Source organism: Stegodyphus dumicola, chromosome 6 (genome assembly GCF_044657685.1).
Source record: "Stegodyphus dumicola isolate Sdum_Otavi_A_Nest chromosome 6, ASM4465768v1".
Lineage (NCBI taxonomy): Eukaryota > Metazoa > Arthropoda > Arachnida > Araneae > Eresidae > Stegodyphus > Stegodyphus dumicola.
In genome coordinates this window covers 37,469,268-37,998,209 of record NC_140773.1, presented here as the reverse complement: position 1 = coordinate 37,998,209, position 528,942 = coordinate 37,469,268, and the positions used below count along the sequence as shown (strand labels likewise).

Here is a 528,942-nt window from a genome sequence, read left to right as displayed (position 1 = left end):
CAAAGTCCGGAAATCATTGTAAAGAGAGAAAAATAAAGGGTTTCGTATACCCTTCCTGTGTATCTTGTCTACTTCCCACATTTATTGAACATAGCTTTAGTAAGCTCCCTGTTCCGAGTCAGGTAATTTAATGTTCCCAAAGCAAGTAAGGAGGAACACTGAACCTGATAGTGGTGCCCGACGAAGAAGAATAACCATGGCCGAGTTTCAAGAAGAACCTGTGCTGCCTGCAGAAGCGGCTCAGAATCCAGAAATACCAGCTGCCGCCCTGGAAGGACTTGGTTACATCGTCCAGACCATGCGCGCATGGATGAAACCAAAAGCTACATTTAATGGAAACTCACCGGTAACCAGTTTTTTGGAAAAATTGGAGGACCACTTCATGATGTATCCCGTGCATGAGTTCCAGAAAGTCACCTTAGCTACCAGCGCTTTGAGGGGCCAAGCGATTAATTGGTTCAAATGTATAGGCAGAAGTCTCTTGGGTCAAGCGGGAAGTCCCACCTATACTTACGAAAATTTCAAGACTGCCTTAGCAAAAGCCTTCCCTGTCGTAAGAGATCGTGCAAAATTAGAAACGGAACTTTTCAGCATATACCAGAAACGAATTGAAAATCTCTCAAGCTTTATTTTAAGAAAAATTCACGTCTTCAAACTCTTGTATGGAAACCGTCCGGATCCTGAGATAATTCAAGTGATTTTGCCGAGTTTACTTCCCCAACTACAAGACTTTATTGAATTAAGGAATCCGACTACACTGGAAAAGTTATTTGAGCTAGCAATCCAGTTTGAAAGTAGAAGAACGGCGGACATTGAAAGAAGACGATAGTATGAACAACGAAACCAATTTGGTGCGCCAAGACCACAGCAAAGTCAAGAACACGGCTAGGGAAGCAAAGTGAATCAGTCGGCAAGGAAACCCGAGTATCCAAAAACAACCGGCGAACGTCTACAGTTCAATAGTAATTCAGGAAAAAAGTCTGAAGGCCAGTGGAAAAAGAAGGAAAGCATGGAAAGGAAAAAACAAGATTTAAACTAAAACGGATTTCTGCTGACGGGTGCGGAAATCCGAAGGCCAAGAAAACCCCTCTTCCTTCAAGTTAAATACAGTGATGGTGAAAAATTTGACTCTTCCAAAGATTGAAGTGTTGGTGAATAACATCCCAGCCACCGCACTCCTGGATACAGGCGCGCAGTGTTCCTGTGTGGCAGAAGATTTTTTTAGGAAGTATTTTCGGAAATACCGCATATATAATTCGGATAATACGACAGTGTTAGCGGCGCAAGGAGAAAGATGTAAGTGCATAGGTAAATTACCACTATACATCCGTATCAAGGACGAACAAGTAAAGGTTATGTTTTTCATAGTAAAGAATCTGCAAGCACATATCATCTTAGGAATAGATTTTCTTTCAGAGGCAGAAGCAACGCTGGATTTTAACGAAGCGTCCCTTAAGCTGACGATGAAACCAGTTCGAGAAGAAAAAACAGAACCACCAATGTTAAACCTTGACCACCTGCCTAAGGAAGAGCAACAAAAAATCCGACAAGTGGTAAGTGAGTTTGCTTCGTTATTTAGTAATATTCCAGGATTTACTCAAGTTACTAACCATAGTATCGACACCGGAGATTCACTGCCAGTTCGCCACAAACCATACCGATATGATAAGAATAAAGAAAAAATTATAGAGTGGCACATTAGAGATACGTTACGTAAAAAGATCATAACGCCCATCTCAAGTAGTTATGCTAGCCCGGTGGTTTTACGTAAGAAAAACAATGACTATCCAGCAACACATCCAAAAAGGTGGCGTTTTGCGATTGACTATCGTAAATTAAATTCCATGACTAAATATCCGGTATATCCGTTACCTATTATTGAAGAAATTCTAAGGAACATAACTTCTACCAAATACATGACGACTTTAGACTTAACGATTGGTTATTTTCAAATAGGGGTTAGGCCTGAGGACGTGCTTAAGACTGCTTTTATAACCAAGTCTGGCACTAGATTGTACTCAGGGAAAAACTTATCCCCAAGGTTAATAAGATGGGCACTCAATTTACAAGAGTATAATCTGGTAATCAAGCACACCCCCGGAAAGGAAAATATCGTAGCAGATGCCCTATCCAGAATAAAAAATAGATGAAGAAAGTAATACTGTAAAGGTGGAAATGCTCACAGCATGTACAATAAATTCCCGAGAAACTGTAATAACCGAACTGGGTAAGGATCCTGAGTTTGGAAGCATTTATGAGTATTTAAAGGATCCTGAAAATTTTAGCCACCAAGATATTGTGGCGATAAGAAATAGGGCGGCCCATTACGAACTAATAGATGGTCTATTATTTTATACAAAAACTACAAATTCCAACAACGAATTTCGACCTGTTATCCCAGCTAGTCTTAGATTAAATATCCTGCAGGAGTTGCATGACAGCCCTTTAGCTTCTCATGCTGGTATTCGAAAACCTATCCAACGCGTACGCGAGGCAGTCTATTTTCCTGAACTGCAAAAGTTAACAAGGGCGTATGTCCAGTCCTGCCCAACATGTCAAGCAGTTAATTATATTAATTTCCGCCCGGCCGGGTTTCTAAATAGTATTAAATCCGAATTTCCAAATGAAATAATTGGCATCGATTTATTGGGCCCTTTCCCAAAAAGTCAGTTAAATAAAAGTCGCTATCTCCTTGTTATGGTTGATCATTTTAGTAAGTGGACCGAAATTGTTCCCTTAAAACGAGCCTCCGCGAAATTAGTTACTGATTCTATTTTAAATAAATATATTTTAAAATACGGGGCGCCCCTAAAAGTTATATCGGATAATGGTCCTCAATTTGTAAGTAATATATTTGAAGACATGTGCCAAAAACTGGGCATACGTCATTTAAAAATGGTCCCGTATCGGCCGCAATCAAATATAGCAAAACGGGTCAATAGAAATATAGTGAAAATTATCCGCAGTTATGTTAAAAATTTTCATAAAAGCTGGAATAACTATGTCAATGAATTAGCTTTCGCCCTTAGGACCGCAAAACATGATACAACGGGCAAAACTCCTGCTGAGTTATTTTTAGGCAGAAAGATTATAACGCCGTTAGATAAATTATTTTATGTTCAACATAGAGCCCCAGAATTTAAAATGGGTGATATAGAAAAATTAATTAAAGAAGCAAAAAACAACACTGAAGTAGCACAGAGAAAACAGAAACTTTATTACGATTTGAAACGACGGGGAGTAACTTATGAAGTAGGAGATGAAGTATTAAAAATTAAGCATTCACTTTCTTCAGCACCAGAAGATAAAACCGCCAAATTTTTTACATGATTTGAAGGACCATATGTCATAGAAAAAATAACTCAGGCTGTAGTGGTGTTAAAAGCCAGGAATGGTGAAACATGCTCTGCAAACATTGACCAGATAAAACCATTCTATGACCGTAATAAAATGCAAATATTTAAAGATCTTTTGCAGGATCCGGCACGGCAGGCACTGCAGGCACAAGCTCCAGAGGTGGAACAACGACAATCACAAGGGCAAGCCATTAGGAGGCAGGAGCAATTGAAAAGAAAGTTTCCCCGTTGGAAAATTGAAGGTAACAAGAAAAAGAAGCCGTTCCACCGACCAGAAAAGAGAGCGCACGACCAAATGAGAGAATGCAAAGAGAGCCAGGAGAAATAACGGCAACTATAACCCGGCTCCCAAACGGATGATCTACCCATCGGACAGGAGTCTACGCAGCAAATGTCGACGAATTGCGGAAGGAACACCAGCTGCGGAGGCAAAGAAACAAGGAAAATTTGAACAGCCAGCAACGAGATCCAAGCAGGAACGAGAGAGAAGTGTCTCGGTTCCGCCCAGCTGCCATCAAACGGCCAAGACCACAGGCAGAGGCTAAAAAGAAGGTCTTCAAGGGTGACCGAACTGGAAGGAAAAGAAAGCTCCTAGAGGAAGGAACTGAAGGGCGAGCCCGCACAAGAAGGAGGATAAATCAAGCACGAATCTTCGCTACCTTCCAGGACTGGGCAGAGAAAAGAATGTCCGAATATCACAAAGATAATTAAAACTTTATGTTACTTTGCAACCTTAAGTTAATCTTTCATTCTTACTGCAAGTGGCAGAATTCAAGACGTTTTACCTCATGTGAGGTCTACCTTTATCCCCAAAAAGGCGAGAAATGAGTTGTTACCTATTTTGGTATTATGTTTTTCAATTACTCGTGAGTAAAACTAAAATTAATATATAATAGGAATGTGTAAATACTTGAATATTGTAAAAGTTATTGTATAAAATTTTATTTAAAAGATTCTGGCAAGAAAGAAGTTTTAGTCTGAAAGACTTTTGAAATGTAGTATTTCAATGTAGAAGAATTGGCACTTGCTTGGAAAAGAATAAAAGTTAACAATGTACTACTAATGTATGTTTTAAAATGCGTAAAATTAACGGCATGTTAATATGTTCTTATATACAAATGAACTGTTGTTTTAAGCGTTAAGAAATACTGTGATATGTTAAAAGTGAAAGTAATGCCAAAAATTTTTAACTTATTCGTGTGACTGTAAAACGAGAAAATTATTGTGAATATGTGTTAAAGGTTAAAAGGCTCTCTGACGCTACACTTCAGAGTTAGCCGCTTTCAGAATAGTACCTCAGGGTTTAGAGATGAATATAAGGTGTGTTATGAGGTCTTGTTATGTTGAATTTTAACACGTTAGTGTTTTGATTGCAGGCGGTAGTGTTGAACGCTTGTACATAAACACGTTCGTGTTTGGTGTTTTTTTTTTTACAACACATGTCAGAGAGCACGGGGAGAGAATTAAATAACGTCATGAATGAAATAAGAATGTTAAGAGAAATATAAGTAGTAGTGTATATATGCCGGAGCTGGCGCAGAGCCATTTACCCTCCCATAAAAATCCCACCCACTTTTAGAAATGTAATGGCTCTGTTTCACCCATATAATTTTTTAAAACAATGGCTCTCAAAGCCCCCATTAAAACCGCACCCACTTTTAGAAAACAATGGCTCTCCAACCCTCCATTAAAATCGAACCCACTTTTAGAATGTGATGGCTCTCCAACCCTCCATTAAAAATCCCACCCACTTTTCCAAAACGCCGCTTTTACAAACGCCACTTTTCCTCTTCATCGCATGCTTCTTTTGCAAGGGGGCATTCGTCCCCCACATAATCCACTGGCATGGTATATTTAGTGAGGGTATTAATTTATACCATCAGTGCACCATTATGTATGGCTTCTAGAGCGTCAAAGGATAGACAATGGGTAATTGATTAATAATACCTAGTGAATAATAAAAGCATTTAAAGAGATGGATTCTATATGTAAAGATGGAATTGTTACAAGAATTAAACACATTTAGTTCTCTCAATGAGTTCAAGAAAATGAGCGAACTTAATATCAATGAAAAGTATCCGGTTACAGAAATTAGAGAAATAAACACAAAGTATGGTAAAAAAATAATAGTCCATTTACCTGAGTGTGTAGTATCTTTACCGAAGCGATGTGATAACAAAGCATCTGATTATTTAAAGCTCAATGGCATTAAACTTCTTTATTTTGTTTATTTAGGAAGTAAAGATGTCGGGAAAGCCCAACCTGGAAACATGTTTAAATTTGAGCAATAACTTTTTTTTAATGGTTTTAGAGTCATTAAAAAATAAAGTAGGCTTAGTTACACAAAAGAAATCTGGTCATTTTTGATAGAGTGTCATAACCCATATTCTGTACCTTACTATTCTTTTCATCGTGTAGTATTTGATACATTTGAATAATATATTTTAAAATTAGCGAATGAATTTCAGGATAATTATTATTCATATCTGTTTCTTCTTCAACAGCAGTCAGTAAATGCTGACACATTCTAGCAAGGCCGCACATTCTGCTGTTATTACCTGAGCTATATAAAGCTCTAATATCACCGAATAAGTCATAAATATTTGCCATCTTTACATATAGAATGCATCTCTTTAAATGCTTTTAATATTCACTAGGTTTCATCAGACCCCTCGAAATTTTACGAAACCTTCGTTTGAAATGACTCTGAGATCAGTATATTCATAAGCTGTAGTAATTAACTATGATGACACTCACCAACGATACCAAGGACTCGCTCGCCGAGGTACCGAGAACAAAGCCAGGAAGGCCCCGCAAGCATGACCGAAGGACCCCGCGGACACTCTCCCCCATTGGACTAAACTTTGAGCGAACAGCCATTACAACACGCACATACACAGTAAATATAGACGGCCTTACCATCATGATAAGATAAGCTATCATACTTTTTCCCAATGTAGAGGTTGGAGGGCGCAGCGCCCTCCAACTTTTTCTCAGTCACCTGGAGTTGTGGTCTGACTGGACTCACAGGGCTCACAGGCCACCTCTCACACAACATATATAGGACATACATATATACAACATATATAGGACATATATACAACATATACAACATATGACTGGACTCACAGGGCTCACAGGCCACCTCTCACACAACATATATAGGACATACATATATACAACATATATAGGACATATATACAACATATATAGGACAACATAGAGGACATACACTGTAAGACTCTGACGCTTTAGCGTCGGGGATCCCACTTATGAATAACGGTGAATGCTACTCTATTGGTTCAACGGCGAGAGTAAGCTGGAATAACGGTGAATGCTACTCTATTGGTTCAACGGCGAGAGTAAGCTGGAATAACGGTGAATGCTACTCTATTGGTTCAACGGCGAGAGTAAGCTGACATGTCTTTTTGGCTAGGTTAAGACCATCAATCCGGATTGAATGACATCAATCCGGGAGAGGTCGGGGTTTGAACTTGGGACTTTGATGTTAGTAGTCCTGCGCGCTAACCGTTCAGCCAGGGTACCCGTATTCAATAATTGCTAACTGTCTTATAAATGTAACATATCAAACATGTTTTGTGAGGTGCTGCCATCTGTTGTCACTTTCTAATACTACGCATTTAGACGCAGTCAAGGTCGTGACGTATACGATAGAATAAAAAAAAAAAGCACTTATCATTTCCTCAAGCTAGGAACACGTTTCACTCCAAGGTCATTTCATCAACGTTCGCTTCGATTTTTTTTTTCCCCACGCGGGACGTTGAAAACGGAAACACGATCATAACAAATTGCGGGTAGTTATTTTATTTTTAATGCTACACAGCATTAAAAAATTACTAGGTTTAAGGTTCATTTTCGCTGCTATATCTATATAAATTTCTGTTGCATATGTTAGTTAGAAGGATGCAAATTAGTTTTTTATAGTGCATCTCGTAAAAGGCATTCGATAGTAAATGGTGTTTATAAGTCATCAGATGACAAAAGTCTATCTTATCCTGGTGTTCTAAGATAAACTCTTCGCTAAAGGTTTGATATCTGACAATTCGTTCCCATTCCAGCTGTTCTGCGAATTCCCTCATGAAATCTTCAGTGAGTGTTTGTTGGGAAGAGATAAGAACCATATCGATATAGTCTTTGTGCTTCCGCATGAAGTCTATGCTCAGTACTTGGTAGTGGGAAACTGTTATCCAATGCACTTTTGTTATATGTTTATCGAGGAAAGGTTCTGTCATCTTTTGGTACCTGCAAGCTTGTTCCCAGTCTAAACTATAGGCATATTTGTCCATGAAGGGTTCCGACAATTTCTGGTATTTGGAGATTTCATACCATTCAACTAAACCTTCATGTTTTTCTATAAATGGTTCTGATAACGTCTGATACTGACAAATGACCTTCCAGTTCACCTGATTTGAGAATTCTTCGATGAACTCCTCCGAAAGAGTCGAGTATCGACTCACGAGCGACCAACTTATATTCTGTTGTAATGCCCTGATTTGTCCTTCCAACAAACCGGTCTTCGAAATATCGTTCCAATTTACGTCAGCCATTTATTATAAACACAAAAGAATTTCTACTTTCAAGTATACATAAGTTTTTAGGTCCTTAGTCTTAACGAATACTTGTATCTCTTTATCTTTCTTAATATAGTTTATAAATGATACCTGTTCGGTGTTATAATTGAACTCCCGCAGCATCTTATTACCGTTAAAAATTTGAGCTTCAACCACACTTTCAAGATAAGTACCATTATTATCTATGAGTGCGAAGAAGGTTATTTTAGCCTTTACACTTTCATTCAATGTCATGAGTGCTCCATTCAGTAAATTATTACTGAACGAAGTAAATGTCACCTTCTGAAATTTTGAGCTGCTGTACCCGCTTTCAGGAGGATCTGCGCATATATAAACACTTTGAGTATATTCCTGTAATTTTTCTTCAGTATGCTTGAATCCTATTTCCAAGCTTTTAAGCTTCTTCGAAGTCTCTGACGAATAATTTTTAAAGCTGTTTACCATAGCATCATTACTTCTCCTAGCTTCCAGCTTTAATTCCTCTATTCTGTTGGTCATAACATCATAAAGTGTCCTAATTTCCAGCTTTAAATCCTCCAATTCTCCGGAAACGAAGGACTTCGTGGTGACATCGTTGGCGTCTACTGGATCTTTACAGTTTTTCAGCACCTTGTATTCCATATCATAATTCCCATCGTTTGTGAGTTTAAACCCTATTCCAGGTGGACCGCGAAGACCCACCGCTTTTCTGGGATAGTATATTCCAAAAGGATACCAAGCCATCTTTATTATTATATAAATAAGTTTTTAATAGATTACAATCTATTAAAATCTAAAAATAATCTCTAAATATTACATCCTTAAAGTATTCAACACTATGATCTTCTTTTCTGCCATATTGAGTTTGCATCTCTTTCTCTCATTCAAAACAAAGTAAAATACATACTTATCATCAGGGCTGCTCTTCAGTCTCCAGTGAAATTCAATCATCAGGTTGCTAACATTTACGTACGGCTCGTGAAAAGATAAGTTGAAGCATATGATTGGATAGAGACTTCTAAAGGTTTCATAGTTGATCAGACATCCGGCTTCGGAAGTGATATTGTTAAGCCCTGCATCTAAGAGAGCGGCGTAGAGTCTCGAATAATCTTTTTTCTCAAAGTCCATAGTATAATTGATGTTTGGCACCCTCACGTTATTGACCATAAGCCAGCAATCAATCATGTTTAAGTTATCGAACAGCATGTTGTTTTGAGAAAAGTTTTCGTTTCTTTTATCATATTGGGGCACAACGTAAAGGCTCATCACTTCATCAGTAGTGGCGGGTATGTTGCATGATCCGCTGCTATTTTCTAAAATGTTGGACTTGACTACTCTAGGTTGCCTCCAGTTAATGTCGATGGATTGGTCCGACAGAATCAGTTTTGTAAACTGACCATCAACAGAAGAATTGAATTTAACATAAGGTAGCCAAAGCGAAAGTTTCTTGACTTGTACTTTATATTTAGGATTAGGTACATTTGTATACAACATGTTCCTATGACTGTTTCTTTGAAACTGAAATTTTACATCAAAGCCTGTAATGACTTTTTCATAATCATTGAGGAAGCCGAAAATGTATTTGAGCGGTATAAATATGTGCACAGACTGACTATCTCGGGTATACATCCATCTTTTGGTAAAACCTTCGTTATGGTCATCATTCACTCTTAAGTTAGCGAAAAAATTTGGTATTGTTGTAGCGTCGGTAAGGGCACCGTTAAACTTGAACGATCCTCTCTCGGTAGAATCGGAGGTATCTATATAGTAAAACATATTGGTCGCTTCCGAAGTTGCATAATCAGGTGTGAAGTTAATTAAACCCATAACCTGTAACATCAAGGATGTGTCATGCACATCTGAATCTATCTCGTAGGCACCGATGGTCATGATACTTCTCCTGAGTAAACCTCCACCATTCACCAATGTCACGTTCTCTTCCCCTACAGAATCTCCATTTGCTTTTAGGACTCTGAGTTCTTGGTGAATATATCCTTTGGAGTAGAGAATTTTAGCGTTTGTATCGAGTATGTGAAAGTTATACGTGGCATCTTCACTCGTATCTTGAGTGTTGTGCGTTTCTTTGATTTCTCTATACTCAAAACTTTCTATATCTCTGATGACGTCTTCTGACGTTTGTTTCAACTCCCAAATATTGTTCATCTTTATTATATGCAGTAAAATTATTTTCGCTTCATATTCTTTCCAAGGATAGCTTCTAATTTAGCTTCGTTCACTACTTTTAAACCTGTGCCTCTTTTAATCGTTTTATTAAGGATTGACTCCAATTTACTATTCACTGCTTGCTGCACCTCTTGTTCAACCTCTTTCTTAGCTAGGTTCAAAAGCTTTCTCCCAAAGAAACCTCGCCCTTGTATCCTCTTGCTTGCTCCGTAAAGTCTATGTCTGTTCATTTATTGTAAGTACAAAAATTTTCTTCACTCCACCAGCAACCTGTAAAGTACCCTTTGATTATTGAGCTCAATAGGTTCACCATCCTGATTGGTCAGACGCACCCTGATCCTATATATGTGGTTACTCTTTGTCTTAAAAAAGATAGGTCTGTCAAAATCTTTAGAGAGCAAACTGCCTGGCTCTTGAGCCGGTGTGAAAGAATGGATAACTTCTGATGCAAATTGGTTCAAATAAGCTCCCTCTATTATATCACAATGGATATGAATATCATCGATGCTTCGAGAAATATTAGCCACATACTTGGCTTCTTGTTTCACTTCTTCGTAAATCTTTGGTTCAAATCCTAAAATCTCATGAAGCTTACTCTTTGATAAATCAAGCTTGTAGTGTTCTTTCAGTTTTATCACAAATCTCTGTCGAGCGAATATCACGCCAAACTGTATGGGAGGACTTTCGTCCTTGAAGTACTGCATCATGTAATCGTTTAGCTCCCCCAGAGTATAATTTCCATCCGGAATAGTTAGATCATACCAAAGGCTTCCATCATAGAATGAAAGCATGTTGTTCTCATAGGCCTTGCAAATGTTATACCATGAAACCCATAAGGAAAATGATTGCAAAGCAACCCTCTTGATTCTCAGAGGCGTAGCGTATTCGACAGTAAAGTCTTCTGACTTCGGGTAGTCTTTTGAGTTTAATATAAGCAGAGTCATTTTATTATAAGCATTTTATTTTTTTTTATTTTAATGGGCTTTTACCTATTAAAATAACACACATGTTTCATTAAAGTAGCACTTTCTTCTCATTATGATCACTTGGTTCTTGAGTTAGGGAGTATAAGATGTCCCAAGGAGGGTGTCCTCTATTTCTCTTTTTTATGTATGTCATACTGAAGTAGCCACAACGCTCAGATGTGGGTTTCTGCAGGAAGCTTGAATTGTACCGAACTTCTTTGTTTGATGTTCTCAGGTAATGAAATATGTTTGCCGGGATAGTGTCATCCTTTAAAGTAGTACCTTTATATTTGTAGTCTCCGAATGAATCAAAATATTCTACAAAATTATTTTTTGGATCGTTGTAGTAAGCCACCCAATGTGTTCCAGGCCCTGTCGACAAGTCTAAATTAATAATTCCACTTTCAAACTTTCTCATCTTTTTGGGTAGCAAGTCTGATGTGAAGACGCCACGAAATCCTCTCTCACCATTCATGCATTCCTCAATCATTTTGTTCGAGATTCCCAGTTTTGTAGAACGCCTTTCCCCTTTTTTTTCTTTCCCCCGCAACCGGATCCGCTCACTTTATCCATAATCTTTTTGGCTCCCCATCCAGCTGCCCCCGAAAGAGCACCGGTAGCTAAAGTAGTAAGAATGGGAAGAAGAAAAGGCAAGAATCCACCATTTGTCTCCAGTTGTGTTTTGCTGATCTTTATGCGTTTGCCCTTCTTTAGTTGCTCGATCTGTGTTTGTGTAAGATATAGATCATGATTTGGCGCCTTGGAGGTATTGATCTGTAGAGTGACCTCCTCTTTTTTCTTGTGTGCAGTCTTTAACTTGTTGATCTGATGATCAGTCAGATGCACTTTTGTTTTAATGTAGTTACTCATTTATTATATGTAGAGAAAATTTTAGTTAGCTCAAAAACTTTGCGTAGTAGCTTTTTACAAAATCATTAGTTAGCTCACCCTTTTTCAAAAGCGCATCCAACAGAGTAACGATTTTATTGTAGAGCGTTTTACTTTTATTCCCTCCACATCTATTATCCGTCAGTCGCGAAAGCAGCTCCACCCTATCGATACCCTCGCCTGAATAATAATTTCCATCCCTGAGTGTTTTGAGTGCTTTTGTATAGTTCCTCATCATTTGAATTTTGTAGTCGAACTTGTCCAACTCTTTTCTTAAATAGTTTTTCCTATCTTCATTATCTTCTGCACTGTTCTTCCATTCTTTTTTCATAGGCCCTTTTCTAGTTCCGAATTCTTTATTTCTGTCGTTGGCGCGTTTTATGATTTCATTCAGCTCGCCCTCACTTTTGTTCACTAATTCCGATGGTAGTTCAAAACCCTCTTCCCGAATGAAAGACTCGTCGATATCCTTATTTAAGTTTAAATTATAAATCCTGCGCTCCAAATCTTTTATTCCATAATCCAATTCTGGAATTGTTGTGGACTCTAACGATGGAGAGGATATTTCCTGTATTGCATCCTGAACAGCTTTAAGGTGTTTGTTTCTAGATACTTCCTGCTTAGTCATCTCTTCTGTCACAGGCTTATGAAACTCTGTTAACATTTCTCGAACACCTAATTTTTCTTGAAGCTGCTGCTCGTTTTTTCTTCTAAGATCTTTTTGTAACTCACCCAATCTTTTTTGGGCTAGTATCTGCCCCTTTATCTTTTCAATGCGTTCCTTTTCTAATTGATTCATCTTTATTACTTAGCAAATAAAGTTTTGCCTTAAAGTAAATGTTTTTGCCTTAAAGTAAATGTTTTTGCCTTAAAGTAAATATTTTTTGCCTTAAAGCAAATATTTTCACCTTAAATAAAGATATGATTCGAATAAAGAATTACACGCAACCTGAAGAGTTTGCATATGCTGATCAGCATCCTTTGCTACCCAAACATCCCTTCAGACTTTTAATCACCGGACCTTCAGGGTGTGGTAAGACAAACTTGCTTCTTAACTTCATCTATGATTGGTTGAAGTTTGACAATCTCTACGTATGTGCTAAAGACATCTTTGAGCCCAAGTATTCATCTCTACAAGAAACATACACGCAGTTTAATGATATAGAGGAAGATGATATTCTTAGCCTTAAAAAAGTTAAGAAGGTTGATAAAGAAAAAGTTTTAGAAATGTTTCACAAATTCAAGAAGGAAACATTATTCACGTCAGAGTTGGGCGATTTTATAACAGTAGATGAACTTGATCCTAACGTTAAGAATCTAGTTGTATTCGATGACTGCGTGACAGAAAAGAAGCAAAAAGTCATAGAGGACCTATTCATAAGAGGTAGGAAGAAAAATGCGTCCATCATCTATATATCTCAATCATATTACTCAACACCCATCAACATACGCAAGAACTGTAACTACTTTATCTTCTTTAGACTCCAACCAAGAGAGGTTAAACAAATCCTGAGGGAAATCGATGGTAGTCTCACCAGCGAGGAGTTCGATAGTATGTACAAAAAGTGTGTCACGAAACCTCATGATTTTTTCATGCTTGATTTAGTTAACCCTGAAATGAGGTATAGGAAATGTTTTTCTTCTTTAAATAAAACATGGAACAAAAATTAGAGTCATGCTTGTACGCATACAGAAAAAGCTACAAATTCTACAGTGATGTTAGTCTGTCTCTGACAATTGCGAAGTTCTTGTTTGGTACTTCGAGTTTGACAGCTTTCGCTCTGCTTCCCTTAGCATCCTTGAGCATCGTGGCCAGTGTCATAGAGATTATTGATAAATCCTTGCATGTCGCAGAAAGGAAAGAAGAATACAAGTTTGCCTACAAGTTTTATAAGTCTTTACTAAATTGCTTGAGAGCAAAGACTATTTCGGAGGAGGAAGCTTTGATTAAAGAGCAAGAATTTATTAAGGACTTGAAGTACTTCCCCATGGAAAAATATTTAAAGGAGAAAGGTTTGAACGGGTATGAAAAATAATTTTCTATTCTTAATAAATGAGCAAACAAGATAGAAAGATTAAAGGTGGAGATTTAGTCGGTTGGATGCAAGATAAGCTCAATCCACCAGAAATGCATCTTCCTGGTTATCAGTACTGTGGACCTTTTACAAAGCTTTCTAAAAGATTGACTAGAGGGGATCCAGGAGTTAACAGAGTAGATAAAGCATGTAAGAAGCATGACATAGCATACAGTCAAACAAAAGACACTAGACAGAGACATGTTGCAGATGAAGAGCTTTTAAAGGATTTAGATGCCATTGAAAACCCAAACAGCGGATTTTATCCACTCGGAGAAAAACAAGCTAGGGCTATCATCCGACCTATCATAAAAACCAAAAGAGTTTTTGGACTAGGTGCTATTGTGACATATTGCTTGATTTGTAAAAAGAAGACAGGTACACTAAATGTTGAAAATTCGGTAACAAGCAACGGAAGGCCTATTATGAAAGGAAAGTGTGAAAAGTGTGGATCAAGGAAAAGTTCTTTTTTAAAGTTGACGGGGTAACTCAGAACACCCCTAGACTGAGAGATGTGTACTATGATCCTGAAACTGGATATTGCGGCATCAAGGAGCTTCAGAGGAAGGTGCATGTTCCTAGAAAGGATATCGAAGAGTTCTTACACCAGCAAGATGTTTATACCAAACACAAACCACTTATCCGTAAATTCAAAAGAAGGAGAACTTACGTATCACACATTGACGACCAATGGCAAGCAGACTTGCTATTTTTAAAACCATTATCAAGTTCTAATGATGGTAACAACTACTTACTAACAGTCATAGACATTTTTAGCAAATATGCTTGGGCTATACCAGTTCGCAGAAAAACGGGAGAAGAAGTTACTATAGCGTTTAAAAAGATCTTTAAGGAAAGAATTCCTCAAAAAATTCAGACAGACAAGGGGACCGAGTTCATTAACAAAGAGACGCAACAACTGTTTAAAGAGAATAATATTCACTGGTTTACTACTGAAAATGTCGAAATCAAGTGCTCCATAGTGGAAAGGTTCAACAGAACTTTAAACGGTAAAATTAGAAAATATTTAGCAGCAAACAATACAAAAAGATACATAGATGTATTGAGTCAGTTAGTAAAAAATTATAACAATTCCTACCACAGAAGTATCAAAATGACACCTGTTGAAGCCAGTCTAAAAGAAAACAGTGGTGATGTGTATCACAATTTGTTTAAAGAAAAAGTCATACATAAACCTAAATACCAAGTAGGAGATAAAGTAAGAATATCAATATATAAGTCTGCCTTCAGAAGAGGTTATCAAGCAACTTTTACAGAAGAAATATTTGTCATTTCTGAAGTATTAGAAACTGATCCAATCACTTATAGAGTTCAGGATTTAAATAATGAAGAGGTTAAAGGTACTTTTTATGAAAATGAATTGGTAAAGTATGATAAGAAAGACAACGTATATAAGATTGAAAAAGTCATCAAAAAGAAAGGGGACAAATATCTAGTAAAATGGTTAGGCTATCCTGAGACTAGCTGGATTGATAAGAAGGATTTAGTTTATTTTTAATAGCCGACGAAAGCTATTAAAAATTATAATTCACTCATTGGGGTCATCGCACCCATATTTGTGCTCCAATTTAATGCATCGAAGATGGTTCTGCAGATTTCTTCATTCTGAGCTAGCGTTGTCATCAGTTTAGGTAGCTTAAGTGGGACCTCATAACCACCTCTTTTCCGTAACATTTGGTATAAAATATAGTCTTTGCTAATTAAGTTCTTACGCTTCGGATACAACTCTATGTATTTAGAGATAAAAGATGACAAATCAATCATAAGCTCTTCTTCGAAAGGAAAGTTATACTTACTTATCCATTTATAAAGATTTGTCATTCTGCTTTTCATTCTAGCTGTCTGCGCCTTTTCGAAATATAAATCTTCTAATTTGATAGGGGGTTTATTTGGATTATATCTCAGTTCTTCACCACATGCTTGGCAATTGTACCAGTCATCACCAATTACATATTTGTGTTCACACTCTTTAGTTTTCAAGTCTGAAGAAACTTCTGTGTCTGGACTAAACAATCTCATTATTTCCTCCATTTCTTCCGTCATGTCCATATTTATTTTAATAAGTCTTCCTTTTAACCCCTTTTAAATTGATTGATAATGTTGTTGTCATGTCTATACATAAGTGCATGAGGTGCAAAAATCAAAAAGTCTTGGTGCTGCCAGTTCTGGAGGCGGATCTCTATTGGCGGAGTTCGAAGAGGCATGAGGGATTCAGGACAGCAGTTGGGATAGGACCAGTTGGTGATACCCTTGAAATGTTCAGTACGTAGCCGAGCTATTATAGAGGAGAGGTTTCTTGGGCGGATCTCTATTGGCGGAGTTCGAAGAGGCATGAGGGATTCAGGACAGCAGTTGGGATAGGACCAGTTGGTGATACCCTTGAAATGTTCAGTACGTAGCCGAGCTATTATAGAGGAGAGGTTTCTTGGGCGGATCTCTATTGGCGGAGTTCGAAGAGGCATGAGGGATTCAGGACAGCAGTTGGGATAGGACCAGTTGGTGATACCCTTGAAATGTTCAGTACGTAGCCGAGCTATTATAGAGGAGAGGTTTCTTGGGCGGATCTCTATTGGCGGAGTTCGAAGACGCATGAGGGATTCAGGACAGCAGTTGGGATAGGACCAGTTGGTGATACCCTTGAAATGTTCAGTACGTAGCCGAGCTATTATAGAGGAGAGGTTTCTTGGGCGGATCTCTATTGGCGGAGTTCGAAGAGGCATGAGGGATTCAGGACAGCAGTTGGGATAGGACCAGTTGGTGATACCCTTGAAATGTTCAGTACGTAGCCGAGCTATTATAGAGGAGATGTTTCTTGGGCGGATCTCTATTGGCGGAGTTCGAAGAGGCATGAGGGATTCAGGACAGCAGTTGGGATAGGACCAGTTGGTGATACCCTTGAAATGTTCAGTACGTAGCCGAGCTATTATAGAGGAGAGGTTTCTTGGGCGGATCTCTATTGGCGGAGTTCGAAGAGGCATGAGGGATTCAGGACAGCAGTTGGGATAGGACCAGTTGGTGATACCCTTGAAATGTTCAGTACGTAGCCGAGCTATTATAGAGGAGAGGTTTCTTGGGCGGATCTCTATTGGCGGAGTTCGAAGAGGCATGAGGGATTCAGGACAGCAGTTGGGATAGGACCAGTTGGTGATACCCTTGAAATGTTCAGTACGTAGCCGAGCTATTATAGAGGAGAGGTTTCTTGGGCGGATCTCTATTGGCGGAGTTCGAAGAGGCATGAGGGATTCAGGACAGCAGTTGGGATAGGACCAGTTGGTGATACCCTTGAAATGTTCAGTACGTAGCCGAGCTATTATAGAGGAGAGGTTTCTTGGGCGGATCTCTATTGGCGGAGTTCGAAGAGGCATGAGGGATTCAGGACAGCAGTTGGGATAGGACCAGTTGGTGATACCCTTGAAATGTTCAGTACGTAGCCGAGCTATTATAGAGGAGAGGTTTCTTGGGCGGATCTCTATTGGCGGAGTTCGAAGAGGCATGAGGGATTCAGGACAGCAGTTGGGATAGGACCAGTTGGTGATACCCTTGAAATGTTCAGTACGTAGCCGAGCTATTATAGAGGAGAGGTTTCTTGGGCGGATCTCTATTGGCGGAGTTCGAAGAGGCATGAGGGATTCAGGACAGCAGTTGGGATAGGACCAGTTGGTGATACCCTTGAAATGTTCAGTACGTAGCCGAGCTATTATAGAGGAGAGGTTTCTTGGGCGGATATCTATTGGCGGAGTTCGAAGAGGCATGAGGGATTCAGGACAGCAGTTGGGATAGGACCAGTTGGTGATACCCTTGAAATGTTCAGTACGTAGCCGAGCTATTATAGAGGAGAGGTTTCTTGGGCGGATCTCTATTGGCGGAGTTCGAAGAGGCATGAGGGATTCAGGACAGCAGTTGGGATAGGACCAGTTGGTGATACCCTTGAAATGTTCAGTACGTAGCCGAGCTATTATAGAGGAGAGGTTTCTTGGGCGGATCTCTATTGGCGGAGTTCGAAGAGGCATGAGGGATTCAGGACAGCAGTTGGGATAGGACCAGTTGGTGATACCCTTGAAATGTTCAGTACGTAGCCGAGCTATTATAGAGGAGAGGTTTCTTGGGCGGATCTCTATTGGCGGAGTTCGAAGAGGCATGAGGGATTCAGGACAGCAGTTGGGATAGGACCAGTTGGTGATACCCTTGAAATGTTCAGTACGTAGCCGAGCTATTATAGAGGAGAGGTTTCTTGGGCGGATCTCTATTGGCGGAGTTCGAAGAGGCATGAGGGATTCAGGACAGCAGTTGGGATAGGACCAGTTGGTGATACCCCTGAAATGTTCAGTACGTAGCCGAGCTATTATAGAGGAGAGGTTTCTTGGGCGGATCTCTATTGGCGGAGTTCGAAGAGGCATGAGGGATTCAGGACAGCAGTTGGGATAGGACCAGTTGGTGATACCCTTGAAATGTTCAGTACGTAGCCGAGCTATTATAGAGGAGATGTTTCTTGGGCGGATCTCTATTGGCGGAGTTCGAAGAGGCATGAGGGATTCAGGACAGCAGTTGGGATAGGACCAGTTGGTGATACCCTTGAAATGTTCAGTACGTAGCCGAGCTATTATAGAGGAGAGGTTTCTTGGGCGGATCTCTATTGGCGGAGTTCGAAGAGGCATGAGGGATTCAGGACAGCAGTTGGGATAGGACCAGTTGGTGATACCCTTGAAATGTTCAGTACGTAGCCGAGCTATTATAGAGGAGAGGTTTCTTGGGCGGATCTCTATTGGCGGAGTTCGAAGACGCATGAGGGATTCAGGACAGCAGTTGGGATAGGACCAGTTGGTGATACCCTTGAAATGTTCAGTACGTAGCCGAGCTATTATAGAGGAGAGGTTTCTTGGGCGGATCTCTATTGGCGGAGTTCGAAGAGGCATGAGGGATTCAGGACAGCAGTTGGGATAGGACCAGTTGGTGATACCCTTGAAATGTTCAGTACGTAGCCGAGCTATTATAGAGGAGAGGTTTCTTGGGCGGATCTCTATTGGCGGAGTTCGAAGAGGCATGAGGGATTCAGGACAGCAGTTGGGATAGGACCAGTTGGTGATACCCTTGAAATGTTCAGTACGTAGCCGAGCTATTATAGAGGAGAGGTTTCTTGGGCGGATCTCTATTGGCGGAGTTCGAAGAGGCATGAGGGATTCAGGACAGCAGTTGGGATAGGACCAGTTGGTGATACCCTTGAAATGTTCAGTACGTAGCCGAGCTATTATAGAGGAGAGGTTTCTTGGGCGGATCTCTATTGGCGGAGTTCGAAGAGGCATGAGGGATTCAGGACAGCAGTTGGGATAGGACCAGTTGGTGATACCCTTGAAATGTTCAGTACGTAGCCGAGCTATTATAGAGGAGAGGTTTCTTGGGCGCCTTACCAAAATGCTGATCCTTCGCCTGGCGTCTGTACAGGTGACTTTTGAGGTTGCTCTTTATCGCATAGTGACCGTGAGCCAAGGTATGGATACCATCTGGTAATATGTGCCGCTTGTCATCATCTCCTGAAAGGGCAATCTTATTCACTTGTATGGAATGAATCTCATGCTTTGTGCTCCTGATGAGATTCATGGTCCTGTACTGTACTTCCTGTGAGAACAAACAGCTTTTATAGTCCCCGAAAGATATCCTATTTTTCACTACACATTTCTTAACACCCTTAGACTTTTTAATTAGCTCTTTTTCAGTTTTACAAGCATACATCTTAGATCTTAAGCCAACGAACTCTTCCAAGATCTTCCCTGCATTTTCATCCTTCATCTTCCCCAATACCTTTTTATTGACTCGCGGTATTCCATACCTGTTACCTTCTGCATAGTCAGATGTATCAAAGTAGTCAATCATTCCTTTCATATCCTCATAAAAGTCCTCGGTCTGTATGTCATAGATGTAACTGTCAGTGTCCATGTACAATAGCTTGATATCGTCCCCGTATTTAGGCTTCATAAGATTATAATGGAAGTCGTACATCAGATGCTTCGATAGATCTAATATACTCATGCCGACGTATATTGGCTTATTAAAGATCACTTTCGTCTTGTTCATATGCACGGCGGCTAACCTTTCGTCGAAAATGGTCCTCCCCTTGAAGTTGGGCTTAGCAATGAGCTTCTCCGCTTTCTTGGGATCACATACTAGTCTGATATCGAGTCGCTTCCTGATATTTTCCATCGTCTTGCCAAAGACCGAGTTGTTCATGAGTTTGAAGAAGTCTTTCTCAAAGTTATTGGTTGCCTTGGTCCTCATTTCAGTGTTCAGGTCTATGTATCTCTTCAACCAGGGAGACTGCTGAAACTCCAACACTTTGTGCACCTTTTTGAGCTTCATCCCCAACTGCAACAGTTGCTTCAAAACCCTGTAATGAACCACATAATGTTCTTTGTCATAGAGGGTCGTCAGTAGTTTTGGTTGTTTTGAGCCATCGGGCATCCTGCTCTCAGGTGCTAGAGGTAGGTCTGAATGGAGGTTGTGCAGATGGGCTGGGTACTGTAGGTCGCAATCGACGATGTATCCTGTGTCTGAGTCATCCGCTACTTGGGTCACATCTGACACAGTGCTCCACTTGAAGCCACCATGCGGTAGGTATTGACTCATGGCCCACCCGTAAAGGTTGTTGGCGTCAAGGTACATCAGGTAATTGGACTTCTTGTTCTCGTCATAGTCCTTCATGTACTTGTTGTTCGCCCTCCCATATCGGTTACAACACTGAGAGACACCTCCTCTGGTCCCCTTTTCTAGCATGAGTATCATGTCATAGTCTGTCAACAGCTCTAACTCGACCTCTGTGGTTTTGAGCATGGCATCCCAGGAGAGTCCAGGTGCGGTGAAGTACCATGCAGGATCCAACTTATAGGTCTTTAGACAGACATCTCGAAAGTGCTCCATGATGTCGGCAAGGATGAGTACATCAGTCTTCACATACAAATCGGAATATCCACCCAATGTCCTAATGTTGAAGGCCCTCCATACCCTTTTGGCGTGCTCGTAGTCCTCATCCTTTATGTGAGACTCATTCAATTGGTTGTAAAAGTCTTCTTGTGGGGGCAGCTTGGTCTCTTCGCATTTGTCCCACGAGTCCATGTAATCGTATGGATAGACGCCTTTTCGGGTGACGAGGTCTAGCTTGTCCTTGGGGAAGTACTTGGCTGTCTCCCTGAACTCCTTTACGTTCTTCGCAAGACTGTCTAGGCTAGCAGCCATGAACTTGAACGAGTCGACAAACCTCAACTTTATGCCAGGCAAATTTACTTTCTTCCCATCGCCTACATCTAACATCTTTGCCCCGACCTCCTTGCTGAATGAAATGTACCTCTCCTCGTTGTTCGGAATGACATCAATGTCTCCTTTCTCCCCACCGAGCTCCTTTATGAAGAGATGGGCGTCGTAGCCAGAGAGGTTGTGGATAAACACCGGAATGAACGAAGGCTCTTGGTACTTTAGGTAGCAAAGGTTGTGAGCAGGCCCTCTGTAGTTCGATTCACATTTCGCCGGATCAAGAAGATGGTCATGATCTCTGACCTTTCGGAAGTCTGGTTCATCCTTGGGTGAATAGGGGGAGGGTTTCTTCCTGATGTCTCCGCCACAGATATGGCAAACATGGGTCCTTTGGAAGTGCTCTTCATCTTCGGTGGTCATTTTAATGGGTTGCTTCTTATCATAAATGTTCTTTATCGCTAGCGCCTCAGCCTTCACTGTATCAAAGAACAGTTTGGTGGCATTGGGTCCTCTGTACGTGATTGGTGCCTTGTAGTCTGCATGTTTATACTTGATGTAGACAGTGAAGCTCATAGGCTCGTGCTTTTGATACTTATGCAAGAAGGATGCGTCTTCATTGGGATGACAGCTGTTTATCTTGTTTGTCAAGCACTCGAAGTCTCCATACATCACAAAGGGTACTCGCAATGACCTTTGGTAGTTTTTGAACCTCAGAGATTCGTTTTCCTTAGGCATTACAATCTTTACTGGCGTGTTCTTCCTACAATCCGTCTCATGAACTTGAAGGTCCTCCTCAGAGTGATAAAATAACAGGCACCTTTCACAGGGATATACTCTTTTCTCATGTTTAGTTAATTGAGCACTTATTAATTTCGACATGTCTTTTATCCAACAGTAATGACTGTTTCCTTCTTTATTCCTTGTGTACAGCAAATTGACGTGTTTGTCTTCCTTATTTTTAGTGATTCTCAATGGGTAAATGTCATTACCTTCGTATGAGTATATGCTCACCGATATGTCATTCAACTTCTCGAACCTGTTAAATACTCTGTCTTCCATCTGCACTGGGAACTCAATGCCTTCGAACTTTAGCTCATTCTCATACGGTTTATATTTGGTGACTCTTTGGGCATCTTTTTCCATAGGGTGCAGTGCAGAGAGTATTGCCCACATGAAACACTTATTATCCTCATTTTGTACGTTTATGACGGCTTTTTTAGCTTTAATTCTTTTCGGTAAATCAATGTAGGATGAGCCTCTCAGTGGGTTGTATTTATTGATCCTCACCTCAAGGTTTTTAATTCTGGCAAGCGTCCAGCCTGAACCCCTTGCAACAAACTCCTCCATTTCTGTCAATAACTTTTGGATAACCGATCTGTAATAAGCTACCAAATCAGTTGACTCTAAGATGACTTCATTTATTGTTTTAAAGTTCATCTCCATTTCTTCCCTCATTCCGTCTTCCCCTTTTTGATAGTCGCAGAGGAACTGGAAATTAACCTTGAGACCATGCAGTCTTTTCAGATGTTTAGCGATCAGACCCCGGACCTGTGATGAAACATCGTTCAGAAAGTCTTTGGGAAGCATCAGATTGTGTTCGTTTTGGATATCATACGTCTTCAAACGAGATTCATAGGCTGTCTCAACTTCATGGGGGGTATATAGCCTTCTCTCTCGTGAATCTGAAAACAGGTCGGAGTCAAATGCGAAGTGACGGTTAAACAATACGCTTTCTATGTATGCTATGATGTCCGCCTTCCTTCCTAGCTTGGAATAGCCCGCAATACCATGCGTTCGACAAAATTCACGGAGTTGGCTGATGGTCATGTGATGCAGCGCCTGCATATATTCAAAATCATCTCTGTGTTCCACCTGGGAGGTGGCTGCCTTCTTTGGTTTCTCCGCCTTCGAACCAGAGTCCCCCTTTTTCATATAGTTTTGGTGAGCTTTAGTTTGCACGTGTTTATTTATGCTTGATTCCTTGATTAACTTTTCGCAACACCTGATCTTACGCACTCTGGTCTTCTTTGGCATGCTGAACAAGTCATTGTGGAAAGGAAAAGTGGAAAGACCGTTATGATATTGAATGAGGGTGATCAGTTCCACTTTTTTAAGGTTCGAGTATCCTCGAATATTATGTTGCCGACAGTAGTCTTTCAACTGTCGGACGGTTTTCGATTCTACATTCATTTTTGTCTTTCTATATACTAGAATCCATCTCTTTAAATGCTTTTATTATTCACTAGGTATTATTAATCAATTACCCATTGTCTATCCTTTGACGCTCTAGAAGCCATACATAATGGTGCACTGATGGTATAAATTAATACCCTCACTAAATATACCATGCCAGTGGATTATGTGGGGGACGAATGCCCCCTTGCAAAAGAAGCATGCGATGAAGAGGAAAAGTGGCGTTTGTAAAAGCGGCGTTTTGGAAAAGTGGGTGGGATTTTTAATGGAGGGTTGGAGAGCCATCACATTCTAAAAGTGGGTTCGATTTTAATGGAGGGTTGGAGAGCCATTGTTTTCTAAAAGTGGGTGCGGTTTTAATGGGGGCTTTGAGAGCCATTGTTTTAAAAAATTATATGGGTGAAACAGAGCCATTACATTTCTAAAAGTGGGTGGGATTTTTATGGGAGGGTAAATGGCTCTGCGCCAGCTCCGGCATATATACACTACTATAAGTATTCATGTTACTTGCCATTTAATTGTGTAACATTTCATTAAACTAGTTTTCCTTCCAGATCTCTGGAAGGAACCAGATTTCAACTAGAAACTCCTGTTTAGATGCAAGTACAGATGAAAAGTAATTGTCCATGGAATTGATAATGTAAAAACGAGTTTTTTTTTTAAATTTCTAGTTTCTAGTGAGAAATGTTTGTAAAAGATTGGCCTCGCGTTAGATTCTAGAGCTAAAAGTTTTCAACAAGGTCGTTTTAGACCTCAGTTTCAAACTTATTAACTCTGGCGGGAAGTATGTAAGGATCTTAAGTTTTACTAACGTTTATTTTATTTTAAATCTTTACTATCACTTCTTATTTTCTACTTCCGGCCAGAATTAAAAGCTTTAACTTATTTATGCAAATCTGTCTTGCGAACGCCAAGTACTTAAGTTGTGGCTTTTTGCTAAGCAAGAGAGAGGAAGGAGCGATTAGGAGCAGGCCGCTTGCCATAGCAGTTTTACTCGGTTGCTGGTTGCCTTCAAGGCCAGAGGTTTAATCCTCTTGATAATTTTAAACGTATCGTAGTGTTAACAGTTCTCTGTACTACATACGGCCTTTCTGTTAATATACGGCAACTCTTCAAGTAGACACTTGTTTATTAATCCAAAGTTAGTTTAGTTAGAATTTAGTTAATATTTTTATATTCTTACGTTCAGACCACAAGTGGTTGGTCTCTGTATTCCGAAGTTCGGAAATCATTGTAAAGAGAGAAAAATAAATTGGTTTCGTATACCCTTCCTGTGTATCTTGTCTACTTCCCACATTTATTGAACATAGCTTTAGTAAGCTCCCTGTTCCAAGTCAGGTCATTTAATGTTCCCAAAGCAAGTAAGGAGGAACACTGAATCTGATAAACTGTACTCAAGGAGGAGGGATTATTCTCAAAGTTAAATAACTCCTGCCATTGCAAACGCAACTTAAATGAAAATAATAATAGAATATATATTAGTCTAGTCTCCTTCTATGGCGGTAACTGACATTCATCTAGTTTGTTTACTGTGTTTTCACTTTAAATGCTTTAACTAAGGCAAGTTCTTTGAGAGAAATCTCCCTAGTTTGAATATGTCTACCTGGAATTGATTCAGTTTCCTTTGCATTATATCTTTTTCATCGGATGCGTTATGCGATTACCCTTTGAGCCGTTTTGCGTCCTCTTAGAATTCAGAAACGGTGACAAATATCTGGTAGAACAATTAGGACTACAAAGTGTGAAAGCGCTGTATATAGTTCGAAAATTAATATTTCTGCACACTATTGATCAGGAGGTAAAAGTATAAGACACATAAAATTATCTGTATCTACTTTTCGATGGATTTCCATCTTCAGTTTCATTAAAGCTTCTTCATCAATTAAAATGGAAAGAGTTTTCATCTTCGATTTTGTAGACTCTTCATGAAAAACATTCTTTGTAAACAACTAACAAAAGCCTTTCCTCAGCTGCTTCAATTTCATGAACATATAATTCTTCTTTCAGTTTGTTATCTGGATTTCTAAAATTTTGAGAGAATCGCAGTATCCAAGCTGTCAGTCGAATTATTCGCGAATATTTAGAAAAACGATGTAGATACCTCTTTCATCAGGAGCAATTGAGGTAACTAAGACCAGTATTCCCCTTTCTCTTCCTTTCTTTTTGTAGAAGAAATTTCTTCTACATTTAATTGAATTTCAGAAAGAGGCTAATATCGTTAAGATTTTTGAAGCCAAGGTGGGATGTTCCTCCATCTATATCTGATCAAATTTTCAGAGAAACAACATCTAGAAGGAAGATTAGCTGGACTGTAGCTTGAAGGGATATGCTTCCATTGCTTCTTTGATGTAAAACTTCTTGTTTCTTTCACTCAGTTATCAACAAATGTACCTCAATGATCCTGTAGAGACATTAGGTACGTTTTGGAAGCACGAGAGATCATAATTGTTCTTTATTTCATAAATTACGGTTTCATATTTTTAATTTTATAATTTCTGCATGCCATCTTAGCAGATTTAAACTAATGATCTATAATAAGTCCCGAGGAGTCCGTATTAACGACTTTTGACTGTATACATATTTACTTTAAGAAATATTTTAGCTCAAAATAACTTCAAGAATGTTTTCTCGGTGCAAGATGGAACATGTATCTTTATAAAGGAAATTATTTGGAGCAAAAATATTTTCATATAATCAAAAAGATCTTCTTTGAATTTGTTTCTTCTTTGAATCTCTATTCTTTAAATAAAAATGTGCAGACAGCTTCTTTTGGATTTTTAACTTTATAGAACATAAAGTGCTAAAGAATTTTCTACAGAAAGAATGATGGGAAAACAACAGAAACTGCAATGTCAAATTTGTATGATTCTCTGTCAATTATTTATGTGAAAACAGATTACCGTGTAGATGAGGAAAGGACAGAGTGTGCAATGGCAAGTTTCTGAAATTATCCTTTTTTTTTTTTTTTAACTAAAACAGATTACTGTGCACATGAGGAGAAAAGCAAAGGGGGAAAAAAGTTAAGTGTTTGCTTATGGCTACTTCTTTTTTTTTTTTTAATTGTTGACTGGTTACTGTTTTATGCAATTCTCAGTGGGCTGCTATTTTTCAGATAGCTTTTTTTGTCTAAGGTTTATAAAAAATTAATCTCCAATGATAAGCTACTTTTGAGGAAGGTTAAGTGGATAATCAGAAAGTACCGAAACCTGCTTGGCACACATTATCCTATACTGAAAGATATTTCATTAATTTTTTCTCTTGTTTAAAAATTAACCTATTGAGTAACTAAGAGAAGAGACTTCAAAAATTAGTAGTTTTACATGTATTTAAATCCTCACTCTGTATCATTTATGAACAAGGCCAAAGCAGCAGGAAGTCACTATTAATTCAGAAGCATTTCAGTACATATGCAGATTTCTAATTCTACTGAATGTGATGAAGTTTCCACTTTATTAAAGAGAAAATTTTTTTTTTATAATTCATGATGTATATGTATACAACTCCATCAAATATACTTCTTTTCAGAGATGTATAAAGAGTTGTTATTTCCGTGTGCACATTTGTATTTAGTACAGATCAGTATTAATTTATGCAAATATTAGGATTGATTAAATACATAAATGATGAATAAATAAATAAAATTATTGTGAATAATACTGTGGTATAAACTATAGTACCTAAAGAGATGCTAGTGTAAATATTTACATGTACCTCTTTCATTTGCTCAGTTATTTCAGCATGTTACCCATGCATAACAACATATTTTGATATTCAATATGCATTAGTAACTTTATCTGTATATTCAATACTCTGTTACTTTAGAAATGTATTTTAACTATCTTCACACTTCCACTGAAATCTTACCAAAGCAGATGTTACCATAGACGTGAGAGGAAAAAAGAAGAGAGAGATAGAGTAAGAGAGAGTATAGAGTAAGGATAAAAAGAAAAGAAATTTCACCTTGAGATGGCTATTTTACAGAATACAATCATGTGTATATTCAAACAATTAATTTTATCTGGCAGATAAAAGTACAAATTCAATGCTAATATGGGTACAGTACAAAGTCTGAGATCTGGAATTGTTATTACTTCTGAGACTGTGCATTTCAGAAATTTTGGATTTCTGATAATCAGTTTAAATCTAATTATGTGATATGTAGACAAGGCAACATTAAAATTTATTGTTTAGGTTAGACAAAACAAAATGCTGATCCACCTCCCCACATGCGCTGAAACTGCTTAGCCATCATCAATATGTCAGACAATTTACTGTCTTTGGCTACACCCCCAAGCCATAGCTAGCATGAGAAAAAAAATCACATTTAAGGTGTGCCTACTTTCTTTTATTGGGCATTGTATTCTCCATTCCTAGTTTTGTAAACCAGAAGGGGAATTTTGCTTATTATTTTAATTTTATTTATCTATTTATTTACTTCGTTCAGATGTCAAACAACAAAAATCAGCATTATAATTGCAAATTTTCACAGGACTAGTTTCGATGGTTTTACCGAACCATCACACTCAGCTGCCAAAGTGAAAAAAAATTTTTCACTTTGGCAGCTGAGGACTGAGGACAACAAAATACACCAAGGGGCACCCGTAAATATATTTTTACCTTTTATCTTAATTATTTATATACTTATTGGACTGGTGGTTCGGATAAGATCATTCTGGATATTGGATGTCCCATTAAGAATACAACTAGTAACAGAAATACATCATATAATCAATACATGGATTACCTGTAATTTGCAATTAAATTTATCTTGTTTGCAATTAAATTTATCTCATCAATCTGAGTATGAAAACAGATGTTAATATTAGTACTTTGTATTGTGCTACCATTTTAGGTATCACTCTTAAACAATTTTTCTGGTAGATGTACACTAATACAAAAAGTTGCTTAACCCGATGGAAGTCGCACCAAGAAAAGTTACTATAGTGGGCACGTGGGGTATCACATGCCCCAATATTTAAAATACAATAAAAATAGTATTATTTAGTTTTAAAACTGTTTTTTTTTTTTTTTTTTTTTTTTTTTGTTCTCATGTATTATAAATAAATGAATAATAATTGGGTTTCTAAAAATTAATTTCCGAAATAATCTTAGAGTTAAAATTAAGATAAATGAAAATAATAAACATCATGCCTCTAAGTTTCATTGCATCTCTAATATACCATGCTTATTTTATTTCTTCACACTTTGAACGAAATACATTCATGTGTTCTTGGCACAGAATGTTTTCACATTTTAAACATTGCATTCACGTTCTTCTGTCCTTGGCGCGAGGGCAAAAAATTTAACATATCTTTCATACTTAGTTGTTTCGAATTTCATGTATTCGTTTTAATTCTTCATCGAAACTTCTGCTTTTGTTTTGCATGCAGTACGTCAATTTCTTGGAAAAGTATTAATCTCTGATCTTTGTTCAATACTTTTTTTCATTAATTGTAATGCTAAGTCCTTCAAAAACAGACTTCATTAATTGTAATGCTAAGTCCTTCAAAAACAGACTTCTGTTTCTTGTTGGTGGATTAGCAGTTGAATGTAATATAATTCAAGCATTTATTACAGCAACATTCAGTGCAGGAATGAAAATTACCATTGGCCACCTTCTTGTTATTCTGGCAATTGAATAATTGGCTGACATTTCATCCCCCATTCCCAAGAAAAAGCGGTTCTGAAATTCAACCACAACTAGAAACTCAGCTACTGAAAGCAGCACAGAATTTCAGTTTCACAAGTTAGGAATATTCCACTTTTATGTAGGGTTGGGGTATGATACACCCCACGTGCCTTTCCGCGGGTTAACCGTTTCCCTTACAAATTTTTCTGAAAAAAATTGCAAAAATCATCACATTTTTAAAATTTTATTATTAAATACAACAAAATGAAACAAATCAAAATATGCAGATTTTAAGTTGAATTTTTAATTTTTTGAAGGCATTTAGTTTCAATATTAGTTTACTATCCTGAGTTATCTCGGGCAAACAAAAAAAAGTTGAATATTAGTCTTTGTATGATAGTTTTTGAAACAAAGGACAACACAAAGTGATACCTGACATTCTACACTGGTATCTGGTTTCTTTTCTTACTGGCTTACCGCTGGAATCTCTTTGACGGGAGCACAGAGTATATTGTCTCGTTGGATTTGATTTAAAAAAAAAATTTTTTTTTCCACCTTTTCATAATCACTATCTGAAAAATCATCGCTTTTGCTACCTTGCATCATCACCATTATTTTACTTTTTTCAATCCTTTATACATTACTAATCCACAAGTCGACGTATACTATACAAGAGGGAAACACGTGACCAGTCCCTCCAAAAGAACTGCACAACCAACAAAATTTGGCAAACTTTCAATCAAAGCTGAATATTTCTTTTCATTTTCTCCAGGCCAAGTAAAACTGTGATAAAATAAATTGTACTAACAAATTGTGCTTTGCCCGAGTTTTCACGGGATAATAATTAACTACAATATATACGAATTCGAGGATAACTTGGGATAGTCAGGCAAGTGGTTAATACTGGTGTTTTATACAAACATAAATGACCCATAAACATTTTGTATTTGTACAATTCATTTTACCTTGGATATATCATTAAATAATTAAATGTCATTGCAAGAATTTATACCTCATTCATGTAAAAGTATTGCAGTTATTTCATTCAGGTCATAAATTTTTATGGTACTATTCGGTTTCGAGGGCTGTAAAAAATCGCCAAACTATTGTTGATGCCAATGCTGCCAAAAATAATTGCAGCAACCCTAATAATTGTGGCAAGAAAGGAAGTATAATAGTAAATAACTATCTAAGATTGATGTTTTAATTTAGATGAAAAGTTAATTTCATATAATACTTTTTTATTATTATAATTTATATGAAAAAGACTAAACATGACTGAATGGAAGCATAAGAGTAAATAACTATTTCAAATCATTATTATAATTTATATAAAAATTGCTAAACATAACTGAATGAATGCCTGCATCACTATTTCGCTACTGACTTATCACTAAAGCATAATTTTATCTCGTTGGTTGTTCAAACGTAATTTTCTATAATGAATGATGCCTTTTCTTTGAAAATATTCATGGTAAAATGCATAATCGCTCACTTATTTTTTTGCCGCTTTTTACAAGGGTAAAAACAATTGAATTTTTATTAATTTTCTTTTACTTTTAAGTGAAAATAGGTCGAAGTGTACATAGATAAAGTCAAGGGTGTGGGCAGTGCCATTTTTGTGCAATTCTAGGATTTTTTTTAAAGTGAAAATAGGTTGATGTGCAATTTTTAAGAATGCGTCAAGCAGTGGGTGATTCTGCACTTTACCCAAAATTCTTTGCCAACTTTTTGTCATGGGCAATTTCCAAATTGTTAAATCCATAGGATATCAAAAAAAGATTTAAAAATTAAACTCGTATGTCAATGGCGTCTTAAGAAATATAGAACTATATAAACTTATGCAATCTGAAATCAACGTGCACGCTAGATTTGGAGAGCTGTTAAATGGGCACGTTTGCTAGATTTGGTGCTTTTGCAAATACATTTTCGCTGCAATTTTTTTTACGGCCCTCAAAACCGAATAGTACCATTTTTATTTATATTCTACTATATATTTTTGTACAAATAATTCTACATGTATATGCTTGTATATTATTTATGTAGTATTTTGTTTATTAAAAGCAGGATTAATTCTGCAAAAATTCTTCATCCATACACACAGTATTCGGAATAAATAGAAAATTCTTTCATTGCTTACAAAACATGAGGCATAAATATTTACAATAAATTTTGCTGGTAAGTTTTATTAAGTAAAGAGAGGTATATCAGTATTAATGATGTTAAAAAGAGATTGGTACTCTTCTGTTATCAGGACCAGATTAAGAAATGTATGTATATATGCATGTATGGATGGATGTATTCGTTCATGTCTGCATATGTGTGTAATAATTGAGCATTTGGTGGAATATGAAAACAATTCTCGTTTAGTCATGGCCAGAAAAACCTGCTGCATAGATACTGACATGACTGGACATTATGGCACAATGGATGACTGGATGGAATTTTAGAAGTTTGACCAGCTTGATAGTTAAATATCATCTATTCTGAATGACGATTTTCTTAATACATAACTGTAGAAGACTAGGGGTGCTAAATGCCTCCCATAATTTTAAATATGCATTTTAATTAATGGTAAACAGCTAGCACAAGCTGAGCAACAAGCTGTCAGCATGCAGGTGTAGAGGCGAAAGAGAGAGAGAGACTACATATAGAATGTTAATTTTTGAGGTTGGCAATAAGTCTTAAAACAGCTACCGTATTTTTTTATATCTTACATGTATATGTGTGTATGTGTATGCACACACACAAATGCACATACATCCATATACACATGCATATGTATGTACATTTCTGAATCTGGTCCCGATAACAGAAGAGTACCAAGACATTCATGCAACTAATTTTTATATCCTAACAATTACATGCTAATTTATACACATAATGCTACATAGAATGGTTATGTTGAATGTCTCTTTTAGATTTTATTCCAAAGAAAATTAGGAGAAAGGTGCATTTTGTGTGAGTCTTAACTGCATATTTAAACACTGTGTGTATTAATTTTAAGCATTAATCTTAATATTAAATATCTATGCTTCATATGCCAAAGAATGATAAAAAAATGAAGTTATTTAATTTTCAATAGTTTTTTACGACCTTATATTTAGTTACACACCAACAAATTCTCCCTACAACCTGTTTTTTACAAAGACATTAATAACATTTATTTTTAACATTAATAAGCTTTTCAAATAAATTCAAAAACCATTTTAAACATGCAACATGAAACACATTTAAAAAAATAGAGTTCTTTTCCTTAAATGCTTTGAGAATTCTTTTGAGATATTTGTCTTTTAAGAGTGTAAATAATTTATACAAAAATGTGGGAAAAGTGCAGAATCAACCACTGCTTGACACCTTTTTAAAATAATTGCACTAAATTAGTATCCATTTACACACTGATCTACTTTAAAAAATATTCCAGAATTGCAAACAAAAATGGCACCGTGCACTCCCTTTATCCATGTACACATCGACTTATTTTCACTTAAAATGTCAAAGAAAATTGACAAAAACCCAATTCTTCTTACTCTTGTAAAAAGTGCCAAACGAATTAGTGGGCCATTTTGCACTTTACCCAAAAATGTTTATGGTTATAATAAAAAAATTAAAATATTTAAAATTATCATACAAAACAAAGCACATTATGTCAGTCTTTTAGTTACTCAAATAACTACCATAAATTATGTCAAAATAATCTGGCATAGGTCTTATTTTTATGACAGTCATGTTTTACAAATATCTGTTGGGCATAATTGCAGAATTGGGTCATTAAAACCGCCCAAATGGCAACAAAATACCAAACATGGTTAGTTTCTTATTTTCTTCAAGAACATTATTAGTATTATGGAAATCATTTTACTAGGCTTTACCAATGAATCAAAAAAATTTTTAGGCTTCAGTCTGTCATAATTTTAATGTGCACCACTGTTTTGAAACCGAGAAAGACTTGTAATATTTATATATTTATTATATATATGTAATAAGCATATACATGCTTGTTACAGAGATAAACATATGCTTGTTTAGACCACATTTTTGTCTAAATAATTTGCTGCATATCTACACACATAAATTTGTCTCTTGCATGAAGAAACATATGCTTCCTTAAATTACTCTTTAGACTAAATGCTTTCTTACATACCTTACACACATGAGATTTTTCTCCTGTGTGAAGAAGCATATGCTGATTTAAATGATACTTTAGTCTAAATGTTTTGCTACATATCACACACACATGAGGCTTCTCTTCTGTGTGAATTAGCATATGCTTGCTTAAACTACTCTTTAGTCGAAACATTTTGTTACATACCACACACACATGAGGTTTCTCTCCTGTGTGAAGGAGAACATGTTTGTTTAAATGATCCTTTCGTATAAATGCTTTGTCACACATCTCACACACATGAGGTTTCTCTCCTGTGTGAAAAAACATATGTTTATTTAAAACACTCTTATGTCTAAATGATTTGTTACATTCCTCACACACATATGGCTTCTCTCCCGTGTGAAGAAGAACATGTTTGCTTAACTCACCTTTTCGTCTAAATGGCTTGTTACATACCTCACACACATGAGGTTTCTCTCCTGTGTGAATAAGCATATGTTGATTTAAAACACTCTTGTGTCTAAATGATTTGTTACATACATCACATACATATAGTTTCTCTCCTATGTGAAGAAGCACATGCTCATTTAAATGACCTTTAAGTCTGAATGGCTTGTTACATAACTTGCATACATGAGGTTTCTCTTCTGTGTGAATAAGCATATGCTTGCTTAAATGATCCTTTCGAATGAAAGCCTTGCTACATACCTTACACACGTAAGATTTCTCTGCAGTGTGAATACGCATATGGGTGTTTAATTTACCTTTTAGTTTAAATGATCGATTACATACCTCACACACATGAGGTTTATCTCCTGTGCGGATATGCATGGGCTCTCTTGAAATGTTTCCTTTTCCAAACGATTTGTTAGACATTATATTTCTTGCCTAGACAACTAAATGTAAGTAGAAAGACTAGATATTAAACGATTTGTCACATTTTTCATGATGTGCATGGATATAAATGGGTGAATTAAAAAAAATCAGGAGCAAAGTAATTTTTCACGCTTCGCAGTAGCTGTCGCTATTTTGCAGAAAAACAAATGATTATAAAAAAGTAACACATGTAATGTACCAGCTTAATCTTTTGCCTAATATACGGATGACATGATTGCAGATACATTTCGAAAATATTTACTTCATATATTTTATACATATATCATGCGTTTTTATGAATCTATGTCATTATGCTACATTAAGATTACATGAAATTCTGATTTTCAAGTGATTATTTGGATGCACTTCTGATAAGACTGCTAAACAGACAAAAAATCGTGAGCAATAAGCAATGTATTTTGCTGAAGCGAAAGAAATATTCATATTAATTTGGAACAAAAAAACTTCTCTATTATATCTTAGAAAATTGAAGATCTATCCACTCTACCATCGCCGTGCACATCAGGTATACGCTTGTTATTTGGGTGTACGATATTTGACGGCGTTTAACAGGAAATCAGCACGAATGCAAGTATGAAAAATAATCAAAACAGTTTCGCATGGAACACGGCGAGAGAATACCCATCAAACTGGTGTTGAAATTCTGCTGAGAAAAGAGCCCCTGGCGCCATCTGGTGAGCAACAGATATACTTGTTGCATTAAAGCCAGAGAGTGTAAAGATCATTATACCGCGTGGTTAAAGCAAAACTTTCATCGCCACTAGATGGCGCCATGTGCAAGGACATTTCGATTATCTCTTTCTTTTCTAACCTCTTTCAAGGCCCAAGGCGATAGTTTCCGGAGTACCTTTGCAAATTAATGCAATTACCTCCACAACTTCGTTAAGAAAACTGAAGTAATTAAGAAGAAGCAATGGCTGAAGAGAATCGAACGAAACCGTTAAGGGTTTAACGAAAGAGATGTGAATAAGAAGTCCACACTAGAAAAGAAAAATTCTTTCTGCTTTCAACTTGTTTTGCAAGATTGAAAGAGAGAGAAGTGATAATTAAGGCGAATTCCTGAACGCGTAGCGTTAATGGAATCAAAAAGGTTGGAAGACAATCGGCCGGGAAACGTATTGTTCCAAGGCCTGGGAAAGGTAAGTTAGGTAATACGGAAAACCGCAGAGATTGCTAATGCCTTGGGGATGAGCGAGGGGGGGGGAAACATATGTTTATTACATAAAAAGACTAGGGAGGAAAGCCGCTCGATGGAAGTGGGGGGGAGTTAGTCCATTCTTTAAGCGAAAAGTTCTCCAACCACCCGTGGCGAACCGCGAGGGTTGTTCACTGTAGAATTAATTACTAACCTCTTCCTGATGATCTCCCACTACAGGACCCACCTGATGTTTCCTCAATGTCAAGTCCTTCGGGAAGTCTCTTCGGTTACTGGGAAGTACTGCTTCTATGCAGTAGAAACCCAGTATAATACAACTTATAATCTTAGTTAAAGCAAAGCCAACTAATACTCAAGGCCTGGCAGTGTAAAAATATTTTGTGTTTCGGTCAAAGAAAAGTCTAAAGTTCTTTCGGTGGCCTCCGTAAAATTTCTACTGACCACAAGATGGCGCTACTCTTCTGCTACAGTTTGCTACGCTTACAATAAGTAGAAACGTACCAGAAACAAATATTGTCTTAATAAAAATATTTTTATTTAGAAAGAAAACATAAAATTTTAAGTTATATAGACGTCAGTTACTTGATTCCGATTTTAATTCCTGCTTGCATCTAGATATACGATATTTTGAATTGTACTTATTAGGGATATCTTTTGGAGAGCAGTCTCAGTGATGACAATTTGGCTCCTTTAAGGATGTGGGCAACATTTTATTATGCCAATGGAAGTAAATATCATGTGAGAAATAGTAGCTTGGGAGAAGAGGAAGATATATGGGGAAAGCGAGATTAAGATGGGCTTTATATTTATTTGTTAATTTGGTTCTGTTATCTAGCTAAATTAGAATTAAAAGTAAGTAATACGCGTTTATGACAAAAATCCAGGACAATTGCTTTTGCATTCGATTTCACATATGTATACTAGTATACAGCACACTTCTTTGCTATAACGTTGCAGTGATCTCTCACAGCGCTGGATCTTTGATTTTTCTGATGTGGGGCAAAAGCTGAAACTGCCGCCCTCACCCATCATCCTTTTTAAGATTTTCTAACAAGTTTTAATTAGTTTAATAAAAATAGAAATAGGTAGGGTTTGAGGTAAAAACCTTGGGTTTTTGAGGTAAAAACCTAAGCTCCATTTTATACTAAATTCTTTACGTGCCAATTTTCTTTTTGTTGTTATTATAAAGGAAAAATACGTACCAAAGTTATAGAATTAGAAAATCCTGCCCTCCTAGGAGAATCGCCTTTCTGGTGAGCTTACTTTCGGAGTCAGTCCTAGTCCTAACTCTAATCCTGAGTACTTCTAACCCTCCAGTCCTTGAAACCATTCGTTTTTCCGCTCTAGGGGGAACGGGCATCTCCTAAGCTTTTCACTATTCCGTATCATCGCATACTGGTGTAATTAGGTTAGGTTAGATTATATGAATATGGTAAAGATAGGAGGACTATCTGCTTAGAAGAGAGGTGCTTTCGTGGAGGAACGTTTTAAAGGAAACTGGCTCGTATTCACGTTACACATGAGGAAATCCACAAAAACAAACCATGCAGCCAACCCGTTCGCCTGCGTTTGAACCCAGGCAAGGTCGAACTACCAGTGTACAGCGGTCTTAATCACTATGCCACTGCTGAGGAAATTTGTCTGATTATTTACTATTTGTTTCGCCAGTAGGCACTGCATGAAAAAGGAGGAATGCCCCGGGGAAAAATTGTAAGGGAAAGTAGCTCGTATGTATGTTACACACGGAAGAAATTCACGGAAATGCTCACACAGTCAGCCCATTCACATATACTTGACCCTCGGACCGAACTACTAGTGCTCAGCGACTAGATCAGTGGCTTTTATAGCTCAGCCACTAATGGGGCCATTGCATACAAAATATGGGCTATTGCGAAAAGGAAATATTCTGAAAAGATTATACAGAATATGGGCTATCACTAAGAGCATTCGTGCTTTCCTGTCTTGTTTTTCGTACTTCTTATTTCATAAGTAATTTTAAGTTCTTACCTGCCTTAACGCTATTAAAATATCACGGAATTAGTAACGAAAATTAAAAGTTAACTCTGTAAGCCTTTTGTTCCACAAATAAGTGCATGGAATCGTTATAATTTGATCTGCGGTTTGATTTTCGGTTGGCGAAATCGCGGTACTTGATAAACGCTCCTGGCTCACCGATGATCGCAGATATTTTTTTAATATGTTTTAATTTGCTGAAACTTCTATCTGAACAGGTTGAAATGTTCGTGATTCGTCTTCAAACAGTTCATCAGTGCTTTTTGTACTTTCGAATTTTTTCTTTGTCAGAATAGACTAAAGTGCATTTTTTTCGACTACTGTTTTAGACTCTTGCATCCAATATTCCATAGGATTTTTCTCTCATTTTTTATAATTCTGGAAATTATAATTAATTTCTGGAACTTATTAATTTTGAATTCTGAAAAAATAATACCTCAAATTTTCAGGTTGATAGTAAATTCAAAATTTTTCACAGCTTGTATCAGATGTCCTACCTCCTACTTTGATTCTGCATCAAGAGAAATAATATCTTTAATTTCTTTTAAATGCTTTAGACTGGTACTTAAGAGTTGAATTACGGCAAGCGGACCAAACATGCAAGCGGAGAGATTAAATTCAGAAAATTTCCTTCGCTAGGTCGAGGACACTTTGTGAACAGGCTACTTGGGATATCATCAGACCCAAGAAAAGAACGACAGTTTGTTGAAAGATACAGTACCGCATCCATGACTAAATAGAATTTCTCTCCATTTTTCTTTCTTTGTGTAAATGAGTCGTTCAGTGTCGTGATCGATGCCGTGACACGATTTCATTTGTTGTACTCGAATTTTCCACTTAATCATGCACCTCTGTGTATTCCAGACGCTTCGTGCTCAGTTAATCTTGCTAAAACTATTTTCCAATTAATGAATCCTGTAGTATGATGTGGTGGCAGCACCAAGTTTCTGACAAATCTTGCAGGGTGTCCAAAAAATTGCATTCTTGTTTTTAGAATATGTGAACCAAGATCTTTTAAGCTTTTCATTATTTACTAATGTTCTGTATTACATGTCAAATGTCTGCCATTACGTTCAATGAGACTGAGGTTTACGTTTTCTGGATGTTTACCGGCTAATAATACTGATTGACTGCTTATGAAAGATTGTTGGTGATCTTTCATTTTTTTCTATCACCAGCCAAATGCATGGGTCCAACAAAGCAAAAATTTTTAGCTTTTCCTCTTTCTGCTGCCCGCCCCCATCTAAATGAAGAGATTCAAATTATATCATAGTTTCACGTACTCCAGCTATTCGTTTGATGTCGATGAAGAAGGTTGTTCTGTCAAATGCTGACTTGTAGATTGTTTGGGGATGATATATGCAGTCATGTTTGGTCGTGCAAACTGCAAGAAATAAAGAAATATTAATACGCTCTAGAATCTCAGCATAATGGGAATTGCTGAAGGGTCTGACGGTTTACTTTTCCCCTAAAGTTAATTTTTCATCTAAGCTGAAATTTGTTTTCTCTGTTTGGGCTTATCTTTGGTTCGTTTTCTATATTCCGCTTTTCTCCCCCTCAGTGCGCAGATGGTTTGTTTTAATTTGTCTTGAATCTAAATGAAATTCACTATGAATTGCCTTAATAAGAATAACTAAAAATTGGCGTAATTGCACTGAAGAGTCCTAAATAAATGGTCGCGTCTCGCTATATATAATGCGGGCTATTAAAAGTAAGCATATCTAAAAAAAGGAAAAAAACGAAAAAAAAAAGTACAGAAAAAAACCTGAAAACTTAAAAAAAAAAAAAAAAAAAAAAAAAAAAAAAAAAAAAAAAAAAACCTAAAAATAATAAATTTAGCTTTAAAATCCAAAATATGCTCCACTGTTTCGAGTCAAACCAAAGGTGAGCCTAAGTTGCCAACTGGCTGCAAAAAAATCTAAATGCCTTGCTTCATCTTAATGCCATAATGATGTTGTCTTGTATATACCCGACGAATATTAATTTGAATTATGTCATTTGTCCAGAATGGCCCAAGGTTAATTTTTTTTGGCTAGCTCTTAGAAAATAATTGCAGTGCTTCTCCATTTCCCAGCAGACGTTGCTTTGGAAACCAGGCGACTTCTTCAACAAGCTATCATTATATTTCTCATTTGAATACACCCTGCCCAGACAGGAAACGATAGAGGGACTTCAGAGGTTACTGATAGGGCCAGTTCGATTCTATCAGATGTAAAGTTGCGCGCCTCCAACCTGCACGCAACAAAGTGGTGACTGCTTAAACTGGAAATTAGACAGAGTCTTGTGAAGACAGAGTCTTGAGAAGACAGAGTCGTGAGCCCTTTTTATTCAACTTTAGAAGTTACAAATGCGTGCTCTTGACGCTCACAAACTACACCGACCCGGCGGTAAAATAAAAATAAGAAACTAAAAAGAGATAATAACAAGCGACCAACTACGAGGCTCTCTAAACGTAACTAACCTCACCGCTTTTTACAATACCGCTGATAATTCAGCAAACTCTGAATATCACGTTGAAAGATTAACAATTTGCCGAGGCAAGCACACAGGCCGAAACGCGTGGTTCTTCAATTTCTAACTAACCACCTCCGCGCTCGTGAAGTAAGAAAGCACACCTTCGAACTCGTTTCCTTTCTATTTAATTCAGAATACTTCCGCTGATAATTTGAATCCTTGCGCGTTCTACTAAAATTTACATACTCTGGCATTGGCAGTTCCAAGGGAAAGTAAGGCTTGACAGGAAAGATAGTTTAAACTTAAAATAAATGTTAGTTAAAATAAATGTAAACCCTACATTTGCCGCTTCCAGAATTTGGAAAACTTGGAAGCAGGTCCTACAAACGACCTGTTGAAAAGTTTCTACAATTCTGAATTAACTTTTAAGAGCCTCGTTTACATAAAAAAATCTTATCTCACAAAAGGTAATAAAATTTCTGAGTATACTTAATTAAATCTCTCTTCTTACAGCAACTTTTCCTGGACTTCAGCAATCAATCTTGTTCTTTTCCTTCCAGCATCTGGAAGGAATAAATATCAGTATCTTTCGAAATACATTATAATTTATACTTTCTTGACACTGAATAAATTTTTGTTTTTAAACGATTTAGTTTCTTAGTTACTGCCTAATTCACATTCATTCAAGTATTCAAACATTAATTTAACTGTACCTTGGCTCTCCACGACGTGTGGTGTCAAACGAGAATATTCGTGTTTTAGTATTACAACACTTCCCCTAACCACCACGATTTGTTAGAATTCAACGATCAAATAGACACACCTTACTCGACATTCTACAACTCGATGAGCTACTTTAACATTCTTAAAATTCAAGTGTAGGTGGAGAACCCTACAAAACACATTCATTCTAACTTCCCCCTCATTCATCTTTAGACATGCAGGCTTTCGCTCTAAAGCATGATTTTATCTACAGTTTAATATTTAAATTTGAATTCATTGCTTTTTAGCATTTACTTTTAGCATCGAAAATTTTATGCTTCTAGACTAAATTCTACTTTTACATAACTTTCAAGTATTTACGTATATTTACAAAATTCTAATACATATGATTTTTACAATTTACCATAAAATGAATAAAAGAAAAATAAATTTTTACTTTACTCATTCTTCGCCAAGCTGGCGGCACTGAAACTAAAATTCTTATTAATACAAGAATACGAAGTTATTTTTATCTTCGGCCAAATTTTGGCTTTAACGTAACAGAATTAGTCTTTCGACCAACAGAAACTGCTTGTTCTTAGATTTCATACTGAAAGAAAATAATACATTTGCCTTAGCTAAATAAAGTAAAACAAAATTAAGTCTCAACCGAGACACATTGAATTTCGTCAAAACATAGAACTTCGTATTTACGCATAACATTTCGGAACAAAAGAAAAAAATTTTATAGAAGATTTTAACTTATCTTTGAGTTTTCGATGATTGGAACTCCGTCATTCTTTTCTGGCAGAACTGTTCCCACGTTATAGGTTTCATGGACGTCGATCTTCTCTTTAATGACCTCCGAGTGTCGTCCACATTAGTTTTTCTTTTTCGTAATCTGCATGCTGGCCTCTTGGAGTAGTAGTCGTCGGGTTGCTGTCTTTTTCGTTTTCCCCTGGACGGCTGGTCTTGGCGTCCTCCGGTCTGGAGTCATTCTTGAATTTCTTCTGTTGGTGCTGGTCGTTTCGTTACTTCTGCTGTCTTTTTCTTTTCGGGAACGGCGGCCTTGTTTGCACCTGACTCTCTGACCCTGGGAGCGTTCTCCTTGATGTATAATTTCTACTGCGATACGTTGTAAGTGGTGTTTTCCTCTTTACCAAGGTTTCTTTACGCAGCGGCTTTGCGTTCTTGTTTTTCTTAAATGCTGGAGTCTGAAAGTTTTCGTTTTTTCATTTCGGTACCGTCGTTGTAGAAGGGCTAGGTCTCTCTTCAGTTCTCTGCTTCTTGGGTGGTGGAACGGGTGGCGTTATTTCTGGACCTTCTATTTCGTTTACACTTGAGTCCTGCAAGAAACTTTTAAGGATTTCAAAATCATTTGGGTTATATTATTTTTTCACCTGGTCGGGACTTGCTTTACAGATTTCCCCTCTCTCGTTCTTAAGATATAATACTACTCCTTTGATTTCCTGAATTACATTGCCTTCAAACTTTGGAGCTAGCTTTGCCGTAAAATTGTCTGGGGCACTTGATAAAGAAAATTTCCGCTTCAATACTTTATCCCCAACTTTAAAATCTGCTTCACGGCGTTTTCTATCGTAATATATTTTTTGCCTATTTCTTGCCGTATCAGAGCTTTCAAGCGCCTGGTCAATAAGTTTTTGCACATCTTTCTGTTTAAATTCTTGCTCTCTTTGTTGCACAAAGAATAATTTATCTAAAGGCGTAATTAACTTTCGGCCTAAAAATAATTCTGCTGGAGTTTTTCCCGTAGTATCGTGATTTGCCGTTCTTAAAGCATAAGCTAACTCATTTATGTAGCCATCCCAGCGCTTGTGATGTGTGCTAACGTAACTGCGAATTATTTTTACAGTGTTTTTATTAACTCTTTCTGCTATGTTTGCCTGTGGTCTATACGGAACCATTTTGATAATGGCGTATGCCAAGTCCAGTGCATATGTTTTCAAATATTTGACTAATGAATTGTTTACCGTTATCGCTAATGACTTTTATCGGTGCACCGTATTTTAAAATGTATCAGTGTAAGAATGCATCTGCGACCGTTTTGGCTGACGCGCGTTTAAGTGGAACAATTTCTGTCCATTTTGAAAAATGATCTACAATTACTAAAAGAAAACGATTTTTATTTAAATCACTCTGGGGAAAAGGACCAAGAAGATCTATGCCTAAAATTTTATTCGGAAATGTAGCGCGAATGCTATTTAAGTACCCGGCCGGGCTGTAATTAATATCATTTATTAACTGACATTGATTGCAGGACCTGACATACGCCGTTACTATTTTGTATAATTGCGGGAAATATACCGCCTCGCGTACCCTTTGTAAAGCCTTTCTGACCCCTAAATTACTCGCTGTTTTCGCGTCGTGTAATTCCTTCAAAATGCTTAATCGAAGCGAGGCTGGAATGACTGGTTTGTACTCGAGATTTTCGTTTGTTGTTTTCGTATAAAATAATAAATTATCTATTATTTCATAGTTTTCTGCTCTATTTCTTATCGCATCGATATCTGTATGTTCAAAGCTTTCGGGGTCTTTCAAATATGCATAGATACTTCCAAATTCAGGATCAGAATTCAGTTCAGCGATAATTGTATCTGTAGAATCTAAAATTTTTGAAGTCAACACAGCGCATTTAAGTTCATTACCTTCATCGTCCAGTTTTATACGAGAAAATGCGTCAGCTACATTGTTTTCCTTACCCGGTTTATATTTTATTATTAGATTATATTCTTGGAGTTTTAAAGCCCATCTTATTAACCTGGGCGTTAGGTTTTTCCCCGAGTAAAGTCTACCAACAGCCGCATGATCCGAAAAGACTGTTACTGGCGCTTTGCCGAAATAAACTCGAAATTTGTGTACAGCCATTAATACGGCTAATGTTTCTCTCTCTGTAGCTGTATAATTCCTTTTGTATAATTCAACGTTTTACTAAAAAATGCCAAAGGATGGCTATTTTGCATAAGAACCGCACCCACAGCATAGTCCGACGGATCTGCTGCAATTTCCAGGTTTTCGTCCCCCTCCGGGAATTTCAAAACAGGGGCATTGATGAGCGCTTCTTTTAATCTTTCAAATGCGGTATTTGCTTCCGCTGTCCATGTAAATTTACTTTTCTTTCTTTTAATTACTAACAGGAGTTCAACAATATTAGCGAAACCTTTTATGAAAGACCGATGGTAAGAACATAACCCAAGGAAAGAAGAAAGTTTCTTGGCGGTGTTGGGAGGTGGGAAATTCTTGATTGCTTTCATTTTTGAATCTTGAGTTTCTATACCATTTTGCGAAATTTCATAACCCAGATATTTAAGTTCTTTAGTTGCGAACTTACATTTTGAGGCGTTAATTGTAAGACCGGCCTCTTTTAATAATTTAAAAACTTCTTCTAGATCTTTAATATGTTGTTCCAACGTACTACTCGTTATAATTATATCATCTAGATAGATTAAAGTCGATTTTCCTAGGACAGGCTTTAGAACAATGTCCATAGCTCTCTGGAATGTTGATGGGGCCCCACACAACCCAAAAGGCATGCGTAAAAATGCATAAGTGCCCGATTTTGTTATAAACGCGGTTTTATGTATATCTTCGGGTCTCATAGCTATTTGATAGTAGCCAGACGTTAAGTCCAAAGTAGTCATGTATCTAGTAGATTTAATCTTTCTAATAATTTCCTCTATAACCGGCAAAGGGTAAACTGGGAATTTAGTAATACTACTCAGTTTTCTGTAATCGATAGCAAACCTCCAAGCCCTTTTATCCGAAGGAGGAAACTCGTTCTATTTCCTACATAGTACGACTGGACTCGCGTACTCACTATTTATGGGCGTTATTATTTTGTTCTTTACCATTTCCTGAATATGTTCTTCGATGATTACGTTTTTTTGTTTATCATAACGATACGGTTTAGTCCTACAAGGTTTTTCGGCAGTTAACTGTATCTCATGCGTAACTATTTGACAGCTACCAAGCCTTTCTGAAAACAAGTTTGAAAAACTTGCTGGATGGCTTGACTTTCATGGTCATTCAAATGGCTTGCTGGATGGCTTGACAAATTCAAATGGCTCACCACTTGCTGGATGGCTTGACTTTCATGGTCATTCAAATGGCTAAGGTCAACTTGCGGTTGTTTCACAGGTTCCACCACCCTCTGGTCCATCTCCAGCACAATAGAACTGTCCTGAAAATTCAATTTGGCCCTCGCGGCCCTTAACAACTCCATACCTAAAATAAGAGGATTTTGCAAATGTTTTACTACAAAAATTAATACTTTGAGGCTTTCCTCTTTTACCTGTATGTTTAGTGATAATTTCCCGATGCAGTGACAGGTTTTTCCTTGCGCCGCTATAATTTCTGTGTTTTTGTTTTTAAATAATCGTAACCTATAAAAATTCTTTTTGAAGAATGTATTGCTCATAAAATTACCTTCTGCTCCTGTATCGATGAGAGCTTCTACTGGTACATCGCCAACCAGGACTTGTACAATTGGTAGATGTGAGTTCTTTACGATAACCGTATTTAAGTGTATTTTTGAGGGTCCTCGCTTTCACAGACCCGTCTACTCGTTTAAAGCTTTCCTTTCAACTTCTGCCTTCTGGGTACGCGGACGTTTGTTTTCAAATTTCCTTTTTGGGCCTTGACCTTCGAGGTTCGATGAGTTAGCTTGATAGCTCTTTCCCCCATAAGAGCGGTTTGCATTTCTGGTCTGTTCATTTGAAGATTGCCTTCGGGTACTTTGAGAATACGATGCCCCTCTAGCTTTTTCCGCTATTCTGCGATTTTGAAACTTAACCGCCAATTCGAAGAGCTCCTGCAATGTGCTTGGGTTTCTAATTTCAAAGTAATCTTGAACAGCAGGTAACAATCTTGGTAAGATTATTTCAATAATCTCCGCTTCGGGTTTCTTCCCATACAGCATATCCGTCAGTTTAATTTTTCGCAGAATAAAGTCCGTTAACTCTTCTATATCCCGTTGATAGAAACTATATAGTTCGGCTTCTAGCCTTGCTCGATCTTTCACTATGGGGAAGGCCTTTAATAACGATTTTTTGACATTTTCAAATGTATATGTCTGGCCTCCAAATTCCCCTAATAAAAATTTGCCTATATTCTTCCACCATAGCGCGGCCTGTCCTCTTAGTGCAGATGTGGCGATGGCAACTTTTTGTCTTTCAGGCACAGGGTAGAGCTGGAAGTGATTGTCGATGCTTTCTAGAAATATTGCCACCGAATTTTTTCCGTCGAAATTGACGTTTGGCTTGATTGACGCTCTCAACGTCTGGACCAGGTATCCAAATCCTTCCAATCGGCTTGCCATTTCTTGTTATTTTCCCGCGGCTTCCATCCGATTTTCGGCCACTTCAGTTCGACAAGTGTTCGGGCGCCAATGTAAAGTTGCGCGCCTCCAACCTGCACGCAACAAAGTGGTGACTGCTGGAACTGGAAATTAGACAGAGTCTTGAGAAGGGTTTAAGTCCCTTTTTATTCAACTTTAGAAGTTACGAATGCGTGCTCTTGACGCTCACAAACTACGCCGACCCGGCGGTAAAATAAAAATAAGAAACTAAAAAGAGATAATAACAAGCGACTAACTACGAGGCTCTCTAAACGTAACTAACCTCACCGCGTTTTACAATACCGCTGATAATTCAGCAAACTCTGAATATCATGTTGAAAGATTAAAAATTTGCCGAGGCAAGCACACAGGCCGAAACGCGTGGTTCTTCAATTTCTAACTAGCCACCTCCGCGCTCGTGAAGCAAGAAAGCACACCTTCGAACTCGTTTCCTTTCTATTTAACTCAAAATACTTCCGCTGATAATTTGAATCCTTGCGCGTTCTACTAAAATTTAGTTAGTCATTGGCAGTTCCAGGGGAAAGTAAGGCTTGACAGGAAAGATAGTTTAAACTTAAAATAAATGTTAGTTAAAATAAATATAAACCCTACACAGTGACGCCTGGAGTCCCTTTATTTGCGTCTTTCTGATCTTATATTTATAGCTGTAATCTACTGTACCTAACTTTATTTTAACTCTATTCCTAATTAGAGATTCCAATTTCCTAATTCAGAGATTTAATTAGAGAAAAATATTTCCTAGTTTAGGTCAAATTATTTGAATACGGCAAAACATACGAGGGCTGCCTACTTAAGAAAAGGGAAGAACTAACTCGTATTCTCTTTATATATTAATAAAACATGGAAATCTGTGCAAGTATTTGTTACTTGAGAGATTAATAGAATATATTGTTACGAAATGTACAGCCGCGATGAGATAGCTTCCTCGCAAAGCAATTTTAGGGTTGTCATAAAATGAAAAGGGAAGACTGGGTTGCTACATTTGGCTAGAAACCGCCTATTTGGCGACAAAATTGGCGATATTCCATGGACGGGTGGAGAACCTTCTGGAACGAATTCTTACCGGTTTAGCCCAGAATGTTGTCGAACACTAGTCAATAGCTATATAAACCCTGTTGGTACGTGGAAAGTTAGTTAGTATCGAGTTGATATCTCGTCTAGCGAGTCAATCTTTGCGGAGTCGATCGAGTTGACTGTCGGGCAGCCAGTGACGAGTGGGTCGTCGAGTGCACCGAAAGAGTCTTGTAGTGTATCGCGGTTAGTCCATCGTCGAGAGAGCGTGTTGAGCTCCGGGAACGACTGAACCGAAGAGTCGGGAGCTGTGCTCGTTTGCCGTCGAATGTATCGCAAGTTGTAGCGTGGAGACTCTCGAGAGTACGTGGAGTTCCGAGAACGACCAAGGAGAGTCTGGAGCTGTACTCCGGAAAGCAGAGTCGGGTGCTTTGCAGAATGCTTTCTCCACCGTTATTGCCTGACAGTGTGAAGGCTGTGTCGCTGATTGTTTCAGCGACAATCAGTATGACAATTATAGTAGATCTTCGACGATTGTAAGAAGTCACTTTACAGCTGTCCTGATTAATACCGCCCAACAAAGTGTGTTTCGATACTTCATAAAGTGTCGTCGTTATTCACTCCAAATCCACAAGAACCCCGTGCGAACGTGAAGGTAGAAAATAACGTAACAACTGGTGTCAGAAGAAAATTAATTACCTGAAATTAATTCCCGCGACAATTACCTAAGGCTGTGTCGCTGATTGTGTCAGCGTGCTTATAGCTAGTAGTTCTTCGACGACTGTAACGTGATTTTGGAGCTGTCCTGATTACTACTGAGCACCGCCTGAGATAACCACTGACCTGACTTTGTTGTAAAAGTCTTACAGTGTTAGTAGTCATCCTGGCAGAAGGGAAAATTTCCTCCGTGTAAAAATCTACATATAAATATTACATGGGCATACAAAGCCTGTGTATAAGCATAGATATGTTGATTACAATCATTGTCTTGTACAAGTTACATATGATAGATACATAAAATCATGACAGCTATGTGCACATTTAAACATTATATGAATTCATATTTACAATACTTTTACTGAGATAATCAAAATTAAAGTTGTAATTCATTTACACATTGACTGGATTTTCAATATCATTTAAACTGCTTTACAATATTATTTTTATCAAGTACATATAAACTGGATAGTAATATGCTTACATAACAATAATTTTGCTCTTACAGTCCTGTTATTATTCTACGGGGTGAGCTATTTTCTTAGTGTTGATATTCAGTTGTTGTAGTATTTTGAATTGCTATTAAAATTATGCTGCGAAGATACAATTCTCAAGAGAGGAGGAGAATTTCTTAGTATCTTGCTGAGCAAAGCCTGATTACCTCCTCTATTTTAGTTTTCGTCTGCTTGTTGCCGCGGGTATTCTCCGCCCATTGCGGCCAGTATTCACTGCTTGGCATTTTTAAATGCAGTTTATCGGTTTGTGGGCAGTTAAAGAGGAAGTGATCTGCATCACTTACCGCACCACATTCACACAAATCTGATGCTCGTATGCCGAATCTCTTAAGGTAATGTGGGAAGGGACCATGGCCAGTGTAGTTTGTGCTCCGCTGTATGTATTAACTGAGCACGTGACTTTTGGAAAGAACATGTAGGTTCTCCTCCCTGTGCTTTTCCTTTCCCATCTTTTCTGCCATTCTTGAAAAAGGCTATTGAGCGTGGTTTTTTTTAAGTAGGACTGCGGAACACTTACTGCGTTTTCCAATCTACTGGAGTCATTGGCAGCAGATTTCGAAAGCAGGTCCACCGCTTCATTGCCAGTAATACCCACATGAGCTGGAACCCAGATCAGGATAGGTCTGTCATCTGGTGGGATACTTAGAATTTTCTGAATATCTTGCACCAAAGGACTCCTTTTCTTATGCCCTCGGATGGACTCCAAACTTGAGGCAGAGTCGCTATATATGCTGACTTTTGATCCTAATTGATATTTTGCCAAATTGATGGCTGCTTTTAATGCAAGAAGCTCTGCCTGAAACACGGTATTTTTGTCTGCCAGTCGTCTTTCCCAAGTTTTAACCACTTCTCCTTCTTGGAGTACTCAGTAGGCGCAGCCTGTGCCTTTTTCCGTCTTTGAGCCATCTGTATAAATAGCAAATGCCTTCTCATTTGGCGGCGTGTATTGCATGTATATTGTGTGCAATAAATCAGTATCTGCAGGGTGTCCAAGCATGATCGGCTTGCGCTTCTCATAGTCATGTATGGTAAAATGCCTTTCACCACAGAGAGACGTTATTTTATAGGCGCAGTGTCCTTACTAATAGTGATTCTCTCTCCACTAGAACGTCCAGTGGAGGGATACCCGCCAGCACTTGCAGTGCCGCAGTTGGGGATGTTCTATAACCTTTGCATATGATCAAAAGTTGCATTCTTTGTACCTGATTACTACTGGCTAAATAAAGTGTGTTTCGATATTTCATCAAGTGCTGTCGTCGTTATTCACTCCAAATCCACACGAACCCCGTACGAACGTGAAGGAAGAAACAACTGGTGTCAGAAGAAAGTAACGCAACTACTGGTGTCAGGAGTGGGGTTCGAATCCACGCCCACAGATGTGGACTGCGAGTGAATGTCAGTGACTCGCCTGCAGAGGAAAGAAATGGCGGAGAAAACGAAGACTTTGATGAACTTCCTAGCCTTGATAAAAGCCGAATATGAAGAGATGAAGGCTGAAATGAAAGCCGGACTGGCTGAGATAAAAGCCGGATATAAAGAGATGGCAGTTGAGATCAAAGCTCTACTGGAAGAAAAGAAAACTCGACGAGAAGAAATAAATGTCGGCCAAGAAAAGGTGCGAGAACAACTGCGACAGGTAAAAGGGGAACTTAGAGAAGAAACTAGAGCCATAAAAGACGATGTAGAAATGAAGGAAGTAACTAATGAAATGCCTGAGAAAGATCAAGAAATGATGGATGAACTATCTAACGGGATTAAAGGAAAACAACGAAGAGATAAAGAAATAAAAGACGGGAGAGAAGCTTTTGATTCACAAGTACCTGAAATGGAAAAAAATGAAAATGCGACTGCTAAGCTCGTGGAAATTGATAGTGAAGTTATGAAGTCGTAGTTAGCGAGTATTGAACCATCTGAAAATGCATGTGATGCAGAGATGAGAGAAGTTGATGTGAAGCTAAGCAGTGTGCTCCAGTATTGCAAAAAAATTCACCCACTTTGCAAACTATGTGTGCGTCTCATAGTGCAGAGTTTGCAGACAAGGACTTGATTCTAAACCAGGATGCTTCCGCTTGTAAGGGATCGGATTCTATTCATGGCTCTGATGCAGAATTTGGAACTGGTTCCCAGGAAACGGAGGTAAATGGGCATGTACCAGCGGCTGAACTGTATACATGGGGGGAATAAACTACAGAGTGGTGAACGAACTGTTTTAGATTTTCCTGTGGATGAAAAGTCTGAAAGAACTGAATCTCCAGACTGTGATATGCAAAACAGAAATACATCTGCGAACTGCAGTGGAAAAGTATTTGACCCGGGTATGAATTAATGTAAAGACTGGGACTGAATTTCATTATGAACTTTAATTTGTATAATTTAAAATTGTTATGTGTGTGATTTGTGTGTATAATTTGCACATAGTGTAAATATTTGTATCTTTTATGTTATCTGTATGTTTTAAAACGTTTTGTTTGTATCAAATTTGGATTCTGACCAAGGGTTGTATTGCCCGGCACCTGCAGTCCTTGGGAGGGGGCAGTGTTACGAAATGTACAGGAGCGGTGAGATAGCTTCCGCGCAAAGCAGTTTTAGGGTTGCCGTAAAATGGCAAGGGAAGACCGGGTTGCCACATTTGGCGAGAAATCGCCTATTTGACGACAAAATCGGCGATATTCCATGGGAGGTTGGAGAACCTTCTGGAACGAATTCTTACCGGTTTAGCCCAGAATGTTCTCTAACACCAGTCAAAAGCTATATAAACTCTGCTGGTACGCGGAGAGTTAGTTAGTATCGAGTTGGTGTCCGTCTAGGGAGTCAATCCCTGACTCGACGAGAGATCCATCGATCGAGTCGATCGAGTTGACAGCCGGGCAGCGAGTGCCGAGTGGGTCGTCGACTTCACTGAAATAGTCTCGTAGTGTATCGCGGTTAGTGCATCATCGAGAAAGCGTGTTGAGCTCTGGGAACGACTGAACCGAAGAGTCGGGAGCTGTGCTCTGTGTGTCACCGAATGCATCGCGAGTTGTAGCGTGGAGAGTCTCGAGAATACGTGGAGTTCCGAGAACGACCAAGCAGTCGGGAGCTGTACTCTGGTGCTTTGCAGTGAAGCTGTCTCCACCGTGATAGCTTGATAACCTGAAAGCTGTGTCGCTGATCGTGTTAAGGTGTTTATAACAGTTCGACGACTGTAATCGAGATTTTTGAGCTGTCCTTATTTATACCGCGCAATAAAGTGTGTTTCTGTACTTCTTAAAATGTCGTTGTTATTCACTCCAAATCCACACGAACCCCGTGCGAACGTGAAGGAAGAAAATAACGTAACAACTAGTGTTAGAAGAAAAACGCAACAATTACCTGAAGGCTGTGTCGCTGATTGTGTCAGCGTGTTTATACACTGACTACCAATAAGCATTTGGACACCTGGGATAGAAACGAAAAACTAACTTTATTCAAAATCAATAGTTGGTAGAACCTCCACAAGAGGTAATTACAGCGTGGACCCTCCTGGGCATACTTTCCACAAGTCTTTGTATGACAGCTAATGGTATTTTCTTCTACTCGGCTTGGAGAAGACATAGAAGTTCCTTCACCGATTTTGCACGGGTAGTGCACCCCTGAATTCGGCGATGCAACTCGTCCCAGAGGTTCTCGATAGGGTTCAGGTCTGGACTCTGGGCAGGCCAGTCCATTCGATGAACTCCATTGGCACCATACCAAGCCTTGGTTAACGTCGAAACATGACAATTGGCATTGTCGTACTGAAAGTAACAGGGGTCCAAACAGTAAAACTGCCACAACATAGGAAGCACATTGTCATCCAAAATAGTGCAGTAGGCATCGGAGTTGAGCTTACCATGAATGGGGACCAAGGGTCCCAGCCTATACCAGGAGAAACACCCCCAGACCATAATTCCACCTTTGTCGAACTTGACTCTTGGCACAATGCATTCTGGCAGGAGATGTTCTCCAGGTAGACGCCAGACACAGACCCTGCCATCCGAACGGTAAAGGGTGAACCTTGATTCGTCACTCCAAAGAACCCGTGTCCACTGATCTACGGTCCAATTTCGATGTGCTTTGCACCACATTAACCGAGCAGCGCGGTTGGGCTTTGTGATCAAAGGCTTATGGGCAGCAGCACGACCATGAAAACCAAGCACATGTGCTTCCTTACGAATGGTATTCATTGAAACAATACTCCCGTATGCCTGTTGAAACTCCTCGCGGATGAGGGCTATCGGATGGGTGCGGTTCTTCCGAATTTCTCTGAACAGCACTCGTCGGTCTCTATCCCCCAGTTTCGTTGGTCTGCCGACTCGGGGTACATGCCGACAATCACCCCTCACCTTCCACGTCTTCATCACATAGGCCACTGTCGATATTGGGTACTTCAGATCGCTAGATATGTCCCTTAAGGATCGGGCAGATTTGTGATACCCGATAATTATACCTTTCTCGAAATCAGAGAGCTCCGAACTGCGAGGCATCTTGCATGCGACTAAAGCCGATGCTGTTTCCTACATGATATATACCGGCGGAGTCCGTGGCGTACCTTGAGACCGCAGATATCGTTATTTGCATAGGTGTCCAAATACTTATTGGTAGTCAGTGTAGTAGTTCTTCGACGACTGTAACGTGATTTTGGAGCTGTCTTGATTGCTACTGGCTAAATAAAGTGTGTTTCGATATTTCATCAAGTGCTGTCGTCGTTATTCAGTCCAAATCCGGACGAACGTGAAGGAAGAAACAACTGGCGTCAGAAGAAAATAATGCAACAATATTTATGGTATTAATTTTTTACATAGATACATAAATTATTTAAATGATAACAATATAAAAATAAGGAAATTACATTTCATCGTTACTTATATATGAAGGAAGTTAAAATTTCACTTGCGACTAATTAGTAATTTGTCTCTAAAAGTACAAATTACTTCATGTTATAAAGAAACCGAATTTCAAATTGTATTTTAAGAAAATTTAACTATTGCAGACAATTTTATAAATGTAATGAAAATTACTATAAATCGAAATGTATATTTAAGCTTCACTGATAAACTTTATTCGAAGTAATAACTTTATTTTAAATTAATATATTTGACTTCTGCAAACAAGATATTTTATTTTGTTATTACAAACTTAAAAATTACATCTAAATCTCTAAGTACGTCTAATTTAATTATCTAAGCTTATCATGTCTAGTTTTGCTTTAATGTATCATTTGCAAAAATGGACATTGAAAAGGTACAAATTTCTGCAATCGTATTTAAAAAGCTTAGAAAAATTAAGAAAGGAATCTTTCACAAAGGAATTTAAAAACTTCATTGTGATAACTTAAAAATTCGCATATTATAAAACACAGATGAATGAAAGTAAAGTCATTGCCAAACAGGGGAAGAAACACTGATTTTAAGGTAAAATATAAGTTCATGGAATTCTTTTTATTGGGACAGACTTTGCCGCATTTAAATAAGCAAATAAATTTGTTTGAAAATTTTATAACAGAAAGCCAATTCCTGGAGAGTCAATCGAAGGTTCTGAGAACTCCGTACAATTGCGCTGCATTGTACTGCGGGACAAACAAATATTTCGGTTAATCTTTGGATTATGGTAACTTGGCGATTTTTTGGCGAAAATTTGACGACCAACCCTGTTACAGCAACCTGCTAGTTTTTTTTTTGACGCCATTTTGTTTTCACGAAGTTAAGGCATTTTTTTTCTTTTTCTTTTAACTTAACATTTTTTTTTTCCAACAATCTGCTAGCCGAATTACGCTTATGCTAGAACTTTTATGAAACAAAAGAGCTTAATCATGACGAAGATTAGGTGCGAAATTGGGAGAAAGCGCAGAATCGTCCACTGCTTGTCGCGTTTTTAAGAATTGCACATACACGGTATCATCCATGTACACGTCGACCTATTTTCACTTAAAAAAACATCCCAGAATTGCACAAAAATGGCATTGCGCACACTCTTGACTTTATCATGTACACTGCTAAAGTCCTAGCTAGTAACCTTTATCGCTTTACCAAAATGTTGCCAAACTACCTGTTACCATATTCCAAAGATTAGCCAATATTTCTTTTAATGTAGGAAATATATTCGTCGAAGAATTTCAATCATATATGTCTCAGCATCGATAATTCTCTAAATTAAGATACTGTATGTCAAATATCAAGTAACACAGCCCATTTGAATGCCCTGTTAAAAATGCTCTTCACTGGCTAAAACTGCGTATATAATACGTAAGTTTCCAACACTGAAAACTGATAAAACTGAAACACTTTCGTCTTCGAATTTTATAATCATTTATTGTCATAATTTACAGCATTTTCTTCAAAATTCTCAGAAACTCTTAACTATCTTCTTTCTTTTCCAACTGTATATATTAAGATGCTTTGCAACAAAAATATAGTCCATTTTGAAAACTAATTTATTTTTTTTTTCATCAACAAAAAATATGCCAAAGTTACTGTTTTCTTAAAAGCAAAACATCTACATACAAATTTATTTTTGAATGTATGACTGAATATATATAATATGAAATAAGCAAGCCTAGATCTAAAAATTTTCTGTTTATGTTTTATGTATTTTGTAATTTATTTCTGTTTATTGAGTTTATGTTTATGTATTGTGCTTCTAGATGGCGGCATCAGCAATCGATAACTGGGCTTCTTTCAACGCAATTGAACAGAAAACAACCGAGCAAATATTCGATCACATTGTGTTTCGTTATTTGTGGATTTTTGATCGTGAAACAGAGCGTCTAAATGCTAAAAAATAAGTGATAGGGCTGTTCTTCATAAGTAAGCCAAATGTGTACTTATTGCAATGGAGATTTAAAAATTCTATTTCTTTCGCTTCTTGTTTTTCCTTCAAAGATTCAGAATTTTAACAAAAAAAAAAAAAAAAAAAAAAAAAAGGACGGAATGGTTTTTATGCTTCTAAACATACTATTTAAACTAAAATAATAACATTTGTTTTTATTTGTTGCAAAGACATTAGCAGTCGGTAGGGTAATAGTGTATCGTGCATAATGTATGACACAGCTTCAGTTAGCGTGTTAATACTGATACCGATAGACTGTATTAAGGTTTAGCACTCTTTAAAAAAAAAAAAATAAATAAAAAAAACTTTCGGATTCTAAATTACGTCCAGAGGAGCGTTTTTTTTTTTTAAACATTTTGTGTGTTACCTTTATTTATTAAATATCATGTTCTTCGCACTTAAACCATAAAATTTAGTTCAACAACAATATCGCAAAATAAGGTACTTTTAAATTCTGTTGGCGCAAACGATAAATAATGGTACAACTGATGTCAAACGGAATATCTTCAATATCTTCGCTGGTAACCTTTTACACTTCATTTTCAAAACAAGTTGCAGCCATTTCTTAAGATTGATTGTTTCTTTCAATACTGACGTAAAATTACATAGAACTTTTACAAGATAGTTAAATTTTATGCTCTAAGATCTTTTGGGAAAATTAAGTCAATTAGGATGCAATCCCACTGCTCACCGGAAGGCGAAAATATAGAAAGGCAAAATCAAGGGTTAAATTCATCAATTCTAATGAGAATGCACTAGCGAAGTAAAGCACTGAGGTTTTACATAACTTCTGAGTAAGCTATTTGTACGAATTGAAATAATTCTTGCATTTAAACTATTATTCCAAATTACGATTTAACTTATTCTAAAAATTAATGTAGATAATTACTGAGAGAATTACATTTTTGTAGCGTAGTTTACATGAGATGAGATCACTTGGAGTCACGTGATAAGAACCGGCGAATCAGGATTTTGAACTATGAAAGCATAGTAAATTCTTAAATTAATGTCTTTTTACAAATTTATTGTCTTTATTTATTAACTTTTTACAAAATTTTAAATCATATTAAAATCAAACCATATCAAAATAAAAAAGTTCTTAGAACTAACATTTGTTAGCATTTTTTATGTGTATACTCGTCTGCTTGGCAATATTTGCGCCGGCGAAACGGAAAAGTACCCAAAATAATTTTAAAGTGAGCATATCTTTAGAATTTCTCGCGATCCGCGCGCTGGAGATAATTTTTTTTTTCCAATATAGTGTTGCCATTGCTCGCTTTGAAATCGTTTAGTTTGTTAATCAAAAATTGGTTGAAGTGTTATAAAATATGAAATCGATAATAAAATAAATTTCAAATTCAAATTAGGGCTTCCACATGCGCATATTCTATGGAAGATTACGTTATTCAAATTTTGATGGCTTTAGGTACTGTTGTTTTATCACAATGCGAGAAATATACATACATTCATGCAGATGCTTCATTATTTAATTTCTTCAAATAAAATACAAGGCGGAAATATTTGGTGGCAACAATCTGAAAAATGAAACAACGGTTATTGTGAATCGACGCAAAATGCCAAAACAAAATTAATAGTCCTTCTGGGCAAATTGCTCCTTTGAATTAAAAAAAAAAAGAAAATAAAATTTAACTGGAATCAAATGAAAACGATATGTGAATGAAACCTTAATAACATTATTGATATTCTGTAGCAAATTGATTGATTTTCTATAAAATATTGACATATATTCATTGATATTGATATATATTCATTTATATTGATGAAACATAGCTAACACTATTGATTAACTATAAATACGGAATACTCATTTCATATTTATAATGTTAACGAATGAAAATTTATCTGACAAACAAAACAAACGATGTCTTTTCGCTCGATCGGATATAACACTACCACAGTTTTTTTTTGGTTGCAATTTAATTATATGAAATCCTAATTGCGCGCCTAATCAAGTGAGGGAATAATTAAATCAAAATTGGTGGTTATTTTAACTATTATCTCTGAATTATCTGATTAAATTCGCAGTGGGACTAAAATTTCTAAACTTAATTAGATATTTTTAAATAAGTTAGCTTCAAAATATAGTAAGTCAACTAAAAACGCGTAATTAAACAGAACAAACAAATATATGCTAGATCATACTCTTACACAATGTCACAGTGTCACACTCTTACACAGTGTCACAAATAATCTTTAGTGGTGTTGCCATCTAGTGGTGTTATATAATACTAAAACCCATTTATAGCAAAACATCTATAACACTGCTAGCCATTAAAATTGCAGCACCATGAAGAAAAGCAAATGCAAAAAAATATATTTATTGTACGTAAAAACAGTATGGCATGAAGGCAAAATGATAAAATTTGTAAGCAGTTTTGGAGTTTACGGGGAAGCGAAATCAGTAGAAACAGCTACCGCACCTGACAGCTAAAACGGCCCTTACTGGTTACGTATGGAGTCGAACTGGGCATCGGGGACAGAAACGGGCAACTCATTCCATTCTGTTCAAATTTATGCTACGCTTCATTAACCGTATTAGCTGGAAAGGGATGGCGGGCCAGTCTCTCAGCAACCCATGGCCTTATGTTTTCAGTTGATGACAGATCTGGTGACCGTGTACCCTGTGTATCGAGGAAGGTCAGAATACGATGTTGCTCTTCCATTATCTTGTTGGAAGATGGCGTTTGGCAGGCCTCGAAGATAGGGCACAACCACTGGACGTAAGATGTCAGAAATGTACCGATCTGCGTTTAAATTACCGTCGATCCGAACTAGAGATGTGCGTATCGTGTACCCAACGGCTGTCCAAACCATCACACCAGGTGCAGGCTCTCTATGCCGCTTTCGGAAGCAAGCACGACTTGGTGCTGACCAGCATGACTGGCCCATAGAAAACCAAACAACTCAAATCTGCGGCAAAAAGTGGTACTGGTCAATATTTACAAGAGTTGTTGATATGGCTGTCGTAAGTACGTATATTCTGTTCCATTTAACAAATTCTGAAAAGAAAAATATATAAGGCACACGAAGACATATCGTGGTTGCGTAACCTCACACTGGGAACAAAATCTAAGAAATGCATTGGTAGACCTTTGGTGATGTCATCGAGACAAAAAGTGATAGACTCTGTACGTTTAGATAGAAAGAAACATGTTATAGGTAAAAGACAAAAACCCCAAAAAATTCTAATTTACATCAAAAATGTAAGGGAAGACTTCTTACGTTTTGTACAAGATGTGATGTAACACTTTGTGTGAAATGCTTTCAGCTATATCACACTTAAATATTGCAAATTTGCTCAAAATGTAACTAAGGAGGTTTAGACCAATAAAACAACATTTTTTTCTTTTAAATCTCTTTAGTAGTTTCTAATTTTGCAAAAATTTCCTATATTTTTTTTAACTAAATTCGTAATTTTTTAAACATAATATCAGAGGGCAGTTACTTGTTTTTTTTTATTATCAGAACTGCCCAGCCTCTTTAGCTAATACTGTAATTAACAAAACACACTGAATTTAATAAAACAAATTTACGCATAAATCTCCTACCTTCAGAATGAAATAATCCTTCTGGTTCACATACTTGAGGAAAATAAAATTCCAGTTTATTTAATTAATTTACAGTTTAGAAAGACATGCATTAACTACTAGCTTTAAAAGTGAAGTTACTTATGATGCTATAACTTAAAACGTGAGGAGTTTTAAGGTTGATGAGTAACTTACGTAAAAACGTAATTATTCAAAATTTAATTATGTTCTCTGGGATAAAAAGTTACTCTGACTAACAGAATATTTTTCTTTTCGAGTCAGTCTGCAGACAAAAAGATTGAAGATTTTTGTTTTTCTGCTTCTTTCTTTCCTCTTTTAGTACTCTGCCAGATATTTAATTTTCTTCCAAACTATTTAAATTTAAAAAAAAAAATCCTTTTTCTAAAAGAATTGTTGTAACGTTCGTTTTGTGGCCTTTTTCACAACTGGTTTAGGTTTTTTATCACCAACACGATCCCTTTTAGTGTTTTCGCCAGCAAGGGCAATCCTTTACTTCTCCTGGCACTAACTGTAACTGTTAAACTACGTTGTCCCTTATTTTCAAAATGTGACTTCAGAAAAGAGTGGTAACTCCCAATTTTTCATTCTTTTGCCTCTTTTGATTATATAAATTTTGACCCAAATTGTTTATAATTGTTAATTATAGTTACTGAAAAATTAAAATTTTTTAAATATATTGTTAGTCCAAAGGGGCTTTGTCCCTGAAGGACTATTGTTTTCGTTTTGCTATTTTGCGTTGATTCACTATAAATGTTCATTTCACTTTTCAAACTGTTGCCACCAAATGTTAGAGTCCTGCATTATATTTTAAGAAATTAAATAATGAAATTCAGCATAAATGTATTCATATTTCTCGCATTGTGATAAAACAACAGTACCTAGAGCTATCGAATATTGAATGACGTAATGCTACTGCGAATATGGGCATATGGAAGCTCAAATTTAAAATTTGGAATTTGTTTTATTATCGATTTCATATTTTGCAAAACTTTAACGAATTTTTGATTAACAAACTCAAGGATTTCAAGATTTCAACAAACTCAAGGTTGGTGTCGTGTCGTTTGAGACGTCAGATGGATCCATGTGTGGAAATCACAGCTTTCGCCAGTTCCACAGTCTTTTCACTATATAGTTCTCCCTGAAAAAGAAATTCCCCCAAGCTTTGCAGAGCTGCAAGTATTGCCGGGCAGGTGAAGATGTGTTTTGGAGAAAGCTCCGTTTTGGGGCAGTTTCTACTAGTTCTGTATGATCTGGTACCATCTACATTAATTTTCATTCCTCTAAAATGGCAGGTTCTCAGTCTAGTAATGGTCTTTGTAATTTCTCTGTTTGCATCAATCTTACATATCTGATAGTCTTTCTTAGGAGATTTATCTTTGAGTCTATATCTAGCAATGGCATTAACATCTTCAAGAGTGACGGGGATTGAGTTGTTAAGATTTCTTGCCTTTTTAGCCATTTCATTGCCTCCTCGTTTCCATCGATTCCAACATGTACAGGTACCCATCGCATAGTGCATATATTTCTAATCTGGTTGATTGTTTCTGAGTGTTGGTGTACATCCTGGGTGAGTCTTGAATGTCCTTGCAGTATTGCTTCTAACAGAGTGACAGTAAATTGCAAGCCTTCTGGCTTTATCATTATCGTTTAACTCGTTGTAAAAAAATATAGGACCTTCTGGATTGCTCTTACTTCAGATGTGAAGCTGGAAGCGATGTTGCAAGCTCCATGGCTTTGGAGTATAGTTGTCTCAATTGATAGAATGATGTGAATATCGGCTCCACCCTGTTGGATAGTCACGTCTGATGAACCGTCTGTGTAAAGTTTTACCAAATCTTTTACCAAATGTTCGAAATCTTTCCTCTATAAAAGGGAGCAGGGGTATTCCACCATTTTTAATCTTAAGATAAGCAACTCCTTTAAAACACTCTTTCTAGTGCCTTTAATTAGATATTAATTAGAAAGCAAATATTGAGAAGTGTATAATGTTAATTTATAAAATGATATTTTTAATTTGATTTAATAAGAACATTGTTTGAAGTTTTGAAAAAGTTAAATTTGCTAACTTTGAAAAGAGGCTAGATCATGAAACACCTACTTTTATTAAAAAAATAAAGCAAAATATATTTCTCATAAGCAGTTAATAATACATGCACATCCCTCTGCTTTTCGGTCTCTAGATCGATAGATACATAAGTATTCACAAATTCATTAAATTGTCAGTAAGAGGCTAGTTTAGTTATATAATTAGAAACATGATTACAGTAACCGCTTTGATTATCCTGTAGTCTAAAACAACCAATATATCACGCTCCTATATTAAATCTCAAGAGTTTGAATACATATGCATAACTGAAATACCATAAGCGCCTCTGTATGTAATTGAAAGTAGAATACCGAGAAACTAAGGAAAAGCTAATACGATTGGAATATTGTTCGAGAAAAATATGAAGTTCCAAGGAGAATATGTTCTAGACGTAGTCTCTATTTCGATTACTTTGCATGTCTGGGAGAAGAACGCTGACATTTGCATTTTTCTAACATAATCGCTCTCACTATACCGAGGGTACTCATAATTGCAAAATAGCATTATAATTAATTACATTCTGAGTTTCATGATGTTTCCTAAAATCCTAAACTTTTCGAGCTTAGGAACGAGAATAAGCAAGTAGGATTATATGCTATGCTTTATATTTACATAAAATGGCTTGTTGATGCGCCATGGTCTGTACAGAGATCTCAGTAAGTTGGAGTTGAGGAACATACATAAAAATGATAAGTTGCTTTTCAAAATATTTTGATGCGATGCAAATGCAGGTTATAATTTACAAATAATTTGTTTGTCTAATTTCAGAACACGAAAAGTAAGACCAAATTATTTTGAGTTTTACATTCAAAGAAAATTAAAAGTATTTCGTTCATCGTTTTCAACCTAAATATATATAACATTTAATAGTTTAAGGAACAAAACTACTGTTGAAGTTAGTTGAGAAAAGTATGTCCTATATTTTAATTTACAGATATACACTGAGTGGAAAGAATGACGCACTGGTAACGCACTGTCTTATAGCATCCAATATTTTTCTAAATCTAGACTCAACAAGGTATTGATATTGCTCCTAAGAATTATTAGAAGATACTTATATAATGACGGTTCACTTTCAGAGTGGATAGTGATATTACCAAGGTTTGAAATAATATTTTTTCTTTGTGTCACAAATGCTCAAGAGGATTGAAATCAGAGGATGGACGTATTCTATAAATTATCTGAAGTAGGCATTAGATTCTTAAATTAATTTCAATCACTCTTTTCCGGTGACAAAGCGCACTGTCTTACTGAAAGTAACCAACTGCTCCAGGAAGCATCCAAGCCACAAAGTGATCAGCAGCAATGCTGAAGGAGTATGAGGTACAGACAGTGCATTTTTTGCATATTAAAAGATGTAATGTACTCTAAGACTATTCCCTTAATTACAATGCCGCGACTATCAGTTTGATGATTAGGAAACGTACTTGGGATTTTTTCCTAGCTGCGCCATATTCTAACCTTGGCATCTGATGATAGGCCAGAAAACGAGATTCATCTCACGAAGTAACCTTATCTAGTAGTCAGGGCACCAGTTTTAGGACCAAGGAGATCACAGCAAGCATGAGGTTTCTGTTTTTGAATGATAATATGGACATCCTTGATGGTCTATTGCTCTTGAAACCTCTGTTTCAAAGGTCTTCGTGCTTTATGTTCGGATATGCATTGTGGTGCACCTGAACATTTTTTGAACTGCAATTTATCATTCTGTTAAAGTCTCAGCCAGTGGCCTTTCAATTTGTTTTAATAGCATTTTCTGACCAAAATGGTGCTCATTACCAGAAGATTTTTGTTTCACTGCCACTCTTTAAGCATACGAGATACTGTTGCAGGAGAAACGCCTAGAAGAATAACTAATTCAGAGAAGTTGGGACCGAATCTTCTTAAACCCGCAACCATGTGTTAATATATGGAATTTTGAATAACTCTGAATGCATAGCTTTGAATATAAATATCTCACTTATACATGTATATTTCACCATATGTATAAATGCATTTATGTATATTGTTTTAAAAGGTTAAAAGGTGGTTAAAGGTAAAAGGTGGTTGCAGCGCTATACCATTTAACCATACGGAAGAGGGATGGTACTCGCATTCTCCTATCACTCACTGATTCACACTCACTAAAATCTTTCGTCTAATGAACTTTCACACTAACAGCAATGACGACATTAAAAGTAGAGATTATATATATTCTTTAAGAACTGTATTTATTGCTGTTAAATTGTTTAGTTTATTACTCAGTAACTTCCCATATAAAATTTGAAAGTACCTTAGGCTTTGCTAAACGGCAACATCCTGGCCCGTGGAATATAAAACACTTTATTCCGGAAATAAAAGTATTTTATTTCCGGAAGCGGCAGGTAGGTGGCAGGTGACGGAGGACGGGGACGCCTGAAGTTTAACAGAGGTTAACAGGCATATGTCCCGCGTCCTCCCCTGGAGTTTATTTAATAGTTATAAGTGTGGATACATGGCCATACAGGGGCAACTGTTTGACATCTGGCATTTGAAGTACATTTGAATTAACATACAGGCACGGTTTAAAAAAAAAAAAACACTTAATAGGTTATAACAAAAGAAGAAAATTAAACACCTAAAAATGGTGTTCAATTTTCTTCTGCTCCCTATGCAGTCAGAGATTAGATGGTAGAGCATTAGAGTGCATATGTCAGTGCAAGTAATGCATGTAAGCCATATTACTCTGGTTGACAGAGGTCCTGGCCATATGCTGCAATGGTGGTTATTATTTTGCAGATTTTATTTATGGCCGCTCTGTTTTTGGCTAGGAACTTGTGAAATGCTGAGATATTGGCTGGTATCGGGAAGTGGAACTGTTCCGTGAGTGGGCACTGAAAGATATAATGGTCCGGTGACCCCTCACCCCCGCAAACACAGCGATCCGTGGTTGAGATGGTGCGGCGGTAGAAGTAATCCGGGAAGGGACCATGACCAGTAATGAAGTTGGTAAGGGGAGCAATTGCCATAAGGCGCTCCGTGGTTACTTTTGGCAAGAAGCTATGCGCTCTCCTTCCCGTGTCGCCCTGATCCCATTCTCTTTGCCACCACTGGATAGCGGCATTTCGCAGTTGACTTTTGAGGAAAGATGGTGGTGCTGATACTGATATCGGTCTGGCATTTTGGTTCGAAGCAGCCTCTTTAGCGAGTTCATCCGCTGTCTCATTACCCATGTTACCTGCATGGGCTTTAATCCATACTAGGTCAACATGTGCGTGCCGATTATCTTTTAGGATATGCTGCAGTCGTATGATCAGCGGGGAGGCGTGACTATGTTTGTCAAGAGCAAGCAGTGTCGACATACTGTCTGTATAAAGCTGCACATGTGTGATGTTGTTGAGCGCCACGTATTCAATGGCAGCTGTTATGGCAACTACTTCTGCTTGAAAAATGCTATTATTTGGATTGAGGTGCCCTTTCCAATGGTGTGCAGCTTGGCCTTGCCTGTAGTATATAAAGGCACTACCTACACCCTCAGCAGTTTTCGAGCCATCTGTGTAGAACGCGTGCATATTAGGGTTTCCTTCTGGTTGACTTCGTGACGGTTTGAGGACAGTGTGAATGCCAAGTCCCTTGTGTGCTGGGTGCGTGTGGAGAGGAGTACATGGATGTTCGTAATTTGCAGGGCTATGTAAGGTGCCTGCAAAGGTTGCGTCTTTCTGTAGATGTATTATTTTAGTATATGTGGCCTCTAGCTCCGCTTGGATATGAAGTGGTATGATGCCTGCCAAGGTGAGTGCTGCATAAGTTGCAGTGGTGCGGTAGGCTCTGCATAAGCCTATGGCGAATGGGCGCTGTAGTGATAGGAGTTGCTTAACCTTGCGTGCGGTCATGGGTTGTGCCCATATAGCTGCCGCATAGAGTGCCACCTTCTCAGCTACAGTTTTATAAAGTACCTTTTGAATGTGGGGATTCCGTCCCCAGTTCCGGCCTTGGAATTGTCGTGATCTCCTGGCAATTGCAGATGTTTTAATCTTTTGTGCCTGGATATGCGGAAGCCAAGTCAGACCTGGGTCCCATATTACCCCAAGGTATCTTAAAGTTTTTACGACTTTAATATTCCGGCCTTGTAGTTTGATACATGGGCTACGTGTTGGATTTGTACCCTTTCTTGGAAAGATGATAGCAGTGGACTTTGTGGTGGATATTTTGAGTTTTAGCTCTTCGCAGAGGTTGGCAAAGATAGTGCATGACTCACTGCCATGGGCTTCAAGCTCAGCGCGTGTGCGGCCTCTGACCAGTAATGCCGCGTCGTCCGCGTATGCAACTAACACAGTATGTTGTGGCCACCTTGCCTCTAAGACTTTATTAAAGGTGAGGTTCCATAGCAGAGGCCCTGCACAGGACCCCTGTGGACATCCTCTCACTTGTGTTATTGAAACAGTACTACTGTTGTTAGAGATCATCAGTTGCCGGTCTGCCAGATAGTTGTCCAGAATTTGAAAGATATTTCTTGGGCATCTTGCCTCTCTGAGGGCCTGCCTGATGGCAGGCCACCAGAGGGTATCGAACGCACTTTGCAAATCTATCGATATAAAAGCCGTCTGGTAGCCCTGCGATTTGTTCTGAATTATGACTTCATGGATTCGCTGCAGGGCATGAATGGTAGAACTGCCTTGTTTGAAGCCAAATTGTCTTGGGCTAATGCTTTGGTATTGATGTAGATGAAATTTTAGCCTGTTGACGATGAGCTTCTCGTAAATCTTTCCCATCGCCGACAGAAGGCAAATTGGCCTAAAGGAACTCGATACTAGGGGGTCTTTATCCTTTTTTAAAAATAATACCACATTGCCTTTTTTGAAAGCTGTGGGGAATATTTTATAATGCAGAAGCTGGTTGTAGTATTTATGGAAGTAGGATGGTCGTGCCTGATATGCAACTTTGATAATTGCGTAATAGAGTCCGTCTGGACCCGGGGCCTTTTTTAGTGGCAGATACCGGAATATATTACGTATCTCCTGTGCAGAAAACTGTATATCGTTCGGTGTGCATGGCGAGCTTGTATCTTCTCTAATTTGCCTCTGTTCTGAAGTATCTGCTTGTGTATCATCTGTGGGAAAGATAGCATTTAAAAGTTCCTTGGCGGTGGAGGCCGCTACGTCCATAGTATGTGGTGCTGTTGTTTGAACTGGTACTTGCGCTGGTTGGAAGATCTTCTGCGTTGCCAGTTTGTGTAAAATTCCATATGGATTACTGTTACTGGTGCAGAAAGATCTCCAGCTGTTAATTTTAGCTTCAAGAATTGCTTTCTTGTAGGCGGCCCTTTCTTGCCGAAAGGCCGTAAGGATGTTGGAAGCTACAATTTCGTTGGTAGCAGATCTGAGGCGGCGGCGCAGAGCTCTGCACCTCTGTTTCATCTCTCTCAGTCTTCCCGTCCACCAGGATATGCCTTGGAGTTTTTTGGCGGTCCTTGTAGGGAGGATCTGCTGACATATTTGTCTGAGTAATGACAGAATGTGGTCTGTGTAATGATCCAGTTCTTGGGGGTTGGTAAGGTCTTCTAGTATGTCTTCTTCTCTGATGAGCAGCTCCTGAAAGGCATTCTTCAGTCGTCGTATCTTTCCGCCCGATAGTTTGAATCTCTGGAGGATATTAATGCTGGCTTCAAGTGTTAGTGTGAAGTGGATGTATCGATGATCTGAGTTACTCTCATCATCTAGAACATCCCATGAACTAAAGTTGTTGGCAAAATTAGCAGTTGAGAGTGTAAGATCAGGCCATCCTTTATGATAAGTATTGTCATAGGTTGGTTGTGCCCCTTGACTATTATGTAAATGTAGATCGTGACAGGCCATAAAGTCTTCCATGTCTCGCCCTTTAGGCGTTGTGTCTTGGTAGCCCCATATAGTATTATGTGCATTGAAATCTCCTCCAACGACGTGAGGTACTGTTGGGCATTTCTGTTTCACTCGTATAAAGTTGCAAGTCACATCCGTAAGACCTTCCGTGGGCGGGGAGTAGACGGAGGTTAGGAGGAATTGCTGCTCTTCAAAGATGACTAGAATAGTAACGAAGTCTCTTTCTGTGGTTACTACGTATGGAGACCAGGACGGGTTGCAGCAGACAATGGCTGCCCGTGGTGCTTGTTCTGCATTGGCTTTCTTCTGAAAAAATTTCCATGCCATTGGTAGGCTTGCCACTTGTCCCTCGCGACAATAAGGTTCTTGAATTATCAAGAAATCTAAGTTATATTGAATAGCATGCTGGACTACCTGCGTGGTCGCAGCTACCGCCCGTTGTAAGTTAATTTGTGTGCACTTTATCTGTGCTTGATTAGAATTAGCTTCCGCACTTGAAGTTTCTTGGGTTGGCCCGCGTATCGCTTGTTCTGTTGTCGTGCTGTTCGGCTCTTGTTCATTATTCATAGAGAGTGCTCCTTCTGACGCGTTCGATGTATCGTCCATACGTTGAGCAGTTGGTATCATAGGTCGGATGGTTGCATGGCATTGTGCTGCGCGTTTTATAGTTGGCGTCTGAACAGTTGATGCATGTTGGCCTGCTGGCGTGACAGTCCTTAACACTGTGACTTCCAGAGCAGAAGGCACAGTAGATTCTATTGGTGCATGTTTGCTGCAGATGGCCAAACTCCTGGCATCGGAAACATCTTTTTGTGTGTAAGTGCTCAGCAATCCTATGTCCTCTCCACCCAATGAAGAGCTTGGATGACTGGAGGAGGCTTCTAAATGCTGCTGGTGGACATTCAAGTATCCATTTGACGGTGTTTCCTCTGTCCTTGAGTCGGTACATGACTTTGGCTGTTGTTTTGGTGAGGTGGAGTTCTGAGGCGAGTGCATTTTCTATCTCTTCTGGCTGGACGTCAGGAGATACGTTGTGGATAGCCACTCGTGGTAGTCTAGTCAGTGGTTGCTTGATCTTGACTATTACTTGTCCCTGCGTGCTTTGTAAACTAGTAGTGAGCTTGGTCACGTCCTCTTTGGAAACACAGTCTACAGCTAGTCCTCCTTTCTGTAGATTTCTAATGGAGGAGATTTTAATTCCAAGCTTCTGAATAGGGAAATTTTCGTTAAGGACAGCTTTTAGGTCCTTATTACCCTGTGCAGTACCCTCAGAGGGATAAATTAAAACCGTATGTTTTGGCTTCGGTCTGGTTGCTTGCGCGTATGTTTTGACTCTGACGACGGTATCGCTAAGCGCTGATGAATCGTTGGGAGCTGTGCCGTGCAATGAACCGCAACAGACTATGGAGGGAGTGTTGGTACAGGCGTCTGCTGCTTCAGGTTTCGGTATGTAATTTGGACCTTCGAGTGCCAAAGTGTGCACTGCGTCTATCAAATCCAGGAGAGATACCTTTACGTCTGAAGGAAGAAGGTATCTGCCTCGTCTTTGTATGGAGGCTGTTTTTCTAAGACTTTCGCAGAGCTTATTGATTTTTGTGTGATAGTCTAATTCTGAGCCAGCAAGAGTTGCCGGATCAGAGTCGCAGTTAGAATTGTCGTACTCAGCCACTGAGGTTGATGGCCGTGTCATAGTAGCAATCACTTGCACTATACAGTGCGAGAAACAGTTGTGGACTTGAGATGGCGCACTGAATTTGATGCAAAGAGTAAAATCACATAGAGACACACAGAAGTCGCTTCACAGGTATCACTGTTACACTTAAAGATCACTTATACATTTCACTGTGACACTTACTCTGCTCGTAAATGCACTCACTGAACGTAAATGCACTTGTGCTAATCAGCACTAATCACTAATGCACTTTTTGTGCACTAATTACTTGCACACGTATCACTGTAAGCACTTAATAATCACTTATTCACTTTCACTGTGACACTAACTCTAATCAGCACTAATCACTAATGCACTTTTTGTGCACTAATTACTTGCACACGTATCACTGTAAGCACTTAATATCACTTATTCACTTTCACTGTGACACTAACTCTAATCACTAATACACTTTTTGTGCACTAATTACTTGCACACGTATCACTGTAAGCACTTAATAATCACTTATTCACTTTCACTGCAGTAAAATTTCACTGTGACACTAACTCTGCTCGTAATTCACACACACTTGCACTTTAAGTAACGCTAATGTTCTTATTCGAAGAAATTTGTAATGGTCAACAAATTAATTAATGCTAATTAATAAAATAGAATAATCAAAAGATGACCAGAATGCTGTAATAGTACTATTATACATTCACGGAATAAATAATATGCACAGGGATACACACAAATAATATAGTATTACTATTTATGTTTAATTACTGCCTAATTAAAACACGTTGGTAAGCCAATTACCACACGTAAAAGTCTAGAATAAAGTACAGAGAAACTAAATCATATTATCAAATACTGATACAAGAGAATTATACTGGCAATTAATATAATTAATGAGCCAGTTTGAACTGAGGTAAATAAAACAGATTTGTAATGGGAGCTAGAGCCTTCTGTGCAGAGTACAAATTAAATGCACACGATCACAGCAAAATTGTAGCGTTAGAAACTGTAATTAAATTAACATAGCAGTAATAGATATTATTAGATAGCGCGAAATGACACAAATTGACATAGTTTGATAATTATACAGTATCCGGTGTTATACCTGAAGCCTATTTTATAATATGAAGTTAATGACTAAAATTAGCCGAGTCTAACTAGTAAGTAATGCGATTCTTAATTAAACTAATTGATTTAATTAGAAACAGGCAATCCTACCTAGGTTGCTAACCTTCTCTGTACTATCTATGAGCAGCCGCGGTAAGCGAATTGACACTTGGCCGCTATTTTCTCTGCTCTTCTTCTGTATAATGAGTTTCTGCAAAAATCGTTCAAATATTGTCACTGTGTAATCCAAGAGATGGACATAAATCAGGTAAACACTGTACGTAAACACAGGCGCGCGAAGGTGAAAATCCTGTCCAAAATAAAGTCACAAAAAATGAAAACTCGGGTTGTAGTCGTCCAAAAAATTTGAAATTTATATCCCTGTAATCCCTGTCACATGAGGAGTCCAAAACTGAAGGTTCCGAACAGCTACTTCAGTTAGTTGCCTAATTAGCGAAAAGACGAATTAAAACACAGTCCCTTTTGTTGGTCTTCTTTCCCCTTTGTTGATAGAAAGGAAGTCGCTGACGCCGGGGGGTCGCTGGACAGCAGGTGGTCGTTGGATCGCTTGAAAAGGTCGAGGGTCACGGACACCTCGTGGCTGCAGAATCACTTACTTTAAAAATTAATTACTAGCGGTATAATTAACCAATTGTCTTGAAACTGGTCTGTAAATACTCCTTGTAAGGTCCTCTTTCCAGCGATATAAAATTCAATATGATTCGGCTTCCGGCGGTCGCTCAAAAGCAATTTAAGGTTCAGCCCCGTTGGATGTTAAACTGAGAAATTAATGAATCCGTAATTAATGAACCGTTGGTCGTAGAACCAAAACATTAGTGTCTACGTATTCCTACTGATGTGGGCTAAATAATAAAACTTGTTTCAGCACCTGAAAATAAAAACTTCCGCTGCTAAAGACGAAACACGAGGAGCGACGAAAATGCGACCTACTGCTGCAAACACATTGCTTTCGTAGAGCCGAGTTTTTCCACTAAGACTGAAAGATAAATATCTTATATTTTTTCGAAAGGCAATAGTCTCAAGCGCTGGAGTTCAGTAGGATAAGACAGAAATGTTTGATCAGTGTTGGCACTGCTTGTTTTGAGATCGTTGAGATTTTTGTCAAAATATTCATTAAGGTTTTACAAAACATCTAACTTAGAGCTATCAGATATATCAGATATATATATATAACAATAATACCAAATAATAAATTAGAATCATAAAAGTCTTCAATTTTCTTCAAAATTTCCATTGAAAAGTGAAATTTGTGTCTTAAAGTCCTTTCAGAAAAATAGTTGAAGGTCGAATGAAATATTTTTTAAAGTCTCTCGATGCCATTAAGTCCACAACATGTTTTTCAATGAAGGTGGTTCCATAGTAAGTTTTGAAAAAAAGATTTTGAAATTTTTTGTGAACACCTTTTTATTGCGTTCATTCTTCTCATCGTAGGTACTTAACAATACATTACCATATTTTAAAGCAATTTGAAAATTCAATACAAAACATTATATAATATCTTTAGAAAACAATTCAATATAAATCTTTAATAATATGATGCAATAAGACAATAACACCTTAAATTAAATTTTTGGCATGTCCTCTCCAACAAATCAGCGTGACTAATTTGCTGATGGTTGGGGTGTGCTGAAGTACAAAATGTTAAAAAACCTCCATTGTCTAATAACTGGTTTTTGGCATTCTACAGTTTATCAAAGTGCTTTTACAAAATTAAAATTCGGGACAAATAACTTATGTGATAACGTTAAAGTCTTTTTTAGAATTTTGGAAACTAGAAATAAATATTACCCTACAGCAAAAAGGAAGAAAAGAAAATTTTGTTAGAGAATTATGTAGGAAAGAAAAATAAAGAACATTTTAGTTTCCTAAAGTTATGCGAAATATTTGTGTTATGTGTGTGTGTTATAGGTGTGTGTAGTAGCACTTTTGTGCTAAACTATGGTCCAGAAACTGGCTTGAGTTTTTGCATACTTTCGATAGCCATGATCCTATATTGTAATATTTTGGCAGGCTGGTACAGGAATGACGAAGCTTAGCATCAGAGTCCGAGCGTTGTTGCGGCTGAGTGTAAGGCGGCATCCAATGACAACAAAGAAGTTAGCTGTTTTGATCCATATCTTTATTTAATTCTCCCCTCAGATCATTTTCACTTCTTCTTGAGTGGAATGTTGTATACAATGTTGGAGATGAAATTCTCCAACATTGTATATTCAATAGTGTTTCAAGCTAAATGCGTCATAACTATTCAAATAAAGGAAAGATGGGTTGAGCAGCAGTGAAGTGTGGTAATAGCAAGGGGAGAAAGCAGTCTGACGAAAAATGGCGCGTACTCTGTATTTATACCAGCGGTTGCATAACATGGTAGAATGTTCTCGAAAGTACTAACCTAGGTGGGGAAATCCTGAAATTGCGAAAAGTTAATTATAGGTTGCCTGTTCGTGCAGAGCAACAGAGTTGGTCAACAGATACATATTGGATTTCGTGGTCAAAATGGTTTCTCATAATGATAAGTTCGATTTTCGGCATAATTAGAAGGCTTTACTCAGAAAATTGGAAAATGTGACAATTAATTAGTAGACACGAAGAGGACCAACCAGAAGCTGAAGTAGTTCTTCAATGTCATAATCAGAATTTAGAATCAATTTTTAAGAAGTTAATTATTTTTAAGAAGTATATAGTCTAATCAATGGCGACCAAGAGAAATCGCAACATCGTAAAACAGCTTTCTACCAATCGGATAGGAAACCTGAAAAGGTTTATAAAGGGGTTGATTTTACAATCATGTCACAAGCGTTTCCATTAAGCGGTTTGTATAACACATACTACCGTCTTTCGAAGGAACCTGTTTAAGTTGGCATCGTCGACACGTTCAGTGGAGCCAAGAGGGATGGGCTTATGTATTGCTTACTGAGAGACCAAATATAGCCTTAAGTGGAATTCTAAACGTATTTTACTCTAGAGAAAGAGAGAGGAAAACAAAAATTCCTTTCCCAAGCTCGTCTAATGTCCCGTTGTTACGACTGCAGTTTCAAAATCCTCTGCTAACGTGGCGCCTTCTCATGTAAACTACAGTTGAACAGCTAACTCACCAACGGTCAGCAAACACTGCAGCAGAAAGAATCATAATGATTGCGTTCCGAACCTAAATTATTAAAGCATTCTTTCAAAATGTAGACTGCCACATCATTTAAAGACTCTTCATTCACAATATCTTTTGGAATAGATGGAACACTGGAAGTGCAGCAAAGATTCAAACTAAGAAATAGTAGATTAATTTATTGATTTCAACATACAGAAAAAGTTAATTAAAACAAAACTTACATTTACTTTGAATGAATCATAAGAAATAGTTGCCTTTAAAGGAAATTTTGCAACAGTTAAATACTTTAGACGAAGTGGGGGAACTATGTATAGGGCTGTTTAGGGATGCTGTTGTCCCAGATGACTTGATAATAGATAAAAATTCTCGTCTCCAGTAAATATCTATTGTGTCATCATATTAATAAAGTTTATTGGTTAAGTAGCAAAAACTGGTATTAAATTCCTAACAGACGTTAAGCGAATGATCACTATGTCTGGGCAGAAGGCTCAGGTGCTGGGCACTTCAGCAGGCTCCTAGGCTGGGAAAGCCACATCCTGTGTATAGCACGTGCAAAATGGCATATCTTATTATGGCATATCATGGCGGGGTTCGTAACTGAGAAAACTCCTCGTGAAGAACAGTGAATGTCGCGACAGGCAATGATAAAGATAAGCAATGTATGAGCCTTGCGTATGTAAAACGTTTTAAGAAGGTTTTAAAATAAAGCTTTTAATTAAATCAGAACTGGAACTGGAAGAACTGGAACATAATCGCACAACTCGTGCTCTTAATTCAGCCAAACACTTATGGAGATATAAATTAAAGTAACTGTAAGTTCAGATTTAAAATTAGGCTAGTAACCGAAGAATACACAGAACAATTAACCGTGAAGTTGGCTCACAAATCTAACTGCCGTAAGTATTTAAATGCAGGAACTAGAGTGAGAAACCGATAATGACATCTTAGCTGAGCCAGCAGTAACGATTATACGTTGGCATAAAAACTTCAAAAATTGCATATTTATATTTATCTGGGACATTCATTATATTGATTTATAAACATAGTATCGCATTTGTAGAATGAAACTCAGTCGTCATATATATTCATTATATAAAATATGAAATCTTTAAATCAACTGCGAAAACAATTAACAGAAACATTTATATCTTCATATAAAAATTTTACATAACATACGAAATACATTGAAAAGCAAACATTTTATGCTAGAAAATTAAAAACAATAAAGAGTCTGTGTATTTTACATATAACAAAAAAATAATTAAGGTAAAGTCCATGTCTTAACATATGCCAATAAAATAAATTTAGCAATGATTAAAAGAAACTAAGAATATCTTAATGTACCTTTCTGTTATTGTATGACACAAAGGAGCACAAAGTTCTGCCAAATGATTGATAAGAAGCTGCAGAAATACGACATTTTCGAGTAACTTTGAGTTAAATATTTAATATTTCGGCTTCTGGAGTACATGTGCCAATCAAGATGATCAACGAGTACATTTGAAATCCCTTTCGGCAATGTTTATTGAAGAGAATTGTTGTTTCTTTCGGAAATGGATGAAATCTTGAAATATGTTTCTAAAACTGCAGTTCGTGAAATTAAAAATACTGGCGGGAGAAGAGGAAATTTCACATTGTTAATTAAGGAAAGATCAGTTTGAAGTTCCTACGTCAATATTTTGACGCTTTTTATAAAACACCCCGCTTCAACTTCAAATTTGTTTACAAATCCAACATCCAAGAGTATTAAATATTACCGATGAAATTTGTAAAGTTTATCTGCGACATAATTTTCTAAAATGAAATTAAAAATTTTTTTTGTCAAAAATTTATTAATGTTATTAAGGGGACTCATACACCTTAAGCGCCCCTCATGATCTTCGAATATGTGACTTTTGCAAGAATTGGGATATTTTATTTATTTTAAAAGCAATTACTTCCAACCTTTTACAGATCACTACATAATATAGCTGCTTTAGAAACTAGAAACCAGAAAGTTTGTGTTGCCACAAATATTTTTGTAATTTAATCCTCTTTGTGACAAAATATTTCGCCATGTGTCCACCTTGCGCGCATGATATTTTATAAATGGCTAATGGTACATACTTGAAATTGGATGGAATTCTTTATATGGGCACTATTTTCTAACTGAACCAACAATATGATGAATATTTTAATTCTGACAAATTTTATGGACGAAAACATTACAAATTTTGTTAATAAAATACATTTTATAAACTCAACTCAAAATAAAATAAAAATTGAACATGCAATTTTTAGAATTTTAGGTTCACAGTAGTTTCCAAATGTTATAAAAGCGATATATTAAATATGGAATTAAATTATGAAACAGAATGTTTTAAACTGTGCGCGCAAGTTGGGAACATGACGAAAAATGTTGTCACAAAGCGGATTAAATTATAAAAATATATGTGGCAACACAAACTTTCTGATTACTATTTCAGAAAGCAGGTATATTATGTAGTCAGCTGTAAAAGGTTGGTAGTAATTGCTTTTAAAATAAATAAGTTATCCCAATTCTTGCAACAGTCACCTATTCGAACATCTTATGGGTTTTAAGGTGTATGAGTCCCCTTAAAAGCAGATAATTTTTTAAAATGTTTCTTCCAAAGCACGCAAATATTCATAGTTATAGGTTTAAGTGCAGTCACATTAAAAAGCTTAAAACCAAAAAAAAAATATATATTACATATTCTTGTATGACTAATTTTATACAACTTCCTAAAAAGCAAGCGTGAAATAACTAATTTGCAACAATAAAACTAGCATTATCGATTCTGTATAAAACATTTTATTCATTGCTCATTATTGATTTATATCAGTGTTTCTTAAACTTTTTTCAGGCGCGATCCCTTTTTATCACTGAGATTCATTCGCGACCCCCACCACTCCATAATATTTACGAAAATTTTGAAGGACTCCGTAAGCATTGCGCAAATTCGACACACGCGTGTGTGAAACTGTCAATTTTTTTTCACTTGTACAGTAACATACTATTCCAGTTTTAGGTCATTAACTTTAATTTATAATTTTAAGACACAGAACAATGTGAAAATTTAAAATAAATAACAGACGAAATCACAGCGTCACGTGCAAAGCAAGTAAAATGAACGTTTCTATTATAAAAAGAATACGTCTACACGTTTTCCTTTTTTCTTTGTCTGCATTGTCTTATCTTTATTGTCAGATACATTGTGCAAAAATGTTTAGTAATTGTAAAATTATTATTATAAATTAAAGAGCTATCAAAACTGCTAAATGTTTCGACGACCCCCTGCTGCAGATCCCACGACCCCCCCTGGGGATTCCGACCCACAGTTTAAGAAAGGATGATTTATATGAATCTTTTTTCTAGTCAAAAACAAACTAGTACGAAGAAAAAAGTAGCTGAAAGAAATGAAACATATTTCATAAATAAAATGTTTGCTGAAAAGGTGATAATTTAATTGAAGGCATCAGAATCACAATGCAGAAGAAATATAAACAAAAAATTTCCCCTTTTGTGTTACTGGAAGAAGTTTAATCAAATGATTGTTATTTTGGTGGAGCCGTAAAGAATTTTCGTTCTTTTTTCGCCACTATTTCTTCTTTATACTTATTTGAACTCACTATTTTAGACATTTTCGTTATTCTAGCTTCGTATTCGCTCAGAAGCATACTATTGGTTTAGCCTATGAGTGTCATACATCTTATAAACTTGTGTCTGTTATTGATATATATCATTGTAATCCGTGCAACGGCTGAACAATTGAAACCACTCAATAGGAAAAGGCATTCAGACTATAAAAGATCAGGTCACACGAATTCTTGAAACAAATATATATATATATATATATTTAAACAAATTTAAATTCTAAACAAATACGTATAAAAGTAAAAAAGTATAAAAGCAAATTTTAATTCTAAAAAAAGGAAAAAAGCCAAAATAATTTAAAATAATTTAAAAATATGCAAACATGTAAAAGATTTAATTCTCGAACTAATCTACAATATCATTTAAATTCAGAAGCATAAGCAAATCAAGTGTAAAATCTATCCATAAAAATAAATCTACTAATTTAATAAATTAAAATTAAATTAAACAATTTTTTAAAAAATGCATATGTGAATGATCGTAGAGTAGGCAGGAGTCAGACTTATCAAGGGGAAGTTGCCTCCAAACCTAACTCTCCAATCATTCAATTCGTGTTTCGTCATTCATGCAGGCAAGGGTAAAAGTCAAAACCAAAAGTTATTCCGATAAAGTGGTACCCTTAGAAATTAACATTTAAGTATTAACATTTAAGAATTAAAGTTCAAAAAGGAAAATACTAATTAAGTTTTTTGAGAAACAAGCAAGTAAAGTCAAGAATTAAACTTTTTCTTAAAAAATTAAATTTTTTAAAAATTAATTTTTATAAAATAATAAAAAAATTTAGAAACCAATGTATTTTAGAAATCCTTGCCTCAGAAACTTCCCCTACACGAATATGCATATCAATAAAAAGAAACTATAAAAGAACTATACATAATCCATATAAACCAATAAGAAACAAAAAGTAACAAAAACAACTAATTCACAATTTTTAAAATAAATATATATTTAAAAATATAATTTCATATTTAGAAAATACTTAGATACTACATAAAAAGTTTTTTAAAAAAATACTTAAAGCAAGTAAATAGTAAGTTTTAATTCTAACTTACCTACTATATGAGTGGTGGGGTCTGCAAAAGTGTTGTGAAAGAGAAGTAAGTGTGTTCTTCAAATTATATAGATGGCGCTTGTGTAGGTAAAGTTGAGTGTCAAGCTGTTATCTTTGTTATAGTAAAAAATTTTTTGTAAATATTAATATTAATTAAATTAAATGAAAAATCCTAAAGGTAGTAATATTAATTATTTAGGGAGTTAAGTAACTGAGCCAATCAAGAGATGTATGTTTGCTTGAAGGAAATTAAAGTGATGTGGTATGTGAAAAAAATTAAAGTGAAGTGGTATGTGAAAAAAATGTAAACTGTATGTAATTTGAAATGTGTGTTATGTTGAAAAATTGTGAAAATTGTTAAAAAAATTAAGTGAAAGATATTTTGTGTGAAAATTGCAAAAAATTAAAGTAATTAAGAAAAACTGAAATGTTTTAATATTAAAGTTTTAAAGTAAAATTTCCCAACATTTTTTTGAAATGAAGTCCTTAAAAAACCTCTAAAAATTCTCAGAAATTTCTCAAAAATTCCTTTAGGAAGTTAAATAAAACTTAAATTTGATGAAAGTAAATATTAAAAGTTTAATGAACTTGATTTAATTGGTATATCAAAACTTAACTAAATACTGGCTAAAGTATGGAAAATTAAAAGAAGATTATTAGAAGAAGAAGATTATTATTTTTAAATTATTTTAAATTATTTTGGCTTTTTTCCTTTTTTTAGAATTTAAATTTGCTTTTCTACTTTTTTACTTTTATACGTATTTGTTTAGAATTTAAATTTGTTTAAATTTAAATTTCATTCCTTGCAGCAATGGCGCAAAGAATATTTAATTAAATATGTATTTAAATTTAAATTTTTAATTAAACTCAATTTATTCTTTTGAAACAATATATATATATATATATATGTAATAATAAAATTCCCCAGTCAAAAATACACTTAAAATTCTAACTTTAGGTTCTTTTCATTTTTAATGGCGACTGTCTCTTATTTGAAAGTACGTGGAATTAAATCCACAGCCCCGTAGTCAAGTTGTTTTTCCCGCCTTTTCTACAGGTACAGTTATAGAATGTTCTCGAGATATTTAAAGCGAACTGGATTGGTTGACGAGGCTGACGTCATTTCTTGGAAGCTCCGCCTTTCCAGAGGCTATAAAAGGACTCGCAAAGGAATATCGGGGTCTTTTCTTTAATGTAACGATGCAGTAAACTTCATACAAAAAGTTATTAGTAGTTCTTTTTTATTTACTTCGGAGATCTGATTTTTGTAACTGCTATTTCTCCTGAATAATAATAAATGGATCCTGTTTTTTAAACTTATCGTCTGATACTTTGAGCGTCGACTACGTTACTACGTCTATGATTCTTCACCAATCTATTTATTCCAGACAAAAGCTGGTACATCATATATATACATATAAAAATGGATTTATTAGACGTGTTGAATAAAGAAAAAAAAAACCACTATTAATCGAAATAATATTTTCAAAGCAGAAAAACTAAATCAATAAAACTATATTCTTTTCTGAAAGAAAAATTCCTGCGTATCGTTAAGTAAAACTTACTTGAAGTGAAACTTACTCAAGTTAACAACTTGAACAAAGAAAAGAGGAGAACATTCTGTCACAAACCACCGACCAATGTTAATCTAAATTTGATTTTTTTTCAAACTGAAATTTGAATTAAATGACTCGGGAATTTATAGAATTTTTGTTGATAGCGAACTTACGGTAGCATACTAATTCAGAAGTCAAACAACGAAAATCAGCGTTATATTTTCAAAATTTTCACAGGACTAGTTTCGATGGTTTTACCGAACCACCATCCTCAGCTGCAAAACCACAAATGAACAAGATAAGAAATAATGATAATATAAGAAAGCCTGGACAAGAATAAGCAAGTGGCGCCATCTGTTGGTTGATCTGTTTTGTTGTTTGACTTCTGAATTAGTATTTGTTCGGCGTGTTATTGTGTCTTAATTATATGGTAACATAATTGCATACCATGAATATTCTCATTTACCTAACATTATTTTATTCTATTATAGTAGTTCGTTTTTATAAATACGTGCAATTATCACGGTGGCTCAGAATTTAAACTAGCCGACGAATATCAAAAGCCACGTAATATTTGCAGAGAGAGACTTAGCCCGAAGGCAAACACGTGCCACTCAGGATTCCTAGCTCTCTCTTTCTCGATGTAAGTTGAGCCTTCCTTAAATATTTCTTCGAAATTCATTTGTATTCAAGGCGATTCTAAAAATTCATTCTAGTAGGAAGTTGTAAATGTAAACAAGAACTCATATGAACTCCCTTTGAAATTAAAATAACTGTTATAAAATTTAAATATACCTTACAGTCTCATAGATCTCTGTTTTAGTATCACTGAAGAAATTCAAGAATTTTTAATTACGGGTTTTAGTAATAATTTAAAAGAGGGGCTCTATAGGAAAGAATCAAACAGCATTATGAATGTACTAAAGGCTGTATCAGCAGATCTACAAGAACTGCATACTGAATTCTAACAAATAAGAATGCTACTTTCTTTAACTTTTGAATTCGTAGAAACTTAGTTTAGTTTTAAACTCAAAAACTTTAGAGATACACGGTGTACCGTTCATTATTATTTTAACTTCTCAATGGTGGATTATTTATGCTGCGTTTTTAAGAAATATAATGCGTAAAATCAGAAATGCAGTTACTTAAAATATGTTACACAAGACAGAACAGAAACAGTGAAAAGCACAATTTTAGCGCGGAAGAATGCATGTGTGCCTCTATCAATTTGAAAAAGCAGCGGTACCTAGAGCCATCAAATTTTGAATAACGTAGTCCATTCCAATATGGGCACCTGGAAGCCCGAATTTGGAATTTGTTTTATTGTCTATTTCATATTTTGTAAAACTTTAAACGAATTTTTAAAACTTTAAACTTTAATTTTTAAACTTTAAACGAATAAAAAAACGAATTTTTGATTAACCAACTCAACGATTTCAAAGAGAGCATTGGCAACAGTGTACGGAAAAATAAAATTTTTATCTCCAGCGCGCTAGACTGTCGATAAGAAATTAAAATGATATTCTGTTTTTAAATACTTTTAGCCCAAAGGGGCATTAGCTCGAAACGTGTATGTGTGTGCAAATAAAGTAAACGCACCTTTGGGCGTAAAATCAGAAAGCAGTAAAAATTTTTTTTGGGTTATATTTTACCCATTTTAATTTAAAACAGAATTGGTGCTCTGTGTGAATGGTGGGCATTCTATAGTCAGTGAAAAGGTTTTAAAATATTTTTCTTGAGACGATAAACCTTGAAGCTATAAAAATTTTATTATTTAAACTCAAAAACTGATTTCTTATTCACGTAATAACGCTCAATCTAGCAATCTGTCGATCATAAATGCCACTGTCATAGTTGATATTTCTAAAGTTATTCTCTGGCGGGAATAATGGTTATTCTAAAATAAATGCAACTCTTTCGAAAGATTCTAAATGCTCTGTTCCCCAAACCATTGCTGAAATTTAAAAATAAATTTAATTTCACCAAAATTTAGCAAACAGAAAGAAACAGTTCTCTACTTAATTAATCGCAATAAACTTAATCAAGCAGACACGTTTAAAATGACAAAAAAGTTACAAAGCTTTTTTAACAAATGTTGCAAGTCATTTTCATTAAACAACTACAAGCTTATGATAAAGATATTTTTTTAAGCACTTTCCGTATTTTAACTTGAATGGGCTAAGCATTGGCAATTTTCTTTCAATAGACTTTTCACTTTATTTCAAGCAGTTTAAAGACTGGGGTTGTGGATGCCTTAAGTCATTTTTTTTTTTCCAACATTTTGTTTGCTATTCTGAACATTTCGGCTTCTTTAAATTTTGAAACAGAATCAAATTCCTAAACGCTTTCTTACTTAGAAGCCATATTACTCTAAGAATAAAAAATATATTTCGACAGTTAACAAAAAATCAGACAGTGAAACTGATTCCGTGCTAGCAAAATTTAGAAAATAGGAAGAAATAATTTTTAACTTAATTACTGAAAATCAAAATGATAAAAAAGTTTCAATAAGCGAGCAATAACGACACTCTACGGGAGGGAGGAAACCCTTTTTATGTCCAGCGCGTGGAACTGTGTATCGGAAATTCTAAAGATATGCTCGTTTTAAAATTATTTTGCGACATTGCTGCTTAACTGAATTTTATGGTTTAAGTGCAAAGAATGTGATATTTAATAAATAAAGGTAACACACAAAACGTTAAAAAAAAGTCCCTTCGGATGTAATTTAAAACCTGAAACCTTTCAGAATTTTTTTAAATTTATATTTTGTTTTGAAGATAATATTGTGGAAGTTCTTTTTCACAGAGGTGCATTTATTGCTTTGAATGGTTTCAGCATTTTTAACTTTCGAAACAGGAAAAACTTCCTAAATACTTTCTCATTTAGCAACCAATTTACTCAAGAATATTTATGTCTAGACATCATTAAAAGAATCAGACTTTAATTTGACAATGAAACTGTTTGTACTAGAGGAAAATGGAAAAAAGTGAAGGATAAAACATGCAAGTAAGTGTACAAGAATTGTTTTGTATGTTAGCATGTTTTGTTACATATACCTTTGGGTTGATAAAAAAGATATTGTAACCTTCATTACTTAGTTACTGCTAATGTAAATTCCTTTCTAAATATTGAAATTGCTATATTCTGTTTAGCTAAATTAAACTATTGGTAAAACTCGGCCGCATATGTAGATTATCCGACCTTCCGGAAGCTTCAGTGTGTGTGTGATTATGGCAAAGCCTTGAGGCCTAAGGGAGGGATGCCTTCGTAGAGGACTTTCTAAGGGAAACTGGCTCATATACACGTTACACATGGGGAAAACCACGAAAACACCCATGCAGCCAGCCCGTTCGCGGGATTCGAACCTCGAGCCGAACTACCAGTGTCCAGCGACTTTACCGCTCGGCCGCTGGTGTGCCCCCGGAAGCTTCAGAAAATCGTGCTTATGACTTCGCAAATATGGTGCGTGGAAAATTCCAAAAAATCAACAAGTCGAAAATCGCTAAATATTCCCAGTTTTGTAAACAACAATTGCTGTCAAGGACCACTGGAAGACTTTTTACCGATATATTAAATTTTACTTGAGTTATAATATTAGGCGGTTTACAATAAAATATATGCAATTCTATATCCGAAATAAGCATTGTATGCAAAATACGTAGTAACGAACTACATTAAATTAACTCTAGAATTAGTATACTCTAGAATTATTACATAAAATGCAACATGAAGCAAAAAGTTAATAAAAATTACATACATTAACGCAATACGAAAAATCTAAAACACAGTCAAATAAGCATTTACAGCAATATATTATAATATATATATACTTCTACAACTTCAAAAATGTATTACAATCGTTATTGAATGATTTATTATTAAATCTCTCGCAACTTGTATCTCTGTCATAACTCCATATATAAGTATAACGAGGTGTTATGATGTAATTTGAAGCACAAAATTAGAATGGTGTAGATTATTGAGTTTCTAACGTCAGAAGAGAATTATAACAATTTTAACAATTTTTGTGTTTGTTCTAACATTTATATTAAATGTTATTCTGGCTTAATGTACAATGTGAAGGCTATGCCCTGCTGTTGTAATTATTCACCACAAATCTAGCTAATATACTCAAAACCCCTTTTTCTATGTTTTTAAGAAAAAAGAAAAAAAAAAAAAAAAAAAAAAAGAGAGAGAGAGAGAGAGAGAGAAAGAAGACGGACGAGATCTGTCCCCCTTCGATTGTTGATTGCATCTTGTGCTATGAAGAAAGTCAAAAGCACAAAAAGGTTTACTGTAAAACACAAGAATCAAACACGGCGATACTAAGTCAACAGAATGAAAAGTACGGAAAGAGTGTACAGGCAGCATTTTGAAGAATTCACAGTCTACTCTATAGTTAAATCACTTTCACTAAGCATTGAATTATTAGATTTAGGTATTTTAAACAAAACATTAGTAATTCTGTAGTGTGATCCTAATCACAAGACAGCAAATAAATGCATTACAGAGATGACAAAATTTTCTTCCAGGCTTTTAATAAATATGACTGCTCAGTGTTAGCATTTCCTTACCGTTCTCGAAAAAAAGACTGTAAGTGAAATTTTTCTCAACTATCAAAAAATTAAAAAATGTTTATAGAAAAGAAATGAAGTTTTTGACCTTCTATATATGACTTTAATACTAATTTTCTTTTCTTTCTGTCATCGCTTTGTAAATTAATGAAACATACTTTAAAGAATGTTGTGAGAAGCTTGAAAACTTTTAAATTCAAGCAGTTTAAGTCATGTTAACACTATTTATTTCGAAATAAGTGCCATTATTTCTGTTATATAATTTGTTCTGTTTTGAGGAATTAAGATATCCTTCACCGCATGTTTAAATGAAACTTTAGAATGAAATCTCTTCGTATGACTGCAAAGATATTTAAGACAAAAGAACTGAGGATCATAATCATTCTAGTTAAAAACTGTGATTATTTAAAACAAAACCTCTGCTTAAGTAGGCAGTGGCACGAAGTCTAGACAAGTTAAGAATCCTAAAATTAATTTAAACAGTAATTGCAGCGTGTTCTATTAATATCTGAATATTTTTTGGAAAACAAAAGACGAAACCACATGCGATACTTCATGGAATTAAATGAAAATACAATGAAATGAAAAGACTTAAAGAACTTTAATAACAAGGAAATTGCCTGAGTAATTTGCCTAACTTTTACTCCTCTTAATCACGTTTTATTTGCACCAAATGCTTAAGTATGGAAGTAACGAAAGACTAAGTGTGTTTATGATAAGTGGTTTCTCCATTTTGAGTGGAAATCTGTGTATCATTAGCTAATTACTGACGGGATTTTAGTCTCTTGTTTAGAATTCTGTTAATAAGGAATGAAATAATAAGTCATCGCTACATGTTTAATAAGAAATTATAAAACAAAATATAATAATTATTCACTAACATTTCTTAAATACATTGGATGAAATTTCAAATCAGTTAATGGTTTTATTATTTTAATGAGCAGATCACACATTTTGCATGTGTGTAATAATAAGGGAAAACTGAAGAAGTGTATTTTAAATTACTTTCAAATGCTTGGATTAATAACTGTATTAGATAATTAATTCACGATAAAAAGAATTTGTATTAAAAGATTAACATTTCTATGTGTATTTCTGATTCCAGAACGCTAATGAACTATAAAACCGAATTAGCTAATGTAAAGCTAAAATACGTCTTGTGAATACGAAAACGAGAATGAATCGATTATGCTTTGCAATATGTAGAAAGGGTGAAACCTTTGATGCAAAATTTCACTATGCAAAATTTCATAGAATTTACATGTTTATTTTTCTGTTTTATTCAAGTAAATGAAATACCAGAAGAGTGGCTCACTGTAACGGAACGCTTCACTGTAACGGAACATGCTGCAGAAGTCAGAAAATGAAGCCCCATTATTTACAACTGTTGAACGGTTAGTCGGCGACATAAAACATGAACGCGAAAGCATTTATTATCACGAAACCAGCGTTTCTCAGGCTTTCAATATTTGAAACCCAATTTTTATCGTACCTTTCCTCTCATACAATAACAAGGTATACAAAAATAACGTATTTTGATACTAAATCTACACCATGGCTTTAATTGAAACCTTAAAAATTACCAAGAATAAGTAAATTTATTAATATTTGGTAAAGGCTATTCATTACGTTGATAAAAGCAAAATCAATGCCTCTCTCTTGCTTTCTGTTTTACGGACATATGTACACATCGGATATCCTCCCGGCTTTGCGGGAAGTTCTAATTTGTCTCGAACATTTTGGAACATTTTCTGCAAACATGTAGAAATGCTGCACCTCGTTTAATTCCAATCATTCCCAGTCGAGTTTATCCTTCCATCGCTATCGTATCTGTATGCATGTTGTAATTTGAGTATTAATTGAAATTCACCGTATTAAATATTCATGGCAGTGGATTTAAACATAATTCTGCATACATTATTAAATAGGCTTAAGGGAGCATTCAAGGATAGTGAGGTATCAAAAAGTGCACAGACGAGCGGGATTCGGAAAATAAATCAAGAAAATATTCTCAAGAATACTTAAACGTTGTGTTTACTAGTACTGAAGTAAATGATGAAGATGAGGCCTTGTTCGTGATTTGCTGAAAAATTTTGGCAGCAGTCAGCATGAAACCTAAACGATATTTGAAAACGCTTTATAGTGCGTACGTTAACAGATCCCGAGAATTCTGCGAATTAAAATTAAAATTCTATGAAAAGCAAAAATTATTAAACATTTTTTTTAAAATCAAAATTAAACTATTTTCTCAAAACATGTTGCTTTACCAGTGCTAGTGTAATATTTTGTAAAATGTTTTCCTTTGTGAGTGATAACGCTTTACTTGTCTCTTACAAAGTTTTATACAAAGTAGTAAGATAAAAAAAGTCTCATACCATTGCTGAAGCTTATTTTGTCAGCTGCAGATGAGATTACAGACACTATGTTTAAAAATAATTTCGTCAAACATTTGCAGGCCATACGTCTAACAAATAATACTGGCGCATGTCTCATTGGTGGTATAGCTGAAAGCCTACAGTATCAGCTAAGTTTATACAAATTTTTTCAAAATTTTTTCCAGTTTAGCTTGATGAGAGAACAGGTGGCAATAAATATGCTCATCTCATTGCCTACGTTCGAATTTAGTGATGGCATGTCAGCAGCAGAAGAACTACGTTTTTGCAAACAAATAGAACTTATAGCAACAGCACTCGCATTATTTGCTAAAATAATTATTTATTATTATTATTTGCCAATGATTCTTGAATGATTTTATAAGGTATTTCTCCCACTTCCCTAGCGTGCCTTCGTGGTGTAACGGTAGCATGCTGGGCGGTATTCTAGAGCTCCGTGGCTCGATTCCCGGAGAAGGCGGTTGCATATTTTTCATCTTTTCTGATTCCAATTAACCTAATGACTCTACAAGTGGTGCCTGAACTAAAAGGGTTGTGGATGATGATTCTCGCACCCAGGATTTGGCGACTAGGTCCCCTAAAGCCCTAGTCGCCCTTTAAAAAGGGGAGTATATAAGGTATTTCTCCCACTTCCCTAGCGTGTCATCGTGGTGTAACGGTAGCACGCTGGGCCGGTATTCCAGAGGTCCGTGGTTCGATTCCCGGCGAAGGCGGTTGCATATTTTCATCTTTTCTGATTCCAATCAACCTAACGACTCTACAATTTTATAAACTAGGCAAACATAGAGTAGAAAAATTGCATTGCAATATGCACTGATGATTCTTGTACAATGTCTGAAAAATTCCAAACTATAGAAGCACTTGTGAAGTATACAAGCACTGTGTATACAGACAGTTTGTGTCTGGCACTATGTAAAATATACAAGCACTGTGTGCCTGGACATGCTGCATGATACAGAGTACCCATGGCTCTGAAACAAACGAGTCCTGGTCAGGATGCTATGATAACGACGGTTGTACTGTAGTAAATTATACACAAATGAGACCCATAAAATCAAGAAGCTTTTTTGAACTTTGTAAAGTTTTGAATACAGTACATTCAGCGTTACTAATTTATTGCGAGTCAATGATTATCACGTGTGAAACTTTTGCAACGTATTTATGAATTAATAATGAAATCGCCATTTTTCTAGAAAAGGAAAACCGATCCGAAGCCTTTCGAGATGGCTTATTTGTGATAAAATTGAGCTACTTGGTTATTGACATATTGGAGAAATTAAATACCTTGAATCTGAAACTCCATGGAGTAAGGGTACGAGTGATAAAGGGAATGCTTTTGTAGAGAGCTTGAGTTGTGGAGCAAAAATTTAAAATAAAAAAACATAGACAAGTTTGCAAACGTAGAATAATGTGTTAAAACTTTCAAGGCTGAAGAAAAGCACGTAAATGTTGTTTTGATAACCATTGAAAATCATTTTGTCATACTGGCAAAGTCTTTTAAGAAGTATTTTCTTGTTGACGACAGCTTGGTAGAAAGTTACGAATGGGTTAGGGATCCACTCGTAAATATTCTCGAAAGTCTGTCAGTCAAGAAAGAAAACATTTTTGTAGACTTCATGGCAAGTGACGAAAAATCAAAGGATAATTATAGTAATAAATCACTTTAAATTTTATGTGTGGGGGCAAAGATGATGAGTTTCCGCTACTGAAGGCAAGAGCTTTCCTTACGCGATTGTCATTTTTCTCATCCTACCTTTGCAAAACCAAATTTTCTGCGGTGGCTGCTTTGAAAACAAAATTTAGATCTCAATTAAATGTAGAAAAACGAACTCAGAGTGTATGTTTCTAATACTGAATCTTTCATGACTAAAATGCTCAAGACGGCCTTCCTTCAAACGTCCAACTGCCGTCATAACGACCGAGATCGCATGTTTTTGTTCTTCAGTGTCCGTAAAGTACACAATAGCCTAAGCTTCAGTTTCCCCAATTGAATTTTATCAGTTCATTTTTATCATAGACAAAGGGTTCCAAAACATTTTTCATCCACGTACACTTTTCACCATTGCTATAAAAAGATCATTTCCCCTCTTTTCTCCGAAACTCGAAATGTTTTATAAGTTAAACAACAAAATATATAGCAAATCTTAAGGAAAATTTGAATAAATGTATTTTTTGTGTTCATAAACTAAAACTCAATTCTTAAAACTAAATGAAAAAGGGCTGACCGCAATCCGTTAAAACTATAAAATTCCCCCCCCCCCTCCCCGCCAGTGAGAATTACCCACTGGCTGAGAACTGAACTGAATCTTGTCATAAAATGCTTCTTTTTTCCTTCTGATCTTTAGGTTAAAGGTGACGATACTCTCAGGACAGGGATATATATACACTCAGGGACTAATGGCAGCACCTTTGTTCGGAACTAGAAACGATAGTACATGAAACCTTCATAAATTTGCTAGTTAGTGAACAAGGACAGAGAAATGGTTGTGGATCTCAAACGGAATTTCAGACGTTTCAGTATTTTAAGCAGGTAGGTGAGCGGAGGCGTATCCTAAGGGTTAAATCGTCCTTCCCGCATCTTTGCTCAGCAAGATAGGGGCAAAGGAAGAAGCTAATAATAATAAAACTTGTATTTAATTTAGTATAAATTAATCATTAAGTATGTTAGGCAGTGCTGACACAGTTGTATTTTAAGTGTATTATATCAGTGTAAATGTGTATTTTATTTTTCTTTCCTTTCAATAAATTACTCACTTTCTTCAATAATATTTTCTTTTCGATAAGATCGCGCTAGAATCGCGGTACATTAACCTCGAGTTGTACTTCCAGTGACGGCAAAAACGCAGAAAAACATCAATGCTGTATCGTAGATGATTATGGACGATCATGGAATAATCGTAGAAACAGTGTCTGAACTTCTGCAGATCTTCACCAGAGGAATACGACGCATCATTCTTCAAGAACTGTCCACGAACAAAATATGTGCTCTACTGGTGCCCGGAAGCTCTATCCCAATAAAAACCTTGAATTTTGGAAAGAAAGGGTTAACTTTTATTGATTTGGAGACGAAAGACTCCCAGACTAGCTGAGAATATCATTCCAAGCTGGATCACAAACTGTTAGAAGTATGGAGGTGAGGAGGTTAGGGAAAAAAGGAACGAATCCCCCCCCCCAATATTCTGACAGCCGAAATTTCGGCAGCTAAATTCCCGATACGCAAAAATATAGGAAAGTGAAGACGTTATTTTAATACTTTATAACATTTTTAATGTTTTCAAAAAAGACTTGAATTTGAAAAACTAAACAAATGCTTTATTTCTAAAAGGATATAATTTATACAATTAAGCTAATTAAGACAAAAAATACATAATGGAAATGTCAGAATAATACCATACTTTTAAAATTTAAAATGAAACATTGTGTGCAATACCACGGAGGCCAGTCCACGGAGGAGGAGGATAGTTCTATTTGTACTATCGTTAACAATGGTAATTATTCTCTTTCTCGATTAACTGTTGCTTTTCTATGTTTGAACATTGACCGACTACGAATATGGATTCTCCCTATTTTTACTTCTGCTATTGTTTATGAAATTATATAATTTATTGTATGAACGTCAGTATATGCTCGCCCGATAGCGCATTCCCTTTCTCTGTGCCAAGTCTCTGTTTTCCGTACGAGGTATTTCCACATGAATTGAAACGTATATCAACGACAATGTTGGAGTATATATCGTAGTTCAGTAACATCAAGCATAAATACTCTTCTATTTACGTTACTATCTTCCATCGTTATTTCTAGCAAAAATATCTGGGCCTGGGAATAATACGTTTAATTTATACACGACTTATTTAATAATATACATCTTTTGCGCAATGTATGGTATGGCGCACCACATGATTTTTGACCAATTTCTATATTCTGAATTTACTGTTAGTATATAATTCATTATATAAAACTACATATTTAAAACCAGTCGCACAGCATTTTGTTTTATCATTAGATTCTGACTAATTTAAAGACTCTTATTTTTCAGTCTCTTTAGCGTAATTTATCTTCTTTTCAATATTTATATATTTATTGTCATCTATTATCATTAACTGCAATTTTCTTTTTTTATGCCTATTGCATTGCATAAATTTGTTTATTTGAGAGATTAATATTCGTTTTGGAGTGAAGATGTTTCTTCCTTCATAAATCTTTTAAGTCAAGAGTTTCTTCGTTAATGGCCTGCTTTTAAAAAATATTTTCATTTTATTATATTTTGCTTCTAATTAGCATCCTTCAACTTAATGTTAGAACTTGCTTCGTAGAATCTTTTTTTATTTACTTGTATTATTTTCTTTAACTCGCTTTTGTAAATCAAATTTGTTTTTGCATAATGTATGCTTCGGATTTTCCATTCCTAAAAAATGACTTTGTTTTTCTTATTTTCTTTATGTGTGTGTGTGTGTGTGTGTGAGGCATTTCTGTATCTCCTGTTCTACCGCGCCGTTTGAAGAACTTTAACTTGCTTTTTTCATGTCCCGAAAGCATGACTTAGAATATATTAGATTTCTATATAGCATTATTCTAACATAGGTATATACACGAATTCGGACTTATCTTTAATTGACATATCGATTTTTTTTCGTATCCTACGACTCAAATTTTCCCGAAGTGCCAAGTTTTGAAAAAATTGCACGAATAGTGTTTAAAAATTAACTCTCAAAATTTTAGCTCCTCAGTGTTAATTGAATTTGGTATAAGTCTCTCCTCTTATTAAACTTACTTGATTCCTTCTTTTACAGTTCGCAGTTTAAGATCAGTCCGAATAAAATTTGCACATATTTTCTAATTTTTTAAAGATTGCATTTTTTAGTAATTTTTGTAAGTTTTTCGAAAACATTTTTGAATTACAACCCTTTAAAATGTTTACCATCACCTTAAAGTAGATGTATTTCTAGGCATACATGCAAAAAATTACAATTCTTTATTTAAAATTTCCTAAGCCATATGTGATTTTGACATATCGGCGCGAGTTGAAATTTGGCATATTTGTTATAAGCGATAATAACGTTAAATGTGCTTTACGCACTTTGTTAAAATTATTTGGAAAAAATGAAAGATACACCTTTTCTTCCTCTCGCGCGAAATGAGAGGTGAAAGAAACTAGCTTACTACAGGGTGATCAGCGAATAAGCCCTGATCTCAAAATTAAATATCTCCTCTACAACAAAGCTGGATAAAATTATGCGGTAAACTGTACGCTTATTAACAAAACTGCAAAAATGATGTAGAAAAGTTTAGAAAATTTAGTTACGAAAATTGTTAACAGATGGCGCTCTAATCGCAATGACCTATCAATAGCCTTTAAAAATGTGCTTTGAATTCGGAAAGGATCAGTACAACTATTGGCTAGTGAAAAAAGGCTAGCGTAGAAAGTGAAATAATGTATTTCATTGAACAACGTGTTTTTTTGGTTCTGGAATTTCACAAATTAGAAGACAGTCCTACGGCTACACGTCGCAGTTTTCAAAACCGATTCAATGTTCAAGTTGGATCCGATGCGAAAACCATTCGCATGCTCTTCGCGAAATTTGAACGGACTGGCAGCGTGGCTGATGATCGAAAGGGAAATGTTGGGCCTAGGCAAACTGTAGTCAGTCCTGAAAATGCAGCCAAAGTTTCTGGGATTGTTCAGCAAAATCCTAGGAAAAGCATCAGACGGATGGCATCAGAGACAGGTTATAAGTACACGAGCACGCAAAAAATATTAAAAAATAGCCTACGGCTGTTTCCATACACAAATCCAAAGTCATCAGCCCATACCCATGAAAGCTGTGCAACAAAAGGTTGACTTTGCGAATCAGATTCTAACAATGGTCGACAACGACAGATTTTATATGAGCTGCATCATCAAACCTCGAGATTTTGGGGTACCGAAAATCCTCATTTGTGTGAAGAGAAAGCACTGCATTCGCCTAAAGTTACTGCATGGGCTGCGGTATGCGCCAGAGGCATTATCGGACCATTTTTCGTACGAGAAACGATAACTACTGAACGTTAGGTTACAATTTCTGAACAATTTGTCAGCACTCAACTAGCGTTGGAGGATCGCCCAGGTATGGACTGGTTCATGCAAGATGGGGCTCGACCACATTGAACAGATAAAGTTTTTCGCTTTCTTCAGGAATACTTTGGAAATAGAGTAATTGCGTTAGATTATTCGCAATTTACTGACACAGGAATAGCTTGGCCTCCATATTCTCCCGATATGAGTCCTTGTGACTTCTTTCTGTGGGGCGCATTGAAAGACACTGTCTATCGAAACAATCCCGCTACTCTAGATGAGCTTGTATCGTTGATTGGTGTTGCATGTGATTCCATTTCCGTATATACATTGCAAGACGTGATGTCAAATTTCATTGCTCGTTTACGCCACCTCATTGTTTCGAACGGTGAACATTTTGAAAAAATTGTATGGCTGCTTCACTTTATTTTATTTTATTTTATTTTTACTCCTTTCAGAGAGAGTTTTCAGCACAAAGCGCCATCTGTTAACGATTTTCGTAACTAAATTTTCTAAACTTTTGTACACCATTTTTACAGTTTTACTAATGAACGTACAGTTTACCGCATAATTCTATCGATCTTTGTTGTAGAGATATTTAATTTTGAAATCAGGGCTTATTCGCTGATCACCCTGTATATATTACGACTTTTTCCAAGTGAATTATTCTTGACGCAAATCGGGGAAAAAAAATTGTGGCGAGATATTTTTAAAAAAATTTCTTGGCAAGTTTTTACCAAATTTTATATTTAAGCATAAGGGGGGAGTAGAATCGAAATGTAGAAATAAAAATCGGCCAAAGCCATAGCCGTCTGAGAATAGTGTAGACTGCTCATTCCGACACCTGGAATTGGGTCCTCATGTTTTTATATCGACGGTGTCGAGGCTGCGTAAGTGTAGATCATAGTCTACACAGTAGAGAAATGCATCATCAAAGCAAATTGAAAGTAGGTTTCGTACAGGTAGAGATGCCTTCGTGAAGGACTATCTAAGGCAAAGTGGCTCATACTTACGTTACGCATAGGGAAAATCATGAAAACGCCCCTGCAGCCAGCCCGTTCACCGAGCTTTGAACACGAATTGAACTACCTGCATTTAGCTGCTTTACTTTTTAGTCGTTAGTGAATTCATATATGGAAGAATTTGTTAAAAATCTTTCTCTTGGAAATCATTGTTAAAGTCCGATATAAAGAAGAGAAAAAAAAGAATCGAATGGATATGGAATTTCAAGCTAAACAAAATAAACAGCGAATGAATGTGGAATTAGGAGTGATAGAAGTTGATAAATGGAATCTCAGAAGAACAGAGTCTTGTCTTCGAAATCGAATGAACAAATAGCAGTGCCATCCCACGAACTGATAAATGTGATGATAAAATTCGTCTTTAAAAATTGCCATATTGCACACTATCCTTAAATTGAAGTCAAGCGAAATGGACTTGGGTGAATATGAAAGACTAATATCACATTTACTTACGGCATCGTTACTTATACGTTTTCTTGTCCATTAAAATGTCCAGCAACAATTTTGTAGAATAATTGATATACAAATATTTTGATGTGTGCGAATTGAACAGTGTAGCTTAATGTATATTTAATATGATGAATTCGAAATTTATTAAATATGCTTTCCTTCTCTATATGCTTAATGATATTTTTCTTGATGTATTGTATTGATTTAATAAGGCAGAAATTAACAGCTCTTATACGTCTCAAATTATGCATAAATACTAAATTTTGTTAATATTGTTCAAGCCATTTTGGATATTTTTCTCTTTAAATTTTGCCACCAATATTCAACTTGGCAGTAAAAGAGTTTCCTATAGAGGACTGCTAAACTGAGTTAAACCTGACGTTATTTATTTCCATGTAAAATGAATAAACAAGTGCTAGAGTTTATTGTAACTTACCAGTTTTATTTCTGAGTTTTAAATATCAAATTTAACATTTTTCAAAAATTAAAAAAAAATTTTAAGCACATATTTTTGAATCAGCTATGATATCTGAAAATTATTTACAGAATTTTCTAGAAAATAAGCTACTTAAGATATATTTCATTCCTTTGTGATTAACTTTGATACATAATGATCGCCTCTCATGCAAAGTTTTAATATTGAATTTAATGTATAATTAAAACATGTCAGTATGCGTGAAAACATTATCAGTATAAATCTGTATGCATGAAAAAGAGGTTTTAAAAGCGAATCAGAATAGCTTATCTTAGTTCATCAAATAGTTTTTTAATGTTTAAAGTTTTGGTGAACTAATTGTTATCAATATAACCTTCACTTACTTATTATTTTAAATAATGTAAAACTATATCTGATAAAAGTTAATAGCGAATATCCGTATATCTCATAGCAATAATACCGAGAAGACGAGCACCTCTGAATGTAACAAATATTTTTCAGAAAACCACTAGAAATAAATCAACTGGGAATCTAAAACTTTCAGATTAACAACTGAAAAATGTCCTTTTAAAAATGTCTAAATTTAAAACATTAAAATATAACCAAAAAAAAAAAAAAAAATTGGAATATTTCGATTCTCTTCCTAAGTAAAAATAATACTTATTATTCTCGATTCATAAAACTAATTTTTTACTCTTGTTGAATAAAATTAAAGCTTAACTCAAAAATGTAACTGAATCGAGTGCAAATTCTTTCCCATTTCGAGTAATCTAATCGTTGTATCTTATCAGGATTTTTATTGTTTCTTACCTTTTAACCAGTCATTTTAGAATGGCGTTTTTATTTATTTACCAAGATAACTTCAATTTCCATCTTCCTGTTCATTTTTTTAGCTGTTTACTAAGAATTTTACACTCCTCCATCCTCTTCAGGGCAATACTAAGTACATAGTGGAATCCGAACCGGTTTAGTACACATAGTATATTCTTAGGATTTTTCCTAAAAAATTTCACAAACACTTTTATTTTATTCCATTCCTGGAATTTTCTGAACGAAATAAGAATGCTGTTAAATATCTGTTCTCATCTTACTTCCCTGTAGTATTTGCTCTGATCTCCTTCTCATACCTTTGCCGTATTCTGCTTACAGGAGCAATTGGCTTCTCTAAATGTTTCCCTCTTGAAACAACTTTCCTTTCTACTCTATAATCCGCAATTTCATTTCTGAGGAAATTTAGTCAGCTATATTAAAAATTTGGTCCCCCTTTTCTCTTATTCTTATTCAGTTTTCCTGAAACTCTAATCTTTGATTCTTGTTTCCTATTTTTGTTTTCATTTGATCAGACGTGTAGGAATTTTTTCCCTTTTAAAATATGATTTCTCTATGTATTTCGAAAATAAAGCTTTCTAGCACTCGGAAAACTCTAGCATAATCTTATTTGACAGAATGCTCAGTCAACAATCCATCATTTGAGGCACATATTCAATATTCTTTCTTTCGTGACACTTTATTCCTTATAATCTTGGTGAAAGTTGTTGTACCGTTTCTGTTAAACAAAATGTGGTTTTAATTTGAATAAAAAACAACTTCGCATACATTTTTAATTGTAATTAATTCTTATCTACATCTAAGAACCTGTTCAGCATTTTTACGTACAGATTTTAACCTTATGGATATGGCATAATGTAAATACGGCTGCAGCTGAGCGAACTGGAAAGATTATCGTTAGGAACTGTTAGGTTTTCCCAAAGCTGAAAACACGATAAAGGTAACATGAACTGTACCTTTGCCGGTATTCGAACTATGATCTTTCATTTGGTAGTGTCCCAACAGATCTCGAATGATTAATACTACTGAATTCTGGGAATTCGACCCGAAGTTTCTATCAGGCAAAAAAGGTGGCAGCATAATTGGTCTTCGTGGATTTTCCCAAATGAAACGTGGTTACTACCAATTTCCAGTAAAACGCCCTCCACGAAGGCATTGCTTCCCCAAGAAAATAGCCTTCGTATGCTTGGCAATTTTCTAGTAACCTAACTTACATAAATTTCCTAGTTGGACATGCCATTGATCTTCTACTTAAAGTTCTGAGAACATACACGCGAAGTGCGTTAATTTTGTTCATTCTTTCCCACTTAAAGGGCGATCACAGAGAAGAATAAAACCCATTTGACGAAATCCAGATCCAAAAAACATAATATTTTAATTCTGTCATACCTGAACAGATATGAAATTTTTCAAAGTAGAAAACATAATAAATAAACTGCGCTGTTTCCTGGATTCAAGTTACCTATTTTCCATTCTTAAAATAGGGGTCTTAACCATTTACACAAAGGAACACGCATGAAGAGTGCAGTAATTTCTTATAAGATATGCTAAAATGCAGTACAATCATGACTAATGGAATCAGAGATAAAGCGGCATCTGGAAATATGCCATTTTATACTTCATTAATATGTTATCTTTAACAAGAAAATGTATCTTTAATTATTAATAACGCATCAAAATGGAATCTTGTACATACAATCAACTCCTGATTAACCAAGGATGAAATGAAATTTTGGGGCTCTGACTGAAAATAAGGACAGGTTTATTTATTGCGGAACGATGAGAATTTGCCATCTCAAATCATCAACGTAACAAATAATATGCAGAAAATGCAGAGGGAAAAAATGTTGATATGATTCCAGGAGTAGAAGTGTCTCTTCTTCTTATTTCTCTTAGTATGAAGTGAAATTTATTAAGATATATTACAGTAAATAAATTATTTCGAACTTCGAAATTTTATACGCTGATTTTGAGAAACGTAATTAACCTAACAATCTGCAATAATTTCTTAGACATAAAAACTTCCGTTTTCTTGAAACTCTGCGGCTTAAATTTTATTATGAATTTTAACATCAGAACAATTTATCCGGAATTTCATAGCCAAATATTGTGGATTAGAACTAAAACTTGAAGCATGAAAATATGAAAATTTATCTAGATTCTACATTTCTAACATTTGCGTTCATTCTTCAGGCGTACTTGATGCGCACAGAAGAATGGATTTTTATTTCTTCATATAGTGAGGTTTCATGTTGATTTTATTCTTCCCAGAATGTATAGATGAAGACACTTGATAAGATAAAGATGCGGATGTTTATCATCGGTTCAAACACGTGTAGTTCGCAATTGTTATTATAATAGAATATTATGGAATAAAAAAAACTTATACGCATATTGAAATTTCAGGAATAAATATGAATCTATTTTTTTATTCGCATGGACAGTAGAAGAAGGTGTCCTATGAATCAACAAAATTGTATTACAATTTACAGTGTTATACAATTTCTCTCACTTTGTTGCGACATTGTCAAAATAATATTAATTAATTATGTAGTTCAAAATATTATTTTGACATCATAAATAGAAGATTTTAATTATTTACCTGTAGACAATTTTGTACTGTGATATGCTTACAAAATTGAATATTAATGTATGCTCAAAACGTTTATTAGAAGGAAGCATTTCATTTTTATGAACACTTTTTTATTTTAAGACTTACTCTGATTCTGATGTACGTTTGTGTTTGTGAAAATTGCACCATCTTCAAGGAAGCATCTGGTGAAACAGAAATTTTTTTAATCAAATGCAACATGAGAATAAAAGTTTCAGTCTTATGCATTATTAGGAGAAAATACTTCTGTATGTCAAAGCATCAAATGAAACAAATTTCAGATATGCTCCTCTGTTATTGGTTTGCAGCTTGCTTTAATAAAAAAAAAAAATAAATAAAAAATAAATAAATAAATAAAAAAAAAAACCCCTCAAAATTGAAAAAAAGTAATAATAATAATAGAGTAAATGACAGCTGCTTTAAATCTCAAACAATTACACATAACTGCCACTTGCGTTTTTCTTCCAAATTTCAAAGTTACACAAATGTAATACGCTGAATGTAATGCGCTGAATTATTAAGTGCTTCTTGACGTTTTCGAAAGCGAAAGATCTCCTGTTGCCAGTATACAAGTTTTTACATCGTAAAAAGTGTCTCTGTACCAGAAGTGCAGCAGTTATTGGAGCTTACTTGAAAAAGGTTACCTCACTTATCTTCAGTTTAAAATATTTCTATTGTCAAGATGTGGAATATTTTCACATAATTTAAAAGCCACTGTTTTTAGTAAAAATTGTACTGAATTTAGCAAATGAAGTATTTAAAACTTCCTTTTTGGCCTTTTTAAAAATGAATTCGCCAACGTAATTTACTTTATCGGTGTTTCGCACATATAAGCAAATTTTTTTCTCCATCCAAAAAAGATTTCAACAATGCATATAGAGCGGAGATTATAAAATTTAAAAAAAGCATTGACCATTTCGGTGATATATTCGAGGCAAAGAAATCGTTTGGCGAAAAATGTACGGTTGGCACACGTCTTTTGCGTTTATGACTTTTCTAATCGGATATTCTCCTTTTTAAAAATATCAAGATCGAAAGCCATTCGTCAACTTACTGCCGACGAGTGATGCCACTTGAGCAAAAGAAGTAAATAAAAGGGATTTTATTGAGGCAGCAAAACGTATCCCACGGAGATACGAGTGTAGAATCCAAAGAATGTGTCTAGCAATAACTTTCCCCGCCTCCACATGTAATCCTAGAAAATTGAACATGCACACAATGTCTTAAACAACTAAGGAATGCTGGTATGGGAAAATTCTTAGAAGTGATACTCATACCTTATAAGTCGGAGTAATAATGGCACTGAGTATTAATCAAATTTATTAACTGAATATAGGTAATTGCATTTAAATAATTAGCAGCAAAGAAAGTAAATACACTGCTATCGTGATATATGAAACTAACATGATACATAATCAGTTTTCTGCGGATATGACATGAATGGCCTAGTAAAAATAATTTCATAGTAATTAACACACTTTTATTTCAAGAATGACCAAAATTTTCCAGTTTGATTACTAGGATTTGCCTCAAAATGCTCTGGAGCAGCAAAAAAGCCCAAAACATTCTCTAGGAAACTAAAAAGTGCGTTTAAAGAGGGAAATACTAAAATATTGCAAAAAAGTGCTTATAACTAAATCTAATGTATGCAAATGTGGTAGAAGTACATTTCATAAATTCCATAAGAGATCATATCTAACATAAAGCTGCCCTTGCGCAAAACATTTTATTGGTGGCCACTCTTTCACAATGTAAGTACGACGTACTTGTCTTTATGTCATACCAACAAATGAAACCTTATTTTTTATAAATGTTTTAGTTAATATTGAGAATCAACACTGCTTTTGGGCTCAGCGAAGAAAAATCTGTAAACAACCTCCATTCTGCAGCAACACATTGGTAACCCAATTTCTCTTTAATTCATTATACCATCTATATTTTCCTCAGCCAATCTCTTTTGTGTGTTTGAAACTTTCCATATTTAATGGTAACAGGGAGACATTTTTGAGTCCAGTGTAAATTCCATTAGTGCTTTGTTTGATTACACAGTGATGGAAAATTAAATTCTGATAAAGGGCTTTTAGAAAATTTCATGAATATTCCTTTTCTTTGTATTATACTTATACTTTTTAGTCCAAAGATTTTTGCGCTGTTTCTAAACTGTGTTTGATAACCAATAATGAAATGTTCATTATTATATGAATCATTATTATAAGATAAACCTTATTGCACATGCAGGTTATTTTTTGCATGCATTTCATTTTCTTGGCTACACTCAAGTGTGAAAGAGGCTTCAATGATTAACTGCAAAATGAAAAGTGATAGAAAATTTCACATTATTAATCCTAAATTACACTTAAAATTGAGTTACATTGTCTATTTTGACCCACGTGACATTCTTGTTAGTGTAATAAAAGTTTCAGAATCAGAATTTATTATTCTAGTATTTCAGGAATAAACACAGTAGTTTTATTCCCAAATAGATGATATAAATTTGTTGATATGTATGGCAGGTGTTAGAAGTTTTCGCGTTTAAGTAAAATTTAAAGATGGAAAATTCAACAAGTAGGAAACAAGTCATGATGCACAGATGAGAGGTAAAATTATGTACCAAAAGTACTTTTATTTTATCTTAATTATTTTACATAAAAGATTTATAGAATAAGTTTCAAAATGCTAACTTATAACTAGTAAAAACAAATATAAAATACTGGGAGCACATTCTCACATTGCTATTTTCTTCATTAGAATGCTTGGTACTTGAACGGATTTGAATATATATATATTAAAAAAGTGAATATTTATTAATTGCAAAATCATTTACAAGAAATTCTCCTTCAAAGGGATTCATCAATGTATCAAAATCAATGCAACTCTGATCATAATGACAGACAAAGGGAAATTCCATTAAGGAAAGCAGTTACATATCGAGTTTTTCCGAAAATACTGAAACCATGTAATCCGGAAGAAAACATTATTAGCTCAAAGATATCACTTGAAAGATGTCAAGTCCTTCAATCACTGGATGTGATATAGATTGTGCAATGCTGTTAATCTATTGCTGCCCGACAGGGATTTCATTTTCCTCTATTCAGACACCACCTGGTAATTCCTCCGTTTCAGCTGAACGAACGCTAGGGGTATTTTCTGTGAAAGAAAAAAAAATAAAACGTAAGATGTATATTTATACAGCTCTCACGGCTAAATTTAAAATATATCATTTAAATTATTTTTTTAAATTTAGCCATAGAGATTCATATTTTTTAAAATTTCAATCCCTGAATTCTGTAAAAACTGCACCGTTACAGCAAATCATACACTTCGCATGAGTTTTAGAAACGTCAATTGATTTCTCACGTGCTCATACTATTTTACTGCATTACATATATTAGTAATGCGTGGCTAGCTGGAAGCACATAATTTCTTTTGAAAACTCATTTTTAAACATTAAAATTAAATTTATTGTAGAGGTCGTCTTGATCTTATCATTAAATGAAATTCCATCATAGTTTCATAAGAAATTTTAATTCATACTAATTTCTGGAAAGAAGAAATAACTGTACCTTGATTTGATTTACAATGCCTAATTGGCTCAATTGAACGTTAAAAGTTTAAAGCATTTAAATGATAGAAGATAATGTTTATTATTTAATTCCTTAATTTCAATAACTACAGACAGCATACGAAAACATAGGTTACACATATCCAACTACATCATGGAAAACATTCATATCTATATCATGCTACAAAAACTAACCATCCATTTCGAATCTTTGAAGGAATTCACACATTTAAATTGTACCTCTGAGGCTTTCAAGTAAGAAATACATTCCAAATCCATGCTAAAAATAATAATTAAATTATAAATTACTATATTTTACATGCACAATACTCTCATAATGTACTACTAAATATAACTTCAGTAGAAAGTAAATAAAAGTACTAGTTTTAATAAGGAATAAAACAGATAATAACATTTCAGGTAAGACAGCAATATAAATGCAAGCAAAATAATAAAATTCATTCTGAAAAATAAATGAACTATAATTTTTAGAGACACGACCACTGAATGAATCGTTACGGCATATTTCCACAATGAGTCTCGTACTAGCGGTGGAACCGACTGAGTCATGGGAATTGTGGCATTCAATCCTTGTCGAACTCTGTCCTGGCACATTAAGGAAAGCGTCCGTTTGTGATTCGGCTTTAGCTGCCGCTTCGGTAGCTTCTAGCTGCTCTTGATTTAGCACTTGGAATGAAGGCCAGTTAAATCTCATGCAGCGAACTTCAGGTTGAGGCTGAAAATATTTCCAGATGTTGTACATGAAAATTACAGAGGATATCTCATCATTAATTCATGTAATCACTAAAATATTTTCAATCAAACGACACAAAGATTAATTTTTGGCTTCAAATACGTCAACAAATCTTTAGACGAAAGTTATCCGATAAAAGCCGATACCTAAAGTGACCTGATTCTTATCTTTAGAGTCAGTAAAGTATCATTTGGACTGGAGCTTAGCTATTATAAGTAGCATAAGCTAGGCTTTGTTCTTAAGTAAAGAACATGTATAAATCTCTAATAAATCAGACTGGATCGAATTTAAAATAATAAACAAAGAGCGATATTCTATACAGAATACATTTACAAACACCAAAGGCGAACTATTACATGTACACAAATATGATGTCACAGTTTCTTTTACAAATAAACACTGAGAATACATAATCATAAACTTATATTTAACACACCTCCCATGCATCCGCAAAAGAATGCATCAATTTTACTGAAGTTCAAGATTTTAAAGGTCTTTCAATTGGTTTTCTAACAACAACCTCATCAAACTAAATCTTTAGAGAAAGACATACCTGTCTACACGGACGTTTGTGGCACAGGGTCGCTAAGATCCTGCAAGGCTTTCAACATGGTCTCCTGGTTTTAGCAATTCTCTATTCAGTTGACAGTCATGGAATCCCGACCAACACCAGCAGGAATGCCTCGGAATATCTGCTTTGTGTGCATGCGTTGAAATGCTAATCATATGTATACCTCAGCATGCTATCCTTCCATGAAAATTTGACGTTTGCTGTATACCGTCATTTAGTATAGCAATGTTAATGAGCAGCAGTGTAAAGAAAATATAGAAAAACTGAAATACATATCGATTGGTTTCTGGATTTAGTTAAAATGACTATTCGGAAATGGGAGTGAAATGAAAATTACTATTAATATGTCTATTAATATAGCACTTATGAACGAGGTATGCATTTAAGGCTGATCCAGTTTCACCATTTTCATGCTGCAAAAGTTTCCTTATTTAGTAAATTGTCCTACAAATAAACACTTTATTCTAAAATATTTACTTAGCCATACTCTAAGGAAAAAATTAAGTAACTTAATTTATAAGCCCAAAATTGCGTTGGCCCAAATGGGCTATTAGTTTCAAAACGGGATTTTGTGCCGTGCACTATAAACCGTCGTATCATGTTTCTATCGCCTTGCATTATAAAGAAATTAAGTAATGAGGAAGCTGTATGTGTATATGTATCGTCATCGCATTGTGGAAAACGACGGTACCTACAGCTATCAAATTTTTAGCATCCAAAAACTTCCTAAAATTCCTGAACTCGAATCCGTATATCGGCGTCGCCACATCTGAACCTTTCTTCCTACAAACCCTTTCAAATCCATCTAAACGGTTTTTTACGTTCGACTAGACGCATATCCTTCCTACATACAGGACACTTATAATGGCTACTAAGTAAACCTTCATTTACACAGTCAACGCTCTTTTCCCCCTTTCGTTCCAAATCGTACAGAAACTTCAAATTAATCCTACTACATTTCAGCCATTCTACCGTCTTAACAATAAAACCAACACACACCACAAAAGCGCTTACAAAACATCCCATGATTCAAATTTCCCCAGAATCATGCACCCGATTACGTCACAGTATGGTTTCCATAACATTCAACTACTCAGGCTACCACAAATGAAACAACAATTTGGCGATAAATAAAACAACTTCGCCATAATACAAGGGGTACCTTAAACTCTACTCTAACCCTAGTTGCTTCATACTTATTAAATAAGTTTCATAAAATAATTTGTCTTACACTTACGAGGAAACTATTTGATACACATATGTGAAACAATACTTAAGAAAATAAACCTGTTTATAATAGATGAAATGATATCGCAGAGTAGAATGCGTCTCTTTTTTCATTTTGGTAGTGGGGTCGGGCTAACTATAGCGATAAACTAATTACAGCGATATCGCGAAAAGAATGTAAACAGCTTTCAAACGATAAAAACGCTGCCGTACGCAAATTTAAGTAACGAAACAGATGTAAATAAAACAATAGAAAAAATAATAGTAAAAAAAGTTAATCTATACTTTAAAATAAGATTTTAATATTTATACTGTTTAATAATTAAAAAAATATCTGTTTAAACTTATTGTCTACGCTTTTACGTTCCTTTTAAAGTCTAAAACTTCAAAAAACTATATTATTATAAACTATATTATTATAACAATATTATGTTGCTTGACACATAAATACTGCTTTGACTAAATGAAAAATATATTAAAATCAATTTGTCACTAATTGGACGGTTAGAAACAGAAACTGAAATTACTATAACTAAGCAACTGTTGGTTAGTGGTTTCTGCATTAAGTTTTAATTTTTTTAAAGTGCCAGAATCCTACGGAAAAACATCAAGAAAATTACCAAAAATAAATTAATTAAATTCATATTTGAATAAAATATAAAGAGATAAACATAAATTAATAAATTAAATTAATAACAAAATATAAACCGGATCTCCTCTTATTTGGGTTCTGGTAATATTGTAATTTCACTCAACAACTGTGTAGTATCGAAACCGAGCTTCTTTTGATTTTAAACCCTGATCGGAGAATATAATGTACCATTTTAGAAAGATACTATAAAAAAAAAACATTCTTTTTATTCGATGAAAAATAAAGGTAAGATGGTTAACAGGTGAGAATGGTCAGAATACTAGAAATAGTATGAGAATATTCGAGAAACTTTTAACAGTTTAAACAAACAACGAAAGAGGATTCAAACACTCTTTGACTACGATACCACTAAGAAGCACAATTTCTGACAGGGTGGGCGAAAGGCCTCTGATTTCAAAAGTGGGCTAAGAAAGAGCGCAAAATTCTGTATAATTGACTATTTGCATTCTCCATATTTAGTAACGTCAGTATAAATAATCAGAAAGTGCTGTTTTCAGGAAAACGCCATTAGTTTTCCTGAAAGTATTTGTTTTAGCATTTCTCCATGTCTGTTATATAATTTGGAGGGCACTGAAACGAGAGTTCCAGTACCAATTCTGATCACCTATAATTAAAACCCCGATACTGAATCAGAAGTTAGACGGCATTATAATTGTGATCACTAATAATTTATCAGTTCCAAATTCGCTGTCGTAAATTTATTGTTCGCACTGAAAAATAAAAGGTTTTAACATACAAATGGAGGCTTTCCTTTTCTTAAACATCTAAACTTGCATCCGTGAGTTTGATGCTCAAGAAAATATACATATACTTTTAGCCGTTAGTGTTAATTTTCAGTCTCCTTTATTTCTAAAACCTTAAACATGAGATTGAAAGAATTTTCTGCTTAAATTTTCATTTAATTTCATTAACGATTCTAGAATTACGATATATCTCAAAACCCAAGAAGTACTTGGGACCTGGTATGGGCGGCTTCGGCGCAATTAAAACACAGCATAACCTTCCGAACGCTATGGGTTTAGCCCTCAAATTTCAAAGTTCCTCAAAATGCCATGAATAAATAGTATTTCATTGATTACGATTAAATAGTATTTCCTTTGAAAATGACTCTCCCACTTTTCACTCTGATTTCTTTTCTTCTAATATTTATCCAACCCGAAATCGAATATATTAAAATCTAGCAGAAATTTTCATGTGTAAATGAATACTAAAGTCACCCTTCCATACTGAGTTTTAGGTCCATAACGCTGAGAGAGTAACAACTTAACATGAATTTTCTAAAATAGTATTTCAACATTTTTTGGAATATACATGGTAGTTGGCGATATTGAGCTACGAGTTACTGTCATGACTTAAGAATTTATCATTTATAATAATTCTCTCAAGTCTTAGCATTTCGATTGACAGTTAACACATAAGTTAGATACAGCTAATATGCGTCTCTCTAGGCTCATTTTTAACTTCCTAATAATATTTGTTTATACTTTTTACTGGATGGTAAATTTGTTATGAAACAACGCTCGAGATCTAGCCGCTTTAAAAAGCATGCTTCCATAAACAACGTTCTTGAGAATTCTAACTCATATTTATGTTACTTATAATGAAACATATTAATGCTACTCATAAGACACTGTAGAGCAAGGTCCATCCTTTGTGAAGCTAATACAAGACAAAGAAAGTACCAGTGTTTAGCGACCTTATGCACTAAGAAATTGGTGAAACACATTTTTCTGGAATAGGCTGAGTTCATGCACACGAAATATGAAGTGGACATGGAAAATTAAAACGTAAAAATAACTGTTTGAAAATTCGCAAACTTAACAAATGGTTTTATTTAGCGTTATCATTAATACCAATACTGTAATGAAATAATTTATAAAAATAATGGTTTACGTTTAAATGTTAACAAATACTATTATCGAGTTTTCTAAGTATCAGAGGTTTCTAAACGAGTGCACAGACGAGAAATGTACATTTCAATATCAGTTATAATAATGTTTAATATACCTCCATTCTTATGCAGTCTTCTGGTCTGCCTCTTCCAGCTGCATACTCCTGGTACTGCGATATAACAACCAGTAGGCAGTATATCTGTAAAATATTTTAGCTTCATTAAAAGGGTGAAAAAAATATATTCAGGCTGCTTAAACAGCTTTTGAACACTCTTGATTTGTTGTTTTGTTAGGGGACGCAACCTGGCGTACGTCATATCCTATACAGTCGGAAACAATATCTGCGTAAAAATTTTTTCATGTTAAAAGATCAAACTTCTCCCCTGATTATCAGAAAACCGTAGGTTGTGTAAAACAGAATAATAGCCATTTTCTTCAACAGCAAAGAAGTTGTGAAGCGTGTGGAACTGATAACGTAGAAGATGGTAATGGCAAAGTGGAGTACCAAAGACTGCCTTCCCAAAGTTTTTCTTTCTCTCGAAAACATCTCTCCGTGTTCAACGATAACATGTGATTTCTCCAGCTTACCTACACTGTTGCATATTAAATCTCAAATTTATTTTTTGGCAACAACTAAGGCTAAGATAACGAATGGTTTCCCCCCACAGTTCCATATTTCATTTAGCTGGTTATAAGAAGTTGACTCGCGTGGAAAATAGGCTAAAATGATAGATTTCCAATAAACAGATATTCTAAAAGCGTGACTGATGCTTGTACTCGGGCGTTTGAAGAAACGTTGACGAACATTCAAGACTTATTTTGGAAGGATGCCACAGTTCATAGAAAATGGAGTTTAAACACTGGGTAAATTATTACCATAAGCCAAAACATTCTTTCTTATTTAACTTTAAAGAAAATCTGGAAATACACCTGATAATTTACATTCAAAGAAAGAATTCCAGCTGTGCATACGCTCCAAGATACAATCCCATGGCACAAGAATGCTAACATCAAGGGTCTCACATATGGATCAAAAACGGACAACAAAGTGGGAACAGCTTTTGTTCTATGTAAGGATGGAAAAGAAGAATATTCAGAGACCTTCAGAATAAACGATACAGCCACAGTGTACCAAGCTGAAGTATAAGAGTAAAAAGGACGAACCAAGTATTCTCAGTCGAATAGAATCAATTGAAACGTTAAGGAATCCTTTTCAAACAGAGTTAAATAGGCTAAAACCGCATACTGGCTAGTTGGGAAATGAGCGGGCGGATGAAGAGACCAAACGGTCAACGCAGTTAGAATTGACAGACCTCGAGGTTCCATTATCGAGAAACACAGCGAAGCACCAAGTCTTACATAACCTCTCTGCACCTGGCAAGATAGATAGGACGACGAAACAACTGGATGCTCAACATACGTCTTCGTACTAAACTTTTCAATAGCAAGGCTATTTTAAGATCACATCCTTTATCAAGTCCTCACCAGACATGGGAAATTTCCACAGTCACAAGTGAGACGCACTTGTGACACCAGAGGGGAATTAGCACGAGCAACGATTATATATCGTCATGTTCAAGCACTTCCAAAGACAGAGAAGAAGCCTTCCTTCCATCTTCATTTCCATCTCTGGACACGATGGCAAAATTCCCATCCAACAATAAAAGCATGAAAAGGGAATAGTTAACAAACAGAACGACTTTATAATTAGCTATATAATAGACTTTATAATTAGCTTTATAATTAGCTAATTCAGCTTTATGCATTGTAAATTCCAGTATGGCATTTTTTTGAACTTCATGTAAACATCGGGTTATACCTTCGCTGTTAAGGTAGCCAAAGCATCGTAGATCACTATACAATGTATCTGTAAATTTCTTTTACAGCTTCTCATTGTATTTTATTATTATTTTAATTCTACGCTGTAATTTTAACTTTTAATAAAGAGAGCGGAGTAGTTGAGCGGAGCCTCTTCATATGAATAATTTAGCATTATTTTAATGTCGCGAAGCATGCGTGCTGTACTCAAAATACTAATGTGACTGTTCGTATGCATTGGTGTTAGAAAGGGGACTAACACAGATGCACATATTACGTTACTGCACAGGAATCCTGATCAGGTTTAGAAAGAATGTCCATAATCTGGCTTAGAGAAAACTTTTTTTTAATAAGCTTCTGCAGCGGTAAGTGAAGTAATTTATCAGCGAAATATTAGGTTATCAAGATACGTGATGATGCTTTATGTCTTAACGTTAAAACTGATGAGCAATGTTTAAAACAGATAATATGGGCATCACTAAATAGTCCTAAAGGAGTCATCACAGTCTTATGGAAAAATATTCTTCAAAAAGGCAGAGAATATAATATACAAGGCAGAGAAATATAATAAGTCCAGAAGAAAAAAAATCATTATAGGTAACTAAAGTTAATTATCAATTTAAATTTCCTGCAAATAAGTAAGAAAAATTTATATTTTCATTCTTCAGCGTTAAATAGAAATCATGCTCTCTTAAATGGTAAATATAGTACAAAAATTATAATACTTGCAATGTATTAATGTTCTAATATTTTTATGGAGAATTAGTTCATATAGTACATTCAGATAATAGTTCATAAAGACAAATTTACCTTTTATTCCACAGTTTAACTGCTTTAATACAGCCGTGTTTGTGAACACACCTGGTTAAATGCGAAATATTTTAAATAAATGAATTTATCTGATTAAATGTAATTCCAATGTAATATTTGCATTCGTGCTAATAATAAAATTAATTCAATGGATTGGTGCGGTTTTAGATAACAAAATATATTTTCATAAGGAGTTTCAGTTTCACCGTTTTGTTTCACTTTACACGCATGCCTGTATTTTTTCTTGCTCTTATATATATAATGTGCTTATACATCCATATATACATAGATATATATAATACATACAGAGAGTACTTTTTATCAAATACGTCTTTTAAAGATAAAAGCACGAAGTTATCTTAAAACTTGTCAATTTATTATACATGCAAATTTATTCAAATCTAACATCATGTAAAACTCCTTGGTTGTTGATTTCAGCAAAGATAAAAGAGATTTCAGCAAAGTGTCATCTCTGAGGATGGGGCATTAACCCTTAACTGCCGAGGAAAACTTACAAGATTCATTTCCCAGTGCCACGGTTTTTCACACAGGCGCGCGTAGTTATGCCATGTATTAGAAAAATAAGTGCAAGTTTTACTTTCTAAAAACTGTTTAGTTTCACAAAATAAAGAATAAAAGAAAAAAATGAATCACAAAATTTAATACTTTGAGTAAAAGTATAATAAAGAAATGTAAGTGTAATAAAAATGATGTTTTTATAATAAAAAATATCCCTGAAATGGAGTTTCGATCAAATCATTTTTAGACCAGTAAAGTGTAATATCAGGCTTCAGTGTTATTCCTTGTGAAATCAGTATGCCTAAAAAACATATATTTCTTTCGAACTGTTTGAATGCCATGATTTTGTTCTTGGTTTTTCGTTTGCAAGGTGTTGGCTCATATACTCGTCTACAAAACGGTTAGTTTCAGTAACAATATGAACCACGAGCAGTTCATCAAAAAATAATTCAAAAAAGATAAATGGGTTTGAAACATTCGTTATATATTTCTTTATTCCTGCAACCTACTACAAAAAGTAAACAAAAACAGGGGACACAGAATAAAAAAAAAAAAAAAAAAACATTTTACTCAAACAACACCAGCTAATACCGCGCAGTAATTACTTTCACCTCTTTAGACACATCCCTCTCTCTAATTTCTCCCCACACTTCTCTGAAATAGTATCGTTCTTCGCATACTTTGTCAAGGTCATTGTGGTGTTGCATTCCAAAGCTTTGCGAATACTTTTGTGGGTAGCAGCACAAAGCTAATGATAGTAATTTGGAAGGGCGTATATATACGCCCGGGGCAGTTAACGCATCGGCTGAGCAAGGCGTATATATACGCCCGCAGCAGTTAAGGGGTTAATCAAAATTTCAAGAAAAGAATTTTATTGCCATTATCGTTCTGCTAAATAACATATTCATACCCTAGAAAGCAATCACAAATTATTGATCAGTAAGTATGATAGAAACTCATAGCTTCTTCGGATTGCTTGAGTAAAATAAAGATGCGACTCAATAAATATCTTTTGCAATTCAGCTACACTATAATTTAAGGTGATGTATTTAAAAAAATATCTAATAGATCTAGAAATAATAAAAGTCTCAAACGATGAACAATCTAAGTTAATACTTTTAAATAATTTTTCACAGGGCAATATAGTATAAGAATTAAAAATAAATATTTAATTTTTAAAACATTATTTTTTTTAATCTGAAGCAATATATGTAATTCATTTTTGTCATACACTATTTTCCTGGAACACAGAAGGAAAAATATTTTTAAGATTTATAAAAAGGAGATTTATTTTCATATTAATAAAAATATTTAATAAAAAAGATCGATATTTATAAAAAGGATCCTAATTCAGTAGGATTCTAATTATTTGCATCCTAATTCATTTTTATGCAAATGAAATATTTTGTAAGAAGGATACCTTGTTAATGAAAAAAATATTTATTGGGATGAAAATTAAATAATTTAAAATGTAAAATGTGTCTCGTTATTCAGTGCAGAGACCAACGTTGGCCAACATTTTAGAACATGATAATTTATATACATAAATAAAATTAAAGCATAGACACACTTTAATTGTAAGGTATATTTTAATTAACAAGTTTTCCCTTATGTTAAAATCTATCCTATACTTTTACTATTTTTTTAATCTAGTAGAATGTTTAAATTACAAGAGATTTAAATACTCGTAAGAATCAAAACAATGCTAAGAACAGTTCAAAGTTGCTAATTGCCATTATCTCTTTTTGTAACACTTCTTGTTAAAACCTATATGAAAGTTTATCTGGCAAACTAAGTTTAGATTAGCATTTCGATTAAACGGAACTAAGTTTAACCATTTTAATAAATTATTTCAACGCTTTTATCTCACACACAGTTGTGACATACAATTTTTTTAAGCGAAATTAGACCTCGCGCTAAGAGCATAGGAACAAGTAACTATTTAGAACAACTTTTCATCAGATTTAAATCAAAAGACAACTTACATATACATTTTTACATGACAATTACAAAAATGTTTATAATTCCTTGTTCAAAACTGATTATTCAGTTTTATTGAAATGAATTCGTTCGTCATCAAAGAATATTATGCTTTTATTAAACTGCATTGGCATGTACCATGAAAATATTTCACATTGTGGAGGAACAGGATTAGAATTAGGAAAACACTGCTAAAATGTTGAATATTAGAAATTAGAAACCAGAATTAATTTCGAAATTATAAACTATAAATCAATGTAGCAATTAATAAACAACTTAATGGTACCTTTTAGAATAGAGCTGAAATTTTTACTAAATGTTTACAAGATACTTTAGAAACCTTTATTGTCTTTGATGTATTTTAATGTAGGATTACTTTCCTCCATAATGGTCCAATGGGAAAGCAAATAATAAGACGTTATTTGAAGCGTGCGCGAATGTTTATAAAGCTTAACTTCAGACGTTACAATCAATCTAAATACATAATTCGACAGATTAAAGAGTATATTAGCAAACAGAAAAAAAATTCAAAAATTAGGCGAAAGGTATATGCATAGTAACGCGACAAAAATAGCGAAATTTGGTGAAGCTCCGTGTCTATCCTCTACCGTCTACGAGCAGCAAAATCGTCTGGTAGATATTCTTGCGCAGACAATCAGTGTGTTCGATTGGTGTTTGCTGTATTTTATTTTACTTCGCCAAGTGGCAAGGTAGTTAGTCTGGTAGACAGTCAGTTTGTTCGAGTGATGTTTACTAAATTTTATACGAAATGAAAAGGCGGTACTTTTCCGTTTCGCCGGCGCAAATCTCTCCAAGCAGACTTTGTTGGCGACAGCATACACTAAACACAAATTAAATGTTAACAAATGTTAGTTCTAAGAATTTTTTATTTTGATATGGTTTGATTTTAATATGGTTTAAAATTTTGTAAAAAGATAATAAATAAAGACAATAAATTTGTAAAAAGTCATTAATTTAAGAATTTACTATGCTTTCATGGTTCAACATCCTGATTCGCCGGTTCGTATCACGTGACCCCAAGTGATCTCATCTCACGTAAACTACGCTACAAAAATCTAATTCTCTCAGTAATTATCTACATTAATTTCAAGTTAAATCTTAATTTGGAAGTTTAAATGCAAGACTTATTTCAATTCGTACGAATAGCTTATTCAGAAATTATGTAAAACTGTAGTGCTTTACTTCGCTAGTGCATTCTCATTAGAATGGATGAATTTAACCCTTGATTTTGAATTTCTGTATTTTCGCTTTCCGGTGAGCGGTGTGATTGCCTCCTAATTGACTGAATTACTGAGAATGGTCTTAGGGCATAAAATTGAACTATCTTGTAAAAATTCTATGTAATTGTATGCCATTATTGAAAGAAAAAAACAATCTGATAAGAAATGGCTGCGACTTGTTTTGAAAAGGAAGCGTAAAAGGTTACCAGCGAAGATATTCCGTTTGGCATCAGTTGTACCATTATTGGCGACTTTATCGTTTGCGCCGGCAAAACGGAAAAGTACCGAAAAGGCATTTGATTTAATGGAACACCATTTAAATCGCAATAATGGCGCTTAATAACTATCCAAGTATGCTTGAAAATTTATTTTTGAATTTAGTATTTACTAGGAACGTAACTGCAGATATTTTAAATTATGTATCATATTTCTCATACTTCCGTTAGTAATCCTATGGATTAAACACCAGTGGCTGTTTAAGCTAAAAGCGAGAGACTACTCCCAATTTTTTAAGCCTATGACAGAAAATAGATTTAGTCATTTTTAAGACTTGTTCAGGTATAAAAAATATATTTCCCTTAAAAATGTGTTATTAAATGAAAATGACCTACGTCAAGATTCTCACTTTATATATAATCGAAATAAGTATTTATACCAAAAAAGGGAGAAAAAAGTAAATATGCATGCTTACATTTAGTCCACATATCAAGAAATCTGTAACAAATAAAATAGCGAGAAAAGGATCTTCACTCTGAAAAAGAAACAAGAAAAGTTAATGGAATAGCATATGAAAACCACGAAAAGGGTTATTAATCCAGCACTTTGCTCGATACAGCGCTTCTCCTAGATCCGTCTGGAATCCCTCTTATTAGGCAGGATCCATTAAGCACTAGAAAATGCCCAAAATATAGTCACTACATTTCCGGGCATTCGTGATTTTTTTTTTTTTTTTTTTTGCCAAAGGAATCCGTACGTCTAGGTTAGTTTGTTTTGGTTTATTTGATTATGGCAAAGCACTCGAAGGTTATCTGCACAAGAGGAGGAATGGCTCCGTGAAGGAGTAAATAAAATATTAAATATAAAATGTCCAGACACCTTACAGATGCTTTGTAAGCCTCATGTGCTGCCATCCAGTTCCCCACTTACCGGGCGATATACTTTCATGCTATCCGTAATGCACTACTTGGTCCGGACCAGCGGGGTCACCACTCCGGTTTCTCGGACCTATTGCCTTAAGAGTTTGAACATCTGACCTGTCTTCAAGAATGCTACTCACCAGTACTACGCCTGCCGCCCCTCCCTCTCGGTTTCACACAAAATATGGATGACAGTGGATCTGGAGGCTGTATGGTCCTGGCGCTGTTACAATACTGATACCCTAATTTGGGTACATACATCCCCCAGATCTGCGAAAGTTAGGATAAGGCCCTTTGTTACCGACACAGGCTCTTTGGTACCGCCAGGATTTTGCTATTGGACCCCAGACTTCCTACGTTCGTAGGCATAATTCTGAGCCAGTATGTTAAATCCCGGGAGAGGAAGATCATGTACGGTTTGTGATAGCAGGTTCCGTGAGGCTATTCATTAACGGGCAGCTCGTGCTTGATCCTGTCCTATCGGAAAAGACCTAATAGTGTTCCTCACCATACATATGTATAGATTCATTTAAAAAAGTACAGATTTTAAATTATCTTCAATTCATTTTACATGAAAGTTTATTTAGTTCCGACGTTTTCTCCAATATCTTAATTTTTAAAGGCACGTAAATTACTAGCCGCTGAGTGTAAAGACATTTCCTTCTAGAAACTTATTTGTTCAACAGTAGGTAATGATGTGAAAGGAGAAAAAAATAATCGATTCAGACAATGTATTTTGAGCTCGCTTGATATTTAGCGCACAGTTCTGATATGCAAAAGTGTTTAAACTCTAGGCCTAGTTCGATTGAGTTTTCAAATAGCGTATGTATACATAGAGTCTTATTTTAAACCTAATCACAAAAGGAAATCGCATACAGTCTCAGGACATTTTCAATTTGTTTGTCTATATTAAGAATTTGAAATAAATAGCCACTTCCGATATCCATTGTTATGCAACTACTAATTAAAAAGTAAAAAAAAACCTTAGTTTTCTTTTAAATTAATGAAATAACATCCCTACAATACAGCAGATTTCCAAAAAAATTAAAACATATTTAAAGAAAGTATTGTAAAATAGTAATCGATTTTAAGTGAACAAGAAAAAAAATCTCTAGAAATAAACTACGCCTTATGCACAAAATACAAATAAAAGCTTGAAGCCAAAAAATTACTTACTGGAACAATGTCTTCTACTCCTAATAACGTAATTTAAAGCGGCAGTTTTTCTTCTAAAAATTACCTTTCCAAAGAAAATAACGAAGTTAAAATAAGGTAAAAAAACTTTTTTTTTTGTACATAGGATTGCTGCATTTTAAAGCTGAGCTGCCACCTATGGCTAAAGTTTTCCTACTAAATACCTATGAGTTTCATTTTAGGTGAAACTGGCGATCAAATAATAAAGTTTTTCTACTTCCTTAAAGACTAAGGTTCCTTAAAAAATTATGCATTGGCTATAGTTGGCATAAATGTTTCTTTTGTAAAGAATATTGCTGATTGGGTTTTGAAACAAAGGCCTTTTAATGGTAGTGGTACTGGACTTTATGGTGCACAACCTGAAGAGATCATAAACTTCAAACATATGTTAAATACTTTCCCGTCCCACAATACCAGGAAGAATTGGATACAAAATACTTTCAAAGGTAAGTTTAAAACAACCGCAAACTTATAAAATCAAATGAAGTTATAAGATGATGAATGAAAGATCCAAAGTTATATAAAACTTATATACTAATATCAAATGCAAAATAGGAGTGAAATCAATAAACTTAAGAGACATTAAATTGCATAAAAGTTACATGAAAACAAAATGAAATTAAATAATAAAGACCTGTCACTTACAGGTAAATAAATAAAAAATAATTGTTTTCCCAGATAATGCGGTCAAGAGGCAAGACAGAGACATTAAAATACTTAAACCGTAGTCTGTTGAAATACGGACATTCAATTAAAAATTGACGCACCCTCAGAATACTCTCACAATTTCAACAAAGAGGTTCATTCTCGATCAACAAAAGATAATTGTATGAGATTCGAGGGGCACCAATTCGAAGACCACGAAATAACATTACTTCCTCACTTCTGATATCTGGTATTCCGTTACAAATCCACCACTGTTAAGCTCGTTATTGACATGAGAATCCCATAATAGCTGACATTTCTTTCGGACGTTTCACTTGATGACAATGTGGATATCTGTAAGCGGATTATAAGATCAGAATATAACATCTTGAATTACAATTTAAGTATCAATGCTTAATATTTTTAGGCAAATCAGGCGCGGTTAAGTTCAGGACCATATCTTTATGTCGACCAATTTGCCTTCCTTACGAATCTTGATCTGCCTAGCAACACACAGATTTTAGCTGACAAACTCCGGAATGAACGTTTCTTCAGAAAAATAGAAGGTTTATTTACGGAATTGATCCTCGGTCACAGCTTTAAGCTCTGAATCCGTTACGGCAGTTTGACCAAGATTGCATATTCGAAATAGTGAAGCAAACTGAGTGGCCGGAATGTTATTGATTAGTAAACGTCCAGAACGGGGACGCTTTACGTTTCTTGAACTCACTAAGGCATGCGTAAATATGTTTGCTTTTTAAAACATGGAAAATTAGACTTACAAGAAAACGGAGACTATTATTAGATTCATTATCCATTAACTGTAAATAAGAGAGAAAATATTTTTATTTCAATGCCTTGAAATTTATCCATAATAATATCAACAACAGCTGAGTATTTTTATGTTAGGTGCTACCTATTTGACATGGCTACAAAGAAGAAGCAAAGAAAAACGGTAGACAAAAACCGTAAGTTTAAATTGAATGGACTGAATTGTTAGCTTTTATACAATACTCAATAGCCTTCCGATGAGTATTATTTGTCAAGAAAAATTAGCGCATTTAAAAAAAAAAATAAAATTTGGAACGATACTTTACAACAAGCAAGCGTCAATTGGGAGTAAATATCCTCCAGTTGAGGAACTTCAGAAGAACCAAGAAGTATCAAGTTCCGTATATAATTATTCGATGCAGCCTTCCGACAGTGTTAATACTGCAAGCTTTATTGTTAGTCGAGAGAGTGCTAAGAGAGGCAAACCATGCAGAGACGTTGAATACATTAAAAGTTGTTTTATGAATGTATCCGAAAAGCTATTTGGAATTTTAAAAACAGAGCAGAAATTTTTCAAAACTTAAATAGTTAAAATAGATACCGTTTTGTTAAAACAGTACCAGTACACTGCAAAGATGATATCCGTCCCAGATCATCCAGTACGAAACTGAACGTCATTTCAGAAGAAGATCATCGAATAAATAGCAAGGTAGAACAGTCAACATGTCTTCGAATATAACCAATGAGCAAATGGAAGATCTTAAATTGATTCCAGCTTAATCAATATCTGTAGACGGCACTTGCGATATAAATGCAATAACTGAAGTTTAATTTCAGTTCGACTTACTACGTGTACGTTTCTTCCCTAACAGAAGTTTTAGGAATATTGCCACTAAACGATTAAACATCCGTAAAAAATATCGCAAATGCTGTCTTTGAAATCATGAAAAAGCTCCATTTGCCACTCAATTAATTTGCTTCATTTCCAACAGATGGGGGAAAAGTATGACGGAGTGAGAAAAGGTTTTTTTGTCTGTTTTGAAGGAAACATTTGATAACAGAATACTTGTTTACCATTACATCATTCATAAAGAAGAAATATTCAATATTATGAGATTGATGATCAATATTATCAACACAATTGCCGCTACAGCTTTGCTAGTTTAAGGAATTTTTATTTCAAATGGAGAATGAATAGGCAGGTCTTCTGCATAATAAAGTATGTTGGATTTCAAAAATAAACGTTTCGCTACCTTATTATTAAAAGTTTAAACATGGCTCCATGAGAAGGGTGTTGATTATCTTAAACTAACGGACAATCACTAGATCCAAAAAATTTTATTTCGTGGCAGATGTTAGCTCTAGTATAAATAATCTTAATTGTAAAATACAGGGGGAAAGATACAAAATTTTTCGATATTGGAAGAGGTCATTTCATTCGAAAAATAGCTATACCTTTTTGCTCAAGATTTGATAGAGAAACATTAATTCATTTTCTACCTTGAAATATCACCAAGGAAATAATTCGTCAGTTTGTAGAAACATTAGGTATTTTTGGAAGCAGGCAAGATGAAAAATTAGCAAACGCCTTCGACGGGAATCGAACCACGGACCACTGGAATAACCGCACAGCGTGCAGAACCACTACACCACGAAGGCACGCTAGGAAGGCTTGAGAAATACCTTAAAAGTTGACATTTACTATTTCAGAACGACAGTTTCAAATATGAAGAAAGTTTTTCTACGCATGTTTTGGAAATTCAGAAATAACAGAAACGTTAACCTTTCCTAAATGAACTCTCATTGTTGACACAACAGAGTAGAAGTTTTCTTCCCTTAGTATTGACACTGAAGGCGTTTGAAATGCAAAAACTAGAGTTAAAAAAAGGAATTCATTATTGCTGATAAAAAGAAATTGGAAAAATATGTCATCTCAGTTCGCAACAAAAATGGCCTGCTTTGAAAAACCTTGAGAAAGAATACGTAATAGTATATTTAACTCATATTGATGAGTTATTAAAACTAGCATTTGCTGTTCTTTCAGGTTTTGGCTCTACATGTTCGTGACCAGTCTTTTTCAACATGAATCTTAAAAGAAAATTGAGAAATCGTCTTATAGAAGTAAATCTGGAATCCTGCTTCAAATTAAAAAGTGCAACATGCAATCCAGACTTATCCAAATTTTCAAGGAAATGCAAGGTCATGTTGTTGTTTAGCTTTCCAACCGGTATAGTGGTTAGCTTCGCTTGCCGTGCCAAAGGGCCTGGGTTCGAATCGCGGAGAAGGCAAGGATGCTTGCAAATGTATAGTGTCGGTGCGGCATGGCGACACTCTAAATATGCGGCAAGCCGAAAGTCCTCTCATGTGGTTGGGTGGTAGGAGAGAGGGGTGGGAGACCTTTGGAGCCTTTTCACCGGGGTGTTCTCCATCAAAACTGGGGGCTGAACTGAGCTAAATCGCTGTCACCTGAATGGTGCTCAAGGCTGTTGCCAACGGCAGGCATAATCTAACGTTCCTTGCCACGAAGAATTTCGTGGACTTGGGCTGACGTAGTCATTGTTTATATTAAATGCATATTTTTAATAAGATTATTATTATGATAGCTAGTTTTATTCTAATTAACAGTTAGTTTAATCCGACTCCTTAAAACATAGTTCTTGAAGAGAAATTTTGCTGTCAAAAGAAATCTGTCCAAAGTTACGACTATTTGACAAATTGTGTTCATTAATTAACCAGTATATCAGATAAAAGAATGCGTCTAACTGAGTATACGAGATTTAATTGGAAACCTATTTAAATTATAATTTACAAGGACAAGCACTTGCGCCAAGTTGTTACATTAGACACACCCACGCTTAAAATTAAAACACACCCACGCTCGCTCAGCCCCAAAGGCTAAGTAAGCGTGGGCGTGTTTTATATCTTAACATCCTTTATTATTTTAAGAAGTTTCTGGCACTGGATGTTGGAATCTGCAACAAGTAATCATGTATTAAAGAATGTTGCATGGCACTATTCTGAAATTCAAGCAGAATGCAATGAAAATGAGTTACTAAAATAAATTGCCGAACAGAAAATAATAAGAAACTATCTAAGTAAAGTACTAACTAACTAAACGAACCAAACTAAGGTAAGTAAGTAAACTAAGTATAACGAAAATACGATCTTCTTATGCGTACAAAATAATAATCATATTATACTGTAAAATAAAGATGAATGCATTATATTAAAAAGTGCATTATGTAAAAGTAATACCAAAATTGAATTTAGATAATTTCTTAATAAAGCGGGCAGAGCATACGACATTTTAAGACACAATAACACGCCGAATAAATATTAATTCAGAAGTCAAACAACAAAATTTAGCGTTATATTTACAAAAATTTCGCAGGACTAGTTTCGATGGTTTTACCGAACCACCATCTTCAGCTGCAAAACCGCAAATGAACAAGATAGGAAATAATGATTAGATATGATAAGAAAGCCTGGACAAGAATAAGCCTGCTATTCAATTCACTTTGCAGTTTCTATTTATCCTGCTATTCAGTTCACTTTTGAACTTGAGACTTGCAATTCTCTTCCGTTTCTCGACATTCTGGTCACACGTAACACATCCAACTTTAGTACTACAGTTTACCGTAAACCTTCATCGGTTTGCCTTCCATCACACTTTAAATCATGTCATCCGACTAAACAAAAGTTAGCTTCATTTTATTCCTATGTTTTCCTTGCTCTTCAAGTTTGCTCCTCCAAACTAGCCCTTGATGAAGAACTAAATTATTTAAAAGCAATAGCTATTAACAGGGGCTTTTCACCCAACATTATTAATCAAGCAGTTAAAAAATTCTCATCTCAACACACTAAAAGGCACACTCTTGTTTTAAGAGATTATAAAAATTCTGTTGTCATTCCCTTCTTTCCATCAATTAGCTATAAAGTTGCACATATTTTGCAGAAATTTAACTTTCGGGTTCTTTATTCCCCCATCAATTAAATTCCGAGTTCCATACTCAAGGACCCCATTCCGTATATGAATTCCTGGGGTATTTATAGGATTCCTTGCCAGTGTGGTTTAATTTACATTGGCCAAACTAAGAGAGCTTTAAAATTTCGCGTCAAGGAACATGAGGCATATGTTAGAAAAAAGGAAACACAGAAGTCTTCTGTTGCTCAACATTGTTGGCCCGAAAATCACACTTTCAATTTTTCTGCTGCCAAAATTATTCAAAAACCTTCTTTCATTGGAGAACTGGATTTTCTAGAGGCATTTCACATTCATAAAAATCTTTCTGTTCTAGTTGACGATCCTAATTCCAATCCAAATTTGCCTTCGGCCTTTAAAGAAATTATGTTTTAGTTCTGGTTTCACCAACAAATGGCGCCACTTGCTTATTCTTGTCCAGGCTTTCTTATCTTATCTAATCATTATTTCCTATCTTGTTCATTTGCGGTTTTGCAGCTGAAGATGGTGGTTCGGTAAAACCATCGAAACTAGTCCTGCGAAATTTTTGTAAATATAACGCTAAATTTTGTTGTTTGACTTCTGAATTAATACGACATTTTGTCAAAACTTGAGATTTGTAGTATAAAGATTTATTTAAATTAGCAGTTTAGGTGATCATGAATGGTGACCGCTTTAACAAAGAAGCACCGATTATAAATGCCAAATGGAAAGATCACTTATTTTGTAAAGTTCTTTTCATAAGAGACAGGTTTATGCCATTCGTGTGCATGTTTGTTCTTTTATTTGCAGTTAGGTCGTAAGGTGTTTGTTTCTCCCTCCTTACCGCTTGCCTTTGTGATGTAATTGGAAAGCACGTCCGGTTAGCAACTGGTAGGTCTAAATTTCAAGTCTCGGGAAGGACATAGCTAAAATTTCCCGTTTCCTGCTTCTAAATACTTAATGACTCTACACGGTCTTGTCAACTTTGCAAGAAGAAGTTGTCAATGCTGGTTAGCTTGATTTGTTTCATCACATATGAGGCCTACTTAAACGACTTTTCACTTTGACGCTATGACTAAGTTTCTTAAATTTCGCCATGTTTAGTTTTGATATCATATTTTAAGTGGTATAATCTTTGTCCAAATTTATTTGTATAATTTACAGTTAGTTGAGGAACATATAATATAACTAACACTTTTGAAACATACTAGCATTTCGTTTAGTTTTGAATGTAATAAAGATTATTAATATGCATATAAGCTGTTATGTATTGTTCAGCTTCAATTGAGCAAGCAGTACTTAAGACAAAAGGAATTAAACATGACGGGATAAAAAAATATGCACTTTCGTTTTATATTTATCTTCTCATTCTATGTTGCGGCTAAGAATAGAGCACTTAAATTTTCATTAGTGTGCTATGGAATTTAAAATTAATTAAATTATATGATTCAAGAACAGTTAAATAACTTAAGATGATATTTCAAACTCATCAAGAGCAATATTTCCAAAGCTATTATCTAAGGAAACTTTTACAGTACAATTTTACAGTAAAATTATTGCACCTGCAATTTCAGATTCACTTTCACTGTTTTTTGCATGTCAGGATAGTAACTCTTTTCTGTTCCTAGAGTCTGTATTTCTTCCTTCGATGAAAGCGTTTTCGAATGAAGAATTTAAATTTGAAACCAGACTTATCATATTTATAAATCTGATTTATAGATAAAGCAGTTTTCACAATGAGTGGAACGTTTTCCTGAATTTTATAAGTCTGAAAGGATGTTTTTGCTACAAACATTTGATGACCTGTTGCCGTAGCGCTTTCTCAATTTGTCAAGCAACCGACAGTGGCAGTGAATGTAAGTTCTCTATCTGATGAGGCTTTATCTTGTCAAATAGGTTCTGATAAAAGTTTTTCTTTTGCTGCCTAAACTACAAATAAAGTAGCTCACTTACTTTCTCGTAATCGCCACCTTCCATGCTTTCTTTCGAATCATCTCCCCCAAGACTCTAACCTGCAATTTTCACACACCAATCTTGATTTCGAACCTCTTTGTTTTCCATCTTACTGTAGTAGCTCATCCAACACCTAAATCCACAGAAATTCTATTTACAATTTCCCCTTTGTCCATCCGATTTCATGCACCTAATTTAATTTCCATTATCCTGTTAGCTTCTTTTCTTATCTTTTCGTTCAACATTTTCACTTGCACAAATAACACAAAACTTGAAATCTTATATGTAATCTGACAAGAGTATCCAGAACGAATTGAAAGTTTATTTTACAATAGGGTACAGTCATAAACCTTTAAGCAAGCATGTTAACTCTAGCAACACATAGATATGCGAGTGGTAACTGATAACGGTAGGACTTTCTTCATCTACTTTATTACCGTTAGCAATTTATCACTTTACTTAAAAGCAGTAATCGTATTGGTTTTGAGCACGTTTACCTTCCGATGAATCATGTAATAAACCGACGTATGATAAGCAAAAACTTACTTTTTTCATAAAGCTGAAAGTGGATAGATTCAAATTTTGAACCAACCACTGCAGTTTTGATTCTATAGTAGCTAAATGTCATTAAAGCGGTCTGAGTGTTCAGCAACCTTATCTTTTTGGTGTCCTCTAAGAGCTATTCGCCACATACATTTAAATACTCTTTTTAAAGAAGTTGTTTTAAGCTGTACTTAATTTACATATTTTAATGTGAAATAATAAAATTGGTCTTACGTTTCCGCTACTATATTATGATTAATGTATAAAAAGTGTCTATACTAAATGAAAATATTTCTTGAGAACCGCTTAAAAGACCAGAGTGATACAGTTATGAAAATGGAAACTTCAAATGATACATGCAGAAAGACAGACCACTCAGACAAGGCCTTTTAAGACGTATGGCCATTCAATTTATGTGTCTAAGAGATCGCTTTGTTTAGGTAGTAAAAAAAAGTACTTACGTCTTCCGCAATAAAGTAGAAGGATAAGAAGATATCCAGTAACGTTGTCATGGAGATGCAGACTAGCCATGGTATTAGAAATGTCCGGTTATCCTGCAGATTAAAAAGAGAATGTGTCACTTCATTATGATCAGGAAATTAAGCAGATACTATTTCCTTTCTCTATCTGAGTCTAAAACAATGAAAAAGGGTGGAGACCAGGAAGCACTAATTATCTAGCAATAAAAATCTCAAATCACAATTTAGAGTTTAGTCACTAAGTTTCATTAAAACTGGAAATAAAATTTAAAGCTTGTTTTCAATTACTCAAATTGAAAACAAGTTTTAAATTTAATCAGTTCTCTATTTAATTATGTCTTGAATGTGCTAGTTAATGATAAAGTTAAAAATACATTTTTAATGAATTAATAATAATATGATGCATAAATTAAATTATAAGTTTCTGATAATATTTATATATGCCTTGAGGTATTTGAGTATTGTATTATTATTGAAGTTTATTAAGGTTACAGGTTCAGAGTTACCATAAACATTTCATTCTGAATATCGCAAAACTTCATAAAAGTATGTTTTGCTATACAACGTCGATGTGTATATGGTGTGTATGGTGGTGAAAAACGTACATATGGTGTTGCAAAAATAGATTTTTAAATTTTTATTCTTGAAAGCGTAATTAAAGTAATTTGTTTAACCTTTAAATTAGCACAATATTAAAACTTTCAGACAAAAAGAATATCTTAAATTAAATTTTAATGGATGAAAAATAGTTCACATAACTGAAAAATTTTGTGTGCCTTTTTTTCTTTAGTATATTTTGTTCTTATGGTCAATATGTATTGAATCACTCTCATTACTGCTGTTGCCTTCTGAGTTTTACATGTTGACAGAAAATGCCAAACGCAGATTAACGAACCTTTAAAACTTGACTATTGTACAGCACTAAATGCTCAAGTGAAGGCCGACGAAAAGGGCTGGATAGTCGTCATGGATAAAACTCATTGCTGTGGCTATGCTCATAAGCGAAGGTCCATTTAATTTGATCCCTAAAGCTCCTTCACTTTTAGATTTCTCAGAATTAAAACTTTTAGATAACTCAGAAATAAAACTACTTTATAACCCACTTACGAAAATCGCTTATCCAATCCGCTAGAATAGTACCAGATTATATACTATACGCAAAATTCACAAAAGTGGTACTCCATTGCATCCAATTAAGGAACTATATCTTAAGGATAAGTCACCATCTCGCAAACAATATATTCTCTGTTGAAGCCAGTCAGCATGTTTATTTCTTAAAGTTAACATACACTTATTTTGGCTTTTAAAATTATTACTTTAAATTTATTCTTTATTGTTTAAAATGTAAGATTTTCTCATATTTGAAATTTCCTTTTTTTAAAAAATTAGAAGCATATTTTTTACCGTTTTCTTTTTTCTTCTCACTCTTACTAAATTAAATTTATTAATTTTGCACAATATGTGTATAAATTTTGCAAATATAAAATTTACATTTAATTTTTAAAAATTAATTTTTCCACATTTTAACACAATTTTACGCTACAAAAATAATTTATTTTCCCACAAGTGTACTTTCTTCGTTTCACTTTTTTTACTTTACAAAAATTTTTTTTCCAAATTTTTTAAGACTTTAATCATAAATCCATTATAATATACGTAAAAAATTAATTCATTTACAGAACCCTGCAGGTTATACTTTTTATGTAAATTTCATGCTTATTGTGTATTTCATGCTTTTATGTAAATTTCATGCTCTTTCATAAGTGCAGCAACTTTAACTATCAGCAGTGTGTGTTCACTAATTAAAAACGTTTCCAAATTAAGAACAATTTATTTACACTTAGACATGCATTTCTTCATAAGAGAATTGCAATTATATGCATGACACAACATCTTCTTGAAATCAAAAGCTAAATATAAGTAAGGCTTTCCCTTATTTTTCAATAAAGTACATATTATTTTTTAGGACAGATACGCAACGTTAGTCAAAGTATATCAACTTAGAAATAAAGGAAATTTACTTAATTTTCATTTACTAAAATGCCTTTTCATGTTTTAATTCTGTCATCTAAAAATTAAGCAAGCGACATTTCAGTGAACCTACGCTACAATTTCTGCTTTGATAGCACATTAGTTTCATAACATAATTATTTAAATTTATAACTTAATTATTTATTCATGAGCTTAAGCTAAAATTAAGTGATGTCACTGGTTTCGCCACCTCGCCTACTGACCAGAACTTCACAATGCGAAAGCTTAAAACTTTAGCTCCTAGATTAAGAAAAAAAGATTCTTTTACTTGAAAATTACAGCTCAGGATATTTTTTAAATGAATTTGTATTCAGAAAGTGTTTGTAACAGGATGAAAAAAATGACGCCATATGCCGTAATATGTATCAGGATACGAAAGACACAAATGTCATAGTTCATCAATTTTCATACAGAAACATTCAGTTGACGAAAGAATGGCTTTGCAGGGCGAAAATCGTCAATACAAGATTGTTAGAATATGTAGTAATCATTTGAATGAATCTGATATGAAAAGTAAAGTGTTAGGTTTGGATTGATGTGTTTGAAGCATCATGGTTTTTTGGCTTGTGTAATTAGAAGCGAATGCTCAAACTCTCCTTCCATTGTTTTAACAAAGTAGCACAGGGAGACGTTTCCTTGGAGCTTTTACTACCAGAGCACGTTTCTGAGTTCTAAGGAATAGAATTTTATTAGGCAAAATTCAAAAAAATAATCCAATTTCGTTTGCATTGTAGATGTATTTAACCTCAAATCCTTCACAAATTTCATTTAACTATTTTATCCAGCGTGCCTTGCGTATCTATTGAGTTTTTCACACTACAAATAGACTTAAAAATAATGTTATATCATTGATTTAATTTAACTACCCAAGAATTTAATGAAGTTCTCTAGTTTTAAGACTTCCTGAAACTTTTTGCCTTTTCCGCAATAATACTCTACTACAGGAATATTGTTTGCTCTTGCAGAACAAAACCAACTGAATTCTACTGGATCAATGGCACATGTTTCAGGTTTTCTTAATTTAACAGTCTTGAAATTTTCATTTGAATAAGTAATTCATAATATTTCTGTTTCTTCTTTAGCCTTTAGCACATGGCTTATTTAGGTTTATTTAGATTTTCCCTCTAAATCTCTCAAGTTGTGCTTTTCAATTCCTGCTACATAAGTCAGATAAACATTTTGCTTTAATGCTAATCTTTTTTTCTTTGAAGCCATACTACATAATGTATGTAAAGATGACATAGAAATACAGAACTACACTTCTTTTGCTCCTCAGTCCTAGCTGGTATTAAGAATGATAGAAGTTTTCACTCTATCCACATAGTGAGATCCCTGTCCTTTGCAGGTGGTTACTCATCTCACCTCCTTTTATGTTTCCTTTGCTCGCTGTCTTGGATTTTCTTACAACTTGCTAACAATGTTTTCATTCTCCCTACTGAGAGTTGTAGCAAGAATAGCTGGATTCTGTGTTCTGTGAATGGGAGATATCCTTTTAATTGCACAATCTTAGTGTATTATTCCCTTTTTATCTATTTAAAAGCAGTTTTCAAAATAGAGACATTAACTTTCATTATATTGCACTGCATAAATTAGCCATTTTTGGAGGGCTCGGTTGTAGCAGATTTAGTATAACCCAGGTTGCAGGACGAGGAGGCCTGCTACGTTATACCCTTCTCTTTCTGATTTTTCGCCATCTTCAGGGAACTTTTTTGTTTCCGTCTTCTGGTTGGAAACTTCATGATTCACTTTGATGGAGAGATGGAGGCTATTCTTATATGAAATGAATAACTTTTTTATACGACAAAAGTACTTTAAAAAGGCTGTGATCGTTTCTGATATTGTTTCTGCAGTATAGGCTCTTTCTTCTAATAAAGAAGTTGGGAGCCCTCGTATCCTAAAGATGTAGGAATTTCTGTTTCTTCTTTAGACTGAGAAGTTTCCTAATAGGGTGTCCTTCAAGTGGATTCCCTCCGTGGCACGGAGGGAAATGAGACGGATGATTATCTGGCCAAGAAGGGATCTTCTGTTCTTCATAAACTCCTTTTGAAATTGCGATTCTATTAAGCGAAACTGGAAATAGCTAGGATTTCCAGGTGCTTTCTTCATGACTCATCATTTTGCATCTTTCGAATGGCAGACCTGGGAATGTACTCTTTTCTAGACCACAACTTGTTCCTGACTCACCTTGTGTCGCTGTAGTTGTAACTTTTAGAATGCTAACTGGGTACGATTGCTTCCTTGTTCGTTTTTTCCTTTTAACAATGTGGACTCTCCTACGTGATCTCTTTTTATGACTGGACAAGATATGACTGCTTTACATATGGAAGAGCGCCCTGCACTATATGCTTTTCTTGTAGTGTGGCAAAATATTGGAGAACCCGTTGTCTAATATCTTAATGACAAAATGATAGGAATTTGATAAATAAAAATATTAATCCTTTTATTGCTCACTTGTCACATCACAAAATTATCTGAACTTGCCTTTGAAACCTTAATTCTAACTAAGAGTATTTCTATTTTTATTGATTTTTCTATCTCTTATTTTTAAGCTTTTTTTTTTTTCAGTGTCCCTTAATAAAAGGTAAACATTAAGGTCCTGTTCAAAGAGACCAACACCAATATAATTGCCCTTAAACAGAGGCGTCCCTTACAGGAGGTAATAGTGTATATATATAAATCATATTTCTTTCGCTATAATGTAATAATGATACATAGAAAATATAAATTTATTTGCGTTTTCATTGGAGATGCAAAGAAAAAAGATATTTAAAGAATAGATATTTAGTATATCATTCATGAGAGAAATTGTTAAAATTATTACAAGGATAAGAAAATTAATAGTTCAGCTATTCATGTGAATATATATTCATCCGAAATATGATTTCAATATTTTATAAAATCAATATAAAAGATTGAAAAAGGGAGGGTATATTTACTTTTTAATTCTGTTCAAGAATTTTTTATTTTAACAAACTTTATAATATAGATTAAAAGAATACATTTTATCCATATGTTTAATTGAGTGTTTAAGATAATTTTAACTGAAGAGTTTATCTTTTCTTCTTAATGTAAGTTCTTTAAAGGCGTCATTATAGACGCATTATTGCCATTTTCAGAACTGCCGATATTCTCTCATAAAACTCTCAAACCAGCTTCCTTATTTGCTTTTCAGACTTTTATTTTCTATTTAAAATGCTCCAAAAACAATATGCTAAAAATTAATTAGGGTTTTGGACGGAAAGAAATTCACGTAATTTTAGGAAATTTGATGCACGTGCATAACGGAACAAAAATTTCAAACAATCGAAAACTGATGGCTTCAAAAGGCAAGATGTGATTACAGTTTCATCTGATAGTTCGGTTCTCCAACTAGAAAGAAAAGCAAGCTTTATATATGGAGCTCCTTTGATTGATTAAATGTAACTGCATGTGACCGATGAGTAAAATGTTGCTGAGGAAACAGTGATATATGGAACACGCGAATGTAACTAAAGATGCTTCGCAATTTCCTGCAAACTCGATCGTGAATACTAGATCGATGACTTGAAACATCTGCAGCAGTAATGTATTTCTTGAAGTTAACGCCGGGGAAGAATGGTAAACAGACATTCGTTTGAAATATGAATGATTTTGCCTATGAATTTAAACAATGTATTTCACAATACTTTTAAATCTTAAAGTAATGTACACTGTGTAAACAGAAGTCTTAACCGGGCTTTATTTTTATAACCGTTGGTCACAGACATACACTTTTAGTTACAAAAATGCTTTAAATGACGCAAATACTCATTCTTTGGTATTTTCAATTTAAAGAAATCATTTTTGCATAAAATACAAAATCTAATTTTTTACAAGTTCCTTCGGTCTCTATAGTTATCATTAAAGAAAATTCTGAACTCGTTATAAAAAAACAAAAAGCAAAATGTTTCTCCGTATCACAAAAATTGAACGAGATATGTAACTTCAAAAGTTTGCTTTGTTTGACATAATTTTGAATAAGGGGTTAGTTAATAAATAAATTTGAATAATCTGAGATTCATTTTTCACGATAAATAGCATTTAATAATATTTTTTCGTTACTTACAAATGCCTTTATTCATAATTTTCTTACATTCGGTACGTTGAAAGAATTTTCAGACAAATATTTTTAACTTAAAGTGTAAAATCATTATAAACATTCTCATGAAGTTTTATAACTTTTGAATCATAAGCTGGTTATAGTAAAATACTTTCCATTTTTAACCAACGTTAATAATATCGAGATTTGGCTACGTGCCAATACTGAAGCTGTCAGTGTTCTCTAGAATACAAATTCTATAAGATTCTATGTATGAGATCTAATGAGCTCCATTTTTGACTACGAGTATAGAATTTTCTTTATGTGTAGGGACTAGTACGCCAGAGACCGAACCTTCGACCTGGAGTTATCCTTACAAAGCTTAGATGAAACGGGCTCTAGATGGGACTCATCAGTGGCGGCGCAGACCCCACAGTCCCTGCCCGGCTTTATACATAGCCTCGGCGAGGTAATAAAAATGCTAAATACGAAGAAGATGATACACTCAGTCGCTTTTGCCTCGGGGCACCACTCCCTCAGCGCAAGGTGATTCATGATCGGTGCCTTGTCTTACTCTGTCAGTCCCCGTCACTGGGACTATGAGGGCCAAACCCCCATCGAAAAGCCCCGCTTAAATCTACATATCAGCTCCACAACAGCCGGGGGAACGGACACGACAGTACCAGTACGGTCCCTGCCAAGCCCGAACCTACCTGAGTACAATACTCGGGTTCTAGTCCTGTGAAGAGTGTTTGTATACCCCAGTGGTTGAGACTGCCTAGGTACAGATCCTAACCAGTACTTCCCAGGACGTCTCCTGAGTCAACCCCCTGGGGGAATATGTGTAGGGACTGAAGGAACATATAAAAAGTTATATTTCGTAGTTCTTATAAAATTTCTCTCTTTAAATTTAAAAATCCAAAAGCATGAAATTTTGCGTCATTTAAAACTTTTTTGTATATGGTAGCATATGTCTATGACGAATAGTTTGGTAAATAAATGCCGGATAAGGACTGTTGAGGATATACACACACTGTCGTCCAACGGGGATGGATTATCGACCCTGACTGCCGTACCAAAAGACCTGGCTTTCGAATCCAGGAGAAAGCATGGATGCTTGCAAATGTATAGTGTTTAGGCGGAATGGGGGCCCTCTTAATATGCGATGAGCTGAAAGTTCTCTACAGAGGTTGGTGGTAAGGGAAGAGGGCTTGGAGTTCCTCGGACCGCTCCCCACGGTAGCTGTCTATAAAAACTGGGGGCGGAACTGAGCAAAGTCGTACTTTCACCTGTATGGTACTCAAGGCTCTTGCCAACGATAGGTGCCATCTTGCACCCCTTGCCAACATGAATTTCCTGGAGTTGTTCTGATTTTATTATCAGAAAAGTAGGATAAGTCACAACAATATTGTTGCGTGCGTAGGAGTTCGTAATAATTTGAAGGCACAAGTCCGATGAAAAGTGAATACAATTTATTTTTATCACAACAAATAAAAACAAAATGCTTAAATTTCCTCAGATATTCGTACAATATTGCAATATCTCGTAGTAGTCATCTTTTCAACTACCAGAACGTTCAACAGAACTAATTCAAAATAGAGAAAGCTAATCCGATTTCACCTCGAATTCGCTACAGCAAACAACAGCATTTTTCTAAACAAAACTGAGATGCTTTGATCCCACTTTTTATAAGCTTTTTAAATGTGCACGAGAACATTCTGGTATTTTCCCGCAAAGCAAAAGCATACAATTTCGAGATATCTATTTATTAAATGCGTGTGCTCCTGTATTTTTATTTTTCCGGCGTTGCTTCCTCTTCAGATTAGTCTCGTCCTGCATTGCACGGTAATATAAAACAATTTTAATTAATTCTATTTAAAAATAGCTAAATAATTACTAAAACCGTAACACTGCCCCCTTCCCAAGGATTGCACGTCCCGGGCAGTACAATCCCTGGACAGGAAGCCAAACTTACAACTAAGGCATAAATGCAATAATAAACATTACATTACACTAACAACATAAACAATAGTTGCCATAAGTAACTTAAATCAATTCAAATACTAAATTTTCCACTTCAAAAGATTAAATCGCGTGAAGGAATTCTAAGAATGAAATAGTTTTTGAGTTTATCATGTATGAGCCAACATTTCTAAAATTGGCTCCCGGTATTTCTTTAAAAAAACAAGGTGTTTACTGGAAAGATATAGATTTGAACGAAATGAAACCTGATATTTGGAATCAGTGGGTAGGATTTCTGTTTTATGATCATACATCATCCTCACAACTTTGGGGGCTCGAAGCCGGAAAACTTCAAACTAAAGTATTGTGAAAACTTTTTTTCTTTTTTCTTTCAAGATACTACTAATTCTGATTCGTTTTTAAAGTGAGTTTCTTAAATAACTCAAACAAGAGCGATTTAAAATTAATCGCTGAATAAATTGGAAAGAAGAATTTGTCCGTGGCATTGTCATATCGATCGTCGAGGATCGGATGCCTAAAACAGGTAATGAAGACTATTTGTGAGAGATCGTTGTCCTAAGTTAGCGGAAATTGAAAAGAAGATTGAACTAAATTTAAAAAACACAGTCATTATCTGGTGATAGAAGAAACGCAGAGACTATTGTTGAAAATTTAATAAAAAATATTAAAACGCTTACAATCTCTGTTCCTGAGCGGCTAGAGGCATTGCATTTGTTTTTCATTTCATTGGAAAAAGCTTTCGCCACCAAAGAAGTTCCGGCTAAATCGCAGAATAGGCTGCATCAGTCGATGCTGTGTTTACTTCTCTTATGCTTGGGCACACCTTTTTATGACGTAATATTGGTTACGCCTCTCCTTAAAAACAAGTTATAAGTGCTTAAGGAATTTCGTATTTAAAGAAAACTTAAATGAAGTTTTAACTGAGTTGAAATGGTAGGTTTATAATGTTCTGTGCGAGATTTTTTAAATTATAAATCTACTTTTGTGTGGTGTGTGGTAGTGTTAGCATTTAACGCAACGAATTATCTCTCACAAATATATTATTAAGATACCAAACGATTGAAAACGATCATTACCAAACGATTGGAAATATTGAATGCATGAGTTAAAAATTATAAACGTAACATCTGAAAATAGAGAAAAGAATTCTTTTGCTTAAAGAATGTTTTGATTATTGATGAGTGTGTCAAAATCGGTGCTTACTGCAGAATGGATGAGTATCTGAATCTGGATTTTTTTAATCAGTCGGAGCGAAGAGGCAAAAAGAGCGTTATTGAGTGGTGTATGGACAAAAGTTTGATTGCAATATCTTATAAGTGCCCAATTTGAGGAACAAATATGAAACTAGTAGAGAGACGGTTTTGAGACGTATAGAAGATTTTGAGTGGTGTGCAATGCCGAGTTTGTGCAACTCTGAGATGGTTTTTTAAGTGAAAATTGATCAATGTGTACATGGGCAAAGCCAATGTGGTACGCAATGCCCAGTTTGTGCAATTCTGGGATTTTTTTAAGTGAAAATAGATCGATGTGCACATGGGGAAAGCCAATGTGGTGCGCTATGCCGAGGTTATGCGCGATGCCGAGTTTGTGCAATTCTGGGATTTTTTTTTGAAGTGAAAATAGATCGATGTGCACATGGGCTAGCCAATGTGGTGCGCAATGCCGAGGTTGTGCAATTCTGGGATGTTTTTTAAGTGAAAATAGATCGATGTGCACATGGGCAAAGCCAATGTGGTGCGAGATGCCGAGTTTGTGCAACTCTGGGATTTTTTTTAAGTGAAAATAGATCGATGTGCACATGGGCAAAGCCAGTGTGGTGCGCAATGCCGAGTTTGTGCAATTCTGGGATTTTTTAAGTGAAAACAGATCGATGTGTACATGGGCAAAGCCAATGGGGTGCGCAATGCCAAGGTTGTGCGCGATGCCGAGTTTGTGCAATTCTGGGATGTTTTTTGAAGTGAAAATAGATGGATGTGCACATGGACAAGCCAATGTGGTGCGCAATGCCGAGGTTGTGCAATTCTGGGAAGTTTTTTGAACTGAAAATAGATCGATGTGCACATGGGCAAAGCCAATGTAGTGCGCAAAGCCAAGGTTGTGCGCGATGCCGAGTTTGTGCAATTCTGGGATGTTTTTCGAAGTGAAAATAGATCGATGTGCACATGGGCAAAGCCAATGTAATGCGCAATGCCAAGGTTGTGCGGGATGCCGAGTTTATGCAATTCTGGGATGTTTTTTGAAGTGAAGATAAATCGATGTGCACATGGGCAAGCCAATGTGGTGCGCAATGCCGAGGTTGTGCGCGATGCCGAGTTTGTGCAATTCTGGGATGTTTTTTTAAGTGAAAATAGATTGATTTGCACATGGGCAAAGCCAGTGTGATGCGCAATGCCGAGTTTGTGCAATTCTGGGATTTTTTAAGTGAAAACCGATCGATGTGTACATGGGCAAAGCCAATGGGGTGCGCAATGCCAAGGTTGTGCGCGATGCCGAGTTTGTGCAATTCTGGGATGTTTTTTGAAGTGAAAATAGATCGATGTGCACATGGGCAAGCCAATGTGGTGCGCAATGCCGAGGTTGTGCAATTCTGGGAAGTTTTTTGAAGTGAAAATAGATCGATGTGCACATGGGCAAAGCCAATGTAGTGCGCAATGCCGAGGTTGTGCGCGATGCCGAGTTTGTGCAATTCTGGGATGTTTTTTGAAGTGAAAATAGATCGATGTGCACATGGGCAAGCCAATGTGGTGCGCAATGCCGAGGTTGTGCAATTCTGGGAAGTTTTTTGAAGTGAAAATAGATCGATGTGCACATGGGCAAAGCCAATGTAGTGCGCAAAGCCAAGGTTGTGCGCGATGCCGAGTTTGTGCAATTGTGGGATGTTTTTCGAAGTGAAAATAGATCGATGTGTACATGTGCAAAGTCAATGTGGTGCGCAATGCCAAGGTTGTGCGCGATGCCGAGTTTGTGCAATTCTGGGATGTTTTTTGAAGTGAAAATAGATCGATGTGCACATGGGCAAGCCAATGTGGTGCGCAATGCCGAGGTTGTGCAATTCTGGGATGTTTTTTGATGTGAAAATAGATCGATGTGCACATGGGCAAGCCAATGTGGTGCGCAATGCCGAGGTTGTGCGCGATGCCGAGTTTGTGCAATTCTGGGATTTTTTTAAGTGAAAATAGATCGATGTGCACAAGTCAATGTGGTGCGCAATGCCGAGTTTGAGCAATTCTCTGATTTTTCTTCAAGTGAAAATAGATGGATGAGCACATGGACACCGAGTTTGTGGAATTCTTTGATGTTTTTCGAGCGAATACTGATCGTTGTGTAGAAGAGAAAACGAGGTTGTGTGTGATGCCGAGCAGTAATGTAACTTTATTTATGTGCAATGTTTAACATATCTTTAGTATATTTTAAATTTGTGTTGTTGTTTTAATTGTTAATTATATTTAAGACGTCATTTTTCATTTAAATTGTATTTTTAATTTTTTGGCTTTGATATGTTTATAACGCTTTCCGACTTACGATATATATCGATAGCCCGACGATCTACTCAACAGTAGCAAAATTGTTAACTCTTGAAGTAACGTTTACCTCATATTTTAATACGTAGTGTTTGGTATCGTAATTTCACTTGATAATATGAGTTCATTGATAATATGTGTGTGTGTGCGTATGTGAAGCATACGATATATATCGATAGCCCGACGATCTACTCAACAGTAGCAAAATTGTTAACTCTTGAAGTAACGTTTACCTCATATTTTAATACGTAGTGTTTGGTATCGTAATTTCACTTGATAAGATGAGTTCATTGATAATATGTGTGTGTGTGCGTATGTGAAGCATTGCTTAGTGTTCCAAGTTCGTAGTATTTATTTTATTATATTATTTTCTTTCATTCTGAGAAATTAGATTTTTTTATTTATTAATGCGTAGAATTCTAGCATGCCTACACACAATATGGAGTGATTTAGGAATTTTAGAAACTGATATGAAAGCTGTGTAATGATGTTCATATGCAATAAAAAATATTCTTCTTTTTTTATTAATGTAAAGTTTAAAATTTTTAGAAATAATGAAAATTGTCTAATTATTGGTATGTAAGGAATTATGTCGTTACGTAGCAAGAAGGTAATTTGTAAAAATGAGAAAATTGAAATGTTCCACAATATGAATTTAAATTAAAACAAATATTTTATTTGTATAAATAAAAAAATTAATAAAAATAATAATACTAATTTAATAAAAATCTTTTAAAATATTGAAGCTCTACAAGTATTAGAGACTGCGACATTGTTTATCGTTTGAATAATTGGTAGAATTCGCTCACTGTATCATGGTAATTTTAAATATAAACAATTTATTATACTTATTATCAGTAACGCCTAAGCTTAAATGTTATAAATATAAATTAAAAGTAAAAAATTTGATATTAATTTACAATAATAAACAATTTATTATTGTTATTTCTAAGAGAAAATAGAAAGTACACGTAGTGTAAATGCGAGACTACATTGTGACGTCATAAGCTTAGTCCCACCCATTTATGGACGTCACACAGCTCCTCCTACTGAACTTTGTTGATGCAGCCTATTCTGCGCTTTTTCCGAAGTTCCGAAAGGCATGCAACCTGAAATACTAATTAATTTGCTAGGCGTTAAAGCTAATGTTTTAACGTATGCATCTGAAGAAGAATTTTCAGATTATGAAAAACTAAAAGAGTTGTTTTTAGCGTAATTTCAATCGACACCAAGAGATTCTCAACACCTTTAAACATGCTCAACGTTCAGCAAAAGAGTCGCATGTTCAGTTTGCATCGCTATTGAATGCAACATTCGAATACTATTATCTGGTTAGAGAAACGCAAAAAGGACTTTAAAATGTGATTTAAATTGTTGCAGATAAATTCTGTGAAACTTTGGATTTTTAAACGAAAGAATACATATGTGTTCGCGAGGAAAAAACATGGTTTAATAACCCAGTTACGGGGAGAAAGTGATTTATATTTCTCACTGTCTAAAATGCATAACCCTAAATTTCAGTCTAACGAATCGAAAATACCAGGTGTTCAAAACCAAATTGTTAAGAATGATTCTTTCTGCAGAAATAAACATCAAAACAGAACGGATGTGATCCGTCAGCGCCGGAGGGATCATGTTACGTGTGTAGAGGGAAGGACGACAATTTTCATTTAGCTAGGGATTGCATAAAACGGTTTAAAAAACAAATAAGGAAACGGAAAGAAAAACCAAAACCAGTGTTAATAACGTCAGTTTTATTCAAGAGTTGCAATATGTTCATATTTTAGTAGAAATAAAGGAATAAAAGCAAAAATAGGACGTCATGACGGACCTGAAGCAACTTCTACTTCGGCTGACCACATAAAGCCCTGGTCTGATAGAATCGTAAACTGAGATCATTCTATAGCAAACTGTTTTTTCCAATATCTCCTTTTGTTTTTTACAGCTATCCTTTCTTTTCAAATATGTTATTTTTTCTTCATTTTATGTGTTTCAGTGCTCGAAAGTCCTCACATGTCGATGGCCGAGCGCTGTGAGAATCGATCCGCAAAGGAATTAAAAACTAGCTGTCTATTTAAAATTCATCTCAAATTTCTTGGACACTACAACAGATTAAATCGCGTGTCGGAATTCTAAAGATGATATAGTCTTCAGTTTATCATCTATGAACTGACGTTTCTAAAAGCTACTAACAGTATTTAAAAAAAACAAGGCGCTTACTGATCGCACTTAGACGATCAGACCTGAACTGGATATAGATCTAAATGAAATAAAACCTGACTCTTGGAACCAGTGGGTATAATTTCTGTTGTATGATAATACATCATCCCCATATATCTGTTCCCTTTCTCAGCTGATTTCGTGCAGGACGCGTATACAGCTGCATGTCCTGCATGAGGCTTGCAGATCGCGCATGCGGCCCGTACGCAGTTTGTGTTTGAAACCATAACTTAAGCCACAAAGGTTTATGAAAACAAAACCTTCATCTGAACGAAGGAGTTTAATTATTGCATGTAGACTGAAAGAAAGATGGGTATTCGAAACATGTATCATTGCTGATACAGTACATTTTCTCTATTAAGTGCCGCTTCCATTCTACTTCTCGACCTTTCCATATTCTAAGTGGTTTATTAGTTAAAAGATTGATTTTGTACCTATCATAGCTTGAAACAGTGCAATGTTATAATGTCAGTGCATTGTCATATATTGTGTACTGTGAGATTAGTTAAAGCAGGAACAATAATGCCAGGAGCAATTAATATTTTGACGTAACACCAAAAACACAGAAGACAAGAAGAATTTCGCTGTTTTTGCAGCTCTTTCGTAGGAGGGAAAGTAAAACTGTATGGCACACAGTTTTCAAGAACATCAGAGTATGATTCGACAGTAGTCTGTTCCTCTGTTTTTAGAAAGATAGTGATTGAAATAGCTTGGATTTCTAAATAGCACTTTGCTTCAATGGGACGTCAATTTTCAGATACCGGTCAGAGCTATTGCACATACGTGTTTTAATGTGTGTAATACAACATGTTTTATTATGAGCATAAAAAGACAAATGTATCACTAGAATTCCTTAATCAGCCACTGACTTATTGTTCTATATTGATGCATAATTTCCAATACATCTGTGCTCATTTCATCAGCTATGCATGACATTTTCTAAATTAATAAATATATTTTTACAAAACAAGGCGTGTTCTTACGCTTAGCTTTCCATACCTACTAATGTGCGTGCATGTGAGTTCTTAAAATGCTGTCAAACCAATAAAATGAAAATGATAATCAGCGTAAATATTGTATTACGACTCGGACATACTTAGATATTATAATGTGAATTAATGTACTTAAATAAAAACAATTTATGTAGCATATCACTTAAGAAGTATTTTCTATAGAAGGTCATTTACCATTTTTTACACATCTATATTTTATTTTAATAAGAAATTATATATTTGTTCTTCTTATTCTTTAAGCATGTGTGCCAATAAATACTGAATAAAGACACTGTATATTCGAACAATGTCAAATTATCGCACTCGTACAATTTTCTATATCTCGTTCACCATTATGGAAGAAAATTTATCATTCACATTCTTAACTACAGGACAACAAAGATTCTGAAAGCATTGAGCAGTCTCAGGGATGAAAAGAGATAAATAGCTTTGTCATAATTCACAAGGGATTTTGAATAGGCGGTGATTTGAAAGATGATTTTTATTGCTTCTGAAAGCAGAATACTATCAATTTCTACTTCTCATTCGGCGCCTGAAATAATAATTTGCTTCTAAATTGATCATCAGATTAATGGATCAGTAAATATATGTTGTAAATGTCTCTCTATTGTTTGACGACAAAAGTTTAATTTTTCTTCGTGACATGCATGAGAATATTATATGTAGATAGTTAAATGAATTTATGAGAAGAAATCCTAACTAAACAAGTTTCTTTTGGTACTCAGTTTATAAACTTTTCCTCTTAGTACCAATAAAGTATTTGGTGAGGAATAGATTGAAATAGCAAATTTTAGTTACATGCAGAAGAATAGAGGAAATTATTGTTTAGTGTACAACATAGATGAAAAGAGAAAATAATTATCATGTGAAGATGAAGTGAGAATGGTAAAAGTGAAACGTTCCTTTGGTACTTACGGAAAATTCAGTCGATCATAAAAGTTTGTGAAAATTAGCCAAATCTGACGGTCCTTCAATCATTTTAGCAGCATAAAATCTGCGATTTCACGCAAAACAGAAACTAATATACTTTTTCCTTTGTGAAGATAGCACCACTTGAATTCAGCCAAATAAGATTCTAAGTGGTGTCTCGCTTTCCAAGCTGTCTTTTAGCTCGCCATTTGACGGTATCTTACAACTGCTTAAAGGTTTTTGTGTATGTTCTACTCTGTCCGGATTTACAAAGTTGCAGCTATGATTAACTCTGAAATTTTCGAAATTAGCAGCTCATATCTCCTCGCTTTTATAAGCTTTCTATGAGCCCGAGTATATTGTAGAACTTTCTTCAATATTACCTTTTATCGCTAAATGTTATTACCTATATATCTGGAACTTTTACCATTAAAGAAACACTCATTCGTTTCCTTGAAAATGTATCCAAACAACCATTTCTCGGGGATTATTCTTCCTGCATGGTATTTACGTTTTTAGAAAAGGCTCTCATAAATTTCATCAATGAGTTGTCTCCTCCAAAATGAAATGGTTGAACTATCGAATTATGTTTCTTTCAAAATAGATATTCGATTCTGACAAGACTTAAAATTGGCAAGCCACTGAATCTGCGTTTTTAAATGAATTGTCATACCGTGGCCAATAACACACTTACTGGATGACGGCAAGATACCATACCTTTCAAACCTTTACTGTAAAACATTACCTTTCTACTGATTCTTATTCAGTAGTTGGCAAATCCCAGATTTTAAACACTTTTTTACAAAGCAGAGCTATAATGAGTTTTAACAAATGGCAGCTTTACTGTTAGAATTAGAAAGAAACGCTTATTAAGATCACAATGAATTACATGTGGCAGATTCTATTATTATTGGCTAAAAATCGCCTCTTGGGACCTTTGCCTTTATTTGGCAAAAATGGTCGAATGAATTTTCTGTTAAATACCTTTTTTTTTAACTACTAACATGTGAAATAATTTTGCACTTTCTAATTGTTAAGGGGAATAAATTTTTTTTCATTGCTCGAAATTTTCATACATCTGTTATTCAGTTTCAGAGAACGCATGTCGAAATGACTAGATAAAAGATTAGATTCAATCTGTTTGCTAAATACTTTCAGATTGGCAAAGCGAGCTACTTAAGAAAGATTTCATAGCTCTTATCCTGACGCACACGGTTAACTCCCACAGCTATGCTCTTCTAAAGTTTTGTTTTTAATTACATGAATGCATGACAAACTAATTCGGATTTCTTCATGTATCTAAATAATAGAAAATGTATTGAGTCTTCTTTCTTCCATAACACATATATATATTTCTATTATAGACTTTCTTATATATATACATATATAATAAAATTTCAATATTAATTGAATTTAAATTTTTTATATTCTATATTTCTTTATTATATATATATATATCCTTTAATCAGCGAAGGAAATTTTTTACACGCTTTTCACATGCTAGGTGATTAAATCAACCGTCACAGGACTTTTATAGATGCAATACTCGCGTACATTTAAATTGAAACCACAGTGAACATGATACATGACGACGCAGTTAAATTTCAGTTCTCCAAGCAAAGTTAAAGATACATTTTCAATTTCTCTATATTTATAGAAAAAAACAAATTCCAATTTCAAGGCGGAAAAATTCGTTAATGCGATATTTCAATGGCACATTTTATTTCATTCTAAAAAAATAATTAAAAAAATGAAATGGAAAATCATATTTTGGTTATACTGCAGATTGCCTCAGTTGAAAATGTTATTTCAACTGGTGGCGTGCATTCGGTGGTGAATGAAATACTTATGAAGGATCTTCAGAATTTCTTATACAGCAACAACTTGGTTAACGAGTTATTTTATTCCTTTTATACACTTTTCTTATCATATCTAGCTTTATAGTTAAGTAGTTTTTCCGTAATAGCACTTATATTTTACACAGCAATAGTTTCCGTCAGTAGCGTAGTGAGTAGTAAATGTAACAAATACGTCTATAGTACAGAAAGACGTTTTTATGGATTTCTTCTTGTTCCAAGTAAGTTCGTTTTTATTTGGCAAGCAATATAAATAGGAAATTGAACCCGAATGGAAGGTAATGGGGAAGAGAAGATTACATTAGGAAAAGAAAAGCCACTTTCTTTGTAAAATTATTAATACACTGATGCACTGAAGCTGCATTTGTGAAGGAAATATAAAAAAGAGAAGGTAAAGTGCGAAGTAACACATGGTTATTTTGTAGGAGTAATGCCCACTTCGAAGAAATGTTAACTAATGTTAAAGTAAATACGTTAAAAATATAAAAGTACCTGTGCAATAAACTCATTGTGTTATTAAAGGATTTTAAACGAGCAGCTGAAATATCACAAACAAATTATTTGCACTAAAAAACTGTTTAACATCACAATAATGCTCTGTAATTCTTCCTACATTACATGTAATTTCTAATACTTTTAAATTAATTAAAGTGAAAATAACTATTTAGATATTCCCAAACAACATTGTTACGAATTTTGTACATATGTAAATAATTTTAGCGAAATTATATATAAAATTACAGTATCTTTTGTGTAACGTAACATGAACGGCCTCTAAAAACGAAGCGCCGCTGGAAAAACAAGATTACAAGAGCAGGTCCATTTAACATTCAATGTAAATGTCTATCTATGGTTAATATCGACTAATGGCTATCTATGGTTTTGATGACTAATTTTTGTCGCCATATTGACCAGAAATCGGGAAAAATCGCCGCATTTGGCGTTCATCTGGCGACGTTCTGGTTCGGTCCCAGTATAACTGTAACTGGCCGAATGCGCATGTAACTGCAACTGTGTATGCTTTCCTAGCAACTTCGAGAGGTCGAAGGTATCGGAAATTCCTTGGTGGCCGGGGGGAAAAATTATGACCGGAGACAGCACTAGTTAGTTCTCAGTCGTTCAGTTTAGAGCAGCGGTCGCCAACCAGTGAAAACTTTTTGATGATCCGTGAACTTTTTGATGAAAAATTGGGACATTATTTATATTTTTATGAAGATTGACGAGTAACAAAACCTATTATGGAATATGGATTATACATTTTTGTTTCAATTTTAGCTGCTACTTTTAGCGAAATGCCTTCTGAATTTAGAGTTTTTTTAGCTACTTTTTCAGCTGTATCTAGCGACATTTGAAAGTGAGAGTTGGCATCCATGGGTATGCTGCTGTTATCAATAATACCACGAACTGAAATTATCTTTCCTTTTGAATTACAAACATATGCTATTGTGGTCAATAACACAGTTTTTCTCCGTGACAATAGATGGATGATGATGGATTTTTATGAGAACCATCTGCATTGTTGTTTATAATTGCATTACTGGAAGTGTTCGTTTTTATTTTGTCTGACTGTTGATCGATGACGCCATTGCTAAGTAAGCGATGATTATTATGTTCACAATAATTAAAAGTTGGCGGCATAACACTGACAGATTATTAACTTTGCTTTGCATTTGTCGGTTTGTTCTTGCTTTTCGTGAAGTTCCTTTTCAGTGATACGGAAATGTGAAGCTTTTTGTACAAGAAGGTAAGATTTTTGTACTTTTCATGCAGTGAACAAAGTATGTGTAGTTTGCTGATTATTTAAATGTATTTACTTTTAAAATTCATATTAGTGGTCCCCTAAATATAAAATTATATATGTAGTGGTCCGTGAAGTTCTAAGAGTTGACGGCCGCTGGTTTAGAGTATTGAGAGACTTTCGCACGATCTTCACTCTTTAGACGTGTTTTCATTACGCTATATTTAACGTTCTCAGTTTGAATTAGAAACTACTGGTTGCGCTCTGTCATACTGACAAGAACTGTATGAGGACTTTTGTGAAAAGTTCCAGAACTGTAAAGTGGTTTTGGAGAAAAACATTCATCAAGCTATTATAGATTCTTTTGCACTGAATACATTACGAACGCGTATGCAGGAAACAATGTCAGAAATGGGATTGAATACCGGTGACAAAAGCAATAGACAAAAGCAATACCATTTAAATTAATTACTTTCGTAGCATGTGCGACTGCTGTGCCATCAAGTCTTAGAATAGTGTATTCAGATTTTTTTAAATGAAAGTTTTATTATATTACAAAACGATTCAGTAATTAAAGATTTTTGAGAACCATAATCATTAAAGCTCGGTATTCATAAAACTGCCCTCGATTAATTTGTACTCGTATAACAGATGCTGTTTCCAAAATTAAATCAGAATTATTTGTATTGCCTGTAAAGCAAATTAGCTACTCCTAGGTGATGGCCGCTGGTTGACTTCAGCAATGATTTTGGGATGGAGTAGACTATAAATGGCGTTCAGCAGAATTTTTTTTCCGAAAGGTGTAAAGAATTGTGTCATGTGTTTGTTTACATGTTTTACAAAATGCAGTGAATCGGCATGAAGAAACACTATGATTTAGTTTCAGACTGGCAAAGACTACCTTTAGTTTGCTATACCAAAGACATAATATTTTTGACGGACGTGTCCGACGGAGTGTTAATACATGATAAAACATGGCATTTATTCTGAGCGGAAGATTTGGAAAAATATTGTTAAAAAGGCCCAGTTTCGTCCATGTAGCAGATATCACACGAGGTATACTTTTCTCTCAGTCAAATTCATGCAACCAGTTGTTGGCTCCTTCTTCATCAACTTTTCCTGCTTTACCACTAATCGCCAATGACAAAACTGAGTGTCATGTCTGGAACCGGCACAGCGAACTTTCGGAAAATCTGAAACTTTGAATGTCTAAATGTTTTGCAGTCGCGTTTGCTTTTGACTGTATAATAGGTCCAATTTAAGGTAAACAGGAAACACGAATATGGCTGAACATTTTCTGGACGTAAAGTTTCGACATGCTTGTATCTAACCTTGCGATGTCGTATAGATTTATTCCTGGAGCTGGAAGCAGAAGCATTAAGAATTTTACCACGATCTTTTAATACTGTGAATAAGGTTATTTTTGGCAATTCCACACTTTCGACAATTGTGCTTTTCTTCAATTCACCACGGGCTACTTTCTCTAGGACTTTTAGCTTTCTTTGCAGATCTTTGCCTGTCTGATATTTTTGACCATAACTCACTGTTTTATTGCTTACAACTTAACATTAGTTGTCGCGTCCTTGAAGCTACCAGAGTGCAATCTACAGGACACGTTCAGAAAATAAAATAAAGTTGAGGTGAGCTTAAAACACATTTGTAACTAAACTACAGTCCAGCAAAGATACATTATTTTATTGTAAATACAATACGTTTAAATTTTTAACTGGAATTTATTTATCTAGTATGCTGTGCTCTACTGCGTTTCAGAAGAAAGAGACAATACTAAACTCATTAATTAAGAATTATTCAAGATTTAACAACAGTCATACCAGTTAACTCTTAAAGAATAAAAAAGAAAATCTGAGCACAGAATTGTAGTTGTTTATTGAAGCTCATTGTTGGCGAAATTGAAGCTCACTGTTGATGCGTGGATCGAGATTATCGAGCAGATGTTCGTGTCGGGCTATAGTTTAGAGAATGAAATGTATTGTATGAGGATTTCTATTAGAAAGGACGTATGTTTTTCCCCAGCTCAGCCCTAGCAGATAAATAACAGAGAAAAAACGTGAAAAACTTTTAAAGTTCGTGCTAAATTGAAAAAAATTAATGACGCAAGGGACTATGAAACAGTTAACCGAAACACGCATTAACTTATAAACCTTTTTATGTGATCATATATATTGCTACTAGTATCGAAATATTAGTCATATTAATCCAGTGTTCATCTTAAGGGTGCTCGTGTTAAAAAGGGGTTACTGTATACATAAAATGACTTCTCCATTTAATTATTCAGAGAGTTATAATTTGAATCAGACTTTCCAAGCCTTTTTTTTTTACAGAAGTTCGCTATATGTGATACAGATATTCTGAAAAGTTAAGTGTAGAATCAGAGTTGTTTTAATTCAATATTTTTATGAAAGAATCACAGAATCATTTATATATTAACGAAAAACTTTCACGCAATGAAATATAATGAGATGATGAAAATATCTAATTATAGGTATTTTCTTGGTTACATTATTCTACTTCTTATTTATCATGAATAACTTCATAACAATATTTTCTGTTCAATATCACACTCTATTTAGATATTATCTATTTTAACTTATTAATATAGTGGCATAAATGTAGAATATTTTAATGAAGCAACAGAAAATTCTGATTTCGTACCCACAAATTCAGCACTACATGAAATTCGTTTATCAGATGTTACGTTAAAGATAAAAGGTAAATTATCTACTTACTGCACAGAGACCAACCAGTAGTAAAGCTGAAGACATTACACACATTCCAGAAAGGCAAAGAGCTGTCAAACCGAAAGCAAAAAGCACTAAAATGAAAATGGAAAAATATCTCAGTTATTTTAATTCATATATATTATCTATAGTGACAAATAATAGAATTCTTAAAATTTATGAACAATATTTAAAATCACAGAAAACTGAACTATTTAATCATGGCATACCATGTTTAAGAAAAATAAATGAAAGGCGTATTTTCTTTCATCAATAAGTTAAGTTTTAACTCTCGATTTTAAGATTTTTCTGAGAGGAAAGACAATAAAAATCATTCTTTTCTTCTTTCAAATTTATTTTAACTACTTCTTCACAATGACATTAAATTTATTTTATCCTGTCATATTAAGTAAAATCTTAACCGCACCGCACCACGAAGCAACGCGCGATAGCTGGCTGGCCTTGGTGTCAGAAATATCGCTAAGGATACCCATAGATTCAGAAGATAAGCATGAAGTTAATGGCTAACAGAATGATGAACATTAGACAAAATTATTGTAACTGGTTCTTAAGTACTTGATATTTTTATTGGTATCTTATAAAAAAGTACTAAAAGGTTACTTCCTATGTGGAAAGATACCTTAGAGAAACACATACCCCAATGAAATGTAAGCTCAAGAGAACTCAATAGTGCTGTAAGAGAATCGACTATTAAAACGACCATAATGTCCCGTTTTAGGACTGTGTGAACCGTGACAGTCAAGTCAATTTCCACCTCCTGGATATCACCAGACATGCCATAGCTGGTCATTGCGGCCACCATATATATAAATATGTAATGATTTTAAAATACGTAGATGCAGGACACTGGAACCTTAACAGCTTTCAATATTGCGTAGAATACTAGTGGGTTGAGGGTGGCAGAGTGAAAAGCATGATGACGCAATTTAGCACAACGTATCTTGAAAAATCACAACCTTTGTTTTTTTTACGTATATCAAATCATTCTTTTTTCATACAAGATGTTTCCTAAATATCCTAATTATATTTGAATACATAAATTGCATTTTGAAATAGAACGTCATCTTAAGTAAGTAACCAGCAGCAGCAGGGTTTAAGAGCGTCTTGCCAGCAGGAGAGCTATGCGGAAAAAGGGAAAGTTATAGTACTTTCAGAGGAAGAAGGTTGGGAGTGAGAAAGTTTCAGTTCAGAGATTTGGTTTAAAATTAGTTTGATTGGCCAAGAGGTATCTGTATTAAAACGTTACGTAAGATAGAAGATTCTGGAACCTGTGAGAAGAGATGAATTTAGAGGCAGGTCACCAAATTTAGAATGTTAATTTTGAGATCGCCAATTATTTTTTTTGAAATAGTTATCACATTTTGTTATAACTTATATATATGTAAGATAAAAATATGTAAATAAAAATTATAATTTAAATTAACCCCTAATTCCCTTTAATTCTCCCTCTCTGTTTTAAAAATCGTAACAACTTCTCGGGATTGCGTCATTTCTAGATCATTCCATTTTGCATGACATGCGCAGCGCCGATGACGTAATAATTGGGAACTGAAACTTTTAACTAAATACCTTTCTTTTCGTGTGCTTCTATATTGGATAACTTCGCACTTTAGCTTCTGCCTGTGCAGTGCTTGTACGCAATTTCGCTGGGCTCGCTTCCTATCGCAATAATATCAAACATGTAAATGTTCTTAAATAGGCGCCACTAGAGTGCCAAGCGAACTGAGGCCACAAATGTCAGATGCAAATAAAAATGCAATTAAAACTGCCTCGACTGCAAGTTTTTAGATATTATGAAGTCAACATATTAGCATACTAGGCAATCAGAATGCTTCCACTTCAATATAGTTCTACGAGTTATCCTATATAGCTATTACGCGTCGACACTGCTCCGTCTTTTCCTTGCTATTATTACATGTATGCATATGTGTGTGCATAAACAACAACTACAGAATAAATAGACCCAACCTAATAAATTATACCTATTAAGCAACTTAGACTGAAAAATGTATTAATTTTACAGTATAAAAAGATTTTATTAGAAGAGGATTATACTACCTTAGAAAGTGAAAAACTATTGAAAAGAAAAATTTTATTTAGCAAATAAATCACGAATGAGAGTCTTTCACCCTTTAAAGTTTTGGAACGTTGAAAAACAACTGACTGAAATGATTGTTAGATAATTCAATTAATTCAAACTTCAAATCCGGCCATACTGTCTCACGATTTACGTTGAAAAGCATGGTGCTGCTTCTGTATGAATGGCATTGAAATCATGAAGTGTAAAAATACTTATGTAGGTCAAGAGATCATTAGAATAAGAAGTAAATGTGAATAATCTGGCGAAGTAATAAAATGTAAATGTAAAATAAAAAGCCAGAGAAGAATCCTTAGGCACTAGAAATTGACTGCAATGCACTGTGTCGTGGAAGGAAAGGCAATGCAAAGACACACAGCAAACCATTCTCACTGGTCTTAAATAACAGGAATGGTATGAGAGCGAGTCCGGACATCCGGGAGGCTTAAAAGGACTATTCGGGTTATCGTCCGGAATCTGCAACTGTACAACGCAGTAACTCTGGCGGCCCAGAAGCGCGCCATCGAGAGCTAAATAGAAACTTTAAACTCTACACGGCCTTACGGGAGTAAGATATAAGACAAATCTCGTACAAAATATATCTCGCATAAGATACAAGAATGCTGTTACAATGATATTGTAAACAATGATAAGGTTGTTACACTGATAACGCTGTTACACTGCTAATGCTGTTACACTGATACTGTACACTGAAACTGGAGAACTTTGAACTGATAGTTAAACATTTTACACTGATAATTTTACACAATATAATAATTATATACTGATGAGTACACTGTAGCTTTTACATAAGTATTATGCATTAATAATTAAACTTTTATACTGATGTACGCTGATAAGCTTTCTTTAAAAACTGGAAATATACTGATACGATAACGTCTATTTTGTACTGATGCGTACACTATTGCATTTGTATAAACATATTACACTGATATTTTTCACTGTTATTTAAACATTTTATACAGATTTTGCTGTTATACATATATATTCTACGCTATAAACATAATTACCCTAGTCTATTTTTATGTGCACATGGATTAAGACACTGAGGATATACTGATACGGAAATTCTAATTGCACTCTTTCGTATACATAAGCATTTTACTTCTGATTACTACATACGTGAACATTTTACTTCTGATTACTACATACATAAACATTTTACTTCTGATTACTACATACATGAACATTTTACTTCTGATTACTACATACATAAACATTTTACTTCTGATTACTACATACATAAACATTTTACTTCTGATTACTACATACATAAACATTTTACTCCTGATTGCTATATTTTACTACTTTAGTTCTAAAAGTTTACACTGTTATTTAAACAATACACAAAATTTACTCTGTTACGAGCATAGAAACTCTACATTGATATGTATATATGAACAAAAATTACTACCGTGGTAGATTTTATGTGCACCTAGGTTTAAATACTGAGAATATACTGTTACAATAATGTTTGTTTTATACATGTGTACGTTTTTGCGCGTACATAAACATTTTACACTGATTTTACTCTTAATTACAGGCTAGTTCTATAATACAAGGATACATACATACATATATATATGTGTGTGTGTGTGTGTGTGTGGTGCTGAAGTACTGATATTGGACGGCAGATGACGCTGAGTTGCATATCGTGTAATTCGCTCTGATGCTTTCATTTGGCCTCTATATTGACTGAAAGACGATGATGGATTTAAAGACGAATGAAATATGCTACCACAAAAGATATATTATATCTTAGGGAGTATACACTATAAAAAGACTATTGAAGCATTATCTTGTAGTCTTGTGAAACAAAATAAAAGTCAGAGGAAGGGTGTATAAGATCCTTTTATTCGAACACAACTTAACAGCTACCTAACTCGGGTTTACACAAGCCAAGCACTTTTGTCTTAAAAAAGTATATTGTTACGAATTTGGTATTTAAAAAGCTAATGTTAGTTCAATTATAAATTAAATGGTTTTATTTCTCGCGCAGTGCAGCGCGTGACGAATATTAAAAGAAAGCTAAGCTGGAAAATTGAAAGTACAAGAGCGCGTGCATTAAATAAATAAATATCTCTTTTTGATTTCGAGAAAGTACTAGAAAATTCTAGCGCGCGATTTAAAAATCTTATAAAAGGAGGAAAACATGTCAGTTCGTAGTAGTTGCTTAGTTTGTTGTTGTTTAGAAAACTGCTCTTGTTGATTGTAGCGAATTCGCGGATTAGCTTTCTTTAGCTGTTTTGAATTACGTTCTATTGGACATTTGAGTAGTTAAAAGATAACTACTGTGAGATATTGTAATACTGCATGATAATTTGAGAAAATTTAAGCATTTTTGTTGTGATAATAATAAATTTTTGTTCATTTTTCATCGGACTTGTGCATTCATTTCATAACGAACCCGTACGCACGCAATTGAACAATATTGAACAATATTGAACAAATTCAAGATGTGGTAGATTAGCCTAACAGCTCACAGAAAGGCTCTGGTAAGTATAAAACTGGCGAGATAAAGACGAATGGCTAGAAGCACTTAACGCCACTAAATCAAGTCGCTAATAATCATAGCACAACGTGGCCTGACAGAGGAAGACACGATCTAAAACTAACCTCAGTAACTCTTACTTAAATAGCAATTCTTTCTACATTAACCTGAATAAATGTTCGCTATCTCATTTACATTCTGGCAACATTCTGAAAAGCGTGGATGAAAATAGAGTAATATGGAAGGGCTAACTTAAGGTTAATTATGAGTTAAAAATAAATATATAAACCCTACAAACTGAACTGAGTTTATTTTATTTTCAAAATTGCGCATATGTTTATTGTAATTAAACCTGTTATCCGATATAAAGAAACTCTGTAAGATGTTTCTACCGCCCACAAGACAACCATTACATTTTTCTTCAGAAATGGATACAGGCCGGTATGTGAATAAACTATTTGGATTAAAAAACGAATAACGTCGAAGTTAGAAGGTATGTAGACTTTTTTTCATATTTGAAAATTGTAACCAATCTTTTAACATAAACTTTTGGACTAACTGTTACAACAAGGCTGCCCTCTGGTGAGTAGCCAGAGAAGTACTTCAGTAACAGCCAAGGCTCCCACTTTGTAAGTTGTTTCAGACTTTTGCTTTGTAATTTTCTAAAGTTAAATGTAATGCCCGTGTGTAACTTAAACCTGTTAATAAATATTTGTTACACTATACAGGACTCTTCAATGACCCTATCTAAAACGACTCCTTCACAAAGTGACGCCCAACGTTAATGTTTAGCTTTAAGAATTTTCCTTGGCTTTTGCTCACTTTCTTTTTCAGAAACAATACTTGCAGCCCCACCCGCTGGATCTAACTCCTAAAACTTTAGGAAAAGAAATACCTCGCCCGTCAGGTATTAATTTTGTTTTGTTTGTGCCACTCCGATGGCCTGTTGATGTAATTTGTTTTGCATTTAACACAAATGTTCTATAATGTGTTAACCCTTAATATTGAAAACGCGAAAATACTTAAATATAAAAACGTAAAAATACTTTATTGTGTTCTTAAAGTATATATGTAGCTCTTTCATGAATATTGTATCATTTTGAAGTGATTGATATTATTTTCTTCCATTTCCGCTTATATTGCTGAAAATTGTTTATACGATTTGTATTTGATGATTTAACGAAGCGTAAGATTCTTTCTGGTAACACGTTATTTTTTTTATACTGATTGATATGCGTTTCACATGTGCGTAATTCTTTTAGTGTCATAAGTGTATTGCTATCCATGAATGTTTTATTTTATTCTTTGAGAATAGAAATAATTAACGGAAAAGGATTTTATCAATGTTATTTAAACTGTGCTATTTCTAAGCCCTGTAAAATGTTTTATTTTTAAGGAAGAGAGTCTTTTTTATATATTATTTCGACACTGCGTTACTTTTGATACAACTAACTTTAGTATAGCGCTATTCTATGGTAAAAGCACTAAAAATCGTTTCTGGGTAAGGTAACCTCATTACAACATTCTAGTTAGTGCCAGAATAAAGTGTTTTTTTTTAATCGAAGAATTTATTTTCAGTGAAACACGTCATCATGTCATTTTTTGCTAAAGGACGTAAACAAGATATGTGTGTTTTAGCAAAAGAACTTGGTGTGAATGTTACGGAACAAATGACAATAGTTGATATTAAGGATGCCATTTTAACGAGTAAGGAATATAATGAAGAGTTCACTAAAGATCTATTTTTTTGCATTATTGTGTAAAGGTTTGGGAAGGATTATGTTGAATAGCCGTTCAACCCTGCATGTGTTTGACAAAGATTCCCTGACTGCTATGAAGTACAGAGAGGAGATCTTAGATACCTATGTTTGAATCGGTACCGGCTGCCTGTTAGTGGACGATAACGCTCGTCCACATAGAGATCAGCTGGCCGACGATTATCTAGATTCGCCGCATGTATTGGACAGCCAGATATCCTGACCTTTATCCTATACAGCATGTTTGGGACACCCTGGAGAGGGCAGTTTCATCTCGCCATCCCTCTACACCCTCCCGATGTTGAAAACAGCTTTCAGGAATGGGATCAAGTACCATGGGAACTCCTCAACTACTTTACATCCAGTATTCCGTCATGCTGCGCGAAGTGCTGGGCTGTGAGTGGGGAGCATACCCATAATATATGCATTTTCTTCTCATTATCCCAACGTGAACTTTGGACATTTCTGCGATATGCGCTTTAGAGATAATCATCGGTACATAAAATGACTTTTAAATGGCATATTCTTTTCTGTGTTATAAATGTATATTCATACCAAATTTCATTAACATTTATCCAATAATTGTTACCAGAAATTCGGCATAATGTGCAAATTATCTTAACTTTTCACACAAGTGTATAAGCCTTATTTGTCAAGAATAGTAAAGTGTTTGCTCCAGTACCAAAAATTACGTTAACTTTTAAATAACTGTTGGACTAAAGTAAGGTATTTTTAAAACTATTAAACAATGATGTATTCACTGCTATGTTGTGACCCTGCGTAAAGAATCAGATCTAGAGATTGAGTCCAAAATAAAAATATCGAGTAAGGAGGTCTAAATCCTAGCTTTCCCCTTCTTGTTTTTATGACTTATTTGTTCCACCGATTAAAAAAATTAAGCAACGTAATTAAGCTGAACGTCTATAGAACGTCTATAGTAGTCTATATTCGTCTATAGTAGAGAACGTCTTTAACTCATTCTGTGTCATAAGTCTTGTTACAAAAGTTCGTATATTTAATACTGATATGCTGTTCTTAAAAGCACTAGTGCTATATTTACACTGATATGCTATACTTAAAGATTCTCATGTTAAAATATCTCTCTATTATTTCCATAAAGGAATTTTCATAAATTTAAATAATAAGAGTCATGGAAGGTTTGAAACGTGAAATACAATATTATCAATAAATAAAAATTGTGTGTTATTATTTGAATTTTATGCATTTGCTGGAAAACATACCATCGGTAAATATTTTTTCTTGATTTCTTAAGCATTGCGACAGAGGTTTTATGTGTCTTGTCTGTTCACCATTATTTCAATATTTTTCAAAACATTCATAAAGCTTTTATGTCAGTTCCTTGTAATATATTATTCATTTTGGTTATTTTATATATTTGAACTAGTGTACACATTTTATTTTTACTTTAAGTAAATAGAAAAGCAGCTTTTGGGAATATTTTATGGTTATGAATTTCAGTGAATGCATTCAAATAGGATTTTTGTATTTGGTAATAATATATTGTTAGCCATAAATTAAAAAAATGTTTTTAAAATTAAGCTAGACTTGCTGTTCATGTCAGAAGTGCTTTATATGAAATACAAAGATAAATGCCGATGTATTTTCTTGTCTCAAATCCTTAGAAAAATATTTAACTCTTCTTAATTTCTTCTTAATATTTAACAAAAGTATTTAGCTCTTTTTAAAGTAAAACTTAACTAAGAATAGTTCGTACCCAAAGATTGGCGAAAAACGATTAAAACAACTATTTTTTTAATTTTAGGTCAAAACTGTTCTTTAGTATCATTGCTAGACTGAAAATATACTTTGAATTGATCTGACAATAGTAAATGACATAAAAAGTGTTTTAATCATTTTGACAGTCTTCAAGTGCTATACCCACCTCAATGTTTGCTTTCTTTAATTCCCATTTGCCTTATGTATTCATTGAAAATAAGAATAGGGGAAGAGGAATAATATTAACTGTGACTCTATTAGAAACCTTTGTTTGCCTTTGTTGAAACCTTTGTTGCATTTAAATATTGAGTGCAGTTTGAATGAATATTTCCTTTCATTTTTCACTTCTGAACTTACACCATATTTTGATTTGCGGCTTTTTGCTCAGCTTAAAATATGTTTCTAAAAGTATTATCAGCTAATTTAGATATAACTCGTCAGAAACAAAATTACGAGCAATGGATATATATATATATATATATATATATATATATATATATATAAAAGTGCTGTGGTATAAGAACAATAATAAAATTTCTGACTGCAGAGTTTGCGAAAATCATAATGGAAGCAAATATTAGGCTCAAAATTTATCTATTTTTGGAAAGAAAATGAAACATCTGAAGCATAATATTTTATTATTGTGAATTTTCAGCAAAACAATGAAGTGTCCTGATTTTGATAATCAAACATTAAAACTTGAATTTGGAATTAGGATTTTTGACTTGGTAGATCCCGTGAGGAAAACAAATCTACTGTACGTTTTTGGAAAGACAGTTAACGCTGGGCATAATGGAAATTTACGTGTAACTCAAGCCTTTTCACATACAGGTAAAGGGTATTAAGTCCCAGAAAATGTTTTTAACGTCATGAATACCCTAGGCTTTTCATCAAGGGCATACGATAAATATGTAAGACATTTAGATTATGCATATTCCACTGCATCTCAAAATATAGATTATTTCACATTTAATGGCATAAAAATAATAGCATAGTACAAGTTTGTAATTGATTAAGCTTAAAAAATTAATTCTTATACTACATATTATGCAAGTTTTATTAGACAACATCGAACAAACTTACGGTAACGAAATCGTCATTAGAGGCACTGGTTAGAGGCAAATGGCGTCATCTATGCTGAAGAAAGCGCACTGTGTTTTGGAATACGCGTGAACATCATTATTTATCGTCGTTCCATTTACATTTTCGTCGTTCCATTTACATTACGAAATTTGGTAATCAACCACCGCATCGTTACAAAATTAAATGAATGAAGCAGATTGTATAAGAGCTGATGTATAAGGAAACCAGCCCAGGACGAACAGCAGCCCAAACCGAAGGGGTTGAAAAAAATTCGTGAAACATTTTTAGGAAGTTCCACAAAATCAACTCGTTGTGTGATTTCTGAACATAATGTGTCACATGTAGCGGTGTGAAGTGTATTATGGGAACGGTTATAATGCTAGCCATACACTTTTCAGATGGTGCAGACGTTAAAATCTTTGGTAGTGTTCTGTTATCAGGATCGCATTCAGAAGTGTATGTATGCATACATGTTTGTGTGGGGGTATGAATTCATGTATGCATATGTACCCTCCGAAAAAAATGGGACAGTCTCCCGTTCTACTCGGCCAATTAACGAAATTCAAATTGCATTTTTCGTGTCTCGAAAGGGCGACTTAGATTATGTATTAGATTTATGCATAGCATTGTTGTAAATAGGTATTTCAACACAAAATCGGACATTTTCTAAAATGACATGACAACTGTTTACCATATTTCGATTCTACAATTCCATATTTCGATTATTGGGCACAGTATTGGCCTTTATGCTAAAGCTAAGCTACTTATTTAAGAAATACTTGACTGATATTAGCATTTTGTGAATGATTTTGTTTTGCGTTTGCAAACAGAAAGACCGTTCATTTATTTTTCTCAAATTTCTATTCCATTTCATTTAATATTTCTACATGTGTTAGCTAATTATTGTCAAAACTATTTTAGAATTTGCTTTCTGTTTATTTAATTCGCAATCACATTTTAAGCATTCATATTTAATATTTATTAAATTAAATTACTTGGGCCAAATACTTTCCTATTTCCTGTAGTATTCGCAATAATCACAGATTTGAAGACGTTCCTTGTGTAATCTACTCATCGCTTTCCTTTCAGAAGGATGTTAAGTTCTTTAAGAAATCACATTGATCAAAGAAGTAGAGGTACAATGTTGAAAACAGATGTGAAGGGAAGAATGATCTAAAATTTTAACAGTGTTTTTCACAATGGTGATTGCAAAATATATGTTATATGTATCATGCAAGTGTGGGACTTCAAAAACAGGAAACGTTGGAAGGCATTTTAAAAGCATACCTTAAAAGTTTCGATACAGATATTCCATTAAAAATCGCACTCTCAAAACAATAATTGAAGGAATATAAATCACGATTAATTTGACAACAAGCATATTTACTAAACTAGATCTAAGGCTGCAACGGGGTTACAGCCGAAAACATCGCGGCAAAAACATCGCACACGAAAATGTCGCGGAGAAAACAACGCAAGGCGAAAACGTCGTGCTACAAAACATCGTGGGAGAAAACATCGCAGTTCTAAAACATCGTGGTACAAAACATCGTCGTCGAAAATAAAGCGGTTCAAAAACATCGCAGTTTAAAAATATCGTCGTCGAAAATATCGTGGTAAAAAATAAAGTATCTACAAATCATCGCATGACGATAACATCGCAGACATGCTTTTTTCAGGCATGCTTTAATAAGTGTAAATGGATATTCCCATAATGATTTGTGAGCGCAAGATGGAAAGAAGGATAATTTTTACTTGCATATTTTTTATTAATTAATAAATTTTTGCTGAGAAAATTAAAAGGAAACTTAAGCATAAAAATTAATGCAACTTATAGCACTTAATAGAATTTTAAACCGACATAGTTAACTAACAAAGGCCATTAATAAATCATTTTTATAAAGTTTTTACTGGTAATATTTCATGAAAAGTATATTCTATAAGTTACATTTAATTTTCTATGCTTAAGTTTCCTTCTTACGTTTTCAGCAAAAATTTATTAGTTAATAAAATACGTGAAAGTAAAATTTATCCTTCTTTACACCTTGCGCTCACAAATCATTATGGGAATATCCATTTACAATTATTAAAACCTGAAAAAAGGATGTCTGCGATGTTATCGTCATGCGATGATTGTAGATACTTTATTTTTTACCACGATATTTTCGACGACGATGTTTTTAAACTGCGATGTTTTTGAACCGCTTTATTTTCTACGACGATGTTTTGTACCACGATGTTTTAGAACTGCGATGTTTTCTCTTTGCGATGTTTTCTACCACGATGTTTTGTAGCACGACGTTTTCACCTTGCGTTGTTTTCTCCGCGACGTTTTCGTCCACGATGTTTTTGCCGCGATGTTATCGGCGGACACCCTGCAACGGAAGCATCGTTTTAAGTGAATCATGCATTAGCACAGCACATAAAAATATAAACCTTTCGCAGATAAAAGAAAATTTCTGGAAGCTAGCGATTCATTATTTTACACATTCAAGAAAAAAAAATGAAATCTTTTCTGCAGTTAAAGACATCTAACGTTCATAAAGAAATGTCACCGTGGTATAGAAATCAAGAATTATGATTTGGTTGAACATCTCACCGAAGATATTACTACTTGCATTTGCTTTCCCTCGAAGTTTCATGTATATACAATACTGTTTGATGCTTCTCAGCTTTGTACTCTTATAAGAACGGTTTTTAAGGATATGAGTGGGAAAGAAGAGTTATTAAAAATATTACTTCTAAAGATAAAACATGAGAAGAAGTTACTTCGTTTTAAAAATGTACACAAGGATGAAAAAAATATAAAGTTATATCAATGACAGCTGCAGGGGTTCCCGTCATGACCGGACCAATAAATGCATTTTTGGATATTTGTATCCGAGACGATGATTTTCCAATTTCATTTCTTCATTGCGTTATTCACCAGCAGGCCCTCGATTGTAAAATTTTAAATATGCATTACGTTATGGGAATCTGCATGAAAATTGTGAATTCAGTTTAGAAAGAAGTATTAGAGATGAATGTTTCGGGCTCAACTAGAACAAAACTAATCTCAGTACGGAGTAATGTTATATCATGAGTACGAAGATTCAGAAAGTTACTACAAAATACAAAATATCTTTACAATCAAAAGATACGGCATACTTTGAACTTAGTGATGACGTTTCGTTAATATAACGTTTGTTGTTGACATGACAAACCATCTTAGCGAACTGAGGTTACAATTATAAGAGAAGAACCAAACAATAGCCGAAATGATTCGATTTGTTAATACTTTCGAACACAAGTGAAAGCTAATATTTTCTCAATTGATGAAGAACGAATTGCTAAATTTCATAAATATTTCTGAACAGGTTTTTAAAACCGGAGGTAATTTTAACACAGAGAAATATAATAAGAAAATAATAATTCTTTAATCCGAATTTGAAAAAGCATTTAAAAAATTTACAAGGCTACAATGTTGATGTAAAAGAATTAACTGAAATATAAATAATATATTCTTTCTATATCTTAAAAAAATAACTTCTTCTCCTGTAAGGATCTTAAGTTTTACTAACGTTTATTTTATTTTAAATCTTTACTATCACTTCTTATTTTCTACTTCCGGCCAGAATTAAAAGCTTTAACGCATTTATGCAAATTTGTCTGGCGAACGCCAAAGTACTTAAGTTGTGGCTTTTTGCCAAGCAAGCGAGAGAAAGGAGTTAGTAGAAGCAGTCCGCTTGCCTTAGCAGTTTCACTCGGTTGCTGGTTGCCTTCCAGGCCAGAGGTGTAATCCTCTTGATAATTTCAAATGTATTGTAGTGTTAACAGTGCTCTGTACTACATACGGCTTCCTGTTAATATATGGCCAATCTTCCACGTAGGCCCTTGTTTATTATTCCAAAGTTAAGTTAGAGTTTAGTTAATATTTTTATATTCTTACGTTCAGACCACAAGTGGTTGGTCTCTGTATTCCGAAGTCCGGAAATTATTGTAAAGAGTGAAAAATAAAGGGTTTCGTATACCCTTCCTGTATATCTTGTCTACTTCCCACATTTATTGAACATAGCTTTAGTAAGCTCCCTGTTCCGAGTCAGGTTCTTGAATGTTCCCCAAGCAAGTAAGGTGGAAAACTGAACCTGATACTCCTTCAAAATGATATCATTTTAAAAGCACATTGTTCAGAACCAAAAAATACCCTTTGGAAACTAGTAAACGAAGTTAGGCATCTTAATTTTAAGAAAGGTTGCATTTCCTTTTATGGCGTTTTTGTTTAATTCATTTAGCTGTGCAAATCTGATTTTCAACGATGTGCATGATTAACTCAAAATGTTATTCCTGTGTTATTATCTCATGCTCCGCACCGTGCATTGAAGCTAACCTCCCGTTGTTTCGCCATCTGCTCCGTGAAATTCAAATACTGTTTATGTTCTAAAGAATAATTCTGTATAAATAAAATTTGGTTAATTTTCTGCAATAAGATGTCAGTCAACCCCAACGCCTACAATGATGATATTTCTGCACGCATAGAATGTCAGTTTTAATACAAATGTGTGAAATTTCCTTCTAAAATTTGTTGTATAAAGACTTTCGTTTTCTTCGCCTCAACCACTACAATGGAGGAAACCTCAGCGGTAAAGATACCTTTCGGCAATCCTATTGATCCTGCACTGTGGCTTGCTATGTACGAGTCAACTTTCCTTTTAGCAACGTCTAAGCCTGTTAAGGATCCCAAAACGAAATTCAATAATTGCGTTGCTTATTTGCTGCTGGAGATTGCTTTGGTTGCTTTGGTTCGAGGCATCATATTTCTGGAGCGCACAGCTGTTTCTTATCAGGAACTGGCAGCCGCCATTATTGAGCGTTGTGGGAAAGCTGTACCTGGGAAATCCGAAATTTATTCGTCCGGGAGCACCTTGAAGACAGAAAGCCATCCTAATTACTTCGTGTCATGAAAAAACGCGCAGTGAAAAACATCGCATATCAGATTTATTATTATTGGAGTTCTTTTTTTAGCAAACTCGCCAAACCTTCAATCTATTTCCCCGTCTATTAAACACCTCAGTTCTTCGAAAGCTCATCATTGCCGATTATATATTAGAAGTCATACTCGCTCAGGTAAGGTCACTTTCTTCAATTCCATCATCCAATGTGTCTAATAATTATAACTTGGATTCTCTGCTGAATAAAATGCTCAAACTACATAGCGAAGTATTATCGTTACATCTATCCCCGTGCTTCTGAACATTGCTTTAACAGATAGCGAACACTTTCAGCTAAGGCTGCTTATTAATATTTCTTGTAACATCCAAAATTTAATTAAAAAGCTCAGAAATGTGTTCGTCCCCTTTTTATTCCAGGAAAATGAATCGGAGAAAGCATAGTAGCGACTTGCGCTTTACCATCTAAGACTCGACATCTTTTTATTCGATACAAAAGTATGAATGATATCTTATCAGCCTTCTCTCAGCAACCAATAAAGAAAGGCATCAGATGCCTATTCTGACATTTTCTTCAGCCAATGATAGATACTACAATTCCGGTTTGCTTTTTCCAGTCTGGTAGACAAAGTCTTGACCTCGGACTTCATTGCAACTTTAATTTTGTTTTTTACGTATGTAAAGTGTCAACAAACGTCATCGGATCTGATTTTCTATATTATTTTGATTTAATACTGAATTTAAGGAACGGAAAGCTTATTGATTTAAAAAAACTATACATTTATTAACATTAAAAATTTACACTGGCTCTTGTGCAGCTCTGCAAAACCTTGTATGAATTCAGTCCAGTATTCAAATTAATAATGGCATTGTATTGCACACGTATTAAGGAAAATGGGAAATTTAATATTGATCAACAACCTTGTTTAGCTAATGTGCTGTAGGCTGCTACAAAGAAAAAATTCATTAAAATCATAATTAAATCAATTTATTAGTATACCTTTTAACAAACATATAATACGGGTCAGAACTTTCCGAGACTAAAATTTTAGGTTTAAAGGTTTCTAAATATTGACATGGAAAAGAAAAAAAAATACTGCATTTACTATTTCCTTTTTGGCATAGTTTCACAAAAAATAACATTAGGCATATACTTATGGCTAGCTAGATAACAATTTTGAATAGTTGGAATCAAAGAATTTAGGCAGTGTTGATCAAAGAGAACTATTTAGCTCGGCAGGTTGAATAGTTGTTGATGATCCGTGAATGTTCTTTCAACAATAGTATCTGGTAGCTGCCACATCTGCAGTGTTTTTTAGACGATAATTGACGAAAAACTTAAAAGGCTGCTCTTGGCGAAACCTAAAGACGAGTTACGCCGTCTGTCCTGGAGCTCCCTTTAAAGGCAATAACCCACTTGCATGGATGCATCTTCCTGCGATACATTCATTACAATTGATAGGGCAGGAATTCTAAAGTTGCTAGCTTAGGCTGGGGAACGTCCACGTAGAACTTCGGTAAACCATCGCTGACAAACAATCTAGCCTTAATAAATAAAGTACATAGATGTTTTGCTTTTGCATGCCTTTTCTTTTGCGCATACATGTTTTCTTTCGAATGGGTGACGAAACTGAAAAAGCGGTCACCAATGGGAGAAAACAGCAATCGCCGAGCTACCCTTTTCAGCAGCCAGTTCTTGGTGCTACATTAAAATTCTACACTAATGGGCATTACGGTTGGTAGCTCATTAATGCAATTGAGCAATTCAGTGTGGGAAACTGTTGCGTTGTATCCATTAAACTCAGCAAAAGTCAAAGAAAATGGTCAACATATAATTGAGAACTGCTTGCTATATGTTTACCAACTAAAGATTTCGGCATATGCTCGAAGTCAGGGCTTTACAAACTACATAGACAAAAGTCTAATATATGCTTTTAAGTAAAAGTCCGAAAAATGTTCTCCATGAGAAGTTTGCCATTTTAATTTTATTGGCCAATTTCCTACTGACATACAGCATATATAATGTCGTTTTTGATGCCTTAGCCAGAGTAGAAACAGATGTATTTTCTGATAATCAATATACTGATTTAAAAAATTATCTAAAAACAGAAATCGCCGAAATTCAAAATTCTCTCTCTCAATCGTCATCAGTTTTTAAACTAGAAAAATATAATTTTCCTTTAGAAGATGTTAATTCTTTACTGCAATATAAACAAAGATACACTTCATCAGTTCATTTTTGAATCTTTTCTTCCAAAATTTTTCAGCAGATTTTTCAGAAAGAAAACTGAGAAACTGGCTTTCTCAGGCCGGCAATTCAGCCTCAATGAGAGTAAACACTAAAGGACATGTTTTGGCCTAACATGAAGAAATGTGTTAAAATTGCCGTTTAATCTTGCCTATAGTACCAACGTTCTAAATTTCATACACAGTTAAAATCAATTGTGGGCACCTTTTCCTTAACTGATTCAAGATATTCCATGTCCCTAATTACATGTCATTAATTAAATCATACAACTGAGAAAGGGAGAAACTTCACCGCAAATTAAAATAAAACAATAAGATAAAAACTTAATAGACTTATAATTTGAACTTAATAGATGAAATGAAATAATGGTGATATAAATGTAATAGACTGAATACAATAATGGTGACGAAAAACCTTTTGACCAAAATTAAAATGGCGCAGTATTCAGCTTTAGCATATATTTATGCATTTTGGGCTTTAGCCAAAGTAATTTGTTAAATAATAAATTTTTATAGTTCAGTATTAATTGCGGAAAATTATAGAACTGCACAATGCTCTTTTGATACCTTATTTTATTCATTTAGTTTTATATAAAATTTTTAAACTGAAAGCACAGTACATTTTATAGCTCTAGTACAGCATATATCTTATAACCTAGTACAGTACATACCAAATATAAATCAAATTTCATAAAATGCACCAGTGACTTTTGAACTTTTACTAACTCTTAACGGTAAATATAAGGATTTAACTGCAAAATCAGGATTTACCATTTTCTGCACTTGCACCTTAGCACACATATTTAACTCGCTCATTGAAAGCAAAAAAACATTCATTTCGAATGGATGCAAATCCAAAGTTTAGTACTATGAATATATATTACATCTATTTAGTTTTCCGAAGAGTTTTGTTTGAAATTCAGATGTCTTTCAGAGTAATAATATTTAATAAAAAATCCTTCATATAGTTAGTAATATGACAATAAAATCAGACTGAAAATTATGAGATACAGTTTTTTATACACTGATAATGCAGTACTACAGATGTCTACAGACACGGGCACTTAAAATTCATTAAATTGTATTCATAAGTAAATGTTTTTTTAATAGATGCACTACACTTTTGTGCTTAGTTGAGAAGGGCAGATAATGAAATCTAAAATTTGCATTTCAGTTGTTTTAATGCATATTTCTAATTATATCTAGCATTAACGAGTTTACGTAGAAATTACATAGTTTAATAATAAGGATTTATCACTTTTCTAGTACTTCCATATCTTGCAGTCTTAATTCGTTAAGATCCTTCAACTCCTTTGAATATGCATGAAATCCAAAAGAAAATAATAATTTTATCCACATCTATTCCTTGACGCAATTGAGCTCATCTTCAGAAGTGTTTCTCTGCCTTCAGATACTTTGTCGTTCTTACTGATTGATTAAATCCTGCGTTCATGAATCTGACATTATTCTCACATTGCCTTATCCAATTACCTAACATAATGTTGCCCTAAACAAAACCTTGTCGGGTAAAGCTTTAGGCAATATTGTTTCGGACCTACGTCAGCATTGTTCGTTTGATTACATCAAGAGAACATTCATCAAGAATTGTTTCTATGTATAATTTGGGATTACATCAAGACCAATCAGAGCGAAATGAAATATTTTCTTTTCGGGATCGTCTACCAAATAGCAAATTAAAATAAGAATAGTCTGCATAGTTATAGTTGGGGTAAATTATACTACAAATAACAACACTAATAACACCTTATTTGGAACAGAAAGATAGAAAAAGTTCGGCCAGTTCAGAATCTGCAATCATGTACCTATCGCTTAGCTGCTGACATCAAAATAAAGTAATGCATTTTAATATCATTTCAACAAAAATAAAACACTTAATAAAAATGTTATTCGTTCTAAATTCTCAAACTAACATCAAGTTCTTTGCACCGAGGTTCACAGTTCACTGCAGTTTTTATTTCTAATATGTTGTCAGATTCAAAGAATATTCTTAAAATAACAATATTCTTGAAAATTTATGTGATAAACAACAACTTATTTCAGCTGTTTGTCCGTGTAACGGATTATTTTAAATAAATTTACATAAGTATAAAACTCTGTTATTTCATGCTGTTTTCCATTTTTGCAATGATTAGACTTTTTTAATTAAGTATTTTTTTCATTAATTTCAAATTCAAATAAATGCCCCTGACTGTGGTACTTATTTATATGTCATTTATTTAAAGCGCGATACAACCTGATTTTCTAACTACATTATACATTTTTAGTATGTACCCTCTGAAGAAGGGACACGTGTATTTTTGGCCCGGTGGGTGTCCTTTATTAAGAGGTACTACTGTAGTATACTATATACTATGTGATATACGACGGGCTTTTGCCATCGTTGGACTTCATGAGTTAAACGAAGCGAAATATTTGACTAATTAATTGCTCGTATCAATAATTATTAATTAGGCCAGGCATCGGCAACTTTGTTGACTGCGGGTCAAGTTAACCAAAATCCGTGTATGAAAAAGTCGTTTCGGGTCAACGGATTTTCACTTTAGAATAATAGTCTTCATTGGTGAATAATAAGATCACTTATTGAGAAAATAATTACAATACAATTTAAAGTTTAAACATAAATATTATGATTATCATGAAAACAAACATAATTGAAAGAACTTTATCTTTTTTCTCAATACCAATAATTCCCTGATGCTGAACTTGTGACGTCAATTTAGTCAAGTCTGCATGCAATCTTCTTATAGCTGTTATACTTTACAGTTATTCGTCTTTACAAACACCTGAAGTTTCATTAAGTAAGCTGCACCTGTTCTTACATAAAATAAATTTGAAAAATATTTGCTCACATTTATTAAGTTGACCTGAATGCAGACAAAATGGAAAAGCGATTTTTTTTGAAATTATGGATTACGGATCAGCGTTGCCAGAGTTATCGATTTCTCCTTGAAATTACGTTACAGTTTTTAAAAACGCATGCTCGTTACTGCTACTTAGTAATCTAACAGAAGTGATATTTTTATTATTTACTTTTGGTTTATTCTTTAATATATTCTTCAAGTGCTCGTTTATGTATTTATACTTTAAAATTTATTTCTGTATACAATATTTTATTTTCGAAACTCAAGTGGGTCACCTGAAACAATGAAATAGGTTACACGGTAACCCGTGGGTCATAGGTTCCTTAAGCCTGAACTAAACAATTTAAGAATTTTTGTAGATTATATTACAATACATAGTAAGTTTTAGATATATAGGAATATACACTGCCCTAAAAAATTAAGGAACAGCATGTTTTTCAAAGCTCACCTTTAGAAAAATGTCAGTTACGTTTCACAGTTCATTTGAACGACAGTCACGAAGTTTAAGAAAATATATGCAAAAATAATAGCTACCACTTTTATTTTATAAAAAGGAATACTTATATGGGAATTGGGGATATAATGTAAAAATTGTAACTTTTATTCACGAGTTTCGTGGACAGGATCCAGGAGAGTCTATCAATGCTCAGGAGAAGTCGTTTGCTCGATTCCTTGAGGTAGGAGGCGAACGGATGGATGGAAGTTGGGACGTCACAAGCTGTTGCTGCTAGACGTCTCAATGTGTCTCGTAGTGTGGTCCACGGACTACAGAATCAGTTTGAATCCTAGGATTCTGTGTCTAGAAAACATGTTCCAGGCAGACCTAGAGATTCGACACCTGCGGGAGACCGTTATTTAGCTCTTGACGCCCGATGGAGGAGTAACATTACTATGCTTCAGCTCATCGCAGATCATTTAGTGTCTCAGCTACTGCAGCGCGCAGACGACTGCACTATACATGTCTGTATGCAAGATGACCAGTTGTTTGTGTCCTCTTGACCTGAAGACACAGAGTTTCCCGTTTATGTTGGGCAAAAGAACACGTGTCCAGGACCAGTCAACAATGGGTGTCTGTTTTCTTCACAGACGAGTCCAGGTTCACACTGGAGAGTGATTCATGTCGTCAGCTGATCCGGAGGGAACAGCGCATCATTTAACACCAATCCCACATTGTGGAAAGACACAGTTACAGAGGTGGTGGAATAACGGTTTCGGCTGCAATCTCTCTCAATGGTCACAATAACCTGTATGTGTTCCATGGATGAACTTTGGCCGGTGTGAGATAACGAGACGAGATCCCTAATCAATATGTTCGTCCATATGCCGCTGCTACTGGTCCTGGATTTCTTCTGATGAACTACAATGCACAACAACTCCGAGCTCGGGTTGCTGAAGAATATCTTGAGGGTCACTGAATGGGGAGAATGAAATAGCCAGCTCAATCCCCAGACCTGAATCCGATAGAGCATCTTCGGAACTACCTTGGGTGACAGGTTGCTGCTTTAAGGCCTCCTCTGAGGTTGTTAGATGAGCTTGAACAAGAATTACTCTGTGTGTGGTCGTGTCGGGTTCCCATTTCACTGACCAACAACTTAACTGTCAGCATGGAACGTCGCTGCGGCCAATGTATCGCAGCTAGGGGTACAGTGACATACTGTTTCTCTAAGACTAGATCTCTCTGCCAAGAGTCACGTTTTTTGTTGTAATTCATGTTTGTGTCGAACTTTAGAAACATTCTATATCGCATTCATTAAAAGCTGTTTAGTGAACAGGTCCAGTAAATTTTTTATTTCTACGCTGCTTCATTCTCAAATAAGACACAAAAACATGTTGTCCCTTAATTTTTGGTGGGCAGTGTATTTCAACCATCAATTATACATACACGTTGTTCCCTTTTATGAATTTTACAGAATACTTAAAAGCTTAAAAAATGTATTCTTTATTCATTGGTAATTGCAGTTGGTAATTATACTGGACACATTAAAGAAGTCAAATGGTAATTACATTTGCCAGAACAATGCTGTAAAGCAGGCAATGAAGCGCAGAAGTATGCATTAATTGTCGGAATACAAACCTCATTCATTACATTCAAATTCAAATGACTCAGGCAAACGAAATGACAATTTAGAGCGTACTTGGACTGAATTACGTAAAGTTTAGATGTTCATTAAACAACTAAAGATTCATTAACTGCTATTAGTGAAACTACATTTCCACTTAATGCAGAAACATTTTGAAATCATGTTTTTAAGGTTTAGGGATTTTTCGAATTATTTTTGTCAAGATAGTACAGATTTTCGAATCACCTCGCATTACTAAATGACTAAGTTAAAATACCATACTAATTAAGTAATTATTCTTTTGCATCTGTTTCTATGAGTGATGATAAATTAAATTCCAAGTTTAACTACATTTCTAATCACTACTTTATTACTGCAATTATAATTTTCCTTACAAAAGCATTTTTTATTTGCCATTTTCTATCTATCTCTTGCTAATACTTAACTTGCTATCTCCAAAGGTACATATATATATATAAAAAAAAAGAGTTTAATGAGAGCCGAAATTATGGTTGAACTTTATTGGTCTTAACTCTGATACTTATAGATCTATATCCTTGAATTATATCTGTGATGGTGTGGCACCATTATGTGGTGGTATACAATTTGTACTAAACGAGATAAGTTTTAGGCGCGAAAAGAAAGTCACATGTACCCAATAATTGCTGGTCTACACTAAGTTTTTGTACATTGCGTTAATAACATTAGAAAGAGAAATACATTAAACATTTCACTTACCTACTGCTTGGTACAGTGCCGTTCAATAAATACACTCGTGATGACATCAAATTAATTTATTTAATCATTCATTAATGAATAACATCTTACTCTATATTAAATATGCTATATAAGAATATTATCACTCCAAACACTGTGACAAATCCGTTACGGATCTGACGATTCAATGCGTATGCGTGGTTAATGGTGGTGCGAATAGCTTAAGCGGCTAATCGCACCACTGGTGTGAATAGCATCGGCCTCTCCGTTTTGATGTCGTCCTCAGAAAGCAGGGCGATAAACCAGTTTCGCGAGAATTTATTTCAGCGTGCATCTCTTCGATGACGATTTAACTTACGATTAAATGGATGACGATTAAGTCCAACAATGAGAAAATTGTGTTCTCACAACATCAAGGAAAGTTTAAACTATAATTGATGTGACAAGTCTAAACATATTATTCGAAATGTCATCCTCCCTCATGAATGCAAGCAGCGGTACAGTCAAATAATGCGTGGAACACGATAATTTTTCTAAATCTTTAAAGTAAAGTTCGCATTTCTTTAAGTCTTTTTACTATGAGAACACTAAAGAATAACTTATTACTTTAAGGAAAGTTTCAGTTTTAGGAAGAGAATGAAATTATAAGGAGACAAATCTGGAGAAAAAGTCAAATAGTACAACACATTCTAGCTAGAAAACATTGAAAAATCTTTGCTCTCCAATAAGAAATTATGCTGCTTGTCTTGGTTGTTAAGAAAATGCTTCGCCTTTCTTTTAATGTGATTGGGAGAATGATTTTGAGTGAATGATGAGTGATTGAACATTTTGCACAGCATTTGAATTGCTTGTTCAATTATCCACATTAAAAATTACCTACTGGATTATCTGATAAGTAATATTTCAAAATGTGATGTTTAATCGTTTAGCTATATGGATATTTTTATACTATTTCATTAACTACACTATATATTCTAATATAGGTTAAGTAATGTGAGATTTAGCCAAGTTCTCATCCAATGTTATATTGTTCTCTCTAGATATAAATTATGCTATTAGAATAAATAATTAACCGGAATAATTTTCTGCTGGCTTTAATTTTGTAAAATTTAAGGCGGTTAAAAAGAGCTTTTAACTCCTGGTTTGTGAATGTTTTAGTTTATAATCTAAAATAGTTAAGATAGAGAATAAAAGTTGATAATATACAAGACGACTAGGCCAGCTCCTTAAAGCTCTCGACCTCTGCTAGACTTTTAAGTACACTGGTGAAATAAATTAAGAGAATTCGCACATTTTATCGAATTGCATGAAAAGAATTGAACTGAAAGAAAAACCACTGCTTCCAGATAAAAATGCAAATCTTGTACGCCAAATACGCACGAACCAGATGCTGAAAAACATGCCTTTTAAGACCGTATGCAAATTAACAGGCATTCTCAATGTATGTTTGTATCAAAATTATTTCCCGCTTTTCTGGAAGCAAGCAAGCATCCTGATGATTCCTAAGCCAGGGAAAACACAGGATTACCCGGAAAACTTTAGACCCATCAGCCTGCTGTCCTCCATAAGCAAGATCCTGGAACGTATTATTTATCTCAGAATGCAAGAAAACTTGGACTTTCTCGTTGATCACCAGCATGGTTTCCGGAAAGGACTTTCGACCACAACGCAGTTAGTCAGGCTCACGGAGTTCATATGCGCGGCTATGCACAACAGAATGAGTGTTGCTATCCTGATGCTAGACGTGGCAAAGGCTTTTGACCGCGTCTGGCATCCAGGGCTAATCTATAAGCTAATTCATCTCGGTTTCCCCAGAAATCTGATACTCATTATCAAGTCCTTCCTTGAAAATAGAACTTGCACCGTTGGAGTTGGAAATGCAACTTCATGTGTCAAAAATATTTACGCAGGTATTCCTCAAGGGTCAATTTTAGGCCCGCTTTTTTACATCATCTATACCAACGATTTTCCTTGCTTTTCCGAGGATACAAATGTTCTCGCAGCCAGCTACGCTGATGATACAGCGATAGCCACCAAGTCTCTAAACACAGAGTATGCCTTGTCAAGAATTCAGGCTAAAATTCCTGCTATTGAGGGGTGGTGCAGTCGCTGGAAAACGTGCATTCAGCCAGAAAAGTCCAAGATTCTACTCATTCGAAATCGCAGACAGAGGAAACGGGTCAGAACTGAGGTTAAACGTTTTGGCAAAATCATCCCTACAGTTGATAAAGCTAATTACCTGGGATCATCCGAAGTTTCTTTCTCCGGCCCCTGCTTGGCGGATTCCATCCAAGATGTAGCAGTACAGGAGCAAAGTGCTTCTTTTTCTCTTTTTCTCTCTCCAGCACACTTCTACCTCCACGAGAGAAAATTTCTTTCAGGTTTCTACTCTGTCAGGCCCCACATGGGATGACATCAGGAACTGGCAAGAGCAGGACTTTAATTTCCTGCTGAAAGCCAGTATAACCACAAAGTTCCAAAGTTCCAAAGGCAAATACGTAAGCGTACACATGTCTGTAGGCTAAGCCAACAGAAAAACAGGCTTTATAAGCGGATGGAGGGTAAGACGAATTGCGTTCGCTAGCACACTTCGGCTGATTTCTTGGTGTTATCTTATAGCAATCGGTTGAATTCACATCGGAACAGTAAAAATGAGTCACCACCAACATTTAGATGATGGAATGAGGTGGCGATTTGTATGTGGGGGCATTTCGCAATTGCAAGTCGCAACCCTCCCTCCGAGAACTATCCAGGAACTGAAAACAGCGTTGCTGAATGAGTGAGACCGATTGTTAGAGGCACTGATAAACTGTAAAGTATAACTGATAAAGTATGACATCACGCTGTATGGCTGTAAGAGAGGACCATACCCCTATTAACCCATTTCTTTTGTGTCTTCTGCAACCGCTGTTTCAGACCTTCAGACTCCTATGAGTGTTTCACACGAACATATGTGTCTATTATAACAGTTGAATGTTTATTTTGTTTGTATTATATCAACCTATGTTCACATCAAATTTTATTAAAATCTGTCCAGTAGTTCTGGAGATCGTAGATCAAATATGAAAATTCTTTTAATTAATTTTACTAGTGTACTTTAAAAGCCATTTTAAAACTGAGTAGTGTCTCGATTATTCGAATTGAATGGAAATAGAAACGGTTTGGATAACAAATATTTCCAAAAAATCATTTTTGATTAAAAAAATGTTTAAGATTTTAAATGAAGCAGTAAGTACGTTTTCCCCCTGCAGTATTACGTTAATTCCTGTAATTAAATAGTGGAGTTGTATAAAATAATGAAAACACCATGTAAAGTCTATTTATATCATTTGCACAGTAAGCTTATAATACAACCCCCAAAATAATATTATTTAATTAAATTATAAAATGATTAAATAAATTATATAATTTAATTTGAAATAAAGCAAAATGAATGAACTGAGTAAGTTGCAAAGAGATTAGATCATTGATAGTCTGTTTTTTGATGCATTTAAAGTCATGACAGCATGCAATATATCGTTTGCGAACAGATTTGTTGTGTTGAAAACAAAACTTAATGTCAGAACCAGAAAGAAACTAAATAAGATTTTTATATCTTTTCTTCTTAAAAAGAAAAGAAAACTGTTCCGACAGCTGCGATGTCTCAGCTTGGTCTACAGAACAATTACAGAAAACTGCACAGTTAAGGTATTTATAGCTGAACTTCTATCTATAAGCCTCTTTTCTCCCAAGTAGGTGAAAACTGGAAACTACACTTGTATCAGAAATATAAAACATAGAGTGATGATGCATGAATAAAAGCACCGTTTTCTGATAAGTTTTCAAAATTCGCTCTCTTAGGACAAGTTTATGCATAGAAAACGTTCTGTAGAAGTTTATATCTAGGCAGTCTGCTTCTTGCAGTAAAAGGTAATGGTGGTTTAGATATGCCTGAACAGCCAAATCAAGATTTGCAACACTCCTAATTATCCTCTGAGGGGGCAAAGAAGAATAAGTAAAGTTGATTATGTAGCCATTTTCAGCTACCCTATCCATTTAATAATGCAGATACTGCCACAGATACTCCTTACATTTCTTTCCTACTCTGCATAATCATTAGACGTATCACTGAACCGTTGGGATATGTAACAGAAAATAGAGTTAAATTACGTTTTCCTTTAGCAAAGTATCTTATTTAAATCTGCTTTTCAGGAATGAATGGTATAAAATATATATTACTTCCATCAAGAATATGCTTGGCTGCATTCCAGGAAGTTTCTAAGCGACTGTGTTTGTCAAAGCTGTTACTTACGTATTTGCATTTGAATTTCAAATACCAGTCAAACCGTAACTGGCAGGTTTCGGAATCTTTCTTCAACCACGCTTATAACTTATATCCACATATTTCCCGGAAAATCCAAAAATTATCAAAACTAATTTCAAGGAGCTCAGATCTCCTAGAATATAATCATAAATCGGGATTAAAATTAATTAATAACAAAAATGATTATATCATTACCTATATATATTTTATAGAGACAGAATATAGTTATAAGATATAAATTGTTGCAGAATAATAATTACGATTTTCGTATCTGAAAATTTATTATGCAAAATAATAGAATAAAAATAAATACATTGTTATAGGAAAATGTATCGAATGAGTAAAAATGAAAAATAAAAATAAAAAGATAGCCTGCAAGTTGAGAATGCAGGATTATATTCGATATAGATTTAATTATTTTACTTCATTTATTAGAAAAAAATGTGAAAGAATTTTTAATCTGCAAGCCTTTTTATCCGCATCCTTTACGACAAAAACATTTTCGGCTGCAAGCATTTGCTGACTGTAAAGTACAAAAGGATGTTTAAGGCTTTTTTTGTTTTGTTTATTATTGTTGTTGGTTGCAAAGAAATTACAAGAGCACTCACTACATAATTCAACAAGAAAGGGAACTGTAGCTAAGTATAAAGTTAAGCCTGAAAAATGCATGATTCATGAAAATACCATGCGAGAAGACAATATTTTTTACGACTGTTCTAGTATAAAACACGGTGTTTTTTCCTTTAATCGCGATATAATCCAATTTCCATAACATAAGTAGAGGTCAGGTTTGCGTATGTTTGATTTTAAAAGAGAGCTTACCTTTATTTTCTATACTAGGATCTAGATGAAAAGTGCCGACTGTAACCACCAGTGTATAAAATATCTGAAAAGAAATAAAAATTTTATAAAAATAAGTTACAAAGCTTTGCTAAATCCTATATACGCATAATATTAATAAAAATACTATAATATATATTAGTTTGACAGTACTTACATTATAGAAGTAAATCAAAATATACAAAATCTAAATTATAATCGTTCCGTATTTTATCATTTAGAAGCTTGTTTTTGCATTATATGAAGAGAGTTATTTGGAACCTAAATTCTTAATACGAAGAGAAATGGTTTAAAATACTGCATATAACGCATTTGTCAAATGCTAAATGCGAGAGAAACTTTCGCCCTAATCTTGAAGCTACTGGAGAAGCTTACACTCTCATATATTGCCTTTCTTAATAATGATATTAATATTTAATACCTTACAAACTTGTGCTTTATTTTATGCATTAATTGACTGGACATTTAAACAAATTTCAGTATTTCCAGGTAATGTTCAAACAGTCGCATACACCGAGACTTTTCATTGTTCTGTATTCAAAGGCAATATATTTATGGATGAAACATCGTACAGTATGTAAGGATTATGTTAATTTTATTAACAGTTAAATTTTAAGTTAAAGTTCCTTTCCTGTCAAATTCTTAACTTCAACTTACTACTTCCGGCCAGAACGTAGTTTTGGAATCTTGCTGAATATTTAATGACGAGGAGCGGTATTTAAACCATGAAGTTACTTACTGAGTCAGAGAGAATCAGAGTTTCTGATTTACGCGCGTCTGCCTTTTTGGCCACTCTCTTTCTCAAAGCTGTTATTACGCTCGGCCGTACTCAGGCCCTTGCTAAGCTTCGTAGTCAAATAAGTTAAGGGGCCAGCTCGATTTGAACCTTGATAGCTTCGGCTATACTTCTTTAGTTAATCTTAGTTTTAGTTTAATTCTTAGTCTTTTAAGTTCAAGTCCAAGTGCGGGCTTTACTTGTACACTCCCAGGCGGAGTTTTGTTAAATCTTATTTGAATAATGAAGGGTTAGTTACCCTTCTATCTTGTTGTTTCTTGTCACCGAACTCAAGCGATTATTCGCTTATCAGTTCTTAGATTCTTCACTTCCAACATTAACTTAGAATTCAAAAGTAAGGAACTCAACAAGTATATAAAATTGTATTGCAAATTTTTATATGAATTATAGATTTTACTGTCTAAGTGATTTTATTTTTGTGCTGCTTCGTCTCAGTTTAACAATATAAATTCACTGCTAAAACAGCGATTGCCAGTAAGAGTATGAATTCCAGAATATACATGAGTACTAAGCACGCAGCAATACAAGTGAAAATTTCCTTTGCTCAAGAAAGGCAACGGAAGGCAATTTTGATGTTCTTGACTACCTGTCAAATATAATGCTTTAAATGTGTCATCATACTCTCACAAACACTTTCCACAACTTTAATTCATTTTGTTTATTTCACAGAGTAAATTCATTCTTAAAACAGTACACATCTTCTAGTCTCAAATGTTGCCCAAACTTCTTTTCTGTGTAAAACATAATTTTCCACTTTAACGCTTGACTTAAATTGATTCTACTAAGCAAAATAAATTTGTCTCTTAAATAATTTCAAAACTTTAGCGTTTTAACTAAGATCAGATTTACAACTTTAAGAGATTTTATCAAATTAATGCGTACGAGAAAATTATGGTATGAGCTTTAAAATTAAATATTGCAAATTTGCAACATGTTGCTTAGAAATGTCTTTACCGGAGTCTTCCGAAAAAGTAGAACAATTACATGCTGTATGCTATTATGCATATATGATGCACACACAAGTACTACTCCCAAAAAACTTAAGGTGTATAATCTATCTTCTAGTTTCCTCGCACATAACCGATTCTTAAAGCATCGTCATTTGGCAAAACAATAAAATCTATATTTTAACGTTCAAGGTTACTCAGTAACTGCTTAACAAATAAGACAACGCAAAGGTAATACACAGATTTTCTGGTGATTTAAATATTTATTTTACGAATATTAGAGTCTTTCTAAAAGTTACATTACATTAAGCTAACTGGAATATGTAATGCCTACCGTTGCCTTGATAAGTGATGACAAAAACCTTAGGTCTGTATCTTTAACAAAGCCTGATGTTTAACCAGCTAATATATTGCCATTCGGCAAAGGTAATATATTTGATTTACTTCTCAAGTTTAATCTACCAAGTATTATCAAAAGGCTAGGAGATTTAAAAGCGATGAAAAACATTTCTTCTTATGACGATATGGTGTTTTTAATGTTCAGAGGTTCAAATAATAAATTAGAATAATTAATTTTGATGCCTCATCTAATTCAAAATGACAGAAGCATAACTGATTATATGCCAAAAAAGGAGGAAGTTAGCGCTGTTAAATTCTTCTACCTCTTGAAGATGTTTGAATCAGACACACAGAATACGGACTGTTCCTTATTGCATTTATTATTGTAATTTTACTTTTCTTTACTTCTTTATTCCTTTTCACATCTTACTTTCCAAATACAGTTTAATGAAAAATATTCCAATAATTTTATTTAATTTTTACACTCTGATTAAATTTCACGTTCTAGTTCAATGTCTGCCTGTTTAATTTCAATTGAACTTAATGAAATAATTATTATATGCCAATCTTAGAAGCAATTGCGCATATATATTGTTTTGGAAGTCCTATTTACATAATTTCTTTCATTTGGTAATAGTATATATATATATATATATATATATATATATATACCGTATTTGACGGCATATAAGACGCACCTTTATTTAGAAGGACACACACAAGGAAAAAAAGTTTCAATAGTCCGCGCGACGGCGCGGTACCACAACTTAAAATGTGGTTTCTTTTAGTTCTCACGTTTCGTAAAAGCCAAATAAACAATCATTGAATGCAATTACCAAACGTATTTTTATTAAGGAAAATTCACAAATGACAAGCTATTTTGAACATGATATGTAAATTTCAATAATGAATAAATGAATGAATGGCAAGCAATCAAACATAATACAAAATAAAGCAGAAACAACAAAAAACACAGATTCAAGGAAAACGTTGCCTATCATGATATTAGACTTTAATCACTTTCAAAACCATAAAAATCCTTTTCCTATTATCGTTATCGAAAACGAGAATATCGTCATTACTACTGTTTACGTCATCGCTATCACCTTCTTCGAATAATGCGTCCTCTTCTGTTCCGTCAAGAGCATTACTGATTCTGCACTTCTTAAAGGACTTAACAATTACTTCAGCCTTTACGTCCTCCCAAGATCTTTTTACTCACTCGCACACTTGTGAAATAGAGGGCCGCTTCATTCTACCTGAGGGTGAGAGGGCGTAATGTGGCTCTCTTATCTACTTGTTCCATCGTTCTCGCACTTTTTCCTTAAATGGCTTATTCACCGATACATCTAAAGGCTGCAATTGGCTAGTCAGTCCACCAGGAGTGCCAGCTATCAGGGGTTTTTAATTCTCTCGCTTTATTCTTTATGGTTTCAGTTCTATGGGCGCTAAACTGATCCAAAACCAAAAGAGAAGGTTTTCTTCCAGGTCGCCTCGCTCACCTCGTTTCCACCAGGTCGCCTCGCCCATACGTTCTGTAACCACAGTTTCCTTTCAGCTTCGTCCATCCAGCCTTTCGGATGAACATGAACGATTACACCCGTTGGAAGTTTTACTTTCGGATGAGTTTTTCTTTTGAATATGATAAATGGCGGTAGTTTTGTGCCATCAACACAACATGTTAGAACTACCGTATATCGGGTTTTTTCATGGCCTGTGGTTTTTATGGTTATTGATTTAGACTCTTTAATACTCACAGTCTTGTTGAATGGTTCATCAAATGTGAGTGGAATTTCATCCATATTTCCTATTTGACCGAGCTCAAAAGAAGTTTTCTTGCGTGCATTTATAACAAACCTATGAAATGCTAGTATTTTTTCTTCATAATCTGCTGGCATTTTCTGTGCAATAGTTGTTTTTGTGCGCATTGATAAGCCTTGTCTTTTCATGAACCTGTAGCACCAGCCCTCAGACCCTGAAAAGTTCTGATTCCCATGTTTTTCTGCAAATCCTTTGGCCTCATTGATTATCATTTTGGTTGAAACACTTATCCCAGATTTCCTCTTATCTATCACCCACATTTTTACGGCATTTTCAAGTTCAGGCCAAGACGGAGCTGGGCATCGAAGGTTATGTTTTTGTTTTTAGCAGTTTTCAGTTAATTTTCCTGCAGTCGCCAAGTACTTATCCTATTTTCGGTAGGTGGTGGACCGAAATGCCTTGCTGCTGCTCTGTTTCCATGCATTTTGTCGTAGTTTAACACTCCTAGTTTAAACTGAATTATATAGCTTAATCTCTTGTTTCCTGTAGTCTTATTTTCCAGGGTATTTGTCTTAAACAAATAGTTTATACCGACACGTTTATACAGAGTAGCACCGATACCGAAACGTGTGTCGGCTGAGTGAAAGAAAGTCTAGGTAAGGAAGGAAAGGCTACCTAGACGTAATGTGACCGTCGAATCTGTTCGAACTTCGACATCAGCTTCGAGCTTTGGCAGCACGTTTTGGCGACAGATATTTCACGCATGCGCAAAATAATTATGGCAGATGTAGTTACGTGTGTCTAGACCTTTATCCGGGCTAAGCATTCAGTATTGAAATTTATCCTGTGTCCTTCACCTATAAGACGCAGGTAACTTTTTTGAGGACAGATTTAAGAAAAACAGTGCGTCTTATATGCCGTCAAATACGGTACCATATACGAGATGTGACACAAAAGAAACTAGACTGCTCCAATAAATCATTGTACTTACAGAATTAGTTCTCCGTGACATTATCACCTTCAAAGTAGTCCCCTTAAGCATTCGCACACTTCTGCATTCGGTGCTGCTATTGCTGGTAACAGTTCTGAAACAATTGTTTTGGAACGCCCTTCAGGAGATTCTTCGTCTACGCCTGAACCTCTTCAGCTGAGGTAAAATGCTTTCCCTTTAAGCAAGATTTAACTTTAGGAAATAAAAAGAAGTCGCACGGAAGCCAAATCAGGTGAAAAAGGGAGATACCCCATCACAGTAATGTTTTTGCTGGTTAGAAACTGCTTGGCAGATAGGGCCGTGTGAGAGGGTGAATCGTTCTGGTGCAACAGCCATCCGTCACTCCACAACTATGGCCTTTTTCTCTTAATTTTTCATGAAGTCGTTTTTAGTACTTCAATGTAGCAGTGTTGATTAACAGTCTGACTACTGGAAACCCACTCAGTCGAAGAAGACAGTTAACATTGCCTTGAATTTTGATTTTGATATGCATGCTTTGTCCCTCTTCCCTGAAAACCGCTTATACCATTCAAACACACGTGCGGGAGTCAAAGTTTTATCTCCATAAGACTTAGTTAACATTTTAAACGTTTCCGAGGCTGATTTCTTAAGGTTCACAAAAATGTTGATTCGCTGTTCGGTTTTTACATTAGACTTTTTTCCCGGCAGAATGCAGTTGCACATGTTCACTCAATGATGCAGTACTCCCAAATGGTGGGATCGGTTAAGTCGAAACTGGTCGCATGGATAGAGGCGGTGTGTGGGATGACGTCACCCAAACAGTTGTTGCCAACTAAACTCTTTTTTCAAGCTACACAGTCTCATTATTTTGTGCCACCCCTTGTATATATATGTTTAATTGAAATAAATTTAAACGCTTGCCTTACTGTTGTTATTACTAAAAGATTTTGCCAACACCATGTACAGCAGCTAGTTTAATGAGCCAGCCGGTAAAAATACCATAAATTGAGAGGTCATAAACGTGCATGGTATTAAAAATGAACAATGTTTACTCATTTTCATTCATTAGAGATTGATTTTAGTGAAAGATATTCTTCAGTAAAATTCAGTAGTGATCCTATACTGCTGATCCAATACGTTTTGACGATTCCTATTTTGGTACAGGTACGACAATCCGCTTGTTTCCATTTCCTTTTCTTATCTCTAACAGCAAAGCACTTTTGCCTTTTTGTTCGTTCGCAAATCAAAATGTGCTAAGCAAAGAAGGGAACAACAGAAAATGTCTTCGCACAAATAAGAAACATCGAAGTGTAATTGCTTTATTTCACTAGTACCAATACGTTTTACGCGTAGCAGCCGACTAGCTAACGCAAGCATTTTTGAAAAGACCCTTTGTTACAATTCTTCTGATACCAACAAACTACATTAATAATTTGGATTGTAGAGACAAATTATTGTGGTCTTTATCAATAAGATTCCGAAGGTTTGGAAAATTCGAATTTTTAATCAATATCGGGATATTTGGTCATCTCCTTATCAAAATTTCGACATTTTAAGAGACGTGATTTAGTCGAATTCGTTTACAGGAGAGAAAGCATAACTTTATTTCTAAAAACTGCCGGAAAATCAGCATTAGCTTTATGGGCTATATTGTGGTATATGAACCAGCTCAATATTTTGTAAAATGAAAATCCATTGGGTTATGTAAGTAGTACGCAGCAAATAGTTTTGCGGGTAAAAAATTAATTCTTTAGTCATAGGCAATTTTTATTGTATTCTACCACGTATCAAGTAACTATAAATCTAATTTACTTCCAAAAATTTACGTATTTTAGATAGTCTGTAAAAAAACATTAATTTATTTATTCACGCCTTCCTATTGTTACATAGATGTTATTAAATGTCTTTGAATAAGCCAAAAGCAGGAAATAATTAAGTTAAAAAAATTACAAGATAAAAACATACTAATGCAAATTTGTATTTATTTATCTTTAGATTGGAGATAATTGTATTTCGAAAAAAATGAATGAAGATATTGATGTCACCTGTTAGAACAAGAAAAAGATACTTTAATTTTAATTTTTTCTAAATTTTCTTACTTCTCGTTTGTTACATTCTCACCCCCTCAGATAGTTAGTATATTGTTTCACAAAGTTACCTGAGACAATAAAAAGGCAATTCTTTTGCGTTACTACTTTATTTGTTCCCTAATTCATTTTTGTTATGTTTAAAAAATGTTTTTCCCTTGAACAATATAGTATGCAATAGTATACTTTATCTTAACGAAGCTCTCACAAAACACATTTTCAACTGCCGTATGTTTAAATGTTTTTCTTAATTTGAAAATTTTTGTTGACCATGGAATCAATCACTGACGGGAATAATTCTGATTAATTTCCTACAAATTATATAATAAACAAAGTCATAATAATATATTGAATTGTTGTACACATAAAAATTGAATATCAACGTAAACTAAGTCTCCTAAAATAAATAATAAGTCTCGGTAGATTTGGTTTTCTTTCAAACGTTAACAGAAGTAAATAAAATTATAGTTCATAAATCTTCTAACGAATTTAAGGCTTTTATTTCGAGCGCATGTAGAAAGGGACATTTTTGCTTTGTAAGACTCCCTAGGGTTTAAAATGCCGTTTTAGCGGCACGTCGTCCCTCCTATGGTGGTAACGTTCTAAAATGGAATTGCTTCATTGCCAGAGCATCATTAAATGAGGATTTTATAGACCGTTGTTTGCGGATATTGAACCATCAAATGCTGCCATTTTCGTCGCAAGCTGAGAGTCAATAAAACAACGAATACAATTTAACAAGGAGGTTTTCCCATTTTTAAGGGTGTAAACACAATTATTATTTAAAATTCATAAATGCAAATTGCAATACCGAAATATGTTCTCGTAAATTAAGCATATTAAAAAAAAACATGGTACTTCCTATTTACTATTAAACTATTACTGGTTCACTGGAACTCTTCCCACCATCAATGATTTTTGGTAGATTTTTATTTCCTTAGAAGAAATGCAATGTTTTCTTGAAAAATGTATGCGAAATGCCTTATCAATATGTCAATTAAATTTCCTTAAAATATTTATATTTGTTCATACAGACTTATAGTCTTTTGGATACATGAAATGCGCTGAATCAACTGCGTTCTAGATGGAATGAGAACAAATGATTTCCAGAGGGTACAGGATAAGAAAAAAATCCTTTATATTCTCCTCCTACTAAAGAAAGATTAAGGTGAAGCACGAGATCCAATCGACCAAATTCAACGGTGAAAAGTTTTTGAGCTTTTCATTTTAGCCCGAACGCTAACGTTCGTAAATTTTCCAAGTCGTCAGGCAGAAGATACCTGTTCTTCCTTGTATAAGAGTTGAACGACGGATTTCTCAGGTGCATGCAGGAGAAAATTCGATAATTTCTTATATATTTAAATTCAAAGGCTTTAAAATATTATACATAAAATATCAAATTTTAATGCATCCCTAATTCTAAACTATCAATACTAAATAGTTTAACTGCATTTTCTATAAGCCATTGAAGATTTCCAGGCCCGAAAAAAAATCAAAAGTCCATAAACTACCTTGGTGCCAGTATTGAAAACGAATGTATGAGAAAACAGATTAAAGCTGTTCGACGTAGTTTTCAAAGACATGTGGGATGGCATCGTTCATTATAATCGGATGACGAGACAAGCTGTGAGAATAAATCTTTTACTTTTCCGATGATAGAAGTCAGACGATTCCGCCATTAAGACGATGATGCGACTAAAAGATGTTTACATGTAAAAGACGGTGGATTCTCTTGCATCTGTAAATATCATCTGTTTTCTTCTATACATGTAATCATTTTGTAGTTTGTAGCAACTATTCATGTTTTATTAAATTATCGAGTTTTCCATAAATAGGACTAGTTTATTAGCCCCTAGACAGCCACCTAAGAAGTAAGTTTACAGACAACATATTCCTAGACAAAAAATTTTTGGCATGCCCTGTTCCGCAACTCTCATAATAGTCGCACTACAGATCCCCCCACTCCTTAGAACCAGAGTCGGAGGTTCAACCTCCTTTCTGGCCCCTTAGAGAGAGGCACACCGCCCAGGTAGTCACCCGTAACGGCACTCGTCGTCATTTGCTACCCACCAGTCGCTCGGGCTGCCCGTCGACAGTAAGCACCGATTCTACAGATATAATAATCCTACGCTTAAAGACCTATATAGACAGAAATATCGATATCTAAGTCGTAGTTAGAGCTCATAGAACCACAATTCAAAGCTTAGCTCATGGACAGATATTTCCTAATGAATATTAATGAATGCAATGTTCGAAAAAAATATATACCAACGATATAAAAGCCACACTAAAGTCACTGGAATGTGTCTCCCATATAGAAAGAGCACAAAGCTGCTAGAAGAAACAGTATTCAAATGTTTTTGTCACTGACTCTTTCAGCATCGATAATTCGTTTCACAGTATGATCCGCACTGAGGTTTCTATTAATTATGTTACTAATCAGGATCTTTTACTATCTCACCCACCACCGGCCTAACGGAAACATCCCTGACTAGTAGTTTACTAACTACCCGAACCCCGGACCTAACTGGCAGTGCTTTAGTAGTATTAGTATTATATCCACTTTGTTAAATCACTTTGCTATTAGGATTACGTGGTTCCTAAGTAAAAAAAAATAAACTGCTAAACAAAGCACATTTGGGTTTTACACTCATGTCTATAAATTAAGGATAATTTGGAGTCACGTGGAAATCGAACTCTAAAATAAATATATCACCTGTAAAATCACTACACACATCTTCAAGAATCATATGCAAATTTCAGGAAGTAACCAGATGACACCGATGGTACGTCACAATGACGAGAGTGTAAGAGAGTGATATATAAGGAATACAGGCAAAGAAGTAAAATTCTTCGCAGGCGCTTTATAAGCATTTCAGTGCAATAACCGAATAGTTATGACACAAAGGACGCATTTGGATGATTTTTTACGTGGTACAATTACCGGCCATCTGAAATGTGGACGTACCCAACTGGAAGTGTCAGACGAACTTGGAATTGCCCAGAATGTCATCTCCAGGCTTTGGCAACGATTCCAAGGTGATGGTAATGTGAGTAGACGTTACAGCACATCTCGCCGCAGAGTTACAACGAAGAATGAGGATCAGTATTTGGTAGTTACTGCCAAAAGAAACAGGCGGAGCACAGCCTCAGACCTGTCTCGTCAGCTCTCTTCAACCACTGGTACGACAATTTCAAGGCAGACCGTGTACAAAAGCTTAGGGCAGATTGGTCTATATGCTCGTAGACCTGTCAGATGCGTTCCACGTACTGCAACTCACTGTCGCCTGCGGTTAGCCTGGAGTAGAGAGCATTCATTGTGGACACCGCAACAGTGGGCTTGTGTGATGTTTTATGACGAGTTCAGGTTTAGCTTGCAGATTCTCGCCGGACTTTCATATGGAGAGCTCCAGGTACCCGTTACAACCGAAAAAAACATTATTGAACGACACCGTTAAGGTGGTGCAGGAGTGCTCGTTTAGGGTGGAATTATTCTGGGTTCCAGAACTGACCTGCATGTTCAAATTGGAAACATGACAAGCCAAATCTATCGGGACATCATTCTGAAACAACACGTACGTTTGTCTCGGGGCGCCATGGGCGCACAATTTGTGTTTATGGATGACAACGCCCGTCCTCACCGTTGGCCGACGAGTTGCAGCCCGTCAACCTCCTCCTACATGTCTACCGGAACTTCGGAGAGCATTGCTTTTTGAGTGGTGTAATATCCTCCAAGATGAGATCGATAATTTAATACTCAGCATGACTAGGCGTTGTAAGGATTGTATTGCATCGTCTGGGAGACATACAATGTAATAACAACCATACCAACCATGTAATATTGTTTTTTTTTGTAAATAGGTTTTTTTTTTTGTAATTTGCTCCCGGGAGAAAAAAATCGCTAATTTGTTTAATAATATCAAACATATAGCATCTTTTCTGCTCTTTACCTTTTGTTTAATAAATAAGCTTTACAAATAAGTCAAATTTGTTTTGCTTCTAACTCTTCCTTTGTCTGATTTTGCATTATCCTTAATTTATGGACATGAGTGTACTTTACATCAAGTACTTGAAGATGCCCTTCTGCATCTAAAACACATAATAGCTGACGGTAAGAAAGAAATTTGCATATAGTTCTTGTGTCCTTTGATACTAAGGATACTGACCACACTAGGTAGCCTGGGATACTTGCCTTAGCAAAAAGTATATGTTCCGTACAACATTTTTCGCCTTATTAAAGACTTTCTACATGATCTGCATTACTTGGTCATGTTTTTAATTCCAGTTGTTTGGTCCAGGTTGCACTCAAGGCTCCATTTCTAGACTCTTAGTGTGAAGTCTAATTACGAGTAATCTTACTAAATACTCAGATTGTCCGAACTGTAAAACAATAGCTTTTGCTGATGATTTCCTGAATTTATTTCAGAGTTATTGCCCGATACTTCTTTTTAATGGTTACAGCCGAAAACATTGTTGCAAAAATATCGCGGACGAAAACAACTCAAGGCGAAAATGTTGTGGTACGAAACATCGTGGAGGAAAAGAAAGTGAAGAGAAAACTTCGTGGTGCAAAATATGGTGGTCGAAAATAACGCGGTTCAAATACTTCGCAGTTTAAAAAACTTCGTCGTCGAAAATATCATAATAAAGTATTTACAAATCATCGCAGGACGATAATATCGCACACATGCGTTTTTTAATCCCATACTGACATATTATGTATCTGACGTTCGCCATAACTAATAAATCGACGTCCCAAAAATTGATTGCACGCTATACATGAAAATATTAACAACACTTGAAAACGGAAACGAAACAAAATATAATGTTCACTAAAACAGTATCAGTTTAACAAATGTGAAAGAAATTAATTTGATAATTAACTAAGCAATTTATAAGTAACCTCATGCAGTTATTTATCTACTTTTTATAAGCATTCATAAAAAATCAGTAAAACTTCATAAGAAAGGTGAATTTATTAATGACCTTTGTTAATTAACTTCGTAAATTTAAAATTAAGATCTATAAATTGCATTAATTTTCTACTCATTTTCAGTTTTTAAATGCTTAAGTTTCCTTCTGATTGTTTTAGCAAAGCTTTATTAGTTCATTCAAAAATATGAAATATAGAAGTAAAAGAATCCCTCTTTCCTTCTTACGCTTCCAAATGACTATGCAAATATGCATTTACAGCTTTTAACACCTGAAAACGCATGTGAGCGATGTTATCGTCATGCTATGATTTATAGGTACTTTATTTTTTATCACGATATTTTCGACGACGATTTTTTTAAACTGCGAAGTTTTTGAATCACTTTATATTCGACCACGATGTTTTCAAAACTGCAAGGTTTTATCTTTGCTTTCTTCCACGATGTTTCGCCTTGTGTTGTTTTCTTCGCGACGTTTTTGTCCGCGATGTTTCCGGTGGACACTCTTTTTTAATGTAGCTTGGAACACCCTTAAGGGGATTTCAAATTGGTCTAGAGAGCACAGAATTTGACGTTTCTTAACAAATCTAAAATTGTAATTAAAAGAATGCATGTCAGTTGTAAAAACCAGCAATTGTGACTTCTAATATTCTAATATGACTAATATTCTGCTACAAACGATAAATGAAATTTAATATTTCGGTAGCATACCTGATAGCACGCTTTGCTGGAAATAGTAATTTAATAGTATGCTTAGTAAGTTAATTGTTATCCTTAATAATTTATAAACATGGTATAGGACCTTTTTCTTGTCTGTGCTTGCAGAATGTGAGTAACAGTTTTAGAAGAGAAGATAAATTTCCGTATTCACTGTAGAATTCAAAGAAAACTTTTATTAAGTGTTGTGCTTCGCTGCAGAACAATTAACAGTGAAACTTACATCGCAGCTGCGGGGTTTCCCCAACTGAGTTTCATGTTTTGTATGATAAAAGAATTGAAGGTAATATGCAATACCAATGTTTAAATTCAATACCAATGTGTTGTTCGGGGATTTTATCACATTGTTAATCGTTAACCAATTCAAACTTTGATTTACGATGTTGCCGTTGAAGATAATGTCCTAGTTGTGTGTTATAATGATGACTGTAAAATTAATAATTAAGTTGGACTAACTTATCCCGATTTTCATTTTATTTCCGAATAGGAAAATAAACTCTTTTTGAATCCCAATAAAAGCAGTGTTTTCCTAGCCGAATCATTATGCATTAATGAATCAATTAAGCTGATGTCTACACATTATTCTGTAAGTTCTAACTTCCTTACATGCACTGATTATCTTCCGTCCTTACACTTTCTTATAAATATTATCTCCTGTAATAATTTAACTTTTTTGGAAGATTACAGTAATAAAAATAACGCGCACAACGCGCACTTTCAATACAAAAAAAAAAAAAAAAAAAAGGATCGAATTTACAGGTGTGCGTTATACACCGGGTAATAAAAATCATAGATTTAAAAATAAGGAATGAGCATAAAAAATTAAATTTCTGTATGTATCTAAATGCTATTTATTTGAAAAGAATGACATACCTTATGAACTTTAAAAAATTTTCATTAACAGATAACATGAAAAGTTCGCCATTTTTGTTTTCCGTTATATCTTCAGACACATCATCGAATTCTATCTCATCTTCATTGTTACTCTGATCCATAAATAAATAATCATCATCATCCGTACCATCCGTTCATCTTTGGCTGAAAAATATTAAACATTTTACAGGCTTTTTACTTATGTCACAATTTGGAGGCACAGTCGCAATGGCTGAGTTGTAGGTCGAGAGAAGTTAATAAGAAAACTAAGTTCAGGCAATTATCATCTTTATTTCCAAATTTCCAGGCACACTAGAATAATTCCTCGTAGACAACATACTCTTTAATCATTCAATTACGATAATTCCTTATACACATTGTTTTTTTAGAAATTAAGACTCAGGTATTTTAGAGATGCGAAGCGGGGAGATATTAGCAAGATAGCAGCTACAGAATTATGACGTAATTAATCGCCAGCGGTATTTATACCAAGTTTGATGTACAAGTAAAACTAATCTATGATTGGTTAGTTTTAGTTTTAGTTGGCCTTTTCAAGCAGCGTTACATAACGTAGAAAAATCTCGAATTTGGAAGGACAGATGAATTTAAGGGAAGAGCACCAAATCTAGAAATATAAATTTTGAGGTTGCCAATTATTTTTTTAAAGCATGTATCATATTTTGTTATATTTTACATATGTATGCACTGCAACTGTAATATCATAATGACTGGGCGGCAGCTGCAATATATCGGAGATGGATTCGTTCGGAGGAGGCTTCTCTATCTAGACACAAAGATGGTACTTAGGGATGGACGTCGTCGAAGACAAGGCAAAATTTATTGCTGGACAACTAACTCTTGTTGCATGCATTCTTTTTACCAATAGACACCCTACAAATTTTCGAAGCTTACATTTTCAGACAGACATCAATTAACCATAATGTGTTAGAAGACAAAGTCGGAAAGTAAGTATGAAGTTAGCAGATATAGTGATATATTGACACAGTGAGATATAGCGTCTGTTCCTTGTTGAAATTTTGATCTGTGATTGGAGAAAAGATACTCGCAATGCTACGCGTTACATAAGAGGGCATGATGTGGTTTAATTTCGAAATGACATACTTTAGGTTTATATATTATGAATAGTTAATAGTTTTAGGACAGGAAGGGGAAGTAGCCATATTAAAATGGGGAACAAAAGGGACAATTATCAAATTAAAGTTAATAGTTTGCTCTCATGCATCTACATAAGTATAATAACTTTGCACAGTTGGTTGACACAGTTGGATGTATAAAGAAGTGAAACTTGCAGACGTGGCCAAATTTAGTTGTTTCCTTTTATTCAATGTTGACACACATTATCCATTCAGCCAGAAGAGGTCAAGTGGTCCTTTAGGAATTTTTTACATCGATACCGATAGACTTGTAAAATATAATTTTGAAGGTAGCAGGCATCAAGTAGCACATTTCAAGTGCAAACGAAGCGGGAAAGAGTCGCATGCAGAATGAAACATAGGAGAGATTAAAAAAGTTCGACTTTAAATGGAAACCTGAATCAGGGATCGGATAGAAGGTGTTTGCATTGCATCATTGGGTAAGGTCTTATGATGCGTATTAATTTTGAAATGACGCAGCTTAGATCGATATATTACAAAGAGTTACGAATTTTAAGACAGGAAAGAGAAGCACCGAAATAAAATAATAAAGAAGAATGAAGAAGCTGTTGCAAAATTATAATAGTTTACTTTCATATTTTATATATATATAAGTAATGAAACCTGGTTATTTTGGACTGAAAAAGCCTAAAACTTGCTCTAAAGCTGCTAAATAATCAAATATGAACACATTCACATTTAATCACAGTTTAAATTTGCCTAAATATTACTTTTAATGAATTATTTCTTTCAATAGATAGTTCTTGAATTTTAATGAGTCTTTTAAGAAAAATGGATATTTATCAGTTTTACTTAAATATTTTACTAATTTAGGATAATCTTTGATTTTTCTAGATTTATATTAGTCAAATATTTTAATATTAAATTTTACAAAATTTTTAATAAATTAGGAAATACTTTTACAGACCCCAACGCTATATGGTAGGTACGTTAGAATTAAAACTTACTATTTACTTGCTTTTAGGTATTTTTTAAGTAGTATTTAAGTATTTTCTAGATATGTAATTATATTTTTAAGTATTTATTTGCTTTTTTATAAATTATGAATTAGTTCTTTTTAGTTTATTATTGGTTTCTATAAATTATGTATAGTTCCCTTTTAGTTTCTTTTTGATTGAAATGCATATTCGTGTCGGGGAGGTTTCTGTAGACAAGGGTTTCTAAAATGCATTGGTTTCTAAATTAATTTTTCTGAAAAATGTAATTAAAAATTTTTTTTTTTAAAATTTAATTTAATACTTGACTTTACATTGCAAAATTCTCAAAATACTTCATTATTGGTATTTTCCTTTTAGACCTTTATTTTAATTGCTAATTTCTCAAGGTACCACTTTATTGGTATTTCTTTTTGGACATTCTTCACTATGTATTTACTTTTGGTTTTGACTTTCACCCTTGCCTGCATGAAGGATGAAACACGAATTGAATGATTTTAGAGTTAGGTTTGGAGGCAACTTCCCCTTGATAAGTCTGTCTCCTGCCTGCTCAACGGTCAATCACTTATGCATTTTTTTAAATAATTTTTTTAGATTAATTTTAATTGCTAAATTGGTGAATTTATTTTCATGGTTTGGTTTTGCACTTGATTTACTTATGCTATCTGAATTTAAATGATATTGTAGATTAGTTCGAAAATTAAATCTTTTATATGTTTGCAAATTTTTTAATTATATACATGTTTGTTAAAATTTAAATTTCATTCCTTGCAGCAATGGCGCAAAGAATTAATTAAATTTGTGTTTAAATTCAATTTATTCTTTTGAAATGATGGTGAAGCTAGTAAGAGAAAAAATTTCGTCTTTTTACTTAAAAAAAAATTTTGATTTACATTTTCTTTATATTCATTTTTCTTTATAGAATGTATTGGGGATAGGTATTTGACAGAAAGAATGCTGCTTCAAAAGCCAATTCGTAGGCCTATATTTGTTTTGTAAATAATAGGAATACTTTTGCATTATCAGCCTACAAAAGGCAGATGCCGTATTTCTGCATAATATTTTATTCTGCACATCTTGCCGAAATACAAGTAAATGAACCAGTTGATTTTACCATTGTTGTTTCATTTTGTGTTACTGAATTCTAAGCTAAAGACAGGAGGAGAAATTCATCTAGTAATCTTTCGAAGTTAATCCGGGATTTATATTAAATGCAATTCAGGTTTAACCTTACACGTAAATAGGCAATAAATGGTTTGAATTAGAGAAGGAGTCAAATCCTCCGGAATTTAAGTACTGTTCCCGAATGGACTGCATGTAATCGTGTAGAGAGGTGGACTTTAAATATCACAGAAGTTTTCGCGGACAAGCAACTTCGCAACTGTTCAGAAATGAGCATGAGAACGCAAGCTCTCTCTTGATAATCTCACGTGATCCTTGCAATGCACAGAAACATATTTTTACTGTTTTCGTTTAAAATATAATTTCAAAACAAACTGGTGATATTTAGAGGCAAATAAATATATAATTCAATACCAACGTAACAGATAAGTGAATCTGCATATGTTCGAAATAATTGTGAAAACATTTCTATTTTATTTGCAATAGTAGAATTGATGTGTGCCAAAGCAAGGAAATGTAGCATGTTTGAGAATGTAATTTTAATTGTTATTGTACTTAATAATGGTAACAAATCTGTATGTTCTCATATGCTGCAAATGATAATGGTAACGATAATTTAATAATGTTAATTATCACTTAAAAATCATTTATAATGATAATAATATAATAATAATACAGTAACAATATTTTGTAAGAAAACAACAACACGTGTTACCCGTTAGACATAACAATGATCATATAATGATTCGAAAACATTACGTAATAATTCATGCTAATTTTTATTTCAACATATTTTTCAAAAACTAATTAATTTTTTCTGGTTTGACAAAATTATTTTAATAATAAAAAAGGAATCATATACCTGTATAAAATATGATAATCGTAAAATAGATGCGTACAATTACAGCATTATTATCTTTCCATACAATTATGGCATTTTAAACTACATACAGTAATAAAATTTTTAATTGCTTCTGAATCTAAAAGAAAGTTTTTCTTCTTAAACAAATTTATGGTTTTAATTTCAGTTTTGAGGAGAATAGAAGATTCTTTTACTTTTCTTTGATATCAGAAAAACACTTGTCAGAAAAACACTTGTCTTTTAAAAATTGAGTTTATTGTAGTGGTTTCTCCTATGGTGTCCTGTTCAATAAGTGAGATATTCATGTCTCGAAAGGAATGGGTATTTGTAACCAGAGTCCCTTAGTTAAAGTTTAAATCTCTCGAAAACGTATTGAGTTTTTAGATTATAAGGTATTTCGTCCCTCATTTCCTCGTGCCTTCATGGTGTAATTGAAAACATAGTCGATGCGTATTTGAGAGGTCTAAGGTTTCAGTCCCTAGCGGATTTTTTAATTTTCTTGACATCGAAAAATTCTAAGAGACTCTACGTTGGCTCCCGAACTGAAAAAAGGTAGTGGAGGATAGTTTTTCACTACCAGAATTTTACAAGAATTAACCTTTAAACGGGTGAGTACATTAGGTACTTTCTCTCTCCTTTCCGCAAGTCTGTGTGGTGTAATTGAAAGCATACTCGACGCGTATTCGAAAGGTCCAGGGTTCAAGTCCCAACCAGGTCATTGCTCATTTTTCATGTACCCTACTTCGGGAAGAAAAAAAAAACCCTAATGACTCTACAATGTGTTCAGTTATTTAAGTCAGCAGATATCAGAAAAAAGTTCTATAGAATCTTAATGGTCTATATAAGAAAGTAAGCTATATACGAAAGATTAAGTGTGTATAACGAATTCACATGTTCGCTCATATAGAAGTGAAGAGTAGGAAAAAAATCAATATGTTTTCTCTGATTATTCACACACATATTTTGTTGTTGTTGTCTTGTCCATATTACATGTAACAATGGTTGCCAGATCCTACTCCGAAGAGAGGTTGGACTTCTATTTTCCACCATCAGTTTTGAGAGAGTGCACACCGCGGCGGATTAGGGGCCTCCCACCCCTCTTTTCTGTCACAATCCACACGAGAGGACATTCGGCTCGCCGCATATTTAGAGTGCCACCATGCCGCAGCGAAACTATACATTTACAAACATCCATGTCTTCTCCGGGATTCGAACCCGTTATCTTCGGTACCTTAGTAGCCTACCTTAACCACTATACCATCTGGGTGACTCACATATTTTGTAACGCAAAAGAAAGCAATGGATTGGATTTCATTTTAAGAGCAGCGTAGTACATTCCGATTCAGAATTAGCAAATGATGAATAAAAAAGTTAAGAGAAATCATTATGAATTCCATCGGATAAATTATTAACCCCAAAAAGTAGACTAAAATCCATGTAAGCTTAAAGATGAAACTAAGTACTGAAATGTTCGGGATTCGCACAAGACATAGGAAAAGAAAGAGAAGTAATATGGAATTATATTTCTTTACTTCAAAAATGTCAGAAGGCTAGACAACGGCATATACTAATTTCCTATAAAAAGGTATCCAAAATTGTCACATATTTTAATGTTATATTCACAGTTAAAGCAAATCTATTATACGTTTTCGCTAGAGAATGTGATTTAAGTTGCCTGTAATTTCACACTTTAAAAAAAAATTCCTTAATTTCTTTATCCTTTTTACTTCCTTGTACGAAGTAAAAAGGAAGTATTTTAATCGCGAAAATTTTCAAGCATTATATATTGCAAAGAAATATCCATTTTAACCGCTATCGAATGCAATTTAACGATGTTTTAGCGTGATCTATGTATGTAAGGACAAAATAAAAGATTCATTTTCCCCTAAAAAATTATAAAACTGATTTAAAATTAACTTTAAAGAGAATTTTTCGTGGCATCTGTACGTACTACGTATCTCGCATAACTCAAAAACGAGTAGCCTCAGCACGTTGAAATTTTGTATATAGGGCTACTATAACATGCAGATGTGCACCTCGTATTTGGGTTGCAATCGGCCGCACCAAACGTATATAAATATATCTATATATATATCCACTTTGTTAACCGGCTCAGTGATCTCAGTTTCTTTACTCTTATATGTTTGTAAGTTGTGCGTTTTTTGCTTCAAAAATGATATTGAATTATGTTGTTCTTACTTTCCGGTTAAGGTTTTTATGCTTTTAGTAAATCTTCATGCAATATTTGTGGTGTTATCTACAATTTAAAAGCTGTTTAAGTGCAGCTAAGCTTAATGAATTTTGCGATGGCGGACATATTTGTTGACATTTTAAACTTGGCAAAATAGCGGATTTGTTGCCAATCTAGAGAAACTAAGCTTCGCAACAACAAAGATAACGCCTTCTTTTATTATTGCGAATTAAATCATGTTTAATCCATTCTGGAATTTATTCGAAGAAATAAGTGTTTAAGATTTACTTCGTAATTTTTAATATAGATATTTTGAGTTTTTATGTATTTTTGCCTTGTCGGGAAGTGAGAACTGAATTAATTGAATGAGAAATACTGAATCGTCAGTGAAAAATTGTATCTCTTTAATTTTGTTTGCTTAATTTCTTTTATACATCGTTTTAGATTTATTATAGTATTTGAATAGAACATGTGACAAAGATTAGGTAATTCTTCAATTGATATAAATTTATATGCAATCTGATTTATAACATGAATGAAAGTAACGCTTAGAAAAGTGTCGCTGTGGTAAACAAATATATTGAATTTTAAAAAGTGCACTTATTCTATTGTAGTTTATGCGCTATCGACGAAGAAGATTTAATTCAATCCGTTTAAATGAAATGCAAGAAAAAATGGGTATAATTTAATATTCCGCGCAAGGAAGTCGTGTGATGTAGATGTCAGATTTTTTTCCTTTTATCTCCACATCAGGCCTATCTTTGTAGTCACAAATGCCGGCTCCCGCTGAACAGCTATTTTTTCCCTAAAATAAAGAAATCTAGAAATCATTGAATGTTTTTAAAATGCATTTAATTATTTTATGCTAGAAAAAGTTGTGAAATGTATGCTTCAAATCTAGAAGATAAATATTCGATCAAGTTACAGTCAGAACACTTAATGAATTCTAAGGAAATGAAATGCAAGTGTTATAATTGAAAAAAGGATATTTCTTATTTTAATGGTTGATAATTTAATTTTGTTTTTATGTTACCTTTAAAGATAAAACTTTTTCAGTTTTGTGCAATCGTTCTGAATCTAATCTACTGCATAATGTAGTCAAAATCTTTTCATTAGCATCTTCAGTTTCTTAACATTTGTTTCCTTTTAAACTGTTCCCCCTTTTTAGGCTGCCAATTGTTTAACTCAGCGGTTCTCAACCTTCCAAGTGACGCGTACTATATAAACAAAAATGAAAAACTTTAGTACCACCAATACATTTTATAATGATTATTTTTCAGTTTCTCAATAGAAATATAAAAAAATTAAACATATATATTTTGCCATTTGCACAACCTACTCGCTATCTGAAATAAATAAGCGCATTTTAATAAAATATTATATTAAAAAGTGGTTATCATTTTAATTTTCAAAATCTAAGTTATAATGCTTTAATTTTAAAATTTAGTGTAAAATTTAGGTCTGTTTGTGGTCAATTTCTTTACCGTCTGGTCTCAATTTCACTTAGCTTTAACCGTAAATTAGAATGCACTTTTAATTTTGTTCTGTATTTATTTTTCAAATATAACATTCAAGAAAATTCTTTTTCACACAAATGGATTGTGCAAAAGGCAATAAAAATTTGATAGCTTTACTTGTAATGCCTTTAAATTCTTTCTTTTCGGTTCAGCCAAAAGTTAACAAGCGTGTTATTTTTGAAATCTTCAGTTAGATTTCGATCACAGGAAATTTCCATCAGTTGTTCTTTTTCTTCAGAGTGTTAGAAAAAATCTCAATCAAAATGTTGGGGTTTTAATTTTTGAATTTAATAGTTCAAAATACATTGCTTCTTTGTGTACCACCTACTTTTATCTTGCGTACCACCTATTTGTATCTTGCGTACCACCGGTTGAGAAACCCTGGTTTAGCTTGAAATAAAAATTAAAGATTTTACGCCACACTGAATGGCAGTACCAGTGAAAGCATGCGATTTGCAAATCCTCTGAATGATAAACGAAAGAATATTGTCGCTTAACATGACACCGCGTCATAAATTGCATGAGTGAGAAATGATATGTTGGCTTAACATATCATAATGGTATTTATAAAAATCGAAATATTGAGCTTTAGATGCGTATAACGTCAAAATCAGATTTGGAAAAAGATACATTTTAAAGGAACAAGACACACTGTAAAATGGTGGCTTGCAGACTATATTTGATTGGTTTGATTTCTATGGCAACCACTTGAGAACTATCTGCCTACGTTCTAAGGGTAATTGGAATCGTACCCACGTGAGACACACGATACACACAGTGATGGATTCAGACCGTTGGCTTGAAATCATACCCAGGTCAAATCACCAGGCTTCAGCGACTTTACCGCTTGAACACTGGTGGGCCAGGATTTATTTCAAAGAGGCTATTGAAAATCTTAAAACAGAAAAAATCAATAATGCAGTTGCGAGAATCAAACCAAGGATCTTTCCCTGGTTGGCTTGATGTACTGAGCGCCGCCTGAGATAACCACTGACCTGACTTTGTTGTAAAAGTCTTACAGTGTTAGTAGTCATCCTGGCAGAAGGGAAAATTTCCTCCGTGTAAAAATACACATATAAATATTACATGGGCATAAAAGGCCTGTGTATAAGCATAGATATGTTGATTACAATCATTGTCTTGTACAAGTTACATATGGTAGATACATAAAATCATGACAGCTATGTGTACATTTAGACATTATATGAATTCATATTTACAATACTTTTACTGAGATAATCAAAATTAAACTTGTAATTCATTTACACATTGACTGGATTTTCAATATCATTTAAACTACTTTACAATATTATTTTTATCAAGTACATATAAACTGGATAGTAATATGCTTACATTACAATAGTTTTGCTCTTACAGTCTGTTATTATTCTACGGGGTGAGCTATTTTCCTAGTGTTGATATTCAGTTGTAGTATTTTGAATTGCTATTAAAATTATGCTGCGAAGATACAATTCTCAAGAGAGGGGGAAAATTTCTTAGTATCTTGCTGAGCAAAGCCTGATTACCTCCTCTATTTTAGTTTTCGTCTGCTTGTTGCCGCGGGTATTCTCTGCCCATTGCGGCCAGTATTCACTGCTTGGCATTTTTAAATGCAGGGCTTGATGTACTAACTATCTTCGCCACAAGAACACGAGCTCGGTAATTCGATGATTTCTTGTTAATCTGATTCGTTTGAAAGTTAAGGCCCCGACCCACTTAGCCAATTTAATGTTTACGTATACGATAGGATTGGCTCAGTTGTAGCAACAGCAAATGAAGACTAGCCATGTTTCCTACACATATAAAAATTCAAAGGAATATAGACCATCCCAAATGAATTAGCTTCATGAATTTAAAAGCTCGTGAACATTTGGTTGCAGAAACATAGTAACAAAAAAGGTTAAAAATAAAGTAACCAAAAGTAATTCATAAAGTAAATCTAAAGGGATAACTCCTTTAACCATTAGATCTGAACACATATACACAAATAAAAAATTAACGCGAACTGAGAACGACTTAAGTTAGGCTAAAAAGATAAAATAAATTACAAATTCCTCAGTCCCTACTATATGTTTGTTATTAATAATTATTTTTATGTCTTGTGAAAAATCAACAGATTTTTTATAAGATTTTGACAATGTATTCTAATTAAAATCAATAAATTAATTCCTAGCTTTCATTGTCAAAATGGGCTCACAATGCAAGAAACATACATACATTTATGCAGATTCTTCATTATTTAATTTCTTTAAATATAACACAGGGCGATAATATTTGGTGGCAATAATTTGAAAAGTGAAACAGACATTTAAAGCCTATGATATGAAATACCGTTAATTCCTTACAGTTTTCCTTACTTAAAGGGAAAGTGGGAAGAGACACGAGTTCCGGCAGTGACGAGTCACATTTTAAATCGGGAGATATATTTTCTTTGAGTTAAGGAATGTTAAAATATCTATTGCTCTCTAGCGGAGATTCGAAACTCATATTTCCTCGGGTTATTTGGTCATGTTAAAGAACTGTGCGCGTCAGAAAAAAAGAAAGGCGCGGAGCACAGCGCTAGATATATAGTAAACTATTTCTTTAATCTGATTGGCTGAAATCTTACATTGCAAGAGGGTTACATTATAAGGTATTTCTCCCCGCCTTCCTAGCGTGCCTTATTACTGTAGTGATTCTGCAGCTGAGCTGGTATTCCAGAGGTCCGTGGTTCGATTCCCGGCGAAGGCGTTGCTAATTTTTTCTCTTTCCTGCTTTCAAAATATCCTAATGTCTCTACAATGGCACCCGAACTAAAAGGGTGGTGGATGATAATTTCTCCCCACCCAGGATTTGCCGATCGTCTCCCCTAATAACCCCAGTCGCCCTTTAAAAGGGGGGATATATAAGGTATTTCTCCCGCCTTCCTAGCGTGCCTTCGTGGTGTAGTGGTTGTGGTTCTGCACGCTGGGCCGGTAATCCAGAGGTCCGTGGTTTCCAAAAAATCCTAATGCCTCTACTACATAAGCAAACATAAAACGGTCGAACTTTGAAAGACGCAGTCCAATTAAATTATTATAAACAATATTATCAGCTCTTTCTGCTTTTAGAAGAGAAAAGAAAGATAGCCAAATTAAATGCTGAATAAAAATGACTATTAAATAAATTAAAGTTAATAATTTTATTTCATAATTTAAATCTTACATATGAATTTTGTAATAGACCAAATTTAGAGATGCAATATTCATTCACACATCATCATTATGGATGCTCTATGCTTCCCACAATTCTGGACTGCTTACGTCTCACGATACACTGCAAAGGCAAGAGATTCATGTTTGCAAGGAGCAAGCGACGTAGGCAAAAAAGCGCTAGATATACTCGTATAATTAAAATATTTCTTTAATCTGATCAAATAAGAGCTTACTGCAGTCTAGTAGAATTACACAAGCAAACATGAAACGTGTTAATTTTTAAAGATGTAAACTTATTACAAACCGTATTATAAATATTTTCTGGTTTTAGGGAAAAAAAAAAAAATGGAAGCTATATAAAATTTGGAAGTAAATGCTAAATAAATGTCTCTCTCTCTCTCTATATATATATATATCATTTCCCGTATCTTGACAAGATGTTTTTACCTGCTCAAAAGTAAATTAAAAGTAATGATTTAATAAAATTATGAGGATACATTAGAAATATAGATTAATAAACCTTATACAATCGTGTTCAGAATCACTGTTCAAACCAGAAAGAACATCATTTAAGTTTTCCTGAGCAATCTCAAGAAATATAAGTTTAGTAGAGGGAGAATATTGATTTATAATTTGGTCGAGAAAGCCCAGAAATGTCATTAGCATAGGATGTGCGTCGAATGTTCAAGCAAATAAATAATGTATTGAAGATTTATGGCTCCTCTTCTCTTTTCTGCATGATTAAATATGCAAGAAATAGGAACATCTTTCTCTTTCCTCCAGAAATGACGTAACAGAAATTTATGAAACTAGTATGTATATAACTAGTGTGTTTTCTTACTTAAAAAATAGAGAGTCTTTGTTAAAGCATTTAAGAATAAAATAGAAATTTGTAAAAATAGATACAACAATCTCCAGTTTATTTCCGAAAGCTGTTTATTTGCACAAATATTTTAAAAATGGTTCCCATCTGACAACTTTAGAATAACACCGTTCAGAATTTATCATTAAGGCATAAAAATTAAAAAATTAGATAAAAGTAAAAACCTGAAAGATTTCAGATTTTATATTGCGCCCAAAAGGAGGTCTTTTTTACGTTTTGTGTGTTACCTTTATTTATTAAATATGCTTTTCGCACTTAAACCATAAAATTCAATTCAACAGCAATATCACAAAATATTTAAAAGAGCATGTCCTTAGAATTTCCGATACACTGTCTCGCGCTCTGGAGATAAAAATGTTTTTTCCCCGTAGAGTGTTGCCACTGCTGACTTTGAAATCATTGAGTTTCTTAATCAAAAGCCCATAAATGCTTTACAAAATATGAAATAGATCATAAAAACAAATTCCAAATTTCAAATTAGGTCTTCCAGATGCCCAAATTCCAAATTCGAATGGATGTTTGCGTTATTCAAAATTTGATGGCGCTAGGTACCGTTGTTTTGCCACAATGCGAGAAACATGCATACATTTATGTACATTCTTCATTATTTAATTTCTTTAAATGTAACACAGGGCGATAGTATTTGGTGGCAATAATTTAAAAAGTGAAACGGATAATAAAGGGAAGCTTTCAACGCAAAATGCCAAAACGAAATTAATAGCCCTTTTGGGCTAATAATTTTAAGCTAAGCAGTTATACAGAATTAAGTATTTAACCGTTTAATCGTTTAAGATCTAATCACTTAAGAAGTAAAGCGAAGAACAAAAAATCTTATTTTCGAAACGACTTATTCACACTTAGAGAGGGCCAGTATATGTAAAAATTAGACTATGATATTATTTCATCGTAAATTGTTTTTTCCTTTAGAATTGTAAACTTGCTTACTAAAGAAAGGCGTTAAATTTTCCAGACGTAAATTGCGCATTGATTTAATTGACAGAAATATTTAGGCGAAAATCTTGCAACAAATGTTTTCGTAATATGGTAATAAATTCTCTATTGACAGAATAAGAAATCCACGAACTGTAAACACTTTAAGGTGTTATTTTAATAACATTTTTAATGTGCAAAATGAACCATAATTAGGTTTGCATATCTAAGACGTTTATCACACAGGTTAAGTTTGGTTATTACTATGTTAGTTTCTATTTTTATTAACAGAAGGTTCATATACAGAAATTAAGATAACATTACTATTGGAACTTACTTCTTTAATACATAAAAACAAACAATGCTTAAAATGACGTAGTTAACATTAATTGCATGTTAAGAAGAATTAAAAAAAAACATGTAGAGTCATTAGTTTATTTTGAAGAAGTCAAAAATGTACAATAGCATCGCTGGAACTCGAACCTGTATCTCTCAAATACGCTTCGAGTGTGGAAGAACCATTACACCACAAAGGCATGCTGGAAGGAAGGAGAAAATACCTTATATACGGCCCCTTTTAAAAGGCGAATGGGCATTAGGGGACCCAAATCCTTCCACAACCTTTTAGTTCGGGCGACACCAGTCATAAGGTTATTTTGAAGCAGAAGACGGTGCTACCGTTAGAACACGAAGGTGTGCCTCAAGGAGAGGGAAAATACCTTACAAACATTTTGAATTTACATATGAACAAAAGTATACCCTTATCCCTTCATTTAAAAGGAATGGACATAGACTTAAATGTTTACAACACATTCCAAGGGACGCCATAACATTAAATTATAGTTATATTATTTTCATCAAAAAAGGCTAATTTTCTGAATTTATTAATTTTTCTATTTTCCACTAATAACCGATGAAGCAAATTAACCTGTATAAACACACATCACGTCTACAGTGTTTCAGGACTAATGTACAGAACTGTAAACTGATTCGAAAACACTTGCCAAATGCTTATTGACAGCATACCAAAAACATTACAAAAGTTTTTCAATATTTTATTTTTTACATTTTTCACATATATTTCCACAACATATTATTTTGTTACAAGTAATTATTTTGTTACAAGTAACATGAAGATTGTAAAAAATATTCGAATTAATACTAAGAGCAACAGATGGAATTTGTGGCATATTTTAAAAAGAATATTTGGCTATTTAAGTATTTATTTTTCAAATTAAGATATTTTTATGAGTAATATAACTTTACAAATAAAATTCTGTTCAAACATGTAAATGTTCTAATGATTACTTAATTATCTGTAAAATTTAGAGTTCACTTGACCTTCATTTGCAAAATATTTTACGTCAGTTTAACAAATAATGTTCTGAATGGGTTTTTTGAAAACAAAGTTTAAATCTAACAGCGTTACGTGGGGCCATTTTAGGACTGTTATGCAGGAACAGAGACGCTCCAAAGCCAAGTCGACCGTCTTCTTCTGTAGTTGAATGGAACACTGTTGCAGTGCAAACAACAATGTATGGTACAAATCTTTGAAGCATTTATTCTTTAATATTAGTGCAACAACATATCGTATTGTTCTGCGAAACTACCACGTTAGAAAGCTCTGTGCTCTTTAGGTGGTGCATAACATGATCTACGGTCATATGGCACGTCATATTTCAGAGTGCATTGAAAGATTGAAAAAAAAAATTAAATAAGAAATCCCCATATTTTTTGTGATGTATCTCGCTTGTACATCAGTAACAATTTACATATGTAAACATCATTGTGACTGGTTACCAAAACGTTACTTTACTAATATGACATTTAAAAAAATTGAGTTTCGAAGATGAAGATATATCTGTGGCTACTTAAACCGTGCAGAAGCGAATGGTAGCCACATTTTCAAGTGAGAGACTCGTTTTCGAGTAAGTGATGTTGGAAACATGGAAAGCAGTCACGAGATAATACCTTCATAACGTTCATTACATACACACTTCTCCATTCTTCGAAGTAAGTCTTCGAGGTAACCCTATCATGCTTCATCGAAGATCTGAGTGCACTCAAGTCCCGAAATCCTTAGAAGATCAGCATCCTTTAAGATTATGCTGCATCTGGAAAACAGCTAAAAGTCACATGGAACGAAGTCAATAATCTAAGAAAGCTGCATTAGCACTTTTATTCCAATGGTGGCCAAATATTTGGAGCAAAGTCTGGAGTGTTATTTAGTGAAGAAACCATGTGTCCAATTTTGACTTCATGCTCAGCTTTTTCAGAGTTTCACCAGCTTTATGCAAACATTGCTCGGTACACAGACAACGTTATGAAGGTATTATCTCGTGACTGCTTTCCATGTTTCCAACATCACTTACTCGAAAACGAGTCTCTCACTTGAAAATATGGCTACCATTCGCTTCTGCACGGTTTAAGTAGCCACAGATATATCTTCATCTTCGAAACTCAATTATTTTAAATGTCATATTAGTAAAGTAACGTTTTGGTAACCAGTCACAATGATGTTTACATATGTAAATTGTTACTGATGTACAAGCGAGATACATCACAAAAAATATGGGGATTTCTTATTTAATTTTTTTTTTCAATCTTTTAATGCTCTCTGAAATATGACGTGCCATATGACCGTAGATCATGTTATGCACCACCTAAAGAGCACAGAGCTTTCTAAAGTGGTAGTTTCGCAGAACAATACGATATGTTGTTGCACTAATATTAAAGAATAAATGCTTCAAAGATTTGTACCATACATTGTTGTTTGCATTGCAATAGTGTTCCATTCAACTACAGAAGAAGACGGTCGACTTGGCTTTGGAGCGTCTCTGTTCTTGCATAACAGTCCTAAAATGGCCCCACATAACACTGTTAGATTTAAACTTTGTTTTCAAAAAACCCATTCAGAACATTATTTGTTAAACTGACGTAAAATATTTTGCAAATGAAGGTCAAGTGAACTCTAAATTTTACAGATAATTAAGTAATCATTAGAACATTTACATGTTTGAACAGAATTTTATTTGTAAAATTATATTACTCATAAAAATATCTTAATTTGAAAAATAAATACTTAAATAGCCAAATATTCTTTTTAAATATGCCACAAATTCCATCTATTGCTCTTAGTATTAATTCGAATATTTTTTACAATCTTCATGTTACTTGTAACAAAATGGCAACAAAATTAACATTATATATTTTAAAAACTATCGAAGAAACTATTACGACGTGTATTTTTGAGGTGCTTACACTTTCTGCATTTTATATATTTCCTTCGATCGTTTAATCAGAATTTTAGAAATGGTTTGAAATTTTATAAAAGCGTATTATTTAAGAAAGTGAATTAAAGTGTAGAAGAAGAAAAGTTCAGTAATTTGAGATTATGTTTATTAACGATTATGTCTAAAGTTAACGATTAAGTTTCAAACAATAGATATAAACCGCCGCGTTGTGCTTTTCTGAAGAGAGAGATGTTCATAAAGTGCTACACATGCTACGTATATACTTACGTACTACGTACATGCTACGTATATACTTATGTACTACGTGCATACTACGTATATACTTACGTACTACGTGTATACTACGTATATACTTACGTACTACGTGTATACTACGTATATACTTACGTACTACGTGCATACTGTGTATATACTATATATATATGCTACGTAAAATGCCTTTTTTAGAAAGAAATATTTAGATATTTATTATACTACACTTATTCAAATATCCAACCATTAAAATAATTCAAGTAATTCAATAGTTCAAGTTTATTTTGCGATTTATTATTTTTCAGTTAGTTACATTTCATTTATTCTGAATTCAACAAAGCACGTCTGTGGATACGGAAATCATGCAATATAAATTATGTATTGTAGAGGTTCTTAATTACATGAGAAGTTTCATTAGTTTTCTTAGAAGCTATCGAAACTAATATTCCTTTATCCTAAAAAATCATTAATCATTCATAAGTCACTATAACAATTTTTTTCAAAATAATCAGGTTTGCTTGCACTGCTTCAAAGTTCAATCTAAATAATGTCTCAGATCACATAAAATATTACGCATAAAGAAGCTTTAATCAGTTTAGTTTTTTAAAAGAAACATTAAAGAAATAATTTCTCAGATAGCATAAAATATTGCGCACAAAGAAGCTTTAATCAGTATAGTTTTTTTAAAACAAACATTAAAGACTAAAGAATACGTTCATATTAATATATACGTTCCTATAATATTATATCAATCTAGTAATATATTTATTATAATACTGTACGCAAATTTAAGAAGAACGGATGTATGAAAATAGTCATATATTGTTGTTCTTAAAATAAAAGAAGGAGTAAAGTAACATAAGAAATATAGCAGAAGGAATAAAAATTTTTGTGATCATTTTCTAGTATATTTTTGTGAAGAAAAACATATTAATGAATGGATTTTATTATGAGATTTTATTATTAACTTTAAAAATGTGTTTTCCAGAAAAACGATATTACACTCTTTTGCAAAAAAGTCGAAGCACCAAAAAGAACTTTTTGCGATCGTGACGAAATTTGGTATGCAAAGAGATCTTGATCGAACATGCAAACAATAAAAGTTTCAAGGGAAATGAACAGAAATTGCGATCATAGCGCATATTTCTAGTGCGCAATTTGCAAAGTATAAAACCAGTAACAGAGGCAGAATTTTTTTGTTTTGTTTTGTTTTGTTTTTATTGCTGTCATTGTAATTCCGTAAAGAAGCTACTAAAGATGCCATTACACGACGATATCGAAGACTTTACAGACAACTAAACGACATGGAATGTCGTCGCATGGTAGGGTTGCGTGAAGCTGGGTGGTCATACCGAGCAATAGGCCGCCACCTGCAGCGTACAGACACTGCTGTGCAAAGATATTGGCAGATATATGTTAAATTTGGCAATAAGATAAATGTCTTCCGTTCTACCTCTGAGTCTGACCATCGACTTTGCGAATAACTTATGAAAGTTTCTCTTTTAGTGTGAGACAGAGGAAGTTCAATAGGTTGTTCTAGTTAATCCGTGCTATTAAGTTGTCTGCTTGGCCAGGAGATCTGTAGCTTCATTGCCTTGAATCCCTGTACGAGTGGAAAACCCATTTCAGAGCGGGATGTTGGTGAAATAAGCATAGCCAGAAGCTGTTTTTTAATTCGGTATACCAAGGGTTCCTACTATTTTTTCTTGCATTAGCTGCCAGTATTGAAGTCGTTGGGTATGGAGAATTTCTGCAGTTCATATGTATTAGTGTACTTAATTACAACGCTGATAGCTTGCAGCTATGGTTTGTATACCGAGTTGTTCCATTCCTTAGGTTCTTTCTCCAATGAATTATTAGAGTACCATTATCCAATCTACAGAAGGCACTGTCCGTACCGTTATTCGTTTTGGAGCCATCTGTAAGGAGGTGATAATTGTGACCTTGAACTAGTTCGTCGATTATGTTTATGCTGTCGGAGAGATTAAAAAGCAGCTGGATGAAAGTTTTGCTGATGTGATGTTCCTTCATAGTCCAAATGGTGACAACTATGACCCCAGAGTGTTGACGTTTGACATAGCTTCGTCACTCCGGCGATAGTTAATTCCCTTTCAGCTATCAGATTTAGAGGAGGAATTCATGCCACGGCTAGTGTAGCGGTGATGCAGTAAATCTTGCATATTTGAAGTAGCCGCTAGAGCAGAAAACATTTCATGCAAGTTCACCACCCCAGACTGCCTCTCCGTATATGATTAATCTTTTTGTGATAGTTCTATGCCAAATTTTCAACAGCTTAGACGAGATACCCCATTTAAGTGAAACCATGCATCTCATGTTATTGCATAGGATACTAATTCGGGTCTTGAGATTCCTGACATGTGGCATCTAGGAAACTCTGTTATCTAGTGTTAACCCAAGATACTAAACTGGAGGATGACATTTTCCAGATATCGTATGGAATTAAAACTTCTACGAAGATAATATTATTCCTATGTACCTTATGAAATAAAAATAATAAAAAAGTAAAAATTGAATAACTCAAAAAATAGAATGCAATTTTCCAAGAAATACGCAAAAAGACATAGAGTATTTTTTAATAATGAAAGACTATTACTAGGGAAATCCTATTTTTAACGAGTAGGTTAAAATTTAGTTGTGTCAGAAGTTTGTACAAGTACAGCACAGCTCGCAATGGAGAATTGCGAAAAAGTCAGGTATGACATGACATGATATGTTGCAGGCCATCGAAGAGGGCTCAGCTATTATTCTTGTTTCTTGATGCCAAATAGTTTCTCTCATTATATTCAATACTGTCGGTTGGCGTCTTTGCATCTGTGACCTAAAGTAAAAATGTAACTATTTCGTCAAAAAAAAAATGTTTCATTATTAGAAACATGTCATGTGTTTCTAAGCACTTCTGTGATAACTGCCTTGCATTATTCTCTATAGATTTCAAATACCTGAATGTTTGTTTTGTTACTTTTGGATCACTCTATACATTCATTGATATATAGTACATCTTATGATTCGTAGTAATCACTGAAGGAGAGAAGGCACATTCTTTCACTGCCGGAAAACTGTTTCATATCTTGCAGAATTGCGAATTACATGCCAGAGGCCCTTGCTTTAAAGCAATATTTATGTCTTAAATAATTACAAATAAAGTAATAATTACATATTAGGGCAAATTTAATTTAATAAAATTTCATACTTGATAGTGATATTGCAATCTGCGATACTTATAATTTGTTGTGCTTAACAACTTATAAAAAATATTTTATAACTAGTAATTTGTAATTTTTAGTTCAGTAATTTTTTTCTATGTCTAAAAAAATTATTTTGTTGTTAAAAAATCGCAAAATTTGTAGGTTTTTCAAAACCATGTCTAGATTAAAAGGAGGCACGTATAATACCACTGATGACTATTAATTTGACTCGAGAAAACCCTGGCAAATTGGCTAGCTATACGTGCAATTTCGTGGCTTTTTTCGCATTTGTAACAAGAATAGGATCCAGGCTTTCTCTGCAAAGAGCTTTATGAATTCACCCTTCCTAATAGCAGATAGAGATAGTGTGCTTTGGAATAATTTAATAAATCCGAAAATGAAATTTGGAGTAAAATAAAGTTTAAATTATGCTGAATACCCATGAGTTTGAAAATAAGTATTTTGAGGCAGAACAGTACGAGAAATGTGACATAAATACGTGAAAAAAATTAAAATATAGAAAGGATGCTTTGAAGATCTTTCTTTTATTCTATATTTAATTAGTTCCAACAAAACTTAATTCATATTGCTCATTAAGTAATAAACAGAAGAAATATCATTACACAGAGGAAATAAATATTAAATCAATATTTGAATAATTATTTTCTCTCCTTAAGGCTGACTTTTTCTTTTTAGTCCAAAGGGATTTGAATCCCGAAGGACTATTAGTTTCGTTTTGGCATTTTGCGTCGGACTCATAAATGTCGGTTCACTTTTCAAACTGTTGCCACAAAATGTTAGAGTCCTGCATTATATTTGAAGAAATTAAATAATGAAAAATCTGCATAAATGTATGTATATTTCTCGTATTGTGATAAAACAACGGTACATAGAGTCATCGAATTTTGAATAACGTAATCCTCCAACGAATATGAGCATGTGGAAGACCAAATTTGAAATTTGAAATTTCTTTTATGATCGATTTCACATTTTTTAAAACTTTCACGAATTTTTGATTAACAAACTCAAGGATTTCAAAGCGAGCAATGGCAACGTTGTGCAGAAAAAACATTTATATCTTCAGCGCGTGAGTCTCTGTATCGGAAATTCTAAAGATATGCTCGTTTTAAAACTATTTTGCGATATTGCTGTTGCACTGGATCTTATGGTTTAAGTGCGAGGAACATGATATTTAATAAAGAAAGGTAACACACAAAATGTTAAAAAACGCCCCTTTGGACGTAATTTAAAATCTGAAACATTTCAGATTTTTTTTTTTTTTATATTCTTTCCATTCTCAGGAAGAAAAGATTTTGAATGCAAGTTACATAGAGCTAAAGCCATTCATGCAGAAGCATTCTGCATATGCTGTAATCTTTGAATATCAATCATTTCAATCTGTTTCAAGCAAATGACGTGCTTAAGGTAATTGCAACTGTCTTTTGATAAATATTATATTACGAATATGAGATATGCAGGAGTAATTCTCATGAGGGTATTTCCATTTCGAATTACCGCGCGGTGAAGTACAAATGACAGAGACTGAAGCGATTTGAGTAGGGAATTAAGCTTTGTCTTGCCAAGAATGATTGTAACAAATTTAAGCTTTCACATGATGCTTTGTATTCAAATATTATTATAATGATTTCGCAGGCTGCAAATCTCAACTGCCTTCTGTAATTTTCTATTTCAGTTCGAAATCATAATAAGCATTCTTCAAGTATATTTCCTAACATAACAGTAATCTAATTCGTTTAAGTCAGTTTTGTAAGCTATGTGACGGCTAAACCGCCAGAGGAAAGGTTTAGTTTCGTGGAGAGCTATTCCAAGGAAAAATGACTTCTATTCAAGTTACATATTGGCCGTGGCATATTGGCATAAAACATGCATGCTGACGGCCCATTCGCAAGTATCTAAACTCGGAGCAGATTATCAATGGTTCTAGAGCTTAAAGTCTCGGCCGCTAGTGAGCTATTATTTGATATTTTATAGGCAATTATCAAAAGCTAGTTCCACTTTCTAAGGTTTAAATTTATTTCTCAAACCTGAGCAGATGCGACTGAGCTTACGTTGTCTGTATTTATCAATGAAACTTTCATTGAAATCCTAATTGACTTATGCATTAACATTTTGCGCATCCTGGGGCAAAAGATGTTTATCCTAACAGCATTAACAATTTATTTGATCATAAATGCAGGTTGTAACAGAACGGATGGTTATAATTTAAAGGGTGAAAGAACACGGAAAAGTAATAACTTTCGTAATATAGCGTGTCCTGGAATGTGAAACATGATCGCACAAGAAAAGTGAAAGCAAGAATATAAAGAAAGAGAAGTTTTTTATTCGCTTAAGAAGTAAGTTTTGGTATGAACAAAAGCGTTTCGAATCAACGACCACTAACTGCTTAACTAAAGGTGGTCTCAAAAGTAATGCAATATATAAATTTACAAAACAAACTTTTAGTTATGTATGAATTGGCTTAAATGAATGTATGAATTGAAGTTGTGACATATTCTGAAAGTGTCAGTATTCCTTAGGAACCCTTTGTATCACGAAAAAGGAGAAATTATTGGCATAGACGCTGGAAGACGTCCAGTATATTATTTAATTCTGCAGCAAAGGTGCTAATCTGGAGAAACACTTTTAGGTAAAGCAACTTGTGTTATTATGTAAATGAGATTTATCTTTACTATCATGCATGTGCTGCAGTTGATGGTCACTGAGGCGAATAAGTCTTATAAATATCAAAACGTGTTCCTTAAAAATATTTTTGATTAAAACCACTGTTTCTGCAATATATAATGCACTATATAAATTTACAAAACAAACTTTTAGTTATGTATGAATTGGCTTGAATGAGTGTATGAATTGACGTTGTGACATATTCTGGAAGTGTCAGTAGTTCTTAGGAACCCTTTGTATCATAAAAAAGGAGAAATTATTGGCATAGACGCTAGAAAATATCCAGTATATTATTTAATTCTGCAGCAAAGGTGCTAATCTGGAGAAACGCTTTTAGGTGAATCAACTTGCATTATTATGTAAATGAGATTTATCTTTACTATCACGCATGTGTTGCATTTGATGGTCAGTGAGGCGAATAAGTCTTATAAATATCAAAACGTGTTCCTTAAAAATATTTGTGATTAAAACCACTGTTTCTTTTCCATGTTCTTCGTATTTGTTATGTATCAAAATCCACACTGCGCCTTTCTACATCGTCCTGAAAATCGCTTCATTTGTCATTTTTTAAGCTTGTTAACGTGCCCATTACTGACCGAGTGATTAAGACTGCTGAATACTCATAGTACAATCCGTATTGGAACTCAGGTCAATGGGCTATCTGTATGGTTAATTTACGCATTTTCCTCATGCATACTGTGAATAGATGTAATAGTGTTCCCCATGAGTATGTACACGTGAAACGTGAACGTGCTTGTCCCATATGAAACTAATTAATATTGTATTGGCTAAATAAAGTGTGTTTCGATACTTCATCAAGTGTCGTCGTCACTCCAAATCTACGAACCCCGTACGAACTTGACGAAGAAAATAACGTAACAACTGGTGTCAGAAGAAAAAAACGTAACAATACACACTCTAATCGCTACAACCCTTTTAAAATTATAAATAGAATAAAAATGTTTATAAAATTGAGCAAATTTTGATGAAGCCTTATGACAACTGTGTAAGCTTCTAGATAAACTTTGTTAGAGATCAACCTAATGCATTCATTAGAATAGATTATTCCTTACAGAAAAATCCTTAAGGGAATTCTTTATAAAACAGGAAAATTATTTTTATAAAATGGGGGGGGGGGGTGGAACCACTGTAGTCAAAATAGCCTTGAATTCTTTCATAATCAGTCAATTTGTTAACATTGTTTAACTTATTAATTAAAACTGAAAAAATGATTTGTTAACCTGCTATTTTGGAAAGCGAAGACAAATGAGTTCGAAGAAATTCATATTTAAATATTCGCAATATAAGTGACGTCAAACAAAAAAAAAAAAAAAAAAAAAAGGTTATAATTTTATTTGGAAAATTGTTGCTGTGAAATATCAAGACAGTTAAGATAAATCATTTCTTACGTGGAATGCTGCAGAGCAACGGTAATCGCTTGAACGAAACGTTTTTGGGAATGGTAGCTTTCCCCTCTCTCCTTTTTCGTTTATGAAAAACTGAGTGGCTTATTTTTTATTTCAATATTTTCTTCTGACAACTTAAAGAAAACACGTATTTCATTTACGTCATTTAAAGAAATAACCATGGAATGATTTTGCAAGAACTGTTGCTCATTTTGGGTGAATTCTGACAGTATTTTGCATCTTGCTCTTAGTAGATTGACCGAGGGATAAAGCTACTCTATTTGCCAAAAACTGAAGACTTTTCATTCAATAGAGTTCTGCATGAACACAGATAGTATAATTTGGCGCATTTCATTATAAAACAAAGTTGTATGATATAAATGTAGTGCCAATATATTCGGTTCCAACAACTATATTCGGTACTTGGATATTTACCATTACCCATCGATACCCCTCCAAAACATTTATTGGCAGTTTTTGGCGAAGAAATATATCTTCAGTGATAGCAGTTCAGTTAAACAGTTGTTTTTTCGTTGGTTGTTGTTATTATTCAGTCGATTGCGATTGTTATTATTGTTATTATTCAGTCAGCCTATAAATGTCAGACTAAGAATTCAAAACTGGCTTGAGCCATTTTGAATTCTTAGTCTAACAGTTGGGAAAATAGCTGTTTTTTTTCTTTTTTAGCGGAGGACTTATATGGAGGCAGAGGTAGTTGCTCATTATAACAATCTGACTACTAAACGCAATCGACTGAATAATAACAACAACCAACGAAAAAACAACTGTTTAACTGAACTGCTATCACTGAAGATATATTTCTTCGCCAAAAACTGCCAATAAATGTTTTGGAGGGGTATCGGTGGGTAATGATAAATATCCAAGTACCGAATATAGTTGTTGGATATCTATTGCAAATAAAAATTGCTGAATCGAAGAAAATTTCAAAAATTCTGTTCGAGTGATTTGCAAGATTATGAAATTATGATGCAGTAAATGCGTCCTAGCGTTCGACAAATGCAATATTTCCTATAGCATTTATCTTGGAATACTAAGAATAGTCTCAAAATACTTATAAGAAAAAAACTTTTGAATCTCTTTTATAGGACAACGCGTGAAGAACACTTTTCTCCAGAAAGGTATATGACCCTCCAGCTTTCCGCATAAGATCGCCGAACAGTGTTCGTTTTGAATCAAACTCCTGACAAGAAGGTTGGTTTCGTGAGAGGTTAAGTTGTTAAGCCTATGTGTAACTTGAATACGAGTCTGGTTCTCTTAAACTTTCCTTCACGAAGCCATCCCTTTCAGTTGGGAAAATAGCTGTTGAGTATTTTGCTATAATCCAAATAATTAAAGATATATGCGCCAACTCAATACTTCCAAATATAAAACATATTTTACATTATCAGCTCATTCCGGTTATTTCACCAATTGCGGAGCGGTAAAATTATTGACATCTGCCAATTCGCTCTGGATTTAAATTCCAAGGAACCGGCTACGTGTTTAACGTGAATTGAAGCAAGTTTTCCTTAAAAGTCCTCAACGAAGGCATTCTTTCATTTAGGCAACTAGCTCTTGATTGCTTTCTCATAATTAATTTCAGCTGCGGTAAATTTTTTAAGCACCAGAAATGCATTATATATTTCAATAAACACAGAAATGCAAAATATCACGCAGTGAAATTTTTTTAAAACTCACTTCGAAAACAAAAGATGTTTTATAAGATAAACACATTTGAATGTCCAACATATAACGTTGGCGCATGTGTCTTTCTGTCCAAATTCTTTGTGCGTGTTGTCTTATTACTGAACACGTTTATTTCAGAAATCATTTTCAATTGATTACCTAAAAAATTTTGACTTATTAATCTCCTTAATTACTAGTTAAGTAGCTATTTGCAGCAGAAAATTCGTGTTTTAAGATTTTTTATTTAGTCCAGTTTAGATTTGACTTGACCAATGAAAGGAAGGATTTGGATTTTCTCATCCTTATGTACAAATACTGCAAGCACGTCTAACGATTTTCCTTCACGAATTCGCTTAGAAAGGTGTTTACTCTTGTTTTAAATTATCAACGTCCACCGCCAAAATGGAACTTCCATTCTCAAAATGGCGATACAATGTTTCTTGTAGTAAATTAATTTTCTAGCTCGTCTTATAGAAATTCAACTAAGAGTTTCCTAGTCTTCAGTAAGAATTAAAACTTTACTTTCTTGCAATAATTCAATAGAACAGGTATGATTTGATACAAATTCCCTTCTTTACTGCATCATTTTAGCAACGCGAATCTGACGTTAGGAAATATAATGGTCTGCGTATTATTAACACATTTTCGTCGGATGAAATTTTATGCAAGTTACTTATTGAAATGTTGAGCTACTTCTAGAAAATTTATTGAAGTAAGCAACAATACATGTCTCTGTTGCATAGCCATTAAACCATAAATTACTTTTATTTCTAATATTTTGCATTCTGCAGGGAGCCAGATCAGAAACTACTTAATTTTATTTCAATTTCCTACGTTGAAAATATCAAAACCATGAGGAAAACTTCTTGCATTAATTTCCGTAGGAAATTGCATATTTGAAAAAACCCTAATTTATTGTAAATTTTAATTTAGGTAAGTAACTGGACTATGATAATCAATCCCCCTATATATTTGAAGGAAACCAATTGTATGGAATTTGCATAACTTTTACATTTATGAAAAAAAAAAGGTAAAGCCTCTTAATATTTATTATAAATTCCTGAATAATGCCCATCAAATTTGAATAAAATCTATAGCATACATCATAAAATTGATATATAAGTAAACACCAAGGATATGTTATATAGATTAATAGAAATTTGTTTTACTTCAGGAACCGAAAAATGATTAACAGGCACATTTTAGTAAGCATAGCTATGGCTCTTTTAATCATAATGCATCACATTCTCTTGGATTGCTTTGTACTTTTCCCAACAAGAAGAGAAGAAGTCTTAGCAGTCTCATTTTATTTTTTGTAGCTTACACACTATTTAGCTTGACATTACTTCTCATTGACTGGCTATAGATAACGTGAGAAACTGAAATATGCATCCAAAGATTCGAAAAATGACAAAATGACGATTTGATGCTGCCAGTTTCAATTCATTACCGAAATGTTTTATCTCTGTCAAGTTTTAAGTTTAAAGAAAATTTCATAAAATGCATGTAGGTTTTTAATATACGCCAATAAATTATTTTTAAAAATCTTTTTACTTTATGAATGTTGAAACATCAACTTGATAAAGTGCCACACAAATAATACTGGACTAATTTTTTAATATTCAATCAAATCTTGGTAAAGTAATCATCTTGGCTAATAAGCATCTTGGTAAACTGTTAAACGAATAATACATTAAAATTTTCTATGTGTTTTTCAAATAACAATTCTTAAAGACGTATCTTAGAAATTTCTAAATTAGTATTGATGGTTAAACATTTTTAATCAATTAATATTTCAGATTTAGAACTATCCTCTTAAAAATTTGGAAATATATTTAGTTTTAAATGATGTTGGATTACTTTGGCTTAACCTAAAAAGGTATTTATCTGTTTTTCGTATATGAAGTAAGCGTTAGCAGTGACATTAGCATCTTGATTAATATGATTCAGAAATACGAAGAAAACGGCAGAGAAACAAGAAGGGCGAAGAGGAAACATCTGTGTGACGGGGACGTGGTTGCTGCATCTGGCAGTATTCCAAAAAATAATCATCAAGTACTTTCGTTTAATAAAATGAAAACTCGAAAAAAGACACTTCAATAATACATTCTATATTAAAAAATTTAGGTCTTATGTTTTTATTTCTTTTCCTTTTTTTCAGTTCTCTTTTTTTGTGCTATTCTGAACTGCTGAAAAAGTATCTGTAACTTCCACACAAGTTGGCATTACGGATTTATTACAAACATAAAGAATGATTTTATTTAAAAATATGCATATATGAGTAAGAAAAATAAAATAGATATTTAGATTTAAAACCAGTATAAAGGCGTTTAGCTGATTAACAGTTACAAGTAATGTTTTCTAAAATGAAAGTAATCATAAGCGGTTTGGGAAAGATCACTGAACAGTAAAACAATTTTAGCTTTCTCTATGCACTCGACTAGTATACATCAACATTGAGTTATGAAAAAAGTTTTAGTTCTTTTCAAACGCTTGACAAATGTTAACATCAATATTAACACATTAAAAAAAACTTCCAACGCCTAACCATTGGGAATGAAAACGAGGGTTGAACGTTACACAGTACATAGGTACGTTGGTTGGTCATTTTAAATTAAAGTATTATTTGATTCGTTAGAGAATTGGGAACTTACTAGTTTAAAATAAATAGAAAGCATTCACTTGGAAGCATGATATGTTATATAAAGCTGAATTATCTCAGGGAAGAAGTTGGTTGCATGTTCATGACATATGTACTATGGTTCATTTAATAACAAACTGTTTCAACCAGATTCTTCTCTTCACATCTGCCTTCTCTTCATAGTGGAATGCAAATTTTAGGTATTCACAGGAATAATTCACTGGTGAGGATTTCCATTCGAATTACTTTGCAGAATGTTACAGACGACAAGTATTTAATTGCGTATAGCGATTATCGCTGTGTCTTACCGAGAATGCTTGTAATAAACGAAGTATATGATATGATAATTTATAGCCAGCCGTTATTATTGCAGTTCTTTAACTATATTTGCGTCTCGGTTCCTTTATCTGTTTTTTTCTGTGTAATTATTTGAAATCACGATAAGTTTACACCCATTTCTTAATCAATGTAATTAAAAACCATTCGTCATAACCTCAAATTTGGTGGACATTTATCTATAGTTTGTTTCAATTTAAATATAATGCTTGGAATTTTAATGCTTGAATTAGTGTGCCAGTGATGATCAGTAATGTCTCATTTTATTTCAGAATACTAGCGAAAGTCATCTGGAGTAATATCATTATTATAGTTTCTACTTTTGCATTCACATTCAGAATCATAATTCGAATTACGTTTAAGATGAATTTCAGACTTCGCATCAGAATGGCCTTCATATATAACATGAATACTAGTAGGATTCTCTTCAACAGTACTCCAGAAATTCCACCTTCATTATCTGGTTCCTACTGCAGATATTCTTCCAAACTATTTAAAATTTAATAATATACTTTAATCTAATATATAAAAATGAATAAAAAAGAGAACTTGATCCAGCCAGTGAAAACGTAGATAAGGTTGCTGATAACTACCAGAAACTGCAGGATAAATGATTTATGACTTACTAAAACTATTTAATAATGGAATGTATTCAGTTACAATCAATTTTTACATTTACTACGGAAAAGGAAATCCAAACTTAATTTCAGTGCAATATTTTATGTTTTTGATAGATATCTATTCGTATCGGTGGTTGAATGTTATCGGTATCTACCGAAACATCGCTAAAAATCTAGCAAAATTTTCATCATGAGTAGCTCTCTCTGGTATCATATGAACGTCTATAAAAGACATCTTTAGAAACAATTCTATGTCCTTATTTTAACATTTTGTAGGCAGTTTTGTTAATACTGCATGTCCGTTATAAATAGTCTGTCACGCACAATTCCATTACGGAAGAACGAACGCTTGAGGCTTTCTCATAAGCCTAACGTGCATAGAATAGCATCTGCGTCATTTCGTCGTGAATCCAATAAACGCTTGTCGAAAAATACTATCACACTGTGATCAACATGTTGCCCTAAGCACTTTTCGAGAAAAAGGATTACCAAAAAATAATGCAACATGCTTGCCGTTTGAAATAAAAAGACGCCACTCTATCCTGTCTTAGCTTCCTTAGAAGAAAGGGAAAACAAACAAGAATCACATCTGTTTAAAATAATGTACAAAAGAGCATCTAAAAACGATTTTTGCATCGCTTGCAAAGAAGTATATTCAGGGGTGATAATATTGGTTGTTTATTGGCGGGTACTAAAGAACTCTATCTTTTTGGTTTGATTAATTTGCATATAGTAAAGTCCACGAGGGAGGCATGCATTCGTGGAGGGCGTTCTAAACAAAACTGTCTTGTATTCGCGTTAGGTACAGAAAAACCCCGAAAAGGCGCATGCAGACAGCCCATTCGCCTGAAATTGAACTCATGTCGAACTACAAATGTTCAGCGACTTCCCTGTTCGTCCATTGCTGAACCTACCTCGATTTATTAATGTATGATAAATCTTAATTGACAGCTAAAATTTACATTTTGGATAAAGGAAGTTGAAGGATATTTTTATGCTTCTCCATATTACATATTTCAGCCAAACCGAATATTTAATCCTCTTTTGGAACTGGTATAAATTTTTCATTTGTTATATTATCGCAAGAGAAAAAACACACACACGAAGGCTTTCTGAATAAGGACACTAACACACATACCTCTGCTTTAGAAATATAAACTGTTTCAAAAAAATTATTCCAAAAATAACCCTAAAAGTCAACAGGAGATTTTACCCCTTCCGCGAAAAGTTAGATTATTTGTCTTTTAATCAGTTATCTATTTGCATTAGATAACTGATTTTAACGTGATTTTTAATGGTATGATTTTAACGGTGTCTTTCTTCTTTTTATATATTATCTGATAGTTTCTGAAAGCGAAGTATGATATTAAGGTGTCAATACCACATTTCAGGCCCCTTAAGCGGTAAAAGCCATTGGTATTTCGTTTCGGGGCTCAAAGGCCAAGCGAACGGACTAACTGCATGGGTGTTTTCAATGGTTTCTCCCATGTATAACTTGGATAGAGCCAGGTTTCCTTAAAGGTGCTCCACGAAGCATCCCTTCCCTTCCGTGTAGTGCCTAATGGCAGAGCACATAATAAAACAAACGTAATAAAAAAGTTACAGACCGCACCCAACCATTTAACACCCCCGCACACAAAGTATAACAGGGTAGGACATTTTGCCCAGATGTTAAAATACTTAGTTCTGCTATCGGACACTTTGAACCTTATCGCATACTTTTTCCAAGAACTACAAAATTTCTGCTTCACCAGAGCAGTTTGAATTCTACTTTTTTTTAGCAAGAACACAGTTTGATCATCTTTTAAAATTCAGTTAGATTACGCATAGAAGGTCGTGTTCAGATTTCAGTACGTCTGCGTTTTACAATTATTGTTTCAAATATGTTTTCAGTTTTAAGCTGTTTAAGGCTCAGATTTGTTTTTATTTATAGAAATCTTTATGTATAGTTTTTCGTTTTCTTAGTATAAAAAGTTTAGCATAATCGGCGACCTCCTAATTTTTTTGTTTCGTTTAAATGACTATTAGTTTTGCTCTTTATTTATACTTGTTTTTGAATTTCGGATTAGCATATATTGGTTTTTGGCACAATTTTATGTTTTATCCTTTTTCCAAGTATTTCGAAAATGCATAGGGAAAATTCTGGTACATTTGAGATTCGAGTTTTCGGTTTTATATGAATTTTAAAGTCTTTAATAAAAATTAATGAAATCTTTTTACGGTTTTTAATCTCAAATGGACTAGGAGAACGAAACATATCAATAGACTTTCTGAAGCTTTAATTCAATTTCCCCTGATGAGTTCTGAATTGGAGTTTAAATGAAAGGAGATTAATTTTTATTTGCATAATTTTGTATATCTTCCCTTTCGCATTTCTATTTTTCGAGTTTGTTCTACTATGCATTCTTTCTTTAATTGAATTTTTTTTTTGATTTTGTGTTAAGTCTCTTATACACGGTTAGAATTATTATATTATAGAGAAATTGCCTTGCTTTTATTCCAATTTAATAATAAATTTAGATGCTTTAAGTTTATATATATATATATATATATATATATGTAAGATAAAAATATATGAATCAAAATTATAGATTAAACTATAAACATTAATTCTTCCTCTCTATTCTAAAATCGTAATACCTTCTTTGCATTGCGTTATTTCTACATCACTCTATGATCGGCGCAACTCTGATGACGTAATAATTAAGAACTGAAACTGTCGTTGTAAACCAAAACTTTTCTCTTCACGTGCTTCCATCCTTCATAACTACGCACTTCAGCTTTGCTCTTTACTCTGCTAAGATGTAATTTCGCTGGCTTGCTTTCTATCTTACCAATATATAAAAATGTAAATCTTGTGTGGAAAGGCACGACTAGTGCCAAGTGATTGTGGCCACAAATATCAATTGGAAATAAAAATGGAATTGAAACTGCCTCGACTGCCAAGTTCTTTAAATACTACGCAATCAAAATTCTTCTTCAATATGGATCTAAGCACGCATCTACAGTGTTCCGTCCTTTCCTTTGCTTTTATCATGACAATAAAGCCGGTAGGATAGTTTCCTGCAGCCTGAAACCTCAATGGAAAATTTAGTTCAGCTCTTCAAATCATAGTTTTGTGATAAATCCAAGATAATGTGAAAGAAGTGAATCATCAAATTTGTTTTTTCAGTGTTTAAAAAATAACAGATCATTCTTCTGCTGTGGTGTTTTGCAAGTGCTTCAAAAAAATAATCACGCTTAGTGTTTACAGATTGAAAGTAATATCTCGATAAATTGAGAAGTTCGAATGCCTAGTGAAAAGGAAATCATCAGTGAATTACCGTTTAGGAATTAAGCATTACAGCGAGTTCAAGGTCGATCTGAGTTAGTGTTTGCAAGTATGTGCGACAGAAAATTATTTGCACTTCCGCTTTTTCAACAGCTCAAAAATTATTACATTCGTGTGAATCTAGCTCAGGAACTAAATTATTTAATGTGCTGCGGATTCTATAGTTTTCATTTCAACTTTGGTTAAAATTTCTGCAATTTGTTTGGAGAAAATCTGAAATTCTTGTTCATTAATTTTTCTAATTTTTCATTATTATGTGTGAGCAAATTAAGTAACGAAATTTAAGCTACTTAAATTATTCATAGGGAAGGATATTAAGATAAGTTTTTATGTTTTTGAAATTTTGTTGAGAATTTTCAATACGAATTTTATAATTATTCTAAAAATGAAGTAGGTGTAAAAAATGCGTGAAATTATTACAGATACGTAATATGAAATTATGGTAAATGCATGTTAAAATTTAAGGGTTATTGTGTGTTAAGTATAGTATGATGAGGGTGTATTGGTTCCTTCAACAGAGGCCTGTAATTACCTCTGTACAGTTGTTCCTTTTACCCTCTTCATGCAAGATAATGTTGGAGGCTCTCATTTTATGAGTGTGTGTAATTTTTTTATATTATTATTATTATTATATATTTTAATATGGAATGTATTAGTGCAGTTCTCAAAGGCCAGTTACCTTATGCAAGGAACGGAGGCCTTTTCAAGTAACTGTCTAGGCACCCTGGGCCACCAGTGCAGAGAACACACTGGTTAGCTCAAGAGGACAGCCCTATTGATGGATATGTTTGTTTAGAAGTATTGCGAGGTTTCCAGTTTGGTAAAATCAGGAATTGTAAATGAAAGATGATAACGGTGAAAACCATAAATTCCGAAAATCTTAATCCTATTATTTATCATGTTAAATTATAATTTATCAGTATAGAAATAAGTATCATAAATATTTATGTGCATTACATTAAATTATAAGTAATGATTATGTAAAAGTTTATTTTGTGATATTCTGCGATAACAAGAACCTTCCCTGATGAATTGTGATTATGTGAACTCTCAAACAAAAAGACTTTTGGACTGAAATGCTGAAAAATTCAATAGGACTCTAAAAATTAAAAATTTATTTAAAAAAATTGATATTTATAAATTATACTTTACAGGATCAAAATTTTACTATCTATTTATATTTTTTTAATTTGCTAGTGCTTTAACTCTCTCTTTAAAAAGGCTTCTCTGTCGCTACGCCTTTTTCTTTTTGAAGGGGGGAATATGTAAGATAAAAATATATGAATCAAAATTATAGATTAAACTATAAACATTAATTCTTCCTCTCTATTCTAAAATCGTAATACCTTCTTTGCATTGCGTCATTTCTACATCACTCTATGATCGGCGCAACTCTGATGACGTAATAATTAAGAACTGAAACTGTCGTTGTAAACCAAAACTTTTCTCTTCACGTGCTTCCATCCTTCATAACTACGCACTTCAGCTTTGCTCTTTACTCTGCTAAGATGTAATTTCGCTGGCTTGCTTTCTATCTTAACAATATATAAAAATGTAAATCTTGTGTGGAAAGGCACGACTAGTGCCAAGTGATTGTGGCCACAAATATCAATTGGAAATAAAAATGGAATTGAAACTGCCTCGACTGCCAAGTTCTTTAAATACTACGCAATCAAAATTCTTCTTCAATATGGATCTAAGCACGCATCTACAGTGTTCAGTCTTTTTTCCTTTGCTCTTATTATGACATATATATATATATGAAATAACGTTGAGGATTTTGTAGATAGCGTAGATACATCAGTTGATACAATAATACAACGGAGAAGAAAATTTTGCAGACGTTGCCGTAGATAAGGAGACACAATTTTTACTACTTGATGACTAAATCTTAACACACATGTCTCGTGTACAAATCACTATGAGTGCTAGCTATAAGCACCAAATACATTTTCGTGGCGTATCACTTTTTTCTCAGACAATACAGAACAGAGTTGGGCAACAGGACATAGTAGCGAGAAGAAACGAGGCAAAAAGGAAGTGCGCATTTCAGCAAAGCGTATTTATAGAGTTGACTGCTATTGGACAAGACGTTACTTCGTTGCAGGCTTAAGTATAACATAATGCAGATTAGTTTTCAAGTGAAACAGTTTAGGTTCTAGGAGGGGCATGCAGCCAAATTAAAATGAGAAGTTAAAAGGACTACTGCTAAATTAAAGTTTGCAATTTTCTTTCATATTTTATATCCTACATATGTAGTATATTTAGAACATAAACGAAGAAATTCATACTCATATTCACCATTAGAATAATACATTGATTTGTTTTTCTTTGCGTAAGCCAAAATGCTATAGTAAAGATGGCAAGAGTTCTTGTTCTAAAATTTCCTATAAAGGCAAAAGTATTTTACATCCTCCGTTACGACGTCATCAGGCGGTTGGTTTGAAATTTTGGGTTTTAGTTTTTGAAATTATTTCTGCTTTGTTTAAAGTATTATTTTAAATTATATATAAATAATAAATAATTTTAAATTATAAACTTAATATATGTTTATATGCAAGTGTGTATATATATATGTAGGTATATGTGCATGTAATGTATATGTATACATGAATACGTATGTGTACATGTATGTAGTGTGTGTGTGTGTGTGTATCAGCATCCTTTTGTAACTTCAATATTTTCGTAATTTGAATCTCTATTATTTGCACTATTAATACCCTCATCGCTGCTGATTAAAGTATAGAGTATCTCTGAAATCATCAAAAAAATTTACGTTATTGGAACACAGCCATATATCTAGTGTCATGTGAAATCAAAATTAATACAGCAGAAACTGTTAAGGCAATACAGCATTACCTTTGTAACTTACATTAGAGATTTCATACTCCAATCGCAGTTGTTGTGATCACTGTTATGGAACATAGATTATAAAGTGGGAACATTCTTAAGCATTGACTTTTCCACCGCTAAACCCTTTAGCGCAATGAGCAAAAATAAATGTACAATAACTATCAGACATATTTGTGAGCATTAGAACACTAAGACTAGCTTTCGTGATGACTCGATGAATCAATTGTTAATTTACTGCAATTGTTCACAAAACCGTCAAGTTTAGACGTATGTTTAGTATTCTGCGAATTTTTGAGCTTGGTACGATTAGCGTTAATCGTATCACATAAATAAAGGCCTTATGAATTTTAAAACGTCCGTAAATCGAACGCGATGCTTTTAAAATGATGGTCATTTTCATAAAATTCAACAAAGCTTCTAAATACCGAGTTCCTAACGTTTAAACAATGGTATGTATAGAGGATTGTTAATCACGTCTGAAGAAGAATGGGGTAATAAATTGGCTACCGGACTGAGTTAATTGATTTAAATTATAACACAGGCAAACTTCTCCACCCCTTAGTAAAGCGCATTAAATGTGTGCTTTGTTGTAAAGGCCCACTTGTGAAATCTCGCTACTTATGCATGCTCAGCAGCGCTTATCGATTATTAACCATTACTCGTGTGAAAGACATAATCATGCACTACCAGGATGTGGGTACCTAGAGACGTTGATTACTTGTAAATGCAAATTTAGGAGATATAGTATGTGTATTTACTGGTTATCAATATTGGAAAAGCCAAGTGTGAGATTAGTTTGATTACAGTTTTTAACATACAAAAGATTCTGGTAGTCTAGAGAAACCACATTTGGAGCAAACCTATTGATCAATTAATTAGATTTATTTGCTTTATTCCTTGCAGTTTTTAAAAAGAGATATAATTTTAATGCATTTTAATTTTCATCCCAGCAAACAGTAACAAAATGAGTCTCGTCTCGTCATAATTTATTAATCGATACATTTACTTATTGTGAACTGCATTATTGTCTTTCAGTTATTTAATCATGCAAATCAGTGACGCATTTAGAAAAAATTACCAAATATATTACACGTTTGCCTTTTTTACACTTAACTAGTTAACTAACTTTCCAACAAGAGTAAGATGTTTCCAGTTACTGTATATATATCGCCAATAAATTAAAGGAAATCGCAATAACAGACAAAGCCAAATGAACAAGCAAGTTTATTATGAACTGTAGAATAGTAACCAAAACTGTGCTATGATTTATGCTCATTCTATAGCCTACTGAGTTAAACTACAAAACTCAGGGTCAATACGAAACGCTCAGTATTAAATTTCACTTATTTGACGAGCCAAAGTTATAGCTAAATGAAGGCTCAAAAAGAAGAGTTTTAAATGTAAAATTACCACAAAGTTAGTCATGCTACGTTTAAATTTAAAATTAGCTAAAAAATGAAACTTTAGTTGGCATACATTTTAAACAAAACTATAGATTCTGAGGACGATCAGCACAGTTCTCTTTTCTATTTACTGCTGAAGAAAGGGCGCTTCTAATACTAGAAATCGAGAGAGTTTTACTGAAAATCCACTCCAAATTATAGTAAGAAATTTTATGCAAAATAAAAGTTCTTTTTACTTCCTTGTACGAAGTAAAAAGGAAGGGTACAACTCTGATATACGCCCTAATTTCACCAAATGTGGCGATATGTATTTTGCGCTGGTTTTTGGCGCGATTGTGTGTTGTATGGCAACCCTGTTGACGTTGAAAAATCTTTCGCTGGAGTTCGTTGGTTCGCGTCATGCTTTGTGTCTGAGAAGCTAGAAGGGAAAGATATAATGGTGAAAGTTGTGGAATTGAAGTTCGGCAAAAGGAAATATCGTCGTGGCCATCCTGTTAAGGGGCAATGGGTATTTGGAGGTGTGGAAAGAGGGTATGGGAGATTATTTTTAGTGGCTGTGCGTGACAGAAGTAGGGATTTGTAATTATTTGTGAACCACAGTATGAATTTTCTGGATAGTGTATCTGGCTATCATATAAATACGATAGTGATTACGTGGCGCCATGTTAAAGGCGGTATGAAATTGGTATTTCTGCTGTTCGAAAAAGCATTAATGGTAAGTGCATTTTATTTTATTCTTGTTCTTATTTTGTAGAATGTTATGTTCATTGTTTTTTTAGTATGAATTTCTGTCGTTATTGTGGTTTTTTGAAATTGTTTGAAATTTATTTTAGTTATTTTGTTGATTAGTGCGTACCGTCTAAATTGTGCAATTCATAGATGTTTTTTTAAGTTGAAACAGAACGCTGTGTACATGGTATTCTTTGAAATTTATTGTTGTTATGTTAATTTATTAAAGTGAGTTGTGCGTAGTTTGTAGATTCGTTTGTTGCCTAAATTGTGCAATTCGTAGATGTTTTTTTAAGTTGAAACAGGATGCTGTGTACATGGTATTCTTTGAAATTTATTGTTGTTATGTTAATTTATTAAAGTGAGTTGTGCATAGTTCGTAGATTCGTTTGTTGCCTAAATTGTGCAATTCTTAGATGTTTTATTAAGTTGAAACAGTGTACATGGTATTCTTTGAAATTTATTGTTGTTATGTTAATTTATTAAAGTGAGTTGTGCGTAGTTCGTAGATTCGTTTGTTGCCTAAATTGTGCAATTATTAGATGTTTTTTTAAAGTTTAAACAAGATGCTGTGTACATGGTATTCTTTGAAATTTATTGTTGTTGTATTAATTTATTAAAGCGAGGTGTGCGTAGTTCGTAGATTCGTTCGTTGCCTAGATTGTGCCATTCGTAGATGTTTTTTTAAGTTAAAACATATCGCTGTGTACATGGACTCTTGTCAAATAATTTTGGTTAGTAACTTCACGGTTTTGCTATCTAAATTGTTTGTTTTTGTTTCGGATTTTTAGCTTAAATTGTGTGTTCAAAACGTGGTTTTTGCATTCGCGAAAACCGTGGTTTTGGAGAACTTTTAGGCTTAAAGTTCGAAATGTAGACAAAAAATTTAGATAGCAATATGGCAGCGTGGAGTTGGCGAGAAATTTGGCGACTTGAGGGCGCATATCAGAATAGTTCCAAAGGAAGTATTGTAACTGCGATAAGTTTCAGGCAGCATATTTCAACGAAAATATCCATTTTGACCGCTATCGAATGCAATTTAACGATGTTTTTGTGTCATATCTGTACGTAAGGACAGAATAAAGTACTCTTTTCCTTCAAAAAATTATAAAACTGCTTTAAAATTAATTCTGAAGAGAATTTTTCGTGGCGTCTGTACGTACATATGTACGTACGTACGTATCTCGCATAACTCAAAAACGAGTAGCCTCAGAACGTTGAAATTTTGTATATAGGATTGCTATAACATATAGATGTGCACCGCGTATTTTGGTTGCAATCGGCCGCACCAAACGTATATAAATATATATATATATATATATATATATATATATATATATATATCCACTCTATTACACGGCTCAGTGATCTCAGTTTCTTTACTCTTATATGTTTGTAAATTGTACAGTTTTTGCTTTAAAAATGATTGAATTATATTGTTTCTATCTTCCGGTTAAGGATTTTATGCCTTTAGTAAATCTGTGTGCAATATTTTTAGAATTATCAGCAATTTTAAAGTTGTTTAATTGCCGCAAAGCTTGTTTTTAATGGCGTCCATTGATGTTTACATTTGAAACAGGAGACTAGTGGATTTGTTGCCAATCTAGAGAAACTTAGCTTCGCAACAACAAAGATAACGCATTCATTTATTATTGCCAATTAAATCATGCTTAATTCTTTCTGGAATTTTTTCGAGGAAATAAGCGTTTGAGATTTACTTCGTAATTTTTAATATAGATATTTTGAGTTTTTATGTATTTTTGCCTTCTCGCGAAGTGAGAACTGAATTAATTTAATGAGAAATACTCACTCGTCTGTGAAAAACTGTTTCTTTTTTGTTTTGTTTGCTTAATTTCTTTTATATATAGTTCTAGTTTTATTATAGTATTTGAATAGAACATGTAGCAACGATTAGATAATTATTTAAATGATATACATTTTGTGCATTCTGAGTTATAATATGAATGAAATATAATACTGTTAAGTAAAGCTAGTGCCAGAGTGTCGCTATGGTAAACAAAGTGAATTTTAAAGAATGCATTTATTCTATTGAGGTTTTTGCGCTGTCGGCGAAGTAGGTTTAATTCATTCTAATAAGTTGAAATAAAATGCAAGAAAAAATGCGTATAATTTAATATTCTGTGCAAGGAAGTAATGTGGTGTACACATCAGATTTTTTGTTTCGTTTTTCTAATTTTTAAATGAAAGCTATCCTGTTTAAACTTCCGGTAGTGAAATAGTATGGGACCAAAGGCATGATACTTCAAATTTAGCTGTCTTTAACTAAATCAATTGTATGAAGCTGACCTCAGTTACATTGCTGCAGGCTACTAAATTTAGCATTGCTCATTCTTATTTGCTGATCCTTAGGGCATTTTCCAGAGTACTAATAAAATAAGTATCAGATTTCAGGTCAGATTTGAGTAGTAGAGAAGAAGGGAAGGATAGCAGAAAGTAAAGCCAAAGTTTATACGAAATATAATGTAATTTTTACCTCACACTTGGTTAAAGTGCCACGTCATATCTGCAAATATCACGCAATTTTAATGGAATGATTTAAATTTGCATCCGTTGTGGGCATCTATTTGAGAACCTAATATGATTAAACAAGTATTTAAAATAAAACCTTTATTAAATTTCAGAAACAGCTGAAATCTTTTGAGGTTTGCGCAAAATTCCTGAAGTTAATTTTAATTAATTGTTTTTTAAGTTAATTTTAATTAAATTAATTTTAATTAATTAAATTAATTGATATCGTTTGTATCAGCCAAATATACATAACATCATTTTAGGGTATATGCAAAGCATCAGAGACTAGCATTGCGTTCTAATTATACATACTATATTGTTGTTGAGGTTTGCACTTTCTTGGATTAACTCTAAACCTTTCCTGAGTAATCACCCTCGCATGCATTCTACATAATACACGAATGTCAGCTACCTTTCTATATCATCGATTTTGCAATTATTTCCGTCATTAGTGTAATAGGAAATATGAAACTGAGGTTTATCTGGGTGAGTATAAGCAACTTGTAAGGTTATGAATATTTTTCAGAATGAAGGATACATGTTGCTCTCTTAGAAAAGTGTGAACTATGCAATTGTTGATGGAACTTTCTTAACGACTTAATTTTTCTTAAGAACTTAACTTTCTTAGGAAATAACAAACAGATAAAAAGTGCAAATATCAGAATAATAGATTTATTCAAAATTTGGAAAGTAAACTGTGCAAGATGCTCGAAAAAAAGGTCTTTAATGCTATATTTAATTAAATATTGATCATAAATAGGTACATTTAGTAACCAAGTTTCTCAAAATAAGGAAGAGATTGTTTTAATTCCCATACAACAAAATGTTTAATTAGTAAAATCATTCTTATGCTTTTAATAAGTTAAAAACAGAACGTCATAAGCTTCGAATTCTGAGAGATATTTAGTAATTAACAGTTTCACGAGGTTAGCTACGAAATTAACAATGATTTCTACTTTATTAAAAGCAGCATTTCATCAAAGAAAGTTTTAGTTTGTAGTTTTTTTCCGAAAACCTGTGAAAATCTGATAGCTTTCATTTATCAATAATCACTGAAAAGTGGTACAAGTCAGTAAATCCCTTTGCTTGTACTTCTTAGGTTATTTGATTATGGCAAACAACGCAAGCATTATATGCCTATGGGAAATAGATGCCTCTCTGAAGGACATTCTAAGGGAGAGAGACTCGTATTCACATTTACCTATGTGGAAAACCTCGAAAACCAGCCTTAGAGCTAGCCCGTTTTGCTGCGTTCTTATCCGGGTCGAACTACCAGTATACAGCAGTCTTAACAGCTAGGCTACTGTTGCAGTCGTATCTCTTTGGAATTTCATTCATTAAATTTATTTGTTTTTATCTGTTTGTTTTGTAAAATGAACAAATTCTCTTACAATTTAGATTTCACGCTATAAAAGTATCGTAAAAACCACTTTACATTTAGAGAGCTATGATAGGCTGTATCCTAGAACTGCGTTTTTAAATTTCTGTGCACAAATTTGAGGAAAAATTTGAAATTACAAGTTGGGTTACGAAAATGAGGTATAAACCGACACCATGCCATGCAGTTTAGCCGTTTCTTTTCACAAAGAAACCAACCAGCTGTCAAAGTGTATATTCGCTGCACACTGATAGTTCGGTCAGGGGTTCAAACGTCCCTACCCTTAGGCAGATAACCCTCCGTTGTTTTTCCATAATGAAACAAATAAAAACTAACCTTTCACAAAGCCAATACCTCTTATTTTTCAAATTACCTATCCGGTTTCTGAGGATTTTTTATAGCGTGGCAATTCTGCAGAACTCGAGAGGTTACAGTCCCAGTTCGGCTCAGTTGACGGTGAATTAGAACATATGGTCTTTACCAATACAGGCTAACGGATATTGTGGTTCATCTATGTTTAACTATATTTTACTTTCCAAATAGCATTTTATTTCTAATATTTCAATACATAACTCATAAATTTCAAAACATGTTATATACAGAATATCCCATAAATATCGGAGGAGACTTATGGGGAAGTAAAGGCGCATCAAAAGGATTAAGAATTCCATAGCAACCGATGATCGGAAACGTCATGGAAAAGTGATATCACAAGTGCTAGAAATGAAATGGCATAACACGGATCTTACTCAAGTAGAAGAATTTATTGATAGATATTCATAGATTGTAGTAGATAATGCCATTTCAATATGTTATTAAGAAGGATCAAATTTTCTTCCATTACATACGGTTCATGCGTTGCACCGACTGACCATGGATTCACAAATATAATAAAAAATATCTGAATATACTTCGATGTGTACATCAGTGCAAACGATTCAGGGGACCAGATTTATTTCATACTCGAATGGTGTTTCATACCCTACAGCTTTAAGTACTGCTTAAGAAAGAAGTTAAACTGCTTAAATCCGAGAAGCATGGAGGCCAGGCAGATGGTTAACTACTTTCACTCCATCTCTACGACACACTTAGATGTCTCCGTACACATCTTCTATAATGGAGAGGTGCCGCATCATGAGCAAACCACATATTGCTTCTAGCATTTTGTGGCATAGTGTGAAATATTCTTGGTAAAACCTCTTCGAGAAAGATGAGCTAATTTGCTGGATAATTCGTACATGATGGCAATGAATGAGGCTCGACCGAGCAATTGCCGACCAAACCAAGGCAGACTTTCGATAAGATTCAATATTGGGTATCACAGCGCTTTGATACCGTGGAGTTTCGAGCGAAATATCCTTCTTGAGTAAAAGAAAGATTACACGAGAAATGAGGATTTTGGGCACATTTGTTTTTTGGATTTTGGGCACCTCTGCGCAAAACGCATACTTCAGGATAATCAGTGTGTGTGGGGGGTGCTTCTTGGAGATGGTATAAGTATAAGGATTAGTCTTGCAAAACACGATTTATGCTATTCCCTGATCCTCCTACGGGAGCAGAGATGGCACATATTGTGGTACAGCATCCAACTCAGTAATGATCCTTGTCGTACCAGTCACTTGTGATCTGCCCTCACTAGAAAATAATTTTAACTTGGAGATGTATATACCGAATGAGTAGAATTTTTTATGCCATGCGAGTAGATGGATTCTTTAAAATAGCTGTAACAATTATAAAGTACTTTTTCCCTCTTTCAGCATGCCTTCGTCGTGTAACAGTAACACACTCGGCGTGTATTCAAGAGGTCTAAGGTCGAAGAGTGTATTGCTCATTTGTCATGACTTCTGCTTCAAAAATAACCTAATGACTTTCCAAGTGGCATCCAAACTGAAACGTAGTGGACAATAGGTCGTCACCACCAGGATTAGCTAATTACAGTCCAGCGTTAACAGCTAATCATGGTTGAAAAGCATGCAGAACAGCAACCACTGCTGCTCTTCACGTTATTGCGGGGACGCCACCCCTCGATTTAATAGCAGAGCGGGAAGCGGCGTTAGTAAAAGTCACAAGGCTGCTCAATACGCATACGGTATGGAGGCAGAGTTCAAATTTCGGCGAATATGAGCAATACTATCCACAAATCCCTTGCCATCCAGCTGCTAATGAGTGCTTTTAAGATTACAAAATTGTGCTTTATATACGTGAAAACATGAAAATATTTTAAAACGTATTTATATGTAATTCAATTATATTTCTTTTCATGTGATACAAGAGATAAAAAGTAGTCAACTGAAAAGAAAATTATATTAAATGAAAAGTACTTGTTAAGAGTAAATAAAATCTGCAAGAGAAAAGTTATATAACACTGGATCAATGTGCTAAAATTTGTAGTGCTGAAATAATATTTTATTCATAGTCTCAAGAAATTAAGCAATGAAAGTGACAATACAAATGCTAGGCACTTAGGTAAAAAATACCTAAAAATGCAACTTTGAAATTTTTTCAACATTCGCAACATAATTTTAATAGTAAAAATAAAAAAGTTCTTTTTTATTTTTAAAATTCTTACTAATTGAAAAGACGGAATTAGTAATAATTTCAGTGCTGCTACAACATTAATGTCTGAAACTAAACTTCAGACTTTATCTCTGTATGGATCGACTGCTTTCTATAATCAAATAATCTATCCCATTTCTACACGAATTTACGTTAAATTTTCAGTGCTGCACTAATGCAAATATATCGAAAGACGAATATCTCAGAAACAAAGTTTTGTAGCTTTTCTAATCCATTACAGCAATAAATTAAATGCAAACACTTTTTTCCTTCTTACCGTAAAATATTACTGACAAAAGGGCAACAACATCAGTTATATAAATATTGATAATAATAAAATGAGTTGAATTTCATTCAAAAGATATGCATTTCAAATCTATTAAAAACCTACGCTGAAATAGAAATATATTTTTAAGAATGTAATATGTTAAAAATATTATAAGCGCTGCCCAACCGGTATAGTGGTTAGCGTTGCTGACTGCCGTGCCGAAGGGCCCAGGTTCGAATCCTAGAGAAGGGATGGATGTTTGTAAATGTATAGTGTCGTTGCGGTATGGCGGCACTCTAAATATGTGGCGAGCCGAAAGTCCTCTCGTGTGGTTTGGTGGAAGGGGAGAGGGGTAGGAGACACTCGGACCCGTCCCCCAAGGTGTTGTTCTTCAAAATTGCGAGGCGGAACTCAGCTAAATCACACTGTCACCTGTAAGGCTGCGTTCAGACGGCGGCGTAAAGGGCATAGAGGCGTAGTCAAAAAGACATAAAATACGGGAATTCCGTTCACACTTCCGAGAACAGGGTGTAAGCCGTGGCCAATGAGAGAAGCTAATTTGCGCATGCGTGGATGTGTCTACAACTTTCCCGCGCTATTCTCCTGCTCGATTAGTTTCCCGCGTTCGCTTTGCTTGTTTTGTAACAGCGAAATCTTCTGTAAAACGCCGCTTCGTTTTAGCTTTGCTTTGATTGGTCGACGTTTACCCCAAACTCTGCGTAAAGTTGAAAAGTTTGAACCCTATGGCACGAGCTCTAAACCAGATTTTGTGACGTAGCACAGACTGGTTGCCTTGGCAACGGAGCTCGGTTTTAACCACTTATGCCCTTACAGCCCTGTCTGAACGAAGCTTAAGGTACTCAAGGCTGTTGCCAATGGCAAGCGTATCTTGCGCTCCTTGCCACGAGCAGTTTCGTAGGCTTGGGTTGAAGTTACTGTCAGATAAGTGATCATAAGTAAGAACTAACATATTATAAACAGAAATTCCGTGCATATCAAAACGATGAGTGATAAGCCTTCGAAAACGAATTTCTAAAAGAAAGATATTTGTGTCATAAAATTTAATTTATATGCATGGATTTTAAATTCTCATTTATATACATGTTAATATTCGAACTTTGTGGCTGACGAAATTTAGTTTCAGACGATTCAAAAAATGACTGCAATAACTTTAAATGGGTGCTCGCTTATACTTTACTTATAGTTTAATTAACAGGTATGATGTGATGAAAAGAGTCGAAGTCTGAAATACTTATTTTATTGTAAATCGGGACCATTGGCTCCACGATTAAACATTCGAATGATATTTCGCTGTCTAATAACACCCTCTAACACCATAGAAACATTTTTTCCCGAACACTAAATTAGGAAGAAAATTTCAGTTATCTGCCTTTATAATTTTATTTCAAAACGTAGAGATAATTTAACATTTTCACAGAGAAGTCACCCGAAACGTCCGAGCATATAGACATCGGAAAATCTCCGAACCGCCTGAGTGAGTCGATTTTCTCCTGCTGCTTTCCCCCATCACATTAGTATATAGTAGCTTATTAGTTTCTCGGCCTTTTGGCTCAGATCAAAGTGTAGCTCATTAGTTTAGGGAGTTCCTAGATAACATGCCATTCATGCTTTTGAAGTGATTGATTTTTTAAGCAACTTCTCTCTTCTTCGTTTAGCGTCAACATTTAGCTATTGATGTCACTTGCAGTCCTTTTTCAAGGGCAAATTATACGGGGTGGATGAAACCTCACAAAGATCTCCAAGAGAGAAGTAATTACTTCACTTAAGTAGGTTATTGTTGAATCTGTAGCATTCTACCTCACATGAAGGAAGGAAATTCATTTCAACAAAAATTCACATATAGATGCGTTTCAGATGCTTGAGAGTTACAGATTTTGGCGTCTACCGATGCGAAAGATTTAAAGAGCAGATACTACGTCACAGAAATGTAAAATTTAACTAAAATTATATCCAACATAAAATTCAGGTATATTTCCTATTAAACTGGCATAACTTTACGCATCCTGTACTCTAAACAGGTATTAAAATTCAATCTCAAAAATTATTTTAAACTCTTTTTAACTTTTTAAAATATTTCTGGAAATGGTTACTCTTTCGTAACTTTATACTTCATTTTAGTGATTTTGTATTCAAACCTTTTAACTAAAGTAGGAAAATTAAGTTTTTATACAAGAAATATTAATCACTTTTTAAACTTTACAACTAATTTTGCAATTTTTAATGACAAAACTGTGGCTTCTAATATTGATTGTTTAGGCTAGCAGCATATTATGGTTTTTTTGGGTAAAGGTTTGGTTTCTACTTGACTCTAGCATAGGCGAAAAGCTGTTTTAGTAATCCAAATAAAATTTTAATAGGAGAATAAAAAGGAATGTTATCACTATAATCACACTGCGAACATAATTTTTGAACCTACAATTATTACAAATTAAAAACATTTTGCGTGTTTTGTAAAATGTTCTTGAAATTTTTGCTGATACTACTTGTATATTAACCAAACTACTTGGCATTTAAAATGCTAGGTTAATGTTTAAAAACCATATTCGTTATCGCAGTTAAAAAACGAAATTCTAAAAAAAACTGTAACTGAAATAGGTGAATGAATAAAACTAAGCTAATGACAGGTATTTAGTCTACTATGAGTGATAACACTCCTAATAGACGAAGCAGTGTACTGTGAATGGGAATATTTTATGAAAGTTTTGTCACAAATGGAGGAAAAAAAATGATATACTCAGTTAATTACCTCCTTTTTTCCCTTTGTTAATGACAAAACTACAGAAAACATTTTTCAGCAATAAGAACATTAATGTAATGTTTAATTTAGTTCTACATAACATCAAATATAAACATTTCCGTGTTGCACTATATTGAGTAATTGAGAGTAAATGTTTGATTATAGGGTTTACGGCAAATGCGCGCGGATTATCTGCCTATAAGAACGAAAAGTCACCGTGGGTGAATTTTAAAAAGAACTGATTCCTTTTCATTCCTCTTATTCGACGGTATTTGAACCCAGGCCGAAATACCAGTTTTCAGCGGTCTTACCACCCGGAGACGATTAGGCTAGCAATGGAGAAAATATTATTTTTCAATAATATTTTGTACACATTATATTTCAATAATATTTTGCACTCAGAACTGATTAAACGAGATACAGTCCTAACTGTACAGAGTGTTTTTTGCTTATCTTAAGAGAGCTTAATGAAAGCTATCTCGCTGCTAGGAATTTATACAGCCTGTTCCTGTATAAATTCCTTTGTGTTCCCAAATATTTAACAATGCCAGTATTGAAACAGTTTTATGTAACTGGGTATTATAATTGAGGCAGTGAATAGGTTTTATGAAAACATTACCTATATTTGCCAATATTCTAAAGCGATTGTTTCTTGTGCCAGAGTAGGAGTTGGTTAGGTCAAATTCGACAGAGATTATGGAGAAGCAGGCAAGGGCTACCTGCTCAAGAGGAGAATTTTTCTTGGAGGACATTTTGGGGAGAACTATGGGATCATTAGCGATATGCCATAGATCAACTTGCCTTCCCATAATAACAACTTTCTTTAAAAAAAATATGACAGCTTTCGGATATTATTGGTCGCCTAAATGGTTTGTTAATGTTTCCACCTGAGCTAGCAGCCTACCAGTCCACTTTTGCTAACCCAATTTTGTGTGTGTGTGTGTTTTCGCTTTATTATTAAACACTGTTTTCAACGCACTGACGCTGTATACAATTCAAGAATAAAATCACAAAAATGTTTAAAGCAACACAGTAGCATATGTTCAGATTTCCTGACGATGTGTTAAACGTTTGCACATATGTTTTCCAGTCTTTTATCAGTTCATCATAACAATGTTAAATTTTTTTAGTAAGATGGTTTGCAAAACGTTTTTTGTCTTTTCATTATTACTGTTTTGTGTGTTAACTTTATGTATTAAATCTCACGTTGAGATATAGTATATATAAGATAACGATGAGATGCTTATCTTCATCACAACTACTTGGATAATGTTTTGACAAAAGAAGGCATTAATTTATTTGCGAACATTCTTGCAATCTGCATCATTCTTGGGCGCATGATGCACCCGACAAATTTTGCATAATAGCAAATTGGCTGCGAATTCAACAGATTGCAGGCATGATTACGTAAACTGATTTCTGAAGGAAAAGGTTATTATTGTTTTTAGAATGGAGAGAGAAAATATCCAAATTAAAAAGATGAATTAAGGGGATACTGCGAATTTAGAATAGAATTTTTAGTTACTAATTTTTTATATCGCATGTGTACGCATTACGTACGTATTTACGTATGGTTTTCGAATTTCGACAGCATGCAAAACAAATTCATTAAACAATTTAAATTACCTTGTGTCCATGCTTATTGGTTTAATCTTAGCTGTTTTGTTTATGTGAGCTGTGATTCCATTTCACTCCATCTGATTGTAAAAATAAGCATTTGGTGCTAAGCACATTAGAATCGTTAAGTGTATTTCCTGATAATAATTCATAATTTTTATCGAGTTATCAAAAAACTTCTTTTAGCAGAGGAAAGAAAAACTATCCAATTATTAACATCGAGGGAGATGATATAAAGCTTGATAACCCGCCAAGCCATTTCCTTAAAGGAATAAAACAAACTTCTTGTTGCTAAATTGTTGACAGCAGAGAAACGTATGGCAGAAAATTGCGTCATATCCTCTCAGATATCCGATAATAAATAGAGCCTAACTACCCCTACCAAAGAGAAACGACGGATGTTACTATATTTATAACAGTTTTATATTTGCTTCGAAAGAAAGAGCAAGTTAACAATAAAATATAATTCATTAATTATCTCATCCATTTTATGAACGATTTAAGCTCTCTTGAGTATCTTCATTTTTTTAAAATTTACCACATCTTAATATATTTATAGAAGAATACCGTAGATTCTTTTAACGTATATATTTTTTATTTACCAATAGTCTTAACATACAGCTTCTGTTAAATATCACATTTTTATACGAATAAGGAATTTCGGTAAAAGAAATTCATATACTCTATTTCCTTAAATATTAATTTTAAAAATGTGCTTCTTATCAAAAAATTTCTTAACGTAGCTAAAACATTTCCAGAGGCGTTTTTTAGCCCTTAAGGGATATTAATTTCGAAATATAATTTTGCATTAGTTAATTTACATTGTTCCACTTTTCACTGGGAGTCTGTTGCCATTCGGAAAAACGCAAGACAGAATACTATTTTTTAACATCTTATTAACTAACAAACTCAGTTATCAAAAAGCAACCGATGCAGTTTTTAAGAAGGTTTTTTTTAACTTTTTAATCTGATTGATTTAAATAAAAAAATCCATTTAAATTATGATATATCAAATTAAAAACTTTAAATATTTTTATAGAATTACATTACACATTTTTTCACTTTTTAAGTGCATATGTTATGTTATGTTATATTATGTAGAAGTGAGGGGGGCCACCTAATATTTTGCATGTAATAATTTTGCATGCACCTAAATGCATATTCATCTATAAATATATAACTATAAAATGTTTCGCTATTCCACTTCGCCAAATCTCTACTGATAAACTATATTAAATTTTAAGAGAGCCCTTTTAGGCTATGGTTAAAATCTGAGCCCTTTCAGAGTTTTGTTTTAATATTAACATTTTAAATACAAGCCTTTTTTACTTTAAATTGAAAACTTAATCCTTGCATGATCACTGTAAGTTAAATATTTCATATAATTTACTAAATTGAGCAATAAACGTACACAGCTTCCCATGGCAATATTCGTGAATGTCTGCAAAAATGAATTAACTGACGTCCGCTAATATCTAAAGAAACTTATAATGATATAGCTAAAGCAAAATGACAAACATACATTTCGAAGTTTCAATTGTTTCTTTTCTTAAAAGCTTGAAAGCTACTTAAAAACTTTTTATGTATTTTTCTAACTCTATATATGATACCGGGGATATTATTTTGAACTCTCTAGATCAGAAATTCTAATAATATGTACATTTCTGTATTCTGAAATAATAATGTAAACGCGACTAAAATAATGTAGAAAGACACTTATGAATATTTAAACTTCACTTATAGAGATTATTTTTGAATTAATTGAAACAGTCAATGCTGTAAACAGTGGAAAATTAATATACTTGGTGCTCTAAAATGATATTTCCAACTTTGATGGGTTATAAGATAGAAATGTCGATAAGGTGCGGTTTGTGGCACACTGTTCACACATACCCATAGTTTTGTTGCGTACCAATGTTTCCAGAAACCTCTTTTCTCTAATTTCGTTTTTTTTTTTTTTTTTTTTTTTTTTTTTTATCTTTGCAGTTGAGGTATTGACGAAAATGGCCACCCTCCGAGAAATGACACAATGTGTGTAGCGGTGAATAGAAAACTAATCTGCCGCAAAGGTTCTTCGGATATTCCGAAGTCGTTAGAATCACACATGTCCCCCATCATGTCCGAGTATTCGTCACTGGTGCAACAGGTTCATGAAAAGTACGCGTTCTGTATGTCCGAGTGCGAGTAAAGCAGACGAAGAATGGGTGCGACACGCATTTACCCGGAGCTCAACCAAATCAATCCATCAAGCGTCTGAGACCGTTGCAGCTACCAACGACCACGGAGTACAGGATGCTACACAAGCGAATTAAGCTGCATGTCTACAAGTTACGGCTGGTGCATGAGCTTCAACCTGATGACAAACGAAAGCTGAAAGCTTTTGCAATTGGGATTCGGAATCGCATCGATGTGAACCCAAATTTTCTGACAAGACTGATGGTCTCGGATGAAGGATGCTTTTCTGGATGTGACGGAAATGGTAAACTAATATAAAATACGTATATTTACTGGGATCAGAGATCCTCCACTTCAGTCGGGACTGTCCAAACATAAACGTTATAAGGTATTTCTCCCGCTTTCTTAGCATGACTTCGTGGTGTAGTGGTCAGTAAACTCAGCGCGTATTCGAATCCCGGAGAGGGCATTGCTCATTTATCATGCCAACTGCTTCAAAAAAAATCCTAATGTCTCTACAGTGGCGGCCAAACTAAAATATGGTGAATGATGATTCGTCACTCCCAGAATCTCCTAAGCCCCAGTCGTCTTTTAAAAGGTCGGCATCCTGCTTAAAAAAAATCCTAATGTCTCTACAGTGGCGGCCAAACTAAAAGAAGGTGAATGATGATTCGTCACCACCAGGATCTCCTAAGCCGCAGTCGTCTTTTAAAAGGTCGGGTATAAGGTATTTCTTAGCATGCCTTCGCAGTGTAGTCGTCAGCACACTCGGCGCGTATTCGAGAGGCCCGCGGTTCGAGTCCCGACGAGGGAATTGCTAATTTTTTATGTCTCCTGCTTCGAAATAATTTATTGTCTCCACAACGTGTACTGTGGTCTGCTTCATGATCTTGTAGTAGGACCGTTTTTCTTTTCAGAGGAGTCAATCACCGCGACTGGAGATGTTGGAAAAATTTGCATTTTCACAGATCTAACACCTGCAACTTGTCATCTTGACACCAGACGATACTCCTCCTTACTAAGCTGCGACCGTAGGAGGGCTTTGCATAACACATTTTCAGGTCACTGGACTAGTCAAGAGAGACCTGAACTCAGAGTTTCTGGACGTAACCTCACTAAACTGTTTTCTCTGGGGATTTGTGAAGAATGTGGTCTAAAAGAGTCCAGCGCGGGGCCTGCAGGAACCGCGAGCTCGTATTGGCTCAGGTCCAAGAATAGATAAAAGTATAGAGGACACTAGCGATGTTCCATGGGTCAAGTGGTAATGTCTTCCCATACTAATCAACACTAAAAAGGAATTGAAAGCGTTATAAGAGTTCACAAAGACAGGTTGTAGTTATGAGCAATTGAAGTTTTCCAAAAAACTAGAGTTTACTTACTATGGCACATCGTGCAATTCCACCGTACGCCCCGCATCCAGTATTTATCAAAATAATAATAATAATAATAATAATGATTTAGGCTGTAAAAAGGTTGCAACTTAATTTCAATACAATTTGAAATTCACAAATTAAATTTTGAATTTCGCATCGGGGCAGCACTTGAACGCGTTACGGATCCATATTAAGCCGGACGTGGGCGGAACTATAATATCGCTCAGATATCCTAAGTGTTATAATGGGGTACACACTGAACTCTGTTGAGCGGTTCCTAAAGCTTTAGGTGTATGGAATATTATGCTGCAAACGGCGCCTTTCTGTCTGTTCCCATTTACGAGTTATACACGATCAAAGCTGGAAAGAAAATTTTGGAACACTCTTTATTTGGTCCAAATTATGTACTCATATTGACACCTGGTTCGGGAACAAGCAACGAGCGTATTAGTTTATTCAATGAATGTACTCACCAGAACCTTGTATATTTATGTAATGAAACTGGTGTATATAAATGATGAATGTTATGAACCTTCTGTATTTATGAAGGTCCTGTATTCCGTAAATCGTGATTACTCATAATATTTACGACCTCCATTTTCCTCCTGAGGTTTACCATCTGCCTGGATGACGATACACTGGAAGACATTAACTTAAATGTCAGTCCAATGGTCATTCCTTGGCAGAGCGTAGTTGAAGAATGTACGCTTTGATTTGTACTTTGTATAAGTCACACAGGTGTCGTATTTTTTAAAAACGTTAAATTAACTATATTCAAATGAATCAGTTTATGATAACATTTCGAGTGCTGCTAATAACTGACAAATTTTAGCTGCTATTTTGTTTTCTTTATGCATCGGTAAACTGTACGATTAAATTTCGTGCTAATTAATTTATACCTTAATCACTTAACTATGCATGCAAACCAAATTTTAAAGTCCTTAGATTTTGATGAAAACTAACATTCTAAAATATGTAAAACAAAACAAAATCTTAATAAATTAAAAATGGTATAATTAGTAATAAAATATTTCTATATGCATATTTTTAATAATGTTATTTTATATCTGTAATATTTTTTCAAATATGTAATTACGAGTAAATTGCTCATTTGCAAAAAGAAACAAGCTTTAACATAAAATTAATTTTCTTGAAGAGCTGGAGTATGATATCTAGACTTACAGTTATAATGTAATCTAGAACTAATGAGTATCGTTGAAATTAATAACCTTATATTTTGAAATATTTTGATATCTATTTGAATTTTCTATATTTTTTATTACTGTTTTTATTTATTAATTAATTAGTTTAATTTTTTCGCCTTATGTGACTTAGGACATATTTTTATTTAATGGAATTTATAGACACGTATTATGCTTATTTCGTTTAAAAGTCGCTCATTTCGTGCAAACGTTGTAAGTATTCTGAATGGATCAAAGTTTAAATTGTTAAAGTAGCTCATTTAGAGGTCAAGACACGGACAGTCCTTTCACTTTGGCGACTTTCTGAAAATTCCCGAAAAAATATTTTGAAGTTCTAGGAGTTTTTCCGAAGTTACTAGAAAGCTTCTCACGGATATGGCATATACGGCTTAGTATGGCACGATAAACACGCGATGGAAGCAGTTAGCTGAATGAATTCTAAACTGTGCTTTAGAATTTTCTTCATGAGTATTTTTCTTGTGCTAAGCAGAATTTCCCTTAACGCTATTTCCATCTTCAGCTATTTGTATACGTTTATTAGCCTAAAAGAGGCTATTAGTCTCGAAATGAGATTTTGCAATGGTTGATTATAAACGACGTATCATTTTCCATGTTGTTACCACCAAATATTATCATTCTCTATTATTTTAAAATAAATTAAATAATGGAGAATCTGCATGTATATATGTTCCACGCAGTGCGAAAATACGACGGTACTTAGCAATATCAAATGTTTAATAATATAGACAAGCTATCCTGCAGATTTTTTGTTTTTAAATAGAAAGTAAAAATGAAGGGTGCAGCTTGCGAGAACACAGCATATAAGGAAAGTGTTCAAAACAATAAAATATAAATAATAACATGTAAAAGTAATTTAAATAACACAGTGTCCACCGGTATGTGCACCTAGAAGCCCGAATCTTGAATTTCGAATTTGTTCTATTATTAGTCCAAAGGGATTTGAGTCCCGAAGGACTATTACTTTCGTTTTGGCATTTTGCGTCGGACTCCGATAAATGTCGGTTCACTTTTCAAACTGTTGCCACAAAATGTTAGAGTCCTACATTATATTTGAAGAAATTAAATAATGAAAAATCTGCATAATGTATGTATATTTCTCGCATTGGGATAAAACAACGGTATCTAGAGCCATCCAGTTTTGAATGACGTAATTCTACTGCGAATATGGGCATGTGAAAGCCTAAATTTGGAATTTGGAATTTGTTTTATTATCAATTTCATATTTTGTAAAACTTTAACGAATTTTTGCGAAACAAACTCAACGATTTAAAAGCGAGCAATGGCAACACTCTATGGGAGGAAAAAACCTTTTTATCTCCAGCGCGTCGAACTGTGGATCGGAAATTCTAAAGATATGCTCATTTTAAAATTATTTTGCGACACTGCTATTGAACTAAATTTTATGGTTTAAGTGCAAAGTATATTTTATGGTTTAAGTGCATGATATTTAATAAATAAAGGTAACACACAAAACGTTAAAAAAACGCCCCTTTGGACGTAATTTAAAATCTGAAACATTTCAGATTTTATTTTAATATATTTTTTATTTCATATTTCGTAAAACATTAATGGAGTTCGATTAATAAACTCAACCATTTGAAAGCGAGCCGTAGCAGTAATGTCCGAAGTACAACATTTTTATATACAGCGCGCCAGATTGTTGCCATTCGGAAAAATGTAAAATATTTTTCTTTGAATTTTAGTTAACAAACTCGGCTGTGTGAAAGCAATGTGTTTCTGCGGCTGGTAATAAAATACTCTTATGTTCCAGTCGCTAAGAAGCTACCGTTCAGTAAAGCATAAGTTACTTGAAAATTTAATCTGGAAGGTTATTGTGTAATATCAAACTAAGCGATTTAAAAGAAATAGAGACAACCGTTAAGAATTTTTTTTTTTTCTTCTTCTACTTTTCAATTTGATTGATTTCAATAAACATGTATTAAAATCATGACATGTATAATTAGAAATATTAATATTTTTATGAAAATACACTAGCTGCACTCAATAAAATTGTTATATACTTTCTCATTTTCATGATAATATTTTACGAGGTTATCCGCGCGAATGGCTAGTTTTTAAAGAAATAGTATAACAAATACATAACAATAAATATAATATATATATATATATATATAATAACTATATAAAAATTCTAACACTCTATCGAGAATTCTGAAGATAGGCTGTTTTTAAATAGTTTGTGATTTTGCTGTCGAATTGAATTTTATGTGGCATAAGTTTGAAGAACATTTAATAAATTTTTAATTTATAATCTTAAAGGGACTCATACACCTTAAAACCCATAAGATGTTCGAATAGGTGACTGTTGCAAGAATTGGGATAACTTATTTATTTTATAAGCAATTAATACCAACTTTTTACAGCTAACTACATAATATGGCTGCTTTTTGAAATAGTAATCAGAAAGTTTGTGTTGCCACAAATATTTTTATAATTTAATCCGCTTTGTGACAACATTTTTCGTCATGTTTTCAACTTGCGCGCACAGTTTAAAACATTCTGTTTCACAATTTAATTCCATATTTAATATATAGCTTTTATAACAATTGTAAACTACTGTGAACCTAAAATTCTAAAAATTTCATGTTAAATTTTTATTTTATTTTGAGTTGAGTTTATAAAATGTATTTTATTAAAAAATTTTTTAATGTTTTCGCCCATAAAATTTTTCAATATTAAAATATTCATCAGATTGTTGATTCAGTTAGAAAATAGTGCCCATATAATGAATTCCATCAAATTTTAAGTATGTACCATTAGCCATTTTTAAAATATCATGCGCGCAAGGTGGAAACACGGCGAAATATTTTGTCACAAAGAGGATTAAATTACAAACATATTTATGGCAACACAAACTTTATGACTATTAGTTTCCAAAGCAGCTATATTATGCAGTCAGCTATAAAAAGTTGGAAGTAATTTCTTTTAAAATAAATAAAATATTCCAATTCTTGAAGCAGTCACATATTCGAAGATCATGAGGGGTTTAAGGTGTACGAGTCCCCTTAAATAAATATAGTTAACACATAAAAAAGTTACTATCAAAAGCAAAACTAAATTGTGAGTTATATGTATCTTTACTTTTATGTCTAACTGAGTTTTATTTACTTAAAACCATTATTATTGTTATATATTTATAATAACCACTTTCATAATTACTCTCACTTGAGGAAAAAAAAAAGATGACATTTTATATAATCGTAATTTAGAATTTAAGTTATTTAAAAAATATAGTACTGAGAATAATTGAGGCTATTATTAATTATGCATATTTAGTCTATAGAGAAATTTAAAAACTATAGTTTAAAGTACTGAAAATAATTAAGGCTGTTATTAATTATGCATATTTAGTCTAAAGAGAAAAAATTGTATTATCTTCTGGTTTTCAGGAAATGATAAAATATTTAAACTTTATATAAATACAAGGAATACAAAATTTAAAAAAGAAAAATATATTAATTATTAAGCTTATTTTCTTGCATAAATCAATATGTAACACAATGACATGATAACATTTTCACAACTGTTGCAAAAAGGTGGAATTTGGCGAACATTTAGGCGTCTTTAAGACGTCGTGATACGATGCTTTCACAACCAAAATATCACCTGCGAAAGCCGCAATAACGACGTCTATGCGACAAAAACCTCATCTGCAAAGACGTAATAAAGACGTCTTTGCAACGGTTGCAAAACAGTGGATGCTCGCGGACATCTGGGCGTCTTAAAGACGACATATTGTAACGACATCCGCGATGAGTTTGCAACGTCGTTACGACGTTGCTGTGCTACTTGGGAGTTTACTAAGAAAACTGAATACCGATATGATGAGCTGAGAAACGACTGAAAATAGTACAAAAATGTACGCCAACACTTAAGGAGTGTGAATTGAGAATTCTAAATACATGTTGGTATGCAGCTTTAAAAATTTTGTGATGTTATTGTTAAAAAGATGTGGTGTGTGTGCAAAGAAATTTATGCTTAGAATTAAAGCTAAAAAACCAAAAAAAAAAAAAAAAGAAAGAAAGAAAAAAAAGAAAAAAAGGGTTAGCAGTAGTGAGGGAAAAAGCAGACTGGTAGATAGCGAGCTGATCTAGAGCTCATAAAAACTCAACAAACCATTTTGGCAACCGTTAATATCTGAAATCTTTCAAACTTTTTTACCTTTATTTTAAATTAAACTACCCATCTCTTTCTCCAAGAATCTGAAATCCACAGCAATATCTAGGGCATGTAGTTTTATATATTAATTTGGAATGGTGTTGTCATTAGTAGAAGCATTTTGCGAAGAGTATCAGACAAGGAATTAAATTTAGCTTCGTTCAGTATTTCACAAGGATATTTTTCCTACATAAGAATAAATTTACCATGTCTGGAAATGTCCTCATTTAACCATTTAAATGCACTTTTGCGTGATTGACTCATTCCTGATAAATCCTCTTTGAATGTACACTTTCAATCTTTTCTCAGATAATTATTCTCTGGAGATATCTCTTTTATATTCCCCACGGCTGAATTTATCTATTAATATATTCCCCAATTATTTTGAATCTCTCCCTAAAAGCTGTTTAAAACCATTGAGCCTGAGCTGATGTCCGCATTAACGTAACAACCAGCTGCCTGATCTCATACAAAGAGCTTTGTTAACTTAAATGACATGAGAGATCGAAGCATCAGTTAAAATTAAAAGCAGGAAATAAAACTTCCTGTTATGAATATTTCGAAAACATTATCTAAACATGACGTTAGAAATCACCTAAACCCTTAATTTCTAGGTTATTTATGACAAGATCAGATATTTTAATTCACAGGTTAATTATGCGTCGCGCACATCAATACTAAGCAATGTGTCTAATGCAAAGCAGAGCTTCAATTTTGGACACTTTAATTTATATCTCATATTCTCGGAGGTATAAGGAGCCAGTTTCCCTTAGAAAGTCCTCCACGAAAGGCATCCCTCCATTTAGGCAGATAGCCCTCGTGTGCTTTGCCATAATTAAATACACCAACACCAACACCGGGGGTATAAGGCCCACTTCTATTTTTTCCACCGTCACACGCTGGATTCATTAATGTCAAAATGACGTGCAGTAGCTCAGTTCCCCCAAAATTGCGGTTTATACACGAAAGAATTTATATTTTATACACGAAAGAATATAATATGCTATATTTTAATCATATTGCATTATACTAAAACATACTTTGAGTGCCATGAATTTGTAACCGTTTACTTAATAATTACGGATTAGTTCCAATATATCCCAGTAAACATTAAGAAAATTACCAAAATAAATAGATAATTTCATTTTAAATATCCTAAAATTTAATAATTTTTAAGGAAATCTATACAAAAAGCACACTGATGTCGAATGATTTGAAGGACAAAGTGTAAGATAGTCCTTTATATTAAAACAGAAGAGTAAAGCATTTAGGAGAGTTTAAAAATGTTAGGTTAGGTTATTTAATTACGGCAAAGCCTCGAGGGCTGTCTGCCTAAGGAGAGGGATGCCTTCGTGGAGGACTTTCTAAGATTTTAAAAAGTCTTCGATTTTTAAACCAAAGTAGTATCATGTTACATCAAGTATCGTTTTTAGTTGAAAAAATATAAGTATTTTATATTAAGTAAATAAGCGTCATTTCATCTATAAAGATACAAAAATATTTTTTATTAAATATATTAGTTTGTATTTATATATTCCTTTTCTGATTTGAAAAAAAAATTGAATGCATAAATTTGTAATGTCTTGGGTTAAAATAGTAGTGCTTCGAAATCTGCAATGAAATATTTCGAACGAGACTATATTTTAAAAGAAATGTAATGCTGGATCTGAAGTAAATTTCTTTACTGTTAAGAAATAAGATATTTTCGATGAAATGGAACTCTCTACTAAGCGCAATTCTTGTACATTTCGACATGAAAAGGTTTAAGTTTCTTAAAACTGATCTCCTACGAAATCTAAGAAATGGAATCCTGTTCTTTAACGTGTCAAAGAATAATCGGAAAAGCCTTTTATCTCTCTTCTGTCTCTCAAGTTAATCACAAGAGTTAAAGAAATACTTCTGTTTTCAAGCTTTCTTCCTAACGTTTTTAAGAAAGTGTAACATAAATGCTTTTTTTACGGTTAAAGTTTATCTGTTACGTATTCTAATAGGTAGTATGTTTAGGTATACGTAGTAAAACGCAAGACTGTGCTATGTATTGATTGGTTATTAATTTCAAACTTTAAGTTGATTGCTTATTTATTTCTTTTGATCAGTAATTGAAGTTGTTATTTTATACTTTAGTTGTTTAAAGTTAATTGTAGGTTTTAAGCTGTAAACTTTTGGTAAACATTAAATTTAAGTTGGAAGTTTTAAAAGTTTTCTTATTGTGAAGTTGTTTAATTTTAATTTGAGTTTAGGAACTTAAAGTTTTATTTGGTTTTGTAAAGTTTGTTTTGACCCTTAAAGTTATGTAACTTTTTAACTTTAAACAACTAAAGCAAAAAATAACAACTTCAATTGCCCACCAGCGGCCGATCACTGAACACTGCTAGTTCGGTCCGAGGTTCGAATCCCGCAAACGGGCCGGTTGCATGGGCGTTTCGTGGTTTTCTCCATGTGTAACGTGTATACGAGCCAGTTTTCCTTAGAAAGTCCTCCACGAAGGCATCCCTCCCTTAAGGCAGATAGCCCTCGAGTTCTTTGTCATAATATAATAAAAACAAACCAAAACAAAACAACTTAAATTACTGATCAAAAGAAATATGTAAGCAATCAACTTAAAGCTTGAAATTAAAAACCAATTAATATTTACATAACAAATGTTAGAGAATGCTCTTTGAATGATCTACATAGAAAATACATATGCATAATATGTAATAGTTTAGAAAGGTATGATATTTCCGAAATACGGAAAAGTTTTTGCGCATTTTATTTATTACTGAAGAAATAAAAATAATAATATGAATGAAAACATTCACCTTAAAAGAACGAAAAAAAAATATTTCATCAAATAAGAATACGTTGCTGATAGTCAAAAACATTAGGCTAATACTACATTAAAAGCAACTATATGAATGTCAGAAAAGATTACAGAATCCTCCTGTTAAGAGCAGAGCCCACCAGCGGCCGAGCGGTAAAGTCGCTGAACACTGGTAGTTCGGACAGAGGTTCGAATCCCGCGAACGGGCTGGCTGCATGGGCGTTTTCGTGGCTTTCTCCATGTGTAACGTGTATACAAGACAGTTTCCCTTAGGAAGTTCTCCACGGAGGCATCCCTCCTCTTAGGCAGATAGCCCCTAGTGTGCTTTGCCATAATTAAATACACCACCACACCTTTTAAGAACAGAGATAGTAAACAGAATTTAAAAAAATGAATAATGATGTAAAACTGATATTAAAAGTAGCAATAACTCCGGTGCCGGTTGTTGTATATCTTAGGAATAAAAGGAGTAAAAAAAAAAAAAAAACCTCTTTGGGAGAACTAAAACTAAACTTAAAAGTTTAATTAAATTTCATAGATTTTGGTAAAAACGAAAAGGCCTGTGTCCAATATTTCAATTGCACGAATGGCAGCAAACTACACGAAATGTGTACTGTGTCAGAAAGTACAAGTATGAGAAAAATAAATACTATGAGTTACTGCGAAAAGTAACATTATTATTAGATATTCGTTCATGTTCGCTAAACATTTTCTTAGAGTTTCAATTAATATTAATGTTTAATTAATAAAATCTTTCTTATGCTTTAATTGTCATTCCTACTGATTGCCTTTGGTAACATTAGTAATCCTGAATGGGAGCAGGGAGCTTAATCAAACGATGCTCCTGTGTGTGGTGGAGATACAACACCACTAAGAAGGGTTAAATTTACCTTTTATTTCTTACAGCGTACATTCGTTCCCGCACTTCGGGATACAGAGACCAACATTTATGGTCTGAAACCGAAGGAAAAAACTAACTAAGCTAAATAAAAACTAAACTTAGATGCTTTACAGAGACTAGTAACGCGAAGATTGGACTTTTGACACTACGTATGTAATAAGCGAAATGCATAAACTACACTACGTCTTCAAATATCATCAGGAACTAAGTTCTGGCCTTAAAGGCAGACGTGAACTGACTGAAAAGCACGCGCGTGGTAAGGCAGCAAGAAGTCTCTCTCTCTTTTGGCTAAAAGCCACATCTTAAATACCTATACAGTTTGCAACCTTATTAGTATAAACAATTCTATTCGCGCTTATTCTGGCCGGAAATGGAAAATAAGAGAGGACAGCAAAATTTTAAAATAAAATAAATGTTAGTAAAACTTAAAATCCTTACATAATATGTAAAAAGCAGAACTTCCTAAGTTTCGAATTCGGAGAAATATTTTGTAGCTAACAATTTCACGTGGTTAGCTGCGAAATTAGCAATGACTGCTAATTTACTTCAAGCAGCATTTCATCAAAGGAACTTTCATTTTTTAGTTCTTTTTCCAAACTCGTGAAAACCTGACTGAAATCATTTCGCAATAAGATGCCAATTAATAAATTCGTTCATGTCTCAAGTAGCACATGATGTAGCAAAGACGTTGCAAACTGGTCCGATAGGTTGCAAAGTGGTCGTGGTAACGTTTATGCTACGTCATGTGCTATTTCGGGTGTACATCTTTGGTTGTCTTAGGTTATTTGATTATGGCAAAGCACAGAAACGCTATATGCCTAAGAGGTAAAATAATTTAACAGAAGCTGGTTCGAATCCACTTTATACATGGAAAAAAACACGAAAACGACCATGTAAAATTGGTTCTAATCAGGAATGTCTATTTATCACATATTTTTTATAAACGAATAAAACACGATGCAATGCGATAACAAAACGAAAAAAAAAAATCTTAGTACAACATCGCAACTAATTAAAAATAATGAACAGATAACGTTACCTAATAGAATGCTAATTTAATTTAATTAGCATTAATTCTGAAGAACGTTGGCTTTTCCTTATTTTGTTTGGGAAAGATGGTTTATTTTTATGCATAGTAGTACTTAAGCATCGTATAAGAAACTTTTCCGGTAATCTATAAGCCTGTTTAGGTACTAATTCATTGAAAAGTATATTTCATAATACTTTCTTCTAAAAAATTTGTACGAACAACTTTAAGACATACATTCTAAAATCTCATTTTTCAATCTTAAAAGTATAAAATTTTATACAGAATTTCATATGAATATGAAGGAATACATAGGAATTAAGTATCAGTTACCATGTTTCGAATTAACAAGGTTAATAAAGTTAATTGCAAACTATTTTCATTCATCGCCAGGAGGATTTCACTTAAAAGTTTCCCCTCACCAGCGCTCGAGCGGCAAAGTCGCTAGCCAGTGGAAGTTCGATCCGAGTTCAGATCCTGGTTCACGGGCTGACTGCATGCGGGTTTTTTTATCTTCCAAATCTGTAACTTTGGTAATGAGAAGGTCAATGAGCTTGCAAAGGCATCCCGTGATTCTCTTCAGCCATCCAACTGCCTAACCCTCGTTGATGCCAATGCAGTTGCCAGCCAAAGACTAATCGGTCAAGTTAAAGGAAACTCCATCCCGGAATTGAACTGTGACAGAGCCATATCGACTATCATAACGAGACTTAGGACAAATCACTTAAAAGGGATGAGGATTTCTGCAGGCGGATAGCGTAGTTACACCAACATTTGTCCTCATTGCCCAGATGACATCCCACTGTCTCGCCATCACATCTTCAGCTGCCCAGCAATCCAGGCCAGACTGTTTAACATCGGCATTGAAGACCCAGTGGACCTACTTTATACTGATAGAGCTGCCGAGGTTACAGAAGCTGTCTTTGACAGCTTCGAAGCTATATAATTGCACTTTGTCATAGACACGACATCATCATCAAATCCGTAACTTGAATGCGAGCCAGTTGCTTTTAGAACGGCCTCCATGAAAGGTTTTCCTTTAGGCGTCGGTGTTTTGCTGTAATCAAACAAACCAAACCGAACCAGTGAAGATTTTCAGACACTACGTTTACTAGGGAACAGTAACAATTCAACAATACATATTTTTGGACATATTTGTCTTGACTTAAGAATGTACTCTCATGTTTTTAAGTCTCAGGAACAGGTAAAAGTATGGAGGATAACCAGAATTTAACATACAGATGGGAAAGATACTTTTTCATATACGATTAATTTAGAATTCTCTTGCATTATACTGTCTGTCTTTCAACCAGACACGACGAAGTGAGTTTTCAATGGATCAGAACTAAAGACTGCTTCCTTTTTATTAATAAATTTAATCGAGAAACAAAATAAGAAAATAATCACGCTGAAATCATCTTTAGATGCATTGGGAAAAATAAATAAACAATAATAATGAGAAAAAAAAACGAATCTAAGAAAAGCGAATTAAATATATGGTAAGTTTTCTTAATAATTGAATTATAATGAAACGGTGTTTTAAATCCTCTGAAAGTATCTGCGCCAGAAGAGAACGCGTCCAATTTTCTCATCACGATTTAATTATTTTAACTCACGCTATAAAATGAAGTTTGTTAAAATTTTGTGGCCTCGAGTCAATTATTATCTCCATGGTAATTTTGGCATTTCTTTGCAATCAAAAATACATTTTTATCTTGACTGAATATTAAATTAGGTATCGGTTTCGAAGTTTCTTCAAATTCTCTTAAATATTCTAATTTTCTAAATTATTTTTTTAAGAAAATGAAAAAGAATATTTACATGGTTTGTTTTCTCCATATAAATATTCTTTTTATTTGAGCATTTTAAAGCCTGTACAAATATTCTATTAACTGTCAGCCATATTTGTAAAAATTATGAGAAATTTAAACGCTTCGCTTCCGACGTCGAGCGAAGGAATAACCCCGTGTGCCTTGACCTTGGAAACCTGAACGTCACTGTATGCCTGAGCCAAAAAAATTGTGTAAGAAGGAAAACGTCTGCTCATCTGGAGTGAGTGGTTCCGTTCCAACGTAGAGGGAAACAGCTGTACATGCGCGAAATATCTACCGTCAAAGTTCGAAGGGCACGTTCATCAAGAGTTCATAAAACTAATATCGTTTTAAGTTTCTTTAAACTTTAAAGGAAAAGAAAATATTTATTATCTAGTTATTTTGAGAAAAAAATAAAATAAAATAAAATAAAAATAAAAGTACGGAAATCCGAGTTTAAGTTATAGCGAAAAGTCGAAGAAGAAACGCTTTGTCAAAGATGTTTCTTCATAACGTGTTTCACTATTTCTTGTACGAATCACGGAAGGGCAAATTCTCGCCGTCATCTTCCGTCGCCAAATCCCTTGGCGAATTTTCCCTCCGCTTTCCAGCGGCGTAATAGCAAACTGGCTTACATTACATCTATGGGACCTTTCCTTCTTTACATAGACGTTCTTTGCCTGAGCGCACTGCACAGTTAAACCTAACATTCAAAAATAATTCCGATAAAACCATCTTTCTATTTAAGTATCTGAACTTTTGTATATATTATTTAAATATTATTCTTATAATATAACCAAGGAACTCCTTATACTTGAAATTCAGAATAAGTTAAAGTGCAATACAGTTAATAATGATTATATTCCCAAATTTAAATTATTTCTGTATAATGATGAGGTAAAACCTTGAGCTTTTAAAAATCAGTGCTTGGCATCTTATTGGCATATTTACCTACATAAATTTTAAACCGCTTGCACAGAATGAAACTTTTATAAATTATGAACGTGCGTCGTTAGAGTTGCGCATTTAACTTTCATGGTATAAAATGATAAGCAATATTCATAACAATTCTAATCTCTAGAGATTCTATTCAGTAAGTTTTCGCAGCGTTCTGAGACATATGATACGCATTTAAAATTTAAAATAAAACGTTCCGTTTCGTATAATGCATGATACCGTGGGCCGTGAGTGACACTTCGCTTTCGTATCCTATTTGATAAGGTAGGCCCACAGAGGGATACTGAGCCGTATCGTATGATAAGCTTGGAACGAAGCGGTTACAGATTACAAAGAAAAATGAAGCACAATTAAGAACGTTTTTTACAGCGACACATTTGAATGACCAATCTTGATCTAGAAACACAATAATCTCAACATTTAATGATAATTAATCAATTTTATTTACATTTGTCTTGAAATCTTTGTGCTTAGTATATTCTACAGAGGTTGCGAAGACACAGGTTGCGAAGACACTGGTGCCTGGTTTGACATCCTAGCATTTGAGTATGATTAACAGGTCAGCAAGACACTATTTTAAACGCGCAGTATTCTGTTTCTTTGCTCATTCAAATACTTTAACTCACGAAATTCTAATTTGCATAGTTATGATGCTGGAAGCGGAAGAAAAGTTTTGAATTTCGGGATATTTTTCATGAGATTTTACAGCATATCATTGTTTAGCGATGTGTTCGGAAATGGTGCGGAAATTAAATTTACCCTTAAATAAGCTATATTCAGAAATGAATGTGAACAAATTGTTTGAAAACAGTATATAGAATGTTTTGGGGTTACAAAAGAGACAATAGAATCTATGGATTCTGTTTATTAGCATATACTATAGACACTCTGTAGATGACGAAGTAGTGAATTCTCGCTATGTCTTGAAGAACAAATAATGTAGAAGAAGGTTTTAAATAACGTTTTTATTTAAGCTAAATTGAAACAGATGCACTCACTTGATGCTCACAAATCACCACTACTTGTGACTAACGTAAATGTAACAGAAAATAAGAATGCAACAAATCACTAATAAATAGAGATATCTAACGAGTGGCTCCTTAGATATCTCTATTTATTAGTGAATTATTTATTAGTGAATTATATCTCTATTTATTAGTATCTCTATTTATTAGGCTCCTTAGATATCTCTATTTACCCACCTCTTTTATCCTGCACACAGCAAATTAGAGCCCAGAACTTTCAATAAAAAATGAAAGGTATCTAAAGCTTAAACACTGCTCCTGAAACACGACCAGATTAGCATATAAGTCATAGCAAATTAGCTTTCTGGCAGGAAACTGAAATCAGGAGGGAAAGGAAAGTCAAATTAAAAATAATTGGTTATAATAAAATAAGTCCTACGAGTGTTCTTAAGTTCTATTTATTCTTCACTTGAACTTCAGTACCTAGTAAACATGTAACATGCCTGGAAAAGATTCGCAGTAATAATATGGTAAGGTCGCGCAAGTCGTACCAGCCGCAAAAATCATACCTTTTAAATATTAGGCGTAATATCATGCAAACTGCGCCTCTTCCGGCAAAGCGAATTACCTTCTAATCAAACATATTGTTTCACATCATGTTAGTTGCCCCGTAACATTTGCGAGGAAGAGCACGAATGAAATATGATTCAGCACCTAAAATGCAAAGGATGGGTACACGACTTATGTGGTGGAGTTGACAAAAAATTAAAAAGATATCTTTGTGGTCTAGATGTAATTAATTGCATAAATAAATTAATTGAGAAAAAAATATTATTATAATTGTTCAATTTTAAACGACTTAAGTTATAAATGGTTCGACTTAGAATGCTGATTTTCTAAGTCGTATTAAGTTCACGTTTTAAAATTTTATTAATTTTATCCAAGAGAATAGCTGTATGTAATTTGATTGTAATAAATATCAGTAACGACAACCCACCCAAGATATTATTAGCACACATAATTTACAATTTTTTTATTGATCCTCTGATTTATAACTATTTTTTCTTAGGATGTATGACTTTTTCAGCATTTAGCGGTCTTGGTGGCAATGGTAAAAGAGTTCTATACGATAAAAGTACAATAATATAATGTTTCAATAATCATAACACTAATAATGTCTTGTAAAATAATAATACATTACTGATTCTGTTTAGCTCTCTCATTACATTTAAACAATAAAATATTTCTCAGGGCGGAAATAAAATGTAAGAAAATAAGTAAATTATTACTCTAATTCTTCTATATTTCTCATATCTAATGTTACCTTCTCATTTAATGGTCAGTATGTAAAACAGCCAATTCTTAAGAACGAAGCGTCTTAAATCAGCTTGTTCGTAAACTTTTTCGAAGTTTCTTAATCTGCTTATCCTTGATTATTTAGTATCATTATTTATAATTCTCCAGTTAGGTATTCTCAATAATGACTACCCGTAATGTTTTTAAGTAAATAACATATCGGTTTCACATTTTTTAATATTTCATACACATGTACAGCTACAGACTAAGCAGAATAAATAATAGTGCCGAATATAAATCCACTTTCTTAAACCACTACTGACGCAACCTTATCTCAAGCAATCACTTAGTATGGATCAGTTACGCCCAATCATTGTTCTCGCTGTATCTGAATTATAGCTGTAAGTTTTCTTTCTTCTACTTCTGGTAAACGATCAATACAAAAGACGGAATTCTTTTGCTTTAAGACTTATCAGACTGATACATCTCCTTGCGTAGACAATGTCAGTATCTATTTAATACATGAGCCTATACCTAACAATAACGCAGACGTCTTTTGCGACTTAAAGAACTTTCATTTATCTTTCTATATTTACTTCAGGTCTAAGAATATAAAAATATGTTAGAAAGAATATTACGACATTGAACAGGAATAAGAAAATCTCTGAGCTAGATCCAGGAAGAGATCAAACATTTCTGTGTACTATTTAAGTCTTCTGTCTCAGATTAGAAATTAAAGGGTACTTCAGAGATCAGAAGCAATGTAATACTAATACTCCATACTAATCCTGCGACAAATGACTGAAATTCAAGTACATTTAGCTCAAAGCGCCGACTAAATTAAAATGGTCTTATTCTTGATGATTGTGAAAAAATATAAATAAATATTATTCAAACATTACTATACAATGAAATACTATATCAATTACTATATCAATGAAAGCTAAAATTTACGCTTGGTAAAACTCTTAGATCATTAAATTAATTTTGTTGCACTTTTAAATTGTTCAGTAAGAGAGAAAACTACAAGTAGGCAACATATTACAAACGTATTACAATTAAGGCGTCACACGAAGCTTCCTTAATGAAAGTTTCTATAGAAAATAGACATGCTGAGCGTATAGCCATTGCTATTGTATACCGTCTGTCTTTTATGCAAATAAATATATTTTGGGTATTATGATTATTATTTCACTAGATGGCCAGAAGCTTATGCTTTAAAAATCTGTTCGTCTGAAAAAATAATTAAAAGCTTGGAAATGTTCATTGCTTTTCATGGAGAACCACAGCTTATAATTACAGTCAGAGGTTCTAATTTTATTTCTCAAGCTGTAACTTAAGTTTATAAGCAGTTTGGAATTTTTAAACTCACCTCCACTAACTATCACCTACCAGTCATTTAGTATCGGAAACACAAGAAAATTGGGATAGGCATTTATCATTTGCTTTTTTAGCCCACAGAACTGTTAATCATCAGGCTTTAGATGACTGCCCGGCTTTTCTCTTATACGGCTGAGATTTAAAGTCACCAGTTGATATTTTGATTCAGTCTAAATTCGACTCATAATGACACTAAATCTTATTCGAAGTATTTACTCACAAGACTGCAAAAATCATGTCAGATAGTCAAAAAAAAAAAAAAAAAAAAAAAAAAAAAATAGCTGTTGAGGCTGAGACACAAGAACTATTAGAGAGACGAAAGCTTACCACCAAAACATAGAGTTAAGTGATATGGTATATTTATATATGCTGTGGTATGACCAGGAACTGCTAAGAAGTTATGTAAATGTAAGAAGAGACGTTATCGAGTTGTGGAGAAATTATCAAAGTTAATTTCAAGATAGAATTGTTGACAAAAGCACATGCAAGAGAGATAGTGCAGGTTGATCGTTTAACCAAGGAGCCAGAAAGAATTATATTTTCTACTTTAGAGATCTCTGATAAAGACCTTTATTCGGTTATCTTCAGATTATGGTAATTTGGCGATTTTTTGGCGAAAATTTGGCGACCAACCCTGTTACAGCAACCTGCTAGTTTTTTTTTTTTTTTTTTGGACGCCATTTTGTTTTCACGAAGTAAAGGCATTTTTTTTTCCAACAATCTGCTAGCCGAATTACGCTTATGCTAGAACTTTTATGGAACAAAAGTGCTTAATCATGACGAAGATTAGGTGCGAAATTGGGAGAAAGTGCAGAATCGTCCACTGCTTGCCGCGTTTTTAAGAATTGCACATACACGGTATCCATGTACACGTCGACCTATTTTCACTTAAAAAAACATCCCAGAATTGCACAAAAATGGCATTGCGCACACTCTTGACCTTGCTATGTACACTGCTAAAGTCCTAGCTAGTAACCTTTATCGCCTTACCAAAATGTCCCCAAACTACCTGTTACCATATTCCAGAGATTAACCCTTTATTCTTCTGGTCAGCCTAGTGACATCCTACAGAAACGCTTTACAATTTAAGGCTCAGACACACTCATAGATTTGTAACTAAGTGATTCGAACAGTACAACATGCAACTGCATACCTTCCTTCAGAGACTGATGAACATATTCGAATTTCGCTAAGAAAACAGTACAAGATGTGACTGCGTCCTTCAGAAACTGATAGACGTGGAATTTCGCTAAGAGGACGAATAATGAAGTAGATTTGATTTAAACAGCACGACAAGCAACTGCGTTGCGTCCTTCAGAGATTGGTATACATCTGACTCTTTCGAGGATTATCAGGTGGGATTTTTATGTGAGCTTATTTTAATTTAGTTTATGAGGTATTTCTTCCTCCTGGACCGGTATTCCAGAGGTCCGTGGTTCGATTCCCGGCGAAGGTGTTGCTAAATTTTCATCTCTCCGGCTTTTCCAAAAAAAAAAAAAAAAAAAATCCTAATGTCTCTCTACAAGTAGTCCAGCACCAGTTGTTCAGTTGTTCTCAGTGTTTCAACAATAAGGTTCAAATCAAATAAATATATAAAGAAACTTTTTAAAATTCAACTTTATTTTTCTAAGTAATAAACTTTTTTTTAATCTTGCCCTGTTAAATCTAATCAATTTATACTCTCATTAAATTATTATCTGTGTTATTTTTCTACGAAACAAAAGCAATGAAATAGAACATTTTAAGAATTTTAATAGCTTATCTGCAACGAGACAACCATTAGATGACGTAAATACTCATGACATATTATTGAATTTAACCGTTTCGCTGCACATAATTTATGTCAGAAATAATTTCGTTGATCGTGTAACAAAGAATTCGCCTTACATTCAACCGAAAGTGACTCGAGTTATATTTAACGGTACTGTGTATCATCTTTTCAAAGTAATATTTTAATATCAAATTTACAGTTATCCATAAAGTATGTAATAAAATATTGAAGTCATTCAGAATACTTTACGAAAAAATTCTAGAGAAGCAATCTAAACAACAGTATACTGAATTTAGTGCAGGAATACTTATATTTATATGGCTTGATATTATTTCAAGAAGGAAAATAGTTCCTATAATTAACTGAAGTTTTCGTTACTTTAAATATTCTTCTAAGTTTATGAATTTTATTAATACATTAAAAACTAAGTACCAGACTAATATATAATCCTGAATCATTAAATCTTTTCCTCCCTTGACTAATGCACTACATTGCATCAAATTTCATTTTTAATGGTTTAAATTTGTAAATCGCTATCATTTTAGATATTATAAAATTTACCCAAATGTCTTAAATATTTGGAAAGTATGTTATAGTTTTCAAAGTAGTTCATAATAAATGGTCTGTAGTCTAGGACATAATGACTTTGCTTCCTTAAGACTTTAAATAATTTTGTTTCATATATGGTGCTATTATTGCATATATACACTAATTCAGTTACATTTCGAGTTTTAAGACCACAGTAGCGGAACACTCAGCTATTAAATGTTAAACTACAACAAAATATATGAAAAATTCCTTTCTCAAAACATTAGTTTGCATCTTTAATGGAATATTAACTTTATTTACTTTATTTTGAAACTGGCACTAAAAGCAGCAGTATGTTATAATCACGTTTCGGGACTAAACACGATACAAGTAATTTCTTTTCCCTCCACTGAATCATTATTATGATGCGACACTTTTATAGCGAGAATCCTTTAATAAAGTTTGAGGAAGAAAATTTCATGTTTTCGAAAAGTAAAATAATTTAATAGCATATTAGAAGAAAGTTTCATTTATAATATTTTTTAAACCACCGTAAATGTATGTACAGTTATATGGCTTATTTGGCAATGCAATTTCAAGTTTTGATGAAACCTTTATTGGAGATCCCAATATAAGTACAATAATGCACGAAATTTAAATTACTTTTTTAATCCTTCTGACGTCATTCATTCGAGAAATCAATATTGCTTTATGTAGTCTTTATTTCCAATCACAATAATACTTAGAGAGCAGTGCAGCGTCAAGAAAGAAAGGTAAAAGAAATGTTAAATTCCATATTATCTTTAGACATTTTAAGTGTATGTAAATACTTAAACCCTTGAGAAAAATATTAAATATTAACTGAATTTTTTCGATATGGAATGTGATCTGCAATAGCGAATTATCACACGTCTTTTATGTATTAATAAGGTCATTAATCATTCTTTGAGTTTAGGTTAGGTGTGTAGGCTTTGCCTACGTCTATAAGCTTATGTTAATGTCTGGTAGGCATTACTAGAATAGAAGCGAGTCATCGCTTTATTCTGAAGCAATAATAAATCGTAAGAAAATTAAATTAAACTTTTCATTTAAATTTTAATTTATTGGAAGGTACTACTTGTGCGATAAATGAACTACCGGTGTTTGGGGATATTTAGACTACCATAATATAGATGTAAATTCAAATGTAAGTGGTGTTGTTTGTACACACACAATAGACTACTTAATCTGTCTGAAGAAAATTAACTTGCCCATACTTTAAACGTCCAATAGCCAGATGCTAAAGACGTAATAACTTTGGCAGAGTTGACGATTATATGTAACTGCAATACGAAACTGCTGTCAGAAGCTCTAAACTTTAAAAAATCAAACCCTCGTCTTAATTACTCAACATATTAACATAAAATTTTACAATTCCAAATATTTTAATACATCAAAATACAAGAAAGCTATTTAACTAAAGGAACGTGGAAGGTTTTCTAATGAAAGTGGTTCGTTTTCAGGATACACATGAAAAGGCTAAGAAATCCAAACAGGCAGACACCCCTAACATTTTAACTGAATTTTTAACTCGAGTCGAAGTACCAGCATATAGAGGTCTTAACTGCTCGGCAGTTCGTAAGGTTCACCCTCTGAGGAATGTTTTCGAATGCTGCAAGCGTTTGATCCAGCAAAGAATTCAGATTGATAGTTTGTTCGTTTTTAGGATACACATGAAAAAGCTAAGAAATCCAAACAGGCAGATACCCTTAACATTTTAATTGAATTTTTTGAAGTACCAGCATATAAAGGTCTTAAGGGGACTCATACACCTTAAAACACATACGATGTTCGAATAGGTGACTGTTGCAAGAATTGGGATAACTTATTTATTTTGAAAGCAGTTACTACCAGCTTTTTGCAGCTGACTACATAATATATCTGCTTTCTGAAATAGTCATCAGAAAGTTTGTGTTGCCACAAATATTTTTATAATTTAATCCGCTTTGCGACAACATTTTTCGTCATGTTTCCAACTTGCGCGCACAGTTTAAAACATTCTGTTTCATAATTTAATTCCACATTTAATATATAGCTTTTATAACATTTGGAAACTACTGTAAACCTAAAATTTAAAAAATTCCATTTTAAATTTAATTTTATTTTGAGTTGAGTTTATAAAATGTATTTTATTAACAAAATTTGTAATGTTTTCGTCCATAAAATTTTTCAGTATTAAAATATTCATCAGATTGTTGGTTCAGTTAGAAAATAGTGCCCATATAAAGAATTCCATCAAATTTCAAGTATGTACCATTAGCCATTTTTAAAATATCATGCGCGCAAGGTGGAAACATGGCGAAATATTTTGTCACAAAGGGGATTAAATTACGAAAATATTTGTGGCAACACAAACTTTCTGGTTACTAGTTTCCAAACCAGCTATATTATGTAGTCAGCTGTAAAAAGTTGGAAGTAATTACTTTTAAAATAAATAAAGTATCCCAATTCTTGCAACAGTCACATATTCGAAGATCATGAGAGGTTTAAGGTGTATGAGTCCACTTAACTGCTCGGCAGTTGGTAAGGTTCACCCTCTGAGGAATATTTTCGAATGCTGCAAGCGTTTGATCCAGCAAAGAATTCAGATTGATAGTTTGGACTTTTTAAAATAGCCAGTCAATGCTTTTTTAGATGTGTTAAACAGGGAAAAATATAATCCATGGAAGTTATTCCTAGTAGGAGCCTAGCTTTTTCGAGGTATAAAACTGCCTCTCAGGCATATATTTAGAATGTAAGTGAAGTCGTATAACTGGCTGCACGACCAAATGAATAACATTGTTCAGTATACTACAAAAGAAGAATAAATGGGTCAATTTAATAGCTCCCAATGCCATTACTGCAAGAACAGACTGGTATGGTATTCACTCGTTGTGATTTCCTACGACATTGGCCGCGCAATGTCTAAACAGTTTTCCTACAATCGTTGGTTTTGGTGCAAAAGAGAAACTCATTTCTCTCTATTTTAATCCTACATTATCTTTTCTATTACCAATTGTATGTATACCAAAATAAATTTTGAAAGTGATAGCTAGAAGACCAATAGAGCATGTGTCATTCGTTAAGTATCTCTTACGATTAACTTCTGGGTACCTAACTATGTACATTTCTGATGGTCTGTGTAGAATGCTTCTAATATTATATGAATGACACTAAAAATTAAGAAAATAAATAAAGGAATAAATTCGGAGAAAGACAAGTAAATCTGTTACAGTGAAAAACATGCTGTTGTCAGGCTGCATTTCACGATCTGGCTACAATCTTCAATTCTCATGCCTTTCAGGGTAAAAATGCTGCTTCCATTTTAACATTTGATTTTGCGACAGAAATACAATTAGATTTTAATACATAAAAACAGAGACAAATTGTCAATCACATGATCTGGTTATTGCGCTATGTGTTAATATTTATCTGTGGGACTAGAAAGGATAATGTTTATCTCAGATACAGAAATAATAGTTAAGTAATTTTATAGATTCTTGGAAGAATTCTCTCCTTGGCACATCTGTTTTGATTTGTTTATAAAATCAAACTTAATATTAAAAATTATTCATAAAAATTGTGTTATTAGCTTAAATCACGGAGTAATTTCTTCTTTCTTGAAAGTTTTGAATGAAACTCTAAAATATCATAAAATTTTGGCTACTCTCGAACTTATGCCATTATAGTAGGATCTGGTAGATATATCTCGTTCGTGCGTTATGAAATAAAAAATCTGATGTGTACACCACATGACTTCCTTGTACGGAATATTAAATTATACGCATTTTTTCTTGCATTTCATTTAAACTTATTGGATTGAATTAAATCTACTTCGCCGACAGCGCATAAACCACGCTGGAATAAATGCATTCTTTAAAATTCACTCTAGTATTTGTTTAGCATAGCGACACTAGCGCTAGATTCACTTAACAGTATTATATTTCGTTCATATTATAACTCATAATGCACAAAATTTATATCATTTAAAGAATAGAATTATCTAATCGTTGCCACATGTTCTAGTCAAATACTATAATAAAGCTAGAATGATGTGTAAAAGAAATTAAGCAAACAAAGCAAAAAAGTAACAGTTTTTCACAGAAGATTGAGTATTTCTCATTGAATTAATTCAGTTCTCACTTCGCGAGAAGGCAAAAATACATAAAAACTCAAAATATCTATATTAAAAATTACGAAGTAAATCTTACACACTTATTTCGTCGAAAAAATTCCAGAAAGGATTAAGCATGATTTAATTGGCAATAATAAATGAAGGTGTTATCTTTGTTGTTGCGAAGCTAAGTTTCTCTAGATTGGCGACAAATTTACTAGTCTGCTATTTCATATGTAAACAATCAATGGCCGCCATAAAAAAAAAAAAAAAAAAAAAAAAAAAAAAAAAGACTTAGCGGCACTTAAACAACTTTAAAATTGTTGATAATATTAAAAATATTGCATACAGATTTACAAAAGGCATAAAAACCTTAACCGGAAGATAAAAACAACATAATTCAATCATTTTTAAAGCAAAAAAATGTACAATTTACAAACATATAAGAGTAAAGAAACTGAGATCACTGAGCCGGGTAACAGAGTGGATATATATATAAATATATTTATATACGTTTGGTGCGGCCGATTGCAACCAAAATGCGAGGTGCACATCTACATGTCATAGCAGTCGTATATCAAAATTTCAACGTTCTGAGGCTACTCGTTTTTGAGTTATGCGAGATACGTACGTACGTACATAGTACGTTCGTACAGACGCCACGAAAAATTCTCTTCAGAATTAATTTTTTAAAGCAGTTTTATAATTTTTTCGAGGAAACGAGTCTTTTATTCTATTCTTACGTACAGATATCACGCAAAAACATCGTTAAATTGCATTTGATAGCGGTCAAAATGGATATTTTCGTTGAAATATGCTGCCTGAAACTTTTCGCGATTACAATACTTCCTTTTTATATCGTACAAGGAAGTAAAAAGACATTTACTGAGCAAACAAAAGATGACCAGTGAAGAAATTATAGTTTTCAATGGAGAATTTCTTTGTCAATGTATTTGCTTGCTTAGCAGCAGTATTGCAATACCATTTAAAACGAGCTCTGTGTTCATATTCTGTATTAATTACACGATGTTTCTTCAGAAGCGACATATTCTCCCCCAAATACTGCTGTTATTTCCTCTCGATTTGCATCCACGAGTTCTCTAGTGACCCAAACCATATTTCTGAAGACGTGTTTTAACGTTAACAACGGAAGAAATTTCAAAATAGACGGATTGTTGAGGCCCATGGAATATCATGAGGGCTGACATAAGAATGTTAAGAATTCTCTCTGTGCCTTGCATGAACCGTATTCACTACAACCGCTCAGCTCTAATCTTCTTAATATATCAACACTTACGTTAGACAGTTTCTATTCCCAAAGACAAATGACACTGGCTCTTCCTTCTAGTTATAGAACTGAAATATAATATCTCTTACAAATGATGTTTCCAATACTCGCCCCCTAATTCTTCGTTATGCTGTTCTCAAATATTTAGATTAATAAGCATATCTTGAAAATTTTAGATAATCAGATAAATTATGTCAACTTGAAAGAGAATTTATAATATTTTTGATTATAACGGAAATGATACAAGGCATAAATTAGAATTTTCCTGGAAAACAGATAAATCGAAATGCGTTTCATTTAAATCAAGAATATAAGCTTTTAGATTTTTCGTATAAGATTTACGATAGTAAAAATATTTTAAAACTATGCACACATTACCCGGATTTACAACTGATGTACCCTTAAGCAAATTTCTATTTACTCTACGGTGCACCATTTACATAGTATATTATTCGAACTAGTGAAAGTAAAATATAACTTCTAAAGCAATGCGAGCAGTGTAATTAAGAACATAATTTTCATAAATAACTCATTTTAAACTATTTTCAGTTATTTAAAATTTTTAAGGAATTTATGAAGAGAAGCGTAATTTTCTAATAACTAATAATTTTCTAATTTCTAATAATTTCGATCTCTAATAAATTCAAGCGAAATTCTTGAACATACGCTTAAACCAATTGCTAAAACAAAGAGTCAAATATCCTATTTCGCAGAATTGTTATTAGTATTTAGGAATTAGAATTTAATAATTTTATAGCATTAATATTTAATAATTCAATAATATCCAGCATTGAAATTTCGAAAAAATATGTGACTTACTCATTAGATGTTTGAATATATTGCGCACAGACATTGTTACTCATTCTTGGGAGAACATATGTTCATTTTGTCACATTATTATTAAATAATTCTGTAATTAGATACATTTATTACCAGTCATTATAACTTGTGATAATTTAATTAAGTTAATTAAAATGCTGTGAGGAAATGTTTTAAGAATTTCTAATGCTATCAACAGTACTGCTGATTTAAATACACTCAAAATTCTCTCATTCATCATTTGCATGGTTTAGCTATTAAGAGGGTTTCGCAAACAAAGTGAGCAGAGAATCATTAATTCAGATTCTCATTACCACATGGAATAGCAAATCTTTGAGAGGGTTTTAAAGTATTTTATGAATTCTTAAGTACCTTAAACTTCCTAGATATTTACTTACCTTCAAAAGCAACAACTGCATGAAGTATAATTAATGTTAACGATACTGTGTTTAATAAAAATCCTTAGAATATTACTACCAGTCAATTTCTGTTTCTAAATTCGTAATTCTGTAATCAATAAAACAATAATAAATAAAACATCTGAAAGATTTCAGATTTTGTCAGTCACCCCAAAGAGATTCACTCACTGCTCACTGTCAACTCTATCGACTCGCACGGACTGATTAACTCGAGACAGACTGACTCGCACTGACTACCAACAGGGTTTATATAGGTTTTGGCTTGTGTTCTAGAACTAAATCGGTCAGAATTCGTTCCAGAAGTTTCTCCATCCTTCCATGGTATACGTCCATGGTATATTTGTCGCCAAACGGGCTATTTCTCTTCAAATGTGGCGACCCTGCTGTTTCTTGCCATTTTATGGCAACCCTAAAAATGCTCTGCGGGGAAGCTGTCTTACCGCGCCTAGACATTTCGTAACAATATGTTTATTTAAATCAATCAAATTAAAATGTGGAAAAAATATTCTCCTTGCCACGATGAACTTCGTGGGCTTGTTCTGCTGTTTCTGTCAGAAAAATGAGATAAGTCAGAATACATCTCATAAGGAACCATGATTTTTAAGTGAAGTCTTCTACAAATATATTTATAGGCTGAGTTTTTTTATGGTTAAGTGTTGTTAACAACCAAATTCGAAATATCTAGAAACTATACTTAGCTAACGGCTACAAGCCAGTGCCTAAATTTCCAAAAAACCGCAAAGGGCGATACAATAGGGCGAAATGATATCGACGCCCTATTTATAATTTTAATACAGTAGGACGAAGAGTTGTAGATCTGTCAAGATATAAATGTATACGTAGATTGTTGCTAAGATTCGCAGTCTATTATTCTGAGAAATTGGAATTTTAAGGCATGCAGTAGTGAATGAACATCGAGCTGTGATAAGCTCTTATACAATTATCTGCTGAATTCCTGCGAGACTTCTTTCTCAGTTTGGTAATATTCAATTTGGCGGACGTTACTACTGCAGATGCTTTTTGATGGAAGTATATGGGAGCTCAAGTCTGCAGTCACAACCTACCTGACATTAAAAGCCCTAAAAATGCAATCCGTAAGGAGAGTCTGAATGGTGCTGTCAAGAGGATTTACGTTGCTTTGTCACAAATTATGAGATTGCAGCAAAAAACGTTTTACTTATGAAAGACAGGCTTTATCAGAGGAGTATGATTTCTGAATCTAAGACATTTTTTCACTCTGACCTACTTCAGATGTATTTATTGCTGCGTGTAATAAATGCGTAATCCTACGTTTTGAACAAGTAATATTAAATTCAGCTTGCATTTTCTCAATATAATATATAAACTTTGTTATCACAATACTTAATAACGAAACATATTTTTTCTGACAAGATGAAAGAATGTCAAAAGGCATACCTTATTTCAACTAAAATAAAACAACAAATTTAACTTAGATGCAGAGACTAAAAAAATATTAACATGCAACAAACATAAAACACAAACACTTATCACGTGTGGTAAGCAATGGTGTTTCGAATCGGATTAAATTTTCGGTCACTGGGGTGGTTACATAGCAATCTTCACGAATTTCTCCGTCTAATATTAACAAGTTTTCGTTAAATATCGTCCACGAAATTTAAATCTCGCCTTAAATAGGCTTTGCATCTCTACTAAATACCAAGTAATCCAGTCCAATTGAAAAACACAGACTTTCTGTTATTTTTAACATATTTTGTCTAAAACTAAGTACTACACGCGTTATTTTGCATTTTTTATCTCCTGCCAACCTATATCCATAGGTAAAGAAGATAATGTTTTCAATCCTAAAATTCCATAGTGAGTTTTCAGTGAATAAATACGAATTAGGGTCCCCACAACATGTTTTTCTATTTTTAGAATGATGTCTGTACGGTTACAGCCGCAAACATCGCGGCAAAAACATCGCAGACGAAAACGTCGCGGAGAAAAGAACGCAAGGCGAAAACGTCGTGCTACAAAACATCGTGGGAGAAAACATCGCAAAAAGAAAACATCGCAGTTCTAAAACATCGTGGTTCAGAACATTGTCGTCGAAAATAAAGCGTTTCAAAAACTTCGCGGTTTAAAAACATCGTCGTCGAAAATATCGCGGTAAAAAATAAAGTATCTACAAATTATCGCATGACGATAACATCGTAGACAGGCTTTTTTCAGGCTTTGATAACTATAAATGTATATTCCCGTGATGATTTGTATGGGCAAGATGGAAAGAAGGATAATTTTTACTTTCATATTTTTTATTAATCAATAAATTTTTGCTGAGAAAATAAAAAGGAAAATTAAGAATAGAAAATTAATGCAACTTATAGCACTTAATAGAATTTTAAACCGACATAGTTAACTAACAATGGCCATTAATAAATCATTTTTTATAAAGTTTTTACTGGTAATTTTTCATGAAAAATATAATCCATAAGTTGCATTTAATTTTCTATGCTGAAGTTTCCTTCTTACTTTTTCATAAAAAATTTATTAGTTAATAAAAAAAAATGCGAAAGAAAAAATTATCCTTCTTTACATCTTGCGGTCACAAATCATTATGGGAATATTCATTTACAATTATTAAAATCTGAAAAAAGCATGTCTGCGATGTTATCGTCATGCGATGATGACACTTTATTTTTTACCACCATATTTTCGACGACGATGTTTTTAAACTGCGAAGTTTTTGAACCGCTTTATTTTCGACGACGATATTTTGTACCGCAATTTTTTAGAACTGTGATGTTTTCTCTTTGCGATGTTTTCTCCCACGATGCTTTGTAGCACGACGTTTTCGCCTTGAGTTGTTTTCTCCGCGGCGTTTTTTGTCCGCGATGTTTTTGCCTCGATGTTATCAGCGGACACCGTCTGTACCTATGTGTCTGTATGTGTGCGCATGTGTATGTCGATATTTTTGTTTACGTTAACACTTACATAAAATTATCAAAAATTTCACTTTTCGTATTTAAGCTTCCTATATTCATGTAAAACGTCGAATAGATTTTGGGTAAAATTGAACAATCGGAAGTGGTACTATGAATCCCATGAGGGCCTGTTTACACTAGCGGAACTTGAAGCCCAAGAACAATTTATGAACTTGACTGCTCTGATTAAGAAAAAAAGAAGAAACATTCACTTGTTTATTTTTTAACGTTCTCTTAATTTTATGTCAAGTTTTAGCAGGAGGTCATCTGCTGGCCAGATCAAATTTTTAAATATAGTGTTTTCGAACAATAATTTTTATATTTGTATTATTGTAAAATTAAATCCAGGAATTATTTAAATTTTAGAGTAGACCTAAAAGATTTTTTCACTGTACTGAAATGAAACATTTTTTTCCTAAATTTTTTACATGATGAAAATGCATAGCATAACTAAAAGTAAGGTAAAATGTTACTTTTACTGGAGACATATATTGAGATTTCGAGAATAAAATGCGTTTGGAAAAAATTGAATTCCTCTTCAATAAGCGATTCTAGAAATCTGGTTGTAGTTTTAAAAATCAATCACGAAAGATATTCTTTCAGTTTACTAGTTTTAGTCACACAGTACATTTTAATTTAAAAAATAGCAATTTAAGTTTTTTTGATGCACTTCTTACTAACTGAGAAAAAACAATTTTTCTACTAACAACCATTTAGAAAATTCAGTCGTAGACCCTTCAGTATTGCGAAAAAAAAAAAAAAACTATAAAATTTGTGTTCTGTTTTAGAGCCATTAAGTGTTTTTAAAGCAGGGAATGTGAAAATGTGAAATGCCCTTGCCGGCACTGGAACCTGCATTTCTCGAATACGCACGGTGTGTGCTATTGTTATGCAGAAAGAAGGGAGAAAATACCTTACATACTCCCCCCTTTTAAATGGCGACTAGGTAACACAATCGTGAAATCCTGGTCATCACGAATTATTGTTCACCACCATTTAGTTCAGACGCCAGGGTAGAATATTTAGATATTTTTCAAGCAGGAAGCGGAAAAAATATGCAATGCCCTTGCCGGAATCTGGACCTCTCGAATACGTGCCGATTGCGCTACCGTTAAACCACGAAGGCATGCTGGAAAATACCATATACTGTAAACCACTTTCACTGATAAAAATAAAAAATTTTTGTTTCAGGTACCATATAAAAGAACAATGATCTTAAGTAGAAAACTATAAGCACTTTCGTAAAAAAAAAAAAAAAAAAATTGAATTTTGTGTTTCTATGTTGATGTTTTTATTTTGACGTTCAAGATATAATTTAGAAATTCGCATTAAAAAATTGTTTGCATTTCTATCTTAACCATTATTTACGAATGTAAGAATTTAACCAATAATACGTATATATATATATATATATATATATATATATATATATGTTAGCGGCAAAGTTCGAAATCCGGCCTATAGAATTCCTAGGCATTGTATGTAATGACTAAAACTAACCCGCAATATATGAAACCATTCGTATTTCACATACTTCCTAAGCATTCGATAGAATGCCAAATGAGAAACCGGCAAAGTGTGAACTACATCTCGTATTTGATAATTCGTATGTAAATACAGAGGAGTAGCTAGGAAAAGTAATATAAAGCATCCATGGGAAAAGGTGAAACTAATCACATTATACAAGAAAAAGAGACTGTTTCACGAAACATGGATGAGATTATAGTCGATAGTGGATTAAACCAACATAATGAAGACATGTTTACCGAAGAGATTTCCATTTCTGATACCTTTTGTGTGTGTTTAAAGGAAATGAGTGATGCACTTGCAAGCAAAAACTGTCGACAAAGCGTTCATACCTTCTGTGGCCATGCTAGTGAAGATGATGAAATGGATATTTTGTGCACTTGAAATTCTATTGAAGGTAAAATAAATTCCATAATCAATCTGGGAAGACAAGGCAAACAAAAAATGAAAATTAATTCGAAAAAAAAATTCCCAGTGCTACTTTGAGAACTATTGTGCGAGTTCCTATTCGTCGAGAGGCCCACCAGAGGCCGAGCGGTAAAAACGCTGAACACTGGTAGTTCGGTCTGAGGTCCGAATCCCGCGAACGGGCTGGCTGCATGGGCGTTTTCGTGGTTTTCCCCATGTGTAACGAGTATACGAGCCAGTTTCCCTTGGAAAGTCCTCCACGAAAGACATCCCTCCCTTTAGGCAGATAGCCCTCGTGCGCTTTGCCATAACTGAATAATCCAAATCCAAAATCCTATTCGTCGAGAAGGGCGAGGTGATCCGCGCAATAAATTGGCAGTTGTAATTGAGTGTGACAAAGGATGGTTTCTACCCACTTTGAACTTCTGAATGAATTTTAAAACAAACAAGTATATGCGAGATAAAAATTCACTTCCTGTCCTTTCTTAGAATTGGAGATCTTATTGACCACCAAATTCCTTCTCCGGTCATTTGAAATTGCTCAGTCCAGTAGAACCGGCTAAGGATTCGTCAAATATATGTGTAAAACAAAGTGCCAAAATATGAAATATAATTCAAAATGTCACTCAAGCCTACCATGTTGCAACACGTAGGTTAATTTAATTTCTAATTTTTAATATGAAAATGTCGTTTTTTAAGGAAAACAGCATTCTATCCAATGCCCAGGCATTGGATAGAATGCTGTCCTTTCATACTTTGACGGTAAGGTAACATACACATTACATACTTTTATAAATAATATATATACAACCATGTGAAAATTCCGTTTTCTTCTTTTACTAGCTTGTGCATGGAAATCATTTTAAAAATTAACTATTTATTAAAAGGCATCCTTATGAAAATTTAAACCAGAATCAAACATATTTATGCTGCTGGCCATTAAAATTGCAATGCCAGGAAGGAATGATCTGACGAATCCAAAATCATATGAAAGAAAGAAGGAGTTGAAATATGCAAATGATTAGTATTACAGCGCTTTTAGACGACGCAGGAGGGAGAAACAACATCTGAATCACTGCATAAAAGAAAGATTGTATAGTGGATTTCTCATTTGAAAAGGGCTTTGTAAGGTTAGAGTTTGCCCAAAACATCGTGTCATGCCTTGTCTAAGAAGAGGAAATGCTTAATAGCAAGTTTGAAATCGATAGTGGCAGGATCGTTGCCTATCGAAAGTGTAGATTATCAATCCGTGATATCGCCGGTCGCACTGGTAGACATCCAACCACTGCCATGCGGATATGGAATCAATGGATTGTTGAGGGTCATACTGAACGGCATGCAGGATCTCAACGCCATCCCACAAATAACGCCAGAGACGACAGTTATATTGTGAGGTCAGCCTGCAAAACCGCACGATTACATCATGGGCTATTAGTCAGGAAATGGGTATGTTTGCAGCACGCTCAGTAAGTTGCGTCGCTGTTTGCAGCGGCGTGGACTATCATCAGGGTGACCATTACTTTGGCTTCCGTTGACAATCCAGCATAGATCCCAGCTCTATCGTATGGTGCGACTCTGGTGCACCAAACGATAGAGCTGGGTACAATATGGCACAATGTCGCTTTTTCAAACGAATGCCGGTTCTGCGTGCAGTATTCTGATGGCCGTATACGTGTCTGGAGTGTTCGAGGTCACCGCACGTTGCCTGCTTGCATTCGATATCGGCGTAAGAGCCTTACACCTGGTGTGATGGTTTGGAAAGCCATTGGGTACATCACACGCACATTTCTAGTTCGGATCGACGGTAATTAAAAGGCAAGATGGGCGCATATCTGACATCTTATGTTCAGTGGTGCCCTATCCTCGAAGCCCCCAAACGCCATGTTCCAACAAGATAATGCAAGACCACATGTTGCACGTCGTATTCTGACCTTCTTCGATACACAGGATATTCGATTGCTGCCTTGGCCTGCACTGCCTCCATATCTGTCACCCATTGAAAACTCTTGGTCATGGGTTGCTGAGAGACTGGTCCTTCACCCTTCTTCAGCTAATACGATCAATGAAGTGGGGCATAGACTTAAAGCAGCATGGAATTGTTGCCCATTTCTGCCTCCCAAGCTCAATTAGATTCCATGTATAAGGGGGTAAGGGTCTTATAGCTGCACTACAGCGTCATCTGTTTCTACTAACTTCGCGCCCAAAATAAAACCACCAAAATGTTCACAAATTTAATCATTTTTGTCTTCATGTCATACTGGTTACGTGTAATAAATATCTTTATTGTATTCGCTTTCCTTCATGGTACTGCAATTTTAACTGACAGCAATGTATTTTTAGGCTTATCTTATATCGCAAATGTTCTTAAAAAATTATTTCTGAATCTTTTAAATTGATTTAAATATTATTTTTCTTAAATATATATTGATCTACTTTATCATTTTACATCATATGAATCAAGCAAATTAATCGAGAAAAACCCCCTAAAATAAATTAATTAAAAATTAAAACAAATCTGATTAAATAAATTAAAATAAAACTTAGTTTCATACTGACAGAAAACGCAAGCGATCTGAATAAATGAAATTTCAGATCTTTGGAGTAAAAAAATTGGAGTTCTATAATATTATCAGATCTCTTGTTGAAACTCACTATTTAACAAATGTAGGCTTAGCACGGAGTTAGAGAATAATTAAACTAGATGCGCTTTATAATTTATTATAAATCATGGATATGCCCATGACGGTGAAAGATATTCGTAACGTAATTGTAGTAAAATTTTCGAGGTGAATGAAGAATCTTTCAGTGTTATCAAAAATACGTCAAAAGCAATCGAAATAGAAATTTGAGCACGTAACTGAATAATTCTAGGAATAAGCACCAAGAATGAGTACACCCAAAAAAAAAAAAAAAAAAAAAAAAAAAAAAAAAAAAAAAAAAGTAGCTGCAAAATTAATCCTACAAAGATATATTCTTTGATTGTATATAGCCTCTTATTTATTGAAGCAAAATGCAGTTGGCAACAAATAAATGACCATTCAAGAAAAGAATACGAAGAGGAGTTTCTTTTATTTTCATAATACCATCATCGTGATTGGAAAACCATGAAACGAAGAACTTACACATGGCAGAATTATTTTTGTCTGGCTCCAAGCGCCATTAGCCTAATGATCACATTTTCATGCTTTCAGTAAGATAACGTGCGACAGCTCTTGAAAGAAAAGGACAAATCTAGAAAACTTTTCTCTTGCGATAAATTAATTTTAGTAATTTAGACAGTTCAGGCAATAAATATTCATTGTTTAAAAACTTATATAAAAGAAAAATGTAACCGATTTTGCAAATACCATGCATTTTATTTGATCACGTTATACATAGTTATGATGATTCAAATAAGCGTTAAAGTTTAAGAATACATTTCATTTGGCATTCATATTTCAGCACAAATGCGAATCTTAAAGAATTATTAAGACATAAGCGAAAGAGAAGCAGTGAACATAAAAATTTGAAGTTAGAAAAAAAGAGTCAGAATGATGTAATTTTTTTAAAAACTCTATATAGTCATAGGGATGTCAAATTGCTGATCCTTTTCGAATGTCGCCTTGTTCGGCATGGCTTTTATTTTAAAACAGGAGCATCAAGGTTATTTACCTCCCCCCCGATTTGACTCGTAACCATGGGAAAAACAGCTTAGCGTAAATGTAGCGTCGTGTAATTTTTTCCCCTCTATTTCGCTTCCGATTAGCGTGTTATGCATCATGAAAAATGTGAGACTGAAGACTGACTTTAATTATAGCCTCAAATGACTTGGATAACTTTAATACTATGCAATGATGACGACACGAGTTATGATTTCAAATAGAGGGAGTAAAGGCTGCAATGTCCTTGAAGTGCCTATTTTAAAGTAACAGATTGTAGTAAGGCTGCGAGATTTCTGACGGAGGAGAAGATATTTCCAAATGCGTAGCATCTTTTTGGCATAAGGACACTTAAAATGCAATTGAGTTAAAAAAATCCTTTTAGAGTCATCATGGTGCAACAGGAAGAGATTTAAAAGATCCTTAGATCTGTCCTGTGGAACGTCTTCATCAAAATTCGATAAAACTTGCGATATTTGTACTATCACAAATATGGTGTGAAAGGCCTTTACAAATGACGGGAGAAACCCCTTCTATCTTGGTCATGATGAATTCGTGGCCTGATCAAAACTATGTTCCGATCAAGGACATTATTCAATACAGCAGAATTTTATTTACATTTACATAATTACATTACAAATATTTATATAAATTCCCGTATTTAACTACGCGTTTTTGTTAAACCTAAATAAAATTGATACTAGCGTGTATGATATTTATTTCTCTGGAAAATAAATAAATAAAATTAATATTTGCAGTACACTAGAAAAAACATTTATTTTTAGAAAGCTCTTAAGTCAGGATTTAAGTCTCAGTATTTTGAACTCGGTTCTATTTCAAATCGTTTAGCCCCAAATTACCGAATTCCAAAACTCTAATTCCGAAAGCGTGCTGAAACAAAGGAAAATGAAAGTATACTCACATGACTACGTTGTACGGACTTGTTTTTACTTTATTTTGCTGACTGCAAGATTTCTTACATTTCGAGAAAAATCATTGGCAATTTTGTCAGTGTCTGTCAGAATTAAAATTTTTTCTTTGTCAGTGCACAGTTTATTTGTTTATTATTTTATAAATGCTACTGATGCCCGTTACTACTTTGTTCCCATCTTTGAATATTCTGCTTGACGCACTTTTTATTTGTGATCTTCCATTTTTAATCCATATATTGATTAGAATAATAAATTAAGTAATAATTACGCAAAAAAATAAGGGCAAGAACCTTCTTCAGAGAAAGCTGGCATTACATAAAAGCAAAATGTACAGTTTTGAATTCCTCCAATAATGTAAAAATGTTAGCATTAGTATTTCCGACAAGATGCCCTGCGTAAACACCACTGAACACCGGTAGTTCAATTTGGGTTCAGATCCATGCAATTGGATTAGCGGGAGTTTTCATGGTTTTACCTAAATGAAACATATATATAAGAGAGCTTCCTTTAACTAGATTTCTCCTAAAGACAATCATATTCTTAAAGCACACGAAGGCAGATAGCCTTTGTGTGCTATAATTTAAATAATCTGATCAAATTAAAACTTTGCTGTATTAATAACCTTTTGCTGCGTGTTACCGAAAATTCCTAAAAGTACTTAACAGTTAAGAGCATTTTGAAAATGTTATATGTCTTACCTCTGATTTTATGATAAGAACAGTAAATCGTTTTTCACTCAGTTTGGTAGAGAATACAGACGCGTTTGAACCAGCGATTATTTTTATTTATTATGTGTTCCGCCATTAGGAACTACACGGAAAGGGAGGGATACCCAGTGCGGGACATTTTAAGGGAAACTGACTCGTATCCACGTTACACATGAAGAAAAACACGATAACGCCCATGCAGCCAGCAGGAAACATGTATCGAAAATGGTGTTCTATTAACGTGAAGAACGCAAGAATTTTCAGCGAACATTTTCTATGTAGTGATTATGAAGATGATATAAAAAATCTCTTGCTTGAATTGCCGCAAATGAAACTGTTAATTTTGAATTCTTTTGAGGTAGATTACAAAAAAGATGTCAGGAATAATAAATCAGAAATGAATGATTTTAAAATAGAATTCACAAATGACGGTGCAAATATTCCTGAATGCTTCAGTTGCAAAAATAAAAAAGAATAAATTTATAATTTGCAAAGCTAGCTGAGCATTGTAGGTAATTTATGATCGTATAAAACCTCAAATTAATTTCGCATAAAAAAGTGCTTCCACCTTAGCCCCTCTTCTGAAATTAAGTAATTCTCTTTTGATACTGCGAGCAATGTTGTTTTGTCAAATCTAAGACAACGATCTTGTATTTATTTTTATGTAGTGCATGTGTACAGATGTGAGTATAAGTTAGACAATTATTTTATGAACATCTGCTATTATATCAAATCGGAAAGAAAATGTCAATGTAACATTTAGTATTAGGTCAAAACAGCAATTTTAGTTCAGATTAAATTTAAGCAAAACTCTCGATTTGAAAGGCAATCATACACATGTCCTCTTCTTTAGCTGCAGAAAAAAATGGCATATACTATATTCAAAACTACGCCAATCTAAAGTTGCTTCTTTTTTTAACATTATTCTAACATCGTCGTTTCTAAATTACAGCTAATTTTTAACGCAAAGATTTTAAAGGTTATTTTTTAAAATTTGAAACGTTAATCTCTTAGCTGCGAATTGCGGCTTTGCAGTCAGTGCCAATATGATGCGTCATCACTCCTCACTTCCTGTTTCAGGGAGAAAAGCTCAATGAGCTAGCTGTTCTCTTCTAAGTCATGCTTTGAGCAAGTCTTTTTTTTTTTTTTTTTTTCGGGAGGGAGGGAGGTTGCTTTTAGAACTGCTTTTTGAACAACGACTGGTAGAAGAAAACGTATAGTTTTACCAGTAGAAGAAAAGTTTGATGCTAATAGCTTAGATCGTGATGAAATGATTAAAAGGTGGTTGGTGGTTTAGGAGTTGGGGAAATGATAGTTGGCCTTGATGACAATCTACCATTCTGAGAAGTTAAAAAAAAATATTTAGCTGGACTACGATGGCCCAAGAATGATACAAACTCAAGAAACAGATGATGAAGGATTAATGGCTATTTTAAATCAGCTACAAGTTAGTGTAACGTGCAAATGAAAACAAAAGGGCAAGTTGCTTCTGTAATATACTTCAGTGGTAGTTTTATCATCCACGGAAAAAAAATAGGAACTTGAGGTCTAGTTTCATTTTAAACTATGTTTTTACAATAAAGTTTAACTAAAATACTAAATTGGTAACAGCGATCCCACGAAGGTACTGAACTCTGTTGTACACCATGTCAGAAAATAGGAATAGATTATAATGAGCTCTTGTGGTTAGATTATGGTCCCAAAGTAAAGCTTTGGCAACATCAGTTGTAGATTGGTAAATTATAAGGATTATATGCTCCTTAAAAGTGAAATTGCAACACCAAGAAAGAATGCCTGTAGCGTCATGCAAATTGCAGGATCGAGAGTTGTGAGAAAGATGTGCAAATAATTAAAAAAACAGACACATAAAATTAATATAAACCAATTTATTCAGTACCTAATGTGCCCACCTTGGGCAGTGATACAGGCCGCAATCCGGCGAGGCATGTTATCAATGAGTTCGTTGATGGTTGCCTGAGGCAGCCTTTGCCAAATCGAATCCACTGATGCAAGCAGTCCATCCAGGTTTTGCGGCCGTGTTCCTTGGTTAATGTCACGTTCAGTGACATCCCACAGGTGTGCGATGGTATTCATATCTGAAGAGGCTGCGGCCAGGGTAGGATGTCAAAATCTGATCAGGCTGTTAAGAGTATGATGTCTTGATGAAATACCGTGTTGGGCTTACCCTGGAACTAGGGCAGAACAACAGGCTCCACAAGTTGCGCGACGTAGCGGTCCGCTGTTAAACTGCCGTTAATATATACCAGGGGCGTCTTGTGATCAAACATCATGCCACTCCAAACCATAACGCCCGGTGCAAGACCGGTGTGGCTCTGAGAAATGGGCTGTTTCGTAGCGTTCTCCAGGTCGCCCACCGTATTCGTCTACGGCCGTCATTTCTCCACAGACTTAAATGAGGTTCATCCGTGAACAAAACCCAATGCCATTCGATGGTCCACGCCCTATGACGCTGACACTACACCTGGCATCTAGTCTTTTGTTTAGTAGTCAATGGTACCTCTGTGACTGGTACCCTTGAATGTTAGTGTGCTTCATGCAATCTATTGCGTATAGTTTGGGTGGATACAGATCCACTTACTCCTGGAAACAACCGGTTTCGGATGTCACGGGACATGGAGAAAGTTGTTGACGCCGAATACGCTGGTCTGTGCGCTCTGACGTGCACCTGTGCGCACCGTTTCCCCTTCGACGAGCATGTACACCTTCCTGAATCCATCGTGTGACACAACGTTGGATGGTATTCACTTTGTGCTGTTGTGCGCAATGACAAACCGAGTTTACGGAGTTCGATAATACGGTCACCGTTCCCAGGTCATTAACTGATGGTATTGAGCCGACTGAGTTCGGCGACGTCTCAGAGGAATTTTCTATGCTTATTCTAAAATCTCCAACGCTTCGTAAACCCTTAGATGCTGTTTATGAGAAGTGCAAGTGATTGAACTTTATAGCCCGCATGTGCATACTACGTGACCCAATGGTTGTGCAACTTTTATCATTTGCATACCAGCCTCACAACTCTCGATCCTGCAATTTGCATGACGCTACGCGCATTCTTTCTTGGAGTTGGAATTTCGTTTTTGAGGAGTGTATATGATGACCAACGGTATAGTAATGGTGCCCTATGTGCTAGTAATCACACCTGAGTGTCCATCTTTTCTGCAAAAGTATCCTAGATTCATGCCCAAGTTGAAATCCTAAAATTGTCAATAAAGGATCTTTCTTAAATCATTTATGTTTTTAGTCCAAAGGGGCAATTTATCCTGAAGGACTGTTATTTTCATTTTGGCATTTTGCGTTGGTTCACTATAAATATCCAATTCACTTTCCAAATTGTTGCCACCAAGTATTATCTCCCTATATTATATTTAAAGAAATTAAATAATGAAGAATCTGCATAAATGTATATATATGTTCCTCGCATTGTCATAAAACAACGGTACCTAGAGCCATCCAATTTTGAATAAAGTACGTTTCCACCCGAATGTGGGCAACTGGAAGTCCAAATTTGGAATTTGGAATTTGTTTTATTATCTATTTCATAGTTTGTAAAACTTTAAAGCGAGCAATAGCAATACTCAAAGGAAAAAAAAACATTATCTCCAATGCGCGGAACTGTGCATCGGAAATTCTAAAGATATGCTCATTTTAAAATCATTTTGCGATTTTGCTGAACTGAATTTTATGGTTTACGTGCGAAGAGCATTATATTTATTAAATAAAGGTAACACACCAAAACGTTAAAAAAACGCCGTTTTGGACGTAATATAAAATCTGAAACCATTCAGATTTTCTTTTTTTTTCAATTCGAAAACTAAATGTTTAAAATAAATCAACAACAATAGCACTTGAGTAAATGGCATTATTATCTGAATGAAAGAAGTAAACATTTGCTTGTGTTTTATTGGAGATACTACTAAAAATACATGAAGAATAACAGCTCGTAACTTGCTAAGGTAAGAAGAAAGGAATTATATATCGGAATCCAGTTATAAGTGTCTTCGATTATGTTGCGAAAATTTCTCGAATAGAAGTATTCGTCTGCAAATTTTCCACTCAAGGAATTCTTTTCATATGTCTCCTATTTCATAAAATAAATAGTTATTCTTTCCACAAATTTATAGATAAATCATATACAAATTCTCTTTCATATATTATTTTCAAGTGCAGGAAAATGATTTAGTATTACAATGTAATCTAGTATAAACAAAATTTCTTATTACATAAAGGATACATTTTTCAGTTTATTTTCCTTTTCTTTCGTCTCCTAGAATTTTCTGTTCAAGATAATCCTTAGAATAACTGTAGGTAGTTTTACGGCACCCAATTTAATGTTTTACTAGTTTTAATAACAAATGTGATGAGTTTTACGGAGTTACGTAGTAGAAGTAACTAAATAGTGCTAGTTGCGCTATAGAAAAGAGATTGACTAAATGAGAACATTTTGTAACATTTATTCTGATTGAAGTTAAGATCTAAAATCAGAAGCTGATGATGGAATTCTAAATGAATACTGAGTACTTGCGATAATATTTCATTTAAAAGATTTGAAAATTTCACTACCAGTTTTGAAGAAAATTTATTTTGAGAATATTCATTTTCTGGAAGAGACTGAGAATCCTGATATTAAACCTATAGAAGAAATTTTTTCTTCACTGTAGACAAGCTGCTGAATCTCATCGAGGCTGAACTCAAGATATTTGAGAACAGGTAGGCACCTTCTAAACAGCACGCCACTTTTGCTTATTTTTATGTCAGTTTGGAAATGGAAAATCCTGGAGAACGGGGCCAAGCGTATACTACTTCTTTTGTGTTATGAGAAAACTTTTGCAGTATATTTTAAAGAACCTCTCAATGCGCAAAGACACTTACATTTACAAACATCCAAGCCATTTTTAGTTTCGATCCCGAGTCGAACGATATGGCAGCTAATTACAAACATCTAAGCCATTTTTAGGCTATTTACAAAGCCATCAAAACCATCGAAACACGTCAGAAATACCATCGAAAGCTTCTTTGCTGTCGCAATTAAGAGCTCTACTCTTAATTGCTCATGGATAATCAATTGTGTAGTATTGTAAAATTATAGGTTTATTAGATCATTCGCTTCCTTTCATTTAGCCATCACAACTCTGTTTCTTTGATCGGTAGTTTATCGTTTATACTGTCTATGCTTTTCCAATTTTGATTTATAATTTGAAATCTAAGCCATTATAAGTTATTTACAAACATCTAAGCCATTTTTAGGATTTGATCCCGAGTCGAACGATATGGCAGCTAAAAACGCTAACCGTCATGCCGATCAGGGTGGCACACAAGCAAGTAACGTAAATGACTTTGTCTGATATAAGACGTCTGTAAAATCCATTCTTGAAAAAAGAAAATCCAGTTACTTCGGGAATGTGTGATCATATCATCTGCTACTTGAAAAAACGACGTGGGTCTTCAAGAATTTTCATCTTGCTGTTACTGTTTAGTTCTGTATTTTGATGCCACGAATTACCCCTCATGGATGTTGTGGACGTTTTCCCGGTGTTATGCGTTTTGCAAACAAGAATCCAACTGCTTTATGAAAATTTACTATCCGACTACTGTTTAAGAGTGTTAAATTATGTGAAATAAATAATGTTACCAAATTTTGTTTGACCAGAGCCCTTGCCTGGGTAGCCATGGAAACGACTCCTGTAAGGAAACATTGTTTTCTCCGAATTAAAGACTTGTTTAGCTCGAAAAATGTTGTATTTTTAATGACTAACCTTGCCAATTAAATTAATTTTAACAGAATCAACTACACTTTAGGCGTGATACACTTTAGACTAACATGTTATCTATGTTAGCCTAAAGTGCATCAGGCAAGACCCGAGGGATAAGTTGTACACCCGCCAGAAAAATGTTTATTTACAGTTACTTATGATTTTTCCAAAGTGCTTACGGCACTTCGATATGGATTCACACGTTGCTATTATTTACGTTTGGATTCACTTACAACAACTGTTTGCAGCATAAAAAATGTCTCACAATAATTGTTACTAATCCAGGTTTACACTAGCGTCTAATTCTGAATTCTAAGCAATAAACATGTAAACAGGTAATATATAACACATTTATATGTTAAAGTGGATCTCACTTGCTGTTCATATAGATTATCATTCATGATTACAAAGATTATTCAGATACCTAACCTACATTAACTACATGCTGAAAATTAGCTACCTTCAAGTTGAACTACTACCGATAATATCATACTTTAATGAACAGATTTATAACATCAAAATAAGATATACAAGTTCGAATCGTTTTGAACACATATTTTCAAATATGACAACATATGGATCAGTATTTATGTGTCATGAATATCTTAAGAAAGGCCTTACTAACCGCCCTTCATGTTATTTCGTGTCGGTAGAGATCTCTGAACTTCGCCCAAAATCAACCAGGAGAACAAGAAAACCATCCCGAAAGTGATAAGGGAAATTTATAGCATATCTTGTCAATGTGGTTTGAGATATATCGGCTAAACTAAAAGGGCGTTAAAGCTTCGCATGAAGGAGAACGATTCTTATATTCTAAAGGAAGAAATAAAAAAATGTTCAGCAGCTAATCATAGTTGGGAATTTAATCACAGTTTTGACTTTGGGTCTGCAAAAATTATCTAAAAATCGTGTGCAGTTCGAGAATTGGATTTTCTTGAAGCTTTTGGCTTCAAGGCCAGCTGGCACTACTATCTTGTCCGCTTTATTCATTTGCTTTTGGTATCTTCCATTCTCTGCAAAATTTCCTAATATTGAGGGACCTGCATTTGTTCGCCCACGAAATCAATAGAGTGTTGGTCAAAATATACTCTAAACATAAAGTTGTTGCTTTGCCTAATTTTATAATAAGAGAAAATCTTAACTCCCAACAGACTTCAAAATCGAACTGAAATAAAAGGCGAAATCCCGAAGGTCCATATTGATATACTAATTAGGTACTCTTCTGTTTTCGAGACCGGATTCAGGAAATGCATGTATGTTTGCATGAGTGCATGTATGTATGTGCGTATATGTATGTATATACACATATATAAATATGTATGTACCCTATTACATTTCTGAATCCAGTCCCGTTAACTGAAGAGTACCATTAAGTAAAGTGAACAAAATGCAATAGCAGCATACGCCCACCAGCGGCCGAGCGGTCACTGTACGCTGAACACTGGTAGTTCGGTCCGAGGTTCGAATCCCGCGAACGGGCTGGCTGCATGGGTTTTTTCGTGGTTTTCCCCATGTGTAACGCGTATATGAGCCAGTTTCCCTTAAAAGGTCCTCCACGAAGGCCTCCCTCCCCTTAGGCAGATGGCCCTAGTGTGCTTTGCCATAATTAAATACACCAACACCAATAGCAGCATACTCGAATTTCAAATTTCTCAAAAGAGATATAAACATACTGCCAGTAAAAATCCTTAATTATATTCTACTTTCAGACGCTTTTTGGCCTGTAGAATGTAAATTTCATTTCTCATTTCATTTCTCTCTCACTCTCACTCATGAGAATTCATTTCTCATGTGATTTTGAAAATGTGATTTTTGTAGATAAATGAACATATAAATAGATTTATCGAATAATCCGTTTCCTTGCATTTAAAAATAATTAAGATTCATAATATTCCTTTGTAGATGACATTACGTTCATTTTAGCTTTTGACTTTCATTTTAGCTTTAAACATTACGTTTATTTTACCTCTCGAGTTCCATATAAAATGGCTGCCAGTGACTTGACATTCCGCGAAACAGAAAGTTGCAAATTATTCAAAATAAATTCCTTTGCATTGTCACAAATGTTTGCATTTTGTAAAAACCTTAATGTTACCTTAGAGGCTTAAATATCTTGAAATTAGCGAACACGTCAGAAATACCATGGAAAGCTTCTTTGCTATCCCAATTTAGAGCTCTACTTTTAATTGCTCATGAATAATCAATTGTGTAGTACTGGAAAATTATAGGTTTATTACATCATTCGCTTCCGTTCATTTAGCCATCTCAACTCTCTTTCTTTGATCGGTAGTTTATCGTTTATACTGTCTATGTTTTTCCATTTTTGATTTATAATTTGTACATGTTTGATTCGTATACAAATTTCTGTTTCTTTATTTTACTTTCTATTTGTGTTATTACATGTACTGTGATTTTAAGTGTTTGAGACTTTAGAACTCTGTATAAGATTCTTATATATTTTGGATTTTATTGTGTATAGTCAAGTTGTACATAATTTGATTTTACTTCTTGACTCCACCTATCACTAGTGTGATGCTTTGCACTTTTATCACTATATTCGTTTCCTTTAACTCATTGTTGCAGGGGCCCACCAGCGGCCGAGCGGTAAAGTCGCTGAACACTGGTAGTTCGGTCCGAGGTTCGAATCCCGCGAACGGGCTGGCTGCATGGGCGTTTTCGTGGTTTTCCCCATGTGTAACGTGTATACGAGCCAGTTTCCCTTAGAAAGTCCTCCACGAAAGGCATCCCTCCCCTTAGGCAGATAGCCCTCGAGGCTTTGCCATAATCACACACACACACATTGTTGCAGTACAAGAACAACCACATAAAGTCAGTCGCCAAGGCATGGGACAATGGGCTTCGTTCTTCTTTTATCACCATTTCTTTTGGAGCATTCACCTCATCGAATTTCAAAGTCATGGATTTTTAGTTAAATCTTTACTGAGCGTGTGATGGCCCAGTCAAATCATAGATTGCACACCTATAATATATATATATATACCTGTCTTCCAACAAATAATTTCAATAGACTTCGATAGTTTTATCAAAATCTACGCAAGTCTTCTTTCTGTGTAATTTTAGGGAAAATAAGATGCTGTTTCTGGTCGGTTAGCGGCCAGGTGGTAAATTCTCTGAACTCTAGTAGCTGGGACCGGAGCTCTAATCCCGGCAAAAGGGCTGACTGCACAGGAGTTTTAGTTGCTTTTCCCACGTAGTATGTATACCAGCCAGTTAACCTAGAAGTCTTTCACGAAGCCATCCTTTCCTTTAGGCTGATAGCCCTCTGTGCTTTGCCGTAATCAACAAAACCTAGATTTTTATTCATTTAATTAATCATTTCTAATTTTTTTTTATTTTGCTATAGTAATGGGAGGGTGTAGATATTGTAATAAATAAAACAAATATTTTAGCAGTCTGAATTTATTCATGCAGATTTCCGAATATCGATCATATGTTTTTTAAGTAAAACAAACTATAACTGAAGAGATTTTATATTGTTCGTTAGTCTTTTACTAGTTTAATCTGCTACTGAAGTATTTCTTTATCTATTTTTATGAAAATGTAGAATCTGTGAGTGAGTTCATCGCCCTCTGAAAAATGGTTCTTCTACAGCCACTACATTTTGATATAACTTTGATAGACTTTGATTTGATAGACTGCTCATGACCATATGCATCTCCAAGCCAGAGCTTTCACTTTCGAATTTGTTGCTGATTCATTTTGCGTTTTGTGAGAATTAAATGAATTTTTGATTAAAAATTCAGCAATTTAAATTCAATGCAATGGGTATTTACCACCTGAATTAAAATATATTCATTTTCTATACGCCTAATGTGTTACTCTTCGCATCTCCTAAAGCTATATAATTTACTTTTGTTTAAGGATTAACAAAATAAACAATTTAAAAGCACTTTTATTCACTGAAAATAGCATACTTAATAATGCTTTTTAAATACTTTTTTTTTAATTATATGCGTTTGGTTCAAACAAAACAGCATTTAACAAGTGATATATCTAGTTAAAATGTTTATGAGCGTTCGTATTTTCTTAACTTCGTAAAAACGTTTTCTAACACTATATGATACGCAATTTAAAAAGAATCCACTGTTACAAATTTTATAAAATATTTTCTCTCTCCTTTCCGCATGCCTTCGTGGTGTAATTGGAAGGATATTCGAGAAGTCCAGGGTACGAGTCCCGGGAGGGCATTGCACACCCCTCATCCCCAGTCCTCCTTTAGAAAAGGGTATATAAGGTATTTTCTACCTCCTTTCCGCATGCCTTTGTGGTGTGATTGGAAACCTATTTGGCGCGTATTAGAGAGTTCCAGGGTTCGAATCCCGGCGAGGGCAATGAAACAATTTTCATGTCTCCAGTATAAAAAAATGTAATGAATCTACAATTTTCATCGCCTTTTGCAATTTTACCGATGTTTTAACGCTACAATCTGCAGTCTTTGAATGCAATTATGTTGCCTAGCTACCCATGCTTATGATTCCGTAGCAAACTTCCGTGTTCATTTTGGTTTGCTCTGTTCATTTGTTTCATATCTTAGGATATTTTTGAGTTTCTTTAATTTTCGTATCGTTGCATAGGTTAAAAAGGTGAAAATATATTGTCAAGAATTTTGTACACAGACAGATGATTTTAATGCAATTATATGTGAAATTGTTGTATTGTTCTGTGTAGCGTAACATTAAAAATCGAGAGAGAAGCTATGCCGGAAAAAGAGGAGTGCAGGTGCAAAGTTGTTTAACATTGAGTAAATGAGTATGTCGTTAATTTGGCAAGAAATCGCCAAACTTGGTGACAAGTTGGGAGCATTTTGATCCGGTCCAAATATTGTTGCGTGCGTAATAGGTATTGTAATCCAACCCTATATTAGCTATAACCGCAATTCGACTCTCATGTTGCCTTTCAGTAATTTCGAGAAGCAGAACGTACTAGAAATATTTCGGCGGTCAGGTGAGAACTGTATAAGGCCGGAGAGAACATCTGCTCTCAGTTGATGCTGTTAGTTCTTAGTTCAGCGTGAGTTCGGAGTACTGAAATATCTCTTGGTAACTTTCTCTTTAGCTGCGATTTGCATTGCGTTGTGTTTAACGTTCATAGTAGTTTGAAATATAACTACTGATTGTACTCTGTGATATTGTGAAGAGTTTTACGACTATCTTTGTGAAATTTCCAGAACTTTGAAGTGCTTCTTTTAATATAATGAATTTTATTAAACTATTTATTAACTCTTTCGCATCGAAATCGCCCGTAGCGCCCGTTCATTCAGGCAACGGCAAACCGCCCGAACGCCTCGTTTATTTTCTACCTAGTTCTTTCCCCTCCACGTTAGTGTATGGCTCATTGGTTTCGCGAGTTGTTAAAAGACATGTCAATCATTCTTTTGAAGCAAATAAAGGAGAAATACTAAATACAAATACGGAAAGCTATTGACGTTCGCAGGTGCAATCCGGCCCTAAGGTGAAACTGCGCACAATGGATGAATGGATGAAACCGCAAAAGGGGGAAAGGAAAACTATTCCAAGACAAATTCGTAAACACTGGCGTTTTCGATGTTTGTTGAAAACAGATTTGGTCGTCTCTCGATGCGAAAGAGTTAACCTGAGTGCGTCCAATTTATTATGAACCCGTACGCACGCAACAATATTTTACTGCCTATCATTGAATTCTTCAGTCTAAACGAAATAAAACAGCCGATATTTGAACTGACATCAACACTGCCAATATTTTTTTTTACAAAACAGAACAGTGTAACAAAGTAATATAAATATAGAGAGAAAATTTCAAGAAAATAAATAATCTGATTAACATTTCATTCTTCGTATTTAGTACCTAAGCAAGAGAATGCTTGTATTCACGGGGAATTAAAGTTCTTAAAAATACACAGTTTTCTTCGTCACAGTCGTTTTTGAAGCATAATTAAAAATAGTTGTCATACAAAAATAATCATGCAATGAGCTGTAACTCATTGTATAATTTCTACTGTATCTAGAGTTTAGAAGTGTTGGCTTGAAAGGATTGATTAATATAGTGAAATTTAAAAAAGATTACTTTTAGGTTATTATTAAAAGTATTACATATTTATGAAATTACACTATCTGAAACTTGTGGAACATATATTGTATTTATTAAAATCTTTGTAATAAAAAATCTTTAGCAGTCGATTATTAAAATAATGAGCATGACTAGCATTTTTATGTGCCATTTACACATAGCTTAGTGAAATAATCTTTTTCTAAGTTTAATAATTATTCGAGATAAACGGAATGCATATACTAAATGCCACTTCCTCATAAAAGCTATACCGATCTGGAATGTGCTAGAGATGAGGAGTTTGTACCATATCTAAGGAACTTCGGCAATGTCTGAGGCATTACCTTCCCAGAAACTCATTTGAAGTCATGAAATCGTGTGTAATTCGCTACTGTCCTGCCCATACTAACCTAAATAAAGTTATCGCAGAAACATGTTTCTCGCAAATAAAGCTTTTATAAATATTAGTGTATTACGTCAGAGTAGCACATTAATATAAAGCTTAAAATTAGTTTAAATTTATATTTAGTTTGGCATTGATTTCCTAGAAAAAGTCTATGCATTTAAAAGAAGCCTTAGCAGTTTGAGTTAAACTTCAAATGCATTTATTGTGGTGAATTATATTTATTTATATCCTCTTATATTCATCAGCAAATCCTGACAGTTATTTATAGATTTCATCTCCGTTTTCGTTTTCAGAGTAAGTAATATTACACTATAATTTGGCAATTACTTTTCTTTGTAATATATATATCAGAAAAAAGCTGCAATAATTTATTATTATTTATTTTGTCCGTTTAGGCAGTGCCTTCCTAGCTAAATGGCACAGAATATTTAAGTTTCTCGGGGGGGGGATAACTGTTATTTTTACTCGAAATGCAAAATTTTCAAAGCACAAAATAACATGTTGATTTTAGTTTATGTTAATATACTTGTATTCAATACCTTTTAAAAGTTCAATTACATTTCAAAATAACTAATGTGCTTGAAACATTATTACGAATTTTATATATATGTAAGTAATTTTAGTGAAATTATGGTTAAAATTGTAGTATCTCTTGTAATGTTACATGGAAAAAGCCTCGAAAGTGAAGTTTCGCCGGACAAATAAGATTATAGGAGTAAGACTATTTATCACTGAGGTAAAAGGCTATTTCGTTAAATTAACGAGATATCGCCAAGCTGGAGATGATTTTGACGATTAATTATTGTAACTTAGCGAAAAATCGCCAAATGTCGCCAAACGTTGCGTTTGTTTGGCGATATTTTGATCCAGTTTCTGTATAATTGAAATCGGTCTAATTTCGTATGTAACTGTAACCATATGTAAATGTAACTGTCTTCGACTACATATAAATGTATATATTCTTTCCAGAAATTTCGAGAACTTTAAGTTATTGGAAATTTCTCGGCTGTCGGAGGAAAAAGCGAGGATCGATTTCTCATTTTTTAGCTCAGAGTTGACTTCAGTGTTATTGAGAGATTTCCATGCCGGCTTCGGTCTTCAGATGCGCTGTGCATTGCATTGTGTTTATGAAGTGATAACTACTGATTGTGCTGTCGTACAGAGAAGAGCCGTACTTTTGTCAAATTCCGAAACTTTAATATGTTTTCTTTGGGGAAAATAAATTTATTATGCTCTCATCGATTGTGTGTGCATTCAATACATTAAGAACCCGATCGCGCCTAAGAATATCTAAGTAAACTGTTTCCAATCTTACGTGTAAGTTAATGTTTTACGTGACATTTTATTTAAATAAGGAATAGTATTTAAATACATGCAAGTGCAAAATGTGCACAGACAGGAAAGCTTTGTCTCTCTCAGTTTATATTATCACTTAAAAATGCATTTCAAATTAAAACATGTGAATTGTTTTCAGTTATATTAATATATTCAAGTGAAAGTTGAGAATTGCGAATAATTTTGTGAAATGATCCTTAATACCTTAAGTGATACTTACAGTGTATCAAGTAAGAAGACTGCCGATCTCTGCTCTTTTCTTAGCATTTTTATGATCATAATTGTTGACACTTTCCTATTTACCACATGGCTGAAGAATGACATGAAAAGATTTACTCTGTAAGTGAGAGTGATTGTATCTTTCTTTTTGTGTGTTAAAAGGTGTCCGAATTTCTTTTGAACAAAAGAAAACGTAATCGACGTTGTCAGTCCTGAGACCTGGTTCTTGTGCGGAACAGCAAAGATTCTGTTTCAAGCCCTGAAGCTAGCAAACAAATTTTTCTTATTAAGAGCTGTGTAAAGACATCACGAACTCTTTGTTGTGTTAGCAGTTTGTCTGGAGATATAAGCAACCCTCCGACCTCTCTTCTTGAACAATAATAATCCTCTCTATAGGAAGATTATATTTGTGATTTTGAGGCATTTCAATTGACTCTTTTAGATGTTCATAGATAATTATTTTTCATAAAATAAGCCTAATCAAAACTTTACAATTTTCTATTCTGTTTTAAGCTTTAATAAATGTTAAATTTGAAGAATTAGCGTTCCATATGACTATGCGAATATATTAAATTTTTACAGTATGTAATGTGCTTTGTGAAACAGAGAATACTTGATTATTGCAAACATTATTTATTTCCGTTTTATAAGCATATGTTTATTTTTAGTATCTCTTAATATCATTTACAGTGCGCCAGTTTAAATTTATCGTCATGCAGAATAGCGTATTGTAAAAATCTCTGACATGCTTGGCTTTACATATTTTTAATAATAATTTCTTCTGTTTACTGTAAACATGTTCAGCTAAGTAAAAACTACTTTTAGCCCAAATTTAATAATTTGATAGAATGATTCAAAATTAAAAGACTCAGAATTCTGGTTTGTGTAATGCTTATTTTAGAGTTAACGACATTTGATTTCTACTAAGATGATTTTACAGAAATATGATTAGGTCACGCAAGTAATTCTTGGAGTTCAATTAAAAATATACTTTATAAAATTAGACTGAACGTTAATATTGCCTGCCGAAGTTTTGAAGAAATGGGGCTATTAATTCGAAAATGTGCTTTATCTTCCTTTATTAGAACTTCGAATGAAACTGATATTATGTATAAAGTAGTGATATTCATAAACAAAAATAAAAAAAGAATAAACTTTCAAAACTTTAAGCCCCAACACAAATCAACAGGAAATTTAAATTTACTTTAAATGAAAAATATTTCAAAAGCAATATTCAGATTGTAAAATTTTTTCTTTTGTAGAACAAAATCAATGTTGACGCACATGATATTTTAACACCGTTTGAGAGTAAATATTATAAAAATGTTATTTTTTCGTGCTACATTTTTGATAGTGGCTATAACATAGTTTTTATAATGATAGTTTTGTAATTATCTATTTTAATAATGGTCATAAATTCCAATGTTAATTTGTCTTAAATCAGGAAACTGTAATTCATGTGGCCATACTTCTTCTTATCTAAAATTAGTCACTTCATTGCTCGCTACATATATAGTTATCTTCCGCTTTCTCTTTTTTACCTGGTTATTCGCGTATAAGAAGGGAAGGTATGTTGTTTCCTTCGTATATCATTTAAAACTATGATGTGAGATAGTTACTGTTTTCTTTGTTACAATTACCGCTTATCTTTTCTTTCGTTTTCCTTCGTTTCTTTAATTGCTTTACACTGCAGCTGTTAACATTCCTCGCTTAGTTTTACGACAAAGACTACAGGCCTAATGCATAAAATTAAAGCTTTAGTCTTTACAAATAAGCTAAAAGTGGAATAAAAATGCAGCAATTCCTCGCATGATTCGGCTAATCATTTTCTCGAATATTTCGGACTGTTTGAAGGCAGAATGATCAAGGAGTTAAATACATACCAAAACTAATAATTGGTTCCAAAACATTTTTCCATGTTTTTCAATAAATAAAATCTGATTAATAAATACAATGTCTTTATTAAAAACAATTTTTAAAAATGCATGTTTATAATACAAATTTCAACCTCTAAAAATTGTAACAAGGACTTTTTCTTTGGCCTTTATTTTTCATACCTTTGTTTTTAAAAACAAATGCATTGTTCGCAGTATGGCGAATTGTAAACCTGAAACCAGAACTGGGATCCACGTCCATATTATGCTCTGACAATGTTTTAATCATCTCAATAATTTTTAATAATTTTTCGGTAGTTAATTCTTATGCTGGCATTTAAAAGCAGTCATTGTTGTCTAAGTTATACCCCTTTCTTGAAAAGCTCGTTGTTCATCTATGTGAATTAAAGTATCATTATTTAACACAATTATGTTGACGGTATCTAATTCACTGACACCAAGCCTGCTGTTCAGTTTTTTTGTTATGCTATTAATTATTCCATACTATCGAGAGAAACTGACCGATGAGATGCGGAGAAACAAAGAATACAGACTCTCAATTGTCCTAGATTATCGGTGAGCGCGGTCTGGGCACACCAAGGGTTCGCCGTTTGATTTTAAGCAAGATTTCAAGGTAAAAATTTAAAACTAATATAGAATAAGGAGATCAGCCTACAGCCAAAAAATAACATAGAAATTTCCTTTCAAATAATTCCTTTTATACCCTAAAAAATTTGGAAGATTTCTTTGAAAAATGAGGGTCTTAAAAAACTAAACATGGCTAAAATATATGGACTGGTTTGTCTTGAGTTGCCATATACTATAAACAAAAGGTTCAGGGTAACTTATTGTAACCTATAAATCCTTTTTCATTCAATTTTTATGTGCGTACAGAAGGAAATTTTTAGGTGTGTCCAGAACGGACACACTGTGCCTCAAAGGGTTAATCCACTATACTGCTAAGAGCTTGTAATAAAAACAGATATCAGCCGAGTTAGGCTCAACTCTACTTACACATTTCAGTTGTTGATAAATCTATAACTATTGAATGCATATTAACTACAGGCATATTAACTACAGGCATATATATATATATATATATATACCGGCCGATTGCAACAAAAAAGGGGGAAGGTGGCACAACTAAATGTTACAGCAGTCCTATATTACAAAGTTTCAATATTCTGCTGTTATTCGTTTTTGAGTTATGCCAGATACATGCATGTATAGGATAGCTTCGTGCAGCCGTCAAGACTAAAAGTCTTTCTGAATCCATTTTACAATAATTTCTTTTTTAAATCTTCTTTCTTTACAACAATTTTCTCCTTCATTCTGTCTATACGCACAGGTGTCATACAAAAGAACCGTTCAAATACATTCGAGAACGGTCAAAATGGATATTTTCATTGAAATATGATGACCGAAATTTTTCGGTACTACAATTCTTCCTTAACTTCCTACGAGGAAGTAGAAATGTAACCAGAGCAAGCTGAATATAGTACAAAAGTATACTTTTTCACCCAAGGTTCTAATATGAAGAATAATCTAGTGTTCGCATATGACAACTTTTAAAGCGAAATGTCCGCTCTATGTGAATTGATGTAGATGAAAAACATTGTTTTCCACATTCCGTCTTTTGGGGTCATCGGGCCAGTGTGAACGCAGCTTAAAGGATTCTTCACTGGTTCTTTAAACTCAATTATAGTGGCCAACTTACAGCTATAAGAAAATAATTGAGTTTAAGGTTAGAATTAAATAGATTCCTTAAGAATACAAGAATTTTTCAGTTTAAACACTTTAGAGCCTTGTTAGGGAATTTCTGTCGTCCAGTAGGATTCTTAGGTTGAATGCACTTGATTATTTTGATAATTCTTCAGAAGTTTAACTTAAACTTGTCGGAATATGAGAGTAAAGCTCTCGAGTACTTCTACCTTATCTAATAAACAAGGAAATAAGTATCTGCTTGTATAGAAAATACCACATTATACATATTTAAAATAGTTAAATAAATTTAGTAATCAAGAAAATTCCGGATCTTATATTTTACCCCACAATTAGCGTAGATCTGCTTAAGAGGAACATCTATTGTTGACATTGTTTTTCCATCTCAATGGACTCATTTAAAGTTAATTTATTTTCTATCCATTTGTAGATTCAGGGCTTATTGAGATTGCCTCTATTTCAGCCTATATATGTAGTTCATCTATAGAAAACCCGATTATATAAATATTAAGTAGACTAATATAAATTATTTTAATGAAGTTCTTATTAGATACCTTCTCACGCAATAATTGCAAGGAATTCCGTGTCGAACCTCATAGTTAACAGAAAAGTTACTTTATAAATAGCAACTGTGATTCCTTGTTTGCGAGCTTTTCTTGTATAATAATACAATTAGAAATTACTTTTGTTTAGTTAGACTTATTTTGACGCAAATTTTCAAATCAGCCTCAAATATGAAGTTCGAGCAATATACTGCAATTATTTATCGCAGATTCACCTGCAAATTTATTAAATGAGGGTTAAATGGTATTCAGATCAGAAATGTGAGTATAAATCTGTACTAACCAGTATACAGGTTGAAGATATTGCGCTCTTTGTTCAATTTTCAGATGTATGATATTATAACAATTTATTAATTTTGTAAGGTTATAATGTGAATAGTCAGATTACAAAATTGTTTTCTTTTATTCCAACAGTATGGAATTCTTCTGATGTGTTAGTCACATCATTAAATTTAAAAATAAATACTCCTGCATAACATCACTAAGCAATCTGTGACGCTGCAAATGGGATTTAATACAGTTGTGTTCACTTTCATATATATTAAAATTTTATCTTTATACTGAATTCAAAAACGACATTAGATACACAGAGCAATTCATGCATATTGAAACTTATGCTGAAGATTTCCGTAGTTATGTATAACTAATGCTTTTATAACTGTGACATTTACCCCTCGAGATATTGGATCTTAGAGAACACTAACAATGTACATCACGTAAATGTGGTTCTTATCAACTTCCATTGGATAAAAAATAAGTAACTCATAGGAGGCATAATAATATGAAACGACGTTAATCCGATTGCATGGGTAATAGTAATATAAGTCTATAAATTAATTTTATTACATGCGGATTTCATATAGTTATTACATCTTTTGACATATGAAATGTTAAATTCATTTGAAGCTATTTTTGGGAGTTAAAAGTATTTTCAGTTACTTGAAACTTATAAGAAATATCACATAAATTTTACCCAGTCATTAAATTATTTGACCATTCTTTTTAGATTTAATGTTTTGCAACCCTCTTTCAAAAGTCTTATCGAAACTAGCTTTAAAATTTCTCGTACCTCATTATATCCTAGTTCCTCTGAAAACTTTTATTTTTGGGCAAAAATCTTGCTAGAAAATTTATAGCCCTTTTAACAAAAGATCATACGTTTTCCTTGCACTTTTATCTTTCAAAATGTGAGGTACATCAAGGATTAGGAAATGCCTTTTTTCAAAGTATTTCTTTGCATCTTAACAGCTGTGGGTTACAGACTTGTTATTGATTTTGAGGTAATTTTATTAGAACTGCTGAGGATCAAGCACGATACTACATAACAAACATAGAATGGAACAGCTGCACAGCAAGTACCTGGAATTTATCATGTAAAATAGTATTGAAAATTTTATGGATTTTTTTATCACATTCTTTAAAACTTTAAATGCTTAAATTAAATAGATTTTCAGTTCTTATCTTTAAAAATTACTAAATAATTAAGAAAATAAATATTTTAAATGTAAATTCGTTTACTGTTATAAAGATGAAACTGATGATGTAGCTACTAAATTCTAAATATAAATTTCAGAGGCAATTTCCTTAGTAATTTGCATGTGCCCATTATTTTAGAGTGACATTACTGTAAAATTTATGTGAGGGTATACTCGTATATTTCCTATAACTTTTTAATTTGTTTTCCAGTGTTATAATGTTGTGTATGCCAGTTGTTTCAGTTTGATTATCCTTTGCATGTGCAGTCATACGTATATAATTGATAGCATTTATTAAATAATTTTCGAAGACATGGAAGATAATATGCAGCTATATTTATCTATGTAGTAACGTATTTGAAAACAAGAAAGTTTTCTTTGTAATTAATAATGCTGCTTTTAGCATTAATTCCTTCCGCACTCCTAATTTTTATTTTCTGCTTTGTTAATGAGATAGCTCATTGCCGTATTCAAATAGTCATCTTTCCATCAACGCAAGCAGTTGTGAAAGAGTTGAAAATGTCTGGAGACTTCATTGCAGAGGATTGCTACACTTGCGGAAAAATTTAAATAAAAGTTATCTAAAAGCAAAGAGATCAAAACGTTGTCTAAAAATTCACACTGTATGGCGAAGATTTTAAGCTGTGAGTCGGAAGTAAATTAAAAAATTTACCATCCTCTTTAACAAAATATACAGTGTTAAAGTTAACTACTATTTGAGGTCAAGGCATATGATATGAGAATGGCTGTCTTCTGTATTAAGAACCCAATAATTTCGCTGGGAACTTTTAATGGCAGATTATATTTGAGCATAGGAATCAAGAACGTGCATCAAATTTAACCTTTCATATTAAGCACGCAGTCTCAGTTCTAAATATAATATTTTGTTTCTCTATTTTCTCTACGTTTAAAATAAATAATTAGCATTCCAAACACATATTCTGGGATCATAACAATCAAACTTGCTGTCATTGGATTGTAACTACAGAGCCCTCTTTCAGCAGAGTGTCTCATGAAAACTATAACTGAAAAATACTCAAATGACTAAGTTATGTCAGAAAATCTGAAACATTGCCACCAAACAGTACTTAAAGTTCCACTAAATTAAGCAAAAACCTTAGTAGAATGGGTATTATAAAGAAAATTTATAAAGGAACGCAGGAAGATGTAATCGGCTGATTCTACTACGGAGTACCTAATCAAGATATGACAACTCTTCGTTTAAATCTTAGTTGCTTGTAGATTGTATGCTCAAGAATAGTCTGTATCTAACCAATATTATGTTAATTATTTATAACAAATTACTGGTTATTTTTTTCTTGCACAAAGAAAGCCAGTTCAATGATAATCAAAGTTATTTCAGATATTTGCCATTAAGTCGCATAACGTTATGTATTACGTAAGAACATATGATTCAAGTGATAGTTATTATACTTGTTAGAGTATAATAACTATCTAAGAGCTAAGAATTGTGAAAAGTTTTAGCTGTGTTCTAGGAAACAACACAGCTAAAACTTTTCACAATTCTTAGCTCTTAACATTGCAGGCAAAGGAGCATTTTAGAAGCTTCATTGTAATAATGATTATTCTTAACTCAGTCTTTATATTATCTTTATATATTTCTAACATGCAGCTTTGATTAAACAATTCAGATTGTTTAATCGTGATAAAATCTTCCATTTATCCGGTTGTAGTTAAGCTATTATGTCATCATTTTAGCTTCCGGAAAACTGTAACGTATTTTATGGTGGTGTATGTCTTCTTATTAGGGAGAGGATGGTATGGCTTATAATGTGTAATGATACAAATTTGGTTTTAATATGTGTTGGTATTAACATATCTAATTCTATACCCAACTAATTTATTATCAAAATACTTTATAAGAAATTTAAACATTTTATTGCTTTTTAATCAAACAGATTTAATTTTTAAATTAATGTTGCTCTTTTTCTTTGTATCAGTATTTTCTAATTTGGAGACTGTGAATCACTAGCTTAGGTAAATCGAATATAAATAAGAAATATTTTGAGACTATGGGAAATGTAGGAAACTAGGTTCTCCAGATATGTTAATCAAGTTGTAAAAGAGTTTGACTTCTTTTTTTTCTCTTCAAGTAAATGGGTTTTAACACCACTCTTCTTTCAAATAAACTCAGTTATGTTCCAAACACGCAGAATTAAACTTGTATACTTATATATTTTGCAATCGCCATGCAGTTACAGTATTTTACGGATACATGCTTATTTAAAAGCTTTGTCTCCAGACCTGTGGTTACTTTGAAAAGAGTTATTTCACATCTGAAAGCTTCAAAATCAAGATTACTGTGTCTATCAGCTTACACAAAGTCTTTAAATTACATACTTTAGTTATTACACTAGATCTTTATGGTATATTACAAACTATCTTTATGAAATACTGTAGATTTCAGTTAATATTTTCAATAGTTTAGGTTTTCGCTTATTAGAACAGCATAATGGGAAATTGTATTTTCTGTGAGGTATTAGATTTCTACTCGTGGAAAGTTAAAAAGATTTCGTGTTGAGGAACGTCTGCGAAAAGTTCTACTTCAGTCTTTTCCGTCATAAACGTTTCGCATCTGTTTATTTTATTATGGTCCTTAGTTTAAATATTTCATATTTCGCTTAAGTTTCTATATCAAAGAAATGGACAAATGGACTGTACTTTTGGGAAATGTTCTTTTTTGTGCAGTGGCTATTCAAAGTATTGTGAAAATTTTTCAGAGATGTGGAAATAAATCGGATTAAAAATAAACATACTTCCTTTGTGTTTCTGATAAAAGTGCAGCTGTTTTGAAAAAAAAAATCTTTTGTGTTATTTCAACAGAAATTATTTCTCTTTTATAGATGAAATTATAATTTAATATTTTTGCTCACCTTCTTTGAATGGTCCATTTATTTTTCCGATTGGTTTTCGGACGTGTTTCGAGATATAGTATCTCTACGAAAGAGGAACTACTTGAAATATTGTGGATTAAAGTGTAAAATTTGGTTAAAAAATAGAAAACAGCTTAAAAATTGTAATAAAATGCTGAAACAATGAAAAGAGAATAGTAGAAATGGTAGAGACGGATAGCAGAAAGACCAGAGTAGACAGATTTGTCTTAATTTGGAATGATAAAACAAGGTAAATGGATTGACTGAAGAGAAATAAATAGCTATCGGACTGATGGTCTGTCTTTATATTCCATGCGAATGTGTGATACACGTATTATGTTTGGAAGTGTTGTATCCGAGAATAGAAATCTGGCTGCTTGATTAAAATTTACCGGGTCTAAGAGAAAACTGTTTAGTGAATACAAGGATCGACTTCCTTGTGAAGGTGTTAGCATGCCATCTGCAGCTTGAGTACACAGTGAGGTTCATCAATAATCTGTATTTAGCTCATATATTTCTCTGTTGTCCACATAGATGTTCGGAACTCTTCTTGGAAAAACTGGTATGGCTGTAAATTTGAATCTAGTTGCTTAAGTAAATTATTCTTTTACTACTATCCTGGACTACTGGAATTGGATAAAAAAGACAACTTTCACAAGGGCGTTTTACCCAGCTACCTCTGGCTTGGGATACTTGAAGATTGCTCCTATACATAACCATTACAATTTTGCTCGTTAAAGTCTGTTCTATCGCACAAATTCATGCTATTTGAATGACTAACCTATTCTCTCAATGCTTAAGTGTCATGCATTTGTGTAGCAAACGAAAACCAATTGGGGACTCAGTTTATCTGTTGTACATTTAGTATCTATTGTTAAATGCATCTGAAGATATTTAAGATAAATGTATAACGATTCAAACGTTAGCATGTATTAAATATTTTCGTTAAATAGAAACAATGGAAACTATTTTATAATGGAAATGCTTATACTGTTTGTTGATACCCTTTCAATTAAGTTTAAATTAAACTACATCGGAAATCGTTTAGCTTAAAGGATCCTTAATTTTCAAGAGATTAAGAATATGAAGAAGATGGAAGTGACAGACCTGCATAACTTCCTTCATTTTAATGTCATTTAAGAGTAAAACATTTCTTTACCTATTTGAACATGACCTGGTAGATATCGAAGTACGAAATGCGAGTTGTAATAAATTCTTATAATTTCTGCAAGTAATATATTTGCTTGTATTTATTCTACACTTTATTACAGATCCAAATGAAGTAAAGCTCCAAATTCACAATAAAAACATTTATAATGCATTTAATTTTGCACCTCGTGAAACTTATACAATGTACCTGGAATACAATGTACCTGGATATTATATCAGGTTTTCAGAATTAATTTTAAGAGAAGTTGAGTTATATGAAAAGCCTTTATGCATGCACACGAGTGCTTTTAAATAAAATAATTAATTTTCGTATTTCTAATGATAGTTGATGGGAATTCAAGATCTTAAGCAAGTTCCTTATTTAAGAAAGGAATTCATTTTTCATTTTCTTAGTCTGCTGTTTAAGGAATTTAATTAACTCTCCATTTGTTGTAGCACCATTCTTAAAATGTTCATGTAGCTGCATTATTATTTGATTTGTGATTGTATGGGATAAAAGGTGTTGGTGTATTTAATTATGGCAAAGCACACGAGGGCTATCTGCCTAAAGGGAGGGATGCCTTTCGTGGAGGACTTTCTAAGGGAAACTGGCTCGTATACACGTTACACATGGGGAAAACCACGAAAACGCCCATGCAGCCAGCCCGTTCGCGGGATTCGAACCTCAGACCGAACTACCAGTGTTCAGCGTCTTTACCGCTCGGCCGCTGGTGGGCCCGTATGGGATAAAAGAAAAGTTGGATTAAATCAGTAATTAATAAAAGGACATCTGATGCTACAGAAACTAGAAACCTGTGAACTTCAATCTGTGATATTTTACATTTGCAAGTTACAAAATCTCGTCGCTTTTGATTTAACTCTTAAAAACATTTTTAAAACAAATTCGTTTCAGTCGTTTACCATTAAATAAGGAAAATGAATTTTTTATGTTTCTATCCTTTCATATTTATTATAATTCATATCCATCTAATGCATTTTTATGAGAATATACGTTCAACATAATATTCGCAGACAATGGAACATGTTCAGATATTTAATATTAAAATTAGCTGATTTTATAGTTATTTTAACATAAATATTAAACTCTTTTTTAAAGCAAAATTGCTAGAGCAGAATATAATTTAAATGCCTGCTTATATTGACTCCAATTAGTTTATAAATTGTATATAAGAGACAAGAAATATTCAGTATTCGAATAGCAGAAATGAACTCTTTACATGTTAAGAAGTTCTTATATTTGAAATCCGTTTTATATTTTTCATATTAAATAATGATAAATATAAAAATATTTATCTTTATTTAATATTTAGGTTATACTATTTACAAAAAAATATATTTAACATGATTTTTGATTCTATAGGAATGTAATTTTCAAATATTTAACATTTAAAATTGTTATTTTTATACTTATTTGCCTGAAATACAAGAAATTGAATCATTTCTTAAAATCAGAATTCTATGAAAGAATTGTAATTTATAATTTTTCTTATAATACTGTGGGATGGCATCATTCATTATAATAGGATGACGCGACAAGCTGTGAGAATAAATCTTTTACTTTTCCGATAATAGAAGTCAGACGATTCCGCCATTAAGACGATGATGCGACTGAAAGATGTTTACATGTAAAAGACGGTCGATTCTCTTCATCTGTAAATGTCATCTATGTAAATCCATCCTTCTACACATGTAATCATTTTGTAGTTTGTAGAAACTATTCATGTTTCCATTAAATATTAAAGTTATTTGTAATTTAGACTAGTTTATTAGCCCCTAGACAGCCACAAAAGAAGTAAGTTTACAGACATCATATTCCTATACAGTAAGTACCGATTCTACAATACAGACTTGTTTACAAATTACGTATAAAAGATGGGAAATATCTGTAGAAGCTCTAGTCTCTATCATTTCAATAATAAGGGCATAGTAAGAGGGAATAAGCTGAAATGGGAATACTACAAAGTTACAAAACACAGTTAACATTTTATGCTCAGTTTAGATTTTTACTTTCAAGTAAAGGAACACTCGCAACCCAAGTAATATTGTAATTATGAATTGTAATACGCGTATTACACTTAAACATTGGATATTATTCAATAATGATAGAATAGCTCTAAATAATGTATTACCTATAGAATATATATTAAGGCTGTATCCATATTATCTAACTATTTACGTTTTAACATATCACAAACATTCATTTCAGAACAGTATTTGACTTTTCAAGTGCCCGCATTTTAACTGAATTTGGGTCACATGCAGTCCCGCATTTGTTGTGTGATTTGCGATCGCTTCTAAAATTCTCATTTAAGCGTCATTTGATAGAGGTAGAACCTAAACCTAATTTTAACCGTAACTATGTAAGAAATTATACTATGACCGGGAACTTAAATCAGGTAATCCGAGGAGTATTTTTTAAGCAAATTTGTTGCTTTCTTCAGCATATCTTATCGATTGCTATGCAGCTTTTACTCATTAGCATAATCCAAAGAGCCTTTCCTGTTGTTTTTCCATTCAGGCGATTTATTTACGAATCTGATAAGTCTTCCTCTTTTCGAAACAAAATATTGAAATTGATCTTATCATTTCTAAACGCGGTATTTCAAAGAGTAGTGATAATTTATTCACATTGCAGTCAAGCTTTAGTGCAGGATTATAAAGTAACAAAATAAAATTAAGTGGTGCTATGAAATAACGCTGGTTCCTACAGGATGGTCATGAATATGTACGCTTTTCTCGAAATTAAGAAAAAAAAATAATCTGAAAGGTTTCACATTTTATAGGTCGTTCGAGAAAGCTAAGGTGCTTCAGCTCTCGCCGAGCTCGCAGTACAGCACTCGCTCTTGCTAATCCATTATTTCTTGTGTGCTTAACATTATTGTTGAGCTCTGTTTTCTTCGCACACACGCCACATAGATACCATCAACAAAATCAAACAATTTTTAAAAACTGCGTAGTAGCATACGTTTAGAATTTTCGATGCAGCTTTAAGTATTGACATGCATTTTTATATACGAGTATTTTTCAGTTTTTCTCTCATCATATCAATATCAATTTTCTTAGCAAGATGACTAACAATATTTCTAATCTTTTTATTATTATTAACTTTTAATGGGACAGCTTTAATTATTAAATATCACGTTCTTCGTATTTACGCCACGTAAAATTCAATTCAACAGCAAAATTACAAAATATTTAAAATCAGTATATATATTTAGAGTTTTCAACAAAGTATTAGAGCTTGCTATATATTTTTATATTCCTTACAATATTTCTTTAAAATCTAGTCGCTGACACTGCCACCCTCCTAAATACTTTTCCTAAAAGAGGTAAAGTGTATAATGATTTTAATGAGTACAGCTATTGTCATTTCATAAAAATGTTAAATATTTCTAATTAGATATCTCGTACTTTTAATGCATGTTTACTTAAGTCAACCCCATTAAAAAGAAAAAAACGAATATTCTTAAGAATTATGTTTCTTGCTTTTAAACATACATGTATACCTGTATGCACATGTATACATACATGTTTGTATGTCTTATGTGCGTCTCGCAGCTGTTGCTAAAATTCATCTTAAAAATAACAAGGGAGGTAAACGGTAAAATTCAGAAATTTATTTCAACTTGAGGCTATTTCTAGACAGAAGTTAACAAGATTTGAATGCTAATTCAGAAGTCAAGAATTTGAATAGTTAGAGTGAAATACACAGATAAGTCAAAATCCTGCTTTCCTCCAGAGGAGTATCAAAAATGATCAAAATGGCTAACAGCACAATGCTGTAGTCTTCATTTAACCATTTCCTAAAACCATGTAACAAGAATACGATAACATGTTTTCCCTTGCTTGACAATTCGTAAATAATCTTTAATTGAACGTGTATGATAAGTGACACTCAGTAAAAGCCATGTTTCTTGTTAAAGAAAACATTTGCTTCTTTTGATTTTGTTCTTTCTACAGCAAGAAATGCGGAGTATAAAAACTGAATTATTCTACAATTGAACTGAATTTAGCACTACTGCAGTTTCATACACTATAAGTACTTCTTAAGTACTTGTAAGTATACTTACAGAAGCAACTTACAGAAGAATAGTTCGTATTGCTTCGAGATAGTGTTTTGGGAAATTTCCAAAATATTGCCAGGTTGGCAAAAACTCACCAACTTGTAGTAGTTGATTTGAGTTGTCCAGTACTACACGAAGTTCAAAGAATTAACATAACTGAAGATTGATTGACATATTTCCCTCTGGTGTAAATATTAACTCCTCAGATTGATATCTCAGTTATAACTAATGCAAATTGTAACAGTAATCGGAAAGTAAACATCTTGCACATTATTAATTTGTAAGATAGGGTTGCAGCGTTAATTAACAAAGAACGTTGAAAATCTAAAACGTTTTTTGCCTGCAGAGTGCTAGTGAAAATTAAATAGAAACTCATAAGTTGGAAAGGCATAAGAAAGTGTGATGTGTTTAAGAACGTTTGAAAAGAAATATATATAGGTGTCACTTTCTTCAAGTATAGAAATGGGATTCTAGTTTCTATGAAAATTATATTGTTACGAATTTGGTATTTAAAAAGCTAATGTTAGTTCAATTATAAATTAAATGGTTTTATTTCTCGCGCAGTGCAGCGCGTGACGAATATTAAAAGAAAGCTAAGCCGGAAAATTGAAAATACAAGAGCGCGTGCATTAAATAAATAAATATCTCTTTTTGATTTCGAGAAAGTACTGGAAAATTCTAGCGCGTGATTTTAAAATCTTATAAAAGGAGGAAAACATCTCAGTTTGTAGTAGGAGTTGCTTAGTTTGTTGTTGTTTAGAAAACTGCTCTTGTTGATTGTAGCGAATTCGCGGATTAGCGTTCTTTAGCTGTTTTGAATTACGTTCTATTGGACATTTGAGTAGTTAAAAGATAACTACTGTGAGATATTGTAATACTGCATGATAATTTGAGAAAATTTAAGCGTTTTTGTTGTGATAATAAAAAATTTTTGTTCATAAAAATTGTTGCGTGCGTACGAGTTCGTTATGAAATGAATGCACAAGTCCGATGAAAAATGAACAAAATTTTTTTATTATCACAACAAAAATGCTTAAATTTTCTCAAATTATCATGCAGTATTACAATATCTCACAGTAGTTATCTTTTAACTACTCAAATGTCCAATAGAACGTAATTCAAAACAGCTAAAGAAAGCTAATCCGCGAATTCGCTACAAACAACAAGAGCAGTTTTCTAAACAACAACAAACTAAGCAACTCCTACTACAAACTGAGATGTTTTCCTCCTTTTATAAGATTTTAAAATCACGCGCTAGAATTTTCCAGTACTTTCTCGAAATCAAAAAGAGATATTTATTTATTTAATGCACGCGCTCTTGTATTTTCAATTTTCCGGCTTAGCTTTCTTTTAATATTCGTCACGCGCTGCACTGCGCGAGAAATAAAACCATTTAATTTATAATTGAACTAACATTAGCTTTTTAAATACCAAATTCGTAACAATATGTATCATCTCCGTTCGATTTAATGTGGATGCAGAAGATAGTATACAGGAGAAGTAGATTTAAGAAGCATGCATCAATACATTATTGAATATTCGAAAAGAATTTTAGTTACAACATTTATGTTATAAAGACACTTCCTGCAAGATGTATTAAAATGTAAATAATGATTTATTTTTATTGATTCATTTTCTTTACCTAATGAGCATGACTGTTAATAACGAAGATCAATAAAACAGTGTTGTAGTTATTGCTGAGACTTATCTCATTACTCTGGCAGTAACATCAGAACAAGCCCACGTAACTCGTCGTGGCAAACAGCGCAAGATTGCGGCTGTCGTTGCCAAGAGTTTTGAGCACCATAGTGGTGACAGTATGACCTTGCTCAGTTGTGCCCCAATTTTGATGGAAAGCACCCTGATGGACGGGTCCGAGGACCTCCCACCAAACTTTCCCTAGATGAATTTCAGCTGGCGATATATATAAAGTGTCTCCATGCCACACGGACACTATACATTTACAAACATTCCTGACTTCTCCGGGATTCGGACCCGGGTCTTTTGATACTGCAGTCAGCGTCGCTAAACACTCACCACTCCCGTTTTGGCAGCATAAAATAGTGTTTCTCATCTTTATTTTCAAAGGACAATATTTTTTTATTTCCTACTATGTCACTTTTATGCATTAAAAATAAAAAACAAATTGTTAAAAGAAAAATTTCGGATACCATATTTTGACGGCTCTCGAATCCATTTGAACCTGTTTTTCTTTTTTTAATGACATCTGTGTTTTGTTTGTTTGCGTATTTGTTTTTCAAAAACGGATTGTAAAATGAATTCAGAAGCGATTTTTTTTTTCGTGACGTCTGTGCATCTGTACGTATGAATGTATCTCGCATAACTCAAATACAAGTAGTTATAGACCTTTGAAGTTTTGTGTATGAGACCGACGTAATATCTATTTGTGAACCTGTCTTTTTCGTTTCTATCGGTCCCAACAAACACACACACACATACACGTAATATATATCAATATCTCTCTATCTATCTCTCTATATATATTACTCTTATTACCTGAGTCGGTGGACTGAATGATTGTATTATTATGTCGATAAACTGAGCGTTTTTTGCTTTAAAAGTGATTGAATTGTTTTTGTATATACTGGTTAAGGTTTTTATCCTTTTAGTTGATCTACATAGAATAATTTTAGAATTATCAACAATTTAAAAGTTTAAATGTCGCTAGGCCTAATGTGGCCGTTATTAGTTTACACTTGACGATTTTGGTAGTGTAATGAATTAAGGCCAATTTGTGCACCAACTTCAATGCCATTTTGCCCAGTGGGACCAAATGTTAACAAATGTTTGGGCCCCGAAAATTTTATCTTTTCGCTCATTGGTCGAATTACTTGTTTTGACAAAGAAACTACTTTTATTTGCAAAACCTTTTTTTTATCTGCTTTTAATTGTATTTCTTTTAGATTTTTCTGTATTTAACAATTTTTAATAAAAATGCTTTGCTCATTTATGTTTTTTTTCCCTTGCTGCGAAGGGAGAACTGAATTGATTGAGTGAAAAATATATCTCTAATGAAATTTTAAAAAATACGTTTAAATATTAAATGTAAAGCAAAAAATATGTATAATTCAGCAGGCCGTGTCATGTGTCGTCCACATCAGATATTTGTTTTATCAATATGTTTCTCTAAAGTTAGAATTCAAACATTTCTTAATCTAGTTTATTTCTCATTGGCATGATGTTTACACTCAAAACCTCAAAAATGTGCTTATTTTCTGGAATTAATTCTAATCAATCTTTTTTGTGCATCCAATGATATGTGAATTCACAGTGCTACGCAAAAGTATGTTTCTACAAATACTGTCTTTTCTCTGGCGAAAAAAAATAAGTTTCATGGTTATGAGATTCTTATACGTATTCGTCCCGCAAATCGAATACAATGGCAGCCAATCCAATTTCGTGACGAATATCCCGAAGGACAGTTATCAAAGGCTATCACATTTCTTTAATCATCATAAGGACTTCTTTCAAGAGAAAGGTCATTCCACCCACAGATTTCTTCTGCATCTAGAAGACACTGGGACATTTTATTTTGCGGTATTTGGATACTTTTGATCTTAACAATATTACCGAGTGTATTAAATTTGATAATGAAATTACAGATACGCTATACTTCTATTGTAAATAATATTTGGAGATTGAATTTAAAATTTATATAAATAAACAAAAGGTTTTTTTTAAGCTATGCGACTTAAAAAAAGGCTTTTGTTTATTTATATACATTTTATAAGAGTCATATATATAAATTTTATAAGAGTTATATAAATTTCAGAAGAGTAAATAAAGTCAAATGCAAAAATTAATTTGTTTTAGTTGTTATAAAGTTCACGGTAATATTATAAATTATCTGAAAGTTCACGGTTATAAGTGATGAAAGATAAAATCACACAACTTCTAGAAAATCAGAATTGTGGAAGGTAAATACAAATACATTGAATGTAACCATTTTTGTAGGTGTTTACAGTACTCTGATCAGGACAGCAGCAAAGTACACAATGCCATTTTTCTTTCCCCGTGTTTCAGTGGTCCGCATCGAAAGGTGGTGTTTTGTTATACACCTAAAACTTTCCTTGACAAATTACGAGTTCACGTGAATATTAGAAAATCCATCAAACATCTTGTGGTAACGTGTGGCCCCCAAATTGTCAGCAACTACTGTGGTAGTGACTGCTACGAAATGTAAATTTACACAAACACGTAAGAAGGGTTTAAAGCCCTTTTTATTCCACTTAAAAAATAAAAGCTGCGTCCACTTGACGCTCACAAACTACGCCGGCCCGGCGGTTTAACAGAAACAGGAATGTAAAACTAAAAAATAATGACTGAATGAATAAATAGCTAAATCACTACCTACGAGGCTCTGAGATCTTAACTAACCTAACCGCGTTCTAAAATACAGCTGAGATTCAGCGAGCTTACTAATTAAGCAGTTGGAGGATTCAGCAAAAACTGCCGAGATAGGCACACAGGCCGAAACGCGCGGTTCTTAAATTTCCACCTAGCAACCTTCACGTTCACGATTCAAGAAGCACACTTACAATCTCGTTTCCCTTCTATTTAAACTCAACTTACTTCTGCTAAATTTGAATATACTGCGCGCTCTACTACAATTTACATACTCTAGCATTGGCAATTCTAGGGAAAAGTAAAGGCTTGACAGGAAAGATAGCTTAAACTTAAAATAAATGTTAGTTCAAATAAATATAAACCCTACAATCTTCTAAAAATATTGGATTTCTGATTATATGTGAATATTTATTTAAATGTCAAAATATTCTTTATTTTTATATCACTTTTGCGAGCATAACAATCTTAATCTCATTGTATTTGTCCCAATTTTTCAACAGTTTCCTCGTTTACCACCATCACAGCTTTATTGCAGATTTTAAATAAGTAGAGCTTCTATCTTGTGAGTATATTGTAAAATATTCTTTCTAAAAGGGGTCCCTCAGAGGCCGAGCTGTAAAGTGGCTGCACACTGGTAGTTCGGTCCGAGGCTCGAATCCCGAGAACGGGCTTGTTGCATGGGCGTTTTCGTGGGTTTCCCTATTTGTAAAGTGTATACGAGCCAGTTTCTCTTAGAAAGTCCTCCACAAAGGCATCCCTCTCCTTAGACAGATAGCCCTCGAGGCTTTGCCGTAATCACAAAACCAAACTTTAGTCAGTATTTAAATTTCTCAAAGGTTTGGTTCAAAGACTCTGAAATAGTTTTAAAATAAATAACTTTAAAAATGTTAATCATTAATAGCGTTTTTTTTGAATGTATAATTTTAACTTTTAGTTTTCATGAAAGAGGAGCATTAGAATGTGCTTATGAACTATAATAAGAGCATTCAAAGAATTCTTTCTTTTATCACTCTTTCCCCATGCAGCAATAAATTATAATAAACCGATATTGTAAAATATCTTTAGACAGCTATTCCGCAAATGCATCGTAAAATTGACTCTTTGAAATATTCAGAAAGTAATCAAATTCAGTACGAACGATTTAAGATATTCGCATGCATTAAACCATGGAAGACTGATTAATGATGTGCAAGTTGAAAAATGACTTTCCATCACTGCATTACTGATAAGTTATATCTTACATATAAAGAAAACTTTTATACGTATAGCAATTCGTCATAATGCATAGCAATTCGTCGTAATATAGTGTTGACATTAAATGCTAAAATACATCTATAGACATTTACTTTTGAGCTCATCAGATATTATTCAGTACTCTATCCACAAATCTTTAAATTATTAAATATTACGTTAAATACTTAATTAGTTTGATTAATTTCTGCTGCTGAAACTTATGATGAAAAAATTCCATTTTAAAAGGGAATTTTACTAATCTTCTTAAGCATTAAATAAATGTGTACATGCATCGAAATAATTACTTTGATTTTGAATTTTACGAAGTCAGAGAATTATAACTTTTAAAAAAATAACCCTACATTTGTGTTTGCCTTTCTCCATAATTTTTCGGGCTAATATTAGTAATTAAAATTTATTCTCCCGAGCTGTATAAGTTAAATAACAGAATGCCTTTTAACATAGATTTGCAGTAAGAAAGGGGAAATTTTAAAACGAATGTGATAACGTGAACCAGCTCTGTATTTTATGCTATAGCTGGGTAATTATTTTCATAATTTACATTAAAATAAGAGAAAGGTTTCAGATTTATAGATGGGTGTTTCTTCCGTGACAATTCTTGTGGAACATTCACCAGAAAACGATGCTATACCAATATTTTTTTTTTTAAATTCTTATAAAAATTAGCAAAACATTCACATACACCGCAAAGTAAGGATATCTATACTTCCTTTTTATTTTTAAAATTATTATACTGGTATAAGTTTAGCTTTGCATCAGAAAGATAAGCGAATGTAAAAATGTTTTATATGTATGTATCACATTTAAACCTGTATTTTCAGGGTCTCTATTTCGTACACAATACATCTATTCCTATATAATCATTTCTTAAAATGAATCTTAAATACTAAACAGTCTTCTTAATTACAAAATGAAAAATTATCTTAAAAGAAATTGCATAAATCGCAATCAAAATTTTCGAATCGAATTTATATTAGTTTCTTCATGACTAATTTGAACCTGATGATAACCCCCATTTACATATGCTTTTTCACAGGATTTTCATTTAAGTTGAATGCCTAAGAAGTTGTTACGAATTTTAGTAGAAATAATTTATATTTTAAGCATACATTTTGGTTACTGAGAACAAATATAATTTTCAGCATTTATTTCGTAAATAACATTGTTCACTTATAATCGTGTTATACAGAATGCTGTAAAATAATTTTCAGTTAATAAATACCTTTTGAACTGTTGTAGATTTTAGCCCATGGATCAATTTTAAGACATTAACCAAATATGGTAGTATTTGGAGCTTCATAATTTTACTCATCTTTTTCTCTTTAAATAGTAACATAATACGAAGTTGAAATTTTTTTTCACATCGAAAAGGAAAAAGCAGTTTCAACAAGAAAAAAAAAAAAAAATGTTTCCCGTAGCTAAAATAATGAAACAAACAAATACGCACAAAGCAATATCGTATGATTAAAATGTATGTGATATCAATTAATTACGAAAGTTTGAGACTATACCAAATTACAGATAAAGAGAACTGTTGGATTAAAATATTAAAGTTTAAATTTTTATAAAAAAGCATCTTACGTTATAAAAACCTAAAATGTAAGACTGGTTTTCTATTTTATAGAAATGATAAAACCGAAATTTTCTATTATTACCTTTAATACATTTTGCACATCTCCTGATAAAGTGATTCACTAGAGAAGAAGGGGCTAAAACCTCCGAACACTGGTAGTCAGTTCATTGAGGTTAAAACCTCGGTGGATGGGCTAGCGTATGGTGCGCTTTCATTGTAATCTTTATGTACAACATCAATATGAGCCAGTTTCTCTTATAAAGTCTTTCATAAAGCCATTTCTTCCTTTAGATAACCCTACTGATATGTTTTCCCCTAATGCAATAAATTCATTATTAAATCTCTAAAGAATAAATTTTTAGGATTCATTTTTATCGGAGGAATGACGTTTAATTCACAAAATTATTTCAGGACCAAATTGGTAGATTTTCTGAAATTTGTCCCTTTTTCCCATGACTTATTTAATTGGATCTTTCTTAGCAAATAGCGATCATAAAATTCCTTAAATATATGTATTTTACTAACAGTTGTCCCAAAAGTACAGTATTCGCACTTTGACGGCCTTCTTTACATGATTAATTTTTGAAACAGAAACTATGAATTTCCAATTATTCATTCTTGCAGTGCACTCTTCTGCAGAAACACCTAACTGTAGGCAATACACTAAGCATAAAAAATTATCAAAGAGAAAAAGCACTGTGGAATTACTTAAAATTCCTTTTTCTTGTTGCCTTTACCTACATTATATCTCAAACCGGTTACAAATATAGATTGCTTCTACTTTTATAATAATTATTGTTTATCCCAAATGTTAAATTTTTGGCATTTTAATAGATGTTTACTGCAAGTCACAAGAGCGTCTGCCATTGCGTAGTAATTTTACATAATGGGAAACCTGATTCCGAAAGAGACTGCCCCTTTCTGGTAACATGACCTGGTGGTAATTTCTGTAAATTTGTACGGTGATTTATCTTCCTTAACTTACGTAATTTCAGTACTTTTTATGTAAAACGAGAAGCGGATGAAATCGATATTTCTTTTTTCAAACTGCTGCTAACAGCCTTTTTTTCGAAACATTAAGCCTCGTTTTTTGTTTCTTTATTCATACTTCTTGAACGAATGGAACTTTCAATCTTCCAAGAAAAGTTAGATCCTAAAACACAGTCTCCTCGTTGATATTTTGATTTAATGCTGCAGGTTATCAAACTCTTAATTTTTTTAAAACTTCATTACATTTCAGGTTTTTTACTTCAGCTTAACAGATAGTATATTATAAAAAATATTTTAAAAATGTTAGATTTTCAGTTTTAAATGTAAAATAATTTGAAATTAATACATTTTATAACTGCTATATCATAATAGCTGGTTGTACTAAACCATTGCTTAATATCCTATTTTAAAATTAATTAATGATATGAATGTTATGCTGGCTGTATTCTTATTTGAGTATATTTTTTATGTTTAATTACTGGCAGCCTTTTTCACTTCCTTGTACGAAGTAAAAAGGAAGTACTGTAATTGCGAAAAGATTCAGGCAGCATATTTCAACGAAAATATCCATTTTGACCGCTATCGAATGCAATTTAACGATGTGTTAGCGTGATATCTGTACGTAAGAACAGAATAAAAGACACCTTTCCTCCCAAAAAATTATAAAACTGCTTTAAAATTAATTCTGAAGAGAATTTTTCGTGACGTCTGTACGAACGTATGTACGTACGTATCTCGCATAACTCAAAAACGAGTGGTCTCAGAACGTTGAAATTTTGTATATAGGACTGCTATAACATGTAGATGTGCACCTCGTATTTTGGATGTAATCGGCCGCACCATATGCATATAAATATATTTATATATATATCCACTCTGTTACTCGGCTCAGTGATCTCAGTTTCTTTACTCTTATATGTTTGTAAATTGTACATTTTTTGCTTTAAAAATGATTGAATTATGTTGTTTTTATCTTCCGGTTAAGGTTTTATGACTTTAGTAAATTTGTATGCAATATGTTTAGAATTATCAACCATTTTAAAGTTGTTTAAGTGCCGCTTAGCCTTTTTTTTTTATGGCGGCCATTGAGTGTTTACGTTTGAAACAGCAGACTAGTGCATTTGTTGCCAATCTAGAGAAACTTAGCTTCGCAACAACACAGATAACGCCTTCGTTTATTATTGCCAATTAAATCATGCTTAATCTTTTCTGGAATTTTTTCGAGGAAATAAGCGTTTAAGCTTTACTTCGTAATTTTTAATATAGATATTTTGAGTTTTTATGTATTTTTGTCTTCTCGCGAAGTGAGAACTGAATTAATTGAATGGGAAATACTGTTTCTTTTTTTGTTTTGTTTTCTTAATTTTTTTATACATCATTCTAGCTGTATTATAGTATTTGAGTAGAACATGTGGCAACGATTAGATAATTCTATTCTTTAAATGATATAAATTTTGTGCATTATGAGTTATGATATGAACGAAATATAATACTATTAAGTGAATCTAGCGCTAGAGTGTCGCTATGCTAAACAAATACTAGAGTGAATTTTAAGGAATGCATTTATTCTATTGTGATTTATGCGGTGTCGGCGGAGTAGATTTAATTCAATCCAATAAGTTTAAATGAAATGCAAGAAAAAATGCGTATAATTTAATATTTGGTACAAGGAAGTCATATGGTGTAAACATCAGATTTTTTAAATTAAATCTACTTCATTCTTCCCTTCACATTTCGAAATTTAAGTTCGTTCCAAATAAAATTCACCCACTTTTTACGATTTATTTTCAAAGTGTTTCTGATATAGTGATTTTTCTGAATTTCTGCATGTATTGGAAAAAGGCACAACAGGGAAATAAGAAAGAATAAAATAGATATTCAAAACATTAATCCAAAAAAAATTGAAAACATTTGATTAATTAACTGTGTATAAGAGATTTAGCTAATTTAAGAGGAAGAAAGATATTTACTAAACTAATTAAACTGAAATAAGTTTACAGTCTTAAGTTAACATCTATCCGAAAGCATAACGAACATTTATAACACCTTACGGAATTTACAGAATATAATTCAAATTTTATAAATACTGTTGTAGTGCGAAAATATTGAAAAGTCATTGTTTGCAAGATTTCTATCAAAATCTCAGTTATTTGTGTCTTTGAAGCTAAACAAAGAGTTAATATATTTATATCTATTTTTCTGTTGTCATCACACTGAAAGCTCCAAATTTGCGTAATTAATTCTCTCCCGTTGAAAAGAGTGGGTGCTGCAATAATAAATCTTGTAAGATGTAAAAAATTTTTTTATTCATTTCTAAAGATACTGTGAATTTCCTACATTTCTTGGAGAAACCTAGTTTTGTCTTTATTCTCACCATGCTATTAAGAAGATTGAAAGCGTGTAATCTATTTCTTTTGTTTTAATAAAAGATATAAGCAGAATATTTTCTTGGCAGCAGCATTTATAACGGAGATTATTACATAAGCAAAGGAATGTTAGATGTACATTCTGTGGTCAGCTTGCATTAAATCAGATAAATCCAGACTCATCGGTACTCATGAAAACTGTATTCGGAATTTTGATTTTGTTGTCATTGCTGCTTGAAGCTAAATTTCGATTTTACTGGTATTGTTGCTTCCAGTAAAGAAAGGCTCTTCTGTATTCATTTATGCCTACAAATTTGCACCTATGTAACGAAATATACCCTCTTGAAATAATAACATTTAAGGCAAGAATAAGAAACAAATATGTAACGGATTTTCAAGCAAGTAGTTTCAGTTTATAAAAACTGATTAAAAAAATATAAACAAAAAATAATTATGAGGTTAAACCACACTGGAAAAATATATTTCAGTAAATGGTATAACTGCTATCCTGTCGTAGCATTTGTTGTGCTTCTAAGAACAGTTAACTGTCCTTCTATCAGCCGAGGTTTCCATTAACCGAATCGGCAATCAATTTCAGGAAACAATTGCGAAAATGTGATTTGATTGCATTAGAATATGCGCAATGAGAATCAATAGCGTTTGTAAATTCTTTTATTAGTGATCGATTTTTCTAACTTTTGTTGATGATGAGTGACATAGCGCACAATTTTGCATTACGATATTTGCTGACAGATAATCAATTCTCAAGTATACGTCAAAAGCTAAAAGGGGGAGACATTACTCAAAGTTTTACTTTTTGGAATGCATGAATCTAGAAAACAATAGGCCAAATTCTAAGTTTTCCGTGACGAAGAAATTATTCTCACTGTTATCTGGAAAACAATAAAACTTGCAGTAATGACAGGAGGGTAAAATTGAAATGCTGATGATAATGACGAAACGCAATGAACAATGTAAAAATTAGCCATGCTGAAGTCTTATGTAAAACTCTCTTAGTATATTTAGAGCAACTTTTTGAAGCTTCTCATACGCATCTCGTCTCCAGCCTTTTTGGAACCTTAGGCGATCGGTGCAGTTGCCGTCCCGTATAAATTAAACATTAATATTTCTTAAATTGATGATCGCTTGAAGAAAGTTGGAAAAAATAATAGACAAATAATAAATAAATCTGAAAGGTTTCAGATTTTAAAATACGTCTAAAGAAGCGTTTTTTTTTTTTTTTAAATTTCATGTGTTACCTTTTATTAAATATCATGTTCTTCGTACTTAAACCATAAAATTAAATTCAACAGCAATATCTCAAAATAATTTTAAAATGAGCATATCTTTAGAATTTCCGATACTGAGTCTCGCGCGCTAAAGATATTTTTTTTTCTTTCGTACATTGCTCGCTTTGAAATCGTTTAGTTTGTTAATCAAAAATTCTTTGAAGTGTTATAAAACATGAAATCGATAATAAAACAAATTTCAAATTCAAATTAGGGCTTCCACATGCCCATATTCTACGAAATATTACGTTATTCAAATTTTGATGGCTCCTAGGTACCGTTGTTTTATCACAATGCGAGAAACATACATACATCTATGGAGATTTATTTAATTTATTTAATATACTACAAGGCGATAATATCTGGTGGCAACAATTTGAAAAGTGAAACAACGCTCATCGTGAATCGACGCAAATTGCCTAAATGAAAAGAACAGTTTTTCTGGGCAAATTGCCCCTTTGGACCAATAAGCTTAACTGGTGCCCTAGGTGGCTAGCTACCGTTCTAGCTTCTGCTTAAAAGCAGCTCAATTAAATGTTTATAGGTCTTCAAACTAGCAAACAGTCTTATTCGAAATGAAATATTTCCTCTTAAAATAAAAAGTGACGTTATTTACTAATGAAGCATGATGTTATTACTGCGGCCGATATCATTATAGGAAGTATATTATAATATCACAAAAGAAAAGGGTAACATACATTTTAAAAAAATAAACTTGATATCTCATACAGTCGCATGTAAGCAGTTGACAAAGTTTCGCAATTTGTGTAAATTATGATGGAATTTGTTTATTCCAGTATTTTTGCATGAACCTTTTTCTGACAAAATACAATCTTTTATGAAGTGTTTCTTCAACTGAAGAAAGCAATTTTTATATACTTATCAATATATTTCTCAAAGTCTTCACTTACGTTTTAGTTTTCAAAAAAGCAATTTTAGAAAAGGTGTAGAAAAAAATATTGGCATGATTTAGAAGTGAATCTCTATCAACCGAATTATCGATTATTTTAGGTAGGTACACTATTCCAGGTAGGTGCTTAGAGTAATCGAAGTTAGACCGTACATTTAAAGTATTTTTATTGCTTATTTCTTGATCTAGCTATCATCATAATGAATGAAAAGCTATGATCGCAATTTTGCCAATATAATTTATATATTATATTGTATTAAAGGTTTATTATATTAAAGGCTGTTTAAATATAGGAGTTCACCAAACAGCCTTGTCTATTAGAGGATTAAAACTCTATAAATGCATCAATTTAACAATCTTGTTATAAGAGTTAAAGTAAGTGCATGACCTTATATAGTTCGAACACGCAGACCTGAAGGGTAAGTCCTGCTAACAGCTATGCTTGATGATGCACACTATTATATATTATATTTTTTAATTCTGTCAGATTATTTGCTCAGGTCTAACGTTTAAACAAATTTTCGTTAGTCACAAGGTCGCCATTGTTTCTTCTCCATTTTTCAAGTGTTGATTGACTTGGGTGTGACTTTCCGTTCTTTTCGGGAATTAAAAATAGATCTCTTCCCGCCAGCGTTTTTGTCATGAGATAGCTAAAGGATCTCGGAATCGTCCATTCCAATAAATGCATTTGTACTAGCGTCCGTACAGTAGCGTAGAGGGAAGTGTTTTCCATAACAAAAGCTAAGCTGTGTTTATAAACCAAAGACAAAAGTAAAAAAAAAAAATATGAAAATAAGGAAAAAAAATCTTAAATATCTAGAAATTCTGCATTTCTTTCTTAACCTTTTTTGCTCATGTTGAATCCTCCTTAATTTTCTCTATTTTCTATCATGTATTCACTTCTGTCTCTACTCTCTTATTATTAGTATTATGATGTGCAAGTGGACTCATCTAAGCCATAGTTATTCCAGAATAATTAATCTTTCGTTCCTTGATGCCCTTAACGTCGTGTTGATGTATAATCCCAGACGTATCTGCTGACTCATGACAGAAGCTCTCAGTATGCACTTGCTCATGAGCTGTTCTTTCAGCTAAACGTTAACGTCCTGTCAAGGAGTAGCTGATATTAACTATTTAATTGTTAATGCGAATTGGCGAGGCATGTAATTATGTCAACGAGCCATTAACTTCTACAGATTCTAAAGGAAATTAACATAGAGTGAAACCGTGTGTTGCAAGTAACGCAATATTTATTTTTTTCCCTCATCTTCAGCCGGAATAAAAAGCTATGAAAATAATAAAAATATCGAAAATAAACTTCTGACATCTATTACTTGAGCTCGAGATGAACAATCTAAATGGGAAAAATGTTGTCCTAAGAGTTTTATTATTAATGTAGTATCTTAATTTTCTGTGACTTCTATTCACATTTCAGGCAACTTTACACTCTGGCAAATTTGAAGAATTCTTTTGATATCTCAGGAAAATATACATTTGCTACATTTTGTCTTCTTTTTAACTATGAACGTCTATGCAAACACGAATTTCTGTAATGATGCAAACTTGCAGAAACTGGAGGTAGGGAAACCAAGATTCGTACGCAATATATAAGAATTCATTATTCAGAGTCACTTTTGCACTGTGTAGTTCATAGTTATTCTATTGATGAATTTTATAATCTAGGTTAAAATATAACGCCGAACAAAGATTAATTTAGAAGTCAAACAACAAAAATCAGCATTATATTTGCAAATTTGCAGGACTAGTTTCTATGGTTTTGCCGAACCATCTGCCTCAGCTCCCAAAGTACAATTGAACGAAATAAGATAGGAATGACTGGACAAGAGTTAATGTACTGGCGCCATCTATTGATGAAAGAATAGAACTATTTTTGCTTGTTGAAATCAAACGCATTTTGTTTTCCAAAATAAGCATTACAAGCAAACTGAGAGATTAGCCATGGGAAGTCCGCTTAGTCCCATCCTGGCTGATAACTACATGCATTTTAATATGAATCATAATCATTTGACACTTTAAACTTCCGATATTGTTCCGCTACGTAGACGATACTTTTACTTTGTTTAACGGTAATTAAGATGATTCAAATAAAGTTCTTTCAATGATGAATTCCATTGATCCTGCTATTCAGTTCACTTTTGAACTTGAGACGTGCTATGACATGCACTTCCGTTGCTCGACATTTTGGTCACACGTAAGACATCCAATTTAAGTACTAATGTTTCCTGTGAAATTTCATCGGTTTGCCTTCCACAATTCAAATCATATCATCCGACTAAACAGAAGTTTGCTTCATTTTATTCCTTTGTTTTCCGTGCTCTTCAAGTTTGCTCCTCCAGATTATCTCTTGATTAAGAACTAAATTATTTAAAAGCAATTGCTATTGACAGGGACGTTTCGCCCAGCATTATTAACCAAGCAATTAAAAAAATCATCATCTCAATACAAAAAAGGCACACTTTCGTTTTAGGAGATTATAAGAATTTTGTTGTCATTCTTTTCTTTCCTTCAATTAGCTATAAAACTGCACTTATTTTACAGATATTTAACTTGAATAATTTATTCTCCTATCAATAAAATTCCCAAATCCATATTTAAGGACCGCATTCCGGATATGAATTTCCGGTTTATTTACAGGATTCCTTTCCATTGTAATTTAATTTACACTAGCCATACTAAAAGAGCATTAAAATTTCGCGTTACAGAACATGAGGCATATGTTAACAAAAAAGAAAACTGTTGCCCAGCAACTGTTGCCGAAAATCACACTTTCCATTTTTGTACAGACAAAATTATTCAAAAATCATGTTCCATTGGTGAATTATATTTTCTAGAGGTGCTTCACATTTAAAATAATCTTGCTGTGCTAGTTAACGATCCTAATTCCAATCCATGTTTACCTTCTGTATTTAAGGATATTATGTTTTAGTTTTCTTGTTTCATCAATAGATGGCGCCAGTAGTTTAACTCCTGTCCAGCCATTCTTATCTTATATTATCACCATATCTTATCTCGTTCATTTGCACTTTGGCAACTGAGGAAACTTACTACGTAAATCCATGGAAACCAGTCCTGAAAAATTTACAAATATAACTCTGATTTTTGTTGTTCCACTTCTAAATTAATGAATTATATCATGTTTGCTGTTTTTTAAGTTGTTAAAGACTTCCTTTATTATCAGATACCTTATTTATTAAATATTATTTCAAAATATTTAAGATGACAATAGAATTCTGCATAAATACGTTGTTTTTACCTTTTATTTAAAAATAAGCTAGATCTTCCATAGTACACCGTATGCAGAGAGAAATCTGCGTCGGATGCAGAGCTAGGTTTTTGAACTTAGTTAAACTTTTGTGATCAACCTTTGTCTTTCTCGATTACCTTTAGCATAAAGAATACATTGTTGACCTCTGTTTATAAACGTCTTAAGATAAACTCAAATCATTAAGAAAAGTGCATGATGCAAAGAAAACCTGTTTTAGATACAAACTTAAATTTTGTTGTCGAACATAGTTACTGTCCAGCTAGTATAGTGGTTAGGAACGGGGACTTCCGTACCGATGGGCCCGGTCTAAGAAGAAGATACGTATTTAATTTGTTTAAATGAAAACAGTAACATGAGAAGTCCAAATAAATGTTTTAAAAAGTTTTCTTTTAAAACCCATGCAATGCACGCCTTGAGGTAAGACAGTACTTGATTCATGGTAATATTTCCAGTTATTCCCTGTTCAACCCAAAATGCACACTTTAATCTTAATAATCCAAAAAACGTTAATAGAGGACTAATATCTGCGGCTACAATCTCCGGAAACATTTGAAACAGAAGATGTAGAATGGGGCTATGTGACAAAAGCCAAATTTTACAGAAGCAACAATAAACTATCCCATTTCTGAGAAGAATATCAACGGATGTTAAAAAACTTGGAATTGTATGGATTCTATCGATTTTATATCTTTTTTACTTCTGACATTCTTGGGAGGAATGGGATAGTTTATTGTTTGCTCCTGTAAAATTTAACATTTCTCACAGAGCCCCATTTTATACCTTCCGATTCAGTTTTTGAAATAGACACACTGCATGATACAAATCGTAATGAATGAAATACTTACGATTAAATAACTTATAATGAAAACGCCGTTGAGAGATTTTCAACTAAAAGTCCTAGCTACAGCAGAATTTATGCACAAGATTTTGATGAAAGGATTCCTCAGTAAAGATACTGATCTGAAGTTCGCCAAATGTGGCAACCCTGCCTTCCCTTGCCATTTTATGGCAACCTTAAAACTGCTTTGCGGGGAAGCCATCTCACCGTGGCTTGACATTTCGTAACAATATATTATTCACACGCATTTATGATATAAATAAAATAATGACTAAATAATCTTTATTTTTTTCAAGGGAGGTTTGCTTAAATTTTTTTATAATAGGTATCTATTTCTCTTGAGTATTAAGAAATTGTTTCTAAATGCCACTTGTTTCAAACTTTTATTATAAATCCATTCATTTTTTTCATTCTTAGTTACGATTTTTTCGATTTATATAATAAAAGCACGTTGTAATAATGATGAAAATATTCTTGTTTTATATATTTGCTAAAATCATTGCATTTTATATATATAAAAAAAATCTTACATGCAAATATCTAGATATCGCTTTTATTCAAATCGCATTATCTGGAAAAAGACTTTGCTTCGAAATTTGATAATTTAAAATTTGTGTTTATGTGAGCTAAAATTTCCCATTTCACCTTTCAAAAGTATTTTAATTATTGACAATTTTGGAATTCAAAAAGAGGCGTTTCTATATTCAGTGAAAATTAAAAATCAGGAAGAATGCATTTGTAGTGTTTCTGTTGGGCTCAGAATTAAAGAAGTGTTTCCGTGTCACTTTAGTATTTCAGAGGTTTTAAGTTTCTCTGGACGTTTTGCATTTTTTATTTTAAATTTTTTAAAAAATGGATAAGAAGATATAAATTTCTACTAACTAATAAGTGCAATATTTTTTCATTAAAAGCATTGTTCTTTTAAGAAATTAATATCGTAATTTTTCGCTGCTATGGACGTAAATAAGAATTTTCTGGATTTATTCACCAGAAGAGAATAAACTTAACTGTTTTCCAACCTTGGATAGCTTTTTAATGAAGAATGGTTTCAACAAAACAGAAAAGCGGCTGTGAAATGCGGCAGCATTTGCATAACTTGCAGCTAACCTTTGGAAAGCATTTCCCACAGACACAGAAATACAATTCTTAGCTTCCAAATTCTTTCACGTCGATAAATAAAGCAGCTGATTTGGAAAAAATAATTGATTTGACAACTGATCACAGCACGAAAAAAGTTGAGGAAAGAGTTAAACGATTTTTAGATAGGTTTTGTCAGAAGAATTTCGAAACTTATCAAAACGAGTTACTCACATTTTACCTCTTTGCAATAACGTATTTGTGCAAGGTAACAGTTTTTTTTTCATTTTACACAGCTACAAAACCCAAGTATAGAAATATATTTGAAGTTGCATCTAAAATAAGAATCAAGATTTCTAATATTTTACCTGACAGTAAAAGAATTTGTAATTCGATGACTTGAAGTCATTGAAAACAAAAATGGTTTTACTTTTTATGTTATTTACTTCATTTCATTAGATTATGTGTCACTTTTAAAATTAAAAATTGATAGAAATGTTTTTGATAGGTATGATATAAAAATAGGAATAAATATTTATTTAGTTTATGTAATATATATGTGTTGTCATTTATTATAACTCAAAACTTAAATTTATCCTAATGTTACTTAAAAGTTTGGAATTTAAATAATGTTCCTCCATGGGTAAGACTTGTGATACAGTGTTCTAAACGATTGTGAGAACTTATTTTTACCGATGATAGTTAGTCTTGTGATTTTGTTTTGCCAGAAATACAATTATGTGGATCAATTTAACAAATTCGGAGATAGGTCATTTTCACGATGCATAAAATAGTGCATCCATTTAACGTTTTAACAGTCACGATATGCTTACACTACATTTATTATTTCTTAAATTTTTTAAAGCATTACTTAAAATATTAATTATAGATATTTTAAAAATTATTGAAAATAAAATATGTTTGCAACTTTATGTGATACGTACGAATTATCTCGTCCACTGACCAAGTAGTGCGAATTAGCGTTAGTTGTAGATGACCACTTCCTATAGTATTCCGTAGTAACAACTAGCGATTGGCGGCTTTTCTAAAATTTCCGCTAACGGTCGATGTATAATGTGTAAGTACCCTTTAACTATTTTAATTTTAGAAACCATCATATTCAGGAATATGATCAACTGAGTCTGTATACGCAGTTTTTATATCATGAGAACTAAACGTCTTTAAAATAGCGTCAAAAAGTACTTGTATTGCATTCTAAAGATTACAGTTTCCATCAGATGTAAAGAATATGGTATCCCAGTTTTGGGATATTTTTTATATGATATGTGAATATAATTTATTAAAAAATGTTTTAAACAACTGAATTTTCAAGACACAATAACACGCCGAATAAGTTCTAATTCAGAAGTCAAACAACAAAAATCAGCGTTAATTTTCAAAATTTTCACAGGACTAGTTTCGATGGTTTTACCGAACCACCTTCCTCATCTGCAAAACCGCAAATGAACAAGATAGGAAATAATGATTAGATTAGATAAGAAAGCCTAGACAAGAATAAGCAAGTGGCGCCATCTGTTGGTGAAACCAGAACTAAAACACAATTTCTTTAAAGGCCAAAGGCAAAGATGGTTTGGAATTAGGATCGTTAACAAGAACAGAAATATTTTTTTGAATGTGAAATGCCTCTAGAAAATCCAGTTCTCCAATGGAAGATATTTTTTGAATAATTTTGGCAGCAAAAAAAGTGAAAGTGTGATTTTCGGACCAACAATGTTGAGCAACAGAAGACTTCTGTGTTTCCTTTTTTCTAACATATGCTTCATGTTCCTTGACGCGAAATTTTAAGGCTCTCTTAGTTTGGCCAATGTAAATTAAACCACACTGGCAAGGAATCCTATAAATACCCCAGGAATTCATATCCAGAATGAGGTCCTTGAGTATGGAACTCGGAATTTTATTGATGGGAGAATAAACAAGTCGAAAGTTAAATTTCTGCAAAATATGTGCAACTTTATAGCTAATTCATGGAAAGAAGGGAATGACAACAGAATTTTTATAATCTCCTAAAACAAGAGTGTGCCTTTTAGTGTGTTGAGATGAGAATTTTTTAACTGCTTGATTAATAATGTTGGGTGAAAAGCCCCTGTCAATAGCTATTGCTTTTAAATAATTTAGTTCTTCATCAAGGGCTAGTTTGGAGGAGGAAACTTAAAGGGCACGGAAAACATAGGAATAAAATGAAGCTAACTTTTGTTTTTAAATCTTGTGATCCGACTAAACAAAAGTTAGCTTCATTTAATTCCTATGTTTTCCGTGCTCTTCAAGTTTGCTCTTCCAAACTTTCTGTCTTTAGAGTAAATCTGATTGCAAATATGCTGTTTTCTGGTGTTATTTTCAGATATTAACGAATTCTTAATTCTGTTAAAAGAATCTGCGCCCTTCACATAACTTATATATTCCGAATTTGGGTTAGCGAAGCGCTTACAAATATGGCTAACTGTATTCTGAACATGGCGTAGCATTTTTCTGAATGCACTACAGTGTGCGAATTTATTGGGACAAAGCGAATTTTTTTCACAGAATTTTTAGTTGATTGCCAGCTGGCGCAGCACGTACAGCAGAGCGTAGCAGTTCACTCATGCGCCAGCAGGTTTATGCAATAATTTAGAATAATTGGACTATTTTTAAGCTTGTTTCTGAGAGAAGAAGTTACTTTTGCATAAATTTTAAAGAGTTTTGTATACGTTCATTTCAGTGCGTTAAAAATGGATATAACGCCTGTAGAGTATAAATTACCACACAGTCACATATCCATGATTGTGAGAAATATTGCTTCCGCAGTTAGTGCTGGAAAACTGAATGCGTTTGGAATTCTGAGGAGACACAACTGGATCGTCTTCTCGAGAAAGGATGAGCAAATGTAGAAAGAAAAGGAAAACAATCTCAAGCTTAGCTTGATTTCTATGCCGCAAAAGCATTTATAATCCAACAAAAAATAGCAAATGCTTTAAAAGAGATCTTTTGTCTACCGGTATTGATATTCATTTGTGTGGTGCAAACTTATTACTGCTAATCGAAATACGAGAAAGCCACAACAAAACACTTTCGCCACAACAAAACACTTTCGCCACATCAAATGAAGCGAAAGCTGCTTTTTTTGGCCAAAATATAGAAATCTTAGACCACAAATAATTGGAAAAAGGTCATTTTCAAAGATGACACTCAGCAAACCGTAAAATACCCTCAAAAACCCTCTTTGGGTCATTTTCTGCCACGTATTGGTCTGAAAGCCTAATTTCTATTGAGGAAATCATGAATTCAGAGATCTATATAAAAATTTCAAAAAGCAAGATCGTGTCATACTTGAAAACATTTACAGGCGCATTTGAACGTGACTTGGCTCCATTTCACAACTCGAAATCTGTCAGAAAGTTCATGTTGGAAAATAAATTTATGGTACTATATTGGCCTGGAAATTGACCAGATTTAAATGCGATCGAAAACTTGTGGAACATTTTCATGGAACATCTTAACAAAATGAATTACACGATAAAGAGCTCTTGATAAACAAAGTGTAAAAGTGCTTCCATGATAAAGAAGTAAAATGTATATACACAAGACCATTTCAGGCAATGCTTAAACTCATTCTAGAGGCCATTTCTGCTAAAGGACATATCTTCTATTAATATAGTAGTATTATCATTATATATGTGAATGTATGTACATAGATTATCAAAAAAATAGCTTTGTTTTAATTAATTTCCACACTACAGTAGATAGGATTGATTTAGAAAATAACGAAAACAAAATATATTAAAAAAATTCTAGACTTCCATATGACTTCCTTGTACGGCCTATTAAATTAGATACATTTTTGTTGCCTTTCATTTAAACTCAATTCCTTTGATTTCATTAGAGATATATTTCTTATTCATTAATTCAGTTCTCACTTCGCGGCAAGGCAAAAACACATAAAACTCAAATCATCTTCATTAAAAATTGTAAAATACAGGAAAATATAAAAAACCAAATACATTTAAAAAAATGTTTAATTTTTTTTAGAATTAAAAATAGATTTTCCAGGCAAGAAACAAGCAATTTGACCAGCGGGCAGGAAGACGGATTATTCTGTGAAACCAAACTGAAAGTTTAGTTTTGGTCCCACTCAGCAAAAAGACACTGGAATTTGGTGCACACAGTGACATAATTCACTATTCTATTAAAAGCTCAAAATGTAAACAAATGGCTGCTACGTTAGGCTTAGTAGCGCTTAAACAACTTTTAAATTCTTGATGATTCTGCAACTCTTGCTTGCAGGTCAACTAAAAGCATAAAAACCTTAATCGAAACATAAGAACAACATAACTGTCTTTTAAGCAAAAAATGCGTAATTTACCAACATACGAATAAAAAACTGGGCTCACCGAGCCGGGTAACATAGTGCGTACATGCTTGTATATATTTATATACTTTTGGTGAGGCTGATTTCAACCAAAATGTGAGGGGCAAAATTACATGTTATAGCAGTCCTATATGTTCTGATGCTACTCGTTTTTGAACATGCCAGATGCATACGTACGTACAGAGATTACAAAAAAATCTCTTCTGGATCCAGCCTAAATCCATTTTACAATCCGTTTTGGGAGTCCTATATTCTGTCCGTATGTACAAATGTGACAAAAAATATCGTTCAAATGTATTCAAGAGCGGTCAAAATGTATATTTTCGTTGAATTATGATGCCAGAAAGTTTTCACGGTTACAATACTTTCTTTATTTTGCACAAGGAAGTGAAAATGACTGAGCAAATTTAACAGATATTGACTGTATTACCTTTTCTAGTCAATGGTAATAAAGTATATAACATCGTGTATTTTAATTTTCTGTAATGTAGCAACATCATATACGCCACTGATTAAAGTTTATAATTACACTTTTGTCTATCATTATTCATTGCAGTAATAACTGCCGATAGTTTAGCAGTGTGAATAACCTTGATGGAATAATTAAGAATGCACAATAAGTTAAAGGTGGTAACAAATTTCAGTAATTTAGGGTCAAAACACCAGTTTGCACGCGAAAGAAATGCAGTTTTAGTTTTTGATCAAATCTCAACTTTTTTTAATTATTACTTATTTTTTTAAAATTTACTTATGGAATTAAACTGTATATATGTGGAGACTATTTGATCTTTCAGAATGAAGAAAGGTGGGAAACCAGTTCAGTCCCTGCCAAAAATCGAACCACTATTCCATCAATAGCTAGATGGATGTGCTAACTGAATACCTTTCACATCTACGTCACATACATCACATTAACTATTTGCAAAGCATTTTTATTTCTTTAGGCATGCATGAAAAGTGTTCCGCCATTTAAAGAAGCATTTCGTAAATCCTATAAGATTAAAGTTATATATTTAACTGTAGCATCTTACTACGTCAAATACATACTTCCGAAAACTGTATGATAAATATGAAAATATTGAAAAATTAGAAAAATTCCATGCTGAATAATTATTTATACTATCAGTGCTGTGAAATAAGTTAAGAATAATGCAAATATATATTGCTAAGCCACAAATAAAAACACTTGACTAAAGCCATATGTTTTCACAAAGGAAATGAAACTATAAACAATACCCAGGAATAATGGATGCAAAAATTGAAAAATAAGTTTTCTAATTCTGAAGTTTAACTCCAGAATTATTACCAAGAAATATTTTTAAACTGAAATCGCGGATTTTTTACGAAATATTCAAACAATATCTAGTATATACTATGACTGCTAAGGAATAATTTCTGAATAAATGTTCTTCCTGTCAGTCATTTTAGTACTCATACACTTAATTTTCCTAACGTCCTCCTATCAAAATAGTGCATGAAATAAGATGTTCATATTTTATAATCAAAAGTTATCCTACGCATGAATGCTTTTCCATTATTTTACCTAAACGGATTAAATAACCAAATGGTTGGATTCGAAAAACTTTAGTTAAAATTATCTTATAAACACTACAAAGCAGGCAATCTTCTAAAGAAAATGCATACAAAGCATTACTTTCTTGTTTATTTTTAAGAATACTATTTTCTTTCAAGTTTGAAAACATTATGAAGTTTGGCAATTTAATAATAATAATAATATAATACAATTCAGTAGATTTTATTATATCTATATTCATCAAGTGTAATCACTAGCATTTCTGTAAATAGCAAATTCATGGTCAGCAAAAGTTTCGTATCCATTTAACGACTTCCGTTTATTTATTTGTTTCAAAAATGATTAAATAGAAACTGTCATGCAAGTCTCCAGACGTCGGGTCAGCAAGAGTAATTGCAAATTATCACCCCAAAGGCAATACCGATCTCATTCTAATTCTTCGCTTTGCTTTAAAGCAAAATTATCCTTAATTATGGGTAAGTGATGGCATCACACAAAGAGAGACAATATGTAAATGACAGTTCATTTAAGATTCTAAGGAGCTTAATTGAATCTGAAGTGAACACAAAGCTAATTATGTGTTTAAAGTTATTATCTTTGCGGCAGTCAAGGATTTGCTTTCTTAGCTGGAAAATCAATAAGAATGAACATTTTTATTTGTGAGTGATCCAGCCTTCATGAAATCTGAAAAGAAGAAATAAAATAAAATGATACAAAGAAAATATGCCATTTACAAAAAACGAGCGTCGTCTTCCATTGAATCACTTGTTTGTTATGCATATTGAATTTCGGCTTCGTTCTTGTTTTTATATACAATAATAACACTTTCGCGCATAATTTCTTGGTATTATTTTGCTCCTAGTTATTGCATAGATAGGTTACACAGATTAAATGAAAAGGGGTTGAAACACATTCAAGGTTATTTTAAATACGAATGAAATTAAAGGGTAACTGAGACAGATTCAGCAGCCAACTGCCAGAATATATACATTCTTCCATTGAATCACTTGTTTGCTATGCATATTGAATTTTAGCTTCGTTCTTGTTTTTATATACAGTAATAACACTTTCGCGCATAATTTCTTGGTATTATTTTGCTCCTAGTTATTGCATAAATAGGTTACACAGATTAAATGAAAAGGGGTTGAAACATATTCAAGATTATTTTTAATAAGAAAGAAATTAAAGAGTAACTAAGACAGTTTCAGCAGCCCACTGCTAGAATATATACATTTCTCAAAAGTAAAGGTAATTGTTTTCTTTAAGTAAAGACCATACATAAGAAGTACATATGAATGAAAGATTTCTGTAGAAATAAAACTTTGTATGATCTCCAGAAACCAAAAATTTCAGTTATTAAAGAATTCCTTTATTTTAATGAAACACTAAATTCTGTTTATCCCTATATTCGAAATTTGCTCTGGCATTTAGGCGAAATGTACTGAACTGAATCATTCTATAACTTATAGAATTTTAGATCTTTTTAAACGAATCTACAGAATATCTAAAAAATAAAATTTCTTCTTTTAGGTAATTGCTTATTTTATCGGCCGCGAAGAAGTTTCTTTTATTAAATTTGCTGATGGTTCGCTTGATTATGACAAAGCATTAAATGGTTATCTGCCTAAGAGGAGTGATGCCTTCGTGAAGGACTTTCTAAGGGAAACCGACTCGTATGAACGTTACACATGGGAAAAGCCATGAAAACACTCATACAGCCAGTCTTTCCGCCGGGATTCGAACACCGGACCAAGTTGCAGTTGTAAGGATCTTAAGTTTTACTAACGTTTATTTTATTTTAAATCTTTACTATCACTTCTTATTTTCTACTTCCGGCCAGAATTAAAAGTTTTAACTTATTTATGCAAATTTGTCTTGCGAACGCCAAGTACTTAAGTTGTGGCTTTTTGCCAAGCGAGAGAGAGGAAGGAGTTAGTAGAAGCAGGCCGCTTGCCTTAGCAGTTTTACTCGGTTGCTGGTTGCCTTCAAGGCCAGAGGTTTAATCCTCTTGATAATTTTAAACGTATCGTAGAGTTAACAGTTCTCTGTACTTCATACGGCCTTTCTGTTAATATACGGCCAATCTTCAAGTAGCCACTTGTTTATTAATCCAAAGTTAAGTCTAGTTAGAGTTTAGTTAATATTTTTATATTCTTACGTTCAGACCACAAGTGGTTGGTCTCTGTATTCCGAAGTCCGGAAATCATTGTAAAGAGAGAAAAATAAAGGGTTTCGTATACCCTTCCTGTGTGTTTTGTCTACTTCCCACATTTACTAAACATAGCTTTAGTAAGCTGCCTGTTCCGAGTCAGGTCATGTAATGTTCCCGAAGCAAGTAAGGAGGAACACTGAACCTGATACAGTGACCGCTCAGCTGCTGGTAGACGGATTTGCAGATGGTTCCATGTGAATTTTATGAAATATATTACGGTGCATTGTGCACGAAAAATTTATACATTATGTATATAAACTTACGCTTAACGTTATGTGTGCGTCTAATAAAAATGCGCAGATTTTCGTGTATACATTTATGAAATACTTTGCTTTAATTAATTAAACTGTAATAATATTTATTAATGTATATTTCTATCTACATTGATTGTATGAAGAGTTAGCTATTATTTTTCAGAACGTCCTTTTAAATTTTGAAAATAAGGATGAACAGAATTTAGCGTTTCATTAAAATAAAGGAATTCTTTAATAACTGACATTTTTAGTTTCTGGAGATTATACACTGTTTTATCTCTACAGAACTCTTTAATTCATAGGATGGATGTTATTTTTATAAAATTATGTTAAGCAGAACTTCTTATGTATGGTCACTATTTAAAGAAAAAAATTACCTTTACTTTTACCTAAAATTTTAGACTGCTCTTATGCATTCTGCATCCTTTTCAAGATGTGTCTTCGTTTAAAATATGTATGTACGATCAGTAATTATAAAAGTAATTTATGTAACTATCTATTTAAAATAGTTTGTATAAGTATCCGGATGATGGAAGATAAAACTTCAATCAGTTTTGGAAATAGATCCCATTTTATAATACTATAAAATCATAGGCTAAAGAAAAAAATTTACAAACTGCGAGCAAACTGATTATAAGCAGAAAAATAATGTTTAAATTTTAATTAATATACTGTTGTTACGGATGTATTGTGTGCCTCACCATACCCATAAGTTGCTCATTGAGATCTGCAGCAGCATAAACTGGAAATTCTAAAAGTAAGTCGCTTCAGTATATGGCTGCACGTACTGCGCTACGTAACAAATTCTTTAACAGGTTATACACATATAATTAACAGCTGCGAAAAATAGTAAACCTCTCATCTTGAGGGAGTATAAGGAGTTTATACGCCAGGATTACTGTAATATGGTATGTAATATTTGTTAAAATATATCAGCTAAAACACTTTTTAATTAAAACAAATAAATATTAGTATGTTAATTTTTTGGGGGGGAGGAAATTTGTATTGGTATGTGTGCAGGCAAGCCTCCAAATTATTCAGCGTCAGGTGTGCTAACCGCAACCGCCTAAAGATAAGGCAAAAAAGATTGTAACAACCGGTTTCTCCTTCTTCTGCTGCTGTGGTTCGTTGGTGTAGGACGCTCGCGGACTGTCCTCACCCTGGCCGATGTGATGTGCCATTTTCCTGTTTTTTGTTGCTGCTTCCTTAGATGCTGTCTGCTAATACATAAAAATCCTTTTTAGTGAGATTTTTTTTAGATGAAGATATTGAATAATTACTCCAGTTTCCTATACATCGTTTCAGAAAACAATTTTTGTTCAACTTCTCCTCCTTTTGAGAACTCTCCGCGCGCACATGTTTATGAGATCTGAAATTTCTCGATTTAAAGAAGAAAAAGCAAAAATATAATGGTTTATCAAGTACGCTTAATAACTGCCATCAAAATTTGATTGTTCCTTTTATACCAAGACTTTGCTTCGTGCTGATGGAAAAAGATTAAATTTATTCTGAGTGCAACTTTATTTTGGTGATGCGCATCACTCGTGGTTGATATTCAGATTCTGATTCATTCGTCTGTCTGGTTGATAATTTTTATTTATATTAATGCTATTTCAGTAACGAAGATGAATGAATAAAAGTTAATTGATTTGGTAATATTTGTTTGTCATCTTTTGGGGTAAGTTACCTTGATTTCATATTTCTTTTAAGATCACACATTTATTCTGCACATTTTTTAAGTATTTATGGGTTATTGCGGTCTTATTTACTACACTCAAAACCATTATATTATTACATTTCTATCATATTATTACATTTTGGCTATTATAACAGTATGAACTGTGCTTCCATATATGCTAAGACTATATATTCCAGTTTGTGCTTTGTTCATTTCCTGTCAACATTTGAACTGATATACAAGTTCCGTTCTATTTAATTTCTGCTGGAACTAATTACATCTTTAGGGTTAAAAAAGACATACAGCCAAACGAATAAATTAAGCGACTATTTTAAATGTACTGTCTAAGTATTTATTTAATAGACATTTAAAATAGTCTTACTAGTTTAAAATGTCCGTTAAATAAAGTGCTTAGTTTCAATTAAATTGTAATCTTTTACAATTATAATAGATTTCAAAACTACAATTATTCAAGGGATTGCATTTTCCTTTCAGTTCAACGTTATTAATATATTATCTTCTTTATGATTCGACAAATTGTATTGACATTTGTGATACATTGTATGTTTTTGATACATTGTATGTTCATTAGATTTATCAGAGTAGGAAATTTGAAGAATTACACCATGAAGGCAGGTGTTAAAGAGAAAGAAATTATAGTTTGACTTTTTAATTTCCGCCGGTATTAGCATGAAATTTATCATTCTATTTCCGGCATCTCAAAGGGGTTACCCCACATAAAAAACACGAGAAAGTTTCCTTTAGAAAAGTCCAAAATATAAAAAAAGACACCTTAGTCTCAGCAGCTTAACATGGAAAATGGCTGTCATGGGAAGCTTGACGACAGAGAACGTGAACTGCAAACTCACAATATTCGCATTGACGAAAGGAATATTTTAAGACCATGTGGTGTGGTTCGGCGAATCAGAAACCTTTTTGGCCAGAAATGTAGAAGAAATCATCTTATATTCTCCCCCATTTCAAAGGTGACTAGGCACATGAGAACCCAGTCGCCGAAACTTAGTGGCAACGAATTACTGTCCACCACATTTTAGTTTCATTCGTTAGAGTTTGTTACTCTTATTCTTGTTTAGAGTTTGGGGCAGGAAATGTGGCAAAACAAGTTATGACCTGAGTGAGACTGGACCTCTGGATCTCAGTAATGCTAGCCGGACGTGTTTCCAATTAAACTACAAAGACACGGTTAAAGGAAGCGAGAAAACATATATTATAATATAGCATAAAATAATTAAAGTTGCGCACAATTTAAGTTGCATGTTAAAAGTTATGCATGGAAAAGGAACCTTAATTTTGAATCTAAAATTAGTTGAAAATTCAACTTGAAAATTGCTGTGATAGGAATTTCACACGATTGATTTTTGAAAAGCCTAACCTCTTCTTTCTTTATCTCTCCGAGAAGGATTAATTGTGCCAAGTTATTTTGAAGCCGAAGGCAAATGAGAGTTTTTCTCGAAGTTAACATTAATCGTGCATTTTCACGAATTGCTTGTCAAAGAATTTGTTACCTTGAGACCTTATCAAGGTAACAAAGAAAATATGCCATTTAAAATATGTTATTTGTTACTTCCTTCTATTTCGCAAAGTTAAAGATAATAACCAATAAACTACGATCCATTAGTATAGCGAATTTCTCTTTTACATATTTTAATATCTTTAATTACTAGAAAATTGTCTTATCGATTCATATCAAACTTCATTAAAGATTTAACCAAAAGCAAGAATAATTTTGCTAAATCTTTAATCAGCAGTTTAATTAGTAAGGTCTCATCCATGAAGTTGCTTGCAAAATTAATCAATTAAACGAGAGGTTCAATTCTAACTAATGGATTATGCATGATAGTAAAGACGGAATAAATTTCATTTTACCCTTTTTTAATACATTAATTATTTATTCGTTGAAAGAGAAATGAATCTTGGTCAAATTTTCTGTGTAACAGAATTGCTCTTAACTCCTGATTAATGAAATAATACGATTACAATTGAACCAATTTACTCGAAATACGTTTTTATCGAGGAAGTAGAAATTTTAAGTGATTAGATTTCAAATTAAGATATACAGACATTTTGAAAAGGTCACAGAGTTAAATACTCTAGCAAATGCTAATAATATATATTTCCTCTATCAGAAATTATATCCCAGATATGTTGGACTATAACAGTTTTCCTCACTCGGCATGAAGGTCAATTTTAGTAGAAACAGATATTCCAAATAGTAATTCTAAATAGTAATTCTAATTTTTTTTAATACTATTCGAGATGTATTCAGAAAGAAGATGCAGAATGTAGAATTTGCTCTATAAAAAGTGATTTATTTATTTCATTTGACTACGACAAATCACATGAGCACTGTCTGCTTAAGAGGAGAGATGCTTTCGGGGAAGAATTTTTGAGGGAAACTGGTTTGTATCTAAGTTACATCTGAAAAAAAAAAGAAAGCAAAACATTAAAAACCCTCGTGCAGCAAGCCTTTTTGTCTGAAATCTAATTCTGGCCGAACTACCAGTGTTCAACGTCGTTTACCGATCGTGCGCTGGGAGGCTATGTAAAAAATGCAACCCAATCAAAGTACCCATATTTTATGAATCATATTACCGTGATTAGATCGTATTTAGTAGTCTTTCACTTAAAAGAAAGGATATTGAAAACAGCTTGCAATATTTTAGAAGCTATTATTACTTTCTTGATATGTAACAAAAATGTGTACTTTATTTCTCTTTATCCTTAGGGAAAATCTTTTAAATTCTTTTACTGAGTTCTAAATAAATACAGAAAGTTTGTTTTACGATTTCTCACAATGTAATCCAATCGAGAAAAGAACAACCAACAGATTTTGTTTCTAAAATGTCGCATGATCGTGCATCATAAAAGTTTACTTTCTGGACAGCAAATAATACTATTTTCAGTGCTTGAGGCTGTTGTGAGAGACGTAAATTATCTGAATTATTCCAAGAAAAGACACGAATCCCCTTGCCATGACAATAACATACCTCTTCCTAGAGCTTTTGCTCGTTTGCCAGAAATTCACTCGGTATGGTTCCTGAAAGCCTCATATGGCATAACGAGATATTTTCTTAATTTCACAAATAAAACGGCCACTTAGTGGTTACTGCTGATGCAATATCATAAAATTGGCAGGGGAATCGGAGTGATTCCTGGAAAAAAAACTCAAATGTGCTTTGAGTATTCAAAAGAACACTGGAGTAAGCGCATTGCAATTGCAGTGAATTATTTTGAAGAGGATGTAATAAATTTTAATTAATTAATTGAAAGTGTATTTTCATGGCACCAATCACTTTAGTAGATAATGGGATTTTATTTAAAGACGAATCGGAAATTGAATGTTTTTAAGAATTATATTTGAAATTAATGTTTCAGAATAGCTGCTGTGGGTAATAAAACTTTACTGCGCGTGCTTAAATGTGCTATACAAGTTCTTTAACTATTTTTTAGTAATTATCATGGTTTGAAAACTGATTTTGTTTCATAAATTCGGTAATGGAAAATGATTATTTCATTAATAGCTTTCCCTGAGGAGATTAAAATAATTGAATTTTGTTACTCTTCTCATAAGGGCCATAGCGTCTTCTAAACGGTCAAGATTTTGACCGTTCCCGAATCCATATAGACCATTCTTTTGTGTGACATCATTCCGTACCGACATAATAAAGGATTCTTATTTAAAAAAAAAAATGGATTGTAAATTGAATTTAGAAGGGATTCAGAAGGAATTTTTTCTGGACGTCTGTGAGTACGTACGTATGTATGATGTATCACACGTAACTTAGAAAATGATGAGCCTTGGAACAGTGAAATTTTGAGTACGGGAGTTGCGTACCTCTGTTTGCCTTTGCAATCGGCAGTACCAAACGTATATTTGTACACACTCCCTTACCCGGCCTTCATTTTTGCAATCGTTTGTCATACTTCTAATTACAGAAGTCTTTTAAATGACGAAAATATTCATGTTTTGGCAATGTCAGATATAGAAAATAATTAAATTTCCGCGAATAATGAAATCTAATTTTTAGTGCGATCTTTCTTGTTCTGTACTCATTATGGAAAAGTAAAATTATGAGAAATTCGATTCCTGTTGGACAAATTTGACAATGATATTTAATTTCAAAGTTTGCAGTTTTTAATACCACTTTTGGCTTGCCTTCGGGAATCGGTTAATTAAGTTATAATAATTCGAGGAAATAAGTTTAAAGGGAGTGTAGCAAAAACTATGTATAATATTGTTGTATTTGAAAATTTGGTGTTCTTTGAAGAATCTTGAGAGTTACGCGTAGTGGTGTGTGTAGATCCAAGGTTCTCTGCTACAGAAGTATAAACTGCACCAAGTTGAAAGATTAAACATAAAATTTAATCAGTGTCTTCTATCCTTAAGATTTAACAACGTAACATACATGTCAGACTTCAACACATTAATGAACTCATACGATGGATAACGTACAAAATGTACTAGATTGGTACAATGTACTCTGATCCTGCTTAACAGTCCTTTTCATATAGGCAGGTATATGGCGATGTAGATAGATAATCAGGAATGTTTGAGTAGATTCTTATTTTCAATGAACTGTTCCTTAGTAGGGATCCTTGCATCACGTTTCTGCACCAAGCTTGAGATAATCATAGCGGCTGGCCACGTCGGCAAACATCGTCAGATAGGCGTAGCAGGAAGGTCAGAAAACAGGACCCTCAAAATCGGCAAGACAGACTGCCCTTTCTCTGTTCGTCTGTTCTCATTTCCTCCTCGGCAGGAACCATAGGCAAAACTATATAGTTAGCCTTTTCTGCTCAGCGCAGTCGCGAACTGGAGAAATGCAAATTTCTTATCTCTAACAAATATAATAGGTAATGTGATGTCTCTAACAAATATAATAGGTAATGTGATATAATAAGTAATGTAATGTTCCCCCCGGGGGTCGACGTAGAGAACTCTGCGAAGCTACTGGTTAGGATCTGTACCTAGGCAGTCTCGGCCACGGGGGTATAAAATTTATGAACTTGGTGGTTCTGAAGGCTCTGGGAAAGGTCACTTATTGGCCGGCCTCGGAGTCTGGCACGTCCTAGCGCGGCGTGGTGCTAGTAACCCGTGGGGATTTCCCCCGGGGTCGCTGGGTAATGTCCCGCCGCGTCGGGCTCGCCCGAGCGACTGGCAGGAGCAATTGACGACCGGTGCTGCCTGGTGACGTATCCAGGTGGTGCGCGGCTCTGCTGGAGGGTAATAGTGGAGGTTGAACCTCCACGACGTGCCCGAAGGCAGAGTCGACCTGTAGTGAGCTAGTTCTCGGAACAGGGAAGCCCAAAACCTATAATAAGTAATGTGATGTCCACATCATTTTTTTAACTTGAAGCCATGTGACCAAATAATTAAGAGACATTTCGCTGCATAGTTGGTTTTGAAACACTGTATATTCCTAGCATTTATAATTTCATTTAAGTGCATTGTATATTAGTCTATAAAAGACTTACAAAAGGATTCAATTTTAGGTGCTGATATTTACGTTACGGAGCATGTCGTAGCATTCCATGAGAATTTCAATTTCCTCAATTTAAATTGAAAAAAACTCTTCCATTATGATGATGTTTTTTAATTCATCCCCTTTTGCTTACTTATTGCAATAATCTTCATGCAATTATTCTTCAAATTTATCTGTAAGTAAAAAAATGTTTCATAATTTTTAATTTTACTCTTAATTACTTATTTTTAAAAACATTTCCAATCTGTGACTTCTATGATGTACGCCTGTACAGCATGACTGGAATAAACTGAATTACGCAGGCATAAGCAATTGATTAAATTTCCTACTTTTTTCGTATTTATTCATCATTTTATTACTTTTAGTATGTATTAAAGATCTGGGTTTTTAAGAAGTCCTTTTTTTGCATGTCCTCGACTTGTTGTACTAAAGTCTTCAGTATCTTCTCTTCATGTGCTTCGATGACAAATCATATAGAATAATCATAAATCTCCATCTTGGTTCTCCCAAACATTTGCTTACGTTCTTTTTTCTTAACCTAAAAAGTACTCAGAAGACTACCTTCAGTTGCATATTATATTATTTTGAATATTTCCATCTTCGAAATCTGTCAACTTTATTTAAGCGACTTTTAAATGCAATTTGCAAATGGGTATTGCTTATACTCTTTTAAGATAACGTAATTGCAGATGATGTAACTCTTTTAAGACAATGTAACTGCATATTCACTTTTTAAAATATATATTTAAGATAACGCAAATTCGGAACATGTGTGGAGTTGGAGATTGTCAGAAACTACAATAATATATTCTGTCTAAATGCACGAAGACTCCTCTTAAAATCAATGCATTCTGAATACTGGATTTGGCCTTTAAATCGAAAAGCAGCCTGAACTCTCCTGCACGTTTTTACAAGACATGCTCTGTCACGGTTACTCTAATATCCTCTTTGGGGGTTTTACCAATAAAAATAATCGAGTAAAGTGTTCAAAAAGAACAGCCTACTAGAGCATCCTCCTTCTGGATGTTTATGTTACATTATATAAAAAAATGTAACAGTTTCATATAAAATTTCACTAAAATTGGGCTTATATGTACAAAATTCTTAATAATATATAGTTTTAGATTAGAAACAGCATTGATTTATGTTCAGATTTCCGCCATCATTCTTCTTTTTTTGTTACCTTTTTTTCTAACCCAGTGGCAGTTCAGTTAATTGAATAAATTATTGACTACAGAATTTGTTTCAAGTAAAGTCCATAATAAAAGACGATTTTCTCCGGAATAAAAAAAAAATCATTTGGAATGGGATTAGATTTTCTGAAAGTAAATTCCTTTCAGTTCTGTTTGCTTATTTGTTTTCATCTTATGTGAAGTAAATCAGAGTCTGAGGAGTGCAGTTTCATTAAGTATTTTCTGCTTTCTTTTCTTTAGTTACTCAACTATTCTTTTTAGGATCCTATTTTCTCATTAGCAAATATCAGGAAATCTTTCCCAAAACAGCTATCTGCCTCTTTAGGATTTTTTTTGTTACATAGCTTTTCATGCTTTTTTTTCTTTCAGTTGGTAAGCATTAAAACGCACCTGAAATCATTTTCGTAAAATTACTAAACTTTGCACAATTACAGCGTTTTAAAGACAGTATAAAAAAACCTGATACAGTGATGAAAGCAGTTTATTACTTCAGTATCTGCTGAGTTAAAATGATGCTTTATATTTATGAAGAAAGTTGCGAGATAAATATTTAATGGGACAATAAATTCACAAATATGAATACTTAAATAAATATTTTTTAATGTTAGATCTTAGCTGTTGATAGTTTCATATTTTTTATTATTAATCCAAAATGCTGAAAGCATTGTGCAGCATAGTAAAGCTAAACTCGTAATATTTATTTAACAGTTATCTGTTATATTTTTCTTAATCTGCATACACTTCGCAATTAAAGTATTTATCATAAATGTTCTGTCATTTTCGGATTTATTCCTCTGCTTTATTGTGTCCTTATCACTACAGCATTAATTCATTTATTTATAAATTCCTTTACCACCAATTATTTAGCCGTGAGACTAATCATGCCTTAATTAAACTATTATTAATTGGTCTTAATAATAGTATTACCAGCCTCGTTTGATTACTTTTGAAAAGGTAAAGCAAAATACTTTGAATTCCATATTATAAAATACTGACATGAACCAGTAGCTGCATTGCATTAAAAGAAGTGAACGGACAATATTAATCCTCTGCAGTGAGCCTTATAGTTCAGTGGTAGCATTCATTTTTACAACGCCTTCCATAACTAAAAAAAATAACTTGCTATTTAAAACGAATACTAATTTACGAGTGAAATATATTCTTTACCTCCAAATATTTAAACAAAGTTGTTAGGAGAAACATATATCCAGATTGCAATCTCTCAGAAGAGAAAAACGATTAATCTTATAATGATTGGTTGACAAATCATTTTTATTCTTAATGCATAATTAATTTACTTATATTAATTGATAAAGTTGATGCTAAGCCATTTATTTTAGTTAATTGATAAAAAATTTATCAACTAAATTTTTTATTTATTTTAGTTAAGTGATAAGATTATTTTAGTTTGCTGATAAGAAATAACTAACTATAATGTATAAGTATTCCACATAGAACTACAAGAAGGAATTGCCTCTGCACAATATTATATACATTTCATATGTTCCATCTGTAATTTCTTCGGATAAAGATAGCAGTTATGTTTGTATTTAGCTGTGTACTAAACATGAGTTTCTCAAAAGAATGCGGACACTTTTCTTGCTGTTATCACGGAAGAAGATAATGTTGTGTTTCAGTAAAAGCAATGCAGTTCAGTGTCGAAGTATTATTAAGGGACAATAAATACAACTTAGCTATTACCATCAGGGTGATCTAAATTGCCGGTTTTCAGCGTTCGTTTTCCCTCTGCAGTTCGTCTTGTAATGTCATATGCTGTTTAGTGGATGTTTCTGAAGCGCTCTCTTTCAAATGTACATTTATTTTTTAAAGAAGTATAACAAATGTTAAGCGTTCTTTAAAGAACAATTTAAATTATGTATTTCATGCTTACGTTATCTCATAAATATCTTCATACTTTCTCTTAAGATTATTTAAATATATTTTACATGGAAATAAAACAAATAAGTAATTCAGTTTTTCTTTCAATAGCAAAAACAAAAGACAGATTACAAATCGCAAGAATGTAGTTTTGGGAATTTTATGATTTAGAATCCACTTATACATATTTTTAAAGGTTTTTTCATACTTTGATGAGCACCTAAAATATCAAATATGTCCATTTTTCTCAGATGTCGTTCGGAACAAAAGCTAAAAGCTAAAGATAATTATATTATAAGCCCACACTCTTATAATAAAAAAATTCGTTTATTTATTGTTGGAATCATAAGCCACACATTGTGTAATTGAGTAAAATGACGCCCGTCATTTAAAATGATTATTAAATAAAATTCTGCATTAAGTTTATTAAGGCATTATTAGCGCGCTTTTATTCATCACGAAATAAACTTTCTAACTTTCCTAACAGTAAATTACCATCTGCATCAAAAATAAGAAATATTCCGTGAGACATTCAAGTTCAAATCATTTTCATATTTCTTTCTTTTTTAAAATTTATATGAGAAATTATTTAATAATAATTGAAAATTACAACCGACATTTATTTTGTTATATATTTATCACATCCCACAACATCTTACAATTCAATTGCCATTCTTCCCTGATGACACACTTATTCTGACACATTTACATATCAGAATACTCGAAAATATTTACAGTCATTTTCAGAGTTAACTTGATTTATCTAAATTCAGCTCAAGTTAATTCTGAATGTTAGAGAACTTCAGTTAATGCCAACAAGCTAAATGTAGTTAAATTTCGCTATTACTCAAGTGGAAAAGAAGTAAAAATTATATGTTGTCAGTCTGAAAGAAATATTTGTTTTTACAGATTTGTGAAACCTTCAGTCTGACATAAGAAAATGAAAGTGAAAAAGAAATAAGAAAGAAATCATTCTTTCAGGAATATATCACAGTACCTATAATGTTAAAATGTAAATTAAAAATATGAAAAATTAGAATATTGGGGATTTTTTTCATTCTGTTGTAACTTATCAAGATAAATAATCGGAATACAAAGTTATTTCACTTGTGGTATTTAAATTCATAATCATCATTTGTAAAAAAAAAAGAATGTTCTGAAAGGAATTTTATTGCATAGATACATAAAGGAATAATTTAAGTAAAAGAAGCTAGCAGTCATGTCAAATTTAATATTTCCTCGTTCTCGTTGACAAGCATTTTTAAACCAGCAGTCAAAATTTGACGAAATAAGCGCGTTTATCTTCAAGGACTTCTAAATTTTTAAGATGTTGCGGCAAGAAATGAAGTAGGCAGCAACAGATTCGTCGCCCCACAGAAGCTAGAAAGCGAATGTTAACGTATCCAAGATAAAACCTTGGATTAGAATGATTTAGTTGCGGTCCACATTTTCTACATCCCCTATCAAAAGCTTCTACATTGAAATTTAAAATCATTAATCGGATGAAGCTTTATGCAAGTATCTGCATCATGAGCATTATGTAAGAATTATATCACATGCAATAATTTTAAAAAGACGAAATTTACAGAGATTGGTTATTAGCAATTAATATTTTTAGAAAAAATGGGAAATGACCAGATTGAAATAAGGTATTATTTTACCTGTAAGTTATGCATACATATTAAAAGAAGCAGTAACACACAAAGGACTACATTTCATTCAGAAAACTACCTATGCTAGAAGCAGTACACTGTGTGTTTTTATAGATATTTTAATGCTTGTTTCATAATTATTGGCCGATTCGTTTCCTAAACAGCAGTAAAAGACCACCTTTTATTCAGAAAAACTATCTGTTCTCGAAGCAATACATCATATGGAACGAATTGTCATTGCAAAAATGTCAGTGTAGCAGAAAAATGTGTTACAGTAGTAACTCTAAAAATACACAGTGTCGCTGTAGTAATCTATAGTAGGTCTAATCGTGTTACAGTAGTCAAAGATAAAGCAGTTATACCGTTATAAATCTCAGCATTCTGGCTAAAGACTCATTTATCTCTTTCAAAGGTAAAATGTACGAAGTTTTAGGGTGACTGCTTAAGGTCAGAGAAATCATTATACATGTAATTTGTTTGCTTTCTGCATACTTGCAGCAAACACATACTCGTATTTCGTCATCGACAAGTTTTGACCTAAAACATTCTTCAGCATTCAAGATAGATGATTGCTTATTGAATAATGTTCGATGCCATTCGTCCAGCTGGTGGAAATATACCTTGATTGGTAACTGATGAGAGCAGGCGGCAAAAACTTGTAATGAACCACCTTTCTTAGCAAATCACCTACAAAAATCAGAACATTCAATGACTGGAAATCAGATATCGACATTTGTTTCGATTAGTTTTCCCCCATTACGAAGCCTCTGTTCTATTTTCGTTCCATCTGCATGAAGCAGTTGTTAGGTTTTTGTGTTAAAGCAGTTATTATGATTTTGATCTTTAATATCTTTCCGTATTTCTCAACAGAATACAAATTAGCATCTAGCGTATTTAAGCTGAGTGGTTTCGGATCTTAGGGAAAGAATTTAGGGCATTACACTGTTAGATTCTGCCAACTCTGTCTAAATATAATTATTCCGGCCTTTTATTCTCTCGCAGACGATCTCTGAAAATGATTTGAGATAGCTTGTTGTTTAGCTATTTAACTGCGTAGTTGTAGAGTACTTTATCAATGTTTAAGAGTAAGTTATTGCTTATTTTAGATCGCCACAAGTAATGGTTTGCCTGTAGCGCAAGTTGTGCCTGTATTAATTCCTTGTACGAAGTAAAAAGAAAGTATTGTAATCGCGAAAAGTTTCAGGCAGCATATTTCAACGAAAATATCCATTTTGACCGCTATCGAATGCAATTTAACGATGTTTTTGCGTGATATCTGTACGTAAGGACAGAAATAAATACTATTCTCCTTCAAAAAAATTATAAAACTGCTTTAAAATTAATTCTGAAGAGAATTTTTCGTGGCGTCTGTACGAACGTATGTACGCACGTGCACGTACGTGCGTACGTACGTATCTCGCATAACTCAAAAACGAGTAGCCTCAGAACGTTGAAATTTTATATATAAGACTGCTATAACATGTAGATGTGCACCTCGTATTTTGGTTGCAATCGGCCGCACCAAACGTATATAAATATATTTATATATATATCCACTCTGTTACCCGGCTCGGTGATCTCAGTTTCTTTACTCTTATATGTTTGTAAATTGTACATTTTTTGCTTTAAAAATGATTGTATTATGTTGTTTTTATCTTCCGGTTAAGGATTTTATGCCTTTAGTAAATCTGTGTGCAATAGTTTTAGAATTGTCAGCAATTTTAAAGTTGTTTAACTGCCGCTAAGCCTTTTTTTAATGGCGGCCATTAATGTTTACATTTGAAACAGGAGACTAGTGGATTTGTTGCCAATCTAGAGAAACTTAGCTTCGCAACAACAAAGATAACGCATTCATTTATTATTGCCAATTAAATCATGCTTAATTCTTTCTGGAATTTTTTCGAGGAAATAAGTGTTTGAGATTTACTTCGTAAGTTTTAATATAGATATTTTGAGTTTTTATGTATTTTTGCCTTCTCGCGAAGTGAGAACTGAATTAATTCAATGAGAAATACTCAATCTTCTGTGAAAAACTGTTACTTTTTTGCTTTGTTTGCTTAATTTCTTTTACACATCATTCTAGCTTTATTATAGTATTTGACTAGAACATGTGGCAACGATTAGATAATTCTATTCTTTAAATGATATAAATTTTGTGCATTATGAGTTATAATATGAACGAAATATATAAGTTAACTGTTATATAATTATTGGATTATATAACAGTTAACCTAGTTTCCGTTATATAATTATTATATAAGTTAACTGTTATATAATTATTAATACTGTTAAGTGAATCTAGCGGCAGAGTGTCGTTATGATAACAAATATTAGAGTGAATTTTAAAGAATGCATTTATTCTATTGTGGTTTATGTGCTGTCGGAGAAGTAGATTTAATTCAATCCAATATATTTAAATGAAATTCAAGAAAAAATGCGTATAATTTACTATTTCAGTACAAGGAAGTCATTACATCAGACTTTTTTTTAACAGTTGAGTTTAATGAAAAGGTTGTTTAATCCTGTGCAATTCCTGTTCGTACTATTTTAGATATCGCGATAATTCGCTACTTGTCTATAGGGTCGTAAGACTTAAGTTCAAGTATCAGACCAAATACAACATTATACAGTCATTTTATTCAGCCACAAGAACAGATGGAGAGATCTATAACTTAGCACAAGAATAGTAGTGTATGGTAGAATTTATGATACTTGGAGTAACAATAACTCTAAGTACCATACAATGTGCGCTTCGTTATATTAGTACAGAACTAATTTTTTAGCTTTATTCTTAGTTGTTAGGTGTCTATAAACTATGGGTAGTGGTATGACAACTTCGCAGTCAGTCAGCTCATACACAATGCGTAGCATTTCTTCTTACATTGCCATCTCAACTTAGCCAGACTAGCATCTTCTCAGTTATAGTAAGTGTCAAATTTAGTGGTATGAAATTTTGCAGACTATCTACGAAATCTACTCATCATGTTGACGTTATTGATATTTTCAATTGTATTGAGCGTATTACATCAATTTGGTAACTAATAGAAATTAACAAATCTCACATTTCATTGCTACATCGCGTCACAACTTCCATTAAGTTAGCTGAAATGTCTTTTCGGCAAGTCAACTTAGCCTAGTCACTTTCCAGAAGGGTTTAAGAACTCTTACTACAATGTATTCTTTTGAAATGGCTTAAGGGGTATCAGAAACCCCTATACCGACAATGTTAAACTGGCCATTTCCGATGTACCTTTTCTTAAAATCTGCTGTAGATATAAGCTTGAAATTTTTTCTGTAATTAAAGTATACCTATCTGATTATACTGAAATGAGCTTTTGAAACATTTTGAATTTTAGAGTAAATTACAGAATATTTTGTTAGGCATAGTAAAATTTAGCACTTTTCTCACACAAAAAAATTTAAAAAAATTTTTAAGTTTACTACAAAAAGCTCATTTCAGCAAATATTAGGGAACCTAATAAATAAGCCATAAAAAGTTTAGATACCTGTAAGCAGTAGTTCCTGCGAAACGGTACATCGAGTATAAAAAAAATATCGTTTGGAGAAAAACGAGTTTTTATGTAAAATTCCTCATTGATCAAAGCAGTAGATGACAAATTAAAACTAGATTTTTTTTTACAGTTGTAACTTTCATAGAGATTAAAGAATGGTATTTTTGGAAAGATAAAAGTGTAGAGAATTTGAAAATGCAAAAATCCGAAATTACAATTTTTTGAAGATTTTGGGGTTCCAACACCCCTGAAAATCCTCCTACGTGAATTGTACAATAACTATGAAAAAAGCAATTACATTTGGAATGGATAATAAATATAAATCCGTTTCTTAGAGGTTTTCAATCATATTCATATTGAGTATAAAAGTCTTTCTAGAAATGACTAGTGTGTTTTAATGCACATCATTATAGAACCAAATGTACGTTTTTTATTCGACTTGAAAATTTTGCTAAGTAATTATAACTTTTACTGTTCATCAACGGCTATCCTATTACAATTTTAAGTTTTTCACTTCTTCAATGTCATGAGGTACTTTATTTAAGAAACAGCCATCATGCGATTAGAATATTTCGAAGTAGAACATAAGTTTCAGTGTTAAAGATTATGAAAGAAAATAAATTTCGAGTGTTTGGTTAGAACCTTCGAGGAAATGCAAAAGATAGTTTTATATTTCCGTCATTAAGCTTCTAAAAAAAGGAAAAAGAGACACTGAAGCTCAATAATTGAAGACTCTGATTTCCGTAAAGCAAAAGATGAATTCTATAAATTTCCAAGAACTATTACATTTTTACTTGAATATAATATTTCATTGATTAATTTTAACCTTTAAGTCACTGATAGCGCATATATCAACCGGGAAAATTACTCGAAATTATGTGTAATTAGTTCGTCAGTCGCTGGTTCTTCTTTAAACGGGTTAAAATTTATTTTGCGTCTAATACTTCTGTAAAAGAAGATTAATAGGCGACATAAATAATTAAGATTGCTTGTGTTTTATTTCCATAGCAACTGTCTGATCACACTTGAGCCTTGAATAGAAATGTTAAAAAAAGGCAAACGATACAAACTCCATTATTCCACTTTTGTTAAATCCTGATAAATTATCTTTCGCCATCTTTTGGCTAGATGAACTAGAGTGAACGTATATTAATTGTCCAAGTATGAGATACAGTAGAATGTATAGATGAAACTAAAATGTTTTACTTATGCAACTCACGAATCTTTTATTTTAGATCTTTCCTGATTAGGCAAATTTGGAGGTTTAGAAAATTTTATCGGATATTTTACTTATTTGATTGCTTTCCTAAATTTAGCTACGCTTCAGTTTGAGCGATGCGCGCATAATAATGAAGTAAGTTCCTGTAGTGTGATTATTAGGTAAGTGGAAGTGTGCAAGTGTTATAAACAAATATTATTATTTGATTAACAATCTTCTTGTTTATTTACCAGTTTGAGTAACTGCATAACAAGTCAAAAATGCAGTTTCTGTCAAGAACATTCTATTAAGTGTAAACCTCATTTCAGTACTCTAATACATTTCAATACATTTTAAGATTACTACTTATGCTAAAATGGTTACTACGTATGATATTTCCTCAAAAGATGTGAATTAGTTGAATGAAATCGTTAAGAGAAAGATGATTATTTTCAGTTTAACAAGACAGAAACTAGTCACTAAATGGGATGACTTTCATTTTTAGAGTATATTTTTCCCGTTTAGAAATCCACATATATGTTTTTCTGATTATAAAATTAACGAACAGCAATGTACATACCAAAACCAAACTACAATCTATATAGAAATTTAGCTATTTCATTCAGTAGTTATGAGTTAGGACAGCATTCCTTTAGATAGTGGTAGTTTTGGGGAATTTTAAAGGTTTTTGAAGTTAAGCAATCATAGTATGAAATGTGGGAAATTCTTCTTTATTCAGTTTTAAGCGCTAATTTCAAATCCATATTTTTACAGAAGTCAGATGGGTAAAGAAGTGAGATTCTCATATTTTCCTTCATTAAAAAAAAAAAAAAAAAAAAAAAAAAAAAAAAAAAAAAAAAACTTTGAATTAAGAAAGCTGTAAGGGTTATGTTAATTTTATTAACAGTAAATTTTGAGTTAAACTTCCTGCCCTATCGCTTCTTAATTTCAACTTACCACTTCCGGCCAGAACGTAGTTTTAGAATCACGTCTGAAGGCTAATGAGGAAGAGCGGTATTTAACAGCGAAGTTCTACTGTCTTAGAGAAAAAGATACCAGATATTCTGGCTACAGGCTTCCGCCTTTTCAGACTACTCTCTCGTAAGCTATTATTACGCTCGGCCGTACTTTACACCCTTGATAGCTTGGCAGTCAATTAGCGTTAAGGGGCCAACTCTGTTAGAATTTTGATAGATTCGGCTATATCTCTTTTTAGTTTAGATTAGTTTAGTTCTATTCTTAGTCTCTTTAGTTCAAGCCCAAGTGTTGGCTTTATTGTACTACTCCAAGACGGAGTTTTGTTAAACTTAGTTGGAATAATAAAAGGTTATTTCACCCTTCTCACTTGTTGTTTCCTACCTCACGACCTCAAGCGATTATTCGCTTACTAGTTCTTAAGATTCTTCACATTCATCTGAAACTTAGAAGTACACAGCGGAGAATCCTACAAAGTAAAAATTCTAAATTCTTAAAAAATATAATGCAGGTTTAAGCTGTCAAAAATATTGTTCTATATTTAGCTATAAAAATATTGTTCAAAAATATTGTCAAATTGATTGTATAAAAATATTGTCAAAAAGAGTGTTCGATATGTAAGATATTTAAGCTGTCAAAAATATTGTTTGTGTATAACTTGCATTTAAAACATAATGGTAAAATTATCTTCAAATAAAAATTTTACAGAAGAAAACCGCATTAGAGTACTTATTTTTTCTATGAAATAACACAGAAAATTTTGGTTCCTTATGTTTTCCCCAAAACAACTGTACTTCGCTTTTAGAAATGCTAGCAAGCCCGCTAATCAAAAAGTTGCGAACTTATCTTTATTGCTTAATGGACAGGAACCATTACAATACAGTTTATATTTAATTGCTGAAAAACTGAAATCTTATAATTGCACACTTATCACACTTATAATTGCACACTTATCATAATAGTACTTTTTAAGAAGGCTGAAAGATTTTGGTCTGAGATCATGCGTTTACAAATAGATTGCATTGTTACTATCACACTGTAAGACTGGAATGAAAAAATAAGATTTTGTGGCATTTATTCTTTACATTTAAGAACATATTGCAGTACTAGTAATCATTTAGTACTTTATCACTAGCTGTACCGAAAGGCACGGTTTCCAACACCTTATACTTCTTAACTTTGTTAAAGATAAGAAATTGGTTAAGGCTCACAGAAAGCTGTGTGAAGTTTATGTGTACCAGAACTAATGCGTCCCGGTTTGTTAGTTTGTTTAAAAAAATAATTTTGGAGATTTTCTATTTGAATACAACCAACGGTCTGGCAGATCTTCTGAAGTAGTGATGGCAAATTTAAAGCTATAACTGAAATCAAATCGTCATATAATTGTTCGAGAGACTGGAAAACGGATGAAATGGGTTACACACAATGTTTGGAAACTACATAAGATGTCTTGGACTCGTAAAGTAGCTCGATATGTGGGTTCCGCATGAACTGAAACAAATTCGCTTAACACTACGAATCAATGTTTGGGATACAGATTAACGTAATGTAATCGACCCTTTTTTGAAACAAATTATGACTGGTTATGAAAAATGGATCATCTACAAAATTATCATGGTTCAAGCGTTATGAATCAGAGCAAATCATATCGAATTTTAAATTGCATCAGCAAAAGATTATGCTCTGTATCTGGTGGAGTTATAATGGTGTATTTTTAGCTGTTTCCAAACAAGATCAGTGTTAGTATTTTGTACACAGTTTCTTCAGTACAGCTTCCAAGATGTTTATTGCCAATCACTTATGAAATTGAAGGAAACAATCAAAGATAAAAGGCAGAAGGGGCAAGTGGCAAAGGAATCATGGTCCACCACGACAATACGAGACCTCACATTATATAGCCTCGATCTTGCATCTTGTATATCGTTTGGCAAAATGTCATCGAACAGAATGATAGACTCTCGACTGATTAAAGCTAATTTTTATAGCAAAAATTGAGTTTTATTTCTTATTAAAAAACTAAACTACTTTCTTACCAGCCCGATATATGCATTGATAATATTTTGCATAAATGTAAGAATACGTACTCGCAGACAACATTAAAATAAAAATATCACATGCACGATACTCGTTGAAAATGTATGTGCCCATAAAATGTTTGAACTAAAATTTCAAATAAACTATACTGTTTCTTGTTCAAAATATAAAGTAAAGTAAAAAGATATGAAATGCGATTTTTACAAATATAAGCAACATTCATCTTTTTTCTGTATAGTGTTAGATCTAAAGGTTATTCTTTTCTATCTGATGCAAAGAATAATATAGTTGCAAACAGTCTGCGTAAATATTCAATTCAGGATATAGATCAAGTGATCTAAGACGATATACCGTTATTTATTTTGGATAAACAAGGATTCCTGAACACGAAATGTTTTCATAAGGGACTATCTATAGGGAAGATGCTGCACAAAATGCTGCAAGAAACGACTATGAACAAATAGAGTAGCTACACATTTGACAAAAGTGAACTATGGAAACATACTTAATAAATATAAAAAAACTGTTTGGATTTGCGAGCATGATAAATGTGTTTGAAAGCAAATATTAAATATACTATATAAATATACACATTTGGACAAAAAATAAAGACTAAAAATTTAAAAAAAGGAAAAGAATTATTCCTCGTGTAGCAAATATACGCTTATTCATGTATAAATATTTCCTTTCGACATTATATATATATGCAGTTTATACCTTCCATTTTTTGCATTCTGTTAGGTAGAATTTTATGAAAATTTCAGGAAACGTCCTTTCAGAGAATGGGATGCATTGGAATTGTGTAAGTGGAAATTTTTTAATTCAGTGCTATAAGAAAATCCTTATTAATAATTTAAATATACAATTTTGCATTGAATCATTTCAAAATTAAAAGAAATTACAAAAATTGAAAAAAAACAAGTTACGCACTTTCGTGTATGCTTTGATATGCTTCTGCGTGCTGTTCAGATACCAGCATCAATGACGAAGCAATAATAATAACACGAAATAATTTATTTTACGCTCAGGGAATCCAGATATATATATCTTTTCCTCCCGCAAAAGTGGCCTCAATCGAATTTTTCTTTATCTGTATTTTGTCTCTTAATCGCATGAGCTGTAAGAAGTGAGTGTTCATCGCTTAGTCCCAAGTTTGATACAATTTGTTATAACGTTTCGGATATTATTATTATACAAAAGCCAGTATTCTACTTTGAAGGTTATATTATATTGTAAATTTTGTTTAAAGCTGGTTTATTACTATGTTTTAGCTTTCTTCAGAGTTTCGTATGATAATGTATTGAACATATAACATTAAGTGTATATCAGAAATTTGAAGCATGACTGTAAATGAAACAGATGTGCTTTTAAAGGCTTTAAATCAAAGAATATTTAGATTTCGACTATTCTCTGAAAAAACAAAAATTGCTTAAAAAAGATAAAAGAATATAACAGGCATATGCAATTAATAAGGAAGTAAATATATGAGACATTTGCCGCATAGCTTAAATACAAGAAATATAGTGCAAGAAAACTAGTTATGTCTGATGTTTATGATATTAAAGGAACATTTTCATTTACAAGAAAGGAATTCAAAATGTGTATGGTATTATTAGAATACGTTTTGAAACATGAAAATTTTTCTGTGATCAAGGCTAATATTTTAAAAAAAAATCGTAATTCTAGCCAGAGCACGCTGGAGCATCAAATAAGACTAACTCCATTTTAGAAATGCAACGTTAATAAAAAGCACTTGTGCCCCCACTTTATTTAGCAGTCAGTAAAACTGATATCGGTACTAAATTCGGAATGAGCGAGTTAACTTGTTTAGAAAGAGCAAAACGCGTTGAAAAACTTGATCAGCTTATGAAGAAATCCTCATCAACAAAATGCGAGCCCATCAGCCAATGGGTATTTGTTATGGATTGTTTTCATTTTGTACAAATACCTTTAAATCGATTACAAGACAAAAGAAAAATGTATTTATATCTCCGGGAAAAAAGTACTAATAAAAATATACTATTGTTAGATTGCTCCCCTGAACTGTATAGAGGTTACAAGTCTGTTCAGACTGCCCGTAAAGTTGTATCCTGTGCAAACTTCTCCGTAATGAGAGAATAAATGACTGATCGGTTGAACTACTCTCGATAAATGCACGCGAAATAAATGCCCAATCTTTAAATAAATAAACAAATAAATAATTAAAAATCTGAAGGCCCTTCAGATTTTATGTTACTTCCAAAGAAGCTTTTTTTTGTGTTTTCTGTGTTACTTTTATTTATTAAATATCACATTCTTCGCATTCAAACCATAAAATTCAATTCAACAATAATATCGCAAAATATTTTTAAAAGAACATATCTTTAGGATTTCCGATACAGAGGGTTAGGACACTGGAGATAAAAACAAAATTAACAGTCCATCTGAGCTAATGACCTTTGGGCTACATTTTTAACCCAAAGGTCATTAGCCCAGATGGGCTGTTAATTTTGTTTTCGCATTTTGCGTTAAATCACTATAAACGGAGAATCACCTTTTAAATTGTTGCCACCAAATATTATCATTCTGTGTTATATTTAACGAAATTAAATAATGAAGAAACTGCATAAATGTGTGTATCTCGCATTGAGATAAAACAACGGTAGCCATCAAATTTGAATAACGTAATCTTTCACCGAATATGGGCATCTGGATGCCCTAATTTGGAATTTGAAATTTATTTTATTATCTATATAAAGCATTTATGAGTTTTTGATTAAAACGCGCAACGATTTAAAGCGAACGTTTAAAGCGAGATTTCAAAGCGAGCAAAAAAACATTTTTATCTCAAGCGCGCGAGACTGTGTATCGAAAATTCTAAAGATATGCTCATTTTAAAATTAATTTGCGATATTACTGTTGAATTGAATTTTATGGTTTAAGTGCGAAGAACATGATATTTAATAAATAAAGGTAACACACATAACGTTAAAATACGCCCCTTGGGGCGTAATGTAAAATCTGAAAGATTTCAGGTTTTACATTTCAGTTTTTATATTTTTTATTTTGTAACATTTTTCTTTTAAAAGAGTACAAAAAGTATTTTTTTTTTCATTATTATTTTATTTATTTATTTTTTTCATTCCTTATAACATTTTATAGAGTTTCAGTATCTGTAATTTATTAATTTAGTATTTCTTTTCTTTCATTTAATTTTCTTTTGAAATTTAAATTAAGCGGATGTCAAAAACTATAAGTCCCTATCTATAAAAAATAACGATATTTTATAAAGTAATGAATTATCTCTTTTCAAATGGACTTGACCAAAAGACAGACTTAATTATTATTGCTCAATCAATTTTGAAAAAGTGCGTTTCAGAAAGTTTAATAATAGCATAATATTATCCAAAGGTAGTAATACAAATTCTATTTTCGATGAAATTACCGGGATTTCATTTTGGTGTTCAGTGACTGAAAATAATTTTTAAAGCACTAAAGTGACATTCGGAATTTTGGTGCAGAATTATCAGTATTTAGATGCAGGATACAGAGTAATTGTAGTGGAAATTTAGATGGATATGATCCCAGCTTTCTAGAAACAATTTAATAACTTTGAAATTACGCTTTTGTTACCACTCTCACTTGTCTTACAACGGCCAGCACAAGCTCACTGCATTGATCGTGTCAGAGATTCAAATGCGATTATTGTTGGTAAGAACCTTGAGCACTTTATAGGTGACAGCCTGACTTGAGTTCAATTCCGCCTCACGTTTGAGAGAATGCATCCCGAAAGACGAGTCCAAGGGTCTCTCACACACATTCTTCTACCACTAACGTCTTGAGAGAAGTTTTCGCTCGCCGCGTATTTAAAGTGCCACCATGCCGAACAGACACTACACATTTACAAACACTCAAGCCTTCTCCGGGATTCGAACTCGGGCCCTTCAGTAAGGCAGTTAGCATCACTAGCCAATGCAGCAATTGGGTGGTACTTTGAAATTATTATAACTATGTTAGGAAAACGATAATAAAAAAGATAATAATATTCAGGTATTGGCAAAATAGCTGAATTTAGAGCTTTCAATAGCCATTGTATAAATTTTAGCCTAGCAAACTGGTATACAAAATACTTTATCGGAAATGTCAATATTAAAAAGTTAATGTAGAAAAGCCAAAGATTTAATTTCAATTTACTTCACAAGAAATGAAATGCCCATCTAATATAGGGAAAAGAATATCAGAGCTACATTTGCATATTATCTTCATTTTACACATTACCTTGGAATGATTGCACATGAAATATATTAGGTTCGTTATCTAGAGGAATCGTTGCCAGTTATAGCACGTTAAATGTTTGTTTACCATCCTCGTAAATGGCTAAAGTTGGCGTTATACAAAACGTAAAATACGAGTTTTAAATTCAGGAACCTTTTACTTTAATGATTTTGTTGTTGCAAACGAGATAACTTTAATATCAGATATCTTCTGATTGTAGAAGGAAGCAAGCACTGAGTTTAAAACAGTTTTTATACCATGTAACAGGATCACAGTTGGGTGACGCTATTGTAGAGTTCGTTTCATTCAACGAGCATTAAATAAATAATATTACTGACATCAAACCACTGACAGAACTCATTCAGTTAAGGCTACCATATGAGTTCAGATCAAACTTAGAAATTCTGCAGCGGCTGCAGTAAAAAAATCAAAAAGCATTTGGTGGAGGAACAATTAATTAGAGGTTCACTCCCCGTCGGTTTGCAAAATTTCGCTCAGGAGATTTGAGACTTCAGAATAAGACACGTGGTCATAGTCCTTCTTCCATTCCAATTAATTAAAATATGAATTGAATGAGAGGTTGTCTAGTGGCGATTTTCATAGTAGAATCAAACTTTTATCTTTTCACAGCGCAGGCAGGACTTCTATTATTGCATTATACAAGACGTTGCCGAAATCTGCTGCACTCGGGAGCAACTCACATAATTATTGATATTAAGATCGTAAATCATATATTGTTTCTAAACAATTTTCTCTAATTTTGTTAAAATTATAACCAAAGTAAAATGAAGCAAGCCTCACATATGTATATACAAATAATGTAAACATTGATAGTGTTTGAACCTTGAAAGTTAAAAATTTTTTAACGTAATACATATACTTTGTTTATCTAGAATCACATATTGATAGAAACTGGCTACTGAATCGTTATATGTATATATATGCAGTTTTATATGAATAACTATACTCTGCGTTGTAACACGTGTACGGCTTCTCAAAATTTCATTTTCGTCCAGCCAGTTTAGAAAACCAAACAGTGTTTCTTAGAACATGTTAAACCTAAAGGCATCTTACCTAAGAGATATAGTCCTTGCGGCTTTTTTCATAATTGATCAAGAGAATAAGGAAAGAGACTACTAAGGTTATGAGCTATGGCGTTGCCATTTGTCAGGCAGGTTAATTTAACGAAAGAAAAAGATACACACGATTCATATCCTTCATCCTACTAATGAAGAAAGCTTCGCTAGGTTAAGCCTTAAAGAAATTGATTTTCTCTCCCACATTCAGCTGTCCTCAGCATCAAAGGCAGAAGCTATTTATAAAAGAAAAAAGACATTTTACAGTTTTTGGCACTTGTTCTGTTCTTCAAACTCGCAATTCATTTAATTTCGATGCTTTGCTTCGCCAGATGTCATTTCTAAAAAAGGCGCCTCACCCAGACAAATAGATCCAAAAGAAATATTTTGCTTTCTGCAACTGCTGTATTCATTTTTCAATTCTAGCGACCACCATTTTGAGCATTTTGTTGCAACTCGGAGTTTTAATTTTCTGATCTCAAAGAACTGTTTGCAAACAGAGCATTTGCTGAGAATTAATTTTCAAACGATGCGATATTTTGCTTTTTATAACAACAGAAATTATTTTGCACATTTTATATGAATAATACAAATATGAATTGAGCTCTTTTGTGCGATTGTTATGAAAGCAAAAAAGAAAAAGAAATGGATAAGCTCGGGCGTTGTCTTGTCGCTCCCTGATTTTATGCCAGGACAGTGACTGTGATTTGGCATACTATATTGAGTTAAATAGCCAATTAAATAGACTCAATAAAGAGCTACGGGAAAAAATAGAATTATCACTGGCGTGTATGCTTGTAACAAAGCTTTTAGAGTTAAACTGAAATTGAGGGAAGCGTAACGGAATAATAGAAAAACAAATTCGTACATTTCCCTACATCTTAAATTCTGCCTTTTATTTTTTCAAATGAAATATTCCAAGAATATATTAAAAAATTGAAGAATGATTTTAATATTTAAAAAAAGGAAAAAATCTGAATGTTTTCAAATTTTATATTACACCCAAAGGTTTTTTTTTAACGTTTTGTGTGTTAGCGTTATATTACCTTTATATGTGTGTTACCTTATTATTTGTATGTTCTTCGTACTTAAAATATAAAATTCAGTTCAACAGCAATATTGCAAAATAATTTTAAAAGAACATATCGTTAGTATTTCCGACACACAGTCTCGCGCGCAGGTGATCGATTTTTTCCCGTACAGCGCTGTCAGTGCTCGCCTTGAAATCATTGAGTTACTTAATTAAAATCTTATAAATGCTTTACAAAATTCAAAGGCCTTTTACTCTTTGCATTACTCGGGCGTATCGCACAACTTCAAATATAGCACTTGATACTTTAACTGGTACTCTTCCACTATCAATCAGTGCAGAAATGGAAAGCGCCTATATGAAAGTCCTTCAACTTAACCAAGCCGCAGAATTCAACAACCAAACCTTTTGACCATCCAACTATGAAAAGCAAATTAACCCCAATCTAATCCATCCATCGCTTCGCTTGAGCAAAATAATATACCCCACGTCTGAATAAAGTTCATCTCCAATTGCTTATACTGATGGATCAAAAATTGAAGGAAAAGTTGGTTCCGCAGTCTTTTTTCAAATTACCCCCTCAAATATCATCAAATAGAAAGGCAATCTCGATAATAATAATAGTGTTTTCCAAGCGGAATTGTCAGCTATAAAACCAGCGATTGAAATAGCAATTCTCAAAAATCTCAACGAATTTAGCATAATATCTGACTCCCAAGCAGCTATTCTAGCTATTAAGAATCCCTTACCTTCCTCTCCATTGATATCTGACATAAATTCTCTTCTTGGCAAAATTCCAAACTACAAAATTCAAATTTCATGGATCAAAGGACATAGTGGCCATTTTGGTAATGATCAGGCAGATAAACTACCCAAAGGAGCAGCTATTAATCAAGATGTTACTGAAATCATCATTCCGTGGCCCCGCTCAAATTTCAAGTACCAACTAAAACAACTTGCTTCAAAATCTTGGCAAGATTTGTGGAACAATGCTCTACAGGGAAGACGCACATATAACTTGATCCCCAATGTAAGCTTCGCATCTCTGTACTCGAATCCTTCACTAAATTACTTTATACTCATGGACCCTTCCCCACATATTTATACGCAAGAAATTTGGCAATTTCTGATATCTGTATATGTGGGGAACAGGGAACTCCTGATCATTACACTTTTTCATGCCCCTTAACTGAGGATATTCACATAAATCCCCATGAACTGATCTCCTGGCATTACAAAGGTTTTTAATCAAAGATAAACATCAGTATCCAAAGTTTCAGAAAATTATGCAACGAATCTCTTCCTACGGCCTAGATCTCTGTCAAGTGTAAGTCCACATACTGCTTAGTGAACTTTTACTTGCTTTGATTATGGATAAAATGGCTCCCCTCGTGAACTTTATAAACTGCAGTAAACCAATATATCTGAAATAACTCATGGACACCCATCTCTTTAGCATTATTATTACAATTCATTTTAACATTGTGTTGCCAGTACTAATTATAATTATCTCGATATGTTTATCTGTTTATTAATTATGTTTATCTCTTTATTAATTATATTTATCTCCTATTTTTGTTGCACCAAATCAGATGTTCAATTTATCTTGTGAATCTGAAATTGTATTCCGACTATTTTGTACTGTGGGATTGTACGATGTACCATAATAGGCAAACTCTAGACCTTTTGGAAAGCTTCAGAATATGTAAATTCCTACAAATCCCCACTTTTTTTTTAAAGAGTTAGTATGGGAAGGCATTACCAGTTGACCTATGGTACATCGCTGGTGTCCCTCATACTTTTACCTTTACCTTTACAAAATATGAAACAGAAAATAAAACAAATTTCAAATTCCAAGTTTGAGCTTCCAGGTGCCCATAATCGGATGGAGACGTACGTTATTCAAAATTCGATGGTTCTAGGTACCGCTGTTTTATCAGAGTGCGAGAAACATACATACATTAATGCAGATTCTTCATTATTTAATGTCTGTATAATACAAAGTGGCAACAATTTGAAAAGTGAATTCAAGGCAATTTGAAAAAAGTGAAATTTGGAAAGTGCAAAAGAAATTGATTTTTGCAAAAGACAATTTGCAAAGTGAAAGGCAATTTGAAAAGTTTGATTTGGTGGCAAAAATTTGAAAAATGAAACTCTGTTTATAGTGAAACGCCACAAAATGCCAAAACGAAATCAATAGTCCTTTTCTGGGCTGACGCCCTTTGGATTTACAGTTGGGTATTTGATTTTAGATTATTGTCATCACCATTAAAAACGAATGGGAATAACGCACCAGAAAATATACTGTGGGCATTCATTTTATTTACTAAAGAGTTATTTTTTGTTGAAGTAACTTTCCTATCGCTCTTGCTTTCAACCCATACTTTCTCGTCAGAACACAATAGGCTAGCGCGCATGTATTCAAATGAGGTCGAAAGAAGTTAGTGTTTAAGGGAAGGTTTGGAAGGAGAAATCAAAGTGTATTCTGTATGCCTGAAGGCCACATTGATATCTTTTCATTCTTCAGCTATTTAGATTTCTGTGGTGTTGAGCTTTTGCTGTCATTAGTCTTGTTTACGACGACTATTGGAGTCAAAGCCAGCTTGCGCGATAGTTAGAATGTGAAGCCGCTAGGCTATAATTAATTTAATTTAAGTTACTCATTAACTTTTTGAATTAAGCTAAAAGTGTTGTTTTTTGTAAGCACGAGTTGGTGCCATTTGTGAATGTCAGATAATAAATGGTCCTTTATACCCAATTTACTGATTCTGTAGTACCGATGTGCACCTGCAAACCTTATAAAGTTTACAAATGATACAAGAAGGTCTTTGATGTTCCAAATTTTGTCAGTAATAAAACCATCAAGTTTCAAGTTGTAAGAAGAACAAGAAAGTTTTTGAATGCTTATAAATAAGCATAATTTAATGGGAAAACTTTTATACCACCCTGGAAAACTTTTAAGTGTATTTTAATTTAAAAAAAAATCAAAGAAAAAGAAAATATAGAAACTATTAGTTTTTAGAACAAAGCTGTTTAAAAAATATGAAACTAGTCTGAGTTTTTTTAAATAAAAGCTAACAGTTAAGAAATTGCATATTAACTATTCATATTTAAACGTTTCAAATCAAGGTACCAAGTAGTAGTAATTTCAATCATTAAAATCCGAATAATTAATGAGTACTGAATTAAGAATATCTTAACGAATAAAAGAAGAAGAATGTGTTCTCATTATACAGGGTGTCCATAATTAAACTTGAAATTTGCGAGTTTGAAAAGTATACAGCGGAATTGCGTAAAAATTGGGTAATGGCAGACTGAAATGATGGGAATTTTATTTAGACAAAAAAAAAAAAAAAAAAAAAAAAAAAAACAATGAGTTTTAAAAACCACCTCTAGCTTTATTGAGAACATATAAATAATGTACAAAAGTTTACAAAACATGCTCGATATGATGTCAACCATTGTATGCTACCATCTGGAAGCGTGAAATGGCATGTTCGACTGTTGAAAACAGCATGAACTGGGCGCATGGCGTTCTTTAAGGTCAGATAGAGATGCGATGGGATACACCATGACCTAGAGGTATCCCCACAGCCAAAAGTCGCAAGGATTCAAGTCGAGTATCTAGGGGGCCAAGCTCCAGGAAACTGCCGGCTGTCGTCAACGAAATGGCGGCGGAGGATTTGTTTCACGCAACAGGCGATGTGTGGAGGTCCACCATCCTGCGTAAGCAGAATGGTTGCATCACATCGCCTTGCCTGAGGAGCCAGAATAACGGATTGCTCTAATAATGAAGCGTATCGCTGACTGGTGAAGGTGCATGTCACAAGCCCTGCGGCTCTGTGCTGTATGAAAAAGAAAACGGATTCACAATGAAGTTTGGAGTGAAGCCGCACAAAACCTTTACATGCGGAGAGTGTAATGGAATTTGTAGGAACTGATGTGGGTTTGTAGTTGCCCAAATACGGCAATTTTAAGTGTTACCCACAGCTTCCATATGAAAGTTGGCTTCGTCGGTTCATGGCCATTCATCCTGGAGTTCAACTCGCACAGGAAACCACAACGCAAAAGTCTGTCGACTATTCAGATCAGCTTTTAAAAGCTGCTGCAATAACAAAAGTTTCTAGGGATAGTAGCGTAAGTAGCGTTTATAGGAATATTAGCTTTTGAAGAATCTTATGAACCATGGAACGAGGTTGATCAACCTATACTGGAATACGCCAAACACTAATGCTGCTAATGGTTTGCGATCTGTCTTCCTGCACTTGCGTCGCTATACCATCTACTACCTGTGCTGCAACACGCTTCCGTCTCCTTCCTGGCTTAATCCCCAATGTTCCATTGCTTCAGATTTCCTAATCATGTTTGTTAATACTCGTACTTGGACCTTTTCGTAACTGCTTCAAAGAGCGAAATTTCCGCAAAGCTTCAGTAGCAGAGCCTCCGTTTTGGTAAAACAATTTTCAACGGACGTTCCTGGAGAATTAACGTCATCTTCCTTGACTTGGAAACGAGTATGACTGCGATTCGTCTCTCGCATCTTTGTCAGACTACTTTCGAGAACACACGAGTTTAATCGTTTAATGTTAGCTTAGTGACACTGACAATTTATTGCATCACAACACCTAACCTGTCTTTTTTTAATGTTTCTCTGTTATTAAATATTTTAAAAAGGAACATTTAGTTTTAGGTGAATTGAAAACATTAAATTGTGAGTTCTTTGGATCCAAAGACACGGGAAAAATTTTTTAGTAGTTTAATGATTACCAATTTAGAGATACTGATAGATTCTTTAATAAGTTCAGTGACAATATTTCTCTCTACCGTCTTATACTGAGAAACAAAATGGGTTGAAGTATATTACTGGTTTCATACTGAAATAAGCGTATTACTAAGTATTTTGGGATCATGAAATTGCTCCAATTTTATAAGTTGGATCTAAACTTCAAGCGGTAAAGAACATTCAAAATAAAATTTTATAAATTTATTTTTAAACCTATTATAATAAATAATGTTCTTTATTAGCTTAAATGGCTTTAGCCCAGAATGACTATTAATTTCATTTTGGCATTTTGTGGCGTTTCCCTATAAACGCCGCCGTTTCACTTTTCAAATTGTTGCCACCAAATATTATCGCCCTGTATTATATTTAAAAATTAATTAAATGAAGAATATGCATAAATATATTTATCTTTCTCGCATTGTGCTAAAACAACGTTACCTAGAGCCATCACATTTTGAATAACGTACGTCTCCACCCGAATATGGGCATCTGTAAGTCAAAATTTGGAATTTGTTATATTATCTATTTCATGTTTTGTAAAGCATTTAAGAGATTTTGGAAAAGACAGCAAAAAGTCAAGTACCTCACATTTCGCTTTACCATAAAAATGTGTAATATCTTGCTATGCACTTGAAGCAGGATTACCCACTGCCAATAAAGTGTCTCTGTTTCACATCTTGTAATACCATTTTTACATATTGCATACGACGGAATATTCGGAGAGCAAAAGTGTTCAGTAATTATTAAAGAAGTGGGAATTCGCCAGGGCAGGTTTAGGAGAATAGAGCAGGTTGTCTAACATTTCCAAACCAAGCTCCAGTAATTTTCGTTCAGTAATGAAAAACAACATGAGGTTTAACGTTTTCACCATGAAGAATAACGCTTTTGCTGTTGATAAATGCTGGTAATTTATATGCAGTTTCCTCTTGTATATTTAGTTTAGCTACGTGTTAGCAAAAGTTAGTATTTACCGTTTAATTGCTTTTCAAGTACTATCCAACTGAATATACTCTTGGCATTGCACTGTAACTTTGCAAAACACTTTTGGGTTCTGATATTATTTTTTAATTTTATGGCATAGGTTTTAAAGTTTAGCATCTTCTCATAGGACGATCGGCACTGCTGTACGGTATCTATTTCTCATCTCCTATAACACTTCCTTCTAAAAATTGTTTACGTCTGTAATAAAAAAGAATCGAATCTCGCCTGTCATTTTTGCCAGAAAGTTAGAACATACTTTTGAATAATCTTCATTTTCAACTTCGGGGGGGGGAGCACCTGTCTTTCAAATACTTTTTTGTTTCTTTTGTGTATGTGTACTTAGATAAATTATGTTAGGTTTTGTAGGTATGGGACATTTACTACAGCTTACTTGTCGACATCCATTGCTGACGCAGTTTAAACGGGAGTTCCGCCAAGAGGACATATGAAGTCGATAATTATATCCTCTCCCGTTTTCCAGGTAAATACCCTGGCATATTACCGGTATAATACTACCTTTATCAAACTCGTAGCGTAAATAATATCCGATGGGTTCCTTATCGGTTACTTGTTTGAAGAATTAAACGTATCAGTTACTTCGATATTCTTAGTGCTTTATTATTCCAGCTGTTGCATACTGTGGTGGTTGTTTAATCAAAGCTTCATTTCTGACGCTTATCATCTTATCGCAGTATGTAACAACCAAACCAGAACATTTGCTAACACAAATTTTTTATTATAAATTTACGCATCTAATAAATGAAATTTATTAATTATCATCTTTTAAATATGTGACATATGTGCACAAGAGGTAAAACGTCTAAAACCAACTAAAAACCGAGCTTCCTCTGTATAGTCAAATTCCTTCTTTCTTCTCCTATATATATGTGTAAAGTCAATTGGTGTGTTTCAGAGCCGAAAACATAAAACACTAGATATCACCTGGATTTGAATTCTGGATCTTCCGATCGATAGCTTTTGAAATACATCACGAAAGCACACTTTAAGAAAGAATAAAACTGCTTACATCCTATCTATTCCGACTTGGGTTCGATTCTAGACGAACTAGCTGGTTGCATGGATGCTTTTGTTGTTTTCCGCATGCGTAACGTATATTCGAACCAGTTATTCTTAGAAAGACCTCCGAGAAGGCCAAAGGCCCCCCTTCCCTTAGGCACATAGCCCTAGTGCACTTTGCCATAATCAACTATACAAATGTCCAAAATATACAAATGTCCTTTTTTGCTATGCAATAACCGGCATTCATAATAAAAAAGGCTTTCTAAAAATATTTCAGCTAAAACTATATTAAAATAATACTGAACGTTACCCATCAAATGTTAATTACTTCTCGAAGCCAAAATGAAAGTCGGCAGATTTTCTCTGCAAATTGTAGCAGCTATGTCAATATAATGTTCTTTTTTACGAAACTTGACTTCGTTCGCAGCCGTGGCTCATTTATAGCACAAATTGGATATCAGATATAATAAAGATACTTTATGCGTCTGGTATGTATAATCTCTATTATAAATACTTACGCAAAAAATTCTTTACAGAATGTAAATTTATTCAGTCTTAGCCAAAATCACCCATTATTCTGCTTTTATTAGTTCAGTTAAAAGTAAATATATTTATGTGGCGACAAGTTTTATGCTCCGACATACGAAATATGTTTCAGCTGGTGCAAGTTAACACAGTTCCTAATGAAAATACGCTTCACTTTTTTTAAATCTCGTACGTTACTTTTTATCTAGTCAGTAATGGCATACTTTGAACTATATTAGGTAGCTATTTTGAAACTCGCTCTCAACAATTTTGGAAAAAACATTGCAAATCCAAAAATGAAATGAAAGCATTGCAAACCCATTTAATTATTTTTCAAAGAGAAAAAGTGCATAGTATCTCATAAAATCTCAATTATTTCATTGTTAATTTAAAACTCTATGAACTCCTCAGATCAGTATTTCTCAACTAATGTATGATTGTTCCTAATGGTAAGCAAATAGCTTTCAAACAAAGATATGTTTTTTAATTTCAGCTATTATTTGAAAGAAATTAAAACGTGATACGTTTAGTCAAATGTTTCTTAGAATGGCTCGTCAAGCTTTTACTAAGTCTTATCAGTACATGCAATATACTAACTCTCAGCAATATATTAACTCTTTCGCATCGAAATCGCCCGTAGCGCCCGTTCATTCAGGCAACGGCAAACCACCCGAACGCCTCGTTTATTTTCTACCTAGTTCTTTCCCCTCCACGTTAGTGTATGGCTCATTGGTTTCGCGAGTTGTTAAAAGACATGTCAATCATTCTTTTGAACCAAATAAAGGAGAAATACGGAAAGCTATTGACGTTCGCAGGTGCAATCCGGCCCTAAGGTGAAACTGCGCACAATGGATGAATGGATGAAACCGCAAAAGGGGGAAAGGAAAACTATTCCAAGACAAATTCGTAAACACGGGCGTTTTCGATGTTTGTTGAAAACAGATTTGGTCGTCTCTCGATGCGAAAGAGTTAAATAAAAAAAGTTTTTCACCTTTGAAAGTTTAGCTTCGTATACTCAAAAAGTAAAAATTGCAACACACCAAACTTGGTCCACCTCGAAATTTCAACTGGAAAACCAGATGTAAGAAACTTATAAACACACACACACATCTTTATATACGCAAATATTTTGAATATTCGCGATTTGGGCTCTCTAGGAATGTAGATAAAAATGTTTAATAGAAAAGCTCGCATTCGGAATTTACTTTTCATTCTCTATTTTTAAAAGAATTTTTAGGAAACAATGTCAGACTTTTGTTTTGAATATTTTAGAAACATAAAATGTATTGCTAGTTCTGCCTTTTGAGGGGGGCATAACAAACCCTTTGTAAAGGTTTAACCTTAAGATAAGAAAGCCAGGATTATATTTAGTTTTGAAATACATTTCTTACAATATGATTCTGCAATGGACATTCAAAACTACCAAAGAATGTTTTCAAATAATTTGTTTTACATGTGTTTGGAATCTGCCCTAGGAAAGTTTCATTTTCGGTGGTGCCCTAGAAAAATTTCATTTTCGGTAGAACTTCAGTCACGACCGGGATATATAATTAAGGAAGCATTTGAAAACCACTGAACTAGAAATAGTGTAAAGCAATAAGCGTAAAGAAACTTTCGCCAAAACTAATTCCGTAATTAGAAGAACATTCTGATTCTTCTTTTTGTTTTCACGGTTTATTTAATGTGTAATGTAAATATAAATTCATTTCAGTTGTAAGTTTCATTTCGCTTGCCTGCTTTATGATTTTTTCCATAATTATTACCAACATATCTAAACATATTTATATTGTAAATCAGCATTTTAACAACAAAACTAACCTAGAATCTCATAATGTGAAGTATCAACGTACCAACTATTATAATTTGTTATGATATTAGGAAGCATGTGCAGTGCTTCCTAATATGATAAAAAATATTACTAAGCTTTCCTAAGTCTTACTTAGTAAAGACATGAAATTTTGGTTTTAAGGAAAATCCGGAATATTTCGTAATTCTATACGCATTTGTTATTCTTGCTTCAGGGCTAGTAAGGTTAGTCGAGACATGAAACATGCAATACTCGCAGTACATTTCCTCAAAGTGTCTTGGCACAAGAATTTTGATCCCATGCCCATAAAATGAAATAAAAGTTTTACAGAAAGCGAATATTATGTGTTCAACATTGAAGTTCCTCAAACTACATAGCAAAAGTTAGATGGATGTTATTATGTTATTTCTTGTAATTTCTCGTAAGAAAAGTCTAATGCTGAAAAGGATATTACTTGTGGCATAATGCCTCTTTTAACCTTAAAAATCTTATAAAACTTTCGTTAAGAAAGTTTGTTTGGGCTGACATTGCTTAATGAGAACCTTTCACAGATCCTGTGTTACACTTTTGCAACATCCACCCTGAGGTTTGAAAATATCATTTAAGAATGTAAATATCCTTCTCTCCCTGATTTTCTCGAATAAACTATTACAGAAAGTTGGGTTTGCTTAGAAGAAATTTCATTTAAATTCCAAATAAGAATGTTTAATATTCTATTTTTCATGATTTTGATCTACATTCAAAACTTCGATATCAATTTATTTATTAAAGATATCTTTATAAGACAACTGAATCAAATTATTGAGCAATTTAATTCTGATTCGCTAAAATTAAGACACCTTTCAATTAAATTTTATTTGCTTTCTCATTTGTAATAAAAAAAATACGAAAATTCTGTACCTCGAGTTTTATAATGTTTTGCAGTTTGACGTTAAATAAGACAGAGTAATTGTGTATTCGTTGAAATGTTAATGAATAAAATGGCATCATTATAATATACAGTGGATGGACAAAAATATGGAAACACCTTGTGAAATGCATGTTTGAAAAGAAAGCTTAATTTTAATTACATATGTAGGTGGCGCTGGCGTTTTTGACTACTGACGCCACCTATACAACTTCGTAAATGTGCTAAACAGTTCAGTTGTTGTCGGAGTACTGTTATGTAAGGTTGTCATTGCATTATGTCAGAGTTAACAGACTTCGAACGTGGGCAAATTGTTGGAGCACGTATGGTAGGTGCTTCCGTAAGCAAGGTAGCCGAGGTGTTTAGTGTTTCAAGAGGTACTGTATCGAAGATTTATTCCGCATATTTGAAAAGCGGAAAAACATCATCTGCTAAATCACAGCGCGAACGAAAGTGTGTCCTGAGTGATCGTGACAGACGATCATTAAGGGCAATTGCGACGAAAAATAAGAAGACCACAGCTGCAAAAGTTACTGCTGAAATGAATGTTGTGTTACCGAACCCTGTGAGTACGAAAACAATTAGAAGGGAGCTTCATAAACAGGGAATTGCTGGCCGTGCTGCAACTGAGAAGCCACTCATCAGTGATGCTAATGCCCGTAACAGGAAAAGAGGTGGTGTTTAAGTCATAAAGCCTGGACTATAGAGCAGTGGAAGCGAGTAATATGGTCTAACGAGTCTTCTTTCACATTGTTTCCCACTTCTGGCCGAGTTTACGTCTGGAGAACGCCATCTCAAGCCTATAATACAGACTGCTTGTTGCCAAAAGTGAAAAACATGGCGGGGGTTCTGTTATGGTTTGGGCAGCCATATCGTGGTTCTCTGCTAGCCCCATGATAACTGTGTCAGGGCAACATGACTGCCAAGACTTATGTGAACATTTTGGCCGATCAAGTTCATCCCATGGTACAAACTTTTCCCCGATGGTGATGGTGTCTTCCAAGACGACAAAGCCCCTGTTCACACAGCTCACATTGTCCAAGACTGGTTTTCTGAGCACGAGGATGAGTTGTCCCATCTCCCCTGGCCACCACAGTCACCAGACCTGAATATTATCGAACCTTTGTGGTCTACATTGGAACGAAAAGTGCGTTCTCGTTATCCACCGCCAACATCGTTATCTGAACTTGCCACCGTTTTGCAGGAAGAATGGTATAATATTCCCTTGGCAAACATACAGGAACTGTATTTATCCATTCCGAGAAGACTGCAAGCCGTTTTGGATGCCAACGGGTTTCCTACACCATATTAAGCAAAGAAACATGTTTTTTTAAAGGTGTTTCTATATTTTTGTCCAACCCCTGTATGTCAATCATTTATGCTTATTAAATATTTCCGATAATCCTAGCATATATATATTGATACTTTTTACTTTTAATAGCGACAATAATCAAAAACTCTTTTAAGGTCATAGATTTTACAGTCACAATGACCAATGGTACTTGGAATGCGATAAATGTAGAATAATCAGTTTCGGAAATTAGTGTAAAGAGATTCATTGAATTTGATTGATTCGTGGAGATCACTTAAAACGTTTCAGAAAATGTTTTTTTCCCAAAACTAAATTGCATGTATTTTATTTATTAAAAGCTCCGTCAATTTATGTTAGAAAATTATATTTTCAAGCAATTGCAAATATAATTCTTCAGATAGTTCTGATATTCACGAACATCACAAAAAATATAATTTATAAAACTCTAGATCGGTATTTGTGAGTATAAGTAATAGTACTAGTTACAAGATGACTGTTCTCTAGGCGAGATTTATTTCATCACTAAAATAAAATTCCCAAAAAAGACTATAAAAAAAATCAAAATCTCGGACATATGAAAAACAAGAACAGAAAATAAAATTTTAATGTATGAAAAAGAAATTTAATAATACGATTCAAATGTTTATTAAAATAAATTTAAACATTTTAAATTATCTTTATTTCCAGTCGGAAAAAGTCTTATGAAAATTATTATTTGTGTCATTTCTTTGAAATCTTACGAATATTCTGACTATTTGAATATGATTTGTAATTATTATATCACTCATTTTTTTATTTGTTGTTCATTTCCTTCCAAACATAGTGATTTAAATGTGTATAAAAATATAATTTCATGTTATGTTTGCGAAACACACAATTTACATTTTTGGTCTTCATAGCATTAGCCGCAATAAATATTGTGCAGTCCTTCAAGCAATCTCATACTTAATTTAATACGTAATTATTCATTCAAACTTCATGACATCTGACTGGAATAGAATAATGTCTGATCTTTGACAGCAACAGCCTGTTTACTATGAAATGTGCTTCGCAAATTATCTCTTTCTGACATTCCGATTGTACCAAACTGTCGTTTCAACACAGTTAATATTTACCGTGCAGTAACGGATGTTGAAAGATCAAATGAGTAACAAACTGGGCCAGTTATCATTTAATTCATTAACAATAACATACTCCTGAAACAGCCAGGGGAATATTTTTATAATATGAGCTATATCTGACGATTTTCAGAATTAATAACTGTTAAAAATTAATTAGATTACAAAGCTTTAGCATTACTGCAAAACTGTATCTCAGATTTTGAATGCTGTAAATGCAGCAAACGTCGTGAAATTTCTAAAATTTTATATAATGTATTTCTAGATTTTACGAATTTCAGCTTTAAAGTAAGTCGTAAATTGGAATACCTTTCAAACGGACTATACAAGTTTGCTTCAACTTTAATTTTTCGAGAATTCATAAATCTTATCAACTTTTTCCCTTCAGAATCCCTGCAATTTTATAAACATGTGATTTCACAGAATTAATGTCGGCAATCGTCTGATTATTTTTATCAATTATTTTGCGAATGAGGGCGTCATTTCTTTCCTGGATATCTTTTCGTGCGTGATTATATATTCAAGTCTTTATTCTGAGACTGCTAAAGTGTCAGGTGTTTTAGAGAATTCAGTCTTTTCTCGATGGAGCTTTAAGTTCTTTATTTCTACGCTGATCGGGATCAATATGGCTTATAATTTTTTATTGCGAAAGCTTTATATTTAAGAAACCCTTCGTGTCGAATATTTGGAAAATTTTCATCATATGATGAATTCCAAGAAATGTCATCACTTCACGTCAAAGTTCCAGTTTTGGCAAAGGAAACTATAAGAAGACACATAGAATTTGAGCTTGTAATAAAGACAAAATATATAATTTATTTCATAAACGAAGAGGAAATTAACACTGTTTCTATCGGATAACTGTTTCAATACCAACATTATCGTTCGTATAAACAAGCATTTCTTAAACAAGAAGTTCGTAAAAACGCGAGTTCACTACATAAGGATATTTAAGAAGAAAGCCACTTGTTTGTAAACTCTTAGAACTTTTGGGAAATATAAGAGGAAAAGTTGTGTCTGCTGTACCGTATCTATTAAACAATATGGCTATCACATTTTAAACTTGATTTGAGTAACAGTTACCGTACATTGATTTGATTCTGGATAGGGTTTCGAAGAGGATTTATTGAAAACTGGAAGGAGGAGCTTATGTGTAAGAAAATTATCAGTTTTTAGACTCGTTACGTAGAGTTTAAGAAAATTTTTAACAGAATCAATTTATGATCAATGTTTACACTTTTTATACAAAAGTAAATGAAATATGAAACGAAACATTTTGTTCATAATCGAAAAGAATAAAAATTTATTATAAATTATTTTATGTAATAAAATTTCAGTTATTATGTAGTAAACTTTAAGTTTGAATCTTTGTATAAATTTCATACTGGTTTTTAATAAATTATCTCTTTCACATCGGTAGAGGTCAAAATCTGTGTCTCTCAAATTTCTGGAGCATTCTCGTGTACGGATTTTTATTGGAATGGTTTCATCCACCACAGCAATAATGCTACAGTGTCGCGATAGCTTACTTAAGTGATTACTGTCTTGTGGAGCATTGTGCGGTTTCATCCACTATGTGCAGTTTTCCCTTAAAACCTCAACTGCTAGTTTCAAGAGCTTATAAGATTTTGGTTAAACTGAGTGCCCTTAGTAACTAGAATACAGGGAGAAGTGTATAGTGATTCTTCGCTTACTTCTTAAAACTGTAAAAACAAAGTATAAGGAAGGGTTAAAATACTCTTTTATATTTACGAAAGAAATAGTTCACAGTTGACTCCTCTCGGGGTTACAGGAAGACTCTTACTCTCGGGCTTACAGGAAGACTCTTACTCTCGGGCTTACAGGAAGACTCTTACCTTTGAACTGAAGGCAGAAAATAAGAAACTAAACTAATTCTAACTAACTAAAATTTATTCGAAACTGTACAAAAGTAACTATTTAAACCTTGCCGGTGAATACTAATTTGCGCGTAAGAATAAGGCCGAACGTAGTAAAATTTGCTTAAAGGAATGAAGTGGCCAGAAAGCAGAACACATTCTACTGAAAACCTCTCACCTCCTCTGCGGAAGTTCCACGTTCCACTAGTCGCTACTATTAACGTAATAAATGCATGTTCTTTTCCGGCTGTCTTGATATGCTTGTCTCAATAAACGCTTGAATACTTGGTCAATGAGTCCAGAAGGACAGCTAGGTTGGATGGGGGGTGAGTAATTGACACATAAAACAGTCTTACTAGAGTCCTAATTGCTATTTAGATTAACTTAGATAAATATACAGATGAGAGCATATCAGATCAGAATTCGTAAACGCATGTATCATGCGATTTGGATTGAATTCATCCAAAAGTGCAGTAAACAAAAATATGTTACGGTGAAATAAATAATAAATGAAGATATAAGATTATATATAATTAGTGTCAGAAGGCAGTCCATGAAGCCATATACAAATCATAGGTGCTTAAGTTTAGTAACAGGAGCTACATAGCAAACGAGCAGAGGTCGGGGTCACATGGGTGGTCTTTAGCGTAAGTAACTGAAGAATGTGCTGGAATCTGCAGAATGTTGCTGTGACTGAAGAATGCTCCTGGAATCTGCAGGAATTAAACTATGAAAATACATCTGTAAAAAAGTAGTGTCAAAAGTAGTGTACAAGAACTTTTCATTACAAGTCCAGGTTTTCCCTGAGAATATAGGCTGTATGGGAGCGAAGATATTTATCTTCGTTGAGCACTACGAAGTGAAAAGTTTGAAAAAAGTTCATTTGGTCTGAATATTGAGCACTTTCGAAGAATATTTTGTTAGCTTTCCTGAGAAAGTTATCCAATCTATCCAGTTTGAAATCAGCATTTATAAGTTTATTTTGAAAACAAAATAGTCTGCATTAATGCTGACCCTTAAATATTTGTTTTGCACAACTTGAAACTTGTGTATATCCGATGGAGTAGCAGTAGCCCAAGCTGGCGAAACATGTCATGAAAGGTGTAATACTTGAAGTGTAGATGAGCTTTTCTTTGAAAGATCAAGCTTTGAGTATCTACCTATGACGGGAAGTAGGCACTCCATGACTTTAATTGCTTTTCTTCTCACATGATCAATATGATGTGACCATGTGAGTTCGTCATTAATGATAATTCCTAGGTAGTCTTTAGAACAATGGGCCCAGCTCGTTGAAAAAAAAAGATATTTTTTTGCCTTTAAATTCCGCTTTTTCCGTCTAACAAGCAGGAGCTGTGACTTTTGGGCGTTAATACATATTTTCCAGTAACTACAGTAATATAAGATGAAAAAAAAATTAGCTTGCCTTGTGTGCAAAATAAATTTAGGCAGGTAAAGCATTTGTATCAAATTTTATTTAGGTGTATAACTCCAAATTATGGCAGAGAACATTACAGTGAAAACATTTTGTAAGTAAATCACTTGTATTCGCGTTACCCATGGTAAAAACTACAAAATATTTTGTTCAGGTATTTCATTCGCCGCAGCCCAACTGAGTAGTAAAATCGCTGAACACTGGTAGTTCGATCTGGGGATCGAATCCCACCGAAGAGCCAGTTTCCCTTCCTTGTGTGCTTTGTCGTAATAAAATAAACCAAAGCAGTCCATTCTTCGCAAATCTGAACCAAGTTTGAATTACTTGTGCTTAGTAATTTTACCGCCTGGCCATCGGCAGTATAGCAGTTCTGAAACTTATAATTTGGTTTTTACTCTAATTTCAACTATCGTAAAATAGATTACTGCTGTGAACATCATCTGTACTATACATTTAATCTACAGTTAACACAATTATTATCATGTAAAATGTGTACTATCTGTATCCTGCTAAAATAGCTACAATATGAAACACGTTTCCATACAAAAATGATTTCCAGAATTTCTCTTACTTTGGCTTAATTAAAAAAATTACATTTTTATCAATTTTGTTTAACTTTTCATACCGTGTGTTGATAGCCAAAATATATATCTCTCGCTTGTTATCTCGTCAATCATTGTTTAATAGTTTTGTTGAAAGATTCGATCACCTTGGTGATTTTTCCTATTTTTAGAAATGAAAAAAAAAAAAAAAAAAAAAAATGAATGCTGCGAAATGGCGTTGTATTGCTAAATTTGGTTATATTTTAGAGTATTTTAACTCTTTGTCTAGAATAATTCTTTTACTTACTTAGCAGCTAATTCTTTTACTATTATATTATTTTTACTATTATCTTCCTATTATTAGTCCAAAGGGGCTTTGTCCCTGAAGGGCTATTTTTTTCGTTTTGCGATTTTACATCGATTCACTACAAACGACGAATCACTTTTCAAACTGTTGCCACAAAATATTATCGCCCTGTGTTATAATTAAATAAATTAAATAAGGAAAAATCTGCAGAAATTGAGTCACAGTGAGAGAAATATGTATATTTCTCTCACTGTGATAAAAAAACTCTACATAGAGCAATCGAATTTTGAATGACGTAATCCTCTAACGAATATGGGAATGTGGAAGACCAAGTTTGAAATTTGGAATTTGTTTTATTATCAATTTCCTATTTTGTAAAACTTTAACGAATTTTTGATTAGCAAACTCAAGGATTTCAAAGCGAGCAATGGCAAAGTTGTACAGAAAAAACATTTTTATCTCTAGCGCGTGAGTCTCTGTATCGGAAATTCTAAAGATATGCTCATTTTAAAATTATTTTGCGATATTGCTGTTGAACTGAATCTTGTGGTTTAAGTGCAAAGAACGTGATATTTAATAAACAAATGTAACAAAGAAAAAACACCCCTTTGGATGTAATTTAAAATCTGAAACATTTCAGATTTTTTTAAAAATTTACTACTACCGTTTTACTATTATTGTCTACTATTCTAGAAGAATAGAGCCAAACGCATTTTCAGAAAACTGGAAGTTCAGGCTTGTGTACCATGTAAATAAATTTCTGGTAATGTATGTAGCTCTGCAGGGGTCCGATCCGATTCCATGTAAGAAGAAAGTAATATACAAAATGTTATAAATGCACGCATTCATTTGAGTACGAGCATATGTTAATAAAAAAATTGAACTAATAGGTGAGCATAGAAGAATGGCTAAAAATGTGAAATAGGTTCTATTTGACATGAAGTTTTAAAGTTCATAAAATTGTTTTGCAGTTTTTTATTTTAATTTATTTTATTTTATAGTTTTCAATTACTTTGCTTTAAATTGTAGTTCTAGTCCTGAACTATACTTAATAAAGATATAAATGTAGAATTTCAATACCTATACCTGATATATGAATGATATTGCTTCTATATGATATATTCAAATTAATGTGGAATTTAAAATGTGCTTAATTAATATTAATAATTAGCTTAAAGTTTAGTACTTTATTTACAAACAGTTCCAAGCAAAAAATATCCTTCCTGGAAAATAATATTCCTATTAAGTCTGAAACTTGATTTTGAAATGTTATAAACTTCGACGAGATTTTAAAAATACGATATGTTTATTAAATTTAATAAATATAACATAAATTCAGAACGCTTGGTACAAACATTCAAATAAAAATCTCTAACACGAATGTGACATTCCCTACAATAACAAGGTGGTTACTTTAGTAAAAAGAACTAAGTAATAGGAATAAATTTTAAATTTTGCAAAAGGCCAGAGACATAAGAACTGAACTAGCAGTGAACAACCGCGACAGCTGAACTAAGGGAAGCATGGGTCTTTTTTTTAAAGTTTCATTTGAAGTACTGGAAGCGGTAAAATTCTATATCTGAGTTTTTGTACAAAGAATGTACTAGATAAAATAACTTAGATTTATCTCAAAACTCGGATATTTATTTATTCAAAAAATATAAATCAGAAAATTCTACATGTAACATTTTACTTTATGAAAAATTTACAGAAATGCTTTTATGAGAAATGCATTTTAGATCGAAATAATTTACACGAGTATACTTAATTATGCTGAGAAATGCTTCATAAAGATTAGCTTGGAGAGGCATTAATCATATTCATTGCTTTGGGTATTTGCTTAGCATAGCAATCATGACATGAAAAATATTTAAAAATAATAAATAAATAAATGTGATAAATTTACGAAAATTTAATTCCTTATAAATTAGCTTTAAAGAAAAGTAGGAGGTAAAAAATTACTCATAATTTATGGTAATTTCTTAAGTTAAAATAGTTTAGTATTTTTCTAATTCAATAGCATGTAAAATGTAAAACTTGTAAGGTATGTTATGTTAACTAACTAATTAAAATCATGATTTAAACCTCTCTTTGATCCATCATCTGCCGAGCCGTAAAGTCGCTGAATACTGGTACTTTGATCCAGTATTCATGTTTTGAATTCCGCCGAGTTCGAACCTGAATTCGTTTGAATTCCGGCGAGTGGGCTGTTTGGGTGGCCGATTCGTTGTTTTTTCAAGTTAATACAAGCTAATTTCCTTTATCCTCCATGGGGCATCCTTTCTTTGGCGGATACCATTGTGAGCTTCGCGGTCATCAATAAAAATATAAATACATCACTGTTCATCACCAGGATGCATATTAAGTGGCGAAGTTTATTTATACGTGCAGGTTGTGCTTTTGGTTTAGTTCAAGAATTAATGAACAGTTAATTTATTTGAAACTTTTTAACAATTTGTCGTAATATCTCAGATAGAGTGATAATTCGATTATCGGTCTATTAGGGTCTGAAGGACTTCGATTTAATATTACACTATTAGAAGCCCATAGCTGAGGTATTAAAATAACTACTTAAATATTTAATAAATATATGAAATTTAATTTAATTTTGTAAATCGTTTCGTATGTTTAATATTGAAATAGTTATTTGTGAAAGCGGCTATTCGCAGAATTAACATAAACAAATTTTGGAATCAGAAACATGCTTAGCAGAGCTTTCTGTAATTTTTGCAAAGTTACGTTACATCATGTTGCGCTAACGTGTTTGCATTGGCAAGTGTTTCCACTGATTCTACTGCCCTGCTAGTGACAGAAAATGCATATGTCGCTCAAACAGAAATACATATGTTAGTAAATTTGGCTTAAATGTCATGATTATGTCTAACTATCTCATGTAACTTGTACAGCACAATGTCTGTATTTAACATATTTCTATGCTTATACACAGGCCTTGTATGCCCTTGTAATATTTATATTTTTATACGGAAGAAATAATCCGTTCTGCCAGGATGACTATTAACACCGTAAGGCTTTTACAATAAAGTTAGGTCAGTGGTTATTTCAGGCGGCGCTCAGTAAATGTGACTTTTTTTAACATCACCGAGGTTCTATGGTTTAATTTAATTTCAGAATTTTAATTTATTGAATTATATGTCTATTTTTCCAGCAGTGTTGCACACTAATGAGCTACAAATCAACCATAAATGACCCTAGAATTGCAGGTTCCTGGTTAACAAGCTGGACTGAAATGACCCTATTATTTTCAATTTAATTTTCATCTAAATATTTATATAGATATAAAAATGCTTTAGACCTGTGTCATATTTAAATCTCAAATCCTCCATGTGATGTAGATCAATGACAACTAAGAGCTGTAAGCATCATGGGAATTTGTTAACTTAATTTTGTTTTTAAAATCTATCTAAAGCGATATTAAGGCTGGACCGTGATCAACAGTAATGATCACCTGGTGACCATCGTGGCAAACAATAATCATAGACACTCATATGTTTCATTTAAATTTAAAAAAATCTATATTTACTACACTACCCTACTAGTGCGCTGCAGCTGAAGCAGTTATTGCTTTACTAACGACTTACTAATTACCTATGGAGTTACCTTAGGATGACCCTCAGATTTGTAAGTCATCAGTTCCAGCAGCTTCATTGCACGTCATTTATTCCACCAGTCGTCGAAAAACTGCTGAATACTCGGTGCTCGACCCGAATTTGACTCCAGGGGAGCGGGATGGATGCATGGTTATTTTTGCAATATTTGTTCATGTGTAACTTGCCACCCAGTTTCCTTTAGAAAGCCAACTAAGAAATCATCCGTCTCTTTTGGCATAAAGCTCTCGTGTGCTTTGCCATATTCAAATAACCCAGTTTTACTAGTGGTATATGGAATGACTCAAACTGATCATACATCGTTTAGCCAAGCGATGACCAAAATTTCTGAAGGGGACAAGAGTGGGGGGGGGTTAATTTTACTTTAAATGTCTGCCTAAACGCATCACTCCTTATTGTTAATTTATGAATTGGCACTAAATGCCACTCAGCCATATGTCATCAGTGATCCATAAAACTTTGAGGAGAATTTATGAGCATCAATTTAGTTTTAATTTAAATAACTGCCAACATTTAATTTAGTGTTGCAGAGCTGTATCTATGTTGTAACTATGTGATACTTAATCATATCATAGGTAGCAATAACCCATTTCTGTGAAGGAGACTGGTGATATTAAAATATAATTAATTAATGAAACAATACCTTTCAGAATTATAATATATCTTCTCTTTTCACAGATATCTGAAGGTGTAAAAGAATATTGTTTTACTACACATTAACCTAAAGAGCAAGTTTTTAATGGAAATAGGTCACATTAATGACAACTAAACATATATAATAATTACCTATCATTCAATAAGTTACATGGTAAAAAATTAAGACTACCAGAGAATGAGTAAAATAGGTTTAGAAAGTTAAGTGAAATCTTAAATACATCATGCTCACAATTACATGTTAAATTTCATTAAAGTTCATGCTATTCACTATATTTTAAAAATTTGTTTTAATGAGAGCTTCAACTATTGAACTACTTTTGTTCCAAATAAATTTATTCAAAAGTATGATTAATTTTAGACAAATTATTCCTCTGATAAAATAACTCTACATTAAAACAGATTAGAAATCTGACAAGCAGTCTGATTGCTTCAAATAGCAACCCTAATTTAAATTTAAAAAAAATACAGCTATTAAAAATGGCTAAAAATAATTGTGGGCATCTAAGTCTGCAGGGAACAATAACACCCCTTGGAATCACGTTTGGTTTAGTTTTTTTTCGAAAATTCTACCTTTAATATAATTCCAATACATATAGTCTATAAAATAACCACTTGATAATTTTCATGACAACTGCAGATTTATTCTACACAATAAAAGACATTTTTTACTCAATATATTCCGTACATAATATATAATCACTTATTTTTTATTACATAATGTATATAAACTGTTTAACAGAGTACTCAGTAAACTACATTCTTGTGCAAAATTAAAAGAGTTTGCACACTATGTCAAATTTCTTTAAAACTAATCCAGAGATTTTTTAATTAAATTTGTAAGAAAATACATTTATAACAGAGAAAGAAATGTATCATTCAAACGTCAATTTATTTACTCATGATTATCAGCAAAGGGATGTCCAAAACACATTTTATGATGGTCCCTCTCACAGGCAGCCAGGTCATGCAGCCTGACGGCGTATTGGACGGGAAGGAGCGCCTGTAGCAGGCGATCCCACTCCCACTGTAGCAGGCGGCTACTGTAATGCAGTGTTCAACTCAGGAATGATTCTTGGAGGAGGATGGCTCGTTAAAATTTCCCTCACCAGACATGCGCTTATATTTAAGATTGGGAGATCTGGTTGGACAATCCATTAGGTGAATATCCTTACCTTCCAGGAAATGGTTGACCAACTGAGCCCTATGTGGACGACCGTTGACGCAAACTAACAAGAATACAGACCAAAGTGCTCACCTTAAAAGTCGAACCTAGGGCCGTAGGATCTCCTTTCTGTATCTCATAGCTGTCAGGGAGCGTTTGTTAAATACATGCAGGCGTTATATACGTGCAGCTGTTCAACATAATGCTTGGTGAAACCATTGCAACTCATGAGACGGAAGGATGATATTGCGTTCCGAGCTCTCTCCAGATACTGGTGCGCTAGGAAACAGTATCCAGGCTGAATCTCGACTTATATATAAAACGCATGGTTCTGTACTGAAGTCTGGTTCAAATCTAATGTTGCCTACACCATGTTAAATGTGATCTCTTGTGAAGTGTGCAGAGCGCAAATAGTGGGTCTTCTGGAACACATCCCTATCTCCTGAAACCTTCGGCCAACTGTACACCATGAAACTCTTCCAGTGGCAGCATAAGGCCCACGTGAGAGCTGTGAAGATGCAGCAGTCCTGTGTCGGAGCGCTGGAAATGCCAAATAACGATTCTCATTTGTATTTGTGGATCTTGGTCGACCAGTGTCCTGAAACAGTTGCCATAAATTTAAGTCGACACTGGGCGTTACATTTAGCTCTGTATCGACTTACATTTATTACAAGAATAGTAAATCGCGTTTGTACGAAAATATTTGTAAGAAAACTGTCTTCCTTCAGTAAAAGTGTTATTTTTCTATTTTCGCTTTTAATGCAAATTTTGCATTTTTATTATTCCTCGTTTGTCTTTTGTCTGCTACGACAAATTTATCAACGGTTTATTAAGGCATAATATCTCAGTTTATGCTTTACACAGCTTCTGTTATGTTTATTTTTTAATATAAAATATATTCTATAGTGTTATATGTTTTTTGTTTACTTCAGTAGTTTACTACAGTAAGTACTACATCTGCTTATTGAAAACTGTGGAAAGTTCAGAGAAATATGCATCTTTGACGTTTGATGAAGGTGAATACAGAATCTGCCTCCAAGATGTCGTCGGTAGATTGGTTCTGCCTTCAATCTACCTACAGTTCTTCATCTCATTCCGTGATCCATACATGCGTAACTGCTCATTCTACATGGTACCGTATAAAATTTAGTCATCTTGCGAGAAACACGGGAAATGTTTTTAATTAGTACGAACACACAAATAGCCGAAAACCTCTCGTACGTTTATATCTGCTCCACAATCCCAACTCCGCAGACACGCTCGTCTACGCTTACATATTCGACTCTGAATATTTACATAATTCTTCGGCGGGATAATTAGTGCCTTTGGTTCAATAGTTTCCGTAAAAATAGACATAATTCGCAAATTCTCGTAGCTTTCACACAAGTGAAGTTTGTCTTGCTTTGTAATACTATGTGTGTGCATTTAACATACACAATTCTTATGGATACACTTTTGTGCAAACGGTTTTCAATTTATGCAAATGAATATTTAAATTTGGTTCAGATATGATACTTAAGACGATAGAGAATCACAAATATTAATAGCATTGATTAACTAATTTTTCTTTGTGTTCCAGAGCAAATAAAATTATTCACTTTTATACCAGATGTATTTATAATCACATCAATGACAAATCAAGTTATTTTGAAGCACAAGGGAAATAACTCTGATTTCGAAATAAATTCATGTATTTATGTCATGGTATTTATTTAGTTAGTTACCCAATATTCATTATAAAAATATTACTGATTTAAAAAAATATACTTAAGGTTAATATGTTTGTAATGTCGCAAGTAATATTTCCAATGAAAAGGATTTAAAAGATTAAAAAAACATATATTGGTTGTTTCATATGTTAACTAATCTATAAATACTAAAAATATTATAACTAAATTAATGTAAAGATAAAATAACATTTTAAAAATCATGCAATAAGCTGGAAAGGATTAAATTTTCTTATTATTGTCGTGTTGTAAGGATTATGGATTTCTTATTTTTCCTCCTTAATAGTATGAAATGTAGAATATTAAATCAGAAGAAACATTCTGTAACTATATATTTTTAATGCTGAATACATACGTGTCTCAATTATAATAAAGAAATAATTTTCGAATTTTAAATTACTAACATAATAAAATAAAAAAAATTAAATTTTGTAAAGTTTCAGATTTTAAATTACGTCCAAAGGGGCGTTTTTTTGTTTTCTGTGTTACCTTTATTTATTAAATATAATGTTCTTTGCATTTAAACCATACAGTTAAGTTAAAAAGCAATGTTTCCAAATAATTTAAAAATGAGCCTATCTTTAGAATTTCCGATACACAGTTCCGCGCGCTGGAGATTTTTCCCCCATAATGTTGCCATTGCTCGCTTTTAAATCGTTGAGTTTGTTAATCAAAAATTTGTTAAAGTTTTACAAAATATGAAATAGATTATAAAACAAATTCCAAATTTCAAATTTGGGTTTTCAGATGTCCATATTCGCAGTAAGATTACGTCATTCAAAATTGGATGGCTCTAAGTACCGTTGTTTTATCACATTGCGACAAACATACATGCATTTATGCAGATTCTTCATTATTTAATTTCTTCAAATATAATATTTGATAGTATTTTGTGGCAACAAGTTGAAAAATGACACTCCGTTTATAGGGTTCTGATGCAAAATCGGAAAACGGAAACAGTTCTTCAGAGACAAAGCCTCTTTAACTGAAAAATCTAAGAACTGCAGATACAACATTGAATTTTGTGGTTAAGCTTCAAATCCAGTTTAAACAGCCATAAAACATTTTTGTTACAGGAAAATTAAGCATAAAACCAAGCTTATTTTCATTTTAGTAATGGAATCAAAGTTTTACAATTCCTTACAGTCCTCCTTATTTTCTCCTTAGCTTTACAAAACTAAGGAGTTAGTTTTACTATGCTGGTGACCCAGATCAATATCTATATGATTGTCCATATACAGCGAATTCACATTTAAAAAGGCCACCTGCAATCAATATGCCGGTATGGTTCAAGAACACAATCAAGAATAAATATGCGCTCAGCCGCATTACAGACTTCACTATCATTGCTAAGAGCATTGCTGACAGCTAAGAGTAACTACTTTCCTTTGGACCCCAAGCCGTCAGCAGCCCGCTCAATGTCTTGTGTTTTGTTTTGTTTTGTTTTGTTTTTAATTATGTTTAATATTATGATTAATCCAGTATTCATTTAATGTAGTTCCATGATTTCTAATGTATTTGTTCAGATTACATCTTTATTATCTGTACCTATGTCTATACCATATCCTTAATGTATGTCTAACATGTACCATAATAGTGAAAAGTGTTCCCCTTAGTCTCGCAGTCCCCACCTTACACTTTCTTTCCATGTTCTGGTCCTTCTTTCAATGTTCCTCGTTTAGCGTGGTCAATTCGCGGAGGACACAGTACTAAGCTCTAAATGGCAATTCCCGGAGGACATATTGCTAAATTTTTTTAATTCCATCGACAGGGTCCAACAGGCTGAAGAGCACCTAAGCCAGTGGGTCAGCTGTTCTGTTGATGGCGCAAAGAAAGAGAGTGTTTCTTACAAACCTTATACATATATTTTGAGCAATATCTTATTGAGTTTATTACTCTTAGATGCAAATTTCAAAAACGGTAAAATTCAAGTGAGTATCATGAATGTATTACAAGAATATTAACTAGCGTATGTACTAAAACAAATGTGAAAAAATGATCTCTCTTCAGTAAAAATATTACCTTTGTCCTTCCGCCGTTAAACCCATAATCTGAATTTTCGTTATTTCTCGTTTGTCCTTTGTCTGCTGCGATTAACTACTCAAAGACTACGACAAATTTATCAACATTTTATTAAGATATAATATCCCAAGTTATGCTTACACGGATTAAGTTTATTTTTGAATGTAAAATATATTAGACAAGTGTTTTATTTTTCTGTTTACTACAATAGTTTACTATAGTAGCAACTACTTCAATTTACTATAAAACTGAGAAACATTCTGGGAAAAATTCATCTTTGATGTCTGATGAAGGTGAATTAAACTAAAACATAGGGTAAGTGGGCAATGAAATAATTGGATAGTGTTATTTGTGTGACAAGAGCTAAAGACTCAATGTTTAGTAGTGATGACGTAAAGAACATAATGAAACCATCGAAGAAGATATCTATCTTGATTGCACTTCACCTACCGTGAAACATCCAATTAGTGTCATGATTTGAGGCTTTCTGACATTAAAAAGGTATGAGCAGAAATTATACAATTAATGAGCATAAAAACCTCAAAATTAGGCAAAAGAAATATTTGAGCCTAAAATTTATTTTCCCGCGCATGAACTTTTCTAATATAATAAAGCACTTATATTTGAATTTTTAGCTTCGTGTCCCACTAGTGTTACGTACAAAACGTGGTTACAAGATAATAATATTCAATTGCTAAAATGGTCTGGAAATAGCACGGACCTTAATTCATACTGACGAATAAAGAAGGTTGTTAGGAAAACCTCATCAAAAACGCTGTTGATAGTAGTAATAATAAAACCTTCTTTTCAGATTATAATAGCTTCAATAAAATACTTGGTTCACGCCATAGGAAGGCGTTGTAAAACAGTGATAAATGCTGAAAGTTGGACTACCAGCGGTGGAGCTGTGAAAAGGAAATGGAACACTAGTAGTCGGTTTGCGGTTCGAGATCCAGAGAACTAGCTGGTTAAGTGAGCGTTTTCCTGGTTTTCCCCATGCGGAACGTGAATAAGAGCCAGGTTGTGTTTAACGGAACACCTCTTCCTTTCCGTGTAGTCCTAAATGACAGAGCAATAAATAAATAAATGAAACAAGTTGAATGTTAACCAATGAAATCATTAACTGACATAGTTTGAATTTCATTTTCTCTGTGGGCTTAGAATTTCTTCCCTGTAACTGCTCCTATCATAAGTAATCTCTGATAAATATTAGAGGCGTACCAGTGGCCGTAGATAAAATAGCTGCACATTGGTAGTTTCAACCTGGGCTCGATTCCCAGGCGAACGGGCTGGCTTCATTGGCGTTTCGTTGTCTTCCCCCATGCGTAACGTTTGTACAAGCCAGTTTCCCTTAGAAAGTCTTTAATACTTTACCATAATTAACTAAATCACAAAAGTCATGATAAATATCATTGAATTCCACTGACATAACATTTTCAGTATTACCTAAAGTGATATATCAGTGGAAATTAGTATTATTAAAAAGTACTGGGGCCATCAAGCACCCTAAAATACACTGTTACTAAAAGGTTTCCACAGTTTAGGCAACTAAATATATGTCATAAACTGCATAAAAATTTAAATGTGCAAGGACTTCCAGCAGCACACTTCTCGTCGTAGAATATAAATACTTTCTAGCCGGCGACTGGTGTATTAATATAAAAGTACAGATAAGTGTTTTAAAATAAATTGTTTTAAAGCATAAACTGAGAAGCTGATGTGTAAAATGAGTCAGCACAACATACTGTGAAACCACGCAAGAGTTTCGTCTTCAAAGAGGGTCGCTGTTTAATGATTTTCAACTGATTCCCATACTCTTCGTATAAGAACATACCTATATGTAAGAAAAATTGGATTATATTCTCAATGTAAGAAAAAAGATTTGATTCATTGATGTAGAATTAAAATTGTCCCCATGTACTCTAGTGGCTCTGTGCGTCAGATTCGAAATATGCAGCGTGTATACTTCAAAACAAAAAATGAAAATCCATAATGAGATACTATATCATAAATAGTTCACCAGTTTTCTATGCAAAAATATTGTTCACAGGCCTACAAATTTTTGTTTAGCAATAGCGTGATTTTATCGCTGGAATTGTTACAATTAATAGTAGAGTAAACATACTTCACCATTCAGTAAAAACAGTGAAATTTCTAAAAAAGGAAGAGAAAAAATAATCAGGATTTATTGTAAACAAGCAGCTTCGCTTGCCAGACTTCGTCTGGCTTTTAAATGTGCTGGACAAATGGCTGAAGGGAACACCAAACGTTACATTTAAAAACTGCATAGAATTTTACTCTGCAGAAAAACTTCATAAAAATAGTTTTTACGTATAACAAAATTACAATGAAAGAAGCAATATCCTTTAATACAAATATTAATTATCCTAATAAATAAATTAACAACTTCCCTTTGCAAAATCTTAAGAACTCAAATGGTATAAAGGACGTTAAGAACTTTGTTTCCTAAAAAAATCACTCAAAACTTTTCAATATCGTAAAAACAGTGAAATGAGCAATAAATAATATAAAAGAATACAAAAAACAAAAAAACTCTGAAAAGCAAAGTATAATTAATGATATTTTATCTTATATTTTCAAGAGGAAAAATTACAATGAAATAAGCTATATCCCTTAATGCAAATATTAATTATCCTAACCAAAAATTAACCAACTTTCCTTTGAAGAAAAAAAAAATCATTGAAAACTTTTCAGTATCTTACAAACAGTGAAATAAGCAAAAAATAACATGAAAGCAACTCAAAAAACATAAAATTCCGCGCAGAATTTTACTCTACAGAACAACTTTATCAAAAAAAATCAATACAAATATATATATATATAAATGTGTATATATATATTTTATATATATATATATATTTATATTTATATATACATTTATATATATATATATATATATATATATATAAATGTATATATATATATATATATAAATGTATATATATATATTTATAAATGACGATGAAATATACCAGTGTCTTAAAAATAGTGACATAAGAAATACGATGAAAGATTGTTGCCAAACCCATACTTCTAAAAGAATGAAACTATTCAAAATGATGCGATTTCATCAAAAATCTATCAACAACAATAAGACAGGAAAATTGTTGCCAAAATCACGTTTTTAAAGACGTGAGATCTGAGAAGTGTACTCGGAAGCTTAACTTAAAATTTTTTTAAAAATAAATAATATTATAATTTTTCCCAAATTCTTTTTGTAAGAGTAGTCGCAAGGATGAAAGTTTAACGTGTCCAAAAATCAAAGAAAAATAAACTGTACATTTTTAAAACTAAACTTTTTAGAAAATATTCCGTTGAAAAGGTGTTAAGCTCACTTTGTTAAATAAATTCGTATTTAATCGATCTATTGAAACACGAAATTTATTTTAAGTGATGATGTGAAAATGGAGTGTGTAGAGTAAAATCTGGCTTTCCTATAGCCCATTATGTTTCAAAATGACGCGATTTCGTCACAAAACATAAAATTAAAAAAATTATAATTCGAATTTCGAAAAACTCGCTTCGAGGTGCACTGTCTCTTGTTTAGATGCACCTATGTACCTAATTTCATAGCCGTGGGTCTATTAGCTTACGCGCAGCGCAAGCGAAAGACACACACACACACAGATAGACTCTTTCTTTTATTTATATGTAGAGATATTGTTACGAAATGTATAGCCGCGGTAAGAGAGCTTCCCCTCAAAGCAGTTTTTGGGTTGCCATAAAATGGCAAGGCGTCAAAATTGGCGATATGCCATGGACTGATGGAGAACCTTCTGGAACGAATTCTTACCGCGAACACAAGCCGAAAGCTATATAAACCCTGCTGGTCCGCAGTCAGTTAGTTAGTATCGAGAGTAAGTGCCTCGTTGAGAGAGCGAGTGAGAGTGCCTCGTCTGGAGTGCGAGTTAGTATCGAGTTAGTGTCGCGTCTAGCGAGTCAATCCCTGCGGAATCAATCAAGTTGACAGCCGGGCAGCGAATGCCGAGTGGGTCGTCGAATGCGCCGAAAGAGTCTCTTAGTGTATCGCGGTTAGTGCATCTTCGAGAGAGCGTGTTGAGCTCCGGGAACGACTGCACCGAAGAGTCGGGAGCCGTGCTCTGTGTGTCGTCGAGTGCATCGCAAGTTGTAGCGTGGAGAGTCTCGAGAGTACGTGGAGTTCCGAGAACGAGCGAGCAGAGTCGGGAGCTGTACTCTGGTGTTTGCAGTGAAGCTGTCTCCACTGTGATAGCTTGATAACCTGAAAGCTGTGCTGATTATGTCAGCGTGCTTATAGTAGATCTTCGACGACTATAGAAAAGTGACTTTGAAGCTATCCTGGTTAATATTGGTAAATAAAGCGTATTTCGATACTTCATCAAGTGTCGTCGTTTTCAACTCCAAATCTACGAATCCCTTACGAACGTGAAGGAAGAAAATAAACTGGTGTCAGAAAGAAAAAAGAAAAAAACGTAACAATATTTACCAATAGAAACAAGCGTAAACCTCTAGAGAAAAGTATTTTCTTACGATGATTTATTTCATAGAAGTTGCATTAAATTTTTTTCGCCAACATTACTGATTACATAATGAAAAAGGGTAGTTTTGAGGTATTAAAAATAAAACATGATGGGGAAAAAAAGAAGGGCATAATTAGGATTTATCTTAAACATCTTGTATACCGACAATTTTACGGTTGTTATTTTTTTAAATGCTCTGCGACTAAGATGTCTCTTTCTTCTCACTTAATTAACTTCAAAAAGATGTTTTTCTAAGAGCTTTCACTTTTATCTTTTGTTTTAATTACGTTGTTTCGAAATTACCGAGTAAATATGAACTAAGTAATAATACAGGATATTTCATGTTACTGTAAAAGTCAATTCTAACTCTTAAAAATAAAACATGCCATTTTTCTAGTCATCGATCTTAAAATGCTTTTTTATAAAAAGGGAGATGAAGGAATTATTTTAGATAGAGTACTTTATATACTCATTATCTTAGGCAACTTAGTCTCAAGCAAAAAAAAAAAAAAAACTGCGGAAGCTGATGTAGCTAAGTATTGCAGATATGTCTGATGCATGATCCAAAACCTGATGAAGTTTTAGTTAGTCTGTAGTTTTTAAATTGTTAAATGTGTGTCACAATATATTCTCTGATATTTGTTATTGCCATACCTTTCATGCTTTTTTTTCCTATTTATGCTGGACATAACTTTTTAATAACGTTGTGTTGGCATGGTATACCCTTTCCGTTCTTGTTGTTGTAACTTATCTCACTTATCTTTCAGTAACATCAGAACAAGCTCATGGAATTCATTATGGCAGGAAGTAGAAGATTGCGCCTGTCGTACATTTCCTTTCGATCGGGAACGTAACTAAATGGCAGACACATACACAAAATACAAAATACCTTCTTTTAAAAACGCCTCCAACTGATATAAAAATAGATATGTGGTGATTAAAAGCCGTTGTTTTATTGTTTGAACTTCAGATAAGTTATTGGAAAGCATTCTTGGTTTGTCTGTGAATGGAATAGTAAATATCTAAGATGCAGAGTCTCATTCTTTTAGGGAGTATACATTAAGATACTTTAACAGACGTAACCGACTTATCGATATGTCTGGTTAATCAAGCAGAAACGTTATTAGGGTGTAACTCAAATAACTAAACAGAAGGCAATTCTGGTGATCAGAAAAACCAGCCAGTATTAACTTAAAAGTAAGTAATTCAGATTTAAATCATATCCAAGTCTTAAGTTAGCAAAAGGCTGCACAGAAATATTTATGACGCAAGTAGGGGCAAACTTACACCGGCGTGGCAGCCTTATTTGCAGTGCCGTAGACAGAATGCTACCGCAGAACTTCAACTAGTAACGTAGCCTTCAGCAGTCGGAATACCAGTTCAGTAGTTTACTTTATGGCAGTAAGAAGGAAAGCATAAAATAACTGCTTAGTTTAAATTAATACAATACAAAGACTACTTTTCAAAAATAAAGAAAAGCTACTGCAGGCATCACTTTAGGTCAAAATAGTTTTAAGCGCGTTTCTTGTTGCGGACCGCAATTTGATTTTAAGGCTTTATGTGAGCAGTAAGTTAGCAGTCACCGAATATTCGCTAAGAACACGGATTTTGCACAACATTTCTTAATGTCAGAGAATGGTTCGCCTATTTAGATGAAGCTAAAATTAAAGACAGGAATATATGTGAATACCAGTGCACTCTTCAGTTATATATTAAGCGTTGTTAAAAAGGTGTATGGAAGTTTTTGAATAAAAGCAAATATTTTTTTAGAACCACAAGCACATGAATTATGAGAAACTATTTAAAACATACTGCAGCTCTATGAAAATAATGACTGGAAATTTTATTAAATCGCTGGATTCGTACTTCGGAATTTTTCCCCATAACAGTCGATTTGACTTTCGAAGATGAACATGGATCATCAGGATATTTCACGAATAGGACTATATTACCGAGGCCGGTACTACACGAGAATGGTAACAGACTGCTTTCAGAAATTCAAACTTTATTTGGAACATTTGCAGATTTATGCAAATAAACGCAGCATAAACAAGCAATGTCAAATTTTTGGCTACATATCATAATGTAACAGATAAAATGCATATATATCAGGAATAAAGAATATCTTAGCTGTTCCTTTATATAAATATCCTATCTTCAATCATATGTAATTGAGTAGGATATTTGAATAAAAGTAAACTATTGTGTTAATTTTTCCACTGGGTGCTGAAATTCCTAGTTTTCAAGTTACAGCTAACATTTTGTATTACGGGATGTATTACGTATAATGGATTTTAATGTTGTTTCAATGCTATGTACGTTATTTCATTAGAAGTATGTGTAAAAAGTAGTAAAAGTTTCATTAGTAGTATGTGTAAAAATTTCAATAATTTACATTGTTTACTTAAAGAATGGTTTAATATGGCTCAAACTGTTAGCATAAATTTTATTCCAAATTCCCTGCAATATTTTTGTAGCTTCAGAAGTTTCCAAAAAAATATACGTAATTTTTTTGTAAGCAACTAGCTTACAAAAATTAGCACAAAATTAGAACAGCCACAAAACTAGTTGCTTTGTGGCTGTTGTTCTTGAAAGTTTAGATTAAAAGTGAAGAATTGTCAAATGTCTGTATGTTCATAATTATTTGCTCTTACGGTAATCCAAACTGAAACTGTTGGTATTTATATAGAACCCAATATTTGTGTTATGCCATTTTAAAAAATTTATTACGTTATTAAAAATTTCTTTAAAGTATTTTACGTTTGCCAAATTTGCACCTTTGAATTAAAATAGAATAGAAAAGAAGTATATTTAATTATTTAAACCTGCCTTTCTCTATATTTAAACGCATCTGCCCATTTCACCCAAAAGGATTATCTGTCTTCACATGTAATAAAATTTATATTCGCAGGAAATAATCTGTTCTAAAAAGTAAATGGGAAAATAATTATTACTTTTCATCCACAATAAAGTTTCCCAGCATTATTAAATAAAGTCTTGAAATATCGTATCATTTAATGATGCGTAAAATTTAACTTGATGTGAAAACAAGTTATTTTAGCAATTGATTCAAGGTTCTGTAAATGTAGTATAGTGTAAACGAGATATTTAATTTGAGAAATAAATTTGCATATATATCATTATAAAAATAAATAAGAAAATTTCGTTAATTTGAAAAATACTTCGAATTATATTTTATGTAATTTCTCTTTGAAGTTGCTGTAAAATATCTTAGATCTTAAAAATAAATACTCTTTCTCTTTCTATTTTGTGGTCCGGTGCTTGCTAGGTGTTCAAACTGACCCTCTTTCCCCAACTGGCTCTTTCTATTTTAGTGTATTTTAAGTTTGTCCCAAAACGTTTCAATCGATATCAAAGAAAGTATTCCGTACTATGTCATCCATAACTAAAGCAAATAACTAAAATAGGAATATGCTTCTCGTATATCATTGTTTGTTATATAACACAGGTTGCCAAACTTCAGGTACGTAAGAGTCGCATGTTGAAATTTAGGAATGTTCGAGAACCGCAACGAGTTTCCAAAATACACATCATGTCAAAAGTAGTGAAACAGGTTTCAAATGGAAAAAGAAAACTCATTAAGCGATGGTATGCCTTATTTATTTTTTTTAACATTCAGTAATTTTAGTCTACCATATTCATACGTATATTTTATTGTATATTAGCCATATCACTTGCCTGCGAAAACCGTAATCGACTCGCAAGGCGCTCTGTGGCCACTCCTGCTACGTAATGAGGTTCATAATAAGTGCGAATTCGAACTAAAATAGTGTCAGTTAGTTAATACCTACATGATATCATAAACTGAGCAGAATTTCTAGGTATATTTATTTAAATTTGTTATAAAATATTGATTCTTTTTTAATGTACTGGAACATTTCGACATTTCAAATTCGGTACCAAATTAAAAAAAATGAGGCATAAATAAACTAAACATACTATATATATATATATAACATATTTTACATAATTTTGGGGTATTTAAGATGGGCAATGGCCTTTTATATTATTTGAATTATTAAAACGGTTCAAACCTACTGACGACACTTTTCAAATCGACGAGTCTGTCTGGGAAGTAAACGGTGAAGTAGTTATTTGAAGTTTGGGTCTAGAGGGAACAAGCCAGAATTGGAGACAATGTAACTTCTAATACCTTCTATGTGCATTACCGTTACACAAGACCCGCTGGACTCAAGATAGACATATTGTAAATACTTCATTAAAATTTAATGTATAGAATATCCCATCAAGACGGCATAAACTCTTCATCGCAAGATTTCTCGTTTCTTTTGTCTCGAAAATTACCTCAGAACATAATGTTACGTGGTACGGATTCGTAATGGATTGAACGCACACTGGATCAATGATAGCGTGATAGAATTAATTTTCCCAAAAGAAACGCTTTACAGTTTTAGAACTTTCCCCAAAAAGCATAAGCGGTAAATCTAAGAGCTGATATTCTTTCCGGGCTTGTACAATTTTCCTCTATTCACGGAGAAATCTCTAGTACCCGCCATTTTTCAAAATTACTGGAAGGCATATATGTTTTAAAGTTACATACAAGGGTAGAATACGATTACAGTTACACATAGGAATCAATTACATTTATTCAATTATAGTACCAATTACAGTTATACAGGGACCGGACCAAAATGTCGCGAATATTTCGCCAAGTTTTGTGACTTTTGACTATTTTTCGGCAAACTTGGCAACAAGGATTTGTTGTCAAAACCATAGCAAGCTCGGCCACTTACCTCAATGTTAAATTGACTTGTACCGCCAGAGCTTCCCTTTTTCAAGCATTTCATGATACATTACACAAAAGACAATTTCATATATAATTTTACTGGAATTATTTTCATACATACAAAATTCGTAACAATACTGTACAATACATAGTTTTCGAACAAAATGAAAAAGAAAAGTGTGTTAGTCATATGTGATGTATACACAGTGATTGGCCAGGAAAGCTAGACATTACAAACCACTTCATAACTGTGTTTTTTATTTATATTAAAGTACATATAACTTTTTTTGCATTGCAAATAATTGAATTTTGTGTTTTGTATTGAATTCAGTAATAAATTCTCTTTAAAATGATATATACAAGTTTGCATTTCGGGAAACGTAACATTTTCTATAAGCATACAAAGTTCAAAAACATAAAAATTTCCAAAAGTGTCCACAATTTTGGCCACCACTGTAGAAGCTTTAACATTTAAAATTTAATTTAGGAAATTTAAATGTAGGAAAAAGCAACCTCAGATAGGCGTTCGAGCATGATGAGTCTGGCAGAGAGTTCATTAGGTTTTATGCTAAATCCACATCAAACTAAGGTTGCGCTTTTGCCTAATTTTAAAGTTTTACAATAAATTGTTTCACTTAAAATATAACTCAATTTGTCACTTAGAAGTTGAAGTTACAGTGATTATTTCTGCTATTTTACACAAGGAGGTTAGAATAAATGGGTTAAGTTTCTCCCGTATGTCCCGTGCAATGAAATTGAAGCCTTGAAACGTACCAGTATGACGTCATGATTTATCATGGCTGCTGTCATAAGTGGACTTCTGGTTGGTTTTGTTTATATTGTAATCAGTGGTGTTTACATGATAGCTTTTCATCATTGAACGTTTGTAAGTGTCGCGTTCTAATTTTAAAACTTAAGATGAAATATTTTTTAGTTATTATGTAGAAACGTCACAAGGAGTACGAGTAACTGTTCCGAATTTCATGAAATCTAGGTACACGAAAATGTGGGAATGATAAGTATAAAACAAATGTACACATGGTAAAACTTAATAATGGTAATAAATGAAGTTTCAATGACATTTTGTGCAAATATTCCTAAAGACACATTTCTGAACCTGCAGACGTGGATATTTTCACTTGGTATAGTTCATTTATCTTGGGCGCCTGGGCATAGCCCTATCCCAGTAGAACACCTTTTGCATTTTTCGAATGTCATTTTCGAATGTCAATCTAGCATAATTTTTTTTTCTCTTGAAGTCAGTGTAATTTTACTTAACTATACGTTTCGTAATCTTATCCGTGCGCGGTACGACGGCAATAATAAGTCGTAACGTCATGTTGCTAACAGATCTGGCTGCAGTTTTGTGACGCCTGTTTATTCTAATCTATTTATTCTATCTTCTCCTTAAAAAGTACATAACAGTTAAATTTTTAACTAGCGTTAGCGTGACACTTAGAACATCTACTATTAAACTCTAGATCTTCTACTATTATTTCCTAAATAGAAAGAAAATTAGCTTTCATTTTAATTTCATTTGCATAACTTAAAATATAATCCATTTCTGAACAAGTAAAACATGGTAATTATATGCAAACTAAAAGAAAACATAATTGCATTTTTGTTGAAGTAACACGAAAGAAATTAAAGAAAGTCATTACTTATATCAGTATGGGTCTAACTGTTTTGTGCTTTGATTTAAAGGTTTATTTTTCAGAAATTGCAGTACATTTTGTTAAAGCAGGAAAATTATTTTATTTAATCATTTCATATTTACCTGTTGTCAAAAATTAGACTTTTTCAAATTCTGCGTCAGGAAAATTTTTAAAATCATTATTCATGCATTAAAGTTTAAACTTGAAATAATACGATATTAAAATTATTTGAATGGAATTAACAATGCAGTTATCAAATGTTATACATGAAACGAAACTGCGCTTCATCAGTCAGTTTGAGTAAATGTTTATCATTAACATATTTTAATTATACTTCTTAAAATGACACAGTCAATTTAATTAATTTTGGAAAGTAAGAGGGCGTAACATTTTAAAATATTCGAATTGAAGCCTATCACTTTGTAGGGTTTATATTTATTTTAACTAACATTTATTTTAAGTTTAAACTATCTTTCCTGTCAAGCCTTACTTTCCCCTGGAACTGCCAATGCCAGAATATGTAAATTTTAGTAGAACGCGCAAGGATTCAAATTATCAGCGGAAGTATTCTGATTTAAATAGAAAGGAAACGAGTTCGGTGTGTGATGTTCTTACTTCACGAGCGCGGAGGTAGTTAGCGAGAAATTGAAGAACCCCGCGTGTCGGCCTATGTGCTTGCCGGGTCTAATAATTTTGTGCATCTCTAAATCAAATGATGGTGGTTCAGTGGGTTTACTAATTTTAACACTTTTTCATTTTTGACAATATTTTAATTACTATATACAGAGCGTATTCTTAGGCCGCCGCCATCAACATGAACAAACTTTATTCTCCTACAACTAAGCGAGCAACAGCGCCCTCTAGCCTGTTTCTTCAAATTACACAACACTCCCCACCTGAACTCGGTGGAGAGTTCATCTTTCAATAATATATTCTAGAATATTCAATTAATATTTCGACAATAAATCCTGGAGAAATGGTTAAATATAACAAACATGCATACATAATTATAAGCACATAAAATTTTACAAAACATTAAATGATACCTATCAGCGAGGTCAGGAGAATCAAACCTAAAAATACAAAATACAAACATTAGTTAAGTTCCATATTATATAACAATTGTATAGGCCTTTTTAAGGTACCAGTAGGTGTTTTAATTATGCAAGATCTTATTTTACCATCTCTGCCTGGCATTAATTCCAAAATTTTACCTATTCTCCAAAGATTTCTGGGATGTTTGTCGTCATGAATCAAGACAATATCGTTGATTTTAAACTGAGATGCGTTAGAGTGTGGAGGACAAATATTGGCAGATCTCAGATTAAAAAGATACTCTGATCTCCAACGCTTCCAAAAATGATTTAAAATATCTTGATTGTATTTATATCGTTTAATAATTGAATTTCTTGACCCAGTCAAATTATTTGATGTTATTTTATTAGCAGGCAGAGATAGCAATCGTCTACCAACCAGAAAATGAGAGGGTGTTAGTGGAGAAGGTTCATTGGGATCGGTAAACACGTTGGTAATTGGTCTACAATTAATCATTGCCTCGATTTCAATGAGCACTGTTTCAAGCTCTTTCACAGTAAGGGATGATTGACCAATAATTTTTCGCAAGCTGGATTTTATGGTTCGTACCATACGCTCCCAAAACCCTCCCCACCATGAACCCCTCTCAATAATAAATTTCCAATTTATGCCTCTAGCAGAAAATAATTCTTTCACAGATGAATCACTCAAAGTTTTAAAAATATGTTTTAGTTCTTTATCAGCTCTTTTAAAAGTCTTGGCATTATCGGAGTACACGGTGGTACACAGTCCTCGGCGAGCTAAAAATCTTCGGAAAGCTAGCAAAAAACTTTCAGTGCTGAGATCAGTTACTATCTCTATATGTAAGGCACGAGTGACCGCACACGTTAACAACAGCATGTAAACTTTACCTTGCCTGTCTTTCGTAAAAAATGGACCGGCGAAGTCCAACCCGGTCACAGCAAATGGAGGCGACTCTTGAATTCTGTCTGGAGGAAGTGAAGCGATATCCTGTACCCCAGGACGAGCACTATATCGTTTGCATATCACACATTTTCTGATGATAGTCTTAACACGCTCTCTTCCCTTAATGATCCAATATTTGTCTCTGATCTGAGTTAGTGTCGAATTAACTCCAGCATGGAATACCCTTTCATGCGAGTCCATGATGATCAACTCGGTAAACTTGCATTTTGAGGGTAATAGAATAGGATGTTTTAAATTCTCGTGACAGTCTGCAAATTGAATGCGACCTTTCAACCGAAGAATTCCGTCCTCATCAAGCCTTGGATTAAGGGAGCAGATGGAAGAATCGAGAATTGATTTTTTATTTGATGACTTAATTATTTCCGCTTGATACGATTCTCGTTGCGTAATTTTTACCCAATAATGTTCAGCTGCTTTAATCTCAAAAGCACTTAAAGGTCCATTCTCTGTAGACCTTTTCCGAAGCCTCCCAATAAATCTAAATACATAGGCAGTAATTCGAAGTAATTTTCCTAAAGAACTGAATTTTTCTATATGCAAAATTGGGGATTCATTGTTAATCACAGGTACAGTCAGAATAATACTTTTCCTTAACTCCAACGATTCTGAATTTGGTTGTAATTTCTTTTGTTTCGGAAAACTTTCAGTAGGAAAACGTAACCAGTGTGGCCCATGCCACCACAGATCATTCTTAACTAGTGACTGAGCACTAATTCCTCGAGTTAGTAAATCGGAAGGATTTTGTTTCCCTTCGCAATGGTTCCACAATTTTTTGTTGCATATACTCTGTATTTCTGTAACACGATTGGCGATAAATGGTTTCCAATTATTTGGCGAACCTTTAATCCAAGTAATGGCGATTTCGGAATCACTCCAAAAATAAACATCCTCAATTAAATCACCAAACAATTTTTTCAAATATTTATACATTCGAGCAGCCACGAGTGCTCCCATTAACTCTAAACGAGGAAGCGTGATTGATCTTAAAGGTGCAACTCTGCATTTCGACATGATAAAGGAAGTTTTAATTTTAGAATCACTCGTACAATATCTGAAATATGCGATGGCCCCATATGCTTTAGGACTAGCGTCCGAAAATAGGTGAAAGCTTATATTCATTGGATCGTCATCAAAGAAATTTCGCTGAATCGATATTTCAGTTAAATCATTAAGTTCCTCCCGCCAAATGTTGAATTTGTCCTTAATCTTTGCAGGAAGGACCTCATCCCAGTCAGAACCGGAACACCAGATTTCTTGCATAATAATTTTCGCCCGAATAACAAAGGGTGCAATAAATCCAAATGGATCGTATATTTGGGCGATACTTTGCAAAAGTTTCCTTTTTGTAGCAAAATCGTTTCCAGTAGAAAAGTCAATTAAAATTTTTAAATTTAACTTTATATTGTCTTCAATGGAATTCCAAATCATGCCTAAGAAATTCGATTCACTAGTTAATTTGTTGTCTGATTCCTTAATCCCATCTGAGACCCATAAATCGTTTAATGCTTTAGAATTAGTTCTTAATTTTCTGAAATTCATCCCAGCATCCTTAAATATATTAACCGCATCTACAGATAACCGATATGCATCTTCAACCGTTCCTGCTCCAAAATATAGGTCATCGACATAGACAGAAGAATTTAACATTTGGAAACTGTCCGGCATTTTATCTTTATATTTTCGAATGTGATATTTTATAGTGGCGGCCAAAATGAAAGGAGATATAGTCAAACCGAAAGCTACGCGACACATTTGCATAATCTTAAAGGAGTCATTATTTTCATTAAACCAAAGAAATTTTAGAAATTTTCTATCACCTTCAGCAATTCCTATCATCAAAAAGGCCTTTTCAACGTCTCCACAAAACGCTATCTTAAACTTACGAAAATTTAACATAATGTCTAGTATATTTGGATTTAGATTAGGTCCCGATTCAAGGCAGTCATTTAACGAATTCGTGTCCTCTGTCCTTGAGCTAGCATCGTACACAATTCTTACCTTAGTAGTTTCACTAGGTCGTATCGCTGCTCGGTGAGGCATAAAATATCCCAAATTTGTATCATTATTCGGACATTCCTCCACAATTCCTTCTAATATCTCGTTCTCAATTATGTTTTTATATTCCCGAAAAATCTCCGGAGTTTTACTTAGTTTATTGTGAAGGTTTGCGAATCGTTTCTTAGCTACCTCAAAATTATTTCCTAAATTATTCAGACTGTATTTTCAGATTAAATTTGCCTCATATCTTCCGTTTTTAAACTGCAAATTTCTTTCAAACTGGTCTACTATTTCGCAGTCAATATCGGAATAATCATCAGAATCATTAATTCCCATATGTTCTAATTCCCAAAAACCTTTTAAATCTTTCAACACAACAGTGTTTGTCATTACCGCTAAATTTTCAGAACAATTTTTGTTTGTTTTATTTTTCTCGATTCCTGCGGCAACCCAACCAAACACAGAACTGACTGCGTACAACCCTTCAGATATTTTAATTCTTTCAGAATAAACTACATTCCAGAATTCATCCCCCCCAATTAATATCTCAACATCTATGTTATTTTCTCTTGCGCAATCGGCGATCTGCAACCCCATATGCTCCATGAAGTCTGCAATTTGTTTACTAGGCACACTGATGGACGCCGAGGAAATAACATCCGAGATCAAACATTCAATTTTTATTTTATTATTTTGTTTCCAATTCTGAATTTCGATTTCAACGACCGGATAGGAATGATTCATTGCCTTCGTCGCACCAAATGAATAAACAGAAAGTCTTTCATAACGGATTGGAGTAAGTTTTAAATGGTCGGCCAATTTTTTCGTTATAAAGGATCTGTGACTGCCTTGATCAAGAATTAATCTAGTTAATTTTGATTTATACTTAGAACAAGCATAAACTGTACAAGTTTGTAATAATATTTCCCTGGCATTACAGTCATTATTATTATCACCTTGAGGAACAGAAGCAATCAATTTTAAGTTTTGAACTTTATTTCTTTCCTCAGAATTCAAAGTCAGAGATTCAGTTGCATTTTCGGAATAACCTTGTTCCGAATTTTTGTTTACAAGGGATTTATTAGTACAAATCGATTCATTGTGATACATACCGCCACATTTATTACATTTAGTTTTATTTCTGCACCTTTCTGATGTATGGAATTTTTTAAAACAAGAATAGCAGCGGTTTTCGGATCTTAGTTTCTTTAATTTATCAGAAACATTCACTTCGCATTTAAATGACTCGTGCAAATTATCACAAAAGATGCATTTTCGGTTAACTGCAGTATGAAATGCAGCCGTGGGTGTATTTTGTACATATTTTCTAGTTTCATATTTTGATTGATCGACTCGCGGAGGCACAGGATTTTTCCTTTCGCTTAATACTAGATTTGAAACTTCCCTGCATTCTATTTCCGTTTTAATAAATTGTGTTAATTCCGAAACTTCAACTTTATCTTTCGATCCTCTTTGCCGATTAAATTCCAAAACTAAATCGTCCGGAATTAATTTTAATAATATTGGAATTAATAAATGTCCATATGAGCCAGAAGTTACTTCTAAAGTTTCCAAATTACGAATCGAAACTTCTAATTCGTCATATAATTTACGTAAAGCCTTTACGTTAGCAGAATTTTTAACGGCTTCTAAATTGAGAATTTTATTCATGAATGAATTAATGATCAGGTCTTTTCGACCATATCTGTCCTTTAGTAATGCTACACAACTATCATAATTACTTTCTGTTAACTCAAAGCCTGACACAACATTCGAAGCTTGTCCCGTTAAGAATGTTTTTAAGTATACAAATTTTTGTATTTTTGAAAGCGTTTCGTTTTTATGTATCGAATTTTCGAAACTATTCCAAAATTCATTTCATTGTTTGGGGTCTCCCCAAAATTTATCAATCATTAATTTTGGTAATTTCAGCGTACTACTCCCACTAGAACTGGAACTTACATGCAAAATTCCATTACCACTAGACTGGTTTAAATCAGAACTTTGGGGATTCCTCGCTGGCGGTACTGCGGTAACCGTACCTAGAAACTGCTTAATTTGACTACAAGCAATTATACATTTGTCATTGTATTCTTCGCTTATACTACAATCTTCTTCAATTAAGTTAACATCAATTAACTCTTGTATTTCATCATCAAGCGTTCTTAAATTATTTTTCTTTTCGGTTAATAATTCAAACAATTCTCGTAATTCTTTAATCAAATTTTCCTCCCCTTCAATTTTTAATTTATCCTCAATCACTTTAATTAACCTAGTAACAGACGATCTCAATGTGGAACGTTTACGTTTCAATCTATCTAACTTCTCTTCCATTTTATTTAATTTAAATACACCCACGACAGCAATAATAAATACTTACTAATGTACTACAATTAATCACTAAATAATTAATTTAAGATTTCCCTACCTTTATTTGGAATTCCATTGTCACTTGAATATGAAATATCCATTGAAATCGAAACACTTGGATCGAACACCTAAAATCTTCACAAAGCCTTAATTCCCGGCCGATGCACCATTTATAATTTTGTGCATCTCTAAGTCAAATGATGGTGGTTCAGTGGGTTTACTAATTTTAACACTTTTTCATTTTTGACAATATTTTAATTACTATATACAGAGCGTATTCTTAGGCCGCCGCCTTCAACATGAACAAACTTTATTCTCCTACAACTAAGCGAGCAACAGCGCCCTCTAGCCTGTTTCTTCAAATTACACAACACCGGGAAGTAGTGTTAATCGCTCAAGTGAGCTTCAGTTTGCTGAATTAGCAGCGGTATTGTAAAACGCGGTGAGTTAGTTATTTTTAGAGAGCCTCGTAGTTAGAGTCTTGTCTTTAGTTTCTTTTCAGGTTATTATTTTTATTTGACCGCCGAGTTGGCGCAGTCTGTGAGCGTCAAGAGCTCGCAATTGTAAATTTTTACGTTGAATAAAAAGGGACTTAAACCCTTCACAAGACTCTGTCTTTTATCCAGTTTTCACAGTCACCTCTTGGTTGCGTGCGAGTTGGAGGCGCGCAACGTCACAACTTTAATAATTTTATGTGTATGGCAGCGCTTAATTTCTTTCGTATTACAGAGAAAATAGAATTTAATTGAGTAATCGTAGAGACTGTCAATTTAAAACCGATAGTATAAAGTAATTTGTTATTGTGCTGCATAATCTGATTAAATAAATATACACTATGATTGTGAAAAATAGCACACCATGAAGGAATTGTCAGAAATGACTTCAATTTATTCAACATATTGCTGATAGTGGTATAAATAAACGATCAACTTTAAAAGATTAGAAAAAAAAATACCATCGGAAATCAGTACTTTGTGTGTCCACCACGCTGAGCGATAAGAGCCTGTACACATCGTGGCTATGAATCATACAGGTTCTGAATGTAATCCTGGGGAATGACATTTCATATGGCTTCGATTCAACTCCAAAGTTCAGTCTTAGTGTGTACCCCACCAGCTGTACGAGAGGGTCGCCGACCGATTAAATCCCAAACATGCTCATTGGGTGACATATCCTGGGAATAAGCATTCCATTGAAGAAGCGAAACCTATTATGTTCTAAAGAAGATTTGTGCCTGTCTGAGAAACATGCACAATAGCATTTTCCTGCTGACATAAGCACCCGGAATGAGTCGACCTCTGGAGAGGACCTCTGGCTCCACAACTCCCCTTATGTATCGATCACTGTTGAGGTTACCAGCAGTCTACTCTAGATGGAATAGACAGTTATAACCACTAGCTCCCCACACCATGATCCCAGGCGTTTGCGTGGTATGACGCTGGATACTTGTAGCGAGATTCATCAAAGAAAAAAAAAACAACTTGTTTTCACAGAGCACTCCCCACACTGTGTTGTTCTCGTCCATTGAAGTTGGAGGCGTCTGTGATTCAGTGACGGTAAAACCTGTGCAAAGTAACCCCTGAACACATTTCATGCTGCAGCATATGGCGACAAACCGTCGAGCTAAACAACACAACACATGTAGCTGTGCTCCAACATCGGGCTAACACACGACAGGAAGCTGTGCAATTCGTCACAGGCATGCGGGTGAAGTGTCTGTTGTCCCGTGCCGTTGTGCTATTGTATAGCCAACTGCCGGGATTTCGCCTTGTTTGGTTCTTCTATCCATTTCTTCCCAAAACGCATTACTATTGTGGCATTAAATTGTGTGTGCTCTGCGACTGCTGTATAAGAAAGTCCAGCCTCTCGCATACCGACGATGCGACCTCGTTCGAACGCCATTGATTGTTGGTATTAAATTATTTGCATCTTTATCTATTAACTTCTGTTTACATACAAAATAATCTTTAAATTATGCATATAGCAACTAATTATAAAACTAGCCTATTACATACTTGAATTGTCTTGAAAGTTTCATCATTAATAAAATATATTGGTATTTTAAGACAGAAATATTTTTATAGAGATTACCAGTTCGCGTTTAGTCCTCGGAAGTCTACAGAAGATGGCCTTATTCGCCTTAGTATTTCTTGCAGTATGGAAAGCAAAGGAAGTTTACAACAGTTCTTGTTTTTCTGGATATCAAACGTGCTTTCGATAATGCTTGCTGGCCACCTACCTTAAAAATTCTAAAAGATGTTGGTATGCCACGTTATAGCAACTAAAAGCTTAAAAGCTTCTGAAACGGAGGGACCACTGAGCTTCAGCTTGGGTCCTAAAATAAAATTTATTCTTCGAAAAAAGGCTGTCTTAAAGGTTCTTCTTACTTATTGAAATATAATAATAAATGATCTTTTTAAGTTATCTTGACAGTTGTTTAAAAATTACGTTTGCAAATGATTTAAATTTAATTCTGCAAAGAAATATTTTGACTAATATTCTTTTGGGAGTATAAGTAGTACTATAGTTTGTCTGTAGTTGGGCGATCTCTCATAAACACAGTTTTAATTCTTCAAAAAGGAAAGTTATGAATGTCTCCAGAAATTTTGATGAACAAAATATTGCTCTTTTGATACTGATGATTCTCCGTTTATATGCCCTCTTGTCATAAGTGACCAAAAGTTAACATACAAAAGCACATCAAATTTCATTCTACTAAATATGAAACAAATATTAAAAAATCAAAAGAATTTCCAAAACCCCTTTTGGAGTAACCTGTGAAGTCAAGAAACTGATATACAAACAGTGTAATGTTCCTTTCATTTCGTACGGCTCTAATGCTTGGGGATATGATCTTGCAAAGAAGGTTAACGAAATATGCTAAAGAATTAACAGAGAATTCTTCTTCATATTATCAGCGATTATAGAACTCTAAGTTATGACGCTACTTTTATTCTTGAAGAATATTGAAAGTCCTCGTGAGAGGGTAGTGGAAAGTGAAGAGGGAAAGGAGACTCTCGGACCCGTCCTGCCGGAAGAGCTCTCTATCAAAAGAGAGAGGAGAAACTGAGCAAAGTTGTATTGTCACCTGTACGTTTTTCAACATTCTTGCCAATGACAGGCACAATCTTTCACTCCTTGCCACGATGTGTTTCGTAGGCTTGTTCTGGTGTTACTATAAGTCATAACAACAACACATAAACTTTATAGAACACTAAGTTATGACGCTACTTTTATTCTTGAAGAATATTGAAAGTCCTCGTGAGAGGGTAGTGGAAAGTGAAGAGGGAAAGGAGACCCTCGGACTCGTCCTGCCGGAGTGCTCTCTATCAAAAGAGGGGGGGGGCGAAACTGAGCAAAGCTGTACTGTCACCTGTACGTTTTTCAACATTCTTGCCAATGACAGGCACAATCTTTCACTCCTTGCCACGATGTGTTTCGTAGGCTTGTTCTGGTGTTACTATAAGTCATAACAACAACACATAAACTGAGGATATCGGATTTTCACTGAATCGGAAATGTACTTATTTCAGATATGCTTAACTATTATATTCTGTAAAGTGCATTAGATGATGTAGATTTATGAACATATTCTCCCTTCAAATTATGATCTTCATAAGCTAGTTGTATTATTTTAATTACGTTAGCAGGAGTCTGAAAATTTTTTAATGTTTCGTTTCCAATTTTCTAATATATATTATACAAAAGTACATGGCTTGAAGTTTAGCAGTAAAATATAAACCTGATCGAATTTCTCCCAGTGAAGGGAAATCGGATTAGGGATTTTCAGTATATGCCTTCGAGCAAATGCCTTTTCATCTAAAGTGAGGGGAAATTCTTTTTCCGCACTCCATGGAAGTTAGAATCTGGTAGCGTAGGAATTTTCTACTTGAGGTGTTATCGGAAATTGAATATTGACACTTATGCGTTAGTCATGTCGGTTTGAATGTTTCTCCTCAATATGTTTCCCACTGACCTAACATTGATATGAACAAAAATCTTGAACTTTTTGAGTTGGTTTATTGATAAATCGTATGTATTTATTTTATATATTAAAGATTTTGAGAAGCCAGTTCCCTTTTTATTTGTTTAGTGATATCGAATATCAGTATTATAATACTGATGCCATATATTTCTGTTAAAATTTCCTTTAGTAAGGGGAGATAAATCAAGCCTCAGATTTTAAACCACTGGAAGAATGAATAAAACTAAATTTTACATTTCTTTTACAGGATTTTGAAAAATAAAGCTATGACAAAATAATTTTTGAATAAAGATAATTTTGAAAATACAGATAATTTTTGGAAAAAAAAAACGTTGTATATTAAAAAATTAGTCTCTTCTTTATTTTTTATCATTATGTTACGCTACCAGGGAATTAATCATCTCTTACAATCTCGGAACTGCTGCTCCTCCGAAAGTTATAAAGTTTTTCATTTAGTAACCAAATGATTTTGTAGCTTATTACACTGGACAGTCCCTGGCTTTCAATGATGCGGAAGATCTTTAATTTGGCTTTCAAATTAAAAGACTGTATTGCTCAAGTTACTTAGAAATTCTGAAACGATATGTGTACTTCTTATTCATTAGCAGCTTTACATAATTTTTTTCATAGCATCTCGAACTAAATTAGCTTATGATACATATAAATAGTGCGGTTTATACTAACTCAACTGATAAGTTTTTAAATATTTGCACTTTTACTATAAGCATTAATAATGATTCAATATATATATGTGCCCAATTGAATAAATACAGAATGTGGAGTTTAAAATCAAACTCAAATGAATATTTTGTAGAGGAAAGGGAGTTTCAAGAAAATGGTGATCAAATATTTGATTACTTTAATAAAACATATTTTAAATTAGAAACAACGCCTGTAAAGAAATAAGAAGTTAAAATATTTGAAGAAGCCCTGTAACTTTTAAAAGGTAAGCAATAAGACGAATATGTGATTCCGTTTTCAACGAATTGTACTTATTTGACAAAGAATTTAGATTTTGAGCGAATAAAAGTTGAACGACTTACAAGGAAAGAAAGTTTCGTGCCTTCATTTATGAACTTCATTTAGATAAATCAGATAAGATCAGATTATGATATCAGATATTCAGATCATGCGTAAATAGTTTTTTATCATCGTGATCTGACAAATCATGAGATGAAGGTTAGCAGTAGCCAATTAAATGTTTGTGCAGTACTTTTTTCTTTTAATAAGCGTAAGGGTAAATAATAAGATAATGAAATTTAACTTTATGTGTTAAAAGGCACTAGATTTTTCCTTCTCTGATCAAGAAGTATAGCTGAATCTGGAAATTTTTCTAAAACCAGCAATAAGTTTTGGAATGAGAAATGAGCTGATTTTTAATTAATTAAAATTTAGATACAAATATTTGTTTCATGAGCACTAGAGTAATTGCGTGATCAATATTTACTTTCCGTAATTTCCTCGGGTAAGAGCATTGAAAAAAGTGTCAATCAAATTATTTATCTCATTGCATTTAGAATTATAAGATTTAGTTTTAAATATTCATTAGACACTTTTGAGTGAAAATGCAAAAAATATTCTTTCACACATTTATTACTTTTAGCGAATTTTATTACATATGTTTAATGTTTTCCAAACTTTAAAGCCATATAAATAAAATTACTATTAGAACTTCATTTTAAAATGACAGAAATTGACTTTCTGTTTACGCTTCCGTTATGCTGAAATTAAGAGGTAATCATGGTGTAATATTTAGTATATTTAAGTCGACTATGGAGACCATTTTGCATCGAAATTATTTAGTGAACTCTTCGATTAACAAAGAACAAAGAAAAAGCATATTCATAGAGTCTACTATTTCCTGCTTCGCATTAAGTAGCAAATTTTTAATATCCACTGCCAATTAATTTTTTTAAAAATTTTTTCAAGCGGTGACGGCGTGGGACAAATATGCCCCAGTCGCTAGGAAAAGGAATAAACGTAAGTAAGAACTGGTTGTTTATGATTGCATTAGCAAATGACGGTTAGATAAGGCAGATGCAGATATGACTGCAGTAAATTCTTACAAGCACCGGTGGAAACTGACTGGAGTGCTTAAATGCATAAATCTTAAGCGTCCACCAATATGGCAACGAATCAGATCTGATAATGGATGCCTAAAACCTGCCTGTAAAAGCTATTAGTAAGTTTACTAGCCCTTTCGCGCCGTCCTCTCCTGTCCGGGAAAATTTCTCCCCAGCTTTGTTATTCGCAAAGTGTAATGTTGTTTTCTCTGTACTTACATAACGTGGATCAATGTAAATGAATATTAAATAAAATTATAAGGAAATAAAGCATAATGGAAAAGTAATAAAATCTCTGCTTATTTCTAACAACAGGATTAATTTGATAACATCTGATCCAGGCGGTCCACTCCTCCCGTTTTATTGCTGTAATCTTTTAAAATTATTGGTTTTTTTTACAGTTCTTTTCCGTGTTTCAACATCAATCATAGAGTTATTATGGACTGTACTCATCAAACGTATATCCTTTTTGTCTTTCCAATTCACAACCTCATTTGTTTCTCTTTTCTGCTGAGTAGACGTTGAAGATCTCTTGCTGTCTTGTATCTTATGTAAAATGGCGTGAATATTCATAAAACCCGGGGGAGGAATTCAATTAGAAATAGAATGCCTGATTAGTACTGCCCTCTAGGAGGTATTAGAACAAACAAAAATAAAAACTCAAACAAGTAAACATTTAGAAAGCGTTTTAAACATTTAAAAGTTTTAAAATGTAGAAGAACGCTTGAAGCGCATTACGGCCGCCTTGCAGAAGTTTCACTTGAACGCGCTAGACGCGTTACGCGAGAGACGAAGCGCTAAACGAAGAGGCTAGTAAGCTAATCTCCGTCGACATGTTTATCATGACTCAGATCAACGTGGTTACCATTTACTTCTCTCTGACATAATGATATATATCCAAACTTGTTTTCTGCATGATCCTATGTTTACACATAAACATCTCCTATTTTAACCTTAAGAAAGCTTTACTTTTGTTATATCCAAAATTAATACGAATCAAGCGCTGTACGTTTCTTGATTTACTTCTCCGTTCACCCTGTAGATGTCATGCAAGACAAAAAAAAAAGTAACATTATAGTTTATTTTGTTTGAACACGAATGCTGCAGTTTAAAAATATAGTTTGTTAAAGTTAGGTTTGTAAAGGAGGTTAGACTGTCTTAGATCTAGAGTAAAATTATTAATTTTTATGGCGGTCTGGAATAGGTCGCTCATTTATAACAGCAAAAACGCTTTCCAGTATTAAAAGCAAGCAATTAAATTTATCAATTCAACGGGAAGAGCAAAGAAACAAGATGATAACAATAAGACATAATAGACTAAATTATTAAATTTTGAAAGTGTTGGGATAACAATTAGATGCAATAAATCTTGTTATCTAAAAGGAAACTTTTATGAATGTGAATGGCATGACGGAAATGCACATTTTAGTAGTTTAGGTTAGGTTATTTGTATGGGAAAAAGCCACGACAGCTATCTGTCGAAGAGGAGAATTGCCTTCGTAGAGGTTTTTTCTGAAGAAAAGTGAGTCGTATTTAAGTTACACCATGGAGAAAAACCACAAAAAGTGCGTGCAGCTCATTTGTCTGGGATCTATACCAAATCAGGTCCAACTACCAGAATTCAACACTCAGATATTTTCGACGCCACTCAGTTTATCAACTAAAGATGTTTTAAGGATAATTTGAAATCAAAATTATTGTTAAAAGAAAAATATGATAAGCAAATCTTTGGTTTTATTTGTCATTTCTGAACATGGGTTCCGTGATCTTTGATGAAAAATTCTGACCTTTTCTTTTTGGAGGAGGGGGCTGATACATGACAGACGCCACTTAAAAAAATTATGAATTCTCGAAGAATTAAAATCAAACGTAAAATCTCAAATAACAAATCTGATTGATTGCGGAGAAAATTACCTCAGAACTGAATTTGTGGAGAACCCAAGCAAATTCGCACCTGATAGCAGATTTATCTCACTTATTGTGACGTCAAAACAAGTGAGTCTTGTTGTGTGTGTCATCTTGTTGTGATTTATCTCACTTGTGTGACAGTAACATCAGCACAAGCTGGCAAAATTCATGGTGGCAAGGAGTGCAAGATTGCACCTGTCGTTGGCAAAAGCCTTGAGAACCATACAGGTGACAGTATGCTCAGTTCCGTCCCCCCAATTTTGATGAAAAGCACCCCCGGCGGGTGTGACGAGTCTAAGAATCTCCACACCTCTTCCACTACCATCAACTTCAACATTCATGCCTTCTCCGGGATTGGAAACCGGGCTCTTCTGTACGGCAGTCAGCGTGGCTAACCGCTATTCCGGTTGTGCAACAGAATGAAATATGTAATTATTTCTACTTGAGGAATATATTTTGTGAAAGAAAGAAGAAAATGTGTTGAAAGGCTTTATTAATGACCATGGCAAAAATTCCTCTAAATATTTATCTTCTTTATGTTTAATAACTTTTAATTTTTTCCGATTTAGCTAAACCGAAATGCTTTCAATCTTCTAATATACTGCTTTTTCATGTATCATTACTGTTTTTCTCAGCAGACAATGCTTCTTTTCTTACTCTGCTCATTGTCTTTTCCATAAATTTCGTTGTTCCCTTCCAGCTTTGCTAAAAGGTTTTGCTTCTGAAGAAAAGAAAATTTCTATGAGATTGTCCTCAAAATAGAAGGACTCAAATTCAAAATCTTCTTCAATATAAGGCTTCTTATTTGTCTAAACCTAAATTTTATATTGATGTTTTTCTCTCCCAGTTAAGCAGATAAATGTTTTAAAATGTACAAAAGATGACAAATGTCTGAAATTCACTTTTGAAAGCGTGAAATACAAAAAAATGATTTCTTTGTGCTCTAGTTGGAGATAAAATTGGAGTCACTGAAACTTAAAACTTGAATTTATTTTTAAATAATGATATCTAAGCTATTTAAACTGTAAGAAGCAATTTTGTCCATTAGTATCGTAACTAAGAAAATTACGATTAGTATAAAATTACTAATAGTATGAACATCCTTGAACCCTATTTCCGTTAATACAACGTATTCGCTTCTCAAATACATGAAATTCAGAATTAAAATTACCTTCCTGGTCTGGAAGGTATATACTGGTCTGGAAGGTATCCCACATTATATAAACAGCTTAAAAATTTATATTTTCAAAATAAGAAATTACCTTTTAAGGCATAATTATAAGCCAGGTATTTCAGAGTGCTCTTGTGAAAGGGAAGGAACCTATTATTTTAAAAATACTCATTTCTCGTTCTCACCAGTTAAAAACCTCTGAATATTGGTAATTCGACTGGCTTTGAATTCCGAAATCAGGCAAACGGGGTGGGCTAATGGTCGGGTTCCACGGTTTCCACGGTTTTTTTTTATGTATAATACACATATTATGAATTATAGACAAGTTTCCTCAGAAAGTCCTTCAGGAAAGCATCCCTCCTATTAGGCAGGGATCAGTTGTGCCTTTGCCATATTTTAGTAACCTAAATCATCATTTCTGATTCTTTGGTGAATGCTCACCTCCCATTAAGCTCCCTAAAGAATATTTTTAATATTTGTTTTATATTATTCTATGGCACTGTCACTTTCGAAGGAGGATATCTGTAGACACGTTGTTGAGCTACTAGGTTATTTCGAAGCAGGAGCCATGAAAAATGCGCAATACCCTCTCCGGGACCACGGACCGCTCGAATACGCGCCGAGCGTGCTGACTACTACAGCATGAAGGCATGCTAAGAAGATGGAAGAATTACATTATGTACTTCCCCCTTTTAAAAGGCGACTGGGGATTAGGGAACACAATCGCCAAATCCTGGCGGTGGAGAATGATCATCTACCACCTTGTTTTTAGTTTCGGCGGCACTGTAGAGCTATTAGGTTATTTCGAAGCAGGAGACAAGAAAAAGAACAATGCCCTCGCTGGGACTCGAACCACGGACCTCTTGAATACGCGCCGAGCGTGCTGACCGCTGCACCACTAAGGCATGTTAAGAAGGCAGGAGAAATACCTTATAACGTATCACACATATCTAGATAAATTCAGTTTTTGCACTTCATGAGTGTTCAATGATCATCAGTGCTCAGAAATGATGGTTGCTACATTCAGCAATTATTACGAGATATTTTGTTCCTTTATGAAAGAAGCGCCACCAAGCTACATAACTATAATAAAACGTTTATTTATGAAAATTTATACATTTCACTGCTTACACTAATAAATAAAGAAACTTCATTGCAATATTACATTTTTAAAAAAATGTTTACTCACTTTTTGGCCGTCTTGTGTTGATGGAAAACTCAAGACAAAGCTTACGAAATGACATCTTGTTTCTGTTTCATATTATTCCTCAAATTAGTTTTGAAGATGTTTCTATATTATCTTAATTAATGTTTCTATAATTAGATATTTTACTATTTATCTATATCCATGGGAACAACAGAAAAACACATGAGAGTGAATTTCCTAAAGACCGACACAAATGGAAAAAAAAAAGTCCCTTATTATATATTAAAAGATATTAAGGTTCAAAACAGATAGAAGGCAGGTCAATATTCCAGAAGATATCATAGCTAATGACGTGTCTTCCAGAAACAGACTCTTTAACTGAAATGTTTATACGACGAATAGTTCAGGAAACATATTTTTTACGATTGGGGTAGCTCCCGAATGCTTTATAAATGACAATGCAAGCTTCCAATGAATAATGCTCGTAAGCGATTTCTTAGTGCAGTAAATGTGTAATAAAGATTCAAAGAAAATGACATTTAATAACGGCTGCCCTGATTTTTGTAAACATTCTTAAATTTATTATGTTTATTTAAATCAATCACACTAAAAAGTAGAAAACAAATATTTTAAGAGCTTTGTTTATTCCTTTTACACAGCTTAATTTGTTCCTGAATAACCTCCCAGATTAATTGGAGATACCTTAGGGCTTACTGAATGGCAACACGTTGGCGTGTCTAAGATAAAAGTATTTTTACTTCCTTGTACGAAGTAAAAAGGAAGTACTGTAATCGCGAAAAGTTTCAGGCAGCATATTTCAACGAAAATATCCATTTTGACCGCTATCGAATGCAATTTAACGATGTTTTTGCGTGATATCTGTACCTAAGGACAGAATAAAATACTCTTTTCCTTCAAAAAATTTATAAAACTGCTTTAAAATTAATTCTGAAGAGAATTTTTCGTGGCGTCTGTACGAACGTATGTACCTACGTGCGTACGTTCGTGCGTACGTACGTATCTCGCATAGCTCATAAACGAGTAGCCTCAGGACGTTGAAATTTTGTATATAGGACTGCTATAGCATGTAGATGTGCACCTCGTATTTTGGTTTTAATCGGCCGCACCAAACGTATATATTAAATATATTTATATATATATCCACTCTATTACACGGCTCAGTAATCTCAGTTTCTTTAAGCTTATATGTTTGTAAATTGTACATTTTTTTCTTTAAAATGATTGAATTACATTGTTTTTATCTTCCGGTTAAGGATTTTATGCCTTTAGTAAATCTGTGTGCAATATTTTTAGAATTATCAGCAACTTTAAAGTTGTTTAATTGCCGCTAAACCTGTTTTAATGGCGGCCATTGATGTTTACATTTGAAACAGGAGACCAGTGGATTTGTTGCCAATCTAGAGAAACTTAGCTTCGCAACAACAAAGATAACGCATTCATTAATTATTGCCAATTAAATCATGCTTAATTCTTTCTGGAATTTTTTCGAGGAAATAAGCGTTTGAAATTTACTTCGTAATTTTTAATATAAATATTTTGAGTTTTTATGTATTTTTGCCTTTTCGCGAAGTAAGAACTGAATTATTTAAATGAGAAATACTCAATCGTCTGTGAAAAACTGTTTCTTTTTTGTTTTATTTGCTTAATTTCTTTTATACATAGTTCTAGCTTTATTATAGTATTTGAATAGAACATGTGACAACGATTAGATAATTCTTTAAATGATATACATTTTGTGCATTCTGAGTTATAATATGAATGAAATATAATACTATTAAGTAAACCTAGCGCCAGAGTGTCACTATGGTAAACAAAGTGAATTTTAAAGAATGCATTTATTCTATTGTGGTTTATGCGCTGTCGACGAAGTAGGTTTAATTCAATCTAATAAGTTTAAATAAAATGCTAGAAAAATGCGTATAATTTAATATTCCGTACAAGGAAGTCATGTGGTGTACACATCAGATTTTTTATTTTCGGCCGCGGCAGAGCATTTTACTCATAGAGCTGAGTTTGTTAATTAAAATTCAAAGATAAATGTCTGACATTTTATCGAGTATCAACAGCCTTGAGATAAAAATGTTTTATTTCGAAGAGTATTACCACTGCTTGCCTTCATATCCTTTAGTTTGTCGAAGATAAATTAATTAAAGTTTTACAAAATATAAAATAAATAATAAAACAAGCTCTATATTCGGTCTTCTAGATGTAAATGTTGGGGAGGACAACTTCGTTATTCAAAATCTTATGGCCCTAGGTGCCGTCGTTTTGTCATAATTTTAGTAACATACATACGTTAAGTAACATACATTAGTTAACATACATACGTAGTTGCAAATTCCTCATTACTTAATTTCTTTAAAAATAACAGAGATAGTATTTAGTAGAATTACGCCGTTTATACTGAACCAATCCAAAACTGTATTTCGAGACTAACAGGTCCTTTTGAAGTTAAAAAGAAAAAGGGGAAAAGTAAATTTTTTTAAACGCATGCAACTAAACCAAAAGCATTTACAACTTTCTATAAATTCTGAGGCCTTCCCTTTAATGTAAAGCGGTTGGCAATCTGTGGTACGAATCCCGACGAGGTCCCAATAAATTTCTTTTTAATGTTCCTTATTTAGAAAACTGTTTTTCTTGCTTCCTAAATATAAGTATGGTAGGCGATAACTCATCACCAAATGCATTTGGCCAACTGTGTCTCATTTCTCTTTCCAGTTGCTTTCGAAGAGAAAGAGAATGTAAGGAATAATTGCATTACTACACACACGTTCTCATGAAAATTCAATCGCATAAAGAAATAATGCGTATCTGTGAGATACAAAAAGTGTTTAATACTATTTTTAGGTAGTTAATATTTCCAGCTAATAATTTGTTGACCTGTGACACAATCGCTGGCGAATCACAGTTGATACTTCCCATTTCTTACTTAAAAAAAACTTCATGATATATACAGTGGTTGATATAGTGGACAAAACTTATCATCACTCAAATTTCTTATGTGTGTCTTTTGGTTTTTCCCCGCCGTCTTTCAAAAAAGGAAGAATGCAAGGAATTATCGTATTTCTTCGAGCGCTTTCTTTCTATATACGTGGTCTGGAACAGAAGTACAAGTGGTCATATACAGCTGGGAGCTGAAATACATACAGTTCGAATTCAGATTTTCTGTAATCCCTGCATCAGCTAAAACTAGGGTTTCCAGCAAAAGGGCGATGTTTCTCCTTCAGAACTCCTTTCCTGCAATATTGTCTTAGATAACGATATTTCGTTTACAATTGAAATACGGTTGTTCATTTAGAATCTTAATATTTATTAAAACTCGACGTCTCAGCACGAAAGCTCTGTTAGTCTCAAAACACGATTTTGCTGTGTTACACTTTAACGCGTTGTTTCTCTTTTCATTCGAGTGTTTTGCTGCCATTAAGAAAAACGTATGATATTATTCGTTCATATTTTAAAATGCTTGTTATTGATTAAAAAACTAATACATGTCTATGAAAAATTATTTCTGTATTATTTAACAGCAATAGATGCATTATTAAATTTTACTTTTCAATCTAATTGATTTAATTGAGAATGCATAAAATTCATGATCAATCTAATTAAAACCATTAAATATGATTTTAGAATATTATAACATATCTGGTTCACTTCTTAAACATACAGAAGATAATATAACGTTCCATGTTATTCTAAGTGCATATACATTTAATATCCTATAAAATGCTCTCTGTTGCAGCTGGACCATCTCTATCAATATCTTCTGATAAGCCTCATTAAATTTTAAAAGAACTCTTTTATTGATCATGAAAATCTGAACCATTTCACATTTTTATTTACTTATTTATTCCTTTATATTATTTATTATTCCAAAAGGGGCAATTTGCCAAGAAGGGCTATTGATTTCCTTTTGGCTTTTTGCGTCGGGTCACTATAAATGTCGGTTCACTTTTCAAATTTTTGCCACCAAATATTTGAGCCCTGCATTATACAGGGTGTTTATAAAGTCCCGGACCCATTTTGGTGTTTAATAACTCATAAAATAATAAAGATATATTAAAATTAATAACATAAATGGTTAGACAGACTCAAAAAGTTTCATGACCCTTGTCAATGAACTTCCACGTGTGCCCCGTTCGTCGCACGGAGAATATCAAGTCGATATTCAATTTCACGCCAGGTACCGGCATGCATGTCGGCATCCACAGACGCTATTGCGGTTGTAATTCTGGCTTTTAGGTCATCCATGTTCGATACTCTCCTCCTGTAAACGTTGTCCTTTGCAAATCCCCAAAGGAAAAAGTCCAGCGGCGTTATATCAGGTGATCTGGGTGGCCAAAGAATTGGATCTCCTCGCCCAATCCATCTTCCTGTAAAATGGTCATTCAAAGAACTACAAACGATGGTATCCCAATGAAGTGGTGCACCATCTTGTTGCAGAAAGATATGTGGCTGAATCTCTTTAGTTGTGGAAATATGAAGTTTTCCAACATGTCTAAGTGGATGCTTCGTCAGAGAACATCGTGCGCTTCAGAAATTCAGCATCATTTTCTATCCTCCTTAGCATATCTGTTGCAAAGGCCATCCTCCTAGGCCTATCGTGCAGTTCCAAAACTTCAACAATTTGAACTTTGTATGCATGCAGTCTTAATTTTTTCTTAATAACAAAAACAAAAACAAAAGGGATAAAAATGCTATTAATAAGCATACGATATTTAGAAAAGTACAGATATTTAGAATGGAAAATTAAATTATCCGAAATTAACCACACGCGCAGACGATATTTACAAAAGTAAAGATATTCAAACCTGAAGAGGAAAATATATAAGTTATTCCATAAATAAATGCCATAAGTTTGTTTATATCTTCAATATTTTATGAGTCATTAAACATCAAAATGGGTCCGGGACTTTATAAACACCCTGTATTTAAAGAAATAAAATAATGAGGAATCTGCATGCATGCATGTATGTTTCTCGCACTGTGAAAAAACGAGGGTACCCAGAGACATCAAATTTTGAATTATGTAGTTCTCCGTTAACATATGGGAATCTGGAAGCTCAAATTTGGAATTTGTTTTACTACCTATTTTATATTCTGTTAAACATGAAAGAATTTTTGATTAATAAACTCAACGATTTCAAAGAGAGCAATGGCAGCACTGTACGAGAAAAATTATCTCCAGCACACGAGACTATGTATCGGAATTTCTAAAGATATGCTGTTTTAAAAATTTCGTCATATTGCTGTTGAATTGAATTTTGTGGCTTAAGTACGAACATGATATTTAATAAATAAAGGTTACACAGAAAACGGTAAAAAAACGCTTCTTTGGGCGTAATGTAAAATCTGAAAGCTTTCATATTTTTTTATTTTTAATTTATTTATATATTTATATTAAAATAGTACATTAACAAGTAAATATAGATACATTAATATCATCTCCTTCGCAAAAATTTCGCAGTTTGTAGCTATATTATATTTGAAATTATGCTGCAGTTTATAATATTAAATATGCATTGATTTTGAAAAAAAAATCTTAAAAAATTGAAAAAATATTTGTTTTTTGAAATTATTGTTGTAATACACTCATTCATCATTTCGGATATTCTGTGAAACGGCACCCCATTTAATAGTAGATTATGTTTATAAATAATGTGATGAGAAATGTGATATCAGTTTACAATGAAGTATTTTTATACGATAAAAAGAATATTTTTTCCCTATACGATACGAAGCAAATAAATAAATAAAATACCGGAGAATGCTACTACAATCGAAATCCACTTGTGTATAGTATATGGACAATTTTAAGTAGTCTTTCTGTCTTTTATGTGATTTAAAATATATAAAAGCTTCTTGACAGACTGATTTATCAATGCTATTTAAAAGAAAATTGTATTATTTCTTTTAAAATAAGTAATCAGATAACTTCTAAGATGAGCAGAGAAAGTTCTCCCCATTTTATTTTATCGTCAATCCAATCACATTTGTCTCAAGAAGTGATTGAAACACAACAAAATTATATTTATTTTTGACATTTATAGTGGTTCTTAAAAGAGATTTATTTATTTATTTATGTAATTCCTTTTCCTCCTGCGTATATTTCGTTTTCATTTTTTTTTCTTTAGTATTTCAAGGCAGTACACAAAAGATTGATATTAAATGTAGAATTGAGAAACTTCTGAAACAAACCACTTCCCTTTTGCAAAGTGTAGGGAGAAGTATAAACTGTGCGTGTTTAAAAAAGAAACTGATTCATCAACTAATAAAATAGCTTTATCCTTAATAATTAATATCTTTTAAATTTGAAATAATGATAAAATATTATTACTTCGATATTTATATTAAATTTCATCTAAGCAATTTAAATATATCGGAAATATGCTCGGATAAACTTATGAGAATCTAACGGTTAGAGTATAAAATCATATTCAGTTTCCGTCAGGTTTACGATCTACCTAGAATTATTAGCGTAAATTAAGAACTGTTTATGTATTTTGGAAAATTAATAAATTAATTATGGCTGCAAAATATTACAAAACCATGTGGAGAGATCACAGCTCGTATTAAATTATAGGTTAATTTCTTAACGGAAATAGGGCGATACGCACTAAATAATTTTCTGCAGAAAAATATATATGCTTATTAGCTATTGTTTAAGTCGTTCTAGTCCTCCTTTCTTTATTAACTGATTAAATTGAGTATTATTAACTAACTAAATTGAGATATATATTTATTAGGTTCGGAAACATTTTACCACGGTTGATATGAGGTAGTCATATTTGATTAGAAATTATTTTTAGAAAATAAGAGGTAAATTGTTTTTCTTTCATTTTGGGCTGCTGTGTATGTGCGGTATCATGAAGAACTGTGTCAAACTGTTATATAAGAATGTATTGAAAACGGATCCATAATATCTGAAGAAGTTTTACCGACTTCATTGAGATAAAAAAAGGAAATGGATAACATTTTAGCAAAACAAATTGTTTATGATTTACAAAAGGATAAGGATGGTTTTGACATTAAAGTTCAATGTCAAGAACGCGCTAATGGAGCCTAAATTGCTGAAATGCGCAAAGGTGTGCAAAGAATAATAATCATGTTAAATACGAGGGTGAGTGAATATAAACGAGCATTTTGTTTTAAAAAATTGTTTTATAGTAAACATCTAAATTTCTATACATTATTTTTTAAAAGTCTCCTTCTTTACGATACATTTTTTCCATCGTTTTGGTAATTTTTCGTTCCATTTTTTCGTTTCGTAATGATGTTGGACGTGTATCAAACCAAATGCGCCCGAATGTTTCCACTTGATCGTTGGTCTCAAATCGCTTACCTCCAAGTGCTTCTTTGAAGAGTCCAAACATGTGAAAATCAATACTGATACGTCTGGGCTGTAATTTGGATGGTCAAACGTTATCCAGTGAATTTTCGTTAGTTTCTGTTGTGTTACACCTGCTGTGTGTGTCCCGATGTTGTCGTGGAGGGTCAGCACTTCGCGGATGGGATAATCTCGCCTTTTGCTTCGATACTGAAGCCTAACTTGAAGCAAGAGAGAGTAGTAGTAGGTTTCGCTTATACATTGAAAACTTAACATGTAATTCTCAAATGTACTATGTTCACACAAAAAAGTGCTATTCACACAAAAAGTGCTATGATTAATTTATTTTCTTAGAGAACGCAATAATTAGCAGATAATTCCCTAGGTATTGTTTCATTGAAATTAAAAGCATATGCAATATGAAAGTAATTAGCAGAAATATTTTCAACGAAATTATTTAGGTAGCATATTAAGCATTGTTTTATTACTAATTAAGTTACTAATTAATTATTACAATTACTATTATTAAGTTTTTATTACTAATTAATTATCTCATAATTAAATCAAATTAAATTGCCGTTGCTTTATAATTAATATTTGTTGTTTATATGTTCGAATCACGTTATTTAAAATAAATATTTTAGAGATTTTTGAGAGAATATAATTAGCTGAATAAAATAAATAAATAATGGATAAATAAATAAAAATAAAAACTCGAAAGCTTTCGTATTTCGGTACGTAGGTTGGCGGAAGGCAAAAATGAATCAATTCTTTCATAAAAGTAATAAGAAAACATTAAAAAAAATATAATGATTTTTTTTTTCATTCCAAATCAAGATTCGAATAAAATTACAAGCAAAGTCATTTAAAGGGACATTTGTTATAGTTATGAACAAAAACATGTAGCAGGTTATTATGAAAAACCAGTTATCTCCTAGTTTTTGATTACTTGAACCTTATGCCGAAATTCATTTCAGCAAAAGTGAGAAGAAATTCAGAAAAGTCTTTTCTTTTCTGGAGTAAGTAAAGGCAAAGTAATTTCCCTTACAAAATGCGTTTTATTTCAACGGATGTCCGACTGAATAAAGCGTCAAGTAATTTCTGAAATTGCGTCTCTGAAAATATTTCCCAATACACTTAAGCGCAGTATCTTTCTAAAAAAATCTTACTTTTTTTTAAGGAATTATGTTTTTTAAGGAATTATGTATCTTTTAAATAAAAAAACTTAGAATGTATTAATTTCATTACTAGAATTTCTTTTAAAAAGCATTCATATGAAAAAAAAAAAAAAAAAAAAAAAAAAAAAAAAAAAAAAAAAGGAAAAGCTAAAAAAATATGTCTTTTTGCTTCGAAGAATTTTAGGAGAAATCATCGGTTTTAATTTAGGTGTATGGCAATAAATGCTTTGCCATCTGGAATGCAAAATGCATAAACACAAAAAATTTTATTTTTAAAGAACTACATTTTTTATATAAAAAAAACGTTAAATTAAATGCATTCTTTTACGTCTAATACTTACTTTAAAAATATTATAAAAACATTTTTTGCGCTCATTTTGAAATGGAGAGTTTATGCATTGAATGACACTGAATCATGTAGCTGACGAAAATAATTACTTGTTTTTATATCTGTTTCTGTATTCACACAAAAAAGTGCTATGATTAATTTATTTTCTTAGAGAACGCAATAATTAGCAGATAATTCCCTAGGTATTGTTTCATTGAAATTGAAAGCATATGCAATATGAAAGACATTAGCAGAAATATTTTCAACGAAATTATTTAGGTGGTATATTAAGCATTGTTTTATTACTAATTAAGTTACTAATTAATTATTACAATTACTATTATTAAGTTTTATTACTAAATAATTATCTCATAATTAAATCAAATTAGATTGCCGTTGCACTATAATTAATATTTGTTGTTTATATGTTCGAATCACGTTATTAAAATAAATATTTTAGAGATTCTTGAGAGAATATAATTAGCTGAATAACAGAAATAAATAAATAATAGATAAATAAATAAAAATAAAAACTCGAAAGCTTTCGGATTTTATAGGACACCCAGAAGAACCTTTTTAACGTTTTGTGTGTTACTTTTATCCATTAAATATAATGTTCTTCGCATTTAAACCGTATAAAATTCAATTCAACATCAATATCACAAAATATTTAAAAACAGCATATCTTTAGAATTTCTGACAGACAGACTCGCGCGCTGGAGATAAAAATGTGTTTTTTTTTCCGTTGAGTGTTGCCATTGCTCGTTATAAAACCGTTGAGTTTATTAATCAAAAATTCGTTAAAGGTTTACAAAATATGGAATAGATAAGAAAATAAATTCGAAATTCAAAATTCGGTCTTCCAAGTGCCCATGTTCTGGTGGAGTTTTACGTTATTCAAAATTTAATGGCTCTAGGTACCGTCGTTTTTTCACAGTACGAGAAACGTACATACACTCATGCAGATTCTTCATCTTAAGAGGCTCAAAATACAGCTGAAGATAAACGTGATAAAAAGTTTGCATTTTGATGCAAGGATTCTAGTAAATGCATCTCTATACATTGTGCATAACTAGGCATAAATTAATGTCCTATTTATTATTCCTACTGAACGGAATATATCAGTAATAGGTGTTAGGCGCAGGAAAACTTTATTTTGCGTTAAACTATTGTTGAAAAATATAATTCATACTTTTTCATTACAAATCTAAAATAAATAAAGTAATGGAAAATTAAAAAAGCTATTTATATCTGCAAATGTCAGGATTTATTCTAACGGTAATTAAACTTTATAAGTAGAGAAGGTTTTCAATATCTAAAAAATCTTGTTCAGAACAATCTTTTAAAACATAACTCATCTGTGGAGTTAATGAGCTGTAAATGAAGCGATAAACTTAAAAGTAATGATTAACAACTAATCAACGGTTTAAGTGGGTGGGCTAGGTTTATTAATTACGGCAAATACTCGAGAGATGTGTCTTTAATCAGAAGCGTGATTTTGAGGATATTTGCTGAAGGTCACTATCTAATATTCGCACCAAATATAGAAAAATTACAAGCACACGCATAATATTCGCGCCAAATATAGACAAATTACAAGCACACGCAATGTATTCAGGTCATCCAGCTGTCAAGAAATCAACTATTGGTTCGTAAAATTTTCCTAGAACAAAAACGTTAGTTACTTTGCTCCAAAGACGGGTCTAGGATTTTTACTTCCTTGTACGAACTAAAAAAAATATTGTAATCGCGAAAAGTTTCAGGCAGCATATTTCAACGAAAATATCCCATTTTGACCTCTTTCAAATGCAATTTAACGATGATTTTCCGTGATATCCGTATGTAAGGACAGAATAAAACACTCTTTTCCTCCAAAAAAATTATAAAACTGCTTTAAAATGAATTCTGAAGAGAATTTTTCGTGGCGTCTGTACGAACGTATGTACGTACGTGTGCACGTACGTATCTCGCATAACTCAAAAACGAGTAGCCTTAGAACGTTGAAATTTTGTATAAAGGACTGCTATAACATGTAGATGTGCACCTCGTATTTTAGTTGCAATCGGCCGCACCAAACGTATATAAATATATTTATACATATATCCACTCTGTTACCCGGCTCAGTGATCTCAGTTTCTGTACTCTTATATGTTTGTAAATTGTACATTTTTTGCTTTAAAAAATGATTGAATTATGTTGTTCTTATGTTCTGGTTAAGGTTTTTATGCCTTTAGTAAATATGTATGCAATATTTTTATGTACGTACGAACGTATGTACGTACGTGCGTACGTACGTATCTCGCATAACTCAAAAACGAGTAGCCTCAGAACGTTGAAATTTTGTATAAAAGACTGCTATAACATGTAGATGTGCACCTCGTATTTTGGTTGCAATCGGCCGCACCAACAATTTTAACATTGATTAAGTGCCGCTAAGCCTAAGAATGTTTTTCATGGCGGCCATTGCTCTTTACATTTGAAACAGCAGGATAGCGGATTTGTTGCCAATCTAGAGAAACTTAGCTTCGCAACAACAGAGATAACGTCTTCATTTATTATTTAAATCATGCTTAATCCTTTCTGGAATTTTTTCGAGGAAATAAGCGTTTAGGATTTACTTCGTAATTTTTAATACAGATATTTTGAGTTTTTATGTATTTTTGCCTTGTCGGGAAGTGAAAACTGAATCAGTTTTGTTTGCTTAATTTATTTTATACATCGTTCTAGCTTTGTTATAGTATTTGAATAGAACATGTGGCAACGATTTGATAATTCTTTAAATGATAGACATTTTGTGCATTCTGAGTTATATTATGAACGAAATATAATACTGTTAAGTAAACCTAGCGCCAGAGTGTCGATAATGTAAACAAAGTGAATTTTAAAGAATGCAGTTATTCAATTGGGGTTTATGCGCTGTCGGCGAAGTAGGTTTAATTCAATCTAATAAGTTTAAATGAAATGCAAGAAAAAATGCGTATAGTTTAATATTCCGTACAAGGAAGTCATGTGGTGTACACATCAGATTTTTTGTTTAAATATCAAAAACGGCAACAACTAGAAAATTAGAAAGAATGTGGCAAGATATGTAGTGTGAAATGCTTACATTCGAAAATGAAAATCAGATTAGATTTACACATGAACAAAAAGGATAAAGGCAAAACGTTTATAATTAAATTAAATGTAAAAGGTTTCACGTGGGATCAACGGTAGGATACTATGACTTGAATGTATAGTGTCTCGAAATAATTAGAAATTCCTTACTTTAGAATTGAATTACAGTTTCAAAATAATGCATAGAATATTAATACCTAGGCATAGTCGATAATTAATAATCCGCAAAGCAGATCACACCCGCAAAATTCCTATGACCTAATTATTGCAATGCTGGTTTAACCTGGAACTTGCTGTATTCAAGGCTAAAATGCATAAACCAGCATTTAAAAGATTTCCCAGATTATAGAAAATGCGATGGTATGCGAAATTCCCTTCCTCTGACATTGGTGTATATAAAGTCTAATATAGAGTAAACTGTAAACTGATGAAATGATATAATAAACGAAATACTTTACTGTTTTTACGAACGTCTTTTAGTTCGAAAATGATAAAATGCAAACCTATAAATATAAATGACGCTATAAAAATTTTAAACAACAACTTGGAAATGCGGTTTATTCTGTCGATTTACAACTTTCTGACATTTTGAATTATCAATTCGGTAAAATTACAAATTAAAAGCACTTTACGGACAATTTAATCATATTCCTTGGTTTAAATTTATTAACGATTACGAGGATAAATAATACTAATGGTAATAATAACGAAACATACTTTTTATTCTAAACTTATTGAGCGTTATAAAATGTATAAACCTCTTCTCATTACAAAGTATAAAATAATAAAGCACAAATCTAAAAAATAAAAATAAAACATACTATTTCAACAAATAATAAATGTTATCATTTTACCCAAAAGGCACTGGAAAATCCTCATTTAGACGTATAAATATTTTAGTTTATTATTAGTCCAAAGGGGCTTTGTCCCTGAAGGACTGTTGTTTTCGTTTAGCGATTTTGCTTTGAAAATTTTGAAAGGCTGCATCCCGCTTCAGATTGTTACCACAATCGCACTGTATTGTATTTGAAGAAATTAAATATTAAAAAATCTCCATAAATGTACGTATGTTTCACGCATGTGATAAAACAACGGTACCTAGAGACATCCAGTTTCGAACGACGTAATCCTACTGCGAATATCGGCATGTGGAAGACCAAATTTGGAATTTGGAATTTGTTTTATTATCGATTTCATATTTTGTAAAACGAATTTTTGATTAACAAACTCAACGCTTTAAAAGCGAGCAATGGCAACACTCTACGAGAAAAAAAAAAAATAAAACACCTTTTATCTCCAGCACGCGGAACTGTGTATCGGAAATTCTAAAGATAGGCTCATTTTAAAATTATTTTGCGGCATCGCTATCGAAATGAATTTTATGGTTTAAGTGCAAAGAACATGGTATTTAATAAATAATGGTAACACACAAAACGCCCATTTGGACGTAATTTAAAATCTGAAACCTTTCAGATTTTTTTTAAATAGCTTGGACACAAAAACGGTATCTGCAATAGGCAAGTAGTAGCTCTTATAAATTCTACAGACCCACAGCAGCCGAGCGGTAAAGACGCGGAATAATGGTAGTTTGGTCCGAGGTTCGAATCCCACGAATAGGCTGGCTGCATGGGCGTTTTCGTGGTTTTCCCCCATGTGTAATGTGTATACGAGCCAGTTTCCCTTAGAAACTCCTCCACGAAGGCATCCCTCCCTTTAGGCAGATAGCTCTCGTTTGCTTTGCCAAAACTGAATAATCCATAAATCCACTTATATATTCTATAATTATGGCAAGTAGTCATTAGAAAACGCTATAATGTCTAAACATATTTTACTTAAGTTGCTTTTTTTTTTACTGAATATGCTCTTATTGATTTTTGATCGAATTAATTAACTTTTTTGTTTATTAATCATAGTTTGTTTTTCATATCATACTTCGGGTTTGGTTTTTATTAGTAATTGAAGTTCCAACAGTGATACCATAGAAACTGATGTTAAAGGAATTAGACTTCGAAAATATTCCGTATCCGGACAATATATTATGTTTCACATGTATTTTATAGCATCTATTTTCTTATTATACGCTTAAAAAAATTCCAAGATTTTCGTCATTATTTTAGTTTTACTGTATTTACTTAAGATTTTGAAAGCTTCGTTATTACATGCGTTGAGAGCAGGATCTAAACAATACTGCAGAACTTTAAAAAAATAGTTTATCTTTCTTTTATATGCTGTATAAAATATTATCCATACGATAAATATTTAGACACTCTGATTTACTAAATTATCAAGAGTGAATATCAATAAAAATCAGGATATAATATTACATACTGTTTCATTACTGGTCCAACTTAACCAGTAATATAATTCATCCAGGATCTTTTACGCAAAGGTTAATTTATGCTAACTTTCTTAAAAGTAATACTTTTCATTTGAAGCAGCATATAGTTCACACATTACGAGCCCTGGCAATAAGAAATTCATATAATGCAAGAAGGCTTGCGTACAAACGGGAACGAAAGAGGAAACACGGGGAAAAAGTGAAAATATTTCCTTGACTACACAAATTTTGCAAGAAAAAAACTTCAGTAAACAGTGTGAAACTTTTATGATTGCTCATTCCTATTATTATTGTTTTTACTCTGTCTTGCATGATGCCAAAAAATAGTTAACAACAAAGTGGCCTCCATGAAAGAAAATGCTGCATTTGTCTTGGAATTTCATGAAACTAAATCACCCATTAGCAACAAAGAAGTCGGTATGGATGTAAACTTCTATATATTAAGAGCACTAGAAACTAGTGTGATATAGTTTAAAGAAACTGGTACTATAGGTAAGCAGTAAATGGACTACTGTGAATGGTGAGATTGTTGACGACATGTGTGAACCAGATTGCAGATATATTTATATAAGTTACATCAATTCGTGATATTGATACTTTGAAGGTTAGACTAATATATGCTGTGTCAGTTATTACAGGAAAAACGCAAAAGTAAATGTGGCAAGACCTAGAATACCGACTTGTTACTCTTGTATATGGGTATTTGCACAATTATCAAAAAATATTCAATTTATGGGTAAAACTTTTGAGATTATTTTCGCGGTGTAGCATTAAACAGGTTCACCGGTATTGAAAGGAATATCGTTCTGGGTGTATCGAGTAAGCCAATCAAAATAAGATCGGAGCTTTAAAACTATGAAAAAGTGTCAAACCGGTGACAAAAGTTATTAGTTTGGCGAAATCATATATTTATTCATTGACGGCTCAACTTATGTAAACTAATATACTGAATTTTAGATTTTTAAAAATAACCAAATCATCCCAACCTATTCACTTGTCAATGCTCATAAAAATATCTCGAATTTAATTAATTACAGCCAATCGAAACATAATTTTGGTATTCCTGGATGAAATTCGTATTGGAATTGAAAGAGTCATATAAAAGAAATATAATTCAGATATAAAATCGAACAAAGAGGATTAAAAAATTCTAAAAGATTTCAGATTTTATACCACGTCCACAGCGGCCTTTTTTTAACGTCTTGTGTGTTACCTTTATTTATTAAATATTATGTCCTTCGCACTTAAACTTCAGTTCAACCATAAACTTCAGTTCAACAATAATGTAACAAAATAATTTAAAAAGAGTATATCTTTAGCATTTCCAATAAACAGTCTCACGCTCTGGAGATAAAAATGCTTTTTTTAACCTTACAGTATTGCCATTGCTCTCTTTGAAATAGTTGAGTTTTTTAATCAAAAATTCGTTAAAGCATTACAAAATATGAAATCGATAATTAAACAAATTTCTAATTCCAAATTAGGGCTTGCAGATGCCCGTATTCGGTGGAGAATTATGTTATTCAAAATTTGATGGCTCTGGTTACCGTTGTTTTATCACAATGCGAGAAACGTACATACATTTATGCCGATTCCTCATTATTTAATTTCTTTAAATATAACACAGGGCGATGATATTTGGTGGTAACAATTTGGAAAGCGGAACGGACGTTTAAAGATTTCAATGGAAAATGCCAAAACGAAATTATTAGCCTTTCTGGGCTAACGCCATTTGAGCTAATAATAAAGTTATTAGCCCACATATGCATATATCCCTCTGTTTAATTGATCGTCAAGTAGATCTTTCGATTATATTAGCAGAGTAATGCAGAATACGTTCACACGTTTGCATCAGCAGGATTGTTTTAACCCATATTAAGTAAGGCAACATATATGTATCTAAAGCATGGAAAAGAAATCCCTGTAAGACTACCGAAAATATATGCTTAGTGGTTGCTTTACTTTCCATTCTGGCGTGTTTGTATGCTGATATATTTAATACGATGCCTTATCGGAAAGCTATGGATTTTGTCCAGATGTTTTCTAGTACATTTACAATAGTTTACACTAGTAATGCGAATTTTCGTAACATTTTTATTGAAAAGTTTCCGGTAAAAAGAAAAGACGGAATCGTTACGTTAGTTTTTATTTTTTTTTTCCATTCGTCCATCTGACATTTCATTTATTTTTTCGAAGCAAGCTCTTTTCGCGAAGAAGTTAGTTTCTGTCTGTGAAAGTAATACAAGTTTGCTTCGTCCTGCAAAGTATTAATAAAATATTTTTCAAGTCAATTCGCTTAAAGTAATTAAGGGATCTAAACCATGAAGGCCTTTTTCAAATATTATCCAAAATGTGATTTTAGACTGATATAAGTTTTTAGCTGATAATTAGATTAAGATGATTGATTAAGGTGAATTAATTAGATTAAGATGATTGATTAAGGTGAATTAATTAGATTAAGATGATTGATTAAGGTGAATTAATTAGATTAAGATGATTGATTAAGGTGAATTAATTAGATTAAGATGATTGATTAAGGGGAATTAATTAGATTAAGATGATTGATTAAGGGGAATTAATTAGATTAAGATGATTGATTAAGGTGAATTAATTAGATTAAGATGATTGATTAAGGGGAATTAATTAGATTAAGATGATTGATTAAGGGGAATTAATTAGATTAAGATGATTGATTAAGGGGAATTAATTAGATTAAGATGATTGATTAAGGTGAATTAATTAGATTAAGATGACTCTGTAAGCACATAATATGACGTCGATTTGTCTTCATTAATGAGTCATTTTCTTCATTAGACATTCTCATCATTACTGAGCGAGTTTACCATAGATTCTGTATTAGCAGACATATTTGTTCTTTCAAAAGGGGACTGATAGGAAAAACTGTTTCGGAATGGTTTTACGTAAATCAATACCGATCTAAAGATGATATTTTTTTATCTAAGTACTCAATAACCAAAGAAAATGTCGGTTCGTTTTTGCCTTGCACATAGATTTGCTTATAGACTCACAAGACTTTTCGGAATTTACTACACTGCTGGCCATTCAAGTTGCAACACCGTGAAGGAAGCCAGGTCTGGTTTCCCTACTGAATATACCTGACAAATACCTGAATACATATTCTCAGGTCATATAAAACATAATGATAGCAAATTAAATTTATTCATTGACGGCTCAACTTATGTAAACTAATATAACAAACATAATTGATAGCAAGTCTTTTATAGAGGCATATGTATAGCTATGATAACTTTAACTTCAAGAAATAGCTTTCTTCCTTCCTGAAGACCTAGTGTTTTGAAGGAAAGAAAATATCGGTATGTTTCAAAATCATTGTGAAAATAGTTTCATTTTTTGAATATCTGAAACTGGGTCTATATGCGGAAGCACGTACGAAAATATTGATATATTCCTAAAGAGTTATGTTTTTAAAGGGTTCTATTTGTATGAATCATAAGTATAAATAAATTGGGGAACACTCTCTTTTATGTAACTTCTTTAAAGCAAAAACGCCATTTAAAATAACTCCAACTGGTTTTTAAAAAATTTATTTAGATAATGTAGGCATTTAAAATTACATAAAGACGGTGAAAACGATAACGATAACGATAACCGGTGAAAATAATTTCTTAATTTCTACCAATGTCCTTCACTTACAGTTACGGCAAAAGTTTTGAACAGAGTGAAGAATTATATAAATATTGCTGTACTTCAAACAGTTCCACACCAATGAATTGTAAATATATAAATCTAATAACAAGATCTTTTAATATTTAAATTTGAAAGAGGGAAAGCTTAAATCAGATTTAACGATATTTGAAAAAATATTCTGTTGTAATTTGAAAAAATATATTAACTGTAAACTTTTAGAATTTTCTCAAATGAATACATTCTCTAATAAACTAAATATATGTCTACTACTGGAAACACTTAGACTCCGACTCATCTCCTTAATCGCGAATTATAAATTTGAAATTGTTGAAGATTCCACTTATCCGGGATTGATGTTCAACATAAACAATGGTCCTACCTTAAATAAGACGACGTATTGTTGCGGCTAATTGAGCTTTTTATAGAAAAAAGCATTTATTTAGATCTGGCATTTTATCTCGGAAGACAATGACTCTAGGAGACCATAATCCGTCCTGTCCTGACTGACGCTTCGGAGACCTGGACTATGACCTTGGAGGAGGAAAGGATTTCGGAATTTTGAACGCAAGGTAATGAGAAGTGCTTTCGGAGCAATTCAGGAAAATTGTATCTGGCGTAGAAGATGCAACACTGAATAATCCGAAGGCTCAAAGAGCCAGATGTTGTTCGTTATGTTAAAATGAGCCGCTTCATTGGACTGGGAATGTTATCCGTTCATTGGACTGGGAATGTTATCCGTTCATTGGACCGGGAATGTTATTTCTATGATGCAAGTATTGACTCTCAGAAAGACAGTAACATACAAAAAGTATTTTCGGCTAGACCAAGTAACACAAGAAGAAGAGGAAGACCTAGAATTTGATGGACAAATGCCGTAGAGGAGGATTGCTTGTCCTTAAAACTAAGAATTGAAGAAGTTTGGCTGCTAGTAGAGGTAGTGGAAACGTTTTGGAAACGCCTAATTCAGAAAGCCTTGGCCCACCCTGGGCTGTCTCGCCATGTATGATATCGATAGTCTCTAATTATATTATTATAAATTCGAAAGCTAGAATCTTTTCTCCGTTTCATTTGAAAGAAGAACTTACATACATGTCTTCTGTAAGTGAGTTTAAGCAACTACGTCGTTTTCATGTCTCCAGCAGTTTCAAAAGTATTAAAAAATAGTAAAATTTCGTTCTAACCGCAATTAAAAACATTTTATGCTCTAAGTATATATCAGGCTTTTACTATTAAGTTGCTAAAACAGGGGTTAAAAGTTTTAAAACAACAAGTTCGCTAGTTGTGTGATACAAATATCTAACGATGCATGCGTTATTATTTGAAGAAAATCGTTATACTTTCTATAACAACAATCAAAATAAAAACAGCTTGGGTATCACAAAATTTTCAGTCATAAATAATAAGAAAGATTTAATGCTTTTTATAATACGCGTTTTCCCTTCCGCTATGGTTCTTTGTAAAAATTAATTAAAATGAGTAAAATAATTGCAGGTATAAAGCTTTTAACGAAATTAAATGTAACATTTTATATTTAAATTCAATTTCATTTAAAAATATTTTCTAATGATTTAAAATTTACAATGTTTATATGAATTTATCGAATAAACAGCTATATGCCCTTTTTTACTTCCTTCTACTAAGGAAATATTGTAATCGCGAAAGGTTTCAGACAACATATATCAACGAAAATATCCATTCTGACCGCTATTGAATGCAATTTAACGATGTTTTTGCGTGATATCTGTACGTAAGGACAGAATAAAACACCCTTTACTTCCAAAAAAAATTATAAAACTGCTTTAAAATTAATTCTGAAGAGAATTTTTCGTGCCGTCTGTACGAACATATGTACGTACGTGCGTACGTACTTACGTACGTACTTATTTCGCATAACTCAAAAACGAGTAGCATAAGAACGTTGAAATTTTGTATATAGGACTGCTATAACATGTAGATGTGCATCTCGCGTTTTGGTTCCAATCGGCCGCACCAAACGTATATAAATATATTTATATATATATCCACTCTGTTACCCGGCTCAGTGATCTCAGTTTCTTTACTCTTATTATGTTTGTAAATTGTAAATTTTTCGCTTTAAAAATGATAGAATTATGTTGTTTTTATCTTCCGGTTAAGGTTTTTATGCCTTTCGTAATTCTGGAAGCAATATTTGTGGAATTATCAACAATTTATAAGCTGTTTAAGTGCGGTTAAGCCTTAAGTTTTAAATAACATGTCGGACATATTTGCTTACATTTGAAACAGCAGAATTGTAGATTTGTTGCCAATCTAGAGAGACTAAGCTTCGCAACACAAAAATAACGCCTTCATTTATTATTGCAAATTAAATCATGCTTAATCATTTCTGGAATTTGTTCGAGGAAATGAACGAAAATTTACTTCGTAATTTTTAATGCAGATATTTTGAGTTTTTATGTAATTTTGCCTTGTCGCGAAGTGAGAACTGAATTAATTGAATGAGAAATACTAAATCGTCTGTGAAAAACTGTTTCTTTTCTGTTTTGTTTGCTTAATTTCTTTCATACATCGTTTTAGCTTTATTATAGTATTTGAATAGAACATGTAGCAATGATAATTCTTCAAATGATATAAATTTTGTGCATTCAGGGTGTCGTTATAGTATACAAATATAGTGAATTTTAAAGAGTGCATTTATTCTATTGCGGTTTATGCGCTGTCGACGAAGTAGATGTAATTCAATCCAATCAATTTAAATGAAATTTAAGAAAAAAATGCGTATAATTTAATATTCCGTACAAGGAAGTCATGTGGTGTACACATCAGATTTTTACTATTCATATTACTTTAACAAATATATTTGTATACATTCGTTTCGGGAAAAAATCCTAAGCGAAATTTGAAAAAGATAATAACCACATGAACTTAATAAAACAAATAGAAATAACAGCCAAGTATGTAAAGCTACGAGCTTAAAAACTTTGAAAAATAATTGTTAACAGAGGGAAAATATGACAGATAATAAAATAGCGCCATAACTGGAAAATATTCCAGCTTATTAATACCAATTCGTTCGAGATAAAATATGCTTTTTAAACATTAAAAATAATTATTTTGTAAGTTATTTTATTATATCAATCAAGTTATTTTATAATATTTTTAAGTGAATATTTTTCCCTTTAGGGATTCTTGAAAGTTTTGAGAACAAAAGACTCTAATTCCTAAACAAATCTCTTAAAAATTGTAGAACAATTATATTTGCTTTAATTTGCTATTAAATCATCATTAATGCATACATATTGTGAAATCAAAGCATTTTTATGCTAGTATTCAGCATTTTTGGAAGCATGTTAAGCTGACATTTATGAGGTATAAAACGTTTCTATTGCTAGTGATCAAAGAATTTTGGTTAGGTTGGAAATAAGGAATGGGTAAAGGTCAGAAATTATTTTCCCACTAAGAAATTTATGGAAAAATTGCATTCTATTTGATTTTTTTTTTCGGTTCCTATTCAAAACGAATATTAGCTATTCCGTATTATTCTTGTGCTTGGGCTATTCGCTTTTTAAAATATATACAGGCTGTTTCAAAACAAATGCATATTCTCTGCAAGTGGAGTTGGCAAGTTATTACTTACTCTATTAAAACATTACATAGATTAAAAAATACCGAAAGAAAAGTGTTATAATACAAATATTGACTCTCAGAAAAAGATTCAGAAATTTGTGATGCGATTTTCGTTTTGGTTAATGAGGATGGCTTAAAATTCCTATTTTAATCAAATTGTGTTAAGTTAAATAATACATTAATAGCAGTGGTATAATTATATATTACAGTTTTTACGCGATCATTTTTAGCTTTAGTTAACGTTATATCCTAAAGTTTCAATAAGAATTACTTTTATTCGTTTAATTAATTTTCTTTTTAAAATAATTTTGTCTGTAAAAATCATAATTTTTACTTCCTTGTACGAAGTAAAAAGGAAGTATTGTAATCGCGAAAGGTTTCAGGCAGCATATTTCAACGACATTTTCACCTCTTTCAAATGCAATTTAACGATGTATTTCCGTGATATCTGTATGTAAAGACAGAATAAAACACTTTTTTCCTCCAAAAAAATTATAAAACTGCTTTAAAATGAATTCTGAAGAGAATTTTTCGTTGCGTCTGTACGTACGTATCTCGCATAACTCAAAACGAGTAGCCTCAGAACGTTGAAATTTTGTATATAGGACTGCTATAACATGTAGATGTGCACCTCGTATTTTGGTTGTAATCGGCCGCACCAAACGTATATAAATATATTTATATATAGATCCACTCTGTTCCCGGCTCAGTGATCTCAGTTTCTTTACTTATATATGTTTGCAAATTGTACATTTTTTGCTTTAAAAATGATTGAATTGTGTTGTTTTTATCTTCCGGTTAAAGTTTTTATGCCTTTCGTAATTCTGGAAGCAATATTTGTACAATTATCAACAATTTAAAAGCTGTTTAAGTGCGGTTAAGTTTTAAATAACATGGCAGACATATTTGTTTACATTTGAAACAGCAGAATTGTAGATTTGTTGCCAATCTAGAGAGACTAAGCTTCGCAACACAAAAATAACGCTTTCATTTATTGTAGCGAATTAAATCATGCTTAATCCTTTCTGGAATTTTTTCGAGGAAATAAGTGTTTAAGATTTATTTCGTAATTTTTAATACAGATATTTTCAGTTCATGTATTTTTGCCTTGTCGCGAAGTGAAAACTGAATTAACTGAATGAGAAATACTCAATCGTCTGTGAAAACTGTTTCTTTTTTGTTTTGTTTGCTTAATTTCTTTTATACATCGTTCTAGCTTTGTTATAGTATTTGAATAGAACATGTGGCAACGATTAGATAATTCTTTAAATGATATAAATTTTGTGCATTCTGAGTTATAATATGAACGAAATATAATACTGTTAAATAAACCTAGCACCAGAGTGTCGCTATGGTAAACAAAGTGAATTTTAAAGAATGCATTTATTCTATTGTGGTTTATGCGCTGTCGGCGAAGTAGGTTTAATTCAATCTAATAAGTTTAAATGAAATGCAAGAAAAAATGCGTCTAATTTAATATTCCGTTTAAGGAAGTCATGTGGTGTACACATCAGATTTTTTCTATAGGAAATTTAAAAATTAAAATTCGAATATTTTAATATGTGACTGATATCGTCGCATTTGGGAATTTAATCGCAGTAAGATAAATACAAGCAGAGATATTTTAACTGTAAACCTTTTAAATGCCATGTGTTTTGACGAAGGTGGGTTAGTATCCGTTATTGTTGTGAATAATCTCGAATTTTCTAGTATCAGAAAAAGCCCACGAAAGTCATAGTGGCAAAATAGACGAGATTGCGTTTGTCATTGGCAAGAGCTTTGGGAACCGTAACTTTGGACCTTTGGGACAGTTAGACTCAGCTCACCCCGAATTTTGAAGGAGAACACCACGGAGGGACGTATCCGAGGGCATCTCACTCCTCTTTCCCTACCACAACCTCTCGAGAGGACTTTCGGCTAATTTTGAATGTCCCCATGCCGCACAGACACTTTACATTTACAAAAATCCTTGCCTTCTCCGAGATTAGAACTACAGCATTTCTTTACGGCAGTCAGAATCAATCGCTATCCCGTCTTTGCAGAAGGATAGTTTTTAAGCCGCAAATTATAAACATTTAGTAATATGATATTAAATATTACAAGAATAAGAACCTAATTAGGTATTGAATATAATGCTCTGTATGGTGGAAATATAAAATCCTATGTTGTAGGAAATCAATTTCTATATCTTCTACCTCAATAAAATCGCCGTAATTTAAATGAGTTACACACCTGAGTAAAATTTAAGCATCTGCAATTCTGAATTATAGTTTAACTGGACGATATATCTGGAATTATAAACAATATATTTCCTACATTTAATAGAAATGTAGAAAATATATGCCTGTTTTTCTCACTATCCTATGTGCACGTAACTTCTGCCTTCAAACATGACTCGTACAAAGATTATTGATCGAAGTCAGATAACTAGAAAATCAAGCCAGTTCGACTACGTTGAGGAGGTGGAAGAAGGTTAAATCACGAATACGCAAATAACGAAAAACAAAGTACCTTTAACCATCAGAATCTGAATTGTTTATCAACGTATTTCACAAATTTTCTTTCCACATAAAACATTTACATAGGTTCTAAACCTCGCAGCTATTTAGCTTATGTATTTAAAAAGAAAACTTAATCTTTCAAGCTCGACTTCTTCAATCGTTTTACCTTCCTAAGCAGAAGGTGATTTAAATAATGATTTTATTTTCCTCGTTATAAAAATGTTTGCTGAATTTTATTCCTCTAAATCACCACTCTTCTTTTCTTCCCCCCCCCTCTCTAATTTTTTGTTTCTCTTATAAATCTACTTAACATATGGTTGGTTTTAAAAAACTGGTTTGCCTAAGTGTTTCCTCATACAGTTAATAATTTAAGATTTTGGTATTATATGTATGACTGGATATATTAAAATAAGCTTGGTAAATCCTTTAAAAATTACAACGGCTTGAAATGTATTTTGAAAACGGTCCTTTTTTGGTCAGGAAAAACATTCAAATGGGTAATCATTTAAAATTAAGCAACAACAATTTGAAATGTTTAACTATTTTTTTATTACCGCATCTGTGAACTCAGCTGCCGTTGCCATCTAGCTTTCTGTTTGAACTAAACTATTCAAAATGTGTTCAAATTAACATAAATCAAAATTAGTAATAGTATTTCTTGTAGTGAAAACAACGGAAATTTTTAATGCAAATTGTGTTGCTAAGGGAAATTATCGGAAAGGCCCACACACAATATAATGTTAAATAACTATTATATTTTTTAAATGCTTCAGAACGGGAAGATTATTTATAGCGGATATTCTGAATTGCCTTGTTCCTGATGCAAATGACAAGAAAATGAAACATCTAATTTCTAATAAGGATGCTATTTCCTTATTATAAATGCCAAAATGAAGAATTTTTTTTAAATTTCTCATAGTTGTGTGTATATTACGGTGAAACACCGAAATCTGGAGAATGTCGACTTTCACCGGTGAATGTCAACATTCACATAGTCTCTTGGTGTATGTCCGAAATATTTTCCAAATACTCTTATTTCTAACTTTTACCGGTCAATGTCGACATTCACCATGTACTAATGGTGAATGATGAACATATAACAATATTATATTTTCTTCTTCGTAATTCAGTCGCGAATAAACGCACTTGAAACTTGAAATAAGAACTTAAGAACATGAGAACCTAAAACAGACAATACATTCAAAATGAGAAAGGAAAATAATAGAAGTTAAAAACTTATTTAATTATACAGTACGTTCTAAATGAGAAAATAAAATAACAGTAATAAAAAACTTACTAAATTATGTGACTCAAATCTTATTTATTGCAACAACTTAAACTATTATGGCACTTTATGACTTCTCTTTTCGACTTTCACCAGAGCATATCTGTGATTGTTGACATACACCGGTGAGGGTCCGAATATCCAAGAATGTATTGAAATATTCGGTCTTTCACCGACTTATTTGGTGAATGTTGATATTTTGCGGTGAAAGTCGACATTCTCCAATTTCGGTCTTTCACGGTAACATATATAATATTAGGTGAAATTTGAAACTAGTAATATTAAATTCCGAGGGCTTAAAATACTGCAGATAACGTATTTCTTACGATGAGAACAGTTTTATATTCTTTGTCCTAAAGCTAGTCACCCTACATGTGGATCAGCTCATCAGGAAGGGAATTCAGGAATCGAAAGAATTCATTTTCCTGAAGCTAACTGTTAGCAATCAGTATAAGCCGCTGTAATGTCACTTTCACAGCAACCTCTTAAGTGTAACTAACTTCTGGAGTGAGTTGAGTTGGAAGTTAATTAAGAAGACAAAGAAAAAATGTAATTGTGAGAACAACTTAAAAATGATACACATAACTTTGATTGATGGCCCAAGATGGTTTGGGCACAAGAACTTTCGTGTCAAACATCAGCAAGAGGTATTTTATTAAAACAGAAACATCTTAAATTGTAGATAACTTCGGAAGTAAGTCAAGTTTGAAATTTATTAAGAAAACAAAGAAAACTAAAAATATAGATGTAAGAGCAATGCAAAAATGATACATCCATTTTGATCGATTAATTTAGATTTTTGCGCAAGATCTTTCTGGACAAACTATACGAATAGAAAAGCGTACTACAATGTGTATCAAATAATATTTCAATATAGAAACTATACATTCAGTGACACAGAATAATCGTACTAACAGAACTACTAATAATCTTAATAATCTTTTAAATATTTGTGAATATCACTCTTTAGGTTTAAGCCGTCATTCTAGTTTAGATGCAACATTTTTCACTTAAATTTATATTTCATTTTAAATTAAAGCAATTTTCCGTGAATTTAAACTAATTAACAATGGGACGTTGTCTAATAAACGGTTATCTGCGTTTTATTACTATTCTTAATACTTTGGAATATATATTTGTTGTATATTCCAAAGTATTAAGAATAAATATATATATATTTTCGAAAAAAAGCTTAGCTGAATTTCAAAAATGAAATTAAGTTGAAAATATGATAAATAATAAAATGGTACTGTAATTACAAAATATTCTTGTTTATTTTAATACCAATTATTTGCAGATAAAATATGTTTTTTAAACCTTAAACGTACTAAAATTTTTATGAAGTTATTTTATTATAGTCTTCCCCTTTATTCATTTTTTAAATTTTTTAAGAAACTAAAACATTAATTTTTAAACAGAATGAAAAACAGAATGAAACTGAAACTGTAGAAAAATTACATTTGGTTTAATTTGATAGGAAATTGTCATTAGTGCATAAGCACTGTGAAATCAAAGCATTTTGATGCTTCTTCTGACCATTTTTGGAACGTAATGCTTTCATTTTTAGTATTTATTGGCTCAAAATATTTTAGAACAAATGGAAATGAAACTAGCATTGCAAAAGAATTCAATTACTTTATGTGAATTTTCGATTTTATAGTTATCAAAATCTCGAAATTCGGTTTTTAATATTAACAATCATCAAGAGTAAGCTCGGTTAGAAAAGGTTTGGAAAAGTAAAATGGAAGTTAAAAAATACTTTGGAAACTATAGTGCAGCTGGAAATATTTTAAAAGTTTTTCATCCTTCCTTAAAAAAACATTATTAGAATATTTACATAAACATTATTTCAAATGTATAAATATATTAATGTTGACTAAAATCCTTAACGTCTTTTAGATTGCAAAATTAACGACTATTTCCTTTAGAATTATTTTCGTATTTAAGCGCATCTTCAGTATCCTATTTGCAGTGTGTATGCCAGCACGTGAAGCATGCGTGCAATGCAAAGAGGCAGCCAACCTTGAGGGCATTCTATAGAGAAAAAGAAAAGTGTGTATGTTTTACATTAGGAGAGGATTTAATACTGAAATTAATCTTACAAATTAGAAGAGTTATAAGCCTATACAGAAGAGGCATCTTTTTGGAGTGTTTTTTTTTATAAAGTAGACCGTTTCCATGCTGCACATGAGGAAAATTATGAAAACATCATGGAATCAACACCTTCAGTTGCCGTCGTGACATCCCAATATTGCATACACATATGAGCTTCTGCCAGAGCTACTGGTGGACTACAAACCCTACATATGTTAGCAATATATGTATTTATGCTCCCATCCTGTTCCGCTGGAACTCAAACCTTTATTGTCATTCTGAAAACTATTGGTTCGATATTAATTTTTTAACCTATTCAATGTTTAAAAATCTTTCTAGAAATATCAATTTTAAATATAATTGTTTTAACTTATTTAACGCTTAAGAAATTTCTTTAAATATCACTTTTAACCCTTTCCGGCACGCTACCATTTAAAGTTGGAGTTTTGATAAAAAAAAAAAAAAAAAAAAAAAAAGTAGGCAGTCTAATTAGGCCTAGAAGAGTACACAAGTCAAATTTTGTGGGTGAATCTTTTTAATTCTGTGGGTGTGCCCAAAGTGGCACACTGATTGAATAGAGCTTCGAAAAGAGTGCTGAAACGAGCATTGTTTTCAATGAACTGACTGATGAGATGTGGAGAAACAAAGAATACAAACTCTCAGTTGTCCTAGATTATCGGCTAGTCCGGTCTGGACACACCTAGTGTTCGCCGTTTGGTTTTAGGCAAGATTTCAAGTTACAAATTTAAAACTAATATAGAATAAAGAGATTAGCATACAGCCAAGAAAATACATAGAAATTTCTTTTCAAACAATTGCATTTATACCCTATAAAAATCTGGAAGATTTCCTTGAAAAATGAGGGTCTTAAAAAACTAAACATGGCTAAAATATATGGACTGGTTTGTGTTGACCTGCCATCTACTATAAATAAAGAAGGCTCAGAGTAACCTAAAGTAACCTATAAATCCGTTTTCATTCAATTTTTCTGTGCGTACAGAAGGAAATTTTTAGGTGTGTCTAGACCGGACACACTGTGCCGCAAAGTATTAAACCGAAACAAACTTAGTCTCGAATATACAGCTTTAGAAAATTGTGTGTCACAAATAATGTATTTTAACACATCGAAAGTTTATTTGAAATCAGGAAAACTAAATCAGCATTTTAACATTATATACTTTATTTTCTGTAAGAAACTATAAAATGAATTTCATTTTAGCTTACTGTTATTTGCCTATAGAAGACTTTGATTAAATGCACTTGAGAGAAATAAGCAGCTTTTTGAGTATGGATTTAAGGCTTTCTTGATTCAAGAACTTTTTATTCAAATCTGTTAGTTAGTGGTAGAAAATAAGAAATTTCTCGTTATAGACTTTCTTTTTACCCAAAGAAGACTACTCACTTTCAAATAATGAATGGTTTCTTTCTATATTTAAGTTTTTAAATTTTGAAAAAGGGTTACGTAGAAATCTTGAAAACATTTTTTTAAAAAGTGGTCAATATTTCCCAAATGAAGCAAATTTCTTGCAGTTGCTGCAAAAAGTGTTTCTATAAATTGATATAGCATATTTATACTTCTGGGCAAATTGCTACATTGGGAAGGAAATAGCAGAATCCTATGTATTTTGCAAAAACAGTATAATGGGAAGAAAACCTAATTAAATGTGTAAGTAGTTTGGGGTACAATACTTGCGGAATGCTACAACTTCTGACAACACAACGGGTGCAGTCCAGTTGTGCATGGAGTCGAATTTAACTTAGATGGCAGGCAAAGGTACTTCGTTCCATGTGACTTCAGTTCTATATACAAGAATTTACCAATCATAATGACTGGCAAATGGTGGTGGGCCAGTCTTTGGACAATCCAGGTACTCCCAATGGGTGAGAGAACTGGGGAACGTGCTGGCTAGGGCAATATTTAAATACCTTCGTTATTGGGGAAGGTCAAGACAACACGGACAAACGCGGTTATTTTGTTTAAAGATGACTTCAGGTAGGCCGCGAGGAAATCGCACACCCACAGACCTTAATATACAGAGATGTTAGAGCAGCTGTCCACATTACCGGTTATGCGAACCAAATGTGACGGTGATATGTAGCCAATGACGCTCCATATCAGAACGTCAGGTGCTGAGCCTGAATGGAACTTGGTAACGTTCGTTCTCCTCGATGACTCTACACACGAATACGTTTATCATTACGCCAGGAAAGGATGCCAGGAAAGACGGGCCGGGATTGTCCTGTGCCATTCCTATATCCAGTGTCATCTTTATTCTCAACGCTGTAGGCGCATCTGCCTCTGCTGCAGCATCAAAAGAAGCTACAAGAATGGTCACCATGCTAACACTCCGCGGTGCTTCAGATGTATTGTACGTACGTACGCTTTGTTGGACGTACGTTGGACGCTTCGTACGTATCCTTCACACGAGCTATGTTTCTGACGCAGGTTATGTGACACGGCTGCACATTCCCGGGAGGCTAAGAGGACAGCACGTCTGTCACCTCGGGCGTTAATTACACAAAGCCGCTGAGATCTTGTATCACATTCAGTATAGCCCTCCAGGACTCATCGATTCCATAGTTGCCTGATAGTGTTAGGATTCCGATCGATAAATGGATCTTTGTGAAATTTAAAGGCTACTACGTACCTCAATAAAAGACTGAAGCTTAATGAATCAGTTTTGGATAAAACAAATTGTGTTAAAATTATCTATAAATTTATATAATGCATAACCTCCTTTAGGTCTGAGTTGGAGAAAATATAATTACAGCTAATATAAGAATATTTCCATTGAGAGAACCAAAAATCAGAAATAAATAAATAAAAATTTCTAGATAAAAAAATTTAAAACGAAACGATTAATTAAATGAAAATTTTCATTAGTTCACTTCTCATAAAGTGGACTTTACAGAGAACGTCATATGAATGTAACGTTCTACACATCGAGCAGAGTATGTCTTGGAAGTATTGTTTCATATCTTAGACATTAATACTGTCTGTTAGTAAATTATTTACGCTCGTTTGCTCCGTTGATTCGACGTTATCTCTGATGGAGAATCAGATTCCTGTGTTGAAGCCAGAATTTGTTTACGAGGAGCTATGAATCAAACATTTAAAATCTTCTTTGAAAATTAAATACAATTAGAAAGCAATGTCCTCGAACGGGCTTTATGGGACAATTATCGGCAACACAAAAGATTTTGTAGCCTTTTTAAATCACAAACGTTTTTCTCCAATTATCCTTTAGCTATTAGAAAGGAATTTACCTTGTGTTTTATCCGTTAAATTGAATCACTAGTGCTAAAATTTAAAACTGATGACAATACGCAACGTGTATTTTCTATCTGATTTCTTATAAAAATGTGCAAGTGTGTTTTCTCTGGGTAGTCATTAAGACAATCTAAATGGCTAACGTGTAGAGTTACCAGCAAATTTTGACACATTAGTTTTTCTAACAGACACTGTTGCTTTTAACGGGATATTTCTTAAACAGAACCTCTTATAATGTTAACACCTTTAGTTATTTTAGTTTTTGTTAATATTAAAAAATCTTCATATATCACAAGTCACATGAAAAGAACATTCATATTTTAAGCAATGTTCAACGCGTGAAAATGAAACAAGAGCTAAATTTTAATTAAAGGAGAGAGCAGAGTTTACACACCTAGAGATTAAAAAAATATTCGGAGGAAACATACACTTTTCTCACATAGAATGCAGCGATTTTGTCAGGTTAAAATTCATGGTCATACAGGAAAGATAACATTTCTAAGAATGATGTTATCTTTCATGACCACGTAGTGTCATTTCTACTGAATTTTTGCTTTTAATATTTATTTTGATACATAAAGTAATATCACATGTAAAATTTGTCAGTGTTATTCTACAAGGTTCCAATATGTTTGCGTTGTTGTTGCTCTCTCTCTCTGTAATTTTATTGCTTTGCGAAATAACGAAGTTATTTATAGTGACTACTCACGTTTCGGTTTCATTTTTACGAGTATACATCATATAGTGTACATCTGTAAAAATGAAACAAAAAACGTGGGAGTGATTAAGTAGTGAACCGATGTTTTTAGACATTTTTGTTTATTATGAAGGTGGTTGTTTAAGAGAAGATGACTATGGTTGGTATTTAATATCAATTATCAAATGATTATTGGTGAAGGATGTCTTCACTTATAGGAGGCAGACTTTAGAAGTTAAGAACGTTGTACATTAAAACATTCATTCAAAAAAAAATATTTGGCTTATTTTTAGGGGACCCAATCGTCCTGGGTGTGGAGAATCATCATCCACCACCCTTTTAGTTCGGGCGCCACTGTAGGATCATTAGGTACTTTTTGAAAGCAGAATTGATGAAACATTTGCAATGCCTTCGCCGGGACTCGATCCATGAACCTCTGGCACACGCCCCCAGCATGCTCACCACTACACTACGAAGGCATGCTAAGAAGGTGCGAGAAATACCTTATAACATATTTTATTAGTTTTAAGATGATGATGACTTATTGGTTTTAACCAGTTAATAGAGTTTAGAGTGACATTTAAGGGAAGATTTTGAATTTTTTTGATTTCCTCATTCAAGAGAATTTATTCACTTTCTAGCAATAGAGAGAGGCGATCATAAGTATTTCAAAATATTTTAGCCTATTTCATCTTCAACATGCATGCAAGAATTACAGCTGCAACATAGAAATAAACTTAAGTGATTGAAATAACATTAAAAACAAAAATAACTTTACAAACGAATTTCGCCTAGCGAAATGGAAATTTAAGCCAAAGGATTAAGTCTTTACAATGGTTTGAAGACTATTCATGATATAAAAAATGAAGTTTAGCACACTGAACCCATGCCTTCAGACATTCACTCAAATACTTTACACTAGGAATAACTTGCCTTTAGGAGAACAATTTAATGACTTTTATACTAAGCAATTTTAATTATTATAAATTAAATCATGATGAAAACTTCCATTTTTTGGTCTTTTGTATATCTTCTAAGACTGCTTATATTTTATTCTTCACAGAATGTGAATAGGAAATGAGTTTAGAAAAAGAACGAAGAGTTTAAATAAAAATATACTTAATATTCAGATAATTAAAGCTTTAGCATTTTCCTCTGATTAATTACTTAAAAGAATCTTGAAAGTAGATTGGGAATTTATTTTAAATATTCCATCTTTAGCTAAAGTCTTTTATTCAGCATTTAAGTAAATTTTTAATATATAGCTGAGAACACACGTGTTTGATAATTACGCAATCAAAAACCAAACTGATTTAAAATTTTTATTTAGCTGATTTAAAACTTTTATCTGAAGTTTCTTGTTTATTTATATTTGATTATTGTGCTTTAGAATGTAAGCAGTTCATACGTTTAAAAAATGGTTTCAAATATGCACTTTAATACCATTTTTTAACCTGTGAAGATATATGAACTTTTGATAATTTTTATAAATATATATGAAAAAAAAGGAACACCTTAACAGATATTTAGCTCTTACAGCAAACACAAATCTGCCGCCCTCAAGGGCATATTATTTCTCTCTTTTGCATTAATGACTAGTTTATCTCATCTGAGGTTTGTCTTTCAAATTTCAAACATTTCTAACTGAGAGAAATTACTTCACTCCTTCCACCTCGGTACGGATCTAATTAAACGCAGAGTAAAAGATAAAAACGGACGCATATAGGCAACAATAAATATCATATTTTGTATGTATTTCCTTTATTAATTATTATTAATTATATTTATTTATTTATGTATTTAAACAAAGTTGTGCGTATTTCAATATTTCTCTACTAAAATAATTCATTTTCCATTAAGGAAGAGTTAGTTTTATAAAAGCTTTACTGTTTGCTCTTCACTTTTTGATGAAGAGAGATTGTTTCAATCTGACGTATCGCCAATAATGAAACAATATGATGGATCTTCGCGAAAAGGCGCCTGCAATAGCACTTCTACAAAAAGCTCTTAATGCTCTTCTTTCAAAGCCCTTTCTTATCGCTTTATATGAATCTTTGTTCCGTGATTGATGATTGAGACATCTTTGTTGTCACCTTAGGATAACTGCAGATTCACTTTGACACTAAGAGAATACCTGAATGGAGACAGTTTAACGAATCACTCTAGGGGTAAGTAAAGCGAAAGAACACTTAGCAGTGCTTTCCTTGTACCTTTATTCGGGTTTACGTAACAAAGAAACATTGGAGATTTCTGTTGAAAACCTGTATTGTGAAGTATCAAGCTGCAGAATGTTATACAGTGCGCTGGAGTAGATGTTAAACACTATTTATGCAAAAAAAATTCGGCAGCTAGTATCTTGTTCCAGTAGAACTATATATAATAAAATATAGTTTCGTAATTCCAGTATTAAACGATGCTTTAGAACGCATTTAATACGCACAAAAGCAAAATTAACTAATTGGACTGCAAGGAAATAATCTCCTTTTGAAATTTTAACGAGGATGCAACTCTGGATATGCAACATGATGCAACATTGTCTAATATATGATATTACGACCGTATTCAAGTACTAAATTTGAATTTCTTAGTACTTATTCTAATGTATAACGTTTAGTTCTTAATTTGTTTTGCTAGATTGAGTTTCGAGCCTGACTGCTCTTAAATATTAAAATGATTTTTAAAAGACCTTTAAATTGACAAACAGGCACATCATAGATATCTTCACTGTCATATTAAATTTCATCTGTTGTTTCTTCAATTTAATATCTTTTCAGGGATTTTAACATACATACTTCAGTAATTTGCTTTAACAGATAATAAAATATGTTTTGTTATTTTCACCTGTGTTCATAATGTAAAAATGTGTAGTAATTAACATTAAATAATAAATTTATAAACCACACGCGTAAAAGAATTATAATGTTTTAAAATGCAGACGTGCATGGCATATAGCACTATCAGGATATTCGTTTGTAAAGTTCTTTTTGTTTTTAATGTTATTTCAATCACTTAAGTTTATTTCTATGTTGCAGCTGTAATTCTTGCATGCATCAAACTGATTCAAAATTTTTATTTAGCTGATTTAAAACTTTTATCTGAAGATTTTTGTCTATTTATTTTTGATTTTTGACTTTAGAATGTAAGCAGTTCATACGTTTAAAAATGGGTTTCAAATATGCACTTTAATACCATTTTTTAACCTGTGAAGATATAGGAACTTTTGATAATTTTTATAAATATATATAGAAAAAACAGGAACACCTTAACAGATATTTAGCTCTTACAGCAAACGCAAATCTGCCGTGTTCAAAGGCGTATTATTTCTCTCTACATTTGTCTAAAATTTACATTGTCTGAAATTTTATATTAAGACCGTATTCAAGTTATAAATTTGAAATTCTTAGTACTTGTTCTAGTATATAACGTTTAGTTCTTAATTTGTAAACAAGCACATCATAGATATAATTACTGTCACATTAAACTTCATCTGTTGTTTCTTCAATTTAATACCTTTTCAGAGATTTTAACATACATACTTCAGGAATTTGCTTTAACAGATAAAAAATATGTTTGTTATTTCCACCTAAACTGTGTGTTCATAATGTAAAAATGTGTAGTAATTAACATTAAATAATAAATTTATAAACCACACGCATAAAATACTTTTTCAGAGATTTTAACATACATACTTCAGTAATTTGCTTTAACAGATAAAAAATATGTTTTGTTATTTCCACCTAAACTGTGTGTTCATAATGTAAAAATGTGTAGTAATTAACATTAAATAATAAATTTGTAAACCACACGCGTAAAAGAATTATAATGTTTTAAAATGCAGACGTGCATGGCATATAGCACTATCAGACTATAAAATGACTTAATTGAGGCTATAAAATGACTTAAAGTTTATAAGTTGTTTATTGACTTAATGATAAATTATTTATTATATGGCAAATTATTTAAGGATTTTATAGTTTATTTATGGAATTCAAAACTAATATATTTTTAAAAAATTTTCTTTTTTAATTTTTATGGAATTTTTGATTTCAATTTTTTCCGAATCATTACTATGCCAATAAAACTATCACGATTTTTGGTTACTTATAATGACATAGAAAAGAGCTGAGACTTACTGTATTAAAGACTGTTTATCTATGCATTACGTGTTATTACTTAGGAATTATATAAAAATCATTGCATATAGGTTAATTACGTATTGGTTACAGGCTTCTTCAAACATAGTTCTAAGATGTGTACTTCTATTAACATAGTTTTTTAAAATAAATAATTTAGTAAGAAGAGTCTCAACAATATCAGTGATGAGAATTCTTCTCAGGAGATAAAAAAAATCCTAACTTTCCATTTGATCCTCGTGAAATAGAATTATCATACGTGAAATATTCTTTATCGCCTAATTACTTGTAAACGAAGTTTTGCATATATAAAGTCACTGAGACCTGAACAGCGAATTAAAGAAATTAAGTAAATTTTCCGTGCACCAGTTGAAATTCCAGTATTTTGCAATATATTTAGGGGCATAAATAAAACAGATTTTATGAGTTTTTACTACATGCTTGAACTAAACAATTTTTGATTTTAAAATGTTTTGTTGGCTCTTTTATTTTTGTGAAATGGTTTTTAATCAGGTAATAAAAATTTCTTCAACAAATCTCGGACTTCTTTTAAAGAACCAAAGAACATCAAATGATTTATTAACCAGAAATTTAACTTAAAGGAAAAAGTGAAATTTTCTCTCTTCCAGAATCGTCCAAAACATTGAGTGCATTTGATTTTAAGATAATTCATAACGTGGAATTTCTCTCTAATTTTAGTCCTTGGTACTCAAACTCTCGGATACTTTTCTAGACTTTAAGAATGTGAAGAAATGCATCTTACTGACACCCCGTTTCTGAGCACTATTCGCTACATTATAAAAAAACCAGCTTCTCTAGTCAATCTGTTTACTTGCGTATTTTTAAGCTTTTCTTATTTAGTACCTTAAAGGCAGAACGAGACAGATAAGTTGTGTAGACTATTTTTAAAGAGACAGCTAAAATGATAAGCATAGCACATTAAAAGCAGACATAAAGACACAGTTATTTTACTATATTATGCATGTCAAAGAAATTAATATTCTTTTTACTTACACAAAATACTTTATAATGTAATTCTCCTTGCTTCTTAGCGTACTTTCGCGGTGTGGTGGTCTGCGTATGTTACCAAAATTATCACAATTTTGGATTATTTATAAGGGTATAGAAAAGAGATTTATTATATTAAAAACTGTTTGTCTGTACATTATGTGTGATTCCTTAGGAAGTGTTTGGTTACAGGTTTCTTGAAACATAGTTATAAGAAGTGTACTTCTATTAGCATAGGTTCTTAAAATAAAATAAAGAATTTTGTAAGAAGAGTCTCTACAATATATGTGGTGAGGATTCTTCTCAGGAGAAAAAAAAAAAAAAAAAAAAATCCTAATTTTAAATCCTAATTAAAATCCTAACTCGATTCCCTGCCGAAGGCGTTGCTCATTTTCATCTTTCCTGCTTCAAAATATACCTAATGTCTCTACAACTTTCTTATTTGCGCATAAATTTTACATTGTTATTATAAATCGAAAGTTTCTAAATCATTTGTTGAGAAAACGCTAAGGGGGACACTATGTGACAGAAAGAAATTTTCCAGTAAATGTGGTATTTTACACTAAAATCTGTAGAGATTGTCCATTAAAAACTTAATTCCTTCAGAAACTTTTATGTCAACTTCTGATCTCAGATTAATTCTTTTTGCTACCAAATAATCATAATCATAATAGATTTCGAAGGATTCACTCAGAGTAAATTCGTAGAAAGTTTAGTCAGAAAGGCAAGATCTCTTTCTCCCGCCTGATTGATTGAGAAAATTTATCTGTATAACAGAACTTAGAGTCATGCAAATTTAACAGAATTTCTACATGCAATGAAAGAATTCTCAGAACAGTAACAAGAAGCTTACTGAAACCCTGCCAACGCAAAACGTATTTTTCTCCTCCAGGACTGAATTGAAATACGACTTTCGCTTCTACATGTCATTTTCAGAATTTCACGTTGTGGTTAGTAACAAAAACCTTTTAACTGGCAAGCAAAATGACGACCCTCTTATGGCTAAACAATAGTAATATAAGAAATCTCCAAATGTAACTCCAGAGCTGTAATTTTCTTCACCTCAGAGGAAATATAAAACAAAAAAAGGTAATTCTTTGGTTAAACAGAACGATGGTCAAGCAGCTGCTAAGATCCAAGGAGAAGTTCAAAGGTTATTGATAGTGGCAGACTAATAAAGCATATTCAGTGGTTGCAAAAATATGTAATTTTTACCATATAAGTCTCTGAATTTGAAATTCTTTTGCAATCTCAGAATGCAATTTTGGTTTTTCGTTCTTAAAATCCTGAGGTCTGTGAACCCTTGTATACATTTATTAGCCAAAACAAAGAATTTGTTTTTGTTATCCGTAGGCCGAAGAAAATAGATTTAACGAATGTTGGTGTTCGTGCAATCAAAGTTATAACGAAAGTATAGGTATACTTTGCATAATGCGGCTTCATTCAGTGCGGACTCCCTTTATAATACGATTAGTAATTTGAGTAATAAATTTTACTCAGTTTTTTTACACTGCTATTATTTTCCATTAATCTTAGGTAAATATGTTTACATTTTTGCCCTAAAAAATCTGATAAGGAAGAATTACTAATTTTCCTATAGAAGTAATGTTCCAATCAGTGTGGATTCATTTAGTACGGTACTTTAGAATAACCAATTAAAAGTAGTAAGCGAGGTATTCCTAAATTTCTAGTACATTTTTGTCCGTAATGATGTTGCTTTTTGAAAATACTATTGAAAGAAAAAAATAGTGTCAGAGAAGGAGTATAATGAAAATCATAGATAAATTTCCTCTTTCTTTATGTGATAGTTTGAATTATGGGGAAAATGTTTGAAACCAATGAGTATGAAATATGATTCATTTTCCGTTTATTTTTATTATGAACAAAGTATAACAAATTATGTTATCTAACAAATAATTAAATTATTTCACTGTACCAAAAGATATCTTTTTCAATCGGGAAATACAGTATACAATAGAAATGCAGAAAAGAGAGATATATATATTAATGAAGCAAGTAAAATGCATAAAAAAATATTAATTAGTTTTTAAAAGCTTTTTAATAGTACATAACTACAAATGTGAACAAATGAATTAACAACAAATGCGCGTGTAAGCCTAAAAGAAATCTACGATTAAATACTATTTGAATACAGCAGATAATTTTAAAACTTTATCACTGAACCTTTAAACATAATAGTCGTTTAAAAAACGCTACGTAGAATATTATACACGATTAATCTTAAAATCAGTTGCAAGTCTCCTGAATAGTTTAACGCTCTTTTACTATTGATCAAAAGCATGTAAACTGCTGGAATTATTAGGAAACTAAATTGTTCTTATAAGATGAATCGGATTTGTAATATTATGTAAGAGAAAATGTACGACTCTTGTATAAAAATTTTAAATGATAACTGTATAGAAAAACAAATTACCACATTTATGGCATTTCAAGTGCACATGTAATGGAAATAAAACTCGTCCTCGATTCTAATAAGTTTCAAATACATTTTTAAATTTTTACTTTGCAATTAATAATATCTGAACAGTTAATTGTTTATATATGCAGAAATTGATATATTCTTTTAATTCTAGTAGATTTATTAATTAGTTTCGCAGTAAGGCCTTTCTAAAAATTTTCCAATACTTCTTCTCTGGAAATTGTTAGATATATAAGAAACGGAATATAAAATTAAATTTAAGAAATGAGTGAATACCCCTGAGATTGGAATACGATACTTTTCCTTGAAAATATTTAAAATGAATTAGAATTACTTGCGTGCTTTGTAAAAATCAATTTTATCGAATCAAGAACAAATGTAAAAAGGTTTTCGAAAACGACAAGAATGGCTCTTAGAACAGAGTAGAATTTACATTAGCTTATTGATTAAGAAAAAAGTCGTAAACATTTGCCTTCCGTTTAAATGATGCTCGATTCTTTTAAGTACATCGACTAGGTTGGTGAAGAATTAAAGATGAAGAATAAATGTAGAAAAGTTTCTAACAAAAAAAAAAAAATGCAAATGATCTAAACATATTATCATTAGAGAGAAAATTCGATGCAACTTTTATTTTAGAGAGAGAAAATAGAAAAGAATTGGAAAAAAATACTACTTCCCCAATTTACCTCAAATGCCGTTGGGAGATCGAAACGCAACAATAACTTGATAATGTTTTTAGGAGAGTAATCGACAAGTATTGTAAGTGAAATAAGCATTTATGAAAAGTATATAGTTTTGCACAAAATTTGCAAGTGCAATAAATGCTCATATTCATCCCATTTCGAGAAAAAAGCGCGTTTTTTAAACACAATTTTAGTTCTTACAAATATTTTGACATGAGGCGTCTCAAATGTGGTCCACGAAAATAAGTATAAAGAAATGGTGGAAGAAGTTATGAATATTGTTACTGTATAACATGCATATTAGATGTTCTTGCAAAGAAAGTGCAGTCAACAAAATGCTTGTTTTTAATTACTTTATGTGTTATTATCATTATTTAATTAAAGGTGAAAGTGAAGATTCAACGAGTAGGGTATTACTTTTTCTTTTTAAGGTTTTCTGACGCCGTAAGTTCCGAATTTTACTAGCCCTAGGAAAGATGCTGGCTATGTTTGATATGAAGGCATGAAATTGAATGCTTCCGAAATCAAGACGCGTTTACTGCTTTAAGCGATATACTTCCGCCAAGCAAGAGAACAAAACAGTTGTTTGAACCATAAACTGTAATGCTTTCGTTACGTCAACTAGAAAGCTAGAATGCCTAAAATGGAATGTCTGGAGTACTGTCTGAGTTGCAATTAATTTAGTGTTTATGCTTAGTAACCTGTTAAGATTCATTGCCTACAGTAAAGCGAAAATTTACTTTTAAATGCAGGAACATTTGGCTACGATGTGTATAACATTTTACACGACATTATAATTGTAATCAGTTGATATAAATATAGTACAGGATTTTTCATCAATTCTCAACACATTATTCTACTTGTATGACTACTGTACGTATTTTGTTTTCCAATGTTGTGAACAGTTACAGTGTAACATAGTTCATTAATCTATATAATGCCAGATGTGGTGGTCTATTTATTATGTAGGCACGTAATAGGTGGGTCACCATCGCCTCCTATAAATGGACGGACAGTTACAATCATGCCTTCTCCGGGATTCGAACCCAGGCTCTTCGGTATCGCAGTCAGACTTCTCTAACCACTATACCGTCTGGGCGGTACAACTGTATGTATGGTTCTTTATATATGTATTTTTGTCTCAGTTCACATGATTAGTCTGAAGTAATAAAGCACTAGGTACCATATGAATAATTTCTAAATGCTAAGTGGAATAAATATTTTATTCTGTATGCATACGGATATCATAAAAATCAATGAAAGGCTTTTAGGTCTCCCAAGTAATTGCATTTGCATAGTAATAATATGTGTTCATGTTATTCACCAATATGTAGAAATTTCAAGCTATCGTTAACATAAGAATTACCTTTCATAAGTATTCATAACAACCGCAGCTATAATTCAAGATGATAATTAAAAAATATGTATTCAATGGTATTTAACTCACGTACAGTAGTTATTGTACTTATTAGCTTGAATTACTGACATAATGCTAGTTATAGAAGATACAGGATAGTCCCACTTAACACTATGATATAGCTGACTTCAAGGTACCAGACATATTAATAAGTACAGAGTTCAAGTATCTATTTTGCATTAAATTGTATCTTTTTTAAGCGATAGCAAAAATATCGCAATACAATGAAAAGTATGTATAGCTAAACAAATACACTGTTTACAATACACGCAGAGTTACTTGATTCACTCAGTTCGAAACGAGAAACTGTGCCATCGTCAGAATCCAAACCCCGGCTTGCGATTACAGCTACATTGTTTACGACAAAATTACTTGCTGTATTCACTCGGAAATTAGAAACTGTGCCATTGTCAGAATCGAAGCACCGGATTACGGTTATTAAATTATGGACAGCTATCTATCAGCACACGAGAACTAGCTACCTAATGAGAAGGATTCATTTTTACGTACGAAAAAAACCGCGAAAGTCCGATGATGTGAATGTGTTCACCGAGAATTCGGACTTACATCAAACTACCTATGTTTAGTGATTCTACCACTAACCGCTGGTTGGAAATACAAGAGTTAGAAATGATTTTACGTCAAATAATTGTCGATCAGGTAAAGTACATAACTTAAAGATTTCATTGTGTGCATATTGTTGTTTCAAATGGCCAAACGTTTGCAACTTAAATTATCCGTTCGAAATAGTCAATATCCATCGGCTATGTGACTGTCTCATTACAGAGAATGTTACGCAGGGTACACTGATTTTAAGCTGTGAGAATGCAAAGGTTCTTTACCAATTTTTATTAAGATCATCCTGAGGGACTGACCATATTATCATTCAGCTTCTTCCTTTGCTACTTAGCGTTTTGACAGAAATTTTGGCTTGCCAGTAATTTAAGTACTCCTGTGCCGTAGAGACACTATAAACGTAAGAATACCAAAACTTTTCCCAAGATTTCAACCCGACCTCAGCGATACGGCAGCCAACAGCGTTAACTGTTACACCGATCAGAGCAGCATTTTGTAAAATGTTCTTAAAATACAATAGTTTCAGTTAGAATTATTATAGTTATTATTTTAGCTCTAAAAGTAAATAAGTAGTCCAACGGTATGCCATATCGAAAACGAAATCAATTCCTTATTAGTTGCAGTAAACTCATATACTATAGGCATCACAATGATAGTGGTCAAGGTAATGTGAGCGGTAAAAAATGGGGCAATTGTTTCCTTCCGAATGTGAAATAACAAACATCTATACCGTAAAATAAGAAATCAGATTAGGTTTGATAGCCAATTCAACAGCTGACGTAATAAATTGACATATATACAATATGTAATAATGACATGTATACAATATATATAGCTACAATACAACAGCAAAAGTATAGCTACAGTGGCACCAAAGGTGTAATTACACGGATATTTGCTTCCAAAGTGACAATAAACGCATTCCATTGGATGAAAATAGGTATTATCCACTTGTAATAAGATCTACATTTTGGGAAAGAAGCTAAGCTTTGAATATACACTGCAGGCCATCAAAATTTCTAAATCATAAGTGAAGGATAGTGATAGTGATAGTGGCGGAGGACGTGGCCACCACCCCTTTACTATTAAGTTAATTAGCATTTAGGGCAACGTCCGCCCTTATACAGAGTAAAGCCATAGAGGCCACATGGGAGGCTTGCACAGGACGCCCAAACCCAACGCCTGGACCATCCGGTTGGCAGTTCCGCGAACCAAATGCCACCGGGTTGATACCCGTACAAAGTGCCCCGGTCCAGTGATTTTTTGAATCTTCAAGAATAGCATTGTACATGGCTAAACAAGGGCAGATATACATTAGTAGTTATTTAAATGCTTCTGTTAATACATATTCGCTGACATGCAATCCAGCACTGTTACATACATATACTTTCTAAATACTTACATGACATTACCTTAATTTGCTTTGGAATAATAAGACAGAGCTAGTATATACACCTATCACAATAATAATAATAATAATAATAATAATAATAATAATAATAACATACATTAGGACACGCTTGCCCACACTATATACACACATCGCACACATACCTAGATTACTTATGCTTGAATGATACTGATTTACATTGAAATTTGCTGACATACTGACCAGTTATATTTACACATGGCATAAGTCTAAGCCCATGTCCATTAGCTTATCAACTATATGAGTAATTTTGTTGGTCTGGTGTCGCTGCTTAACCATAAATCTGTTGAATGCCTCCCTGTTCGTCTGCGGGAACGGAATGTGCATTCCCTCCGTGAGAGGACATTCATGAACGTAGTGTTCTGCTGTGCCCAGATCGCCGCAGCAGCACTGATCCGAATTGAAGATTCCAAATTTCTCAAAATATACTGGAAAGGGCCCATGCCCTGTGATGTAATACACCATTTGTGGTCGTGCAAACAGTAGTTCCCTATCTACTTTAGGTGGAAATGTATGCGCTCGGCAGCCTGCGTCTTCGTTGTCCCACGCAGCCTGCCAGAGTGCTAGAGCTGTGGCGCGCAGATTCCGTTTTAAATGAGAAACCTGCCATGGGATTTGTACTGGGACTACTTCGACGTTATAGGCTGCTTCTTTTGCAAGCCGATCTGCAGTCTCATTACCATGATTCCCGATATGGGCTTTCGTCCATTCTAGATTAATTTTTAATTCTTTATGAACATGGAGGTATTCCTGAATAGTTGCTATTATTTGAGAACTGTGGGTGGGGTTAAGGATGGCGTATAACGTAGACAGGCTGTCTGTTATTATGTATATAAGTGAAGGATAAGCGATAAGCGATAAGCAACGGAGGACGTGGGCACTGTCCCTTTACCAAAAGGTTAATCGGTATAGCACCACGTCCACCTATATCTAGAGCCTAAAGAGGAATCACAAGACGCCACGCGCCGGGCGCCCAAACCCAGAGCCAAATTCAACCCGGGGGCAGTCCAACAGACCAAATGCCCACGAAAGACAGTCCCAACAACCGCCCAGGCCCCACATTTATTAAATAAAATAACAAAAGCATGCAGGGCCAAAAAGGGCGAGTTTGGACAATAAGCAAAAATTTTACAAAGGTGTAATACACACAAATATAGAATATACATAAGCTAAAGTACAGTCTGATGTTGGGCAGCCCAATAATATACAATGAATAAAATATAGACAGTAGAATTAGACTTAATGACAATATAACATAAAAATAGAGAACATAGTGAAATAATGAATGTAAATGATTACAGCAATACAGAGAGGATATACCAAAAGAAATAAAAATAAAAGAATACAATGTAACAGAATGCAATAGCGGTACAATACACTTGATCACGTGGTATTGTGGGAAAAACATGCAATAAGGCTAATTATACGATTATGAGGAATAAAAATAACATATTTAGCCTGCATAAAAGTTAACGAATATAAGATACTATACAATACTATACAATATTACAATACAATACAATACAAAAAAAAATTAACATATTTAACCTGTACTAAAAGCCAACTGATATAAGATACTATACAATACTATACAATACCACAACACAATACGATACAGTAGATACAATACCACAATATAATACGATACAGTAGATGCTATACAATACTATACAATGAAAATACAAAATACATTCAGTGTTGGTGACACGAAAATACATTTAAAATTGTCATGACACTAGTGATGAAAATACAAAATACATTCAGTGTTGGTGACACAAAAATACATTTAAAATTGTCATGATACCAGTGATCCTAATGCAGCAAATAAATTGATGCAGTTACCTGCATAAAAGATAACTTATATAAGATACCATACAATACTATACAATACTACAATACAATACAATACAAAAGCTAATTAAACGATTATAATGAATAAAAATTAACATATTTAACCTGTATAAAGCCAATTGATATAAGATACTATACAATACAAAAAAAAAATACCATAATACGATACGATACAGTAGATACTATACAATACTATACAATAGAAATATAAAATACATTCAGTGTTGGTAACACAAATATACATTTAAAATTATCATGACACTTGTGATCCTTATGCAGCAAATAAATTGATGCAGACAGTTAAATGTGTTACTATACATTTGCAAAGGATGAAATATAGACTTAAGTATGCCACAAATTATGAACATATATTATACCGTGAAAAACACAAAATACATTCAATGTTGGTATAAATACAATGGATATATTTAAAACAATGGATAATGGTTGGATATATTATACAATGAAAATCTCTAGCGACCCCAATACATTCAGTGTTATTATTACACAGAGAATTAAATGTATGATATTACATGGGCAATTGATGAAAAGAAGACAGTAACAGTATAATGTATAGCCAAATATGCAAGTATATGGTATACCGATGTTTAACAGCAACTGGCAAACAATGTACCATTAATACGCCCAACTAAATATGCCAAGATATTATATACTATTATACAGTGAAAAACGCAAAACACGTTCAATGTAGATATTATCATAGTGCATTATGAGGGAATACAGACAGTTATATGTTTGATAATACATGGGCAAAAGATAAAAATAAAGACAATAACATTATTATTCATAGGTAAATATGCAGATTTAATATATTCAGATATTTAACAGCACCTGGTAAAAAATGTACCATAAGTACATTGATAGCTGTTATGGACAACAAAGAGACTATTAGGACAATACATATGCAACAGATAAATATGCAAATTCAATATATACAGATATTTAACAGCACTTGATAATAAATGTGCATATGCAAAAGATAACATTATTATTCATCGGTAAATAGGCAAATGCAAGATATACAGATACTAAACAGCACCTGGTATTAAATGTACCATAGGTACAAGGACAGCTGTTATAGACAATATTACCTGGTTGCACTTAGAAAAAGATGCTGAGAGAGAATATACAAATATTTGACTGCTGCTATACACAGCGACTTATAACAGATGGATTACAATAGATTACAATGGTTACAAACACTTCAGAGCATAAAAGTAGATGGGTTATAATATATACAAGCAGTTGAAGAAGTTGAATCATATGTCGATATTATAAGGCACAAAGATCAAGTCCCAGATTCATCAGTTTGTCAATTAAACGGACTATCTTTTTGACTTGATGCCGTTGCTTAATCAAAAAACGACTAAAGGCAGTCCTATCCGTTGGTGGAAAAGGAATATGGAATTCAGTAGTAAGTGGACAATCGATTAGATAGTGTTCTGGATTGCCCAGTTGTCCACAACTACAGAGTGCTGAGGAAGAGAGTCCATGTCTCTCGAAATATAAGGGAAAAGGCCCGTGGCCCGTAATGTAGAAGATCAGCTGTGGTGGCATGATTAATCGGTCTAAATCTACTTTAGGGACATGGGCAAATGCTCGGCGACCAGTTTCCTCCGAACTCCATGCATTTTGCCACAAGGAGATGGCTGAGAGAAGTAAGTGACGCTTTAGATTAGATACTGGGCGTGAAACCGTCAAGGTCTGTGTTATCTCGTGATTCTGTGCTGCTTCTTTAGCAAGCCTATCGACAGTTTCATTACCGTAGTTCCCCACATGAGCTTTTGTCCATTCTAAACAAATGTATAGATTTTTATGTCGAGACAAGCTAGTTTGAATGTCCACAATAATGGGGGATGAATGCAGAGGATTTAAAATGGCATACAATGTGGAGAGACTATCGGTAAGAACATAGGAATGTGAATATCGATGATTAATGATTGTTTGTATTGCTTGTCGAATAGCAATAGCCTCACTCTGGAAGACGCTGTTAAAAGAAGACAGATGGCATTTCCACTGGTGAAGAGTTGTCTGATCTTGCAGTATGGCTATATATGCACAGCCAACCTGATCTTCCTATTTAGAGCCATCAGTATAAAAGACCAGATCAGCATGAGAAACTTGATGACTCGGTTTGAGATTAACTTTAACTCCCGTACCATAGAGGGAGGGGTGTTGATCTTCTCTGTTTATTGCTGCTTCATAATCATGGGAGGAGAAAGAGTGATCTCCAAACTGAACTGAACAGCCAAGTTGTCTAATCAACTGATAAGCTGCGTCCTTTTCAACCGCAATAGGTAAAGGCAAGACTCCAGCTGCAACTGCGAGGGCGTTAGTTGGTGATGTGCGGAAGGCACGAGTGATATTTAAGAGAAATGGTCTCTGTATACTATTTAAATGTCGGACTTTGCGTCCTTGCATTGGTGCTGCCCAAATTGCAGCACTATATGAAACAATCTTTTCAGTTACTGTTGCATATAAAACTTTAAGAAGATGTGGATTTAAGCCCCAGCGGATTCCCTTCATAAGTTTAAGGCGTTGAGCAATCACAGCAGTACGCTTCTTGAGATCTAACACATGGGGAATCCAATTGAGTTTGTCGTCGAAAATAATTCCAAGGTATTTAAGTTCACGTTTAATACGAAGACGCTTGCCATTTATGGTTATTCTCGGCTGACGAGCCATAGAACCACCCTTCTTAGGAATGATCAGAATTTGCGATTTCTCTTCAGAGATTTGCAATTTAAAATCTTCACATCTAGACTGAAACAAAGAACAGGTCTCCTGTGAGTTTGCTTGAAGTTGATCACGAGTCCTACCTCGCACTATGAATGCGGTATCATCGGCATAAGTAACCACAGTTGTATGTTCAGGCCATGGCTGCTTAAGGATAAGATTGTATGTCACATTCCAGAGAGAGGGGCTCGCACATGAACCCTGCGGGCACCCTCGAGTCTGACATCTATGTACCAGGCCTCCATTATAGGAAATGATCAAATGTCGATCGGACAGATAATGTGCAAGAGTATTATATAAATTGCGGGGGCAATTGGCATCTCTTAATGCATATAGAACTGCCGGCCACCACAACGTATCGAAGGCGCTCTTTAAATCCACTGAGATAAACGCTGTGTGGTGGCCGGAGAACTTATTGCGCAGGATGGTATCTTGAACTTCCTTTAAAGCGTGCAGTGTTGATCTTTTGGTGCGAAAACCGTATTGAAAAGGACACAGATAATTTGTTGAGTGCAAATGAAATCTCAATCGTCCCATAAGAAGTTTTTCAAAAGTTTTGCCAAAAGCTGACAACAAACAAATAGGGCAATAAGAATCGGCACGGGCTGGATCACGGTGTTTCTTTAAAAATAAGATCACCTGGCCAATTTTAAAACATTGAGGAAAAGTTCCACTATTGAATAGCTTATTAAACAGGCTTTGGAAGAGACTGAGATTGGTGCTAATAATCAATTTGACAATACGATAGTCAACACCATCTGGACCCGGTGCGCGCTTATTAGGGAGTTGGCGTAAGACTTGCCGAATTTCTTGAGTAGTAAAAATAACATCGTCTGGTGTTTGAAGACTAGAAGTTTGATTTCGAATAGTCTGATGAAAGGAGGAATCAGTTGAATTATCATCTGTAGAAAAAACCGTATCAAGGACTTCTGATAGAGTTGATTCAGTCAGGTGACTATTAGGACTAACTGTAGGTAAAAGATGGAAAGTTGCTGGCTTAAACAGCTTGTCGGTCGCAATCTTATGATGAATACCATAAACAGATGTTGTCTCAGAACAAAATTTGCGCCAGCTAGTTAATTTGGCACGTATAATCATTTGTTTGTAACATGCTCTTTCCTGTCGGTAAAGAAGCAGAGTATTGGAGCTGATATTATTTCGACGCTCTTGCTTTAGCCGACGTCGAAGAGCTCTACATTTTTGTTGTTGAGTACGAAGCTGAGCATTCCACCAATTTAATGTACATAACTTCTTAGTGGTACGAATAGGCAAAACACTATCACATACTATTCGAATGGTAGCCATAAGATCACTAGTAAAATTTTGTAGATCTTCACGAGAATGCAGAGATTGAAGACGAGAATGATAAGAGGCCAAATTGGCTTGAATGGCTGCAGTAAACTGTCTGACCTTTCGGCCAGGTAAATTATAACGCCGTATGATTGAGGTGGCTGTAGTTCCCGCGAGTGAAAAACGTATATAGTTATGGTCTGATAGACTTAGACCCTCAATTACTCGCCAATCTTGAAGAAGAGAGGCCATAGGCAAAGTAGACAAAGTCAAATCTGGCCAACCATGTGAATGTTGACGATCAAAAGTCGGAGGAGCATCATGTGAATTATGTTTCACGAGATTAAAACTGGATATAAAATCTTCCAGAAGTCTACCCTTTACGTCCGTAGTAGCATATCCCCACGAAACATTATGAGCATTAAAATCACCAGAAAAGAGCAAATTTGGAATTTGAATTGAGGTCAGTAAATCTTGCATCGCAGAGAGCACAGGTTCGATTTCTGAGGACGGTGAGGAATAAATGGAAACCAGAAGGACTGTCAGATGATGAACTTCCAGAAGAACAGCAACAATATCTCGCTGCGCAGTGACAAGTAAAGGAGACCAGGAAGAATTACAGTTGACAATAATTGCACGGGGTGGAAGTAAAGGATCTTCCTTTTGATATAGTGTCCAGTGCAGTGGAAAGCCAACCGCCTTACCATTTAGACAATACGGCTCCTGGATTAAGATGAAGTCAATATGCTCAGAAGTAGCATATTCTACAGTCTGTGCCGTCGCAGCTCGAGCATGTTGAAGGTTTATTTGTAGACATTCCGTCGGTAAAGTTCGTTGCAGAAGAGTGGTATTAAGATCTTTTTGTATATGATCCAATGAAGAATCAGATACTAAGTTACCTGATGCTAGACTATAAGGATTGAAGTTAGTAGTCTGTGTTTGCCCTGATGAGCTGGACGCGACGTTGATACTCTGGACAATCGGGGTGGTAGGCGGGATGGGCGAAGTCATATCTGGTACCGTAACGATTATTGGCTTCGCCACAGTTGATGCATTCAGGTGTTTGAGCTGTGCAATCTTTGAGCCCGTGATCTCCTGCACAGTAGGAGCAGTATTTTCGCTTACTCTTGCATTCTGTTTGCACATGGCCATATTGCTGACAGGAGTAACATCTTTTAATTTCAATAAATTCAGTGGCTCTGTGAGCTTGCCAGCCGACGAAAATTTTTCGCCGACGCATGACCGCAGCAAAACCTGGGGAGTCACATTCAACAATCCATTTAATGTATCCCTTCCGTCGCTCCCTGAGACGGAATCGCATCGTGAATGCTGTTTCTGGCAATCCCGTGGCTCCGCTGAGTTCTGAAAGTACTGTTTGCGGTGTGATTGATTCCGGCAAGTCATGGATAGCAATTCTTGGTTTTCGTCTGATTGGTCTACTGACATCTGCTGGTACATCAGAGCGCGTGAGTTCTTGTTCGAGTATCGCAACATCATCAGGTGTTTGACAGAAGACCTCCAAACCTCCGTTATTTATTTTAGTAATACGATCTATTCCAATTTTAAGTTGTGAGAGCGGAACTTTGGTATTAAGTTGTTCTTTAAGCGTATCACTAGTAGTGTCAGCTTTAATAAGCTGCGAATAATAAGGCTAGGCTTTTTAGGTCGTCGAACAATATCCGCAAAAGATGGAGCAGGAGCCAAAGCCTGATCAGCTGTAGATGGGAGAACAGGTGACTGGAAAGAATGTTGTCGAACCGCTTCACAGCAAACTATGGTAGATGTATTGACTTCAGCGTCCACCAATTCTGGAATAGGTAAGCCCTCAGGCCCCTGTAAGGCCAAAGTTTGCAAAGTTGTCAGAGATTGTAACAGATGCTCTCGAAGATCCGAAGATAAGAGGATTCTGCCACCTCTGCTGGTGGTAGCTACTTTGCGTATATCAGCACAGAGTAGTGTAATTTTATCCGCATAAGGTAAGTCAGAGTCTAACAAATCGGGTGCGCTAGTAGCCCCCTGTGATGTTTCTCTGGCAGTTGTTAAAACAGATTTACGGGACATTATAAAGTATTAAAGAGCAATAGTAAAACATAGACTAAAAGTGCAACGTCCAAAAGTCACTAAGAACGATCAGATTAAAATGTATATGTGACACGTGATAACAGAGAATAATACAAGCAAAATTCCTGTATAACTAATCAATATACACAAAGTAATGTTTAGACAGCAGAATGACTAAAATTTTAACTGACTCAAATACATATCGAGGTATATTATCAGCAGTTATAATAGCAAGACACTAAATATAGGCAGAGATTATAGATTTCAATCTTCACAATATGAAACAACTAAGTCCAGTAAAATTAATTAAATTACATAAAAAAAAAAAACATAAAATAAAGTGAAACAATGCTTAAGGAATATTATAAGACAGTTGAGAGATCAAGAAATATACTTAAAACACTATTTTAATCAATACAAATGTCAAAAAACGAAAACCGAACACTTGTCGAGTGAGATTCGACAATAGTCTAATGACGAGAACTGGATCTCGACAAAAAGTTCAACTTCTCGACAATGTTAAAAATTTCGCGAAAAACAACTGCCAAAAGGACAAACCCTTTGGAGCAAATACATATGAAAATACAGTTAAGCCTATTTAAATACAGGGTGAAATTTAGCATAAGTGCATAAAAACATAGCTATTATATACTAACTCGTTAAATATCAATACAAGATTATATTAAGTAATACAAAAAGATAGAACTTAAAATTTAACACATTTTGAACAAAACCCGGTGTGAAAATCACTAAAATTTGAAGAGTTATGGATTTTTGAAAACAATTGTCTAGTCTCTGGACAAAAAGTTAAGCCTACCTCGGTGCCACGTGTTTGGCCGGCGGGAACCTTCCGTCGGGAAGGCGGCGAGGTAAGTGAACAGAAGTCCGCTGAAATTGCAGCAGCCTATAATCCTTTGTTATTGCACTAAAACACTTATATCTCCGTAAAAAATGGTCACACACACATAAACAAAGTATCCACGCATGTAGCAGATATTCATACACACTTTAAAACCAACGGCGCACTTTCGGCGGCAGAATTTCCAATAGAAAATCTCGAAAAAACAGGAGCGAAACGACACACGTCCGTTCTCTCAAACATATCCGGTTCTCCTTTATAAGTGAAGGATACAGTATAATGGAAAAAGGAAATGGAAATCTGTACGAAAGTTTGCTTATTAAGTGACGAAGTCATGCAGCAGGTTCCCGGGCTTGGCCCTACCCTGTGTATAATAAAGTTGGATGGTGTGCGTATCTTTTCTTTTCGCATAGCATAGGATAAGTCCGTAAGATTGAGAGTTCATAGTATAGCAGTGAAGCTTGTATGAGTAGCAGTTATGGTATGTAAAACGTTGAAGCAATTATGGCATATGTACGTTGTGTGCATAACTTGATTTTACATTTGCTGAGATGTATCTGCAACTGAATGCTGTAAAAGAAAGGTTGTTGGAGGATGCAAATGATCAGCATTTAACAAGTGACAGATGAGAGCACATCCGGACATCCGGGGGTTTACTAGGACAAAACGGGTATCATCCTGAATCCGCAACTGTACAACTCTTTGACACCCCAGAGGCGAGGCGTCAAGTCAGCATTAAACAGCAAGCACACAGTGCTGTCAAGAGTAATATTATCTCAAACAAAATTAAAAAAATCTAATGTAGAAACCACATGGCTTTTTCGTACGGCCTATTCAATTATGCACATTTGGGCGGCATTTCATTTAAACGTATTTCTTCGAATTTCATTGCAGATATATTTCTCATGCAATTAATTCAGTTCTCACTTCTCGGCAAAACAAATATACCTAAAACTCAAAACATTAAAAACTGTAAGATACTGAAAAACATAGAACACCAAATACAGTTAAATAGAGTTTGAAAAAAAATTATAATTACAAGTAAAATTAGAGTTTCTATGCAAAAACAAGCAATTCGGCCAGAAGGCAAGAAGACAGATTTTTTAGTGCTATTCTGCTTCCGGTGGCTCTAACAGCAAGTTGATTCATACGAAACAACTGTGTTCATATATGAGAAATTAACAACCACAAATGTAATTTATACTAAACGAACATTGAATATGAAGTAAGTAGACTACAGTATCATGAAATTAAATATACACCGCCGCGGAACTAAGAATGCTATCATTAAACTAGCTCAAGCAGCTTAATAGCTATAGATAGTATATCTTAAGTAGCTCAAGCATATCGAACAAGTATTTCTTTTCATATTTCTAGTTTTGTATTGCTTGCACTTTTTAACCACAGAAGCTTAGGTTTATGGATACTTTTTAGAGCACATCATGCGCTTCTTCCTGCATGATATTCTTGACCGTGTGCTTTTTCAATCATAATCGGGATATTTAATAGGTTAATATTGTTGCGTGCTACTCGTGCGTGCGTGGATTTGAAAGAAGATTTCGCTGTCAAAAAACAAGCAGAGCGAACGCGAGAAATTAATCGAGCAGGAGAACAGGGCATGAAAGTTTATCTTCTCTCATTGGCCACGGCTTACACCCCGTTCTTGCAAGTGTGAACGGAATTCCCGTATTTTATGCCCTTATGACTACGCCTCTATGCCCTTTACGCCGCCGTCTGAACACAACCTTATGCGTGAGGAGTGATCGTTCTTAGCAGGCATACATGCCCATCGCTCTAAACAGGAAAGTTTTTTATTTTCTCTTCTTAGGAAACCACCTTATATATATCCCTATGTTTATTTGCGCTGAACTTCCGGTGGGGAGGATGATTCTTTCACTCATACATAAAAGTGTCCATCTCCTAACCTTGAAGAAAAGACTTCTTTTACTTCTTTGTCCACTGGAGTGACCTTAGAGGCTGCAACCGTAATCATTAACAAAGGCACCGGATTTAACCACTGATATGAAAATTATTGTACTCTGAAATCACTCATCCTAGACAAAGAAACTTTATGCCATCTTATCACATTCCTTTGCGTTAAAATTTCCATATTAGCATAGCAGATTTGTTTGAAGCTTAGTTTGATATTACCACGGGCCCTGATGCAAACGTACCTGCACGTGAGAGCTATAGAGCACATCTACTCGTGCAATGCAGTGTTCTGCTTGATATTTTAATAGAAGTCGCTGTTAAAGCCTTGCTTTTTAAGTAATTGAGTTTTTGTTCATTTGTTAATTATAGACACGCAAAATGGCTATAGCTATATGCTTAGTTTATGAGGGACTCCTTAGGAATTCTTCTTGACTTTCAGTTATTCTGTTACAAACTTATGTATTTTAAAGATTCTTAGATTATCCAAAAACTAATAGGATCTCCACTGCATAAATATTCTTTCATTCCCCCGATCCTCACAAGAAGCACCAGAAACACTTTTCTCCTTATACATTTCCAAACGAAGGAAAATTCTATAAATATCTCCCTCATCAAGACAGTTTAATTGGTCAGTCCGAGAAGCGAATGTAATAAGTATGAAATTAAAGTTTTATTCAATAAAAGAGCTTGCCATTACAATTCTACTTTTGACATAAAGCGATATTAACTTGCCAAATAATGATTCGCGAAAACGTTTGGAATAAATTTTTGAAGTATTTTTCTGTTTGATGATATTTTGCCATGTCTTCAGAAGTATTTGATATCCTTAATATTTACTGAATGCAGGAATAAATTTATGAGGTTTAATAAAGTTTCTTCTGCGCTGCAATTGTTAGCTCGGAAGATCAATGCGGAAATAATACATATATTTTCAGAGCAATTATCGTAGAAATATTTCGTACAATTTTGAATATTTTGAAAGATACTTTCTTTATTTTAAACATACTGAGAAAGTGCAGTAAGTCAACTCGAGAAAACGTTTAATTCATTTGAAATTACCAGTGTTATGTGGAGAATTTAATTTATCAGATGTCAAGAAGGGAAAATGATTTCATAATATTCGTCCATTGCATGCATTACTATATAAAATTTACAATATATCTGTAGTAAGTCCTAATTAATTATTTGAAATCAAAACTACGATAATAAGTAAATAAAATAAAACATTATCTCAGGTTGTGCGCGGTTACCTGGCCCTTGAGTTTAGGTTTTTTTCTTATATGTTGGCAAATTACGCATGTTTTGTTTTAAAGAGATTGAATTATGTGGTTTCTATGCTCCCATTAAGGTTTTTATGCCTGTATTTAATCTGCATGCAGTAGATGTAGAATTAACAATAATTTTAAAAAAGGCCTAATAAACCGCCATTTGCTTACATTTGAAACTTAGTAGAATGAGTTTAAATTAAATGCAGCAAAAAATTTGTATGATTTAATAGGCCATATAAGAAAGTCATGTTGGTGTCCAATTCAGATTTTTTTATATGATTAATTTACGTATATGTAATGATTATTCAAAATAAAAATTTACCAGTATCACATTTTTATTCATAACATGGGTATTTATATCCTTGTAGGGATTTATATTTATTTTAAATAACAAATTGTGTTTAATTGTAAGCGTTCCTATAAGCCTTCATTCCCCTAATTGTCAATGCCAAAATATTTAAATTTGATAGCGCCCGTGAAGGAATGCAAATTCTACCTTGAGCAGAGAAAGTTTATGTCCCGAGGTTTAGAAAGAAAGTTAGAGGCTATTGCTGTCACCTCTGTTTATAATATGTAACAAATCATTCGCCTATCGATCAAAACTAATGTATTCCCTCATGAAGCTCCACGGAGTTGCTACCACTAGATAGGGGAGGGCACGGGATATATGTCTGTTTACCTCTGTTAAACACCAGGCGTCCCCGTCCTCCATCACCTGTCACCTGTCACCTCTGTTTCGTGAGCTTCTACTCCCGGAGTTATTGCTGGTTTACGGGGCATAACAGCAATTACTTTGCTGCCACTAGTTTCGACGCGGGTTTAAGTAACAGGAGATTTCTGAGCCCTGTAGGTTAATTTCTTCTACATCTTCGAATTTTTAGTTTAGATCTGCGATTTTAGTTACCGCCCGAGGAAGGCGTAGTCTGTTGGGTCTAGGATTTTTCGCCATCGCCATTTCACCGTGGCCGTCTCGCCGTGGCTATTTCATCGTCGGGACGTTTCGCCGTCAAGACATATTTTTCTTCACATGACTGTATTTTATCTGGCCGCATTATACGCGTATTAAATTTATTTAGTTTGATAATTCTGTTTACCTTTTATATAGTTAATAAAGGTTGCCTTTAATATATATAGTTATTTACAAGCATGAGATATAAAGAAATTACACATAGTTAGTTGGAAAATTATGTCAGTATCGAAGAGAACTGGGAATAAACTTAACAGAAGTTATATTATCGATTTTAAAATTATGCGGAAAAAATATTTACGTGATTCGTCAAAATTTCTTGAAATTTTAATTGGCTAGTTCAGAGAAATCACTCACATAATCAGAAAATTCATATTTTTATGAAATCTGAATGGAATACGAAATTAGTTTGGAATCTTGGCAGCACTTTACTCTCTTAAACTTAATATGTTATGTGTAACGGTATATTTGTATAAAACTATACACAACAACATTTTATATAAAATGGTTATTAAATTAAATTATTAAACTAGACAGAATTCTTAATTTAAATCAACTTAATATAATATGGCGAGATATAATACACTCGTGTAAAGAAAAATATGTCTTGACGGCGAAACGAATACGGCGAATAGTCCCATTCCCTAGTGTATTAGCGTCAAGTTGACGCATTGTAAATTCTAAAGAGTTTAATAAAGGGTTCTTTTAACCTTTCTTCTGTGTAGTTCCTACAAGAACTTACTACACGCACAATTGTCACTTAGAAGATAAGCAAGTGGACCCTACATACTCAAGAAGGTTTTTCATTTATAGACTAAATTTAACTTATACAAGTATGGATATATTAAATCTGAAAGGCACCTATGTTCGAAAGATAAAGAACAAGGCAAATATAAGAGGTGGGTTTGGTTTGGTTTATTATATTACGGCAAAGCACTCGAGGGCTATCTGCCTTATAGGAGGGATGCCTTCGTGGAGGACGTTTTAAGGGAAACTGGCTCGTATACACATTACACATGTGGAAAACCACGAAAACACCCATGCAGCCAGCCTGTTCGCGGGATTCGAACCTCGGACAGAACTACCAGTGTTCAGCGACGTTACCGCTCGGCCGTTGGTGGGCATCAGAGGTGGGACTTTCGAATCAGAGGTAGGAAAAATTTTTGAATGCATCGTGTTTCCTTCATCCAAACTGAAATTAAATTTACAGTAAAATTTAATAAGTCAAGCTAGCCAACTGAAATTCTAAATTTAAGTACATTTCGATTAGATATTTGATTTAGTTTCACAGGTACGTTTTCGATAGTTTGAAGCAATCTGATGATCACCAATCTGCTCTAACAACGTTCTTCATTCGCAAAGAAGAAAAGTATTTCTGTTTCTAAAAACTGCCTGTCTGCATTCCTGTCTGGCAGCACGGATATACTATAAAATATCTGCAAACTATTAGATTACATTTATAATTTCATTTTATTAACAAATCCTCAAGCAATATTTACTTAAGCTATTCTTTCTCGTATTGTTCGAACAGCTAGATTATCAGTCACGGTAAAAATAATCATTTATACTCTAAGGAATATGCTCTTATGTTTCGCGTTATTGGTGTAAATGGTAAACACATACAAAGTTTAAGATCCGTGGTTTGATTCCTGGTGATAGTTCCAAAACGCGTAACAGTGTCTAGTGAGTTGCTCCTAAACTAATATCGCGATGATCGCAAAGTATCGAAGATAATAACTCATCTCTGAATTTTGGAAAATATGTCTCGTTCCCATCTACAGTCACCCTTTTAAATAGGGATAGAATTAAAGAAAGACCACATCCGCCCTATATGCTCTTCGTGGTACAAGCAGTTAATATATTTAGCTAGCAACTGCAAGGCCCGTGTTATGAATCCTAGGGAAATTATCCCTCTCAAGAGCACCTAATATTCTCCTCAGTAGAGACAAGTGATTTACATTCATGCTGAGATTTCTTCGATAAACTTTCTTATGTATACGTTACTCGTAAATTAAACTACAAATATACACGTACAGATAGAATGTTACGAGAAAAAGAGTGAAAGGAGAAATATTATAAAAACATAAGTGTTTCGTTTCTTTAACTAAAGAATATAGGTACAGTAACTTCTAAAAGCTGCCAGATAATATTATATATATATTTAATTGAATATATATACTTTGTAAAGTGTAATTTGCTCTATTTTGCACAAAAATTACTAAGATAAAGCGTAAAAGTTGAAATACTATAGGCTTCAAATCATTTAGAAATCGATAAATGTACTTTCAATAAATCTGAGCTTCACGAAAACAGATCGATATCCTCGAAAGTCGCAGAACATCATTTTAACATAAATTTATCGGATAAACCATAAGCTTTGCACAGTTACCGTGCCGCAGGAAAAGTAAATTTTGTGCTTCTTTTCCATGCTTCCTGCCTAGTGGAAATAACAGAAATTCAGATGCACTTTTTATAAGCTCGTTTCAGTTTCGTTTAGTGTTTGTCTTACTTGTCATGAGAAACGACATTTTATTTTACACAGAACTAATTCATTTGTAGGTTCAAAAACAATTCTTTTTTTGAATTCCTTTGATTTCTCACCTTTGATTTCTATCATTCTGTGGTCACTAATTTATCAAATGTTAATTAGTGACCATAGAATCAGTGCAAATGATTTACTGTTCTCTCACATATTCGTATATTGAAGCATGTTAAATACCTGTGCTTTTATTCAAATTATACAAATTAAAAATTAGAAAGGTGCTATATCATTTGAAAAGATTTCAGTTGCTAACAAAATAAAACAAAATGTTATAAATAAACACATAACATGGACATTACAATACATGAAATACATGAACATTAACACAAGCAGTATGTATATTAATAAAATAACATACATTCTTAACTATAATTCTGTAACCTATTTTTACGCGAAGAGTTTCAGGCAGCATATTTCAACGAAAATATCCATTTTGACCGCTATCGAATGCAATTTAACGATATTTTTGCGTGATATCTGTACGTAAGGACAGAATAAAATACTCTTTTTCTTCAAAAAAATTATAAAACTGCTTTAAAATTAATTCTGAAGAGAATTTTTCGTGGCGTCTGTACGAACGTATGTACGTACGTACGTATCTCGCATAACTCAAAAACGAGTAGCCTCAGAACGTTGAAATTTCGTATATAGGACTGCTATAACATGTAGATGTGCACCTCGTATTTTGGACGCAATCGGCCGCACCAAACGTATATAAATATATTTATATATATAATCCACTCTGTTACCCGGCTCAGTAATCTCAGTTCCTTTACTCTTATATGTTGGTAAATTGTACATTTTTTGCTTTAAAAATGATTGAATTATGTTGTTTTTATCTTCCGGTTAAGGATTTTATGCCTTTAGTAAATCTGTGTGCAATATTTTTAGAATTATCAGCAATTTTAAAGTTGTTTAATTGCCACTAAGCCTGTTTTTAATGGCCGTCATTGATGTTTACATTTGAAACAGGAGACTAGTGGATTTGTTGCAAATCTAGAGAAACTTAGCTTCGCAACAACAAAGATAACGCATTCATTTATTATTGCCAATTAAATCATGCTTAATTCTTTCTGGAATTTTTTCGAGGAAATAAGCGTTTGAGATTTACTTCGTAATTTTTAATATAGATATTTTGAGTTTTTATGTATTTTTGCCTTCTCGCGAAGTGAGAACTGAATTAATTAAATGAGAAATACTCAATCGTCTGTGAAAAACTGTTTCTTTTTTGTTTTGTTTGCTTAATTTCTTTTATACATAGTTCTAGCTTTATTATAGTATTTGAATAGAACATGTGGCAACGATTAGATAATTCTTTAAATGATATACATTTTGTGCATTCTGAGTTATAATATGAATGAAATATAATACTGTTAAGTGAACTTAGCGCCAGAAGTGTCGCTATGGTAAACAAAGTGAATTTTAAAGAATTTTGGTTTATGCGCTGTCGGCGAAGTAGGTTTAATTCAATATAATAAGTTTAAATAAAATGCAAGAAAAAATGCGTATAATTTAATATTCTTTATAAGGAAGTCATGCGGTGTACACATCAGATTTTTTTATATACGTAGCCTGACATGTCCTTTATTAAAATTATAGATATGATCTAAATTCAAGTGAAGCAGGTTAATGTAAAAAACAAATTTTCGCAAAAAACGCTCCCTTAGATTGGCAATCATTTAAGACAAAAAAATTTAAGACAAATATTTAATCATTATACAATTTCTTAGAAACAATACCCGAAATTTTATTTTTTACATGGACACTTGACGAATACCTACGAATACTGTGTACTTTATTTCAAAATTATATTTTTAATATAAAACGGCTACTTTTCACAAAATAAGATTGAAAAAATACATATTCTCAAAAATAGTCAAAATTATAGTACTTAAATTGTTCTTAAGTAAAGAAAGGAAATGTGAAAAGCATGGATTTAGAACTCTTTTGTGAATTGATTTTCGTAAAGTAAAATATTTCTAGTTTTAGCATTCGAGAGTAATTTTAATTTCTTGCTATCGCAAAGAACATTTTTTATAAATTCACCGTTAGAACTATAAATATGTGTATATTTCAACAGCAGTATTCGTTCAAAATCTTACATTAATGATGCCTCGAGTAATTTCACTGACTTAAGGGTAGTGATTTAGGAGGTGACTAGACATGCCCTTTGAAAGTATTTTCCTCATTGATATTTTTGGTAATAATTTTTCACCGGGCTTGCTGTAAGAATCCCAAAACACGCCTTGTTTGCTTCAGATCTTAAAATAAAAACAACTGTCTACGACTTTCAAGAAATACTTATTTACGCAATCTTTTTGAATACCGTAACTATTTTATATTTCAGTCCAAAATAGCACTGTAATAGCTACCCTAAATATGATGTGTGGCTTATAATGTACTAATTTGAAAAAGCAGAACATTTAATTACTAAGCATTGCTTAGCAGAGAGTAAAATTTAAATAAAAGATTTTCTGCATTGTTAATGAAAGTTGAAGAGTATAAGGGAAATCATTATGGATATGTAAGAAATGTATAGTAAGTAGCTTTCGTGTCTTAATTTGAATGAATGGTAAAAATGCTTGTTTTATAGGATATGATTTCCATTGAAAATTCAGAAAATCTTACAGAAATCTTCTTTCTCTTAAAATTAAAAAAAATTTCGCAAGTGTTTTCTTTGCAAATGTAATATGTAAACGTATTAAAAAGTAAATTACAATAGTGAGTAGGATAATAAACATAAAAAGGCGAATTTTTGCTTTTACTTTCTTCTACGAAGTAAAGGGAGTATTGTAATTGCGAAAACTTTCGGCCATTATATTTATATTCAACATCCATTTTAGCCACTCCAGGATCAATTTCGAAGATTGTTTTTGCTTGAGATCTGTACGTATGGACAGATTAAAGGACAATGTTTCCCAATTAGACTGTGAAATATATTTAAAAGGGATTCAGAAGAGATTTTTCTCCTGATGTCTCAACGTACGTATGTATGCATCTCGCATATCTCAAAATATAACATTACTCAAATAAGCTATAGCATCTAGTTTTGCCCCTCCCGTTTTATTGCAATTGGTTTGATCAAACGTATACACATATCCACCTTCTTACCCGCCTCGGAGAGCTCTGTTTTTTTTATTCTTATGTGCTAGGAAAGTGTGCATTTTGAGTCATTGAATTATGTTGTTCTTAATATAAGAACAACATAATTCAATGACTTTTGTTCTTATATTAAGAACAACATAATTTATTCTCGTTAAGGTTTTTATGCCTTTAGTTAATATTTATGCAATAGTTGTAGAATTACCAACAACTTAAAAGCATAAACGGAGCTATGTCTAAAAAATCGGAATTTGCTTACGCAGGAATCTGTTAGTAGCATAGTGAATAAGTCACTTGGTGCACCCGCATAAGTGTCTTTTTTCCAGTAGAACCATAAGTTCAAATTTTTGTGCACTGAAATATTTTCTTTGTACCCAATGTCCGAAATATTTGTCTTTGCTTAGAAGCTCTAAATTTAATTGCAAAAATTGATTTTTTTTACTGTTTTTGATAATATTCGATGTGTTAGTTTTTTTTCTTGTATTTGACAATTTTAATTAAAATGTTTGGAGTTTTATGTGTTTTTGTCTTGCCACGGAATGAGAACTAAATTTATTGAATAAGAAATGTACCTCTCTCTAATGATATTCGAGGAAGTAAGTTTAAATGAAGAGTAGCAAAAAATATGCATAATTTAATAGGCCGTACAAAAAGGATGTTATGTAGGGTCCACATCAAATATTTTATACGAGATTTTCCCATGCATCTGGTTTTATTGTAAATATGTATTTAAATATACGGTGCAAATTTTGTTAAAAGACACAATATTCAAAAACTATGTTACCTAGATGCAGATATATATTAGCATTTTTTTCATATTTTAAAACCATATAATTGGTATTTATTTCATAGTTATCCTAATAGGAAGCACATAATGAGTGTGATCATAATTAAATCAATACAAATTCATTACTTCTGTAAATATAGTTTAAGTAATTTTCTTTCTGGACTTTTAATGGATTATGCTTTAAAGCCACTGATTTACTAAACCGTATCAAATGTCGACCACTGTTTTATAAGCAATATGAAATATCTGCTGGAGCAAAACTTCAGCCTCTGAGTAATACATATAAATTATACATATGTGTATGTAAACGTAATAGATACCGCTTAATATCAATAAAATAGACAGGGTTTTAAAGCATAGTTATCTTGCCATTTAAAACACTTGAATTAGCAGTGTAAATTGGATATAGATTTTATCTAGAGCAAATGCAGATTTAGGCAGACTATGAATAGGAACACGGGATATTACAAATCATTAAAATGGAATATTATATAAATTATCTCTAGACTGAATATGGTTCAAAAATTGTCAAATAGCCAGTATCGCAACTATTGATGAACAGGTTTCGCAGTCTTCGAGAGATATATGAATGCATTTGAAGCGCTTTATTAGTATAATATGATGTAATTAATATTCACCGCCAAACTTCGATTTACATTAATAGGAAAGATATGAGCAAATAATTAAGACACAATAACACGCCGAAAAAATACTAATTCAAAGGTCAAACAACAAAAATCAGCGTTATATTTGAAATATATTTTTCCAAATATATTTCAATAAAAATTTGAAAATATAACGCTGATTTTGGTTTTTTGACTTATGAATTAGTATATGAGCAAATCTTAACATCTTTTCTTTCTTCGCTCTCACTTCTGAAATTTACAGTCTTCCTTTAACATTTATCTGCACACAAACGTTTTGTTCCGAAGTTCAACTCTTAACGAAAATGTTTCACAAGTATTATTTCATTAATTCTAAGAAATAACATACATTCAATGTACTTCGCACGTTTGAGCATTCAGGATAGTTTAACAGGATGTATAAGTTAAATACATTCACATCAAATTTGTGAAATGATCTATGAAAAGGAACTAGACTGGTAGGATAACAAATAAGATATTTTTGCGTGCAGCATGCAGGTTCAGAAAGATCTCCTAGAAATCATGCTAAACAAACAAGGAGAGATTCATATTTTGTTGAAATAAGTAACAGTTCATAAAGCAAGATAAACACCCTAGGGAAAACCCCAAAGCAACTCTTTTAAGAATATCGTTAAATCATTAAAATCATTCAGAGAGAAAATGTAAAAGGAATCACCGAACGGGAGTTCAGTATAGCATGGTTCAGAATTGAATTATTAAACTAATTCTTTCTAAGCCCTTTATAGTATAATAATTTAGGAATACTAAAGTGGAAGTTTAAGCGCTTACTCGAGAAACTTCACTTCTAGAGCTTCAAAATTTTTTTTCCGAAAACAAACAATCTCACCAAATTGACGATAAATTGAGAAATTCCAGCAAATCAAAGTCCGATACTTTTTCGTAAGGCCCGCCAGGAAGGTTTCTTGCTCATATCACTCATTATAGTGTGGCTGTCATTGTCAAGCATCAGTTGACTCAAAATTAGAAAATATATCACATATTGCAGAAATATACAGTAATATACAAAATACGTGGCCATATGAGATTGATACTTTATAGAATTACAACATACTCCTCATTAACTGCATAAATATAAACAATGCATAAACCTATAAAACACATGAAACGTAAACTACAAAGAAACAAACTCAAATATTTACACAATTTTTTGTATCAATATATTTGTCCATTCAGTTGTTCAAATGACGTGAAATAAATGATACACTTAAAGTACCACTGAATTAAATGTTGCTTAAATAGCAACGATTTGCTGCTTCTTTGATCTTAATAACGGTTGCCAGACAATGAGGCCTGTATAACAAGCCTTTGGAACTGTTCCAGAGATATGGTCTGCCACAAGGTTCTATTATAAATCAGTGAATATCCTTCTTACATACCACTTTTTCAGAGTAAGCTAAAAACGTTCAATATGATTTAATTTCAGGCTTCATGGTGACCATGCCATTAGAGGAAATTTATTAAAAAGCTCCTCTAAACAGGTAGTAGCCAATCGATGTCTGTAGCAGGAGCAATTTTACTGATAGTATATTCTATTGTTTTATTTGGATGGTACGTTTCGAATGTAAGAAAATCAAGGGATTTAAGTGTCAGTCGATTTACATATGTAGATAATCGATTTGGTAACTCCGTGCTACACTTTCAATCGTCAATGTTTCAATCGGGGTACTCTGAGGACCATGAAAAGGCTGCATGTGAGCTGGCTAAAGTTAGATGTGGTACTTGAATTTTTGAAGGCCATGTGATGAAGCGAGCGTTGCACAGCCCATTGTCTCACTGGCCCCCTTATTCATTTATGTGGTCCTCTATGTTAAAGTTTAGTATCAAGTCGAAGAATACTGCTCTTCTTGAGGGCATTCATAACAGACACTTCATTTATATCTTTTAACCATTCAATTTTGCTATAATCCATGATTCTTGATTTATGTCTTAATCGCAGGAAAAACAATTGTACTAAGATTGAGTCGTGCAAGTTATTCACCCAGCTTTAAAAAAAGTGGGTACACAATTAATATATACTGCAGATAAAATTTTAGCCTCACACTCTTTGGTAACATAAACTAAAATAAAGACTCTGGAACACGTAAGGGAATTATCGCTATGTCTTGAAAATTACAACAAGGACTTGGGGAAGAGTGTAAACACCATTTTTTTTAAATCCGTAAATTAACAGAAGGCGTTGCTCATGATTAAGAACCGGTCAGCATTTAAGGCGTAACTCGAAAGTAAAGAATTTGACTTAACTAAATAAGTCGTAATTTAGCCCAAAGGCTGCACATACAGATTATGCGCAAATTGGCACATACCTAATATCGGAGTGGCAAGCCTTATGGCAAGAATAACGCAACGCCCTACAGAAACTGCTATCAAGAGATTTACTTGCTAAAGTGGCCTTTAGCAGGCGAAACACACTTTAATTATGTTACCTAATATCTTCCTTTAAATACTATCTCTTTCTACTTAATTTGAGTAGGCAGGAACCGGATATTAACATTCTGGCAGGAAAACGCAAAGCAAGAAAGTCAGCAAAGTAAGAAAAAGATAGGCTTTTGAGCTCGACTGAGGGATTCTGTGCCACTCTAGTAAATCGACAGGTCCATGATTGATCACCGGTCAAAACGAGCGCTTCGCAATATCATCCGCTTCTCATTAATTCCTTTTATTTTTCCATTAAAAAAAAAGAAAGGTAGTTAATAAACTTTAAAAACAGTACGCTTGTAATTTTCATAATAAATGTAATTTACAAATTATACTGTGTTTAATCACCCTTTCTCTCCTATTTAAAAGTTCACTATTCAACATTAAATAGGCCTATATTAAAAATGTTTGCTGAAAATAAAAAACTCCAAAATATTTGCTTTATCAAGGGTTCAATAAATTTGCTCAATGAGGTAAGTTAAATGTGAAAATGATCCTATAGATTAGTTCAAATTTCCTTTTCTAGCATAAAGTTATCAGGTAAATGAAAATATGCTCCTTATCTCTCAATTTTTACGCCTAACTGTCAAAACTAATAAGTTTTTGAAAATATAAAAAATTAAAGTATTGGTCTCTAAGCTATTAATATGTTTTAACGCTTAAATAAACTGTCTTTATTCAGTCGTGTATATTATGCCTCATTATTATAAACAATGCCAAAAATATTTTAATTCCTTGATATATTATTCCCTAGAGAGCAGCACTTTTATTAGCATTTCTCCTTTATTTTCTATTAATTATTATTTTCCTATTTTCAACACTTTAAGATTTCTCGTTTCACGTTTTCGTCCATTAAAATGAATTTATAAATCTACAGCCTCAGGTGTTTAAAAATTAATTAAATATCATCTTTTAAATATCTACTATTACCGCTATAAAGTCCTATTTGTATGAATTGAACGCTTGGTGTGAAAACCTTTTATGAACTCATGATTAAAAACCTATCTAAAAAAGTAAGATTTTTATCTTTTGAAATTAATATTTATGAAATTCATTTCAATTTAGAATATACTGCTTGCAGTATTTAAAATAATTGCGTTAAGATTTATTATCTTAATCTTCTTGCGCAAAATAATTACTTTTAATGATGTAGTTAATGTTTATGTTTGTAAACCATGTAAGTTAAGATCACATTTTAGGCAGAAAGGCACAATCCATCGACAAAGACAACTAGAAACAAACATATGATAATCATCGGAAATGAGCTAGAAAAAATCAAAAATGGAGTAATATCCTCGTTTATGAAAACAGAAATTTTATATATTCAGAAACGGTAATAACCTATAAGTGAAGTATAAAAAGTACGAGTCTTTTTTTACAGAGTAAGAATCTTACAGATCTATCTGTTCATAAAAAGTTTGTAGAGACATTAGGTTATTCAGGAGCAGAAGACATGTAAAAATGAGCAATGTCCTCGCCAGGACTCGAACCTTGGACCTTTCAAATATGCCCAGAGTGTGTTGATCATTACACTACGAAGGCATGCTAAGAAAGCGGGAGAAATGCCTTATATATTTCTTATATAAATACTTGCTTTTTTGGGGGCGACTGGGGATTAGAGGACACATTCGCCAAATCTTAGTGGTGGAAAACCATCATCCACCACACTTTTGTTTTAGTTCGGGCACCACTATACGTATAATATACCTTCAGGTTTGACTCAGGAGAATTCCTGGAAAGTACAGGTTAGGATCTGTACCTAGGCAGTCTCAACCACGAAGGCATAATAACAGACTTCACAGAAGGCCTGAGGAGTCTCGGGACGCATAATGGCAGATGGCACATTGATTTGATCAATGTTAAACGGATTTTGCGTACTGCGCATGCTCAGAAGAGAATTTGGCGCTATTACGACTTTGGCACAATTCTAAAAGAAGATAAATGCGTGTATGGTTAATATTCTGTTATCTGAGCGTAAAACAGTTCGAAGTTTTAAAACTTGTTACTCAGTAAGTTGCTTCATTAATTAGAGTGTAAATATCGATTGTAAACTGCGCAAATTTTCGTTTAAGAAGGATTACAAAACAGGAAAACATTACAAGATATATTTAGCTGAATGTATATTGATTATATTTCTGAGGGAAAAAAAGCAACTGATTATTTACTATACATTCCATTTGTTCCACTTTAACAAATTAAAGAATAAATCTAGTTTAAATTACTGAAGTTTAGTCAAAGAAATTATTATCATGGTTATGAGAAAAATAAACCACAATGAAATGAAAAAGAAGCAACAATTAAGCACAAACAAAATTCCGTAGTACTGTAATTGTAAACAGTCGATAAGACCTACATGACGAACAGGCTTGTGTAGAGTTGCTTATGTTTAGTCGCCAGTATTTTTTCCCACGCCAACGGTACGACACTGAGCATGCGCAGTAAGCGAAATTCGTTAAAATTGATCAACTCAATGTGCGGTTTGCCATTACGCGTTGAACATGCGCAGTAAGCGAAATTCTTTAACATTGATCAACTCAATGTGCGGTTTGCCATTGGATTACGCATCTCGGGACAGAATAAGGCCCGGCAGGAACCGTACTGGTACTGCCTTATCTGCCCTTGCTCTGTGGGGTCGCCACATGGTAGATTGTTTTCGTGCAGAGCGGCGCTTAATTCCGTTAAGGTAACATACAATGGATGGACAAAAATATGGAAACACCTTCGGAAGTTGCCCTGTCACTCTGCGTTGTACGTACAATAGGTTATTTCGAAGCAGAATACACGAAAAATAGCCAGTTCCTTCACCGGAACTCGAAACTCGGACCTCTAGAATACGCGCCGAGCGTGATGATCATCCCCCCCCGAAGGCATGCTAAGAAGGCAGGAAAAATACCTTATAAGATCTTTAAATAAATCGCATAGTTTAAATTAATTGTAAATCTATATCAGAGGTTGAATTTTCTTCGACAACACCCTAGTTTTAGAAGGGATCAGTGTTGGACACCATTTACAATTTCCGAAAGTTTGACAGATCCAATCTGAGAAATAAAACCGTATTTACTGTGAAAAAAACCTATTACCCCGCCCAACGGGTATAGTAATTAGCGACGTTGACTGCCTTACCGAAATGCCCGGGTTAGAATCTTTGAGCAAGCATCGGGTTTGTAAATGTATAGTCTAAGTGTGACTTGGAAGCATGCGGTAAGCTGAAAGTTCTCTGGAGAGACTGAGGGTAGGGAAAGAGGGGCGGGAGACCCTCGGACCCGTAAACCTCCCCCGGTGTGCTCTTCTTCAAAATTGGGGGAGGAACTGAGAAAATTTGTACTGTCACCTCTATGGTGCCCAAGGCTCTTAGTGAATCTTCCTTTAGGCGATTGCCCACAACTCCAGATGGTGTCATTCTTCTGTTGATGCAATCGCTTTCCAAAATGTAGTATTTAGAAAGTATATAATTTTTATGAGAAATACTGGTAAGGCAATCATATTTTGAAGATTGTAATCATAAAAGCATTCATCGTTGTATTTCTTATTTGTTGTACTTTACAATAAAATCTTGTCACCTTCTCCTACTCGCCTTTCATTAGTTAACAGCGTAAAGTTTCATTTGAAGAAAATAATTACTATGTGGTTACGTAATTTATTTCAATCGGTATATATTATACAGCAATCTTGATCAACATGTTCAGTGCACTCTTGCGCAACTCCAGATTTTTTTCAGTAATGCTAAATTTCATATGCCATTTTCTCACAACGGGTATTTTCCTTACTCAATGTAGCAGATCTAATTTGCTGCATTTCTATACAAAGTCAATGAAAGTGTTTTAGGTATTGTCTCTACTTTGTCAGGACTAAACGTTCTGTGCATACTCTTGGCAAACATAATGGTGACAGTATGAAGGTCCTGATCTCGAACAGTGAGCTGAATGCAGCTATGTTCTTGTGAGTGCTAGAAGAACTACAACGTAAGAAGGGTGTAAAAGACCCTTTTATGTAAATCACTATTTACAGCAACTCCCAGCTCGGGAGTGATAACAGAAAAATAATGACCCCGCTTGGATCTAAACTGAACAATCAAACAATTTAAAGTAAGGCTTAAATAGAAATTCAAATAGTCGCAGTTCTCAGAGCTTAAACGCGACATTGGCCTATCTATGGTGCGGAGCAAGCATTAGCTAACTGCTAACGCACTTAAGTCACTTCAATAAGTATTAGAGTAATGGCGCTACGACGTAAGAATTTAAATACCGTATTTATGCGAATCTAATGCGCATAGTTTTTGGCCAAATGTAGTATTCAAAATTGGGGTGCGCATTAGATTCGATGGCGCATTATATTCGAGTGCAAAATTCGCCGATGACGTCAACCAAATTTCTCGACTACATTTACCGTTACATTTATCGTTGACACATTATTGCATAGAGGATACAAACTGCAGAGTACGTAGTCATGAAATGGTGGGCAAACAAAGAAGAATATGACATTCTTCTCTGTTTGCCCACTTTCAAAACTAAACTAACACTTTCAAAATATAAATAAACCTTTTAAGGGGTACGTTCAGGCGGAGTACGAAAAATGGTTTTGTGAGCCAAACCGTGTATTGACCCCGACAGGAAAAATTAAGCGTGCTGCGCCGCACACTGTTGCACACTGGGTTTCTGCTGCTTGGAAAGCATCGAAGCACTAATGATTGTGAAATCTTTCAAAATATGCTGCATTTCAAATTCATTGAATGGAAGTGCCGATGACGTGCTCTGGAACGACGAGGATGACGATGACGATGATAAGGAAAGAGGAAATGAATCTGCTTCTGACGAAGAGAGCTGCGAGGATTCCAGTGATGAAAACATTAGTGAATAAAGACGTTTACTATTAATCACTGATTGTAGAAACTGTTAGCTAGATAGAAATGTTACGATTTATTTCATGTTCGTATTTTACGATAGGTACCGTATATACGGTAGTACTAATTAACAATGATTGTTTCACATGGCAATAGCCCACTAATAGGTTAATTCTATGTTCTGCTACTTTATGTATAAATCCATTGTTGTATAAAATATGGTATCTAAATTTAAATAAAATTATCATACCATTGATTGATAGTTTATATGCAAATCCATTGTTGTATAAAATAAGATTCAATAAATTCCTCATACCATTGATGCGCATTACATTCGCCGACAAACAATTTTTTTATTATTTAAAGTTTTAAAATGGGGATGCGCATTAGATTCGATGGCGCATTAGATTCGCATAAATACGGTACTACCTAATCTGGCGAACGTCCACCGAGCCGAGGTGATCTGAGACTAAAAGCTCTCTCACACTTGAGAAGTTTCTCACTAACCTTTAAATACAAAACTTAGCTCCAACACAAATTAGCATAAAGCTGAACCGCGCTCTCATTCTGAAGGGAAGTTGAAATAAGAGTTTACAGGAAAGGGTAACTTAAAATAAAAAGAACTTTGGTTAGTTTAAATTAAAACCTCACAACTTTTATTAAATTATTAATAATCCACAATTTACAAACCTACCTCCTGGGTAGAAGAAATAGTCGCATTTGGGAACGTAGTATCATTGGATATTTTAAATATATTTTTAATCTAAAAAATACGAACATATCGAGCTACATGAATGCATGCTCTTTTATTTCCATATCTTTTTTTCTAGTGATAATTACTTTGACTGTTCCTATCGAGATAAATTGATATTTCCCCGTTTCAAACATCAGTCACGCGAAGTCTCCCGATATTATGTCACTATAGCAGTAAATCACAGTTTAGCGAAGAGAAAAATGCATAGAAAAACTGCGAATGATTAATCGTAAGTATTGGCATTCGGAAACTTATCAAATATCAAGTTGCTGAGGGCCAATATTTAGTGATTACTATGCGTGATAACTATTCGAGACGCTATATAAGGATAGAATGGCAGTAATCAACGGAAACCGAGTAACCATTCGAACGTGACCTGGTAAATATTAAGAGGAGATGCTACAATATGTAATTATAATGCAATATGTAATAATAGCAACCAACAGGAATTAGTAATCAGGGTAATTCGAAGGCACACATTCAAACAGTAACTTTTGAAATATGATATAAAATGCAAAACGTTTGGTAAAATGTTAAATTTGGGATAGAAAATGTAAATCTATTGTCGTTGACTGTCATTTGTATTTTCTTGCAAAGATAAATTTCCCAGGTAATGTATAAATAAAAATTACTATGTCATCAGATAAATTAACGATTTATATTTCTGTATTTTTTGTCAACAATTTAAATTTACAATCAATGAATGGTTGATTATTATCAATTATGAATTCACCACACTCCATAATTTTAAATACTATGTATAGGAAAGATGCTGTTAAATCCAGACTAACCAGTCTTGGAAGCGTTGTCAAAACCTGAAATTACTGTTGAGAAGTTACTTTCAATAATTTGTTCAAACAACTAAATTAGATGGAAACGCATACTCTCAAAGAACAATAGTAGTATGCAAATTTTCCAAATAATTGTAACTTGTCCAAATATGCAAATTTTCTCACAGAGCATTTATTTATTTTCACATTTGCAATTTATATATGTTCTTAGTACGTCAAGTAATTTTTCCGATTATGGCTCAAAACATGTAAGTGCTTAGTTTATATTTACTAAATAATTTCACAATTACCTTCATTAAATAAGCAATTTATGTTTGCTTTATTTATATTACCTTACATACATGTAATTACTTGAGTAACAAAAAGTAACAAACCATTATTAAATTTATATTACAAGCGTTCAGAACATTTTTATGAAAATGTATACGCAAAATGTCATAATTAATTACAAGTTACTGATTTTCTCCAAATACTCTTAATTATTTTCCTCTTGTTTGAAACAAAAATTCAGTTAAAAGTGCAATAAGGATTTTAATTAAATTTTGCTTAGGAACGAAGAAAAAAATATTTCATCGAAGTGAATTCCTGCACTTTTCAGCTCATAAAATTTTGAATAAATATTTCGTGTTCACGTTTTATTTCTTAGTCCTTTATTTGCTTTTAAGTTTAGATAATTATTTAATATTGATTAAACATCCTAAACATGCATAATAGAAAAATGCGCTCTAATTTATCCGGCAAATAAAATTATTTCAGTTGTTTTTCAAATCTGAAGGTTATTTAAAATGAAATCGTATCATACAATAGTTTAAAGTTTTTAATTAAATATGGAAACGTGCCGCATTAAACTAAAGAAAATTTTTGCTTCATGAACTCTGTATTTTTTATGTGAATAAATAGGCATATTGTGTAAGACACAGAAATATAATGGGACATTCTTTTTATTTAGAACTTCTAGCATAGATACTTGTATATAAGAAAATGTAAAAAACAAACATTTTATGATATGCTATAAAAATACCTAATACACCCTACAATCGTATTAACTTATTTTTTGATTTTCAGTACCAAATAATAAGCATTGAGTTCCTAAATGCTTTTAAAAGTCTGTTTAAATGTGGATGAATGTGGTAGAACACAATTTATTATTCTGAGTTAGTTTATGATTGATTTTATTATTATATTTTATAATTTCAATACAATAAAATACATGGGATTATAGTATGTTTAATAACTGACTGACTTATTCTTCTACCTAAATTAAATTAAACTTTCATTTGCCCTTTTGTTCTATTATTTACAAGTGGAATTAGCTTTTTTAAGTATAAGTTAAAAAGTCTAAGTCCAGTACACAATCAGCTTTATGAATCTAAAACCATTCAAAACTGCAGCAAAGGAGCCAGTTTAAATCTATTGTATTACGATTAAATCTATATGATAATGTATCTTTATTATTAGCTGTTGCTAATATTTACGGGAGGATTCAAATATTATTAAATTAAAAGGAGAAATTAATGCAAATGCCAGTTGTAGTTAGACAAATTACTCAAAATTTCCGTCTTTCCGAATTCCCCAAAAACAGTGTTATATAAAATTTTTGTTGACCATATATAAATGTTTCTTTTTCATCATGTGAATCGATTTTCACATTATACCAATAAAACGTCTACCAAAGGACCACTGAATATAATCTATGAGTTCTAGCTTGATTCAAGTTTGATTCCTGACGAATAGGTTGGGGACATAGACCTTTCTGAGTAGTCAACGGTGGCTGCACATGTTTTATCGCATGTAAAGGATGAAACCACATATAAAGCGTTGCCTACGAAATCCTTTAAGCAAGTATTGCTCATTTAGATGTAAGGCTCTCATTTGGTTTGTTATACAATTTAACAAAATGTAAATAATCTTCTGTGTATTACAATACTATATGAGAAAAATTTTGCACACGTCAGCATTTTTCCCCCTTTCCTCACAATAAACGACTTTTAGTAGGATGAAGAACAATTTATTATTTCGAGTTTCACATGTAATGGATGCATATAAAAACTTTCATTTTGTATATTTTTAATAAAATGTTTCGTGCTGTCAGGGGCCCACCAGCGGCCGAGTAGTAAAGTGGCTGAACACTGGTAATTCGGTCTGAGGTTCGAATCCCGGGCTGGCTGCATGGGTGTTTTCGTGGTTTTCCCCATGTGTAACATGTATACGAGCCAGTTTCCCTTAGAAAGTTCTCCACGAAGGCATCTTTCCCCTTAGGCAGATAGCCCTCTAGGCTTTGCCGTAATTAAATAACCTAACCTAACCTAACCTAACCATGCTGTCAGGATTTTGGTAACTTCTTTCCAGTGCTGTTGAAGAGTACTAGTCACCATATCAACGCGGTATCTGAAAACCCGTTATCTAGTTCAGGCTGAATTAAAGTTTTAAATGAAATGTCAAAATAATTTTCATTTTTAAAATTAAGTTTTAAATTCTCTCACAATTTTCCCAAATTTCTAATAGCTCTACAGTAAAATCTACAATAATTTATAATCAGCCTAACGTACTTCTTGTGTAGTGGGTAGTATATCAAATCATTTATCTGAAGATTAGGGATCAATTTCTGGCTACTTTAGAATTTTTAATTAAATCCTCCTGTAATAATCCTAATATTTCTATAATGTTTTCAAAAGTCAAATCTAAACTATATTTAAAAGCTTATATTATTTGATCCACTTCCTAACTGAAACGACAGGCTTAGAACTAGATACTAAGTTACATAACAGTCGTATAATATTTTTAAACAACATTACATTTTCTTGAAAATAGCTTATAATATGCATTGTTTGATAAAATGTTCTTAAAACATAAGATATTTTTACGATCAGGATTAAAACAGAAGTGCTGTGAGGATACCCACTGAAATTTATGGTTTAAATATAAATCCCCTAAAAATTATGTGTGTGTGTGATTATGGCAAAGCCTCGGGGGCTATCTGCCTAAAGGGAGGGATGCCTTTCGTGGAGGACTTTCTAAGGGAAACTGGCTCGTATACACGTTACACATAGGGAAAACCACGAAAACGCCCATGCAGCCAGCCCGTTCGCGGGATTCGAACCTCGGACCGAACTACCAGTGTTCAGCGATTTTACCGCTCGGCCGCTGGTGGGCCCTAAAAATTATGAATTAAATACAAAGCCTGGGAATTAAATAAAATATTTTTGAACCAACGGAGAAAAATGTTTTGATATAAAAAGATTAGAATACTGAAATTATGATAGTGTAAGGTTCTTTAATGTGTACTTGAAGTTACAGTTGAATGTGAAGAATGTTAAGAACTAATAAGCGAATAATAGCTTGAATTCGTGAGACAGTAATTAAAACTTGGAAAGGGTTAAGACTCTTTATTATTCAAATAAGATTTAACAGAACTCCGTCTTGGAGTTTTACAATAAAACCGACACTTGGACTTGAACTTAAGAGACTAAGAATTAAACTAAACTAATCTTAACTAAAGAGATATAGCCGAAGCTATCAAGATTCTAATGAAGTTGGCCCCTTAACGCTAATTGACTGCTAAGCTATTAAGGGCCCAAAGTACGGCCGGGTGTAATTATAGCTTAAGAGAGAGTAGCCTAAAAAAGCGGATGCGTGAAGCCAGAATATCCGGTATCTCTTTCTCCAAGACAGTAGAATTTCGCGGTTAAATACCGCTCTTCCTCATTAACATTCGGACGTGATTCTAAAACTATGTTCTAGGAAGTGGTTAAGTTGAAGTTAAGAAGCGGTAGAACAGGAAGTTTAACTCAAAATTTGACTGTTAGCTAAATAAATGTAATCCTTGCAATAGATTAGAACATCATTTTTACTGATGTCACACTGGGTGATAGTGATGTTCCAGCTTAAAAAACTGCAAATTTGATTTAAAGATTTCAGAAGCAATTATTTTTATTTGCATTTGACACTATAAAAGAATGAAATGATCTAAATTAGCGACTAATAGCTTTATAATATTACTTCGTATTATCTTATATACGAAATCTGTGAGGAATTTTCTCTTTGAGAACATCTTAACACAAGCACCTGTGTTCACTATATGTCACATTTAAGATTTTGTAAAGATTTTGCCCAGTACTATAACTTAAACTACATCAATCTAAAGTTTTTATAAACGTAATTTTGCAGCTTAATTATCAAATATTATTAATGAAATTTTCTGCAACAAATAAAATTTGTTAAATCCATTTTATGATCTGTATTAATATAAGAATAGTGAATTGTTCACTATTCACCAAGATAAATAGTTGGAACACGCTGGGAAATGGATAGATTTTAGGACATTATCAAAAAGCTTTTACGAATTTACAAAATGAAATTAGAAAAATAAATAAATGATCAATACTATGTTTTCGAAATTCCGTTGCGATTACATTTAATGATACATTTTGAATATCTTATTTTTCTCTAGTATCTCAGTACAATTTTTTAAAGTTTTGCTATAAAGATTTCGCATTTATTTCCCATATTATGCTTATTTTTAATAATTTTGAGCTACATCATATTTCCTATGCTTTGTGACCTTACAACTTTTCCTAAGACTGAGAAGCTGCTTTACAAATTATTTGCTTCAATTTATATCAGATAATTAACCCAATCCCACTTTTAAGCAACCGGACCCTTGTAACAAAAAAAAATCGTTTTCATATTATTCTTTCTTATTTTTTAAAATATTTTTCTTTCATGATGTAAAAATTTTGTAAATAGGTAACTGCATTAAGATGAACACTAATAAACAATATAAACCAAATATATTATCAATACAAACACATTTATGTAATGACTACTGTATGAATAAAGTATAGCATGTTGTAAAATGATGGCAAATAATTTATCTTTCAAAAGTTCACAGGAAACAATAACTTCTATCAATGAAATGCTTAACAAAATTACTATCCCATTTCTCATTTGATAATACTTTTAATATGAGCGCTAATATATCCGCTTAATCACCAGTAACACATTACAACATTTAACGTAAATAACAGCAAACCTTCTGCTAAATGTGATACTGGCTTTCTGCATGTAAATAGGACCTTTTTTAAACGATGAACAAGTAACTGGTCATGCTATCTTATTTAAAAAAATTATAAAGTGCTCTGCATAATATAATAAATAATATATAAAGTAACGTAACGTTTAATAAATTCTACTCTGTGTTTCGATCATTTTTCTCTCAGGTATATGAAAAATAAAATTCTGACATTTTAGTTTAATTCAGAAAAAACGAATGAAAACGGTAAAGAAACTCTAAGTAACTCACATCCAAAACGTTTTGTCGTTTTCGTAATTATAATACAAATAAGTACCCAGCAGATTTGAACTATTAGATTTAAGTATGTTACTATCCTTTCGTTCTTGACTTACATTTTGAAATTCAATAAATATTTCGACTCTTGGAGTGAGCCACCTGCAACTGATACCGTGAATAAGAAGGCACGAATTTATGTATAATTTTTGTACATGCTTAAAGAAGCAGAAAATGGTCACAAATTGTAGTTCTTTTAATTTTCTCTGGGATTAATATAATTTTTAATGCTTTCTATACGCAATTAACTATTACACGCCGCTAAATTTTAACTATTATTCTGAAAAATTAAACTATTACTCTGATAAATTTAATTATTATTCTGAAAATATATTTTACAGATAAAACATTATTTGTGTTTCAGTATCTTCAGTAATTAACCTTAACTGTTCTAATAGCAGTACAATAGCTTCGATTCTTTAGTTAATAAGATAAATTAAATATTGGCTTGTAATATGCTTTATAAATTATAAACAGTAAATACTTGAACCAAATACTATTTATCACCGAGTAAGTAAATTATACTTATTTTTCTTTTGTTTTTTTCAGTGTATGTACAAGACACTCCCGAAGAACTGGAATAATACTGGAAATGACGTCCACTGTTAACCCAAAATTTCTCATATTTCGACAGTGAATAAATAAACAGGCGCCACATTATAATTACATGACGAATGCTGTTAACATTTTTTTTTATTTTTAAGCAGTTTAGTATGGGAATTAAGTTAATTTGTGTATGTAAATTAAATCAGCATTTGAAACAAAAGCATTCTTCGAAACAGAAAGAACAAAGTTTTCGTTTGTTTTACTCTTTAGACAGGAGTTAATAGGAAACCGAAGATTAATCTGTACACTTAATTTAATTTTAAGATATAGCAACCTATTCTTAATTGATGATATGACAATAGTTATATGATCAAAATTATGCTTAATTAAATTACAAACTGTTTTAGATAAGAACAATTTCTAGCCTTCCATCTATTTTAGATAAGAACAATTCCCTTCTCCTAATTTTTGTATCTACCGTATGAAGTTTGATCCATTTTTATGGTTTGGTATAGTAATTTTTCAATCGATCTGTAACTAACAAACATTTTTTAAGAAGTTCCTTAATCTGCAACACGATCCACAATCCATCTCGTGTTTATTGAGATTTGACAGTATCAAAAAATATACCGTACTCACCATTGTATATATCCCACATGCAAAACTTCCATCTCTCACAGAATTGTAGAAGCAGCACGTTTTCAAAACAGCCATTATGAGGTCCTTGAAATAACCGCAATTGAGCGCTTAGCAAGGCTTGCTCTTCAAAGCAGCTAGGAAGTGAAGATAATCACGCGCTCGGCAGGAAAACTCACTCTCCCGATTTTGGAGAACTAAGCGTGTGTATCTAGGTAGGAAGATTTGGAGCAAACTGAGCCACGTGCTAAGCTTTCATCTCCCGAAAACGGGAACATGCTAAGCGCATGCGCTGTGGGAATCTTCCTAATTTCTTTTTTCCCACAAAAACTGTGCGAATAAATGCTAGAAAGTCAGTGTTTTTATTTAGTACATTCAGTATCATCGCTAAACTGTTATGTAGATAATTTTATGCACTTTTTATTTTATACGAACATAATAAATTACCAATATTTTGTCATCCTTTGCCAATTTTTAGCCCAAAGAGTGTTAGCCCAAAAGGACACTTAATTTCGTTTAGGCAGTTTGCGTTAAATCACTATAAACAGCATATCACTTTTGAAATTGTTGCCACCAAATATTAAAGTCCCGTATTATATTTAAAGAAACTAAATCAAGAAAAATCTGCACGAATGCATAAATGTTTCTCGTATTGTGAGAAAACAACGGTACCTAGAGCCATGAAATTTTGAATAACGTAGTCCTCCCATGGAACATAAGTACTTGGAAGCCTGAATTTTAAATTTCGAATTTGTTTTATTGTCTGTTTCAAGCTTTATGAAACAACGAACGAATTTTCGATTAACAAACTCAACGATTTCAAAACGAGAAATGGAAAACGGATAAGAAAAACATTTATATCTCTAGCGCGCGAGACTGTGTATCGGAAATTCTAAAGATATGCTCATTTTGAAATTATTTTGTGATCTTGGTGTTGAACTGAATTTTACGGTATGAGTGCGATGAACAAAGAAAACACAGAAAACGTTTACAAAACGCCCCTTTGGGCGTAATTGTAAAATCTGAAAGCTTTGAGATTTTTTTTTTATATTTTACTTTCATTAAAGATTGTATTATGTTTCTCTATTTCATATTTCAAAATAAAATTTTTGACAGTTTTCGTTGTCTTATTTAAATTTTATAATAATCATTGTAAAAGCAAGTTAAAGTTTTGAAATAGATATTTGAAATGTACCTGTATATATATATATATATATATATATATATATATGTGTGTGTGTGTGTGTGTGTGTGATGTATGAGCTTTTTTCCGGAATAAATAGATTGTTGAAGAAATATAGATGCATTCGTAGCTTAAATTATCAGACGATAAGTTTAAAAAACAGGATCCATTTATTATTATTCAGGTGAAATAGCAGTTACAAAATCAGATATCCGGAGTAAATAAAAAGAATTACTAATAACTTTTTGTATGAAGTTTACTGCATCGTTGTATTAAAGAAAAAGCCCCGATATTCTTTTGCGAGTCCTTTTATAGCCTCTGGAAAGGCGGAGCTTCCAAGAAATGACGTCAGCCTCGTCAGCCAATCCAGTTCGCTTTAAATATTTCTGAACATTCTATAACTGTACGTGTAGAAAAGGCGGGAAAAACAACTTGACTACGGGGCTGTAGATTTAATTCTACGTACTTTCAAATAAGAGAACGTCGCCATTAAAAATGAAAAGAACATACAGTTAGAATTTTAAGTGTATTCTTGATTATGGAATTTTATTATTACAAATATATATATATATTACAAACTTTAGAGATTATCTTCGTGTAAAGATTTATTGTTATTTAAAATCTATCACGGTAAAGTTACGAGTCAGGTAAAAATATATTAGAGAAAAACTTAAATTAAATATTGTTGATTGTATGAGAAAAGGCTTACTATTCAAGCGGTATTAACTCTTTTCGATACGATCGGCAATAATTAAGGAAATCTGAATATTGATTCGTCTGCCCAGTCTACTTGAATAAAACATGATTTATTAGAATAGATTAACTGAGATTTTTTAATTCAATTTAAGGCAATTTAATTCTCAGGCAGGTTAGGAAAATACCCCCACACGATTCGAAGTCCTAAGTAAAATACTGCAATAATATTGGAGAAAACAACCTGAATATACTTTGAATGACGCGCAGAAAATTAAAAATCAAAAATACCTAAAATATATAAACCTAAATAATAATATTTACAGAAAAGTTTTACAATAAAAAATAGAATTAGAGTTAAAATTCCCATCATGTGAAATAAATATAAAGGTAACAAATATTAGGCCAAAATTTTAAATAATTTCTTACAAATATTTACCTAACTCCCAATAAGATAAAATGGCTCCCTCTCTCGGTTTATCCCCTTTGCTTGAATAATTTCTAGAAGAACAGTGGTTTGGAACTGTGTAAAGGTTGCAAACATTTGAGCTGATATATTTAAAGGGTCAAAAATGCAATAGGTAGGAAGTATTCTACATAATTGACGTATAATTTCCTAATTCTTTATTTGTGGATGCAAATTGGCGAGAAAAATTCTGAAAAAAGAATATTTTTGAATAGTTTGCAGACAAAGAAGAGTTATGCGTTAACACAAAGGTACAGAGAATTGCTCATTAAAAATCATGAAGCCGGCAAACTGAAAGAGGTAGAAATGCAGAACCGGAGTTTTGCAAAATAATTTTTAAAATAATTATTTCCTGCAGAAAGGAAACAGTAAAAATTTAGAGAACAGTCAAATATTTTTATTCAGTATTGGCTGTTATTGATATTTTCATGAAAATAAGTCGGCTGGTTATTAAAAGAGAAGTAGAGAGAAATTTGCTCTATAATTTAAGACATTGTGCAGTAATTAAATTTATAAGAATTAAAAACTAAATTACAAAATATACAAATCTCTAATACTAATAAACATCTGCCTTACTCTCGATGTCTGTGTTTAAGGTAACGCGACAGCTTTTACTTTAAGTGTTATTTTTATATATAAAAAATAAATATAATCATATATATGTTTGATTTCATTTAAATCTTAATCCTTGCTAAAGCAGCAAAATTAGTCAATTATAAATGCAACATTATTTTTTAAAATTCCTACTATTAGCTCACACTCTCCCTATATCTTGTTCAAATTTTCAATCGTTAATAAAATACTTTTTACTAAAAGCCGAATTTTGAATTATTTTGAACTATTACTTTATTTTTGATTTATTCTGTATCTTGTGCATATTCAACGAATTTCTGTTTAACAAACCCAGCGGTTTGAAAGTGAGACGGGGCGATACTGTTCGAAAAAAAAATCTCCTGCATATAATTAAATTTTAATTTAAAATTTTAATAAATTAAACTTTAATTTATTAAATTTTATCTTTGTATCACTAAGTAGCAAAACCAAGGGATTAATTAAAAAGTAATAAACGAAATTTTAAAAATATTTTTATGCTTTTTAATTTGATTGATTTAGATAAAAAATGCGTGTAAAATCATTTGATGTCTAATTAGGAGTATTAAATATTTTTACGAAATCATACTACCTGAACTTATTAAGATCATTATATATGTTTTTTTATCATATTTCTTTTAGGAGGCTGGTTGTTCTATTGGGTAGTTTCCAAAGAAATAATAAAGGGGGTATACAAAACACAGGGCAACACCTAACATTCTATCGAAAACTCTAAGGACTTATGCCGCCCAGACGGTATAGTTGTTAGGGAAGCCTGACTGAGATACCGAAGGGCTTGTGTTCGAATCCCGGAGAAGGCATGGTTGTAACTGTCCGTCTCCTTCATAGGAGGCGATGGTGGTCCACCTATTAGGTGCCTCCATAATAAAGAGACCACCACATCTGGCCTTGTATAGATTAATGGATTGGGTTACACTGTAACTGTTCACAATCTGCCATTAGGAAAAAAAAAACTCTAAGGACTTGTTTTTAACTGTTTTGTAATTTTACTCGTGAATTTTACATAGCTTAAGGGGACTCATACACCTTAAAACCCATAGGATGTTCGAATAGGTGACTATTGCAAGAATTGGAATAACTTATTTATTTTAAAAGCAATTACTACCAACTTTTTACAGCTGACTACATAATATAGCTGCTTTCTGAAATAGTTATCAGAAAGTTTGTGTTGCCAAAAATATTTTTATTATTTAATCCGCTTTGCGACAACATTTTTCGTCATGTTTGCAACTTGCGCGCACAGTTTAAAACATTCTGTTTCATAATTTAATTCCATATTTAATATATAGCTTTTATAACATTTGGAAACTACTGTGAACCTAGAATTCTAAAAATTTCATGTTAAATTTTTATTTTATTTGGGGTCAAGTTTATAAAATGAATTTTATTAACAAAATTTTTAATGTTTTCGTCCATAAAATTTTTCAATATTAAAATATTCATCAGATTTTTGTTCAGTTAGAAAATAGTGCCCATATAAAGAATTCCACCCAATTTCAAGTATGTAACATTAGCCATTTTTAAAATATCATGCGCGCAAGGTGGAAACATGGCGAAGTATTTTGTCACAAAGAGGATTAAATTACAAAAATATTTTTGGCAACACAAACTTTCTGGTTACTATTTTCCAAAGCAGCTATATTATGTAGTCAGCTGTAAAAATTTGGAAGTAATTGCTTTTAAAATAAATAAAATATCCCAATTCTTGCAACAGTCACATATTCGAAGATCATGAGGTGTTTAAGGTTGCAGCGGCAGCGCCAAACAGGCGATACGGACTTAAAAACTGTACAGAAAAGCGCCAATTGGCGAAACAGTAAACCCGTTTGGCAAACCTACAGGCTGACGGAGAGAGAAGAATTTCCCCCGGCAGTCAAGTGGAACTACTTCAACAAATGTGTGCGTCTCTGTTTTCGCCGAGATATGTAAACTTGTGTACTCGCATCTGTGCTGTGCTCTGAATTTCTTAAGCCGTTATAATGTACCCGGCAACTGTTACTTTTCCTTATTAAATTTGATTATTAATGGTAACATGTCTATCTTAACTAAGATTTCGGCTTTCCTAGTTAATGTTAGGGATATTTTCGTATGCACGTGTTACTCACACGTACATCATTGGTGACCCTGTCCCTCGCTCCTTCTGTTTCGATCCCTAATGACTATCTGTCTCAATCTTTGTTAAAAAACTAAAAATATGCCTTATTTTGATGCCAATGCTCTTCCTTATGACTGATAAAGGCTCAACCCTATTTATTTCCTCCTCATTTTATCGTACGGATTACACGTGGTTTATCACACTTAAGGAGGATTTACAGGTATGTGGTCAAATTTTTTGAATTATCTGTGATTGGTCTTAATTATGTTTTTGTGCTATGTTTTGCTCTAAAATTATAGTTTTAATTTAATTATTGATTGTTTAAAATTGATCTTTGGGTAATATTCGTGCTCACACTTTTATTGAGATATTGAATGTCTTCATTATTTTATTCTAAATTGATACTGTTTTGATAAGGTATAGTGCAAAACATTAAGTTTACGATTTACGATATATTTATAATTGGCAACCATGCCAGGATCGGAAGGCCAAACCAACGAGGAATCGAATATGCCGGTTCAGGAGCCACAAATCTCACACGTGGCATTTAAAATTCCCCCTTTATGGAAAAAAAATGTTAAACTTTGGTTTATTCAAGTTGAAAGTAACTTTGCTTTAGCGAAGATTAGTAGCGATAGTACAAAATACAACCACGTGGTTTCTTCGATAGACCCTGAAACTCTTTCCGCAGTATCAGATATTTTATTTAATCCCCCAGCGACGGCTAAATATGATGCCCTTAAAGCTAGGTTAATAGTAGAATTCTCAGATTCGGAAAGCGAGCAAATACGCAGACTTATTTCCGAATTGCATTTAGGGGACGACAAACCATCTCACTTATTGATAAAAATGAGAGAATTAGGTGGAAACTGTATAACTGACGAATTTTTAAAATCATTATGGCTGCAAAGGTTACCTTCCGAGGTGCATGCCATTTTATCAATAAGTTCGGAATCCTTAGACAATTTAGCAAAAATGGCTGATAAGATAGCTGAAGTGCGCACGCCAACGAACAACAGCGTGTTCGCGGTCCAGGCAGCTTCGGCGAGTTCCCCCAGAAACCCTAACGATTCTGGTGCCCCCCTCGAGGAGCTTAAGGCCTTAAGGAGTGAAATCTCTGCCCTAAGTAAACAAGTCGAGCGACTCTTCCGCGGAAAAACGAGGAATAATTTCCCCCGGGATCAACATAACAAAGCACGTAGTTTTTCGCGTGGGCATTCCCGAGAGCGTGTGAACAATTATTGTTATTTTCATTCGCGATTCGGTAATAATGCACGAAAATGTCGAGCACCTTGTTCCTTTTCTCAGAACACTACGGCCCAGGAAAACTAGTAGTAGCGGCTGTCGATCGAAATTCATCGGCAGTCGCGCATTCATGTCGTTTACATGTTTACGATAACAGATTAAATTTAAACTTTTTGATTGATTCGGGCTCGGATGTTTCATGTGTGACACCGACTTCTAAGTTTAAGAAAATGCATCCTGATTCGCTTCAATTATTTGCCGCGAATAATTCCAGAATTTCTACGTATGGAACAAAATTGTTAACTGTGAATTTAGGACTTAGACGAAACTTTTCTTGGAAGTTTTTAATCGCCGATGTACCAGTGCCTATAATAGGAGCCGACTTTTTAAGGCATTTTGATCTTTTAATCGATTTAAAACGAGGTAGGCTTATCGATAATACTATGAAATTAACTCGTATTGGTTCTCTTTCCGATTCTAAAAATTATTTTTCGGTAAAGTTAATATCTGGTGATTCACCATATCACAGAATCTTGAAAGACTTTCCGGAAGTACTGAAATTAAAATCCGATTCGGGTAGAGTAAAGCATAGTACGGTTCATTACATCGAAACAAACGGTCCTCCTGTGCACAGTAAACCGCGTAGGTTAAGCCCTAAGTTATACGAAGCAGTAAAAAAAGAATTTCAATTTATGATAGATCAAGGTATTTGTAGACCATCAAAATCAGCATGGTCATCACCTCTTCATGTAGTTTCTAAAAGTTCGGGCGACATACGGCCAGTAGGAGACTACAGAAAACTAAACGTGTGCACCGAACCCGACAGATACCCTATCCCGCATTTACAAGACTTTAATAATACGCTTAGCGGAAAGACAATTTTTTCAAAAATTGATATCGTTCGGGCATATCATCATATACCAGTCCATCCAGATCATATACCGAAAACTGCAGTTTGTACCCCATTTGGTCTTTTCGAATTTCCGTTTTTAAATTTCGGACTGTGCGGAGCAGCTCAAAACTTTCAAAGGTTTATGAACGAAATTCTTGGAGATCTAAAATTCGCCTACGTCTACTTAGATGATATTTTGATATTTAGTGATACGGAAGATGAGCATAAATCTCACCTACGTACTGTTTTTGAAAGATTAACTTCATATGGATTGACAATTAACGCTTCGAAATGTGTTTTCGGCGTTCCGGAAATATCTTTTTTAGGCCATATAATCAATAAAGATGGTACCAAGCCTCTGACGAACAAAGTGGAACCGATACTTAACTACCCACTTCCTAAAACGGTAAAAGATTTGCAGAGATTTTTAGGATTTTTAAATTTTTACCGTCGATTTTTACCCAACGTAGCCCAGAATCAAATACATTTAACTTCGTATTTAAAAGGGGCTAAGAAAAATGATAAGACAATCCTGAATTTGTCTGAGGAAGCGCGGAGTGAATTTCAAAAGTGCAAACAGCTAATCGCTAATGCTGTTCTTTTGGCACACCCGAAGAAAGATGCCCAGTTGGTTTTACAGGTTGATGCGTCAGACTTCGCGATCGGTGGAACGCTATCACAAATAGTTGATAGAAATTTACAGCCTCTCGCATTTTTCTCACGAAAGCTTTCGCAGGCGGAAAGGAACTATAGTGCGTATGATCGAGAGCTATTGGCAGCTTATGCTGCTATTAGGCATTTTAAGCATATGTTGGAAGCACGGAACTTTTCTTTAATCACCGATCACAAACCGCTCACGTATGCATTCCGACAGCGTTTGGATAAGTGTTCACCTCGTCAGGCTAGGCAGTTAGACTTTATCTCACAATTCACCACTGAAATTCGCCATATAAAAGGTTCGGAGAATATCGCTGCCGACGTACTTTCGCGTATAGAAGCAATAAGCATGCCTAACCCTATCGACTATGAGGAAATCGCTAAAATGCAAGAAATCGACCCAGAATTACAAACATTGCTTAAAGAGTCAAAAGTTCTACATCTCAAAAAAGTTACCTTACCGAATTGTAGCTTACCGATATATTGCGATGTGTCAACAAGTAACGCCCGTCCTTACATTCCTCCGGCATTCCGTGAGAAAGTTTTTGCCACCTTGCACAATTTGTCTCACCCCGGCATTCGCGCATCAACAAAGTTAGTATGTTCACGGTTTGTTTGGTCTTCCATCCGCAAAGATAGCGCGAAATGGGCACGGCAGTGCATTCCGTGCCAGAAAGCAAAAGTAAGCAGGCATACTAGAACCCCGTTAATGAAGTTTCCAGACCAATCACAGAGGTTTGATCACGTCCACCTTGACCTTGTTGGTCCCCTACCTCCTTCTCAAAATAATTATTACTGTCTAACTATGATAGATAGATTTACTAGATGGCCCGAAGCAGTACCCATACCAGACATAACAGCACGCACAGTAGCACAGGCTTTCTATGACCACTGGATTACTCGATTTGGTTGTCCGACTGTTATTACTACCGACCAAGGGCGACAGTTTGAAAGCGGCTTATTTCGAGCCCTTTCCCAATTATTGGGAATCAAGAGGATCAGAACGTCTCCGTACCACCCACAGGCGAATGGACTGATCGAGGAATTCCACCGTCCTTTGAAAGCTGCCTTAAAAGCGCACGATACCAGTGACTGGGTGGCTGCCCTTCCAACGCTGCTGATGGGTTTCCGCGCCGCTCTCAAAGAGGACATAGGAGCAACCACTTCTGAACTGGTGTATGGGAAGACTATCCGTCTCCCAGGAGAATTTTTCAATCCGACACCTCCGGATGCGTCCCCAAAACAGTTTGTGGAGGATTTAAAATCTCACTTTGCCAATGTCCGCCCGACCACGACTTCTAGCCACGGCCAGCGAACATGTTTCATTCATCCACGCCTTCACAAGTCCACATATGTGTTTGTTCGACACGACGGAGTTAGAAAACCACTTCAAACTCCTTATGATGGACCATTTAAGGTGCTAGAAAGACGAGATAAAACGTTTGATCTCGAAATAAAAGGGACTAAGCAAACGATCTCCATAGATAGACTGAAACCCGCTTTTGTAACCATGGACTCTTCTCAAGTTGCTTCCAAGAGTGTGAAAAAAACTTCGGACAATTGTATCACCCGTTCTGGACGATTAATTCGACCCCCGCATCGGTATGTCACATTTCGTTGACACTGCGGAGGGAGTATGCAGCGGCAGCGCCAAACAGGCGATACGGACTTAAAAACTGTACAGAAAAGCGCCAATTGGCGAAACAGTAAACCCGTTTGGCAAACCTACAGGCTGACGGAGAGAGAAGAATTTCCCCCGGCAGTCAAGTGGAACTACTTCAACAAATGTGTGCGTCTCTGTTTTCGCCGAGATATGTAAACTTGTGTACTCGCATCTGTGCTGTGCTCTGAATTTCTTAAGCCGTTATAATGTACCCGGCAACTGTTACTTTTCCTTATTAAATTTGATTATTAATGGTAACATGTCTATCTTAACTAAGATTTCGGCTTTCCTAGTTAATGTTAGGGATATTTTCGTATGCACGTGTTACTCACACGTACATCAAGGTGTATGAGTCCCCTTAAGCACGAAGAAAGTGTTGCTTAATAATAAAGCTAAAAAGACGAATTCATTGTTGAGCAATGAGTCCAGGAGCAGATTGATAACCTACAGTGTTTAGCGAGAGCATAAAAACTTTAACAAATTCTCTGTAGCGACATCATAACCTGAATGCTTTCAGGGTTTCATTCATCCTTTTTTTTTATTCTTTTTATTTAGTATTTATTTTTAATTCTGCAATATCTTCAAAAAACCTAAATAAAATCTAAAATCACATGAATTAATAAAGTATTAAACTGTTATTACGTTCATTTTTAAACTTTCAAAAATTAAAAACTATAAATAGCGAAGCAAAAGAAATAAAAGTGAAGAAAAAACAATAGAATGACCAAGATCTTAAAAGGGAAAGACGTATTCTAAATAATCTTAATTAAACTTATTAATCTAATTATATGTATATAAATCAAAATCTTAAATTACAAATAAAGTAGAAGTGGACTAAGTCCTCCCAGGAAAGCGCTAAAATGTATTGTAGAGACATTAGGTATTTTTTGGAAGCAGAAAAAAAAATTAAAATTAGCAACGGCTTCGCCGGGAATCGAAACGCGGACCTCTGAATTACGCGCTGAGCGTGCAGACCATTACACTAGGAAGGCTCGCTAAGAAGGCGGGAGAAATACCTTATAGTATAAAGGAAACTATTACATTTTAAAATCTGAATAAAAATTAAAGACTCTCGCTTAAAATATGTTAATTTTTTATATTTATTTAAAGTAAGTATACCAATCATATTAAAATTTATAATACATTACAAATTATTCGTATTTTTATGTTCCTAACCAACCTTTTTTGAGGATATTAAACTGAAACATCAAAATCTGAATAATCCGACAAAACTGTATTTATGTATACACATCAAATAAGTAAAAAAGCATGAAGGGACATAAAAGATAAAAATCTCTAGCGTTACCACGACTAAGACAATAAATTTAATTTTAGTTATTAAGATTTTATTTTCTATTTTTCTATTATCCCCTAGGAAATGAAGATCAAAAACTATTGCAGTTGCAAACTTAAATAATAATAAGGAAACTTCTGTGGAGAAAGGCTACTTTCCTTTGATAAGCCAGCCTTCTTTCATGGGATTAACGACACTTTTTTCACTTCAATCTTTTTTTTAATAAATACTTTTTATATGCATTTTTAGAATTGAATATTTTACTATATTTATTATTATATTATGTATTAAATATTTTACTATAAATTCCATTATAATTCAAAATTTCTACCAAATATTTTTTCCAACTTTTTTCCCTACTTTTATCGGCCCACCAGTGGCCGAGCGGTAAAGTCGCTGAACACTGGTGTTCGATCCGAGGTTCGAATCCTGCGAACGGGCTGGCTGCATGGGTGTTTTCGTGGTTTTCCCCATGTGTAACGTGTATACGAGCCAGTTTTCCTCAGAAAGTCCTCCACGAAAGGCATCCCTCCTCTTAGGCAGATAGCCCTAGTGTGCTTTGCCATAATTAAATACACCAACACCCTATTTTTATCTCAGTACTGTAAAAAATTAACTTGTAATTAGATTGCAAGAAATTTTATGTGGAAATATATTTTAATCGCCAAAGAGGGCGTAAATCCTTCACTTCTTGTTTTTCGATTTGGCAGTGCCAGTTGAATGCGTGTTAGACGTGAATAAACTTGAAAGTTTTGAAACCTAATTGGTAATGTTTATTTGGTGTGGTGTGTTGAGTTATGGCAAAGCACATGAGGGCTATCTGCCTAAAGGGAGGGATGCCTTCGTGGAGGACTTTCTAAGGGAAACTGGCTCGTATACACGTTACACACGGGGAAAACCACGAAAACGCCCATGCAGCCAGCCCGTTCGCGGGATTCGAACCTCGGACCGAACTACCAGTGTTCAGCGACTTTACCGCTCGGCCGCTGGTGAGCCGGTAATGTTTATTTACCTTAGTGTTATGTGATTTGAATAAAATAATGGTTCTTGAACCAGGATAACTTGAAATCTTGACGGTTGTTATAATATTTTATACGTTACTTGTAAAACGTTTTGCTCTTCCTTTCCTAGAGGATAATCGAAAATTAAAAGAAAAAATTAATAGCTATACGTATAAGAAATTATTAGGATTTAAAAAATAGTTTTAAATATTTTAAAAGTTTGCATTTAAATTAAAAAATAACATTAATAATTTCTTAAATTTAATCCTTTGCAAATCAAGCGCGGAAATTTCTTTTTTTTTTAATTTAATTTTTTTATTTATTATTAAACCTTATAAATTTATATATGTGTTTGTAAATACATACATATGTATATAATGACAAATAAATAATACGTTTAAAATTTCTCCCACATTCAATTTGGAATAAGTATATGCTAAAACAAAGCAAGCAAAAACCAAAAGAACAGGACCGATTCTTTTAACAACCCAGCGGGAACAAAGGGGAACTTTATTTTTCCTATTCTACTCTTGTTTCGATATTGTGATCATACTCTCTTATTACCCTTCTCTGTGTCATTAACATGACATTTGCTTTCATTCGTGACATTCTTTGATATTAAATAGTACTTGGCATCCGGTGGCGTTCTTTTCTCCAATGCTGCTAATGTATAAAACTTATACATGTACAAACATTGTTGCATTTGACATTACGAATGATGCCTAAAATAAAGGTCATAATTGCAACAAATTAAACAGTGCTGTGTTTGCAAATAACCAGGAAAATTGCATAATTACTCTCTCCGATATACTCATAAAAGTATCGACGCAAACATCGACGCAAATTTTTAATTTCTATGATATATATATGTTACCGTGAAAGACCGGAATTGGAGAATGTCGACGTTCACCTGAGAATATCAACATTCACCAAATACGTCGGTGAAAGACTGAATATTTCACTACATTCTCGTATATTCGGACCCTCACCAGCGTATGTCGACAATTACAGATATGCTCAGGTGAAAGTCGAAAAGAGAGGTCATAAAGTGCCATAATAGTTTAAGTTGTTGCAATAAATAAGATTTGAATCACATAATTTAGTAAGTTTTTTATTACTGTTATTTTATTTTCTCCTTTAGAACGTACTGTATAATTAAGTAAGTTTTTAACTTCTATTATTTTCCTTTCTCATTTTGAATGTATTGTGTGTTTTAGGTTCTCATGTTCGTAAGTTCTTATTTCAAGTCTCAAGTGCGTTTATTCGTGATTGAATTACGGAGAAGAAAATATAATATTGTTATATGTTTAACATTCACCATTAGTACATGGCGAATGTCGACATTGACCGGTGTAAGTCAGAAATAAGAGTATTTGGAAAATATTTCGGACATACACCAAGAGACTATGTGAATGTTGACATTCACCGGTGAAAGTCGACATTCTCCAGATTTCGGTGTTTCACCGTAACATATACATATATAGTTCATAAGTTATATAATAGTTATATAAGTTTTTCTTTACAGATGATTAAAAATGTTTATCACGGTTAGATGAATTTTTCCTGTTTCATAGTCTTACGGTCTTAACGTTTTTTAATTTCAAAAGGTAATAGCAATTAGCAGAATAATGAGGTGTCTGCAGGCTTCTGTCTCATGAGCAGTGGTTTCTGATATCCTAAAACGCAGGCTTTAGTAGAAAAGTGAAATTCGAGGAAGACCTTTGCTGTTATTTCACTCGTGTAGTTAATATTTTGCTGTACAAGAAAGCGACTGTTTTGAGTCCTATAGCATTATATCTCTCACCAACCCTTAAACAAAATTTATGGTCATGCAGTTGTTGCTCCGCTATTCCTAATTGCAGATTCCATAGCAGGGTTGGCCAAACTTCATGTCAGTAAGAGCCGCACGTTTGAATTCAGGAATGTTCGAGAGCCGCATCTACATTTTATAAAAGCCACAAGTTCATATTTACATCATTATAGAAGTAGTCGAGGAAGTTTTAAATAGAAAAAATCTCCGAAAAATTTGTAAAAAGAGTCTAAACTAATTAATTACTTCTTTTTGGACACTGAATAGTTTTAGTTTACCATATTTCATACAAATATTTTATATGCACGAGCCACACAAATTGCATGCGAGAGCCCTATCAGGCTCGCGAGCCGCACTTTGGCCACCCCTGTTCCATAGGATGTTTGATTTGGTTTGTAGTACGTTTATTTTTATTAATCTACTTATTTCTCATTGATATGTCAAGAACACGTATGTATGCTTCGTGCGCATTTATCATTTTAAAAACAGTTATAAAACGTTTAATTAAATTATAGCTGCTAAAATTTAAAGTTATAAGTAATAACAAGAGAAATATTATAGTAAAAAGGTAACTTCAATCTCGAAACAGATCGAACACTTCTGTTCGCCCGAAGATAACTAATGCTTATTACGAAATCAGGACTAGTTTTAATATTTTGCGAATTTAGTAAAAATAATCGTTTTTTTTATTGTAATAAAATGTTCTGGAAACCGTCGTACGTATAAAAGCATGTGAATTTCAATACTTATTTGCTTTAGGAAACAATTCGAATAGCACGTATGTAATAAAAGAAAATTCTTACATTTTGACAAGATGTGCTCGGAATAAACTTGAAAACAGACAACTTATTTTTTATGAAAACATATCGCGAAACTAACTGGAAGTCGCTGTGGTATCAAAAGGACAAAAACAAGAAATTCCCAGTTTAATTGCCAGTCAGCTGACAGATGTTTGAAACATATCGTAATTGGATAGGCATTTGACATGTTTTCAAATGCTATAAATCTTAAGCAGCAAAACTTCGAGGTCTCCTGACAGTAGCTTTTCAACAGAAATAACGACCACATCAATGCTATAAATGTTTTGGTTTATTGAGATTACAACAAGGTACACTAAGGCTATCTGCCTAAGGGGGAGAGATACTTTGGTGGTGGACTTCTGAACCTCGGTCAGAACTACCATTATTCAGCGATTTTACCCCTCGGCTGCTGGTGGACTACAATGATGTAAAATAAAATAGTTTAATTCAGTTGAATAAAAGACAGAAAAGAAAGAAAGAATGGAAACTTAGAGTTTGGACATCGGTATTGCACACATTTATACGCTTCCTCAAAAACACCTGCTACAGGTAGCTTAAAAGCTCCCAGTAAAGAAGGAGAAAGCCCGAAGAATGCCTAAACGATAAAGTAGTAGTTGAGTGAAACAAACTGATTTGGTCAAATATCTGCACAAATAGCACACATGTCTAAGAAAAATCTAGAATTTAAATAATTGAAGCAAAGCAAGATGTTTCTTCAGTTGAACCTCACACATTTTCAGTAACCACCAAGTTTGCTCGTTTACTGAAAATACCTATCAAGGTTACGGAAAATTACTCAGTGTTGATTCACTTAAAAAGTGCAAGTAGTTTTAACAGTTGGTTTAAACGATCACTCAGCAGCAATGATAAGTTGCGCGGATTTGAAATAAAATCCTGTGCTTCGCTGCCGATTGAAAACTTAACATAAACGACTGAGAAATTGAGAAATAAAATAAAATAAAATTAAATTAATCAAAACAAAATTTTAAAATTCCCAAAACGATGATTTATCCTAGCTCCATCTGCAGAAAATAAGTCCTAAGATCCCAGCGACAGTGATGATAAAGACGAATTCTTTTTGAATAATCTTGTATATTTTTCTATGCTTATACTATATATAAAAATGCAACTGATAATTTTTGTAAAAATATTATTACTTATTTTAAAGAAGACTATTAAAAAGACATTTTCCGGATGATTTTATGTTTAAGCCTGCTATGTTATTTATGATTAAGCCTGCTCTTAGTAAAATATATATATATATATATATTTAAACAAATTTAAATTTTAATTTTAACACGTATAAAAGTAAAAAAGTTTCATAAGAATAAAATGAATTTAATTAAATTTAATTTAAATACAAATTTAATTAATATTATATATATATAATTATATATATATATTTTATACATAATTTAACCTTTAAACTCATGTTTTTGTTTTATTTGTATATAAGGTATCATTTACAACAATTTTTATTTCGTTTAATATGTTTTTAAGGATTTTAAGGATTGAGACTGAATTTTGGGGTCCTTACTCCACTGCGCAACGGTGTTATCCCTGAGCAACTTGAAGTTTGGAAGCTCGTAATGAATCAGCACATTTCTCTCCATGTCAACACTTATCCAAGCCTGATTACTTTAGCTACTAGACAAAAAAGAGTAATTACGTTATTTTTATTTTAGAGCAGATGCAGGAAAATTGCAGAAGTTAATTGTAAATAGCTTAGACAGCACGGAGGAAGCACATTCGTTACTATGGTGATAGTTCAGAAAGCTCACCCAGAGCAGTCTTCAGCGCCCTCTTTCCGTATTCTATGTCCCTAATAGTTTTAGCGAAATTAAATTTGTATTTGTTCTTTACAAAAAGTGCATTTTATCGACACAGAACCTGTTGGCATTTCAGGTTCCGAATGACGACGTTAGGGTTAGAGTACTATAACAAATCCGTGTGCAACTTTAGCGTCAATTGATTTTGCCGTACATTTTCGGGTTTCGTGCTTGCCTTTGAATATAGACAGCAAAAAATTAAAGGACAATAATTAGCATGCCATCAAATTTTAAGTATGTTTTTATTTTTAAATGATAAGAATCTTTTGATTACAAAGTACGTGTATTAAAAATCGTTTCCATAGTTACTAAATATTTTCAAATCATAGCAAGATATTACGACTAAGAGTTTCATTTTTATCTTCGCCTTTGCAGCTGACCATTGAATTTATAATTTTTTTATATGTCTATTCGGTGTAAAGATCTAATTTGATTTAATTTGTTGTTTTTAATTTAATGTTATGTGAGCAACAAATAGTCAGCAATAGATCAACTGCCACCGGGACAATGCCACGGTCCCCGAACTTATGGGAATCCAAGCGAAGAGAAAAAATAAATCGATTCTTTTAATATTGGCTATTTTGCTTTAAAAATCCGAAAATTCAAACTTTGGTAACTATGTTTACATTTTTGCTTTTCAAGCCAGGTAATTACTTATTCAACTAGAAATAAAGTTTATTTCTAATGAAAAAGATACCTGTTAGATAGGTCTGATTAGATGAAAGACTTAGAGAAAGCTATAGTTTACCAGAAAATACGGTACTCAAGAAATTTTTCTACTAGAATTTTCCAGTCGTGTGTTTTAAAAGAACATTAGATATAAAAAGGCGAATTAAAGGTGACGAATGCAATGTGTTGTCTTATCAAGACAGCAGATTAGCTATTACCTGTTATGACATGAATCCACCGATAACAAATAGCGATCTGCATATCCGTTTTATCTACACCCCTCTAAAGGTGCACCTCCGATGTGGAGTGTGCCTACAACGTTTCCGGAGGGAAACCGATGAATGGGTCCATCACCAAGCAGCGGACACTTCCCTATACTGGAGACATGGGCATTTGCTGGCACATTAACATTGTGTACACAAAGACATCCTCGTTAATGAGGAAACCGCCTCGACTGGCAATGATTTTAATGATTTCTTCTTGTCGGGGCAGGGTCGGAGTGTGGCTTACGAACCGTTGATTCAGCAACATAACATCTTGCGATAATTACGAAACTATACCTGTGCAGTCTACAACGACTATTTCAAGGATTGTTCTGTTCTCCCAGCCTAGTTTCTTAGATTTGGTGAATACCTCGAGCAGCGGATTAGTTAAACTGTTCTAGATGTCTTCGTAAACGAACCCTCCGAGTTATTCGGATTCACTAGAACAAGCAAGCTAAAGAGTGTCGACTCTATGGATTCGTTTTTTCTCTTGCAACATGCAATATCGCTTATCGTGGATCTAATGAGAGACTTGAAGATAACAAAAAGGCAATTTGCTAATAGTCATTGATCTCTTGTGAAGGTATAATACAGTGTTGTACGAAATTCTCCAACGACCACAAAATGCAGTAAAATACTCACGTCCAAAAATCGAAAAGGAATTTGTCAATTTTTGAAGCATCTGAAATTTTAAATGATAACCTCACTTGGGGAAAAGCTTCCATTGTTTCTAATAATTCTGGATATAAACCGAGATTCTTTAAAGTCCATCATTTGAGTGAAGTTTATAGATATGTGAAACAAGTCAACAACGAAACAGGGAAAGCCGATAGGCTAAAAATGGGGGACGTTTTCATCTCTTTTAGGAAAATAAAAGATTAATTATTAAAGGGCCTTGAAGGAGAAATTCGAAAATCTCTGAAAGAGAATTTAGATTTAATAAAATATCGTGGGAAAGTATATAATGGTTCAGCAGTAATGAGTGGAGATACAGTGGTGTGCAAATAATATATAAGCCTCGCACTCTGACTTTGTAGATAGTGCTTCCTGTAATCTAATTTTAGTTTTAAAAATTGCTAATGAAGGAAGCATGGAAATTTGACAATTACTCAAAACAGTCCGAAATATCTAATGATATTTCGATCATGGCATTGTTCTCTGGAAAAAAATGAAAATCACATACCATAGTTGATTGTGTAACACGAAAATGATACTAAATCCAATTCGCTGGGCTGGCAGGTATGACACATTGTATGCTCTGAAACATAGATTTGGCGATGTGATCAACCCCATAATTCTCATCAACTAAAAAAAGAAAAACAATAAGATGGAAGAGAAGAAAAAACTCCAATTTTTTCTTCAGTTCTACACTTGGCTGTATAGCTAGAAGAAATCATTGTTTGAAAGTCTTTGAAATCTGAAACAGTAGATGTAAATCAGCATATGGATTACTAAGCAATACCTTGCTTAAAATTACCGAAATGAGAAGGGTGTCGGAAAGTGAAGAAGTATTATAACGAATTAATTATACTAAGATCAGAGATTGAAATACGCAGAATCTTACTACTTTAGGGTAACTGTGTTTAGCCAATGATAGATACTTTTTTGCACTCGGCTTCATCATCGTTTTTAATGTATAAAAATATATTTTTGACACTTATCATGAAATTCAACTAATTGTTTATGAAATGAATTGAAAAAGAGATCCAGGAAATCATCCAGGAAAGAGATCAGGATAGAGAAGTTACCTTGTCCGGAAGTTTACACAAATGTAACTTAATCTTTAATTTCTAACTTATGTAATACCTAGCAATGAGACAAAAATCTGAAAAATGTTTCAATCTATTAAAGTATGTAAAGCTTCTTTAATTACAGCGAAATAATCAACCGTAGCTAGAAAAGACAATTAATTCAGTTTGGGAGAAACAATAAACAACAAATGACTAATGCAAATGATTATGCAACAGCAAATGATTTAATGCTAATTATGAAATGAGTTAGTTAAAGTTCAGTAATAGTAAGAAACCAGAAATTACTTGTTACCATTATATTTGAGCAAGTTGCTGAACATTACTTTTATTTTTATATTATTTTCTTTTTATAAGAATTCTTTTTTAATTCCCTTATCACTTTCAAAAACTATAAATTTCAACAGTAAACTAAATTTCAAGCAAATAATCACATTAAAACCTTCTGTATTTTTATATTATTTTAATAAACTTCGAATTCAAATTTCAAGTAAAACTTTCGCTAAAAAGGCTTATCTAAGGCTTGAAATTTTTGCTTCTTTCCCTTGTAATTTCAAGATATAAGTGTTTATATTAATTAATAAATATTTTATGCGTCCAACGCATTTTTACGCTATTTTTTCATTTACATTCTATATAATTATTTGGATATTTAGGTTTCCTACCTCAGTCCATACCATTGCTTTGAATTTCTGTTTCGGACTTTAAATCAGTTACATCTCAAAATAACAACAAATATCACATTTTTATTTTTTAAATCTCGAACTTAAACTAACGGTGATGAAATATGCAATTTACCGCATTTAGTTAATCTACCTCTTAGATAGGGTCAATTATATACTTTTTATAGTCATTTCTTTTTCTTGATATTTTATCGCATGCTCGAATAGAATAGCTGTTAATTTTTTTTTATTTTATGAAGCTAGAATGTTTGAATTATTAAATTATTTAAATTAAAATTTAGTGGCATTACAAATTTAATGGGTTATATAAATTAATTAAGGAACCGTTTTCTTTTAAGTATTTTTATATACAAGTATTTATTTTCAAATTTCAAAATCATGTTCTAATGACGCAATTTAAGAAATATATAATTAACTTAGAGCCTTGAAGCAGTAATCTCAGAGTTACATCTTTACCAACATTTTTTTCATTTAATTTATTAAATTGTTTGCTAATTTTTTATAGCTTATGTCTTAAGGAAGTATAAAATTTAGTTTGTTTAACAACATTTAATGGATTGTTTGTTATTTACTTAGAAATGTTTAGAAGAATTTTTTATGTTGATAGATACTAATGTAATTTGTTTCGTATGTCTTAGTGTGCCAAGATGACACAGCTGAAATTATGGATTGTAGTGTACAAGATGTTTACCTAAATAAAATTTGCGTTAAATATAAATTGAGGTGTTACTATGGGTGCTAAAGTATTGTGTGCGCTTCCAAAATATTATATATTATTAAGTTCATAAACCTTTAATCCTTAAGGGAAAAAATTAACGATTGATAGTGATTCATCTTTCAGATAGACAACAAATATCCTTTCAGCAATGTCATATTTTTCACTGTTTTATCGGTACGTTGTCAATCGATATGCTATGCGTGGCGAAATTAATTTTGCAAGAATCAATACATCCTGACAGCACTGCGTGCCTTATAATATAAAGAATTTCAATTTAATACAAATATAACACTTCTATTAAACGTTTACTGTGTATTAAGTTACATAAAAACAAATTCAGTATATTTTTCATCCTTTACAGAATATATCTGTAGAATCCTTAATCTAAATTAACATTTAAATTGATTGAACGCTTAGTTTAGGAAGCAATTTTTCTTTTGAATCAAATACGTTACAAAAGACATGCTTAAAGAAATTACAGTTTTTATTTAAGAAAGTAAATTTATCAAAAAATTATACATGCTCACAATCTGATTGTTGATGAAATATTTTTCAAAATTGTCATATAGCATTATTCAGTAAACCTTATCTCAGTTTATAGCTTTCTAAATTTTTTCAGTATTTTTTATTTGTACTCTGAATTTTTATCAGTTTGTCTTTTTACTCCCTTGGACGAAGTAAAAGATTATAAGGTATTTCTCCCTCCTTCTTGTCATGCCTTCGTAGTGTAGTCGTCTGCATACTGGGCGAGTATTCCATAGGTCCGTGGCTCGATTAACGGTGAAGGCGTTGCTAATTTTTCATCTCTCCTACGTCTACAAATACCTAATGTCCCTACAATGGCGCTCGAACTAAAAGGGTGGTGGATGGTGTTTCTCCACACGCAGGATTTGGCGATTGGGTCCCCTAAAAACCACAGTCGCTCTTTAATAGTGGGTTATATAACATATTTCTCCCACCTTCCTAGCGTGCCTTCGTGCTATAATGGGCAGCACATTGGGTCGGTATTCCAGAGGTCCGTTGTTCCAGTCCCGGAGAAGGCGTTGCTAATTTTTTCATCTTGCCTGCTTCCTAAAAATTCCTAAAAATTAACCTAATGTCTCTACAACCTTTCAAACTGACTCTTGAATCCAACCAGGATGGATTCCAGAAACGATAAAGCACTTCTCAATCAACTTAATCGCCAAGTCAGGGCACTTACACGCAAACAAGCAGACCACGACTGGGCCATCTACCTCTCTTAACTTTCACCAAAAGAAAATATCTGGAAAGCTACTGATAAGCAACTTAACTGGCCCTTAAGGAATTGGCCCTTAACTGGCCCTTAAGGAATTGCCTACACCGAAACTGAGAAAGCTGAGTCACTTGCCGATCACTATGCTACTCAGTTTTGCACTAACAACATATCCCACCCACAAACAGAACACCTAGTCGCCCAGACACTTACAAATTTCCTCTCAAAACCACTCACGAATAGCATTTCTCCTGTCAGACCGTCAGAGGTCTATGACTATATATATCTAAACTACAAATCAAGAAAAGCCCTGGACTTCACCTCATTAGCAATAAGATGCTCAGGAACATGGGGATATTTATGACTCTAAAACTGACTCGGATAATTAATGATATGCTGCATCTTGTTCACTTCCCGACACCGTGGAAAACGGCCGTTATCTGAAATACATTAAAACCCAGCAATCCAACCACTAACACGGTTTCGTATCGACCGATCAGTTTACTACCATCAACCAGTAAAGTTTCCGAATATATATTATGCAGCAACGAATTCTACAACATCTCAACGACAACAATCTCCTGATTGCTGAGCAGCATGGATTCAAAAAGAAACATTCGACTGTTCATCAGTTATATCGAGTCACTGAATTAATATCACAAGGGCTTCAAGAGAAATCTATCACTGGGGCCATCTTTTTAGATGTGACCAAGGCCTTTGATAGAGTCTGACTGGAGGGCCTCATGCACAAAATCATAAAACTGGGTTTCCCAGATTACATCACACACATTACTTACTCTTATAGGTTATGGATCGACACTTTGTCATTCGCATCAACAACACAATCTCCTCCCCCAGGCCATTAGGGCTCGGGTTGCACAAGGGTCCCTTTAAGGCCCCCTTCACTTCAATATTTACACGAACGACATCCCACATACACCACACACCACCCTAGCAATATATGCTGATGATACGGCAATTCTATCACAAAACGCATCTCAAGGCTCAATCTTCCAAACATTATAGAATCACATCCGTACACTGGAGTCCTGGCTAACGGCATGGAAAATAAAGATCAATGTGGACAAATCAGATGGTATACCCTTCGCAAGAAAAAGAAATATCGACCATAATATCCACATCAATATGTATGGCATCCCTATCCCATGGACCAAGTAGATCCGATATCCTGACGTTATCCTTAATCAATGTCTCACATAGACCCCACGGTTACAGCTGAAAACATCGCGGCAAAAATAGTTTCCTTCTTATTTTTTTCAGCAAAAATTTATTGGTTAATAAAAAAATGTTAAAGTAAAAATTATCCTTCCTTACATCACTTGCGCTCACAAATCATTATGGGAATATCCATTTACAGTTATTAAAGCCTGAAAAAAGCATGTCTGCGATGTTATCGTCATGCGATGATTTGTAGATACTTTATTTTTTACCACGATATTTTCGACGGCGATGTTTTTAAACTGCGAAGTTTTTGAACCGCTTTATTTTCGACGACGATGTTTTGTACCACGATGTTTTAGAACTGCGATGTTTTCTCCCACGATGTTTTGTAGCACGACGTTTTCGCCTTGCGTTGTTTTCTCCGCGACGTTTTCGTCCGCGATGTTTTTGCCGCGATGTTATCGGCGGACACCGACCCCACACATCACACAGCTCATTGCCAAGTTCCGAGTGCATAAACGTACACACGACCCTTTAATTGCTCGGAACAGCGTTCTCTCTATTGATAATAAATTACTCATTTACAAAGCCATGTTACGTTCCATCATAACAAATGCTTGCCTTGTCTGGGAATATGCGAGTGATACTAATATAAAAAAAAGTTTTGCAAAACGTTATATTAAGGCAAGCGGTGGACTATCCGTGGTTCATTAAGAGCTCCGCGATCCACCGTGAATTTAATATTCCATATTTGCATGTATATATGGCCACCCTGGCAGATAAGTTCTTTAATAAAATCCCTCAAGTGTTGAATTAAACTGCGCTTGTGCTGAACTATAAGTTCAATGTAAGGGAGTATAGGAAAAGTCCACTTGCAGTCTTGAGACATTTAAATTAAAAAAAAAAATCTCCTATAACTCTCTTTGCTCTGAATGCACCTGCTACATTGTATTCCATGTATTACCTTATTTCACCTTGTATATAGTATTATCAGTTTATATTGTGTATATCCCATGTATTATGTCATACTTCCACTCATTTGTCTTTTAGTATGTATCTGTCTGTTTCTTGCTGTATATTTATGTTGTCTATGCTGCACCTATATTATGTTAAAATTTGTTCTGTCACACACTGTTATGGACTCTCTTGCAATTCTGGTATTTCTTTTAACTCCGCACTGCCTCACGTTCATTGTACTTTAACTTCGCTGGACGTGGTTTATCAGCTACAGCTGTAGCACAAATCTCGGCTCGGACTCATTTAATTGTTCATCATTGGACCTTCCCCGGTTCTACGTGTACTTATATTAATTGCATTATTCTCTCGATAAGACTAATTCACCACTATTTTTCGGAACTACACAGAATCGAAAATTAGTTAAATCAGGGTAGCGCCAAAAGCGCGGGTACCTATGAGCAACGTCAAAGATTGCCTGAGCCGACTATATTTTAACATGCAAGATGGTTGGGCATGCGCACGTAGCTTTGACGTAACCGAAATGTCGCTGTTTTTAATGCGTATACCCTTTATCCTATTTATTTGTGCTCGTGTGTGTTTGTGTTTAATTTGCTGTTACATCTATCTAATGATGTATTTATATTAATTGTAACATTTGTATTTTCGAAGAAATGAACATTCATGTGTACCTGAAATAGCGTCTTAGTTTTTGCTTTCTCATCAGACCCCTATGGAGGAACTTAAAATTTCAAACTAATACAGATAGGAAAAATACAACAAAAATTATTTTTTCCGAAGATTATTCTGGAATTAGGGGCTTTTGATTAGAAAACTGGATATTTTTAAAAAAATTAAATACATCATCGAAATTCCAAAAACGTAGGTAGCATGAGGTAGACGAAAAACGAAAAGTATGGAGTTTAAACACTTACCCTGCTTAAACTCCATACTTGCCTATCTAAGTACTTTTATCAAACAGAACTGAACAGTTTTCCAGTAATTAATAGGTAATTAGAAGTAATAATTTCCAACATTGGGAGATGATAAATATGTATATTTAAAATAGCATAATCCTAGCGAATTTTTAATACTAATAAGTCTGCCATCAACCAGAACATTGATTTTTATATCAAGAACACATTTATATATATATATATATATATATACAGTAGATCATTGCTTTTGAGTCGCAGATATGAATCAATTCCTAAAACGTTAACGTTTAGAAAAATATGAAAAACCGACTGTTGCAAAGAAAATTTACTTACGACAATTAGGTATTTTTTTAATATAAATCATAGTAGGGTTCTAGAAATTATAAAATGTTTTATCAAGCTTAACGTTGAAATGTCTTAGAGGTTACTGCCATTAATATTGTAGCTCCTATTGCAGGTAATAGCTTGAGATGGATTTAAAGAGATGCATCAAACGCACGATAGAATTTTATTCTTTTTAAATATCACACGAGACACATTCCGCGCAGTTGTGTTGTTTAAAATTTCTTTCGAATAGCTAAATTCAAATATGTTTCAGTGTGATAAAAGAATATACGAAACACTAAACATTCTGAATTGAACGCCTGGGAAAGGAAGAATGTTTTTATACTATGGTGTTAGATAGTCAAGAAAGTCCAACAAGAATAGTTAAAGGGACTTATTGTGTCTCTACGCTTCTCTAAATGTTCTTTCATGCTCAGAAAGTAAGAAGTTTCAATTACGAGAAAAACAGAGAGATTTTTATTTCCCTTGTTTTGTTTTTTTTTTCTTTTCTTTCATTCAAATTGGTTTTTTGATTACAGTAAGAAAACTGTAATAGTTGAATATAATATTCACATTAATTTTTAGTGTAAAATCCAAGACTATTAGATATTTCTAGAAATCCATAATCTTAAATGCTTCTTTCACTCTCCTGAGTAAGAAGATAATGACTTCATTAACCGTTTAATAAAATCAGTTCTGCCATAAATAATTTATAACATTGTATTAAAATTTGCAAAGTACAATGATGAACAAAATGTTGTTCAAGTAATAACTATATAATAACACAAAAGCTTACTACTCAAACACAGGTGACAAGTGAATGCAGGGCCCGGACACCCGGATGGATATATATGACTAATCGGGTGTTGTCCGGTACCCGCACTTATCTGGAGCAACACAACCCTCGCGGAATCCCGCGAAGACTGCATCGGGAATACTCCTCAAACATAGAATTTTGTGCTTATAATTTTCTGACCTGCTTGTCGATCCATTAACTGTGTTAAACAAAATATTTTTGCAAAATGTAAACTACACACAATCTAAAAGTAATTTTTTGTGTCTATGGCAATTAAAAGTACCCGAAAACTTCTGGAAGCATGAATTTTTTAAAAACCTACTTTACCATTAACCATAAATATTTATGACAGTCACGTTAGGTAAAAGATCTTATTGAGACAGCATTATTTAAATATGGTAAAAAAAACACGTGGGCTATCTGCCTAAGGGTAGGATTGCCAAAGGGAAATTTGCCTCATATGGAACATTACATACGACGAAAACCAAAACCTCCAACCACACAGCCAGCCATTTCGCATAGCTTCCAACCCAAGACGAACTACCATTATTTAACAATCTTTTTCCCACTCGACCAGTAGCGCGATTAAATGGTTTTGATATTTCAAAAATATAAATAATGTATTTCTAAAATAATGCAACTTTTGTTATTTGGTAACATAGCAACATAGTGATATTGATTCCCTTATCGTCATTTACAAATCATAATAATATTTTCTTTAATAATCTTAATATTTAACCTACATGGACTTTTTCTTTCAGATCAAAAGATGACGAAGTGTAGAGGAGGAATCAAAAGAAAATTGTATCATTACAACATTTCTTTAACTTTCAACTCCCATCAAAATAAATTTTCATTTCGATTTGAAATGTTACGTCATTTATTGAATGCAATATGTAATGATATATGTATAAACTCGCAAGACAAAAAGAAAAAGGGAGGGAGTTTGACACGAAATTTGTGAAGGACAAAAATTTTTGTCAATATCCAAACTAAGACCGATGGGATTAATAATAGTTTTTCAGGGTAACCTAAGTTAGAAGTGAATTAGAAATCATAGTGACGAGTGGCGTGTAATTAATATTTCAAACAATGCTAGGAGAAAATTTTCAGGCTTTGTTAGAAAAATAAATAAAATAGTAAAAAAGTAAAAACAAAAATTTAAAAAACAAAATTCTGAAAGATTTCAGATTTTAAATTACGTCCAAAGGGGCGTTTTCTTTACGTTTTGTGTGTTACCTTTATTTATTAAGTATCATGTTCTTTGCACTTAAACCATAAAATTGAGTTAGACAGCAATGTCACAAAATAATTTTAAAAAGAGCATGTTTTTAGAATTTCCGATACACAGTTTTACGGCGCTGAAGATAAAAAGTCCCCCCCCGTAGAGTGTTGCCATTCCTCTCTTTTAAATCGTTTAGTTTGTTAATACAAAATTCGTTAAGTTTTTACAAAATATGAAATCGATAATAAAACAAATTCCAAATTTCAAATTTGGTCTTCCACATGGCCATATTCGAGGGAGGATTACGTGATTCAAAATTCGCTGGCTCTAAGTACGGTTGTTTTACCACAATGCGAGAAACATACATACATTTATGCAGACTCTTCATTATTTAATTCCTTCAAGTATAATACAGGACTCTAACATTTGGTGTCAATAGTTTGAAAAGTGAAACAGACATTTGTAGTGATTCAACGCAAAATCGCAAAACGAAAACAATAGTCCTTCAGAGACAAAGCTCCTTTGGACTAAAAAAACTATTTTCGTGCCAGTCAGTCATCGCTTTTAGAAACATATAACATCACTCCTCACTTACTTTATATCTCATAAATGAGCACAGGTATACAAATGCGATTGCAAAAATATTTGTAAATAAGCGTGTAGGTGTACAAACACTTGTATGCTTATGCTTTGAAAACAAATGTAGGTATGAGAGTCGCTGGCAAGCAGCTGGTCTGGAGGAAAGAAAGGTTAATTTGTACTTTTGTTTTCTATGCCATCGATTGAATAGAAGAGATTAAGAATAAATACATGTTGTTGACAAGAAAAGCTCTTTTACTTTGGCCCACAGCTCAATTTGCTGATAAAAAACTGTTTATCTGGAGGCCATTATTCTTCTCTGGCAAAATGTGGTTTATGTTAAAAAAGGTATTTATACGTTAGAGCTAGAAAAATGCATCTATGTTGCATGATTACGCAAAACTGAATGGCTATAACATTTTCAACAAACAGTTAAACATAAACTTGTTTCCTTTACACCATATCTTTAAATTAAAATAGAGATCGTGTTTACATACCTTGATATTAAGACACAATAACACGCCGAATAAATACTAATTCAAAAGTCAAACAACAAAAATCAGCGTTATACCTACAAAATTTTCACAGGACTAGTTTCGATGGTTTTACCGAACCATCATCTTCAGCTGCAAAACCGCAAATTTTTGCGGAATTTTTGCGCAAATTTGGAATTTGCGGTTTTGCAGCTGAAGATGATGGTTCGGTAAAACCATCGAAACTAGTCCTGTGAAAATTTTGTAGGTATAACGCTGATTTTTGTTGTTTGACTTCTGAATTAGTATACCTTGATATATTTACTTGATTTTGATTACAAGAAAAGTAAAATATTTACTTCAAGTTAAAAAAATGTTTCTGATGTTTATTATACTTTTTACTGACCGATTTCGAGTCTATTGTGTTTAAGAAATGATTTGGTTTAATTTTAAGAATGAAAACTTGCCGTTTTTATAATTTCAAATTAAATATTTAAATTTGGCTATTTAAACCTGAAAACTTAGCGGATTAGAATAATAAATTATTTTGAAATAAAGTTCTGTTTTACACCGGCCATGAAAATTTTTAAATTTTCATTGAGTTTAATAAATTAAGAACTCTCTATTTAAACTCAAGTTATTAAATACTATTAACGAATCTTTAATTAAATTTACTCTTCATTCGATTTTTAAAGCAATCTGATAAATTGCGAAGAACTAGGCATGTATTTTTAAGTATCTTAAAATATGTGTATGTTTCAGGGAAACCGTACATGTGGTGCATATTCCTGCTTTTAAGGTATATTGAAATATTTCAATTGCAAAGAAATGATTTTTGTGGTATCTGTTTTCTAATTTGAGCTATTATAGTTATCATTCAATACCAGATTCTTTGTTATTTTCATCCAAATCAGTATTACAATATTCTGCATGAAATATTACATAAAATCTGATTGAAACCAAAGATAATAGTTCCACTTGATAGCTCATACTTAGAGAAGAATGTGAGCTATGTATTCCGTAATCCTTTCTTTAATATAATGTTATTCTTTATTTTCAATGATTTCCTTTAACGTATCAGAGCAATAAACTATTATAAATGGAAATTACTATTTTCGATATTGGAATTAATTTAGTGCATTGAATTCCAGCTTATCAGAAAAAGATTAATTTTAGTTATTAAAAAACTCTGCCTTTGTTTGGTGAGACATATTCAGCTTTATGACTATAATTTATACAAAACCTATTTTCAGCTTTACTTTTGTGCCGTCATGAAATATAATAATTTTAATTGTATTATCTGCATTCATGTAAAAACATTCATTCAGCAACTAGTAAACGTTATACCATATTTTATTAAGTATTAAAAGAAACGCAGCTTTCTAGAACATGGATTATCTAATCTGTTCTCACATTCGTATTGCAGTCTTTTCAAACACCTATTGTAGTTAAACAAAAAAACTGTGCACGTTTATCGAATTCTTAAAATTCTGTGCATTTTTAAGTAATACATAAAGATTAATGTCTTATAGTGTTACCACAGGGCGCTAGTTTTAGTATTTATTCTCCAGAATAAGTAAAATTTTTTATTTTCCATTAAAATCAATCCGCCTAAGAATATGGGAAAATTTCTTTCGGTTTCCTTTTCCAAATAAGCACGGTGCACACAATAAAGTTTAATTTAGCAGATTATTTATTAAAGAGAATCTAAATGAATATCTTCTAGGCTAGTTTTGGAATGCACAATGTTGTAATACAGACGTCGGCAGCCACATCTGGCTATGGGTCAAAACCAACCAAAATGTATTTATCAATAAGACGTTTCAGGTCAGAAGTATTTTCATGTTAGAACAGTCTTTATTGCTGCTCTGATAGGATAATTGAACTTAGAAAATAATTACAGTACGCTTTAAATGTAAAAATTTAAGTTATACTGTAATTATTATAAAAACAAACATAACTTAATAAACTTTATTTTTCACTTTGATATCAATGGCTTCTCTGATGCTAAACTTGTGACGTCAAATTAGTCAAGTTGTAGAGTCATTAGGTTAATTGGAATCAGAAAATATGAAAAATATGCAATCACCTTCACCAGGAATCGAACCACGGACCTCTGGAATACCGGCCCAGCGTGCTACCGTTACACCACGAAGGCACGCTAGGGAAATGAGAGAAATACCTTATAAAGTCTAGCTTATAGTTAGTCGTCTTAACGCGAACACAAACATCTGGAGTTTCGGTATGTTCTTACTTAACATAAATTTTGTGTGTGAAAATTGTTTCTCGCATTTGTAAGTTGAATCAAATGCAAACAGCTTTTGGAAACATGTATTATAGGTCGGCATTGCAAAACTCATAGATTTCTCCTTGAAATTATGTGACAATTTGTTTCTGATGATTAAAATGAAGTTCGTTAGAACAACTTTGGATTGGATTGGATTGGATTATTTAATTATGGCAAAGCACACGAGAGCTATCTGCCTAAAGGGAGGTATGCCTTTCGTGGAGGACTTTCCAAGGGAAACTGGCTCGTATGCACGTTACACATGGGGAAAAACCACGAAAACGCCCATGCAGCCAGCCCGTTCGCGGGATTCGAACCTCAGACCGAACTACCATTGTTCAGCGTCTTTACCGCTCGACTGCTGGTTGGCTAGAGCAACTTTGGAATCAAACAAAAATTTTATCGTTACTATTTATTTTTTATGTATTTTTCAAGTGCTCGGTTCATATTTGTATTTTATAATTTATTTTCATGTATTATACTTTATTTTCACTTGGAATTCACATGAGCCACTTGAAATTATGAAATGGATTTTCTCGGTGATCCGCCGTCATAGGCTACCGAGGCCTCGTATAAGAAGTATCTTTTATTAATTACACTAATTTAATAAATTCGAAACCAAAATGAGGACAATAATAAAAAGAATATAATTGAGTCCATTTATTTGTTATCATGATATGCATAAAATTAAACAAAATGTTATGGCTTATAAATACCCGAAGCAGGTTATTTCGACGCCGACGAACCTGTACCTGTACCGTTCGACCTGTACCGATAAATACCAACCGTCTTAGCACTATAAATCTGCCAGGTCTTCTAGGTTATTGTTGCTTTGTTCTTTCTGCCAATAAAATTAGTAGAAATCTTAAAAATGGTTACTAAAGTTATTGGAGAAGTCTAAGAACAAGAATCAGAGTTATATTTGTAAATTTTGCTGGACTGGTATCGATCCTTTAGCTATAGAGCCATGAGCTTCAGTTGTCAAAGTGCAAAACTTTATTGTTGTTTCACTTCTCCAATAATCATCATTCGGGTGTTTTCTTAACCTAAATTATAAGGTTATTAACGTATTTCTTGTATGTTATTTGCTCCTTTTATGTTGTTAATTACATATTTCTACAGTTTTTCGTAGAAAGAGGGCCCACCAGTGGCCGAGCGGTAAATTCGCTGAACACTGGTAATTCGTCCGAGGTTCGAATCCCGCGAACGGGCTGGCTGCATGGGCGTTTTCGTGGTTTTCCCCATGTTTAACGTGTATACGAGCCAGTTTCCCTTTGAACGTCCTCCACGAAGGCATCCCTCCGCTTAGGGAGAGAGCCCTAGTGTGCTTTGCCGTAATTAAATAAACCAAACCGTAGATAGAGCCTGTTATAAATGATAACTTTAAATATTTGTTTTCGCTCAGATTTGAATTCGCTTATTTTGATTTTTTCTCATAAATACTACCAGGAATATTTGCAACACTTGTAAATAGTTTTGACATGTCTGTTCCACATTTAAACTAACTTTATAACGCCCACAAATGTTTCGGTTAATCAATGTTTTTACTGCGTGGCAGACTTAATATTTTTAAATTTTCTATCATGTAATTGAGAACGAACAAAGACCATTATGAAAGAGAAATTAATATTTAGATAAAGAATAATAAAAGTGAATTTATACTTACAGCATTTCGTAAATATTCGAAATCGTTACAGCATTTCTATGATAACAATGTGGTTATGTTCTTCATTTACGCTTAAGAAGTTTATCTGATTATTATTGAACCAAACGCCTTTTCCCGTTCGAAAACAAACAATGTTAGCCTAAGCGTCGTAGAAAAATTGGAAGTCAATACTTCGTAGGAAAACCCGATAAGCAATAAAACTTTTTTTGGTTTGGCAGCAACTTTTTTGCTTGGACCATTTGAGCTAAATTTTTGTGCGATTTGGAGAATTCCGCTTTAAACAGATTTCAGGTAATCATTTGACGGACAAAACAAAAAAATAAAATAAAATAAAAACTACAAATATAGTGAGATTGAGATTTTTAAATAGATTATTAAAAGCGCTTATAATTATTTTAGAGTTCTTTTCCAATTGTTGCACGACGTTTATGTTACTTACGTGTTTTAGTCGGTAGCTTTTAGACCCATGGTCGAGTTTGTAAAAGCAGTCTTACAAGGCATTATTTACAATATAAGTAGCAACTTTACTAAAATGAAGAATATTTAATATAAATCAAAACTGAAGCAAGAGGAAAAATTATGTATTATATTTCTTATTTAATACTCTTCAATTCATTTCTGATTATTTTAAGTTTTTTTTATTTTATTTTTATTTCGTACCAAATTTTGCCTTATTTTGATTACATTTTATTTCTGTATATCAAACTTATTGCCTATCGTTTTAGAAAAAAAAATATTATTAGACAAAATTTGCGCAACACAATTTTATTTTCTTTTTCTTTAGGTGATTTTCTGTTAAAATTAATTTGGTAACTTTCCTCAAATTTTCCCTTTAAATTTTTACTCTTCACAGCATTTTTCTAGTACTTAAAGAAATTCATCTGATACTCTCGGCTTTTACTCCTCAAGCAGTTAAAAACACTTTTTAAAATAATTTTTGTTCTGAATTTTAAAAAAGGAATTTTACAGTTACTAAGCAGTTTTGAGATTCCTTTGTTTCCACACTTCTATAGGATGCTTAATAATTTACCAGATGGCTTTTACAGTTATTAATTTACCGAAATGCTGTTCTAGTTTCTGATTTAAAATATCCTAGTTTTATGATTTATAATTTATTTATTGTCAGATCGAAGCAGATTATATTTCGATGATCAATATCAAATTTTTTTAATTTTAATTTCTATTGATACTTTTATTAGCGTTTTTAATAAACTTGCGATATTATTTTAAATTTAAATTAATTCAATGTATCGTTCATATATTCCTGGGCTTTTAATTATTCAATCTTCACCTTTTATTTTAATGCATTTGCTGTTTATTTCTCACATCGATATTGTTTAACTGTAGTAACTACTCAGACCACAGCCGTATTTCTAATTTTTAACAATTTTTGATTAATGATTCCGTAATTGTTTTACTATACCGAGATCGAATTAGACTATTATTTACATGCAGATTATTTTTCGTTAATTAAATTAGTTATATATCTTAAATATCATAACTTTAACTCTCCCAGCGTTCTGTCCCTCTTTTATTTTTTGTACGGTTGTACCCCCAATTTTTTACAGAGCTGTTATTTTTGGTATGACCTGCAAGGTTTCTATCAATTATTAACCCTTCTGTGTGTTTAATTAATATAAGTACTTCAGCAAGTTAAATGAAAGCTAATAGGAAAAGCAGATAAATCAACTGCAAGAGGGAAAATTATAGAAAAGTGTCTTTATATATATATATCTTAGTGGTTCAAGACTACAAACAGAAGCAAAAGAAACAATTCTCCAAAGGAATTTAGTGACATAGTGGCAATTTTAATGACACTGTTACGAATTTTGTACAAAGATAGATGATTTTAGTGCAATTTTATCTGAAATTGTTGTATTCTTCCGCATAAAGAAACATGGAAATCTAGAGAAACGAAGCTTGCTGAAAAAATATAAAAACAGGGGCAAGTTTATTTAACATTGAGTAAATGGGTATTTCACTAAATTGGTGGCATATCGCTAAATGTGGCAAGAAATTGACAAGTCGCCAAACTTGGCGACCACTTGGCAACATTTGTGTCCGGTCCTTGTGTAAATGTAATTGATGCTCTATGTAGCTGTTACTGTAATTTGGCTCTCACATGCCTTCCAGTAATTTCAAGAAGCAGAAAATACTAGACTGGAAACTATATAACACCAGAGAGAACATCTGCTCCCAGTAGATGTTGCAGTTGTTAGTTCAGCGTGAGTCGGAATACTGAGTTATCTCTTGGTTAGCTTCGCTCTTTAGATGCGCTTTGCAACGAGTTGCGTTTAACGTTCTTAATGGCTTCGTGTGTAATTACTGATTGCATTCTCTGATACTGTGAAGAATTGTACGACTATTTTTGTGTAACGTTCCAGAATTCTCAAGCGTTTCTTTCGAGAAAATAAATTTTATCAACCGAAGTTCTGGGCATCCAATCTTTTACGAACCCGTACGTACATAGCAGTACTTTTAGCTAATACGAAGCTTTCTATAATAAAAATAGGAGTAAAACGTATTATCTATTAATCTGCAAGAAAGGCTGAGAGAAAAACTATTACAAAAAAGGTCTAAAATGTGCCTTTCCCAAAATTTTCAAAAGAATGTTCCAGCTCTTGCAGCAAATGAACAACAAGCAGTACCCGAAATAAATGAGAAAAATTTCAACGAGTAAGAAAGAAGAAATGTATGGTAAAAAGATTAAAATCTAAAATGCTGTGTAGAAGCCCATAACAAACAACATACAATTCATATATTAAGTAAAAGTAAACCAAAGATCTCAAAAATATGACTACCCGAAAAATGGTTACCGCAAATATTAGGAAATAATAGAAAAGCTGATCCACTTCTTCAGGACAAACGCTAAGTAAATTATATCATGTATAATCCCGAAGAAATCTTTGACGCTATCACAGAAGCAAAACATAGTTTTCAAATAGGAATTCGCAGAAAACTCTCCCTTAAAATAATAATTGACAGCATTTCGGATCAACTGCCATCAGAGGAAATATTTCAAGATATACCAGAATAGCATGAAATAAAAGCTAAACATGCAAAGCCAATTTCTAGACTATCAGATGAAATCAACTTGGTGTGATGTGCGTCACAGATTGAATTTCAAAAATGCTAAAATAGCGTATGAAATTTGCAACCCAGAGAACGAACAGGGTAAGGGACGTGACAGGCATCAGAAACGTTAAGGGCTTTTCTCATTTCTTAACGCATGCCTTTGTGGTGTAATTAGAAGCACGTCCCGCTAGCAATCAGGAGGTCCGCAGTTTAAATCCCAGTGAGGATACTGCTCAAATTTTCACGTTAGCTGCTCAGAGAAATACATAATCGCTCTCCAATTGCCACCAAACTAGAACGTTATAAGCGATGGTTACCAGATATTGCGACTGGGTTCCCTTCTGTCCAGTCGCCGTTCGAGAGAATGTATGGAATTTTCTTCTTTATTGTGTACACATTCGCGGTATAATGGGAAGCAATCAAGCTAACCATCGAGAGGTCTAACGTTTTTCAGTGAAGGCACTGGTAATATTTCATGTTTTATGCTCGAAAAGAAAGTAATGACTCTACAATGTTATAATTGTCAAGATTTTATTCTTTCTCAAAAATCAGAGAGGTACACAAAAGACTGCTGCTTTTTGCTGCGATAGAGGTTAGAATAAATGGAGTAAGCTTTTCCTGTACGAACCGTGAAATGAAAATGAAGCCAACGACTTATCATGGCCGCTGCCATAGGCGGACTTCTGGTTGATTTTATTTCTATTGCAGTCTGTGTTTTCTACATGTTAACTATTCATTAGTGAATGTTTATACGTCTTCCGCTGTAATTTTATTAATTAATATAAATGAATTTTCTTCCTAGTATATTGAAAAATTACCAGAATTGCAAATAACTGTTTCAAATTTATTAAATTCTAGATAAATGATATGTAACTATAGGACAAATGTACACTTGGTGAAACCTAGAGGACCAGTGAAAGTTTCAATGGTATTTTAAACAAATTAATCTAAATATACTTTTCTCACCCAGCGTAAATTGATATTTGCTCTCAAAGTCAATATAACTTCATTTAACAATATGTTTCGAAATTTTATCTGTAAGATGTACAGCGGCCATGATAAGTCTTGAGGTCGCGTTGCTGACATCTTCTTGGCTTCATTTTTGTGACGTCATGCTTATTCCATCTATTCTAACCTTCTTGAATAATACAGAATATATTTCCTTTTTCCGGCATCAGAGAGCTGCTAGTAAACATTCAAAATCAATCGCGTCTCTAATACTTTTGTTATTGTCCCATAAAGCCTCAAAGTTAGTTTTAAAACACGATTTCGTGTTTTTCTACTTTTCATTCTATCCTGCTGTCATACGGCATAATGTAAGATCTATTAAATTTAATTTCTCTGTTATTAATGAACAAGCTAAGTTAAGTAAAGGCAACAGATGCAGTTCTTACAAATATTATTTTTTTCTAATTTTTGATTTGACTGATTTAAATAAAAATACATTTAATTCATCCTATATCTAAATTAAAAGCATTACATATGTTTTTATAGAAACATATTACATGTTTTTATAGAAACATATTACATGTTTTTCCTCTTTTTAAATGTAAAGAAGGCATATAACGTTCCTATTTTTTTTAAATTTATTTCCTTCTTGAGTCCTATAAAATGTTTCCATTTTCCAGTAAATTGTAATTCTAATGCTAAACTTGTTTTATAATTCTATTAATTATCTGTTGGTAGACTCCATTCTTAATTCTATTCATAATATATTAATTATCTCGATTGATAATGCATTCTTTATTGATTATCTCTACTTATATACCATCTCATATTTTAAAAGACTTCAGAGAATCACTAAGATTAGATTGTTTCAGATTTTTATTTATTATATTTATTCTGACAGCACAGTGCATTTTCAAGAGATTTGTAATTTAGTTTCTGTCTTTTTTTTTAATTATGTATAAAAATATACAGTAAGTTAAATTTATGTACTTCCCTTTAAAAGGGAATGTAAAAAAATACTATTAATAGAGAAGGTATAAAAGACTAACGTAGCTGAATTTATCAAAATCAAATTTCCATTCAGTGAAAATTATCCGAAATAAAGCTATAAGACCTAGCTGTGGTTTAAATCGAAATTTATTTAACTCACATATAACGTATTTAGGTGTTAATAAAATTCTCGGGTGAGTTTTCGCTACGAACTCAAATGAGCTCTACAAGCAGACAGGATAAATATTACTTTTCATTTAAATTCATTCTATCTCGCCACTTGTCAGTGTTAAACAAATAAATGTTAGAACTCAAAGTTAACAATTACCTGTACCTAGCTATGGAGATAAATTTTAATGTACAATATCTAATTTAACACAAGCTGCGAGTTTACTTTTGAGTGCTCCAAAATCTGAAATTACCAACCAAGTCTACCTTTACTCCTATGCGAGGTAGCGACTATTCGCCAAGTGAAAAGTTAGATGGAGCGACTGACATTCATTCAGAATATGAGTGCCGGAACTAACAACCACTCAAATCTACATAATTTCTGGAAAGAGAGAGCAGTGGTAAAACAAGTCAATAGGAAAGATGTAAACAAAAGGCCAGTTTAATTAGTGAAACTCAAAATACTACATTCCCACAAAGTGATTTAAATTTTCCCAGTATCGTAATACGCATGTACTACTAAGAGAATCTACACTTGCTAAATTCCGAATTCAGACGTTTTAAAGATGCGTTTTACATCTGAAAGACCATATAAGAGCAAGGATTTCATATACCTATTTACAATTTTTATAAAAATGCTATTATCTAAAACCAATTACGTTTCGCCGAATTTTAATAATCGCCGACTGAAAGACGTACAGTGTGTCAATAATTTATTCACCGCGTAAAGACATGTGAATAATGCCGAATAAGAGATAGAGAAATAATACTGACTGAATTTTATTTAGTACTTAAAAGAAAATAATTTTATATTAATACACTTCATCATGATCACCATTATTTGCTCGAAGAATACCAAGTTTGTTCTCGATTTTTCGGACGACATTATTCAGCATTTGCGGAGTCACGGTAGTAATTGCTGCAGTGATTCGATTTTTTAATTCTTCGTTTCTAGGAATCTCTGCAGTATAAATTCGTTCTTCAGGTATCCCCAGAGAAAGAAGTTCAGTAGTTTGACATCCGGAAAACTGGTGGCAATGTAATTGGTCCACCTCTATCAGTCCAATGATCTGGAAATGTTTCATCAAAGAAATCATGCACATATGTAACCCAATGACACGGGGTGCCATTCTTTTGGAAAAGAAATTTTGATAGATTTCTTGAAATTATCGTACAACAAACAATTTTAGCACCTAAGAAAATGTCCAAATTAAATGATGATATGGAAAATAGAAGGGAACAGTCACTTTGTTATGAGTTGCTGCATACCAAACGTTACTTCGCTCAAATTCCCTTACATACTTTGCTCAATTTCCCTCATTCCATTTGTTTTAAATGCATGTAATGTTGAATACATTCATGAAGCAATATTACCCCAACCAAATCTAAATATGCATTGTTACCGCTCGAATTATTGCGTCAAACTGAGTGGTGATCGAAAAGCACTCTCGAGTTACCGCATCAAATCAAGTGGTAACAGAGGGTCATATCTCAAATGCAAAGGATTAAGTACGCAGAATTTTATACTATGTATGTTGTTAAGGCAGAAGTGATCTGGCAACCACGATGAGAGAAAACGACAACGTGGTTAGCTAGCGGCCATCATTATTGTGTTTGATTGCTTGCTGGGAGGTGCACCTATGCGATGGCAAGAGTGTCCATCCAAACAGAAGTTAAAAGAAATAAAGCTACAGTCCATTAAATCTTAGTGTTTGTATTTCATGAGTACTTTTATTCTCGAACATATTGTGGTCCGTGCAACCCGGTAGGAAGATTAGTTCCTGTGGATAAAGTGCTGGTTAAAAAGCTTAAAGGTGAAGTATTAAATTGATAATAGTGTGATATGTTACTTCGCATTCGAACAAGATAATTAAAAACTAGTGTGTGATTGGTCTTAGAAATTTCGGGGTCATTTGGATTATCTCAAACAGAGGTAAGTGAATTTGCTCATATATGTTCGGTATTATTAATTAACGTTAATTATGAAGCATTTTTAATTAAGAAAAGAATTTTAAAGTCGAGTATAACGAAAGCAACTTCAGATTTTGAAAAATATACTTGTGATGAATTTCAGTTACAACTTTTTGAAAATAAATGTGCAAAATTTAATAATGAGTGTTCAGAGATTTTTGATAAATTATTTGTAGTAGTAGATGAAAAAGAGTTTTACAAATATGTAACTGAACAGCAAACTGTTCAAGAGAGCATTGATACTTTGTGGGTTAAGGTTAAACGGCAAATGTCAAAATTTAGTGCTAAAGATGCAAGTAATGTAAAGATTGAAAATACCAGTGCACAAGGTATGAAATTACCTAAATTAAACTTGCCGTCTTTTAGTGGAAATATTCAAGATTGGTTAAGCTTTCGGGATCTTTTCATTGCAAGCATTCATAATAATAATGTATTATCGGATTCCCAAAAGCTCTCGTATTTGAAGTTATCGCTTCATGGCGAAGCAGCTAGGATTATTCAATCAGTCACAATTTGTGATAGTAACTATAAAATTGCTTGGGATTTTTTAGAAGAGAGATACTCCAATAAACGTGATCAGGTTTCCGCCCAGATAAAGCGTTTCATGTCAATTTCTCCCATACAAAATGAAAGCCCGTCTTCTATTTTAAAATTAGTAGACACAGTGAATGAAAGTGTAAGGTCTTTGGAAATATTAGACCAAAAAATAGAGGGATTCGCAGAAACATTTCTTGTATATATTTTGCTTCAAAAATTGGATGTTTCCACTCGTCTTTGGTGGGAAAGAGATTCAAAAACAAGTGAGTTACCTAAATTATTTGAGCTTATTACATTTCTAAAAAATCATGCTAGAACTTTGCAGTCGTCAAAGTCATCTAATGTGTTTAATGCAAAAAAGGGTCCTTTTGAATAGGTTAAAGGTTAAAGGCCAAGATTTTAAATGCATTTGTTGTAAACGTAAAAATTTTCACAAGTTGTATAAATGTAATTCTTTCTTGAAAATGACTGTAAGTGAACGTCTTGAATTTGTTAAGAAACATAAATTATGCTTTAATTGCTTGGGTTTTAATCCGACTCATTCTGTAAAGAACTGTCATTCAGAATTCAGCTGTTCAAAATGCATGAAAAAACACCATAGTTTACTGCATTTTCCCAATCAAGACATTTCGCATTCACCTGCTACTATAGCGAGTTGTGTGGGGAAGGAGTAAGCACAGGCTAATAATTCTGATCCCCCTTTAGTAGACAACTCGGAGCTGAACGCTGAAGCCACATGTTTTGAAATGTTATCTAATTGCAACCAAATAAACAATTCGGAATTTATTGGTTCGTCTGTAACTGCTTTACAAGTGATTTCGAAGGAGGTATTACTATTATTATTTATGTTAAAGATTCTTGTGGGAATTTTATTGTTTGTCGAGCTTTACTTGACTGCGGAAGTCAGTGTTCGTGTTTCACCTATGATTTCGCTAATAGGCTTGGAATAAAAGGGAGTAAAATTAACATATCAATTTCATGTTTAAAGGGAAAAGCTCTATCGGTAAAATCCAAGCTTACTGCTGTGATATCAACCAAGCGTGATTACCACAGAGCTCTTGAATTCTTTGTTGTACCTAAAATTAATGATTTAGTACCAGTGAATTATTTTAAATTTTCATTTTCACAGCTTCCGCAAAAGATCAAACTAGCGGATTCTCATTTTAACAAGCCCCAGAAAATAGATGCCTTGTTAGGTGCAGAATGCTTTTATGAACTATTGAAGGCTGATCAAATTCATCCACGAAATTCTAATTTAACTCTTCAAAATTCCGTATTTGGATACATTGCTACCGGTGTAAATGTTGGTTCAAATTCAGGCAATACAATTCAGTGCGGATTTATGAAAATCCAAGAAAACTTAAATTCACTAATCAAATCCTTTTGGGAATTTGAGGCTGTTACAGAATCTCTCAAAATAAAAAATAAAGAAGAAGTAGAATGTGAGGAGCATTTTGTGAAAACCCATCAGAGGGATATTGAGGGTAGATATGTAGTGACTCTACCATTAAGGCAAGATGTTTATTTGGGTGATTCTTCGCAATTAGCCACCCAACGGTTAAATAATTTGTGGAAGAAACTAGACAAAACTCCTGACATGTCTAGGATGTATTGTGAGTTCATGAGTGAATATGAAGCGTTAGGGCATATGCAAAAAAATGCAGAGTGTGACGGAAACTCCTAAATACATAATGCCTCATCATGGTGTTTATAAGGCAGAGAGCAGTACAACTAAGTTACGAGTAGCATTCGACGCATCGGCTCCTTCATCGTCTGGTTTTTCATTAAACGACTGTTTGATGAATGGAGGTGTAGTTCAAGATGACCTGTTTTCTATCTTGCTACGATTTAGAAAACACAAGGTGGCTTTCACTGCTGATATATGTAAAATGCATCGGCAGATTCGTATAGATCCTGAGCAACGCAAAATTCAATGCATACTTTGGAAAAATACGTTGAATGATGCATCTAAACTTTATCAATTACTTACGGTAACATATGGAACAAAATTAGCGCCTTTTTTAGCAACAAGAGTGTTGAAGCAGTTAGCCTTAGATGAAAAGGATAAGTATCCATTGGCTTCTAAAACGACACTCAACGATTTTGATGTTGATGACATTTTGTCTGGTGCAGAAGATGTCACCTCTGCTGTAGAATTGCAGCGGCAGTTCATAGACATGCTACAATCTGCGAAAATGGAATTGCACAAGTGGTGCTCAAACGAAAAAATTCTTTTAGAACAAGTTCCATTCGAAAAACAAGAGTATCGTTTTGGAGAATCTTCACAAAGCACCGTAAAGACTCTGGGTTTAAGATGGAATCCAGAAGAAGACCTTTTTAGTTTTACTGTGTCTAGTTCGTCAAAAATCTGTACAAAACGCACGGTTTTGGAAGATATTGCTAAACTGTTTGATCCTTTAGGTTTCCTAGGGCCTGTAATCATGCGTGCTAAGATATTCCTGCAAAGGCTGTGGCTTTTACATCTAGAGAAGGATGATCCACTTCCTTTCAAAGAGCGACAAGAATGCGAGACATTTCAAAAGGCCCTACCAGAGTTGAGACAAATCAAAGTCCCTCGTTGCACTCTAATATAATCAATTAAAGAAATTGAGCTCCACTGTTTTGCTGATGCTTCAAATTTTGGATATGGTGGAGTAATTTACTTGCGCTGTGTCTCTAAAATTGGCTAAGTTAAAGTGACTTTACTTTGCAGCAAATCTCGAGTATCGCCTATCAAAGTAATAACCATTCCTCGTCTGGAGTTGTGTGCAGCAGAGCTCCTTTCCAAACTTCTGTGTAAGGTAATAATATCTTTGAGTTTATATGTTGACAAAGTTATTCTGTACACAGATTCAACAATTGTGTTAGCCTGGATTGCTACGTCTCCTCATCTTCTAAAACTGTTTGTGTCAAATAGAGTAGCTCGTATCCAAGAGCTAACTAAGGATTTCTGCTGGCAACATGTCAGAACCGCAGACAATCCCGCTGACCTAATTTCTCTCGGTCTGAGCCCGGAAATTATTGCTGACAACGCTTTGTGGTTTCAAGGACCAAATTTTCTGCATCAAGAGGTCATTAATTATAGTGTTAATAATAACTTTGAAAATTCAAATGAGAACTATGTGCGCGAACTGAAACTTATTTCTAATGTAAATTTGACAGTAACTGTTAAAAATTCTCTTTTGGATTATGTTTTTAGTATTACTAATTGTTATGCTAAATTAATTAATGTTTTTGCTTATGTTTTAAGATTTATAAAAATTGTAGATCCACGGCAAAACAAGTAGGTCATCTGACAGTAGACTGAGGTTTCGTTAAGCGAAAATAAATTACTTTCCTTAGTCCAACGTCAAAACTTTCCTGAAGAATTCAAGAACTTAAGTAAGAAAAAGGAAGTATGTAAAAATAGTCAGTTAAAATTTTTATGTCCCTTCCTAGATGAATCTCAAGTTATTAGAGTAGGTTGTAGACTGCAGGAAGTTAACTTACCCTTTAACACAAAGCACCCTGCTGTCCTGCCAAAAAATCATAAACTGACTCATTTAATTATGTTACACTACCATATTCGAAACTTTCATACTGGAGCACAAGCGCTCTTGCATAGTGTTAGACACAAATTTTGGCCGATTAGTGGACGTAATCTTGCTAGAAAGATAGTAAGAGAATGTGTTACGTGTGCCAGAGTAAAACCAGTATTGCTGGATCAAAAGATGGGAAATTTACCATTAGAGAGACTAAATCCATTCTTTCCCTTTAACCATACTGGTGTTGACTTTTGTGGCCCTTTTGGTATAAAGTATACAACTCAGAAGAAGAGCGTAGTGCACAAGATTTATGTTGTAATTTTTGTTTGCCTCTTGACTCGTGCAGTCCACTTCGAGATCGTTTCAAATTTGTCTACAGAATCATTTATTGCAGCTTTAAAGCGATTTATTTCTAGAAGGGGTAAATGCGCGTCCTTATTTAGCGAAACGCTCGAAATTTTGTTGGAGCTAGCAATGAATTGAAGCGACTCTACAATTTGTTGAAATACCCTGATGAATTCTTAACCAAATATCTGACATCTGAAAGAATTCATTGGAAGTTTATCACTCCCAGGGCTTCTCACTTTGGAGGTATCTGGGAGGCAGGTGTTAAGTCGTTTAAGTTTTATCTTAAGCGTGCGTTGGGAGATTGATTTTTACATTTGAGGAGTTTCTTACAATTTTGAACCAAATTGAAGGAATTTTGAATTCACGTCCAGTATGCCCTTTGTCAAATGACACCGATGATTTAGAAGCTCTTACACCCGCACACTTTCTAGTCGGGCGACCTTTAACATCAATAACAGAGCCTGATTTAGCTGATCTTTCTGTTCTTTCTGTGAGTTCTTTAAAGCGTTGGCAACGCACTACTAAAGTAACGCAATATTTGTGGAAAAGGTGGCAAAATGATTACATCAGTCATTTACAGCAACGATTTAAGTGATATTTCTCTAAGGATAACGTTAAAAATGGTACTATAGTTTTAGTAAAGGAAGACAACATGCCCATTTCGACTTGGTTATTGGGTAAAGTAGAAGAGGTAATTTATGGTAAGGATAAAAAAGGTTAGAGTTTGTATTGTAAAAACCAAGTCGGGTTTTTTAAAAAGACCTATAACTAAATTAGCTGTAGTACCAGTAGATGTTACATAATTTCATGTCTATTTCCTGAGTTCAAAATTATTATATATGTATTGTATTTTAATTTAGATGTTGTGCATTTCATGTTCTGTGGTTAATTATGTTTATTGCTTTTGTTCATGTGTATCAATTTAA

General features: G+C 33.4%; 1 protein-coding gene across 3 annotated transcripts; it reads right to left on the bottom strand.

Annotated features, from left to right (window-relative positions):
• Window positions 1–99,492: 99,492 nt before the first annotated feature.
• On the bottom strand, window positions 99,493–484,693 carry LOC118187137 (uncharacterized). Of its 3 annotated transcripts, none has more exons than XM_035357333.2 (8): window positions 484,480–484,693; window positions 171,789–171,852; window positions 144,655–144,740; window positions 122,562–122,654; window positions 112,607–112,666; window positions 105,663–105,746; window positions 100,953–101,187; window positions 99,493–100,036 (listed from the first exon to the last, which is right to left on the bottom strand). In XM_035357333.2, exons 1-8 carry the CDS (start codon window positions 484,552–484,554, stop codon window positions 99,981–99,983), a joined length of 753 nt encoding a protein of 250 aa, XP_035213224.1. In that variant the 5' UTR covers window positions 484,555–484,693; the 3' UTR covers window positions 99,493–99,980. The 3 variants fall into 3 exon arrangements, with proteins under 3 accessions (XP_035213224.1, XP_035213226.1, XP_035213228.1); XM_035357335.2 differs by having other exon boundaries at window positions 100,971–101,187; XM_035357337.2 differs by having other exon boundaries at window positions 100,998–101,187.
• Window positions 484,694–528,942: the final 44,249 nt, after the last annotated feature.

Bases quoted from the DNA above. Each gene is read 5' to 3' on its own strand.
- LOC118187137 (XM_035357333.2), bottom strand. From the start codon at position 484,554: ATGGCTGTTTTGAAAACGTGCTGCTTCTACAATTCTGTGAGAGATGGA. The intron at 122,655-144,654 runs GTAAGTAGATAA...TTTAATCTGCAG, and splicing joins TACTGGTTGGTCTCTGTGCA to GATAACCGGACATTTCTAAT. The intron at 105,747-112,606 runs GTAAGCATGCAT...AATATTTTACAG, and splicing joins TCTTGATATGTGGACTAAAT to ATATACTGCCTACTGGTTGT.